General features: G+C 44.1%; 3 protein-coding genes and 1 pseudogene across 16 annotated transcripts; 2 read left to right on the forward strand and 2 right to left on the reverse strand.

Moving 5' to 3' along the window:
• Positions 1–1313: 1313 nt before the first annotated feature.
• Limch1 (LIM and calponin homology domains 1) lies at positions 1314–308238 on the forward strand. Of its 13 annotated transcripts, XM_057772413.1 has the most exons (33): positions 1314–1482; positions 119187–119257; positions 144481–144550; positions 215014–215120; positions 220340–220370; positions 221878–221988; positions 228529–228724; positions 233860–234112; positions 235014–235274; positions 243361–243660; positions 245816–246058; positions 246597–246923; positions 248174–248289; positions 248392–248503; positions 252438–252473; positions 257109–257235; positions 258593–258750; positions 258930–259338; positions 262526–262744; positions 275081–275171; positions 276172–276335; positions 279064–279169; positions 283265–283305; positions 284802–284882; positions 287563–287655; positions 288832–288936; positions 290222–290346; positions 292471–292601; positions 293458–293581; positions 295262–295348; positions 296698–296806; positions 299389–299491; positions 305244–308238. In XM_057772413.1, exons 1-33 carry the CDS (start codon positions 1387–1389, stop codon positions 305267–305269), a joined length of 4629 nt encoding a protein of 1542 aa, XP_057628396.1. In that variant the 5' UTR covers positions 1314–1386; the 3' UTR covers positions 305270–308238. The 13 variants fall into 13 exon arrangements, with proteins under 13 accessions (XP_057628396.1, XP_057628393.1, XP_057628399.1 ...); XM_057772409.1 differs by lacking the exons at positions 235014–235274; positions 243361–243660; positions 245816–246058; ... (2 more) ...; positions 248392–248503; positions 295262–295348 and adding an exon at positions 282515–282589 and having other exon boundaries at positions 1324–1482; XM_057772407.1 differs by lacking the exons at positions 235014–235274; positions 243361–243660; positions 245816–246058; ... (1 more) ...; positions 248174–248289; positions 248392–248503 and having other exon boundaries at positions 1324–1482.
• Positions 159716–162704, reverse strand: LOC130875591 (elongation factor 1-gamma-like; annotated as a pseudogene).
• Positions 308239–346331: 38093 nt separating the features above from the next.
• Positions 346332–349053, reverse strand: Phox2b (paired like homeobox 2B). The gene is made up of 3 exons (XM_057773178.1): positions 348813–349053; positions 347792–347979; positions 346332–346847 (listed from the first exon to the last, which is right to left on the reverse strand). The coding sequence occupies exons 1-3, from the start codon at positions 349051–349053 to the stop codon at positions 346332–346334; spliced, it is 945 nt and encodes a 314-aa protein (XP_057629161.1).
• A 155813-nt stretch (positions 349054–504866) lies between these two features.
• On the forward strand, positions 504867–530009 carry Tmem33 (transmembrane protein 33). Of its 2 annotated transcripts, XM_057772144.1 has the most exons (9): positions 504867–504990; positions 505151–505220; positions 508512–508606; positions 509027–509214; positions 512501–512568; positions 514567–514700; positions 522427–522510; positions 524388–524508; positions 525317–530009. In XM_057772144.1, exons 2-9 carry the CDS (start codon positions 505176–505178, stop codon positions 525320–525322), a joined length of 741 nt encoding a protein of 246 aa, XP_057628127.1. In that variant the 5' UTR covers positions 504867–504990; positions 505151–505175; the 3' UTR covers positions 525323–530009. The 2 variants fall into 2 exon arrangements, with proteins under 2 accessions (XP_057628127.1, XP_057628126.1); XM_057772143.1 differs by having other exon boundaries at positions 524388–530009.
• Positions 530010–541487: the final 11478 nt, after the last annotated feature.

The following is a 541487-nucleotide window of genomic DNA, read 5'->3' on the forward strand; positions in this document are numbered from 1 at the left end:
CTTATCTTAGCATCTTTCGATTTGCATGTTTATTGTCTGGGCCCCCATGGGAATATCTGTATCATGAATACATAGTGGGGAAATATACAGAGAGGGGAGTCTCTTATAGCCCAGGCTGGCTTCGAATTCACTGGGTGCAAAAGATGACCTTGGATTTCGAATCTTTTGCCTCCATCCACCTCCTGACTGCTGGGATTACAGGTTTGTGCTTCTGTGACCTCTTATACTTGATGCTGGGGACAGAAACCAGGATCTTATGCACGCTGGGCAAGTGCTCTTAAAGCTGAGCTATATCCCAGCCTAAAAGTGCATTTCTTGAAGGCAAGATCTTCAGATTGTATCTTAGTTAGGGTCACTACTGCTGTGATGAAACACCATGACCAAAGCAACTTGGGGAGGAAAGCATTTATTGGTCTTACACTTCCATATCATGGTTCATCTTTGAAGGACAGGAACTCAAGCAGGGCAGGAACCTGGAGGCAGGAGCTGGAGGCAGGCCATGGAGGCTGCTGTTGATTGGCTTGCTTGTCATGGCTTCCTCAGCTTGCTTTCTTACAGAACCTAGGACCACCAGCCCAGGGATGGCACCACCCACAATGGGCTGAGCCCTCCCTTGTCAATCACTAATTAAGAAAATGTCCTACAGTCAGATTTTATGGAGGCGTTTGTTTTTTCAATTGAGGGTCCCTCATTTCAGATCATTCTAGTATGTGTCAATTGACATAAAACTAGCCAACACAAATTCAACACAAATTTTAAGAGTTTTTTGTTTGTTGCCATGTCTCCCCTCCTCCTGCCCAGTGCCTAGATTGGTGTCTGGCAAATAATAGGAGCTGAATAAATCATTTGACTGGGCCCAGGTAGCTTGTGGGAGTCCTCTCATCCTTTAACAGAAAGATCTGGTGGCTGCCTTCTGAATACTTAAGGGTGCAGGGCCAGGGGTTTAAGTTCTTGGCCTCAGGTCTGTGACTGGGAGGGACAGCAGGTGATGGCGAGTCCACCGAAGTAATGCTGTCTCCCCACTCCGCTTCACCCAGGTACAGCCTGATCCGTCCCCCATAGGAAGCCGGCCTGTGGCGGGACGTGCCGGGTGGCGGGCCGAATCCCTCCCACGGTCTTTGCGTGAGCAGGGAGGGACGCCCGGCGCTCCTGGCAGGTTATTTTTAGCTGGGGGAGGGGACGGAGCGGCAGGCCGGGCGACAGAGGCTGAGGTGGCCACGGCGTCCTCCGGCAGAGCGCGCCGCTGTCCTCGGGGACCTGCACGGTGGGGGCGGGGAAGGCGGCGGGAGAGCGCGGCGGGCGGGAAGGGGCGGAGAGCGCGCTCCTGCGGAGGCGGCTGTGCTCATCCCGGCGGCCAAGCGCTTCAGTGCTCACCGGGCTTCGCAGATGGCTTGCCCCGCTCTCGGTCTGGAAGCTCTTCAGCCCCTGCAGCCGGAACCACCTCCGGAGCCTGCCTTCACTGAGGCACAAAAGTGGATCGAGGTAGGTGCCGACGGCGACGGGCGGCCTTGCAGGGGCGCCCCGAGCTACTGCCCGGCGCGCAGCGCTCGCGGGTCCAGTTCCCCACCCCCCCCTTTCGTGGCCAGCTTCCTCAGGTCACCCACCGCGGCCTCCAGCGGACTGCGGTCCCCTGGCGTTGGAGCCCCGGGGTGGTGGGCGTGAACGGGGGGGGGGGGACGACGACACTGCGGTCTAGCAGTGCGCCTAGGGGCAGGAGGCGGTCCCCTGCGCCTTCATCCCTGCTCGCAATCTCGGCTCGGTTTGCAAGCGCTGCCATGGGAAGCGCAGTGCAAGCCGAAGCTCTGCAAACGCGCCAGGGGCTCGAGCTTCCAGAGCCCTTGCGGGAGCCGCATTTCAGGGTGTCCCGCTCTCTGCTCCTCATTTCACCTCTTGGCCTCCCTCCTCGCCCTTCCGGAGCAGAGTTTGGCAGTGTCTCCACAGAGGCTCATACCCATCGGAGAGCCTCTTGGCTGTGTTTTGGCACCGGTTCAGGTGCGAGGCTGGCGCAGAGCACAGCGTGGGGGAACCTGCAAGACCTAGTTGCGAGTGCACTATCCGCAGACACGATGCCCAGCCATGGCTGCCCCAGAGACCGCAGGGTGGGCTCTAGCAGGCCGTATTCCCGGCCAGGTTAGCACATTTCACTTCTTAAATGGCTCGGTGGAAGGCCAAGGAAATCACTGGAGCTCTCGGCTCAGTCCAGGAAGCGCTCGCTGGGTGATTCTGATTCATGATGTCTATCTGCAGGTGCAGCCCAGTAGCCCTGCGATGCCGAAACGACCGGCGTGGAGGGCGAGAGTGGGGGAGGTGATCCACTCGTTGAGCCCCTATTTCAATGAAATTATGCTTCCTTATACTTGTGGAAGGTTAATTTGGCCAAACGACACGTTACCCCCTTGACCCGACAGTTCAAAGGAGGATGTATGCGGCTAAGTCATGACCAAGCACAGATAAGCTTTACCGGACTCAGTTGTCACTTGGCGACCCCGTCCCCACCCTCGGGACAGCCCGGGTTTCCATTGTTGTTCGGGTGATAGAACTGTGGGGCTGCAGATTCAAACCTGCTGAGTTGCCTACAGAGGCCGGAGAAGGCTCCGGCCACCACCTTTTTTCAGGGTCAACCTTCTTCATGCATACAAAAGCGTCTCAGAGTTTGGAAATGGCTGCTTAAAAAACGGAGTTAAGGAAACAGAGTATACCAGACATTATTGCTAAAAGCTGGAGCTGGCGTGTCTCTTGATCCAGATAACTCCTTACCAGATGAGAAAACGACATCAGCTTCTTATTTTTGATGTGTGGCTGGAAGGCTTGAAGTGTGACAGGTGTTCTTTCTGCGCTTGGGGCTCCCAGGCCCCGCAGGAGACGTTTGTAGACGGTGGCGGTAGTGGAGAGTTGCGGGACTCTTTCAGGTTCTTGAACTGGAATATCCTTTGGAGAAAAATTGATTGTATTTTGGAGGTAAGGGAACACACAAGAGGAAGAATAACCTCTCTGTTCTCATAGGCAAGTGATTTATTTCCAGTTTCTTTAATTGATAGCAATATTGACAGGCTCTGCTTTTAAACGTGTATTGTGGCAACATTTCATACAGGATAGCATGGGAATCTGAATTGTACATCTTTATGAATTCTGGAGTGTGTACATCCCCTATAGCAAGCTCTCTGTCTTTTTTTTAAATTGATAGTATTTCAGGCTAAACATTACACAGTGTGGAGCATCAATTTTCATGTCAGCTTGAAGAAAGGAAGGGACAGTTTAAAGCAGAGCCAGGTTAAGCCCTCCACACAGATTGGTATCATTTTTGTTACTTTCCCCTTTAAAGCAGTCAAAGAAAGTGAAAACGCCAATGGGGTGTACCTGTGTGGCTTCAGGACCAGGCTGCCAGGCACGCTGCGTGTGCATAATTGAAGTGGCCTATCTCCTTTCACAGAGGAGTTGTATTTCACCGAAAGGGGAGTTTCTCCTTCCAAGCCTAGGAGGTATAAAAAGGTATTTGTGGGAGGGGGAGATAACTCAATGCCCCCTCCACCTTTTCTCTCACATTCCTCCTGAAATGTAAATGCCACGTGTGCAAACTGGGAGCCAGGGGCCATAACAGATGGTTTTGCACACTGTTGCCCAGTGAGCAAAGATTCCAGGGCTAATACAGCAATAATGCGTTTCTTAGTGTGAGCCACTTCCCGTGGGGATTCTTATCTGGAGACAATCGCATCTCCCGTTAGGGGTCCATTGTCTCCGGCAACATCCTCATTGGGAGGGCTTTGTTTTTCAGTTTTGTTCCATTGGTGATTAAATTTCCCACAGGCCTTTTCTTTTTCATTTTTCTTTTTCAGCAGTCAGGAATTTTTACCCTTTCAGAAAATGTTCCCTTGGGTGCAGCAGGTTAATAAACAAACTTCACCTACTACTCAGCCTCCTAGAGTCCGGGCTGTTCAGAGAATTTACTTTCCCAGACACAGGTTCTTAGCAGGAGTTTCGCGGCCTGCAGCCTTGACTATTTGAAGACCCTGTTGCTGGGTAGGAAATATGGTCCAGAAGCCAGGCTTCCTGCCCTCCCTCCCCTCAGCTTCTGACTTAGATGCTAAAGCAGGACTTGGTCACAACTGGGTAGGGGCAAGCTGGGTCACATTTCAGCGACTTTCATGGGTGTGAGAACAGGATGGGTGCCTTACTGTGCGTTTGGGGAGGGTCCTGAGGACACAGCACAGTTCCACCAGCAGGCAGAGGCGAGGCTAACTTCCTATCATATTGCCCTTCTGGTTCGTTTTCCCAAGCCCCGTCAGCAAGGCCTGCACAGTGAGCCAAGAGGCCTAACTTCCTAGCTGGAAATCCTTGGGTGGAGTCCCAGGTCTGTCACTTCTAGCCCAGCGACCTTGGACAAACGGCTTTTCCTGCCCTTCTGTTTCCAGATATTTTCTTTGAAAGATACCTCGAGTGAACAACAAAACAACAAAGGGGTATTGTTGAAACATCTGTAAAACAGGACATCAAAGAATATCTCACCTCGTAGGCGCGCCGGAGGGTCTAATAAGTGAAAATACTTTAAAATGCTTAGATGGGGACTTGGGATAAGGTGAGTGGTTAGAGCTCTTGCCGGGCGAGTGTGAGGACTGGGATTGGGATCTGCAGAGTCTACCGTGGTCCACCTCTAGTTCCAGCACTGGGATCCCCATGCAAGCTGGCTCGACTAGCCCGTAGCCATGAGTTCTGTCTTGAAGAATAAGATGGGGAGTGGTCCAGGAAGACTCTTGATGTCAATGTACACAAGCACACACATGTGTACATGCACTGGTACCCGTACACACACCTGTGAGCACACACAAACAAACACACTCCACATGCGGATGTTAGGAATAGCACCCGGTACTGTTTGAGTGACAGGATCACAGTTACCCTTTGTATTACTGTTGCTGTTATTCTTCTGTTATCCTCATTGCTACCCCTGTTGGTGCTGTTGCTAATAGCAACTAAATTTGATTTTGTCCTGTTTCGGTTTTACTCTGTTACTATCTTGTTTTATTTATGATTAGTTTGTGTTTCCGAACCAGGGATTGGGCAAGTGCTCTCTCACTGAACTAACATCCCTAGACTTATATTGATGCTCTGAGACTGGGGCTTGCTAAGTAGCCCAGACTGACCTTGAATCTGGGTCCTCCTGGACGACAGGCATTCCTGGGATCACAGGCATATACTACCAATGCCTGGCACCAAGCCTGAGTTTGAAAGAAATTCTTCGGAACCATACGTTTCTAGCATACAAAATACAGTTCAGTTACCTCCCGATTTCACTTCATTGTCTCACTCTGTTTTAATACTTACTTATGCTGGGGACCAAATCCAAGTCTAGGCAGGGGTTGACACAATCTCAGTCTAGCAATTCTGGATATTTGGGCTAGATATGAAATAGATGCTATGTGTTACTATTGGTTGGGAGCTGTGAACCCCTAGATCCTGAATATCTTATAAACAACTTGTTTTCCCGTGATCTGAGCACCTACAGCTGCTCTGAGCATGAGACCCTCGGGATCCTGATGGCAGGGGAGTAGTTTCTGGTATGTTTGGCTGGGGCGTGGCTATCTCTATATAAGCTGCCCCTGGACACAATAAAGGGGGCATTCTTGGGGCATTCTGGCTTCAAGGATGACCCGTGCCTCTGTCTCTGTGTCTTTGTGTGTTTCAATCTCCAGCCCCTTGCCCGGTTCCCGAACTGTATGGTAGCGCATAGAGCTCGGAGGGGCCCGGTACGCTACACTATTGTTTGACTTTAGGGTCTGAGGAGAGCCTGTGATAGCTCACTCATGAGGTGACCTCCCAGTCCACCAAGACTTAGAGAATTACTGTTCACTATTAGGTTGGACTTCAAACTTTAACATGTAGTTTTGCTCCCAAACGCCGAGAAGAGTCTTCGGTGCCTCTCGCCTCGCAGACAGTCAGTACGTTAAACTGGAGGCTGGCTTGGTAGCGGCTCATTTCGATGCCTCCTCTCTTCTGTGCTAATATTGATGTTTGTTTGCAGGTAGATGATTCTAATGTGACTGGTTCTCCTCTCCCATTTGTCCTCCACCCACAACAATATTAATCTGTTCTAATCTTTCTTTTTCTCTTAAGTGCCAGACATTTTCTGGAGGACCAGATGTCCCTTCAGCTGGGTTCCACTTGATTTGGATTTGGAACAGGTTGTCAAGCTTTTCAAAGGGCGGGGCTGAAGATTTCAACCCCACTCAGCCGTCTCAATTTGAAGAGTTTTTGGATTGCTTTACCTTGAGTGGTAGCGTGCCCATGGGTTTTTGGTGATGAGCCCCGCCTTACTTGTAACCTAAGGATTGTTTCACTTGAGTGGAAACTTCGTTTCCCTATAGCCACAGGGAATTGCCACATCTCCTGCATCTTCATCTGAGAGTTATTCGCCTTTTATTCATATCTGATTTTGAAGACTAAATGCACTTCCGGTGTCTTAGCGCTCTTGATACTGGAAGGCTTGGCAGGAGCGGAAATTTATGGGTGGCCTTTGAGTTCATTTAGTATTTTGTGGCCAGGAACTACGGCGTTGGTCATGCCATGGTGTAAGTTGTACAGTCATTCAGGTTCTCTGGAAGGACTCCTTTAAATCTTTTTTAAATTGTAGTGAGGATTAGGTTTACAAATATTTCTCCAGCTTTGCATATGAGAGATGAAGAAAGTGCAAACCCCTTTTGGCTGGATGGAGAAAGCCAATGTATAGACCAGGGCAAGCAGTGTCTTTCTCACAATGGCATGTAAATTGTCTGTCTTGTTTGAATACAAGGGCTGCTGTGACACAGTGCTGTCACATGGTAGGAGAACAGTGAAGTCTAAGAGATTTGGGGAAAGGGGAAGTGGAACAGGACTGGGAGCTGACTCTTCTTGCCTCAGAGTCTCCATGGAAACTGATTGTATCAAACAAACTCTAAATGGGCAGAGTTTGGCCACTAAGAAGGGGGAGGGGAAGGGAGGACTTTAGCTTCCAGCAGCTAGAGCTCGGAGCACCCTGCTCTTCACTGACAGATGACAAAGGACCTATGATGTCCACATCTGGCTTTGACTTCATGGGTGGCAGTCAGTGCTAGGTGGGACAAGGCAGAACTTGAAGTACTGGAAATTGAGAGGTTTTTTCCTTTCTTTCATTAGATGGCCCTCAGGAGGCAGCATGCTGAGGAGCTAAGGATGCTGATAATGCTTAGGATAAGAAACTGTATTTATGGAGTGTTTACTGTGTGTTGGCACTGGGTAAATTCTTCTCTCTCTCTCCCTCCCTCCCTCCCTCCCTCCCTCCCTCCCTTCCTCCCTCCCTTCCTGTTTTATTGAGACAGTCTTTCTATATAGCTCTGGCTGCCTTGGAACTTGTTGTGTAGACTAGGCCACCCTCAAACTCAGTTTTTTTTTTTTGCCTCCTAAGTCTTGGATCTAAAGGTATGCAAATTCTGTGTTTTCATAATAAGTACTGTTGGCGTTACCCCACTTCCAGATGTGGAAGGTGAAGATCCGACAGGTTAAGGGTCTTGTAAATGGTACTAAATGGTAAATGTCAGCGAAAGGTTAAGGGTCTTGTAAATGGTACTAAATGGTAAATGTCAGCGAAAGGACAGTGATCTATAGCATTGTTTCTTAGATTTCACAAATATATGTATATATTATATATTAATATATATTGTATATACACTAAACATTAATATAGGTTATACTATCATATACTAGTATATGTTATAGAGAAGGATGTGTTGTATATATATATATATACTATATATGTTAGTACACATTACATATACATATATATTACAAACATATTTCCAGTTATCTAAAATTTATAGGTAAGGAACCTGGCTTCTAGAAACCAGGAAAGTTTAATTTTCCAATCGGTTAAATTGCATAGCCCTTCCATCTGATTCCTTCTGGATCTCTCATTTAGGACCCTGCATCACTTGTAAGGACTGTGTTTGGCAGTGCAGAGGTTCACCTCTTGTGTTGGGACAACGTGTAGATTTGGGAGCTGCAGCTGCCCAGACCAGCCTGTTCCCTGTAGCTCATGCTTTTCCTCTTCAGGACTCAGGATTGGTCTCATGTGGGCAGGCCACCTCCCAGTTCCCTGGGGGGGGGGCTACCGAGGCGGCAGGTGAGAGGAATCGGGCTGCCCGCCTGGCTTGCTTGCCTTCATCTCAAAGGAATGAGGACAGATGCTGAAGTGTTTAATGCCCGCTGATAGAGGTCATGGCTCTCCTCACACCTTTCTCTTCAGTGCTGCTCTGTTGCAAGTGCTCCTAACACTACCCTCACATTCCCTGGATAACTCCACTGAATAAAAACAACTCCTGTGTGGTCTGCAGGTTTTGTTCTTCAAATGGGATGTGGCGGGAGGAAAACACCTTTGCTAGTACTGGTGTATTCCAGCGCCCCGACACCCTGATCTTTGCCACATCTCCTGCATTTTCATCTGAGAGTTTTCCTCTCTGAGCAGAACTATATCTTTGTAGTGAAGGTGTTGAATTCGACCAAGAGGCAGATCCTCCTGAGAGGGGAAGGGAAGCCTCTGTCAGCCATCAGTGTCTCACCATAAGCAGCTAAAGAACCTGGATATACAGTTCTGGAATTTGCTGTGGTTGACATCCCTGTGGTCTGTGTTGTCACTATATTGTGGTCTTGAGCTTCATGGAATTTTTTGTTTCATTTATTTGTTTGTATGTTTATTTTTAGGTAGGGCTATGTAACCCAAGTTGGCTTTGAACTCAGGTTCTTGGGTCTCGGCCTCTGGAGTACTGGCTAGGATTATAAGCATGCACCACCATGCCCAGCTGATTTTTGATTAAGCTACTCTCATTGGAACAGTTTGTTCTTTTTAAGCATAGTTCACTGCTTTGAGAGTTTAAAAAAAATGGAATTTTTGTAATGCATTTCCTCCCTTGTCCTTAAGGATGTGTGTGTGTTTATATTCTAAGCAAAGGAAAGTATCCGATGTGTATTGCATGTAAGGAGACATAGAGAAAGAATGACTTCAGTGCGGCTGAATGAGAAAATGAAAGGCCACTAGAACTTAGCTGCTAAGTGACTGATAATTACAATGGGAGCTGAAACGGAAGGGTTCCCAGATAATATGGGGGAAATAATAGTTCTTTTTAAAGAGAATGACATAATTTTGGCAACATCACCAGGACACGAGATGTTGTATCTATCTCTGTGTACATGGAGGAATGACGTAATGGAATTCAAGTCTACAGTGGAAAAGCTCCATGTTCGCAGCGTTGTGAACAGCACAGCCAAAGCGATGTTCTTGTGCACCGGACCCTGACGGGGTAGCTGTAGGATCCCAAAGGATCACCTCTGACATCAGGAAAAAGGCAAGGTGACTTGGTCTTTTGCCATGCACCTACACAGTCACTTGGCAAATACCTTTTCCCGCTATACTTAACACTGCCAGCAAAATGGTGTTTGTGTCTACACTGAGCTGTAACGAATAAAGTGGTAAGCTGGTGGCGAAGGCTGGCCCACCCGTGCCCTACAGTCTCACTAGTAGTCACCGTGGTGAGCTACTAGGAGGTACGTTTGTCTTTCTGGCCACCCTTATGTGTGAGGGACAGTCCCTGCCATTACCTTATGACCTTGATATAGGGGCATAATTGAAGACCAAGTTAGAACCTACCCACACTTGCTTTTTGAGTAAAGCTCCAGGGTAGAAAGGTTGTGGCTTTTTCATTGCCACGACCCAACCCTTCAGAAGACAAAAAAGCCTCAGCCTCACGTGTGACCACGTGAGTCCACACCAAGTATGGAGCCACAGCTCCGTTTATTCTAAGGGGCCCATCGTTCTTTGCCTTCATTGCACGCCATTTCTAGCAAATGGTACTTGATTCTTTTATTTTAATTGGATATTTTACTCTAATCAAAATGACAAGCACTTGGGGCTGGAGAGGTGGCTCAGAGGTTAAAAGCTTTGGCTGCTCTTTCAGAGGACCCGGGTTCAATTCCCGGCACCCACGTGGCAGTCCATACCTGGTCTGTACTCCCAGTTCCAAGGCTGCTGACAGCCTCACACAGACATACGTGCAGGCAAAACTCCAATAAACATAACATAAAAATAAATTATAAAAAATAGCAACCACTCAAATGGTTTGAACTATGAAATTAATTAGTTGGGAGGCCCAGTCGGAACCCATTTGTAAGTGTTGTTTTTTATAAACCATGGTTTAAAAAAATCAGCATCAGCATGTGAAAATGTGATTGAAAATTCCTTTTCTGAGAGAAGTGTCCTGAGTTCTAGTGGTGTGCCAGGCCCAGTGAGGACCCAGAGTTACGTGATACAAAGCTCACACAGCTCCTTCCCCACGAAAATCACACTGAGTGAGAGGAATTAGACTAAGAAGCGCATAATTACAGGTTAGCTTATGTATATTCTAAAGATGAAGAGTAGGCTGGGTGTGGGGGTGCATTCCTATAAGCCTCTAGTGTTAGCATATGGGAGGCTGAGGCAGGGGGATTGGAAGCAGGGTACGTTATAGTATGTTAAGACTAGGTTTCAAAATGAAATGGGTACATGAATAAGTAAATAAATGCTGTGTGGGGTGTTTAAGGTGGAAGAATTCTTTCTGAGGATGAGGGTTTTTAGTGAAGGTAAAAGGCGAGCCAAGGACATTCTAGGATTCTAAGCAGGAGTGTTAGACTGATGCTGATTTGTGACTTTTATTATGATCGTACTGTTTTAGCTGGGATTGTAGCTGAGTGACAGAGCACTTGTCTAGTGTGTGAGAGACCCTGTGTTTAACTTCCAGTACTAACACACGCAAACACACACACATACACACACATACACACACTAGCCTAGAACACTGCACAGGTAGGGTGAAGGTCTCTTGTGTGGAGAGGGACAGGGAACAAAAGTTGTTAAATATGATCATATATGTATTTCCCGTTTATTCCTTCTGGCTGAGCTCTGCGCCCCAGACTTAGAGTGTGGCAGTCTAGGCCAGGGTTCTGCCGCTGAGCTGCAGCCCTAGCCTCCACGAATATACTTGCAGGCTGCACAGAGGGTCAGCAGCATGGCTAACCAGATCCTTTTATCCAAGTCACAGAGACAGTCAGAGCTCTTTTTCAAGGAGAAATGTCAGAGAAGACCTTGGGATTTACATCACAGGATTTAGGATTAAAACTCTAAGGCAAAATGGAGTTTGTAGAAGTCTGCCCTGTACTTGGATTGAGAGAAGGAACTGGAAGAAATCTGTCTGCTTTGCCAGGTGTGAGTAGAGAAATTTTGTACAAGATCCCAGGTGACAATTCACAGATGTCCTCTGATTTGGAAGGGCCAGTATGTATAACAGACTTCATCGCCACATCACTGGTCCAGGAAGTGGAACTGGAGACTACAATTGTCCCTTGTAAGATGCTTTCTAGAAGATTCTGATGTACCTGTTTCATTGTTGTTGCTCAGAACTTAAGTACCATAGCTGCTACTGAAGAAGGTACTTTCCTCCTCCTTCCCCTCCTTCATCATCACCATCACCATCATCATCATCGTCATCATCATCGTCATCATCAGTCTTGTCCAAGAATCTATGTCCCAATTCTCAGGAGAAAGGGAATGGACCCTGGGATGTCCCGTCCTCACATCCGCAGGGACAAATTCTTTAGGCGTTTCAACACGATTGCCTTGGTGACCTTCTCTCCAGTTGGTTAAGCCGGCAGCTCTCTTCTTTCCCGGGTATACTATACTCAGAGCATTTGTCTCTCTCAGAAGAGAGAATGTCCTGTTTTACTATAATGAATATCTTTTGTGTGGGAACTACCTAATTTGATAAGCCCCAGAGCTCCCATGGCCAAAGATCAGCTCTTCGTCCTCCTCATTTATTTAGCTAGGCAGGTTAGCCACAACTCCTGCAGCCACCGAGAGTCTGTCCTTGCCCAGACAGTGAGAGTCACTTGATTGGCATTTGGACTCTGCAGAGACAGAGAAAATAGAAGCTGTTGCCGCTCTAACAGGAAACAAAGTGGTTTTTTTAAAAAAGAGTGATTTAAGAAAGCAGTTCACCTGAGTGTGGCCCAGACACAGTGATTGGATTCCTGGAACGTGATTCTACCTCGGGCCCTTTGGTAGGTGATACCTGCTGGAGGAATCATTTCACGAGTAGCCCTCCCCATAGGCTGGCCTCCGGTAGCACTCACAGAATTGAGTTCTGGGCTAGAACTGATGGTGGATGCAGGCAAGTCCCAGGATGTTTATCTTTCCCCGTCCTCAGCTCTGCACCACTTCTAGTGCCCTTCCCCCACCTATTCCAGATGCCCAGCGAGTTCTTATTTCTTAATAGGAGAGAAAGATTGGAGTACTTCTGATTACAAGATATTCAGCTTGAGAAAACATGGAAGAGTGTTTATGAGAGGTGGCCTCGCACGTGTGTGTGTGTGTGTGTGTGTGCGCGCGCGCGCGCATGCATGTATGTGTGCGTGTGTATGTAGTGTGTGTTTAACTAGGCAGGTGTTCTCACAAGGACACTGGCCCCCACAAAATTAACTAGTAAACCATCATGGCTGTGACCACCGTTACAGCCTAGTGTGAGCTCAGAGAAGCAACCTCTTCTCCGCCTCTCCCATGGGAAGTGGAAAACCAAATGGCTATGGGGCTGAAGCTGTCATCGCAGACAGATGTAGTTACCGTCTGTTTCCTAAGGGAGCTTGTAAGTTGTCATAAATGGGAGGGGTTGGGGACAAGCGAAAGCCTGACTCATCCTGTTGCAAAAGTCAGTGGAATGCGATGTGGTACTGTGACCTAGCTAGCCCAGAGCCAGAGTAAATAATAATGGTGATGATAGTGAAAGCAGACCCACTCCTAGCCCATTTGTTATGTGCGGGTGATGGTGTAGATGCTTAAGCTAATGATATGATAAATATAAATCTGTAACATCTGGTGCAATGTTTCTCGATCAAGCAGTTTTATGCATATCTCACAGATGGGGAAATTGGAGCCCAGAAATGTTAACTGATTTGACTGAAGCCACATAGCAAGCAAGTAGCAGACGTGAGAGTTAAACCTAAGGCAGTTGAGTTTGGCCTGTGACTGCTATGTTCATAAGGAGATCCCAGCCACAGACATTAAGTGACTGACCTGCCCACCCCGCCCCCTAGCTTAGCCCCTTCCCGAGATGCTGTTTACTGAGCAGCAGCATCTCTGCAAAGCCGTGTTGGTTGCTAGGAAACAGTTCCTGCTATCTGGTACCCATGCACGTTCTCTTCATCTGAAGCCCTTGCAGTATTTTTTGAAAGAGAAAATTTGTCAGGAGAGGGTTAGGACTTGAAGAAAAAAATCCTGATAGGAGTAGAATGGACCAGGCCAACGGGTGGGACTTTCTCCTCTCCTCTTCACCTCTCCTCCCCAATCTTTCCTCATTCACTGGACTCTTCCTCCATCTCTGGATTTGGATGGCCTTGGATACAACACAGAAATGAGATGGTTATCAACAAGACAAAAGCTCATGGAATCGGTGCTCTGTTAAGTGTTCTGTATGTGGTTTCCTGTTTAGACCATAGTCACATGTCTACTACCCCCATGTCCCTTCAGGCTCTTTCTTTATTGGTTCTGTCTCTGTAAGTGTCACTCCTGTGGAGTTGGGTGGGTAGGTTGGTTGGGATCCTGTGTGGTTCCTGGACTCCCACCTGGTGTCTTGCGACAGTTCTTTTCTTGGTTTGTCCTGGCACCCCCAGACCGCAGCTCCCCTCTTCAAACACTTGCCTGGTGTCGTCCCTGATGTTCTGAACAAATACATTTGCACTGCGTGGGTTTCTGCTTGAATGTGACTCGTGCGCGTGCACCTTTCCCGGGGTCGTACACACGGGAGAGAGTGTTCTGCCAGTGAGTTTCTACAACCCTCCTGTGAGCCTTTGATTAGCACTTGGTATTTATTACTTTTCTCACCACTGTGAAAAAGATGCCTGGAAAAGGTACCTGAAGGGAGGAAGGCTTATTTTGGCTCAAAGATTGGAAGGGGAGGCTCCCTCTTGGCTGGGAAAGCGAGGCTGCAGAGCACGGAGTGGCTGATTCTGCCGCTGCAGTGGTCAGGAAGCGGAGAGAGCAAATGGGAAGGTTTGGAGACCAAACTTTCAAACACGTGAGCCTGTGGGGAATAGTTCACATTCGAACTGCAGGACACTTTAACCTGTTCTGCCACCAAACAGCAGCAGTGAGCTGGATAGGCTGGAGGAAATCAATATGGCGGCCAGAAAGGCCATCACCCTATTTATGTGCTAGATACTGTTTGGCTTCAGGGTCCATGAAAAGTCCAGATTTCCCCAGATCTGCCTACATTTTATCTTTGTTTCCAGAATGGCCCGCCTTGTCCTTTCTTCCACTCTCCCTTCATGTCCTGTTGCACCCTAACTTGTATTTCTTACTAAAATTCTACATTAGTCAATTTTGGGAAATAACATCTTTTTTTTTTTTTTTTTTTTTTCAATTCTGATCATTTTCAGTGCTCTTGTTTCTGCTTATGTGTTGGTCACAAAACTGCATGTTTCTGTTCCTGTGTGGGCTCGACTTTCCAAGTGGCCTGGTGAACCCTAATATTGATGTGGTGGGATGGGACGCTCACTCTCCCTGTTGTTCCGAGTGCTGAGTTGTATGATACATTTGCAGTTTAATTTCTTATTTGAGTTTATACTGTAGCATATTTATATTTAGTAAATTTTCACTTGATTTTTTTTTTTTGTGTGTGTGTGTGCGAGTCTGTTAGTATTTTTATGGTTGTACAGTGAAAGCTCACCTGGATTTGGTTTTAGGGAAGTAGAAGGCCTCCCAGCTCCCCGAGAGTGTGGATAGAGTCCCACTTCCCAGGCTGACTCAGCCATATCAGTGATACTGGAGAAGACCTGGGTTCTCTCAGCTGTCCCACTGGGCTGGGCCTTGTGTGGCATTGTATAATGCCATTTGCCTGCCCTGTTCCAGCCCAAGAAGTCCAGTGAGTTCTGGCTAAGACAAGGTGAATCCAGCCTTCCAGCTCTCCTTACATCCCTGGGCAGAGAAAGCTGTCATAGTCTTCATTCGTGATGTCCAGGGGGCTGGAGCTGATTAGCCCAGGCCTGTCAGACTCTGGTCTGGTCTATCCCTGTCAAAGGGCTTGGCTGCTACCTAACAAACAAGCAGGGGGTTCTTAAAGGAAAATCTGGGAGCTTGTGGTAAACAAAACAAACAAAACAAAACAACCACAACTGCAAGAAGTAAATGAGGAAGGAGCCAAGAACACCTATTATTGCACTATGATGATCTTCGGAGATAGCACAATCAGTGAAATGTTTACTGTGTAAGATAAGGACCCGAGTTGACTCCTAGAACCTACCTAGAAAGCCAGGCATAGAATCCTAATCTTGGGGAGGTGGGGACAGAAGGGTCCCTGGAACTCACTGGCCAGCCTAACCTATTTAAGGTGAGCTCTATGTTTTACAGAAGCCCTGTCTCTAAACTGAGTTGGATGGCTGAGGTTGGCCTCTGGGTTCCACACACAAAATGATCATGTAGTCATATATAGGAACACATTTCCTGGATGATAAGGAAGGGAGGAATAAGATAAAAACAAACTGTGGCTCCTTCCTTAAGGGGACAATGGGATTGTAATCCTGGAGTGATTTAAAAAGAGCCATCAATAAATTGCTTTATTCCCTATTCTTTTTTTGAACAAGGTCTTACTGTGTAGCTCAAGCCACCCAGAAACTTGTCATCTTCCTGCATCAGCCTCCCAAGTGCTGGGATGATAGCTGTGTACCTCTCTGCCCAGCTTTATTTCTGTTTTGTGTAGCTTAAAAAGTCAATTTTGGAGGTGTCATCGAGTATCAGGTACCCACACCTAATTGGTTCCATTAGCTGTAAAAGGTGGGCACAATGAACTGCGTGGATTTTAAGCCTTGATTAAGGAAACAAAAGGCCTTTATCTTGGGAACTTCAGTTCTTTTCTTCCTAGTCTTTACAGGAATGTACTTGTATTGAATTATAAGCTGACAGGTTTTAAGGAGGCTTGGAGGTAATAGTCCATTCCAGTGGTGACTGGTTGTGTTTCCCCTGGCTATTTCACATCCCCCGGAGGCCTAGGAAGAGCCACAGGGTTCAGTCACTCCTGGCTGGACCCTGGGATCCAGAGCATGCCAGCTTTACCCGAGCACCCCCCAGGCATGCTGCTAAAAGTGGACACAGCGGCTGTCGCCCACTGATCCTCTGCACTGAATAACCCAGATTGGCAGAGCACAGCTGGGGCTCGATGCCGCCCAAGTCCGGGAAAGAGATAGGTAAAAATAAAACTGAACTGCAGCTTAGCTGGCGTTGAGATCCTTCGAAGCTGCCTGGGCTGGCTAGCTCTCCGTCATAATTTTCCTTCTTTTTGCAGGGAAATAGTGGTGATGATTAGAAAGGATTGTTTTCTAGGTTTCTTAGCGTCGCAAAGCAGATTTGTCTATCACAGTGGAGTTGGGGTGATTGTGCGTGGGGGTGAGAACTGGGAAAGGTGAACATGTTGCCTTCGTGAATTTATTTATCCTAGTAACATTAAGTCAGTTTCTTTTTTAAACAAAGTATCTCTTTTAACTAATAGAATGAAGTGAACTTTTTGTTGTGGTTTTTAAAATAGCTACTTTAGTAATCTTAAAAAATCCCAGAGTGACAGTATCTTAGGTATGATGGCAGGTCACCCACCAACAGTCATCTTATAGTACCCACCACATTCGGCCATGTTGAGATTAGTATTTTTAAAGTGTCTGTTTGCTCAGTGTGAGGTTCCTGTCTTTGTTATTGGAATGTTGGGGTTTATATTTTTGGCATGGAATCAACATTTTTTTTTTTAAAGTACAAAATAGATTCCATGCCATTTCTCTTTTCAGTTACAGATAGCTTTGAACCATATGAGATCCCTCCTCAATGCCTGGTGTGTTTTTGTTTTTGTTTTTTAATGTAATCGTGTCTCTGTGGTCTGTAGACTGAAAATTATATTTCCAAATAGCCTTTGCTTTGCAACAGCCCTTAAAAAAGTGTATTATATATTTATATTTAAAAATATATGGGAAATGCAGATATAACTTACTTGAAAGATAAAATGCTCAAGGGATGTAATACTTCTGGTAAAAAGCTTTATGCAATGTTTGTATGAGTGGGCTAATTTGGAATAACTGGTTTTCAAATAATTCATTCAAATTATTATTTATAAAAAGTATCAAGGGACTTCTGATTGCTATGGGTTCTTTTTAGTTGCAGGAATGTTGTGGAATTAGATAATGGTGATGGTTGGCTTCTATTTACAATACCTAGAGAACAATACCCAAAAATGAACCATGTACTTTAACAGGGTGAATTTGACAGTGTATGAATTATCTTTGCTAAAAATTTGCTAAAAGTCACTATCATTCTCAGCTCTAAAGATGGGTAAAGAGACACATCCGATGTCAGGGTCTAGGCATGTGTTAGACAGCTCTTGGTTCAACAGTGCAGCAGAACAGGCTTTTGGCAGATGGCAAGAGCATTTTTTTCTTTTTGCAGGGTCAGCTGTGGCTTAATTTAAGCACTAGACTGGTTTCACTTGGTTCCAGGCTATGGGCTAGCTTCAACTTGGCTTCATGTATCTCTTCTCCGTGGACAGAGGCAACCTGGGAGATATGTTCTCATTAGGGCGAGTGAATGACAGGTGCAGCAGAGCCCAGCCAAAAACATGCAATGAATACGGTTAAAGTCTCCCTTGTATCACAGCTACTTACATTCCGCTGCCAAAGCAAGCGATGCGACCCAGCCACAGTCTGTGGGGCAGGGAAGGACATTCTGCTCGTGGGGTAGAGGGGGGAGCAGATGTTTCTCCGCATAGCCTTACAGATACGCAAGGAAGCAAACCTGTTCTGGTGTCCTTGAGGCCACTGGGGAAGATGAGAAGGCCCTTTCTGTGGTTTGAGAATCTTGGAGGACAAGGTGTAGAGTGGAATCTTTAAAACTGATTAGGTGGTATCTATCAGGTAGGGGAGGTGAGAGCAAGGGCCTTTCTGGGCAGTGGGAGAGGTTTCAGAGCAGGCTTGACGGTGTGCTGTGGGAGCAGGGAGCACTGAGAAGCCTTGGAGCACAGCATGCAAAGAAGGCTGGGTTGGGGGAGACACAATTCACATTAACAAAGGCCATGCTGCCATGCAGGAGGGAAAAATAAAATTGCATTGAAAGATGATGATAACGATAGTGACGATGACGATGATGGATTGAAAAATGTGCTGTTTGAAAATCGATATTCTGTGTTAAAGCTTGGCTCTGTCATCTTATAACATCATGGCCATGTGCAAATTTCTGCCTCTCTATATAGTTGGGTTTTTCTTTTTTCTTTTTTACTCTTTGAACACCACCCAGCTTCCAAATAATCACTCAGAGGCTTATTCTTTCTTCTGAATGCCCAGCCTCTTCTTGACTTTTTTCTAGTCAGCTTTTCTTAGCTTAAATTATCCTTTCTACCTTTTGCCTCTGTGCTTTTATCTTTATTCTATATACTTATTTTTTTTTTTACTCCGTGCTGATTGTGTAGCTGGGTGACTGGTCCCTTGTCCTCCTCTCTCTTTTTTTTTTTTGCTCTTCCTATTTATTCTCTCTGCTTCCCAGCCATGCCTATCCTTTCTTGTGCCTGGCTATGGGCCATTCATCTCTTTATTAGACCAACTAGGTGTTTTAGACAGGCAGAGTAACACCGCTTTACAGAGTTAAACAGATGCACATAAAAGAATGCAACACATCTTTGCATCATTAAACAAATATTCCATAGCATAAACAAATGTAACACATCTTTAACTAATATTCCACAACATCTCTATGCTTTATTTCTCATTGTAAAATAGGAGCATTTTCAGCACCTAGTATAGGAATTTTGATTATTGCTTTATTGTGGTGCTGAAGATTGAACCCAGGACCTTGCACATAGTTATTGCACCTCTGAGCTGTCAGTCAGTGCTCCGGAGGTTTTCATGAAAGTGCTTGGTATACCATCATGTGCTCAGGGATGCTGACTGCCATTAGAACACCTAATGGGGTTTGGATCTTGTCTGTAAGCAATGTGTTATACCTCAGGAGTAGATTGGACAGGTTCATAGTGTTTGGAGAAGGTGGTCTTGGTGGTAGTGAGGGGAAAGGTATAGTGACCTACCCCTGAGTGCCACTGAAGCCGGAGATCAAAACGTTGTCGCAGTGATGTAGACAGAGATGCTGATGGGACCCCAATGAGAACAGATGGGAGAGGAGTGATACATGGGAAGTGGATGGGATTTGGTGACTGGATGGATGGATGTCGGAAGCAGAGAAATGCTTGGATAGACAGTATGATTTCCTGAGCTGAGGACCACAGGGAAAGAGTCCTGTGAGGAGGGAGAGGGTGTGTTCAGGCTTGCATGTGAAGAAGACTTAACAAGCAGGGTCCACGGATGGGAGTCAGGAGAGCATTGTGAGCGGCGCAATCCAACAATCACAACAATGGCAGTAGCTCCCAGCTTGGTGGGAGGCATGCAGCTGAATGAGGGAGGGTAGATGATTTCATGGTGCTCGACACAGAAGATAGAAGTCAGTTGACAGCAGGGAAGGAGGAGCCTACGATTGCAATAGGATTTGTTTTGTTGTGTCTTTAAGGGCGGGAGAGAGTCCTACATAGTAGAAGGTTTTGAGACAGGAGTGGAAAGACTGACCTTGATTAAAGGAAGGTTGAGAGGGAATGATGAATAATTCAAACTCCAAGGTATACAGGGAAGGAAACTGGAGCAGATACAATGTTTCGAATTTTGTCTGGAAGTTTCATGATGGTGCCTTTGGCATCTGTTGCTGCATGACAAATTCCCGCTCCCTGACTCCCCCACCCCCACCTCACAACTACTGCATCTGAAAAGAACAAATTCCTCTTAGAAGTTGATCATCCCTAGCCCGAAATGCTTGGACCAGAAATGTTGTGGATTTTGAACTTATTTTAAACCTGAGGATATTCGCATATGTATAAGGCAATACCTTTGTTTCCCATGCATCTTCTGTCCATGGGAAGGCCATTTCATACCATGTTTTTAGTATGTCAGAGTCTTGGCTTCAGCATGAGGTCAGTTATGTGTAAATGGAGACTGCTCTTTTATCTCTGGCCATCCAAACCCTGATATTCACACAGAAACTATATTAATTACAACACTGCTTGGCCTATTAGCTCAGGCTTCTTATTAGGTTATTCTTACATCTTAGATTAACTCATTTTTATTAATCTATGTATCACCACAAGACAGTGGCCTACGGGTAAGTTTCTGCCATCTGTCTCCTTTGGCAGTGGCATGGAGTCTCTTTGACTCCACCTATCTCTCTTTCTATCTCTTTGGATTTACCACCTGGCTTTACTCTGATAAACCATTGCCGAAACAGCTTTCTTCATTATCTGATAAGATCAACACATACACAGGACGTCCCACATCAGGTATGGGATCTTTCTGTCTGTGACATCAGGTTGGTACTCAAAGAGTTCCAGATTTTGGAGCATTTTGGATTTCAGATTTTTGAATGAAGGATGACTGACTTGTATTTCAGAGTTTCTGTGAGTCATCCCTTAGGGATACTTAGCTAGGTAGTTCTGGGTCACGGCTTTTCTTGGGGTTGCAAATAAGACTGGGGCTGAGGTGCTGAAGATTTGCCTGGGGCTTCAAGATCTATTTGTACACTCCTGGGGTTGTAGGCAGGAGGCCTCAGCTGCTGGCTGTTGGCTGGTCCGGGTTCTTTGTGGCTAGGACACACTCATTGTGTGTCCTTTTTTACACAGCAGCTGGCTTCCCTTGAGTGACAGATTCAACAGAACAAGGAGGAGGCAACAGTGCCTTTTATGTCCCAGACTCAGGGTTCTGGTGCCTCCATATTTGCCACACAGTTTTCCTTGACCATGAGTCAACTAAGTGCAGGTCACTGTCAACAGATGAAGAAGTGGGTCCTCTTCTTGTGAGGAGGACTAAAGGATCTGTGGACCTTTGTTAAAACTACCACAGAGGGTCGAGAATCAGCATATTATTTTTAACTGTAACTATTCATGCATCATGTATATAAAGGATATAAAGGATACATCAATAAATATAAGCTCATTTTTTTTTACAAGTAAAGAGTAAGATGTTTCCTTTAGATACAGTCCCCAAAATTGATTAGTGGCTTAACCATAGAGTCATGAATAATAATAACATTGAACCAATCACAGAGCCAGTGTAGGAATACAAGTACCTTTGTCCTATAATTCCACCTGATACAGGAAGTCACTGGTAACATGCACTGTTAACATTTGAGCCCACGATGCTCAGACTTTTCCTCAGTTTCTGGAACCTTTTGTTTAAACAGCATCTTTCAGGGACTTGGGTTTCTTGCGTTTTAGTTTTGAAATGCTGTTCAGCTGTCATTCTGGGCTTCCGGCTAGCCGGGCTCCAGCTCAGCAGTTCCTACCCTGACTGCATGTTAGAGCTTTCAGTGGAAAGATCTGGAGCAGGGCCTGTCCTTGTTGCTTCGTGAGAGCGTTCCCCGAGTGATTCCAGTGTGTAGTCAGGGTGGGGACCCAGTGGATGACTAAGCAAGCCAGTGAAGTACACAGGGGGATACGGGCAGATGCAAGATGTGGAGTTCATTTTAATTATTATTTCTGTGGGGGTGTGTGAAGAGATGTGTGCCCAGGGAATACAGTTGCGCTTTCTGCCAACAACATCATTCCTAGGTCATATGATGGAACAAAATAATCCACATTTTATCATGGACTGTGATGAGCAATATGAAATTCCAGGCGTTTGAGCAAATTTGGTAATGAGGGAGGGGGGTTAAAGAACCTCAATTCTTATTAGCAGAGATGGGGAGTCTACTTCTGCTCCCTCGGATCTGGGCAGGGCTTGTGATAATAGAGTGTAGCAGAAACAGTAACACGCTATTTCCAAGTCAGGCTTCCAAACATCATGTGTCATCATGCCTCTCTATGTCCTTTGCCCATCACTTTTTCAAGCCTCAGATGGCTCTGTGCATGATTACAGGCTCGGGCCAGAGCCCAGTTGCCCCAAATATAACCAATTTAGATAAACAGAGCCAACCAAGACATCTAGCATAGTTTCTCAACACCACTACCTACACTCAGGCATGGTTTGTTGTTAGGGGAAGGAGCTGTCTCTTTAAGATGTTCAGTGTCGGGCTGGAGAGATGGCTCAGCAGTTAAGAGCACGGGCTGCTCTTCCAGAGGACCCGGGTTCAATTTTCAGCACTCACATGACAGCTCACAACCATCTGAAGATCCATTTCCAGGGGATCTGACACCTTCACACCAATGCACATAAGATAAAGTCAAATAAACCATAAAAAATGTAAAAAAGATCATCCTTGATCTCTATCTGTTAGAGGCTAGTAGCATATTCATCTTTAGTCCTGACAGCCAAAGCGTTGACATTGTCAGATGTCCCCTGCGGTGGTGGGCAAAGCTGAGCTGGTTTGCAGCCACGGCTCTAGCCTTATGGATGTGTCTGGTGAGCGGCAGCTGCACTCCAGCCGTGGCTGTCAGGTGCGTGAGCAGCGCATGTTTTGTGGCGGTTTGCTGTGTTGCATTACTGTGGTGCAGATGGCTGAATCAGTGAGTAAGATGGAGGTGAACCTGGGGAAGAGTGAGTTCTGCAGAGTTAGTGTGGCATGCATGCCAGGCTGAGAGTATAAGCTGGGAGGGTATCTATGAAAATGTCATGTGCCTTGATGTGAAGTGTGTGTGTGTGACTGTCGGAGGGAAGGGCGACTAGACACAAGAGGATGGGTTTGGAGTTGTTCACCCGAATGATGCAGAAGCCCTGGACGAGGAGACTGAGTATAGGTTGGTAAAGCAGCGAGAGCTGCTAGACACACTTTGGAGTGAAATTGCTGTAGCTTGGCGACCTAGGTATCACTGCCTTTATGCATCTGCTTCTTGTCTGGAGTGTTTCTTCTCTGTTGATTTTTTTTTTTTTTTTTTTTTTTACCAATCTTCCACACTTAGCTCAGTGCGCATGGGAGTCCTCTTAATAACGTCTCCTATGTACCAGGAGGCAGAGCTCACGTTGATTCCCACAGGGATCTTAAAAACCAACGAATTTTAAACACTTACACAGAGCTGGTGAGCTTTTGTTTGTGATTCCCAACAGGGTCTTGTTGTGTAGCCCAGGCTGACCCATTGGGCCTCAGGGGTGCACCTCACACTCGGCTTCCACCTTGCTGTTAACTCTCAGTTGGAAATCTGCTGCTGTTTAGTTTCTTAGGCGCTCACTCTGTGTCTGGGTGGCAGGTGCCTGGGACACATCTGGGACTGAGTTATATGGGCTTGGTCTTTCCTTTGTTGGGGCCCGTGATGACCGCTATAACCAGGCTACTCTGGCCAGGCTTTCGAGGAAGGGTGAGGGGCACAGACGAAGACTTTCCAGAGGAGGGGAGACTGGTGCGGGTCGCTCTCTTTTTACATCTGTTTCGTGTGTGTGTGCGTGTGTGTGTGTATTTTTTGAGACAGAATCTCTGTCTGACCTGGTATTTGCTAATTAGATGAGGCTGGCCTTGACCTTGCGGTGACCCTTCTGCCTTTGCTTCCCAAATACTGGGATTTTAGGTGTGTGTCACGATATTTGTTTATTTTAAGGCAGGACCTCACTTATTTCAGAATGGCCTTGAATTCACTGTGTAGTTGATGATGACCTTGAACTTCAGGTCCTCCTGCCTTCACCTCCCAAGTGCTGGTTTACAGGCATGCACCACCTTACCCAGCGACTGGGGAGCTCACTGAACTGAGAGCTTTGTGTATGTTTGGCAAGCACTGTAGCAACCGAGCTATATATCTTCAGCCCCTCTAGTTGAAAAAAAAAATAGGTAGAAATGGGGAAATGGGACAGGAAAGGATTGAGGTGATGTCCAGTGTTCAGTCTGGCTGATGGACTCATGGCTAAAGCAGTAAGAATAAGTAGACTGAGTTTGGTCTTGTGTCTTAGATACGCTGGGGGAAGACACTAAGTGCAGTCGTGGTAGGTTGCATTTGATGATCCCATTTCTTGATTATCTCATAAATAGAGTGTTATTGTTAAACCCAGCAAGAGCTTCCCCTTAACTTTATGATCTTGAAAGTGTGGTAGAAGTTGAAAGTGAGTAAGAAACCTAGAAATTGAAGAAAATAGTAAGTACATGGGCATCAGAACACGTGCCTGTATTCTAACACTTGGTGGAGAGGTGGAGGCAGGGGGATTGCGAGTTTGAGATCAGCATGGTCTACATAATGAAAACCAAAAATAAATATGTAAAAGCTAGGCAAGGCTTCACTCTGGATGTACATGATCTGGGACTGGTGAAAAGGAAGTGTCTTCGGATGAGGAAGCTGGGATAGCTCTTCAGAGCTCTGCCACGGTATTTTCAAGTTTTCGATTTAATTCTTCAATGTATTTTGCTTATTATCCCTTTGAAAATTGGAAGAGTTTAGTTGTCCTCTGAACCAATGGATAACTGTGTGAGCTGGCTCTCTTCCAGTCTGGCAGACTTTTATTTCCTTAATGAATTCATTTCCTTCATCTGTTAATGATAAAGCAGGCAAGTAAAGAATTCTTATCTGCATATATGGGTTGCACATCTGTTTCTAGTCTGCAGTACCTCTCTCTCTCTCCCTCCCTCCATCCCCGTCTCTCACAATTCTCTCTCTCTCTCTCTCTCTCTCTCTCTCTCTCTCTCTCTCTCTCTCTCCCCTCCCTCCTTTTTTTTCTTGAGACAAGTTCTTTCTTCATAGCCCTGGCTATCCTGGAACTTGCTCTGTAGACCAAACTAACCTCCAATTCACTGAGATCCACCTGCTTCTGCCTCCCAAAGGTGTGTGCCATCACACCTAGCTAGTCCAGTATGTTTTCTCTCTCTCTCTCTCTCTCTCTCTCTCTCTCTCTCTCTCTCTCTCTCTCTCTCTTTGTTTTTGCTAAGAACTTCATTCGAACACGTTCTCTTTTGTGCAAAGTCAATTTTGATTAAGAGTATTATTTGAGTACTTCATGTGGATTAAATTGATAACTCATATATTTTAAAGCATCTTAGATAATGCAGAGATTATAGTGGGGTTCCTTTGATCCTAAATATTTGTGACAATAATCCACCTCCTCTTCTTCTCTCCTGTTCTCTCCTGATCACATTTTGTTAGGCAGCCCAGACTGGCCTCCAACTTGTGATACTCCTGCCTCAGCCTCCCCAGTGTGAGCCATCAATCTGGCAACACGGTTTTTTAAAATGTAGTTTTGTGGCTAAGGATCATCAGAGCATTGTTGAGAGTTTTCCCCGTGGGCCTTTTCTTTTGTTAGGAGCCATGGCGCCTTTTATTCTACATACTCAAAGAGTTCTAGAAGGGAAGCAAAGACTCTTTATGGAGACTCAGTGGAATGCTGTCCCCCTCCTCCTCCTTTTTGAAAGGAAAACTGCAAACTGGGTAACGGGATACAAAGAGCAGTGCTGTTTGTGCATCTGGCTTCCAGGAAAAGAATGGATCTGTCCCCTGTGTGACTCAGGGTGAGTTTGGACCTCATTTCCCCTTTCTCACAGGGAAGAGCTATAAAAAGGAGGCTTATATATCAGTACTTCTAAAAGAGGTCTGCCAAATGGTCTGAAGGAATTTCCCGTACAACAAAGCCTTTCTGTAGCCACCTGCAAATGCCAGACCCCAGGATGGGTGGAAAGCAGCAGGGGTTGGTGGGTGAAGGTCCTTAGGTACGGTCATCCTCCAGTTCTTGGCGTCTGTCGGAGGAGAATGAACGCTCCTAGGAAATTTGACTAGGATGAGATAACTGTCAGACAGCAAGTCAACGTAGTCAATGAGTTAGTGCATTGCTCAACAAGAACCACGAAGCAGAGTGGAGCCAAGCGGCGTTTCTGTAGAGATGGGCACTCCAGGTGTCATTATGGCATCCGCTGTAGCAGCAGGTTGGTTGTCTAGGACTCAGTGCTGACTTTACCTTAAAGCATACAAAACAGTAGATTACAGAATGGCATCATCACAGAAATATCTTTACACTTCGTTCTTGTTCACCCCAACTGCTAGCCTCTTGTCCTCCCTCTCTCTGTTCCCTTACTCCCCACAAACTGTCCCCATTCATATATATGAATGTGTATATATCTGTATATATGTATACATATGTGTATGTGCATGTGTGTGCACATGCATGAAATGTGGTATTTACCTCCATTCCCCCATACTGTCTCTTATTCCTTCCTTCCCTTTAGACCTCATTTTCTTGTCACAGTCTCCAGTTACTTCTATATCATATATTTATGTGTATTATGACATATATACATGTATATAATATATGTATACACAAGTCCACGTATAGGAGTGAATATGGATATTTGTCTTTCTGCATCTGGCTTATTTTGTTTAACATGATGCTGTCCAGTTCCAGCCATCTCGTTGAATGGTTTTATTCTTTGCAGCCAGATACAATCCTTTCGTGCATAAGCCACATTTTCCTTATCCATTTGTATGTTGTTGGGTGTCTGGATTGATTTTGTATCTTGACTATTGTAAATAGTGCTGCAGTAGCCGTGGATGTGCGAGTAGCTGTCTGGGATTCTGATTTGAACTCTTTTGCATATGTGCCAGCAGGGGGTATAGCTAGGTCATAGGCTAGTTCTATTTTTAGTGTTTCTGAGGAACCTTTACACTGCTTCCTATAATGGTGACATTAGTTTATATTACAGGCTCTATTTTGACTTCTGTGGCCTCTTAGAAGAAGCACCTGCAAGGTCATCAGTGCATGTATTCACAGAGGGGAGATGGAAGGTTCAGGTAGAGAGTCCCACTGGCCACGTGGAATCCAAGCTACTAATGAAGTAGTTTGGGGAGGTTGCCCAACGTCTCCAGACGTCAGCTTCCTTATGTATGTAATGGTGGCGGCAATAGCATCTACCAGGGTTGTTTCAGGAAAAGATGAATTAATGTACAGTAAGTAAGCAGCAAGAGAAATGTCCGGTGGTGTCAGTGGCTAGCACTTGGCTATTCAAGTGTCTATAGGGAATGCTTGGGGCTGTGAATTTTCCTAAAGTGGAGACTTCTGTAACAGGGCCAGCAAATCAACTTCTATTTGTTTTTTGGTGGTTAATTTTTAATGACTTAAAATGCAATGAGTACAAATGGAGAGGAAATATATTGAAGCCCAATTTGAAACTAATGCCTGCTCAGGGAACACTGAGAGGTGACTGGCAGGTGGAGTATTTTGGCCTTGAATTATACCCGTACACCATGGGACAGTTCCCGAGTTGAGCAAGGGGCTGGAGTTTGAAACACATATACCACACACACACACACACACACACACACACAGAGACGGGGGGGGGGGTCATCCTTGAAACAAGAATGCCCCCTTTATTGTGGACAAGGGCAGCTTATATAGAACTCTCCTTGACTAATGGCCACACCTAGGTCTCAGGACTTTTCAGCTTCAAGCCCACCAGAAACCACTCCCCTGCCATCAGAAACTCATGAGGGTCATGTGCTCAGAGCAGCTGCAAGCACAGGGAAACAAGTTGTTTATTCTGGCAGGCAAGGGGTTGCAGAAAATTTAGGGTCTGAGGGTCTGCAGTCCTCAACATTGCCTGTTTGGGAAAGGTTGGCTGTTTGGCAGAGAAGTGTTGAAGGGCCAGCTTGGATAAGTACTGACTGGAGAGTTAAGCTTCTTGTGTGCACTGAATTCGGAAACAGCCTAGGATTAGTATGCAACTCCTTTTTAAAAAACAAAACCAAACCTGTAGTGCACATTATAGTCATGTGGTGTAGTGGCTTATTGGATAATCTGCGCTCTCTTTTTTCCTAAATCCTGCAGATTAATAAATACTTTGCTATTAGAAAGCCTACCTCTAGCCATGGAGTTCCTATTTTTCAGTGATTGTCCAAGGTGGTTCTCATGACTAGTCAGATTAGAAACCACAGCTTTGTTTAGTCCATCACTGTCCATCTTGGACCCTGCTCCCCAAATCCGTAAACCTAGAGTTAGTAGATATTGGTCACTATCTCCTCTAATCTGTTTTAAATATATAGGGAATCCCTTATCTAAGAGGGATTAAACTCATACGTTTTTAGACATGAAGCAAAGAAAACCAGCCCACAAATCACCAACCCAGAGAACCTAGACAACAGTGAGAACCCTAAGAGGGACATACATGGATCTAATCTACATGGGAAGTAGAAAAAGACAAGATCTCCTTAGTAAATTAGGAGCATGGGAACATGGGAGAAGGTTGAAGGGGAGGGGAGTGGCAGGGAAGGAAGCAGAGAACAATGTATAGCTCAATAAAATCAATTTAAAAAAAGAAATTCATATCATTTAAAAAAAGTTAATGGAAAAAAAAAAAAAAAGAATGGCCCCAATAGGCTCATATATTTGAATGTTTGGTCCCCAGGGAGTGGATCTAGGGTTAGACGGATTAGGAGGTGTGGCCTTGTTGGATGAAGTATGGCACTGGGGGAGGACTCAAAAGTCCATGTCAGGTTCAGGTTTTCTTTTTTCTGCCACATGTGGATCAGGATGTAGAACTGAACTCTCAGCTACTTCTCCAGCACCATGTCTGCCCGTGTGCTGCCATGCTCCTCACCAGGATGATAATGGACTGCACCTCTGAACTGTAAGCCAGCTTCTAATTAAATGGTTTCCTTTATAAGTGTTGCATGGTTATGGTGTCTCTTCACAGCAGTAGGACAGTGACAACTGTCATGCACCTAACCAACCAACTGAGGCTCTCTGATACAGGAAAAACTCCAGGACAATTGATAGTCTTGACTGCTTGTTTTGTTTCCAACACTGTTAGATAAATGCCATTGGTTAGATGCAATTAATGGAGCCAAGCTTATTAGCTAGTTGCAGTGACTAGGAAATTCCTGGAATATTAGGGATACAGAATATTAGGGAATTTTTCTTAGATTCACCTCACCTGCTGATTTGTCTTGTTATATTAGCAATTTGGATCCTCAGAAACTGGTTATAGCAGTGGTTCTCAACCTTCCTGATGCTGTGACCCTTTAATACAGTTCCTCATGTTGTAGTGACCCCTCTTCCAACCATAAAATTATTTTTGTTGCTACTTCATAACTGTAATTTTGCTACTGTTATGAATCATAATGTAAATACCTGTGTTTTCCAATACTCTTAGGCAACCCCTGTGAAGGAGTCATTCAACCACCAAAGGGTTCACCACTCATAGGCTGAGAACTGCTGGATTAGAAGATCAAATTTTGGTGCTTTTCAGAATCTCACTGTATATGCCTTTCCTCTCTTGGGGCTGGCTTGAAGTAGCAATGCTTTTTGGGAGTTATTTAAGACTGAAATCGGCATTTAAGCAAATGTATGTTGTTAAGCACATTGGGCATGGAGCAAAGGCTAAGGTGATGGTGCAGAGGGGAAAGGGTATCCCTGGCATCCGCAATAAAAACAAAACAAGCTGGTTGGTGGCGGTGCACGCCTTTAATCCCAGCATTCGGGAGGCAGAGGCAGGGGAATCTCCATGTGTGTGAGGCCAGCCTGGTCTACATAGCGAGTTCCAGGACAACCAGAGCTACACAGAGAAACCTTATTTCATAAACAAACAAATAAAATAAAACAAAAACAGTTGTGGTCACATGCCTATAACTCAAGTACTGGGTACCAGAGACAGACAGAGCCCCAGGGCTTGGTGGCTAGCCACACTGACCAGATCGACTAGTGGAAACAGTCAGCTTCTGGCTCAGTGAGAGATTATGGAGCAAAAACTTGGGTGGAGAGTTCTAGAGGCAGACACTGGGCCTCGGCAGGAGTGCACCCCCACCACAGAGGGAGGGATGGAGGGATAGAGACAGACAGACAAAGGGATACACAGAGAGATACACACAAAGAGACGGCATGTGAGACAGAGACAGAAACAAGGGGAGAGAGAGAGAGAGAGAGAGAGAGAGAAAGAAAGAAATATGAATATGCATGGGCTGCTACTCAGTTGACCACAGGAAGGGGAAATTGCTAGTTGGTGGAGGAGCCTTGCAGAACCACCATTATCAAGTTGTATGTTGCTTGGCTGTCATATACACCTAAAGGCCTCTGATCCATGTCTTGAATTAGCAGCAGACAAGGTGAAGCTGAGGGATAATCTATGAAATATCTGAATATGTATTCAGCTTGTCAAGATCATATTTCCAAAAAGACTGCCAAGCTATCGGACTAAAAGGGCCATGATTATAAACTCCAATATGGACATTTCTGGTAAATCTGGAACCCTAATATGTAGTAAGTTGATAGTATTGGGCCAGCATAATTCTCTTTCATTCTTTGGGGGAAGAGAGTAAGTTTGTTTGGTGGATTCTGATAAGAAGCATAATCCAGGTCACCTCCCCACACCGGTTATGTAGGATTTTGTCACTGCCACCCGTGTGCACACGTGTGTGTGTGTGCGCGTGTGTATGCGCACACGTGTATGTGTGTGGTCTTGTCATCACACTTAGCATGCATGGTACAGTGCCTATGTGGTAAGATGTTTGTGAAGTTCAGTCTGATGGGAGGGGGAATCTTAAGGTCTGTGCTCATCTGAGGACGTGTACTTGGGAAGGCGAGGCTACCCTGTCCATACTCTCCGAAATGGTATTCCTCTCCTTTCTGTTTCGGTCAGTTATGTGTAGGTTACAGTATGCTACACAGCCCACTCATAATGAAGACGTTGGGTGTTGCTGAGAAGGGCAGCCTTCTTCCCTGACTTCCTTCCGTGATGGCCTGCCTCCCTCCCAGCTTGGGAGGGGTGTGGTTGGATGGAGTTCACTGTCTGGGGTAAGAACGTGGCTGCAGCAGCAGCTGGGAGTAAATTATGACCAGCCCAGGCTGCTCTCTCACTGGCCATAAAGTAGGGAGTCGGAAGTCAGTAGGATTCTTGTCCTGCCTTTGACACGGCCTTTGATAAAGGATTCCTTGATGTTAGACTGCTAAACAGGCAGGCTCTTTTAACACAGCAGGCCCGGACTGGGCCAGTTATACCGAGGGACACTTGGTCTCTCATGTACTATGGTTGGAGGCAGAGAGGTAAAAAGCTTGGGTAGACATAAAGGAATAAAGTCTCTCAAGGCTTTAAAGCCCTATAACAGAAGAGCTGCTTTCATCCCCACTGCTTTGACTTGTAAAAAGGAATCCCCTTTTAGAGCTGCGTATATGGATGGGCACCATAAAACCGCAAGGACCATAAAGATACTTAGATAAAAACAAATAAACCTTTCTCCAATCAAAGTGCATTTTTGCCATCTGGCTCGGCCTTTTTTTCTCTTGAAGACAGCTACAGAATGGAACCCTTACAGCTGAATTATCTCCAGGCCAGTTTTACTGTATCTTTCGAGAAAATAAAAACAGTTCTGGAGGAACTGTTCCCCGGTCTACAGTGTGTATGTATATCTTATGTCTAAGGGACCTATGTCTGAGGCCAGCTTTACCCTGTGCTTTGGGGGATTGTGTTGTTGTCTGTGCCAGTTTAGAATCCACCTTCATTTCCATCACATACCATGGCCAGCTTGGTCCTGTTGTATGTATTGATGGCAGTTTGTGATGGAGCCCCGCACCCCCGGGAGCGAAGACTGTTCAGTCTGTTTCCATGATTGGTCAGGAATGAGCATCGAATCGTCTGGTTTGTGCTGTTGATAGAATCAGAAGGTGGGTTCTTGGGTTACATTTAAACCCTCCCCCCTTTTTAAAATTATACTATGAAACAGGAATGAAATATTCATTTGTTTGGAACCTGTTAAATTCTTAGATTTCATATAGGGTGTGCAGAATAAAGGCCTTCTGTTGACTAGCCTTAATCTGAAAATCTGTCATACTTCTCAGTGAACTGTGAGAGCTGATGCTCTTGGACTCTTGGGGTGGAAACTTGTGGATTTCCTGAGCTTGCCAGCAGAAGAGAGTGGAGTGGTGACATGCCAAGAAAGCCGGTGCTATTCTCGATCTGTGATTGTAGGTGCTTCTGACCTTTAATTCAGGATTCCTTATGAGTCACCTTGCTGTCCAAGCAATCATGTGTCGGCGAGCATCTAAATAACTGTCTGGGGGTCTATAATCGGCGAGTATTTTGGGAAGGCCACGTGATGCCTGGAGCATGTTGAGTGACTGCAAGAATCCTGGGGTTTGGAGACCTCATGGCTGGCCGGGCAGTTACAGATGGTGCTGAGAACAATGGCGCCACCTGGATCTGAATCCTGCCAGAGGCCTGGATCTAGCATGCACACGCAGAATCTAGATAGGCTGAGTAGAGCAACTGAGGTTGCAGGTGACAGCCCCCCTGCTTAATTTGTGCAAATGGATAGGACAAACTGAGCCGAGAATAGGTTTTTGTGGATTCCTATTACCCCTCCCCTTTATTCAGCGGGGGTGGGGGGGCGGGGGGGGCATTGATCCTAAGGTTGCACACACCCTGGGTGTCCAAGCTATCTCCCCAGCTGTTTGCTTTTTAGTTTTGAGATAAAAGTCCCACTCAGCTGTCCAGGCTCTCCTGGAATGAATTCATTTGCAAAGATCAACCTTGAACTTGAGGTGTTTCCTCGCTCTGCCTCCCAGGGAAATGGGATTGTAGGTATGTGCCCCAGGCTACTTTGCAGTAGACTGTCTCACGTAGCTAGGCTGGTAGGAGTGAATGTGTAGGAATTAATGCACTCTGCTCCCTGTATACTGACCAGCAGGGTCATTATGCTTGACTCTCTATGTCCGTCTCCTCTTACTAGACTAACCATGGCATGCGTGTGTCTTGCTAGAGACTGGCTAAGAAGCTATCCATTGACTCAGTCAGGATTCTATGAAGTCTACTTGCTTCCAAATAAGACACTAAGAGAGGGTTGTCGCTCTTCCTCTGGCTATCACCGTGTCTGTGGGGATGCCCAGAGCTGCCGCTGCCATACTGTTGCCAGCCTGAGAGTGAAGAACCATGTCCACTGTGGAATCCCTGAGCTCACCCAGTTTGTGCGTTTTACTGCGTTAGATAATACCATTGTTTAAGGCAGGGTTGTTTCATCGGCATCTGGAACCATCTGGACCGGTCGAGATTTGGTAGTTGTTTCCGGAGTACCAGCACAGAATATAGTCTATGAATGTCTATTAAGTGATATCTAGTAGTTTCTATTTAGCCCCACAAACTTGAAAATTGCTGGAATCAGTTTGAAGGCTGAAATGAAATACAGTAGAATTGTTTTCTTTACACAGTCTCAATTTTTTTTTTGTCTAAGGTCGTTTTGTGTGTTTAAGGGACAAAAGGACTTTTAGTGGCTCTCAGTTTACTCTGATGATCCTGTCATTTAAATTAAAAACATCTTATAATAGTAGACTAGAAAAGGCACATTTTAACGTACAAACCTGTTTCTACATGCCAGGCTCCTGGGGGAAACTTGCATGAGCCTAGATACTTTGACTTAAGAAAAGTTTCCCATGAACTTTGACATATTCTCTTTATCCCATTTGTTAGGAGTATGGGTAAGTTCAGGCAATGCTGGCAAACAGAGACACCCACAAGGCTGTTCAGGGGTTCAGACTGTGTGCACATCAATTTCTGCATTTCTCTCTTGTTCATATTATGTAGGCAGAGGGAATTATTGCTTTATTTTGTATAAAACAGTATTTTGGGATTTTTTTTGTCCCAATTTATTTATCTGTTGATTTTTACTAAGGCTTGGTGTAGAACTTTGCCCCTTGGTGTGGAGTGAGCAGGTAACACACAAGGTTCGGCTGAGAGCTTGGAAAGTGTACATAGCTGGTGTCTTCTGGGGTCTGGCATGCAGAAACCAGAGAGGCTCCAGGTTCAGCACAAGGTGCTTTGTGTATTTTTCTTCTCATGTGGAGACTGGAGACAGCCCCCTGTCTGTCCCTGTGATTCATTTCCAGAGCCCACCGTATGCCCACTCAGAAGCTGGGAGAGGAAGGTGGACATGGTACAGATAGATGAGTTCTCTCTCTCCGGGTCTACCATCCCAGCCTTGCTTTGTAATGATGGATGCTGTGAAAGGGTTAATATGCCCATCGCTCTTACCGCTTTACCCCTGCTTAGGGTAGTTAGCACCCAGCCCTGGCCACCAGCTGGAAGGTGGTTTCCTTTTAATCCTGGAAAATAAAGGACTTCTTTGTGTTGTCCTGTCCAGAAACAGTAAAGAAAAAACAAAGAATTCTAGCCGGGCGGTGGTGGCGCACACCTTTAATCCCGGCACTCAGGAGGCAGATGCAGGTGGATCTCTGTGAGTTTGAGGCCAGCCTGGTCTACAAGAGCTAGTTCCAGGACAGGAACCAAAGCTACAGAGAAACCCTATCTCGAAAATCCGAAAAAAAAAAAAAAAAAAACAAAAAACAAAAACAAAAAACAAAAACAAACAAACAAAAAAACCAAAAAAACCCAAAGAATTCTAAGAGTCCAGATAGTTAGCATTGACTGGGTCCCCTTGTGATGTGTTATTTAAGCTTTGCAAAGATGAAGTTAAATTTGCTGTTTGTCTGCTTTGTTCCTTGTTTACAAGAACACGAGGAGTTGTTCCAAAGGGAGGAGGCAGAGTTTCCTGGGAGATTTGGCGCAAACTGACCCATCATTTATTCTGAAATAACATGGTATTTCATGCACTATAGGTGACCTTGTTGATTAACTGATTTCTTCTATGAAGATCAACAGAGTCAGGTGTGGTAGCACATGCCTCAATTTTAGCCCTGAGGAGGCTGAGATAGTAAGAAGGATAGCCTGAGCTACAGGGTGAGGTCCTTTCTGGAATCAAACCAAACTGAGAAGCTAACCAAATTGAATGGTCAATGAACAAATGAGGGAGAACCCCAATCCCCCATAGGAGGCACGGAGATGGGGGGATTTAAAGGAACGTTTCTCCTGAGGGGACTGGAAGGTGAGGCGATGGAGAGGTTTGTTCAGTTATAACAAGATGAAGACAGTTGTCTGCAGGGAGAGGCTCTTTACTGGTAAGATAGATCCTCAGTGTAGCTGTGAGATCAGACACGTTAAATTCTAGGTGGCGTGTGGACCAGCCCACAGTCACATACGGCTCTCTTGCTCAAGTGCTGAGGCGGCTTATCTATTTTATATATGCAGCTAATTCTACTCTTAACATCTTTTTCTTTCTTTCTTTCTTTCTTTCTTTCTTTCTTTCTTTCTTTTTTTTTTTTGTACTTTGAGGCAGAAACTGAATGAAGCTCAGAGAAATTAAATTCCCAGGTCTCAGACTGCAAGAAATAAAACTTAAGATTCAGACCTAGATGATGACCTCAGTGACTGCTCTCTGCTGCATTTGGGCATCTGCAGAAATAAAATATATGGCTGAAATCACTTTGCATTTAAAACAAAACAAAAAACCTAGTAGCATCAGAAACCAAATTTCAGACTCGCAAAGGTCTTTTAGAGGTCACCGTGTATATAGAGAGGTCTCTCAGGGAGACTGTCTCTCACACATGTCTTGAACTGTGTCATGTGGTAGCTTGAAAAGGGTCTGCTCTTTTAACTTTCCAGAAAGGGCCGGGTTGTTTCCCAGTTTTCTGTTCATTATAAATGTCAAGGCAGGTATCTATTTTAGATTGGACTATCTCATGAGTAATGCTTGAAGAATTATGTGTTCTTGGCAATTACTGCTGCAGGCAAAACTGGAGTATTCTCTCTTTCCTGAATATAAAACACTAATTAAAATTATTTTTGTGCTGTAATATCAAGGCTCTAGCATGTAGTTTGAACACTTGGTGCTTTCTAGATTAGAGCTTACTTAAACATCACAAGGAAACAAAATGGAAGGTACAGAAAATTAATCCTGTGACGTTAATCTTGAACATGCGTTGATGGGGATATGAGAAAGTAGCCATACAGCACGCCCTCCACCTTGAAATTTGCTAGAGAAATGTCAAAGCTAAAGATGTTTAAAGCCTGGCGGTGGTGGCACACGCCTTTAATCCCAGCTCTCCGGAGGCAGAGGTAGGCAGATCTCTGTGAGTTGTAAGTTTGAGCCCAGTCTGGTGTGTAGAGGGAGTTCCAGGACAGCCAGGGCTGTTACACAGAGAAACCTGTCTCAAAAAAAAAAAAAAGTTTCAGTGCTCTTCTTACCTGCTATTCAAATGCCGAAAACTACAGTGGAGAGGGTGACACATGGCTGAACCGGCTCATGCTGGGGTTTTACACGGCTATCATGAGTGAAATATTTTCCCAGAGACTCAAATCTAGGAACACAGATGAAATGCTATAAAGAATGTCTCAACCATTCATTAAGTATTTTATTAGTTAATTTAGTCTTGGGGTAGGAGTACAGGATGGAATTTCCCACCTGATGCATATCATGAGTTTAAGCCGTAAGGCTTTTCTTTCCCATTTTAGGTTGGCTGTCAGAGCCTTTTGTTTGGATATTTTCCAACAGCCATATTAATTTCTACCCACTTCATGCATTATTAACCCTGTATAGTTTCTTCTTTTTTCATGTATGCGTGGTATGCATGTGTATATATACATGTTCAAACATGAGTGGGCACATGTATGTGTAAGTGCCCATGCATACATATGTGTGTCTAGGCCTGGGTGTCTTCCTCACATGTTGGGTATCTTCCTCAATTGTTCTTCATGTTATTTACTGAGACAGGGTCCTTAGCTGAACCCCGAGCTCACATTTGACCAGTCTAGCTTGCTCATGGGATCCCCTCTTCATCTTCTAAGTGTTGGGATTTCAAGCAGCCTTAGTCCCCACCCAGCTTTCTACATAAGTTCTGGGAATCCAGACTCCAGTTCATGCTTGCAGGGCAGGTGCTGTATCCATCGAGCCATCTCCCCAGCCCAGATCCTATGTTTTCAGTATAGTACACTCTAGCTGACCTTCTACACAGAGTGCCCGTGGCCAGCCTTGTTAGTCTCGTGAATGCCATGCCCATGCCCTGGCTTGCTGAGAGGACAGGTTAGAATCACAGTGGATTCTGTCACGTGAAACTGAGGAACGTTGGCAACTCCTGTCCATCCCTGTCACTGCCGAAATACACCGCTTCACAGGAGTCTGATTAAAACAGTTTAAGGGTTGACTCACCATGGAGCCCAACTGGCCTAGATCTTGTGGTCCTCCTGACTCATACTCTTAAACCAGTATGCTGGGCTTGATTTTAGAAATTTGAAGTACAGCATCTTTGAGTTCTAATTTGTTGGGACAACTAAGGTGTGTTTAATAGGTTAGTATGTTCTGTGTGGGTCCAGAAGAAAGTGAATGGGATACATTCATCTGCATAGTCACGCATGCCTGATCCAGGGAAGGTTGCATTGTGTTTCATGGACAACTGAAGTCCTCATCTTAGTGGCTTGTACATTGATGCTGTTCATCCAACAGGCTGGTACCCAGAATGCTTCTTCACAGCATTTATCTTTAACTATGATCATCCTTCTGGGGAGAGGGGAAAGTAGCTTCACCTCTGGGGTGTGATTCCTGGGCCAGTGGAGCTCTTACTCTGATGTCTGTTGGCCGTGGACCACAGGGCAGCCAGATGTCATTGACAGCTAGCACCGTCCCCTGGATTTCCCTGAGTGATACCTAGGTGAGGTGGGTACAGATCTGGCTGAATTGGTCTTTGGTACCCCATTTGGGATTTTTTTTTTTAAAGTTCTATCCTCAGTATTGCATGCAGAGATGATAGCCAAAAAAGATAGAGTCTAATTATCTTTCCTTTACCTTGTTAATAAATATTTATTGTTCTATCATATATATATATATATACACACACATACATATACACATACATATATAGAATATAACGTAAGTATCCATTTATTTTTGATTTTTCTTATTATTATTATGGCATTGCTTAATTATTATTAAGCTTTCTTAATCCTTGATTTTTAACCCATTTGTAAAATTTTCAAATTTTGTGATATGCATAACCCTCTAAAAATCTTATTACTTAAATGCATCTTTTGTGTGTGTGTCTATTTTGAATCTTTATCTTTGAACTTATCCTCGGCTTTGAGAATCTGTCTTTTTTTTTAAAGGTTTATTATTTTTCATATATATGGGTGTTTTGCTTGCATGTAGCACTGTGCACTGTTTGTGCAGTACCTGTGGGGGCCAGGAGAGGGCGATGGATGTCATGGCACTGGAATTACAGATGGTTGTGAACTGCCCTATAGGGTGCTGGAAATCAAACCCTGGCGTTTTTTGAAGAGCAGCCAGTGTTCTAATGCTTCTTAAAGGTCCACCATTTCTCAGTTTTCTTCCATTGTGGGACTGGATTTCAACATAAACCTCAGAGGGGCAAACTCTGTTCAGAGCACAGCAGCTCCTCGGGTATGGCCTGACTGGTCACGTGGTTTGGCAGGCTTATCTTTTTGTCATTGATTTACTGAGTAAGCATGGGAAGCAGGCCTCACACAGCATCCTATACATAGTAGCTGTTGACAAAACGTTGTTAAGCAGATTAGATTTTCATTGAGAACAAGGGTTGAACTTTTGAGATGATGCGGGGCTAAGATAAAATCTGTAATTATTTAATAAAGAAGGTAATTATAGGATTAAGTCTGAGGAGAGATGAGACCAGAGAGAGTATGTTAATAATTCAGTGTATAGAACGTTCCAGCATGTTTAGAAAGTCTTGACTGGTTTCAAGAGGGCAATTTGTTTTACTTTGCTTTTATAACATTAATTTCTTGAGTATATTTATTTATTTAGCTTTTTGACGCAACACCTCCATCAATCACTTTTACTTTCTTCTTAATAACGTCACTGTCTTTCTTTCAGGAGGGCAGTGAAGTGAACTCCCCTGGGACTAAGTCCAATGTGTGTACCTCAGAGAAACATAGTTAACTGACATTTCCAAGGCTTCTTTATGGTTCTGCTCTGACTCTAGGCAGAGCACATATCTTGATTTATATTTATGAAAAACCTACTTTCAGAATTGGGGTGTTTTATGATAGCTGTCCCTGTACATCCATTTTTTTCAGTTACTTATCTAGATTGGCTGTAGTGATGTCATTAGAAGCTCAGCACTTACTTCAGGGTCCTTGGAAGACCCAGTGGAGGTCAGCAGAGTGAACGGGAAGAGTTACCTTCTGTTCTGCACGGGGGACAAGGTGACAGCTTGACACTCCCCTCCTGACTCACTGTGCAAGGGCTGGGTGACTGTGTAAGGTTGACTCCTCCCACTCTCCCAGTTTCAGGATTTAAGCTCTGGCTTACAATATTTTGTTTTTTGAAAGTTAGTCGCGGGGGCTGGAGAGATGGCTCAGAGGTTAAGAGCATTGCCTGCTCTTCCAAAGGTCCTGAGTTCAATTCCCAGCAACCACATGGTGGCTCACAACCATCTGTAATGGGGTTTGGTGTCCACCTCTGGCCTTCAGCCATACACACAGACAGAATATTGTATACATAATAAATAAATATTTTTAAAAAAAGAGAAAGTTAGTCGCTCAGTGGTTCTACTAAGTGAATCTAACCGGACTTAATTTTGTGCATATATATTATATAATATATACTATTGTATATAATACTATTATATACACAAAATTGCATAAAATAAAATTAAAAATATAAAATATGTTTTATTTTTATATATACTATATATATATAATGTTTCTTCTTGTCTGTTTTGTTTTGAGCCAGGGCCTCTATGTAGTCCTGGCTATTCTGGAGCTCTCTATGTAGAGCAGTATGGCCTTGAATTCACAGAGATCCTCCTGTCCCTGCCTCCAGAGTGCTGGGATTGAAGACGTGACCACCACAACCGGCCCAGTTTTGTATCATTTTATAAAAATGTCCTGGAAACAAACTGGGAGGCACTTTCAAAGTGCTTGTTCTTCTGTTTTGGTTACATATATGATACTGGTTTTATATATTTTCTTTCCCTTTTAAATGTGTGTGTGTTTATCTACATATGAGTGTGTGTGTGTATGTGTGTGTGTGTAGGTAGCTGTGTGTTCATGTTTTGCACAAGTGTGTGGATTCCAAGAACCCCAGGTGTCAACTTCGGGAACACTGTCCACCTCCTATGAGACGGGGTCTCATTGTTCTGGGAACAAGTAGACAAGACTGGCTGATCAGTGAACCACAGGGATCCTCCCTTCATCTCTGCCTCCTCAGGGCAGGGATTACAAATTTGTACCACCACAGCCCGCACTCTTCTTTGGGGTCTAGGGATTGAGTTCTCTTCATGCTTATAAAGGCAAGTGTTTTCCTAGTTGAGCCATATTCCAGCCCCTTGATTCCTATCTCGTCTTGCTCAACACTCTGTCCCTAGTCAGAAGTCACATATCAGATCTGATGAATGAGGACAGAGTGTCTGACATAGTTCGTAAGGAAGGTATTGAAGTGAACAAGAGCATGCTGGGCAGGTAGAGAAGACTAGTGGTGTAAGAGGCTCTGGTAATTGAAGGTTCTAGGGGCTAGTGAGACAGAGAAGGTTGGACGGGGATGCCTGATTGTGAGCCACTCTCTGCCTGAGACACATCCCTTCCAGTATATCTGTGCAGGTGATTTCTCTGATGCTGAAAGTATCACATGACCCTCTGAGAATGTTTCGGTGCTTCACAGCAAGTCGTCCAGACTCCGTCACAATCCCACATTAAGGATAAGAAGATGGAGATAGAAGAATCCAGAAACTTATTCCAGGCTTCTCTGATGATTGTGAAAACATTCGGGTGTCTATATGTAAAATGTCAGGTTTCCAGTTTTCCTCCTGGGAAAAATAGGGAGGGAGATAAGGCCTAAGAATCAACTGAATTAGTTAGAGTTTCTATTGCTGGGATGAAGCACTGTGAGCATAGCAACTGACAACAGAAAGTAATTGGGCTCACGGTTTCAGGAGGTTAGAATCCATGATGGTGGAGCAAAGGCATGGTGGCTGGCGGAGTTGAGAACTCACATCTTGATCCACAAGCAGGAGCTAACTGTTGAAGGTGTAGTCTTTTAAAACCCTAGCTCCAGCAACACACCTCCTAGTCCATCCCCCAAAGTTCCAACAACTGGGGACCAAGTTTTCAGGTATCAATGAGCCTGTGGGAGCCATTCTCTTCAAACCACACCAGTGCAGGTCGATTCTTGAGGGACTTTATGGAACCAGAGAGAGAACAGATGCACCTACGGGTGCTGCTTGCTTCTTCTGAAATAGAAATATCTTCATTTCATTTGGCCCTTTAGAAAATGTCAGTTGGAAATCCGAGTATAGGTGGATTGTTGCAAGGGTAAAGTTACAGGCAGGGTGGTTCTTGGCTTCTAGTAACTATTGCCACAAAACCTCCTAAATTAGTCCTGCGGTTTCTTTCCCATAAGTACCAGGCAGGAGCAGCAATTTGCTTTGGGAATTAAGGCATTTTAGTTTAGTTTAGTTTGGTCAGCGACCCAGAATAATTTGTCTGCACTTCCATCTTGATTAAAAGTATCTTTTAAAATTTGTTAGTCGCCCTGATTGGGTTATACATAGAGCACTATGGGAGATGGTGTATTTGAATTTTTGAGCTCTTATTAATTAAAATATACCTAGAAACTTGACTTGAACTTCTATGATGAGATCTTTAATAATGAAGTGATGCTAGGATTTGGCATATTTTTTTCATGCCAAATTAAAAAACTGTAGGTAATTATATTTGACCATGTGTAAGCCTGATTTGTTGACTCGGTGTTACTCATGAGCAGTGTAGTCTGGGGCTTTTGGTTTTGAGTCAGTTCATTAGGAGATATTTAGCTAGAAACATTTCTTGGAACTGTTCAGGCCCCAGAGTATCTGGGGATTAGTGAGGCCAATAATAAAGCATCTTCATTGTGACATTCAGACTTGAACAATCTACTACTTCAGTGAGCCAGGCAATAAATCTGGGGACAATCAGTATGATGATGAATTTTCACTGTCAACTTGACAAGGTTTAGAATCACCATGGATACACAGGCTAGGCATGCCTATGAGGGTGTTTCCAGGAAGCTTCTCCCCCAAGGTCAATTCTGGGTTGATTGAGAAGATAAAGAGGGAGTTGAGCTGAGCACTTGCTTGATACTGGGTAAATTGTTTGATCTGGTTAAACTTTTTTTTTTAATATTTATTTATTATGCATACAATATTCTGTCTGTGTTGTATGTATGCCTGCAGGACAGAAGAGGGCACCAGACCCCATTACAGATAGTTGTGAGCCACCATGTGGTTGCTGGGAATTGAACTCAGGACCTTTGGAAGAGCAGACAGTGCTCTTAACCTCTGAGCCATCTCTCCAGCCCTCTGGTTAAACTTTTAAAAAATTTGAATATCTTTGCTATAATTAAAAAGTTGTCAATTGGGACTGGAGAGATGGGTCAATATTAAGAGCAAGCATTGCTCTTGAAGAGATACTTAGCTCCTGGATTGGGTCGCTCACAACTGGCTGTAACTCCAGCTCAATGGAATCTGACATCTTCTTCTGGATTCTTTATGTTTCTGCACTCACTTGTGTATATCCCCCCTGCTACCTATACATAAGAATAAAGAAATATTTTTAAGAAGTTGACACTCATACCTAAATGCATATTTATTGGGGGAAAGGGAGCAATTTAGTTGGGTGTTTATTCAGAATTTGTGCTGGGATGAGCATTTGGGTGGGTCCTATAGATGATGTCATGCTACAGCGACACTGTATTCATCTCTTGAGAGTTCACTCCTGTCCCTTTTGGTCCAGCAGTGTAGCTAGCCTTTACAGCTGCCGGGCAATTTGGAACAATGTGAAAATTGCCTGATTTTCTCATTCCAAGGGAAAATGCTAAATTAGTTTTCTTTTCACAAAGTTGAGTTGAATCACAGGGAGTGTCTGTCCTCCTCCATTTTATGAAAGCTTTTCTCCCAGATCCAGCAGTTTCAATTTAAATTCTTTAAAAGCAAAGGAAAAAAAAATATTTGCCTTTGAATGGAGAAGAAAGAGTATTGATTTAGAAATTTCCTGAAAATGAGGTTCTAGAAGGACTTTGTATCTTAGGATACTAAAACTCCTTTTATATAAATTGGAGAGAGACACAGTCAGAGACAGAGAGAGACCAAGAAAGGGAGGTGGGGGAGACGGAGTCAGGGCTGATTTCAGTGAACAGAACTAGAAGGTGAATACATTTCCATCCTATTGCCTTTTAGAAACAAGGGATGCTGTGTCCCAAGACCCGATTGACATCAGGAGCCAGGTACCTGCTTCCAGGATCCATAGATTGCATCTTACATACTATTGGATTCTTTGCATTCTTTGGGATAGCTTCATTTGGTTCCATTAAGACTTCCAGTCATCTCGGCTTACCTCTGCTCACCCATTAAGGTCTATGTTACTCCTGTGGTAGGACCGACGGGCTTCTCCCTGCCCCCACTACTGTTGGCTTCGTCAATGGTCCTTCTGTGTCTGCTCTGGAAGGATCCACCCCCAGGACCCCTTTACATTTTGACCTGGATGCCACAGCCCTGCTCGGATGTACTTGAATAAAATGTGGTGGGAAAGAGAACTTACTGTGTCACTGACTGAAACCTCTCTAGCCTTGGGGGCCAGTGGCAAGTATGAGGTCCTGGATAGTTAGGGGTTCATTTTGGGTTCCTGCTTCTGCCCTGGATGGGTTTGTTATCCCAGCTTTTGTCTCTCATCATCTTCTGTCTGGGTTAGTTCATCTTCTCCACACTTGTTGCAAAAGTCAAAAGAATCATTATCACTTTGGGGGCTTATTTTTGTTTGTTTGAGACAGGATTTTGCTGTGTAGCTCTGGCTGGCCTGGAATTCATCATGTAGACTAGGTTAGCCTGGATCTCACAGAGGTCTGACTACCTCTGCCTCGTAAGTGACACCGTACCTGGCATAAGCACATTTTTTTTGTTACAAGTACACACAACCCCCCAACCAACCAACAGCAAAAACAAATACCTAAACCAACCAACTAAACAAATTAGCCATCACTGATTCTCCTGTTTCTGTTGTCAACATTCTTACAGTCAGAAGATTTTTAGCTATGTATGTATGTATGTATATATTCATTTATTTATTGGACCATGAATTCTTTAAGTTCTCTGACAAAGTCCATGGAACCCCTCACAGAATATGTAAAAATTTAAATATGTAAAATAAGACATAGTATTCTAAAGGAGACTGGATGTCCTGGATAAGTGATGTAGATTTTAGGAATTTTTAATATAATATCACATATCTTCTTTTAAAAATATCACAAAGTAACACGATTTAGCATTGGTTCTAAAATTTCTGTACTTTTAAACTTGTTGACAAAGGTGCTTTTGATAAAAATAGCAATTTGTAATATAGCAAAAATTCTTTTGTGATGGGAATATTTCTAATTATTACTGTGGTTTAGAAATACTTCCATATATTAAAATTCAGTCAGATTTAGTACAAAATGCAGTTTCTCCCCTTTCAAGTTAATGGACACCAACCACACCTACAGACCAGTCTTGTTAACCTGTAATGCTTAAGTGACCTACTTTTCTAATAATTTTCCTGGTCTGTAGTGCTGTGGGATAATGCTCTTGTATTCTGTAAAGATTTGTCACTCATATTGGTTTAATAAAACTCTGATTGGCCAGTAGCCAGGCAGAAAGTATTGGGGGCGGGGGAACCAGACTAGGAAAATTCTGGGAAGAAGAAAAGTCAGAGGCAGTCACAATTCTGACACAGAGGAAGTAAGACGAAAATGCTGCACTGAGAAAAGGTATCCAGCCACATAGCTAAACATAGACAAGAATTATGGGTTGATTTAAGTGTAAGAGCTAGTTAATGATAAGTCTGAGCTAATAGGCCAACCAGTTTATAATTAGTATAAGCCTCTGTGTGTTTCTTTGGAACTGAATGACTGTGGGACCAGGAAGGACAGAAACTTCAGCCTACACTGTGGCCCCTGTCTGCCTAGGACATGGGTACTGTCTTCTCTTTCTATCTCACTTTGCTGATCTTTGGCTTCTCCATGGCCAGACTCTTTACCTGTGTCCCAAACTCACACTAATTCCAGTCTGCAGTCCCATCCATTCTGTTTGTAGATATATATTCCGCTAGAGACATTCCCTATCACCTTCAGGTCTTTTTTTTATACCCCAGGTACGACTCAACTATCTTTCCACACCCAGCCCTTGGATATATTCGTAAAACATTTTTGGAGGATGCAAACCTTTTACGTTTTGTTCCTCTTGAGAGAAGAAGAAGATCAACGTTATTCACCCATCTTTCTATGTATCTACCCACCGATTTTTCCTGTTTACTGATGATCAGCCATGGCCCAGGAGACCTAGACTTTTGGGATTGTGGTAGAGAAATGCTGTGTGACTGTGTAGCTTATGGGCCTCCTCTTACCTGACTGTAGGAGAAATTTTAACTAAGTTGTATAAAATCTAGTGAAAGATATGTGCAAATGAGGAAATCATGATGAAGATGATGATGTGAAATTGGAAAAATTGACATCAAGGTTTTCCCGTACACCAGCCATTCCTGTATATACTTTAGGTTCATTCATTGAATCCTCAGAAAACTCTTTAAGGTAGGGACTGTTATTGAAGGATATAGGAGATGACCCTGTGTCCTTTAATATAATATTGTAATATGATAGTTCCTGCACTAAAAGATGTATCTAAATGTACTCAGTCTGGCTCCAGAGTCGATGTTCTTAAATTACTGGGTTTTATACTTGGGATAACAGAGAGATAATGTGCACAAAACACCTTATATTGAACTGCTCCATTGGTTGCCTGGCATTTTAACTTGTCATGGCCAAATTTACCATTACCATTAAAACTTACCAGCCAAATGCTGTTTTGCATTTCATCAACAAATTCCTTTCCTGGTGAAAGAGACTGTCACTCTTGCTAATCCAGTCTCCTTGATTGGCTGTGATCTCACTGTGTGGTTCTGATTGACAGCTGTACTGCCCATTCCTGTGGTCTGCCAGCGGCTGACAACCTCAGCCTACAGAAAGAAAGTGCAGCAGCCCTGGAAAAGATCGAAAGCCCCTGTTTAAAAAGATCGCAGGGAATGACAGTGAACAGTGACAATAATAAACCCCTAAGGCAACAGTGTTTGTGTTTTTCCCAGCTTGAGACTGTCACCCCACGAGTTCTCATGCCTTGGCATCTGGAAAGGACAGCAGTGATTTATTGGGTACCACTTGAAGATTTCATATGGAGGCTGCTTTTCAACCAACTAATTTTAAGCGTGTCCAAGAAAGAGACCAGTTGAAAATCCAGGGATACTAAGAAATGAAATATAATTATGTACTGAAGATATCCAGCAGCTGTGGTCCTGGGTGTTGAATTGCATATCTCAATCCCCACTTTTCATGTTTGAAGTTTTTTAGATAGTCCAAGATCCAGGAAGGTTACTTAAGGATATTAAGTTGCCGTGAGATTTTGTAACCATAAGGGGAAACAGAGGTAAAATGGGAGGCTCTAAAGTTTTTATTTTTAGGGCGGTATTTTAAAAAAGAATGTGGTAATTGGGTCAGTTTACATATGCTAGCTTGGGCCTTAGATGTTGGGCGAGGGAGAGGCTCTTTTGTGTGTCTTGGTCCTGCTGTATGCTGTTAAGATAATAAGATAGCAGTGGGGAAGTGAGCCATAGGAGGACAGACTGAGTGGGGAGAGGCCATGACACCTGAGGATGAACAGGGATGACCTATACCCTTCTGGATTCAGGAATGCCCAATCTTTTCCCTTTGGTCAAACTGGTGGCCAGAATTTAAATATTTACCCTGAAAAAAAGATGTAAAGGAGAGTGATGATCTGGCTGGGGTAGAGTGGCTTTTTTTTTTCCCAGCAAGATGCTGGGGTATATATTTGCCTTATAATTACTTCATTGAACCTGAACTGGAATTCACTAACCCAGTCTGCATGGTGTTCTGGGAGGTGAGATATCAGGTTCTGATAAATGCCAAATTCGGTTCTTCCTTTGCATATTGATACTATTTTTTCCTCTTAGTGACTATTTTAAATTATAAAACTATAAAGATAAGTATTTTACTAAATAAGACATGTAGACTTAATAAGGGGTGGGCGATTGGCATGGGGGCAGGGAAAATCTGGCCAATGGTTTGAAGTGTTGTGGACTGGTGTGGGAAGTCCTTCTGTATATGTGTTGCTTTTGTTGGTTAATAAAGAATCTGCTTACAGCCAATGGATTAACAGAATATAGCCAGGCTGGAAGATATATATATATATATATATATATATATATATATATATATATATAGTAGGCAGAGTCAAGGAGGTGCCATGTAGCCACCAGAGGGGAAAGGCACAAGCTGCCAGTAGGCCATGAACCTCATGGTAAAATATAAAATAATGGAAATGGGTTAATTCTAGATATAACAGCTAGTCAGCAATATACTTAAGTGCTTGGCCAAGCAGCGATTTAATTAATACAGTTTCTGTGTGGTTATTTTGAATCTGGGCAGCTGGGAACAAACAAGCAACTTCTGCCAACAGTGAACCTTGAAGAATCATCTGAACTATAAGTTTTCTGAAAAATGTCAATGATGTACCAGAAGAAAGACAAATGGCAAGTTAATGACACTTACAGATTACTTACCCTGGCCTAGGGCTGAAGGTGTAGCTCTGTGGGGTGACATTCGTCTAGCCTGGGCGAACTCTTGGGTTCATTCTGTCCCGAGTACTTAAAACAAAAATACTGGGGGCTGTGAGCATCTCAGCAGCATGGTTATTTTTGTTGTGGGCAGCGGAGACCGAGGTGGTTCCCACATGGTGACCTCAAGCTGGAGGAGGATAAATGAGGTTTTACGAAAAGACTAGGAGAGGTTCCTGCGGTTTATCAGAAGGAAGTGGTTGAGGAAGGAGATGGATAGCTGGTGCTGGGTTTCCCTGCAGATCCCTCCAGGGCTGGCTGGGGCCATGCCTCCCTCCTTCCTGGTAGAATGGGAAATATCATTAGAGGGTAATAAATACATTTAGTTTAAACTTCAGCTCCTTATGTTTATATGAGGAAAAAATAGATTACAGATTTATAGTAACTCATTCCTCCAAGTATCTGGAGTGGCTGAAAAAACTAATAACATCTATTATTCATTCTCACAGGGTGGGGGAGGCAGGAAGAGGATGTGTTTGGACCACACGGAACTACAAATAGTGTGAACTCACAATGGCTGACAGACATCTTTCTGCCTTCTGTCTCACCTTGACTTAGCAACATCAGCCATAGCTGGGTCCTTACCATGAGAACAGGGATGGGAGCGGGGACCACTTGCATGCCACAAAGAAAAGATGATGTTGAATCAAAAGCATATTATCTCAGCCCCGCTTCAAAACTCAATTTCCTCTTAACTTCTCATGCTCCGTGAAACAGACTTATAAGCCCCTAATGCCTGACTATTTTCAGTGCAGTGATTAGAGTCAGATGTTTAGATACACTTGGCTAATGTGCCTTGACTTGGCCTTGGCCAGGACCGTAAATCCATATGTCAGAGACTGGGAGATTGCCATTTTTGTTATGAATATAAATTATGCTGGCTATGGAGCCTGATGTAAAGCTATGCATTATGTTTCTGTGTCAGCTAGTCATCAGGGTAGCTCTTGTTTGATGCTGACCCTGATTATCTAACATCAGGACTATGAAGCACAATGTGGGATGCCAAAGTAAAATTCATATGTCAGCCTCCAATTTGCAAGGGTTGGAAACTTGTGCTTTAAGACAACTTAAACCATACAGTTGGTTCACTGATTTTTATAGAAGGTTTTGTATACTGTTTGCATACACCACATCTTTAAAAAGTTATTGGTAAAATGGTAAGTACAATTAGGGTGATTAGGAACGTGGACTCGGGGACTGTCCCTTACATTCTAGTTCCATTTCTGTTGCTGTGATAAAATATCCTGACCAAAAAAGTGGCTTAGAAAGAAAGGGGTTTATTTTAGCTCAGAGTTCCAGATAACAGCCTGACACTGTGGGGAAGTCACAGCTGTGGGAACTTGCGACAGCTGTCCCATCACATCCACGGGCAAGAACAGAGAGAAATGAAGGCATACCTGGTTCCTTGTGCTTAGCTCAAGTTCTCTGGTCTTATACAGTGAAGATACCCCTGTCTAGGGCATGCTGCTGCCCACAGTGGGCTGGGCCCTCTCATATTGATGAACTTAAGTCAGTCCTCTATTGACATGCTCACAGGCCTGCCCAGTGCAGACGGTCCTGCCCAGTGCAGATGGTCCCACCCAGTGTAGCTGGTCCTTAACAGCAGACACATTTCCCAAATGACTCTAGGTTGTGTCAAGGTGACAGAGCTAACCATCATGCCTTAGTTTCAGTGTTGTCTTGCCACTTACAAGATGTTTACTCTCTCTTAGCTTTCTCTCCTCTACCGTTTTTACATATAAAATAGGCATATCTACAATAATAAGATTTTGTCTTGTGTAGATTTAGAGTAACAATAGCAGTAATAGCAGCAGGAATAATAAGGGAACTGCCTAAACATCTTGAATTTATGTTTGTTGTTGTTAATGTAATATGATATATTTGTCCTGCCTCTTAGCCTTAAAAAAAGTATGGAGCAAACCAGTAGTGTGTTTTTGAGGTGTATTCCTAGAGTGTGATCAGGTTTTAAGAAAAAAATAAAACATCTAAGTTGAAGCAAAATGTCCTTTAAACTTCTGCTCCCCTCTCTTGCCTTGTTGCCTGTATCAAGAGTATGATAGATTTACTTGAGTATGGTTAAAAAACGTTATATACATGTATGAAGCTATCACAGTGAAATCCATTCTATGGTATAGTTAGTGCACACCAAGATAAAAAAGAAATGTGGTTATGAATTTTTGAATTTTTTCCCAAAAACCATGTATTAATTTTTACATATTAAAATAAACTAATGATTGATCATTTCATTTTGAATTTATGCACTTTGACCAAAAGGTAGCAGAGAAGAGTTGTATGTGTCTGTCAGTGTAAACTAACTCTGACTTTGATTCTCTTTGGGGCAGAGATAGTCGCTCAGTTCCTGCTTAAAAGTGGACACTTGACAGAGGTTGGAGTATTTCTTTTTTTCTTTTCTGCCTCCCACCCTTTGTCTTGTTTCCTGAATCTTAGCAGTTCACTTGTACTTGTCTTACTTTGGCTGTATATGTGAGGCTAAGTGATATTTTAGCTGGTAAGTGATGCAGTATCTGATCTCATCAAGGGTAAAGAAAGACTGAGCTGTCTGGCCAGCTAACACCTTTCCATTTGACAGCCGCCTTAACATGCAGACGCCTTGGTTCTAGGTCTTATGGAAGTTATAGAATTTAATTAAACCTGTCACCTTTTCCATTCACTTTGACTGAGAAGGGGCTTGACCTGGGAAGCAGCCAGCATCTGGCCTGGGCCAGTGAGCAGCTGCCTCCATGCACAGTACCGTGAGCAAGCCTAGAGTCACTCACTGAGAGTTGGCATGCAGGTAAAGGCACCAACAATCATGACAGTAACCATATATCCCTCTCAGAGCAAGTGGTGTTGCTCAAGCCATCTGGTCAACCAGCCTCCCAGTCCTGGATTCTAATCCCATCTCCACGACAGAGAGCTTTTGTCATCACAGAACGTTCTCACATTCACTGTACAGATGTTTGCTGGTGTGTGTGGTCAGCCAGCCAAATTCCAGTTTGAAAATGCTGCTTGTGACAATGGGACTCTGTCCACTCAGGCTTTTAAAGGGCTGCGCAGTGGGGGCGGGGCGCACAGAGAGAAGCATGCTGCGGAGGAGCAATGTAAGTGGGGCAGAGGAGTGGCTTCCAACCGGGGAGAAAACGTGCTTTTTAACAGGGATTTCTGGGTGTCATCAGGGACAGAGCAAAATGTCTGGAAGGTGGTGTGGCCCCAAGTCTCCGGTCATTCCTGATTCATAAAGGATATTCATAAATGTCACAAAGATATCCTCTGAGAGCTGTAGGCTTTAACCTGGGGATTGGCAGGTGCTTTATGGCCTTTCTCAGAGAGGTCTCTCAGAATTTGACCTGGTTTTAAGTCACAAATATCTTAAGTAAGTTCCAGTATCTTAAGTAAGTCTTTCTCCAGAAAGCATTGGAGGACACTGCATTTCTTCCCCTCCCTCCCTCCCTCCCTCCCTCCCTCCCTCCCTCCCTCCCTCCCTCCCTCCCTCCCTCCCTCCCTCCCTCCCTCCTTCCTCCAGTTTTTCTCCCCGCTTCCCATCTTCCCCCTGTCATTTCCTTTCCCATTTCCTTGCATAGTCTTTCCTTTCTTACCTGCTTTGACCCCCTCCATCCCCTCTCTTCTCTTCTTTACTCCCTTCCCTCCCCTTCCTTAATACTTAAATGCTATCATTTGATATCGTTAACACCAAGTATAAAGCGTCCAACTATTTCTAGTCTGGAAAGTTCCTTTGGTCTAAAGAAATTCACCTTATAATGGAGAAAGTTGTGTAATTAACTCATTTAAAAAGAACTTCAGAGGCCAACAAGATGGCTCGGTAGATAAAATCATTGGCTGTATGAACCTGGTAACTGAGTTCAATTCTTGGGGACCACGTAAAAAAGACAGATGTGGTGGTGTGCATTTGTAAACCCAACACATACAGTGAAATGGGAGTCAGAGACAGGAGAATCACGGGGAAGCTCATGGGCCAACTAGGCTGGGGTATGTGACAAAGTCTCAACAAAGTGGAAGAGAGAACCAGCTTCCAAAAGTTGTCCTCTGACCTCCATAGTTGAACGGTTGTCTTCATGGGCCTGCATTCACATACCCTCCCCCACCTCATAAATAAGGGGCTGGGGAGATGACTCAGTAGTTAAAAGCCCTTACTGGTTTTGTAGAGGACCTGAGTTTAGTTCCCAGTACCCATTAGTGGCTTACAACCATCTGTAACTTTGATTCCAGGAAATAAGAAACTCTCTTGGCCTCTGTGGGCTCCTGCACATTTGTGGGACACATATTTTCATGCCTTCACACACTTGTACTCATGATTTTTTTAAAAAAATCAATTAAGTGTTTAAAAAATTCAGACACTATTGAATGCTATGCACAAAACTAAGCACGACCGTGTAGTGGGGGAGGGAATGGACAGGTAAGATGTGCTGACGGACAGGTGAGACGTGCTGACGGACAGGTGATACGTGCTGACGGACAGGTGAGACGTGCTGACGGACAGTTCGCTGTTTTCCATTGGGTGTCTGGGAAGGCTGGCTGGGGAACTGACGTCGGTCCAGACCCAAATGAAGAGACATTGTGTAGTTCCTGGTAACCAGGCCTGGAAACTCGCACTTTCCAGTGTGGCCATAGCTTCCAGGCAGGGGGATGATTCCTTTCTTCAGAGGCTGCATTTAATGGAGGCAACATGCAGGAATTCCTAGAAGTCCTTTGGTATCCAGTAGCCTTAAATTATGATAGGGCATCGCAAATGTATTCCCCTTCATTTTTCTCTCTTTTCTTTTTATCCTTCCTTCCTTCCTTTCTTCCTCCTCTCTCTCTCTCTCTCTCTCTCTCTCTCTCTCTCTCTCTCTCTCTCTCTCTCTCTCTCTCTCTCTCCTCTTTCTTTCTCTCTTTTTTCTTTCTTTTTTGTTGAAGTTGTCATATCATCTATACAAAAAGTGTCTGGCTCTGAAAGATAAAGTGTCTGTGAGGGCCATGTTTTGGATTTAGAGCATAGGACTAACAAGATGGAGGCAGAATCCCGCCTTGCCTCTGGAGATGACCAGAGAGGTTAATTATGTTGCCTTCCTTGCCAGCTCTGCTTTAGTAGTTGGCTGGAACTTATTGTTTGATGGATGAGTTTCAGGTAGGGCTTCACTGTAGGAACCATGCCTCAGGTTAAATCAGCCCAATTCCTCTCTCCCCAAAAGCAATATGTAGGCAGCTTTGAGGCAGGGCCAATGTGCATGCCTCAGGGGGATCTTGAGACATGTGCACACACCTGGCAAGCCCTGTGCTGAATTCTCTAGTTCTGCACTGTGGAGTGGAGAAGAAATGGCCTTGGCCGGCAAAGGTTTGACAGCAGGTGTTAGCCTGTGGCTGCCAAGGGCTGTGGGATAGCACGATTCCTCGTCGCAAGAATGCTTTACAAAGCATGTTTTAGTGCATGTGGGCCAGTTGGAATATAGTCTTACTGGTTGGTTATATTACAGACTTCATTTTGAAACCACATCAAGATTTACCCTAGCAACATGACAACTACGAATCTCAATGTTTGTGTAGGATTTCTGCCTTGATCTGGATCTCCAGGGCTAGCAGTAACTGTGGGGATTGTAAGCGCTAGCCCAAGAATGGTATCCCCATTAATACTGAATAACACATACTTAAAAATCATATGTGAAAGGTATTTAAGTCCTTAGCAGTAAAGCCACATGCTACTACTTTTAATATTGTCTTCCCTGCTTCACAAAGGGGGAGCGGAGGTACCTAGCAGTTAGATTATGATAAATGAGGTTATTTTGGCATTTTTTTTTGGGGGGGGGTTTTCGAGACAGGGTTTCTCTGTGGTTTTGGAGCCTGTCCTGGAACTAGCTCTTGTAGACCAGGCTGGTCTCGAACTCACAGAGATCCGCCTGCCTCTGCCTCCCGAGTGCTGGGATTAAAGGCGTGCGCCACCACCGCCCGGCTATTTTGGCATTTTTGTTATGTTACCGGTCTTTTTATTTCTGGTGCCCAATTTTATACAGAACCTGAAAAGCATACCATTGAAAATGGCATCTCCAATATAACGATGAAGGGAACTTTTTTTTTTTGTGAGATCAACCTATGAATGGTATGATCACCTAGTAAGCTGTGGCACGAACATCATGAGGAGCCTTTCTCTCCTACAGCGAAGCTATAAACTCCTCTCAGTGATGCTTCCCTTCATTATAGGAAACTTCTCTCTATGAATTGCCTGAAGCATTGGAATTATTTTATTTTCCACTGAACGCCTAAGGTCAAAGTATCTTAAAAATATTTAATTATTTAAGGCCTTTAAAAAATGGAGACATAATGCCATACTATTAAAAACCCCTTCTCCCCAGAGAATGAGCTGCCTGCCTAGTGGTGGGGATAGCTGTGAGGAAAACCCATCAGGAAAATGATACACCCACCCGGAGTGAAAGGAACTCCTGCTCAGACTTGCTCTGATTGGGGGAGGGAGGGCGGGGTGTGGAATACGGCAACCCGGAGCCACCTGCAGTCAGCTGCTGTTCTTTAAAGGACAAAGCAACAGGAAGTGCTCTGTGACCCGAATAAGAACTCAAAGTCTCCAGGACTCAGAGTTCTGATATTGACAGTAAAGTTGGGGACTGGGATGTAGCCCAGCGTCAGAGGCTTCCATTTTCAGCACCGCACAAATGATCAGCAAATAAAATGCGAAAATTAAGACGTACACAGTCCTTACCCTGCAAGTGTTCATTACTATTTTCTGAAGTAAAGTGTTGACCACTAAATGTCTGACACCCGACAGATGGGGTTCTTGCTGCCCCAGAGGTGGGTGGCTGTCACCCTCTCCTACACTGAATAAGGGAAGAACTGCAGAACTTAAATTCTGTCCTCACGACTACATGTGCTGTGCAGCTGAGATTCAAATCTGATTTCTCCTTCCTAGGGCATGTACTTTTAATTGAAATTATTAACCTAGGCTGTGTGACTGAGTGAATACGTTGACAGCTAATTTTTTAAAAACATTTTATTCATTATCTACACAGTGTTCTGCCTGCATGTATGTCTGCATGCCAGAAGAGGGCACCAGATCTCATTATGGATGGTTGTGAGTAGCATATGGTTGCTGAGAATTGAGCTCAGGACCTCTGGAAGAGCAGTAAGGGCTCTTAACCTCTGAGCCATCTTTCCAGCCCATGATAGATAAATGTCAACTTACATAATGAATTATTTGAGAAGGGAGCCTCAACTAAGGAACCATCTATGTCAGGTTGGCTGTGTGCAGCAAGTCTGTTGGGGGGTTGACTTGACTGCTAACTGATGTAGAAGGGTCTACCCAGCTGTGGGCCACACCATCCTAGCCAGGTGATCCTGAACTAAGAAGCTACATTAAGATAAGCTACTCTTAAAGCTAGCTAGCAAGCATCGTCCATTGTTTCTGTTGTACTTCCTTGGCCTTGGTTGGAGTCAATACTATGTGGGATAGCAGATAGCCCTGCCTTCAAGTTCCTGCCTTGAATTTCTGTTTTGACATTGGATTTCTGCAATGATGGGCTGTGATCTAGAGCTGTAAGCTAAAATAAACCCATTTCTCCCCATGTTGCTTCTGGTTAGGCTGTTTTAGCACAGCAACAGAAACTGGGTCAGTTGTTGTTAATTCTTTTTGTTTGTTTGTTTTTTTCAAGACAGGGTTTCTCTTTCTCTGTGTAACAGTCCTGGCTGTTTTGGAGTTCGATTTGTGTAGACCAGGCTGACCTCAAACTCACAGAGATCCACCTGTCTCTGCCTCCCGAGTGCTGGGATTAAAGGCATGCACCACCACCGCCCAGCTGATCGTTAATTCTTTAATTCATTAATTCCTCTGGCTTTTATAGACTCCCATACTCAAGCCCCCCTGTGTCATACTTTGCCTGTCTGTGCCTCTGTTTCCTTGTCTGTAGAGTAAGAGTGAGACTTGTGTTTTCTGTTTGGGACGTATGTGCTGTCCGTGAGTTGAAACACATCAAGTGCTTGTTGTAATGGCTGGTACACAGCGTATGCGCCAGAACACTGGCTGTTAGTAGTATTAGGAATCACTGTGGTTTATGGATTCTGTGCCATTATCTCCTGCCAGGGTTCCATTTGGTTTCTGCTTTGGCTAAAACTGGCTTCTCTGTACCCATCATCCACACTCTGCCTGCTTTCGATCCCTTTCTCCTCACCCACCCCCTTCTGCAGCAGACAACAAGGCTCAGGTCAGCATATTCACTTATATAACACAATCTGTACGGACTAGATTTTGTACAGACTAGATTAACTCTTCTAAACCGAGACAGTTCTGAAACATGAAGCATGTCTGCACCCGAGGGTTTCAGTTGAATGTGATAGATGTAATTTGAACAGCCAGGGAAAAAAAAGTATCTTAAATCAAGTGCAGCACATTTTGTGTTTGACACATTGTTAGGTTTCACATAAAGTAAGAACAACATTTGAGCTATTAAGCAAGTGCACCAAGACGACGCGATCTTCCTTTCCCTGAGGGTCTTTGCTTTAGTGCATCTCATTCCGTTCTGTACCAGAGACTCTTGGGTGGATAGTTCCAACCTTCTCAAAGCCTTGCTGCCTGGGAGAATGAAGCGGGGGGGGGGGGGGAATAGAGAGAGAGAGAGAGAAATAGAGAAATAGAGAGAGAGACACCTGTAGGTAGATATGCTTCTAATGGACTCTGTGATTAGCTCCGTCTGGGGCAGTTTTGAGTGGAGATCAGAATGGATAAGTCCTGGGGAAAGCTGTCTGTGTAACATGAGGAGTGGCTTGGTGGAGAGACAAAGAAGTTAGGAGAAGTGACGTAGCGTAGCATAGGCATCTGGGTGGCAGTTAAGGGTGGCAGGGCTGCCTCGTGGGTCACGATGTCCTGGGAGTGGCGTTCTGAGCCTCAGAATAATTACAACTATTAGCAAGGTCTCCTTCCTCCTGTCCCCTCTTCCTATCCCTCTGACAGGATTACCTAAGGTATCTCTTGTGACCTGTAAGGAAAAAAGCATTTTCACTCATTAGCACTGTGCCCATGACATCGGGTTTCCTGTTTCAGTTTTTGGAGTTGGTGGTATTTCTCCCTTCTCTCTCTGTCTCTCTCAGGTCATGCGACCATGGTGATGATCTAAGCAATCATGGTGATTTTAGTCTTCGTCTTATTTAGCATATAAAGCAAAAGTCAAATTAAGGCCCTTTGAACATATAGCCCAAACACCTAGCCCCATACCAGGCAAATAACAAGTGCTTTGAATTGTCAGGTGAGACAGTGTGGTGACCCATAGCTGCAACCCCAGCATTCAGGAGGCTGAGGGAGGAGGCGGGGAATCATGAGTTTAAAAGCAGCCTGGGGGTGGGGGGGGCTGGAGAGATGGCTCTTAACCTCTGAGCATTGCCTGCGCTTCCAAAGGTCCTGAGTTCAATTCCCAGCAACCACATGGTGGCTCACAACCATCTGTAATGGGGTCTGGTGCCCTCTTCTGGCCTGCAGGCATAACATAGACAGAATATTGTATACATAATGAATAAATAAATATTTTTTTTTTGAAAAGAGCAGCCTGGGCTAGATTGTGAGTTCTAGGCCAACCCAGGCTGGTAGTGAGACCCTTTTCTCAAGAAACTGTGGCCTTGGGGGAAGAACAGTTGGATGGAGAACCCAAGTAGAAGTTTAGAGTGTTCTCCTAGATTCTTTTTGAATGGATCCAAGGACCCTTATCTGAAATACATTGCATATTTCAGAATTTCCCAGAAATATAAAAATTGGCGCACAACATATAACATATTGGGTAACCTTTTCCACAGCGGTGCCCCATATTCAAACACAGTGGGTGATACTTTTAGGAATGAAATATACAAATGCAAGCATCGGACAGTTGTGACTATACATGAAGCCTTGGCTTAGTTCAAGTTAGATTTTCAGAGATTTTATTGTTTGTTTTGAGGTGGGAGGGCGTGGGTCTCACTAATGCAGCCCTGTCTGGTCTGGAAGTTTCTCAGAGTCACAGAAATTTACCCGCCTTTGCCTCGCTAGTGCTGGGATTACAGGTGGCTTGCTTTTGGGCTTTTGAATGATGGGTGAGGAGTGATAGACCACAGTGGAGCTGCAGATTCTTCTGGCTTATGCCACCATTAGGTGTTCCCAGTTTGCCTTCCAAAAACAATCAACAACAACAATAACACAAATGAAAAAACAAACCAAAACAAAACCTGGATTTGTCTGGGTTTGATGGGGTGATGGACAGCCGATAACATCGTTCATCTTCTGTTTCCTGCAGGAAGTCTGCACTTCTAGTGCCAAAGGCAAGGAAGGAAGCGGAGGAAAATCCATCTTGGGTTTCCCTCTGGGTGTCTCTGTCGGGTTTTGATTAGGCCTCTCAACTGTAAAAATAATTCTTCTTGGTCACCAACTTTCTCAGTCACCTTCCTGGTCCCTTTCTTTAATCACTCCTCAGAGAGTGTGACATTGATAATTGCCTGGCAGAAATGGATCCTTAAATCAAGAACACAATCTGTATTATTTTTCTGAACATAAAAAGATAACAGTAACACAGTATGAAGAGTAATTTGTTTTAATATGCAGAGATGATAACGGTTTCAGATGGCTCCATGTCAGCAAAGGGACCTTGACCCCACAAGCTGATTCTTATCTGTTTCTTATTTCCTGCCTCATGGTCTTCGTCCCCATTCCTGCTTTGCAGTGTACCCCAGAGCCTCTTCCTTACACCTCATCTCTGTTGCCTGCTTTCTTTGTTGTCTGCCACGTCTAGGGGTGGGGTAAGACAAAGACAGGATGTCTTCAAACTAATGACAATCCTCCTGCCTCCACAGTGCTGGGATTAAAGCATGTACTCAGTGGCCTACCTGCCTACGGTTTTTCCCCAATTATACTTGCTATTAGATGCCATTTCTTACAGATCTGAGTGTGCTGACCTGGATCCTCAGCTGCCCACTGCTGAAAACAGTTACTAAACAAAATCGATGGCCTTGGCCTTCATTGTTTATGTTACAAGTTTTTTCTTTTTGGAGTCTGCTCACATAGGCAGACGCTTGAATTTCTAGTCTAATTGCTCTTTGGAGCCCTTGGGTTGCTGGGTAACCAAATGCTGGATGTACGGATGCTGTAGCCGTGAAAGAGTATTTTAATGCATGTGAATAAGTGTTTATCCAAAACCGAGAGGCTGCTTCTAACTTCATGCGATTCTTAGTTTGTGCGTGTGTGTGAGTGTGTGTGTGTGTGTGTGTGTGTGTGTGTGTGTGTGAGGGAAGGAGGGAGGGAGGGGGAGAGAGAGAGAGAGAGAGAGGTATTTGTCTACATTCTTCCTAATCATAGTATAGTGGTAGGCTTTTATAGTCATGTCGGTGTATCATAGGAGATGTTAGTGATATTTAGTATGGGCTTTAGCCTGACAGTTTCCCTTTATGAATAGTATATGTTTAGAGTAACTCACGTCTCTTAATCTTTTGACGGTTCCATGCCTTGTGAAAGAACTATCTGGAAGCAATTGTTTTCTGTTTGGAACTAGCCAGCCCAGCATGCACAGCTGCTGTTTCCACCCAGGGCTGTCATTTCCTACCAGGGACTCTCCCTCTTAGACTTTGGCTTGGCACGGACACACTATTGCTCCAAAGAGCCACCCCATTCCTGAGTCCACTTCGACAGGTCTTTGTAAACAAACTTCTCGAGCTTTGTTGAAATGAGTGGAAAAATCTAGGTCATTCTGTTTATGGTTTACGGCTATTGAGCTCTTGATGTTGGCTTCCCTTTCATCTGAAATATCCATCAGAGGTGAAGCACTAAGTAAGGAACACAGCTGTTGGTACACCTGGCACACAGAGTGGCACCTGCTGGAAGTTTCTGGTGAAGTCCTTGTTAACTCTTAACTCCCCATGGGTGGAGATGTGGCCGCACAGGTTGAATTCTGTTCTCTGGAATGTTTGGAATTGCAGATGTTCCAGATTTTAGGTTTTGGTATGGCTGCATACACGTACATATCCTGTGTGTGTATGTGTGTTTACATGTTTACGTGGGTGTGTGCACATATGTGCACATGCGTGTAGAAGCCAGAGGTTGACATTGTGTGTCACTCTCTGCCTTAAGTTTAAATACAGGTCTTTCACTGAATCTGGATCTCATCAATTGAGCTAGACTGGCTGGTCAGTGAGTCCCAGGGGCCTGTTCTCTTAATTCTTCAATACTGAAGGTGCACCACTTGGTCAGGCTTTTGACATGGCTGCCAGAAATCCATACTCAGGTTCTCATGCTTGTCCCATGAACACTTTAGCGCAAGAGCCATCTCCTCAACCCCTTCACATGAGGATGAGACCCAAGTGTGAACACAAAATTGATTTGTATATGTATGTGTGTATATACACATACATACACATATGCACACACACATATATTTATGCAGAAGATAATTTAATACACCTTAAAGTATTCTGTGCGTGAGACAAGTTTGCTTGTCACAGATAACAGAGTCCAGGTGGACCTCTTTTCATTTGGGGGCACCAAATAAGTTGTGTGCTATGCCCCCGACATCTGAATGTGACCTGTCATAGGTGGCCAGGAGTGCTGTTCTACCCTACTGTTGTCATGGACACACTCAGAAAGTTTCAGGCCTTCAAACATTTTGGATACTTGGATGGAAGGCATTCAGCCTTTGTTAATCCTTTTTTAATCCCAAGAGCCTGTCACAATTCTTGGACATAGGAAGGAGACACACAATTATTGACACAGGTCTTGGGCAAAGGAAGAGACACACAATTAATGACACAGGTCTTGGGCAAAGGAAGAGACACACCACTAATGTCGGGTGAGTGGGTAAATGAATGAACACCCAGTGCCCAAAGAAAAGTGACTGGATGTCAATCATTTTACATCTGAGCATTTCTTGGAAAGTTAGGAGGGGGAGCTGTTTAGTTTTTTATTTTCAGAATGTCTGTTGCTTTTCCTGCCCCTTGCCCCCTTCTTTCAGAAGCTGTCAAGGGGCCGCCCCGTCTGCATGCTTCATTTCTTCTCTCTCACAGGAAGGCAGGATCATGTGTCCATTTAAGTACCACATAGAGTTTGTCCCCAAGCTCTCCCGTGATGGATTTTGTTTTCTCTTTGCCCCTTGGGTCTAGAGAACAGACAGTTTATATTTATCAGTCTTCAAGGTCATTTCCTCCCTCCTGCCCCACTGCCTGTCCTAGCAAGAAGTCAGTTGGTCCCATGCAGTGATCACCCCTTGGGTCAGACAGTTCTGGAAGGCTGTGTGTGTTCATTTCCTTGAAGACATGGAAGGTAATGCATTTGAAAGCAGGGCAGCCGGGGTCTGTCCCAGCGTATTAGTGTAGGTTGTGTATTTTTCTTCATTTTCACAGAGTAGCATTTGCTGGGAGACCTTTGTGCCCCTGCTCATGCAAGCCCTGAGTTATGAAAATACATAACAAAAAATAAAACAGAAGCTGGACTGGAGGTTATCTTACCCAAACAGGACTTCTTCCTCCTTTAGATTGTACAAACAAACTCATTCCCTAGTTAGGGTGCAATCAATCATTCTGATGAATTCAGCATGAGCCTTGCTTTGTCTTTAATGCAGACTGCATTGTCTAGTCCTGGGGGGGGGGGGAGGGGGTGTCTCTGCTCTGTTCCTTGTCGTGTTTGCTCGCCAAATGGTGAGTCCTCTTGGAGGAAAAGAATAGCTGACCGGTTTCCTTTTCCTTCCATGTATTCGGCCATTGGAGGGGCAGAAGTCATCTCTAAAATGTGTTGTGGGGGATAATAAACAGTTTTCTTTGGGTGGTCTTAGCAGAGTTTTACAGATTATTCTGGAACTGAGATCCTTAAAAATGACTTTTAAGGCTGGGCAGAGGTGGTGGACACCTTTACTCCCAGAACTCCAGAGGCAGAGGCAGGCGGATCTCAGTGAGTTCGCGACCAGTCTAGTCTACAAAGGGAGTTTCAGGACAGCGAAGGCTGTTAAAACAGAGAAACCCTGTCTCAAAAATTACACACACACAGCTTTTGAAATTGGGAAAATGCAATCTTTCTAATCTTTGAAAGAGAGAATGCAGCAGTAGAGAGAGGCATTGGGCCTATTAGTGAAGAATGGACACAGGGCCAGAGACTTTGTGTAAGTTGCTTACACTGTGTATCCTTTGTGTGATGACCTCCCCTGGGCTATTGTGATTACTGAGTTAATATCCCTGGGGGCTGTAGAATGGCTCCTGGCACACACTAAGCACCATCAATAGTGTTCGTTAATCAGTGGATGAGAGATGGAAGTAGGAAAATGTCAGGAGGGATTAAGGTCAAGAAGTCCCAGAGAGGTGTTGCGGGAACGGCTCAGTGGATAAACCCTCAGCTACACAAGTGCAAGGAATGCAGTTTGGGTGCCCGGCTCCCGTGTAAAAGGCATGCAGGTGTGGTGGCCACCTGGAGTTCTAGCGCTCTGGGGGCAGCAACAGACAGTGCCCAGGACAAGCTGGGTAGTTGGATGAACTGGAATTGGTGAGCAGAGTTCAGAGAGGGAGCTTGCTTCAACAGTTGATGTCAACTTTGAGCATCTTAGTGTGCCTAAGTGTGTGTGTGTGTGCGCGCGCGTGTGTCCCAACCCCACAAACACACACAAACACACAGAAGGGAGGAAACCAATTTGGGAGTGCCCAACCCTAACTGTTCGACCACCAGGGAGAAACAAGGAGACAAGACCAATTGAAATGGCAGCAGATGATCGGAGGTGATAGAAAAAGCAGAGAAAGCAGGTTTAAGACCAAAAGCTGGACAATAAATTTCCCCGTTTGGAGATATTCCACTCAGCCCCCTCTCTATTCTGTAAAGAAAGATTGACTCAGTGTTTCTCTCTGTCTCTTTCTGTGTGTGTATAAATGTGTGTGTATGAATGTGTGTGTGGGCATGTATAAATATGTGTGTATGTCTATATGTGTATAAATGTGTGTGTGTACATGTGTGGAAATTAGAGGTCGACACTGGCATCATCCTCAATTGCTTCTCCAGCTTACCTTTTGAGGCAGAAGTTCTCATTAAACCCTGTGCTCACCAGCAGATGAAGGCTGGCCAGCAAACCCAGGGATCCACCTGTACCCGCTCAGCCGTCCTGAGATTACAGTCATGTGCTTCCGATGCCTTTCCATCTGGGATGCTGAGAGTCTCAACTCGGGTCCTCTTGCATGTGCAGTAAGCCCTTGACTGATGAGGCTTTGTAAGCCCTCGACTGATGCGGCTTAGCAGTCTTTGAAGTGGGTTTCACTCCAGAAATCCATGGACTTCTGACTCTCATTTTTCCTAGAATGCTAGGTGATGGCTTTAGTTGGGATCGAGGACAGAGGGAAGAGTCCTACCTGCTCCTGTGTCATTTCCTGGTTGGGAGACATGAAAGCATCGTTGGCTCAGCTGACACTGGGGAGGAACTGAACGGACTTGCCTTATGAAGAAAGGGGCTCACCACTGACGGAAGGCTCGCTGGGTTTTGCTCTGTGTTTGGTTCCCTTCCCAAGTATTTGGTTCCAATTCCTACTTGTTTCCCAAGCATCTTCCTTTCCAAGTTGCAGGTCGAAGGGCCTCATTGTTTAAAATAAGTCTGCTTGGGTAGGAAGGCAGTGGCGCATGGCAACATAAATAGCAGATGTAAGTCCCCCAGATGGGCTCCAGCAGTGGAGGGGGTGCGAGTGGCTGGGGTGAACCCCTCCCCCCCGACTTGATAACATATTTTTGACATCAGAGTCTATCTTCACGGCAGTTTCTTGAGTCTGTGTTTTTGTTTGTGTGCTTGCTTTACCATTCTTACTCTCCTCCTGGACTCTTTCATTGTTTCTATTTTACAAAGCAGCCTTGGTCCCCTCCCACGCTTCGTTTCTGGTGCTCTGACCCACATGGTACTTGAATATAAATTTATTTGTGTTTAGTTATTGAGTGAAGACCGCTCATGTCAGACTAGACACTTAATATTCTGGTGTAAGGCATGCAGCGGACTGTTTTGTGGGTTTTAGATTTTAGTTACCTTTTGAGTGGTGAGGCTGGCAGCAGTGGTGTTGAGCAGCTGGATGGTATTTACTACGTTTATATGATGTTTGTCTCCCGCTGTGGTAGGCAGTGTTCTCACATTTGGACTTAGGAGGAATCATGAAAAGAACACGATGAGGTCAGTGGGTGTGGGCACTGCACCTGTACTGCTCAGATTTTCTTTTCTTGGTTTGTCTTCCTTAAGATTTCATTGAGATGTCCTTTATGTATGTGTGTGTCTTGCTGTGTATGTATGCCTGTTTGTGTGTGAGGGTCCATATGCATGTGTGTGGAAGCTAGAGGTCGATCTTGGATGTTGTTCCTTGGGCATCATCAACAGGCTTGGTTTCTGAGACAATATGGTGGTTTGAATAAGAATGGTCCCCATAGACTCACGTGTTTGGAGCTTGGCCCATCAGGAGTGGCACTAGTGGGAAGTGTGCTTTTAGAAGGATGTGCATCACCATGGAGGCGGACTTAAAGATCTCCTATGTTCCAACGACACCTTTAGAGACACGGTCGCCTTCTATTGCCTGAGGATTGAGATGTAGAACTCTCAGCTCCTTCTCTAGCACCATGTCTGTCTGCATGGCACCGTGCCCTGCCATGATGATAATGGACTATATCCCTGAAGCAGTAAGCCAGCCCCACGTAAATGTTTTCCTTTATAAGAGTTGCTGTGGTCATGGTGTTTCTTCACAGTAATAGAAGCCCTAACCAAGACAGACAGGCTCTCTCCCTGGGACCTGGGAATTGCTGATTAGGCTAAGTTAGCTGAATAGTAAGCTCCAAGGATCAACCTTTGTCTTTGCTTTCCCAACACTGAGATTTTAAGTACATGGCACCTCACCCCGTTTTTTTTTTTTTCTTTTCATATGTGGGTATTGGGAATCTGAACTCTGTTGCTCATACTTGCATGATAAAAACTTAATCAAAATTAAGTGATTGCTGTGGGAACCCCATCAGCGAACAACCTTTAAGATACTGGCACACTCTCGGCATGGCCAGTTGCACTATATAAACAAATGTAGAATCGTGTGCAAGACCCCTTGGCTGCTTGATTTGGTTCCTGTTCCCCACTGATGCAGAGAATCACAGATGTTGATCTGTGGGTCTACCTCCAAATAAAGAACCCTTTATTATACTCCATTCTGAGCTAATGTGGGACTACTTTATTGTAATCGCCTACAAGTGATCTCCCCAGCTTCAGAGGTTTTCTTTTGTTTTCAGACAGAGTCTCATGTAGCTAGTTTGTCCATGATTTCCCATCTCTACCTCCCAAGTGCTGGGACTATAGGCATGTGCCATGCCATGCCTGGTTTTGGGGATGCTGGAGTTGAATTCAAGGCATTGTGCACCCTAGGCAAGCATTCTACCAACTGAACGGCATTTCCAGCCCTCATATACAGAGTTTCTAAATATGCCAGTCAGCGTGTGGTTTGCTGTGCTGCAGTAAGCACAATACCCACATCTTAGCTGTTGAAAACTACAAAGTGTTTCATTTTCTTTTCTGTTTAAATCACCTGTATTCCATGTCCATTGCAGGGTGGCTCCCATGAAGGGCTCACTTGTGAATTCAGTTAGGGAATCTTCCTGCCTGGACTGTTGGTAGTTACCATGGTGAAGTAAAGGAAAGGAGACCCCGAGTCATGCACTCTACATTGTGAGATCGGACCTAGGAGTAATCCAGCTGCTACTCATGCTCATTGTCCAGTAAAAAAAAATCAAGCCTGTTAGAGGCTCCTGCATAGCTTCAGGTGGGCTGGGAGCACAGCTCTGTCCTCATCTTGGAAGGAGAGTTGGAAATGATTGGTGAGCAGCCTAATGTCTACTCTAGACTCCAGAGTTGAGTGGCCCAACCAGTAAGCAGAACACAGTGTGGGCTGAGAGAGATTAAAATTTTGAAAGACAACTTTAAAAACTGCAAAAATGTAATGTCAAAGCTAGGCAGTTTATGAACTACTTATCTCTGTATTTTTTAAAGTTTATAAGCCATTTTCCTTTATAGTTTTTTTTAAAAAATGCTTTCCTTAGCATCCGTTTCTCCAGTTTTGTAATTATCTTAACGAAAGTTACACAAAACTAGTAAATCACATTCAGAATTTAAATCCTTAAGAAACAACTTTACATGGTGTTCCTTTGAATCTTTGTATACAAAATCCACCATTTGTGTGTTTGTTTGTGTCTGTGTGCCTTGCCATGTATTAGCTCTCTGAAAACTGAGTGTGTCTAAAGAAAATAACATTTATTTCATGCTGGCTTAAAACTCAGACAGAATTCTATTGAAAGCCAATGTGTTTTCTGGTTGCTTCCCCGCTTTGTGTGTGTCAGTGCTGAAGTTGGAAATAAGCAGGCACGATAGTTTCGTCACGCAAAGTGTAGCAATTCTACATAATGTGCCATTAAGTCCCTCACTTACAACATCACTCATGCATGTGTCTGGAGTCGGTGCGGCCTCCTCAACAGCAGCTCAATGTTCAGATCATTTTGCTATCCGAGATGCAGGCCATTTGTTGGGGGTCACAGCTCCATGCTTCCTGGTGGGTTTTGGGTTATTTCCTAGAGTCTAGACATGGCATGGGAATGATGACATAATCCATTTCCTGTTCCTTTCTGAAGGGGGCCGTCTCAAAGCGTTATGACATGTGACCTCCTCCTCCTCGGCGGAAAGAGCAGCAATTAGGGACCAATAGATGTGGGTTTGGATCTTAGCCCACCCCTTCCTACCTGTAGGGTCCTGGGCAGGTTGTTTAGTCTCTCTAAATGCCACTTTCATTCTCAGTGAAGTGAACAACACTTGCAACCGTTTACTGCTTCCTGTGAAATGTCTGCACACAGCTCTCATCAGATGCCATCTGTGGCCGATGTGCCCTAAGGATGCAGTAAGCCTTCCCTATTGGCACAGTACCTACTGGGCTTAGAGAACTTTGTCCCGTTTTGTCTGATGAGAACACATCACGGTGGTGAGAAGCATCTAGCTGAGATGGTTTCTCATTAGCTTCCCTCTAAAAGCAAAAACCCCAAACCCAAAAGACAGAGTTTGAATGGTAGTTAATAGTTGAGGTAGGATACATGCCTGCTTTCTCTGTTAGTCAGGATTCTCGTGTGTCATCTTTGAAGAGTCGGTGGACTGAATCCTCTGTGCTCTTAGGTGTTAGAGTAATTAGTGGGCAGTGATTAGGGGCTGCAGGGATAGTGTGAAAATTATAGGCGAAGAAGACAAAAACTAGTAATCGTGATTATAGTCAGTAACAGTACCTGAATGTAGTCATCACTCCATTACTGTGCAAGGATGCCTGAGTTAAATTTCAGCCACAGTTTTGAAAGTTCTAGTCCGCGGCCACTCAGCCCCATTGCTCGGATCCTGTGGCGAGGTGGTATATCATGGCAGAATTCATAGCAGAACAAATTCACATAATGGGTGAAGGAGCAAAAGGGAGAAATCAAGGGCTGAGGGTCCCTCAGGCCCCTGAAAAGGACAGCCCCAGTGACCAAAGAACATTCCACAGTGCTTGGCCTCTCAAGACGTCCACAGTCTTCCAACAGTGCTAACTCGGGGTTGAGCCTTTAACTCACGGGCCCTAGGCAGTGAGTTAAAACTGTGGCACCTCAGATGTATCTCGTTCCTAGTTGGCATTTTTGTTATCATATGAAATAATAACCCATCTTCCTTTAGCTCAGTTATTAGTTATGTATTAAAGATGAAGAAGTTCAGACCAGGGATATAAATACTGTTCCCCAGGCAACACACTACTGCTGGTGTTGGCTCAAGACTCTCTGACTTCAGAACAGCTTGTTTTCTCCCGCTCGTCTGTGTTGTGCAGTCTTATTTGAGTTCTAAATTGAAAGTGGTAACTCCTGACTGACAAGCCGTGTGAGCACTATGGTGTGAACAGGTTATTCTGGTAGCAAAAGGAGCAGGGTGTGTTGTTGGCATTTTGTACCATCTAAATTTGTCCGATGACTTTAACGTAAGTGTGTTGGTGCTCTTGATGTCAACAAGGCATCGGAGAACTTGGGAACCTGGTCTTTGTTCCTCCGTTTATAACTTTTGGTGTTTGGCTCCTGCGGGCCCTTTGGTGGCATCCACGGTAGGGGCGTTGATCGAGAGAAGGAACAGTGGTAGAGGTGAATGTACAAGCAGCCATGTGTACCTGTCTGAATTACTCCTTCGTTTTTCCTACTTGTAACAACTGGAACAAATTGTCTGAGCATGCCATCCTAGAGACTCCTAGGTCTTCCTGCCCTTGTTTGGGTTGTTATCATCTGGTTGTCCTTTTGTCTGAAGTTTTCCATTCAAAATGTTTCCAAAGATAAGCAGCAAGGCCTGGGTGATGTACGTACATTGAAAGTTTTTATTCTTAGTTATGAGGCTTGATGGACCACTATTCTGTCTGTCTGTCTGTCTCTCTGTATATACATATGTTAACATGTGTGTGTACATGTGTTCACATGTACTGTAGATGGGCATGTCCGTGAGAATGGGCACGGAGGACAGAGGCTGCCATGAGCTGTCTTTGCTCTGTTGCTCTCCACTTTATTCTTTGAAGCAGGATTTGTGTACAGTCTGGATCTCAGGGTTTCAGTTATACTGACTGGCCTCTGACCTCCAGGGACCTGCCCGACTCCATTCCCCTGTGTTGGGGTTCTGTAGACTTATGCTGCTGCTATCTCTCTAACCTCAAGTCCTCAAGCTCTTTGCCTACTAAGCCATCTCCCTGGTTCACGGGACACCACTCTTAAATGGTAGCATTACTTCATTTCCTTAAACCTGTCTGCTAAATGTAGGGCATTCGGGAGAAATTATTAAAAGGATCAAGTTCCATATCGTTTCCTTTTTGATCTGATGTGTAGCATTCCAGTCTGGTTTCACAGTATGTTTGATCAAAGAACACAAAACTGATCAAGACAGCACCTGGCAAAGGGTTAATGCCCTGGAATTTCACACTTTACAGTCTGCGTTATGCCCTTAGCATTCTTCAGGCATTTTCTCATTTATGTCAGAAGACTAGGGTTGTTATTCAGGACAGTGGCCCAGTGACTTTGCGTATCGCATTCTCTTCACCAGGAGAGAAATCTCTGTATGCTGTTTGGAAAAGAAAACAACAGCAACACCATCCCCCCCCCCAATAAAAAACCAATAGTATGAGTAGCTCCTTGGCTACTGATGAATTAAATGAGTGCATGTAGTTAAAAACCAAAGTACAACAAAAGCCTTGCAGATGAGTGGGCATTGCAGAAATGTCTACTTACTGCATTTCAGTTACTGCATTTGCCTGCTACCATGTCACCATGACCGCATTTCAAAGAGAAGGGGGAAAGAGAAAGAGAGAGCGAGATAGAATATATGTACATATATATTAAATAATTATATAGAGATATGTATGTGTGTATTATGTAATAATACACAATTATACAGATATATATTATATAACAACATAATTATATATATGTGTGTGTGTACATATATCCTTAAAAATGCCCCACTTAACCTACTATGGTACAAGAAACCATTTCAAATGTTGTGGCTTAAAATATCAATAACTCATTTTTTCTTAAGAATCTCTGAGTTGACTGCTTTGGTTGCGGTAGTTCTAGTCTACCGTCAGCTGGTGTTGGCGTGTACTGGAAGGTTGAAGTCTACTTCTCTTGAAGCAGAAGGTTGAAGGATGCTTCTCTTTCTGGCCTCCCTAACTGGCTGATTTGGGCTTCCTGTTACCATGCTGTTCTCAGGTAGGTAGTTGCCCTTCCTTGAATGGCTGGTTTGCAAGAGAGAGAAAGCAGAAGCTGCCAGACCCTTTCAAGCCAATCCTGAGGGTCTGAGCATTTGGTTTACCATATTGTATGTGTCAGAAGAAGTCATATAGTCCGCCTGGATTCCAGGGAAGGAAAACAAGCTTTGGAAGATGGTATGCTATATACATAAAGGGAGGGAAGAACTTGATAAGAAGTCTTAGACAGGTACTAGGGCGAGCTGATGACTAAGACTGATGGAAATGCCAGTGACATAGGTAAATGGTACCCCACTTCCTGTTTATGGGTGTGGTCAAGGATTGATGTGTGGACTGACTTAGTGTACAGCCATTTAAGATGATAAGAATTTCAGAGGGAAGTTTTAGGAGAATGTTGGGGTGTCTGAGAACGCTGGAACCTTTGTTGGGGGCTAGGGTCCTGAGAACTTGACTGCTGAAGCCATTCTTCACTCTCGAATTCAAGGAAGGAAATCCATGGTCCACAGAGGTGAATTTTAAATTTATTATAAACCATAATAAATTTGTATAGAGAAGTTTATTGTAAATCCATGGGTAGGCACTTAAGAGGGAGAGATCAATGCCACTTGAGGTAGGTGTGGAGGTCAGCCTCATGGTGGTAGGCAGCCATGTGGGGGGACGGGGAGCTTTTGAGAAAGAGTGAAAGAGCCCAAAGTACCAGGGAAAACACAGACTCTGGCCGACATCTTAAACAGAGACAGAAGAGAAGAAAAAGGGAAAGTTATATTTTTCCAAATAGACCTGCTATCTAAGGGGAGGTTGTTGGCCAGCCGATTGACCTAACTGGATTAACGCTTAAGGGAGGAGTCAATGGCTCATCTCCACCACAATGAGAGTCTGTTCTTTACTGAAGTGGAGGGTGTTCAGTGTACTCCTCAGCTCCTGTGTGGAGGTGAAAGGAACCAGATGTTCCCAGATTGTTTCATGAGAGGACTCAGAAGGGAGCTGAGTTACAAGGCAAGAGGGCTTAGGCAAGGAACTGAGTAGAAGGTGACATCCAGCATCGGCTGTGGCTCTCACTGCCTTGCCCACCAGCTGCGGACGACAGCAGCTGCAGCGGCCTGGGGGATAGCTGGAAACCCCACTGGTTTTGTTCCCATGGTCTCCAGGCTGGCTGCAGCTCACTTAGTAGCAGACTACAGCCCAGATGGAGAGGCACCGTCTGATTTGTGCTCTCGCTTCCCACGTCGCCATCGCAGTGGAAGCACACTCTTATTGCATGCCTAATCGCTGTTTTGAAGATGAACAGGAGGCAGGTCAGAAACCCAAGTGACCAAGTTTGATGCCTGAAAAACTGTCTGGAAGAAGTGGCTTAATGTATTTGCACATTGGTCCACAGTTATCTGTCGCTACGTGGTCATTTAACACCAGGCCCCTCACATCTTCCTAACTGAATCTCCGGGACCTCTGATCACGTTACCTTACACAACAAAGACTTCACAGGGTGGTTAAGAGAAGGGTCTTGAGATGGAGATATTCTCTCGGTTTATGTGAGAGTGCCCATTGTCACCCCAAGGGGATTCTATAAGAGGCAGATAAGGAGATAAAGTGATAGGATCAGATGCATTTTGAAGGTGGATGAGGCTTTGAACCAAGGGATGCTGGTTAACTCTAGTAGCTAGAGAAGGGAGGGAGAACTCGGTCAACGTTTCCAGAAGTAGCACAACAATGCCTGACACAAGCCTTCTGGCCTCCAGAGCTACAGTGCATCGATTTGCATTCTTTTAATATACTATACTTAAAAACTACTGTTGTATCAGCATCATCTCTCCTACCCAAGCCAAAGCCACACAGAAACAGTCCAGCTCACTTCTGCACATTGGCGCGGTAAAATTAGAATGAGCTTCTCTCTCCCCCACCCATTCTCCTGGTAACATATTAGCTTTCTCTTTTTAATGAGTAGGAACTTGGAAGGGCAGGGAGTGAAGTGTGGTGACTTGGTCTAGGTTGAATGGTTAGAGACTGAGCCTGGGTTAGAGCCACTGAACTCCAGGGCTGCCATACAAGAGGTGGACTTACGTCAGATGAGTCAGGTGGGATCTGTCAATCAGGAGTCGGCAGAGAGGAAGCTGCCTTGGGAATCGCGTCTTTAAAGCCCTCTGTTGTAGGGCCCTGTTGACAAGAGACCTGGAACTACATGAGGAGATGTGCCTGTACAGCGCACCTTAGCCACTCATCTTGATTTTGAACATTTAAAATGCCCTCTTCAGAAATAGCTGCTCTAGTGTATTTGTTGAATGATTAGCAGCATAGGTAGTCTTTAATGCATTCATAGCTTTGTAATGCTTTCATTTGGATTTCAATTCACCTTTTAGTTTTTAGTTATCTCTTAGATTGTTTTTTTGGGGGGGGAGAATTTCACACATGAGTACTGTCTTTACATCGTTTCCATCTCTCTCCCTGTTCCTCTAACTCCCCCTGTGCCCCTAACTTCCTGTCAAATTTACGACATCTTTTTAAATTATTCCTCTCTCTCTCTCTCTCTCTCTCTCTCTCTCTCTCTCTCTCTCTCTCACACACACACACACACACACACAGACAGCCTGCTGAGTCCATTTAGTGTTGTCTGTAGGTGCAGGTGTTTAGGGCTGACCACTGGGGGGTGGACACCTGCCATTTACCTCATAGCTGGAGAAGATGAATTCTCTGAATTCTCCCTCTCACAGGTTCCCTGAAACTGGAGTTACAGACAGTTGTGAGCCCCCCCCCACCCCCCACATAGCTGCGGGGAACTGAACTGACGTCCTCTGCAAGAGAGATAACAGTTCTTAAGCTGCTGAGCCATCTCTCCTGATCCACATTTAAAACTTTCTAGGAAGTTCGGTTCTAATAAAGTTTATAGAGCCACAAGAAAAACCTCTTCTAAATTTGTTTTTCTAGTAAAAGAATAAATTATGGGTTGTAAATTAGGATGCCAGAAGTCCTTGTCCCATCATGGGAGGTGGTAGTGGTTTGATTTTAGGGAAAATTTAAGGCAGAATTTATTTCTGCCTTTGCAGTGTTGAGGAGCAGCACTCGGTTACGTTAGGCAAGCACTCTACCACCAAGCCACATCCTCGGCCCCTTAATTTGAGCGCTTTCCCCTTTCTCATTCGTATCTTGATGTTTGGATGCCAGGGCTGTTCATTTTTTAAAAGGTCTCCAGCTGGTAGAGATGGCACCTTCTGGACACTTGCCTGCACGTGGGGACCCTCCAGGCCTTTCTGCAGGAGCCTTTCTGACGTAGACCTGGGGTGCTTACTCAAGGACTGGTCTTGCAGGCTTACCCAGGGTCTGGTCACAAGTCTGGGTCACTCAGAAATAATTCCCATATGTTGGAACAGCTTGCATTAAGAATAATCTTTGTGAGCCAGTTAATACTGTGAGGGATTTTTTCCTAGCTCTGTCACTGTGCTATTTGCAGCCCAGGTTCTAACCAAACAGCTTTTCCATTTGTCATTGCGACTGTGGAAGCCGCATGGAAAACAATTATAATAACTGCGCCAAGTGGTCCATGCGAGAATGCCAGACCTGCAAGCGGAGCCCCTAAATTTCTGAGTATTTGTGTATAAGCTTGGTCACGTCTGAGGATGGGAAGCCGGGATTTAGCCTCTGAATAGGTATGTGTTGGAAGTATCTAGTCAGTATGGAAAAAATCCATTAGATAGGTATATTATAAGGTGGAAAATTAGGGTAAAAATCTATGCTTTTGGTTCTTCCTTTTTACTTCTTGTCATGTGGGGGTCTGGAGAGATAACTCAGTTAATCAAAGTCTTGCTATATAAACACAAGGACCCGACGACTTCTATTCCAAGAACTTATATGAAGAAGATGGGAGTGACCTTGTACTCCTGTCATTCCATGGACAGGAGGTAGATATGGGGGGTCCCTGGGATTCTCTGGCTAGCGAGCCTAGCCTAATCTGCAAGTGACCTCTTCTTAAAGATCCCAAATGGACTGTGTCTGAGGAATAACCTCAAGGTTGACCTCTGCCTTCTATGTGAGTACACGGGAACATGTGTGCATAGACAGACACACATACTATACACACATACACACACAGGTACAGACATATGCACACACACATAGATACACACATATATACACATAGACATGAGTGCACACACACACACACACGTAGGCAAGCCTTGCTCAGAGTCTCCCAGGCAGTGTGTTGTTGAGCTTATATTGCTTTGGACTCGCTGTCTCTTCTGAATGTAAACTTGCCAGGAGGGTCATCTCTTCAGAAGAATTTCCAATAAGGTTTTGTGCTCACTTTAAAATAAAAAAAAAAAAAAACATTCTCTTCTCTCTTGAAAAAAACATTCATGCCCCCAAGAAATATCTTTGAATGTTAGGCAGTGGGGGCAATCAACTGCCTCTTAGTAAAGGGTTAATCTCCTTAGAAACTGCCTAAAGTCCTGTGAGACCCAAGTGTCCTCTCCCTCCAGTAGAGACTTTGGAACAAGAAGAGAGCAGGGCCCTGGACCTGGGCCTGACAACAGATGCCATACAGTCCTGGCAGGGTGGAGTTTTCCCATTTTTAGGTAGCAGTCTCTTGAGGACCATGGCTGACAGTGGAGCAGTGTCCCTGACTTATCATTGGGCATCCACCCAGCTGGCACTGATAACACACAGAAAGTAAAGTGTAATGGAATTTCTTTAAATCAAGGCAGAAAGAATTAAAGCACTATTCCACAGGCAAAAGTAGCCTAGGAAGGATCAGAGGAACCCGATAAGGACTCTCCGCTTTGACTGGTTCTGTGCTCAGGGTGTGGCTGGCGGACTCTACAATCCTGAGAAGGGCGTTTGCTCTTGGTTTCCCTTGTACAGTGGTCAGAATGGCCCTTTGCAGGCCAGCTGAATTGATCTGTGTGTTTCCCACTATCTATCTTTCACAAAAATGCGTTTCCCCTCTTGTTCTGCCAGACATTTTCCATGTAATGACTGTAATCGTCAAGCCAGGCTGTTTTATCATTTCTTGGGGGTGGGTGTCCTGTAGTTGTTGTTGGATGGGGTTGAGATTTTTTTCCTCCTTTACAATGGCCTCATTGTCACACATGGTGAAGTTTGGACCCTGCGGTGTCCATGACATTATTACGTCTACACCCAGCCCATGCTAGACAAAATTTATTGCCAAAACAGCTTTTGCCTGGGCTATGAGAAGAGGCTGGGCACGCACTGTTTCATGGCAGGAGAGCTGATGCCCCAAACATGGCACTTAGTTCACACAGCTGCGGAACAGATTGTGTCTAAAGAGTGTTCAAATGTGTTATCCACCGTTGAGTCGCACAAAACTGAAATTGTGGAGAAGTAGCTGCTCACCCCACAAACAAATGACCCCCTTCATCTTTCTCCTTGTTACACTTACTTTATGTGTGGTAGTGTTTTCCTGCATGGTTGTCTGTGCACTCTGTGGCATAGGATCCCCTGAAACTGGAGTTCCAGTGTTGTAAGTCTCTATGTAGGTGCTGGGAACTGAACTCAGGTCCTCTGCAAGAACAGCCAGTGTGCTTAACTCCTGAGCTATCTCTTCAGCCCCCTTCCTTTTTTCTTACTGCACTGGAGAGCTAGCCCAGGGCCTTGTATGTATAGGGTAAGAGATCAACCACTCAGCTACCCCGGGCCCCGTCATTAGCTTTCTTCATCTGTGTCCGCTCGGATGGAGGGCCGCGGTTCAGGGAGGTTAAATAGCCATCACAGATCACAGAGAAGAACTGGAGGACAAGGATTCAGACTTGATCAGCCTGAATCCAATGCTAGTCTCTTCACTGCAAACTGCTGTGGTCGAAGAACTAAGCTTTTGTTGGGGAAAGTTCTAAAGCACTATCACTCGAGGCCGAGAGGACAAGGGTAACACGCTGGTGCCTCCTGCACCATCCATCGAAGCAGGTTGTCCAGGACTGCACCACATCTTTGTCCCGCTCCACAGGACTTGGAGGATTGACAGTGATGTAATTGCTGCAGAGAAGCTGAAGACATGGTCTTGACCCCTATGACTTGTGCCATCATGGACTATACTGTAACGGTAACTCACGTGTCTTTCTTCGAGCATTTTGCTTTGGTGCGTAAGGATATTTGGAGGGACACATGGAACATTGGGAGTGAAGCTGAGCAACTGGGAATTGAATGTGTGGAAGATGATCTGGTTTTTTCATGTCGCCCTGAGTTCCAGTAGCTCAAGCTGTCATTCACTATACCAGGTTCCTGCTCTCAGGATAGACAGGAGAGTATCACAGCCTCTACTCCTGGAGCACTGAGGGGTGTCTGACGCCCACAACACAGTTCACATGGTGGAGGAGTTCAAAGTGAGGGGGAGGCAGACCACACCCTTGAGGTGGTCCTCTAAGTGTTCTTACTCATTCTCTTGACAATTCGTTCAGCTTACTAACTGAACATCTCCTAGAGAGGCTTTTCTAGCTGCTTCCAGATAAAGTTGCTGTTCTTATACGTTGGAGTTGGCTGGTGGAAGAAAAAAAAATAGGAAGACCGTTAATTTATTTTTCAATTTAACTCAGTCCCAGCTGATACATAGGCAATGAAACCCCCAAACCTAAGGCTAAGGGGAAAGTCATGGAGGAGGGGACAGAAAGAGCATAAGAGGCAGAGGCCGGGGATGCCTGTTGCTAGGTAGTGTTCCCTAGGCGGGACGGGGAAAATGCGACCATGAAATCTCAATACTAGGATTGCCTGAGCAAGACTAAATTCCAGTTGACATGCTGGTGTGGTCAGTGGAAATCCCACATGGTCCCATCCCTAGCTGAAGAGCTCCCGATGGCCTGTGGCTGTGGAGAGAGGGAGAATCAGTCTCCCCCAGTGAGCGCCTGCATAGACTCTCCAGTCCCAGGTAGTTAGCCCTGCACACATGTACATATGAGCAAAGCCGAATGGGCTCAGTAGGTTGTGTATACACGTGTAACAATAAGAACTGAAGAAGACCATGAATTTGGAAGGGACGCTAGAGGAGGGAGGGCTTGGGGAGGGGAGGGAGAGAGTGATGCAGATACAGTTCTCATGGATGAAGTTCTCACAGAAAGAAATGAAAGATAAAACCAAAACCAACAGCTTAGCCAGGCATGGTGGAGTGCCCCTGTGGTCCCAGCACTTGGGAGATGGAGGCAGGAGGGTCCGTTCAAGCTCCACCTCAGCTGTGCAAGTGGGTTTAAGGCTAGCTTGGGCTATAAGAGATCTAATCTCAAAAATCAATCGTTACGCTTCAAGATAATTTTTGTGAGCTTGCCCTCTGTAATTCTTTGAATCCCCCTCTGGTTCTAGAGCAAGCTACATGAGGGTGGGTAATTGACAACAAATCTAGGAGTCTGTTTGGCTCATGGTTCCAGAGGCTGGGGAGTCTGAGAGTGTGATGCTGGTGTCTGTTCAATGCCTGCTGAGGACCCTCTTGATGTTTAATAAGGTGGTAGAGGGCATGTCATGGGAGACAGAGTGAAGGTGCTAACTGTAATCTTCCTTTGGAGCTGGCACCACTGGCACCCTATTTGATAACCTCGTCCAGCTTTAATTACCTTCTAAAGACCTCATGTAGTCGGAGACTACAAGTTCATTCCTGCTGCCCAGACTGAATAATCACACAGAAACTATATTGATTACAGCACTGCTTGGCCAATGACTCAGGAGTATTCCTAGCTAGCTCTTACCTCTTACATCAATCCATTTCTTTTAATCTGTATATCACCACGAGGCTGTGGCCTACCGGTCAGGTTCCTGTGGCATCTTTCTCCTTTGGCAGCTACATGGTGTCTCTCTGAGTCTGCCTACTCTCTCTCTGTATCTCTGTTCGGATTTCCTACCTGGCTTTATTCTGTTCTGCCATAGACTGAAGGAGCTTCTTTATTATTAACCAATGGCAATAAAACATATTCATAGCATACAGAAGGGAATCCCATATTGGCTTCACCTCTAAAAACCACTACAGTATGGGTTAGAGTGACTTTCCAGCATCTGAGTTAGGTAAGAGTGCCCATGCCCCTTAGCAATCCTGAAGTGCTTTAAGAAAATGTTATTTAATGCTTAGTTATAAACTTGATACAACAGGGCCCTTGTGGTAAATTTATTTTTCAACATTTTAATCAGAACACTGTTTTTGTGAGAAAAACTGCATTTTCCTGAGCTATTTCTCACTTTCTACCTCTCTCAAGGATTGAACCCTGCTGGCTGGCGTAGCACCATCTGTGCTCCGTGGAACAGTTTGCTGTAGACTCCAGAACTGGGGAATTGGCACATAGTGCTATTTTAGTTTCCCCAGTGTAACATAACAGACACGGTCTGTTGGAGTTTTAAGTTCTACAGATTCAGTAAAAAGATGCCCCCAGCATTCGCAGGAAGCGCGACAGACTCAGTTCTGTTTTGACAAGGCATAAAGTTTGCCAGAACTTTTGCCCAGTGCTGAGTATAGCGGTGGGGGTTCAGCAAGTTGTCTTAGCCTCCAGTGACTGCCCATCCCTGACAGATTCCTTCCCTCCAAATAGATTTTACTTCCTGGGCTGTTGGGCTGGCGTCTCTTTCTCGCATATATGGAGGGGTGAGAATCTTGATGGCTCTCTAGCCCTTCCTTGTCTTGGAAACTTCAAACCAAAAAGGAGTGCCAGAGAGTCTTTTTGGAACTTGATCTGTGAGCCAGGCTGGCTTTGAACTCAGAGATCTACTTCTGCTTTTCTCTGCCTCCCAAATGCTAAAGGTGTGCACCACCACTGCCTCACCAGCTAGGGATTCTTTCCTTCTTTCTTTCTTTCTTTCTTTCTTTCTTTCTTTCTTTCTTTCTTTCTTTCTTTCTTTCTTTCTTTCTTTCTTTCTTCCTTCCTTCCTTCCTTCCTTCCTTCCTTCCTTCCTTCCTTCCTTTCTTTCCTGAGATAGGGTTTCTATGTGTAGCTTTTTGTGTCGTGCCTATCCTGGTACTAGCTCTAGTGCCCAGGCTGGCCTCAAACTCACAGAGATCTGCCTGCCTCTGCCTCCTGAGTGCTGGGGTTAAAGGCATGTGTCATTACTGCCCCTTTTTTTTGTTTTGTTTTGTTTTTAAGCTAGGAATTCTTAGTAGAACTGATCTCTTGAAGTTAGTTTGTTAGGATAAGATGTGAAAATGCATGCCAATTTAGTATAGAAATTACTAAAAGCTAGCTGAGAGTGGCAGTTACCGGTACTCAGGAGGCTGAGGCAGGAGGATTACTGCTAGCTTGAGGTTAGTTTGAAAGAAGGAATGGGTGAAAACTGAAACTTGATTACATGAGAAAGGCACAGCCTCTTCAGTAGTAAAATCTAGCAATACTATGTTAGGTAAAACATCTAATTAAAGGTGATTAGTGTTTGTGTCAGTTTGTCCCGTTTCTGATTCGCTCTTATGTGAGTGGGTTTCCTTAAAGGAATGCTTAAAAATTTGCAACACTCTCAAATCTGTCACACACACCCTTTGGTAAGGACATAATTGTGCCTTGCTTTTAATATGAGGGGAAATGAAGGTCGGGGTAAAATTTGTATTAAATATTTGGAACTTTGCCCCCTACCTATCCTCAACATCTAGAATATGCATGAGATTTGGGGAAACAAATCGGAAACAGGATCTTCCCAAGATATTTGAAACATGCATATCGGAACGGTGGGGTCTTGATTTCAGGATAGTGTCATTTCATTTAGGAGCTTGGGTTGCAAAGTTGTGCGTAATTGTCTTCTTCTGTTTTATTTTGACTCCCCCAAGAATGAAAGTCATTTAAAAAATTAATATTAACTTTGTTAGTATAAACTTTTAACAGTGTAAACCGATGCCGCCTTACCGTTATAGGCCCTTGGGTGTGATGTGAGACCTCACAAGGGAATGGAGAATAATTTAAATTAGGTGTGGTTTTGTTTCTCTTCTAACATGTAGGGGTTACTGGGGACATGGAGTTCGTACATAAAACAAGAGGTGCAATTTTTTTCAGACATTAATGTTTAAAAAAGCATAGCAGGCAGGTAGGCCAGAAAGCTGTAGATGTGGCCGTTCCGCACAGAGTGCCTGATTCTGCTCACTTCTGTGCATATGCATATGCTTAGCGTATTTCCTGGCACTCACGTGGATCTAGTGTGCATGTCTGGAGCAAACGAATGAATGAAGAAACCAGGTAAATAGAAGCAAACAGTTAATTGACTGATTTCAGAGCTAGCTGAGGACGTCACTTGTGTGGATCCCAATGATGGCTCAAGATCCCCTGTGATTTCCAGACAGACCCCTTCTGGTCCCATTTCAGCTGAGTGTGTTGAGGAAGAAAGAGACTCAGAAACCCAGGCTCCCCACCAATGCACACGTGTCCTACCGATGCGGTATGGAAACAATTACAGATTGGATTTTAATCATGTAAGCGGTACAGGCATTCTGCTTGTCCTCGCTTCATTTTCCCGCTGTAATTACCTTATTATGTATCAGTCATTTGAGCAGGGTAAACAGTAATTGCTGGGAAACTAAGATTTTTTAACTTGAAGAAAAGAATTGTTATGTAAATGGAAGGGGAAATCGCAAATGTGTTTGACGATTCCTTTTGTTTGTTTTGCAATTCAGGAAGTGACTTAAACTCAGCCTGCCAATGTTTGAAGCTAGATTTTTATCAAAGGACTGGTCCTATTATTTTTCATATGTGTTTAGTTAAGAGATTTATTTAGATGGAAACATAAGCTAGCCAGCAAGAGTCTCACTTTTAGGGAGTGAGTTTCCTCATAAAAAGCTTGGTATTTCATGCCCTGATGTAAAGAGAAAAAAATATGTAAGAACCCCCCCCTCCCCTCCCGGAAGAGACCAACGTTGCAGATTCAGACCACCTGTGAGACTCTAAATGCCTTTTCCGGAATCTATGTTAGCTAAAGAACAACATTTGATTATAGTGTTTAAGAGCAAATCAAGGAGTAGGCAGATGAATCGAATCAGTGGATAAACACATTTAATAGTAGTATGGACGTCGTCCTTATGAGATGGATCATTATCTAGTGAAACCATTCTCATTTCATGTTGTGCAGCGTTCCAGATCTCAGGAAGCGAGGGCAGCTGTATATTTTTAAACCTTCGCCCCCGCCCCCCACTCCAGCATCATTTCCTAGGAGAAACGAAGATCCATTAATTCAGAGTATTTGTAAGCAATGGCTAAACTCTGGTCTGCAAACATCACAAAGGCACCTGGGGAAGGAACTCACTTCCTGCCAGATAAAATGTAATGTTCTCCATCTGTCCAGGGAGCAGTTTGGCTGGATGTCACGGGGCAGGTGCTTTGGAGCCCTTGCTCCCAGCCTTTGGGAATTTGTCTGGACTCAGGCAGAGGACGGTTAGAAGCACAGCATCTTCTGTGTCTCTCCGTCTCAAAAGGTGGACCCATCAGGAAACTCGGGACTCTAGTCGTGTCTTTTTGACGAGCTCACTCGTCAGTGGGGCCAGAGAGAGGCAGAATGTGTCCTGAGATGGCGCAGGGATGGAGAACTGCCAGTTTCTCTTAGTCTGTGTAGTATTGCCCCCATAATCGCACCCGTGTGTTTTAAGTTCTGGAGGTTCCTTCGCACAGTGTTCTGTTTTTGATAATACTTACATAGACATTTGGTAACTTGCACCATGCAGATGGATTTTTCTCTTCCTGCTGTATGGGGGCCACGGGAGTTTGTTCTTGCTGTCTCATTGAGATGTGGTAAGAACCATATTTAGATACGTTGTGGAAACTGAGATTTGCAAACATGACCCAAAGGGAGAGTCGCAGAACCTCGAGCTACTTGGTTGGTGTGGGCTGCCTTGTATTTGTGTGTGTGGTGATATTCCTTTGTCCAACATGCCATCGTCCTCTCCTGGTCATCTCTACCCATCATTAGAGTGGGCAGTCTATTCCTTTAGTCTCCCCAAGTAACCCTGAGGAGAGAGGAGCCAGCGCGCCACCTGCTCTGGCCAAGTGCAACAGTTGAAGTCCCCAGAGCCTGGAAGGAGCCATCCCAAGAGCCCCAGTGTCCTCACACTGACCACCACAGGAAAGGGACTTCCAGTCTTGCTCAACACTGGGGCTTTGAGTACACTTTATGGCCAGGCCATGGTTCCTCCTTAGTGGCTATGGACATAGGGCTTATAAAAGCGTCTCGTGGACGACAGTTAGGCCAGATCCTACCATTCACTGTCTCTGTGGCGACCCACCCGCTAGACTGAGGTTATGAGTCGGATTATTTAATGGCAATGTTGTCGACTTCCTCCAGCCTAGTGTCTTGTGTGGTCAGCGCTGTGTACTCCCCTAATGAAGGCTCTTCAACATTTCCCGAGTTTTGGTGTATGTGTGTTCCAACACTTTTCCCGTCTTCATCTCCGCAAGGGTAGGATTACAAGTGTGCACCATCACCCTTTTTTTTTTTTTTTTTTTTTTTTTTTTATAAAGTGGGTTCTGGGACTGGAACTCAGGTTGTTGTGCTTGTAAGGCAAACCCGTTACTGACTGAACTATCTCCCTAGCCCTGCTATTCTCTATTAATAAATTCCTTGGAAACCTGTTTGAATAAGAAGCCTCTGATTTATAGTAGAGCGGTTGATCAATGGCCCGGGAAAGGTGGGTTCTTGCCATTGGATGACCCCAGTGGAAAGCGAGGGACCCCAGGCATCTGAAATGAGAGCCCTGGCATATAACTACAAAGCAGCATGAGCCAGAGACACTGATGGAATTTTTGTCCTCCAATTTTTAATGCTTTTTAAATATATTTTTGGCAATAAAAATTGCAGCTGAAGTACCATCTCTGTTTGGAAAAAAAAAACAGCAAAAGTGGATTGTGACAATCAGTTCCTCTGTTATGGAACTATGTGAAAGTTTCCTTAACTCTTTGTCGCCTGGACTGTTTCTTTCTTCCATCTTTCCAGAGGCAATTTATGTAGCTTAAAACTGGAAATTAATTTTGCATTGACTTTTCTATCTTCCTCTGCTGTTACTGTTGGCAGTGTTTGCTTCCCCCGGATGCTCTCTGAGCCTGGTTCTGTGGAGCAAATGCTGTCTTTGGAGGACTCTGGCTCTTTGTGGCTGAGATAAATACATATCATCCTCGACTGGGTTTTATTTTCCCTCTGTGAGTAGATTCTAGAGAATTGCAATTCTGGAAAGAATTAAAAGTTCAAATAAGACAATGAATTTCCCTCAAGGATTATGGTTTGAAGCCTCAGCACGCTGAGTAATTGTTCTAAAAAGGGCTTTCTTCTGTGAGGGTTAGAGGGTTGATGCCTCCCTGTTTTCAAGACTGAAGATTGAGAGAGCTGTTTTCAACTGCACGTTCAACTGGACTACGGTCTGGACCATGGTGGGAAGACTGTCTGCAGGCTGCCGAGTGTTGTTTGTTTGAAATACATGTAACATCTGTACAATTGGATGCATGGCGAGTGCAAGGTCTGGGGTCAGCAAGGAGGGGCTATAGATGTCTTGGGAGACCTGGGGCTCAAACCCCAGGCCATGTGCATGCAAGGCAGTTACTCCACCCCTGAGCTCAAGCTCCAGCCCCTGGCGTGAGCGCTACATGCTGATTGCTTTATTTTCCTGTGAACTAGCTAATGAGTTAGTGTACCATACACCCCCACTCTTTCTGGAATGGTCTGCAAATGGAGAGAGTGTTGAGTAAGTGTTGGAAGGCAACAGCTCAGGCAATTAGCAGGAATTAAAAAAAAAAACCACGTGTATGTGATGAAACAAAGGGAAAAAAAGCTAATATGCAAACTCAATCACTAACACTTAGCATAAAGACAAGATGACCTCATTCATAGGTTTCCTGATCTTGCAAAGCTTCTTTAAAAGTGGGAAGTGGTTGCCAGGTGTGGAGGCTCATACCTGTAATTCCAGTATTAGAGTGGCAGAGGCAGGAAGGTTGCTAGTTTATGGCCAGCCTAAGCTACCTAGAGATCACATTTAAAAACAAAGCAGCACTGGGAAGTGGCTTTAGAAACTGAATTATGAGGACTGGGGCAATAATTCAGTTGGCAAAATGTTTGCCACACAAGTACCAAGTAAAACTGGAAGGGAGACACAGGAGATCCCTGGGACTTTCTAGAGGGCTCAGGTTCAGTGAGGGAGCCAGTCATAGCAAGTAAGGGAGAACATGATGGAGAAGGCATATCGTGCTGACCTCTGGCTTACACACGCACGCACGCACACTCGCACACATGTGCATGAGCATGAACGCGCAAGTATGTGGGACTCATAAGTCCCACAAATACTCATAAGTACACATGGAAATTAAAAAATAAAAGCAAATATTGAATTACTGTGAGAGAAAAGGGAAAAGTTGTTTCCCCCAAATATGCATGTGTATTTGTGTGTATGTTGTGTGTATTTGTCTGCCTGTGTATTTGTGTGTCTACTTGTGTACATGTGTGTGTGTATGTGATTGTGCATTATAGATTCAATGTGGATTAATGTAGAAACAAGTCAGAAACAAGTTTGAAGGTTAAATATATTCATTGCATTTCAGCAGGAACCAGTGTTTGCAAAAAGGCTGAGGGACCGGTGTCTGCTTCTTTAGCAGATTTGCCATTCCCGTCTGCGTCTGGAAAGACATAAGACTCCAGGCTGCAGAATTCTGTTTTTATTATTAAGACAGTGATGTCCGTCCAAACTAGGTGACTGTGATTCATGGACTCTTCAAGGAAAACCAAATATTCTTTTATAAAATTAAAGTAACAGAGTTGGGAATTGTACATCTGTTCTTAAAAATCTGGTTTTCATAATAAGGAGCAAATGTTAATCACCACATCTCTGAGGAAAGTGAAGGAAATTCTTCTCGAGCTGATCAAGACTTGATTCTGGAAAGTAGAGCTGTGGTGACCATGAGGAGGTGAAGGCAGCGTATCTTGCCTCCTTACCTACGCAGTGGTAAATTCCAGGCTGATGGCTGTCACCCTGATCAGGGTAATAAAGTTAGACTAGTGGCTTGGCACCAGCATTTAACACAATTGAAATGGAGTAGGGGAAAACTTAGTACATTTATATAGTAAGAAGTCTGTTTTGCAAACTCCGTTATCATTTTCCATGTGTATATACACAGCGGTGCGTACAAACTCTTGATGTAAGGTGTACCTCTCTTGCATTTCCTCCACTTTGAGGGCATCAACCATAGAGCTAGTTTTAGTCTTCAGCTGGACCAGAGGCCGCTCCCCCTCCCCCGTGGTTGATGCTCTGAGTCAGAGACACATTTCATTCAGGGCCGTCCTACTCTGACGTCACATTGCACTTGTGATTTAGCTGTCCATCCTGGTCTGCGTCCCCCTCAGGAATTCTTGCTCATCCAGGGTTTCTTGTGTCTTCTGACGGGCTGTTGGGATAGAGGGGGCTGGAGTTCTTAGCAGACGGTCGGCTGTCCGTCAAGATTGTAGAATCAGTTTTCTAAATGAGCAGAGAGCGAGACAATAAGGCGTCGCGTTTAGCATTGCAGCGTCAATGGCAGAGGGTGTTTCTGTACACATTGCAAGTACTTATGTGTTTGAATTCATCAGACTGTTCTTTGTGAGGGCAGAGTGGGCTCTGAGGTTGATCTTGTACTTCGGGTGTGCAGGTCATCTCAAAGGAAGACGAGGCTGAGCTAACATGAGAAAGTTAAATTCTCGTGTGAGTAAAATGCTCTCATTGCTTCGGAGGCCTCCTATTCCTTCTGGTTCACCTCAAAAACACGAATGCTTGAAGGTACTTACATCACACAGGAAAAAGTTCTCCCCAAATGATACTTACTTGAAAGCATTCATTTTTCATGGCCCAAAGCGAGAAGTATTTTTTTTTCTCAGTGTATAGGATTGTGTTCTCAACTCCTCTGAGTGTTTCCATCCTTCTGGGCCTTCCCCTCCCACACTGAGGATGGGTTCAGGAATAGTTAAGGAGTGATCTACTGTGCCAACACCCGACACCCAACATTTCACCTCAAATCCTACAGATGACAGCGGAAACATTTTAAATTCTGGAAGAATGGCAAAGCTTTGTAGTTCACAGCCCTGTAGTTTCTTGTTCCAGATCCCGCCACCCCCAAACTAGCTACGTGAGTGGAATTCAAACTTCATTCTCCCATTGGGGTGACACTACACCTCCAGGTAGCACATCCCTTCATTCCCTTTACTCATCCATACACCTCATCATCTGTCCCAGCCCTCTCTCTGCCTTTATCCAGCCTCAGTCCTGGGTTGCCTCCCCCCCCCCCCCCCGGGCTCACTTCTCGGAAGGGCTGACTTGCCACTTTGCCCGCCCCCCTAAGCTCTAGGACAAGCTGTCTGGATGGACTCTTTGTTCTGCCCGAGGACCAGACAGTCCAGTCTCTGTGACTCTTCCTGTAGGCTCAGCCCGTTCCACACACAGCCTCCATGCTCTCCTTCCCATATAGAATAGACAAAAAAGCAAAGGCGTGCATTTATCACTATGGCAACCACTGCCTGCCTCTTCTTTGCTCTTTTTTGAAGTTACTTCATGGTTGAGAAGTTTATTTGCATAAAGTTATTGAATAGCGAGCTAAATGCTTCTAAGTGCTTCTAACCGCCATTTGGAGGTTTGGCCTTAATTCCTTTCACAAGCCTGTAGTGTGGCTGTTTGCTGCGCAGCGTCTCCACTATGGATGCCTCAAATATTCCCGCTGCCAGTAGACCCTAGACTTTGCTCTCCCCACACCTCCAGATCCCTCAGGGTGGGGCACAGCATCAGGTGGATATGAGCACCCAGCCTGGAAATAGATCTTAACGGAATCACGGGAGCTAAAACCCTTCAGCTCTAACCAGTGTGGTGAGTGATAGGTGACAAGACACTGTGGAAGTAAGAGTCCTAACCTTGTCCTCCCGGTGGTCACCATGAAGAGCCCTCAGGACACGCTTCCATGTGCACCGATATTATTGTGGTAGTTAGTGCATGCTGTGTTGCTGTGTTGAAATGCTTCACAGAGCCAGCATGGGGCAGAAAGCTTTGTCCGCCATCTTTGCACATTGGCACTGTGCCATAGTTGAAGCCATACTTTCTCAGCCCTTTTGTTTTGAGCGTGTGGTGGAGGGCAGCTTGTTCAAATCCGGGCCAACCAGGAAGCAGCGAGTGGGACAGGAACCAGGGGCCAGATTTAACCTTTAAAGGTGTGTGTGTCCCTAGTAACCTGCTTTCTGCTAACGCGTCCTCACCTCCTGCATCTCCATCCTCCCCACATAGTACCACCGAATGGGCACAAACATTCAGGACATGAGTCTACGAGGAACGTTTCTTATTCAAACCATAGCAGGCATGGGTGAGGATGTCCAAAGGATTGTAGAAAAACACAGCACCATATTCATGGAGGGGACACCCAGGGAGGTGGCATTCAATGATGTGGGGAGGGAGTTTGAAGTCACTTCTTGTGAAGTCATCAAGGCAAGAACCGTAAAATCTCTGAGGCCATAAATCTAGAACTTTCTTTTATAATTTTTGCAGCAAGTAGACAGTTCATCGTATTTTAAGTCTGGGGAGTTCTGCCTCTTCGTAGGAGTTCTGCCTCTGACTATGTCTTGAGTAGACAGATACTTCTTTCTAAGCACCATCTTTAAAATAATGATTTGTGTGTGTAAGGTGTGTGTGTAAGGTGTGTATGTGTAAGGTGTGGGTAGGAAGGGTATATGTGGAAGTCAGAGGACAACTTTATGGAGTCTGCTCTCTTCTGCCACCTTTATGTGGGCTCCAGCAATTGAACTTAGGTCACTTAGGGCAGCAAGTGCCTTTACCGACTGAGCCATATCTGTGACCGTGAGCTTGTGTCAGCTTGTTGTTGGTTTCCGTCTCTGGGAACCGTACAGATGTTTGCCTTTGTGGAGCTGTTGAGAGATACTGGGCAGGAAAGATGCGCCTCATCATTCTAATGATACTGCAGCCGTGGCAGCCAGTATGCCAGTGCGGTTCAGCTGTGTCTGAAGCACGGTTGGGGATGACATTGGAGCAGAGTGATGCACCTCAGCACAGCTATGGCAGCCAGTATCCCAGTCGGTTCAGCTGCGGATGCCATTGTCTCTGACCTACTCGGAAGGCATCTGAGAACTGATCTCTTATGGGCATAGTTCTGCCTATTGATGCCTCAGACAGTATTGGTGTTTCCCTTGACTCCAGACCTTGTATTACATCCAAAGAAGTGTATGTAATCTATATTTGCATATAATCTATATATAAAATCACTTTGTAGACTTCCAGGTTCTAATCTCTTTCCCTACTTATATGCAGCATTTAGCCTGAATGGGCTTTTATCATTCTCATTCACTTATTTTTATATTTTTGCTACATATGTATATATCCATATGCTATGCATAATATTGTTTTATGTGTGCTTTTAAAAGCCTGGTGGAAACAGTGTAACATTGTCTCACTAGTCTGCATGCATTTGCTTTCTAAGCTTTTGAGATTTGCGCATGTAATTCTACTTTTTGTTTTATGCTCCTGGGTTTTAGACCATGAAAAGACCGTCATTTATTCCCATCACCACCTATTGATAAACACTTAAGATTGTCTCAATTTTTCACTGTTGCTAACTTTGCTAGATTGAACTATTGTAGCCCTTGACAGACCGAAGACTTCAGCAGGCAGGGGCGTTGTCTTTTCTTTACTATGTACCCTCCTGAGTCACGAAGTCCAACTTCTTCCTTCGGTGCTGCAAGGCCAATGTCAGAGGCCAAATCAACACAGCTCCCCCCAGCCCTCAAAACTAGATGGTTCTTCCTTCGTGGTCACAACAACACTTTCTCTGCCTGAACCTCTTCTGTATTTACTGCAGGCTGGCAGGTCTCCTTCTTCTGTTGCCCTCCACGGATTAGCTGGTCTTTGAGAGTGGAAAAGGTGCCACCCATCTTTGTGGCACCCACAATACCCACGCCTTGTGTGTTTGAGGAATACCATGAGATTACTTCAATATTTAGTACTGGGAGTATCCGGGGACGCGTTCACTCATGCCCTTCTGGCTTGCAGTTGGGGTCGCACTGGTGTGTTCTTACTGTAGGCTGTTGCTCAGAGGCCAGGTGACACTCTGGAAATTTCTAGAACTCTAGAGGGGAACTTTTCATCACGTGTGTGCCTCAGCGGTGGAAGTATTAGCCCTGCTCACCTTTGTCAGAGAGAAAGAGAGGTAGGAGAAAGGCTACATGTTGGAGGAGGGAAGAGGGTAGGAAGAAAACCTTACATTTTATGAGTGTTCATTTTGAACATATGCTTAGCATCACTGTTTTGAGAGGCCTGTCTCTGTTCTTGCCTGGAAACTCGCCTGCTTCCTCCTGTCGCCTTCAGGCATAGCCCCGCCATTATCTTCCATAGCCACCTTTGTGGTCCTCACCACCCCGTGCAGTTCTGTGCACACTGAATACTCGTGTCCTCTGGGCCTATGGTAGAACATTTAGTCAGAATGGCATCAGTGAATTCAACAGTCATCAGTGTTTTATTAAATAAAACATAAATTTAATTTCCATCTCATTAGTAGGTAGAGAGATTGTTCTGAAGAACATTTTATGTGTTTGCTAATAGAGATTAGTAAAAAGAATGGAGGTTTTCAAAAGGTTGTGTTTATGTGTGTGTGTGTGTGTGTGTGTGTGTGTGTGTGTAAAGAGGGAGAATGAATACATGTAACTGGTGTGTAGGGGTGGTACCCACTTTCCGGCTCTTTTTGAAAGACAAAGCAGAGAAGTAAGCTCTGCAGGACACGCCAGCATCCACAGGTTATTTTCTAGGAAGAACTTGTGAATCTGATGCGGTTTATAACTTATTTTCAGTACATGGTAGGGATGCTTTAAGGGCAATCCCATGCTCAGCTGTGATAAAATGGAAGGTTGCAATCCTGACAGCCCCCTGCCCACCCTGCCCAGTTCTGCCCCGAAGGCATCAAGAGCACAGCCATGTGTATACCTGTGGGGTTTACACCTCCTTCCTCCAGCTCGTATGTAGCCATATTTTAGGAAAATATCCCTTGTTGACTGACTAGTTGTGGTTATTGCCGTGTGCACAGTAGATCCATCCATAAAGTGCACTGCATGTTTCTGTAGGATTGACTGCTGTAAATATTTTATGTCGAGTTAATTCCCCAGAATGCGGCTTTCTCCAGTTAGAAGGAAAACAATAGCTGACTAAACAAAAAGAGGCTGCCATCAATTAGCGTTTGGACGTCTGGCTTTAGATGAAAGGATGGCTTGTTATTTAATGTAGCAGTCAATCCTGGGAGCAAATCCTCCTTGATCACATTTGGGTATGTTTCCTTAATCCTAAAAGGAGAGGGGTGTAAGCCAGGGGCTTGGGACCTGATCGGGCCAAGAGGGAGCAGATTTGGATGGAAGTGGGGGTGTTGAGTTGCTTCCTGTGACTGAGGATGTGTCCTGAGGTGAGCAAGGCTGAGTGAAGACGATCTGTCCTTGTTGCATGCTCTGGTGAATTATTTAAGCCTCAAATTCTTACTACAGTCTTCTGTATTGACAGGAGTCTTGTCAATCACCTTGGCTATGTTTTTATTTATTGATCAGTTTTGTGTGTCTGTGTGAGATGTGTGCATGTTCACATGGGTGTGCTTAAGTGTGTGCAGGCTCATGTGTGTGGAGGTCAGAGGTCAGCTCTGTGATCACTCTTATTTTTTGAGATGGTCTCTTACTGAATCTGGAGCTCACCCATTTCATGGGCTGGCCAGTAAGCACCGAGGATTCCCCATCTCTGCCTCCCCAGTACTGGAGTTACAGACTTGAACTGCTGTATGGGACTGTGTATGTGGGTGCTAGGTACCCCAAATCAGGTCCCTTGTGCTTGCGTCCAAGCACTTTGGAACTGAACCATCTCTAGTCCACTCCTTATTATTTTAGCCTGTTGCCGAGGAAGGACTATCTGATGTCAAATAAGATATTATGACTAGATGGCAGGAAAGTAAGAGCAATGAGTTTCTCATTTAGTGAGTTTCGTTTCTAATTTTATTTAGCTCTTATATCCGAGACAGACATTCTCTCCCTCCCTCCCTCCCTCCCTCCCTCCCTCCCTCCCTCCCTCCCTCCCTCCCTCCCTCTTCTTCCCCTCATTTCTTCCCCCCCTCTTCCCCCTCCTCCTTCACTGCACAGGTTCTGATGATACCAGTGAAAGAGCTAGATCAGTATCTTTTATTTGCTCTGTCTGAGTTTATAGAACTTAGGACTGAAAAACGCTGTGTGCTTTAATGGCGGTGTTGGGGGCAGGAAACGCGGCTGGGTTTATAGTCTCACAGGGCTTGTGCTCTTCGTTTATGTTAACATGTGCTTTAGGACTCATGCAGATTTATTCAGGGAGAAAGAGGCTGATCCGGTTGTTTTCAGAAATCTGTATGCCCGATTTTCTTAATTTTTTTAAAAAATGATATTTTAACTTTTTGATGATGTTTTCTTATCCCAAAACACACTGCACATTCTCCAGGTACAGCATGGCATATGTCTTGCCGTAAGCAAGCAATGAAATAGCACTACTTTATTATTAGACTGATGGAGATTTAGAACCCTACCGTAGGCCTTGACAGCACGCTAGCTTTGAAAGAGAGACCCACAGAGAAGCAGACGGGGAGGAAATGCTTTCACCAGTTGCCTCTTCACTCTGTACTGAACTGTCTGCCTGGGCTACTATTTCTGCTTACCAAGTTACCCCCAAAACACCGTGGCTAAAAGCCTGGAGGACTGATTCACTTGCAAACCTGCACCTTGGCCAGAGCTCTGCAGGGATGGTTTGCCTCTGTGTCACGCTTGTTAGCTGTGCTGGCTGAGAAGGGGCTGCAGCTAACACTTGTTGGCACACGTGTGCAGTGGTTGATGCTAGCGTTGAGTCATATCCTAAGGACAACTGTTATGCCTAACACACACACACACACACACACACACACACACACACACACACACACACAGAGCAAGATTAATAGAAACCCAGAGTCAGCAATTGGGGTTCAACCTGAAGGTCAGAAAAGCAAAACACCAGCCACTGACTCTTACCTCTACCTCAGTCCGAAATGGCGATCCTGCCTCCAGGAATCTCAGGAGACTGTGAGTGAGAGCTGTCTCCTCCTGTCTTATATTCCTCTATAGTTTAAAGGCATGCATCACTACTGCCAGTTTCTATGCCAAACTAGCGTGGCTACTGGGTTTAAAGGTGTGAGTCACCACTGCCTAGTCTGTAAGACTGATCAGGATGGCTGTTTTATTCTCTGAAGTTCAGGCAAGCTTTATTTATTAAAATACAAATGAAATATCATACCACACACACACATACACATACAATCACAAAAAGGAGGCTGGCTTTCAAGGGTTAGGGTGATATTCTGTGTAAGATGAGAGGCCAACTAACAGTCTCTGCCACTGACGTCCTGACTCTCTGAGGGATCAAAGGAAAAGCACTGTTTGGAGACTAGGTAGGGCCATGTTTAGAGATTCACAATTCATGTATTGGATAGTACAGATGAAAAGTGTGTGTGTGTGTGTGTACTTCTGCCATAGGCATAAGATTGTGCTCACCTTATATACACCTCACTGTCTACTGTAGGGATAAGATTGTGCTCATGGGATATACACCTCACTGTCTACTGTAGGCATGTGCTGTTGGGCTCACCAGATAAACACCTCACTGTCTACCATAGGCATGCGCTGTTGTGCTCACCGGATACACACCTCACTGTCTACTGTAGGCATGCGCTGTTGGGCTCCCCGGATACACACCTCACTGTCCACTGTAGGGATAAGATTGTGTTCATGGGATACACACCTCACTGTCTACCATAGGCATGTGCTGTTGGGCTCACTGGATACACACCTGACTTTAGTCAGGGTTTCTGCAACAGTTTAACTTCTGAATTGTCAATTTTATCTTGCTTTCATAGTCTTGTATACATTATTCTATTTATAATAAATTGGATCACCTTACTTTATTAGTTCACACTGTTTTGTGGAGACAGGAAGGAGACCCTGAGGGATGTTATGAATCGGAGACCGTTACCCCCAGACCTAGAGAAAACCAGGCACAGTGTAGCGTTGGTTGAAGAATGATGTCATATTAATAAGAACTAATAATGTTTACTGGGAACTTTCAAGTTCCCCAGTGGCAATGTAGAACAGGTAGTTTTATTAGTTTGATTTTACTGAGGAAACACGGCCCAGGGCCCTGACCCATACAGTGAAGTGCAGCAGTTACCACAGCAGTGAGACAGTTTGGCTCAAGTGTCCCGTCCCTCACCCGGGAGAAGGTAGAGAATTCCATTTCTTCCGAGCAGTCACATGACAAAGCATCTATAGAGAGTTATAGAAATGGATTTAATGAATATCTGCAAGTCATCTAAGTGATATGCAAAAGCCATTCAGACGCTGATGGGAGGCTTAAAAACAAAATATTTAAAATACTGTCTTTGCTCTCGAGGACTTCAAAATTTAGCGAAAGTATTGAAATACCATAACTAGAATATAGCTCAAGCATTGGTTGAGTGAGCAAGAACTTCTGAAACAGGGAACTCCAAAGAAAGGAGCTAGAACCGCACTTTAGAAGCTTGAGGCAAGCGATAAACATTTAGTGTGTGGAGACCAAATCCCACACTGAGCAGACCTCAAAAGGCATTCAATGGGAGCCGTCGCATATGTTTATCTGGGATATGGGCAAGGAGAAAGGAGGCCAAAAGTGAAAAGGGGACTAAAGTTGAGCCTTTTCCAGAGACGACAGGGAGTGGTCGGCAGCTTGGGTTAGTGTGCTTGGGTGGAAGGGGTTTGCATGACCTTGCTTGAACTCTTGGGGCGTGCTAACTAAGCCTTTGAGTGTCTGTGTAACTGGCATATATTGTTCTCTGTGTCTTATGAATCCCAGTTACAATAATGTGTGATGAACCAAATAATAATGTATGATATGCTTTATGTGATTTCTCTGTCTAGATCATAATGTATGGCAGAAAGTATATTCTGTATCTGGGATATCAATAAAGTATTTAACATACATGATTTATATCATACATTATTATTACTTAAATTTATTTATTTGTGTCTGTGTGTCTCTGTGTGTGTCTTATTGTTTGTGTGGAGGTCAGAGGGCAACATGAAGGGCTGGTTCTTGCCTTCTGTTGTGTGGGTTCTGGCGACTGAACTCAGCTTGCTAGGCTTGGCAGTAAGCAGCCTTACCTACTGTCCTAGACACAGCCTGGAATCACATAAGAGTGTCAATCTTGAGGAACTGTCCAGATCAGATGGGCCTGCAGGCATGTCTGCGAGAGGCTGTCTGGATTATCAGTTGATATCTCTAAGGGATCCAAACCCACTTTGGGTGGTGTCGTGTTAGCTATAGCTAAACACCAGCCTGTGAATGAGCCTGCAAGCCGTGTTCCTCTATAGTTTCGGGTTCAGGTTCTTGCTTAAATTCCAGCTCTGGTTTCCCTCAGCAATGGACTGTGACTTGGAAGGGAAATCCAAATCAAGCCTCCCCTCTCATAAGTAGTTTCCTGTCAGAGTGTTTTATCTCAGAAATGGGAGGGAAACTAGAAAAACTACGGAGACATCCTGCCTGTACCATATATTGTTTTGTGATTGACAGTGATGACCATGACTGTCCTCATGACAGCAGCTACCACTAGTGGTTTTGGGCAAATAATTAGGTCATTGGTAAAGTGGAGATTTTAGCTAGGATGTATCAGTTAGTGTTTAACCAGGAAAACAGAAGTCATACATAGGACTGGGTGTAAGACCACATGTCTGTAACCTCAGCCCTTGGGAGGCTGAGGCAAAAGGATCATGAACTTGAGGCTTCAGTGAATTTTAACCCATCCTGGTCTAGGTTTTTCAACTGATGGAGTTTAATAGAGGAAACGGATTATGTGGTGGAAGAGCCGGGCGGTGGTGGCGCACGCCTTTAATCCCAGCAGTTGGGAGGCAGAGGCAGGGGATCTCTGTGAGTTTGAGACCAGCCTGGTCTACAAGAGCTAGTTCCAGGACAGGCTCCAAAGCCACAGAGAAACCCTGTCTCGAAAAACCAAAAAAAAAAAAAAAAAAAAGTCTGCTCAGCCCGGATTATGTGGTGGAATAAGAACCGAATGGTACAGAGAGATGCAGTCCACAGGTTAGCAAGAGCATAAAGCTGGTTACCATGAACTTACACTTAAGGCTGTGAAAACAGAAGGAGGAGACAGTCTTGCTGAGTCTGGAGGCTTGGGCTTAGTGCGAACTGGTTGTAGGACAGAGGAAATGTAGGGAGGAAGAGATGGCAGAACTGAGGGAGCAGAAGGGCTTCTTGTTTTTAGGGGAGGGCTAGCCCAAACCTAAACCTGGGCTGTAAAGATGGAGAGGAAGTTGGGGAAGAATGTTGACTGGCCATTCTTTGTTTCTGCTTGTTAGCCATAAAAGAATATGAATAATTTTTCTTCTTGTACCTTTAAGCTAATATTTAATCAAGTTAAATATTTCAAGTTGTTAAGGTGGCTTTAATGATGAGACCCAAAAAGTTGATGAGACCCATATGTGAAAGGAAGCCACCGTTGCTGTTAGCAGGCTTCTGTGCTTTGCTTTCAGCTGCTAGTTTTGATGCTCCATGAGAGCCTAGGTCAGGGCTATGTCCTCTGCGGTAGACCTTGCTTCCACACCAGCCTTCAGCTAGAGCAGTGTAACCCTGCAGTCAGCCTTGGTCCTAGGTTCCTCTCCATCCTTCAGGCCTCTTTTGGATGGTTTGTAATCTCTCGTGAATGCGAGTAGGTGTGGTTTTTTGCCTTTTTCTTGTAGGACTTGTTGTGAACTGATGTTCGGTGCCACAGTGGCATGCATGACGAACTGGAAGCTGGTCTTGGTTCTTTCCTTTTAAATAAGCCAATCATCGTCATCTCTGAGTAACTGTCTTATTCCTAATTTCCTTGCACTAATCTGCTGAATGCTTTTGTGGAAATAGTAATAACTGACCATGCATATAGTAGCTGTTCTATGTCACCCCTTCTCCTTGTGAGCACCTATGAATTTGTTGAGTTGTCATAGAATTGGCACTTGGCTTTAATGTTGACCTCATATTTGAGAATGAGGAAGGGAGGCAGTGTTTAAGAAGGCCTGGCCCTCAGCTGGAACAGTTATCAGCCCAGCAGTCTTGTTCCAAGATCTGTACTTCTGACTGCATCTCTCTTCTTTCCAGTCCTGGCACTTTGGAGTCTAATAGATACAGACATTTCTTTGACTATTTAAGAACAATTAAAGAGATTTTTGGCTTGTTTGATGTCTAGTTCATTGTGGGTTACACAGTTTTGGCTATCTTTTACTTAAAAACAGAGAAAGATAAAAGTCATAAAAGAGCATTAAAGATAGTTTTTGAGACTCTGAGGCCTGTGGTTTCCTTTGGGTGCACAGTTGACACACCAGGTCTGTGACTTCACATCTTTGGATTCAACCGAACATGGATGGAAAACCTTTGGGATGCATCTTACTTGAATACACGAAGACTTTTATGTCTTAAAAGTCTTATCTAAATGATGCAGTGTAATGAGTATTAACCTAGTGTGTATCTCTCAGGTATTGTAAGTAACCTAGAGATGATGTAAACACATGGGCGGGTGCATGCAAATTATATGCAACTACAGCACTTCCTGTGAGTGACAGGAGCACCCCCATATTTTAATATTCAAGGGATCCTGGAGCCAGTCCTTCATGGTTAGCAGGAGGCACCTGCCCATCCTGACACATAATTGCTACCTCCAATCATGAGCAAAAGAGTCTAGTCTCAGTTGACTAGACTATCATGACGGCTTTCCACAGAAAGGCAGAGACACATCTTCATGGGGCTGTTTTGAGAGTTGCATTGGAACCCAAAAGAATCTGTTGGGTTCTTGAAAACCTGGCAGTGTTAAACTGGAAAGCCCCCAGTTTAATCTGGATTAAAGATAAAGTAAAACTTGGTTGAGAAAGCCACTATTTGAACATTAGTTTGAGTGGCATGTCCTGCTCATGTCCTGTCCCAAATGTTTGTCTCAGTTGTACGTGTGTGTGTCTGTGTATGTACGTGCATATGTATGTGGTGTTTCAGATGGGCTTTCACTGTTTAGCCCTGGCTGTCCTGGAACTCACAGAGACTGTCTAGCCCCTGGATCCTGAGTGCTGGGATTAAAGGCATGTGCCACCATGTTGGGTTGGTTGCCTTACTTTCAAAAGCAAAGGGGAAAAGTGTTCAGGCCTAATGAAATGGACGTGCGCATCCCAGGGTCCTTCATCAGGACCAAACCCGTGATGGATTGTTCGAGGAGACTGTCTAAATCAGTAGCTCAAAAGACACCAGCCTTTAGCATTCCGGCCAGTGTAGCTGAGGGGCTGCCGCCTCTGGTCTGCGCAGTTCTTTCTGTGTGATAAACAATTATAGAGAGAGCTGTCGGCTGCAGCATCTGGGGGATGGAAAGAAAGGCTTCTTGGAAAGAATGTTGAACTTGGTGAGCGGCCCCAACATCTGGTGTGGGGGCTTGGTGGGCTTGGGAAGGGGCTGGCTGTATGTTTGACATCTGCACATTGGGTTCTAGAATGTTCTTTCCAAGTTGTTTTGTGTTGGTCCCAGTTGACTTGTATGCTTTAGGACATAAAAAGGAACTGTAAGGAAGGATTAGTTAGATTCTCTCTCTCTAGAAAACCTCTGTTGGTGACCGATAGGCTGAGGAGAAAGCTTCCCTGAACTTTCCAGTATGACTTCTCTCCTCGAGTAGCTGGCAGTACGGGTATGTCTCAAGAAGAAAAAACAAATGTTTTGCCCCCACGAAGGTCAAATGATGGAAGAAAAGAGAGAAAGAGCCTCCCAGGAGTCAGGAGACATTTGGCTTGGCAAAGCAGAAGTAATTCAAATGTGAGCTGAAAAGACGCTTTGAATCTCACAGGGAAACATACGTAAGCCATCAGCTGGTGTTGGATGCATCTTGAAGTTTTGAACTTTTGTGCTTAACATAAACCAAGAAGACCACAAGTTTTATACCAATGACCCCAAACCACAAAGTAATTTACTTTTATTAACACTGGAGTAAATACCAGTGTTTGCTGGCATGTGGTTTGGAGATGGAACATGAAAGAAAGACGTCTGTTTGGCTTTCTTCTCCCCCCAAAGCTGAAACAGCTGGCAAAAGGCAGGCTTTTGCCTCACTTGTAATTGTCCGGAAATTTAAAATAGACCTTTTACTTTTTTCTGGAGTTTATATTGAAATTCCATCTTTCATGACATCGGTGAGCCCAAGTTTAATAGCAGGCATCCGTCTCTCATGGGTACCCCTATTATGGGAAAGTCAGCTTTGGGTCTCCGCATGGCACCAGTCTTAATGGCCTTGGGATGGGGGTCCTGGGTAGGGTCCAGGATCTTGAATCATCTGAAACTGAGCCATGCCATCTCCGCTTCAACACTTCTTACCTCCCAGAGGTCCCAAAGAGAGTTATATACGAGGAGAATGAACTCAGAGGCGCTCAGGTAGTCTCCTCCCTACCCCCATCACTAAGACGTTCTTTCCCCCCAAACTCTATTGAGTGCTTGAGGATCTGAACAGGGTATCTAAGTGTCAACTGTGTAAGATCCAGTCACGGTTGTGATCCCCAAAACGCCATTTTTTATGGCACACTAGATCAGCCATAGTCTGTGTTTAGGGTTCAATATGAGAAAGTGAGAGCAGTTTGATGGCTTTTCCTTCTGCCATCCTTCTGTGATCAGTGGCTAGAATCCAGAACAAGGGCATTTGCAAGTTCAGTTGAAAGACACCTGCTGCTGACCATGGCCTTGTGTATAGCAGGTGTCTCCCCGGAAGTGTGCACTGACTTCACTACCCAAGACCACTTGCACACACCACCCTCACCCTTTTCTTTGCTATGTCTTCTTCCGGAAGCAAGTATTAGATGCTGTTCCCTCCTGCCCAGCACTGCCGAGGCAATCCCATTCTTTTCAGAAGTTGGCTATGCTTTTGCCCATCTCCTCCAGGCATGAGGTTGAGCTCTTCTTGCTTTCTGAACGCCTCCCTCCTTCCTCCCCACTCACTCACCTCAGACATTTCCTCCCCTGGCCTTCCATCGAGGACCTCCCTTTCCTTCCCTCCTAATTCAGATTTCGGCCCTGGCGTGGATCAAGTCTCCTTATTCTGTGTCCACCACACACAGGTCAGCTTCCTCCCTGGAACTCACAGCAGTCACTGTGTTATAGCTGTGTACTAACCTACTCTCTTCTTGCCCTGTGTCTCCCTGCCATGTTTCTTGTGTTGAACGCAGTCTCCTTTTGTGGTAAGTCCGAATAAATATTTATTGAATTAGTGAGTGCCCTGGAGTATCGATATACTTCCTGGGGCACAGTGGAAGACCAGGACGTCTCTACCACCTCGCAGGAGTTTGAAATTTGTAGTGGTAGTGCCTCTCTTCTTGTCCCTTCTAAGATCCATGTCTGGCTTTTAGTGCATTTAAATTCTCAAGCTCGCAGACCCTTTCTGTGGACGACTACACTCCTGGTCAGCAACTGCAGAGCCAGCAATCCTCCTAGTTGCATTTCCCCGTCATTATTTGCATTCCCTTTTTCTTTGGGGTTCTCTGTGTTGTGTGCACATGTGTTGGGGTGTGCTTGCCTGTAAACGTGAATGTGATGCTGATGTTGCAATGTCTTTGTCTGTTGCTCTTTGCATTATTATTATTATTATTATTTGAGACAGAATCCGGAGCTTAAGATTTCAACTAGACTGAGAGGTCATTGAGCCCCAGGGAGTCACCCCTGTTCACCCACCAGCATGGGGTGAGGGAGGGTTACAGATACACGACCCTATAACCATTTTTGTATGGATCCTGGGGATCTCCTAAGTCCTTATGCTTGTGCAGCCCACACTCCCCCGACGGAGCCATTTCCTTAGTCTTCTAATTTCAGATGCCTTTGTTGTTCTTTGTAGAGTGCCTGTGTCATCCTTTATATTGCTCAATACGTATTTTCAGAGTGTGAAAATTATACTGTCCACCTTCCATCCTTTGGCTCTTGTGAACATACAGTCATGAGTATGAGTGTATAAAGGTCTCTTTGAGCCCATTACCTTTTAATGTTATACACATCTTATCCTGTCTAAGGGAAGTCAGATCTAGAGCTGGTCCTTAATGTTCTCATATAAGACATGCTGTTTGTGGGAGGTCAGTGATCAAAATTATTATCTAACTTTTGTCAGTACCAGGAAACAGAATAGTCTGCACCATGAGTCTGGGTACCAATGAACTTGGAAACATAAGGGTCATCCACTCCATCCATAGAGGTTGAAGATAACTGTTTTACTAGGTGGAAAGTCAGGAAGTTGTATTTATTGGAACCTGGACACTAATATTTTTAAGCCACCACCTCACAATGGAAACAAAACCATACATTTGAATGACCAGCTCTTTTCTATGGTGCTCCTTCTTCATGGAAAAGTGGGCTCTTGCATCCCTCCAGAATACATAATTGCACTCTCAATCTGTGTCTGTCACTCTGTTATCCGCCTCCCTCCTTGATCCCGTAGCGGATTTCCAAAGCCTTTGAAGTGTTGTTCTTTCTCTGGAATGTCCCATCCATCAGTGCACCCATGTCCTTGTCAAAATGAGAGATGAAAGTGACTCTGAGTGTAGGCTGCCAGCCATGCTTGCAGCCATAGGCGCTCTCCACAGTACCCGGGGCCTGACTGGGGACACATTTCTTTAGTTTCAACAGCCCTTTTCAGGATTGTGTAATTACTACTTTTGTAAAATGTGTAGCTCGTCTTCTCTTTAAAGCACAATTCCAGGATTTTTGTGCTGGTGGACAACAGCCACACAGCTGTGGAGGTTCTTGAAAAGGAGCTGGAAGGTGGAAGGAAGAATGGCCCATCCTGTGGGCAGCCCATTCATGTCTCCTGCCCGCATCAGCTCACCACCCCTTGCTCCCTCTTCTTCCCCTGAGCGTCTAACTTGATTCTCCATTTCTCACTCTCAACTGATGGCTTCTCAGAGTAGTCTGTGATCTGTCTTCCCTCGCCCTCGCCCTCATCCTGTGTACCCTTATGTATCAAGCTTTCTTGTTGGACTATCCTCAGACCTCCAGTCCACAAGTAATGACCCGGATGCTTATTAATTATAAAAGCTTGTCCTTTTAGGACAATTTAGGCCTTTTTCCAACTGCCTCATATAACTTATTTAACCCATATATTTTAAATCTACTTTCTGCTATGTGGCTTGGTTACCTCTTCTTAGTACGGCATGTCCAATTTGCGCTGAGTCTACTGGCAAAATCCTTGTGTGTAGATTCTTCTTCCCAGTTTCTCCCCCCACCGAATCTCCTGAAGTCCTGCCTAGTTTCTCATGCCTAAGTATTGGCCATTTAGCTCTTTATTCAACCAATCAGAAGATGCCATACGCAAAGACACATCTTTAAATATTTTATAACATGCTTATATTCTGCTCTCTCTGTTTTTTAAGAAATGATATTCTAGGGCTGAAGTGATGGTTTGGTTTTTTTTTTTCCTTTTTATTTATTTTTTATTCTTTTTTAATTAAAATTTCCACCTGCTCCCCGTTTCCCATCTCCCTCCCCTCCTCCCAAATATTGCCCCCTCCCCCCACTCCCCTCCCCCTATCCCCACTCCTCTTCTCCTCCCCCCACACCATTCCCCCTCCCTCTCGATACTGAAGAGCAGTCCAAATTCTCTGCCCTGCGGGAAGACGAAGGTCTTCTATCTACGTCCAGGAAGGTGAGCGTCTAAACAGGCTAAGCTCCCACAAAGCCAGTTCATGTATTAGGATCGAAGCCTAGTGCCATTGTCCTTGGCTTCTCATCTGCCTTCATTGTCCGCCATGCTCAGAGAGTCCAGAATCAACCCATGCTTATTCAGTCCCAGACCAGCTGGCCTTGGTGGGCTCCCAATAGATCAGTTCCACTGTCACAGTGGGTGGGTGCATCCCTCGTGGTCCTGATTTCCTTGCTCATCTTCTCCCTCCTTCTGCTCCTCATTTGGACCTTAAGAGCTCAGACCGTTGCTCCAAATTGAGACTCTGTCTCTACCTCGATCCATCGCCAGATGAAGGTTCTAAGGTGATATGCAAGATATTCATCAGTATAGGATAGGGTCATTTCAGGTTCCCTCTCCTTAGTTGCCCAAGGTACCAGCTGGGAACATATTCCTGGACACCTGCGAACCCCTCAAGAGTCAAGTCTCTTGCCAACCCTAAGATGGCTCCCTTAGATAGGATATATACTTCGCTGCTCCCGTATCCTCCCTTCCTATATCCCAACCATCCCAGTCCCCCGAGCTCCTCCCATCCTCCCCTTCTCATGTTTCTCATCCTATTTCCCCTTTGCCCCATGCCATCTCACCCGCAAGTTCCCAGTTTTTGCCCTGCAATCTTGTCTACTTCCCCTCTCCATGCGGATGACTATATGATTTTCTTTGGGTTCACTTTCTTATTTAACTTCTCTAGGATCACAAATTATATGCTTAATGTCTTTTATTTATGGCTAGAAACCGATTATGAGTGAGTACATCCCATGTTCCTCTTTTTGGGTCTGGGATACCTCACTCAGGATAGTGTTTTCTATTTCCATCCATTTGCACTGACTGTTGTAGCTCGGAAGTAGAGGAAGTGAGGAAAGACGCCGGGACAAGACATTCCTTCAGCAGCACGCCCCAAGTGGCTCCGCTCCTGCAACTGGGCTTCATCTTCTAGCTTCACCAACAATGCCGTAAGTTTATGAATCCTTCAGAGGATTAATACATTGATTAGGTCTGAGTCCTCAAGATCCAATCACTTCCCCAAAGCTCTGCTTCTCGACACTGCGTTGTGCTCAAGCTTCCAAGCCAGAATCCTTTGAAGAGTCTCCCAGACTTTAACGGTAGCAATCAAGCCTAAATCTCCCGATTTTAAGAACCACCTTATTGCATGTGTGAGAGAAGGAACCTCAGGGAAGGACAGTTGATTTGGTCTGCCAAGAGGCGGGGAGGCTGGGGGACATGTGCCGTAGGAAAATAATGTACGACTTGTATCTTGAGACTTGAATATGGAGTTGGAGATGAATAAAGAGCAAAGACGGATGGCACGAGTGGATGCAGAGGCGCACATCTGTGTGGCGGATTCATGAAAGCTGTAAGCTCACACAGCAGATTCCTCAACTGGCGAGGCCATCTAAAAGTTGGGCTGTAGGCAGTGGGAAATGTTAGGAAAACATCCGAATCAAGGTTGCTTTGCAAACGAGTACGAGCATGATCCCCTGGTGCGGCCAACAGCACAGAAGAGTAGGGGAGACCAAGGGAGCAGAGCTGCAGGGGGAGGGGTTGGAAGGCCCCCTTCAGGAAGAGAGGTGATTCAAACTTCCAGTTGCAAAGGAGGTGCGGAGGCCCGTGAAGACACAGGGGCTCCAGCACTCAAGTTGTGTTTGTCCGAGGGTGCCAGGCTTTCCAAAGCAACCTGTTGACATATAGGCAGAAAAGAATTAAATTCAGAGGTTAGGTTGCTAAGATGAATGAAGTAGGCATCATGTGGGAAACAACAGAAATTGTGCAACAGCAAGAGATCTTAAATCCTATGAATGAGTGCATTTTTCTCTATCATGTGTTAACTCCATCTTCAGTACTTTTGGGGAAACTCAAACCTCAGTCCTTGTATATGCTAGACAACCCTTCTAACAGAAATAACCAAACCAGTACTCAGTTTATGCACATAAATATAGAATTTTATTTACATTTTATGAAATACTGATAGTTGCATGTAATTACATATGATTTTATTTATATACTATTTATTTAGTTGCAGTGCTGGAGATAGAACCCAGCACTTAATGCTTGCCAGGGAAGCACTTGCTCCTGTTAGACTGGCCGGGCTGTGAGCTCTAGGGCTCTGTGTGTTTCTGCCACCGTGCATAGTTATAGGTGCACACCACCATACCCAGCTTTTAGGTGGATGCCGAGGATGCTAACTCAGGTCCTTATGCTGAAGCAGCTAGCGCTTTAATCCCCGAGTCTTCTCCCCAGGCCACTTCTTCCTTAATAAACCCTTGTGTATCATCCACAAGTGCCTACCCGCCCTGTTCACCGTTGTCGCCATGCTTAACCCCCATCGAGGGGAGGTGAGGCTCTCCTGCATCCACGGCGCAGCTTTCTTGTAGAAGCTGACTCACCCGCACTGGTTTTTTAATAGATGTTCTAGGATGGTGGAAAACGCTGGGTAGAACAATGCTTGATATTTCAAAGCAAGCACTTGAAAGTCTATTTCTGCCTTGTAGTAATAGGATTGCCAGAGTTCCAGAATTAGTTTTGAATTGGATTGCTGTGTCTGGGAGGCTCTGCTACCCCAGATCCGTACGCTGGTAAGGATACTGCTCTGGTGACTTTTGCACCTGGCTTTTGAGGGACATCATTTAGAGAATTAGTCAAATACCTAAGAAACACCTTGTGTTTATCCTCCTTGATATTTACCAGAGAGATTGACTTCATCTACCTGTGTCTAATGTCAGTGCTCTGAGGGCTGTGTTTAAAAATTATGTTTCAAATGAAAAATCAAATTGTGTGTGTGTGTGTGTGCGCGCGCGCACATGCACATGCATTGTTAGGCAACCTGTGGTCTGAGTTTTATGACATGGATTCAGCCATGTGCTTTCATCTTGGGAGTGTTCCTTGGCTTGTGTGTTCCCTTCCTGCCTCACCTGTCACAAATCCTCGTGCTACTTCTTTCTAGTGTCTCGCTCTCACTTGCCTGTTGGACGCCTTTGGACATCTCATTGTTTTCTTTCTTTTTTTCTTTTCTTTTTTTTTTAAATTTATTTTATTCTTTTTTAATTAAAATTTCTGCCTCCTCCCACACATTGCCCCCTCCCCCCTCCCCTCCCCCCCCTCCAACTCCCCCCTCCCCCCACTCCATGTTTTCTTTCTTTAACTTTACTATAAACTGGTATCTTGAATGAGATGTTTGCTTTTGTGGGGGTGATTCAAGACAGGGTTTCCTCTGTGTAGTCCTGGCTGTCCTGGAACTCACTCTGTAGACCAGGCTGGCCCCAAACTCAGAGGTTTGCCTGCCTCTGTCTTGCGAGTGCTGGGGTTAAAGGTGTGTGCCATCGTGGCGCAGCTGGGATGTATGTGTTTCAAGCGTGTTTTTTTATTGTGCCACAGCATGTGTGGCAGTCAAAGGATAACTTGGCAGGAAGACAGTTCTTTTCCTTTCACCATGTGGGTCCCAGGGATTGGACTCAGATTATAAGGTGTGTTGGCGAGTGCCTCAATCCATTGCGCTATCGCAGTACCCACAGTGTAGTTTTCAAAAGTCCCGTATGCCTTGAGATTGTTTGCTCAGGGCAGGCAGAGCTGTGGGCACTTGAAGTTGAGTCTACTTTTCAAAACCTTTGTTTTCAGTATCAGCTCTTTGGTTTTTAAACGTTGGTGACTACCCTAGTCTGGTTTCTGCTTTAATAACAGAATGCCTAGACTGGGAAATACCATGAACTGGGGAAAATATGAAGAACAGAAATTGACTTCTCACTGTTCTAGAGCCTTGGTGGTCCAGGTGCATGGTCCTCGTGTCTGGTGGGCCTCCTTGCTGTATCATTACACTACATACAGGCAATTGAGCATGCAGACATGGAAAGAGCAGATGAGAGCACGCGCAGGGCTCCTAAGAAGCCCACGGTTAGGAAACTAACACTCATGACAGGAGACACTTCTAGGTCTGTTTACTTCCTGCACATCCCAGTCCCAAATATTCTCAGAATAGTGGTTCAGTGTCAGCATGACCTTTGGAGGGGGCATTCAAACTCAGCAATGGCATGTTTGCCTTTAACACAGATGGCATATGTGCCCAAAACAATAGCGGTCCCACAGCACTTGTGGAGGCCTCTTTGAGTTCATTAGCTGTGCAGGAATCCAGAGGTCCCTGAGCAGATCTGTGGAGCGCTGGCCCCAGCTATTCCAGGACTGGCTTGGGGGTCTGGGGTCCACACACTGAGAAACACTGCTTTTCATGCTATTGGGAGATCTCATGAACATGTTGTCAGCACTATTGGGAGATCTCATGAACATGTTGTCAGCACTGAGTTGAGAAATTAAACAACATTCCCCAAACTTATTTGGCCATGGATCCTTTTTTTTCCACATCAAATCTCTGTCCCTTGGAGCCAGGGATCCCGTAAAACAGGCATTGGGAAATGCCTCTGTAAGCAGTTTTTCTCCTAAGCAGGCAGAGAATCAGTGTGAAGGCCAATCACTATGAAAAAAGAATTTAATCTCTCTAAAGCCATGATGGGAAGAGCAGTATTCCCTTTGCACTTTCACCCCTGTCCCCGTAGTCTGCAAGAGGAGAGCTCCGTGAATGTCCCTGAGTGTGGATCACCAAGGGCCTGCTGCTAGTGCAGTGGTGGGGGTGGACGGGGTGTTCTGTGAGCCCCGTATCCATTCAGGTATTGGGTCTGTTTATTTGCTTGCTTTAGGCTTGTCCTTGTGTACCACAGCATAACCAGAGACAGAGAGCAACAGTTTACCACTCTGTCATCCAACAGCACGTGGCTGGCCTTACTGGTCCTCCTTGCCTGCCTAGCAGTGTAATAAAGAACATATAGTTTAGATACTATACTCCTTTATCTTGGAAGTAGAATATGTTTGCCCCCCCCCTTTTCCCCAAATGTTCATTTGTTTTTTTTTTAAACAACCTGGTTAACTGCCTGCAAATTCCTCAGTTCAAACCCATGTCAGTGCACCCTAGAATTATTTGCTTTGTTGTAAGTTTCTTCTGTATTGGAGACAGAAGAAATGTGATTTTAAACTTAGAAGCGTCTAGATGTTTATATAGTTCTGGGCTTTGTTTTTAGTCATTATCTGGGTAAATTTCTTTAGTGTCATGGCTTTTCAGAAATTATGAGACAGAACGTTACTTACAAGTTAGCGCCTTGTCCCGCAATGTAGAGAACACAGGTGGTGGGTTTATTGTGTGATTTTGGTCTCAGCTCATGGGGCTGGGGAGAGAATTGTGCCCAGATTTTTCCTCCTTTGAACTCATTGCCATCATGCCGAGGTTAAATTGAGCCATGGTGGAAATGTTTATTTCATGGGTGTTGACAACTGCTCTGCTCTGCAGAGTCCTCCAGCCTCTGTGGAAGCTGGTGTTCAGTGGAACACCATGGGGCCAAGGCTAACTCTCATGCTGGCTTGATTTGAGTTGTACATCCATGTCTGAAATGCTTGGGATAGAAGTGCTTCCAATTTTTTTTTTTCAGATTTGGAATATCTTCATATACCCGTGGGATATCTTGGGTGTGATACTCAAGTCTAAGCATGAAAGTCATATATGTCTCATGCCTACCTACACATAGCTTTAAGGTAATTTTATTCAGCATTTTTAGTGTGCTGACGTTTTGACTATGACCCATCCCATGAGAACAAATGGGAAACTTTCTCATTTGCCTTTGGGAACAACAAAAGTTTGGGATTTGGAGTCATTTCAGATGATGGATGCCCAACTATACAATCAGGTATCCCTTGGGTCCCTTTATAACTGTAACTAAAAGGCCTTTCAGACCTTTTACCCTTTAATCCTTGGGCAAAATTTTACCATCTAGTGAAATGTACCTTGGTGTGTATAGATGGAGACTTCTGTCCTGCCCAGTCCCACAGCTGTTCAGTCCTAAAGAAACACATAGAGGCTTATATTAATTATAAACTGTTTGACCTTTTAGCTCAGGCTCATTATTAACTATCTCTTACAACTCAAATTAACCCATAATTCGCTTCCATGTTTAGCCACTAGCTTGGTACCATTTATCGGCGAGGCACTCTCATCTTGCTTCCTCTGTGTCTCCCTGCCTTTTCTCTTCCCAGAATTTTCCTAGTCTGGTTTCCCTGCCTATACTTCCTGCCTGGCTACTGATCAATCAGCATTCTATTAAAGTAATATGAATGACAAATTTTTACAGTGTACAAGAGTATTATCCTACAGCAGGTGTGTGAGCACAGGGTCCTAGTATTTATTTGTCAGTTAGACAAAGACCTCATCAATTAGGTTCTTTAAACATGGACTGCTTATGCCCTCTTTAATTTCACTGGTGTGACATAATACTACCTTGTGGCCAAATAGTTCTTTGTGACTGGAAATGAGCCTCCTTGGCATGGGCATTATTTGGTCATGGAGTTAAGGGGAGCCGATTCCGTGATGGATCTATATTCACTTGGCTTGGGTGCTCTTTTACTGAGGTGGCTCAGGGAGACTTGGTGATGGATGGTGGTTCAGTGGGTTTGGATTACCATCTGTTATTTTTTTTTTTTATCACAAAGCAGCCAGGAGAATAGATTTCCTGCCATAATACATTATTTGCAGGCTTAAAGAACCAGTGAAGTGCTGGGTGGTGGAATATACTTTTATTCCCAGCCCTTGGGAGGCAGAGGCAGGCCAGCCTGGAATAGAGAGAATTCCAGGACAGCCAGGGCTACACAGAGAAACCTTGTCTTGAAAAACAACAGCAACAACAACCATAAAACTATTGGAAAGGTGAGTAGAGAGATACCCTGTTTTGTAAACATTAAATGAAGCAGCTTGCCCACCTTCCTTCTCTTCCTCTGTGCTCTCCATTAATGGCTATTTCATTACACATGGATCAAGTTGTGTATAGCTTTATTCAAGATGGATTATTGGATTCCTGTTATGATTTTTTTAAAGGCAGAGATAAAAGTCTAGCAACACCTCAAAGCCTTCTGTTATTTCATCACTCCATGATACTGAGGAAATTAGTGCTAAATACCTGCATATTTTAGTATTTTTCTGAATGTAGGGATTTATTTTCTTACTCCCCACTTTGAGGAAAAGGCAGTGTGTGTGGGAAGTTAACATAGGCAATAGAGAGTCAGGTTTTCATTTACAGCTCATTGGCATAGCCTAATGGCCAGGAGCGTGGGTCAGGAGTCAGACCGCCCTGCCTGTTATCCTCTTCCTCCTGCTAGCCCTAGGAAACTGGGAAAATTATTTAATGGTCTATAGTTCAGTCTCTTCAGCCTGCAGCAGGGATAATGATAACACTTGCCTGGGACCTCTCAACGACCCATTGAGTACTTTGTGAATAGCTGAAGAAAGATCTCTCGCCATGAACAGACCCTATGGGTCCTTGCAGCGGTTTAGTAAGTGTTAGGGAAACAGGAGTTTCAGGAGAGGTTGCATGGTTAGGCAAAGGTGACTGAAGCTAATGAACATCCTCCGCTGGCCGCCCTTGTCCAGGGTCTCATCTGTATAACCAGCCAGCGTGGTTGTGACCACAATGCACGGTGCTAAGGAACTGGTGAGTTAGTGGAAGATACCATTGCCATCACTGTCATTTCAAAGGCGAGAGGCTGGGGTGGTAGTGGGCTCATGAAAGTCTGTGACATGTACAGGGGAATCTTAGAGAAATGAAGAGTTTACCAGAAGCCCAATGGAACTACGGATAGAGAGCCCCATTTCCTTGACTTTGGACCTTTCTTCCCGAATACTGACTAGGTATAATATGCCATCGTGTGATTCAAACAAAAGAGAAAGTAATAGAATATGAGATTAAGAGTCTCTGTGATCACACCAGCCCACCCGGAGTCAGTCACATTCCAGGTCACCCCAAACAGTATGATTCCACAAACTAAATAGTACTTCTGTTTCTTTGCCCAGTATCCCGCTGTTCATTTTAAAATACATTGTGCATACACATAGGTGCATCGCGGCCACTGAGTCAGCAGCTGGTGCCATGGTGCAGTATGGCTCGTCACCCTGTGTCACCTTGGGGCTCTCCCAGCAGGAAGGCCAATAGCAGATTCAGCCCCTTAGGGCCATGAGACAAAATAAATCTCTTTTCCTCACAAGGTGTTCTGCCTCATGAATTTCATTATTGTCACATAAACTAATGCACAAATATAGAAAAATCATGAGAACAGATACACAGCCTAGTTAATGATTTAGTGTGAACAGCCTTGTGATGACTACCCCAAATAAAAAAATAGAATCCTTGTACCCATAAAGTATCTTCTGCCATCCTTCCCTATAGTCTCAAAATTGGTCTTCTCATTGTGTGTGCGTGTGATGTTTATATTGTGTGATGTGTATATGTGTGTGTATATGTGTGTACTGTGTTAGGCTGGCTGGCAGTCAGCTCCAGGGAGCCAGTTGTCTTGTTTTTTCAGCACTGAAATTACCCCCATGCCTGGCATTTTACATGAATGCGGGGAATCAAAGCTGGTCCCTTGTGTTGGCTGTACTTTATCCGCCACACTCTCTCCCCAGCCTCCCTCCTCTTCAGCTGGTCGCTCCTGAGCTGTCCTTTGGCGTCATGTTCCTCTAGCCGGTCCTGGAATAAAAAAGGCTACTTACCTTACTCTGCTTTTATTCTGAGTAATTCACGTGTTTTATTTTCATTTGGTAATCTAATAAGTTGTTTGGGTGAATTCTAGCAGTTCTCTGCTTTGACTTTGATGCCGTTTTCTGTGCCGAGTACTGGCAATGTTCACCAGCTTTGTGGTTACTTTGGATTCTTAGCTAAAAATTATTCCATTATTAGAATATCAAATAGTGAAATTGATCAGTTCTTTGGACAGCTCTACAATGGCTACAGGACTGTGTGTACTTGGCAGGGGCTCGAGTTCTAGTTCTTTGCCCAATAGCAGGAAGCCAAGGGCTGACCCCTTCTTCCTCTCCATCGTCACTGCTAACATCATGGCAAGTTCTGTGTCGTGAGCAAGGGAGTGAGTGGACATAATATGGTGACTGATAGCAAGCTGGAAAATGACTGTCCTTAAACATGAAAACCACCCCTGGAGATGACTGAGAAGGCTCCCGATGGGTTGCTGAATGACCACTTGGTTTGGACTGCTAACGTTCTTCTCAACACTAGAACCCAAATGACATTTATTAGTCAACGTTTTAAAACATATGGAAGGGAGTGGAGGAAGAAAGAGAAAGAAAGGGAGGGGGAGGGAGAGAGGAGAGAGAAAGGGAGAGGAAAGGAGAAAGAGAAAGAAAGGAAGAGTGTGAGGGAGGGAGGAAGGGAGGAAAGGGGGAAAGCATTGTGGAGGGTAGGCTCCAAGAACCCCATGTGCCAACATTCAGATTGCAGGGGCAGCTGGCATTTTCTGCGTGTAGTTCAGACACATGCATAAGACACTCAGCGTTTTTCAGTGGGTTCAAAAGAAATGACAGGTATCAGCTACCTTTATTCTCTAAATATTTGAGCACATGCCTAAAGAAGAGTATCAGCCAGGTAGCCACTATCACTTCCAGAGTGGACAGTGATGACTGGCATCCCTGGGCGGCCAGTATACATTCAGAATTCCCCAGTGGTTCCCAGCTGTCACCCATGGGTTTTTTTTCCAGCCATTATCTTGCAAGGAGATACACATTGCATTTTGTTATGATGCTTTTAGGTCTCGTATTTATGAATAACAACCTTTCCTTTTTCCTTGATGGCAAGGCTTTTCATAAATTTTTTTAAGAAGTCCGATTTTCTTATAAAATGTGTATTTTTTTTAATGATTTGTGTGACTGTCCCTTTATGATCTCCTTTAGTTCTGTCAGTATGCATGGGGACTCTCTCACTGGCTTCCTATCCTGATTTCCTGCTCAGCACTCAGCACCCTGACCTCGGCAGAGTTGCCTTTCTGAATACAGATGGAAGCCGCTGACCTTAGGCGCTCTAGCTGTGGATTTCCTTCCTTTTAAATATGAAGCTTGAGAGACAAAACCGCGAGAGAACCAGCATTTTACCCACTTCATAAACATGAGATGCCATCCGGGCAGTATCCACCCTAATTTCTGACCCCCACAACTGAGTAACAGGCTCCAATAAGCACCTGGTGCATTCATTGTACCAGATGCCAGTGAAGGAAGCCTGCTCTCTCAGCTCCTGAGCCTCAAACCTGGATTCTGCACCCAGATCTGCCTGATTCAGTGGCTGGCTGCTTCACTGTGCTGAGAACTGTGTGATAGGTTTGCCAAATTTAGCCTAAGACTGCGATGTTTATCAAAGGAACAACACAGTACCAGGGAAAAATAACCATGGCTCCACGAGCTCACACGAGACGACATACTTGGTTCACAGCACCTTCCTGGTCTAGTTCCTTTCTGGACTCGTCTTCCTCTTTACTTGGTCCTTAAGGAGTTCAGTTTTGGTGGAACTCACTGTGTGTGTGTGTTGTCTGTCTTTCTCTGCAGCTTCTGTCAGCCCTTTCTTAAAGGGAAGGACAGCTTGAGAATGTGCAAATACAGTCGGCTGAACCCACGCGCACGTGTCTGCATTGACCCATTTTCTGTGTCCAGACCGTGCAATGGTTAGAGCGGAGGACTGCATACTCCCAGAGTTCTTTGAAGCGTCAGCTGTATTTTTAATTAGATTTCTTTTTGTAGGCTCTGTCAGTCTGTGGCTATAAACAGCACCTTCTGGTTTTCCGATGACATGATGAAAATATAAATGAATCTTGCAGATTGCATTTTATTATCCTCCGTATTAAGCACTCAGAGCTGGCGCTAGCGGGAATCGTGGTCTAGTGATGCTGATTAAATAAAGTCAGGCTTGGGCTTCTGGGCTGTTTTTCCGCCAAGCCAAACGGAATCGATATAAGGAAATATTATAATTGAGCAAAGTGTAGCAATCTAGCTGGTCAGGGAAATGTCGGGACTTGTGAACAGACTCTGTTGGGGCCACCAAGAAAGGGGGGGGCCTGTCACTTTAGCTTCTGACTTGTCCACAGAACCTTGAATGAGTTTCTTGATTGTAAGGTGCTGTTTTTCTCACCTGTCATGTAAAGAGTGTTTTTCTGGAATAGGCTTTGATCTGGTGTGGGGTGGTGGTATGGGTGGGACTTGAGAAAGGTCTCCGGAAGCCCCATAGGTGGACACTGCAGCTGTATTGCTAACAAAATGATGGCAGCTTGCCCCACTGTTACTGTGTATAGACAGAAAAGACAGGCCTGGAATCTGTCTTGGAAAGACGGGTTGGCTCTTCCTGGTGGCTTGACTTCATCTCTGTGTCATTGGAGGAAATGATGCCATTCCCTGATGCGAAGACCAGAGATGGATCAAGTTGGACTGGGGGACAAACATCAAGATTTCGTAATAGCCTCAAATGTGAAATATATATATATTAGGTACCCAAGAGGAGATGCTTAATGAGAGCTTGAACATTTGATTTGGGACTTGAAGGGCCCAGAAACATGTGTAAAAATGCATGAGTTCCCCTCATACATAAGACATGAAAGACATAAGACTAGCTGGAATTACCTGGGGACTTGATGGGAGGGCATAGGAAGAGAAGAAAGGGGACGTGAAAGGAGGGGAAAGGCAGTTCTGTACTCTTCAGCTAATGAGGTAGAAATCCTTAGTGCAGTGGAAAGATGTGTTTATTTAATGAGGCAGAAAGAAAACCAGGAGGATGAAGTGGTGGGGAAGCCAGGAAAGGCAATGAGTCTCAGAAGGATGGAGTTGCTGGCTCCTGCTGCTGAGCCATCCATTAAGATCATAGGTGTGGAACATCTCTTAAGTTAGGCAGTAGGGCCAGATGTGTGCATCAGCAGAGAGCCATTGGGTACCACCTCCCTTAAGATCAGGGAAGAAAATAACTGCATCGGACTGTAAATAGCAATAGCAGCAATGTGTCGGTGCACACTGCAGTTGTTTTACCCTGGGCTCGCATGCGATGAGATGCATTGAGTTCTTACTCTGGTCGGGCATGGTGCTGAGGGTTTTGCATGCTTTAATTCATCTTCAGGAAAACCGATGGACTAGGCACTTTTACCATGTCTTCAGAGGGGAAAGTGAGTGTTGGAACAAGCTCACGAACTTGCCCAAAGTGATAGAGTTAAAGGTGCCTCGATTATAATTCTTGACTCTAAAGAATTTTCATCAAATTAAATGGAGATAGCTTGCAGTGGTTAACCTTAGGAAGTGAGTGTTACATAGAATCTGGACCAGGGAGGACAGACAGGGCAGTGTTGAATTGGGGCTTTCTGGAAAGGAGAGAATTCAACATGGTGACCTCAGGAAAATGAAGGAGGCTGTGGATGAAGGCTTAAGGTTGAGATGTAGAATGGAAGAAGAAGATCTTGAACATTGATGGAACCTTTGGGGCTGGCAATAAAAGATAAAGGTAGCTATGATCTCCTGAGGGATAGAGGGGCTGGGATGGTGGTCTTAGAGGAAACTTCCACAAGGGGATGTCTATCACCCCAGCCGGGATGGAAGAATCCATGAGGATGCAATTAGAGCCACAGCAAAATGTATTATTGAACAATCTCTTTAGGAATTGCAAATTACAGTAATGAGAAAAAATATTTCAAAGACCTTTTGAAGATGACTCTTTTGTTATAGGTTCAAACACAAACCATAATCCTGGTGCTCATTGTGTGGTATTTTTGACACAGTAGCCTCACCATTAAGGCTGTGTTTACTTTGGTTCCTCACCCGACCCCCGCACCAACTTCTTCCCTGTCCATTAGGCTCAGCCCTTAGAACTTTAGGTCTTTGCTCAGATAAAGACTTTTACATAGATCTTCCGGAGTGACTGTAGTGTCCTGATACACCTCCCTCCTCTGGAGAATTCTGGCTCTTCCTTCAATGCAGTTTTACTGTCTCTCGGAGTTCTTCCCTGATGTCCTTAGGTAGAGTGTCCCTGGCTCTCCTGGAGTATTTGGCTGAAATGCCACATGGAATTATATTTAAGGGTGGGCGAAATTCAAGCTCTGCTGTTGTAATGGCTAATCTTCAGTACCAACCTGGCTGAAGTTAGAATCACTCAAGAGGTGTGTGTATGTATGTGTATGTGCATGTGTGTGTCTGTGTGTGCACATTTCTAGAGAGGTTTAACTGAAAAGAGAAGGCATACTCTCCTGTAAATCTGAGTAGCATCCACCCATGGCTGAGATCCTGTAAGGAATAAAAAGGGAAAAGGGGGCACCCGTTCAACATTTGCTGCTTCCTGGCTGTGGGTACAATATGATCAGCCACCTCGTGCTTTTGCCGTGTTTCCCTGCCATGATGGACTCTAATCCTCTTAAACCATGAACCAAAATAAAGCCTTCCTTCCTCAAGTTCCTTTTATCATGTGTTTTGTCATAGCAAGGAAGAAAAAAGTATCAAATACAGCGATTGGAGAGTTTTGTGCTCTTGGACAAGTCTGTTAACCCCTTGTTAGTTTTCTTGCCTTTAAATTGTACATGATTATCAGATATTGCGAAGATGCTATGGGGATGGAATAAATATTATACAGCACATATTAAGACTGAGAGGGGCAAATGGTAGCTGCTCAGTGAGCATCGGCTCTTGCCACTCAGGGTCTTCGGTCATGCAAAGGGTGCCAGTCCCTTCCTCTTTGCTCTTGGTTCTCATATCGTATCTTTCCCAGCAACAACTGTGCTGTTGTGTTCCCCCTCCCCCGGATTGTGACTGCCACTGGGATCTCACCCCTTCTGCAGGGTCTAGCATGAAGCAGGTGTTCAGGAGATAATAGGTTGACTGGTGGCTAATTCCTCCTTAAGTCAATATGATTTATCTTTGTTTACAAAACATACCCTGCAAACTTTGGTTTGACTTTCTAACAATCTCGCGGGGTTTATTTTTTAAGGGAAAAGTGAAAAGTAAGAGCAGTTTTACTCTGCTCTATCTTACAATTTCAGCACGAAGTATGCAGAGATGTTGCAGTTGATTAAGTCAGAGAGGAGCAGGAGAGCTGGGGGCAAAATGAGCTGCAGCGAAGCCTCTTCATGAATGAACGAGCGTGGCTTTTATCGTTAACACGGTGCGAGAGAAAATCATAGCCTCTTGAAAAGGACCTGCTATTGCACAACTTAAGGAAAATCTTTAAGTTAAGTGGAAATCTACTTCATCTTCAGGGAGCAGCCTTTTGTCAACAAACAGAATCTCTTCATCAGAAGGCTTGGAGTGACGACTCACTCCTGTAACACTGGAAGGCAGAAGCCGCACCATCTTTTAAAGTTTGAGGCCAGCCTAGGCTACATAGAAAGTTTCTGGCTAGCCAGAGCTATGTGGCAAAATCATGTCTCTAAACAAACAAACGAACAAATTGAGGGCGAAGAGATGGCTTATGGTTAAAAGTTCTTGGTTTTTGCTCTTGCAGAGGACCTTGTATGAACTCCTAGCACCCACAAGGTGGTTCACATGGTGATGTAACCTCTGTAAGTCCTGCTCTAGGGGATCCGACACCCTCTTCTGACTTCGGTAGGCACTAGGCACTCACATGGCTCATGTACATATGTGCAGGCAAAACATTCATACACATGCAGTAAATATATTTTTTTTAGAAAACCCAAACCAAAAACAACATGTCAAAGATCCTCTCTTATCATTGTACTAAATATTGTGAACATTTATTGAAAATGCTCTTTAGATCTGTAGTTGTTTGTGGTTTCCTTTCAGAAATCTACAGACAATTCATGAAAATGTTTCTGAACTACTGTTTGCATACATGGTAATGATCAGGCTGGAAGACCAATTCTTGGCAGCCTTGGGCTGTTCATTGCAATTATATAATAACAATAGTAGCAAAGCAATTAACAGACTGTAGGCTATGATATACAGCGTGTCACATTATAAACACATCGTAAAAATGGAGCTGTGTGGTTTTCTTTTTGAGTCTGGCTTCTCCATATTTCAGAATCCAAATGATTCAGAACAGAGCCAGGGACCTAGATAAATTCAGAATTACCTTTGAGCTCCATGGAAAGGAAATCGGATACAGATGAGCTTCCTCCAAAATTGGCTTGCACTGAGCAGTGTGAAGACACATGGCAGTGGCCTTGGCTTCTGCTTTTTTTTTTTTTCTTTAAATATGGAGGCAGAGAAAAAACTTTTCTTTTCTTGGAAAACCAGGTTTTGATAAATGAGTTATTCAGTGACGTTTACTCTCATGGTCTCCAACAAATTTTGTGGTCAGAAATTAAAGTGGGTTGACCCTGAGCGTAAAGCAGGGAGGATTTGATACAAGGGCTTCCTGAAGGATATAGCCAGGGAATAGCGGATGGTTTACTGCCATCCTAAGAATTTCTGAGGATTCCCTTGAATGAAGAGATGTGTTGAGGCTCACCCTTGATAAGATAGTGCTGGTTGGTAGTTTTTGTCTATGTATTCTAGCATTTTAATGTGTTATCTGCACCCACTACATGCGTGGTGTGTGTGTGTGTGTGTGTGTGTGTGTGTGTGAGAGAGAGAGAGAGAGACACCATTAGGGAACTGTGGGGGCTTGGCTTCTACACTGATGCCTGAGGTTCAGAGTCATTGGTGGGAGCAATGAGAGGTATAGTGGTTTGATCTCTAAACCTTAGAGATTATGAGCTGCCTGCTCGAGACTAGATGGGAGGCCAGGTAGAAGCCCTTGGACCAGCTTCTGAACTCTCTATCAGGTGTGTTTAATCCATGACCTGGGGGCCATGCGTGGCCTAGGATAGCTATATTAGTGACCCAGCACAAAATCACACCATATAATCGGAGGTGTTATATTGTGACTTTCTTTTTATAAACTTGATTGTGAGGTTCTTAAATGTGAACTTTATAGTCGACAGCACCATACTACAGTGTCAAAAGGCTGGACAAGTCTGGCTGATGGAGGATAACAGTGATTTGGAGAAAAGTAGCCAATAGGAAGTAAAGGAATGGGTGGGTCTAAGTTCCAAAGGAGAATAATGAGTTGTTAATGGGTGTGATGGATGTGGAAGGAAGGGTTTGGTGTGGCTTTGTCAGTTAGAGCTGGACAGCTGTGAGGATGGAGTTTTGGTGGCTGAGGAGGAGTGGGGGTAGGAACTGGGTAGAGTGTTCTTCACTGTCCTGGTACTCCTCCCTGCTGGACCCCGAATCCTCCTGAGCCTGGGCTTTCTTCACAGATGCCCTGTAACCTATGGTCTTACCTCAAGCACACACGCGCGTGCGAGTAGACACACACACACACACAGACACATGCAAGGTCTTAGACATAGTCCTAGCTAGCCTGGAACTCACTCTATAGAACCAGACTGACCTTGAACTCTAGAGATTCACTTGCCTCTGCCTCCCAAGTCCTAGGATTAAAGGTGTATGCCACCACACTCAGGATCTCTTAAGAGCTTGGCTGAGCTTCCCACCCTGAGTTTGTGTCTTTGAAAAGTGGTCATGGAATGATGACAGGCTAGTGCCTAGTTGGCAGAATTGCTAAGACCCCTCAGTCAGCTGGGATCCAGGTAGAGGTTGGGAGGGTCTGAGCCACGACACTTAATTCCCTACAACTGGACCTTTGGTAATGGCAGTTAATCTTAATATTGATGACTGGCACCTTCATGAAGGGAAGTTGATTAGAAGTGTTTAGAGTCACAATACAAAATGTGAGCCATCGTGAACACCTCAGAAAGATACTTGTTTAAACTGTCTGGACGAGTTTGTTCTGAATTGGATTGTTTCTTCTGTAACTATTAAGTACCACTTAGCAGTGAGCTTTCCCGCCCTGCTGTTTTCTTTATGGGAGGGCTGTTTTTTTCCCTATTGCATGACTTGTGCTTGCATCAAGGATTTTATCAGCACAACCTAAATTGCTTAATTTATTTGTACAAATTTATTTATAATAGTTCCTTGTTGTGTTTTTAATATTTTTATGCTCTGCAGTGACACCATTTGTCATTTCTGAATCTGGTAATGTCTATCTTCTTTTTCTTTTGCCTGTCTATGTCTCCTGGTATGCTTCAGTATTTCTATCCAATTTTTGTTATGCTACCCCTAGTTTAAGAATATTTGGGGAGATCCCACAGATATTTTGCTGTTAAGTTAGAATTTAATTCTTTTTTGTCAGAACACACACTTTAGATAAATGCTTTTAAGTGTATTGAGAATTGTTGTATGACCTAGAATTTGGGCTGGCTTGGTAAATGTTGGAGGATGGAATATTCTAGAAATAACAGACCAGTTGGGTCCATAGTGTTATTCATGTGTTCTATGTTATTATTAATTTTCTGTTTGTGTATTTTATTAAAGAGAAATATTTACATCTCCGACTCTACTTATGGTCTCTCCCTCTTTGTCATCCTAACTGCTTTGCTTTGTGTATTTTAAAGGTTTTTTTTAAAATACATAGTGAGATACGTTGATGTTCAAGATTATGATGTCTTTGTCAGGGAACTAACTGACCCCGTAGGATGAAAGAGCTTTCTCTATCCATGCTTTTACTCTCTGTTCTGAGGTTTCTTTCTCTGATGCTAGCAGACTGGCCGAGCTTTCTTGTGACTCAGGTTATGCGCATCTTCCAATTTAAACAGTGCATTTGTGGGTAGCTCAGGGTTGACTCAACTTCTGAATTGGCCTAACAGCCTCTGTGCTTTAATGGGGGACTCTGGGGCCATTCTCGCGTACTGTCACTATTGGCATGGTTGGTACAGAGCCTCCATCCTTTCTGTGTGTTCTGTCTGGTCTGCCTCTTCCATTCCTTTCCCTCCCTCTTTTCCTCCTTATCTCTTTCCCCTTTTTATTGTTGAGTATTTTTATGGCTCCATTTTCTTCCTTCTTATGGCTTATTAGACATGACTTCTATTTTTGTGTATTGGAGGTTTTCTTAGGACCTATTACAGACATGTCTACCTGGTATATGTCAGGTCGGGCATTTGGAGAATGAACAAATGAAACACTGAGTACCTTGTGCCCTAGCAAATGATTGCTGACAGTCAGCGACGCCATGAATGTCCTGTGCTGTCATTTCTGCACGTTGGCTTTAATCTCTAGTTATGGCATTAGTCTCGTAGGTGAGGGCCCTGCGGACCACCAGTATGTTAGTGTATAGGGTCTTTGTTCTTTCTGTCTGTTGTTGTTGTTTATTTTTATGTTTAGAGAGCATAGACCCACCATGGAAGAGAGATACTGTGACCTTGACTTCCTGTTGTTGAACCCCCCAAAATAGCAGTATTACCAGGAAGAACAGACACGCCATTGTCTAAGTTTACCTCACTTGATCCACGCAAAGCCACATTTTCCCATTCTTGGAATGTCATGGTTTTTTTAGGGCTCTTGATTTTTTTTCTTTTTTTTTTTTTAAGTATTGAACTTCCTGGTTATAAAAGAAAAACTTATGCTTTTGTTTCCTTTTCTTCTTTTCCAGCAAGTCACTGGCCGAAGTTTTGGTGATAAAGACTTCCGGACAGGGCTAGAAAATGGGATCCTTCTTTGCGAGTAAGTAGCACTTGCGTTCCCTTGGCTTATTCTAGATGTCCTTGATATTATTGTCTGTAAATTTCCAGTGGAAGATTTTTTTCTTTTGTTTATTTACTTTCTTTTTTTAAAGATAGGGCCTCATGTCTCCTCATGTAAATCTGGCTGGCTTAACACTCACCATATGGACCAGGATGCCCTTGTACTCACAGAAACCTGCCTGACTCTGCCTCCTGAATCTGGTCTCTAGTCTTTCTTATTTTTGACTGAGTCATAGTTTGAATCTGTGTGCTTTAGGAGAAACCACTGGAATAGGCAGGGGACGTGCATGGAGAGAGCGTCTCCATATAAAAGGGCATGGTGGGGACCATAGTCTTAAATTAGATGGAGAAGCAGAACCCATGGGTAGGATGCAGTTCCCAGGAATTTCAGCCCCAGTAGCTGTGAGGTTACAGGGCTGACTGAGCTATAAGGGGACACAGTGTTTTTGGACACTCAGGGCATCTTAACAGCAGGCCAGGATGTGTTCTCACTAGCCCTACTGTGTGCAGGGGTTGGGCACATTGAGCTTGTGTTGTTGATAAAGTTCCAGAGTAGATAGTCATGGCATTGTCTGTTGTATTTTGGAGCAAGGCTCTGTCATAGAACAGTTCTGTGAGTGTAGTCGGAACTTTCTAGAAAGTGTCTTTAGTCATAAAATAATCCAGACTTGCAACATTCCAACCTCCCCACAGCCTTGATGTTCTAATCAGTTAAGCATTCCTGCAGAATGTTCAGTGGAAGGTGTGGTTCCTTCCAAGAGTCTTAGTTCACAGAAACCATACCCGCTGCCCTGGTGGTGAGCTCAGGGAAGCCTGGGAACAGTAGAGTGGGAGATCTCCCTTCCCACCCTGTGTTCTGATGCAGTAGAGAGGGAGATCTCCCTTCCCACCCTGTGTTCTGCTGCAGTAGAGAGTGAGATCTCTCTTCCCACCCTGTGTTCTGCCTCAGTAGAGAGTGAGATCTCCCTTCCCACCCTGTGTTCTGCTGCAGTAGAGAGTGAGATCTCCCTTCCCACCCTGTGTTCTGCTGCAGTAGAGAGGGAGATCTCCCTTCCCACCCTGTGTTCTGCTGCAGTAGAGAGGGAGAGCTCCCTTCCCACCCTGTGTTCTGCTGGCTGACATTAGCAGGTGCATTCTCAGTACTTGGACCCTGAAGCAGTCTGTCAACAAGGGTGATGCGGAGGGAGGGGGGACCAGCTTGCACTCCTGCACCCATGGCGGCTCTGAGGAGTAGCCGGGATGCTGAGAGTGTGCCGCCATCCAGAACTGGAGAGGTTGGTAGGTGGGTGCTGGCGAAGGAGTTCTCACTCAGAGCTGCCCGCTGTGTCGTGGTGCTGAAAAATACAAAAGTTCTACAGTTTCAGTGTTTGAAAACTGAGCAGGTTATTTCTCTTTATAGCGGGTATTCCATAGTATGTCATTTTCTCTGTTTTGTTTTGGATATGAAATTCCCCTCGCTTCCATGGGCTCATGAGTTTGAATGCTTGGTCTTCAGCTGGAGGCACAGTTCCGGAAGACTCTAAAACTTTTGGGGCCTAGCTGAAGGAAGTGGGGCACAGCGGGGGGGGGTACTCCACTTCTTGTCCCATCTCTGCTTCCAGATCTACCCAGTTGTGAGCAAGTAGCCTCACACTCTTTCCACACCAGTGAGGCCTAGCTTTGCCATCAGACCCTCCCTGCAATGCCGGGCTATGCTTTCAAATTCTGGAGTCAAAATAACCCCCTTTTCTAGTTAGTTCCCATCAATAAGGAAACTAAATAATACAGATTTAAAGTAGATGATATTGTCTATAAAAATTACTTAGGACTTTTGAACTTGGCATTATTCAAGCTCAGTTGGGGGCTTCTATCAGTGTCAAGACTTTACTTAGAAAATAAACTCTCATTTTCCCAAATTAGATAAATTCTCAGTATTAGTTGTAGCTCTGTAAAGACTTCCATGATTTTTGTGTGCAAAAGATGTCCTGGATTGTTCACAAGTCTAAAGAAAACTCTCTGTTGATTCTCACTGAGAAGGAAGGCACTTCCCTATGAGGAGCCTGACTGCAAATTAACCCATGGGTTCAAAAGTACCGTCACTGAACCCATTTTACAGAAGGAATAGCCAAGGCACGGAAGAGGAGCAAATAGCTTGGGAAGCCCATGCAGAAAGAAAGACTTCAGTTGAGAAACTTGGATTTATCAGCTTTGCTCCTTAAAACTGTAGAGCTAAGGCTTTAGGGGAGAGAGAGGAGGGAGGCCGAGAGGCTGATGGGAGAAAGGCTAGAGAGCTGATGGAGAGGCAGTCCAGAGTTGACTGCTGGCTCTCAGCTGGGCAGAGGACGAACAAACTGGATGGCGTGATGGTCTTAGGAAAGCAGAAGCATGAAGAGTCTGGTGGTCCTGATGGGACCAAAAGGCAGGACCATAGACTATGGAGCAGGGAGAGCTGGAAGAACAGGGGTCTGTGGTCAGCAGATGATATCAGCCAGGTAGAGATGAATGAGAATGACGGACCGGAACAGAAGGAAGATGAGAGTCAGGAGAGAGCAAAGATGGACACCTCCAGGCGGCATGTAAGATGAGAAGTGAGTAGCATCAGAATCCCCTTTCCCAGCTCTCTCTGCCTTCACGTGGCTCTGCGCTGTAACCCTGTAGAGGGACCCTCGTGTATATAGGTGTATATAGTTTACGTGTAGGAATAGCAAGTATAGAGTGAGCACATTCTTTTCATTCCAATACATGTGTTTTTCCCTCAGCAGCTCACCTTCCTCTGTTGTTTTCGCTAAGGGTGTGTCGTGGAGGTGCAATGCCTAAGTGACCTGAGCCCCTTGCTGAGAGTTTCATAAGAGGTCTGGGACCAAAGTGTGACCAAGCTCCAAGTGTCACGTGCACGTGATAAGTGTCACACTACCAGAAATAGGAACCAGTGCTACACCGTTTTCTTGAGGATGTATGGGTCCATGAAGAAGCCGCTCCTGGGATGGAACGGCAACTACGGCTGTCCAGATTGCCGTGAAATCACTCCAGAAGGGGAAGTTTCTGCCTTCCTGTTCTACCATGACTTTGTCATTCAGACAGACCTCCAAAGAATTTCACATAGATACGAGACTGGCAAATTATGGTCTTATTTTTGTACTGAACACCTTGTTCGGAATAGTCTTTATGTATTAAAATGCCTTTTCAGAGGAACTAGATGAGCCCCCAAAGGACTATGAGATTGACTTTAGATATAAATTGCTTATTCTTATAAAGTGAGGTGATTGAGTTTGATCAATGCAGGATATTACTTTGGTAAATCAAATATTTTTTTTTAAACCAAAGAATCACTCAGAAGTTTCTTTCAACTTTTCCCTTCAACTTTTTATTTTGAACAATTTCAAACGTATAGAATACCTATAATAATATACAGATACCTGTATATCATGTACCCAGGAATACTGATTACTCTCCTTTTGCTATATTTATGCTATTCATTAGCATGTATACCTCTTTTTGCACTAAGCATTTGAAAGTGAGATACAGATATCATAAAACTCAGTTCCTAAATTCTCGAATGTGCATCATCTAAATCCAAGGATATTCTCCTGTAAGACATTCAGCCACACCCAAAGCCGTGTGAGAAAGCACAGTGAAACATTCAATGTAACTCTGCTTGGCACTCCACCACTAGCTGTCCCTATTGTTGTCAGTGGAACTAGGCCAAAAGCCAATTATGGCGATGACGTGGTCAGTGCCCCCCTGTGTCACCGCGCACCCGTCTGTGCTCTCCCAGGGGCTGCCAGCTAGCAGCAGGGTGAAGGAATTTGCGTTTTACTTCCTAACTTCTCTTGTCTGGTTGGTGAGCAAAAACTGGGCAAGACATATTGAGCCCCTTTCAAACCCGCTCATCTGTGAATAATGAACTTTGGCTGGCAGGGCTTGGGAACTAGAATGCTTATTTCACAAACAAAAACCCTGACCACTGTACCGATGTCACCTCCTCCTGCTTCTCCAGTTTGCAGTGGCTTCTTCCTCGGGCAGCCTGTGTAGAGCTCTGCAGGCAGACCCAGTGGGTTTCTCTCTGTGGCTTCTAAGTACCATTTTTAATTTTACTCTAATATTGTCATAGAACTCCATCTCTGTTGTGTATCTACCTATGTTGCTTACACTAGACCCCCCAGCTTCTTGAGAGCGCTTTTGATATATCTGTGTATTTCCATCATTGGGCATTGGCTTGGCATGTAACATCTGCACCAAATACTTGTTGAAACTGAGACCCAGTAGTAAAACCTATGTATGCCTAGGGCTTTAGGACCACCCTAGTCTCTCTTCCCACAATGTTATTCCCCCCCCCTCTCTCACACACACACACTACACACACACACACTTCACACACACACACACACACTACACACACACTTCACACACACACTACAGACACACACACACACTACACACACATACTTCACACACACACACACACAAATTTAATACAAAGAACATATCACTGAATACCAGGGCAGTGAAGGCTGGGGCATCTGTTCTCTTTAAGTATGAGATTATTCGCTGGGACCCTGATTTTTCTAGGTGGTAAGGAGCCACATGGATGAGTCTTATTTTGCCAACATGTTCCCATGGAATGCCATGAGCATGTGAGTCTACAGATAAGTGACCAATAAAGAAAGCTGCAGTGGGCTTTTGTCTCTGTTCTTATGCTGCCAAAATAATTTTCTGAAGATAAGAAATCAGCTGGTCCACTCTTGTTTATGCTGTTCCTGATAAATGAGCTGCTTGCTCTGAGAAGGAGGGCTTGTCTTGGATTCCTGTCATGATTTCAGCATGAGATGTGGTATGCACAGATATGACTGGCCCTCTATGACAGATGGGAGCCGATGGTACAGCTCTGTTAGGAGGACTTCTTGTCATGAGGGGGACTTGTGGTGTGCTGTCCATGCAGAGCACAGCACAGCACAGCACGGCACAGCACAGCACAGCAACAAGTTAGGCACCGAGGGGTATAAGCAGGAATGTGAGGCATCATTTTCAAAGACTTTATAATGTGCTTCTAGAGTGATCTCTCTCTCTCTCTCTCTCTCTCTCTCTCTCTCTCTCTCTCTCTCTCTCTCTCACACACACACACACACACATACACACATTCTCTCTCTCTTTCTCTCTCTCTCACACACACATTCTCTCTCTCTCACTCTCTCTCTCTCTTTCTCTCTCACACACACATTCTCTCTCTCTCTCTCTCTCACACACACACACACACACACACACAATGTAGTGAAGTTAGAGTAGAAATCAGTGTCTCAATCAATGTAGAGATGAAAAAGATTTGATCTCCAGGCTTTAATAAAAGAGTAAAAGGAAGATATCATTGTGATTGGATGAACAGTTATGAAGGAGATGATTTATCAGTTGGGTTTCATTTTACGTAGGCCAAGGGAAGCACTCACTTTTATAGGAGAACTATTTTTAGTTTCATTTTGTGTTTTTTTATTCTTCTTTCTCAATGTTTTCACAGTGCTTCTGGTCACAAATAGCCAGTTCTCCAACACCAGCCAGGTGTCCCATAACATCTTATTCTTAAAAATTACTTTTAATTTTTTTTTTAATTTTATGTGTATGATTGTTTGGCCTGCATGCACCACATGTGTGCCTTTTGGAGGCCAGAAGAATGCATCAGATCTACTGGAACTGAAGCTACAGATAGTTGTGAGCCACCATGTGAGTGCTGGGAACTGAACTCACATCCTCTACAAGAGCGATAAAGCCTCTTTATCACTAAGTCATCTCTCCAGCCGCCTCTTAGTCTTGACGCTAACTGGAGTCAGTGTATATTCCACAAGGTAAGGGCTCTATGCCACAAGACCATACCCTCGTCAGCCCCATGGGTTAGCCAGGGCAGCTGTCTCACTCAGCTACAGATTGGAGGAGCCCGGGATCTTCTTCCTTGGGTTTTATCAATTGTTAAGCCGGCTTTTCAGACAAATGCCTTGGGTACATATACTAGTTTATCAGAAGAGTTACTAAGGAGAAACTGTGATGAAGAGATGGCTTTGGGTAAGGTATGAGGCAACAGACATGGGTCTGCAGAGCCCTCCCCGGGGAGTGGTGGGGTGGGTCACACTAGCATCTGACAGCCAGCCGTGCAAAGTCTCTCCTTGCTTGATCTTTAGAGACTTCTTATGTGACTCCATCACATAGGCCTGCTTGATTGTTAGCTCCCCTTCCCCAAGGATGGAAGTCACACTGGAAGTTTGAAACTTCTTCTTAGTTTTGATTTTTCTAGTGATTGGATTTCTATTGAAACACCCACCAAGCATCACCTCTTGCAACAAGAGATGCTCTTGTTCCTCAGGAAATTTCATGAAGAGTTCTGCTTCAGTGACCAGGATCGAAGACCATTCCCATCACTAGGGAAGCCATAAAAGTTTAAGGGGATGTATGCCAGGAACCAGGGGAAGAGTTTCTTTTGTTTTGTTTTGTTATTTTCGAGACAGGGTTTCTCTGTGTAGCTCTGACTGTCCTGGAACTCGTTCTGTAATCCAAACTGGACTCTAACTCACAGAGATCCGCCTGTCTCTGCCTCCTCTAAGTTCTGGGATTGAAGGCGGGGTCCACCACTGCCTGGATAGCAGGGGCAAAGATATAAGAGAAGGTTTTGTTATAGGCCACAGCATCGTGACATTCTATTTAGGAACAGCAGCAGGAAGGAAGGTTTGGAGTCAGGGAGGAGTGGTTGGTAAACAAGAAGAGCTTACTGGCAGTTGGTAACAGAGGGGATACTTCCTTCTGTAATTCAATGCAGCATTTTTTTTTTTTTTTTTGATTTTTCAAGACAGGGTTTCTCCGTAGCTTTTGGTTCCTGGCCTGGAACTAGCTCTTTGTAGACCAGGCTGGCCTCGAACTCACAGAGATCTGCCTGCCTCTGCCTCCCGAGTGCTGGGATTAAAGGCGTGCACTACCACCGCCCAGCTCAATGCAGCATTTTTTAAAGAACATATTTTTATTTTATGTATATGGGTGTTTTTCCTACATGTATGTCTTTGTACCACTGGTTTAAAGTTTCAAAAGAGGCCAGAAGAGGGCTTTAGATCCCCTGGGACTGGAGTTACAGATGGTTATGAGCCACCATGTGGGTACTGGGAATTGAACCCGGGTCCTCAGGAAGAGTAGCCAGTGCTCTTAACCACTGATCCATTTCTCTAGCCATCAGTGGGCATTTAAAGAACCCACTTACAGATGTGATATCACTCTTAATGATAGCACACAATGCTGTGAAGTCAGGCAATGAAGAAGGCTTATCAGGTCCGGTTTCTGAATCCTAACTCAACGTGGGATATAAATCTTAGGTTGACTTGTGGAAACAGCATTTAGGTGGAAAGTTTAAGGGAATCCAGCAACTCTTTTTTATTACCAAGGAAGATGAAATGGAAAATAAACTTGTTGTAGATGGCAGAATGCCATGGAGGAATACCATACATCCAACAAAAAGAAAAAATGAGCTTGGGAAGAACTGCAGATAGACATGCTGGGCTAAAATGTGGGAGGCAAGGCATAGGCATGATTTTCTGTCCTACTTGCCAGTTCCCAAACAACTACACAGAGACATATTAGTTATAAATGCTTGACCAATAGCTTAGGCTTGTTATTAACTAGTTCTTACAACTTAAAATTAACCCATATTTCTTATCTGTGTTCTGACACACAGCTCAGTACCTTTCTTTAATATGGCATGTTCATCTTTATGCCGTGTCTCCTGGGGACTCTGCCCTCCTTCATCCCAGAACTCTTTCCCTGTCCTCAAGTCCTGACTAACCTCTTTCTGCCTAGCTCTTGGCCATTTGGCTCCTTGTTAAACCAGTGAAAGCAACCTATCTTTACAATGTACAAAAGATTATTCCATAACAACAAGGCATGGCATCAGAGTAGCTGTGGCAGGGTAGGGAGAGCAGGTTTAGAAGGGCCCTGTGAGCCACACAAAGATTTGGAAGTCTGACCTCTAGAGCAGGAGAAATGAGAATATTGATGAAATAATTAATCGGGATAGAGTGTGTTCATTGATTAAAAATGGACTTTTAAAAAGAAGTCAATCTATCTGTTGTGAATGACAGATGATGGGGCTGGGCTCTTGACCCAGCTGGTCAGGGTCCTCTGTTTCTGGGGAAGGGTTGAGGTTTCGGTTTGGGCAGGTCAAGTCTGTGTGATATAGAAATCCACCCACGGGGGGAGACCTGTGGGCTTTGGGAAATGAGGGCTTGGAGCTTAGGAGGCTGTCAGTGGACTTGGCCTACTCAAATCAGATCAGAGAACCTTCGTGAGATGGCATGGGTCAGCTGTGAGGTGCAGTAGGGTCCCAGGGAAGGAGTACCCCTGGAGCATCTTGAGAACCCCTGGAGTCTCTAGAGAAAGGAGCAGAACACCCTCAGTTTGTGGGAGTGTCTCTCTTATTCCAGGGAAAGGAGGAAGATGGGAACAAAAGAGCCGTCAGAGAGCTGAGAGGAAACCAAGAAAGTGTTGTCATGGAAACTAAGGTGGCTAAGGAGACTTTTAAGAAGCTAGACCAGCCTCCGGTGTTCCCTACCTAGACACTGCTTAAATCAGGCTGAGTAAGTCTTGCCCCAGTAGTAGAGGAGACGCTGGGGGCCTTTGTCAGTGAATGACATCAAATGATCATTCTTCCCAGGGCTGCATTAGATGTACCTCATGTTTTTCATTATCTCCGTGGGCTACTATTAAAGATTGCATGTAGTATGAACAGCATATGCAGTGCTTTCCTGAACCAATGAACATGCAGTAAGAGATCGCTGTCACCCGATGGCTTGGGAATATAGTGACCCCACAGTTACAAACCAAGATGGCACCGAAAAGGGAGGGTAAATAGATGAGCTACAGAAACAAGTGGCGATTGGGGCTGTCCTCTGGTAACTGGGGTGCGTACTCATCGTATGGGTGGACCATTAATTTCATACTGGTGTTTTCAGAATCTCTTTGTTTTGTGCTTAGTCTGTGACCCTCCTCTCACTAAGTGTTCACAGATCTGAGCAGCTGAGCAGCCTAGATCCCCCCAAAGCCCCTGTGAAGCTGATCACATGGAAGCGACCTAGGGTGTTGGAACTCACTTTATCTTTGGACTCTTTGTCTGGGGCTTTTTCACCAACCCAGATTCTCACTCCAATCTTAGCACACTCGGGTCCTTTTGCCGTTACCCATTCTGGCCCTAGCAGGCTGTTAAGAACTTGATAGGCCTTTTTTGTAGGTTTTTCTCTTGTTTCTCTTGCCAAATCACAGTTGGCCCCACTGACTTGGCCTGTCTCCAGCTTTCGGGCACTAAGACTCATTAGGCTTTCAAGTTCAAGTGAGGACAGTTTGAGCTTCTTTCTCCTCCCCCCCCCCCCCCGAAGATTGCTAGTGAAAAACTGCTTTTTGTGTGACGATTGGCCTCGCTTAGGTGGGGACCAAGGCAAAGACTGAGTATTCCCAGCAGCCTTCTGTCAAGAACAAGGCACACACATGCACATCATGCCAGACCAGTGTGCAGGGCTCTCGTGATGGGCAGAACAGACCTCTGGTCCTCCACACATCAATAGCCTGTTGGCAGAGTTGTTCCTGTCAGCTGTCCTTTCAACATCACTTACAGAGGCTTCCTGGGGAGCTCCTGTGAGCACTCCAGCATCCTGCATTAGCAACATGCTCCCCCTATCCATCTTTGTAATATTTTCCCCATTTCAAGTGATGTCATCCTTGTCACAGTTTCTTTTCTCTTCCTTCAAACTTTTGAACAGCACAGTTCTTAGATCTTGGAGCTGGTTCTGGTACTTCTTGTCAATGTGTTTTCACATTGAAATTTATTTCAAGGTAATTGTCATTCAATAACTGTTTCCTCACCCAGTATGTAGTGGTTTCTTCCACCTCATCAGCCTGTGCCTCGATAAACATTGAGGCTTCTATCAACTTAAAACGGCTTAATTAGTCTCTCGCTTCCTGAAGACATTTCATATACATGGATGAGAATGACCAGTTGCCTTAAAGACTGCCAGGGACCTGCAGGCTTAGCTGTGGAGTGCTGTGTGGCAGAGGGTAGCAGCTCTGCCCCTTTGCCCACCTGGTGAGGTTCCATGCTGGATTAGGCTTTGCCAGTATTTAAGATTTAAGAGGATTTAGTAGCTCCGTAATTGAAGTTCCTTAATAATTCATTTTTTGATTGCCTCTCCTGGGCTGTCAAGCTGGGTGGGCTGACTTCCCGTGATGAAGTGTATAAAATCCTGTGTCCGCCATTCTTGCTCAGTGTTTTCTTTGGTTACCTACAGGAGAGGGCCCTTTCCTAAATAGCCTACCGAGGGCCTGCCTTATGAATGGTTTCTTTTTAAAGTGAACTGCGAAAGTCGACTTCCTTCTTTTTATTAGAGCAAACAAAGAGGGAAGGAGATGGAAAATTGAGGCTGCTGGGTGTGGTTAGCTCCAGTGCCTGCCTGCCCTTAGGCTGCTGTGGATTGTTCTGGAAGGCCAATTTTATGGCCGAGAAAACTTGCTTACCTCATCGCAGGTGGAAAGTGAAACATGAGTTCATGGGTCCTGGTGCTTCCCTCAGGACATGAGGGGGTTCTATTGACAGGTACCCGGTGTCCCCCATGGCTGGGTGCTCCGTTTCCACGGGACATCTCCGTGCTGCCCTGTGCACTGGCCCCAGAGTTTGAGCTGTTGTTCCCGCTGTTGGCTCTGTGCTTCCCCATTCCACAATTCGCTGCACTTCATTCCAGTTCCTGGCGTGCTCTCCTTCCTGGCCAGTTTCATCCCTCTGAGTCCTAAATGCTCAGCCACACTGGGCACCTGGCCCTCCACAAGCTGACACTATGCGGTGTCCTGCGTCCAGTGCTTTGTATGCATGTGGCTATGGCCACCTACAGTAAAAACGGAAACTCATTTCAAGTGCTCTTTTCCGTGTTTTTTATTTGAAAGGTATTTGGGCTGTGCCAAGATATAGTAGTTGGTCTTACACATGACAGAACTCATGATAATTGTAGTTTTCTTTTAGCTTGATTCTATGTTCTGTGAAGCAATGACAGCGATTGTTAGCCCTCTCTTACTGTAACAAAACATCCAAGACAGGAATCTTTAAAATTAATAAAGGTTTCTGCTTGCAGTTTCAGGGGTTTCTATCCATGGTTGGTTGCCTCTTGCTTTTGAGCCTATGTTCAAAAGCCAATTGAAAAAAGGACATCATGGCAAGAGAACAACGTGAAATGAACCTGTTCATCCCCAGGCAGGGGAGAAGTGGAACAGGGAGGCAGTGGAGCGGCTGCAGGGCCAGGGTCTCTTTCCGGGTACACCTCCAATGACCATCAGTCTCTCTATAACACTCTTCTTTTTAGCCTTCACCAGCATCCAACAGCGCCAGCCTGGGGACTAAACATTTAACACATAGGCCTTTGGGGGACATTTTCAACCCAAATTACAGCAGGACTCACCCGTCTTTGTTTGCCCAATGGTTCTTTTACAGGGCAGGCATATAATAGGCATTTGAAGGAAGCATGCAGAGAGGGAAGATTATTCCGAGGTTAGTGTATTTATAACTAATACACTAGAACTAAGCCAGTAAATGTACATTAAGCCCGATCTATCGTAATCCATAGTAGATGCTAGAGCTAAATTTAAGACCTAACCTAACAATAAAGATCACAGAAAACAGGATTTACCTGGGTTAGGTAATGGTTTTTACACATAGCATCATACTTACAGTCATAAAACAAGGTAAATAGGATTCTGCCAAGACTTTTTTTTTGTTGCTGTCATTTTGAGATATAGCCTTTCCATAGAGCCTAGACTGGACTTAAACATACCACGTAGTCAAGTCTGACCTTGAACACACGATTCTCCTGCCTCGTCCTCCTTACTGCCGGGATTAAAATGGGTCACAGTTGCTGACAAGTAAGCATCTTGTTCTTCAAATGGTACCATGTGCACCTACACAGTGGGGAAATACGTGAAAGGATAAGGGACTTTCTCTAGAATCTGTAAAGAACTCTTGCTACTTAATGACAAAAAGGAGGAACAACCAAATGTGTAAATGGACAAAAGATGTAAATAGACATTTCTCTAAAATATCCAAAATAGCTATAAACACGGGCAAGAAGTACATGAAAAGATGCTTGATGTCCTTAGATCCTTAGCACCTAGAATCCTTCTGACCTAGCAGTTACACTTCTGAGGACATGCCCAAGGGGCATGAAAAGACGGATCCAAAAACTCATACACAGATGCTCTCCGCCACATTATTCATGATAGCCAACAGGTGGAAACCCCCAAATGCCCATCAAATGACGAGTGTTCTCTCTATAGAGTGCCCTTTGGTTTCATTGCAAGGAGAAATGAAGTACTGATGTATGCCCCAGTGTGAATGATCTGAGTGGAGGACGTTAGTCACAAAGACCACGTCCTCTGAGGCCATTTGGATGAAATATCCAGAACAGGTAAATCTATAGGCAGAGAGTGGATTAGCAGTTTCCTAAGGCTAGGCATTGTGGGTGTGTAAGAGAGGAAAGAATGCAAATGGGCTTGGAGTTTCTTTTAGGGGATAGGAGATTAAAGTTAGTTGTAGGGATGGCTGTAATGATCGCAGTAGCTGTTGGAGTTTACATTTCTAATGGTCCAGCTGTAGGTGAATAATACTTCATTAATAACATACACACATATTTAAATTTATTTTATTTTAAGAAGTCCAAAATATCATCTAGATGTACTTCTGGCTTTTTTTTTTTAATGTTCTGTCCTTACTGGTATGACATTCTAATGTATTATTTGCATTTTAGAACTTCATTGATGACATTGTATTCTCGATTGATTATATATATATAATTATATGAGAGGTTCTTGTTTAGATAAGTGTGACCTCTTAGACTTGTGTGCTCTTGCCTACCTAGCACAGGTGATGAGGACTCAACACATCTGATGCCCACACTGACCCTCCTCTACTTGGCCTCAGGAGCAGAGACCCTGCACTTTGGTTGCAGAGCCCCTAAAGTAGAATGGCAGGTGCTATGCGAGGAGAGCTGTCACTGGTGTCTTCCTGCTCACCCTCACCCCGTTAGTGTATCCCATGACATATCACAAAGGGACTCTGCTGCCTCCTTTGGGAACAGCCAACTTCCAGCTGTCCTTTGGAGTAATCAAGACAGCACCCCTCTTCCCACCCCGTTCCCACAGATCAGCAGCCACTCCATGAGGTGAGAGCTATGGAGAGTGGCCTGTGAGCCTATCAGATGACCCTGATGCTGTGTGGTTGCCTGGACCCGGTTTTAAATGTGGTCCTCAGAGAATGATTTAGCTGTGATCAACAAAAGTTGCAAAGTTATGAATGGATCTGTGGTCTGTTGTAGTTTCCAGATTGATGTTTGTGGCTTTTTAAAGACTTGATAGTTATTAATTTCATATCAATTCACTCAGCAAGCAAAGCACTAAGGCCCTGCCTGGGACTGGCCTCTATACCCCAGCTAAGATTGCAGAGAGGCTGGACTCTTCTTCCTAATCAACTAGATTTCCTGTGATTTGGGATAAGTAGGGAAGACAAAGAGCTTTGGAACCTGGTAATGGAGGAAAACAATCTCTACCTCGGGACCTCGGGAATGCTTCAATGAAGAGGCAGCATTTAAGATGTATTGTAAAGGATGGGTAGAAGTTTATTAGACCGTAAAGGACTTGGTAGGTGGGGCTGTCTAAAGACAGAAAACTGCGGGTCTATCAAAGTACTTAGACGCAGGAAGGGTGGGCCATGGCCAGCGCATGTGCAAGGTGGGGCAGATTGGGATGTGAGATCAGGATCAGAGACATTTGTGAGAGGGATTGAGCAGCTTGTTGAAGAGGTTCCAGCAGCATGCAGTGAGCCACTGGTAGCCCGGGTTGTTTCTACACAGAAGAACTGTGATTCGGGACTTGAATTTGAGGATGGAGACTTTGATAACTTTTTTCCTGTTCTCTAACATGAATATGTGTAACTGTAATAGTGTGCTCCCCCCCCCCCCAGCTACAGGAGCTGTAAACAGACTCCCTCTACCCGTCTCATTCTGTTCACCCACAGTGCAATCTCCTGCCATGTACTTCCCAGTTCTTAAGTTCCCTTCTTTGTTCATCGTTTAAAACATGGGTTACCTCCTCAAAGAATGACGTGCGCTCTTGTTTGCCTGTGGCCCCCACACCATCTGAGTCTGTGGCAGCCCTGCTGTAGAACCCAGGCCCATGAGTGTGCCTGGGGTTAGTGGGGGTGTATATGGAGATGATGTGCAGACCAAACAGGAAGCACACAGTTCTAATTGGTCTCACTACAGCAAGATCTTCCACTAACAGGAAGCTCACAGTCCTAACCGGTCCTGTGACAGCAGGATCCCCCCTTTTGAGATAGCAAGATCCTCTGCAGCCGTTGACTCCCCACCTCCCCCATTTCTTCAGAACATCAAGTGAGGTAAAGCCAGGAAGCCTTGAAGAGTTAAATCTCAGCTAGCCTTTGACAGAAAGCAGGACCAGTGCCTAGGATGGAGTCCTAACCTATATGTGTTTGTCCTTAGAACCCTTACTGCCTTCCCATGTGGGCATCCTCCCTTCCTTCCTCCCGTCCTCAGCTTTTCTGTCGCCTTCTGCCCTCTCCAGAGGATGACGCCCATGTAGAGAACTCATGAGCTCATTTGATTCCCCCATTATCTCCCTCCGCCTAATGCCGGATGCTTAGGAGGAGAGTGGAGCCAGTGATTGACACGTCAGACTTCCAGCTGTGGGGGAGGCAGAGTGGAAACTGGCTTGGAGGAAATGATAACGCTGTGTACACTATGAGGTGTGTACTATATATACACACCTGGCTTATGCCAAGTTGACTGTTCCTTCCATGCTCCTCTTGCTTTCTTAATAGCTGGTGTTTTTGCCCCCAGAGGGAGCAAAGTTTCAGAGGGAGAAAAGTTTCAGAGAGAGAAATGGAGGCTCCTGGATGTTGACTACTTAAATAACTTTAATTGTGACTTATAGTTGGGATGTGAATGCAGGTGTTTGTTTCTGGTCATTTCTATTACTCTTAGGATCTTAGGGTTTTTGATTCTGAGGACTTCTTATTGAAGGAGCCTGCCTAGGGGGCCTAGAGATGGCCTCTTACCCACCTTGGGCTGCACACGGAAGCCTTTTGAGTTGGGTCACTGCGTTTTCGTTATCTAAGGTTCCTCTCCACCCTACTGACAGTGAACATAGCAAGAACTAAGTTTTTTAGCTTTGTAAAAGAAACAGTAATTGCAGTCATTAATACATAATTACTACATAGCACAATGGTGATTACATGTATCACTGCCTGTGTCAGTGTAACTTTATACCCACCCTATTTAGCAACACTAAATTCTGTTCCTGTGTTGCCATTTTCGCAGTTCATTAACCATGTGTGCCATCTCAAATTGGTAGCTAATGAAAGCAGAAGAGAACTTTAGTAGAAGTCTTGGTGGGAAAGGCAGTTTGAGGTTGAGGGTTTGAATACTAGGTGGAGGCATTTGGAGGGCATATTAGTTTGAATACCAGGGGAAGGCATTGGTGGGTATATTAGTTTGTGAAAAAACACTGAACGAAAGTAAGCAGCATGTAAGGGTTCATTTGACTTATATCTTGTGGTCCATCATTGAGGGAAGGTGAGGCAGGAATTCAAGTAAGAAACCAGAGGAAAAAATCAGAGCAGAGACCATGAGACTGCTTACTACTTACTCCTCATGACATGCTGAGCTTGCATTTTTATACAACTCACCTGCCCGGGGGGATGGTACTGCCCACAGTGAGCTGTGCCTTCCCCATTGGTTATTAATCATTAATCAAGAAAGTGCCCTGCTGACATGCGGACAGGACCATCTAATGGAGGCCATTCCTCAATTGAGGTTTCTTCATAGGTAAATTTTTGTCACGTTGACAGAAATGTAGCTCAGAGGATAGGTATCCTATGACACTAGAAAACCTGGACGTCATCTGGAAGAGGGGATGATCTGATCTAAAGCTTGGGTTTTAGAAGTGCGGGTATCAGCGACTTATTAGTGTGGGGACTGAAGATTACTTTGTAGGGTGCAAAAAATCGTATGTGCAGTGATATAAACGAGACATCTTGGTCACCATCTCTTCGCCCAAGGCCTTCGTGGCAGAAAGGGCAAAAAGAGTGTAAGAGCCAGAAGTCAGGGCAGACTGGAGTCAAAGAATATGTGCACATGACAGGACCGTCACACTCATGAGCTCACAGCAATTGTAGTTGCCTATGCAAGACCAAGCCAGCCAACATTCTAGTATGAAGTGGGGAGGGGCTCATGAGACTCCACCCTAACTGAGCAGCTGTTGGCAGCTCATGGCTTCAGCTGTCAGTTGACCTTAAGGGTGTGGCCCCTAGTAGGTTAACTGTACTCCTGGGGATGGTCTCATACCTATGAATATATGAGCAGTATTCTTTGGAGTGGGTGGGTTATTTTTTAAAAATTAAAGGAAAACATAATTGTGGGAGGAGCAGGAAGGTGGGGTGGACCTGAGAAGAGTTAGGATATGGAGTGGGGTTGTGTTAATACAATCACGATACTTGCAAGAAATTCTCAAAGAATTAATAAAATATTTTTAAATGGAGACTGATAGGAAAGGATCCTGGCTGGATTTAAGAAGTAGGATTTGTGATCCCAAATCTATCAATGGGAGGTCTGCGACCTCAGACATGTGCCTTGACCTTGATGAGTGACTTTCCATGTCTAGGTCATTTGATTTTGTCCCTTCTAACCCCAGAGTCCATAATTTCCAGGGAGCAGGAATGGCTGCCCAAGAGAGGCTTGGCAAGAGAGCTTGAAAATGAATCAGCGGACCCTCAGAGCTGCAGATAGGTGCTTTCTGCTCCTGTCAGTGATGGTAGATCATGTGACACAAAGATTCGGGAAAGTATGTGGCCAGGTGCTTGGTTTCATGTTTGAGGACAAAGGTCCCTTAGGTAGGATTTGCCATATAGGTTTTCTTTTCACCGGATGAGGTCCTCCCAGTGAGATTCAATGTGGGGTTGGCATATAACTAATTAACACTACATCACAGTGGTCTAAGATGACAGAAACGTGATTGCATTTATGCAGCTTGAGTTTGGCATTAGGGAAGGCTAGAGGTGAAGTCAGCTAGAATCGTTGGGAGTGCGGAAAGAGAACGAAGAGTTGCTTGTAAGTGGTTTAGGACTAGGTTCAGGTGGGCCGTATTGCTCCTACCCAAGCTCCATTGGCCAAAAGTCTGTTACATTCCTACAGTAAATGGGAAAGGAAGCAGGAGAGTGTGGCTTAGTCTGTCTGGGAAAAAAGGAAGACAAGCGGAGGGTTGGTGGACAGACTCTAACACTGAGTTGTCAGAATAGCAGCGTTGGTCAGCTCAGTTTCATGGGCCCAGGATCAGCCTCCTGGTTTCAAGTCAGCAGAGACCTTCATTGGAAGCTTCTGTGATGTTCTTGGTGTGCTCAAGACACGTGGTGTACGTGTGGCCTACCTGTTACCCGTTCTGGACAAAAGACAGCATCCTCCAAACATTTGGTAGAAGGTAGCGATGACAATTTGTATTCCAACAGTATTTTACTCGCACGGAGTCCTCCTTGGTTCAGGTTTTGCTTTCCCTTTTCTTTTAGTAATCCCCCCCCCTCAAATCTTAAGAGTTTGTTAATGTTCCTGATTCTGCCAAGACAACTCTAAAAAGAAAACTTTAAATGACATCTGTAACGGGTTTATGGTCAACACCGCATTGATCACGTGCTTAGGTTTGAAACCAGATGCCATGTTTGATTAAATGAAAATGCCCGTACCTTCATTCAGGGATCACAGTCAAATCTAGAAAACCATCAAGGAAACCATGTACAGGAACACTCTTGAGCCAAATGAAAAGGGACACAAAAATGGGTCGTTTTGTCATCGCTGTTCCCAATTGCAGCTGTGCAAACCGAGCTAATGAGACGATGATGTAATGTATTGTTGTAAGGGACAAAGCGATTTCCCGTGAGATGAAGCCTGAACTTCCCATTCCGGTGTTTGAGGTCCATGGCGGCTCTCTCCCAGACCCTAGGATAATTATGGAGCCCGGATCTCTGAAGCGAATGATGTGTAGAGTAAGTTCAGTATGCCTGAAATGCTTCGTCCTTTACACCTGACTGTCCTCATTCCTGCTACAGTCGGGTAGCAGTCTGTCTGGTGGGCTAGTTCACCATGTCTGGACAGAATCTTTGTAATTGCATGGTTCTGTGCCCCCTTTCCAGAGCTCTTGTATAACCTCTGAGAAACGGCAGAAGTTCTTCCTTCAAGTCCAAAGATTAGAGACAGGTTTTGGTTCATTTGGTTTTTGTTGTTATTGTTGTAGATATAAATATTTATTTATAAATACAAAGCAACACCTAAGAAATGTCTGAGAGGCCACCACATACTGCACATGGAGAGCCAGAATGTTGTTGAATGCAGTCTGTGGTTGAGTCGGAACATCGGTATCATTCCTGGCTCAATACTTTTTTAAAGGAATTCAATAGTGTGTTACTCTTTAAGAGTCGTGTTTACTGGATTGCATGCTGCATGTGTTTTTAACACATGGTGGCCGTACATAGGTGGTGTGACAGCGAACCATACATGTACACAGTCCTTGAATTCCTGTGGCTCTTAAATCCAGTAGTGAGTATGCACTTTGACATAGAGACCTGGTCTTCCCTGGTTTTGTTTGGGTTCCACCCCTGGCTTCAGAGCCAGCATCATGTGTGAACCACAGACACTTGATGAGTCTGTAAAGAAGCAGTGGAATGGCCTTTTTGAGATATGGGTCACAATGTATGTCTTCTCTTGGGTTTCTATTGCTGTGATGAAATACCACGACCAAAAGAAATTTGGGGAGGAAAAGGTTTATTTCACTGTATTTACATATCACAGTTCATCATCAAAGGCAGTCAGGGCAGGTACCTGGAGGTAGTTGCTGATGCAGAGGCCATGGAGGGGCGCTGCTGCGTATTGGCTTGCTTCTCTTGCCTTGCTCAGTCTGCTTTTTTTTTTTTTTTTTTTTTTTTTTTTTTTTTTTTTTTTTTTTTTTTTTTTTTTTTATAGCATACAGGACCACCAGCCCAGGGATGGTATCGCCCACAATGGGTTGGGTTCACCCTTATTAGTCACTACTTAAGAAAATGCCCTGCAGACTTGCTTACAGTCTGATCCCATGGCGGCATTTCTCTCAATAGAGGCTCCCTCCTCTCAGAGTGCTTTTTAGCTTGTGTCAAGCTGACATAAAACTATCTAGCACAGTGTGCTGAGTTCTAAAGAGGCACCTTCCTTTTTACTTACCTTCAGTGATATTAATTATTTTAACAATTGAAATTTGTCTAAGATAGTAGTTTTCTTACTTATGTTTTTTTTCACCAGTCACACACTGCCAGGCAGCGAGTAGTTATTGGTCAGTATGACTTGTTTCTCTGAGATCTTTATCCAAAGGTGGCCGATGAGAGAAACTAGGTAAATGTCATTTTAGGCTTTGGCGGCTGTCTAATAGGAAATGGAAATTAAGCAACTTGGACTCACCTGCTACAGCGGGACATGCTCAGCTACTAAATAAAGAAGCAGGCAATTTGCATTTATCACAGCCTCATGGTGGGTGAGCATTATCTGGAAGCTCAGCGCAGTCCTAGATGGAGGCGAGGGCTTTCGCACCCCTGTTTTATTAAGGGGGAAACTAACCCTTGCTGAGTATCTTCCTAGTTACTTACAGTTGGTAAGTGTAGGATCTGCCTGCTAGAACTTAAGACTGACTCCCAAGGTTATTGTCACTCCCTGGAGTGCCATAAATTATCTATATGACTTATTTTTTTTTTCTGATTCCCATAATACACATCACTATATATATTATATATATTATATACAGTTGTAAAGTTATCTTTATACTTATTCACAAATGGTGTCTTACAAATATAAGGTAAGTTACTTCAGTCTCTATTTTAAAGTTCTTCCTGTTGAATTTAGAAAAAAAAAATCTTGACACCTCGTGTGAACATCTTACGCTCGAGTCTTTGGGGAGCGAACTGCTTCCTCCTGCTCATCATATTGAACGTCTGAAAATCCCTGAACTTACCAACCCTACTCTTCCATCCAGACCTCTCTGTTGGCCTCTTAGTCTGTTTGGGGCTGTTGTCTGCCTCTCTCTCAGTAACTTTGTGGTATTCAATTGTTTGTTCTCCAATGTTACCTCCCAAGAGTTTAGCCTTCTGACCATCAGTTGAAGTATTGGTCACATGACTGGTCACCAGGCTGCTCTTCTAATGTTTATGACTATCTCAAGATTCCTTTCTGTTTGTTTACTTGTTTTCTCCTCCCCACGCTGCTCCACTCTCTCATCTATAGCAAGGAATAAAGCCTTCCTCGTCCACTTGTATGCCTAGAATACCACATGCCACAAATATGATAAGCATTTGGCAATAGCTCCTTCTAGTCAGTCCTTTTATCTCCATCATTTTTTGTGTTACTGGTTTTATAATATGGAAATATTTAGCCTTGAAGATATGGGATGATATCATGCTTTCATTTTTTTTTTGATGCGTAAAATTATACCAATTTCCAAGAAAGAAAGAAAAGATTTTGAAACAAGGTTTCAGTTTATAGACCAGACTAGCATGGCACTCATCACCAGCATACCCTGCTTTAGCCTTCCCGGTACTGGGATTGCAGGTGGCACCACCACGCCCAGTCCAGAAACATCTTTCGATGAGTACAAAGGTGATTTGCTACCCGACAGAGTAAACTACCTCCAAGACCATCTAGCTAAAGCTTTGGAAAGGATACCCTACAGGCAGGACAATAGTATAGTATTTCTGGAGAAAAGACATTTTGCCATGTCTGGAATTCCTGCTCATGATGTCGTAGACCATCCATAGACTGAGCAAGAATATGATATGTCTTTCATGTTCCATCCTCTTAATAAATAGTTGCTTCTAGTTCTGTTCATTCTTACAGATGTTACCACTATATATATGTGCTGGGATTAAAGGCATGTGCCACTGTGGCTGGCCTTTACCCCATGATATTTTGACACACTGTTCTTTGTTGTGCTTTGAAGCTGCTCTCTTGCTCTCCCTCCCTCCCTTCCCCCCTCCCTCCCTCCCCCTCCCTCCCTCCTCCTCCTCCTTTCTTCTCTCCCCTCCTCTCTCCTTCCTTCCTTTCATCCTTTCTTCTCCCTTTCTGTCCCTTCCCCTCTCCTCCTTGCTCTTCCTCTCCCCTCCCCTTCCCTTTCCTTCCCTTCTGCCGTAGCTCTCTTGGAAAGCATTCCTTTTTAATTTATTTATGTACACTTGCATTTTGCCTGTATATATGTCTGTGTGGGGGGTGTCAGATCCTCTGGCACTGGAGTTAGAGATAGTCATGAGCTACCTGTGGATGCTGGGAATTGAGTTCAGGTCCTCTGGAAGAGCAGTTGGTCCTCTTAACCACCAAGCCATCTCTCCAGCCTGAATTTGGTTTTTCTAAAACAGCAACCTGTAGCATAAATAACTACCCAAAAGGTAAGGGTTGACCTGGTATCTTGGGATGTCTGATTGGTACTTAGTTTTTCATTTTACAGACGTGGTGGAACATACATGTAACCTCTTTCTTAGAACAAGGCTTTTGGGTAATAATGCACCTCAGGAGGGACATAAATATAAAACATCACCATGCTCATCACTGAACATCATTCATAAATTTACATGGATGGGAAGCAATTGTGGCTTTAATTTAAAATTATAGATGCATATTCTTCCTCGTAGTTGTTATTGCTTGTCTCTTTGGTTTTTGGTAAACAGAAACTTTTCCTCAGTTTAAGGCAAAATACAAGATAAAATCCAGGTTCTGGGTAATGTGAATTCGATGTTACTTTTGTTGTTGTATACTGTAAATTCTGTTCAGAGCCAAGAGACTGTTTACATGGGAAAACACAGCTGTGCAGTCCTGAAAATGCACTCAGTGTGAGAGAGCAGCATGTCCTTCTGTTTTCTTGGTTTTTAGTGAGACGTTTTGAGAGAGGTTGTAGTTTTCCACCACCCCTTTCAGTAGAGTACCGTGTTATGGTTGCTTTGTTTCTTTACTTTCTTGACATCTTCATGGGATAGGGAAGTGTCTGTCATCAGAACAGTCTATGAAGGATGAATGTAATGATGAGTTTATAAAAGATGGGTGAGTAGAACCATCATTACTACAAATATCAACGAGTTGCTTGGATGCAGAAGACAAAGGATACCCTTTGAAAAGAATTTTTAGCCAATACATTATGGAGAAGAGTTTTTTTTTTCTACTTTCATCACTTAGCAGTATAGCTTAAAACCTATTAGCAATGCTATGTCATTTGGTTTTTAACATCTAAAATTATTTAAACAAATGATATATCAAAAATGCTCTCAGTCCATTTACAATGGCAAAAAACTTACACAAAAACGTGGGGAAGTATTCATAGAGAGTGTATGGGCAGGACTCTGCTAGCTTCTCCAAACCTCATCTCTTTAAAGCTGCTCTTGAACCTGCATTACAGTTGATAAAACAGGCTAACAGCCATGTCTGGACCGCCACTAGAAAAGGACTCAGCTGGGTGTTGGATTCGGGCAGTCCCCAAAATGAATGCTTTCCCATCAGTTCTCCAGTATCCTCTGTGGTTATTAGTAAGGACATAGCTTCCATATGCATTGGTAAGACATGCTCTCTAAGGGAGATTGTCTAACCTCCAGGACAGACAGTCACTCCTCTGTGTTCAAAGAATGCAGAAACGACACCATTTTATAGAAAGGCCTAGAGAACCTGGAGATGTGGTGCTAAAAGGGAACCTGGAAATAATCCCCTGTGGGTACTGAGGGATGGCTGCTTCTCTAAGACAAGGAGCAGGACAGTGTGGTGTGGTATGCTATGGTATGGTATACTTGCCCTTTAAAAAATTATGTGTACTTGCCTGGTGGTGGTGGTGCACACCTTTAATTCAATACTCAGGAGGCAGAGATAGGTAATCTTTGTGAGTTCAAGGCCAGCCTGATCTACAAGAGCTAATTCCAGGACATCTAGGGCTGTTACACAGAGAAACTGTGTGTCAAGAAACAACAACAACAACAAAAAAAAACAAAAAACAAAAAACAAAAATCAAAATCAAGAATTATGTGTACTTAAGTTTTTTCATTGGGAATTCTTCACATTGTCTTTAGGGACTAGACTGTGGCCCCATGGGAGCATAGGAACAGCAAGTAATCTACACTTTGCTATATATCCCTTTGTTTCCCTTTGAGTTGTCAAGACTGTACACAGATATTTTATGAGTACAAAGGTGATTTGTTACCTGGCAGAGTAAACTACCTCCAAGACCATCCAGCTAAAGGCTTTGGAAAGGATACCCCACAGGCAGGACAATAGTACAGTATTCCTGGAGAAAAGACATTTTGCCATGTCTGGAATTCCTGCTCATGATGTCGTAGACCATCTGTAAACTGAGTAAGAACATGATGTGTCTTCCATATTCCATCCCCTTAATAGACTGTTGCTTCTAGTTCTATTTATTCTTACAGATGTTACCACTATATGTATGTGCTGGGATTAAAGGCATGTGCCACTGTGGCTGGCCTTTACCCCATGATATTTTGACACTGTTTTTTGTTGTGCTTTGAAGCTGCGCTCTCTCTCTCTGTCTCTCTCTCTCTCTCTCTTTCTCTCCTCCTCCTCTTCCTCCTCCTCCTCTCTTCTCTCCCCTCCTCTCTCCTTCCTTCCTTTCATCCTTTCTTCTCCCTTTCTGTCCCTAGTTACATCAACCACAGTCCAGAGAAGTCCCCACACCCAGGAGTTAAAGGCATGGCTAAACTGATCTGGTTAATGGAAAAGAGTAGCCACCTTGGCCTCGGTGAACTAAGGGTTCCATGCCTGCTCTGACCATTATGTGCTGGAGCACTGAGTGTGCCTTGTAATGACATGTCCGGAGAGCAGGTGCTGAGCTTCAGTACAAAAGCAGAGCGTCCTATCCCACTGCTATGCTGTCTCCATCCATGTGGAGTGTCTGAGAATCTGTTAGTGACCTGTGGAATCTCTCAGTGGGGCCTGGAGCCTTTACTGGGGTTTTAGATTGCAGGGTGTAGAGCAGAAGTCGGCAAACCTTTCCTATAAAGGGCCACAGAGGGGCCATCACCCACTTCGTAGGCCATGTCTTCTCTCACTGCTCACTGAACACTGAGGCTAGGGAGCTGCAGGATAATCTGCACAAGCGGGCTTGGCTGCGGCTGTGTGCCAGTAAAACCTCATTCGCAAAACAGGTGCTGGATACCCTCAGCTCGTGGCTTTGCGGTTTGTGGACCCTTGAGTTTTAGTAAACTTCAAATTTCTCTTTACATAGTATTCTGAGGTAAATCCTCTAGCTGTCTAAGTCTTAAGTAAGTACTTCCGTTCCCTTGCTGCCAGCTAGCTAGTCCTTATGAGCACCCAACTAGAGTGGAGCAAACACTGCGCTCTACTTTCTCTTTGACGCTAGCCATGTTCTCGTTTTACAGCTTGCTTGCCGTTCTTCCTGTTCTTCACAATGTTTAGGTGCGGACCACAGCTCAGTTACTCTGGCACCCCCTTGCTTGTATATCCATTTTCACATGTGTTTAAGCTCTCCCTGAAAACTCTCTTGCTTAAGTGATTCTTTTTTGGTACCTAGGGAATGGTGGTCAGCCTTGTTTCGGATCTTCAGGATGGGATTGGTTACCCTCTTAGAAAGTCCACTCTTCCATTTTTAAATGAAGCTCCACCACATCTAGTGAGCCACTCTCCTCAAAGTACAAATAGGGTCTGGAGACAAAATTTGTCTTGGCAGATCATCTGCAAAGATCTGTGTTGGTCTCTGAACCTAGTCCATCCCCAGAGACATCCTTGCCTGAGCCAGGAGAACTGGCAGCTTGCCTCACCCTGGGTTGTGGTATATGGCTCTGATTCCAGACAGTTCTCTCCTAGCCTCCGTCTCCCTCACGTCTTTGTCTGTTCCCACGAAGCACTCTCTGCGTCTTTCCTTTCTCCTCTCCTAACTTTCCACTCTGTGACTCCACCTGCTGTCAGCAAACTCCATGTTGGCAGAGCTCTTTCCTTACCCGGGGAGGCTGACGGATGATTGAGATTTACGGCTTGCTTTAAATTCCGAGGTTTTCCTAGTCAGCAGTTTAGCCACAGCCCGGGATGCAGGTGATTTGTGTGATCCATCTTGTTTGACGTCTCACTTGACATTCTGCCTTTTTCACGACAGGTTGCTGAATGCTATAAAGCCAGGACTTGTTAAAAAGATCAATAGATTGCCTACCCCCATTGCAGGATTGGTGAGTATCCACAATTGAGATTTATTTTCCAATATTCCTTCGCTCTAACCTGAGGGTCACGGCAGTGCCGTTTATCACAGCTCTTTCCTGCAGTGTGTATTCTGCGTCACTGAGAACACGTTGACTTCACTCCACTCAGAGGTTCCTTGAGCACGAAAAATTCCAGCCATGTTCAGATGGCATTTTAATCATCGTTTGTATTTTTTCCCAAGAGGGATACAGTCCTTCAGTCTTAAAGAGGTAAATTTGTTCTGGGGTAAGAAGCTGATAATTTAGTTGAGCCCAGGACGGGAATGTGATTTTTAATTACATTTCCTCTTCTTGGTGCCTCACTGCGGCCCCTTTCAGTGGGGAAGAGGGAAATGGAGGCCTTTCAAGAGGAAATAGCACTTTCATAACAAGGTGCCTCTTCCAGTGTTAATCTAGCACTGGCTAGTTGTAAACCAACACTCTCCGAAGAGGACTCATGCCAAGGCTAGCCAGTGTTTGTTACCTGTAGAACCATGCAAGAATGATCCCAGCCCTTCCAAGCCCACTCATGAGGGCTGCAGAATTCACATGTTCACGTCACATCAGGCAGGATCTAGTGTTCATATATTTTATGTGTTTTATAATTCTTGACAATCAATAGTAGCCACTTAACTGATTCTACCCTTTTGTAGAAAAAAGGAAAAATGAGGAACAGGAAGATAACAAAATCTTAATTCTTGAAGGAGCTCCTACACACACACACACACACACACACACACACACACGGTCTGGTAACGATTCACTGACTGTTTCCTTGATTATCGCCTTCTCTGCCTGTGTTTTTGCAGGAAAACAATGAGAAAAATGTCAAGAATTTAGGCTGGCTCCTGCATAGGTCCTGCTGATTGTTTTAAAGTTTCTTAGTTATATCATGATGACTGGTTAAAATTAGATGTGACAAGAAGCTTTTGTGCTTGAAGGCTGTGGGGGTCCTGGTGGGAAGGCACAATATCAGCGAGTTGAAGAAACTGGATTCTTTTGTGAAGAATTGCTATTTCTGTTGATACATTTTCATTCCTATATTGGTTGGTAGAGAGTTGGAGATTAGTCATTAAAATTCTACCTAATTTGTTTGTCATAACCATGTAGCCAGTAAGCTAATAAAGAGGGAGGAGAATAGAGAGATACACTTCGGAAGAGTGGTTTTATATATAATTCAACAAAAGATATAATATATGAGTATTAGTGATGTATCACATATGTTAATATGTATGTAATCCATTATTTTAGAACTTTTTCTATTAAAGCCATCTTTTCCAGATGTGGAAGCTATGGTCTTTATGACTGGTGGGTTTCTGTTTGGCCTTGAGCCTGTGGCAGCCTCTGATCTTGCTGACCTTGGAGTTCTGGGGATTAGTGTCCCAGGAATAAGAGGAAACAAAGTGAAGGAGGCTCCAGGAAGCACTTGTGAGCCGCAAGCAGCTCTGTGCACAGTAGCTAGAGGAAAGGGGCTTAATTTCCAATGCTAGCCATGAGTAGTTTCAGTAATATTGCATGGATGAGAACCTACATACATTTTGATAGTTTTTTCTTGGGGAATCATCATGTTGGCAGTGTATGCTGTGTGGTGTGTGCTTAGGGCTGACTGTGTACATCCCATGTGTGCCCATAAGGAGGCCAGAGGAGGACTTTGGCTGTCTTGTTTGGTTCCTCTTCATGTTAATGCTTCGAAACAGTTTGCCTCACTGAACTGAAACTTGCTGGGGTTTGCAGGCATCTACAGACATGCTTGGTTTTTTACATGAGTGCTGGAGATTTGAACTCAGGTGCTCACGATCACAGAGCAAGCACTCTGACCCTTTGACCCAGCTCCCCTGGCCTATTAGATCAAATACTGTTCTTTACATGTCCGGCAATTTGATGTAAGCATGGGTACTTGAACTGCCTTCCTGCTGGTATAGTTGACCTCTATTTCCCCTTTCTTTGTGTCCCCCCAACACCCCATGGTCTGGATCTTTTCTAGTTGACGCTTCTCTGCTTGTTTTCATCCTTTGTCACCTCTTCCTGACTGAATTACTGTCTTCTGACAGTATGTACTATGTTAGTGTTAAACATACTAAACAGATTACCCTTTAGTCGTGGAGCATTTAGAAAATGCTTTCCTGAGTATACTTACTGTCCCAGTGGTTAATGAGTTCCTGGTCCTTCCTCTCTTTCTGGCAAAATCCTGTGCATTTATCAAGATCTAATGTAGAACCATCTGTGTGAACCCTGGAGCTTGCATAGTCTGTTAATATCTTTCTTTACAGAATATGGAGGGCATCCCTGATATTGGAGAAAAGAGGTTAATGCATGAGAAAGATAAGATTCGACTTTAAGTATACTCTGGAGAATAAGATGGTGGCAATAATTTGGAATGGAAGGCCTGTAAATGTTTAGTATTTATGCTAAGACAGTGTGGCTTAAAATGCTAATTAGCTATGATCACACATGCCAGTGGCATCAGTTGTCATACTTTTACATGAAAAACCACAATTCTGAAGAGTGTAAGACAAGTCCAGATGAAGGCACATGCTGCAAAGCAGCAGACCTGTGCTCTTCAGCACTGTTAATGTCACTTAAATATACAGATGCTATGGTAGCATTATAACCATTTGGGTAGGTTTGCAAATTTTTATATTAACACAAAGACGGAGATTCAAAGAGAAATCTGTTTTGTAGGAGGAGACTCCAAATAAGCAATACATTCTAGATTGTTGTCTTTGTTTTAGTACATACATATTTGAGTGTGTATAATATATAATGTGTATATATACTTATAACATATAAGTATATATTAATATATATGTACATATACATATGTGTGTATATATAAAATGGTTTTTCAAGGCAAGGTTTCTCTGTTTAACAGTCCTGACTGTCCTGGAACTCACTTTTGTAGACCAGGCTGGTCTCGGACTCTCAGAGATCTACCTACCTTTGCCTCCCAAGTGCTGGGATTAAAGGTGTCTGCCACCACTGCCCAGCCAGTATATTTTTCGAGTAATATTTCCTTCATCCTCATATTCATTGTTATAGGTTACTTACTAGAGATAATGACTCAGATACAGTTTATAGCAAATTGAAAATCTTTATTCCAGGCTGTGACTACACTTAGGTATTTGGGGCCCAACTGTATCTCCGAATGTTTAGGGTAAGGGGTTTTCAAAAGCAAAAACCACATCCTGGTAGTTTGCTTAGCAACTGCAGGGGGAGGTTTTATGCAAGCAAGCAGTTTAGCAGAAACTGAGATAAGCAGTTAGCTCTAGGGAGTCCTGCACAAGCAGGCAATTTAACAGAAACTAAGGTAGCTGGGGTATCTTGACCTCGGGTTCCTAGAATAGAGTTGGGTAATTTTTCATGGAGCTCACCATCAAGGAGATCAAATTCCAGTTAAATGTTAAATGACCGCAATAAGAATACAAGATGGAGGAAACTCTGCACTGTCTTTTCCTGTTATGTTCATGACACTAAGGAAAAGACAGAGAATACCTCAAATGTGCCTTAAGACTTCCAGGTCAGTGTGTACATTGCCAGGGAGTTGGCAGACCACCAACCCACTGTTGATCAAGAAGTCTCAGGTCTCCTGAGAAGTGTGGCTGGAGGGTTTTCTGTGCTGAGAGAGGGGGTGGGGAGACTCAGTATATTTATATATGTGTGTCTGAGTGTGCTTATATACATTATGTATGCGTGTGTGTCTCTGTGTGTGCATCTTCTAATGGCTTAGTGTTGAAAAATCAATCCGGTAAGATGGGCCAGTCACTCAACTGGAAGATAAATCGCCAAGTCTGTTTTCACATACCAAACCAGAATTGCAAACACATGCAGATTCACAGAGGCATGAATAGGTGTATTTTACCTCCCTAACTGTGGTTTTAGAGAGTTGAAGGGGCAAAGGTGTTAAAGTAGCTGAGAACCATTTCCTGGCAAGAACTCACGTAGAGCCTGGATGCAGGTCTGGGTTCCTTCTATAATGTTGACGTCTGAAGCTGCGTGGTGACTGCCTGCAGATGCTAGCATTCTTCTTTAGGTGTTAGTGAAAACGTCTGCTGCTGCCAGGGAGAAAGACCTCAAATTCAGGGGTTGGCCTACCAAAGATTCCTTTGTCTGCCAGCTCATCAGCGTTACACAATCACATTGCGTCCTGAAGTTCCAGTTAGCGGTCATTAGAGAAGACGAGGAAGGCCACTGCACGCCAGGGCCTTTCTTACCATGAAGTTTGTAGCTTGATCTTTTGGCTATATTTCTATTTTAACAGTCATTTACATACACATGTGAGAAGTGACATTAGAGATATTGGGGATGCCGCCTCAAGTCTGGAGTCTTCTTAAAGCTATCTTAAAGTATTCATTTGGTTTTGCATCTGGGAACACGGGGATGAAACTGATTCGGGAGGAAATAGATGCAGACATGAGGGCATATAGTGTGTGTGGGGTATTTGACCCAGATTAGAAAAACAGTATAAGCTGGGATGTGTGCTAACTCCTAGCTACCCTTCTGTTATGTACCCAGGTGTTGCCAGTTGAAGATGGGGCAGATACGTGACAGATTATTGGAATTCTTTGAGCAAGAAGAAAGGCAAAGTCTACCCTACCATCCAGTCACCTTAAACCACTCAGAAGTGATTTTTTTTTTTTGCATAAGGGATATATTTTTCTCTAGCCAAAATACTGTTTCAAATATGGGTAGAGCTGAGCTTCCTGGAGTGGCTGTAATGGAAGTTTCTAGAATTGGCAGACTTCTGGGAGCTTTCAGAAGGCATCTGCAGTGGTTGATGCCTTTGAGGGAGACCAGAGAAGGGCGGGTTGATGGAAGGGCTGTTTTTTTTGTTTTTTTTTTTTTTGTTTGTTTGAAGTGGTTAGAAAGAGGATTTTATTTTATTTTATTATTTTTTATATAACATGTTGCTATTTTATTTTTTTATTTATTTTTTATTAATTAATTAATTTATTTAATTATTAAAGATTTCTGCCTCTTCCCCGCCACCACCTCCCATTTCCCCCCCCTCCCCCAATCAAGTCTTCCTCCCTCCTCAGCCCAAAGAGCAATCAGGTTTCCCTGCCCTGTGGGAGGTCCAAGGACCACCCACCTCCATCCAGGTCTATTAAGGTGAGCATCCAAACTACCTAGGCTCCCACAAAGCCATTACATAATTCGTGATTCAAGAGAAGCTAAATAAGAAGGTGAACCCAAAGAAAAACATATAAGCATCCTCCTGAATATTAACCTTCATCAGGCGATAAAGAAGACAGAGACAGAGACCAACATTGGAGCACTGGAATGAAGTCTCACGATCCAAAGGAGGAGCAGAAGGAGAGAGAGCACGAGCAAGGAACTCAGGACTGCGAGGGGTGCACCCACACACTGAGGCAATGGGGATGTTCTGTTGGGAACTCACCAAGGCCAGCTGGCCGGGGTCTGAAAAAGCATGGGACAAAACCGGACTCGCTGAACATAGCGGACAATGAGGACTACTGAGAACTGAAGAACAATGGCAATGGATTTTTGATCCTATTGCACGTAATGGAAGGGCTTTTTTTGTCTCAGGTTTCTGTCCTTCCTGTTTCCCACAAGCGTTAAGTTCCAAAGAAATTACACAGAGGTCTATATTAGTTATAAACTGATTGGCCCATTAGCTCAGGCTTCTTATTAACTCTTATAATATTAGCCCATTATTCTTGTCTGTGCTAGCTATGTGGCTCGGTACCTTATTCAGCGAGGCAATCACATCTTACTTCTGTGGCTGGGTCAGGACTGTGGACCCAGCTTTCCTTTTCCCAGAATTCTCCTGTTCTTGCTGCCCTGCCTCTACTTTCTGCCTGGTTGTCCCACCTATATTTCCAGCGTTTTATTAAAATACAATCGACAGGGTACAAACCATTGTCCCACAGCAGGCTGTGGGGTCTTCCAGGCTGTAAGAAGATTAAACTCTTTGTTTTAGACAAAGGGCGCTTTGGGATGCTCTTGAAAGCAGGCGTGAAAAGCCTTGTGCAAACTTCTTTTTAGGAAAAAAGGACAAGGTAATAAATTTGGGCCTCAGGTGTTGGGGTGTCTACCAGCCCATTAGAAGTCTCCCTGAGAACCCACCTTGAGGTGAGCTCCCTGTACCAGCCCACTCTTCTGAAAACCTTGTCTTTGAGGTAGATAGCCTATCACTTCTCTCAGAATTTCTAGGACTTTCATCCTCTCCAACAGTTTGACTCCCAGCATCCACGTGGTGGCTTACAACTGGCTATAACTCCAGTCCCAGGGGATCTGGCCCCTCTTCTGGCCTCCACGGACACCAGGCTTACCCATGGTGCACATACATATTACCAGACAAATACACATGTAAAATGATTTTTTTAAGTATTAGGAAGTTTTGCTGAAGACTTTTTAAAAAAAAATCATGATTCCACTTGCAGCATACCCCAAAACTTCCTAAAACGGCATTCTCTTCTGTTCTGTATGCATGCGTGCTCACACGTGAGCATGTACACTCACACAGTCCAATCTCACAAACGAGGAGGGGGGAGATGGAGAGAGGGAAGGAAGGAGAGAGAGAGACAGAGACAGAAAGAGGGAGGGAGAAAAGAAAAGAAGGTAGGGAATGAGAACACAACCGTTTCAGGTGGAAGTCACAGTCCTTTGTACCTTAATCTCTGAAGTGGCATTTCATTACCTCTGCCTTGTGCATTTGATTAAAAGCAAGGCATTGGGTGCCGCCCACATTCCAGTGAAGGAGGTGACGTAAGGGCTCGAATACCAGGGAGTGATCCCTGGGAGCCTTCAGACGTCATGTGCCAGGGCGGATACTCTCCAGCTGGTTTGGTTCACCATGGTTTGACTTTACTATGATGGAAAAGTGATGCCCGTTCGGTAGGATCTATACTCTGAACTTTCTGGGCTGCTGGTGTGCAGTATGACATTTTACATCCTGATAGTACCAGGAGCCATCGTTTCCAGTCAGCCATACATACATAAGCATAAACAACATGTACTGTTGCGATCTGTGTCCCTGGGTATGGGGTTTGGTGGGGTAGATGTGTTACTCGCATGTTCGACTTACGATGTGTTTCTCAGGACATATCCCCTTTGTAAACAGAGGAGCATCTCTGCTGACCTGTAAGTCTCTCATTCTTCAGGAGACATGCCCCTAGGGCCGTAGGACTTTAAAGATTACAGTCTCTCTTATATGACATCCAACTTGTTTGCATATGTATTGTTTCTTTGTTTTGTTTTTTGTACATTGCACACACAAAAAAAGAGATGGCTTGTTCTCTCTTGCCTTCCAAATGAGAATCCACTTCTGACATAAGTCATAAACTGTAACTTTTGGGGAACCTCCTTCTAGGAGGCAAATAAGTTTAACATTGTAGGGTGCTAATGAAGTCTACTATCAGTGAAGAACAAGGAAGATGTACTGGCTTGAGATCAAAACCTGCTTTGAAAGGTGAGGTGTCACCAGGGCTCCCATGAACACAAAGCACCCTGGAGTTGTGGGAAGGATGCTCTTGTGGGAATGGTCAAGCTGAAAGAGCTTAGGAACTGTGAGGGGCCGGTATTTCCATGTGACAGGATGTAGCACTAAGTGTCTCAGAGAAGTTGGCGTTTTAGAAAGTGAACCAGAAAGAGTACAATGAGGCTAGAAATGTCATCTACAGAGAGTTGGTCTCCTTTCCCCTGCACTGAGAGCCACTGAAAGCAAAGACCTTCTGTGCTGCAGAGAACTCTGCAGCTGTGTGCGGCTAGCCAGTTTTTATCTCTAGGACAAGATATCCGAGATGAAAAACCCGACAGGGAAAAAGGTTCTTTCCTGATTCATTTGTACAGATTTCAGTCCAAGATCAGCTGACTCTGTCGCTTTGGGCTTGACAGGAGGCAGGGAGTTATGGAAGTAGGGGTGTGTGACAGAGGAGACACCTATCCACATGGCAGCCAAGGAGCAAACAGGCAGAGAAGAGTCTGGAAAAGACACATCCTTCAATAGCACAGCTCTAGTGACCTTTCTCCTCCCACTAGGCTTACCTCTTAGAGCCCACTCAGCTGTGACTTCATCGTTACGTACATTGTCATACTCATGGTTGGGTCACAACTTGGGGTCCCACCTTTTAATACTGCTGCGCTGGGGGCCAAGCTTTTAACACATGATCTTTCGGAAGACATTTCAGATTTAAACACCAACAGTGTGGGAAACCAATGGTGGGAAGAAACGCGGAATAAAATCATTTGATTAGGAGACAAGAAGTCCTAAGGAGAGATGATACACATCTAAGCCTCAATGAAGGCCGGGGGAACGGACACGGGAAGACAGAATTTGTCTCCAAATGCAATAAGCCATCATTTTTATAAGACATACCGTTTTTACGAGCATAGCTAATAAAAACAACCTGCTAGGTCAATTATGACACAATGCTAAGGCCCCGGCAGTGGAAAGATGCAGCTTTATTTCAGATGTTAAAAATATGTACGTGTTGGACGCGGTGAAACACAATAAATAATGCTAGGAAGATGACAGCTGTTTTGGACCTGAGCAGCTTGGAGGATGCTAGTGCCATTAACAGGGATCATGGGAACAGGGGAATGAGAGATGGGTTCCAAGAACAAAGATCAGTGCTGTTTTGGACACACTGACCTGGCTCTAAGAGACGCTCATGAGCAGCTGTCTGGCAGCATCCAGACAGCGTAGGGTTGGAACTCGGGGGAAATGACAAAATTTGGACTCAGTTAACGAATGAAAAATTTTGGCATTAAATCTTTACATTTATGTATGGACAACAACAATTTCTTTTACTGTAATGACAAACTGTGAATGTCCACCCACATCCACTGGTAGTCTTGTCTTTAGGTGTGTTTGGCCAGTACTGAAAGGATTCAAGGAAAGGGCGAGAGAGAAAAGGGACTTGAAGCCTCAGGAGGAGTCATTGATTGTGAGAGACAGATGTGAAATTAAGGCAGATGGAGACTTTGAAAGTCCTTTGTCTGATTGGCTGACAACTTGTTAGGTAATCCCCGCCAGATTCCAGCTCTCAGCCTTTCTCCTACCCCTTGACGTCTCTTGTTAGTGCCAGGGGAGTGCCATTTGTTTGACCACTGTAACAAGTGCCACACACGGGGAGCTTGAGCAACGGAAAAGTGTTCTCTCAATTCTGGAGGAAGGTGCAAGTCCAAGATTGAGGCACCATAAAGCCCGGTTTCTTCTGAGTCTTCTTTTTCTTTACTGTGGAAGGGGCCATCTTTTGCCTTGTTACATGCTTGTCCGTGTCTGCATGCCCACCTTTTTTTGGGAAGGGGGAGTTGGAACAGGGTTTTTCTGTGTAGCTTGTCCTAGAACTTGCTCTGTAGACCAGGCTGATCTCAAACACAGAGATCCGCCTCCCTCTGTCTCCCGAGTGCTGGGATTAAAGGTGTGTGCCACCACCACCCAGCTAGATTTCTGCTTTTTATGAGGAGGCCATCCCAGCTTGGCTTCGGCTCCACTGAGAAGATCTCTTATAACTTAATGACCTCTTTAAAGTCAAATACGGTCAAATTCTGCATTATGGGCAAGTACAATCTAGCTTGTGACAGTGGGTAAGCCAGCCACCTAAATTCTTACTCACTCGCGCTGTGTGTGACGAGCCTCACTCACTGAAGTTGAATCGCCTCTTGGTACGCTGTACATTATTTTCCAAACTCGTTTCCACGATCATTTTGTGTCCTTGCAAAGGTGGGAGTTATATATAGAAATTCTGTGAGCTTTTTATCCTTCTCCCTAGGTTTTTTTTTCTCCTTCCTGTCTCTGGGGGAAGAAAAAACAAACCCTTTCTTTGAAGAAAGAGCCCAGTTGTCCCTTATCTTTCACTGGACAGAGTTCAGCAGCTTGTGACATTACATCACTTCCTTGCCTCTCCGCTTGGGAATAAACCCTTTAATTAGGACCTGGGAGGAAAAATACATAAGAGCAGGAACACATATTCTGGTCTGAGTCTCACCTGGTTTTCACAGTCGTCTCCTACCTAAAGAAATCTCCATGAAACGGGTCCTTACCATAGACTTCCGTCTTGAGTTCATCTGAGTTCTATAGTCTGACAAGAAAAAAAAAATCTCCCTCCTCGCTCGAAGGCGTCGTCCGAACAGTAGGCCATAGTTGGCTGAAATAACACTGCTCTTCCAGTGCGTCTTCCTCTGAGACTGTTTTTGTAGGAAGTTTGTCTTGGCAAGCCTTTCAAAAGAATTGCTAGACACCTATCTGGTAATTAACCAGCTTCCCGCTAGAAGCTTGATTCCACTGTCATCTAAAAATGGACATGAGCTTTAATTTCGCTCCCCCTTGCCCTCTCAGCCCTGTAAATACAAGGTAACTGGGTAAAGACCTCGCGAAAAACTTGTGTTTCCAAAGTTCAGTTTTTCTTACCTTAAAGTTTCTGTTTGACTCCAATATAAAGCTTTTAAAAATACGCTAGCTGGTAGGCCTGGTGGCACAGACCTGTGGTTCCAGTTTATTGGAGTGGAGGATCGCTTGAAACTAGGAATTCACGACCAGCCTGGAAACCAGCGAGACAGCCACCCCTGCCCCCATCAGAAGTGAAAAACAAACCCAGAAACCTTAAAATAAAAGCAGCGTGGATGATACAATGTTGTAGAAATAGTACTTAACCTTAATGGGCCTCCTCCGGTGGCTCAGCGTGAGGGGAAAAAATAGCAAAGTAGAAAATATTCTAGAAAGTACCGGGCCAGAGCTCCTCACAACTGCCAAGGTCAAACCACAAGGCGAGTTTCAGAAACAAGGTAAGTCCTGAGGAAGTAGAGGGGACATACTGACAATGTAATGTGCTCTCCTCGCTGGCGTCAGGAGAGCCGGAAAAAGAACACTAGGGGAAATGAAGGAAATACGAGGAAAACACAGAGTTTGGTTCGCAGCTCTCTGCATGCATCTGCTCACCAACTGGTACAGATGACCCCAAGCATTAGGATTCAGGGCTTCGGTTGTACTGAAACTCTTTATTTTTGCAAACTTTCTGTAAATTTAAAAACATCTCCTAAAGTAAATATTTTACTTAAAAAGTAGAGTAAATGACAAATCGCGGCAAAGGAGGGCATGATGGAAGGACACCGGGAAGGGCCAGGAAACACAGAAGTTATTAATAAACGCTAAAAGCTGGCCTACCGCATGATATATTGGTGTCAATAAACGGCAGGATACCGGAGAGTCTGCTGGCCTATCAATCTAATAAACTTTTATAAGTGATGGATGGTTGCAAACACTGTGCTTTACAGCACCTGAAAATTCCAAACAGTAAATCCTTACGCAGTATTTCTGCTCACATATTTCAGGGCCCTGTTTTTAGAATCTGCACAAAGGAATATTTCATGGCCCTGTATGGAGTTTTAATAAAAAACAACAGGTGGAAAATGGATTGTGCAGGAGCGTGAGCCACTCTAACCGTAAATACTGGCATCTCAGAATGACACCAGCGGAGACAGTAAACACACGAATCACTCAGCAGCGCTGGATTCCCTTCTCGGATGTCATCTCAATTTCAAGCCCAGAGATTAAATGCCACCATTTAAATTCAAAACACTGAACGGATGTGATGAGCTTTTATGTTCATGGGGATTCACAGAGCGCATGGGATAGTTCCCTCACCTATAAAACGGAGCTAATAAATCTCATCTTGGCCTTGTGGGACCGAGCAAGTAAACTGGAGCAGTGTTTATTATTTAGTAGGCGTGTGTTTGCATGGTTGCAAGACAAGGAGCCATCTAGCTTTTTAACAACACCGGTCTTTTAGAAATGGGGAAACTGAGTCACAGAAGGCGGTAACTGACCCAGGACCTTGCAACTGGTTTGTCTCATAGCTGGAACTCCAGTCTTATGCCCCGAGCCTTCCTTTAATCCGATTCCAGAAGGACTGACAGGATTGCAAGGCCGCTGTGTGCTGGAGACTGTCACCTTGTGGTTTGGCAGAATTGTATCTGGGTCTCAGAGCTCAGAGGACACTTTCTCCTCTTCCTCCTCTTCCTCCCGGGAGCAGAATCCCGCCTCTCTCTAGCACTTCATTCTCCTCCTCTCTAGCACTTCATTCTCCTTCCCCGCATCAGCATTTCAGCTCCTGCAGCCTGCTCTGCTCCGAGCATGGCTCTGTGGTAGTGAGGATCTTGCTGGGCAGGAGAATGTAGGGGCATCTGGGCTGCTGCGAGGGGCTCACAGGAGGGGAGCTGTAGCTCCTGTCTCTCTGTGTGGGTCTGCTGGAGCTCTGTGAGAGTCTGAGGGCGTGCTGGGGTGAGTAAAATCCGTTATTAGAAGTGTATATCATGGACGGTCAGGGGAGAAGGAAGGAGGCTATGTTGATTTTTACGTTTAGTTTGAAACATTGCTTTTTATGAGTATGGCTAAAGTAATTCCAAAATCAATTTCCTGTCACTTAGTCCTTGATACGGGTTTTCACCTTTTACATCCCCCTCCTCACCACCAATTGCTTTAACTGGGCTTTATCTGCTATGCAGAATATTGCCTTCTCCTTTATGGTTATATAGTTAAAGGCACAGATATATTAATTTGTCAAACTCAGGAGGATGTTAAGAATCTTATGAATGAGAAACAGCCCTGCTGTCTTTTAAAGACTGGTACTAACACCGCATCATTCCCGACAGCACCTGGTGCCGTAGAGAGATGGGACTACATACTGAGGAGGCACCTCTTCCCTGGAACCTCTCACGCTCTGCTCTTATCTCAACTGCCTTCCTTGCATTGTGGTAATCTCCTTTTCTGGCAGTGAAGAGAGAAATAGTCAGGGAGAGAACTGGGCAGGGAGGCAGTGGTTCTGGATTCAAGGGCTGGAGAACCAGCCTCACCTCTGGGTCCTTGTCCATCACAATCCATATTTATAGCAGGCGGAGAAAGGACCGGAGGTTATTCTGAGCAATCTTCTAATAAAATCCCGTCAAAGCTGTCCGAACACTGACCGCTTCATGGCACTGGTTATCAAGGGAAGGAAATATCTCGTCATTAAATTTATGGGGCTGGATCGAAAACCAAATTGAAACAGCTTTGCGAATCCCCGTGGCAAAATGATTCATCTCCTTAGGGTTGGAAAATCTATTTTTATCACCTTTATTCTGCCAACTCCTTATTTCTAGTCTCTCCCTGAACTCCTGTGATTTTTTTCGTGGTGCCAACTAAACCAGATATCTCCAGAATCTGACCGTTCTCCCTGGATTCTTCCAGCCTGGCTGCTTCAGCAGCCGGGGGAGAAGAGGCTTGTTCTGCACTGTGTAGGTGGGGACCCCCAGAGACTGAGAGTCTCCGCAGCTGCCTGGGACCCCAGAAGTCTGTTTAGAGGTGTGAGCCACACTCTGTGACCTGCTTTCTTTCTCTGCGGCTGTGTTGAGTGTTATGGATGGCTGTAGCTCTTCCAGCTTACTCAGTAAAGAAGGGACAAGAATACAGCACTCCTTCAGCCCTCCCTCTGCGACCGGGAAGGAAGGCACATGAGTGCTGCCATGCTTTTTCCTCCTTCCTCCTGACTTCATGGTTTACCCTTCCCCTGTTCCATCATGTCCCTAGCTATCCCTCCAGCCTCTTCCCATGTCACCAAATGGTTCTTCGAGAGTCCTTGGAAATGGTAAAGGAGTGAGATTGTTTCCTCTGAGGATGTGGAAAGTACCTGCTTTCTGGGCTCCCTTGAATAGCATGTGCAGCAGCATCTTCTGATGATTAGACACGTAAGGAACTAGAAAAGCAGTGAGAACTACAGTGACTACATAGGGCCAGCACTCACGCCAGCTGGGGCATTTTCAACACCTGGTAGGTAATATATATTCAGTAGGTATTTGCTGAATGAGTATAATGCCTTCCCCATAACCCTCAGCCTTCCTAAAATCTGTCTTTCAGAAGGTGGTGGTATGTTTTGTTGGCAGCTGGCATTCTATACAGTAAGCTGGCCTAATCTGAAATCCCGGATTTTCAGCTTTCAGGCAGTATTCTGGCAGATTCCTTAGTTATTTGAAGCCTGTGTTTACTTGCCTGTAAAATGGGCTTGATAACTGTCATATTGGTTTTCTGCAAGGGCAGGAAAAGAAGAGTAAGGGGAGGAAGAAGAGGAGAAGGAGGAGGATTGGTCAATGAGATTAACTTGGAATCCTTTGAGATTTTAGCTCTGAAGGTTAGGTGTGTGTGTAGGTGTATGTGTGTATAGGTGTAGGTGTGTGTGTGTGAGAGAGAGAGAGAGATTGAGCATGTAGTGTGTGAGTATGTGTGCATGCATTGAGTGTGAGTGTGGTGAGTATGAGAGAGAGAGAGAGAGAGAGAGAGAGAGAGAGAGAGAGAGAGAGAATTCTGATCATTCCTGAATACGGACGGCACTTCTACTCCGTCCAGGTTCTAAACCAGATGTCAGGTGGTCAGTGTTGGAACAGCCACCTCAGGTCTTAGCCCAGTGGATGCAACTGTCCAAACTCTTCAGGGTGTAGCAGACTGTAGAGTGCCACCAACTAATCAGACCAAGAAGAAACCGTGTCCCTTTTCCAATGCTTTAGAAAGGGATGTCTTATAGATCTAGAAGGACGGTGTTTCTTTTTTTTTTAAATTAATTTATTATGTATACAATATTCTGTCTGTGTGTATACATGAAGGCCAGAAGAGGGTGCCAGACCTCTTTACAGATGGTTGTGAGCCACCATGTGGTTGCTGGGAATTGAACTCAGGACCTTTGGAAGAGCAGACAATGCTCTTAACCACTGAGCCATCTCTCCAGCCCCAAGGCGGTGTTTCTGTGCTCGTTTCTAGGCAGCTATAAGGTGTCTGTGTATAGAGTGGCATACCACAGTGCTCTGAAAATCAGTACAAAGGAGAGATAAGGATGAGCCCTAGGTAATTGGTTCCAGGGACCCCAAGACTCCTAAGCTTTAAGCAGATGGCTTAATGAAGGCCAGACTCTATGGCTTCTGCTACTACCTTGGCAACTGAGCTTGTGTTTGGTTCCTTCCAGAGCCTCCTATCTCTTGGGTATGTACATTGTACTAATTTCTGTCTGACTTCTCCAGTCTGTAGAACGTCTACTTTAATATGGCGTGTCCTTTTTGATATTGAACACCTTCAACAATGACTTGTACTTGCCCTTGACCCTGTTCTCTCTCCTTTGTGAATGCTTTATTCCTAGACGTCGTAGAGTTCTGAATTTCAGAGCCTGGTGGTTAATTTCCCTCTGGTTTCTGTCTGGAAGCTGGATGGGTCCCTGGCATCTGCTGTCTGTAAGCAGTCATTTCTTCCTCAGCAACCATCTGCAAGGAGCAGGAGGTTATGACATGACTGGGGTGTGTTTTACATGGCTACATTCAGCCTCTTTTTTTCTGGTTCCCATGTAAGTTTTGGCAGGAATTTCTCCAGTCATATTTGAGGGAGGAGCTGGAGAATGCCGTTGGTAAACAGCCCCCTGGCTATTGTTGGCTGTCCCCTCAAATACCATGAAGAGGACATCTTGAAAAGCTGCTGTGGTGTCCCTATCTCTCCAAGGGTTGAACCCAGGGCTGACTTTCGAGGCCCTGACCTCAGCCATACTTCTGGAGTGAGCAGTGGCCTGGGATTGCTCTGCTTTCCCTGACTTCTTCTTGGCTTCTCTGGGCCAGAGCACAGCTCTGGTTGGATCACTTTATCCTAGTTATCTGTCCTGGGATCATCACTCCAGCCTTGATTCTACTGGAATCATTTTTGATAGAGCCTCATTTCGTCTTCCTTGTTCCTTTTCAATTTTATGCTCCCAGAAAGCCTAACCAGCCTATATGTTTCCAATGTATTGATTTTTACCCACCCTGCTGCTTCTACATTTTCACTTAGAAATATGGGAAAACTTAGGATATTCTTGGACATTTTTTGTCTACATAGATGGTACTACTGATGGTAGGAGGCTTCTGTGTTCAAATTATTCAGTCAAGACAAGTCTTCAACACGTTTACAGATTTCTACCTACCCTCCCACCTATCTACCTATCTACCCACCTGCTTCTTTAGTAGTGACTTTCAGAAAGAAAAACGACCTAGGGGAAAAGTAATTTGAGAAGACTGGTAAGAAAAGAAAAGTGAGAAAAGGTAAAGAGAGGAGAGAGAAAGGAAGGGACGTGGGAAGGGGGGAGGAAGGGAAAGCTGGCTGACCGTTTTCCTCATTTTCCCCTTAAATACCCCTGCTGTTTTCTGACACTGACCCAGTTCTATTCCCTTTAAATAAATTCTCTATTCTCTTAAAAATATATATATATACACACAGGCCTTTCCCCACCTCATCATTTTGCAGACATCACTCCATTATAGGGCTCACATTTTGTCTCACTATGAGGGATACCACTCTGTGTGCTTCCTTAGTGGGAGGAGTGTCTCACATCAGTGTAAGGATTAACAGTAAGAAAGAAAACCTTCCTGGGCGGTGGTGCTTCTATAAAGGAACTGTCAACACAGTGAAAACCAGAGCTAAAGAAATTATGAGCTACTTCTTGTAATAGTCCTGAAGAATTACCTATTACCAATTACCACATATATTGGCCAAGGGATCCATTGACTCCCAAGAAATAATGAACCTCTGTTATCATCAGTGTGTGCTTTTTGGATGAGCAATATCTTGGTTTGAAGAAAGCTTAATTGCATCAGATGTGTGAAGGAGAAGGTAACATATGGATCTTTGCCTAAGAGATTTGGATGCCAATTCTTTCCGTGGATCCAGCACTTTCTTCTCTAGTGAGTGTTCCAGGACAGCTGGACGACCTCAGGGCTCAGAATGTCTAATGGTATTTAGTTTTGACTATAAACATGCACATGCCATCTTTTAAAAGAAACATGTTGATCTATAATTGTGCATGTAAATACAAGGATATAAAATACATAAATTATTTGTTTGTGTTCTATGATGTTCCAGGAAAAGTGTTCTCAAACCAAAGTCTAGATCTCCTGGCTGTTAGTATCAATTTTCTACCATGTGTATGATTCCAAGTCCACCCGCCAATCTAAACCCAGTGGAGAGGCATCCTCTTGGCTTCAGTAGACCCAAACACCAGAAATGGATCTGTTGTTGTTGGTTCCAAAGAGGGTAGCACTAGGAAAGGCATTCTTCCCCCGTTTGTCCAATCTCTGGTACATTCCTGTGATGAGGTTACAACTCATCACAGGCTGGACAAACTCTACAGGGAAGCAGACTCAGAATACCACAGGGACCAGCCATCCTTATCAGAGTGCTCTCCAAAATATCACAGAGCTGCAGAGAGGGTGGCCTCATTGGAGCACTTTTGCTTAAACTCATCCAACCAGAAGATGCTCTTGGGCAGGTGACTTCAGCCCTTTGGCCTTGGGCTCAGCAGCCAGTTCCTGCTCACATTTGTCCAACTCCCCTTCAGGAACTGTGGCAGAGGCCTTTTTTTTTCATCTTTCCACTTAGCCAGGGGTTTCTTTTTCTCTTCCCATGAATCCTTTTCTTTCCTTGGAGTATCCTTTTAAGGCTGGCTACTGCAGACTTCTTAGTGTCAAACTGGGCCATCTTTTCACACAGTTTTACCTCCCCCATGACACCCATAACTGGGGCTGGTTAATGTATGCAAGGAACCAACATTTGGTATTGGAAAGGTCTATCAAAAAGAAGACTCTAAGACTTGTTTATAGAGCCACGGCAGGATGCAGACAAGTTTGAAATCAATAAGTGTCGTTTATTACACCAGAAAGGTCCTCATCTTTCAGTGTGTGTCCATCAGCCCCAGAATTCACATCCTCTCCCCCTTTGCACTTCCAGTGGCCTGTTTGTTGCAATGCATGATACCCAGATGGGGGTTTGGGGCGGGATCACCCTGGTGTTCTTGTGTGGCTGGAGGAACCATGTTCCTATCAACAAAGCTTACCCACTGCATCCTGTGAGCTGCTGCCCCTGGGTTACTTCTCCACAGCTCCTCCTTGCTCACATAGTAGGTGATGGCATTGCTGCCAAGCACACAGAATCCGTTGCTACCCTCAAACGGTAGAACCTTGTTGGGAGAAAATTTGTAGAGAAGCTCAGGCAGGGGAACAGTTGGTTTGACCAAAGTGGAAGTGGAATGGTATGGAGACCATGTAGACCTGAGTCCCACTGTACTGAACAGCAGTGAGGGCCTGAAGACACCCCTAACCCCCACCCCAAGTTTTCAGGGTATGAGTACAGGGTCCCAGCCACCATGGTGATTCTGCAGGGAAAGGTTGAATTAGGTTTGAATGGATTGAGGTCTTCTTTGTGCGCCTATAGAGATGGTGTTTTATATCTAGAAAGTTGGGTTTTTTCATGAAATCAGCAGATTCAGTACACATGGCATCTAAAGTCCAGTTCTGTTTTACTCAGCCTGGATTGAGTGATAAGTTGGGGGATATTTTGATCACACTCTGACACTCTCAAGATTGACAATAAAATTTGATTCAGATGGTGGGGCTAGCTACTAGCTGACCACGATTAGCCACAGAGGTTTTGGGGGACCAAGGACAGATAGAGAGACATAGAAAATAGTAGGGAGGGGCTTATGAAGAGTCTTAGTTCTTTTTAGATCCAGAAAAGAGGGTGGGGAGGTCACTGGTTGCTTCTCTGCTGCTTCTCTGATCATTCAGGTTCTTACCACAGTATCTGACTCCTGAGTTGTTATTGATAAAGAATAATTAGATAAATGCTTCAGAATGGAATTTTTGCTTTTTCCTTGAGCACTAGGATCAAGGCACGTGCGTGGGACAGCACAGTGATGTGTACCTTCATGGTTGTTACATCTTCTTTATGTACATGGTTGATTGAAAACACGTAAACAGATGTTGTCACCATCTTAATTCTCCCATCCAGATCTTAGATCCTCTACTAGGCCCCTTAGCCTAGAGCAGTGCTGCCATTTTGGATCCTGGTATCTTGGCTGTCAGGCTGTGATGGTGATGACGATGATGATGATGATGATGACAACAATACAAAGATAGCTATCTGTGCCTTTCTAGAAAGTGTGTAGTGTGCATAATTTTGAGATTAATCACTTTGATCTTTCACAAGTCCTAGTTAGTCATCCCCTCCCCTTCTTTTGCATGTATGGATGACAGATTTGCCGGGCATGTCAACAAACTCACCATTGTGGAAATCATCTTTCTTCAGATATTTATATTTCTTTCTTTGCCTGGAATTCAACTTTGTCTCCTGTGGGGACTCTCCTGTTCAAGTCACACAGTGAACTAGTGTCATTCTCCCACCTGCCCAGCCGTGCCCCCCAAAATTGCTCAGCCACAGTCCTGAGATTATGCTGGAGGCTTTACACGCTATGCTTTGAGTTCTAATGGACCAACTCAAAGATCAACTTCCCTGAAATAAATCTCCAGCCCTTTGGAGAACAGATACAGCTGGTGAAAGAGCTGATGGACATAGCAGCTCCTTGATAGACTGGGAGCATTCTTGAGCCCTTTGCAACAGCAGTCTTTCCCTGTGCATATATGTGCCCTGGAAACTTACGAGAAAAGTAACCACAGTAGCATGATGTTTAAAGCTCTTGTATGAATGTTCTTAACCCTGCAAAGTTTTTCTTGGCAGGTCTTGAAGCAGACTTGGCTGTCATCTCCTTTTCTCCTGTTGAGGGGAGGAGTTGAGCCCAGGGGACTTGTGTGGCATGGAGAAACCATTAAGAAAGAAGGCCAGGTTGAGTCTCTGGTGCCCTGCAGGTCCCTAGCTTTCCATTACCAGGTTCACCCTGTTCCCCAAAGCCCTGTTTCCGTCATGCATATTTCTACATGTGAGTCTTTCCTTCACTGGACCTGTAATGTCTGAGCCCACCCTAGACGCCACACTCCTGCTGTCCCCTTTCACCTCCAGTTGCTAGGTCCACTGACATCAACACAGTTAAGCTTCCCAAAGGAAGGGCCTCGTTTATCTGTGCCGGGCAACTGATGAGAGCATGCACACTTTGCTGTCATAGGTTTAGTCTTCAGGGACTCTCCAGCTTGCCTAAGTTACCCCCTGGGTCCTTGATCTAAACTCCAGTTGCCTGGTAATGAGGATGCAGCAATTTGCATTATTCTCTCTTCCCTTTCCCTTCTGTCTTGTTTCCATTCTGAAAAAAAAATAAAACCCTCTGACTTGACTCCTGCCTGCAGGGACTTCTGTCCCACGGGACAGCTCCTTGCTCTCTCCTTTGTGATGACCTCAGAGTTCCTTCCACTACGAGGGCGAAACAGATTAATCATGCTGAAGTTCAGTGCTGTGTGAGCTGGAATGCTAAGAAAAGCTTGGAGATATTTTTAACAAAATGGAATATTTTGATGAATATCTCTCACCTGAAATATTTCTCAAATTTTTTTGTTTCTAGTTTTTTTTTTTTTAAAGCAGCTTCACAAAGGGGTATTGTATGAGTCGGAAAAGAAAAATATTTTTATTTCCTGTCCTTGACATTGAGTGGTACTGATAAAAGTATCAAGGCCCTTTGAGTTCTGGGTCTCCTGGGGGTGGCAGGGAACACATTATATGAGAAAGAGGTTGAGTGGTTTTGTTTTTCCTCTTTGTCAGCATGAGAAAAGAGTAGCTGTGGAAAGTGATGGACAGTTGTCATCAGGGGTGGAAAACAGAAAACTCTGGGAGAAGGCCATAGCAAGAGTGATGGTGTAGATACCACTGTATCTGGCTATAATGTCAGTCTTGACCTGGACCAGTGGTTACTTGCTTAGTCTTGAGAAGAAACAGTTTCATCTTGACTTGTAGTTGTTGAGTTCTCCATCATTCTATTTGATGGCCATTAAGTCACTAAACCAGTGAGTGATAGATAGTCTCTCGTGCGTGGTCAGACAAGGATTCCCTAGAGTGTAAGGTGGAGGCTTGACTTCCCAAAGTTAGGTAAACAGAGCTTGTGCTTTGAAACAGTTGGAGGAAAAAATAATATATCCAGTAATATATATTCATGCTTATTTATATATTTATGCTTTTTTGATGTTTTATATGTTTTTAGCCATAGTTCAGTTGGTTCAGTTTGCAAACATGAAATATTAACAATGAACAAAATGACTTATTGTTCCTATCTGGCTTTCCTGCTTATCCATCAAGACAGTTCAACACTGTCACAGACTTCTAATGAACATTTGCTTAATATTTGCAAATAAAGACTGCCTTCCATGTAGAAAGACATCTTCACACATTTATTTTTTGCATGTGCATTTTCACACAGGCATGAACACATGTGCATCTATGCAGATGCACAGGAACATGTGTGTGTGTAGAGAGAGCACAGGTTGACAATGAGTGTGTGTATCGGTCATTCTCTATGTTTTTTGTTTTGTTTTGTTTTTGAGTCAGGATCTCTCACTTGCCAAATCAGCTAGGCTTGCATGCTTACTGGCTCAGGGAACCTGCTGTCTCTGGTCCCCCAGAACTGGGATTATAGGTATATGCTGTAGTACCCATCTCTTTTCAATGTATGTTCCACGGGATGGAACACTTGCCCTCATGCTTATGCATCATGTAGCATATGGCTGAGCTGTCTCAGCCCCAGGAGCTATGTTTTTTAATGAGAACAATCCCCATGCCCCTGCTTATATTGTGTTATACTCATGGAATGGAATTGATGTATCTCTGCTTTTTTTTTATCTCCACTTTCTTCTTTTCTTTAACCCCTTCAATGCTTCCCTGCTCCCAAGTCTTTGAGGCACCTGTACCTCCCTTTTCTTGCCTGATTTACTGTTCCACTTAGCATGCTCTTGGTCAGGCAGTGAGCATATTGCTCCTGCTGTGATAATCACAGCCCTATATTGGAGTGAACTGTAGCATAACACAGCAAATACCACCCTTTGACGTCATCTCTAGTTACTTCTAGCTCCGCATTAAGCATAATTAAACATAATGCAAAACATTGTTCCTCAGCTACTGTCAAGGCAGCCCCTTCCCCACTCACACCCCTTAGCTTGGGTCTTCACTACTAGAATGTCAAAGGTTTGCAAATGGGAACTTTCTTTACATTTGTTATTTCATGCTGTTCTTTTTCAAATTTGTTTTAAGTAACAAATAGTTATTGCTATTTGTTGGGTACGGCAAGATGTCAGGATGAAGGATGACTACCAGACAAATTAATCTGTTCATCACCTCACACGCTTGCCATTTCGAGGTGGGAACATTTGAAACTGACACAGCCAGCTTGAAGCGTGGATCACGATAAATCACATACATCGACCTCCCATGCAAGAGCTCTCTTGTTCCTCCCGACTAAATGAAACCTTGAGCCCTCTGACCAGTACCGCCCTGATCATGTCCTGTCCTTCTCAATAGTCTGTGCTCACTGCCAGGCTACTCTGTACTTGTGAGATTGACTTTTTCAGCCCCCACATACAACTGAGATCATGCAACACTTGTCTTCCTGGGCTTGTTCCTGGCTGGGGGGTAAATTATGGAGCCTCATCATCCTGCTGAACAACTTCTGTAAGGGGTCTTAGGTCAGTATGTTTCAGCCTTCTCCAGTAAAGTGAGGAGGAACTTTGACACCAACCTCATGAGGCTGCGGCCAGGGTTAATTGAGCTACATGAACAGAGTAGCCTGATTCTGCCTGGCACATGGGATGTGCTCCCAAGCAGTTGGTGACGGTCACTACTCTCATGCAGGTCTTAGAATCTCTCTCTCACATCCTTCCTCTCTCGCATCCTTCCCGAACATCATATCTGTGAAAGGGTAGAATAATTGCATCTGTCTCAGTTTGGGTTTTTATTGCTGGGAAGAAACACTATGACCTTGGAAAACTCTTACATAGAAAACATTTACTTGGGGTGGCTCACTTACAGTTTCTGAGGTTCAGTCCATTATCATCAGGATGGGGAGCATGGTGCTGTGCAGGCAGATGTGGTGCCGGAGCTGAGAGTGCTACATCTTACAGGCATCAGGAAGTCTACTGACTGTCACACTGAGCGGAACTAATGCAAAAGAGACCACCCCACAGTGACACACTTCCTTCAGCAAGCCCACACCTTCTAATAGTACCACTCCCTTTAAAGGCCATTTTCTTTCAAACCATCACAGCTTCTAATCAGTTCATTTGTGAAGAACAAGGACACATAGGTCAACTCAATGTGTTGTCTAGCCCTAATGAACTTTCAATGAATAGTGGCCGTGACTTTGGCCACTTGTAAGAGCATGGCATTTCTCCTATTGATGGCTATTTGAGGTTTGTGCTATAGACCATAAGCTCTTACGATGCTTGGAACCTGAACTGTCCCGTCTCTGTGACCAGCCACTTGCTGATTTCTTGGTTTCTATTTTGCATTTGAAGTGTGTACTGCACTAAACACTTGGAATAATACTTCACTTGGAAATATTTTAGCCATGATCACACTACTCATTTTTTAGAAAATCCTGTTCATGAGAATCCTGTTTGAGAACTTCCTTGTCACTACTGGAAAAACCTCTAAAGACTCTAGTAAATTTTCTCATATTAAAAAGAAAAATCAGGGTCTTTTGTTTGATTAATGACTCCATGACCTGGCTCTATCCCAAAGTATAATTTATCGGTCTTTAATTCCCCAAAGTCATTCTGATTTCCTATGGTTATATTTTTAATTTATTGACCTTTGGCCAGTTTCACAAAAAATTAAATATTGATGCTTTCCAGATCCACATGCTATGGATGAAGAACAAAGTTGAGTTGTGCCTCGTCACCGGTGGCAGCCTCTACCTAGCCCAATGCTTAAACCTTTTCCCAGCTTTCCCTCTATGAGCATGGGGAACCGGTTTCCATAATGACCTCACCATTGCTGGAGGCAGAAGGACCAGGAATGCAGTGTGGTTTCTAGCTGAGAATGGAGAACTAGAAGCCCAAAGCCCTGTGTTACAGACTGGGCTCTGCCTCCAGGGCAGACGGGCGTGAATTTTCCTGTTTGTGAAAGGAAAGAGTACTGAATGATGTCTAAGAACATTGCACCTGTGAGGCTGGGGACCCTAGTCCTTCTCACAGGAGTACATAGTATTAGCGCTGGCGACCATCAGCTGAACACTTCCTATGTATCAGACATTGTTAATGGCAGTTAGCTATTTGTCACATGCTGATTCTGTGCTAAGCATCTTGTGTTTGTTGTTTCTTCTTCACTGTAATTCCCAGTGGTAGATGAGAGGCGTGGCTGTGCTTCCTAGGACACTGACCCTGAGGGCTAGGAGGTCCTTGCTCATAGGCATGCCCAAGTGAGAGATAGGAGACTTGGAATCCTAGAGTCTGGCATCTTGTCCTTCTCCTGTTGATTTATTGGTGACTTTTATATGTTGGGGGTGTTTTGTTTGCATATATTTGTATATACATGCACCACATGAATGCCTGGTACCTGGGCCTGAAGTTAGAGACTGTTGTGAGTCACCATGTGGGCGCTAGGAATTGACCTAGGTCCTCTGGAAGAGCAGCCAGTGCTCTTAACTGCTGAGCCATCTCTCCAGCCATCTTCTCACTTTTATTTTGCCCCATTCTAAGCACTGCCCCCTTCCCCTGGTTTTTGTTTGTTTGGTTTGTTTTGCTTGTTTGTTTTCTCAGCAACCTTGAGAAGTATAGTGTAGAACCCACCTTTTATACAATAACAAACAGTTCAGGAGCAATGAACAGTTTGCCCAAAGCCTGCAGAGCCCTCCTTCCACCCTCCACATATTCCTCTGACGTCACACACCGTCCTGCAGAGCCCTCCTCCCACCCTCCACGTGTTCCTCTGACGTCACACACCGTCCTGCAGAGCCCTCCTCCCACCCTCCACGTGTTCCTCTGACGTCACAACCCTCCTGCAGAGCCCTCCTCCCACCCTCCACGTGTTCCTCTGACGTCACATACCGTCCTGCAGAGCCCTCCTCCCACCCTCCACATATTCCTCTGACGTCACACACCGTCCTGCAGAGCCCTCCTCCCACCCTCCATGCGTTCCTCTGATGTCACACACCATCCTGCAGAGCCCTCCTCCCACCCTCCACGTGTTCCCCTGACGTCACACACCGTCCTGCAGAGCCCTCCTCCCACCCTCCACGTGTTCCTCTAATGTCTAAAATTCTGTTTCCTGGGTTGAGGAGACAGAGGGGTGGATCAGCACCTGCTGTACAAGCATGCGTTTTGGGGAGCAGAGATAGGCAGATCTTTGGAATTCACTGGCCAGCATGCCTAGCCAAAAGGAGAAGCTTTTGGGTTAGTGAGAGACCTTGTCTCAAGAGAATAAGTCAAAAAGCAATAGAAAAAGACACCCCCAATGTCTTCCTCTGTTCTCTGCATGTTTATCCATGAAGGGGGGCACACACAGGTACACATCATATAAACACATGTGTACAACACATATGTACGCACGCACACACACACACACACACCTAAAAGCTAAAAGCCAATGAAAATATCTATTTCTTGTGTATATGAAGGTAAGAGTCAAAATGTGATGCATAATCTGGTTGGTTCATTTTTTTATTCTAAGATTATATGGCCAATTAATACCAGCTGCTAGATGGATAAGAAAAATCACGTGATACTGATAGTTTATTTCACTCTTCTGGGCATTTAGAAAAAATAAGTCTTCCACTTTCAAAATGCAGGCTAGATGGCTTGGACTTATCTTGCCTCACCATCTCTGGTGTGCAGAGTTGGACTCCCAAGCACTTGGCCTGAAATTCTAAGTAATAGTTGTCAGGAAATGGGCAGCAATTCTTCCCTTGCTTATTGTTTGTATAAATACTAAGCACCATGGCGACCAGATGCAGACAGCCAGATGAAGACCAGAAACATATGGAGATGTAGATGCCTGGAGAAGGGGTATTTGGGAGAAAGGCCTTGTTTGGTTCATCTTGATGTGACCATGTTGCTAACATGTTTTTTTTGTATGTGTTACTAACATGCTTGATTTTGTGTGTGTTTCAATGAGAAGAAGACCAGGCTACACTAAGATTAACGAGTTAATTAATTGGTATCTCACTTTTGTTCTAACAAAAACTTGTAAGAATTCACTAACATAGTTGGAAAAGATAAAAGCTCTGACCATGGAAAGTATCAGTATAACCAAAAGATACATATATAGTTTCTGTAATTGGGATAGGAATTTGGCTTTAGTTTCCTAGTGCCATAGCAACATGGAAAATATGATTAATTATGTAAGTTCCAGTGTTCATGAAAGAGAGTCACACCAAAGTTGCATGAGAAAGAAAGCTATAATTAACAGCTAGGCATAGAAGAAATCCTATTATAGATAGATAGATGAACTTGGATTCCAGTGTTCCGCCTATCGCTCTGCCTCTGGTAGGAGACCAGTGGCATTCAAGATGGTAGGTTTGAAAGTCATTGTTAGGACAGATGCTCAACTCAATAGAAGAACAGATGGCTCATGAGCGGTGATGTGCCTTGGTCCCTCTAACTCTGCCTATACACTCCATGGCTTTCGCTGACTTTTCAGAATCGTGGGCATCTATTACAGCCTTGGCTTATGTTGCCAGGCTCATTAGAGACCATTCAGAATGGTGTTCAGCAGATGCAGAGATCCACAGCCAAGCACTGGACCGAGCTCCGCAAGTCCTGTTGAAGAGAGAAAAGAAAGACTGTGCGAGCCAGAGGGTCAAGGTCATGGCAGGGGAACCCGTGGAGTCAGCTGCCCTGAGCTCATGAGAGATCATGAACTCTGGACTTAGGGAGCCTGCCTGGGGCCAGTCTAGGCCGTCTGCATGTGTGTGACAGTTGTGTAGCTTGGTCTGTGAGGCTCCTGGCAGTGAGATCATGACCTGTCCCTGGCACACTTAGCTGGTTTTTGGTAACCTGTCTCCCCCCAAACTGGATTACCTAGCCCAACCTCGATGCAGTGAGAGAAGCTTGGTCCTGCCTCAACTTGATGTGCTATGACTTTGTGCACATCCGTGAGGGGCCCTGCCCCTTTCTCAATGGACACAACAGAGAAGGAGTGGGTGGGAGGGGAGGTAGATGGGAGGTAGGGGTAGCGAGTGGTAGGAGAGGAAGGAGGGGAAACTGTGGTCGGTATGTAAAATAAATGAAAAAAATCTAATTAATAATAAAAAATAAAATTCCCAACTCATGAAAAAACAAACAAACAACAAACGAAATGGTGCTCAGGGTGCCAAACTTCCATAGAAAATGACAAGAAAGAAAAGAAGTCTTGAAAGATGCACTTTGCTTTCTGCTTTGTGAGATGAAAGTTAGGCTTACCATCGAAATGGTCAAATACTGAGAATCTTCCAGGAATGGCTGTAAAAAAACCACAGGAGGTCAAACAAGAACATTTGTATAGAACAGAGCAGGGGTACTGTTAGCCATGGCCTAACTCGTGGCCTGGGCTAGGACTGGCTCTTAGGTCTTTAAAGGGTCGAGGAAATGGTAAGAGAACGATACTGTGTGGCATGTGGAAATGAAGTGGGAATTTCATCTTTATCTGTAAACACTGGAATCAGCTGGGCCTCTGCATTTGTGCAACATCCTGATTACATTCCTTCCGCAGTGGTGGAGCTGAGCAGTTATGACAGAAAACACGAGGCCCTCGAGGCTAAGATGATGTGTTATTTGGTCTTTTAGGAAAGTCCCATAGTGGTGGAGAGGGTACTTGCTGTGTGTCTGCAAGGTGATGCCTCCGTGGTGCATGTGATTCTCTTCAGTCTATGTGGCTCGTTCTTTATGCCCCTACATACTGATCTCTAAAACATGGCACCTGCTAAACCTGCATCATGAGCATCCTGAGAGGAAAAAAGAACTTTCTGGAAACCTGGAACTATAGGCCAAGTACCCAGGACTATAATATAATCAACATCATTTTGCTCATGCAGCAGATGACTCTGTTCTCTTAGGATCTGGCTTTTTTTTGCCCCTTGCTGTGTTGCTCTCTGAGGCTGCCCCTCACTAACCTGTCAAGTTGTAAACATAAGCATTTGAAAGTTTTGTGTAACAAAACAGTGCAGTCATCCCCATCCCTGCCTCTCCTGGACACTCATCACATTCACCGTCAGTTCCATCATTTTCTCAGGAGCCTGGATAAAATGGCCCTTAAGAATATTTGTTTAATGTGTTCACTTTCCAGAAGGCTCTGCATTTGATGTTGTTATTTAATTACAATTGTTTGAAAGTTGATGTTAGCAGAGGTAGATCAGGTTGAAGAAGAAAGAGAGGAAAGTTCAGGGCTTGTGGGGGTAGCTTGTAAAATTATCCACTTAGGAAATTACATTAGCACTCTGAGCTGAGTTATTTTTTAAAAATGGAAGGATTTTAGTTTTCAGAGCCTGAAAGGAGGCTTATGTGATTATTATGAGGGCTGCAAAGTGATTATCAATGTCATTTGTCATCAGGGCTCAAGCATCCTAAGGATCATCTCCTCGTTTTGGAAACATAACCACTGATCTCTGGATTACTCTAGGCAAGGGCAGCAGGTTTGCCCCCGTTATTTCAGAAAATGTGAACATCTGTGGTACCCACTGCTGTGAGTTTGGGGTTCTAGCCATGGAAGGCATGGTTGTCCACCTGAGGAGAATCGATTATCTGTGGTGGGAGACAGGCATTTCAACTTAGAATAGCAGATATTAAGAAGGATACAGACTAAGGTACCGTTGGAGTGCAGAGAAGGACATTAGTGAAGCCTACTTGGGAATCTTGAGAAAGCTTTTTTTTGGGTAGACAAAAGGAGAGTTTGGAGTTTTTGTTGCAATGCTTTGAATTTTCCAGGCATATGTGTTCCGGGCAGATGGAAGAAGATGTGGGTGTGCAGAAGCACAGAGCAAACTGTCCAAGGGACCTATGTCCACAAAGCAGAGTAGGATGTAATTGGAGAATTGGGGTTTAGGGAGAGAAGGATCAAGAATTGAGACGCCCTGGGTACCAGGTCACAGGGCTTGGAATGTCTTCTGGTGAAAAGCTAAAGAAATTGTGCTAACTCTACATGGCAGGGATGTAAGCAGAGTGATCAGCTGGCTTAGTATTCCAGGGTAGACCAGCAGTCCTGGTAACCTGATGATGAGCTCCCACTGAAAGTTCTAGAACCAGTTTCTGTAATAGTCTCTCTTGGATCTAGGTACTGCTGACCAGCCTTAGCATCTTTTTTTTTTTTGTAGCTTTTATTTATTTATTTTTTTATTCTTTTTTACTTAAAATTTCCAACTGCTCCCCGTTTCCCATTTCCCTCCCCCTCCTCCCACATATTGCCCCCCCCCGCTCCCCTCCCCCTATCCCCACTCCACTTCTCCTCCCCCTAGTCCACTCCCCCTCCCTCTCGATACTGAAGAGCAGTCCAAATTCCCTGCTCTACAGGAAGACCAAGGTCCTCCCACTTCTATCTAGGTCCAGGAAGGTGAGCATCCAAACAGGCTACGCTCCCACCCAAAGCCAGTTCATGTATTAGGATCGAAACCTAGTGCCATTGTCCTTGGCTTCTCATTAACCTTCATTGTCCGCCTTGTTCAGAGCATCTTTTATTATTAGTTTTTAATTTACCAAATGCTTACTGTATACTGACTGTGTGCTAGATCTTGTACTATTGTGTGTTAATGTAAAAACAAAATACACACTGTCTGATTCAAGTTCTCATGACAGCAATTTCAGAGCGAGGCAGAGCTGGTCCTGCAGCCTGTGTCTAAACCGAATCTCGGCTGTCATTTCATTCATCTCCAAGTTCAAATTCAGTGAAGCCTATGCTTCGTATGGAGGACTCCATCTCTATAAAGCCAAAGGTTATTTTCTTCAGAGCCCCTAAACCTTAGAACCAACTCTAAGCTTGTGGGAGGGACAACTAGTTTGTTTTTATATAGGAAAGATTTCCCATCGACTCTGTTTCAGTTTTCTATTATTGTCCTTGGGCATGCGATGGCTGCCAGATCTCAAGAACAATAAACAAGTGTCAATCACTTACACGCTCACACGTCTAGGACAGATAGGCGCAGGGAACTGCTAGGGCCAAAATGGTAAGGCGACCAGCACTGCTTCACGTGACTCTCCTGCTCTGATGAACCCTCCCAGCATGTCCTTATACTATCTAGCTCCTTCCATTAATAGCCACGAAACTTCATTTCTGGACCATTCACCATCATGTCAAGATTTATTTTTTTCTAAACTGTGCATCCAGACCCATGTATCTTCTTTCCCAGATATGGTCTCCCTTTTTGGTTTTGTTTCATTTGTAGGTTTGTTTGTTTGTTCTAATGCAGGAAAGTCATTATTTCTTATGCTCTAGATACATTAATTTTCTTTTCTTTTAAATTTCACTTTCATATTTATTTCATTATATCTATATATTCATATAGATATGAATGTTTTTCTTATACTCATGTCTGTACCGCATATGTGTGTCTGGTGCCTGAAGAAGTCAGAAGAGGGCATCTAATCACCTGAAACTGGAGTTCCGGATGATTTTAAGACACCATATGGGTGCTGGGAGTTGAACTCTGGTTCTCTGCAAGAAAAAGTGCTCTTAACCCCTGAGCCATTTCTTCCCACCCTACATCTGCTTTTCTTAATTTTTAATTTGGGCCGAGATGGCATTAGCTCATTTAGCAATTACCACGCTTGGGCCTCTATCTCATCTCAAGTTCAGAAAAAAAAAAGAACCAATCCACAAAATGTGTGTGTGTATGTGTGTGTGTGTGTGTGAGATCAACTTTTATCCATCTTATTGAGTCAACTGTCTTTGGTGTCTCATCCTTCAATTGCATCCCTGGGATTTTGTAAAGAGTCTTTGGAATATGTACTGAATTAAATAAGTTTATTCATTCGTTCAGTAAATATTTATCATGTAACTACAAGCACCGAATATTGTCCTCAGATTTAGATATGGATGCCGCCCTTTCTCTGATGGAGCTCATGTACCAATCATAAAAGTCAGTGATAGATATTAAAGGTCTGGCAATCAAGATTCAAGGCATTGTTGTACCTTTTCACAATGGAGGCCTCTCTGTTCAATTTAAGAGCTCCTGTGTTTGGTTAAAATTCTAGTCATTGCCCTGTGATTGATAGTTGGGGCTTTGGTGAGCTATTGACACAGCTGCCTGAACAGGCAACCATAGTTAATGGATGTAGAAACTGTCTGCACATTTAAAAAGCAGGTTTCTGTTAAACATCCTGAACTTGGTCATCATCACACTTGTGGAGCTGTTCATTTTAGCAGAAGTCTCCTCCTTGTCATGGGCTATTCAAACATTCCCCTCGCCCCATGCAGCCTGATGGGCATAAATCGTGACTCATGTTAGGTGTAGGAGCAGGTGGTGAATACTTAAGTCCACGCAAGGAATGCTTTCTGTCCGTGTGTCTTGGGTGAGAGCCAGTCGAAAGCCCCCACCCCCACTGGTTCTAGGCACCCCATTAGCATTGCCTGGGGTGTTGCCCTTTCTCAACAGCTGATATGGGACAACTTTGAGGGTGCATCACCCTAACAGATCCAACATTTAAAATGCTAAGCACATTCAATTCTTCATTGTTTTAAAATCAAATATCAAGAGTCCACCAAGCACTAGAAATACAATCAGTGGACAAAACACCTGCCATTGAGGAGCTCATAGTTCAGTGTGAAAACATGGCTGCCACTACTCATCTGTTAAGTAGGAAGTTCAGGTGATATGCTGGATAGTAAGAGCAATAGGAAGGGCATGTGATGCTGGGATAAAAAGCTGTAGGGTATTTGATTGGACTAATTTGAACAAAGAGCTGAGAAAAATAAGTTAATTATAAAGCTACTGAAAAATATCAACCATCTAGATAAGACCAAGGCCTCTGGGCCCATCAGATGGTGCCATCAACCCTTAGACGACATTAGCTTCTAATTTCTAAATGCTGGAAACAAGGCATTGGATACTTTGCATATATTGCTTGGAATCTGCCAGCAGATGGGATATATTATCCATAGCTACTTACAGTTGAGGAAATGAAAACTCAGATTAAGTCAAGTCTAATATCCCAAGTATTAGAAGGATTTGAATCTGCCTTTGAACTCTTAACACTGAAAGCCTGAATATTTTTCTTTTTGCCGTGTGGCTTCTCATGTATTTATGACCCTCGTGGGAATGGCCTGAAACTAACTCAGGAATTAGGGTGTTTTTTTTTTAAGTGACTGGGAATATAGCTCACTGGTAGAGCACTTACCTATCATGTATCATGCCCTAAGTTTGCACCCCAAGATAAAGAGAGGATTTGATGGGGGGAGATGAGTACTGAAAGACAGAATATGACATCATTAATACTCTACAAAGTCCTCATCAGGATCAACTTTTCCCAGGAAATCTCACCCAACAAGGCAAAAAGCACTTGGAGCGTGACATCCAGTGAGATCATCCGCGTTCCTTGTATAAGTATGAAGCCATCCTGACCATCTGATTATTAATGGGATATATCTCTAATTCCTTTGGGTACCTGGTCAGTTCTTGGCGGAGAACTGCATTGAGTAGTGATGGCTTGAAAAGCTCAGGCCACAGGTAAGCACAGACCTTCCTTAACTTCCACGGCTGCAAACGCAGTCACAGAGTGGCCTGCTGCAGAGTGGGTGACATTTCCCCCGTAGTAACGGTATCACAATGGAGTCCCTTATACCTGTTGCTTAGGGACTGGATGGCAGTAACTCACCCGTGAACCAGCAATGTTGTGAAAGTAAAGATAAGTGTAAAATTGTGTTTCGAGACCTGTAAAAGGTGGTTATACAAGGGAGCCCTGTGTAGTCAGCATGGTTAGTACGGTAATAAAATCCCAGCCACACTCTCTCCGTACTGAGAATTTACAAGGGTTTGGGTGGTATAACTTGAGAAACTGAGAGTCTAAGGCCCTTCCTCTCAATAAATAACCTTAAATCAAGCAAAGGCATATACATTGTTAAGATGTGTACCTCTTCTAGGGTCAGAACCAAGGCAGTTTTAAGCACTTTCGTGTTAGGGGTTAATCAGTAGTGGAATGCCTGCCTGTATGTGTGAGGCCAAAGTTTCAGTCCCAAGTTGGTCTGTCCCGCAACACTGAGATATTCAGATACCATTAGAAATATAGGATGCTGAGAAACTTCAATTTCCCAGAATTCCCTGCACACACTACAGTTGAAAGGGCTTCTTCTGTGAGGGAAGTGGGTGACAAATGCCAACTCCCAAGGGATGCTATTCAGCGAGGAGCTTTTGTGCAGGCCTCAATTGTGAGGCTAAGAACTTAAAATGGGAGAGCCTGTCCTGGCATCAGTGCAGACTCTACCTGTCCCCGAAGGGTGGTGTGACCTGATCACAGTATGTATCCCTGCATCAGCCTTGTGGTGTGCCTCAAGGATGTCTCCCAGGCTCTGGCTGTTAGTTTACTTAAAGCTTCAAGCATCTCTGCTGTATACACATTAGACCAAATGGAAGTCCCCAGTAAACACTCTGTGCCTTTGGGAACCTTTTCACACTTTGGTGACAACCCTCGGGCCATTCGAGCCTTTTCTGAAGGCTCTTAAAAAGCCAATACTGGTAATGATTTTTCAGAACTTCAAAGCTTGTCTCTTGGAGCTGTAAAGGCCGGAAAAGGCACTGGCCTTAGATCTTATAGGCATGCCCTGCGAGCAGGCATGGTATCCATTGACCCAGTGGCTAGGGAAGTGGCCTGGATACTGATGAGGCATCCTCCCAGCTAGAAGTTTATTGGTTCCTTCCCCAGCAGGCTACAATTCATATTCTTTTCAACAGCCTGCCTAGCCTCATTTCCTGCCCCTTTATCTCACTGTCTCCACCTCCCAGTGTTACTCCTTTACCTCCCTTCACTCTTCAGAGACAGACAAGCCTGACTTGACTGACCACCCTTAGGGTGATTTTGTTCATGTCACCTCTCTAAGTTCCCTTTGGAAACTTCTGGGTGGGCTCCTATCTCCCTGTACAGCTCTCTTTGCTGGGACTAGTCATATCCTATTGAAAGATAATGTCTAGGAATCTCCTCTTGAGACAGTAAAGTCTATGGAAGTTGGAAACCATTGTCTGTCCGTTTCTTCAGTGTGTGGCTTGATTTTAGCTCATGGGTGATTGAATTAGCATGATTCTGCACAGAGGAGGTTTTCTCTTATATCTCAGGGTTGCTTTTGTTAAAATGCGATGGTTTCCCATTTAAATGCTTACTCCATAAACACATTGTCACCCTCTGATACTGTATATTTAGCTAGCTTTAGGAACCAGATGTATTTTTATTTTGTTTTACCCAAGAGGGCCTCATCTATGTAGCTTTTCTCTGGTTTGGCAGATTACATTTGAAGGGAGGGTTGGGACAGTGGGTAGAGGAGCAGATTTTGTTATTTGCTTTTTAGATAATCCTCTCACAATTGTAGGCTTTAGTAAAGTACTCTTGTTTCTGTTACTAACAGAAGATGCTAAGCATAAGTTGGAAGTCTAGCTTCACGTGACCCTTCTCGGGTACCTTCAGCCTCCTTCCTTTTTCTCTAGACATCCTGCAGCCTGTGTCCTCTCCTCCTTGAGGCCTGTAGGAAGAAGGATCCTATCCTCCCTGTCTCCATCTGTCCTTCCCGAATGTCCTCAGGGAAGGCTCACAATGAAGCCTAGCCTGTCATGCTTACATTTTCTGTCCCTCACCTCACTACCATTTCCTTTCTGTGAGTCTACAAAACTCATCAATTCCATTCTCCTTTTGTTCTCTCCTTTCCTGAGCCTGACTGCATCTCTCCAATTCTGCCTCCTTCATCCTTGACTCTACCACAGGTGCATACACTTCCTCGTTATCTCCTGTCATTGGAACCCTGGCTCGTTTCCATCCTTCCCAGAGCTTAAACCTACTTGTGGAGGCACCAAGATATACCCACTGCCTCACACGGGACTGCTACATTGCTCAACCCGTCTGTGACATTACCATCCCTCTCTGCCCCCTCCCCCCACTACAGGATATGGTTCTCCTATGTGGTTCTTAGCCCGCTCTCTATCAGGAAACTTCATTTTCTTAATGACCTACTTTCCTTAAAAGCCACCCTGCATTCTCAGCCACCATGTTCCAGCCATTCTCAATACTCAGTCTTCCGTGGGGTTGTTCCATAGGCCAGGAAATTCCACCTGAGTTCTCTCTGTCACAGCTATCTTCCTACCAGTGGTGCCAAAGTTCCTGCCACATACGAGGATCATGCTACCCTTCTGCTCCTTCAGGACAACACCAAAATCCTTCAGAGCCCATTCAAGGCCATGCAAAACTGACAGCAGTAAAGGCCCAAGGGAAATCTGTGCCCTATTCGTGGTCAAACAAGATCTGAGGCAAATAGACATATATGAAAACCCCCGTCCATGCCTCCCTCAGATGGAGTTGCTTCCAAACCTCATGCTCATGTGTGCCACATCTGCTGTCTTCCCTAGATTCGGGCACAAATCAGTTATGTGCCTTTTCTGCCCCAGGAATTCAGACCTGTGAGCAGATCCAAGGCGTGACTTGCATCTGTAGCATTTACTAGACTCTTCCTGAACCTATATTGCTTGATCAGAGCCCTCTGTGAAAACTAGAAACAGTGCTGTTCCAACATGTGTCAAAGTCCTGTGTGGGTGCTTATCCCTTTCTGTTCCTTTCTCCAGGTCAAGAGTGTTGCATTGAAATGCAGTCTTGGTTCGTGTGCTGTATTTTTTTTTTAATTTTTTATTTTATTTTCAGAGCAGCATGGAATTTTCTGTAAGGACTAGAAAGATCTAGTTCTGTGCCGCTGATTGCTTTGTAAATCTTGGTGAGTCAGGGCTTGTTCGTAAACGACGGGAACACTGGGGTTCTTTGAGGCTGGCGGCGCATGAGCAGAATGCAGAAGAGCTCATTAGAATGTATAGTCATGGCACTCGCGTTGACGCTATGCACGGGAAGGCTGTAAACACATCCGGGCCGTCAAGTCTTATGTCTGTATTTCAAGGGGACGTATGTGCTTGCCATTGCTGTGTGAAAATTACTTTATACGATTTCTTTGAATACCTCGATCTTAAGTTCTTCTTGGCAACTAAGACAAAATGACGAAAAGAAAAGAATAAAAATGAAATGACAGAGAAATAAAGAGAAATGAATGCACTCTAAAAAAGTTGCAGTGATGGTAGATTTTGAGTGTCTACCAAGAATTTAATCAGCAGGAGACTTAGGGGAAGGAGATGGGACGGTCACCCACCAATCCTGTTCTTTATGTCTTATAATTACAACGTGAAGAAGTTGAAGGATGTCACAAGAACACGCACTTCGATAAACATTCTCCCAAAACAGCATTTAAGCATCCACAGAGCTCTCCCCAGAGGACTTAAAACCCCTCCTGTCTGGAGAGGGTTCTGATTATAAAATACTTCTGCACCGCTCTCCCTCTGTGGAGGCAGTATCCTGATTGCTTTGTGGGCTTGAGATTTGGTTTTACTTTTGCTTCTGTTGTGTGGCCTCTGAGCCACTTTTAGAAGTAGCCTAGATGGCCTTTTTGATATGTCACCAGCATGAAATGACAGGAAGAGTCCTGTGACACCTCTTTTTGGGGCGGAAAAGGCTCAGACTCCTCTCCTTAACTTTACATACCATGGTCTAACTCTCCAGTCCAGATTTCTTTAACTTCCTGTAAAATTGCCTCGTCCTAACTACCAGTTGTGGGACAGGATGAGATATTTTCTCTTTCCTCCTTATCAGTGTGATGATGAGTGAGGTTTTCTAAGTGCCATATTTTGGCTTTTCCTTGTCTCTGAGAGCAGTTAAAGAGCACTTGCAGTGTCCCTTGATCGAGTTTCTATTTAGAAATGAAAGAAAAAGGAGAAGTATCAGGGAGTCTGGTACTAGCTTAATAATTCTAACGAGATGCTAAAATAGGAAGGTATGCTTTATCATAAATTATCATGGATCCTATCAGCTCTAAAGAAGAAAATTTGCAATCTCAGTCAAATCTGCTGGTCAATAGCAAATAGCAAAATTCTGCATTGCTGCCCCCTAATATCAGGGCTAAGGTATAGATAGATACTAAGGTATAGATACTTTGGCCATAGTTACTGGTGAAGGAATGGTTACCTCACAAAGTGTAGACGAAGCCTGGGACTGGGTGTGAGTCACTCTGTCTGCTTCTCTGGGGCTGCTGTTTGACCGCATCAACTCCCTGTCTGTGCAGATAGCGGGCTATGAGGCCCCCAGAGAGAGTCGCCCTTTCTGCAGGATCGCTCCCACTGGAGGCTGTTTCTGCTTTCCAGAGTTGATGAATGTTTGCTAGAAGGCTCCTCGAAGCAGAATGAGCTTAGTTTCTCAATTACAGCATTTCTAAGCAGTTTACCGTATTATATTACATGTGTGTGTACGCATGTGTACAAGTGTGCATACCCATGCATGCACGTGTGGAGACCAGAGGTTGGCACCGAATGTCTTCCTCTATTAGTCTCCACTTGATTGTTTTTCTTTCTCTAATTTTAAATTTGGCATGAGTATGTGTGGGTACATACATACATGTGAGTGCCCATGAATGTGTGTTCACATGCATGTGGAGGCCCAAGGTTGGCATCTGATATTCTCCCATGATCACTGTCTACCTTTATTTTATTTTGTGTTAAAGATTCATCTTTTTATTTTTGTAATTGTGTGTGGGGGGTGGCTTTGTGAGGACATGTGAGCACATGTGATGACCTCAGAGACTAACAGAGGTGTTGGATCTCCTGGAGCTGGAGGTACAGGCAGTTGTAAGCCACCCAGTGTGGGTCCTGGAAAGCAACCCTGATCCTCTGCAAGAGAAGCACAGACCCTGAACCTCTGAGTCATCTCTCCAGCCTTTCCATCATTAAGAGATGGATGCTCACTGAACCCCAAACTCATAGACTCATATTGGCTGCCTGGCCAATACTGCCACTAAAGCTGGAGTTACAGGCATGATACCACCATCCCCAGATTTTCATGCATTTGGGGGATCTGGACTCGGGCCCTTGTGTTTGCACAGTAGATATTTAACTGGCTGAATCATTTCTGTATTTCTTTCTTTTATTTTTAGAGACAGGATCTCTCACTGAATCTGGAACTCATTGATTGGCTGCACTGGTTGGCCATTAAACCCCTGGGGTCTGCCTCTCTCTACCCTCAATCACTGGGGTTGCAGATAGGCGCTGGCACAGCTAACATTTTGTGGGGGCTCTTAGGATCTGAACTTAAGTCATTGTGGTTGTGCAGTAAGCACTTTACCCACTGAGATGTTTCCCCTCAATTCCAGACTAGATTAAACTGAGCAGCCCTGCTTTTAATGAAGATAGATTGTTATGTAAACTTTAGGACTCATCTACTATTAGTAGGTGAAGGTTTGTGGCAAACTATTGCTATGTCGTTCTTGGGCCAGACCTTAGTGCTGTCACCCTCTAGCTCTGTGACAGTGTTAGGGCACAGAACCTTTGGAATACTTAGTGTCCTTGATCTGCATAGCCCAGTGGCCGTGCAATCAAAGGATTGCCGTATTGAGAAAATGTGACATACATAAGATGGCCAGCTCTACACAGGCACACGGTAGGCATCAGTTAACATCATCTGATAGTTTGCATTTCTAATCCATGTATAGTATTCTTTCCCAGGATGTACCTGGAGCACTCCCAATCAAGTCCTTGCAGTTGCTTGCAAAGTGAAACGAGTTTCCCCAAATTCAAGTAAATAAGTGATACATTTTAAATGTTTTTCTTCTTTAAAAAAAAAGTCAGGATTCAATTAAGGGAAGCCAAGGCAGGAACTCAAGACGGAGCTTGAGTCAGGAACTGAAGCAAAGGCCATTGGAGAACACTCCTTACTGGCTAGCTTCTTCTAGCTTGCTCAGCTCCCTTTCTTACACAGGCCTGGCCCACCTGCCTGGGCATGCTACCACCCATAGCAGGATGAGACCCATAACACATATTAGCATTTGAGAAATGCTCACTGCCATGCCCACAGGCCAGACTGATGGTGATGATTCCTTAATTGAGATTCCCTCTTCCCCAGTTAGGCCTAGATTTGTTGGGTTGACAAAAAGTAACTATAATGTCCTCCCGCAAAGTGAACCCACTGTAGATTTCTTGAGCAGCAATGTGACTCAGGCTCATTTGCCTACATTTCCTCCTGGCGAGGGGGCATCACTGTCCTTCCCTGAGTCCTAAGGGACTCCCATCAGAAATGAAGACGAAGGCTCCGTTTCACTTTGATCACTTCTTATTCTGGCTTCAACAGTCGGAAATTTTACCACTGGGATCCTGTTGAGCCTGAGAAAATGCTGGGCTCGTTAGTAGTTCTCTGTGTTTCCCTCAGAGCTGGAAGGCCTCTGAAACTGTTTCTACTCTTTGTTTTACACCTGAGGAAATGATGGCACAGAGATGGTTAAGTGCTTACCTTTGGCCTCTCAGCTAGCAGATGATGAAACAGCAGCTAACATTTCTTGAATGTTCTTCATGGTCCAAAAGTTTTCTCTATGCTTTGCATATTACTTCAGTTGCTTCTAATATAGGGTACAGACAGTATTCGGCCCCTGAATACATGACACATGAGCAAAGGAGTTCAGGGTAAAGTAGCAACCCGTGTAGGGTTAGGAGCCTGGAATTAGAAAGCGAGTGACCAGTCTGTCACTGTAATTGATTGCCATGGTTACTGAGCCATGGAAATTATGTGGTACCCAAAGTTCAACAGGTCATGCTATACCACTGACTGGCCTTGATGACTCTTTACCCCCATTTGTTCTGCTGGCTGAACTGGGACTAGAACCCGTGTCGAGGCTACTTCCAGCTTTCTCCATTCTGGCCTATGAGAGTTTGCTTTCACATTGCTCTGACAGATTACAAGAGAGGAACAGCTAACGCTAAAAGATGTGTCCTGGCTCGTGGTTTCAATTCAGAGTTAGCCGAACTGTTTGCTTTGGGCCTAAGGGAAGACAGAAAATTGTAGTGATGAGAGATTGTGGCAGAGTTCACTGCTCACCTCATGGCACCAAAAAGCAGAGAGAAAGAGGAAGAGTCTGGGGGCCAAGTCACCCTTCAGTGGCATACCTCCAGCAACCCTCTTCTAACCAGGCGGTGTAGACCCAGTGCCCTCTTCTGACCTTCAGAGGCATTAATGTATTCATGGTGCACATGCATGCAGGCAAAACACCCATTTTCATAAACTTTTTAAAATTAAAGAAAAAAAGCATAAAGTAGCTTAACTTTGTATGCCTTAATTTCCTCCCATAGTATGCTGTTAAAATGAGGTAATATTGAAATGAATGTGTTTTAAGATTAATACATCCAAAGAGCAATGGCGGACGTGTTTCAGGTAGTCTGTGTTACTGTTAGCGTTGTAAATGTGATGGTAACGTCTGCAGCCCTGCAGCTCCGACATTGACTGAAGGGGCCATCAAATGATGTTTGAGGAACAAATAGTCGAGGATCCATTTAAACAAAAGCAGTAGTGGATTAACAAACTCACCACAAGGGAAGCTTACCTACCACTTCACAGTACATTCTGTAACCTGAAAGTAGTCTAAACTCCTCATCCCAGAAAAGATTACTAAAGACCCAGTTGTGGGCCTGCTAGTGTGTGTGTGTGTGTGTGTGTGTGCGCGCGCGTGCGCATATCTGTAAACATACATGTGTTTCAGTGGGGCCAGAAGCCAAGGGATGACACTGGATATCTGTGACAATTGCTCTGCCTTGTGCGTTAAGGCAGGGTCTCTCACTTGAGCAAGGAGCTCGCTAATCCAGTCAGTCTAACTCTAGCCAGGCCGGCTTGCTGGGAGGATAGGTAGCTTGCCACACCTACCTTTGATTTACAAGGGAGGTGGGGATTCAAACTCCTGGCCTCACTCTTCCACAGCAAAGCTTAGCCCATTGAGCTGCATCCCAGCCCCCTTCTACACCAGTATTACGACACAGGGATTGTGACAGTCACTTGCGAGGGGGTGTTCGGGATCTGACCCACATAAACACTGAGTGAGTGTTCTTGAAACTATGGTGACTTAATGTTCTACTTATTTTGGGTCTAAATTTTTTTCAAACACCCTTGCTAGAAAAATACTCTAAAATAGATGATTTCTTCTGGCTTTCCTTCAGAGAGAGCGAATAAGAAAATTATGAGGCTCTGAAAAGTGGGCCAAGATGTTGATGAGATGCCTGTGAACGTGGCTGGGTATAATCAAATGTAAATTGTCTTCCTTGTCACAGAACACAGTGGGGCTACAAGCCTGGGTGCTGGCAGTCCCCGTGAATAGCAAGTAGCTGTTGGAAAAGGTTGTTTGCCTTTGAAATTGAGTGCAAGGATAAACATGGGAAAGAATCTTCTCAACTTCTGGCTCTTTCAGCTGGTTAGTTAGTTAGTTACCACCAGCTTAGGCGAGGTGCAGGTGAGGTCTTTGCTCCTTGGCTGTCGGCTTACACTTCCTTTTTTCTTTTGTCTGTCTGTGTTTCCAGCTCCTTATTCTGTTGAAGTCCCAGCTATGGGACAGTGAAAATGTGCACAGACTGTAAGAGGAAAATGCTCCCCATAACTTCTCAATGCTTGGGCTTCTCAATGCTACACTGAGTAGAAATGACCGAGCTAGGGAAGTTGAGAATTGAGAGTACACAGCTGAATCCAAACCAGCATTGACGGTGTTGACAAACTGGCTTAGTTGTCATATGTCTGATTCCCTGTATTGGGAGATACAGGAGTGACAGTTAGCTCGATGATCAAACACTCCCTTTCTTTCTCTGGGGGAGCCCTGTGTACCCCTAGCTGGCCTCCGACTTGCTGCGGTTCCCCTGTGTGTAAGTCCCCCACTCAGCTTCATTTTCTGATTGACTGAAGGAGGCCTGAAAGCCATGCCTTTGGTCTGCAGTAAATGTGCTTGCTGTTGTCACAGTCTGGGGTGAGCTAGACTTACTCTGTGAACCCCAGAAAGAGAGACACACATAGGTCTCCCCTACAGAGACTGTACCCACAAAACATTTAGTGTGCAGGAGAAGAGAGCATGTTGCTCTCTCCAGATGCCGAGGGCAGGGCTTAGAAGAGCATGCCTGCCATCTTTCTCGGAACACACCCCTCTGCTAGCTCATGAGCAAGGTGGCAGAACAGGACCTGGGGACCCGTTTCTAGTGGGGTTCTTTCTCCTCAGAAGCAGGAAACAGGAGATCAGGAAGGCCTGCTGTGTTACAACATACAGCGGATACCTGTGATTTAAGCACAAACAGAACAAAACCAAATCTCTGGCTCTCATAACTCTACCTCGCCACCCAGATGAGTAGAGATAAAGATCAGGATAGTTGCAGAAATAATGATACACAGGACTCCAGCTACGCCGCCAACAGCAGAGTCTCAAACCTGAATGCTTATCCAGTTCACCCTCAAACATAACCTGCTCGCTAGAGGAGGCCTTGCTCCTCGGTAGGTGCGTTTGTTCTATTCAGCCCTCTTTTTCTTGGGGGATTTTGCATTTGAGGAGCTTGCGTATCTTTATTTATTATGGTTTGTGTGCCTATGCCTGGAGCCATCAGTTTTGGAGAAGGAATGAGTTGTGGTATTGGACATAAATACCAAGGAAAACAGAGGACGGACAGTGGCCCTGCTCTGGACATTTTGTGGCTTTGATGATGTCTGATATGTAATTCTGGATAAGAAGGCATCAAGAATCAATGTTTAGGGAAATGTTTATGCCACAGGGGTGAGTGACACTGCCCAAAAAGAACAGACTGGAAAGTGTAATTGGCCAGGAGGTATGTGACTTGGGAAACTGGTCGTTTAAGAAGTGGAAGGAACGCCGGGCAGTGGTGGCGCATGCCTTTAATCCCAGCACTGGGGAGGCAGAGGCAGGTGGATCTCTGTGAGTTTGAGACCAGCCTGGTCTACAGAGCTAGTTCCAGGACAGGCTCCAAAACCACAGAGAAACCCTGTCTCGAAAAAACAAAAAAACAAACAAACAAAAAAAGAAGTGGAAGGAAAAGCCGGGCATTGGTGGCACATACCTTTAATCCCAGCACTCAGGGGCAGAGGCAGGCGGATCTCTGTGAATTCAGGGCCAGCCTGGTCTACAAGAACTAGTTCCAGGACAGGCTTCAAAGCTACAGAGAAACCCTGTCTCAAAAACCAGAAACAAACAAACAAAAACAGAAGTAGATGGAAGTAACTCAGTGGCAAGCTGAGAGACGGAAGGAGGTATGTGGTGGGAAGTGGAGCATTCTAACATCAACTAGAAGGCAATTATCTAAAGAGAGATGGTAGAGAGCTAACCAGGGCAATGGCTGTGAAGGGGCCTTGGATCAGCAAATAGGGCCTAATGGCCAACCTTTCCAACATACACAGCACATGGGGAGAACTAATTAGATGGTGAGGGGATCACCTAGGGAGAGAGGTGGACTAAGTAGGGACAATTATTAACGGCACAAGAGATAGGGCAATCATGGCAAGGGGTTGAAAATGTTGAGGGAGTCACCCCTTGCTTGGAGGGCTGTTGCTTAGGGTAAGAATGACCCTAAGCAGAGGAAAAAGAGATGACCATTGTTGGGAAGAAGGTGACTAGCAGTGAGGGGCTAAAACAGGTAGAGAAAAGTCTTGGGTTATAGGAAGGAAAAGGCTGGTCAAGGAAGGTGAGCTCTGTCTTCAGAGCAGGGAAGGGAGGCGAACACATGGGTCTGTGCATCAGGACTGGAGAGGTCACCGTGTCATTCCCAAGGCTCTCCTATTTCTCCATGCAGCGTCAGCCGGGCCATCTGAAAATCTGCAGAGTGTGTCCCACAGGAAGCTCGGGGAGAGAAGTCTGCATTGGATTAGTCAGGTGGGGGCGGGGATGGGAGAAGACTGTGGTCTCAGTAAGAACTTGGAGCTAGGTTCAGAAGCAGTGAATGTAGAAGGGAGCCACCGTGAAAGGCTGGGAGTTTCTGAGGTTCAAGGACCACTGCATCCCAAGGGTGGAGAGAGAGCTGGAGTTTGGAATGGACTTTCCAAGGTATTATTACTTCAGGTCATGACAGGGTTCATAGTGGATCTCCAAAGCAGAGCCTGATAGAAAGGGGAAGAGGGTGACTCCTTTATGTCTGTGTACAAAGGATGGCAGGGAACTGTGCCCGCACAAATCTCACCTCTACCCTTATAGAGCACCCACATAAGCCTGAAGAGCCTGCAATCTAGAGGTAACTAGGAGTGAACTGATATGGAGGATCTTTTTATCTCTAAGGATGTCTCCCACTGCATGGATAAGAGAGGATGGGGGATCTCAGTGAGTTCAAGGCTAACCTTGTCTATAAAGCAAGTTCCAGGACAGCCAGGAATGCTGCACAGAGAAACCCTGTTTCTAAAAACAGCAACAGCAACAAAAGAGAGATGATGGGGTGGAGTGGGGGGCTGTTCTTAGCCATGCTAGCTGGTTGTATTGTTCAGGAGGAGCAGGTGGAGAGAGGGGTGTGGGTGCTGAGTGTGAGAGACAACTGTACTGCCGAACCAAGAGCAGCTCCGGTGAACTTCTCCCGAGAGTGTAGGGCTCTCACTGCTGTATGAGCTCTGCTCACAAAGGCCCCAGAATAACACAGGTAAGAATGATGATCTGCCAAGTACCCACTCAAGGTCTTATAAACACATAGTTTGGGGGGCAGTTAGAGCTACAAGTGTCAAACAAAACAAAAACCCACAATTCAGTCGGACAGTGGATTTCAGTAGATTCCTCGGGGAGTTGGCATTACACTCTATCCCACCGTCAGAAAATGGTACGTTCTACAACTTTCTACAGCTTTCCCCAATACTAATTGTTGCTTTTGTTTGTTTGTTTTGGTTTTGTTTGTTGGTGACCAGGATCAAACCCAGGGCTTCAGGCTTTCTTAGTTGTGTGCTGTACCATTTGAGCTATGCCCCTCCCCAGCCCGCAGTCCTAGTCTTTGCTCGAAAGCAAAGAAAATATGAGATGCCTTAATTCCCAGAGGTAACTCAGGAGTGAGCTGGAGTGAAATGGGATTTGACAGGGAGGTAAATAGAGAGGACCTCTGAGATAAGGCTTTCTGGCAGAAGAAAACAAGGCTTCTGGTAGTGTATTTGATGCGGGGGGAAGATGGCAGAGGAAAGGGGTTCCAAACAGTCTGTCATAATAATGGATGATGTACTACAGGCTGAAATGAATTGATTCAGATTTGGCATGGGGAGTTCATGTTTTCACTTAAGTGTCTAGTTAGATAGACTTTGGATGCGTAGAAGGGAAAGACTTAGTAAACCTTGGGTTAATCAAGAACATATAAGACAAAGGGCTTCCAGGAATTAAGGCATTAAAAGAAGAAGCAGACGTGAGCCTTCTAAGGAGGAAGCAGATACTCCCCACGGGCTGTTGGCATTCAGTGGGGCTAGAAGTTCTTAGATTCTGAGTCCAAAATGCAGTTGTCTGCAGTAATGGGGCACTTTGTATGTCAGTGATTGTATAGATAAAGAAAGTCTCTACTCATTTTGACTGAGGGAAAGCTTTCAGATCCTCTTCAAGCATGGAAACCAGGATGGGCCTGAAACTCACTATCACACGGCTTTTTTTCTGCAGCAGTGATGAGCTGGCCAGACAGAAGACAAAATGAGGAACCATTCCTGTCTAACTGTTTATGTTGGTTTGGCTGTAACTGCAGAAGGCCTCTAGCTGAGAATCAACAGCACCAGAAATCAATTTATTTTTTTTATATTTTCTGGACTGAATTTTAATACTTATATGAAAATTAAGATTTCTTAAATGTATGAGAAAATAAAAGCACACGTAATGGTCGGCCCTGTCTTAGCATTATGGTTTGCAGCCCAGGTCTTTCTGTCTGTTTCTATAAACTTATTATATAAATGGCATGGCCAAGGCTATTGTAGACATCAGTTCTATCCTTTATTCTTCCTTGACCTTGATCATGAGGATTTCCCTATGCTGTTAAGTAATTCTTTGAAAAATGCTATTCTGATGGCTATATAACCTTGTCCCATATGGTTGTACAATAAATTACTCGTGTATTTCTTTTTTGGCCAGTTGGGGATGTTTCTATTTTTTAAGCTATTGTAAATCAACTTAAGATGAACAATACTGAACATCAATCTTCCATTCTCCTAGCCATTTTTTTAGGGAAAATTCCCAGTGGTAAAATTGCTACATCAAAGAAAACCCACATTTTTATGGTTTTTGAGACATTGTCAAGTCTTCCTCAAAAAGGTTGTAGTACACACGATGCATGTAAAAAATGCCATACAGCCCCCAAGGGGGTATTTGATGATGGAAGCTGATGGCCATTAGGTCTTTAGTTTTAAGAACTATTTTTAAAGGTTTGAGTTCTGGATCTTTGCCAAAAGCTTTCATCTGTAATGTAATGAAGAAGAAAAATGTTGTATATATGCCATCTGCAAGGAGCTTGTGCCAAGTGATCCAAATGCACCTCCTTTTATGAACACTAACTTTGGAGGCAGGAAACAGCCCTGGCTTTGTTGTGCTGGTTTTATTATATGGAATCAGGTGGGATCTGGCAGGGATGGTTCACTGAAATTTTCAAAAGGACAAAGCATGTTGAGCTTATGTGAGAGACCATTCTGGATCTGACGGCTGCTCACATGGACCCCCTTTCTGGATGCCGTAGCATCCAGAACCCTCCCTGGGAGACTAGGTGAGGCCTCAAACCTAGCCCATCAACCGTCACTGCTGCCAGTGGTTAAGGCAGCGGATTTAAGCAGTGCAGATCTTAAGAGTGGCCAGCTTTTTTAATGCTATTTGAAGTCATCTACCTGGCTGTATAAGGGAGTAAAGTGGGCAGGACACTGAGGTCAGATTTAAGCCCCAGATCTGCCACTGGCTACCTGTATGACCTTGGAGAATAACTTCACGCCCCCGGAATCATAGTTATTTTAAAAACCATGTGTGAAATGTCCAGTGCACCTCCACTTCTACAGGGCACCTCCCCACTTATGTGGTGTTTCCCCTTCACACCCTTACTTCTTGCCTTGCAGCGTATTTTGTGCAAGCCAAAGATTAGAAGCTACAGGGATGCCTAGCACTAGCAGACACACGTAACGAATGTGGGGCTGGGAACCGCGGTCACTGCTTAAGTGTAAAGACACTAATGGGATAGTCTTCCTTATGCCTAATTCATTTATTCATTTCTATAATGCACTTGTTTAGCTATTGATTCTCACTGTGTAGCCCAGACTGGCCTTGAGTTCATGACCCTCCTTCGCAGGCCTCGACAGAAATGGGAGTCCAGATGTGTAGTTACCACACCAACTTAGAGCAGCATTTCTTTAAGAGCTTTGACTTTGAGAAGCACCATCCCTGAGAAAATGCACTCTGGCCAGTCAGCTCCATCGCATCATCAGATACGGTGTTCATAGGTGGATGTCTGTCCCACCCCAGATGTGATCTTTTAATGGATATTTATTATGTATCCGTTTTTCACATATTTGTTACAAGGCCAAAATTTAAAAATTATATTCACTTTGATAAATGCTCTCTCGGAAATAATTTTAGAATGCTATTTCATCGTGTGGATATGAGTCTCCATGAAATCACTCAGGAATCCTTTCACAGATATTGAGAGCACTCTGTACTTGGTCTCCTGACTTCATGGGGAAAAAATTGTGTTCTGAATATAAAGCTCAAACCAGGAGTGTCTTTGCAGTGGCAGGAAGTGGCCCAAGGTTAGGGTTCTGGTGTAGGACATTATTAAACATATTTTGTATTTCATTTTTGTGGTTTTTTTTTTTTTTTCGAAACAGCATTTCTCTGTACTTTTGGAGTCTGTCATCTTTTTAAGTAAAAAGAGCTGTGACTTTTTCCCCCAGAGAGTCCGTCTTGGTGGAAGGAAAACTTGCTTCTTGTGATGTGGAGATGATGCAGTTCGTAGTGAATATTACCATCTGTGGGTCTCCCAAGAAATTTCTCCTCTCCTCAGTTCCAGCAGCTGCCAGGGGTGCTTCTGATCCTCCAGCGGCTGCCCTGACTCCTAAGAGGTCAGGTATCTCTTTGGATCTCTTTGTTCTCTGACCAGAAGAAAAGGCAGCTTTTCGATTGGCCATTTGTTGTATGTACTGACTTCAAATGAAGATGAACTTGCAGAGGAGGACAGACAAGAATATAGGATAGAAAGCAAAAAGGCCGTAGACATTCATGGACACTACCCTGTTTGCATTTTCTGACTGCAACACGTTTTCATCTGGACATGCTTTAGTTTATTTTTAATTTTTGTGTGTTTGGATGTGTACTGTGTTGTATGTATATGTGGTATGTATGTGTATGTCGTGGGAGGGTATACATGCCCTTGTGCATACATGTAGAGGACAGAGCAGGACACTAAACATCTTCTAACACTCTCCATCTTATTGCATGGAGACAGGGTCTCCCGCTGAACCAGAAGCTCCCCATTTTGGCTGGGTTGGCCAGCCAGTAAGCTCCCAGGTCTATGTGACTGTGTCTCTGAATGCTATGGTTACTGATATGCATGGCCACACCTAGCCTTTACATGGGTTTAGGGGACTTGAGTTCAGGTTCTCAGGCTTGAGCAACAAATGCTCTTACCCACTGAACCATCTTCTCAGCCCCTCCACACATTTCTTTTGGAGCTTATGTCTGGTTTGAAACATCAATGTAATCTAAATATACACTCCTTTCATTATTTCCACTTTTGCGTCTCTTTAGGTACTTATGATTAAGAATACTTTAAACCTGCACAATCTATATTTTTCACAGTTTTTAACCTGGAAGGCTTTTTTCCTTGTTATAAAAGTAGGTGTTTATTAATGTAGAAAGGTGAAAATGACAGCAACAGTTTTGCAGATATCCTATAACTCTCTGCCGCATAAAAACATTTGACTTAGATTATATTTTTCTTTTTTGTTGGTTTTTGAGAGAAGATCTTCCTTAAACTTACTCTGTATCCCAGGCTGTCCTTGAACTTACTCTGTAGCTCAGGCTTGAACATACAGTAATCCTTCCTCAGCGTCCGATGTGCTATGATTACTTGGATATACTTGCATAAACCACTTCCCTGTGGGCTCTGGCCAAGGAATGTCACTTCAGTTATTGTATCCTAGAGTTGAGCTTCCACTGTGTGAACTGTTTATTAAGGTTTTTTTTGTAGTATCATCTTCATCACCACCATACCAAATATTGTGGCTTGAAGGAGACACATCCCACATAGGCTCATGTATTTGAATATTTGGTCCTCAGTTGGTGGTTCTCTTTGGGAAGTTTATGGAACCTTTAGAATGTGGAGTCTTGCTGAAGGAAATATGTCCTTGGGAGCAGAGTTTGAGAGTTTTTAGCCTGGCTCCATTTCCTGTTTGATCTCTCTGTTCCCTGTGTATAAATAAAATGTGATTAGCCAGCTTCTGGCTCTGGGCACCATGCTTTCCCCAAATGTTGCCTTTCTTGCTGTGCTGGACTCTGTCTTTCTGAAACCCTAGACCAGAATAAACCCAAAATGTTTTAGAGATGGGAAAAACACTCTAAATGTTCACAGAAAATTAACTTTGAAAAATGGTCTTAATATAAGCAATACTTCCTTGAATTCAGTTGTAAATGTTTTTTTATTGTTGCTCCTTTGAGTGTATGCATAATTTTAACTTCAAGACTAAACATTTTCAAATAATTTTAATGCCTAACAATGAGAATTTATCAATGATGTGTTGTAAGAAGGCCATTAGTTTGTTTCCCGGCTACTCGGCAGCTCAGACACGAAATAATCACACAGAAACCATATTATTTAAAACACTGCTTGGCCCATAGCTCTAGCTTCTTATTGGCTAACTCTTACATCTTAATTTAACCCATGTCCATTAATATGTGCATCACCACAAGGTCGTGGCCTACCAGTAAAGTTTCGGCATGTCTGTTTCTTGAGGCATCTCCATGGCTACTCCCTGACTCCGCCTCCTTTCTCCCAGCATTCAGTTTAGTTTTTCCCGCCTACCTAAATTTTGCCCTATTAACAGGCCAAGGCAGTTTCTTTATTAACTATGGTATTTACAACATACAGAGGGGAACCCCACATCAATGGTACTATAGTTTCTGACCTAGGTATATGTCACATGATCACTTAAGCAACCTGTTGTTGCAGATCTGTTTGCACTTCATCATTCTAAATTATGTTGCAGTATGTATAGTTTTACAGAAAACTGCTTATGAATGATTGGTGTGTACATCTTTAGGTCAAATTGCTAAAAGGTGAATTGTTAAAGTCTGTAAGATGCATAAGACTATAACTTTACTTTACACTTTTTAATTACCCTCCTGAAAGATAGTATAGAGTTTCTTTGTTCTCCTCTTAGCTGCATTGAAGCTGTCCATTTCTTCATGCCCTCCCTAGCATTGAATCTTTTATTATCCTTCCTGGCTAGTCTGGTGTATTGGATTGTTTTCACATCATGGTTTTTGTGTACAGGGAAAATTTAGGAGCATGTTAAATTTCTTCTCCTGTATATTTGTCAGGTGTCTGCATCTTATGAATAAAGATAACAAAAAGAAATAAATGATGTTTTAGTGAGACTAAAATTTTTGAAGATTGTCCTGGAAGGAGGAGAGTCTACTAATTTTTGGCTTTCTTCCGTTTGCTTGTTAGAAATCTGGATTAAAAGGTGCTTTTGGGGGACTGGAGAAATGGTTCAGAAGTTATGAGCCCTGACTGTTCTTCCAGGAGACCCGAATGCAATTCCCAACACTCACATGGCAGCTCACAACTGTCTGTACCTCCAAGATCTGACACCCTCACATAGACATACATGCAGGCAAAACACCAATGCGCATAAAATGGAAAAACATATTTTTTAAAGTTGCTTTTAGAAATATCAAGCCCTGAATTATATAAATCTTCAGGCCAGCAATCAAGTTATACTAGACTCTATCTGTGCATCAGGACTAATTACCCCATCTTGTTTCCTGTCCTCCAGAATCTTACCAGCCACTACATTTGGTAGGGTCTGTCACCACTTCCAATTCTTTTATGATGTTGAGTCAGCCATGAAAGCGCCTAAAAGTATGATTTTTCTGAATTATTAAACTCTAATAGAGAGATGTATTTTTAAGTCGGAGGTGGTGAGCCCTTTGTGTTAGGATGATTTTACCTTGCTCGGCCTTTCAGTGGCACCTGGTTAGATGTCTATGCAGAGTCCTCCAGTCCATCTGGCTTACAGACAGTCACCATTAATACAGCAGTGTGCTGCATCATATACGGATGTCTAAACATCAAACAAATCATACTCCTTTGATGTCCTTTTCAATCAGTTTTTAGTTTCAAAACTATTCTCTACAGTGGTAAGTAGAACGGCAAAATTGCTTTCTGTCTGCCCCCTCTTCCCCCATGCTGTACACTTCAGCATGCCTTAAAGGCTTTTAAACACTTAACTGCTTCAAAAGACACTTGATCCGGGATGACTGCTTTTCCTTAGGATCCTCTCGAGTGTGTCGCATGCATGCCGCGCCGTGGCCTTTCCTCCATATGTGTGGTCCGTGGGACCTGAATGGGGAGCCAGTCTCCATTCAAAGGCTTTTCTGTTGCATGCCGGGACTGCAAATGGGAGGTGCTTCCTATTGTAGTAACTACGTGGGCCTTTGCCAGGGGGAAGGTGTATCACAGGACCAGCGAGAACACATGGGTCTGCTAATCTTCCACCAGTTCCAGTAGAGGAGGAAGCACACTTTATGTTCTTGTGGTTTTTTTGAAGCGAGCTCTCATTCGATAGGCCAGCTATGGTTGCTGTTTTATGCTTGAGCTCATGCTGAGACCTAAACCTGTGCAGGAGATAGGATTTTAATATCCTACATCTCATGCTTTTTCTTATCACATCTAGAAAAGTGGCCAATGGAAAATTGTTAAGCAGATGAGTTTCATGGCAGTGTCTAAAGATGTAAACAAAAACATAAAAATAGATTGTTAAATTCTATGGAATTTACACTGTCATCCTCTTGCCTCTGTGAATTGGATAATTCACATTCATTGATCATCTTGGGCTCGAAAGGCAATCAAGAGGAAGTTAAAGTTATCAGGAAAGAAATTAAAAAAAGGATATTTATTACCAAAACTTTCAAGCAGAGTGGGTGAGATGGACTGCCACCAAGCCTGCTGACCTAGGTTCAATCCCTTAGACCTACATAATGGAGGGGAAAATGGACTCCCAAGTTGTCCTTTGATCTCTACACATGTGTTGTCACAAAGGTACACACACACACACACATGCACACACACATGTGCACACTTACATGCACATATAAATAAAGGTGGTAATAAAAGCTTTTTTAAGCACAGTGAGTGATGCTCTCAGAGGACTTACTTCTTGTTAAAGAATGAAGGTCTTTTATAGCACTATCCTCCAAGCCAAACAGCTGTCATTTGCATGAGTTCAGCTGCGGCTGCTTACAAACAGTCATCGCAGCTGGGCATGGTGACTGTTGGCATTCCTTCATAGAAGGACATGTGGGAGGGTCATGGAACCCTCGCCTGTGTATCCAGCCATACCTCCCGACCGGTTTGTATGCAATTCGGCCCTACTTGCACATGACCTAGTGATCTCAGGGAAGGGCTAGGGTATGTTAGGTAGGGGAGACTTGGGGAAGGTGGTTCTCTGTATGCAGCCATGGGGAACCCGTCATCCATGCTAGGTGTAGACCTTTTTGTGTGGCTGCCCTAGTGTCACCCATGCTCCTATCAACTACCCCTCACTCATGTTCTGGAAGTAAGCCCAGTCATTTCCCTAGTGAGGTTTGTGGAACTGAACTTTGCTTTGTCATTGGATTTTTAAGATGAGGGCCTGAACGTTGACTATGTAGATGTTGCCTAGTCCTAATCAAGGAGAAAATTCTCAAAAAAGAAAGGAAATGGGGCAACTCATTAGCTCAGCTTTGGAAGTAAAGAGGAGCAAAATAAACATTAAATATTTGCCAGAGGGAATGGATAAAAATAAAAGCTGAGACTTGAAGAAATACAACAATGGGCAAATTATCCAAAGGTCAGTTCTTTGGAAACACCAATAACTTACATAATCCCCATGAAAGCCCAAGAACAGAACAAAGTGGACAGGAAGTACAAAAATGCAAATATGTAAAAAAGGAAATAAAGAAATTGTTAGCCAGTAGAAAAAGCTAATCTCTTAGCAAAGTAGAAATGACCAAAATTAACTGCTAAAGTGGAAATCACAACTATACCAAGGACTGGAAATGTAATTTAAAAGTGAGCTTTGGTGTGGGGCAATAGTTCAGCCAGTGATGTACTTTCTACACAAGCATGAGAACCTGAGTTCTCATGGTGCCCAGAACCCTGTGGTGGAAAAGCTGCACACTTGGGAGGATTCTAGCACTGAGGAAGTGGAGACGTGGAACCTGGAGGCTGCCTGGCCAGCCAACTAGCCTAACCAAATTAGTGAGCACCAGGCTACTGAGAAGCCCGTGTGGCTGGCTCCTGAAGAAAGATGCTCAGAGTTGCTGTCCACATGTGTACATGTGAGTACATTTGAAGACACACAGATACACACACACACACACACATACACATACATGCGTGAGCTAGCACTGATGAGTGCTCTAGAATCAAGTCTTAAAGAATGAATGATTTTTTTTTTTAAATCTTTCAGCCTCAAGCTGGACGTTGGTGGTGTATGCCTTTAATCCCAGCATTCGGGAGGCAGAGGCAGGCAGATCTCTGTGAGTTCGTGGCCAGCCTGGTCTACAAGAGCTAGTTCCATACAGGCTCCAAAGCTACACAGAAACCCTGACTCAAAAAACAAACAAAAAACCCGAACAAACAAATAAATAAATCTTCCAGCCTCATTGATGTATAATTGATAAACAAAATTATATATATTTAAAATATAGAACATAATGTTTAGGAATATATGTAGAATGATCACAATCTATTAACACATCAGTCCCCAACATAATGACCTTTCTTATGTGTGTGGTCAGAACACATAATATCTACTTTCTTGGCAAATTTCAAGTGTACAATGCAATATTAATAATCATAGTCACCATATTGTATATTAGATCCTTAGAATTTCTTCATCTTTTAACTGAGAATTAGTGCCACATAACCAGCATCCATTTCTCCAGCCCTTGGCAACTGTTCTCCCCATTATAGCCTTTATTTCTTTGCATTTGATGAGTTAAGATTCCACAAATAATTAAGATGAGGCTGTATTTGTCTTCCTCTATCTGCCTTGCTTCACATGCAGAATGTTCTGGGTTTCATTTGTGTTGTCAAAAAGGGACACTCGTTCCCTTTTTAGGGATGAAAAACATTTTCTTTGTTTCTCTTCCTCTGCTGAAGAATGTGACTGCTTCCATTTCTTGGCCATAGTACAGACACAAGCATGCTATTTAAACTATTCCAAGTGAATTTTTAAAATATGCTCAGCACCTGTTGTCTGCCAGTCATAGTGCTAGTCCTAAACTACTCTTGAATATGACTCCACACATGGTGACTCAGAGGCAGAGTGTGCACCAGAATGTTCATGCATCCTGTGACTGTGATCATGGGATATGTGGTGCTGAGGGAGTGTGATCCAGAGACATGTGGATATCACCATGGCAGGAGACCTTTGAGTGGTATTTTTATAATATCTTCCTTTGAGATTACATGTAAATGGGCTTTTGGGTAACTGTCTTAAGTGTTATCGATGACTGGTGTGGAAGGTCCTCCTGTCTATGTGTTGCTTTTATTGGTTAATGAATAAAGAAATTGTTTTGGCCTATAGCAAGGCAGAGCTTAGCTAGGTGGGGAAAACTAAACTGAATGCTGGGAGAAAGAAGGCAGAGTCAGTGAGAAGCCATGTAGCCCCACTGGAGACAGACGTAAGAACTTTACCTGGTAAGCCACAGCCACATGGCGATACACAGATTAAGAGAATGTAAGAATTAGCCAATAAGAAGCTGGAGCTAATGGGCCAAGAAGTGATTTAATCAATACAGTTTCTGCATGGTTATTTTGGGACTGAACAGCCAGAAATGAACAAGTGACTTTCTACAACAGATGACCTCCTGGCATGCCTGATTGGAGCATCTTATTGAAGACTGTGACTATTATGTCTTTATACACTGTGGGCCAAAACATACACCAAGAGACTATGCAATCCATGATAACGAGCAGAGCCTCTGGGATGACACTTCCTGCATGATCTTTTTCTACATCCGAAAGGTTCTTAGGTTAATATGCTAGAAGTCAGTGTGGAAAAAAAGTTGTAAAACTCCAAATACTTTATAGGCACCCATGGGTGCTCTATATTCCTTTATTCACCTCGCCTTCTTCATCCCTCTCTCTGGTGACTTTTGTTTCATACATGTTTTGTGAACATCAGCAGCATGTTGGATCCCGTTGGATGCCAAGAACATACTGGATACTATTGGAGAGGGAAAATGTGCCTATTAGATTTATTGTACAAATTAGACCAAACATTGCAGTATCCATGGATTTTTTTTTAATTTTAAATACACTTTTTAAAAAGTTTCTTAAAGATGCATTTGTGACTTCCACTCCTGAACATTTATTGAGTCAGGAATTTATGGGCTATTTGAAGACTGCTTTGCTCCACACCTTTTAAAATTATGTATAAGAAACCTAGCATAGTGAAAGTGCCCCATTTTGGTTAGGAACCCAATAGACTGATAAACACGAAGAACAAAAGCAGTGCTGTGGCCATGATGTTTCCACCCGTTTCCTTTCTTATGCCCTTGACTTCTCTCTATTTCCTCTTTGTCACAAACATTTAAATATTAGCAGAACATTTGAAGAGAACCATTTTTTTTTTCCAGCCGAATATCTTAAAGGCTAAAATTACTCCAGGTCACCATCTCTGTTGGTGAGTGCAAAGGTTGCTTCTGGCTTTTTACCCTGTGGCATTTCCTTTCTTACTGGCATTTAGCCTGCTCAGTGGAGAGGTTGTGACCCATCAGTACAAAAGGGACGGCCACATTTGAATCTGTCAGTATGATTCCTGCTTGTTTCTTTTTCTAATGTCAACCACATGCCTGACCCTGACTGAAAGACTGTTCCCCCGGTCAGTGTTAACCAGTAAATCCTGTGTAGAGAGACGGCGTGAATTGCATCCTTTCTCGTGAGGCAGGAAGGAATTAGAGTCCTAGCTGTTAGAGTCCTGTGAGCCTTGCATGCCCTTGGCTTGGTGTTCCCAGTGGACTAACTGAGCGAATATGATCACAGCAGAGTGGATGATGGCAATTTCATTTTGTTTGTGTGTCATGTGAGAGTCTCAACTCTTTAGCTTTGGAAGTCGTATCAGAAGGGGTAGATGATGGAAACAAAAGACTGAGGTTCACTGGGGACAGGAACTGCTGAGCTGCAAGAATTTAAAAGGATGTCTTAGGCTCAGGAAAGATGGCTCTGTGCTTAAGAGCACTGAGTGCTCTTGTAGAGGACCTACGTTCAATTCCCAGCACTGACATGATAGCTCCTGATCATTTGCAACTCCAGTTCTAGGGATCTGGCAGGACCTTCTCAGGCACCTGCATGAATGTGGTACACATAAACTCATGCAAACATACACAATACATGCATACATACATACATAAGCATGTCTCATAACAGTGACTCTAAGTACCCTAACCTGCAGTTGAGGAATACTGTTTCCCTAGTTGATTTGATTCACACTTTGCCAGGTCATGTATTCCAGAACTGTACTATGTAACAAGGCAAATTTTGTTGTTGGCAATGGTCCTTTCCCTTCCCTTCCCTTTCCCACTCCTCCCCTCCCTTCCTTTCCATCTATATTAAAATACATAATATAGATTGCCATTTTAGATATTCGGGTGAGTGACAGTTGGTTCCACCATTATTTGTTTAGTTCATCAAACTGCTAAAGCAAAGCACTATAAACTGGCTAGCTTATGAACAAAAGAAGTTGACACTCATAATTTTGGAAACTAACATCAGATTAGTCTAACATTAAGGTACCAGCAGATTCTGTGTCTGGTAAGAATCTCTCCCCTGGTTCATAGATGGATATTTTCTGTCTAATAACATCACATGATGGAAGGTGTAGGGATAGTAAAATCCTTTTATGTGGGGTCTGTATCACTCAGAATTCTCTAGAGTCACAGAATTTATGAAATGAATCTCTCTCTCTCTCTCTCTGTATATATATGTGTGTGTGTGTGTGTGTGTGTGTATTTATATATATACATATATATGAATGAATTTATTAGATTGACTTACAAACTGCAGTCTAACAATGCCTGCTTATGAATGGGAAGTCCAAGAATCTAATAGCTGCTCAGTTCCATGAGGCAGGGTATTTTAGCTATTCTGTTTGGATCCCAAAGAGGGAAATAAGTGGACTGATAGGGGTAAGGCAAGCAGGCAGCACCCCTCTTCTTCCATTGTCCTTATGTAGACCTCCAACAGAAGGTGTGGCCCAGATTAAAGGTGTGCCTTCCAGCCTGAAGGTCTGGATTAAAGGTGTGTGTCATCCAGCCTCAAGACCCGGGTCATAGGCATGTTGTCTTCCTGCCTCAAGATCTGGATCACAAGTGTGCCCCCCATTTCTGGATTGTAGTTCATTCCAGACATAGTCAAGTTGACAACCAAGAATAGCCATCACAATCACTTTATCCCCTCCCCAAGGTCTCTCCTCCAAATGCTCACCTTGAGGTTGAGGTTAGAGTATGGGAATTCTGGGTAATGCAGACATTTAATGTTTATACTCTTTTCAGAACTTTTCAGCACACAGACTGAAACTCCATGCCCATTAAACAACCCCTTTCCATTATCCCTTTCTCTCTCTGACCCTGATAACCCCTGGTCCACACTCCGTCCTTCTGTGACCACTCTTAGGTACTTCATATAAGCAAAAGCCTATATAGTTTCTCTATTTTTGTGTTGGACTAATTCCCATTAGCTTAACGCCCATTGTTGTAGCATGTCCCCAATGAATGTCCTTCTGTCTGCTGGCAGATGCATTTAGATTGTATCTTTTTTTTTTTTTTTTTTGGCCATTGTGAATATAACATCATTGTTCAAGGAATCAAGTTTGATCTCTGCCCCTCCCCCCACTTCTATTATTTTATGTATATGTTCAGAAGTGAAATTAGGAGCTCGTGTTGTAATTCTGCTTTTAACTTTTGGAAAAACTGCTGAATTGTTTTCCTAAACATCTAAGACACTTTTGCAGTCCTACCAGCAATACACAGAGCTTTCTTCCTCTACATTCTTACCAACACTTTTTTAAAAATTGTACAAAATAACACTATTCTACTGAATATTTTATTGTGTTTGATTTGCTTTTTACTTTGGTTGCTTGATCAGTGGACACTAGTGTCAGTTTTCACTAGTTACTTGGTGCTGCCGCTAAATGACTTGCATATTTGGAAGTCACCCACACAAAGGTATTTATCCTTATATTTCAGTGTGATAAGTCCATTAACCCTACAGTTAGACTTGATTACAGTGCCAAATTATTTTAAACAATTTATTAATGCTTTTTTTCTTCCAGTTCTTCATCCATTTGATCACGAAGCCCTAGCAAATCCCTAGCAGTCTGTCCACCACATTTTATCAGTGGCCTTGGTCACACTTGACAAGCCAGACACATGCCTATTTGATAGAGTGTGATAGATAATTTAAGGAGTGTGATCCTAATGCACATGAAAACTATTTATCATTCAATTCCCCAAGCACAATTAATGGGATATATTGGAAACAATTTGCCAATGTAATTTTTTAATGCTTATGTTGCATTTTTAGGATTAGGCTTAAGTAGTTTAGGAAGCAGGCCGGTACTTTATCGGAGGATTAGATTCCATGGCATCTAGACAGCTTTCCTGATTGTCTGCAGTCCTACTTCTGAGAGCACTGTGGTAGACTTGTATACATGGCCCCCAGTCAGGAGTCCAGAAAAGCAGATCAAATCAAAATGCCAAAGGCCTTGGAGTCTTTGGAACTGGGCACTCTACATCTTAAATACCCCATAAAAAATAAAAATTGTGCTTCAATTGCTAGTGAGGGAACCGTGCTTGAAAAAAATCTCTTGCAAGAAAGTGAATTACATAAATAATTATTGCTCCATTCTGAAGCATTTGTATTATTAACTTTGAGAAACAAGGCGGCACTGTGGCTTAGTAGATAAACTTTATTGTGTTTTTAGAAGCCCTAAGTTTGATTAGCGTTGATTGATATGTTTACAGCAGTAGTAATAACTGTATATTCCACTTCCTGAGAACAGAACTGAGGGATTAAAAAGCCAGTTCGGACCCTCCCTATGAGTCAAGCTAGCGTTCCTGGACCAGGTTACCTGTTGAAGAGTCATTTGCTCTTGTTGGAAACAGTGTCTCTCCTTCTTCTCTTCATTTATTGAAAGGGTTTGTGAGCTTGCCTGCCCCCTAGTCTCTTTAGCCATTGTGGGGGAGAGCTTCACAGAGGTGCAGGCCTGTAGGGATCTTTTCCTGGCATGTTTTCCTAATGCAAGTAAGGAAAAATAAGTGGCCCTCCTTAGAGAGTCACTAACAACTTCAGTTAGGAACTGCAGTGAGGGTCAACAAGCCGGCAGGCAGAGTAGACAGATGCAAAGTGCAGGCCCCTGAATCACCTGTATGCCCACTTCGCACCCACACTCTAACTCATGCCCGTGTCTCCTGCTGTTACTATTTTATGTCTGGGTGAGTGTTCCTGTGCCCGAGTTGTGCTAGACTCTGTAATGCACATATATCTATTTCTTCTGGGCTTCTCTAATTTGCAAATAAGAACCCAGCCCTGATGATGAACCCTCCCACTCGGGGCGCTTCACGCATTACTTTTCACGCAGTAAAGATGCAATGAGCTGATTCAGGTGTCTGAAACTGGATGGAAGTTAACATGGCTTTACCTCTGACACTTTCGTCTTCACCCCAGCCAAGGTGTACATCTTGCTCCTGTTGGTAAAAAAGAAAATATTAACGGATTATCTCCTCAGGATATCCCACTTCGTCTTTTAAATCGAAATGGTTTTCAGGCACAGAACCTATGATGAGTGGGGTGAGGAGATTTAATGTCATCCCTAAGAGAGGAGCTGGTGAAAGATGGCGGAGAGACAAAGGACTGAGAGGCAGGAAAACTTATTCAAGGATGGGGAGGGAGCTGATGGAGGCCCAGAAGGGTTACCACCTGGGTCTAGTGGGCCGGTGGCCGCGGAAGCTCATGTATCTGTCACTCCTCCAGATCCAGAACAGCACTGTTATGTCCAGTAGCCTTGAAGACTGAGCTGTCAATCAGCACGCTCCCCCTTGTACCCCCAAGCTGAGATATAAGCACAGGAGTCACACAGGAGGGCAGACGATCAGCACTGCTTCCTGTGAAGCCACCTGGAGTTGATGGAGTGGGAGCTGCAGCCAAGTGGCTTTGCGGATCCTTGCTCTCGAATTAAACAGACCCAGCCAGCCATTCCTGCCGCAGCTGGACGTCCACAACCGTCCCCCACAGAGAGCCCCACCCCCCGACCACATGGTAGAAACAAACAGAACACATGTGTCTTACAGACAGGCTGTCTGCCACAGAAAGGATATCCTAAACTAGCTGAGCTGGGTGTGTGCCCCATTTCTTAAAGCAACTTGAGGGGAGGAGGGGATAGGAGTATCATATTAGCCAAGATCCCTTTATGTAGACACATGACTGGTTCTTCCTCAAGTACAGACCAGGAAGGTTTGATTCAGTCAACAAACGTGTCTGTTTCATCTGTCCTGCTCCTTCTCTCTGCTCTTCGTTCTGTGATAGAATACTGGAGAGGACAGGCAAGGGAGTCAAACAGTCACGCTGGTCAAGAAAGGCAACATGAAAAGAGGGAAATGGGAAGAGAAAAAAACCAGATGCATTTTGAGGGAGAATGAGAAGCCTGTGGTGGGGAGAGCCAGTGTGCAGGAGGAGGATGGGGGTCAGAATCTGTCAGGCAGGGCTGAGTAATGAAAGCCTGGAAATGCCAGGTGTAAACGGGAATGGCCACACTGGTCCTCAGACATGCCGTGTAGAACCCTGCCAGGGCCTTGGCATTGCTTGCTCCCCCACTTAGAGCCTACATGCTTCCTAGAACAATAGCTGGTGAGCAATTAGTAAGCACTCAATAAAAATGTGTGGATTCCGTGATCCTAAGAGTCAGGGAGACGTAACATGCCAAGGCTCTTGTGTGGTGTTACATAAGAAAAAAAAAGTGCACGAAGCACTTAGAATGGGAATTTTTGACACACGGCAAGAATCCAGTAAATGGTTTCCATATGATACTGACTTTGGGTAAATACTGTTCAAGCACTGATGAACGGTTTTCTGATGAAAAAGATGTAGCTGATAGGTTTTTTGGAGAAGTTCAAGGGAACAATGAGGTAAAAATCAAGTTCCTAAAGTCAAGAAATTAGTGTAGAATAAAAGCAATAAAGTAAACTTACAGGGAGACCTTGAGGACATTTAGCTGATCTCCCCCACTGCCTGTGCTTTATGAGCAGTTGACTCCTCAACCTCTGTGTTGTTCAATGGCCTCACTGTTCAGTCTTACACCGAATAGATGTCCCCAGGGAGATGCGGCTCTTTGAGTAGTGGGCGTTCTAAATTAAACCCAGTTCCTTTTCTTTCACCAGGCTCGTCCTGTCCCTTAAGATCATTTCAGCTTTGGCAACAATGGGCATCACCTAAAATCTCTGCCATTGTATCACTGGCTCCTTAGATCATTCATCTTTCCTTTTCTTGATGCTTTTGAGTTACTTCTTCCCAAGGTCATTGAACAGGCTCTTTGGTGGACCAGATGCCTCCTTGACCAATGAGTCCCTCCCAGAGAACCACACACATTTGCCTAAGTTAGAGGGATGGTTCCAAGACTCCACACGAACTGACTTAAGTTCTCCACAGCCTAGAGCTTGTCAGAGGGGTGCTCATTGCCCGCCTCCGTCAACCTGAAAACTTGTATTTTTTCCCATTTCCTCCCTTCTGTTCTTTTTTTGGAAACCTACCATGCTTTTGCTCATTCACCATCCATGGGTTTTTTTGTTTGGTTTTGTTTGGTTTTAAACTTCAAGAACCCACCCGGATGTCACCTTTCTGGATCAAGTCCCTAAAGCCTCCCAGTTGCGGTAAGTTGCTCTTTCCTCTCAGTAGCAGAGCTGGTGTCCTCGTTAAGTGCTCCTGGCAAATTAAAATGCTTTGGTAGTCTGGCGAGTTCTGGTTGTTGTTGGACTCCAGCCAATCCCAGGAGTTTGACTGGAGCCGGTATGGACTGGGCAGGAACTGGGAACACTGCAGGTCCAGGAAACCCCAGCGTTCTATTAATTATGGGGGAAGTTGCTGGAGACGTTTTGGTAATGTGTTCTTCAAGTTTTGAACTTCTTAATTGCGTATGTGTTGAAGGGAGTTTGCTTCACATGGAGAAAACCTAACAAGAAACACATTTTAAAATGAGTTTTATAAGCAGGAATAGAAGAGTAACATTAATCTTAGCTGTTGACTTTTCTAACAAGATCTGGCCTTCTGTGATCTACTTCTACATCTTTTTGAGATATCCTATTGCTTATTAAGGTTTTATGGCAAGCTTGTATTATAGACAGAGTATTAGAATGATGATCCACGGTGATCACAGTTCACATGTTTGTGGTTTTCACCTAATCTTTTCACTCACAGAAACTAAAAATGACAGGGATGTGTTATTTTATTGAATTTTAAATACCTGGCTGTGGTGAGTTTTCCTGAAGCCGGACTCTGCTTTGCTTTCACATTCTCTGAACTTCAAACCGTGTTGATCTTTCTCTAATTGAGGAAAAGAAATAAAACCAAGGCAAGCGGGTCCACCCTGCTGAGAGGACTCAACACTCACGGCTGGGCTGCTCGATTATGGCCACAAAGCGGCTTACCCTGTACAATGGCTCAAGGAGACGGACGACTCTTCCTTTCTAGGTAGAAATGACTGCTCAGGGAAGCGAGAAACAGCAAGTAGTTTCTTGTTTCTCGTCCAAAGAAGGGAGCAGCAGCCTTATGATGTTGATGGGGCGGTGGAGCATTCCCCAGGGACTGTGCCGAGTGCCTTGCCGGCCCCTCCATCCTGAAGCACTGCCAAGGGCAAAGCAGGCCTCTTCTGAGGGCAGAGGCTGATGGGATCTGTGAGACAACTGGAGCCAGGATCCAGGAGTACTGGACATCTGCGCTGTGTCTTCCCACTGCGGGGTTTGCTCCATCGTGTAATTAATAGCCCTGCACATACACCCTGGCTTACCTAGGCTTTTCTGGACTGAATTGGGAAGGATCGCTCAGGGATTTGTTTTTGTGTAGTAATTGCCAGTAAGGACTGACATGCAGGCAACTACCTTGTATGCCACCTTTGCATATATGAGCCTGCTCCCAAGAGTGAGGCTGCCTGTAGCGCCAGGGGCGACTGACAGTGAACAAGTGACAGCAGCGGTCTCTCTTGTTTTGTAATCCTCCATGTCACTGATGGGCTGTGCGCAGTGTCTCTCTTTTTCTTAGATGCATAAGCCGTTCTACATTCTATTTTCCACAGTCTTTGCTCGACCTGAGTGGGCAAAAATGCCCTGATAATGACCTCTGTTTCTCAAACCTCACTCACCTGCAGGGAATACGTTCTAAGATGCCCTGAAGATGCCAGAAACCTCAGTTAGTACCAAACCCTGTGCATACTAGGTTCCCTCCCCCTCCAACACATACAGTCATGGTTGGATCTGAACTCGTGCTTTAGAGGGTGGTACCTCTCCGAAGATGCAGGTCAGTAGTAAGAGGCAGGCCTCTGAAAGCTGCCACTGATTCTGCCTTATGCTCAGGTCCCTGATTTACTCTAACATGGACAGCTTCCATCTCACACTCCTGCGGTCATGAGCTCCATGGTTTCTGAACCACGATGGGCTGAGGTCTCGGAAAGACTGACCAAAGTAAATCTCTGCTCCTTTAAGTTGTCTGCCAGGTATTCTCTCATAGCCATGCAAATGTAACTAATACACACGCAGACCAATGATAAATTCGATATATAAAATAGTAAGTTGTTAACAAAAGCTAATGGTCAACAATTTACAATAATGTGCTGTAATGAAATTTTCAGTACTGTTATTCTTGTGCTTTGAGGCCGTTATGGATTAATATGCACATTGCTCAAGCTTGTGGTGGCTCTACAATTGTCCTGATAGCCAAGATGGCTTCAGAGTAACTCACATGTAGGTAGTGTATTTGGCGTGGGTACACGGACAAAGTGGTGACTCACATCCTGGGCTGTACAGAGTGACATGGAATAACACTTTATCACATTATGCAGAACAGCGTGCAATGTAAGGCTTACGAATTTTTTATTTCTGGAGTTTTCCATTTTATATTTCCAGACCGTAGTTACCTATGGGAATAGCTGAGACCTTGGAAAGCGAGCCTGAGAATAAGGACAGCTAATGTAGCGAATGCCTGGAACAGGCCAGACTGTGTTTTTTAATGCATGTTTCCTGCAATTCTGGCATCCACATCTACAAGGCTGATAGCATCCTTCCCTTCCAGACTGGAGAGGTGAAGACCAGGAAGGTTAGAACACACAGCCAGAATGCAGAAGTCCTTTCTAGCGGAAGTCCTTCTGTCTCCAAAACTATTATTGCCGTGTTCCTTAGTGTATGTTCGCTTATTTCCATTGTCTAATTTGATACAAAACCTCTGTTTGTGTGGGTTTTGAATTTTTGGTGTGTGTGTGTGTGTGTGTGTGTGTGTGTGTGTGTAGATCAGAGAACAGCCTGTAGGAGTCTATTCTTTTCTTCCACCTCTTAGCTCCCTGGGATCAAGTCATCCAGGTCTCCAAGCTTGGCAGCAAAAGCCTTTATCCACTCAACCAGCTTTCCCTGTTTATGTGGATTTGGAACAAATCTAAAAACTTCTTGCTCTGAAGTTGCCAGAAAGATAATACAGTCAGGTCTCCACCAGGGCCCCAGAAAGCATTTTCATTTACTGGGCATGCTCACAAATCAGTAGAACGAGAGAGCACTGAAGCCTAACCAAGAAGTCAATGCATGGTGGCTGTACAAACAGGGGTTCAAATACCTGTATCCATACTAGCCTGGTGAAAACAGGCTCTTTCAGGAAGTCCGTGTTTGAATACAGTCCTTTCTGCTTGGTCAGGGTTACTGTCTGTCAGGAACACCCGGTTGTGACCCCAGTGACTTTTAGGGCGTCCACTCAGAGGTAACAGTCTTCCTGCCTTGAATTTTGCAGAGTTGGTTTTGCCAGTAAAGTCCCAACCCTTCTAGCTGAATCTACTTTTATAAACTTGAAAACTTTCCCCACATATGTTCTGGTGAGAAACACTTCAGGATAACGTGTTAGGTTGTTGCAGTGAATAACTGAACACTTCTCGCCTGAGGTGTGGTGAGCTAAATATCACTTGTGGGCCAAATCCTGCCCGGAGTCCGCCTGTGTAAGCACCATGTATTGTGAGCCCCTGTGAGCCCAGGTTAACTGATTCCATGGGTTCTCTTGTGATGTCCTTGACCCCTCTGGCTCCTACAATCCTTCCTCTCTCCCTTCAGCAGGATTCCCCATCTTGGCCTGATGTTTGGTTGTGGGTCTCTGCATCTGTTTCCATCAGTTGCTGGGTGAAGCCTCTCTGATGACTATTAGGTACCACTCTAAGAGTATAGCAGGATATCGTTAGGCAGCGTTACATTGACATTTTCCCCTCCAGTCATGTTTGGTTCCCTCCAGCCTGTGGCTCCTGGCGCTCCAGGCAGTGTCGGGGTGGCCTTGTTCTCGTGCAGGAGTCTTAGGATGGATCAGTCATTGGTTGGCCACTCTCACAATCTCTGTGCCACCCTTACCAGCCTTTTTAGCACATTCCATAGGGAGGCCAGACTGTAGGTCGAAGGTTATGTGGCTGGGTTGGTGTCCCCATCCCTCTCCTGGATTACGTGAGATGACCAGTTCAGCTACATATTTAGAGTTGCCAGGTATCTTAGCTAGGGTCATCCTTGTAGATTCCTGGGAGTTTTACTTGCACCAGGTTTATACCTGACCCTAAAGAGCCCCCCTTTTCCAGTCAGCTCTTTCCCAGCCTCTACTGCCAGCCTCTCTTCTCCTTCCAGTCCCTCCCCGCCTCCCCTCTGCTCTGCTCTCCATTCCTCCTCCTCCGTTCTTTCACTTCAGAAAAGTGCAGGCCTCCCATGGATGTCAACCTGCCATGGAGCGTCAAGTCGCAGTAAGACTAGGCACTCTCCCCCTTGTTAAGGCTTGATGAGGCAACCTGGTAAGAGAGAACGATCCCCAAAGCAGGCAGCAGAGTCGGAGACAGCCCCCTGCTTCCACTGTTAGGAGTCCCACAAGAAGACCAAACTACACAACTGTAACATATCTGCAGGGGGCCTAGACAGTCCCATGCAGACTCCTTGATCGTTGGCTCAGTCTCTGTACTCACCAATTCTTAATATTTTGCTGTTTATATATTTCTCTCTCTAAACACTGAAAACAGCGTGTACAATCTCTCCGTTCTTGTCTTTTGCTCTGTGGCCCCCCTCTTCTCACATGTGAAGTTACTTGTATGTAAAAAGACGTGCATAGACAGTTTTATTTTTGAGTCATTTAAAAGTTGTATTATAGATGCAACACATCCTTAAATAATCCAGATATGTACTTAAAAATATGATGTCCACTCCCTGCACTGCATCGCCATCGCCGCACCTTGGAAAGTTAACGCCCAATCCGTAGTTTATTCAATAGTCTGCCCATATTCAGCTACACAGTCTTATTTACCTTTCTTTCTGGAATCTAGAGTCCAGTTAAGGCTCATATATTTAATCAGCGTACATCTTTAATTAGCAGGTATTTTTTTTGTAACAATGACTTTTTTCAAGTCCCTAGAAAGCTCCCCAAAAGATTTCTAAATGGAATCGTTAGCTGTGTGCAAGTGAGAACTACATTTGATAGTCATTTGATAGTCACTGTAGTAAATCTGTGTCTCCCACTTCTCCTGTGGGATTGAGACGCTGTTAAATGGTTTATCTCTGATCTTGAGCTACTAAGATGAGGGCTTTGCTTGAAATTTTAAATGTGGAGCTGTCTCAGTGTGGCGAGAAGGCAGATGAGAAAGTACGGGATGCGTCCTTTGTAATTAAGGACACGGTTGTTCTTGCCTGCTCCAGTGGCTGGCCTCTGTTAGCTCTTGGCTCCATGGCTCTTCCTTCTGGCTTTGCCTCTGCCTAGGGTTTGGCTCTTCTCCAGCATCATTAGGTTACAGCAAGGAGTTGGAAACAGACCTGCACTTATTTAAATCTTCCAGCCCAAATTGTCCTGCTGGCTGCCATACAGAGCTTGTATGTTTGTAGGCTGTGTGCTGAATGCTGCGCTGTGTTCCAGGGTGCCCGTGTGGATCTGAGGCTGTGCATAGGAAGAACACCTCCTTGTTTGTATTCACGATCCAGGGTGCCATAGTCCTAGGGGACTGCATTTTGTGCTCGCTGGTGATTCCTAGAGAGCACCCGCTCACTTCCTCACTTTCCTGAGAGGCACTCACTTCAATCCAAAAGACACTCAGATGCCCACTGAAGCCCACCTGGCATCTGAACAGGGCACTGCCTTGTTTGGAGTTGCTTTCCTTGGTAAAGGGTATGTTTACTCCTCTGAGATATGGGCCTGCAAAGCAGGGTCCTTATTTTAAGCATGGCAGCCTCAGAACCAGTGATGTCTTTGAGAAATTTCAAAGCTAAAAAGAATGGGAGTCAGTGGGTAGGGGCAGGGGTAGGCGAAGAAAGGGATGAAAGGAGGGGGAGGGAGGAAGGGTGGAAGAGAGAACGTACTTGTGTTCTGGTGGGAGGCAAACAGGAACGAGAAAAACTGAGAGGGGGATGGAGGCATAAAGGGAAAGAGGGGAGAGACCGAGAGGAGGAGGAGGGCGGCAATTTCAGGATGGATAAATAAGCAGAAGCTGCTAGAAACTGGAGAGGTGGGAGCATGGAGAATCCCTGGTCCATCTTTGTGATGAGTTAGATGGGACGCAGGCTTCGCTGGTTGGTTCAGTATGATGTATAACTGCTCTGTGTCTCAGCTGCCCCTGACTCCTGACGCTTCCTTTCTGCATCTCTAAGACCTGCTGCGATCAGACCTACCCCCCATGTCCCCACTGCCCTCTGGTACTCACCTCGAATTTCATGCTTGGATTCTTCAGATATACCACACTGTTTTGCACCCTGCATTTTTTTTGCTGATTGTAACCTTGGAACTTTGCATAATTGTTCAGACTGCAGATCACTCATCTCTCAGTTGAGGATAAAGTATACAGAGATTAACAGAGTTAATATAATAAATGCAGCCTTTGGAAGGATGTTGGTCACATGACATGGGCCATAGAAATGTCAGCAACTTTCTACTGTTGCTCTTTAGAGCCCACGTGTGTTAATTTTTTATTGCCACATTAACAATTACCATAAACTGGCATCTCAGAGCAATACCCATTTATTACCTCACATTGTTTCTAGATTAGATGTCTGGATAGGGTGAGCCTGGGCTCTTTGCTCAGAATATCACAGGCCTGAAATCAAGATGACTGCAAGGCTGAGACCCGGAGCATCTCCCAAGCCTGTCCCCAAGTTCATGGCAGTTAACTGAATTCAAGCCTTTTCAGCCGTGGAGTTCAGGGCCAGCGAGAACTCTTATATCACCTTCTGTTTAAAAGCTCCCTAATTACCTCAGTGCCAATCAGATAATCTTCCTCTCAGGTAACTTAGGGGCAGTTGTTATGGCCATAACCTGATCACAGTCATGGCTTTCACGTGTTCTCAAGGGAAGATTGCCTCTGGTGTGTCCATCTTGGGGGCCTGAGAGTCCTGCCTACACACTGGGTAATCAAAAATCCCATCTTTGCTGATCCCTTTGAACTATCTAGGATGAACTGGGTAATCACCACCCTGAGTGGAGTTGTGCACACAGCAGTTGCTGTCAGCACTCAGAGGGTTTCTCATTGATGTGGCTCCTGGAACTGATACTCCTTGTCCTGGAAGGTTTTACAAGTTGATGGAGCCGATCGTGCCTTTTGAAGTCTCTTGAGAAGAGGACAATTAGAGATTCGTAGCAGTAAATCTGCTGGCCAGTTAGTTGTCCCGGGGTCTTCAGAGGGTGACCCACAACTTTTCAGAGCCATTCATTTACTCCTCAGACCTCTCATAGATGCGTAGCCCAGCTGGAGCCTCCTTCGCTGAGAGTGTAACTGTCAAGCAGTGTTGTTCCTCTGCTGGTACACAGTAAACCCAACCTGTGCCTGCCAGGAAATGACGGGGGTCTTTGCATTGTTTTCACAAGTTTTTCTTGCTCTCAGTTTCCTTCACAATCGAGTCTAGATTTCTTTTTTAATTTTTTTTTCTTTTTAGCAAAGTCGTGGGGTTCATCATGACATCTTCATGTATAGCATTGTATCTTGGGCTCTGCTCTTCTCCCACGCTCCCTCTATGTGCCGTTCCTTTCTTTTCCCACACACTCAGAGAGGGCAATGGAGCCAATGTGACATGAAAGATGGGACTAGGTTGCTTTTATCTTTTAATTCATCTTACATTCCATTAAAAATATACTTTTAGCCAAAGCCCATAATGAATGTATGAAGAGTGTAAAAATTCAAGAATGATATATTTAAGTCAATTAATAAGAAAAACAAGGATGAGAACACCTTAGGCAACAAAATCTTTTATTATTTTCAAATTATTCATTATTACAATGTCCTATTTTATGTGTGTGCTCTATGTTTGTGTGCACATGTATGCATGCAGTTGCAAGTTCACATGTGTACACGTTTGTGGAGGCCAGAGGTCAATGTTATGCATCTCCCTCTATCAATGTTTATTAGTTACTTTTCTCTTGTTATAAAATGCCATGGCCAACAAAACATATAAAAGAAAGTATTAAGTTGGGCTTATGGTTTCCAAACGTTGGAGTCCATGAGGGCAGTGCAGAGATAAGGCAGGAGGGACAACTGAGAGCTCACATCTTGACCATAATCAGGAGGCAGAGAAAGCACACTGGGAATGATGGGAGTCTTTAGAGCCTCACAGCCCAGCCCCAGTGACTCACTGCTTGCAACAAGGCCACACCTCCTACTCCTTCTCAAACACTTCCACTACTGGGGACCAACCTTGCAAATATATAAGCCTATGGGACTGTTCTCATTTAAACCAACACAGCTGTCCTCATTTTTTTTTTTTTGAGACAAGATCACTATTGAACGTGGAGCTTACCAGTAAGCACCAGGAATCCTTCTACTTCCAGCTTCCTGATGCTTGGATTTCAGGCATATGCTATTATGCCTGTTTTATTCCTTGGGCACTGGGGATCTGAACTGAGGTCCTCATGCTTGCTCAGCAAACACCCAACATCTAAACCATTACCCCTGCTCTAATTCTATTTTTAAAGCATCTATTGATACCAAGTTCCATGCAATAAGGCATGGGGAAACTATTTAGGAGCAATGGAAAATACCTGTCTTGAGTACTGCTCCTTAAAAAAATGGTATTCTCTTTGTAGCAGCATTTGACTTGCAGTTGTTTACAAATGTGTCAAGCTAAGGGAAAAAATTAAATTTGGCATGGCTAGGACTTTGGGAATCTGAAGTGTGTGTTTATTCTGGCATTTCCTAACTACAGTTTTGTTGTGTGACACACCATGATTTCGATGTGACTTTAGCAGCCATGATGGCTGGCATCTTGACAGCAGTTTGGACTATAATGAAATGGGAACTATCGCAAAGATGATCTAAAATAACACCTGGGCTTCTTTTCTTCCTTCCAGGACAATACCATCTTATTCTTGAGAGGCTGCAAAGAGCTCGGCCTTAAAGAATCTCAACTCTTTGACCCAAGTGACCTCCAGGATACGTCCAACAGGGCCACTGTCAAGTGAGTAATGCCTGGTTTGTGTTTAAAGGAAACCCTTGGTGTTTGGATACGCAGTTTCGAGAGGATGTTGTAAGTGCTAAGAGGGAGAAGATTACACATACCTAATAAAATAAAAATGCTCAAGCAACAGCCAGGCTTTCGCAACAGGACACAGTGTCTTCTCCTCTGTGTGGAGCTCCGATTCTGAGCTAATGTAGTTTTTCAAGTGAATATAGAAGCAGAATTTTGAAGAAGAGAAGGTGGTAAGTAGAGTTTAGAAGCAAGGCTACAGCAAAATATGCACAAAATCTATGGGTCTTAAGCAGCACCCCTTTAATTGGCTCCAGTGGGACAGTTGAATAGGCCCTTGGCAGACTTCACTCAAACAGATTGATCACTGTTGATGGTGGGGTTTGTGGGAGATTTTCTTGTTTGTGACAGTGATTAAGCTTTTCAGAGATGGATCACTGGCCTTTCGGCCATTTCTACCTGCATCTATTTAGTGAATCACATTTGGGGGCAAAGAATTCTTGCAATAGGATGAGTTTCTGTATAAAGAGATAGCTCGTGAGCAGAGTACGAAGATCCATACTTAGGAGGTGGCAAAAATAAATTGCCAGTAGTTCAGGGCCTCTTCAGAGCCTGCGATGTCATAGGAAGCAGTTGTCGTTTTGTTTGAAGAGTGTGGAGTATGAGTATAGTTGAACAATAAGCTGGGTTCTCTCCTGGGACCAGAGAGATGGCACAGTGGTTAAGAGTGGGTAACACTCTTGCAGAGGATCCTGGTTCAGTTCCCAGCACCCATGCTGGGCAACTTACAACCTCCTGTAACTCCAGCTTCAGAGCATCAGGCTCTCTCTTCTAGCCTCCATGGACACCTGCATTCATGTGCACATACCCAGACACTGATATATACATATACATGTACATACACATACACTGATAAACACATATACATATATATACCCATACACTGATATACACATATGCATATATATACCCATACACGGATATACACATATACATATATATATACCCATATACTGATATACATATGCATATACATACCCATGTACTGATATATACATATACATACCCGTACACTGATATACACATATACATACCCATACACTGATATACACATATACATATACGCACACATACACTGATATACACATATGCATATAATTTAAAAATAAATCTTTTGAAAAATATCTAAAAGTAGGGTAGGTTCCATAGTCTGTAAACTTAGCACTTAGGAAGCAGAGGCAGGAGAATCTCTACAGGACCAAGGCCAGCCTGGTTTATATAATGCATGCACTGAACAAACGAGGGCTCTGTAAGGGCGAAGTGTTGCAGACAACAGCAGTAGCACCAAAAGTCAATAAGCTGAGTTAAGTCGAGAGGATCTGAGATGTGATGATTAGGGCAGTGTCATTTGATCATGGAAGAACACAAAAGGGAAAGAAGTCACAGTTTAGAATTGTTCTTTTTGTTCTATTCTCTGACCTTGATTTCACAATTATGATGATGGGAGATTTGAAACTACTGAATGAGTTAAAGATGGGAAGTTTATAGTGGATTTGATGATTCATGACTTGGGAACAAGGAGAGTCAGCCATGATTGATGATCCAAAGTTATTTCTGCGTTTTTCACGTGCCATTCTTTAGTATTTCTCACGGAAAGTGGATGTTAGGTGAAAAAAGTAAACCAAAGGTGTAATACTTCACTGTAGAAGCCTCCATAGGCCTCGCTGTAAAAATCACACGCTCCATTTGTTACTGAGCCTAAATCCGGCCTCGCTAAGTTCGGCTTCACGTTGGGAAATCACTTAAGTTCTGCCTCATCTCGTATTTCTAGTGCCGCCTGCATGGCAAGTGACCAGAAACAACAGCAACTGTGCAGCGCCTTAGGTACTAATAACAGTCACACACACTGTGTATCACCATAGGTAATAGTAACAGTCACACACACACTGTGCAGCACCATGGGTACTAATAACAGTCACACACACACACACACACACTGTGCAGCACCATAGGTACTAATAACAGTCACACACACACTGTGCAGCGCCATGGGTACTAATAACAGTCACACACACACTGTGCAGCGCCATGGGTACTAATAACAGTCACACACACACACACACACACACACTGTGCAGTGCCATAGGTACTAATAACAGTCACACACACATTGCTCAGAGGGTGAAGGCAAACTTACTCTGGTGGATTACTCTAGATCCTTTTTTTAATTCTTAAATTTTGGCCACCTTTCAACAATAATTACCAGAGCAGAAGAACTTTGAGGCCTGTTGGTTTCAGAAACTAAAACAGAAACCCAGATCATTGCCACATCATTGCTCATCTATGACAATCGGGGAGTCAGAAATCCGGGTGGAGCGCCGGGTCTGGAGCTGCCTAGACCTATGGCTAAGCGCTGTGCTCTCATCTACAGGGTAAGACTGGATCCAGTAGTTCCAGATGTGGCTTGGTCATTGCAGACCTGGGGGAAGAAGGCAATCAAGGGATATATTAACTCAGAGGCTCTGGAAGCAAGCAGCTAGGAGAAAGCCACTTAGGCCAGTCACAAGTGGTCACAGTCCCTTTGTTATGGAAGCATCTTCATCTTTTCTCACCCTTTTGAACTTTCCTTTTTTCTGTCCTCTCCTTCCTCTGCCTCCCACCTCCCTTTCCGTCTTCATCCTTTCCTCTCATCTGCCTCCCCTTTTGCATTTCTTCTCCGTCTCTTTCCTTTTAAAGATGTCCTCCCCTTGTGCACTGTGATCTTTAGACCCTGCTTTTCCCTCACCACTTACACCTCTATCTCTTCATTCATGCATTGAACAAATGAGTAGCTCAGTAGCTGCTGTGTATGAGATGCTTTCCCTCCCTGAGGAAAATGTGCAAACGAGACGGCCCGGGTCCTCTGTTCATAGTGAATTTACACTGTGGTGTCAATAACTTAGAAATACGTTGAGTAAGAAAGAGAATAATCATGGGGAGTGAGAACGCTGCAAAGAGCATGAAATAGTGAGGCAGGAAAGACAGTGCCCATCTGGAGGGAGTCAAGGGTAGGCCATCTGACGGTGTGACCCTTCAGCTGAGGATGCAGACAACGACAAGAATGAGAAGCAAGCATCGGCCATGGGGAGGTTTTCTGGGTATCTGGGGTGGAGGAAAGAAAATAAGAGGTCAAAGGAAGAAGAAGCCGTTGATGCTTAGGAAAAAAGGACCCAGTGAGGCTGGAGGGTTGTACTTAAGCGCCAGTGTGGAGAGAGCGCTCATCACAAGCAGTGGGGATGCTGAGCTTGGAATTATTGTGTAGAAAGATGGTTTCACTAGATTGGTAATTAGAAATCATAAAGAATTTATATGAAAATTATGTTGCAAATTAATTTGTGGAGCTTAGAGAGGCATTGCTTCTGGGGTGAGCAGGAGTGAAGGAGAGGAGCCTGGAATAAGCTGTTCGCTTCACAATGTTTGCATAGGTGATTCTGCTTTTTGGCACTAGTTGTTGGGAACTCGTTTTTAAAGTGTTGATCTTGTAACTCAGATAGATACAAGTACCACCGTTGCAGTTCTCTGGTTTCCTTTCTGAGAATTGAGCAGCTAACAGCTTCGAGGAGAGCATCATTTTGACAAGAATTAGTAGCATCAGCAAGGAGATACACGATGAGGGATGGGGATCCCATGGGGGATATTTGTATTTTTTAATTTTTTTTAAAGAAACACTCTAGTTTTAAGTACACGTAATTTTTCTTACCTTTTCTATCCAAATGTAACCTGAGAAGACAATAAAGAAAAAATATTTAAGAGGAAAAACCTGGAAATTATTACATTACCGACTGTGTAATTGCTTGAACTCTACCTGTAATGAATGCCAGACAAGTTTGATGGAAATAAAAGTGCTGTGCAGAGGGGCGCCCGGCGCATACCTTCCAGGGAATCAGCACGGTCTCACAGAAGTGTAGAGAGGCTGCGGATGGCTGCTGGGGCAGGAAGTCTCTCTAAACACTGGGAAGTGTTTCCAAGTAGTTGGCGGTTATGAGGAGATCACTCAACAAATATTTCGTGAGGTCCTACTGTGTGCTGCGTATAACTTTTTTAGCACCCAGTCAGTTTCTGTCACTGACCTTTTATTGTCAATGCAGAAAAAGGGTCATTTTTCTCTATTCTTGGTTTTCTAAGATATTTTATGTCTTCCTTGGATTTTTTTCATCTTTCTGTTGTTAAATGGAAAGAATCTTCATAGATATTTAAGCCGAGAATAGCATGAAAATCAAAAATATAAAATCATCTCCTTGATAAAATGCGGATTGGATGGATTCTTGTCTTACCTGAAACCCCGGACCTTGTGTTGCCCCCCACGGAGCAGGGCTGGTGTTTGCTAGTCCTTCCGATATCAGTCAGCTCACACCTGCCCACTGCTCATCACGCATGTTCGTTAGAGTCTGCTAGAAGCAAGTAATTATGATCTAAATGCTTTGAGGTGTTCTTGGCTAGTTTACACGGTGGGATTTCTACTCCCCATACCTCACCAAAGTGACCAGAGAAAAGAAATCGAGCCTTCTTCCTAGTACTTACTTGTGCATGTGTTCATTTTGATGCTCCATGCATAGAGCTTTGGTGGGTTTTAGTTAGGGAATAAACATGATGTGTATTTTTTGAACACATGTGCATACATTTGAAAATAGCATGCATAATTTCCTGTTTATGGCCAAGTTTTTATTCTAATTTGTAATGGGGGTGGGAGGAAAGCCACTTGGATAGTACTGCTTCTTCTTATTCGTGTATTTTCAGGTCAAGTTCACTAAGTTTTCAGACCTTTATTAAATGTACTTGCAAATAAAAGACGGCTTGGGAAATGTGATCAAATCTCCTGCAAGACAGAATCGTCAACAGTCAAGCTTTGTAAATTCAAATATAAATTAGTCCCAACTTTAAGCGTAATTCTCAATTTCATATGTTAAAAAGCGTTTCTGGCATCCTGCAAAACTTCAGTCCTACTTGGTCCTTGTATTTTGTTTGTTTGGTTGGTTGGTTGGTTGGTTGCTTTCCCTTAGCAGTTTTCTCCTACAACTGACACCTCCAGCCATAAACCTTTAAAAGCCAGCAATATTCTTCTGATTTTGTTTTATGTGTTTTTTGTAACTGTGTCTTAGAGGTGTTTAAGAAAAGACCACACTGAAGAAACTGCTATCCTAATAATGTTTTGTTTTTCTTTCCTGACCTAGGAACCTTGATTATAGCCGGAAGCTGAAAAACGTAAGTGTTTTAATGTCTCTCTCCAAGTTTGTATACTTTGGCTTTAATTGGTCCAAGGTTGACATTTAGCTAAATGCAGTGCATCTGATAGGCCTTATAAGAAAGATTCTTTCTTAGAAAAAAAAAGTAAATGCATCTCCTATAGAATAGTTAATAAGCTAAAAATAGTAGATTTGGAGGTTTTACTCTAATCAGAATTCAGTCTAGAAATAAACAAAAGCTTGTATTCTGTGTGTGGGTTCATTTTCTTAAAACACACAGTGATGGGTCTCAACATTGACATTAGCCATTTTCATTCGCGGCCCAGATGGGATCGCAGTCAGCACACGTTAGCAATGTTATGGTTCTAGTTAATGTCCTTACATTCGGGATTGTCTGTTCTCTGGGAATTTATTTGTAAGACTCAGTTAATAAAAGCCCTTCTGGAAGTTTTGAAGGATTCATGATGTAAGAGTTTCCCGCGAGGTAGAAAACTCACCGCATCATAGTACTCTTGCACACAGCTCTACTTTGGGCCATGGCCAGCTGGACCCGTATGCCTGCGCCCCATTATCCAGACCCACAGTGCGGAAGGTAGGGCAATAAGTCCTTCCCAGCGTAGATGAAGCAAAAAGACAGAACGTGAACATAAAGTCTAAGCTTTTGCATGGCCTTCTGATCCCTATAATTCAGCTAAGGAGCACATCGTTAGCCATCCCATGTTTTTTTTTTTTTTTTCTTTTCTTTCCTTCTTCCCCAACCCCAACTCAAAGTAAAGAACATTTGTGCATTTGTAAACAGTTCTTTGAAGAGACAGCACAAAACTAATGTAGGACTGTAACCTCAGACCACTGGATATTCATGAACATTCTTCAGCGTCCAAGTTTGGTTAATTGATAGCAACTGTGTCAAGGCTAAAATCTTCCCATCTCACATGAATGAGGACGCGGCTGTGCTCTTGATGCGGGAGACCTGCAGGCCCCACTCTGTGGGCCTTGCTGACTTCCCTTAGATGTACTGTGTGGATCCCGTGCTGTGGAACACTCAGTAACCTTTACCGCTCCTTCGGGATTTTTGCCATCCATTCCAGTAGGTTCTCCGTGCACACGAGTGAAAAGGAGGGCCTCCGAAAGCACCCGTCTCAAATGGAGCTGACAGTCTCCTGCATTGCTCGTCTGGGTAAAGACTCCAAAGAGCTTGTGGGAAAATGCTGACTGACGAGGATGTCGCTTTGGAGGATTTATTTTCCCTCCTTGCTCACTCAGAGATCACTTTCTCACAACCTCCTCTTGCCTAGCGCTGGAGACTTACTTGACTGAATCGTGTGTCTGGGTCAGTGGAGACAGCTTTGGGTTCCCATTACTGTGATCTCAAATTAATGGACGCAGCCTGCACTGGTTTTCACGAGTCAGCGTCGCTGAGCTGTTCCTTCCTGCTTTGCCGTTCCTAGAGTGTTACTGATCCCCAAGTGGAAATACCATTCTTCGGGACAAATCCTGCCACTCGTATGCATTGTTTTCTTCCGTAGGTGCTAGTGACCATTTACTGGCTGGGGAAAGCCGCAAACAGCTGCGCGTCCTACAGTGGAACGACACTGAACCTGAAGGAGTTCGAAGGACTGCTGGCTCAGATGCGAAAGGTGACTTTGCTCTTTTTCCTTGTCCCCCGAGGGTTGGACAGAGTGGGAAAGCGGCATGTTCTGGGACCAGAATGCTCAGTGGGGAAAAGAATATGATACTCTTCCAAAGAACCTGGGTTCAGTTCCCAGTAGCCACATGGTAGCCCGCAACCTTAAGTAACTCCAGTTCCAGAGGATATGATGCCATCTTCTGACCCCTGTGGGCATACGTGCAGAGAAAATACTCATACACATAAAAAAAAAAAAAACTTTACTAAAATAAAGATAATTATGGCTTCGCAGGTAGAACTGTTCTGACCCAAGGTATGTACTCAAGGAAAGGGCCAGTTGTCTTACCCAGAGTGTATTTGCCCCCCGAGTCTCATCTCACTTGAAATTGTACGTATCACACTCTTTAGTGAATGGAAAATCTCAGCTGGCTGCAATTGTGGTTACAAAAGAGTGAGTTTGGTATGTTGGTGTATGGCCTGGTACACCATGAAGCTCGTGGCCTGTGCATTTGGAGGAGTGATGCCCAAATTAAACAATATGGCCTTATACAAAAACAAACGCTTGCCCTGCACTTTGAGCCTAAAGGTCATGGCGCTTGCCGGTTAGGCCCTTGATGTGGGCGAGGTGATGCCAGCCACATCAAGGCTGAGAAGCTAGAAGTATTCCTTTTACTGTGTGTGTCTGATGCCCATTGTCGCTGAGTGATCTGGACACTCAGAAAATTGTTTTAGAGCTTGATGTGTTTATTAAACTATTTGATGGCATATCATTAAAAGCTTGGTTTGTTTGCTCGTGGGAAAGATTGGCAGAAGGTAAGAATTTGTTAAAGAAACAGTGGAATGCTTTTATGGAGCCTTTTAAAGGCTCAGCAATATAGTTAATTCATACAAAATATTGGTTCCTAGTATTGGACAGGAGAATCCCTACCAAGCAGCCTGTGTAAGCAGGAAGGCGCACCTGTAGTTATCATCCTTGTATTTCGGGCAGGGCCATCTCAGAGCACAAATAATTGAGGCCAGCTCTTCCTTGCTTTTCTACCGTACAAAAATAAATCCACTAATGAGACTCACTGAAAGATATTCAAAGGGACAGCAAGTTGCCTCATGGGTAAAGATGCTGCCACCAAGCCTTATAACCTGACTTCCATCCCTGAGACCCACATGGTGGAAGGAGGGAACTGACTCACACGAGTTTTCCTCAACGTTCACATGTAGATGTCCAAATCACACACACACACACACACACGGGGCGGGGGAGGCAATAAAAAGTTTTCAGAATATTCAGAACTTCATGATTTTAATTCAGAAAGCAAGAATTCATTCCAACTTTCTAATAAATTGGTCTTCTTTCCTTAAAGCAGTGGTTCTCAACCTGTGGGTCATGACCCTTCCACAGGGTCACATACCAGGTCTCTTGCATATCAGATATTACAATTCGTAGCAGTATGACCTATAACATGACCTAAAAGATACTTCCCTGTGATCTATATTCTTCCATGTTCTCACTGATGATTGGGTTCAAATTCAAAATGTAAAAACTCAATAACAGCTGAAAAAATACTTTATTTCTTCTCATGTAAGTGGGATTTGGGGGTGAGCAAGCAGTCCAGACGAGCGTGGAAGTTCTACACCTGGGCGATGCCAGAATGCCCAGACCCTTCTGTCCCGTGTACCACCATCCTTAGCCCATGGCTTCTTCCCTGCTGGCTCAAACTAGCTGCTCAGACTTTCTCTGTCATGTCCACATTCAAGTCGGGGAAAAAGGAAGAACAGAAAAGAGGGCTAGCCTTTGAGCACGCCTTTAGAAAATTATACACTATATCCTGCTGTGGTTTGAATGTTCCCCATAAAACTCATGCTGGACTTGAACTGCAGTGGTGTCTACAGGAGTTATATTTTCAAGGCTATTTGGCCGTGGTGAGTACAGTCTCACAAATGAATTGATGGTGTGGTTGCGGGAATGGGTTTGTTATCCCAGCTGTGTTACCAAGACAAACTGTCCACGGCACGTGCATCCTCTAGGTAGAGAATGGCTTCTGTTGTGTTTTGAAGGTCTTTCTCCATGCCAGCACCTTAACATCGGACTTAGCAGACTGTGGAACTTTGATATGCAGGTTCTTTTTCAATTACCTAGTCTGCAGCATTCCGTTCTAGTCTGTGACAATAACTCACAACTCACATCTCATTGATTTGAACTCGGTCATAAATTCATACCCATCTGCAAAGAGAGACTTGGGAAAAAAGGCTTTATAAAGGCTTTTCTTTTTTGGCTATAAAGTAAATATATGCTGGGTGGTGGTGGCTCACACCTTTAATCCCAGCACTCAGAAAGTAAAGGCAGGTGGGTCTCTGTAAGTTCCAGACAAGCCTGGTCTACAGAGTGAGTTCCAGGACAGCCTGGTCTACAGAGTGAGTTCCAGGACAGCAGAACTGTTTCACAGAGAAACCCTGTCTCAAGGGAATACATACATACATCATATATATTGTATATAATATGTATAATTTCTCAGAACACAAACAAAATATCACACAAGTAACTATAGAGTACTTATTCTTAGCAGGAGTCCTGAGTTGTAAGGGAGCTTGGTGTTCTCAGTGTTGTGAGCAATGCAGGTTATTTTTCCATGGCCTTCACTCATCATCCCTCATCTCTTCTGGAATTTACTCTCCTTCCTGTAAGCAAGGCAACCCTCATAAAGGGATGCAGCTAATAGCATCTCCGGGGAAGACGCTTCTAGGAAAGGTAAGGGAGTATCTCATCTAGGCCCAGAGGAATTCCAAGGAATGGTAGCCCTGTTTCCCTAGTCATTGTGACCAGGGGTGGCATGGAGTGGTATGACTGGTCCACCCCTCCTGATCCAAGGGGTGAGGGCATCAAAAGAAGGAAGGATGGGGGGGGGGGGGGTGACAAGCAAACAAATGCAAGAGAGACAAGTGCACAAAAGAGCCACTACCATCAAACTCATCCCCCAATTTTGTATCTACTCACCTTTTTTCTGTTTATCTGTGGTCTCTCCAGTCAGATCATGGGGGTCCTATAAACATGGTGTGTATTGATTTATTTTTATGATGCTGTGTCTCTGGGGATAAAATGCTTCCTAGAAGGCAATATCCGTGGAAGGAATCGCTTCCCCAACTGTGAGGAGTGAGGCATGGGCAGTTGTGTTGGAGAAGCTAAACCTCAGACATGTTTGAGCAGCACTCAGCCACCCCATAAATCACATAGCGAGCAGAAAAATGTTGAGCTCTCCAGAGAAGGCATCTGGAGTGTCTTAGATGCTGTCAGTCATCCGCAGACCCTTGCTGGCTCTCATTAACACTCACCGACGGACTAGGAAGAGAGGGGGATTCGTGAAATAAGTTCAGAGTTTGTGGAGGCTAGCGGCGCCCATTCCCTTTCCGAACCCTCTTTCACCAGAACAGCGAGCAGTTGGTACAGTGGGTTGTGTTCAGTCTTCCCTGCCTTCCCTCAAGTGCTCTGTGGAAGACAGAAGGTGCTGTGCTCCAAGGTGAAAGGTACAGACATTGCAATTAGACCCCTTAAAGACGTAAGCATACCTCTCTTTGCTGGTTTATATTTTCCACCCTCTTCCAAAGCCTCACTTTATAGCAAACCCCACCACCACCAAAAAAAGGGGGGTGGTGACTTGTTTGAAACCGGTAAAACTGGAAGTCCAGTGGGTGGACTTTAAAGCCTCTTGCTTTACCTGTGGCATTCCTGGGAGGCCAACATGGCCAGGGATGGCCACAGTGACCTGTTTTCCACTTCTCAGACTGTCCATGCCATTTATTTCCCCACCGGAGACTCAGCTTATGACATAGTCGTGAACATGGCAAGCTTTCTGGTTTTCTTTCCCATGAACACCAGGGAGAAAGCCGCTGAGGCTCCAGGAATAAGCACACTGACCCTCTTTCTTCCTGAATCTTCTCCTGCAGTCGGAGGTGCGGGGAAGACTCAGGCTTCGTGGAAAGCCTTTCTGATACTATCTTCTGGAAAGTTCAGTTTTGTCATGTTGCCCCAGGCAGCCCGTGAGCATGTCACTGCTAGCTGCAACTAGCGGCCCCACCCCCTGAGAATCTGCTTCTTCCAGTCATCGAGACCTAAGTAGAAAAAGAACACATCAACGTGGACAGTGTTGCCTTTGACACCAGTGTATAAATATTGGATAATTTCTATATTAAAATGTACATGCCTCATTGAAGAAAGAGTAGTTAAAAACCGTTGCTGATGCTTTTTAGAGTTGTTACTCTGCTTCCTCCCCGGTTCTGAATATTTTCACATGTCGCATGTTTAATAGTCCCAGAAGCCCCGTTGGATGGGTGTCATTGCTAAGTCCCATTGTATAGATGAAGACCTGTGAGGCGACATGAGTTGCCTCATATCACACAGCTAGCAAGATTTAGACCCAGCCGTATGGTCATAAGCAGCATCATCCAGGAGACATAACCCAGAGTGGCAGCACTCACCGTGCAAGGTGCAGGCAACATCCAGTCTTGAGCCATCTTGCCAACCTCCAGAGGTGAATAGTTTTAGGTTTTATTTTTAAGTATTTACTTCTTAACTGTGTGGATTAAGTTGAAGTAACTCCCCGATTCCCATTTTTCTCTTCTATAAAATAAGGATGTTATTTACTACCATATTGACTGGTTATGGGGGTAAATAACATGATATGCAAAAACCATGACCTGGACATATAGTTACTGTTCAATAAAAGTAAACTTCATATTTTAGTCATTTGGCCGATGAGTAATTTACAACAATAACTTGTATTCCCAAGGAAGCTAAATTTGAACCTCTGTCTAGTTCAGATCTATATTTTTTCAGTGAGTCATGAGTTCTTTTTTCAACTTCTCAGGCCTGCATTTTGTTCCAAATTCATGTTAACTTTTGACCTGCAAGTAGTTAACCTTAATTTCCATAACTGGCATTTCTGCCTTCCCCTAGAGCAGTGGTTCTCCACCTATGGGTCTTAAGGGGGTTGAACGGCCCTTTCACAGGGTCACCTATCAGATGTCCTGCATGTCAGGGGTTTACATTACAATTCATGACAGGAGCAAAATTACAGCTATGAAGTAGCAACAAAATAATTTTGTGGTTGGGGGTCACCACAACATGAGGAACGGTTTTAAAGGGTCGCAGCATTAGGAAGGCTGAGAACCACTGCCCTACAGGGTTGTATTGCTAGACTCACCCAGATGTTTGATAGCCTAATTCTTCAGGGGCTGAAGGGTTTTCCTCTCAGCCCCGCCCCTGCCCTCTTGCCCACTCCTTCCTCCTGATGGGAAACCTGAGTGTGCCTTGTGAATTGCAACCATCCCAGCCTCTCCCCTTCCTGTACCTATCTCCCCAGGGTGGAGAATGGTTCAGAAGCCCCCCTCCCAAATTGTTAGAAGCAGACAGCAAATATGCTTCTTGCAAAGGCATGGGCTCCCAGGGGCACCTCAGATAGAATAGACCAGCGTCTCCAACTGCAAACATGGGAAATGCTGATTTATTTTTTCCTTTCCATTGGGAATGCAGAGGGGACCTCCATGTGCATCCCGTGGAAATCTGTGGGGCAACATTCCGCTCTTTGTCCGTGAGAGTACACTCCTCTGCCAGTGTGAATCACAGTCTTGATTTCTAGCGACAGTCTCCGGGATATTAAGCGGAGGTTTATCTTTGAGTGACGGGAGTTATTTTTGTTTTCGCCAGCCCGGACTATTGTAATGAATGCGAAGGCACCGGCGGGAACAAGGCTTTTCTTTTAATACGAGGGTGAGGATGGTTTTGACTGACCTTTCTTCTGCTGGAGTTCCAGTGTTTTAGTATGTGCCGCTTGTGCTAGGAAGAATTTATAATCACAGGCTGTCAAAGACAGCCATTGTTCTCCCCGCTCCGAACATGTGGGTCAGCCACAAGTGCCTGCAGCTCCCCCAACGCCAAGAGCTGGCGGGGAGAGAGCATGCCTGGATTCTTCTGAGGCATCAGGAAAAGCATTTTGCATATTTTTCATTGCCTTTTTTTTTTTTTTTAAACTTTTGCCTCAGAAAGACAGCGCGCTTTCAGAGCAGGAATTTCCCTCCAAGGTAGCCGGAGATGGAAGCATACTGCTGCAGAATTTTACAGCCCTGATTCTGCCTGCCTTTGCCAGATAGCTTAACCCTGGGCAGTGGTGCTGAACTAGGGACTCGTTCCACAGACATGCGGTTATGGATTCCGAAAGACAGGTCAAAGGTTTTGTCCTTATTGTCAACGATCATTGCATTCTTCTGAATCCAAACTTTGTGATTCTCTATATGTAATTGCTTTTTAAAAAATGTGTGTGGGATGTGAGTTACTTGGGGATTTTGTTGTTGTTGTTGATGTGCATGATATTCTAATTGAAAGGATGCAGGAGAGAAAGGTGGAGGAATTGGCTAATTACCTGTTGATGCTCGTTAGTCTCGTTAGCTAGCTGCTATGACTTTTCCACACCAGATCGCAAGTATCTTCATGGACCACTGGAAGCCGGATAATCTATGTATGCTGCAGTCATATCTGAAATTCCTCTGTTTTATTTTGGGATAGGAGACTGATGACATTGAGAGCCCTAAGCGCAGTATCCGAGACAGCGGCTACATCGACTGCTGGGACTCTGAACGCAGCGACTCCCTCTCTCCTCCTCGCCACGGCCGAGATGACTCCTTCGACAGCCTGGATTCTTTCGGCTCCCGCTCCCGGCAGACACCTTCACCAGATGTAGTTCTCAGGGGAAGCAGTGATGGTAGGTCGGCTCTTGGAATTAATCAGCAACAGGAGTTTCGGGGTCACGGTTAGAGAGTGGAATGCCGGGAAGGCAGTCTCCATATCCACCTGGCGGGAGCCTGGTAATTCTATAAAACTGGGAAGGGGTGGACAAGGTTTTTGGCTGTGATTTTTCATGGCTTTCAGAATTTTGATTGGCTTTGCCAGCAGTTCATTTGAACACTGCCTCAGTGAGTGTATCTTCTGCTGGAAAAATGTGTTACATCATTGGTGCCTGAATCAAGATGCTGTGCAGACCATTAGCTCATAAAGTGTGCTCAAGTTTATACACTGTGGGTACAAGGAAGGGAAATGCATAAGTGAAAATGGAACAACTCCCTGGCACGCTAGAAATGCATTTACAGCGCAGGGGGCTGGGGCGCTGCCCCTCTTCATTAGCGCCCGTTTTATCAGTCAATTTGATGCTTAGAACGTCTGACTGGTGGCTAGCTCAGTGCAAACGGCCATGAGTGAACAGGGCAGTGCCAGACTGCCTTTTGGCCTCAAGGTTGAATTTAATTTAAATCCTGTGAATTTGATATTATTTGTATGGAATGATCATTATTTTTGCTACCAAAAAAAAGAAAAAGAAAAAGAAGTGTGGTGCTGTAGCCTGCTAGGAATTCAGTAGCTGTTACTAAGGGCTGCTTGCTTTAGTTCTCTTCTGTCTCAGGGCTTTTAAGGAGGGCAGCTGGCTTGGTTCTGCGTGTGTAAACTTGCAGGAAAACAGCAAGGCTGGTGGGGATTTTTTTTGTTTCTATTTTTGCATAGGTTGGTTGGTTGATAGCTATATTTTGGGATATTCTTCTACTGTCTGAGATCAGGATTCTCTTTTGTGGCTTTTTTCTTTTCTTGTTTCTTTTCTTGTTACATCAAATTCTTATTGTAGGTGTTTTTGTTTGCGATTGACACCAGGCCTTGTGACTTCTAGATGGGTGCTGTACCACTGAGCCTATTCCAAGCCCCTCGGCCATGCAGGTCCTGGTGATACTCAGTGTTTCACAGGTTCAGGTTTTAAGTTAGATCAGACGCTTAGCAGGCAGTGTCTTATTTAACCTTCAGCATATTTGTTGGTGTCTCGCTACATCTTAGTTTTACTTGCACAGAGCTGGGAGACACCCCAGATCCTTATTTTACAGATGTGTCTTCAGGAGTTTAAGCCTTTGTCCCAATATTTCTATATGATGAAAATCACTGTCGGTCTGGTAGTTTAACTGTGACAGCCTCAAGAAGTGTGGGTTCGAGTGGGTCCTCTTAATTTACCCAGGCTACTTTCCCTTACCCGGTAGAGGTTTTATTCTAAAGTCGCTATTCTACAGTCAGAATGTACACTTTTCAGCAGACAGTTTAGCCTCAGGGCCACATAGTGTGTGACTCCCAAAGAATTCCATGGTACATTGTGAGCTGCTTGAGAAATATTTCTGAAATTTTATTTGACATCTTAAGTACCACCCACAGCACTAGAAGTTAAAATACCAAGTCTGTGATCTAAGTATGCTTTCATACAGCCTAAGCTTGGGTTTGCTTTTACCAAAACCATCTCAGCCAAACTATGTCACCCATGTTGTTTGTTTTAACTTCGAAAAAATATGACTTCTTTTTCACCTTTTTTTTTCTTCTGTAACTGTGGATGCTTTAGTCTGTCACCAGCTTTGAGGGTTCAGAGTTGAAACTGCATCTTGAAAGCATTTGAGATGGTGATTAGTAATATTATACTAAAATAGCCCAAAGCACAGTATAGTCGCAGCAATTAAGGCTGATAAACTAGAGGCTATGGGTAAATGCTTTCTCCAGCAGATGAACAGTGAACAATCAGATGAACACAGCCCTACCGATCCCCCTGCGTCTTCCACAGGTTTCACCAGTTAATCTGATATCTTAAGGCTTCTCTTCCTGTAAACTAATCAAGGTCTAGTGAAGCCTCAAAAGAAAAAACACATCTCTTAATCTTCCTTTTGGTATGTTCCTTAAAATGATGCTAATCAGTAAGATTGCTAGTTCTAAAATAGTTCCACATTTGAAAGTGAAAGACTTTTGGGGCGCGGGGGGGGGGTATGTCTTAACATTTTCTTGTCCCACAATCAGGAATCGGGGGCAATTTTAACATAAAATTCTTTGCCTTTATATTGGGTCCATATGGAAGGCTTCAACTTTGTTATATGGTGGGTACCTATTGACCAATTCAAAGGAGACAAGTCACATGCAGAAGCTCCATGATTCTGAGTTGGATATGGTTTTCTGGTAGGAAGGCTCTAAGCCCCGAGGCTTGCTTCAGCCAACTTGTCTTGCCAACCAGGTACCAAGTACCTCCTTCAGCCTCCACCGGCATCACCTGTGAAGGTCCTTAAAAAACTCCATTGAGCAAGAAATGCAACCTTGTACTCTTGTTGCTTTGAAAATTAGTCATATTTTGCTTTGAAAATTAGTAGTATTTCATAAATATGACTCATTGCATTAACTCAGTATCTCCATATTTTTTCAAAATGATGTGTTACAAAATAGAAATAACAAGTAAGCAAAAATGAAGTGCTAGAAAAAATTACAAAGTATTTGTAATTTGAGGGGTATCTAGCAGCAAATATGTGGAAGGAAGAGGGGGCCGAGAGGGATAATGGACATGAATGGCTCTACTTGCTGGTAGCCACATGGGAAAGAAGGGTGAGACATTGATAAAATAATATTGCACCGTGTGCTCTGTTATGTTTTCCTAACTTTGCACATTTGAGGAGAAGCCAACCTAGTAAATTTCCATGTTCACAGGCTAAAGTGAGATAAGCATCTTTTTTAGGTCTAGCCTTACAATTATGCAGGCATAACACGCCAGCCTTCCTGAGGTCGTCTGTGTCACTTCACTGAATCCTCACAACATCCCAGGCGAGCACTAGTGTCATCCCCATGTCGACCATGGGAACGTAGGGTACAGGGGTTGAAATTCCCAGTGTCACGGAGCTAGCAAGTGGTGGAACTGAAATGCCATCTTGGCTGTACACCACTGAAGCTACCCACTTTACAGCTAAGCCCTGGGACATTGGCAAGTTAACATTCCCTTAAAATGTCTGTTGAGACAGTCCTGAAGAGTAATTCCAGGAGGAAAGGGGTGTGCTTACATGTTAACATATTTTGAGCTTCCAGTATGTTGTGATGATACTTAGCTAGTATACAGAAATATGGCCCCTAGGGTGTAAATTGAGGGACCTAAGACAACTGATCATCACTACACTGTTGTAGTAGATGGAAAACTCATTGACTTTAATTCTTTATTCAGCACAGTGGAGTATTTCCCTACTCGGGACACTTTAAGAAGATGTTTCTCTCAGAACAGTGTGCTCACAGGACAGAACTTTGGGTGTCCAGTTTCCCTGAGCCCGCACTAATCAGCCATGGGGAGGGGAGAACCCGTCTGGCTCCTCTGAGCCTGTTTCTGTCTTTATAAAGAGAGGCTACTATCACGTGGAGAAACAAATCCGTGTGCTTGGCAAGGGAAGGTGGTGTGTGTATTTGCTTACAGGCAACCTTTTATTTTGGCACTGACAGAAACACTTGTTAGGACTTATGGTGGGTAAGGGGCTAAATAATGAATCAAATACTAACAAGTCAGGAAATGGCCAAAATTTCAGAAGAGAGACTGTAAGCAAGTGCCATGAATAATTCATAGTCTGAATATTTCACATTCAACGCACAACTTGTTCACAGCCAGTGCTCTTAACTCTTATGGTCTCTTAAACATCATTATATTGTCTAATCTTTGGGGTAAGTCCTTTCATTCCAGTATCACAGAGAAGGACAGTCAAGTGTGTTAGGAAGCCACAGTTCATGTCCGTGTCATGACATAAAGAGCAGGCAGCGTGTATTAAACACTCGGTGCCAGAGACCAGAACAGTGGTTACAGGTGGATTCAACCCTTCCAGATGCCCCATAAAGCAGATGGCGTTATTACCCCCACTTTACGATTTAGATAACATCAGGTTAACAAGATTAATGAATAGCAGAATTGGAAATGGAGTGGATCTGACCCAAAACCGTGCATACACACCCCCCCCCCTCTGCCTTGTCCCAGCTCTTGACTCTCTTCTTAAGCATAAATGTCTTCACTATCAACAGAGTCAGAATGATGTCATTCATTGATTGAGAGTTTTCAGCCAGCATTAAAATATCAGTTACTCATATGATCGTGTTTTTCTTAATGATAGCTTCATTCTAGTCGACCTTGGAAATCTAACAACATGAGACTTGGACAAAAAGAATGTGTTACAATTATTGGGGCTGTGATCAAGGAGCAAGGCTGATGTTGGCAGAGTTCAATTCCTTTGCATTCAAAACAAAACAAAACACTCTTCAGCCAAACTAAATCATGTATCCATCTGAGTGTGAGATGCCCACTGGCTGCAATGGCATGCCTTAGAAGCTGTATCCTGGACAGTTCTGGTTTTCAAAACAAAGGGAGAATGAACTGTCCCAGGAGAAGACATGATCATGGGTTGGTAGGGGCAGTAGGAAGAAGATTGTCCAAGGGAGCTGGGAAAACTCTGTAGAAGAAGATGAAGCCTCATGGGAGGTAAACCCTCAAGGAAGTCCAAGTAGTCACTTTTCTAAGTTCTGCCCTTCTTACCTGTCTTTGCTAATAGATAATTTGTACCTTCTCTGTGTTCTGAGGCAGGGTAAAGATATGTAAAGACAAATAATTTCTAATTCATCCATGTCACAATGTCTAGCACAGTAGACGCTAGAGATAAGTAAAATCCCATTGGGAAACTGGTAAGATTTTCTCTTGAGAGCGGCCAAAGCAAACCTTGGCAGGCAAAGAATTCCACACAAATGTGTCACTTACTGTAATTCCTGGCACACTTAGGCTTACCTCTATAAAAAAAAAATAATAATAACAAAAGCCCACCACCAGCAACAACAACAATAAAAAAACATGCTTGTAGTTTTTTTGGTTTTCCCTCACTGAAACTGAGGCCTTTTTCCAGAGGAGGTTAATTTAGGGATTTTCCAAGTTTCTAACTCAGGGTCTGAATTGCAGAACACACAAGAGTTACTTGATTCTATAGAGATGCCACTGAGTGTCCCTGCTAGCCCAGCACACCTTCCCAGCGTTCATCCTCTCTTTCCCAGGAAGAGGAAGCGACTCTGAATCTGACTTGCCACACCGGAAGTTGCCGGATGTGAAGAAAGATGATATGTCTGCACGACGGACTTCCCATGGTGAGCCGAAGTCTGCAGTACCGTTTAACCAGTACCTCCCGAACAAAAGCAACCAGACGGCCTATGTCCCAGCACCTCTGAGAAAGAAGAAGGCCGAGCGGGAGGAATACAGGAAGAGCTGGAGCACGGCCACCTCCCCCCTGGGCGGGGAAAGGCCCTTCAGGTAGGAATGAGGTTTCAGGACTTTGAGGTGCCATCTTGAAGGAAAGGAAGTGGCCAGCGCATCCCAGAGCGCTTTGCATGAAATACCAATTTCATGAAGGTCTCTAGCACTGTGCCTGGCACACAATAGGTAACTAAGAAATAGTTCGCTTAGGAGCTGATGCTCTGAGGTCAGTCCCATTGACAGAATGTGGAAAACACATATCGCGTGTGCCCTACTGTGGAGGCTGCCCAACTTCTGAGCCTGTTACAGTGGGTGTACAAAGACTGTACAGAAAGACTCTCGACACACTCATGTAGAGCAAGCAAAGATAAGAACAGCGCCGATGGGACTTGAAGATCAGTGCAGATAAGGGTCAGAGTAAATGAAAGGCATATTTTTCATTTTTTTTTAAAGAGCAGGAAGCGATTTCTTTAATCTCTATATTAAGGTACATATTTATTCTGCAAGTATGTGTTGAGTGTTGCCTATCTATTATGCGCTGGGTATTATCTTTTAGGATTTGGGGACCCAATAGTCAAACAGTAGAGAACAGTCCCTGTCTTTAGTAACCTTCTAAGGACTTTAATTCTCACTTTTATTGTCTACGCTTTTTCCATTGAGGGAATGTTTAGTTAAAATTTTTGCTTACTGATCAAAACTAATGAATTTTACCTTTCCAGCAGAAGTTGTTTTTTGCTTTCCATACCAAGTTTGCAAGAGTCCCTGATCAGTATGTAGGAGAAATGCATTGTGTTAATCAGCTACACTAAGTCGGCTTCAAATTAGCAGGATCACGTTCTGGGCTGTGGCTGTTTATTTTGTAGTTAAAAGTGATGTCGAAATGTCTTGGAAACAGCAATGTCCAGTGTGTTCCTGGCTTGTCTATTAGCTTAGTAAACCATGTTGTCCAACCCACTAGTTATCCAGAAACAATACAGGAGGAGGGAAATGAAGCAGGGTCTCCTGGTGAAGATGACCCCAGCAGCCAGACGGGCCACGACGGGTGGCCTCACGGTGGGTTAGAACCTCCTCCGGGCAATGGTGAGGAGCAGTCCCCTGAGGAGGTTGCTGTGGTGCTGACTGCCATTCCTGAAGACAGAGATGCTGTGGAAAGCCAAAAGCGCAGGAGGCTGGAGGAAGCTGGGATCAAGGTCATGCCTGCAGCACAGCGCTTTGCCAGGTTAGCTCTGCCAGCTGAGGGCTGGCCTGGCTGGCCTTCTGCATGCCCGCAGGTTTGGAATCGGTCTAGCGAGTTGACTTCTCTCATCTGGTTTCCCCAGTTGCTACAAATTCACCACATGGCTCTTCCCTGCTCTAGACAGATAGACTACTCTGCCTCGGCATGTCTCTGCTGAGTCCTTGGCTACTTAAAATGGAGATCAAGTGTGAACTCTCTGTGCTTCCTTAGACCCCGTCCCCGTGGTCAGCTATTATGGGCTGCAGGATTTACCTAGCAATAACATTATATTTTTCTCTTGCTTGTGTCTCGTTAACTCTCATACTACTCCTAAATGGCTCATTACGTCATGTGACCGACCCATCATTAGAATATGTTCAGTGTTTTGAAATAGGGGGACAATCTATTCCTAGAGAATAACTGACTTAGAAAAATATCCTTGTTCTCTTAAGAAGAAGTGAGGACTGAATTTGCCAGTGCATTTTCTAAAGCATGATGATTGAAAAGCTAGGAATGGAGCAATGACTTCTCCTCATTGCAGCTAAAGGCATCAGCGTGCAGTGCTCTGGCTAGGTCGTGTGGGATAGGGGAGAGGAAGTGTTTTAACAATCAAAGCCACAGTATTCTACAGGTCTACAGCTTTATTGAAGGGAGGTTGAAAAGCTTGTTATTTATTTTTTTCATCAGAACCACCATGATCCTCACAAATGATCTTGCAGTCAATGCTTATGTAACAAATTGACACTCAGAGCAGTTCAACACCTGAAATTCTTTTCATTCTTGCTGTTCCTTTACATTTTAAAAGGTCACTCATATACTCGCTTCTTTTCCAGAAGGAGAAACAAAGGGTGGGTGGTTATATTACTTCACGCTGTGAAAAGATACCTGATCTTAGCCACTTAAGGGAAGAATGATTTATTTTCGCCCCTGATCTCGGGGGATTTTAATCCCATCGTGTCCGGGAAAGTGTGGAGGTGGGAACAGCTTGGTCATATTGTCAGGAGCATGAAGCAGCTGGCTTTATTGTGTCAGGCAGTAGAGAACGGAATCAATAAGGCTAGGCTGCAGCCCTCCCCCAAGGCTTGCTTCCAGAGATCCACCTCTGCCAGTCAGATCCCATGTCCCATCTCCCAAAACAGTGTCACCATCTAGAGGTCAAAACCACACATGAGCTGATGGGGATTCTGGTGACAACCCACATTCAGAACATAGCAAGGACAGTAAGTGACCTGCAGACCTGGCTGTAGCTGACCCGACAGCCGGATTCAGGTACTTTGACTGTAGCACCTTGTTTTCCTCCCAAGGGCATCTCATCTCTCTTCATAGGCTCCTTATGTGTTTATTCCCATGATCACATTCTTAAAGTATCCAGTGTTAACTTTTATAGATCTAATTGTAGGGTAAAAATATAGAATATATTCTTTCCCTGTTTGTGAGACCCCACAGTTAATCTGCCTACCCTAAACATGTAGTATGTGTTTCTAGAAATTCTGATGTAAAGTCTGCTTGTATTATAAACAGGTCTCTGAAATAATGAAAAATAATATCACACTGGATCTTCTGGATATCCAAAAATTTTTTGGCTGTGTTGGAAATATACTTTTCCTGTATCCTTCAAATACCTGCATATCCCAGAGACCAAGCTAGAAGCTGAATACAAGTAATGAATAGCATCCGCTCACCATACACCATATTTCAAGCTTGCCTGACTCCTGTCTCTAAACTTAGACCACAGTTACTAAGTTACACAGATGAGCGGACAAACATGCAGAATCAAATCTCTACAACTTTGGTGTGTGTATCTTATTTTTTATCGTATCTGTGAAGTCTTTTAGCTAAAAGCCCATCAAGAAAATCATGGTCTTTGGAGTCTTTGAAAGAGCAGCAGAGGCTGAGCAAGGGAATACAGGGTGCTTATTGGGCTCACACAGCAATAAGATGGTGGAGCACAAAGTTATGTACAGGTTGGGAGTTCCGGAAGTGACCCTCACCACTCAGTGGGAAGCATATTTCACAGTAAAACATTGAGTATACAAACAAGGAGTCATGGTTTAGAATGTGGTTCTGGTGGGAGATGCTGTATTTAGGGGGTCACTTTTGCTTCCATGCATGTTTGCTGTTATCTGAGTCCGTTCTTATCTGTGTCATCCAAGTTAGCTGGGAAGCAGAGTTTTGCAGGCTTGTTAATGGCATCACATCCCAGACTTTCTCACGCAGCGTTTAAAGTCACGTTGAGGCAGCTATGAATATGCCCAGAGAATGTCCCCCATAGAAGTGCTGAGTATCCGCTCTAGTCTCTAGGAGTTCATTTGGTAGACAGGTTTTCGCTGCTAGCTCACTCCTGAAGCCACATACACCATGCCACCAGCCCAGCATGCCTGCGTCGTTGTCACTTAACTTTATATAAGTCACAGTAGAGTTGAAAGTCATGCTAAGTTTATCCACACTTGGGGTTCTGCTTTTAATGTGGCAAAAAAGTTGCTTTACTGGAATGCAAATCACGCGGGGGTTGGGGGGAAGGATTCTCTGCGTGTGGAAAGTGAGAGTATAAATCATTGAACCATGCCAATGTCCCAGAGCATTTGACCTCAAGTCTCTTGTTTTGACATCCAGATGGATTCTAGCCATCACATTTTTGAACCCAGCAAAGAAGCTAAAGATAATTCTTGAGGACTGTTGCTCAGCTGGGAAGAACTGTTAGCAGGGCATGTGCTATGCAAGAAAAGGACATACATACACGGTGGGAGGGGGGGGCCTTCATAGCTAGGCCACTCTTCTGCTTCCTTCCCAGGGATCCTCATATACGTCTTTGCGTTACTTTGAAGCCAATATATACACGGAGCAAAGATGCATGTCGTTCCTTTACCACACAAGGTTAGAAGTCAATGGGACCCATACTGCTTGTGAAAAAGAAATCAGGAGGTATCTTACCATCAAGGAACAGAGAAGAGAGTAGGACTTCGCAATATATGTGTGGTGGTTAATATTTATTAGAGTTTCCATCGAAGTTTTTTTTGAAAAACAGTATATAAACTGCTTTTTCTTCTATTTTATTTTATGACCATGTTAACTTAATTACCCCCTCCCTCTAAGAGTCTGTCAAAGAAGCCAAATTTCTGTTTTTAAGAGGGTAAAATAACCAAGATTCACTTCTCCCTAAATTAAAATGCCATAGAGATTTGAGTTCTCTTAACTTGGTGTTTCCCATTGGAGAAGTAAATTTTTTAACTGAATTATAGGTTTCACGTGACTGTACTTCTCTTCTAATTATTTGCACGTGTTTCCTCACTCAGCCTTTTCTTCTGGTCTGTGAATCTTCTCAACCACATGGTAATTAATGACAGAGGGAGACAACCCTCCCAGGGACAATAGACATTTCAGAAATCTTCAGAGGAAGAGCAGACGCAGCCCAGCGCCAGACACATACTCTTCCATGTCCCTCTGTACCAGATGCCGGCTCCCTCCTGATTTCTGCAGCTCCCCCAGTCTAGGGACCAGACAGACACAGGCATGACCTCTGTGACTCTGAATGTGTCTGCCGTGCCTGGAGACAGGGTAACAGGGAGGTTTCTGCTGTTGCCCGTGACGTTCCCAAGAGAACGAACAGGCCTTTCTGGAGAGCCCAGTTTCTTTCAATAGAACACACTCACTGCCAAGCCAAGCTGGCTGTTCACTGCCAGGGAAAAGGAGTAAAAGAGAATGCCAGCTTTTTCTTAATTTATTTATATTCTCCCCCTCCTCTCTCTCTCTCTCTGTGTGTGTGTGTGTGTTACATGTACGTGTTCGTGCTCTTGAGCGTGCAGAGGTCAGAGGAGGACATCATGTATGTTGCTCTATTAGCCTCCACCTTATTCCCTTGAGCAGGATCTCTGATTGAATCTGGAGCTAGGCTGGTGGCCAGAAAGTCCCAGTGATGCCATTGTCTTTGCCTCTTCCCCCCAGCACTGAGGTTACAGCTACTCCCCTCTAAGTGGGTGCTGCCAGATTAAAGTCATGTCCTCTTCCTTGTACAGCAAGGGCTTACCTACAGAGCTGTCTCCCCCTTTTCCCTTCCCCACTTCCTTAGTTTTAATCATCATCTCATAAGCTTTGAAATATATAAACTTTAGACATTATGAGACAAGCGTTTTCTCTGCCTTATCCTATGCAGCATTGGGTCCAGGTCCATAACCTTTCTTATCATGATAGTATTTCTTTTCTTTTTTCTTTCTTTTCTTTTCTTTTTCTTTTTCTTTTTTTTTTTTGTGAGGCTGACAGGATTGCTAGGTCATAAGCTGGGCTCTGCATTTCTCTGTAGTTGAATCAGGTCTTGAACTTGTGATCTTCCTGATTCAGCCTCCCAAGTAGCTGTGACTGCCCTTGGTCCCCACTAGAGCTCTGCATTTCAAATTACATGTGGCTCGTATTCCTTCTCGTGAGCAGTGTCGACCCAGCCGTGGCCAAGCCTGTCAGTAAATGTAAGTCTGAGCGGCCTGTCTCTGCTGCTTCTGCAGACCCATTGAAAGTTACTTGACTAAGTTCGTAAAACTTGAACTAGAAACCTTAGTACTCTCTGCAAAATGGAAATCATAATTTTGTGTAATCAGCTTCTCAGACTTATAGTTACTGAAAATTAAAAATATATAAGAGTTTAACAATAAGCTGCCTTTAAAGACTAAATAATACAGAATGGAAGTCATTGAAATATTTTGGGTACATAGGTGCTTGTGACTGTTCTTCTCCATATCTGCCTTCAGTGCATTTTTATTTCATGGTCGGTAGTACCAGCCAATAATTTACATCACATCAGTTCTCATTTCTCTGAGACAGCAACAAAGCTCTGAATTTACAGAATTCATACAATGAACAAGAATTGCTCATGGTAACAGTTTTCCAGTTGGAGTAGAGATATTCCGTAGCCGGGAGTGTCTTAAAGTGGCCATTGATAGAGGAACTTTATTCAGTCTCTTCGCAGAAGCGCACATATCTAAATTGAGAGCAGTTGAAACAAGTCGTGCCACACTGGGCAGTTAGCCTAAAAAGAAACACTCGGAGAATTCGCAGCCCAGCTGGGCTTGCAAGATGCATCAGGTACCAGATTTGCACGGCTCGAGTTGGCGCTGTAAACTGGCGGGGCCATTTGCATACATGCAAACTTCTTATTTTAACAAATGCTTTCCGAGATGTAGGCCAGGCCTCGCAGTCAAAAAAGGGAAAGAATTTCAGTCTTCGATTTGGTTCATACTGATGATCTCCCCCACACAGGGGTCCGAGAATATATGAGGTGCTGTCTGTTGAAAGGGCTTTGGAAACTATTCCACGTTGAGCAGAATTGTGAGGTAGCACTAGTTAGCATTCTGCCATCACCAGTCCTCGCAAATGCTTCTGTGCAGTGCAATTTACAACTCTGAGCACAACTCACAGAAATCACTTTATTTAGTAACCAAATTACTTCCCTTTTTCCTGTTCTCATAGTAATGATAATGGTTTTTTTCTCTTTTCTCTTCTCTTTTGGTATGATGCTCTGCTTTCAGAGCTGCTTCTGGCATTGTTGTTTGTCCAATCATAGCACAGTGCTCTATTCATCGCCACAGAGCAGGGCCTCTGGACCCAGCGTGCCTTGATTTGTATTTGAATTTATGCACCAGCTCTTTGACCTCGTGCAGATTTCTTGGCCTAATCTTTCTGCTTGATAAAATGAGGAGAAGTATATACCATAGGCCATGCAGTTTTGGTTTTAGAGTTACTACTTGGGAGGAATTCTACCACACGCGGTATGCTCATTATCCACTGACCAGTATTATTATAATCAATTTGCTTTTGCATAATGACTCTGAAGAGATTCAGTGGTCTATCATTTTCTACTAACTATTCTTCACAGCCATAGTTGACCAGTCCAAGTTGATCTTTCCCAGACATGTCAACCAAGGATTCAGGGGAGGAAAGTGAACACAGTCTAGGGAGGGCTTAGGCAGGAGACTAAGAATCAAGTGTGCAACTCTAAGGGCAGTGTTCAGTACCTTAAATAATAAATTTATTGAGAAGTAAAATATCACACACATTTGTTTTGAAATCTACAGAGCTAGTTCCAGGACAGGCTCCAAAGCCACAGAGAAACCCTGTCTCGAAAAACCAAAAAAAAAAAGAAAAAAAAAAAAGAAAAAAGAAAATAATTGCTAATAGTGAAGAAGTGTTGTGACTATAACCAAGCATATTTTGATTTTTCAAATCTCAAAAGATCTGCTGTCGCTACATGGTAGTGACTTCTTTTGCAACAGATGACTCAGCAGTGAAGAGCACTGCCTGCTCTTCCAAAGGTCCTGAGTTCAGTCAGTTCCCAGCAACCACATGGTGGCTCACAACCATCTGTAATGAGATCTGGTGCCCTCTTGAGGAAGAGACCGATCAGTCATCCTCATCAACTTAGACCATGAAACCCAATATGGACAGGATCAACAGAACCATCATATATGGGCTGCCCATGCTTGCTTCAGCATGGCCAGGGCACACATTTCATTCATTCAGTACAAAACAACAGTGGACCAGCTGATCAACCAGAGTAGAGTGTCTGGTCGCTGGTTCTATCCTTAGCCAGGTTAATTTGTCCTGTCTTTATTCTTGACATGAGTTTGACCTTTGATGATGGAGAATTTAGTCTTTAAATTTTTGACCATTTTTGTTTTTAGTGTGTACATGTTCCTGTCAGTGTGCTATAGGGTATACGTGAGGGTCAGAGAACAATCTGTTCTTCTGCCACATGGGTCCAGGAGTCAGAGAGTTGTTACACTGGGCAGCATGCTTCTTCACCCGCTGAGCCATCTTGCCCAACCTTAAACACATTTGGGGAGGGGGAGAGATTGGGGGAGATATACTAAGATGTACTACCGATTGCTCTTCAGCTTGTGTACTTGCTAGGCAAGTGCTCTGCCCCTAAGCTGTGCCCTCCACTGGGGAACTTTAAGTCACATCTCATAAAACGCATACAAAATAGGTACATTTTTTTTTTAGAAATCAAATTATTTTGATTTGCTTTTTTGCTGTGTCGTCAGTTCAAGAGCTTTTAATCGTCTTTCTAAAAGCCCACACTAAGTCGGTGTGCTTTTGTAGAAATCTGATCATTTTTTGTTTGTTTGTCGTCTTTATGAATGGAGAATGTAATAAACGGCGGGGGACTAAAGGTTCCAACCCGTTGTGACTTTAAAATGAAACTGGCCTTTTAAATGCATGGAGGGATGGGATTTTCTTCAAATGTGGTGTAAGCACAATTGCTGTCTTGCCTACCACCCCAGGACACAAGGAAAACCTGGGAGGCTTGCTGCCTGGCATGTCACTGTCAGATTGCCTTTAGCAGTTTAAAGCTTCTGGCTTTAAGGGGCCTTCAAGAGGCCTTTGAAAATGGAAATCATCTGTAGCAATAATTTGGCAGACCGCCTTTCCCTTGCTGTACTGCACATCCACCAATAGAAAGGAAGCAGACCTGGGAGGTGGAGAGCCAAGGGAATGGAGGGGAGGGAGCAGGTGCTGATGGGAGAATGCGAGGCTTGATCAGCTTGTATGTCATCTTCTAAGTGGTTTTAATCTATCCCACATGTCTCCGTTCAGCTCAGTTGGTTGCAGAAAGACCTCCCTTAGGCTTTATAGTGGGCATTTGTCCTGTGTTCTAACACGTGGCTTCATTCATGAGTTTTCTTCCAGGCCATTTCTTGGGCTCATTCTTGTGTTCCGTCAGCCCAAACCAAACTGAATGCCTACTGTGTGCACTGCCAATGCCCTGATAAAGAAAAGTGTCAGTAAAGAGCACCCCACCTTTCCCCCAATTTCACAAAAAGAATTTGGGTTGTCACTTTCCGAGCCATTTAGGATTTTGCTTTTATGGATGCTCATGGGACCCTAAATGACGTGACTTTTTAGTGTGTGTATCTGCCCGAATTCAAGATTGCAAGCCTCTCCTAACTGCGCTACAACTTGGTACTAAGATAATAAGGTGATGCCCATTCAACTAACAGCATTGAGAGGCCTGTTCCATAGCAGTGCAGTTGCCTGGAGCTGGGGAGTTAACAGTGTTTTGATCTGGTCACATGTGGAGTTCCATTTGGTTTTACTCTGTCAGTCAAAAGCCATTGAGTGATGAGAAAGAAGCTGCTCGGGATATCGTCCTTCGGAAGGAAAACCCTTTCCTGACTCAGCATGGCAAAGACTCAGAGTCAGAAGATGAAGCTGCCTGTCGACTGCCTGACCTTGAGAAAGATGACTTTGCCGCAAGGAGGGCAAGGATGAACCAAAACAAGCCGATAGTGCCGCTTAATCAGCTCCTGTATGGGCCTTACCGGATAAAAGATGCGGGCGAGACATGTGGCAGCAAGTGGCTCTCAAAGGGACCGTCAGACAAGAAAAATGTAGAACATAAAAGGTGCGCATTCCATATGCGTGTAAATGAGAAGATCATAACTGAGCGTGGATGATCTGTACGCGGTCCCCATCCCTCTCTGCAGCCCCTGGTGTTGTAAGTTCACATCACTAGCCACCTAGACATATTCAGCTGCCTTTCAGAGAATAAGCAACACTCCAGAGTGCTCCACTTCATTCAAAGGGGGCAGAAAACAGCTGTTACCTTCCTGTTAGTCCCTTGGCTTAGCCTTGTTTTAGACAGAAAGAGAAAAACAAAGCTTGTTCTTTTGTCTCACGCAGGCAAGATTGCTAGGACAAATTAATGGTGGCTATTTCTCATCGGAATGAAAGCAGGGGCTAGACCCACACAGAATCCCAGATGCAGTAGCCCAGGTGTCTGTAATCCCAATGCAGTCCTGTCTCCCAGGTAACAGGAGATGGAGATAAGAGAAATGTCAACGCTTGCAAGGCAGCTAGCCTAGCATAGAGCAGTAAAGAAGAGAGGGTCTCAGAAAGGGAGAAGGGGAAGCTCAGCATCTGAGGTTGTCCACTGACCTCCCCATGTATGTCACGGCACATGAGCAAATGCAGTCACACACATGGACACGCACATCACATATGCATACATACGTGCAGGCATATGTGCCTGCACACTCACATGTATGCACATGTGCTTACATACACAGATACACACACCATATACACCCCTTCTCTGACAAATAACACACTTCCATGGATACAGAAATCATTCTCAAGTGAATTTTCTAGTCTCATCTTTCTCCCATCATCTTAGTTTAAATGGCCCCAAATCCAAAACTGTTTAAAGACTGACATATCACAAGTAGAAAGCCCCACACCTGACCTCACAAGACAGGTCACAGTCAGAATGCAGGTGCACTAAAAACACTGAATGCATGTCACCACGTGGGATTTGACTAGTGGGTTTTGTACCAAGACAGGTGACAACAGTCACGGTATCTACATACAGAATTTCACCCTGCAAAGAGTGTCATCTTGTGTGTTTTCCTAATGTCAAAATCATAATTCACATCTTATTATTTTTCTGCCCATCATTTTAGAGAGCTAAAGTCTGGGGAACTAAGAATATGATTATCTCTCTTGCACTTCATTGAATTAAAAGCCAATATATAAGCAAAACAATTGAACTTGGTAAACAGCTGGTGTTTGTTGTTCTATATATTTTGCTTTCCTTTGGACATAGGGTTTTGTGTAGCTCAGTCTGGACCTGGAACTTACAAGCTGAGGGAGGCTAGCCTTGAACTCCTGTCCCTCCTGTCTCTATCTCCCAGATGCTAGGATTACAGATGGATGTGTATCTCTTTGCTTGGTACACACACAGAAGACACAGTGTGAGAGGCTGTTTAAGTATACGTATTGTTGGTGGAGTTTTAGCTTAAATTACATTTGTCAACCTGCATTTAACTTAGTAGAACAATTGAGAATATCAGAAAGGTCAATAGTTGCTACCCAGAGAGGAGAGTGTGTGTTCTCTCTTCTTCATGCTTAGAGAAGCCAGCCAAGACTGGTGCTATGGTACAAAGGTGAGACTGAATGTTGAAACTTTCTGTTCAGAATCAGCTTAAATGTACTCCCTAGCCATTGGGGGTTTCACATCCAAACCATGTTCCAGCTATCTCTAAGATGATCCTAGTGTTTGGATCAAGCTCATTACTGACATTTACTGATGCTATAAAAAAAAAAAATTCTGAGAGGGATAAGAGAGTCAATCAGAAAACTCAATTCATTATGGTGACTTGAATAGTGTGGGCATTGGGCATCATTACTGCCAGCCTGAAATCTCCTAACCATCCTCAGCAGTCTTTTAGCCAGTCCTGGATCTCCTTCCTAGACAAGCTAGAAACTATCATAGATGGAAGAAAAGAATCTGCCTCATTCAAGTATTAAAGGGTAGCAAGAGGGCTGGAGATATAACTCAGGGATAGAGCACTTGCCCAGCATGCGCAGGGCACCAGGTCCCACCCTGTGATGGTGCCCACAGCTCTGGTCATCCCATCCTTTTGAGAAGGAAAAGGGTGTTCCTGTCCCTTCACTCTGCCGTCAGCCTCCAAGTTCCCATGCTTGACATTCTGTTTGTCTGCTCCCCTTCCTCGAACTTGGCTTTTCCAATGATGCGGGGATCTGAATCAAATCAACAGAGACCAGAACCAACCAGAAGAGGTGAACCCAGTAGTGGCCTGTGTCCTGAGAACTCAGGAGAGAGAACCAGTGGAAACAAATTTCAGGAAGGCACCAGATCTCCAGAAGGACGACCTGGCCCAGAGGAGAATCCAGGGCAGGCATACCCCACATCGCGAGGCTCCGAGCTTCATCAAACTCTCCAGTATTACAGAAGCTGACCTGGAGACATGGGAGAGATTGAAAGTGTCAGAAAAGACGAGGTGTGTCATGGTTTTACCCCCCCCCCAATCATGGTAGGAATTACCATTCAGAGAATTGAGCAATTATCAAGGTTTCATTTTCTATTTTGATGGCTGCCAAGAGTGCCTCTCACAACACAGAACGTCTGGAAGTGAGCACGTTCTGCATGAGAGGAAACGTTAATACCAAAAGCCACTTTAGCAGAAAACGTCCTCTTTATCCAGCTGACTTCCTAAGAATGGTTATTTTTTCTCCTAAACTTGCTTACTGTAAAGAATTTCAACTTGACTTTTGAATAACTAGCCATTACACTATACCTACAGTTTTCTTATACTATCAATTCTGGTCTTGGAATTAATGATTTGCGAGCACTAGAATCTTAAAGCTCTATTTACCAAGGCAAGAACAGTGATCATTTCTTCATTTGAGTGGTTGATGGGGTGCCATTGTTTTCCAGCCATGGTAATAGGCTTCCTGTATCTGGTTTTGTCTTCTCAACTTCATCTTCATTTGTCCTTGCCTTGGAATCCCCTGGAACTGATTTCTGGTTCTGACCAGGGATGGAGATGCTCAGAACACCTGTACCCCTGAGCCCTCACCGGAAATCAACGCAGAGACTGCCATCCGAGATGACTTTGCCAGCCGTAAAGCAAGGGCCTATAAGAAAGCCTCCAGCCCCAGGCAAAAGTTTGTGCACTTTGGGCCCGTGACAGAAATAGACCAACAAACTTGGAAGCGGCTCAGCATTGGCAAGGCGGGGCCTAGGGACGATGCAAAGGTTGTGGGTCACAGCAGCCAAAGCCAGGCTCCCTCTGTGTCGCCTCCTCCTACTGCTCCTCTTGGCTTAAAGGATGACCGAATGCTTAGTCCACAGAATGGCTGCAGGTATTTCTTTTCCTCCTGTGTAAGGAGGTCTGCATGGGAGCCAAACGCTGCTTTTAAAGTTGTCTGCTCTGGTGATAGAGCTCTGGGGAAGGGCGTTTGCTTAGCGTGAGCTAGATCCCCAACACCAAAGCAAAACAAAATTAGATGAAACAAAACCAACCAACCAGCAAACTAAGTGCCAAGAGTTTGATGGGCTGCGTCACACGAACCTGTAGGGATGACATCACTTTGGTAGAATCTTCCACAGACCAGCAGAAAAACAGTGTTGGTGTCCATCACTGGGGAAGGTGTCCATCACGTGCGTGAGGGTAAATGATGGGTGTCTGTTTGCAGTCTGTTGTCATGGCAGTCAGTACCCGAGAGGGCCAGTAATCTCCACAGACATCCCTTTTGGCCTAACCACTGAGTGCCACTGTAGTAGTTGAACAACTTGAAAGAATTAGATCGACCATCAAAACGACGCTGCCTGCCTGTATTCTAAATACATAAAACCTGACTGATGTAACAACACCTCTCTCCTGCCCCACAGTTACGAGGTACCTGTGACCATCATGAACTCAGTATTGGGCATCCAAGTAGGCCCATTCAAAGAGGACTTTCTCTTCCCCTCAGCTTCCAAAGTCTCTAGTAAATCATGACTGGAACAAGATTCCGCTCTCCCCTTCCCCAGCGGCCACCTGAAGCCCTGTTCTGGGGTTTCAGGCCTATCCTCTGGTCTCCCATCTCTTAGGCAGAAGTAGAACATCTCTAGTTATCCTGCTTCTCCTAGAACCTCTATCTCATCTGCTTGCTAGGAGCCATGCAAGGTCCTTCATAGGGGAAGAGAACATAGCATTTCTGTGAATACCTTGTCCTTGAGACCAAAGAAGGTGGGAGGTGGTCTATGGCCTGTAGGGCCATCTCTTGAACTGCAGACTGGCAGTTCTCAAGAAAGAAAGCTGTACAAACAAATGTGTTAGGAACACGTGGTGAGGCTTCAGGGTTTCTGTGTCTGGGAGAAGGAGACCGCATGTGAAAGGCAGCCTTGAGTCCTCGGGCACTTGGGCCATCTAACAGTCCCGTAGTGAGCTGGCCACACCAGACACCCTCAGTGTGTTTTAGGCCTTTGGAGGACTCACATGCTACCATCTAAATCTGACTGCGTCACCTTTACTAACTGGCCCATGGAATGACCGCTGAGGATCTCTCTCAGTCTTCCTTCATAACCCTCTTCCTTTTGCCTCCTGTCACATGCTATTGGTAAACACTAGGTTAGTGCGTTATGGCACAGAGGACTGTCTCCAAAAGGTCCCTTGGCTGGCGCCAGTGCCGGAGTCTCAGGAAGAGCAGGTCTGCATTCCAAGCGACAGCCCAGAGACAGAGGAAGGTGAGGTCCAGCATGTCCTGCTTCCCAGAGGTGGTGGGGACAGGCGAGCAGGCTTTGAGGGAAGCTTTTTTTCCATAACCAAACTGTCCTCTTTGGCTCTAGTTACACCCACACAGCTGCCACAGGATGGCAGAGAACAAAATGAAGAAGTTATTCAAAAAGAGCCTGCGATGCTGCCAAGAGGGAAAAGACCAGAGGAATGCAGCGGACCGCTGTGAGCCTCCTGCCTGCGTTATCTGTGGTGCTGCCTCGGCTATGCCTGGCTGGTGTGTGCCTAGATAAGAGCTGAGCATCCCTGTGTGCCCTTGGTGACTGAGTCAGTAGGGAGTAAAGTCACTTGAAGGGATGTGCTCATCTATACTAGGATTTGAGTTCAGCTTCTGGACGGAGATTTTAGCCTTTGCATGTGGCTGGGGATTGGCTTGGTTCCCTCCTCGACAATTGTGAAAAGTAGAATGGAAACCTTTTCCAAGTCCCAGCTGGGTGACAGGGGCCTCGCTGAATGAAAAGGGGGATTTCCTATGCAGCTGCTCCATCTTCATGCACTTGTGTGTTGATTACTGTCAGTGAATGACGCTGTTGAATTCCTTTAGCGGTAAATGGGCTCTAACTGGCTGGACCAAATGTTGCTCTAAAGCATGTCCTCTGGCCTCTGAGTGGGAGCTGTTGGGAACCAAAGCAGAGTTGGGAAAAGAAAACAGCTCCTTCCCAGAGTGACTGTGGACTGAAAGGCCAGAGCAAGATGGCTGATTCCTGAAAAGACACCATGATGACCAGGAGAACTGGGGTACTCCTTAGCATCTTAGAGCCAAACCAGTCCAGTTCCTTGTGCGCCGCAACAGGAACTGTAGGAATCTGCCAAGGGTGTACCCAGAAATGAGCAGCAGGAAGTGTAGGACTCTGCCGAGGGTGTACCCAGGAATGAGCAATCAGAGGTCAGGTTCTTCTGTGCCCTTGGGACTTTCTTTCTCCAATCAGGGCCTTGGCACATGCTTTGAGTGTATTACTAATGCATCCTGGTGCATCGATGCCACTTACTGCTTCTGCTAGAGGCAATGGAGTGACTGACACAGGCCTGAGCATTCCTCTCTTTTGCATGTAAGCGGGTGTGAAGAAAGCAGCTGAATAATGAGTTTACCCATTAACCTTTCTTTTTTATCTTCATCTTGTGGGCAGATAGTGAAAAACTTGTTTCTTCCTGGCTCACAGAGGAGACTTTGGCAGAAGGGTCAGACTTCTTTATAACCTACTTGATTTTATAGATTTCAGGCCAAAGAAGACGAACATTTATAAAGCTTGAAGTGTTATCAACATTAGCCAACCTCACTGCCATCTGGTGGCAGGAATTCTATTGCTCTTTCTTTCTTTCTTTCTTTCTTTCTTTCTTTCTTTCTTTCTTTCTTTCTTTCTTTTTTATTTTGATTGAGCTCTACATTTTTCTCTGCTCCCCTTCCTATCTCTCCCCTCCCCTTCAACCCTCTCCCAAGGTTCCCGTGCTCCCAATTTACTCAGGAGATCTTGTCTTTTTTTTACTACCCATGTAGATTAGATCTATATAAGTCTCTCTTAGTGTCCTCATTGTTGTCTAGGTTCTCTGGGATTGTGATTTGTGGGCTGGTTTTCTTTGCTTTATGTTTAAAAACTACTTATGAGTGAGTACATGTGATAATTGTCTTTCTGTTCTGGTTTACTTCACTCAAAATGATGTTTTCTAGCTTCATGCCAGTAGGAGCTGGATCTTCTACCATGTGAGTTTAAAAAATTAAAAAAAAAAAAAAAACCCTCAGGTCATCAGGCTTGGTGGCAAGCCCCTCTACCTGCCGAGCCACCTCCGGGCCCTTGATGTGCTTCTTGATTGAGCCAACCCGCACTCTGACAATTCATGCTTTTTTTTAACAAAGGTTTACTGAGTATTACTATGTGCGAAACCTGAGTCTGAGTGCACATCTGAGTGGGAGAACTGTGGTCAGCTCTCACTTCAAGTCAGTTTGGAGTACAGGGGTCTCACACTGGATAATTGTGGGATTCTGTTAGTGCCAGGAGTGGTAAAATCATGATCAGTCAGTATATGGCTTGTTCCTGTTACCCCTGCAGACAGCCCTGCCCTGGACTGGGGCTTCGTTAATTGACTCTTTTGGTAGGTGGCTCATTCCAAGGCTCTCGCAGCTGTCAGTTCTGTATCCTGCAGCCTACTGGCTCTGCTGCATTGCATTTAAGAATTTCCTTATGGGGGAAGAAGCTGTTTGATAAGTGAAAAAGCCCCTTACAGCCCAAGTGCTGATTATCTTCCTCTTACCCAAAGGCAGTTTTACCTACATCTGTGCCCTTTTAACACTAATGAGTGGCCAGGGGAAATTCCTTAGATCCATATAAAGCAAGGTAGGTGATCTTCAGGGCCTGTGCTGTTCCTTCAGGTGTCCAAAATACCCCTCAAGGGTCTCCTCTGGCCACTGAGGAGGAAAGACAATCAGGCAACTTCTTGCATAGTGAGACAGGATTTGGTAGGCATCTGTTTATCTGCAGAGCCATCCACGAATGCTGTTAATTGTTCTGTGAAGAAGCAGTTGAAATTCCGGTACATCCCAAAGCTAACGCTGTAGAAGTCTTAGCTGGGACGAGGCTGTGTGTGCACAAGTTCACTGTCTGTACTTTTGCTGTTCTTGAGTCAGATGGTAATTAGACTTCCAAATAGTGATGCGGAACCACACAACTGCTCGTCAGTTATTTCCCCATTAATCATCCTTCAAGAGTAACTTGTCTTGTAAAGACAGTTTAGCAAGCTCCACATTTGGATGAGTATTTTAACAGACCTTTTACTGATTGGAAACCAGATCCCCAGACTTCAGGGTGGGTTCTGCTCATGCTGGTGGGGAGGAATCCCTCACCACTTGCTTTGCGGTTGTGGCATTTGGGGTACTCAGACTCTTACTTCAACCAGCACCTCCTGGAAGTGCCCCTGAAGAAGAGGATGAGCCTTCTGTCAGCAGAAGCGGCACCTCACAGCCCTTTCCTTGGCTCGCTTGTGGCCATTCCAACAGAAATCTGGGGTTTTACCCACATATGGATTGTCTTCCCTGTGGACAAAATAATAATTGTCAATAAATTAAAATGTTCTAGAATGATAAAAGTTGAAGAAATGTGTGTGTGTGTGTGTGTGTGTGTGTGTGTGTGCACGGTGGGGTAATTTCTCCAAAGTTATAAGAGGAAACCCTGATAGGCTATTCATCGTGGAACAAGGTAATGTTTTGCTGGAATTGAGATATGATTTCTGGGAAGCTAGAAGCAGGAGAGATTCACCTTACAGCTGCAATTCTTTTTCCACATTCAGAATGCCGAAGTGAGTAGCCTGTCATGGGCAGAAAAGGACTCTCATCCTTGCTGAAGGGACACCTTCTCTGGAGCTGTTGTTTCAGAAGTGTGCTTCCTTACGGCGATGCTCTCTTTTTGAAGTTCGTGCCCATTGCGCTGAGTAGATACATTTACATATCATAGAGGATACAGCTTTATAAACCCAAATTATCAGAAGAATAGAAAAGTTTAGGAAAACCTTTGCTCTTCCCAGTTGTGGGTTAGCCTCAGTCTGGTTTCCATTAAGACTACCCGTTTTCTAGGAACTGTGGTTTCTCTCAGCTGCAGATGAGAGGTACTGATCGGGGTTCTGACTGAAGTTATGCTTCACTCTTAGGAAACTGTAGAATAGTCTTTGATGTTGGCTGTGCTGATGCATCAACACATCAGGTCGGCTGAGTGGGACGGTGTGTGTTGTGTGTCTGTTACAGTCCATCACCACCAGAACAGAGACCTGGGCAGTCTGCGAGCAGCTGTTGTGTGTGTGTGTGTGTGTTTTAAGTTGCCTTGCCCAAGCACCATGGGTTCCACCTAAACCACTTTGTGTTTACATTGGACAGAGTTTTTCTTTGTGGGCAACATGGGATTATTTGATTTCTCTTCTGGGTCTTAACCCAAATTCTATACTCTTTGGAAATGTCAAGGCTTGACTTTTTCAGTAGCTAATGAATATTGCTAATTGCGTAATGACCTTTCTCTTTCAGCATGGTCAGCGAAAGAGGTTTTGTATACGTGGTCGATGTTTTTTGTTTTTCATCCATTCCCTGCCACTCCTCTAACTTTTTTATTTGATCTTGTAGATACGGTCCGAGAACTCCTGTGTCGGATGACGCAGAGTAAGTGGCATCGCATCCGTAGGGATTACATTAATCGCTAGCCTAAACTGCATGCTTCCAGTACTTACCACTAATTGGCATGCCCTGGATGCCGCAGCGAGCTGCAAAGTGAGCCCAGGCCCCAGCAGAGCACGTGGGGCCACGAGGCAGAACGTGCTCTGTGCAGGGAAGAGGAGTGAGAAGGCAATTTAAGCATGATGCTAACGTCCAGTCGGTGCTTCAGCTTTTCTTCTCGGTTTTCGTAGCTCAGCATGCTCAAGCCGCTCTAGTGAGCTGTACTTTGGTGCCCTTCCTCAACTAGGAAGTCTTGGGACTATTGGGATTAGGGAAGGGCTATCTTGAGTTTTGCAGTTTAACTCCTAATGCGCTGGGGCTTAGCATAAACAATGAAGTAGTCATTCCTACGGTCACATTTTTCCCCCAAAACTAAGAAAATAAATCCTAACCACTAATTATAGATTCAGAAGCCCAAGTTCCTACCAGGTTGGAGTCATAGGAACTGTGCAATGCTTAAGACCCAAACATTGGGGTTTTGTTCAAGTTCCCCAGCATAGCAAGGGGTCAAGAGTATAAAACAGGACCCGGGCTTCTGCTTTTCCTCCCACACAGAGGTCTTTTTCCCACTCAGAACCTCACATACCCAGTTTGAGAAGAATCTTAACTGTCCCATCCGTGACCTTATAAATTCTGTCCCAATACTGGATTTCCTATAAGCAGATCATTCTGCACCAGATATACAGAGTTTTCTAGAATAATATTCTTCTCAGGTCTGAGTAATTGGTCCTTTAATGAACAGGATTTAATATTTCATACCAACATCCCATTACACAAAGGTGTTGTGTGTCCTGACAGAGACAAGGCCATCCCCGGAAGGATGAGCGCTGCCTATTCTCCTTGGCCAAGGTCCACATCATAGAAAGGAGTTTAAGCCGGCCAGTAGATGTCATTTCCACCAATGACGATGACAGAATAATGGTATTTAAGCAGAGGGGGACTTTAAACAATGTTTAGCATCATGCTTTTCCTGTTTGTGTTGAAGATATCAGCCTAGGTTACACTCTTAGCCCTAGCCATTCCTGTTCCATCCCCAAGTTCTGATGGGCAATCTAGAACTATTTGGTTATCTGGGAGACAGAACCTTAGTGCCTCGGAAATGAAATTCAGTCCGTGCTTGACTGACTGCCGGGAGTGAGGCAGTTTGTAAAACTGAGGCCTGAACCCACAGTGGCAACATTTAAGATCTCTGACAGGAGGAGGGCGTGATATTGACAGATGAAATACTCGTCTGACAGGGCGGACAGCAACATTGTGACAGAGTGGAGTTAATCTTCACTGAGGCCAAGCCAGGGTGCAGTTTGCCCAAAGTAGATCTTGGGGAAACCTAAAAGGTGAAGGGAAGGAAGCTACGCTCAGAGGGCTCTAGATCTTCCCCACTCCTGCCTCTGAGAAACTTAGCGACTGTTTAAAGGGACGGGGCTCAGGGCTCCCTTCTCCGGTGTTCATAAAAACTGTCCCTGTGGACCAGGAAGAGGTCAAGGGCCTTCTTGTTCAGAGGTTTGATTTGAGAATAAACAAAGTATCAAATTAGCTGCTTAGAAGCCATGCAGGGGAACAAAACCAAAAGGTGATACTAAGAGTTAATTTTTAAAATAGAGAAGTACACTGATCTTACTTCCCGATCCCTTTTCCAAACCCTTTAAAGCCATAAACTACGCTTATTACTAATTGATGCATTCTTAAGATCCAGCCCAATCAAAAGACAATGTCCTGATAAAACATGAGTCAGGGTCGACCATAGAGATAGCGAAATCTGCACCTTCTGGCCAGTCAAGAACATCTCTGCACCTTCTGGCCAGTCAAGAACATCTCTGTAAGTTTAGCTTCACCTTCCTCCAGCTCTCCTCAGCCTTACACATTTCTTGTCTCAGCGTGCCTCCGCCACAGGAGCCTGCCTCTTGGGAGCGCCATGAGGCCTTTGATTCTGAATTTTCTCATCTCAGCCTTGTCTCAGAAACCATTTCCAGGTGCCACTAGAGGAAGGGTAATTCCTCAGAAATGTTAGCTTGCTCCCAACTGAGTCTTGGCCTCTACAGCCAGCAGCCAAGAGCTAGGACATGAGCGTTGGCGCTGAGGGCAGGTTCAGTCCCAGTCACAATATTCAGGGCTCCTCACCCCATCTGGTCCCGCTCCATACCCAGACCCTCACTTCTTCTTTATTCAGATGTGAAATTCAACCTCTAAACTGAAGGCCGCTTTCTAAGTAGTGACTCAGCCCATTTTCTGTTATTGTCAATTTTCAACTTTTTCGGTTCCTTTTTTAAAAAACAAATGACAAAATGTTACAATTTTGCTGTTTTCTTTTTTGGTAAGTTGTTGGTATTTCTTTAAACACACACACACTGGTGGCGGGAGGCAGAGATAGTACTTCCTGCTATAGGGGAGGGCAAGCACAGAGTTTCTGGCCCTTGGGCTGAGGTGAGTCAGAGCCTCAGAAATCAAGGCTGAGGAAGGCAGCTGTGGAAGCCTCTCAGTCCCTCCATCAACAGCTAGTGGGTGGCTGAATCCCACACCTTGGAGAAGCCAACTGCTTGCTTCCCACCCCTGCAGAGGCCTCTGCCTAGCCGCCTACTATGACCAACCCAGAATTCTGTCTTTAGAGCTCACAGGCTGCGATGCTGGGGCCGCCTCTTTCTCCCCAACCTGTAGAATGCTTGGTGTGTAAGATACTCAGCTCAGAGATACACCCAAGGGCTTTAGTAGAAACTGGAATTTGCCTTTAAAATAACTGACTGGATTGGATAGTTTAAAGGTAAAATCTCCCCCTCCCTCCCCTTTAATATAAAGTGTATGAGTTTCTGTCTATTTCTAGGTGATTTTTTTTTTTTTTTTTTTTTGGTGCCTCTCCTGGAACTAGCGCTTGTAGACCAGACTGGTGTTGAACTCACAGAGATCCGCCTGTCTCTGCCTCCTAAGTGCTGGGATTAAGATGTGTGCCACTACTGCCTGGTTGTGAATTTTTATCTTAAAGTTAAAACAACAACAACAACAACATTCTACTTAACCCTGTAAATTCCTGAGCCTTTCTTAATGCTAATAAATAGGGTAAAGAGATAAAAAAAAAATCACAGCCCCTTCCCCTCTGAGGAGAAGTTTTATTTTTTCCTGCAAGGCCCAGCTTTGGAAGCCAGCACTCCTGGGAGAGCTGGCCACAGCAGCTTCCCACTGTGCTAAGTCACCCCTGGACTGACAGACCCCTCAGATTCAAAAACAAGTCTCTGCAGTGGAGTCCCAGAACATTCTGGAGAAGATAGTCTTTGAGTTCGAGGTCTTGGGTTAGATTTCAGATGTCCAGCAGCCGGAGAAAGGGTCGAGGAACCCGGCTGTCCATGCAGATTCACCCCACGGTGCTGCTGCCCTTTGTGTCTCTGAAGGTGTCAGGAATCATCAGTTGCCAAGCGCATGGCTTCCTTGTTTTTTCTGGACGTTAAACTGGCTTTAAAAATGGATTACCACCATCTTCTACAGCTAGGGGGCTTAGAAGGTTTCTCCATGACCTCTTGCAGATGCAATCCATGCTATCCTTTTGGTTTTAAGAGCTTATCATTTCTTTAAGGGATGCGGGGAGGAGGGTTTTGCTTTGGTCTGTACTTCCGTGTTCTTCTGCTGCTCCAATGCTTGCTCTTCACAGGTCCGTTGAGGTCTGTGGTCTTAGTAAATGCCGATAGAGTCTATCAGCGGCATGCACAGCCAAAAGGTTTGCTTGTCTTCATTGTCTGCCCTTTCCCTTCGAAAGTAAATTAAAAATATCCTGGCAGCCGGGCGGTGGTGGCGCACGCCTTTAATCCCAGCACTCGGGAGGCAGAGGCAGGCGGATCTCTGGGAGTTCGAGGCCAGCCTGGTCTACTCTACAAGAGCTAATTCCAGGACAGGCACCAAAGCTACAGAGAAACCCTGTCTCAAAAAACCAAAAAAAAAAAAAATATATCCTGGCAAAAATAAACCAAAGTGATTGTGAACACATTAGGGTGCAAAGTGTACCCTGCTTTATATTTTTATCCCGTCCTCATATTACAAAATGCCTTATTTTCTTGATTCCAAGATGTACTATCAATTACATACTTGTATAGAAAAGAAAAAGAAATAACCACAACATGCCAGCATCAATTTAAATATGCAACAGTGGGTGTCTTAATCTTGAGGCCCTATCCTTTTATTTTTGAAAGTGAAGAATTGTCTCTGGGCAAGTAGATCAGTCAGGCAAGCCATCTCTTTTCACCTCGAAGTGTAGTGAAATTCTGCTGGAATGGAATTTAATGATAAAATGTGCCTGTACCCACAAATTCTCCCTAAATTTTATACCTTTAAATGAGAAGAGTGCGGGCCTTCAGATGCTTTCTCCTATCCCCTTGTTGGCACCTTTTTAGAAAGTTTTTTTAGAAAGCTGCCCAGTTCAGGGCCATCAATGAGGACAAAGACATCCTCTCTAGGCTTGTTGCTGGTGGCTGCTTCCCTCTGCGGAGTGAAGAGGCGGCTCTCAGCCCGGTAGCGCCCCCAGGCGGCGATGAGCAGTAGCGGCAGGAGCCTGCCGCCCGCGCTCATCCAGCTTGCTTTTTGTTTTTGCTCTCTCCGTCTCAGGAGCACGAGTATGTTTGACATGCGGTGTGAGGAGGAGGCAGCGGTGCTGCCGCACAGCAGGGCCCGTCAGGAGCAGCTGCAGCTGATAAATAACCAGCTGAGGGAAGAGGACGACAAATGGCAAGATGTGAGTTCGGGCCAAAGCCGCGGGCAGTTGCGGAGGGACTCAGCCGACCACCGGGCTGGTAGGGTAGACTTCAAAGCCCTGCTGGGGAGGGCCGCCCCAGCCTTGCAGACAGAGACCTCCTTGCCAGGGATTAAAGGAGGGGTCTGTAGGAACAAGGAGAGAGGAGGAACTGGCCCTGGTGTGTATGTATCAGCAGGTATTGGTCACAAAGAGAAAGGGTGGGAGGCAGGCGACTAGGGTAAGCACAGAGCGGTGCTGCTTTTTAATATTCCATATTTAAGACTGATGGACGATTACGGTGACTGCAACTGTCAGCGTTTATTGTACCAGTAGCAGGCACTGTTCTAAATGCTTTGCTCTGGGTAGTTCATCCAACCGTTCAGTAGCTTGGTGTACTAAAAATGGTTAGCTCCCAGCACCCACAGATGTAACCCCAGCCCAGCTAAGTCACCACCGAAGTTCCATAGCTAGTGAGTAGAGAAGCAAGACTCAAACCAGGGAAAGAAGGTGCCAGAGGCTGGCGAGAGCTTGAAAGTGATGTGCCAAGAGCCAAGAGCTTCAGCAGAAAGAAGTGAGGATCATTTTATTTGTTTCTCACAGAGCAGGTAGATCACTATTGGAAACCTGACTCCATCATTAGTCAAAAAGTTAATTTTCCCAAAGTTGACACAGTGTAATGACAATATGTCTACGTGTCGAGCACCTAAGTGTCGCCACATGGAACCCCAGGACTTATGAGCAGAGTTGGAACAACCACCCCCATTGTAGGGAAGATGCAAAGCCTTCAGAGAGATGAGGAAACACAGGCAGTGCATGAGCAAGATGGAGCCAGGCTGTTTCCCTCAGCTCCAGCTTGTCCCTCTGACCCAGCAGCCTCGCTGTTGTGCTGGAAGCACCTGTAGGGCAGGTCTCGGCCACTCCTGAGTACAAGAGGAATTCACACCTATAGAATCAGTGGATCTGTAAGACTCATCTCCAGAGCCACGTTTTTCAGCCCTTCCTGCCAGCAGGAAGAAAACTGTACATGAGTCCCTACCATTCTGTTGCCAGGGTATCTGTTCCCAATACAGATATCCCAATGTGATTATTACCTTGTAAGACAGTTCTCTCAAATTTGCCAAGCAACGTAAGGTATGATTGCGTTTATCACACCCCAGTGTTTCAATAAATTGCTCTCCTGTTAGTGATGGTGAGCACACTCCCTGTTCCTTTCCCGGCCTTCCAGGCATCCTTGTTCCAACCAGACCTTCATGGGACTGTGGGGAAGTATCCCGGCGTAGTGTCTCAATGCTGACAGGTCTGTGAGTCACTGAAAGGGAATTCTGAACATGGCATCTCTCTCTCTCTCTCCCCCCAGGACCTGGCTCGCTGGAAGAGCCGTAGAAGAAGTGCTTCTCAGGACTTAATCAAGAAAGAGGAAGAAAGGAAAAAAATGGAGAAGTTGATGTCTGGAGAAGACGGGACAAGTGAACGAAGGAAAAGCATCAAGACTTACAGAGAGATTGTGCAAGAAAAGTGGGTCTCTCTGTTGTTAGGGTGTCAGAGTATCTAGTTATGCATTTTCTAAGCATAGCTTTTGCTATCCCAAAAGCTCCAGCGCTACTATTTCTAGTTTGGTTTTACTCTGCCTTGGTGGGAATCTTTGCAACTTTCCCAGATGTTCATTGCTCTTCTTCCCCTGTCCCATCCTGCAGAGAGCGGAGAGAGAGGGAGCTGCACGAGGCCTATAAGAATGCACGGTCACAGGAGGAGGCCGAAGGGATCCTCCAGCAGTACATCGAGAGGTTCACTATCAGCGAGGCTGTGCTCGAACGCTTGGAGATGCCAAAAATCCTGGAAAGAAGCCATTCAACAGAGCCAAACCTATCCTCCGTCCCGAATGACCCCAGCCCCATGAAATACTTGCGGCAGCAATCACTGCCTCCACCCAAGTTCACTGCCACAGTTGAAGCCACCATTGCTCGCTGCAGTGTCCCAGAGACCAGCACAGCAGGCGGCAGTGGGTCTCCAAGCAAATCCCTCCCTCCCAGTGCAGTGCCTATGCTGACACCCAAGCCTTACACCCAGCCCAAAGCCTCTCAAGAGGTTCTGAAGACTTTTAAGGTAGGATGAGTTCTTTGAGAGGCAGATGGGAAGCGAACTCTGGGTAGTTTGTGGAAAGAAGCCTTCTGACTCAAGAAATATGCAATAATTTTTATCAAACAAAAGCCAAACACACTTAACACGGACAATAGTACTCCTATATTTCAGGAGATTTGGTTCGCAGATACGTAAGGGTTGGGCGTTGTTTCTCTTAGTGACCCCACTGTGACTGACGAGGCTTCTCCGTAAGCAAGGCCTCTTTCCTGGTTTGTTGATGATGTGGTTTCTCTTAGAGCAGTGTAAGCAAAGCCTAATTTAGCAATATTCCATGTCTGTAGTGATGTGGATGCATGGAAAACTCAAAGTGTATTTCCTTTTACTTTAAACAGAAAAATTTACAGCTACATTTTTTTTTTTTTTTTTTTTTTTGGTTTTTCGAGACAGGGTTTCTCTGTGGTTTTGGAGCCTGTCCTGGAACTAGCTCTTGTAGACCAGGCTGGTCTCGAACTCACAGAGATCCGCCTGCCTCTGCCTCCCGAGTGCTGGGATTAAAGGCGTGCGCCACCACCGCCCGGCTACAGCTACATTTTAAGGAAGAAATTGACACTATATCCAAAGAGTTGCTGCACTTGGGGGAAATAACACATGGTAGTGTGGGGTGTGTTCATCATCAGGCGAGACAAAGTTTTTCTTAAGCAGAAAGCTGCTATATTACTAAAGAGCATATAAAAATCATTTTCAAGAACCAAAGACTCTTTGGCAACAAGCATATTTTCCCTTGCTCCTATTCCATTGTCCACCTATATTGTGGGGGAGCATTCATCCTGTACCTCAAGCTCCTTCTACTCCAAAAACCAGTCAGTACACATTGTCCTTGCATGCTCTGAGTTTTGTAATAGGTGTCAAAGATGGAGTTCTTCCCCTGGGAGTTGGGGTCATTATGGTTAGTGAGAGGTTTGCATAAGTCAGTGGGCTGGGAGACAATACAGGGGGCTGGCTTCATTACCGGACTTCAGAGGGACCCCAAATCTACCTTCTGACTTAGGTTGAAATAAATCTAATTATCTAAATATATCTTTAAAATCTGTATCTTAAAGTTGACTTGAGAGGCCCAAACCTACCTTCTGACTTGGGTTTAAATAAGTCTAAATAAATCTTTTAAATCTGTATCTTAAGCTTTGCTAGCATAAAAACAATGAATGTCTGACCATTTCATTCAGACTGAATTAAAATATTTGTTCCTTACAGGGTAAAAACTCTTTCTTTATTTTCCATGGCTCCATCCTAAAAGCCTGGCATAGATACCCAAGACATGGTAGGCAGTCCGCAAAAGTGAATAACTTAATTCTTCCTGAGATTAGCCATAGAAGTTGAAGATTATTTACAAAATAATTGTGTGTGTGTTTGTGTGTATGTACACATGTGTGTCTAGCAGTCTCCTCAGTGGTTCAAATATTTGAGTTCCGTCCTTCAGCTGGAGCCAGATGATGAGTGGTGTAACATTCCATGGAAGCATTATATTAAGATGGCCCAGAACAGTGGGAATACATTATATATTATATATTAATATATTTTATGTATTATTATATATCCACTTCCCTCATCGCTGTAAATGGTACAACATGACCACATAATGGGGAAGGTAGAAGAATTTATGACACAAGTTAGGCTCTGAAAACCTTGTCATTTTTGTATGTTAGCCTGTCTCTCCTTCACTGTGTGTATGGGTCAGTGGGAGGGCATGTGCCCATAACAGGAAGACACTTTCTCAAGAATAAATGAACATTCGTTGTCAAAGTCACTTATAAATAGGACAGTTGTTACTAGGTTAGAGAGGCAGGGCAGCTTAGAAAAGTGTGCATACATATGTGTGTGTACATGTGCCCACAACAGCAAGTGTGCATACATATGTGTGTGTACATGTGCCCACAACAGCAAATGTGCATACATATGTGTGTGTACATGTGCCCACAACAGCAAGACCCTTTCTCAAAATAAAGGAATAAATAATCTATAGCATATTTTTAGGAAAAAAAGAATAAAGAAAGATCAAATGATGCAATTCAAGCATTGGTTTTTCAAAAACAATCTTGTTATTGTCGATTCAGTGGTTTAGAATCATCTTAAAAAGTGAAGGGGAGAAGAGTACAGTAGGAAAAGTCACGCGGATCACACTCAATAAAGATAAGGACACCGTTTCTCTGTCTCCACTCACGCATCTGTGCCGAGTGGTGTCGTAAATCCTCATAGCTGGCAGGTAATAAAGTATGATGGCCAGTTGTAGCCCGAGGTAAGATAACGCAGCTAACGTCTGACCTTGTGTTGTTTCTTTCAAAAGATTTTAGAAGACCTAAGACTAGCCAGTAGTGTGTGAGGCGGTGCTCCAGGTCCTAAGCATGCCTCAGTCATCTGACCAACCCCACAGCAACACTATGGGGAAGGCCAAGTTGTGTCAAAATCTGCATTTTTACCTAGAGAGTCAAAAATGCTGGGAGTTGCATAGCTGCTGAGTGGTAGAGTCAGAACTAGAGCGTAGGTCACCTCAGGGTTCCCATAGGCTGGGCGAGCCCCTCCTCTCCTTGCTCATGTGCCTCCTCTAAATATAGAGTCTGAAATAAACACATTATAGTGAGCATGGACTCTTTAATCTTCTTGAGAAAAAAGATGGAATTATAAAATTAAATAGAAAATGAGACTTATTGTAATACAGCATATCAGAATCCTACCTTCCATAATAGCTTTACAAAAAACAAACAACAAACAAAAAACCCTGTCTTTCTACTACAAGATAACCTGTAAAATATTCTTGATCAGGTCCTACTTCATTGCTATGCTAATCAGAAAGTTTTTTTGAATTGTGGAATTGCCACCACAGCTTAAGTTGAAAAATTACTGAAACCCAAATAATGTGGCATGTGTTCAAGATTCCTTGACTTTTCTATACTTTCAAATGAAAACACACCATAAATTGAACATGAAATGTCATTCAATTGTGATGTGACTGGCAGCCCCAAAGAGACACCCTTGATTTAATTAAGATGGAGGTGGCGGAAGACTGGCTTCTAGGACCCATGAAAACACTGGAGGACCATGATTCTTTTTTGTGATAGGAATGTCCATAGGGAATTCTTTAAGGTGATTCAAATGTGTGTTTCATCATCTTTGGTTGCGGAATAGCATGTTCTCTTGTTCATCCTGGCCTTTGTAGGTAGATGGGAAAATCAGCATGAATGGAGACATGGCGCATGGAGACGAGGAAGAAAAGGGAAAGGAAGGACCCACTCTGGAACCTGGCCCTTCCTTAACCAAGTCCCAGATGTTTGAAGGCGTGGCCACAGTGCATGGTTCTCCCGTGCAAGTGAAGCAAGGCAGCAACAGCGTTGAGATCAACATCAAGAAACCAAACTCTGCCCCCCAGGAACTGACAGTAAGAAGCAGCATTGCTCCTTGGGATAATTCTCTCATGTAACTGACCTCTAGAATAAGTAGGTCATGACAGTGTTTCTTTCTTTCTCCTTGGGTATCTAAGTTGGCTAGGGCTACATAGTGAAGTTCTACGAACTACAAGGCCTCCATAGGAGAAATTTTCTATCCTAGTCGATAAAAACCCAAAGCCAAGGACTTAAGAGGTGTTAGCCTGCTATTGGCAGTGAGGGAGAGTCTGCCCTAGGCCTCTCCTCAGGTTCCTGATGCTTACTGGAAATATTGACTGCCCAAGGTGTGTCCATAACTCATCCCAACTTCATCCTTCTTCGCCCCAGTGCTCTTCGTGTGTGTGTGTGTGTGTGTGTGTGTGTGTGTGTGTGTGCTAGCAAGTTTCCTCTGTCTAAGTGTATCAGTGTTGCTGGATGCCTACTCCATTAACCTTAACTAAGCTCAGCTGAAATAACCCTGTTTCCAAATAAGGTCATGTCCAAAGATCCTAAGGAAACATAATTCAACCCAAAACAGTAAACTGTAATTAAAGATAATATAATTTGAGAACAATAAATTAACACTCCATATTATTGGTCTGTTGTATTATAGGAAAACATATATCTTTAAATTATCCTTTTTCTCTGTTTGTTAAAGACATCGTTAGACTTGTTTTTATCATTTGAAAATAACTAGTGCCGAGCTAGGTGTGGTGGTACACACCTGTAATTCCAGCACTTAGGAAGCTGAAGGAGGAGGGTGTGGTCAGCCTGAGCCTCACAGTGAGACCCTGTCTCACAGTAAGATGAGTGGTGCTGGCAGAACCTGGCTTCTTGGCTTTTATGCTGTATCTCTGTCTGTCTGCCTGTCTATCTCTTATCTGTCTGTCATCTACCTATTCATTATCTGTCTATCATCCATCTATCATCTAGCTAGCTAGCTGTCATCTTCTGTCTACCCACCTACATACATATATGTGTGTGTGTTTATTAGTTAAAAAACAAAAATTCATTAAAAATACAATTAATTTTTATTAGCATAAACTTTAAAATTCAAACTTATCTAAGGCAACAGCCAAGTCTTCAGCAAACAAGCCAGAAAGAGTAGCTTAAGTAGAGCGGGCATGAGCACTCACAGAGGTGCAAGGCTCATCTCTTTTGAATATGTCATATCCTCAGGAGCTCAGGCTGGTTTCTCTTATCCAACCAAAGCTGTCACCCACACAGGTACAGCCTAGGTTTTGGGGTACAGGCTGTCCTCACTAGCAGCCAACAACCTACTGTGCTGTGGGCTTTGATAGGTAAGGATGGAGAAATTGTTGAGGCTTCCTCTCCAGCTCCTCACAAGATTTGGTCTGAAGGTTAACTTGCTTCCCACCTCCTCTCCTCAACATAAGGTGGCTCTTTGCCACACACACACACACACACACACACACACACACACACACACTATACCGGATAATGTCGTCCTTCTATCAGCAATATGAAAATGTCGTTCACCTCAGCCCCGCATGCTCTGTGATGGAGACTCGGTCACCAGGTGTTGTGACCCAAACAAATGCTTGGTCTCACCTCCTGGACTGCAGTTTTACTTTGGATTTGTCACCACCTCTGGGGACGCCTTACAAAGCGGCAGGATTGGGATACTGAGTTCTGCTCCCAGGAGGGGAGATCTTAACTAGTGAGATAAACATTCACATCTGCTCCTACTTTTAAACTAGAATCCCCCAAATACTTAGACACTGTAGGGCTGGGCTTGCTTTTCAGGGAAAGTGAGCCATTCTGCACCTCACTCCATGTTCTTCAGGAGCATTTTCTAGATTTCCTTCATTCTTAGGTGATTACGTACCCCCCCAAAGTGATTTATTTTAAGAGAAGTGGCATCCATGATCTGAAATAAGTCGTGTTATTTCAGGAGTCTGCATGTCCTCATAAGGGAACTCCAAAGGAAAGGCAGCCGTGTAACCTTTCTTCACCATAGCCGCACGGTGCTAGGCAGCCGCAGAGGACAGGGCCAAACTCATGGGCTAGCCTGGGGTTTATTTCCCTTGTGTCTTTTTTTTCCGAGTTAAGATTAATTTCTAGTTGAGCAAACTTGAGTGCTGACAATAGTGAGTGATATTTATGCTCTGATCTGTAGTACTTCAAGTTCTTCCACTTGACAGGAGTTACTCCATTATTTTCTAAGTGGATCTGTCTCTATCTATCATCTATATATCTATTATCTATATATCTATCATCTATTATCTATCATCTATCTATTATCTATCTTATCTATTATCTATCATCTATATATTTATTCTCATCATCTATCTATTATCTAATCTATTATCTATCATCTATTCTCTTCATCTATTATCTATCTTATCTATTATCTATCATCTATTATCTATCATCTATCTATTATCTATCTTATCTAATATATATATATATATGTGTGTGTGTGTGTGTGTGTGTGTGTGTGTATGTATGTATCATCTATCTCCCTCCCCGTCTCTGTGCGTGTATGCACACATGTGTGTGCATGTGTGAAAAGTTATCTGTGCTATGCAGTGCTTTGGCTTAGTACTAGAAAGTTCTTCACCTACACTGGTTACTTAAGATTCTAAAATTTGCCAGTCAGCAGTGGCGCACATCTTTAATCCAAGCCTTCAGGAGGCAGATATATGTGGTCTCTGAGCATTTGAGACCAACCTGGTCTACAGAGAGTTTCAGAACGGCTAAAGTTACACAGAGAAATCGTGTCTCAAAAAACAAGGGTCTAAAACCTTTCCATTCAAGTGTGTTATCCCAGGACTCATCGTAAGGAATCCTTTCCCAAGAGTTAGTTGTTTGAGTTATGCCTATATCCCAATATTTGGGAAGCTTATTTGTTGTTGATTGTTGTTTTACTTTTTTGACTCTCTACTCACTCTTTTGGGGGGGGGCACCATCCAGCCCCAGATAAATAATGCATGGAGTCTTCTTCTTTCTTATCTATGCCCAGCCTTAGCTTGGCTTATTTCTAGCCAGCTTTCCTTGACTTAATTATTCCACCTACCTTTGCCTCTGGGCTTCTTCCTTTTCTTACTTCCGTATACCTTACCTTCACTCCTACTCCATGGCTGACCGTGTGGCTGAGTGGCTGGCCCCCGGGTCCTCCTCTCCTTGTTCTCTTGCTATTCTTTTCTCTGCTTCTCCTCGTTTATACTTCTGTTTATCCTCTCTGCCTGCCAGCCCCGCCTATTTTTTCTCCTGCCTCGCTATTGGCCATTCAACTCTTTATTAGTGTTTTCGACAGGCAAAGAATCACAGTGTCAAAGAATTAAACAAATGCATTCTTTAAAAAGAAGCAACACATCTTTACATCATTAAACAAATGTTCCAGAGCATAAACAAATATAACATACCTTAAAATAATATTCTTCAATTTTTATTCAGGAGGATTGTTGCAAGTTCGAGGCCAGCCTAGCTTATATAGTAAGTTCCTAGTAACTAGGGAAATGTGAAATACCACCTAAAAATAAATAGATAATTGCTTTTTTTTTTTTTTTTTGGTTTTTTGAGACAGGGTTTCTCTGTGGTTTTGGAGCCTGTCCTGGAACTAGCTCTTGTAGACCAGGCTGGTCTCAAACTCACAGAGATCTGCCTGCCTCTGCCCCCCGAGTGCTGGGATTAAAGGCGTGCACCACCACCACCCGGCAGATAATTGCTTTTTTAAAAGAAGAATCTTTTTTTCAGAAATCTTAATCTTACTTTTTTATTTTGTTTTCTGTTATTCCAAAAAAAAGCAAGCTGTTATATTCCCACTGAAAACATGAAAAGGGTGATGGTTGTCTTGAGACAGGATGCTGTGCTTCCATGATTCCCAGGGATTGGGACTGGGTTGGACTTGACTTTTCTGTTTCTAACTCATTTTCCCAGTTCCGTGGGGTTGTCGAAAGAATGGTGTTCTTCTTTTTAAATAGTGTCTTTCTTCCAAGAACTGCATTCTCAAACGAGACACCCTCTACAGAGGAGTAGCCTCCCCCACCACTAAAATGTCACAGCTGCTTTAGGGCAAGTTGGAACTCTGCAAAGGGCACAGTGATAGCAGTAGGCAGGGATGTGAATTCAGAATGTGAGGTGGACCACAGGGAAGGGGGGCCCTGCTACCCCTGTTGGGTGCTCTGAAGTGGGAAGGGCAGCCCTTTGGGCTGATGCGGGAACTTTTTATCACGCCATGTCATCTCTTTCTGTTTTTGCTGCTACCTTCTTTCTCCCTGTGTGCCATTGAGACAGTGATTTTCTTTTTTTGTAATTCGAGTGGAGGGGAATTTGGATCTCTTCGGATACTTGGGTTGTGTCTACCTAGAGCATCCCATTCCAGACCCTCCCGGTAGGTACAGCTGTGTGAGGATGAGTATAATGTTTGCATAAATGAACTTGAGAAGGATATCAAACAGCATGTCATGAAATGCTAGGTTATAGACTAAGGATACCAGGGGAATGTAAGATGGCAAAGGATAGGAAAGTCAGTATAGACTGGATGTGGTCTGGGAAAGGCTGCGTAGGGTGTGGACTTTGAGGCTTGACCTTCAGTGTGGATATTCGCATCGAGTTGGAGGGAGAATGTGGCTGTTCCATAGAATGGGAACGTTAGAGGCAAAGGACCCAAGAGGGTCGACAGGTGGTACTGGAGACTAGGTGCTAACCTGTTCCAGACAGAGATATGGGTTCCCCTCCCTCCCTGTTATTTGTGAGATTCCTCAGAGTTTAGTTTATTTCTGTATCTCTTAGAAGCCCAATTAAAGAAAAACTAGCACCTTGCATTTTAAAATACTGGCTTCTGTTAGAAAACCATGTCATTGCGCACACGGGTTCCTAGACTGCAGGACTGGAAAGGAAATTGAGGAGTTTTCCTAACCTGAAGACGAGCCTGCCCTGTGCTTCATGTCCTCTATTGAAAGACGCTTTGTCTTCATGCTGTTTAGTGCTGTCATCTTGATAGGCTCCAGGATCACCTAGGAGACAAGCCTCTGAGCATGTCTAGATTGGGTGGTCTGAGGTAAGAGGAGCCACTGTAAATGTGGATGGCACCACTGTACAGTCTGGGACCCGGACTGGATAAAAAGGAGGATGGGAACTGAGCACCAGCATTCAGTGCTGTTTTCTGACTGTGGATGCCACGTGACCAGCTGCCTACCACTCCTGCTGCCTTGACTTCCCGCCATGAGGGACTGTATCCCCTTGAACTGTGAGCCAAAAGACGCTCGCTCTCTCCTTTAAGATGCTTTTGCTGTGTTATTTTTACCACAAGAGAAATAACTATGGCCGGGCGGTGGTGGCGCACGCCTTTAATCCCAGCACTTGGGAGGCAGAGGCAGGCGGATCTCTGTGAGTTCGAGACCAGCCTGGTCTACAGAGCTAGTTCCAGGACAGGCTCCAAAGCCACAGAGAAACCCTGTCTCGAAAAACCAAAAAAAAAAAAAAAAAAAAAAAAAGAGAAATAACTATGATAGTCTCCGTCATATGGAGGTGGTGGTGTTGGTTTTTGTCCAATGTCTGCTATGCTTTAATTTGAATCTCTGCCTTGCTTAGTGGTCTGAAAATGATCCTTTCCTAAAATACCTCAAGAGCACCATGTGCTAGGCCAGACTCTGCTGAACACATTCATGTGTCTGACCTTGGCTCGTGTTTAGAAGAAAGTTAATAGACTAGCATTACATATACTCATATATGTCAGGTAGTTATTGGTGGATGCACATCTGCCAAGCACTTAGCATGATGTCAAGGTGACTTGTAGACCAAGGGTGCCCTTATTTTTCATACTACCATACAGCAAATGTAAAGTAAAATAGTACTTTTCCCCCAGAAGCACAAAATTGGGAGAGATGTAAAGACTTGGAGAATTTACATAAGATCATCAAAGTTACTGTTTTGAGCAGATGAGGCAAATTCCTTGTTCTCTTTCTGCTGCTCATGTCAGTCATCCCAGTTCATTCTCTAAAACCCAGGCAGCTGTGAAGAGCTCTTTCCAGAAGACTCCAGCACCAGTACCCTTAGTTCTTCCTCTAGCTCTTCCATTGTGGGGTTCTCACTTCTTCCACCTAGGCTCCCAAAATTGCACTCTCCATTCCATGGCAGCTGACGGGATCCCTCTCACACACTCACTCATCCCAAATGACGGTGGCAGTTCTTCCTCGACGGAGCCAAACTCAGCTCCTGGGTATCTCAGACACTCCATCAAGATTTTCTCTAGCTGAGTGACGAGGTGGGCCTGTTTTCCCCATCTTGAAAACACTCGTGGGCTTCTTCTAAGAAAATCAGCACTTTCTTTCTGTCTTCTGCTCCCAGGGAACAATCAGACCTTTCTTGCTCCTCTCTGCTTTGCGGTGAGAGCAGGGCAAAGGCATCTGAGTAGGCGCTGTGTGCCTTGCTGCTCACACCAGCTGCAGATTCCTTTGGGATGTCAAATGTCGACAGGCATTTCTTCATGAAGTATTTTCCCCCAGCTAGGAGTCATCATGAGGTTGGTAGATTAGTGCTTTTGGAAAATCTATTAATTATTATCTTATAATTTTATATAGAAACTCAGCAGTTTCAAGCAGATATACTTCAGAGGAAGTAAATTAACCCTGGCCTATCTCCAGTGGTTCGAAAAGCATGCTATAAATAGCATAGTCCAAATGCATGCATGAATGTAGTATTTAAAGTCTGGAGAAGTGGGTCTCCTGTCTTGCTTCTTCTCCTTCCAATGGTGACAGATTCTTCATAGCCTGAAAGTAAAAGGAGAATCATATGCATAGCATATGTGGCACTGGGTCATGATGCCAGGACACAAATACACTGGGTTTCCAGGCTCGCGTCCAGTTATTTGAGACTGGAGCCAGAAAATCTCTCATTGTCCCAGAATAGTCTTTCGAGAAGGTCCTTGGACATCACCACTTAAACCATAGAGGTCAAACGATGAGCTGGAGCTCGGGTCTCAGGCTGGATCTCACCTTTCCAAGTCTTCCAGTTACCACCCATCCTTTGGCTGCTCTCTGCCCGCCTGACAGTAGCCAGGTACATTTTTGTGGCTAAACCATGTGATTCTGAGGTCAGGAATCTGCCACCTCCTGCCTGTGGTCTTGGACTTTGAGTTGGGCAGTGGGGCTAGCTTGGATGGGTTCTTGGCCAAGGGGAAGCCAGCTCCTGGCTTAGTCATGTTCAAGTCCTTCTGTACGCTCATTCATTCCCATCCAGCATTCTGTTGGTGTTTACTTGTTGTTATTCTTGAGAAAGTGTTGCCAGTTGGAGGAGGGAAGGCCTCTTTCCTGGGCGGTAACTGAAGGAAGGGAAGCACGAGTCAGAAGGCGCATTTGCCAGCAGAGATTTGTTTTTGAAGCAGACCTCTGATTCTATCGGGGCTGGTTAAGACTGCCAACTTTGAACTCATTTCCTTGGATGTGATGCCATTAGTACAGAAATAATAAGCATTCAGAATAGAGAAGCCAGACTTGAGTTAATTAAGCCAGCTTTGGGAATTTCCCTTCATTACAGATAGTCTTTGTGTGTTGCAGAACGCAGAAAAATTTATAGAAAAATGTAAAATGTAAGGTGCCTGTTATATTACCACTGTTAAGTTCATTTTTTAAAACTAGCTTTTTCTTGTTCTTGGTGCATATAAAGAGTTTTTAAATTGAGTAATATATTCTTTTTTCTCTTGATTTTCCCTGAATATTTTGCTGGTGATGACTTGGGTGAATAATGTATACTTCAACTAAGCTTTTGAGCGTGGATCGCAAAGATAATGCATTTATTCAAGAAAGCATCTGGTTTCCTGATATGGGTTATATGTCCACCCTTGCCACTTTGAACCCAGGGATGGCTTGCTGGCCAGGGACAGTTACAGTCTTGGCTTCTCTGAGAAGAGGAGCTAACCGAACTGCCTCCTGCCATGAAGGGTTCCAGCAAGTTGTAACCTTTTGCTCAAAAATGAAACAGAGGTAGAGGAAAGAAAGAACAGAAATAGAGATGGTGGTTTGAATTGTGAACTCAAAAGACTCGAGTATTTAGTTACTTTTAAGGGATCAAAAACTAAATACTGGGAGACCACCAAGGGTAAGTGTGACCATAAGGTCAGATGACAGCATGGGGAGGTTATTGGCACAGCTCAGGGCTCCCACCTCTCCTGCTTGCTGCCCCCAGCAGCCTGGTACCACTTACCCTCAGCCTGTGTGAGGAGAACCATGTTTGTTGACACTGCCTTTCAGCACTCTGATGGTTAACGAGCATCATCCATGGCAAGTGACTCAGTAGACCTGCTAAGTGAGGTAAATATTGATCATGGTAACTGTATTACAGCCATTATTGACCCACACTGGATAGCGGGATGTAAGTTCTGGACCATCATTTTAGGGCGAGTGTTGAGCTGTATAGAAATACCGTAGCAACCCGATTGCAACCCGAGAACTCTCAAAGGTAGGGCTCTGTTAGTCATGCATAACTGAAATATTACTGGAACATGATATGCCAGTTACATAACCCCAGCTAAAGTAGTTAATGCTGGTGGAGCTTGTCCTGTTTGCATTATGCATTATGTCAGCCAGGCTTCGGGAAGGCTCCCATTTCATCGAGTCCAAGTGGCACACTTCCTACATTTTAATGTCTACAAATCAAGACTCTTCTTGCCATCCATAGTCTGTCATTTTTTAACAGTGTGTTTTCTTTCTTAGTAGTGCCTAAAATAATACAACTTGAACTGGATGGCATCTTAGAGTGCATAAAATATGTTCATCTCTTTGTTCATTTTCAGGCTCTGGGCCCTGTTTGTAGCTACTCAGTTCTAGTAATTGGAAACATGAGTGTTCTCAAGAGGCTCGTTCATCAGTATTTAGCTGCAAATTTGTTTTCCAGCCTTAGATAGTTTTCTGTAATTTAGTCCGTTAGGAGAGAAGGAAGCTAAGAATCAGTAGTCTTGCCAGTATTTTATATATTAACATCATAAAGCAAAAGTACCACCGGGTATTAGTGTTTCTATCTGCATCAGAGTGAACTAAAAAAATAGTCTAGCTTATTCTTTTAAGTGTTGAACTGGTTGTTCTTCAGTTATTCTATAAATGCATGAGTGTACACACACACACACCATGTACACACGTACACACGCACACACACACACAGAACCTCAGAATAATAAAAGAAATTTTGGTCTGGTTCCTTTCATTCATTGAATTTCTTTCTTTGTTTCTTTTTGCTGTTGTTTTGTTTTTGTTTTCCAAGACAGGGTCTCTTTGTGTAGCCCTGACTGTCCTGGAACTGACTCTGTAAACCAGACTGGCTTTGAACTCAGAGATCTGCCTGCCTCTGCCTCCCAAGTTAAAGGCGTGTGCCACCATTATTCATATGCCACCCTGCTCATTTATCATTTCTTAAAGGGATTCAGTTCAAGCTTGTTGGCATGATTTAAAAAGTATTAAAGATCCATTAAGTAATACCAATGTGGTTATTTTCTGACTGTGTTTTTTTTTTTTTTTCTTATTGGCAGTGGGTTTGGGGAATGTTTGTTTCTTTGAGTTTTTGTTTGTTTGTTTGTTTTTTGTGTGTGATACTGAGGAGCAAACCCAGAGTCTTGTACATGCCATACAAGCATTCCACCATTTATTGAAACACCTAGACCTTTTCAGTTTTTTTTTTTTATTTTTGTTTTGTTTTTTTGTAATAGGGCCTCACTAATTTGCCTAGGCTGTGCTTGAACTTGTAGTCCTGCCTCAGGCTCTGAAATGGCTCAGATTACAAGCATACATCACCACAACTGGCCTGCCTAGGGTTCTTAAAGCTAGCCTCAAGACATAAGCTTAAAGTCTCAACTGTTTGAGAGGCTGAGGCAGGAGGATTGCAGAGTCTTTCTAGATACAGAGTGAATTCAAGGGTAGCCTGTGCAAATTATCAAGACTCTGACTTAAATAGTAAGAAAGGGCTAGGAGCAGAGTGTGGCTCAGCGGTAGATGTAGGAATCTTGCATGTAGGAATCTCTGTTGAGTCCTCAGTACTGGAAAAGAAAAAAAAAATACATTTTAATTTGATAGTATGTTCTTTCCAACTTGATATATGATTATCTGTCATTAGAAAACTTCAGTCTAATTATGAGTATTTCAAAGTACTTCACCCTCCAAAAAACAATCAAATTTTCCACTACATACTATTGTTAAAGTCTTTAAGCAGCTTGAAAGGTTTTGCTTTAAAAATCCCTATTTTTAATATTAAAATGTTTTACATTTATTTATTTTGTGTATGTATATATGTATATGTGTATGTACATATAATGTGTGTGTTTGTATGAGGGCCAAAGTAGATGTCAGAGGACAAGTTGGGGGAGTTAGTTTCTCCTTGGAGATACGTTATGAAGGATTTATTAATGCCTTTTTACTGTGGGATAATGCTCTTGTACCGTGTAAAGATTTGTCACTTGTATTGGTTTAATAAAGTGCTGATTGGCCAGTAGCCAGGTGGGAACTATAGGCAGGGAGAACAGACTAGGAGAACTCTGGGAAGAGGAAAGGAAGAGTCATTCACCAGACAGATACATAGGAAGCAAGATAAGAATGCTTCACTAATAAAAGGCACCACACCAGGTGGCTAACATAGACAAAAATTATGGGTTAATTCAAGTTGTAAGAGCTAGTTAATAATAAACCTGAGCTAATAGGCCAAACAGTTTATAATTGTTGTAAACCTCTGTGTGTTTCTTTGGAACTGAGAGGCTGCATGACCAGGCAGAAGGGGAACTTCTGTCTATTCCTTTTATGAAAACAAATATTAGTTTTCGTCTTAAAATCCTTTAAAGTTTATGCAATGTTTTATACACACTAAAAATTCAACTTTAGTCTTTTACATAAAACTTCTGCTAAAAGAATAAAATGAAATAGAGTCATTGGCTTACACTCTTTTGTGTAAGCATTCTTCCAGATAGAATTAATTTAACCTTCCACTTATTTTTGTCAAGCCACTAAGGTAGAGGAGAAAAACATCAGACTTAACTCTTGAGTCAGTTCCCCATGCTCTGTGATAATGTGAAACTACACAGATTGTCTTCTGGCTCTTCAGCTTTTATAATATATGAAAATATGTGCTTAAAGTTGGGAAAATCGTCCCCAAATGTAAACACATTTAAAAATGAATACATTAACATTTTCTATTTCCTTGGAGTTTTGTGTTTCTGTTTTTATTGTTTTAGCATAAAATGATAACTTCATCGTGGCACTTTTATACATACATTGTACATACAGTATACATACATTGTATATTGCTCTTATTTGCCCTGTCTGAACGCTATCTGCTGCCACTCCTCCTTGCTTCCGCTGTCTACTATTTAATCCTCTTTGGCTTTTATGCCACACACACGTGTTTGTATATGCCACACAATACACATATGCGTATGTGTGGTATAAATATGTATATGTATATATACATGATATATTTTAATACATATATTGACAGGTACATTTGTATGTACATAAGCATATGTATAATCTTATGTATGTAGACATAATACTATATATATAAACTTTAAATGTTTTAACTTCACATTGAATAAGTTCACACATCACTACTGTATAGCAGGTGTGTGTGTGTGTGTGTGTGTGTGTTATCTGTGCCATGCTTAAGATCACACCAACAATGGCCCTGTGAACACTAGGCAAGCACTGTCCCGCTAAGCAGTGTCCTCAGCCTGCTGGACATCTTATGTTCAGTGACTGTGAAGTGCTTCCCTTTATGGTCCTGATTTGTTCAGCTGTTCCCATTAGGTTGCTACAGGAAGGCTCGGCTAGGAGACAGGTACTTGACTGGTGTGGCAGTGACCTGTATCCATGTCAAGGAGACCCATTAGTGCAAGACTAAGAAAGAAAAGCTAACCTTAGTTCCCAGCTGTCGGAACAAAAGGGAAGAAGTGGCTATAAAAACTCCTACAAGCTTCAAGGATAAACCCTGCAATGTTAAGAGCCACAAGCAGCTATGCCCAGGACAGCCAACTGTGAGGTTCAGGCTTTAAAAATCAAAACAAAATCCCCTCTGCTGGTCGTCGGACCCGCAGCGAACTTGAAAGGCATTTGTAAGCAAGCAGATGGTGACTTTGACTTAGGAGATTTGGTGGTAAGACAAACAGTGAGGATGGTTGGGGAAAGGGAGCTTGCTGGTATCTACTTGCTCATGCTCACAAATGCCTCCTTCCAGCAAAATAAGACTTCCAGCGTAGAGCTTCAACCTAGAAGACAGTTTGTGTGGGCGCCCCATCTTGTTAGACCTGAAAATTATCACTCAGGAAATAGCCTTTGCTTTTCAAAACTTTCAAGGGTTTGGTTTATTCAAGAGAGGTAAAAAAAAAAAAAAAAAAAAAAAATCTTTTTCAGGCAGCCTCTGATGAAGCTGAGTCAAATGGCCAAGAGGATGAGAATGCCGATGGGAAGTCGGGGGCACAGGACGCGGAGCCGACCTCAGCAGGTTTGTCTCATGCGAGTTTTCAGGTAAAGTTTGGTGACTCGTGAGGGAATGGTGCCAATTTTCCCAGCTAAGCGGCAGGGGAATGTCCGGCTCTGTGGTTGTGCTGCCACCTAGAGGCTCTGGGGAGAAATTCTCACTATGGCATTAATGTGGCTATAAAAATAGGAACTTGGGCTTTGGAGATGATTAGATAGATAGATAGATAGACAGATAGATAGATAGATAGATAGATAGATAGATAGATAGATAGATAGATAGATAGATAGATAGATAGATAGATAGATAGATAGATAGATAGATAGATAGATAGATAGATAGATAGATAGATAGATAGGTAGGTAGGTAGGTAGATGAGATAGAGATAGAGATATACTCTGAAATTCTCTCAAAGTATGTCTTCATCCTCATTTAAAAAATACTTAGTTCCTTTATAGCAATAATTCAAACACTGAGCTGTCCTGGTCACTTCGTAGTCACTGTGATAAATATCAACTCGGGAAGGAAAGTGTTTGTTTCACCTTAGAACTCCCAGATCACAGTCCATCCTTCAAAGGGGGTCAGGGCGGGAGCTCAGGTCAGGACCATGGAGGCAGGAACCAAAGCAAAGACCATGGAGGAACACTGCTTGCCTGGTAGGAGATATAGAGGAAGGCGTGACGTCAGCCTCTGGTCTCCAGATGAGGACAGCAGCACACACAACAAGGGAAAGTTAGTCACCCCATCACAAGTACAGACAAGTCCGTCTTGTCATTGTCATTAAATATTCCGTGTCACGTGTTACTCAGATGCGAATCGCGACTCTGTTACGAACGGTCTTGGCTCGCAGGACAGTTTGCTAGGAATCTTGCCGTCCCAGCTCTTGGCTGCGCACCCTTGTGCAGTGACCCAGCTTGTCCTCAGGAGGGAGCTCTCTGATGAAACGTTCATGGTGACTCTGAAGGGAAATGATCCGTTGTATGGTTTCCTTTTCCTCCTGCTCCCACCTGTGACTTCCCTCCAGAGCCGCAGCATTTTACAGCCACGGTGACTCGCTGCAGCCCCACTGTGGCCTTTGTGGACTTCTCCCCCAGCGCGCAGCTGAAGAACGAGGTGCCAGAAGAACGAGACCAGAAGAAGCCAGAAAATGAGATGAGTGGGAAGGTAGAGTTAGTGCTGTCACAGAAGGTGAGGACACAGCGGAGTGGAGAGTTAAATCCACGAGGGCTGGTGGTCTCACCCGATCGTTTTCCCTGTGCTCACTGCATGTTCATTGTTAAACATCACACACACACACACACACACACATTATAAAGAGATGCCAAAACCAAGGCAACTTATAAATGAAAACATTTAATTGGGGGATTTCTTAGAGTTTCAGGGAATGACTCCATTTTCGTCACAGTGAGGAGTGTGACATCAGACAGGCAGGCAGGGTGCCGGAGCAGTAGTTCAAAGCTAATATCTGATCCACAAGCAGAAAGCAGAGGGAGACAAAAGGCAGACAGACAGACATAGAGAGAGACTGGGCCTAGTATGTGCTTTTGAAACCTCAAAGCCCACCCCAAGAGACACCCGCTTCTTCAAAAAGGTCACAACTCCTGATCCTTCCCCAAACTATTCCACAGATGAAGGAAAAAGCATTGAAATATATGAGCCTACAGGGGACATTCTTATTCACACCACCACTGTATATGGAGAGAGAAGGGGAAATACAGACATTTGCATTATGAATATATCAAATGCCTTAGCACACACAAACACATTTGTTACATATACAGACAATAGGATGAGTGAGGGGTTCCAGGACAGACTCCAAAGCTACAGAGAAACCCTGTCTCGAAAAACCAGAAAAAAAAAAAAAAAAAAAAACACTTTCAAGGGTTCTCTGTAGCAGGAACTGCAGGGCTGTATCCCGCCACCCGGCTAGCTTTATACCTGAAATAATTACACGGAAACTGTATACTTTTAAACACTGCCTGCCCCATTAGTTTTAGCCTCTTATTGGCTAATTCTCACATCTTGACTTAACCCATATTTAATAATCTGTGTAGCACCACAAGGTATGGCTTACCAGGAAAAAATCTTAACCTGCGTCTGTGTCAGGTGGGAGAATCATGGCGACTGCCTGACTTGGCTTCTTCCTCCCAGCATTCTGTTCTGTCTACTCCGCCTACCTAATTTTCTGTCCTATCAAAGGGCCAAGGCAGTTTCTTTATTAACCAATAGACATATGACCCTCCTCCAATCAGTTCTTGGGTTGTTTATCTGTTTTGTTTGTTCTCTATCATAAACCTTTTGTCTATTTAGTAAACATGAGTCTCAGAATCATATTAAAGCATAAACTATCCAGGATTCCCAGGTTATCCTTGGTATCAAATGCTACTATATCCCCACCTTTAAAATTCTGTGCTGTTGACTGCAGGTTTGGAAGCTCTAGTGGTTGGTTAGCAAATAGAATAATGACCTCTAGGGCAGCAGTTCCCGCCCCCACACACACCCCATCTATGGCCCTCTCCCCTCTCTGTCCGTCTTAGATAATGGTGATCACCGTGCTTGCAACAGCTTTGATTTTCAGATTTCACTTGGGGAATGTCACCTTTGTAAAAGCAAAGCACCAGACTGGCATTTCTGCTATGTTTAATTCTTTCATTTGCAACCAGTTCTTCTCTGAACCTCCTTGTCAGTCTACACCATTCAAGAAATAGTTTCTCTGAGCTAAAGGCTCGAGGGTTGTCAAGGCCATGGAGGTGGCTCAGAGGTTAAGAGCTCAGTGCCCAGCACCTACATCAGGTGGGTCACAGCCAGCCATGACTCCATCTCTAGGGAGACCCAATACCACTGGCCTTTGTGGGTACTTGTTACACTCACATGCACATACTATCATACACACACACATACACAGAGAGAGAGAGATAAGTAAAAATAAATATTTAGAAAAGTAAGACTAACATGTTGTGAACTTTGATACAACCAGACCTTAAGTATTTGCTGTATGTTAAATACTGAAGTCTATACAGCTGTCTGGTTGACCACAGCAATGCTGACCAATGTGACTGATTCTATTTCCTTCAAGATTCTCTTAGGATTGAATATATTCTTAATAAGAAAAAATAAAATGCAACAGAGAAGGAGTAAATGTTGCCGAGCCAGCAGCTATAAGTTAGAGTTAAGTCCTATGGGAGGCAAAACGGACTAACCCAAAAACAGCTGCCTTCTGCATTCAGATTCAGAAGTCTGTGGCTCTTATCTTAGGCAGTGTTGAAATATTTGGCATTCTGTCTCTGGGAATAAATTGATTAGAAGCAATAGGACAGCAAGAGGGTGCTTCTACTCTAGAAGAGTCTTCAGACTTGGAGGAAACAAATAAAATCAAATAGCAATGATATTTAAAATCTTAAAGCAAACACAAGAATTTTTAAAGCCTAACAAGTCATCTAATGAGCCTCAAAACTGTAAGGACCCCTGCGCTGGCTGGCACTAACTGTTTTGGCAATGCATCTTTGTCAACAGGCAGAGTATATGTGAGTTGCATAACTTTATGGGAGAGTAGAGTACTGTCTTCAGAGTAATGTCCATTAAAAGTGGATTACTATAATGCTTAGCCTTACAGCCAGAACTATGTAGTAAGACCCTGTCCAAAGAAAAAAAGTGGAGGAGGGGAAAAGCTCCAATGTCTTCTGAGGATGAAGAAAGGGGATCACCACATTCTTATGCCCTTATTTTATTTCTAGATAAATATCAATCACTTTATTGATTCAGTAAAGTGTGAAAAATCTTTAGGGAAGGAAAAATTGTATTGTAAAATGAAATGTTTAAGCTCACCGGCTTGTTTAAGTAGTCATAGTGTAAAATCAAGCTGCAGGTTAATTGCTGGACAGTTTGTCTAGTGTTTGTGTCTGTTGCTGTGTTTCAGGTAGCAAAGCCAAAATCCCCAGAGCCAGAAGCAACCTTGACGTTTCCTTTTCTCAACAAAATGCCTGAAACCAACCAACTGCACTTGCCAAATCTCGACTCTCAAGGTAAGGAGGGGGGAAAGTATTCTCTTAGATCTTCCTAGTCTTCTGGGCCCACCTATGGGAAAATGCACCTCGCAGAAATAGCTGGTAGCATCCTTCATGTGATGTCCCTGTAGCCATATTCCTCACCAGAGTCTGTGAATTGAGAATTTCAGCTCGGAAAGCTGAGAGGCACGTTCTGTTTGACACCAGGAACCCTGCCATGAAGACCACCTTGTCAGCTAGGCATTGTGGGTACAACAGGGCCTGATAGTATTGAGACCTTAAAACTTGTTTTGTCTTGGCTCCAAAACATGATTGATAATTAAAAATAAAAACTCAATTTGTTTTTCAAACAATCTAATATTATATGAATGTCATTATTAATTCCAGTCTATAAAAATACCCATTTTACCAATTAACTTTGGGGAAAGTGAGAGTTTTTGTTCTTTTTGTTTGACCTAAGTCTTGGGTGTACACAATGATTAGTATAGTCACTCAACCAAAATTTTACTCCTTCAAAAAAATTCTTCATGACTAGGTAGTGGGGGTGCATGCCTCTAATCCCAGCACTCAGGAGGCAGGGACAGGTAGATAATGAGTTCAAGGCCAGTTTGGTCTACAGAGGAAGTTTCAGAACAGTCAGGGGGACAAAGAGAAACCCTGTCTCGAAAACAAACAAACAAATAAAAATCTTCATAATAATAACATTTAATATTTTCAAAAATGAAAAACAAAATACATGAAACATTTAAAGATACATCTTCGATATGTGTGTAATAACACATGCACACTACGGATATGTTTTAATATGTTTAACACATAACATACTTTGGATACATTTTAATGTGTTTTGTATATTTGCTATGTTTTAATGTTTGATATAATGTAGAGAAGGTAACTTCGAGAAATATGGGAGTTAAGGATCTGTGAAGGTCTTAAAATTGTGGTGGTTCCCTCTTTGTGGACCATATATGAGTTCTGAACTCACCCTTTGGTTCTTGAAGAACCCAACTTTATGCCCTTAGCCTTGTGAGAAACCCAAGTGCCCACACCACCAGGAAGGACCTTAGGAATGTGAAGTGGGGAATATGGCCTTCAGAGAATGCTACCATCCTTGGGATTACTTCTCCAAGTGGTCAGCCTTGGGCTGCACCAGTGCAGACTCTCTAGGTCGACAACAGCTAGGGTGGGAGGTGGGACCACAAGGCTCTGTGTGCTCCTTTAACGTTTTCCTCCAGTGTGTGTCATAGGTCTGACCTGTCAGAGAGGATGGTGTGACGTCATTATGCATCACTTATTATTATCTCTCTTTTAAAGAGTGAGAAGCTATTTGGGGTCACCATTAACACCACCTGAGTTGGTCTCCATTAGCTTTCGTTGATTGCTTTGCGAGCTATATGCAGAACAAAGAGCACTTGGTAGGAAGCTCAGTGGTACACATACTAGTGGGTATTCGTCTCTTAGTGGAGAGGCAGATGTAGTACCACCTCCAAAACATTTTGACCCAAACTTTTCAGCCTTACAGTCCTGAAAATAATTAATAAAAATTAAATCTCACAACTGGGTCAACCAGTTGGCCATATTTAGACATGGTAATTATGTTCCCTTTCTAGCACTTTTTAACTAGTAGGTAAGAACTGTGGTTAGGTTAACTATGTCAGCCTCACCAATTAGTCCTGATGTCTAATATTTATATTTTTCATCCCCCATTAAACACAAGGCATTCTTGTTTTGAGAAATTGCTGTTGAATTAAGGAACTTTATTTCATGTTTTATTCAAGTTTAATGGATTAAAAAATAAAAATTCATAGCACTGGAGTAATTTCAAAGGTAATTTCTCAAAGGAGAACTGGGTTTGGAGGCCCTTATTCTGTTAGGACGTGTGGTTCATGAGCTCTGTGATCCTAAGTGTGAGGGCTGGGAGTCGAACAGCTGGGTTTAAAGCCTCGCTCATCACGTTCTGAGCTGCAGAGTTCCCCTTTTCAGTTTTTCCCAGGGGCAAACTATCACCTGTCAAGGAGACATTACCATCTACCAGTTTTTAAGAGAGTAGAATTATAATGATAGGAGTGGAAGTATAGAGCCAGGTGCTAGGCAGAAAGAATAAACTTTTTTAGAATGCTTTTCTAAAGAAGAAAAAACATTAACAGGACAGCAATACAGCTTGAAGCAGTAGTTCTCAGACATGAGTGTGTGCCCGAGCCTGCAGGGCTGAGACCAAACCTTCAGTGTCCGGTTCTGTAGATCTAGCCAGAGATCTTCTGTACTTCTAGCAAGACCATGCATCCAAGCAGCCCAGGAATCCCAGCCTGGAAGCCACTGACTTGAAGTAGTTATGTAAATGGTGCCTCAAAGACATTGCTGCTGGGCATGAAACTGACTGTATGATTATTTAGACTCTACAAAGAGATCTTTCTAGATGCCGGGGCCTCTAATAAATGCAATCTATGAAGACATGGTTGCGTTTGACTAGACTGTGGTGGGAGAAGCCGTGGCTTATGACCCAGGTCTAAGAATTTGGTACACACTTAAGCGACTCTCTTGAATTCCATCATCCAGTCCAAAAGAACCAGGAGCCCTAGAGCCACACCTTATAAATTCTCTCTCCCACAGAAATTGGTGTCTCCCCAGTTTCTTTGAAGTCATTTATTTATAGATGCTCACACAGGCCGAATAAGATTCCACAGGCGCCCCCCAAACACACACATGCGCATCAGTACAGCCTTTCAATGCTCTGGAAACATTCCTAAAATACAGTTACAGCTGGCGGGTTTCCTTTATCCAACCCTCTGGAAATAGTAAAGTTATGCCAAAGTTATGTTTCTATAAAACACGGGCTTTGACCTGTGGTGTTTTTGCTTTGAGAATTCGCATGACAGAGCCCAATGCATAAGGTGCAAATGCTTGCCAGGAGTCGTGTGTGCTTGGCACACTGCATGCTATCACAGACATGTACCTGTCTATATGTGTGACATGAAAACAGCCACATCCTCACCCCTTCATCAGATGTGATGTGGATAGCATCATCCATCCCACTGTGCATCTCTCCTGCCCTTTTATTCTTCCCTAAAGTTGCCCCTGCACAGTGTGCCGCTGTGTCACCATGACCTTTAACCCTTAAACAATATCCCCACTAAGTATGGGCCTAAAATCTTTCCCTCAGCACCTCCACAGCAGAAATGCAGTCTGCCCACTGTCTGTATTGTCAAGTTTTACATGTGTTCCCATGAGCTGTCTCACGTTGGGTTGAGTTGTTCAGTTCCTGACTCAACTAGAGCTGCCCCTTCTTTGACATGTGGGGATGTGTTCTCAGTTCTCGCCCGGTTTCATGGATTTCTGTTTATTCTATTTTGCCATCTGATCTAGAGGTGCCTAGCAGTGCCAGTGTTCCGCTGAGAGTTCAGAACTCTTGGCTACGGTCCCAGTTTTTCTCCCAGTCAGGTAAACGGCATACTGGATAGCTGCATCTCTTATATGTAAAAATTCATGTTGGGGCAACCAATGGTGTCTGTCATCTGTCTTCATTTCTGATTTAAGATATTTAAAAGAAAAAAAAGATGCTTGTTTGTGACACACAGTTAGCAATGAGCTTGTTCTTTGGTATCAATCAGCACAATCGTACTAAAATTGGGAGGCTTTCGCAGAGCTTTATATTGATTTTTGAGACGCCAGAGAAATAACACCACCCACCTGGCTCTTTACCGTCCACTTCCCCCTTGAAATCAGATGAGAAGCATTGGCCACAGATGTGGTGTTCTCTTGTTAACTGTGTCACTCGCTGTTCTTCCTGGATGACATCGGCCTCTCTGTGTGGTACTTCTTCGTGTCAGACAGTGGGGGACCTGCTCTGTTCACCAGAATGCAGGGTGTACTAAGATCTGTCACTAAGAGCTATAGTTGTCGCTTCCTAGAGTCTAGTACCTGGTGCTGCTTGATGGGTCACACTCTCAGTCCTCTTGGTGATGGGCACAACCTGCCAGGCTCTGCTCTATTGTGATTTTCTAATACTGCCCAAGTTAACCTAGGAGCCACCCTCCACTGAGAGGAGCAAAAGACCAGCACAGCCAGAAGCCACCCACACTGATGCCTTCTTTTCTGTCTTTTTACACTGTGTAGCGGATTCTCCGAGCAGTGAGAAGTCCCCTGTAACCACACCTGTAAGTAGTCCCCCTTCAAGAACCAATTTGTGCATCTGGAGTGATTTTAACTTACGTTTGATTTTCTTAACGAGTATTCAACCAAAACTGAGATCCAAAAATTTTTTACTTTGAAACAATTTGATGCTTTCTGGTACCAAGATTGTATATCATTATATAAAGTAGTTATCCTGTCCTGCCTGGAAACAAAATGCTGATTTCTTTGTATCCTTGAGTCCAGGTTTACTAGCTGCAGGACACTGGAGGTAGTTTATAAATCCTCCCTGTTTAATCTTCCTTGACTGCACATTGAGATGCAAGTAGCTTTCTTTTGGGGTGATGGTGAGCCTCACTTGAAATCATCATACAGTTGCTGCTATATGGTGCCCGATACAGGAATGCTCCCTCCCTCTCCGGTGACCAGTCCAAGATGCTCCCTTTGTGGCCATGTAGAATGGACCACCGCTTGTCACATACCCTTGATCTCTCCAACCACGTCTCAGAACTAGGAACCATATGTGAAAGTTCAGTCATAAACCAACAGTGGTAATCCTGGGTTTCCTGGAAGCTAAGAACCCCAGAATGTCTGTAAAGCAGGCATCACCACACATAGCCGAAGTGGATGATGCAAGCCATTGACTTCCAAGGTTGTCAAACTATTCATGTGCCCCTGGGTGAGGATGGAGAGGAAAAGTCATTTCCTGTTGGGGAAAGTAGAACACGTGAGAGAACCCATAGATTCAGGTCGAAAATCCAGCTGTGTTCTTGTTTGTTCTCCAACTTGCTAAAACCTTCTCTAAAGCTTTTGTTACCAGTCTTGGGTTTGAGGATTTAGTAAGCTGGCCTCAGGGCTGGGGCGACACTCATCTTGCTCTCCAGGTGACATTACCCACTTTGGGAAAGCCATAGTGGTATAAGGGGCTCACTTCAGGTACAAAAGACCCTAGTTCTTAGACGATACATCTCTCCTGGTATAAGCCAGAATTAGTATGGGCAACAAGCGCCATGCCCAGGAGCACGGGTGCTTCTAAGACTTCTCATGCTCCCGAGAGACATGGAGCAAAGCCTTCTCGTTCCTGTGGGTAGGCACTGTGTTTCTGTTACCCATAAAGAAGTACAGAGGCGGCCGGGCGGTGGTGGCGCACGCCTTTAATCCCAGCACTTGGGAGGCAGAGGCAGGTGGATCTCTGTGAGTTCGAGACCAGCCTGGTCTACAAGAGCTAGTACCAGGACAGGCTCCAAAACCACAGAGAAACCCTGTCTCGAAAAAACCAAAAAAAAAAAAAAACCAAAAAAAAAAAAGAAGTACAGAGGCATAGAACCAGCCCGGCAGCTTGGAATCAAAGTAAAAAGGGATTAAGTTTGGAAACAGTTTCTGCCACGAAAGAGGACATTTAGCTGTGTGAAGATTTGTTTCTGTGTCCCTTGGGTACCATATTGGAGGCTCATTGTCTTCTTGCCCTGGCAAGGCATCCAGTTCTGATCATGGGGTTGTTTTCTTTGTTTTTCCTGAGCAGTTTAAGTTCTGGGCATGGGACCCGGAAGAGGAGCGTAGGCGACAGGAGAAATGGCAGCAGGAACAAGAGCGTCTGCTCCAGGTAGGACCAGCCTGCTGGTTTCCCCATGTTCGGTAACTGTGTACTTGCAATGTCTGTTGCATTGAATAGACTTTTAGCACAGGGAACATGGAATCCAGTTCTCAGAAACTCAGGAGTTTGTCTATGCTCTGTGTCCAGGCAACCGGATCTTATACCTAATTGTTCCTGCTAACAGGTCCAGACGAGAAGAAGTAGGGAAGAATATTCACATTAACACACACACACACACACACACACACACACACATATATATATATGTAATGATTAAGGGTCACTCTACCTGTATTCATTACCTCCTTAGTCACCAGTTCTCAGTTCAAGAAGCAGAGAGAACGAATTGCCAAAAAACCATTCGATAGCATTAGGTAGAATAAAATTTGACATCAGTCTAATTCCTTCAACAGAATTTTTGTTCCATTTTTCAGTGAAAACTGATAATGGTCCATTCTAGAAATATTCCGAGACAAAACGTAACATGCTTCCATTTGCTTCCTGCCCACAGTGACCTAGTGACCTTTGAACCTGACCTATTTGTATCCTTGGGGTGTGCCGGGAACACATCTGAATAGTCCGTGTTTAGTTGAAAAGGCGAAGGTTCACAGATGTTGGATTAACCGCCCAGTATCACATGGTTGATAGATGCAGGGCCTGGACCCAAGCCTAAGTCTCTACAACCCTGAAACCTATGCTGTTTTACTACACACCCAGACGCCCACGTGGAGAAGCAGTGTAAACCTCGTTGAACTTGATGGTTCCTGCTACTCTAGAACTGAAGTGCAATGCGATTTATTCTCCTTTCTCTTCATATTTTGTCCTAACCCTTTGCCCTGATTCCCATGGGTAAGGGAGAGGGCTCAATGGTAAAAATCAACTATTTGGATTTAGCTCTGCAATTTAGTTAGGTGCCTTTGAAACCTCAAAGGACTAGGCCTTGATGACTTAAACGATAGTAAGACCCTCTTGATTCCCATCCTAAATCTTTACAGTACTCTGGAGTGAGGGGTCATTTGTTTTGTTTTTGGAATTGGCTTTCGTTTCTTTTGTGTGTTTGTTTTTGAGACTCACTAGATAACCCTGCCTGGTCTGGAATTTGCAGAGACCCTGCTGTCTCTCTCCTGAGCGCTGGGATTACAGGCATGCACACCCTGCCGAGCTTCTGCACTATTTGGTTCTGATAATAAGTTTCACTTGTATCTCCGACTCCTGCCATGGTTTGGCCAGCAATGCTCTACTAGAATCAGCAAGAGCCTTCTGCACCTAAGTCGTGGCCTAACAGCTGCTGTCTGGGGACACCTCAGTGTCGTCCCCCTCCAAAGAGACACACAGGCCTGTCCTAGCCCCAGATGACAGTAACAAGTCAGTGTTGGAACATGTGTGCACAAGCACATGTCTCCTTTGTCTATGAGGCTTTCATTTTTGAGGTTTTCATGGAATCAATTCTCATTTCAAACACCAATTTTGATCTTCGCGTACTCTTTTTTTTTTTTTTTTCTGGTGAGCTGTCAGGGACTTCCTCATATTTTTATATTATTCTTATAAGGAATGTTTTATTATCTCTCAGAAGTGGTGATGAGTATTGCACCCTTTCTGAGCACAGGGATGGAAGCTCTCACACCAAAGCACTGTGATGAGCGGTTTCAAGGCTCTCTTGATTAAAGTTAACTGTGAGCTGGGCCTAGAAGGCCTCATCTCGTTGCCATGGTGATATGCAGAGTGCTTCTGCCTCTCAGCTGATTATTGTCTGGAGCGCTTTGGACTTTTCTGCCCTGCCTCTCTTATAAACCTTGTAGGTTTTTTATAACCTTGTATTAAACTTCCTTGCCAGCAGTGTTGGCTGGTTTGGGCTTTGATTGGTTGGTATTTATGGGGGTGGGGTTCAAACCCAGACCATGGAACGTGCTAGGCAACTACTTCCCTAGCCCAGCAAAATATTTCTATTAGTGAAATAACAAAACTTACCTGAGAGGCTCAGCTGAAGTAGACTCTATGTGCAGCCTACCTAGGAGCTCCCAAGCTGAGGGAGTTTGTTGCTTGTTGATTTTTTCATCCTTCATGAACAATTGTCTATCTGAAGAGAAATTCTGAAAAACATGACAGCAGAAATCTGGCTTCCCGTGGGATTTTAAATGTCTGTGTTAGTTAATTTTCTCTTGCTGCGATAAAAAATGCCCTGACAAAAAGCAAGTTAGGAAGAAAGGTTTATTTTGGCTGACAGTTCCAGAGCGCTATAGTCCGTCACGGTGGGGAAGGCACGGCAGTGGGTGCCGGAGGCCTGGCTGGCAGTGAGGAAGCCAAGTGGTCACCTTTCATCCACACGGTAGAAGCAGAGAGGGAAGAGGAAGGGAGATTGGGTTATAAAACCTCAGAGCCCAACCCCAGTGACATACTTCCTCGGGCCAAGCTCCACATCCTAAAGCTTCCCAAACAGTACCACTAAGTGGAACCAAGTGCTCAGATACACGAGCCAATGGGAGGTGTTCCTCATTCAAACCACTACGTGTACCTGACTTGTACCTAATACCCAGCATCTCTTTCTGCGGTGTGCATGCATTAGATTCCAATGTTCTCTCACGAAGAGTATCTTGTAATATGTTGTGCATGGTACTTTAGAAGAGGGGGGACATCCCAGCGAGGGGGTACAGTGGTCACTCCCAAATGTTCTGTGGACATCCCATGACAGGAGAGGTACCAGAAGGAACAAGATAAGTTGAAGGAAGAGTGGGAAAAGGCCCAAAAGGAGGTGGAAGAAGAAGAACGCAGGTACTACGAGGAGGTAGGAAATTGCCAAGAAGAATGTGTCTTTGTCAGCACAGTCCCTTAAAGTCTGTCACCTCCCTTTGCGTCTGCAGTGTATGCTGGTTGTGGTGTGTCTGACTCTGTCCCGCAACAGCGTCCCTTCAGTCTCTGGAAAGAGAACCACATCATATGGGTTCTGACAGACCACAGGAACTCTCCGCCATGTGGGCTGTAGGAAGAACGGATTGAGCCATGTTTAAGAAGCTGCTGTAATCACGTCAATATCTGATTCTTCATCTATGTTAGATAACATAAAAACAGCAATATCAGGGCTGGAGAGATGGCTCAGTGGTTAAGAGCACTGCCTATTCTTCCAGAGGACCTGAGTTCAATTCCTAGCAACCACATGGTGGCTCACAGCCATCCGTAAGGAGATCTTATGACCTCTTCTGACCTGCAGGGGGAATGCTGTATACATAATAAATAAGTCTTAAAAATAATTTTTAAAAAAAACCAGGTGGCGGCGGCATACATCTTTAATCCCAACACTTGGGAGGCAGAGGCAAGTGGATCTCTGTGAATTTGAGGACAGCCTGATCTACAAAGTGAGCTCCAGGACAGCCAGGACTGGAGAAACCTTGTCTCAAAAAAAACAAAAACAAACAAACAAACAAAAAACCAGCAATCTGTGTGTGTACTCACTTACAGCAAGAGTGTTTGTAGTAATGAATTTGTTTTGTAAGATAATTTTAGCATTGAAGCTAAATACATCCTTACTACTGTCTACGTTACTACACCAGGCTGGAGGATTTGTAGAGGGGACTTGTGTCCTGGTAATGTTTTAACAACAGCAACAGAATTTGGAGAGGCTGTCTGAAGTGTCTGCTATCTAAAGTTTGTTGTCAGTATCGCTGGGAACTTTGCCTTCGGCATAGCTGATTTAGCTGATAAACTCCACAGTAGTTTTTCTTCACCCTGTTCTAATTAAACACTAGTTAATCTTAGTGTATGTAAATTCAATACGAAGTTCTAAACTTTTGCCTACTTGGTGTACTTGATTTGTGTGCTCTGGAAAAATGTGATTTCCTTAAAGCCATGCTTTCTTGTATATGTTCTGATGAATCTTCTCCTGGAGTTCCTTAATGTGTCTTTTTCTCTTGACAGGTTTTTAAAAACTTTTTCTTTTTTTCATTTATCCCCGTCTTTGCCCTAGGAGCGTAAGATAATTGAAGACACGGTGGTCCCATTCACTCTTTCCTCGAGTTCTGCAGACCAGCTGTCTACTTCCTTGTCAGTCACTGACGGCAGTGGGACTCCGGTAAGCTCACTGATGGAAGCCGAGTGTGGCATAAGTAACTTAAACCAGGCTTCCCATCACACTTAGTGACTTGACACCAAACCTGGCTGTTCATTCAGAGCCACGGCAGCTCCTGCGTGGACGCGACACCTGGTGTGTTGTTCCCGCTGTCACCCAGCCCTAGGCAGAGCAGTGGTCCTTGCCCTGGCCAGATCTTCCCAGACAGGCTAGCAGGATCTCCAGTCATAAACCCATGTGCTGGAACCTTCTCTCTGCCTGGCTCAAGCATCATGCTTTCTTTCCCTCCACAGCCATGGGCCCCCCACCATGCCATGCATCCCTCTGCATGATTGGCAGCAGATATGCCCCCCAGTGCATTCTCCACCAGCTGCATTAAAACAAGCCCATTACCCTCAAAATTCCACACAAACCTGACATGTCTTTGGGTAGAAAGAGCCTGGTAAGGCTGGTCAGCCCCACATCCCCCAAGTAAGGTGGTGGGGGTATAGATAGAAACATGCCAAGTTAAATAACTCATGGGTACCTAAAGCCATTTGTCCTGAAGTAAGCAGTCCCATGTCTTCATTTTGTTTGGAAAGGGAAGTTTCTTGACCAATCCCTTTTTTGATCATTTTTTTAGAAAGATCTCAATGCCACATTTATTCTAAATATTTAGAAATCATTGATCATTAGTTTAGAAGACTAGTCTTCGAATTGTAGGCAGGGGGACTGACAAACAGGGTTGGGGCAGGAGTAGAAGAGCAGGGTGGCTATCATCAGCATTTGTATGCATGTCTGCAGTCTTACAGTAGAAGAGCAGGGTGGCTATAAGCACGTTGTATGCATGTCTGCAGTCTTATAGTAGAAGAGCAGGGTGGCTATAATCAGCATGATGCATGTCTGCAGTCTTACAGTAGAAGAGCAGGGTGGCTATAATCAGCATGATGCGTGTCTGCAATCTTACAGTAGAAGAGCAGGGTGGCTATAATCAGCATGTTGTATGCATGTCTGCAGTCTTACAGTAGAAGAGCTGGGTGGCTATAATCAGCATGTTGTATGCATGTCTGCAGTCTTACAGCAACTCTCATTCACTTGTACAGAAAGTACATATTAATCATTTCTTTAAAATTTATAGCAAAAAAAATAGAAGAAAAAAATTCATTATTCAAAGAGAGGAAAGGGGATGGGTTAGGTTTCAGGTAGTCCATGGTCAGATGGAAGCCATTAGGGGGTGGATTTCAGAGAGTCCATGCTCATCTAGCATGTTTAAAAAATATATTCACAGTGATCTCAATTTTTCTATCAGAATAAAGTGGACTTGGAAAATTCTCAAGACAAAGAAAAAGAGAGAAGACAGAAGATACCCTTCCAGGAGAGTGACAGTGACCAGTTGCTCAAGGCTGGGGAAAGTGGTCCACCCAAGGAGGACAGGTGTGTGCCCATCCAAGACGTGCATGGGAATTCCCACAGTTGGCCTCTGTCATTCCCTCCCAGGAAGGCTGTCCCACTGCTTTAAAATAATCAGTCTAATGGTGCATTCCATGTTGCTTAAACACGCCCCAACAGTGCTGAAGTCAGTGTCCTTGGGCCCTTGAATATATAGACTTATTTTTAAACAGGCAAGGCCAGTTGTGGTGACAGGAGAGACAAAAGGATCATAAATTTGAGACTAGCCTTGAGTACAAAAAAAAAGCATATCTTAAAAATATAATTAAATTTAAGAGCTGGAGAGATGGCTCAGAGGATAATGTCACATACTACTCAACCTGCAACCTGAATTCGATTCCCAGAAAGCACATACAAGTAGGAGAGACCCAACTCCACGGTCATCCTCTGTCCTCCACATGCATGGTGTGAGGTGAGCACACACATCATTGATGGGGAATCTTTGTCAACCCATTATCTTTAAGAGGTGGGACCGAGTTAGGGTGTGGCTTTCTAGGACCCGGAGAAAAGCGGGTGCATGGCCCGGGTATTCTCTCTCTGTGGTTTTCTCACAGCACAGCTGAGCTTGGACATCTCATTCCTGTTTCATGAGTTTGCCCCTTATAATAAATAAAAATATGATTGTTTCAGCTTTTAGCTAGCCTGGTTATTTCACAAACTGAGTTAATTCAACACATCATATACATGCATATGATCTAATTTAAATGTTTTCATAGTAATGTAAAAAATAATAAGGGAGACCTGTTTTAAATAAAGAAAATAGTGTAAATCATCAAAGAAGCTTCTTGTTGACCCAACACCTAAGCTTTCAGTTACTTGAACTAGCGGCTGTGCCAGAGAGGAAAGAAGTTCAAGTCCTGAGGTCCCACCAACTTGGTTCCACTGCGGACCTGAACTTGGCTGCAGCTGTCCTCACTGGTGTGAGCATGTTTACTGAGAGTGGTAATGTGAAGGATAACCAGTTTGTCAGAACCAGTGTGGTTACTCACTTCATGTGTGTACTCTAGAATGTTCCATGGGAGAGCCAGAACTGAACCCAGAAACCTCAGAGTACCCAGAGTACCTGAGACTGGACCCGACTTTGGGCTACAGGTTATCAGTGCCGCCCACCCTTGCCTAACCTGGAAGGAATCTGCAGGAAGCCCGGAAAGTTGACAGCATCCTGCTTAAGAAAGAGATGCTTGCCTCTGGGATTTGAGATCCCAGATAGGTATCAGCAAGTACGCATGCGCCTGTCAGACGTTTCCAGCATCCCAGAGAGACCCAAGGATGAGAAAGGTTTCTAAGTCGTAGACTGGCCAAGGCTGGGAGCCGAGTTCTGGTGAGGGTTTGCACTGAGTGAGCTGCTAGCCCCAGACACGGAGCACCAAGTCTGACTGGCAGGGCGTGGTCCTTGGAAGAGCAGCTCTGTTTCCAGGTAACACTGCTTCCCAGTCTGGGAAATGAGCTGTTGGTCAGGGAGATCTGAAGGATCCCAAAACACACTCCATGTGTGTGTCTGCTAGTTCTCCGACAGGCCTTGGCTCTGAGTTTGCCGTTTGCTTTCTCCAGGCTACTTTTATTGTCACCAGAAATTTTGCTTTTATCTCCTTAAGTCTTTCCTTTCTCTGCACACAGAAGTCACTGGAAGACTGGGGAATTAACCAAGGCTGCAGAGATCCCAAGTGACCTCAGTGACTTAATCATCCATTTGTTTTTAGTAGTATATTGCTTTGCAGCCAAGGCTGGCCTTGAACTCATGATCCTTCTGTCTCTGCCTCCTGAGTGCTAGGATTACATGTGTGCTTCATGATGCCTGACTTCCAAGTGAAACCTATAATAATTGCTCTCTCGTGAAAATCTGAGAGCATCCCTAGAGATGCTCAGCCTGAAGAGTCTGGTGGGCAGGGAGGGGCTCAGAAACGATAACTTCTTGACTGTATTAAATTGATGTTAAAATGCATAGCATTTTATAATAGTTTTAGATGTAGTTTAAAATAAAAAGAATAAGCAAACAGTCTATTTCCTTTCTTTAGAGTGTAATTGCTAGCTCTGTGTCCTCGGGTATAGAAACAGTAAGTTTGATCAGGTTGCTGTTATCTCCGCTCTGAAGATGTATCTTTGTTGTAGTATTAGCAGCCTAATTCAAGGACCCTCAGCTCACTCAGAAGACTCCATGTCCAAAGGAATCCATCTGGACCAGCGGCCGGAGACAGAGGCTGGGACCCTACACTGTGGTACAGGCCCACAGCTAGCTCAGGGTAAGTGTGAAGAAACAAATCCCAGCATTTAAGTTGCTGTAAACCCTCACAGCTTCTGTTAAATATATAACACATAAACTCCCATCATGTGACCAGACTCTACATAAGGCCGTTGGGGCTTCAAGAGAGACCTGGACAGTTATTAGCATTTTACAGAATAGAGGTGTGGCTGCTGAGATGGCTTAGTGATTAAGAGCTTGTCATTAAAGCCTGATGACCTGAGTCCAATCCTGACTCACAGAGTGGAGAGAGAGAGGTAACTCCCTGATGGTGGTCCTTTGGCCTTCACAGACACACACACACACCTGTAGCATGTGCTTTCCCCACCACACACACACACACACAAAATAAATAAATGTAATTTTTTTAATTTAGAAGGAGGAGCTGGAGAGATGGTTCAATGGTTAAGAACAGTGACTCCCCTTTCAAAGGACCCAGGTTCTATTCCCAGCACCTATATAGCAGCTCCTGTCAGAAACTGCGTATCCAGGAATATAACACCCTCTTAAGGCCTCCGTGGCACTGCCTACATGTGGGATCACAGATGTGCATGCAGACAAAACACCCATACACAGAAAATAACATTTTTTTAATAAAAGGGAGACTTGGCAAAAAACCTTTAAGTTACCATAAACAGTGTATTCTTCTAATGTCCTGGTTGTACCATTGAACATAACCCTGCCCCAGAAAATGCTCTTGGTGGGTAGACTGCACCAAACTGAATTGGGCTATGTGTGAAACAGGCCCATGGAGAATTCCTGTGAGGACCAGAAGCCATCGGCGCCTTACATTCGGTGTTTTCCTGGGTATCATCTAGATGCTGCTGAGAACGCTTATGTTCCTTTCTCGGTTTTAGAGCCACCTCAGAATCAACAGGCATCAAACCCATCAGCATGTATGTCGGAAGATGTGAAGCCCAAAACCCTGCCCCTGGACAAAAACCTTAATCATCAGCTCGAGTCTCCCGGTGAAAGGCGGAAGTGAGTAGACAAATAAGGTGGATGTGGGCTTCTTTTTTAATCGTATTTGACTTGGATGGGGAGCAGTGTTCGATGACAGGATGTCAGCAGCTTTTCTGTGCTCTGTCTCCATTTCATCCTTTTGAAGCACCTCAGCATGCTAGGTACTTGAGAGTTTAAAACGGTTTGTCTCAGTGATCCTTCCCAATAATGTTGTGAGGTTGATAATCCTAGTTTTCAGGTGAAGAGTTTAGGGGAGTTACATATCTTGCCCCCAGAATTTGACTGGTTATGTTTAGAGGAGTTTACAGAAGAACAGAACTTCACAAGACTGCGCATTGCACTTTGACGGCGGTTAAGCCGTGCATCACACTTGGAAGGTTTTAGCATTCATTACTTTAGCCAGTCATTCCGCTTGGATCCAGACCGTGTGGGTTCAGAGTCTGTCTGCCTCATACCGACACAGAACCTTGAGGATGTGTCTTAGTTTTTCCACCCTAGTTTCCTCATTGTCAGGTTGGAATGAGACTGGTATCTTCCTTGGATTTCATGCCTGGCAAATAACCAGCACCGCAGTGTGGGTCATCAGCAGGCCCTGTTAGCTTCTCTTCCTTCTCTACACGATATTAAACCACCACCCTTCTCTCCGAATCCTCCAGTTTTCATGGCTGGATATCTGTGGCCCCAGGATTAACAGGAGCGCAGGTCACCTAGATGCAGTCACTCACAATGGTTACTGCGTGGCTTTCAGCCTTTTTATTCTTTCAAGCCATGGTGCTCACACTTTGAAAATGTGACTCATCTGAGGTGGGGCGCGCAGAGTGAGCAGGGCCTCAAGGGATCTCACAGTCAAGCAGCCAGAGACAGAGGGTTTTGTCCTCTGTGTTCCTGTTTCCTTTTCCTTGTCCTTTTCTGTGCCCTGACTAGTTCTTTATTCGTGATATTAACTTTTCCAAACTGACAACCTTTTCCCACACAGGGCTCCCAAGCAGCATTTGCCCCTATGTGACATGCCGGCATCATCAAATTAGGGCCTTCTGATTTGTTATAACCTAATGAGTATTAAACAGTCTCGATGCCACCTTTCATTGCGGGCATCTAAGGCAGGAGCCACGGCACTGAAAGTCCCTTCCTCTAAGATCTGCCCTGTTTATTTGAGTGGCCACGTGACCCTAGCTGCATGATATCTTTTAATTTTAATTTTATGGTCTTTACCATGAAGCGACTTTTTAAAAAATCATCTCTCTGAACTTCTGGGCTGCCCTTAAGAATTTCTCCCTGTGTTTTTATTCATCTTGCAGTCCCACTAAGCCTGTAGTTTTCGTAGGAAATGCAGGGTGCAACAGCAGCTTAAATAACAGCCCCGTGATTTAAAGAAAGGAGAATTCACCATATTCTCCTTTCTAAGCAGCAGTATCAGTGTGGTTTTCATTTTACACACCTGTGCATTCACTCTAGATGTAATTGTTAATTTTGTTTCTCTCCCATTCCCAACCCGCACTTGTGAGACTGAGCCAGGAGGAAGACCAAACTTCAGGCCCACCTAGGCACCTTAGTCAGACCTTACCTCAAAACAAATCAAGGCAAGATACCAGTAGGAGACTCCTCTCTGGTCGTTTTGTTTTAGTTTGAAGCTAAAATGTCTTTTATTGTGGCTTCTGTTAACTTTTCGTAACTGTGGGCTCCTTTGCCGTGTTACAGGAAAAGTCCTCGAGAGAACTTCTGGGCTGGGCCCCTGTCCCCCTGTTCTCCTACCCCTCCCGGCCAGTCACCAAACAGGTATAAGAGGTCAGCAAGCCTTTCAGAGGCTGTTTTGTGGTTCAGCACCTACGGGCATGACTCTGGGCAGATTAGTGCTTGCCAAAGGATTCTTGTCATCTACATCCTGCCTCCAACCACATGCACAGAGTGGGAGGAGTCAGGAAACATCTCCATCTGCCTGCGGATTCATCAGCATGGGGTAGAAAAAGTCAGATATGTGGTGCTGGCCGTGGCCATTAGGTTTTAATGGCATTGTGTGGAGCATGCAATCTAATAATAAGGCCCACCAGACAGTTGCTGGGCTCCTACAGACGTGCCTCCGCTTCCAAGATGATAACCCTTGGAGGGCAGTGGGCTGCTGGCTCCTCCAGAGAGACGGAGGGCTGGGAAACAAAACTTCATCCTCTTCCATCCCTCCCTAGATCTGACAGTGGCTCTGGGCAGTAGCTGGTCCCCATGATATCTTTAAAAACTGCCCAGCTGTCCATCTGTCCCAGGCACGAATGACTAAGGACTTAAGTGGCTTTCATTGATAGAGAATTTTCTTTCCATGGCTAGGTAGAGGTACATCTAGGGTTTGATGAGGCCAGGTCTTTGAAGAGACTTCTCGCTGTCTGCCCTTCTGTTTCTCTGTCCCTTTGAACCACTGTGACTTTCAGATGACAATACTGATGAATTTCTCCCAGAACTTTGCAGCAGAAGGCATCATGGGAAAGCTGCCATAAGGGGACAGCCCTGTGGTGGCAGGTAGGCTGTGGACTCTGCCCTTTCACCTGCTGAGTTTATGTTCAGTCTGTGGGTGGACAGTGTCCAGGGCTGTAGGTGGATGAAGGAGGGTGGGTTCAGTCCCAGGAGTTTACAATATAGACAGAAAGCAAGTATCGTTCCAGTAGACAGTGTTTGTTCTGGAAGACACAGTAGAGATATGCTGGCCAACCCAGGAGAGCCCTTAGTGGCACACAGGGAAGTCAAGGAGAGGCAGGGACCCTATCTGTGAGGCTTCCCAAGGCACCTTCCCTCCTCCATTACAATGGACTCTTTGTAAAGGAAATGCACTGGAAACTGCTAAAACCACATTGGAACCTTAATAAAACTAACTCTGAGTGTCTCGTTAAAACTTCTGTAAACCTATGATACTCATATTAAATCATCTCAAGATGCTCAGACACAGCGGATTCAGCACCACGTGGAGGCCCATCACCTTCAGATCAGGCCTTGCTGGCAGCATATGGCTCTGCATAATTCCAAATTCATTGTCAGTTGTGATCCTCACATTATTCATGGTTGAAGCATTTTGTAAACTCCACGTGTCCATCTTTTCATGAGGTTGCCTGTTGTGTGAGTCAAGGTTCTCACTGTGCCTTTTTCTGACCCAGGTCTATTAGCGGGAAGAAGCTCTGCTCCTCCTGTGGGCTCGCTCTGGGTAAAGGAGCCGCGATGATCATCGAGACCCTGAATCTCTACTTTCACATCCAGTGTTTCAGAGTATGTACACACAGTCCTCTCCTCTCGGAGCCGATGTCAGGGTCTAGATCTTTTCCTGTACTAATAAATTTCTCCTGTAACCTTGCAACCTCTCCCTTTGTGATATAGACAGATGTGAGGGTCAGGTCCAGGTATAGACAGATGTGAGGGTCAGGTCCAGGTATAGAAGGATGTGAGGGTCAGGTCCAGGTATAGAAGGATGTGAGGGTCAGGTCCAGGTATAGAAGAAAGTGAGGATCAGGTCCAGGTATAGACAGATGTGAGGGTCAGGTCCAGGTATAGAAGAATGTGAGGGTCAGGTCCAGGTATAGACAGATGTGAGGGTCAGGTCCAGGTATAGACAGATGCAAGGGTCAGGTCCAGGTATAGACAGATGTGAGGGTCAGGTCCAGGTATAGACAGATGTGAGGGTCAGGTCCAGGTATAGACAGATGTGAGGGTCAGGTCCAGGTATAGACAGATGTGAGGGTCAGCTCCCCAACCTTGAGTCCCTCTGGGAAGTGAAATCCTTCTAGAAGAAAAAAAAATAGGTCTGTGCAATTTATCTTTCCACACTTTAGTGGCTAACACAGACATCCCAAAGGGACGTCCAGAATGAAACCCTGGGAGACAGTGGACCTTCTGAGTCTTTTGGACCCTAAGGATTTATTTGAAATATCTTAACTTTTAGGATTTCGTGTGACAGGGTTTTAGGTGTTGCCCTAATGGAATACTTTCTGCCCAGTAAGTGGCAGTGGCTAGCTGTAAGATTTCAATATTCAGAGAGACAAGTGTCCATGACCTCAGATGGCGACTCCCTCTGCAAAGCTCCGTATGAAGTCTGTTGATCCGTTGTTGTTGTTGTTGTTTCTTGATATGTTGTGTTTTGTTTGAAACAAGGTCTCATTGTATAGCCTAGGCTGCCCTCAAACCACTCACAGGCCTTCTGCCTTCGCCTCCCTAGGGCTGAGATTATGAGCATGCCCCACCACACCCAGCCAGGCAGTGGCCTTTGCTGAAGAGTCTCAGTAGCCACTTAGTCCTTAATGCTCATTATGCTGTATTAGTTATCAGCTTCTTAACAAACAGTGAACTCCATAAGAGTAACAGCTCTGACGTCCTCAATCGCCACTGTTTCCTTTGTACTAAAGTAAGAAGTATCAATAAATCTTTAGATGGACTAGTGTGGTGCGCATGAGGAGCCTAGCTTCTGAGACCAGGTCTCCTGCGGCATGGTGGGGGCAGGGGGACTGTTCTACTTGGTTTGCTCTCAGAGAAATGAATTGTACTTACCAGCATCTCCCAGCGTCTCTTTCAAGTGAATAGAATTGATTTCGAAGCCACGCCTTCTGCCTCTGAATTCGAATCGCTGTTTTCTCTACATGATGCTAATACATTTTCTTTCTCTATCTGGAGTTCATCCTCTTTCTCATTGGTAGCGTCCCTGGCTGTACCATCAGCTTGTATGGGATTAAAACGACTCCCTTTGTCCTTGGTATAAGAAATAGTCAGTGAGGTTCACAAGTAACAAGACACAGCGACATGCATTTTCCATCATTTGCAGAAGCTGTTCCTGTGATCCAGCTAGTCTCAGAGGCTGTGGCTGAGCCCTCTGCAAGGGGCTGACACCTGGACAGACCCCCAGTGCCACCTTCTGTGTTTGCAAATACCTCCTACAATCCACTTCTGCTCTCACACCTCTCGGCTAATGGGAGTTCCATACCCAGGGAATTTGTCATCCTGGGTCCGCCCCTCTAATGTGGAAATACACGGTGGATGCGTTCCTTAGTAATTCTCTGGTAGAATGTGCTGGAACACCTAGATTAGTAGTAGTCAAGTTTCAGCTGATGCCTTTGGTTACATGTTTGTTTAAAATGAGCAGGGTGTAATATGTCAGAAATGGTCCTTCTGTCTCGATTGAGAAATTGTGCATTAGAACAGTTGAGCAGGCTCTCAGGTCACTACAGTGCTGTGTGCCAGCTTCACAACCCCAGGGCAAACCAGTTAGTATCTCAACCTGTGGCCTCCTCTGTAAAATACAGGAGTTACGATAAAATGGTAAAAATATATTTTACTTTTTTCCCTACACTGGCTTATGGTGCCATAGCTAACCCAGTAGATTCTCAGCGAACATGGAGACGCTGGAAATATTCCTACATGCCTCACTTAAGCAGTGTCTTAGCCATGGTTCTACTGTTGTGAGACGCCATGGCCAAGGCAACCCTTAGAAAAGAAAGCCTTTCATTTGGGACTCACGACTCTAGAGGATAGGAGAGTCCATGACCATCGTGGCAAGAAGCAGACAGTCGTGGAGCTGGGTAGCAGCTGAGAGCTTTACATCTTGAACCACAGGCTGCAGGTGGAATGAGACACTGTACCTGGCATGGGCTTTTGAAGCCTCAAAGCCCAGCCCCCAGTGACACGCCCACCTCCAACAAGGCCACCCCCCTAATCCTTCCCAAACAGGAAGGATTACCACCTAGGGGCTAACCCTGCAAACAAATGAGCCCACGGGGCCATTCTCATTCAAACCACCTCAGACTTAGCAGTTCTAGACACAATCCCCTCTTCCTCTTACAACTTCTGTCTCTTCTCTCCTGCAGTGTGGCATTTGTAAAGGACAGCTCGGAGACACAGTGAGTGGGACAGATGTGAGGATTCGCAATGGTCTCTTAAACTGTACTGACTGCTACATGCGATCCAGAAGTGAGTACGGAGAGACTGTCTTCCCTGTCACCCTTCTCGTGTGCGATTCAGTTATTTTCTGCCTCCAGTTGGCACTCCTACCTCTGGGAAGAGGATCGTTAGGATGGAGGTCAAAGGAACTGAGAGGCCAGGAAGCAGATGCTCCTCGCAGGATGGTCCTGCTGGGGGGGGGGGGGGGAGGAAATGAGCCTTACCCAGGAGTGTGCCAGAACATATAGGTTGGGTTTGAGAGACCCGCCTGAGCTCACTGCAGGGACCCTACTGAGGCAGAAGACGGGTTAGGGTCTGCAGCACCGTCTCTTGGCCAAGCCTGTCTGCAGAGGCCAGCAGCTGCTGGAAGCCCTGGAATGCAGAGTGGCTGTCAGGGCTGGGTAGGTGAGTGCCCCATCTGCAGTGGCAGAGCCCTTCAGGAGTTTCATTACAGAACATGGTTTTGTTCTTAAGCAAACTTAGAGGTTCATTGAAAGACAGAATGATGACTCCTGCTTCTCTGACCCCGCCCGTTTCCATACCTTGGCATACAATAAGCTTTTAAAAACTTGCTGGCTGTGGGGACTTGCTGGGTTTCTAAATCAAGAAAGTGCGTGTTTTACTTGGAGCCACCAGGGGGCGATGCTGTCTAACTGTTCAGACAGTTGGAAACTGGCGGTTTGCTGGCCCAGGCCTCCTTAAATGGAGAGCAGAACAACAAGAGATCTTTTAATGTAAATTCACCAGTTACACTGAAGAAATGGCATCTGAAATTCAAAAATATTTTTTTTGTCAAAGTAAGTGAAGAATTATATCACTGGCTTCTAGATTGGAGGATAAGAATAAAAAGCAAGATTAAATTGTTTTCATGTATAGATACAGATTGAGTGCTTTAGGGAATACAGAGGAGTATGTGCTTGTTAATAAAATGAGGTGCTAGGCGGTGATGGTGCAACCCTTTAATCCCAGCACTCGGGAGGCAGAAGCAGGTGGATCTCAGTGAGTTCTATGCCAGATCTATTAAGTGAGTTCCAGGACAGCCAGGGCCACACAGAGAATCCCGTCTTGAAAATAAATAAATAAATAAATAAATAAATAAATAAATAAATAAATAAATAAATAAATAAATAGCTAGCACAAGTGAAGTGAGGCAAGATCCAATGCAGGCTGTTTGGGTCTGTGAGAAACCTTGAAATCACACAGCTCCAGCTTCAGTCCCAGAAGGGGGCACTGTTGGAATGAGGGACAGTTGAGGCAGCATTGTGGATCTGAATTTCTTTTGTAACTGAGCATGCTCTAAAGAAGCCAGCAAGCCTGAACCTGCCTCTGGGTGGCAGGGACCGTTTTCATCCAGACTTGTCTGGTTGGGATGGTTTGTTGTCATGCCCTTTGAAATTAGGCTAGGAACTTGGGTTACACATGCAAATACAAAGGGCATTAACTGTTTTTAAACCTGACTAAAGATAAGCCAGAGAAGTCCTGAAGCAGCTTCTGTAATAAGAAAGCTATTTGAAGGTAGACTACACATGAGGTAATTTTCTATTTATGATAGATTTTTTTCCTTTTATTAGCTCATATTCATTGTACCAAATGCTGGGCGTTTTAATGCCAGTTTTATATGTGTGGATTCTGTATGTTCATCATCTTCATACAGAGAGAGAGAGAGAGAGAGAGAGAGAGAGAGAGAGAAGGGGGGATTGTCTTTTCTCAAAATAGAATATTGTGGTTTTAGAAGGTTAAGGACTGAGAGGAAAGCAGAGGTACCCAGTTGTTCCTTTGTTCCTGTGCCTCTGTAGACATCCAAAGGAATAAGGAAGTGAATACTACAATTCCAATAATAAATAATACTATAATTCTGTAAGGTTAGAAAGTTCAAATTGTCCAGAAGCATACTAAATTGGAATCAAAGTCTCTCTGATGCTACCCCTTTCCTGTGGTTTCTTCGGGGCAGGGGTGGAGTGGGTGTTTGCACATTGCGCATGCGCTTGCATGGTGGCTGCATCTAACTGCATATGAGCTGGGCTTCACTCCCTAGAGTGACTTACAGAGTTTTTACCATAGCTGTGTGCAACTTAATGCCCTGTCAGCGTTGGCATGTTCTTTCTTCTGGGTGGATACTCCGGTAGTTTCCAGTTTTTGAATAGCATTTGCCAAAAATTCCTGTGAGCAGCCTTGTGCATATCCAGATGGAGATGTGAGGTCATCTCCAGTGGGTAGAGACGGAGCAGGAGCCTTTTACAGTTTCAGACATCTTGCCTGATTATTGTCTAAAAGTAAGTGAGCCCTTCATGCAGAGTGCACGGGGAGGCTCCCCCTTCTTCTTTGCTGATAGCAACTCTGCAGATGATCTTCTGTTAAAATTGTAACCCTGGGCTGTTGGTGCAGCTCGGGACGGAGGGCTTGATTAGCGTGCCTAAGAACTGGCACTGAAAAAAAAAGAAAAAAAAATAGGAAACTGGAAAGGCCACTCTGCCAGGCAGTGAGAAACTTGTATTACTGAGATGTGTGGAGAGTGGGTATGCGCCCGTGGAGGTCAGCAGCACGTGTCTTCCACAGTCACTCCTCATCGTGTTTTTTGAGACAGTGTCTCTCACTGATCCTCAAGTTCACTGCTTCAGCTAGCCTGGCTGCTCAGCGAACTCCACAGATCCTCTTGTCCCCACCCAGTCCCCTGTGTTGGATTACAGCCATGCACTGCCATGTCTGGCTTTTGTGTGGGTACTGGGAAACCACCCTCAGGTATCTTACTTAGATACGAACCAGCTGAGGCTTCTCCCTAGCCCCAAGATGTGTATTTTTAACCCTGAGTTTAAACCTCTTTCCCTGTGTTTCCTCTGCATTTGTGTTTCTTTTCCTGCAGTACGGTTCTCTGTCCTTTGTCTCTCTTGTTGGGACCTGATCTGTTGAGGTGCCTTGTAAGCTAGACCTTTTCCTGCTGCCGTGTGGGCTGCTCATTGCAGTTACTGTTTTGTTTTTGACTTTGTGATTTATGTCCATGCAAAATACTTTCATTTTAAATAATATAGAAATTCTTTGCCTTTTAAAATTCTGGGCCTTAAGGCTGGAGAGATGGCTCAGCGGTTAAGAGCACTGCCTGCTCTTCCAAAGGTCCTGAGTTCAATTCCCAGCAACCACATGATAGCTCACAACCATCTGTAATGAGATCTGGTGCCCTCTTCTGGCCTGCAGGCATCCATGCAGACAGAATACTGAGAATACTGTACACATAATAAATAAATAAATCTTTAAAAAAAAAAAAAATTCCGGGCCTTATGTCCTACTCTGGGAAAAGGAACACTTTTGGTTCCAAAGGTATAAATAAAATTAGCTGACAGTTATCCTAAAGTCTCCTTCAGTTTGTACGTGTGTGATTCTCAGGAATGTATTTGGAGATAAAAACTGGACAGAAGTGAGGTAATTTTGCCGATTGTGTGAATGTTACTTACTGATCACTTTCCTCTGACTAATAGGAAGTGCTGGCTTCCTCATGGGTTCTGTGTATTTGAGTCTGCTTCTGGATGTGTGATTATACTTATAATGTGCTTATTTTCCATTACCAAGTAGTTTTAATTGTTGTAGCTTCATAATATGTTTTAAGGTTGGCTAGTAATACTCACACACATTCCAGTTTCTTTCCTTTTGTTCCCCAAAACTTTCTGAACTCTTTGCCATGACTGTTTTTTCAGACAAATGTTTGTAACATTTTAGGCTAATTTTAATTAAGTGAACACATAACAAGGAGAATGACCAGGGTATATAAGAGTCTCTCTCTCTCTCTCTCTCTCTCTCTCTCTCTCTACCATACTTAGGAATGATGTGGTTGGTAGAGTGGGGATGATTTAACTGGAGAACTATAAATAAACTTGACAGGTTGACGGTGTCCCCAGATGTAAGTGGCAGTGGAGGAAGGTGGCTGGCAGCGTTTTTTCTTCTTTTTTAAAATACTTCTTAGAATTGAGAAGAAGGGAGATGGATTGATGGAAAGTATGGTTTGCGTCAGAGGCATTTCAGAGAGGCAGAAACCACTTCATTCTGTGGAATGATAAAACCTGACTACTTAATCCTGTTCTCTCCGAGTAACTAGTCACATGTAAATGAACTTTTTTTCTGTTGGAGGGAAAATGGCATAAAGCATATTCAAATGCAGTTCCTAAAAGCCACATAAGGAGTTTTTAAGTCCGTATGTAAATGGGAATGGAAGTGCAAAGCAAATTACCCGTCATGATTGAAGCCCTCGCATGTTTAACTGGTGCCATTTGCGTGTGCACTGGACGGCCGCTGTGCCTGGCATTCTGTTCCAGCATTCGCTCTGGTGAGGTAAATGCACTTAGCACTAACTCCCCCGGATCTTCTCCAGTGTGTTCACCTCATCGTGACTGTTGTGCCTAAAATGAAGAAGAAACCTTGTGAAAGCTTCAACAAGAACTCGAAATTTAACCTTTCCTAGAGTGCATGACCAGAACAAATACAAGATACTCAATGAAGTGTTTGAAATTTGAACTTCACATAAAGCCATGATTTTTTTGTTGTTGTTTTGGGATTGACGGGAGGAGGGTATATGTATGTTTCTTTTTTTTTTTTTTTTTTTTTTTTGGTATGTGTGTTTGCAATTTCAAATGCATTTGGGAAGCTGGGGGTGGTGACCTTGGTTGTCATTCTTTAGATGTTGTCCACTCTGTGTCTGTCTGTCTGTCTGAGCCTGAAACTCAAGTTGACTAGGCTGCCTGGCCAGCAAGCCCCAGGAATCTAGCGGTCCCGGCCTCTCCAGTCCTGAAATTACAAGTGTGTGCCATTGTCAAAAGCTTACGGCCCTGTGTCCTCAGGATCTGATTGTGCTATCTCCTGTGCCCCATTCTGTATGGTGGGTGGCGGCGATTGGATTGACTTGGGTTGAGATAGTCAGACTCACACCCCAGCATAGATTGACCTCAGCGTCACTGTATAACCAAGACCTGACATGGACTCCACCTCTCCTGTTTCCACCTCCCATGTGCTGAGATGCCAGGCATGCACAGGCACACCCAGCTAAACAAATAGCTTTTCACATTTGTGGCTTTCTCAGTATATATGTGTTCCAAATAGTGCATGATCCAGATTTAGCACAAGTGTGTCCCAGATATCACATGGGATATAGTTACATGTTTAAAATGTGTATTTATCTGGAAGTCAGATTTATTACAAATGTGTTCTGTATTTTACCTGTTCAATCTAGAATCTAGCAATCTGTTTTTTTTAGATCAATTAGATTCCTCCAATTTCAGTGGACTGATTCTTTGACCTAAGGCCTCAAGAGAAATTAAAAAAAAAAAAAAAAACAACCAATTTCTTGCTTGTGGACAAATTAGAAAGCTTGATGGGTGTAGGGAAGGTCATTTGGTTCCGGGGAAATCTGGAGTCCTTATGCCAGGCATGAAGCATAGACACCACCCGCACACCTGGCTGAGTGGGTCTGAGGTGCTCCCAACCCTATATTCTAACAAAGTCCCATGTGATGCCACATTCCATGCCTAGAGGTGATACTGAAAGCAATGAGGTGGACCATGACTCCCCTTCCTGTGGGAAGATGGCATAGCACCAAGGTGGGCCATGACTCCTTTCCTGTGGCAGGAGAGTATAGCACCAACGTGGGTTAAGACCCCCTTTCCTTTGGAAGGAGAGCATAGAAGTAAGGTGAGCTATGACTCCCCTTCCCATTGGCAAGGGTAACCGCTAACCTGAGGGTTTTGAAGCATGCAGAATGAGACTCATTGACTAACCCAAGGTTCTGGTTTTCTCACCACAGGTGCTGGCCAACCTACAACACTGTGACAGGGTTGAGCGCTTCTGGATCTCCGAGCATTTCTTTATTAAGGGTGTCCCTTGGCAACTGCTTAATTAAACCCCAAGTTCAGGGGCTTCTCAGCATTCATCTGATTTCTGGAAGACTCTTCTACAAGGTGGTATCTGCTCTTTTGTATTGCAGCACAGTGTGCTTTTTCTGGTTGGGGGCTGATTTTTGTTTTTTTTTTTGCATTTGCACAGTATATACAAAAGAATATTGCATTGTAATGATTCAGAACAGTTAATGGGAAAAGACAAACGGTTTCAGCACGAGCAGAAAGGCTTATGGTTGAGAAGGTGTTGTTCTCTTCTTTGGGGAATAGCGGTTATTCTCTTCTTTGGGAAATAGCAAAAGGGTGCAATAAACCTGTTGTGTTTTAGTATTTCTAGAAATTAAACACGTTATGTTTACAGAATTGAGATGCAGAAAGTGCAAGACATGCCAACTTAAGACAGGAGCATAAAGTGAATGCATTTCAGAAAATCTAGACACCCCAGAAAGCTCTGACTCGAAACTATAACTTGTTTTTTTTTTAATGCAAAGACACTAGTCTGATAATATATACTGTACTCCTGAAAACATTTGTGTTACTTACCTTTGAGGGGGCAGATGTCCTACCAATAAATTATCACACTGTTAGTATTAGATTTTGTGTACCCTGGAAGTCATGTCATTAATATAGGCTGATCCCCCCAAATGAAGAGAGCCCTTGCAATATCACTAGACTTCCACTCTGCGATGTTGTGCAAGGGTAGGGAGGAAACTGGCCAGCCATTATCTTCAGACTTACTATAAAATCCATGAGGAAATGTCATCTGTCCGGACGGTGTGTCAGTGGGCCACCTGCTTTCTCCAAGCACTGGGTTAGGGGTTGTTAAGCGGCTTGATGTGAGGATGTGGTGTTAGGCACCAAGGACAGTCTGTCTTTAGGGGTGAGTACATCTCATCTTTTGCCTACAAGTTTTCCTTGGGGGTGGAAGCCCAGGTACCCAGAGAGAAGCATTAAGTTCATCCTCACAGACCCCGGATGGCATGATGCGACAAGCCCACAACTGGTCTGTACGGGGCAGCCGCACAAGGAAGACAGTGACCTGCCCACTTCCATGGACCTGTGTGCACCTTCCTTGTCCCACACGGCCTTCTTGACTCTCAAGAATTTTGCACCTGACCCATGGAGTTTTGAAAGCGACGCCTGCGGAGACCTGGTTTGTTCTCTGCCCCCTGTGAAGAATTCCGGCTGGACACAGCAGGAATGAAGCAGCTAAACCAGCGCGACTTGGCTATCCAGGCTAAGGACTGGGCAAAGGGGAACTATTTATTCTGCCTTAAAAGGATGGCAACTGAGTAAAGACAATGACTTTAGGTGGATGTAGACCGTGGATACACTCCGAGACGATGTTAGGCGGATGTAGACCGTGGATACACTCCGAGACGATGTTAGGTGGATGTAGACCGTGGATACACTCCTAGACAACGTTAGGCGGATGTAGACCGTGGATATACTCCTAGTAGGCTAATGTAGCATAGCGAGAGTGCAAGTAGATGTTTTTCTGTTATGTAAGCAATAATTTTTCTGTGTCTTATGGAGTATGGCTAGCAGTTATTTATTTCTGTGCTAGACGGTTCTTTGCATGTGGGTTCCCTATAGGTGCAGGCATCTCCTGGCCACTGGAGGCATATTGACCACTTTGCCATTTGGACGAGTTGCTATTGGACTGAAATTCACACATCATTTCATTAAAAATTGTGCCTTAGAAAATGCAAAGCTGTTGCACATGGTGGTGGGTGGCAGATTCGGAACACCGGAGGGAAATGACGTCACTTCCCAGGTCTCACGACTTCTCTCAGAGGTGTCCGCTGCTTTACAAGAAAATAAATAAATAAATAAAAGATTTTAAAAGACAAATAAAAAAGGAAAAAAATTAAAAAGAAAAAAAGTTTTGAAAATGTACAGATCAAGTCCAATATTTTGATGAAGCACCTGCATGTTTTATTAACTATTTTAATAACGTGGATGTTTACACTTTGCATGATATTAACAGAGTACTTTACGAGAAACGATGCACAAAACATGTACAATATGGTCATTCATAAGCGACTTTTATAGAATACTTTTTACATGTGCGAGGCCATCCGTTATGTCAGGAGCACATGAGTGTTGCACATTCTTCTGGTTTCACAAAGCCATTTATACATGTTTCCTAGCGGGACGCGTTGTACATGCATTGCAGCTCGACTGGAGTCAAGAGGAATAAAGCCCCATCCCACGCGTGGTGCATGCTTTGCCGTAAAGAACACTAGTCACCAGCCTGGAATAATCTACAACATTTTCTAAATTCTAATTGCCAACCGTTTCTATTTCTATTTGATTTCGATTTCATTTAGTGCCAGTTACACGGCAGCTTCGGCAGACTAGATCTCGTTGTTTTCCAATGCAGCATAAAAGACTATGATCTATTCCTCTTCAAATAATCTTTGAGATCCCAGGGAAAAAAAATGTACTCTGTTGTGTGGAGCTATGATGTCAGTGTGTTTGTTTAGAAACCAGGCAAGGCAAGCGAGTGATTTATTGTTCCTGGGGGACTGTGGCTGTTCTTCCCCTCAGACCCCACATGCTTCCCTCCCGAGGACAAAAACGGTGACTCTTGTTTCTCACTAGCAAACTCTCATGACCTTTGTCCTCCTTTCTGTGTAATGTCTTTAACGTGATACAGATTCTAGTTACCTGTAGGCGGTGTAAGATTCAACGAGCTGAAACGATCCACCTTCGAAGTGAGTCCATCCAAAAGATGTTTCTTTCTGGGTGGGCGACGTCCCTATATCAACTACACTAACTTTCATTTACAATATTTATTCTAAAATGCCTCTGAGAAATAGTTTAAAAAATTAAAAATGAAAAGTTGTCTAAAATGCAACAGCTTTTATAGTGAATGTACATTTATAAATAAAATACTCAAATCCACTTGGTATTGCTTTTATTGTTTCTGGAGGGGTGGGGTAATTCTTCTTGGGGCACAGAGAGTCTTGGCTCTTGGCTCAGGGCTGTGTAGTCAGATGACGTCAGAGCTATGCATCCAAAGTCGTCTGTTTATGAAAAACCAGAGCTACCAGCTGGTGGAAGGGGTTGCTGTGGGATTGCCTCACAAGGGAAGATTTTTACTCCTTGAAATAGACACAATAACCAGGATAGATTATGCAGGTGCCTGTGGAAGCTTCCAGAAGCAAACAGGTAATGACCAGTGGAACAGCACTAACCCACTGAAGTCCGTGTACACCACCCCTTGTCCCCCACTGCCTCCGTGTTCTCCACTCACTGGACACACACTTGGCCTCACTCAGGACCTGGAGACTGGACCAGAGAAGATGCTCTGAGACAGTGACACCCTGCTGGCACTGTCTCCTCTTCCTAAAGCTCTTGTGTACTCTGCCTTGCACTCTGTCCCATGTTTGCAGGGAGTGGGAACAGCAAGCAAATCCCTTGACACTGTGAAGGACCGCCAACTTCGTTGCCTTCTTATATTTTCCTATTTACTTTATTATGAGTTCGTTCAGAGACCAGCTAACACAGAGTGATGTTGAGGCCAACATGGGCTACATAAAACCCCATCCCAAAATAAATTAGATAATATATAGCATACCATATAGTGTTCTTAAGAGGATAATGCATTTAAAATAGGGTACATTCTAGCTTATAGGAAAATGTTGGCCACTTATATTAGAATTGCTGTCTATTGCTATATGTGGATGAGTATGTTACAATGATATAATAATAGAATTACTTGCCCATTATTTACATAGTTTTACATTTTAATTTTATGTGTATGGGTATGTATGTCTGATATAGATGTATGTCTATGTGTATATCTGATACAACATGGTGGCGGGTGATGGAAATCAAATCCCAGATCCTCTGAAAGAACACTTTTGTACCACTCATAACCACTGAGCCATCCCTCCAACTCCTCTACTTACTTTTTTTCCAGTATGTAAAAACAAAAACAAAGCAACGCAAAGCAACAAAAGAAAAAAAACTCAATTTCTCTCCATGTTACTGGACAGGATCACCAGACTAGATCCTCTCGGGGAGAGTGACCCCCAAATAAATCCTTCTGTGCAGCATTGGGAACACCAAGAGTTCAGCAACATAACTCAGAACACTGCCACATAAATAGGTGAGGGCATTGATGCCCTGGCAATGCTGAAGCACGCATGGGCAGTCCATATATCGCAGTTCTGGTGAAGCTGTCCTTATTGGATTTCATGGTCTAAATTGATGAGAACAACTGACAAGGTCTCCTCCTCAAGAGGGCACCATGTAGTTCCTGGGAATTGAACCTTTGGAAGAGCAGGCAGTGCTCTTAACCACTGAGCCACTTAAAAAGGAAGAAAACAGAGACAAATCAACCACAACACTTCCAGCAGTGGTTGCTGTTGGTGGACTTGTGGCTGGCTTACTACTAGCTATATGCTTTGGTGTTTGCTGCTTGGTAGGGTTGTGGCTGACTTACTCCTAGCTGTGTACTTTGTGTTTTACCCATTCCGGCTACTGCGCTCACTGTATGCAGAGCTATTATAAAAATAAAGAAGACTCTGTCTTCTATATCCGTGCAGATAGGAGAGTCTGCTGGAGCTGGTTAAATGATCAGATTCTACAGGGAAATGTCATGGAGGGTTGAATGGGACAGTAATTTATCTGAGCCCCGAGTTCTGGCAGAGCCTTGCCGTCCTTGGGCTGTGTGGCTGCTCTCAGAGGCCTGTGAGCTCTCCAGCTGCTGCCCCTTAGTGTACACAGAGTTCCATCCCACAGGGCAGAATAGCAGAACTTGGACCTGGCACGAGATCCTCATCTCATTTGCATCTTACATGGGCAGCTTCCTCCCAGGCCTAAGAGTGGGTCACAAGAAAAGCTGCATCGCTGTGTTGATACCAGGAACCTGGAGCCGCAGCATCTCTGCAGGATGCACCATTAGGTGGGTAAAAGGATCCAGTTAAAGGTGTGTGGAACGTGTCTTCCGCCCTCAGAAAGACAACAGGAACAATGAATCAGTGACATCCTTAGATCAGATCTGCTCTCCTGGAAAGAATCACCTCCAGGCCTTTCCCCCTTTCTGTTACTCTTTAACGGGGGTTTCAAGCTTTTCTTAATGGATTTCATTGTGGGATAGCATCCTAGAGGCCTCTAAGAACACAGGCTGACAAAGGGCAAGTAGATAATTGAGTTAACAGAAAGCACGGGGATTTGGCAGGGAGGCGAGGAGCGTTTCCCGGTGTGTGCTGGTGTGCTCTGTGAAATGCTGTTCAGGAGGATCTCATGGCCAGCATGTGCCCAAACATAGCATGTCCTTTTTCTTGGGACTATAGGAGACATAGTAAAAGATGGAGTGGTCTTTATAAATTTGTCCAATCCATGTTTTCCTAAAGCTATCTCATCAAGAAACTATTTCAGAGTTTTCTCAATTTGGGCTCCGCAGGCTATACTTTGGAAATGGTTAGACGTTAAACACATTTGGAAAAACAAATCACTCTGATTCTTTGGTAATGAGCACTCAATGTTTTGAAATTCTTAGGCCATTTTAAATTCTGAATTCCCAGCCATAAGATTGTCAACAATAAAACCAGCTTGGAAACTTCTCTCTGGAACTAGGAAAGCAGGCTTGGGAGGCTCTGGAGGGGATATGGGAAATAGGCAGCTGTGGGCCGAAGGAGTATGGATTGCATCGGACCCCTCGATTCAAGCTCTTGAGAATGTGGTGCTTATCATAGCCAACAAGATGACGTTGTTCTTATCTAACAACAACTAATAATGCCATAGTTTATTTAGGTAAAAATAAAAGTAAATAAGAAACTACCTTCTGCTTTTGTGAACCATTCATTAAAGCGTTTAGTAATGTGAACAGAAACATGACAGTTCCTGACTTTTGTGCCCCTGCTCTTCACTCTTTGACGTCCAGTTCAGGTTTGTTGACTCTGCTTTGGGTCACTGTGTGGTTCTCAGTTCTAAGTCACGGGAGCGTATGAGGAACACGGAGGCTCTGCAGAGCATCTCAAAATCGCATTTGCTCCGACGTGTGTTGGAACAAGCCCCAGTAAAAGCCACAAGATTCCTAAAAGCTTTGAAGTTACTGTTGTGCCATTTATTGCCTATGGCTGAAAAAAAAAGCTACAAAACTAGGGACTCTTGAATCCAATGCCTCAGGGAGTGTGTATGGGGCACCCGGTGGTCTTCCCATCACCCACCCCACAGTGGTCATGTTGTTGACTGGGATTAGCAACCCCACTTGGCTCTAGGGCCCTGCTCTGATTGCAACAATCCATCAAAATAGCCTCATCCCTTTGCCGTTCTTGTTGGTTTGAGTGGCCGTGATTTAAATCAGTGGACTCCCAAACCTTCTTTTGTGTTGAGGAAAATGTCCCCTTTCCCTCCATGAGGAAGAAGCTTGTGTATCTGCTTGTACTCGGCCTAAAGATGTGATGATGTGAGACATTCCCGTATCCAACTCTTAAGTCCACATGCTGTGATTCCTAAAACCTAGAAATTCCTTTATCGCTTATTTCAATGTTGGCCGCTTTTCCTGTTCCCTACCAAGAAAAGCTTCCTAAGTGAAGCAGAAGTTAATGTGTGGCTCAGACACAAAACCACATTAGAATAACCAGAACTGCTTGTGATTCTGCCTTTAGCTGTGCCTAGGTCTGAGGTTTTGAATGGATATATGATTAAGTTCAAATCTTAATAGGTCCTGCAGCTTTCTCCTAGTGGCCATCCTACCTTTGATGCTGTTGCTTTCTAGTTTATTCTCTATCCTCTTCACAGTGGGAGCAATAAAAACAAGGGAGGAGTTTAGTAACTCTTCTCAAGTTGACACAATTACCTTCACCCATAGAAACTCTGGGCAGTTGTTCTGGTTCACAGATAAGGCAGCTCCTCTGATTAAAAGGGGGCCCAGGTGATAGTGGACCCCCCACCCCACGCTTACTTGGGTCAGCTGTATAATGCGGGAAGGGTTTTGTCCCAGGGAAGTTTTTCTGAAAAATGAAATGCAAAACGAACAAATAAAAACGGGGTTAGTTGTGTTCAAATTCAAATCTATGGTCCCTGTCTTTATTAATTACTTTTCTCGTTGTCATCAAATGCCTGGCAGGAAGCAGCTCAAAGGAGAAGGGGCTTGCAGTATAGGAGGGGCCTCAGAATGCCCGTGTTCTCCTTCAGTGTGGACCTGGTATCTCTTTGTGAAAGAGCAGCTGAGGAGCTGAGGAGACCCAGGGCTCACCTTGGGCAGCGAGAAACCCAAGGGAGGAGTCAAGACTAGGTATGTGAAGGTGGTGGGGACGGATGGCAAAGGTGCAGTTAAGATGAAAGGCACCTACCATTTGGTAAACCAGTGAAAGCTTGTTGTGAACGACAGGCTAGGTCAGGGAGGCAGGTCAGAGTCTGATCCAATGGGCAGCCAATCACAAAACAGACACAGCTGCGAAGGTGGAAAGGGAGGATGGAGATGCAGTGCAATGGCGCAGTCCAGTCGCAGGAGGATGGAGATGCAGTGGTGCACTCCAGTCGCCGGAGCGTGGAGATGCAGTGGCTCAGTCCAGTCGCTGGAGCATGGAGATGCAGTGGTGCAGTCCAGTCGCAGGAGGATGGAGATGCAATGGCGCACTCCAGTTGCCCAGTCACCTACAGGAGGTGTCTACTAAGGAGTGAACCTGCTCCTTTCTGCCAGAGTTATTATGGACCAAGAACACAGTCTCATTTAGAAAGTGCAGTCTGGTTCCAACACGTCCTGCTCACTACAGCACAGTCTTCTCTAGTCCTTTGTCTCCCCTTCCCCATTCCTTTACTGGACGTAAAGTAGCTGCTGTGCTTGCAGAAACATATTGTGCCTTAAAAAAAAAAATGACTGATGTTTTGTTTAGATTGACATCAAATGAAGATGGTCCAGGGAAGTACTGGTTCTGGGCAATATCTCCTTTCTCCATTAGTGGCATGCTCATTCACTTCTTATCTTTATATTCCGGTGAGTTATTTTAACAACAACAACAACAAAACCCAACAACATAAAATTCTTTATATTTCTTGTTCAATTGGAGAATTTTAATGTTTTTCATTTATCATCATAAAACCTAAGACAGACAATTTTATAACTTTTGTACATAGCTGTTACACACAAGGCGATCTGTCTTTAAGCAGGGTGAAATTACTCTACAGGCAGGGAAAATGGTGAATCCTAGATAGTTTTCCCTTCAAGTCAAGTGTTCTGTTGTTTAAATAAATTTCTCATTTAAGATTTTTTAAAAGAAGAGATACAGTCTGCCCTGGCAGTAGAGGCACGGTAACAGGAGCATAAAGGAACCGGTCACATTGTGTCGACACCACAGAGAAGAAAGCAGACCGCAAGTGGGACCAGGGTGTGTACCGACTCACCTCCAACCAGGCTTCCCCTCCTAAAGCAATGGCTCTCAACCTGGGGGTCATGACCATTTAGGGGTGGCGTGACCCTTTTCCAGGCATTGTCTGAGACCATCAGAAAATACAGATATTTACATTACGATTCATGTCAGTAGCAAAATTACAGTTATGGAGTAACAACGAAGGTAATGTTATGGCTGGGGTCACCACAGCATGAGGAAGTGTACTAAAGGGCCCCAGCATTGGAAGGTGGAGAGCCACTATCCTAATGTTTCCACACTTCCAAAGACACCATCCCTAGCTGAGGACCAACTGTTCAAACGCAAGAACCTTTGGGGACATTTCACATTCAAACCACAAGGTCCTCACAAATGGGACCCGGGACTCCTTTGATCTTCCAAAACCCATATCAGTTCTTCAGTTGACCTTCTTAAGATGGGAGGGAAGACTTCTATGGGAAAAAGATTCTAATGTCTGGTAGTAGTAACGTCTAGAAACTTCCACTGTGCCCTTTGGAAAGCACGCCGCCCATCTTCCCTCATCAAGCTACAGGGCAAGCCTCGGATGAACAACAGCTGAACCAAAGCCCCAGAACAATGAATTGTTGGCGTAAGAGGCCACATGGGTACTTAACACTGGGGAGTCCTGCTATTTATTCCCAAGCCAAGGTAATTCCCATCAGCACCCTGTGCTGGAGTGGGGAGGCTAAAGGGCACGGTGAGCAAGAAATGAAGAGAGCTATTTCTACTTGGTGACTAACTCCATTTGATTGTCCTAAGTGCATCTGACTTTTTGAGTGTGCTTTTATTCCAGATGATTATGAATGTTCTGAGTGGGCTCCTCGCAGCCACCTGGCTTAAGGACTATGAGGCACTTTGGAAATCTAATTTCAAGAGAGAAGATTGGTTTGAGAATCAGTGAACAAGGAGAACCCCTTCCTGGGAGGAGTTGCTGTGTCAAAGTTTCCCTCATTAGCTTATGGCAAGTAGAAAAGAACAAATTAAGACATTTAACTGCCTAAAATTTGAGATCCAATTGCTTTTAACACCGCAAATCTTGTTACCAGAGCTGTGAGCTTACCTTCCCCTTGTGTGAGGTCTGCTACGTCGCAGCAAGTAACATTTCTTAAAGCCAGAGTCTGAACATGGGGTAAGTGGAGAAATCACTGGTCCGTGCTCTTTACTGGATACGAGAAGGTCCTGGAAGACCCACAGATTTTTTTGATAGTAGATTTTTAAAATCTCTATGAGAGGGGGGCTGGAGAAATGGCTCAGCGATTAAGAGCACTGACAGCTCTTCCAGAGGACCTGGGTTCAATTCCCAGCATCCACATGGCAGCTCACAACTGTCTGTAACTCCAATTCCAGGGGGTCTGGCACCTTTGCCACTGCACATAAAATAAAAATAAATCTTAATAAAATAAAATCTCTGTGAGAAGAAGATGTTAAAATCACCTTCTTGCCTGGCTGCCATTGCTAAGGCCAACGCGCTTAAATTAGCAGCAATTATCTGACTGTTCAAATTGTACGCTTTACTGTACGAGACCGTTCAGACGCTGGAATTAGCCTTCCGAATTGGCTCTCATAATGAAAAAGCCATTAAGAGCTGAGTGGTGTTCCAAGAACTCTTCAAAAATAAAATAAAAAATCAAAGGGTGGGGGAAGTGGCTACTTTCCCTTTAGCCAGTCACTCATATTTTAATCAAATTTTGATGAGACGATGATGGTTGTACTGTCTTTCCATCCTACATGCTAAATTAACAAGACCGTCTTGTTTCCTCCTCTGAAGGCCCACGGAGATGAGTTTCTGCTAATTCGACATAAAGCAAGACGTGAACATCTCCAATGTCTTGCTTGGTGCCTGGCATCACCATTTTCCCCAAGCGGGTATTAGGCTGGGTGCATATGATTTGTGGAAGAGCTCTGCAATAATGTTCAATCAGTTAGCAAAAACCAATCTCAGTATTCCTAACACATCCACTAAAGCATTTTCAACTTTCTAGCAATGCTTTTTAAATACTTATTTGCGTACCTTTATGGCGAGAACACGTCTCTAATGCTGAGTGCAGGTAGTTCGTATTTGTCTGCAAAGCAATAGTGATGAACGAGCAGTCGGGAGAAACGGATGATCTCAGCGGAGCCTAGCACACAATTACTCATCCACTTCCCAAGCTTCATGTGTCTAAAAGACTAGGAAGGAAAACCATAGCCTAAACTTTCTGGCATTCTGAATAGTTTTAATTCATCGGCTTGGATTGTGACCCGCTTGTTAGTAGTGTGAAGGGCCGGGAGAGAGGAAAGGGATTCCAGCTTTGCTTTTCGGAGTTTGAATAGCCGGACATTAACGGCCATTTTTGCTTTTTAAATTTCCAAGTGTAGTAAACCAGCACAATCACTGAAAACGCGGTGCTTTGTTAGTCTGGCGCACAGAGAAGCAGCGTGCCACCTAGCAGCCATCTGCTTTCTACTGGCAGGAGGGCTCAGATGCACAGCCCTCAGGGCACAGCCCTCACGGAAGCCCCATGACAGTCACAACACCAGTCAGTTTCATGGGAAGACGCGGGGCCTGAGTTTGGGTTTTCTCTAAGACGAACTGAACTCCAGACATCCTGAGAACCAGACCTAAATTTCGAATGTGTCTAAGGCCATGCCACCTTGAATGTCCCGGGTCTCATCTATACTTCAAACTCACCCTTGAAATACGCCCTGTTCTGGGGTATTAATGGTTATGAGACTAGTTACATTAGGTCTTCTCCAAATCTGTATGGCCAAGTCCTAATCCCCAGAGCCTAAGAGGGTGCCTTCTTTGGAAATGGGGTTGTTCTGGGTCTAAACAAGAGGATGAGGGAGGGAGGGGAGGCACGTGGTCCATGGGCATCATCTTTAAAGAGCAGATGCAACACGTACTGACGTATTGACTCAGGAAAGAATGATAAAAGGAGGAGCAGGTTTTGAGGAAGGAGAGCTCTTAAGCTAGATTTTGGATAGGTTGAACTCGGGATCCACAGGAGACATCCAGTAGGTACATGGGCAGACATGTAAGGATTGTGCGTGTTTGAGGAAAGTCTGGGCTACAGACCTAGATTTGTGTGTTCTTGTCAGCTAGAACCAGAACAGGGCTACTGTGGCGAGTGAGAAGAGAAGAAAGCCCAGGGCAGGCAACTGAGGACCTTCAGTAAAGACAGGGAAAGGACGAGGGAATTTTCAAGGAGACTGGGAGTGTGGAGCTAAATCAGTATTTGGAGAGTCAACTCCGGATCACATAATCTGAGGCAGATTGACAGTCAGACCTCCAAAGATGGGGGGAGCCAGAATAAACTGGCTGACAACGCAGTGGGAACTGAAGCCCCATCCTAGTGACTTAGCACTAAAAACCCTGGCTTCCTTCAATTTGCTGCAGGACTCGGCAGCCCACTTGCCTTCTAGTGATGATCCAAGAGGCCAGACTTGTTCCAGGGTCTCTGCCACTTAGGGTAGAGGCCAGCAACCATGAAGGCAGTGCAGCAGAGTGTCGGGGCTTACATGCTCTGCTTCAGCACAGAGGCCACACTTGCCACTTGCCCTTCCAGGTTCTAGGCAGAAATGGGTTTTAAATTGAGTACAGTGTTACCAAATATCAAAGTCCTTTTTATACATCCAGGAAGAAGATGATAGAAATAGATAGGTAGATAAATAGATAGATGATAGATAGATGATGATAATGATGATGATGATGATAGATAGATAGATAGATAGATAGATAGATAGATAGATAGGTAGGTAGGTAGGTAGGTAGATAGATAGATAGATAGATAGATAGATAGATAGATAGATAGATAGAACAGCATGATCAAATAAGGTAAGAGGCAAAAAAAGCGCCTCCTGGCTGCATTAACAAACTTCTCTGAATCTTAAGCAGATCCTACTGGTGGGTCCTTAAAAAGCACAGTTGAGTAGTGTCCCTAAATGTCATTCTGAAATAATCCCTAATTGCTCCTCTAGCCCTAAGGGCCTTGGCTTTTGATGAACAGATCTTTTAGTCCCTATTACACCCACCGAAAGCATGAGCCATCCATAATGTGGCTTCCATCACACACCAGGCGACTTGGATGAGCCTGCGGTCAGGCTGGCTGACTTTGCCTTTTCAGACAGTCTACAGAATGAATCAACAGAGGCAGCGGCTGCATGGAGGCTCCAGTCTAAGCCAGGATCTTTAATTGCATTTTCTCCTCTCATGACAAATAATTAGAAATGACTGTTTCCTACCAGTCTAAATTACAAGATGATCATTTCCCTGTTACAGCCACTAGCTGCTTGGCATTGCGAGACTGTGGCATTATTTTTTAAGTATACTGACTATTGGGGGGGGGTGGATGTAGCCAATAAGGAGCAATTTCCAAGCTTCTGGGACAATTTTGGTCATAAAGAATGGGCAGGGTTGGGGTAGGGTCCATGGACATCCCACGCATAGGTATTACAACAGGTTATCTTGGAAGGATGGGAAAGTCACTGTCAAAACCTACTTTTTAAACTCGCTCCCTCCCTCTAGTTTAAATAATTGTTATTATAAAATTATTATGTAAGATAATAATTTTAATATTCATTTTAAAAATACAAAACAAATAAAGACAAAACTAAAAACAATGAACAAGACTGCTGGTCACCTAACAGGATGAAAAGGTCAAGCACTATCATTTAGAGATTTCAACCATGCCCTTCACCAGGGAGGAAGAATTCTCATTGTCAGTAAATGCAAAGGGAAGAAGCCTGGGGGAGGCTTTATGTGTGAACACCATGTGACCATGCAGATGTCATTTTCTCAATGGCAGAAAAAAAAAAAAACAGTCTTGTAAAAGAAAATTTACAGCCCTATACAAGCATGTGCTTTCCCCTCCACCTCTCTCTCTCTCTCTCTCTCTCTCTCTCTCTCTCTCTCTCTATCTCTCTCTCTTTCTCTGTGTGTGTGTGTGTGTGTGTGTGCTGTCTGTCTGTCTTAAAATTAGTAATTAACACATACTCCAGGGCCTCTTCTCTGTACATTTCTTCATCATCACAATCAGGATGATGTGCTCACAAACAGCCCTTGCTAGGGGTTGGGATGGTTTGTTCGGGGGTTATGTATTAAAGACTCCACCTCCAATGTTCTGGTGCTGACAGGTGGCAAAACCTTCAAGAACTGAAGCCCTATGGGTATTAGGTAGGCCAAGCTCATCATCCTGAAAAGAGATGAATGCTATCTCTCAGGGGTCCAGCTCTTATAAGACTAGTTGAGTTCTGGAGCCGAGAGACAGCTCAGCCCTTAAGAACAATCACTGATCCTGCCTGATGCTAGAACCCACATGGCAGCTCACACAGCCTGTAAATCCAGCTCCAGAGCATCCAGCTACTCTTCTGACCTCCACAGGCACCTGCAGACAGGTGGAGCACATAAACTCATGTAGATACATACATGTGCATGAGTAAATACGTAAATCTTTTCTAATGAGTCCTTACAAAAGAGGCTTCCTCCTTCCCTCAACCATCCTCCATATCCATCATGCCCAAGACACGCTCCCACCCCTGTGGTACCATCCTCCACATTCTTCATGCCACTATCATACACTCCCACCACTGTGGTGCTACCCCCTGGATGCTACCACCATGTTCTTAAACTCTTAGAACTGTGAGCCTAATAAATGTCTTCTCTTTATAAAGTTACTCAGTCTCAGATTTTTTTGGTGTAGCAACATAAAATGGACCCAGACAGCCATGTAGTAGCCACAAACCACTACTACAAGAATATAATACGCTGTGATTACCAAAACAATAAAAAGTGAAATTCTTTTTAAAAGAATGCAATAAAGGAAAGGTATTTCTGATGGAAAATTCTGATTTCAACCAGCCTCTGGGAAGCAATCTTGATGGTGTCTCAGAGACCTGTCTACAAATGGAATGACTGAGGAAGAAATACATTGAAGTGGGAAGCGTGGCCTTCTTCCTGATGAACAAAACCATCCCCATGTGCTAAGGAAGGTGACAAAGGGTGAGCTTGCATTCCCTGATTCTGTCAATCCCAGGAGAGTAAACCCAGTCATGGCTGTGGAGATTTTCTTTAAAATTGTGTTTGCTTGTCTTCCAGTGTGGTATAATAGGCTCCATGAATGAGGTAATATTTACAGGAAAAAGGTAAAAAGTATGTGAGTTTGCAAAATGCAAAAAAAAAAAAAATGTATTCAGAAGGGTGAGCCACAGCCCACAGAAAAAAATGTTCATTGATTTCCTATTTTTCATGGTTATATTCTCTAAAAACAAGAAACCACTTTGACAGAACTGGGAATGTAGTTCAGTTGATAGTGTTTGTGTAGCATGTATGAAGCCCTGGTCTCTGTCTAGCACAAAACAGGCATGGGGGCACATGTTTAAAATCCCAGCACTCGGGAGGTAGAGAGAGGAAGAACAGACGTTTCAAGGTTATCCTCAGCTCTACGGGGATTTGAGCCTGGGCTACAAGAGACCCTGCTTCAAACGAACCATGACGAGAGGTGGATTTTTAGTTTGTTCTTTCTGCTCTGGCCAAGTTGATGCCTGTGGAGTTGAACACACCTTCTCTGTATCCACCCTCTGTATGTTTTATTTAAATCATATCCATACATCAAGGGTACTGATAGCAAATAGACCAAAAAATAGCCTCATAGATTTTTAAAAGTCCATGGTAGTTGATAGGTAGGAAGGTAGGTAGACAGGCGGGCAGGAAGGAAGGCAGAGTTCTTCTATCTCCTGGTCTGCACATACATTGTGACTGAGTAGAAGAACGGTTACAGGAAATACTTCAAGGGCTGGTGCTTTGTGCTGTTGTTTTGTTTTGCTCTTGAGATAGGGTCTCCCCAGGTAGCTTAGGCTGCCCTGGACTTCACTGTGTAGACTTGCCTCTCGAGTACTGGATTACGAACACTCTTCACCACTCCCAGTATGCTTGCTCTTTTTGATGAGGGATGCATAGAAGAGGAACAAATGAGGGAGCTAGCGAGGGCTCAGTGGGCAAGAGGGCTTGCCGTACAAGAATGGGAACCCGAGTTCAGTACCAGCCTCCATGTGAAAACCTGGGCACTGCCATGCTATGTACAGGCTAAGGCCTGTAACTTCAGAACTGTATGGGCAAAAGAAGGGGGATCTTGAGGGCTTGCTACTCTCCAGCACAATCAAAAACTAGGGAGCTCTGGGCTCCGTGAGAGAGAAACATGACTTCTTCTGACATCCTCCTCTGGCTTCCACACATCACATATATGAACACCACTTATACACATACACACATGTGTACCACACATACACATTATACACCACACACACATACACACATGTATATCACACACATACATGTATACCATGAATATACACACATGTATACCACATACTCATATTCACACACACATACACTGAAAATAAATAAATGTTGTAAGAGATAGGACTGTTATTTTTATTTCATCCATTTAACAATTTTGCTTTTTTGTTTTGCTTTTGTGAATGACTACTACTTTGGTAATTCTTAACTTTTTTAAATGAAGAACTAAATTCATAAAGACATTCACTAATGGTAGTGGCAATCTTTTCTAAAAGATAAGCTGTGTCTTTAAGGTAATGTGTCTTTAGCTCCTAAAATGTGACTTTATAAAGTTGGTCTTGATAACTTCCAGCAACCTAGAGAGATCACTAACCAGCTAAATGTAGATGTACTGCCACATACTGGGGAGACAATCTTGTGGTTCAGCGGGGAAAAAAGGGCATTGGATATGAGGTCAATTTCACCTTTATTGGTTTTGCTTGACGCAAATCTCTCTGTAGAGACTCTGAAGAGATGTTCTGAGCTGAGGGCATCTAGGCTGCCATAGCTATCATGTCGTATGCAGTTCTGAAGCCTGGTTTTAATTCACCTTGTTACAAGCACCACTTCTTTGTACATTAAATAAGATAATGGTGGTGATGGTTGTCGTGGTGGTGTGGTTGTGGTGGTGATATGGTAGTGGTGGTGTGGTTGTGGTGGTGTGGTTGTGGTGGTGGTGTGGTGGTGGTGGTGGTGTGGTTGTGGTGGTGTGGTTGTGGTAGTGGTATGGTAATGGTGGTGGTTGTGGTGGTGTGGCTGTGGTAGTGGTGTGGTAATGGTGGTGGTGTGGTGGTTTGGTTTGATTTTGTGTAGGAGAACAGAACTTCTCAGGAAAGAAAAAGAAATCCCAGAGGTATCTGCCAAAAGTCTAGGACAGACAAGAGGAATGTGCTAAAGGAATCCTATGCATAAAGACAAGGGGTAAGCCAGCAGAGTAGAGGAAACAGAATAATAGCTACTGGAAGATAAGAGGACTGTGGGGAGCAGAGCCGAGCCTTCAGGAGGGAGAAGCGGGCGAGTAACACTGCTTCATCAGAAGGTGGAGCGGGTGTCTCATTGTGGCCTCGTTGTGCCCCCACCCCAACTTTTAAATGAATAGGAGGTTTTTATTTTACTCAGCAATAATCTATTTGCATTATTGGATCCTCTAAGTAACTTGTGAAGTCGCTGCAGAGGATTCTTTAATAGCTTCCATTTCAGATAGGACTTTTCGAGACGTGAGATAACCACGAAGCTGACATCTCCTCCAGGTAGTGAGAAAGGAAGCAGGACTTCTAACCTCATAATGGGCAGGGGGCACAAATTAAAGTCACTTTGAACAAGGATGCTTTGTATCTAGGATCTTCAAGCTAGGCATAGTGACACACACCTTTAATCCCAGCACTTGGGAGGCAGAGGCAGGCGGATCTCTGTGCGTTCAAGGCCAGCCTGGTCTGCAGAGCAAGTTCCAGGACAACCAGGACTGTTTCACAGAGAAGCTCTGTCTCAAAAAACAAAAACAAAAACAAAAAAACAAAACAAAAACAAAAACAAAAAAACACAAAGGATCTTCAAGTCCTGTTGGGGCCGGTTACTCATTGGGTCTTATTAGCCAAGCAAACATGGGTCCCAGTGTGACTTAGAAGTCTGTAGACCAGAAGCTGTAGACTCCTCCTTACTGATTGATACTTAACAATATTGATGCCAGTGTAGTGGATTGACAGGCTTGTTTTAAACCACCCTGCTGAGTGCAGTACTTGGCTTGGAAACAATAAAATAATAACAATCATCATTTTTCCTCTCCCCCTTTCAGGCTTTGACCAGGAGAAAATAACTACAAGAAACTACTAATTTACAAAATGTGCAGATGGCCTACTTTATTCATAACCATAGGAGTTTTAATTTATTAAGCAACAATTTAATATGAGCAGTGCCTAGTAATTCTAGTTTGCTGTGTGTTTTATGGGAGAATAATGTATTACTTAATGGAGAGGATAAATTTATTATTGGGAAATTTTAATAATGAACAAAATTATGTTTGGGTATTTTCTTGGGAAGTAATTAGTTGCACGACTGTCCTCCCCTGAAGTGTGGCGGTATTGGTGGCAATTGCTATTTAGTGGTGAATTCCCTCCGAAACAACCTACCCATGCCTTGCTGCAGTGGGGCAGGAGGACTGAGGGATGGAAGAACCCCTGGGCCGGGGAGGGAGCTCACTAAAATAAGCCCCTGGCTTCCAGTGGCTCTACTGGCTACTTCTACCCATACAAGACAGACCCAGGGACAGAATGGAGGTCACTGGTTGGGGCTTTTGCCCCATAGCTCCAGATGACTTGAGAGGCTATACAGCATCCTGGGGCCCCAGACAATCTTCCTTTGACTTGCTGAACTGTCTGTGTCTTGTTCGTCCCATTGAAAAGACTCCTTTATATCGAGACGGGAGCTCTAGAGGGTCACTGATAGAATGTAAACATTAAACTAGAATCTGTGAATAGTTGGGCATTAATTAGTGATTATGCTTGGGAAGCAGCGTGTGTTATTGAAACGCCTCAGGCAGGAGCCCAGTTCACAACAGCTTAAGCAAATAAGGAGCTCGCTGGCGCATGGAGCTGAGATGAAGCCTGGAGAGATCACAAGCGTATAAAGGGAAAGGATAAGAATAGGTTGAGAATAGTGGTCTGGAATCAGCAACACAGCCCTGCCAATGTTCTCTCAACCCAACACTAGATGTTGGTATAACCCTCTGTTAAGACAAGTTTTCTCCACACTGCCAGGGAGGAGTGTGAGAGGCCAGTTGGTCCTCTCATCAGCTTAGCAACATCAGTGAGATGAGATTCTGGTGTAGGAGGTCCTGTATTTGCATTGCTTTCATTGGTTGAATAAAGAAACTGTCTTGGCCTTTTGATAGAGCAGCCCTTAGGTGGGCAGAGTAAGCAGAACAGAATGCTGGAAAGAAGGGGAGTGTGGCAGATGCCATGATTCTCCTGCCTGAGACAGACTCTGATTAGAATCTTTCCTGGTAAGCCATGACCTCGTGGTGATATACATATTATTAGAAATGGGTTAAACTAATATGGGAGAGTTAGCCAATAAGAGGCTAGAAATAATGGGCCAGGCAGTAATTTAATTAATACAATTTCTGTGTGATTATTTCGGGTGTAAGTTAGTTGGGCGGCCAGGATGAAAAGCAGGCCCCTGCTCTTCCTTCAACAAGATTCCTTCTTTGGCCTAGCATCTCTGTATTAACCAGCATTCCTACACTATAACAAAATGCCTGAGATGGTCAACTTAAAAGAGAAAAGGTTTTGAGATTCTAGTTCATCATCAGTTGGACCCAGGTCTTTGGACTCATGGAAAGGCCCTCATGTCACAGCAGGAGCCTGGGGCAGAATAAAACCACTTAGCTTTGTGGCAAAAAAGCAAAAGAGCCACTCCCATCATGATCTAAGGACCTCTCACAAGATCTTACCTTCCAAAGTTTCTACCAACTCTAGAGTGACAAAGCAGTGACAAGTACCCTCTAGGACAAGCCTTTATTAAACACATGGGCCCTTTGGAGCCATTCAAAGTCCAAAATATAGAAATACCGATTTCAGGAAGTGACCTGGACCTGTTCATTCTTCAGTGATAGAGTCCTAAGCAGGAGGAGGCCAAAAGGTGAGAAGATAAAGAAGACAGAAAAGCAAGGAACAGAAGGTCTTATATGAGCTATGCCTTATGCCAAGCAAGTTTATTCAGAAGTACAGCTTCTTATATACTATCTGCAGGGGGAAGTGGTCCAGGTCAGCAGAGAACTAAGTCAATAATGTTGGAAAGAAAACACAGCATACCTCAGACACGGGGGCTTTAGGAATAACCACAGCCCAGGGGAAGCGTTGGGTCCCCCCGAAACCACAACTTTGGCTCCTTTGAGGCATAGACTCCAGCTTCAGACCGGATCTTGTCCAAGTCCACTGCTGGACAAGGACACACACAAATGCTCCCTTTGTCCCTTTATCAGGGCCTTCGAGAAAGTCTTGGGTTGGTCTGGCTCCCAACAAGGAAGATCACATATAACCTAGTAGACGGTATCTCCACCTGATGGAACAGTAACCTGAAGAACCCTGGTGAGTCTGGGGAAGGAAGACACCTTCATGAATCCCCACAGAGTCCCAAAAAGCAGAGTAACAGTTCTCACAACAGAATAAAACCCCCCCTGAAGACCCAAGGAGACCAAGAACACAAAGTCTGTAGTCCATGGCAGGCCAGAGCTCTAGGAATGAGAACCTTAGTGCTTAGTGCTTAGGAATGAGCACTCTCTTCAACACTCAAATTTAAAACATTTCCCAGAGTCTCCCATGTATCTGACTCCTGATAGCAGATCAATGTAACAATCTAAAATTTCATTTCTCCAGCATTTTTACCTGACTGATAACAAATGCTGTGATGGTATTATGTATCAAAATCTCTGATTGGGTGTTGGTCTATGATATTATGTATCAAAACCTCTGATTGGCTGTTGATCAGTTTCAAATAATTTCTGTATCAGAAAGACTTTTTCTTTCCTTTCCTCTCCTTCCTCCTGTTCTTCTTTATCTCCTCCTTCCTTCCTCCCTCCCTCCCTCCCTCCTCCCTTTATTCCTTTCTCTTTTTTTGAGACTGGCTAGCATTGGTTGCTAATTGTGGTTTCTGAAGTGAGTGGAAACATCTAGGTACTGATGGGCATTGCAAGAGTTTAAAGTAACTGGCACAAGAAGAGATGTTCTTTGTTTTAGGGGAGAAAAAAAGTTTCACAGTACAGAGTCCATATGAGATAGGCTCAAAGGAATCCCCAACAGAAGACTGAAAAGACACTAGGGGCAGATGTGTTTGGAAAAGAGCTGACTGCAGACTCTACAGCTAGCATCTGGAGAAATTGAGTAGTGAAAGAAGGGGAGATGTGAATGGAAAAGAGTTCCCACCTTGACAGCAGGAGACCTCTCTAATCCAGCACCATGGCAGCAGGAGACTCTATGATCTAGCTCCTCCTCCTTCCCCAGTTCCCACCACGGCAGCAGAAGACTCTATAATCCAGCTCCTCCTCCTTCCCCAGTTCCCACCATGGCAGCAGGAGGCTCTATAAAGCATCTCCTCCGCCTTCCCCAGTTCCCACCACAGCAGCAGGAGACTCTATAATCCAGCTCCTCCTCCTTCCCCAGTTCCCACCACAGCAGCAGGAGACTCTATAATCCAGCTCCTCCTCCTTCCCCAGTTCCCACCCCGGCAGCGGGAGACTCTATAATCCAACTTCTCCACCTTCCACTGTTTGCCAGGATGCTCTCTACTAAACACTGGAGACCACCAGACATGTCCACAAACTGGGTTCCGTGTTAAACCCTTCAAACTTCCCCCCCACCACCAGCCTTTCCTCAACCACTCCTCTCCTAATGCCCTAACGCTCCTTTCTTGTTCAGTTAAGGTCACCATAGTTTTTCCATTTGCTTTCCTGCAACAATCCTGTCTCTAGTTCAGCCCCTAGTTTTGCCCCATATTGATCCATTCTCCTCACTCTTGTGTAGATTTTCTAAAATGGAAATATACTTATTATCTTCTCACTCAAGACTTTGTACTAAGAAAATAAGTCACCAAACACTTACGACACTAGTCTCTCTACAACCAGGGGCCACCCCTTTATAGTCAAGTCTATAACTCATCAGCAGCCCCTTGGAGGTGAATTTAACAAGCTGTAGTTGGAAAAATCTTTTCAAAAGTGTACCTGTACTGAGTACGAATGGGTCTTTTTCCTTGCTGTTCCTGAAACAATCGAATATAATGCCTATTTACATAACATGTACATTTTGGTGGAAATGTAAGGGATCTAGAGATGATTGGACAGATGCAGGAAGATGTGTGTTGTTATGAGCAAATACCACCCCATCCAAGATGTTGGTGTCCTGTGAGTCCTGTAATCAGTTTCCACAGAGGAGAAGTATTGGCTGCAGGTCATTCATAATTGCCAGAGTTTGAGATTATTACAAAACAAAACAGAGCAACAAATTTCCTGTCAATAGGTCCATCACATAATCCATTCTGTGCTCTCTCCCTCCCTTTCAAAACCTGATGAATTAATTGTATTAGTTTTATTTTTACCTTTATAGCTTTTGTATGCACTGTACCCTTTAAAACAAACCCCCTCTGTTTCACTTTCCTTCCTCTTCTTCCCACTCCTTTCCTTTTCTTTCCCTCCCTCTCTTTCTTTTCTCTCTCTCCCTCCCTCTCTCCCTCCCTCTCTCCCTCTCTCCCTCTCTCTGTCTCTGTCTCTGTCTCTCTCCCCCCCCCCCAGCTAGCACTGGCCTCAAACTTGCTATGTCACCCATGCTGGCCCCGAACTCGAACTCTCTATATACTCCTGTCTCAGCTGCAAGAAGGTTGGGATGACAGGGTCCTCCTCCTATCTATTTTCAAAGGTGCTCAGCTATGGAAAACTCACTGATTGATAATACTATCGATACCCAACAGACAGTATTTGAGGCTCAAGGAGAATGGGAAATCTGGGAAGAAAAGACTGGGTCCCTGGTGGATGATTAGCTGCTGCTACACAGTGTTCATCGCCAAGACTTACAGAAAAGCCAAAGAAAGACAACTCCTCAGAGTGACATTGAGTCCCTTTTGTCCTCATCAGAATCAATACCCACCCAAGGGAAGGATGCCACCTGCTGAGGGAGGTGGCAGCAGAGGCAGTATGTTAGAGAAGATGACTAGAAGTGGAACACAAAGCAGTGACAAGTACCAATTTGTCAGTACCGACTGTTAAATATTCAAATGCATCTGAACCCATTGGCAAAAAGTCACTCTGCTAAGTTCCGAATTGCTGCCTGCCCACCCCAGCTTCTCCTCCGGGACACTCCGATTTCCTCCATGATCCTGCAGCCAGAGGGTTTGTGTGTTTCACACAGGGGATGCCTGGAGTCAGATCCTGACTGGCCAGTGATTTTTGGTTCCTTAATAACACTCCTGGCCAGAGAGCTATTACCTAGTGGCCCTGCTCAGCCATCCTATCTACTCCAGGGCAGGAACAGAAGTGGGATGGCTATGGACTGCTGAGCCTAATCCTTATTTTCCATTTGAAATCTTGCTGTTATACCAGAATCCTAAAGTTGAATTGGATTTCCAGGACCCATATTGTATGTGGTTATGACCTCAAGGAACGATTTTTAGTTTGACAGAAGACAATGAAACTCAGTTCAGAAGTGAGAGGAACATTGATATTATGTTAAAATAATGCAGAGAAACTTGCAAGAAAGCAGTCGGTAATAAAGTCAAAATTGATGTAATATGCAGCTCACCAAAGGGTCTCTCCACAATCCTGCATCTTGTCAGGGTGAAGGTGTGGGAAGGACACCGACTTTTATACCAGACCACCTGGATCCCTGCCTGCAGTAATAGAGGGGATGGTCCCTGGTTACATCATGTACAAGTAATTTCTACAGCTATAAAATGGAGCATACAAATATTTAACACAAAGAATTATTAGGTTAAGATAGAGAGATGACTTAGCTGTTAAAAGCACTTACTGTTCTCAGAGGACCTGAGTTCAGTACCCCAGCTCAGTTATAGTAGCTCATAAACATCCTTAGCTCCAGTACCAGGGGATTCAAAGCCTCTTCGGACCCCCTCAAGTACCAGGAATGCACCTAGTACACATACATGCTTGCAGGCAAAACACTCGTGTGTAAAAAATAAGAAAGTATTTTTTTAGAAAAGAGTTATGAAGTTAAGATTAAATGAATGAGGGCAGGTCAGGTGCCTGGCATACAGGAGGCACTCATTAAAACCCAGTTCACAATTCCTTTTGTTTTTATTACCATTTCTTATCCTCTCCATACCCGTAAACCTTCTCCCACCCACTACCTACTACCACCTAGCCCTACCCTATTGCCTACAGACATATACTCACTACACACACACACACACATGCACACACACGCACATACACACACACACGCGCGCACACATACTTGCATAGGAATTTGTAATATCACTATGGCCAGTTGACATAACATCTTTAAGTCTCAATTTTTTAACCTGAAAAGCAAGTATAGGGCAGCATTTCCTGAGAGAAAGGTGAGGTTATGAATATAAAGTAGGGTATAACTAGGAAGGATTGCTAGTTGTTCTCAACGGGGGCAAAAAGAGGTGACAAACCAGGCAGTGGTGATGCACAGCCAGCACTTGGGAGGTAGAGGGAGATGGATCTCTGAGTTTGAGGCCAGCCTGGTCTACAGAGTGAGTTCCAGGACAGCTAGGGCTACACAGAGACACCTGGCCTCTAAAAACCAAAACCCAAACAACATGCATTTCTCTGTTATTTCTCCAGCAGGACTTTAAACCCATTTTCACTAAAGATTTCTGGGCTATGGATAGAGCAGGGAGGGCCTTGGACTTCCCACAGGGTAGGGTACCCAGCTCTCTCTTAGGACTGGAGGGGGAAGGGGAGGGGAAGTGGGGGAGCAGAAGGGAAATGGGAGGAGGGGAGGAAGTGGAAAGTTTGAATGCTATTATTTATAAAGCAATAAAAATAAAAAAATGAATAACAAAAAAGAAAAGAAAAAGAAAGATTTCTGGGCTAAAATAAGGCTAAGTAGCAATTGTTACACCAACCATTGCACCTGATGACCCTACCTCTCTGATGCCTGTCCCAGAGAATAATCAAATGGGAAGTGCTTCATGGAAGGCACAGTGATGAAGCTATACATGTTAAAGCAAAAACGGTTTAACACAGAATAGATTTGAGGGCTTAAGTCACACCAAAGACTATTTTTGAACAAAGAAAAATAGATTATGCTGGAGTTTACCCTTCTCCAGCTGGAAATGCTATAAAGGGAGCTTCTGCCTTAGTCATTGTCGGCTGGCAGATGAAAATGTATGCTTTTCCCGATGTATATTTGAATTTCTAAGGCCTTGCATTTCACACCAAGAATTATATTTCAGTCAATATCCCTACTTCTTAAGAAGTCATCAGTGAGTCCGCCTTTTAAAGAAAAAGAAAGAAAGGAATTACTTTTGGGGAAGATGAAGAAAGTTATGCATAATTCAAGAATTGGCAAATGATTTGCCAGAGTTGTTTAAGCGTTGCTCAAATGACACACCCGGCCTAGGGGTTCAAACGCCATCCCCTCTGTGGATCTATCAGACATGTTTGAGTATCTTCTGAACTGTGTGATGAAAAAGTCCCAGGAGGCACTAAAAATGTGTCAGGAAAAGGGGAAGAAATGCGACTAAAATAAGATCCTCCGTATTAGGTTTGGTGGGGGGGGACAGTAAATTTGTGGATAATATGTGACTATTACCTCATATGGCCCTATGAAAAACTTAGACTTTTTTCCACGAGCGCAGTTTCCCAAAGTGCCTCAGTTGAAAAGATTAATGGGATCCAGTGTGATAGTTGTGAACATGCATGCACAGTGCTCTGATCAAACCAGCTGTCTTTTTCCACCCTTACACCATGTGGGAGTTTGAGTGTAATTGTCCCTCCCTGTAATCTCATAGAGAGATGTGGCTTTGTTGGAGTGGGTATGGCCTTGTTGGAGGAAGTGTGTCACGATGGGGGTGGGATTTGAGAGGTTTCCTATGCTCAGGATACAGCCCAGTGTCTCAGTTGACTTCCTGTTGCCTGCAAGACGTAGGATTCTCAATTACTTCTTCAGTACCATCTGCCTGCACATTGTTGTGCTCCCCGCCATGATGATAACAGACCATTTCTCTAAACTGGAATTGAGCCACCACAATCAAATGTTTTCTTTATAAGAGTTGCCATGGTCATGGTGTCTCTTCACAGCAATAGAAACCCTAAGACATCCCAGACCCTCCCCAATATCCACAGATCACTATTCTACATAAGATCCACTTTTTAAAGTTCTCATACATGTAAGAGAACAAGGGGCTGGAGAGATGGCTCAGTGGTCAAGAGCACTGGCTGCCCTTCCTGAGGACCTGGGTTCAGTTCTAGCACATGGCAGCTCACACCTGTCTCTAACTCAGTTTCAGGGAATCTGACACCCTCACACCAAAGCAGATAAAATAAAAATAAAATTTAAAAAAATACCACATGGCAACTCACACGTAAGAGGACAAGCAATATTCATCCGTCTGTGTATATCCGCCACCTTCTTTGTCATTGCATCTGTTGAGTGGCACTGAAGATGACCCGTTAGGCGTTGTGAGCAACATAGCCACCCTGGTATCTCTTCAGCAGTAACTTACACTCTGTCCTAGAAGAGCGAGGAGCCATTGAAGACATTCGGTGGCCCCTCTCAGGTGATAGGGAAGTTGAGCAGACCTGTACTTTGAAAAGGTGATGCTGAGAATGTGTGCAGGATGAACTGGATCTAAATGCCAGGAGCTGATTACCACGAGAGCCTAGTAACCAATGCAGCTGTTCTCAGGCCATCTCAGGGGGGATGCTGATTAAAAGGGGGTGTAGGTGCTGTTCAGGGGAGTGAAGAAACAAGGATCTGAGGACAACCGGGGAAAGCATTATGAGTCAGAATTGCCAATAAGACACAAATGAGTCTTAAGTGGATTTAAATGATAGATTTCTCTCAGAAATGAAGTGAGACAGTTTTCCATTTAATCCCGTCTTTGAGAGTTGCTTCCACTGCAGAATAAGTTAACTTCTATTTTTTTGTGTGTATGCATGGAACTCAGCTCTGATGTTTACTTGTTTAAGGGCTAGTGTTGTTTGGCATTTCACATCTCCTCTAGTCCTCAGGTTTGGGGAAGCCCATCCAAACTGACACCTTCTTTTTAGGCCCTTGTGTTCACATGGGGTCTGCTTTCAAATGCCCTAACCTTGAATAGTTTTGTCTAGAGATAAGATGATTGGTGGAACAACGAGCTTACATTAATAGAGTTTATATTTTAGGACCTCAATTAAAATTATGGTTTTTATGGTTTTGTTTGTTGTCATTGTAACCCAGAATGTCTCAAACTTTCCAAGGACCTTGAATGTCTGATTCTTCTGCCTCTACCTCCCTAGTGCTGGGATTACAGGGATGTAGCACCACAACCCATTTGTGTGGTACTGGGGATCAAACTCAAGGCTTTGTGCATACTAGGAAGCCACTGTACCTACTAACCTATATCCCCAGCCCTGCTGGGTTTTTGTTTCTTTTATAAGGAACTTAGGGACCCTGACAAAGCCTACAGTATAACTGTATAACTGTGTATTTTCTAAATATGACCTTTATACTTACCATTGGTTTAGGTAATGAGTCGAGAACTATGCTGATTTTGTCTAGCTGAAGTGTCTAGCTCCTTGCCGTATCTTTCTGGTTATAGCCATTGCTCTCGTCTACGATGGTGTGAGGAGGTTTCCTTCTAAATAACTTGAAGTATACAATGAAGACTAAGTTAAGAAAAAGCAATAAACAGCACAGGTGACTTTCTGTGGGAACAGTGAAGGTGTCCCAAGAGCTGACAAAGTTTGGTGGACAGTTGGTGATGAGGCAGAACAAGAGGTTCAAAATCAGAATATCCCAAACCTGCCTGGGTCCTATGAGTCTATGCAGCAAATGACCTGCTTTGGTTTTCCCTGACTCTCACCTGTGAAATGGGGATGGTGGCATTCACCTTGGGATGCTACCTGGGAGGGATGGAGGTGCCACCTTCCAAGCAGCCCCATGTGTTAGGATGAGCTCTCATTATCCTGGACAGGTGCCAGGCTGCTCAGGTGCTGATTTACAATGGCTTTCCCAAAGACTTAGCTGGGGGAGTCACCTCCCCTCCACCAGCCCTAAAATGCATCTGTTGCTTCCTGATGGTGTTATCCATCTTTAAGGGAAGGAACAGTATTGATCTGTTTCCCTTAGAAGTGCTTCTGCGAATTGATCTGGCCAGTTTAGATGTTGCAGGCTTGCTAATGCCTCTGCCATCCCGGCTGTGGTTGGAAATGATCCTGCTGCAGGGAAAAAGGCCTGATCGGTCTGACATCCTCCAGTCTGGTCTGGCTCCTCCAGGTCTGAGCAGCCAGGGAGCGGATGCTTAATTCCTGCAAGGACTTTGTTATTCAAAAACAGCAGCAGGAACCTCAGAACGGAGTTCTCTTCCCAGCAATGGGTGGCTGGGGCTGCTGGCTGGTCGGTATTTTCATGTTTTGATTTTTTTGTTGTTGATGTTTCTTTTACAATATCAAAGACAAAGAAGCAAAACTCATCATAGACCCCTGAAATAATTAAACCATTTCTATCATTCCCCCCATTCCCATGGGCTCAGAAAAATGCTTTTTTTCTAAATTATTTATACTAAATAAAAAATTTTTATTTAGTATAAAATTCACGAAGTTTAAAAACCATATCTCTGTCGCTTATTCTGAGCAACCTTAGGCAAGTCACCAACCCTCCTTCCACACCAGAGTTTCCACATTTGGAAAATGGGGGAAAGGCTAAGCCTCCACCTGGAGTGGCTGTGACACAGAAGAGTGTCTTGGGACCCTGCTTGGCCTTGATGAGGTGCAATCCTTTTGTTACCAGCGGCAGACATCTGAAACCCTCAGATTGAAAATGTTGGTGTCTGTCAGCCATCCTAACTGCAATAGTTATCAAAATGGGCTGACCACCCTAGCCTGGTGCTGGAGAAGAGGCTTCTCTGCTCCCCTGGGGGAAGTCTTGGCCCACAAAGAGAGAACCTGATGATGTCATCTGTCATTCGGAGCCAGTATATTCCTAAACAAACCTCTGTTGGCTGCTGCTGGCTGGCCTGCTATAATTAGGCTCTCAAACAGTAGGCATGAAGAAGTGATGAGCAGGGAGAGAAGAAAGTCTTGTGGGAATGGGTTAGCATCCAGAGTTAGCTCTGGGGCAGAGTAGAGAGAGCGCACCATTTCCAGAGTATTGCTGAGTCCTGACTGCCCAGTTTCTCTGGTTTATAGATAGTTCACACAGATAAACACTTGGTGGGCATGAGAAGGTGTCAAGATGGAACTTCTACATAAAACAAAACTCTCTTGAACAACAACAGCAAAAAAAATCAGACAGGGGACTGTGCACAAACACTGCTATTATGCACAAGAGCTTTATGGGATTAGAAAGAACGATTTTCCTAGGGTGTGCGTGAGCACACACCTGCTGTGTAAGAGCAGACGCCACGCTGAGGAGCAGGGCTGCCAAGTAGAGCGAGATGAAATCAGCCCCCTGGTTTGTCCCTCCCAGCTGTGGGAAGCTGAGCAAGCCAGTTCACCTTCTTCAATACCAGTTTCCTCGTGTCCAAGTGGGGTGATCTTACTACTCTATCGCATACGGTTGTTGGCTCGATTAAATGAAATAATGTGTGGGAAGTTCCCAGCACAGTTTCTAAGCCGTGAAAGATCCCCACCAGGAGGACAGTAACCATCACCAGGAGGACAGTAGCCACCACCAGGACAACAGTAGCCACCACCAGGAGGACAGTAGCCACCACCAGGAGGACAGTAGCCATCACCAGGAGGACAGTAGCCATCACCAGGAGGACCGTAGCCATCACCAGGAGGACCGTAGCCACCACCAGGAGGACAGACACCGCCAGCCACACTGCTGGGTTTCCTTTCTCATGAAGGTAAGATGTCTTTCCCTGTCCCTGTGCAGGGGGAGTGAAAAGCACAAAGCTTAGAAAATATGCACACAGTCACAGCATTTGCGTTAACTACTCTCCTCACTGCTGAGACACAAATCCCTGAGAAAGGAAGGGTTTGTTTTGGTTCGTGGGTGGCAGGGGTACAGTCCGCTCTGGAAGGGTAGCACTGCGAGGCTGCTGGTCACGTTACATCTGAGATCAGGACAGACAGACAGACATGCACCCGGTGCTCACCTGGTTTCCTTGCTCATTTCCCCACTTTTAGTCAACTGGACATCTAGACTACATTCAGGAATAGTTTAGGGTGAGATTTTTTTCTTTATTAAACTTTTCTGGAAACAATTTCACAGACACATCTGGAGATGTATCTCCTAGGTTATTCCAAATCCAGTCATGTTGACAACAAAGAGCAGCCAGATCAGCCTTTGGGCTCGTAGGCCTAAATAGTCCCTCTTCTGTTGCTCTCGCTGAATGCCAGAGATGGCAGTGTGTAAAGAATACATGCTTCTTTGATTCATGCTGGGAAGTTCAAGACTGGACGGCAAAGGTCAGTGAGGTCCCTTGCTGGTTTGCACTCTGGAGAGCACAGAGGAACACAGGGCATCCACAACGAGGCAGAGCAAACCATATGTCAGCTACTTCCTTCTCTCTCCCTCCCCCCTTTGTTCTAATTGTGGAATTCTTTTTTTTTTGTTTGTTTGTTTAAAATATTTATTTATTTATTATGTATACAATATTCTGTCAGTATGTATGCCTGCAGGCCCAAAGAGGGCACCAGACCTCATTACAGATGGTTGTGAGCCACCATGTGGTTGCCAGGAATTGAACTCAGGACTTTTGGAAGAGCAGGCAATGCTCTTAACCGCTGAGCCATCTCTCCAGCCCCTAATTGTGGGGTTCTTAATTTTATTTTAATTGATTGTTTTTCTATATGTATGTCTGTGTGAGGGTGTCAGATCCCCTAGAACTGGCGGTTGTCAGCTGCCATGTGGGTGCTGGGAATTGAACCCAGGTCCTCTGGAAGAGTAATCAGTGCTCTTAACCACTGAGCCATCTCTCTAGCCTCCTGCTTCCTCCTCTTGTGAAACCGGTCCTATTGAATGAGAGACCTCATCTTAAGGCCTCCGTAAGCATTAATAACCTCCCAAAGGCCTGTCACCAAATGTTGCAGATTGAGTGTTCCACACTCTTAAAACCACACAGTGAAGATTATATTTCAAGGTGAATTTTGATGGATATATTAAAACTACTAAATAAATAAAAATAAAAGCAAAATAATTATTAAGCAGGAATCCTACTATCACTGTTGCAAAGTGATTATGGACTTCCATAACAACACTTCTGAACCCACTAAATCATTCTCCACTTCCATGACTCTTTTCAAGTAATTTATAGTTCTCCATCTTTATACCTTGCACACACACACACACACACACACACACACACACGGTGAGGGGAGTGCATGTAAATAAAGAGAGACTGTCTGTTTTTTATCCTAGGACAGTCTCACTAGGTACCCCAAGCTGACCTCAAACTCATAACCTTCCTGGTTCTGCCTCTCAGTTACTGGGATCAAGGCACGTGCTCCCATTGACTGAAGGAGGTAGTTTTCAGTTCACAATGGCTACAAATGCTAGAAACCTTTGGGGGGGGGGCACCGCATTAAACTTTTCAATCATTTAAATTTATACCCTGTGTACATCTCACCTATGTAAATATTTAAATTTTGAAATCACTAAACCATTCAGGTTTTTTTATTACTTATGCCAAACTAGTTCTACAGGTAGGCGTGGCTTGCAGAGAGTCAGGCACTTAGTGTGCCTCGTGCGTGGCATTCCTTCCTAAGACCTCAGTGTGGGCCTGTCTGGATGGCCTGGCTCTGATGGCTCTCACACCAGTCACAGGCTCAGCCGGCGCTGCCTGGGACATGAATGGGATTTAAGAGCTGTGAACTACATGAGAAAGCAAAATTCTCTTCAATATAAACACATGGAGGACTGGGCGCCAGCACTGTGCACAGCCCCGAGCAGTGATCTCAACCTTAACGCTGAGACCCTTTAACATGTTGTGGTGACCCCAACCATAAAATCATCTTCGTTTCTACTTCATAACTGTAATTCCGCTACTGTCACGAATTGTAATGTAAATGATATCTGATACGCGTTCCCTGTGAAAGGGTGGTTCAACACCCCCCCAAAGGGTCACGACTGGCAGCTTGAGGACCAATGGACCAGTACTCAACAGGATCATGAGGAAGCTTCTACTAGTACACCAGTGAGCATGGGCGCATTAAACAGAACCCAAACTGAAGCTTTAGGGATGGGAGAATCCTAAGAGAGACACTCAGCACACACAGAACAGCCTCCAAAGTCAAGTCCTCTGATTTGTGCTAATGGATATCTGTGAAACTTTAGTCTTTGGAGGATTTTTCAAAGTCAGACCTGCTTCTATTACAACGGACAAGAAGGAACGTTTAGCTTAAGAAAATGAATTCCCTCAGACATCCCTTGAAATGACTTTTAAGTCTAGGTGTGAGTCTTTCCCTTCAACCAAAACAATAACTGTCCTAAGGAGGGGTTTCTATGCCACAATGTCCTAAAATGTGGTCCAGGATATAGGCTTAAACTATCTAAATATTTTAATGTCTCTGGAGTTTCAACAAGAGGACTTAGAAAAACGTTGCTATGATATCCAGCAAAAGCTACATACCTTAAAAATGTCCCCAATGTTAAAATAATTTTAACATAATTAAAAATAATAATGAAGATACACCCTTTTTAACCTCAAAAAAGACATAACTGACTTAGAAAACAGACACATATAACATAAGATATATATATATATATATCTTAGCTTCTCTCTTCTACCTTATGGTAGCCTGAGTTAAGACTAAGAGAAGATGTATATAAATCATGGCCATAGGAAATCAATGACATGGAAGAAATCAAAGAGGTGTTGGGTTCCTTACTCAAGTCTCTATTTTTAACTGAGTATGATTCATGTGCTATAAAATCTCCCCTTCCTAAGGGGAAAGCCGGAACATTTCCACCTTCCCTCTGTCCTTGCCAACATTTTCCTGAGGCGTCAGCTAAAAGCCATACTGTGTCCTGGGCAACGACTCTTCTGGACCTGGGAGGTTCTAGAAGATGAGACTTGGTGTCGAGGTGACAAGGGTTTGGAACTCAGTTCTGGTGCTAATTCTCCTTGAAATCTGGAGCAAGCTGTTCTCTTCTGTTACTGGAATCTCCTCCACATCTGTAAAGTGAGAGCAGTAACATCTGCATTCAGGATGCTTGAAAGACGACAGCTGGGAGAGAAGGCACCACGCTGTTAGTAGTTTTAAATCGCTGCAGAGATGCCCTGGGGCTTAGGGCGCCAGCCGCTCTTCCGCTCTTCCAGGGGACCGGGGCTCCAGTCACTTCACAGCTGCAGTTCCAGGGGAACCTGATGCCATCTTCTTGCCTCTCACCCCCTACACACACACACACACACACACACACACACACACACGAAAACTAAATTTAAGTGTGTGGGGGGGGGAGAGTTCAATATGCTATGTCTCAAGTAAACAAGGTTTGTCTTCTGCTTTTGCCCAAGGTGGCCTTAAAGAAATTAAGTTTCACACCAAACTCTTCCTGTTCTAGAAATCGACACTTATACCATCTGAGAAGTCATCTAGCAAGCGATCATCCACTCAGTTCCACAATGCAATTATGTCCAGGTAACAAGCCTTTATTCCCCCTGATGTCTGGCCTTTCCCACGGGGAGGTCTTTGACATGAAGCTATACCTAAAGTAACATCATTGCTATATTACTGGGCCTTGGGATGTCTCAACAAGCCAAAGAGCTTCAGATTCTGACTCCCCCCAAAAAAGGTGGGTAAACATCTAGGAGGATGCAAAATATCCTTTGCTGTGTTCTTTGTAAAGCCATGTCGCTAACGCGTGAGCAGGCGAAGGTTTGGGTGGGATCCTTGCTTCCATGTTGCTAATTGTGTGACCTTGGGCAAGGCTCTACAGCTTTGGGTCTCAGGAGTGTGGGAGAAGGAAGCAAATGCCATCCTATTCCTGCAGGGTTTCACTGAGCACAGGCTCAGTGAGCCCAGGTTCAGGCTTCTGTGACTATGAGGCATAGTGAGAGGAAGCCCAGCTCTGCAGAGACCAGGTCTCCTCACTCTCTCCTGCTGCTACCTCCTCCTCGCCAGGAGCATCCAAAGCCCCAGAGCAGGGGTTCTCAATCTGTGGGTTGTGACCCCTGGGTCACAGGGGTCTCCTAAGACTGTTAGAAAACACGGATCTTTCCATTACAATTCATAACAGTAGCAAAATCACAGTTATGAAACAACAACAAAAATAATTTTATGGTTGGTTGGGGATCACCACAACGTGAGGAACGGTATTAAAGGGTCCCAGCATGAGGAAGGCTGAGAACCACTGTTTTAGAGTCTTCTTTGGATGGCTTTAGGGTTTGTTTTATTCTGTTTTGTCTTTTGAAGGAATGTGTGATTCAACTTAATTTTCTTTAATGTTGCTTCTACCAATAAAGTAAAATGATTGCATATTCTAATCCCAGAGACATAATCCCCTGCTCTCATTGATTTGTGAGGAGCCTGTGTGAATGTGTGTGTGTGTGTGTGTGTGTGCCACAAGCCCCTTGGCAAGATGATTATGTCCATGAACCCTTTCTCAAAATAGCATGCTTTAATGAAGAAGACCAAATAAAGTGGGAGGAATTAGAGGAGATAGTGGCCAAAAACTGAAGCACAATTAATAAAAACTCAGAGACAGATGCTGGGGTTCAACCTGAAGACCAGAAAAGGAAAGCAGCCAGCTATTGGCTCTTACCTTGACCTCAGTCTGAAAATGGTGACCCTGCCTCCAGGAAACCTCAGAATGAGACTGAGACTTGAGAGCTGTCTTCTTCTGTCTTATAATCCTCTCTAGTTCTGGGATTAAGGGCGTGTACCACTACTGCCTGGTTTCTATGGCTACTGGGATTAAAGGTTTGTGTCATTGCTGCCTGGTCTGTAAAGCTAGCCAGTATGAATTTAATCCCAACACTTGGGAGGCAGAGGCAGGCAAATCTCTGTAAGTTCAAGGCCAGCCTGGTCTACAAGAGCTAGTTCCAGGACAGACACCAAAGTTACACAGAGAAACCCTGTCTCAAAAAACCACCCCCAAAAAGGAGATATCTAAGAGAAGTGTATAGTTCTGTGAGAAAAAGCCAGTTAAAGCAGTGTTATTAGAAATTGTTTTTAGCCGGTTGTGGTGGCACATACTGGTAGGTGGAGGCAGGAAGGAGGATCAGAAGTTCAAGGCCAGCCTGGGCTACACATTTTTTAAAAATGTTCTTAACAGACTGTGATGTAGGTCAGCAGTAAAGGGTTTGTCTAGAATCTGCAAAGCCCTGTATTTGATCTTCAACACCACAAAAAAAAAAAAGTAAACAGTTTTTGTTCCTGCAAGTTGTATGCTTTTTTATTAATATATTCATAAATAGCATGGAATGACTAGACTAATAAGTATCATAGTCTTCAATAGTGATGGATGTAAAGACAGATGCAGAAGCTCCACCATGACACGCAGTGTCTGGGACTTCTACTAATGGCCAAGTCAGGGGTGCTGTCAATGCCTGCTGCGGCTATGTTCCCTAAATCCATCACTTAGGTGATAGGTGATTCAGGTAGAATTCCTATGCCTTATGTAGTCTACACGTGATCTAAGGAGAGAAAAATCCAGAACGTCTACTGCAGTGCTGGAGACCGGGTTCTAACCAGCCTGCCTGCTGGATAATGAGCTATACAAGCCCTTGGACGATGCCTTGCTGTCCCACCTGGGAAGCATTACTGGCTGGAGATGACTCATCAGTATACAGCCACAGGGATTGAGACCAGCCATCCCGAAATCAAGGCCAAAGACGAAGAGCTTCAATGGAGCCGCGTGTCTGTCAGGATGGTGATAAATGAGCCTCCAGGGTAATGTCCATTCCCGTTGATGGATCCATGTTTTGCCAGGCATCAGTATAGCCACCCTTTTCGCTTTCTTGTTCCATGCCTCTGGCTATTCCCTGTCTCGTCCACTTACACGGAGATGTAACTGGGACTATGGTGCCTGGCTGAAAACATTCTCCCTCCTCCAGGATTGTTTCCGTTCAGGCCTTGGCTTTGCTATAAGTTCCTACCCCAGCTCCGCTCTTCCTGCTGTCCAATCTCACATTCGCCTGCCTCTCGAGCTCTCCTGGGTCTGATAGCACGCAACCTCATGGGCTAACGCAAATCCTTTCCTGTCATGCTGTAAAGAACATTGATGAAAGAGTGAACTCTGGAGACAAACCAGCTAGGACTGGCTCCTGATGCAACGTTGCTAACCCCAGCTTGTTGCTTAACTCTTCAGTGTCTCAGTTCCCTCTTAAGAAAAAATGAAAATAGACCTTTTCCCCACAGAATAGTTGTGGGAGCTAAATTCATTAAGGCTTGGGAGCCTGGCATATAAAGAGGGAGGACATATTAGTAGGAATTCCTTGTAAGCCCTTAGATGACTCTGCTGTTACTGTCCCTCCCTCACCGAAGTTCTCCAATCCCAACCTTTGTACTTTCACTTATACCGTATTTCCAGGCTGTTGACTTATTTGAAGATGCCTGTAGTGGCATTTCATTTGTATTTTAATAAATAAAGCTTGCCTGAAGATGAAAAAGTAAAACAGCCTCACTGGCTAGCCTTACAGACCAGAGAGCAATGACATGCTTTTCTAATCCCAGTAGTTACGGTGACACACACCTTTAATCCCAGTAGCCACACTAACTTGCCATAGAAACCAGGTGGTCGTGGTGCACACCCTTAATCCCAGACCTAGAGATGAATATAAGACAGAAGGAGACAGCTCTCGGTCTCAGTCTCATTCTGAGATTCCTGGAGGTAGGATCGATATTTCAGACTGAGGTCGAGGTAAGGACCAGTGGCTGGCTGTTTTGCTTTTCTGGTCTTCAGGTTAAACCACAATTTCTGTCTCTGAGTTTTTATTAATTATGCTTCAGATAACTCCACTCCTTACTGGGCGGAGTAAGCAACCTGGCATTACCCTTCTTGACTTTCCTGTTTGAGTGTTAGCTAATGGTTCGCTGTATTCCAGGCTACCATCCCATGCCTCGCTATCAAATGTCTCTGATGGCTTTCAGTAACTGAGTCATGAGTCAGAAAAATCAAGAAAGGACCTGGGGCATCTGATCGTTATCATCATTATCATCTACTGAAAACTTCCTGCCATGCCAGATATTTGTTGGATAATATTTTATTTAAACACCCTACCAACCCTCAGCCTTATAATTCAAATTCATAGTTGGTGAGTGATTCAGGCTCCAAGTATTAAGGTTCTCAAAGTCATACAGATATCTGTTCTGAATTGAGCATCATTTCCAGTTAGCCACGCACTGCCCTCCTTAAGGTCTGAGGTAGCTGCGTCTGGAATGTGTTGTGGGCAGCTAATATGCTGGGGTATCAGTTCCTCTATGCAGTCACTTGGGTTCCTTGGACTGGGGTGTTTTAGAGGAGACTTGACTTCATGATGGCCGTCTGGCACCAGTTCACAATGCTTTTGTGAAGTCACATGTGGTCTCGGGGTTGCCAGGAAAAAGGATGCCTTGACGAGCCAAAATGCAAATGCATAGGAGAGGAAGAGTGAAAGTGAGCTTGTTCACACTGTGCCGGGCTCCAAGGAAATGATACAATGAGAGACACAGCGTCCAGCCCGTAGGCTCCATCGTATTACAGGGACAGTTTAGCATTTGACTAAAGACGTACCTTCAAACAAGTTGCTTTTTAAGTCATTAAGAGAAGCAGAGGTAACCCAAATTAAAGTCACGTGTGACCCTCTGGGAAGCCGTGATACTGGGGAGCGAGAGTTCCCTCAACAACCCCCAGAGTTTTCTCTCATCCTAGATACTAGACACTCAAAAGTAGCTCTGAGCTCTGAACTGGGAGAAGAAAATATGAGGCCCTTCACTTATTTGTTCCCATCTGAAAAGATCTCCAGGGTCTTCACTAGTATTTCTAAAAGTCTCTTTAGCTGATTGATATTTCCTCTTCTATTTATTTACTCAGAGTTTTGAGACAGGGTCTCATTTAACTCAAGCTGGCTTCAATCGTATGCCAAAAACTGGCTGATTCTCCAGAACTGAGACTCATAGACATGACCTGGCCACCACAGCTGGCTCTCTCTCTCTTTCTATCTCTGTCTCTCTCTGTTTCTCTCTCTGTCTCTCTCTGTCTCTCTCTTTATTTCTGTCTCTCTGTCTCTGTCTCTCTCTCTCACACACACACACACTTGTCTCTGCTCATTTTGCCTAATCCAAGACACTTGCCCCACTGCCTCTGCCCAAGCTCAAGGTTTCTTACCAGGTGGCCCTCACTCTCTAAGAGAGGACAACCTTCCTCTAGCCAAGATATGACCTGATTAAAATGCTCTTTAATCAATAACTTTCTCTTTTCTTTGTCTTCAAGTTACATTGACAACCAAACACTGAGTCCAAAGAGATCTAGTGATCATTGGTATTTGGATCAGAACAATTAAAGACATTGTTGATAAGCAGTGTAGCCTTGGCCTTTACTAGGGGGGCATTTAGGGATGAAAACTTTCAAAGACTATTTGAAAGCCGTTTTCAATGATGATTCAAAACCCGAAGTTTTGCCTGGCTTGGAAAACTATATGCACATGTAATGGTTGAAATGTTTCCCTTTCAAGCAGAAGAATCACTATAGAACAAATATATTTGGAAATTTGAAGTATAGTTTATGATCATTTATTTTCACAAATGCAGTCCAGAAAGTTCTAAATGAGCTTTGTCAAAAACAAGCCTTGTTTGGATGCTAAGGTGAGAAGCCTTTGCTACATTCAAGGCATATCTACTGCTTATATTCAGACTAGAGGAGGCTGGATGTTTGTTGGCTATGCCTCACCTAAGGGAACTGAATTGTTATTTGTTAAGGCAAAACCAAAACCAAACTGAAGGGTCAGAAACTCATATAAGACTCCTGCTTGGAAAAGTAACTCAAACAGTTCAAGAGAGAAAGACATAGAGTGGGTGTCTTGGGGCTGTCCTGAGTACTTCTTTATTTGAAAAGAGGACCATCACAGCTATCAGAACACATGTGCGCACCCACACGCGCGCGCGCGCACCCCCCTGCTTTGAATGTAGTTAGAATTCTTAACTTTCCCTTTGAGTTACTTACAGAATATAGTATAGTTCATTAAGTCATAGTCTTAGTAAAACCGGTAGGAACCAGTCACTGGGCCTCACTCAGGGTTAACCAGGATGGGATTTAAGAATGCATGCACAAAAATCCCTAAGTAATGTTGATGCTTCGGGCCTGAGAGCTACGCTTTAAGAACCACTTGAATAGTGAATGATAGGTTCTATCGCTGGATTCTGGGATCCAAATGTTGGCACTACCTTTCATCAACAGGAAGACTCCTGAGCTGGTTAAACTCTCCATTACCTCTGTGTTCCCTCACCCCATCCAAAGGATTTTCACCTGCTGTGTGGCCCCATGTAGGTAGGACAAGGTACAAAAGCACAATTGTTACCTGCAGTGTTTTCTGAAGCCTGGTTGTTAGTGCTATTTACCTTAGCACACCATTACCAGAAGCTGCTTCATGGTCCAAACGCCTGCACCTTGACCACAAAGAGGTCTAGGTATCCCTGGGTGGCAGCAATCCCTGGGGCCTGGGGATTCTGGATTTCCCAGAGCTGATTTATAGATCCTACAGAGACCTGCCTGAACACAGAACCCTAGCTGTAACTGCAAGTTCACGTCAAAGACCAGTTCTCAAATCATACCTCAGATGCTTATGAGTTCACAGCAGCCAGGAACACCCTGTATACACTTTTATTGATAATTAAGGCCCGTGCTAAGAAGCAGAGCAGAAGCACCCCCTGTTCCCTCAATTTGAATGCTTGGATCTATAAATCAAGTGCCTGGATTAAAAGTTCAGCCCTCTCAATGCTTAGTACCAAGTCTTCTACCCTTAACACTTTCAAATCAGGTTGACTTAAATAAGAGAAAATCGAAGAGTTCAATTGCTTATACCTGTTTTTTTTGTTTTTATTATCAACAATCAAGTTAATGGTACACTCTTGGAAAACTATATGCACATGTAGAAATATTTCCCCTTTAAATAGAAGCATTCATTATAACACGTATAAATAAATTTGAAAATCTGAAACATAACTTATGACGCTTATGTTCACAAACATAGTCCAACGAGAAGAAAATGAAATCAGACAGACATGCACCTGATAACAAAAATATATACCATTGTCTGAATCTGGTCTCTCTAAACACAAAGGAATTGAACCCGTGAGAACCTTATTACGCCATAAAGACACACCATAGAGACTACAAGAAGAGAAAAACATTATACGGTCACGTAGAGGAGACGGTCTGTACTGAGAGTAACACCATACAATTGAGTCACAGAACACAGCTGTAGAAAGACACCGAAAAAGTTAAAGCCTCAACATTCAACTAATATCTATAGTTTGTGCCTTTTAAAATAAAAATTAAAAAAAATTCCCAACAGAGATGTCTAAACTGCGCATAGAAGGGATCATCAATATACAGTCCGTCCACCCTACAGGTTGAGTCCAGCTCTGACCACTCAATCAGAAATGCAAGCCGAGACACTTTCTGCAAACGTGCATGTGCCTTTCCCTTGCTGGGTAGATTTCTCTGCAGCCAGCTCCACGGGACTGCAACTGACTCCGATGCAAAGCAGTGCCAAAAAGTTCCGCCAAAGCTGGTGGAAGAAGAAAATGCCGGTGGGGGTGTCAGGAGAGAAAAAAAGGAGCGCTGTGAAATATGAGACACGGTTTGCAGAGTTTGAGGATGAGAAGGCATCTCATGTACAGGGCGTCTTTCAGGGCCAAGCGGCTGCGAAGTTTGCGGGTTTGGGGATAGCAACGGTGTGGCGATCAGTTGCGCTAATGGCAAGATGGTTTCCGGCAAGGTGGGGGACAGGCAAGCGGGCTCCAAAAAGTCACTTTGGCTGCCAGGACAGTCTGAGTGAGCCATCTCTGTGGTGGCCGGATCCCAAGGATCTGAGGGGAACCAGGGCTGGAAAGACATCAGTCAGTATTCCTTCCTAAAGAGGAGCCACGAGAGCCTGTACAGTTGTGAGCACGAGAATTTAAGGGTTCGCAAGACCAAATTCTCAGCGCAAGCCACAGTCCTCCCTTGCCCACTTTGTATTTTTAACTTGTCCCCTCCATTTGGATCTGTTTGACTTTTGTGATTTATTTTACTTTTATCGTTGCCGTCTTCCGAATTTTTCATTTGTTTCTAAGAAGTCACTGAGTTGGTTGTGGCCCCCATCTCTCCCTATCACCTACTTGGGGCCACAGACACACATTCTCCGAGACAAACATACACCCGACACTCAGACACAGCCCCCTGAGAGTGCCCCGAAGTCCAGGCCACGCTGCTCACACCCCCTGGGCAGCAGGCGGAGCCCTGTCCTGTGCGCAGCCCGAGGCAGGTGCGAAGCCGGGGAAGTTTTTTTGTTTGTTTTGTTTTGTTGTGGGAGGGGGTTGAGGAAAGGGGTAGGAGTGGGTTTGAAATGGGAGCGACGTCATTTTCTCGTTATTCGAATCGCGATCATTTTAGGCCTTCGATGAAAAAAGCCACAGGCAGCAGCGACACTTAGCCTTGGGTCTGCCCACTCGCCCACTCGCCAGCCCGGGCCCGGGCTCGCCCGTCGCCGCCGCAGATCGCAGATCAGAACATACTGCTCTTCACTAAGGCGGCCTTGGCACCGTTGGGTCTTTGGAGCGAAGACAAGACGCTGGCGAAGGGGCCCCCAAGTGAATCCGGGATGGAGGTGATGGGGCCCGGGCCGGGAGCCCAGCCTTGTCCGGGGCCCCCGGCCGCAGCCAGGCCTCCTGCCGCCGCCGCAGCAGCCGCCGCTGCCGCCGCAGCCGCTGCAGCAGCCGCCGCAGCCGCACCACCCTTGCCGGGTTCGCCTCCCGGGCCCCCCGGGCCCGCCGCCCCGGGAGCTCCGGCCGGACTGGGCCCTCCGCCGCCGCCGCCGTTTGCCCCGCAGCTGGGGGTCGGGTTGGGGTTCGGTCCCGGGCCCCCAGTGCTGTCGGGATCGGTGCTCTTAGCGTCTTTGCTCTCATCGTCCCGGGAGGAGTCAGACTTCTTGCCTGAGGAGCCGTTTTTGGCTGCAGCGGCAGCTGCGGCTGCTGCACGCTCCTGCTTGCGGAACTTGGCCCGACGGTTCTGGAACCACACCTGCCCAAAGAGAGGGAAGGTGATAAAACCGGGGAAGAAACCCAGAGAGCAAAGTGGCGCTTGGGACGACCCAGTTCGTTTCAAATGACACACACACACACACACACACACACACACTTCGCGGTATGAATGGACCATTGACATCACAGCAAATGCCCAGTCGGACAAGTCTGCAAACCTCGTTGCTAGTACCTCTTCTGAGAAACTTTTTTAGGGGTCAAACGAACGTGCCAGGGGCGGAGGGGGGGGGGATGACACCTTAAGGGACAGGTACAAAGTTCGCACAAAAGCCCTAAAACGAAAGCCTTTCTTTTGATGTACTCTTAAAAGCGCTCTCCCTACTCTTAGCCCTCTCAAGTCTAACTGGCGAAAGGAGAGTGCCTTCCACTGTGGTGACCATAGCTCATCCGTACGCTGCCCGCCCACAGAGGAGCCTTCCACCGAGAGCACGGCCTTGCACTGGGCTGGCTGACCAGCTCCAGAATGCAACTCTGCTCCTAATTGTTAGGTAGGATCCCTTCAGGAATCTGTTTCAAGCCCTAATTGCTAGGAAATCGTTACACCGTGCGCTAGGTTTTCAAAGGCGCTTGAGTTAGAAGGCACTTGGCAACCCAAGGCTGACGACAACTAAGGCTGACAGAGGTGCAGGCAAAGTCTGTGATCTTCCCCTCACCGAGCACTTCCTCTCTCCTATTCAAACTCCCAGCCCCCCTGCTCTGGTGGGAAACACTTTGCGGCTGTGAATCAATTGCCCTAGTGTGTGTCCTTGGCCCACCTCGTGCTCACACAACACTCCAAATCCCATTTCTCTGATCCGCACCGGATCCCGCACACAACACTCCAAATCCCATTTTTCCTATCGGCACCGGGTCCCTTTGGAATTCTGAGCATCAGTACCCATCCCTAGCCCTACTGCTGCCGCCCTAGCCCTCGGTCTCCCGTACCTGGACTCTTGCCTCGGTGAGGTCAATCTTCAGCGCCAGCTCCTCCCGGGTGTAGATGTCAGGGTAGTGCGTCTCAGCGAAGACCCTCTCCAGCTCTTTCAGCTGCGCGCTTGTAAAAGTGGTGCGGATGCGCCGCTGCTTGCGTTTCTCATTGAGGCCGCCGTGGTCGGTGAAGAGTTTGTACGGAACTAGAGGATGACAGAGGAGGCTAGAGTGAGCAAAACAGTCCGAAGTTTGAGGGACTCCCGGGCCAGGACATGAGGACCCAAGGTCAGGTCGCCCGAGAGCCGCTAAGGACTCCTGCGGCGGCGTCTGGAAGTTTTAGGAGCGGCGACCTGCCAAGAAAATCCAGCAAATTAATAATATGGAGAAGCAGGGACAAGAGTGAGACTTTGTGTGGGTTCTTGTGGCCCAAGTGCCTTTGGATGGGTTGAAATAGCAATTTGGAGACCACTTGAACCCCCGAACGGGGAATAGTGCATTCAGCAAGATAACAGTCCGAAAACACCACTTGGAATATCAGAAAGCCAGGGACGAAGTTACCACTCACATCCACTGTTGCAACTTTTCAATTCTCAGAAGTTGACGCCGCCCGAAAGTTGGGGGATAGTGCTGTAAAAAACAATAAATTCAAGAAATGATCATAAAAGGACCGGCCAAAGAGGTGTGAGCCGCTGTCGGTTCTTTAAAAAAAAGAGACACCGCCAGTAATGAGCTTTACTCTTTGTTATTTAATTATTTTCTAAGCTTTACGTCTCATCGCAAAGTAAATAAATTATGCCTATCATTTTGGCAGCTTAAGATAATTTTGTTGGCGGTTCGGGTGTGACTAGGATAGTGTAACCCTGTAAGTGAATTACCCCTCCCTGCAATCGCTTCTAACGTGATAAATTCTTTCATTTGTGTAAGCAAATTTCGTTTGGTAAATACTAAACACATTTCCATTTTCAAATGCAATCAAGGCTTCCTATATACGAGCGGAAAGGCGGCTTCTTCCGCTAAGAGAGCTGGCGGTCCTTACCTGCGGCGTACGGACTGCTCTGGTGGTCCCTGAGGGTGCCGAGGCTGCAGGATCCCGGCGTGAGGGACGGGCAGCCAGACGTGGCCCCAAAAGTGGTCCTTATCGGGTTATACTGGAAGCCACTGGCCTGGCTGCAGGAACTGAAGTCTGCATAGGCTGAAGCCAGGCTCGAGGTGTCCATCCCGGCCATACAGGACTCGTAGGCAGAGGAATTGAGGTAAGAATATTCCATTTTATACATTGAAAAGGTTCTGGATGGCTCAGCCAAGTGGAAAAATGAAATAAAAGATGGATATGGAGACCGTGGCTGAGTGGGGAGATGCGCACAGCTCAACGCCTGCCTCCAAACTGGCCTCCTTACTACCAGCAGAGCCTAGTTTTATGAAAAAGCCTCCTGTGAGATGCCTTGTCTGAGGTCTCTAGAGCATATAGTCCTCATAATAAACTTGGCTCTTTCCACTTGGACAATAGCAAAGCGGTTGGTCTTATTGCTGGCGCTTTTTACATGACAATAACTCATCCGTCTATTGGGCTGGCACTGGGGAACTGAGCTGTCCAACCTCCCTATCATTGATTCCTGCATCTCTAATTAGAATTTAATACCACACCATTACGCACCGAGCCCCTGATCCTCCCTTCTAACCAGCTCCTGCCCTTTAATTCAATCACGCTACTTGGAAATAATGAAAGTTGGGTGACGATTTTCCCTGATCCAATTTCCAAGAGCTTTTAAGCCTTTTTAACTGATCATATACCTTAGGCATAAATTGAGATAGTGTGTATCCCCCCCTTCTTCGTCCTTTTTTTTTTTTCTTGGTTAGGAAGAAGAAACCTTGATGTCATAGAAAACCTGTTTTGTAAGAGTGTTACACGCTCAATTTAACAACAAGCCTACCCCCCGAAGTGCATGAAATGTTATAAAGGACTGGGACATTGGCAAGACTCAGGCGCCCTGTAACGTAGCGTAAGGGGGCCAAAGGGGTTTTTATGTGAACGATAAGGATAAGCGGATTTCTTTACAATACACCTGGTCGAAGGGGGATGAAAAAAAAATAGCATCTTATCAATTGTGTTTCTCCTCGAAGCTGAATGTGCTTTTCCAGAGACATGGGCAGACAGCCCCTTTACAAAAGTAAAATAAACAACCGAGTAAAGCTCTCAAAGGTAAAACATCTGGATTCCCTACGGAACGTTTCTCTGCGCTCAGCGCCGTCTGCGTTAGTGTAGATTTGGAGCGGTGAGTGTGAAACTTCCCCGCGGTGGTGGTTCGTTTTAATTACTCCGTAGCTACCATGCCCAGCATGAATGCACCCAAACGGGGTCTCCTTTTCCAGCCTTCTACTCTCTCCCTCTCTCGCCTCCCGCTTTTTCAAGCGCTCATAATCCCCTTTAGACCTGGGATTTTCCAAAGAGGATCTCTGTCTGCCCTTTAGGTTTTCGGACTTCACTGAGCGGCACCCTTGCTCTTTAAACAAGGCAACGGCTTGAGGCAGCGCACTTTCCTAGTTCGATTCCTGGGGCTCTTGGGTTCTGGCGAGGAGGCGCAGACAAAGAAGCCAGCCGTGATTTGTGGACCTTGGTGGCCCCATGATTTAAGCGGAGGGTAATTTTCATTTGGTTCGTTAGACTCTAGCAGAATAAAGGGAGATATTTCATTAAATCCTTCCTCTCGGTGGACAAGAGGGGGGAATGCTTAGTTGAATCGCCGTGTGGTGTAAACAAACCCTGGATATTTTATATGAATTAAATGTGTAGATAATTAGTTTTATTGCATTCATTACCCCCTTTATGTGCTCTGTAACAAGTCAGTAATTAAAGTAACAAACTCATAAAGTCTTTATAGGGGCATTTAGGCGTTCAGTGTTTGCCAAACTAAGTGGTTTAATTCGATGCTAGTGCCGGGGAGTGGATGGGCGCCCGCTCTCCACTGCTACCCTGCTTTATTACACACTAAACCACTGCAGACTCCGTAATGGATTAAACCCGGACAGCGGCCCCCCAGCCTTTTCAGCTTCCACCCAGGTGTTTGTGCATCCTCTGGACCTAAGAGCGCTGAACTGGCAAGTTCAGGCAAGGGAACCCACCGAGGAAGTTGGTGATAGTTTTATGGGGAGGGCTGATAGTTTTATTGCAGTTGTACGTTGTACAATGCGTATTTGATAAAGAAGGGCCCTTCGTGACCAATGTGCACTTTTTTGTGCAGCGGGGAAAATGAAAATAAATGCGTCCAAGGTTTGACTGCGGCGGGAAACAAATTACAACACTCTAAATGGTTTTTCTTTATGGTCACCAGACAAGAGGAGAAAGGGGGATGCAAACATCTGTCTTCAGTCCCTGAACCTAAAGGCCAGCAAAGACGGATGCGAATCCAAGGGTCATTACAGCGCGGATTTGTCTTTATTTATCGCTCCCTCATGAATATGAATCTGCATCTGGACCGGGAGGTGCTTGTACCCCACGGACTCCACATGGAATTTCCCTCACTGGTATTCTCCCACTGCCTTCCACTTCAGGGAGGTGGGGGATAAGTTACCAGCACAAGGCTACGATTGTCCAACTTTCTCTGCTCCCTGGTACTTAGGGGTGAGGGGATTTGGAAATGATCGCATTCTGGTTTTTCTGAAAGGGTTGTTGTAGCTCAGGCCAGCGTTCTGAGGATGCCAAGGCGTGGGATTTAGGCCAGGTTAGGCTAGATTAACAATGGCCAGCCAGCTCCTCCTGGCAGAGGTGGGTTTAAAGCTATTTTTCTGCAAGAGAGACATTTAGGGGGTCTGGGAGGAGGTGCACTGAGTCTCTAAGGCTTAGGTTTGCCAAAGCCCAGGTTCGCAGCCTGCCTGAGGTGCTTCTTGGGGTGTTCCACTAGAAGCCACCCCGACTCCTGGCAGCTACTCTTCAAGCCCAGAGCCCTACGCCAGACCTGCATGCCACGCATTTTCACGCTGCGACCTGCATGCCACGCATTTTCACGCTGCGTTCCAACAGCCTTCACACGACTTCAGCTTCAGCCGACTCTAGGTTGAAAGTTGAAACACACGGGGCTGGTTTTTTGAAAAGGAGTTTGGGCAGAGGTCCTGGATATGCTGTTCAGGGCGCTGCAGTCTAGATAGGAGAAAGAGAGTGGGGGTGAGGGGGGGATCAGGAATCCCGGATAGGGAAATGCCCTCGGAAGAGGGACAAGCCCAGCCAAAGCCACCACAGGGCGCCAGCCCAGGGCTGGTCCCTCCCTGCAGTCTGACTCCTAGCCGCCTCCGCTTGGTCGCGCCAGGCGTCTTCAGCCCTGCTCCGGAGACCATCCTTGGCCTTCTTCCAGACGCCCCCTGGTGCCCATCCTCTTGTGGCCCGTGCGCTGTGCGCCTCCAAGAACACCTCTCTGAACTAGAACCGCACGGTTGGATGAGCAAACGCTCTTGACTTCATTTTCCCCTTTGTAGGATTTGTAGGTTTATTTGGTTCAGTGTCATCGCCCCTCCCACCCGCCCCTTCCCCACCGCTGGCCCCTCTTTTGTGGCTCGGGGTCCCGATTCTGCTCAGCAATGAAAGGCTTGTAAGGCCGGGCCAGGCCAGAGCTCCAGCCCCAGCTCCCTGCTTTGTCCCAGTTGCGCTTTCTACACGCGAGCTTCTCCCCAAAAGTTGTACCAAATGGTTAATTTAATTATTCCAACTATAGACCAACTGCTTCAGCAGCCGCCACCACGCGTCTGGGAGGAAAAAAGAAGCCATCTATAAGAAATAATCTAATAAAAGTGAAGTGTAGAAAAACCCCTCCTGATTTTCAACCGGCACAAATAGAATTAAAGGTTCAGCATCCTTTTCCCAAACAGACCTTTTGTCCAGATCACAGCTTCAGCCAACCAGCACTGTGGACCATGCCTGCTATTTATTTTAATAGAGGCGGGTGGGAAGCGAGATGGATTGATAGATAAATGGCCACATGGATAGATGGATGGTTTGATCCATCTTCCTCTGTCTCTCTTTTCTTAGTATGTGTACACGGTTGACTTTTTATCCCCCTGCCAATTTCTAAATCAATAATGGAAAGGCAATCCTATGTGGCAAAAGAAAAAAAAACACTATTTATTTAAAGGACAAGAGAAGGAGACTACCCGCACATATACTATGGGGGGGGGGTGTTTACATGCTACCAATTGGAAAAGGTTGAGAGGTTTTTTTTTTAGTTCCTTGCCTTTTCTTTGCTATTCATAAGAGCGTTTCTTTTTCTTCGTCTGAAAGTCAGAAAGAATGTTAGAAGACAAGGAGACAAAACCAGCAAACAAAATGCCATTGTATTGTAGTAGCAATTCATGGGAAAATGCTTGCCAGACTCCTATGCCTCACTCCTAGGAGGCTGTTTTACCCCGGGCAAGGCAGAATAACACAGTGACAAATAAAATATTAAATGTCGATGAGAGTTTCAGAGGAACTTGCTGCTTGCTTTATTTAATGCTAGGTCTGAATTGCCCCCCGCACAGCCAAGCCCCTGCCTGGTGGATATGCAACTGAGAGTCAGTGTTCTCACAACCAGAGAATTAGAGGGTGCGATTTGTCCTTGGCTTTCTCTGCACACAGAACGCTGAAGGCTGCAATTTTCCCTCCTTACCTGCACTGAGAAAATCATCCTCACAGAATTTTTCAGGGCATCAACTCCAAGAATGTAAAACAAAGCAGGCACTACAGCCTCAAACATGATGGCCAACTGTATTCATTCACCCAGCATTTGAGAATCTTTACTACACACAACATTTGTGTAGCAACCCAAATCCACATTTTCCAATAGAAACCTTTTTAGGTTTTTTTAAGTAACCTCCTCAGACCGTGACTGTAATAATCACCGAGTGTTTGACAACATATGCGAACCGAGTAACAGAGCTTGGCACTTGGAAAGAACCCGGTGATGGTGAGCCACAGGTCTTAGGGTGATGTTGATGACACTGGGAAGGTTTCTTGGAGCCTTTTAGGACTATGGGGTGAACGCTGGGTTTTGCATGTGGATGAGGCATAGAGGCATGTCTTTCCCGTTGCATATCTCTAACGTGAGGGCAGGATGGTAGCCCATCACCCAGCAGCTCCAGGTTATCACTGGATTGATCATGAGCAATCAAACATGAACGTTCCTTTTTTTTTTTTACTAGAAGATATATAAATTCAGATGATAAGTTAATTCTCCTTTAGCTTACATCAAGCACAAAATTTACTTGTGATTAGTACACTGGTTTATTTTTGGATGCAAACGCTGTGTGGTAGAGGAGCTGTCCCTAAAAGAACCGTGTCTTTGGCTCGCTGGGTGGGCTGGGGCTGGAGTTTCCCAGATGACTCCTAGATGGTGCTTGTGTATCTGGATTGGTTTTGAAGGTGCTCTATATTGGTGATGGGCGGCTAATCCCCCGCAGAGGTTCTTTAAGGACCTCCTTGTGGGACATGCCTGCTTCCAGTCATCTTCCCCCGACTCCTCCCTCCCCCATGTAAAGCCATAATTAGCAGAAGGGACAGTCCGGTACCTTTAACTGGAATTTGGCGGATGGTAGCAACATCTGCTGGTCTGTTGGTTTGAGAGGCACAGGGCATTTGATCAGAGTCACAGATGTAAACGTGACATCTGCTTGTAACAAAGAAAGGAGAAACAAAATTAAATTAGGCAGGGAGCCCTCTCTGCCTGAGCAACAACAAGGAGGGGGCGGACTATTTGAAGGAACAACGGGGTTAGGGGGGGGGACTATTTGACGGAAGGGATCATTTGACGGAACATCGGGGCAGGGGGGGCACTATTTGACGGAACAACGGGGCAGGGGGGACTATTTGATGGAACAATGGGGCGAGGGGGGGGACTATTTGACGGAGAGAAAAAAGTGGAGAGGCTTGTGATCATCTGAGCCCGTGGCTGCCAGAAGAAGTAGCAGTGTCCCACAGAGTAGCAATGTTCTTAGCCCTTGAAGCTCACATGCTCCAAAGAAAATGGTCAGACAGGTTTATTCTCAATCAAACAGTACCCCAACCTATGTGGGTAAGCTATGAGCTGAGAAGTCACCCCCAGATTGAAGATCTGGTCATGGTCAAATGCCTCTGAGGACACTGATACCCCAGGTCATCTCTGTTTGGGAAGAACTGGTTTCTCTCTCAACAGCTGTGTTAGAACTTCTTCTGTCAACTACGATGAATGAATGAGTGTATGGGTTCTGGCTTATTTGTGCGTCCAGACATTTGTGTTTGGCATGAAAACTGCCTACCTACATGGCACCTAAGGTACAGCTCACCTTGTGGGGCATTCAGAGATAATGGTTTAGCATTTTCCAGTCTGGCAGGCTCTACCTCCCCCCCACCCAGGTGCACATCTGTGTGTGTGTGCATGCACATCTCTCTCTATGTGAGTGTGTGTGTCTCTGTGTATCTCTTTGTGCATGTGTGTGTGTAGCTCTGTGTGTACACACACACACACACACACACATATATATATATTTATGCTTGTCTGTCTACATCTCATTTTCCAGATTTCTCCAGGTGCAGTATATTGTGATTATACAAAGGAAATTCCAAATGATAGCAAAATCTACTGCACAACAATTCCCTACTTCTCGGTCTCTAGAGCAAACCATTTCTGCACCTATTCCGTTTTCATTGTGCTGCTGCTCAGAGGAGGATGCCTTGTTCTAGTCTCAGACTCATCTCGTCACCACGCTTTGGAAGTCAACGCCTTCCACTGGCTGAGGGACCCTTCTAACCCTCTCACAAGTCTTCAGCCTCTAGTGCTTCTGGAAGTCAGCAGGCTAGCCCACTCACCCCCATACTAAGTCAGGCTAGCCCCACCCACCCCCACACTAACAGTCAGGTTAGCCCGCTCACACCCATACTAACAGTCAGGCTAACCCACTCACACCCACACTAACAGTCAGGTTAACCCACTCACACCCACACTAACAGGCTAGACCACTCACACCCACACTAACAGGCTAGCCCACTCTCCCCCACACTAACAGTCAGGCAAACAGCTTTCCTTAGCTTCACCCCACTGCCGCCATTCCGCCCCAGAGGCAGTCAAGCATTTCCAAGGTGCTGTCTTCTTCAGCGTCATTTTTTCTTAACTTCTCAGCATTCCTCACCCTTATGCAAATCAAATATTTTCACCATAGTTGCCAATTCCATGTTAGATTTTCTAAGCCTGGACTTACCTGAGTATATCTTATTACTCAGACTGTTTAACAGATACTTCTGCCTTTGCTTACTTCCAGGAACCTATGTTCTAGAAGATAGATATGGTCAAGAGCCTTCTAGAAAGTGAAAGAAGGCATGCAAGCCCCTCCCACCTCTCTTCTGCTCTAGTAGAGGCCACCTTGTTAGCCTTAGCCCTCAGTTGGGGATGCCATGGAGAAGTGATCGCTGAAGAACCAGGCTGAGCAGATGGCTCCTCTGAGTGCCAGGGAATGCTCTGGAAGAGATGCTACTATTACCAGCCGGGGAGGAATGAGTCAGTAAGATGGTGAAGAAGGCTCCAGGTATAAGACTCTGACAGCCAATATTCCGGCTAGTTTTCTGTTAACTTGACACAAACGAGAGTCAGCTAAGAAGAGGAAACCTCAGTTAAGAAATCCTGCATAGCTCTGCCTACAGACAAGCCTGTGGGGCATTTTCTTAAATTAGTGATTGATGAGAGGCTTAGCACACTATGGGTGGCATCACCCAGGGCTAAGGGTCCTGGGTTCTATAAGAAAGCAGACTGAACAAGTCATAGTGAGCAAGTCAGTAAGCAGCGCTCCTCCGTGGCCTTGCCTCAGCTCCTGCCCCAAGGTTCCTGTCTTATTGCCCTCACTGCTCTTAATGGTAAACTGTTCAATGAACTGTGAGTAAAACAAAGTCTTTCTTCCCAAAGTTGTATTTGGTCGTGGTGTTTCATCACAACAACAATCATCTTGACTAGGACAATCAAAGACACCAAAGACCGAGAGAAAGCTTAGAGGATTCAGGAACCTGTATGTAGTTCAGCTTAGGTGTTGGCTACAGCAGAAAAGACCAGAGTGTCGGGGCACCTGAAAAGGTGCAACGAGACACGTGATAAACTCGAGGTGTGGCCCAAGGACGGGTGTGAAGCCAAGACAGAGAAGAGCAATGCAGAATTAAACAGACACAAAGGCTTTCAAAATCCAGTAGAGAAGCAAGTTTCAGAGTGAGCCACGCCCACAGGCCTGCCCAGTGTGTGCGCAATAGTCACCCCAGATGTGTGAGTTGTCAAGGTTTCCACTCTGTCACTCCAGTCCAGGGACCTTATCAGCCTCCTTCTCTGAGCTTGTTAGCACTTGAAGAACCCTTCCTTCATGCCTCTACTACGTACCAGAAACCTTTTTGGTGTAAACATAGGTCAGATGGTCTTGCCCCATTTGGAAATGGAATAAAGATGTGCATGGGAGGGGAACCACCCGGCTGAAAGCGGAGCCCCATAGCACAGTGTAAGAAAGTTTGACCACAGATATGAAGGCACTGCACTCACGGTGGCCATTAGACAGACCCATTGCTGATCATTCTGAACCAAGGCCGCCGTTGCCTCAGGGACCGTCATGAGACTTTGAGCATCTGGTTTATTCCTAACCTTCTCCTGTGACCTGATTGGTGGGAAAGTGTCTGGGAACCTCCACTACATAATTTTCTCTATGAGAGAAAGGACTTAAGGGGCCTTGGGGACAGTGGGAACCCAAGGAAGGTGATTTAGAGATGAGAGGGCTTGAGGTACAGAGAGCAGGAGAGATGAGTGACTGTTGTCTGGCCCTCCAACCCTCCTTGCCCCCCGGGACATAGTTTCAGATGAGGCTACCAGTAGTGTTGTAAGAAGCACGCTCTGTTGTGACAAAACAAGCTTCTAGGTGGTACTTTCTTCCCTGTCTGTTACTGTTATACCACATAGCTGTCTGTTCATTCCTTGCACCTACCCCCTCCACAGGAAATCTTGCCTTATTTCTGGTTCTCTAAGGGTTCTCTGCTGTCCCCATGGCACCCAGATAAGTTCCAGTAACAGGGTCTGCTTCTTCAGTCACCCCAAGGAGCCCCCTGAGAGGTGTTGGGGCTGTCTACTGTCTTCGACTGCTCAGCCTGAAAGACATAGAAAAACGAATAAGAAAGTGTCTCAAAATATTTTCCTTTCTGGGCTTTCAAAAGGTCCTACTGTTCCGGGCTCTTCCTCTCACTGAATGGTTTTGCTTCGGAAGTTTGTGGGGTTTGCCGGTAATGTGCTGCAGCACTGTGCATTTTAATGTGGATTTCAGCTGATTCAGAGTTTAGAGACAAATGCAGTCCCGTACTCAGGGACTGGCTCCTAGACCTCAGGAGCCAGAGACAATGAAATAGTAACAGTGTGTGCATTTGCAGGATGGAGCGGGAAGGCTCCTTTTCTTTTTGAAAGCTTAGTTCTTTCCTCTAGTTGTTTGTTGGCTGTGGTGAGTTAGCAACATTCGAGAGAATTCCAAGACTCAGGGCTTCCTTCATAAGCGCCTGTGACGACGCTTCTTCATAGAGCTTCTTCATAGAGCTTTTGCTGTTCGAGACTGGGCTTGAAGACAAGAAGTGGGAAGAGAGATTCTGAGAAAAGAAATGGGAGGCTTGCTCTGGGGAAGTCAGGCACGATGGTAGATAAAACAGCTCCCCAAGAGACCAGGGAGCAGAAATCACCAGCTCCAACCCAAACAGTGCTCACAGTTGCGAGAAAGCTACAAAGTCTTCAAATGGCCTAGAATGGAACCAGAACTATGCCTCAGAGACAAGGTTGAGGACACACTGAGCCTCCTGGACCGTCCTTGGCCAGGTCCACATTCAGGAGACCAACTTCTTCATTAGCTGCTGTTAGGTCTCCCATTTCCCTACCATCTGCTGAAATGTTCTTGTAGCTAAGGGATCCCTTAGACCACACCCAGTTCTCTGTGCAAGCAGCAAAACCAAACAAACAAATAACACTCCAAGGAGAGATTGGGGGCTGCTCTTGAGTGCTGCTCAAGCCAAAGAAGCCAACACCTGTAGGCGGAGACTGCCCTTTCATTCCTGGCCACCCAGACCCAAATAATAACACAGAAACTGTATTAATTACAACACTGTAACTCTTACATCTTAAATTAACCCATTTCTATTTATCTGTGTATAGGCACGAGGCTGTAGCTTACTGGTAAGGGTCTGTCTTTCTCCTTCAGCAACTACATGGCATCTCCTTGACTCTGCCTGCTTTCTCTCTATTTCTCTGTTTGGATTTCCTGCCTGGCTTTACTCTACTAAGCCATTAGTTGAAACAGCTTCTTTAATATCTAATGATAATAAAACATTTCATAGCATACAGAGGGGAATCCCACATCAAACACCCAACAAGAGACTTGTGACACAGTCAGAGCCGACTCCTACTTTCTCATTCCTGCTTTTATTTCTTCTCTTTCGTATTGCGAAGTAATGGATATCTACAGTGAGCACAGTGGGGACGCCGAAGACACAATGAAGAGAGAAGAAAGCAGAGGCTCTAACTTTCTCATGTATCCTTTCTCCTCCTGCTCATACACAGTCTTTGCAAAATGAAATACAGTTCTTAAAAATTAGAAACATACCCCACGGACTACTTTGTAACCTTTCTTCCTTAATGATAGGTCATGAGCATTCCCATATTGGGAAATTCCCAAATGAAAATCTTTTTATGGTCACATAGTATTTCAATGTGTAATAAAGCCATCCTTTGTTTCGACAACCTCATGTTGTTAGACAGTTGGATTTCTCCTAATTTTTAAAAATATCTTTAAAACAGTTCTCAAGGCATCCTTTTAGGTAAGTCTCTTTGTACATTTATGCATTTGGGATTAATTGATAACATGGGAACTCTGCCATCATAAGAGTGCATGTGTTTTGAAAATCTCCGAATACACATTACAAATTTGCCTTCTAGAAGGGCGACACTGTGTTGTACTTACAAAAACAGAACACGAGACCCTGCATCTCAACTCTTACCATCACTGTGTGACACCATCAACAATTGTGCTCCAGCCCCTGGTGTGGCACTGTGAAGAAGCAAAAACTCTTCAGAAAAGTAAAAGGGTTGTCCGAAGAAACCAACAACCCCATGCGAAAGAATGAAGGCAGGAATGAGTAATCCTAAATCTTAACAGTAACCTACAAAAACAGAGCCAAGATGACAAGCCTTCAAAATCTAATGATGACAAGGGGGGCCTCTGTAGGCTCGAAGCCAGACGACAAAAGGGATAAATTCCACCTGGGATTGATTTTTTTCAACATTGAAAAATGATGAAGAAAACCAAATAAAACTCTTATTTTGATTCTGCCTTTGCTGTCAAAGAGAATAAATTTCAGTAGGGAAGGATTAGTGTGAATGCCAGTGACAGGGACAGAGCCCATGGGCTGTACCTGACCTGGAAGGGTCCTGACCATTTCTTTGAGTTGTTACAGAGCTTTGAGGCCCAGGAAACCATGCCAGAGGGACCCTGAATGACTCCAATTTTGTGAGACCATAGGGGATGAAGCAGGACGAACTGGGAAGATGACTCAGTTTCTAAAATGCTTACTGTTCAAGCAGAGGGACCCAAGTTCAATCACCAGCACCCACTTCAAAAAGCCCAAGGTCGGGTGCAGCAGCATGTTTGTGATCCAAACAGTGATGAGATGGGGATAGGCGGGTCCCTGGGGCTTTTTGGCCAGCCAGCCTAGGTTACACAGCAAGTCCCGGACCACTGAGAAATCCCACCTGAAAAATCAAGATGGATGATCCCTGAGGAAGAGCACCTGACGCTGACCTCTGGCCTCCCGATGCTTATGCATGCACACACACTCACACTCACAAACACTCAGTCACACACACACAATAATACACACACACTCTCTCACTCACACACTCACACACACTCAGAAACACACACTCACACTCACAAACACTCAGTCACACACACAATAATACACACACACTCTCTCACTCACACACTCACACACACTCAGAAACACACATTCAGTCACTCACACCCACACCCACACATGCACTCTCGTTCACACTCACACAAACTCATTCAGTCACACACACTCACACACAGGCCTGAAGCAGGGATGGAAAGCGGTTCTTCTGGTGAGCTGTTTCTTTTTCTGAAAGGAAACCCAAGTGGGCTCTGACAGCAGATGTGGCCACAGCAACTCCAAAGAGAATTTGAAAGTAAACACAAAGGATCATGGGACACGTGTGCTTACACACAGGGTCAAGGACAAGATGAAGGCAGAGTCAGCAGCCTCCAGCCCAGAAATGTCAGCTGTCCGTTCATCACTGTCTCTTTCCACACATGTCCATTCTGCTTCCATTAGGTTGCTAAGAGGGGAATCCAAGGCACCAGAGAACCCCCTCCTGAGATAGTTTCATATTTTCTCTAAAAGACAGGTCTTTTATAAAAAATACATAATCTCGGTGCTATTCTCATACCAATAACAATAATAGTAATTAACAATGTCTTCCTATCCTTAATTACCCAATGTTCTTTTCCCCCTGATGGGCTCACGCAGGAAATTTGCTTTTTTTTCTAAGCATTACCATTTGATTCAGAACCCAAGCACTGCGGACTCACACATTGCTCTTTTCACCTCTGGTCCTCCCCTTCTCTCTACAAGTTATATGGTAATAACAATCAATAGTAATTATCAAAATAACAGTCTGTTTTACTTTACCTTGCAGTGCCATGGATCAAGCCTAGGCCCTTATACCTGCTAGCCAAGTGGTACCGCTGAGGTACCTCCTTCCCCCTTCTGATTAGTTAAGAAAATAATCCATATTTGCTCTCAACTTTCCCATGGGGCCATCTTGCCCTAATCTTGTGTCGTTCCTGTAACTTGGTAACTTACTCTAGAGGTCTTATCAGCTGCGTGTTAATGGTGAGTTTAGTTTTGGGTTTTGCTTTGTTTTATTTTGGAGACAGGGTCTCACTATGTAGCCCTGGTTGGCCTGAAACTCACTGTATAGACCAGGCTGGTCTTGAACTCATGGAAGTCCACCTCCCAATTGCTGGATTGAAGATGTGAACCCCAGCTCTCTGGTCCTGCGTATTTAGGTTTTTAACTAGGATACTTTGAAGGGGCCTGTGTTATTCCTTCTACATGACCTTTGAAAGCTGGTTGTCTTTGATGACATCAGATTTTCTCTGTGCCACTTCTACATTCCCAGCTGGGACAGTTCCTTTTAATGTTGCAAATCCCTTTTAACCTAAAGACTTTAGAAGTCATTAGTTAACCTGGCCTAGATTATACTACTTCATTTATTTAGAGAGCACAAAATGGCAAAGTTCTAATTATTGTGCTTCTTGTTAACTTACTAGCTAGAATGCTATTGGTGGGGGAAGGGACAGTGCTGCGTGGGGTGGTACATTCCTGTGACCCCATGACATCTGCCCTGGGGAGCTGAGGGAGGAGCTCGTGAATTCAGTCTAATCTGGGCTACACAGTGATACCAACTTGGTGATACTCAATTCCAAAGGAAAGGAAGAAGGAAACGCAGGATGGAGGGAGGTAAGAAAACCTTTATCGGGGCTGGAGAGATGGCTCAGCAGTTAAGACTACCACTGGCTGCTCTCCCAGAGGACCTGAGTTCAATTCCCAGCACCCACATGCCAACTCACAACTGTCTCTGACTCCATTTCCAGGGGATGTGGTATCCTCACACAGATGTACATGAAGGTAAAACACCAATACACTTAAAATAAAAATAAATAAATTGTTAAAAAAAAAACCTTTATCAATCCTTAGATCACTGAGATGTAGTAGGCATGGGGGAAGGAAGGATAAATGCTGAATTCTTTGCCTTTTACAGAAAATGGAGCCTTTTTGTAGACACCCCACATAGCTAATCAGTGGAGCTTTTCTTTCCTTACAGCATTATCCACTCACAGATCTAGATATATTCTGCATATTTCTTTCACTACGGTGACACACTGTGTGTGTGTGTGTGTGTGTATTCACGTGAATGCTCACGGAGGCTAGAGGTCGGCCTCAGGTATCTCAGTTGTTCTCCACCTAATTTTTGAAACAGTCTCTCACTGAACTTAGAGCTTATCAATTGGCTAGACTAGCTGGCAATTCCACCTCTCTCTGAAACCCTAGTACTCAGGCAAAAGATGCACATTCGCCCAGATTTTTATGCTTCAGGTCCAAACTCAGGCCCTCATGCTTATACATCAAGCTCCTTGCTGGTGTAGCTGTCCCCTACCCCCTGCGGTGGCATTCTTAACATTCAAATTAGCCTAGCTCTGGCTAGTGGGACTCTCTTCCCAGTTTCTAATTCAATTGACAGACACTTGATGGCTCCTGGTAGCTTCCTTTCTGGATGGAGCAACAGAATGGTCCAGCCTCATCTTTCCACCTGTGCTTATACCTGGCACCAGCCATTTCACCAAGAAGCCTGCTCTTTATTATTAGGAATTAGTATTTGGAAGCCACCTCGGGTGCTTGAACGATTTTGGAATGAGTGATATGTTAGATAAGAGGTGACCGTCAATAGGTCCAAAATCTAGTTGAACTAGTCATCAAATAAAATTAGATGTCTAATTCTAAATGAGGTTGAGGACCATAGGCATAAATAGCCTGGGAGAGAACATTACATTCAAGGTTTGGGGATGGGCAAGCCAGGCACAATATGCCTGGAGTCAAGAAACAAGGCTTCACTGCAGAGCAATAAGCAGTAGAAATAAGGAGGAAGGAAGGTGGGATTCTGGGCAGGGCAGAGAACAAAAACACAGACTGAGCACCAAAGTGCATGGCGTGCTTGGAGAGTCTGATTTGCTTCATTTCCTTTGACAGGGTGAGTGGATATAGAGCAGGGCCAAGTGCCACGGACATAATGTATCTGGACTTCAGCAGAGCATTCATCCAGGCCTGTCACAATATCACTGTGGACAACATGGAGAAATAAGGACTAAACAATAGTACCATTAGACGAATTATCAACATTTAGGTGAATGAATGAACCCCAAAGATGCTGCTTAGCAGATTGATGTTAGCATAGGGGAATGGTCTCAAGTGAAGGGACAGAGGCATATAGCTGGATGAATCTCTTCAACAATATAGTAAAAGCACAGGACAAATATTTAACAAAGGTGCCGGTTACATGGTGTCCTGTAGTTTGTGTAATTTTTGCAGAAACATCTGCATTCAGGTAGATATTGGTGGGTTCAAGGAGCTCTCTCAGTTGCTTTCCAACAGTGTTTTGAGACAGTCTCTCACTGAACTGAGAGCTCATGTACTGGCTGGGTTGGTTGGCTGTCTAGGCTCCACAGATAGGATTTCTAGAGATGAAAGTGAGTTGTCGGAGCTGAGTTTCAAAACTAAGCACTTGGCGCTTACAGACATCCAGATGACCTGAGCAGACTGCGGTAAGCAGAATCCTTGGAGAAGATCCCGGAGCTGCAATCTGCACACTGTGTTTTTTTCTACACCCTTGCTTGTGCTTGCCCTGGGGATGGAACCCTGGACCCCACTCTTGCCAATCAGGTGCTCCACCACTGAGCTAAATTTCTGTGCCCTTCATGGCACACTGTTAATGTATATGGATAATAACATAGTACGCATAGTGTTGGTGTGCATGAATGTGCGTGTGTATGTGTGTATGAATTGTGTGTATGTGTGCTAGTTTGAAAGAAGATGGCTCCCAAAGGGAGTGGCACTATTGGGAGGTGGCTTTGTTGGAGTAAGTGTGGCCTTGTTGGAAGAAGTGTGTCACTGTGGAGGTGGGTTTTGAGGTCTCATATATGCTCAAGTCACACTCAGTGTCTCAGACCACTTCCTGTTGCCTGCAAGAACAGCCTGAGTAGAGCTTTCAACTATCTTTCCAGCACCACGTCTGCTTGCATGCTGCCATGTCCCACCATGAGGACAATGGACTGGACCTCTGAATCTGTAAGCTGCCACCTCAATTAAATGTTTTTCCTTTATAATAGTTGCCGTGGTCATGGTGTCACTTCACAGCCATAGAAACACTAATTAAGACTGTGTGTACACATGAGAACACTAGTCAAAAGTGGGCTGTGCAGACCAAGCACAGAGAATACTTTTAAATTAGTTAACAAGTGGGATACATGAGACCTGATAAACAGAGGGCATTTTAATGAATTGCAAACCTGGAATTAAATAGTCTTAGAGTCTCACACAAAAGATAAGAGCAAATCTTCCCCAGCATCACCCTAAAGCAGCCAAAGACTGCAACCAGGAAGTCACCCAGAGGCCATCAGGGAAACAGATTTCTGCTCCACGGCAGAACTTTCTAGAGCAGCGGTCCTCAAAATTATTTTGTTGCTGCTTCATAACTGTAATTTTGCTGTTATGAATCATATAAACATCTGATATGCGGATATAGACCCTGGAATCTCAGGTCAGGGTCTAATTGCAATCCCTATCCCTACTTCCCTTTTCCTGAGGGACTTTAGCAGGCTGAATCTTGATGGTGTCTAGCAGGCTGTCACTGCCCTTCTGTGTAAGATAATGGCTGTTTATGATGGAAGAGAACATTCGACACCTGTCCACTCTGCTGGTCTCTGCAGTAAACATTTGAGGTACTTGTCCATCTTTGAGGCCCCGAAAGAGCTTTTGTGTATAAGGACCATGTCTTCTGATACTTTCTATATTAGAAATAAAAACTGAGACCCCCTAAATGTTAACACAATTAACATATTTAGATGAAATAATATTTTGAAAAAATAAATTTAAAAATGACATCGTTTTGTATTTTGACAATTTCTTAGTATTTGATCTAATAAGGAGACTACTATATTCACATCTGTTTCTACATTCAAAGTACTGTAGTAACACACAGCAAGTAAATTTGAGAAATTTTTACTCTATACTCAAGAGAGAGACAAGGAAAAAAATGAATTATTACTTTTATTATTATGAAAAAAGTCACAGCTTCATTGATACCCATCCCCACCCAAAATTAGGGACTACCTGAGGTCTTCAGATCATGTGTTAAGAGACAATACTCTAGACTAGAGGTGACGGCACACACCTTTAATCCCAGCATTAGGGAGGCAGAGGCACATAGATCTCTAAGAGTTCATAGCTGGTCTTGTATACATAGTGAGTTCCAGGACATCAGGGTAGACCGGCCTCTGTAGAGAAACCCTGTCTCAAAAAAATAACCTTCCCACAAAGAAAATTACCAGTATTCCAAAGAAATGCTGCACAAATTTAATCTATATTTGTAGTTGAGAATGATAAATTCAATCTTTTAGGGAATTTGTGTTTCAACAAATCTCCCTCGGGAGCCTCGGTCTCTCAAGGACCATTTCCGAGATGCAGTAGGTTCTTTATTTGGGGGCTGTTGCTGTGTTGCTGGGCTCACAGCTAGACTTGTCCCCTTGGCTTCCACCTGAAGTTTCTGGGACTCCATGGCTGCAAGATGAACCTGTGAGGCACAGCACAGGGGAAAAGCAGATGAACTCAGGCCATGGGACAGCCTTGAATTCCCACCCTCCTACTTTCAATTCCCAGTATTGGCATTGTGGGTATGGCCCACTGCACCCAGTTTTACTGGTACTGGAGATCTAACCCAGGGCTTTGTGTGTTCTGGGTAAGCACTCACTTACCAGCTAAGTTACAGATCCACCTTCTTTCTTCTTTTTATTTATTTATATTTGTCTTGGTGGTACTGGGGGTCACTAAGCGCACTTTCTACCACCAAGTGATACCTCCTTTCCAGCTCCTTCTCCTTCAGAGAATATATCATTTTTGTTTGGTGGACAGAGACGGGCCCAAGGAGTAATTAGCAAAGAATTTGAGATTACTGAGTCTCATTGCCTCTACTTTCAGCAATTAGATGTAGTTCTTCATCATATTATAAGCTATGCTGAGACTACTGTATGCTTGTTTATTTTAATTAAATCATTGAAAATCAGAAATGATATCATATCTAGACTTTCCTAGCAATGTAGAGACTTCCCAGAACTTGTAGCTGCATATTTTTTTTGTAATTGCATTGTGCTAATCAACTAAAATGGCCCAGTAAAAATGTTAATAAATAAACATAGTCATAATTATAATCTTAGACATCGCCCATTGCCAAAGACTTCAAGAAGTCATTGAATCCATCCCTCTGCCTCCAGGCCTGCTTTCTCTTCCAGTCAATTCTCGATAGGAGTACTGCCACAAATATTCTACAGTGGGTCATTTTCCATTTTGTTCTATATGTTCTACTATAGAAATAGATAGCAAAGAATTCAATTTATTTACAAAATATTAAAGACAATTGATACCTAAATGTATTTTTAAGAAGATTTGACTTATCAAATAGTTTTGTATTATTATTTTTTTCAGAAATGAAGTACTACACACATTTTATGAATGGCGCACAAACCTACTAAATTCATATGTACTGGTTATGATTCTGGATCCTGATGGCTGGGTTCTTTTTTTTTTTTTTTTTTTGAGATGGGGTCTTGTTATGTATGCTGACTGGTTTTATGCCAACTTGACACAAGCTCAGGTTCATCTGAAAGAAGGAAACCTCATCAGAGAAAATGTCTCCATAAGATCTAGCTGTAGGGCATTTTCTTAATTAGAAATTGATGGTGGGGAACGGAGCCCGTGGTGGGTGATCCAATCCCTGGTCTGATGGTCATGGGTTCTAGAAGAAAGCAGGCTGAACAAGCCAGGAAAAGCAAACCAGCAAGCAGCACTCCTCCATGACCTCTGCATCAGCTCCCGCCTCCAGGTTTCTGCCCTGTTTGAATTTCTGCCCTGACTTCATTTAATGGTGAAGAGTGATGAGGAATCCATTAAAAGACTGACAAAACAAGACTGGGGAGATGGTTGAGCGGACAAACTGTTTGCTACACAAGCGTGTGTGTAGATGGAAATTTCTGTCCCACCCAGTTCTGCAGCAGTTCAGTCCCAAAGAAGCACATAGAAGCTTATATTAATGATAAACTGTTTGACCTGCTAGCTCAGGCTTATTGTTAACTAGCTTTTACAGTTTAAATTAACCCTTAACTCATATCTATGTTTAGCCACGTGGCTTGGTACCTTACTCAGTGCAGCATTCTCATCTTGCTCCCGCTGTCTGACTGATGGCTGCGTCTCTGCCTTTTTCTCTTACCAGAATTCTCTTAGTCTGGTTGCCCTAACTATACTTCCTGCCTGGCTACTGGCCAATCAGCGTACAGGCTAACTCAGTCAGCAGAGCATGAGATTCTTAATCTCAGGGTTGTGGGTTCGAGCCCCATGTCGGATGCCTCATGATCCCTAACACTCACATAAAAACACTGGTAATTGTCTTAGGGTTTCTATTACTGTGATGAAACGTCATGACCCAAAAGCAAATTGGGAGAGAAAAGAGTCTATTCAGCTTATGCTTCCACAGCATTAAGAAAATTCCTTATGGCCAGATCATATGGAGACATTTTCTCAATTGATGGTTCCTCCTTTCCTAGTTTGTGTCAAGTTGACTTAAGACCAACCAGCAGAGGCATGATGCCTCTGTGTCTGCAACCCTAGCACTGGGGGATGGGACAGATAGATGAATGTTGAAGGCTTGCTGGCCAGCTAATCTAGCTTAAATAGTAAGTAAGCTCTACATTCAGTGAAAGACCTTTTCACAAAAATAAGGAGAGAGCAAAATATGAGAAATACACTCAATATGGCCTACACAGGTATGCACACACACACACACACACACACACACAGAGAGAGAGAGAGAGAGAGAGAGAGAGAGAGAGAGACTTAACTTTTACAAGAGAATAAAAAGGGGGGGGGCAGATGGAGGAGAAATGTTTGCAAACAATCTATCTGGCCAATATCCTGTATCTGCAATAGATAGAGAACTCTCAGAACCCAATAATAGGAAAACAAAAACCAATTAGTAAGTGAGAGAGGACATTTCATTAGAGAGGAGACACGGCAGGCACATAAACATATTAACAAGTGTTCAACATCATTAGCCATTAGGGAAATTAATTAAAAATATTATAAGATATTACTGTATACCTATTAAACAACTAAACTTTTTCTTTTTATGCCTGTTGTGTGCATGCATACGTGCATGGGTGCTCACAGCATATGGGCACACCTGTGTTTTCTGGTACATATGAATATATGTGCACACGTGTGTGAAGGACAGAGGTTGACACAGAATGTCTTCTTTGACCAAGCCCCTCTCTTCCTGAACCAGGAACTCGCTGATCTGGCCAGTCTAGTGCCCTGGGAGCCACTGTGCTCACCTCCAGGGTACTGGGATTACACAGGGGTTGCCATGCATGACTACTTGGCATTCACATGTGCACTGGGGCTCTAAACTCACTCCCTCACCATTGTACAAGAAGCACCTTTGCCCATTGAGCCATCTCCCAGCCCTCTAAAATATTTTGAAATGTAGTAATAACAACACTAAATTCTTTGAAAGACCCAAAGAAACTTGATCTCTCTGGGAATGTAATATTACACTCTCTAGAGAGGATTGGCTGTTTCTGATAAAACCAAGCATGCATTTACCACATAACCCAACACCTGCCACTTTGACTCACAGAAATAAGACATATAAACCCATACTCATCGTGCCTTTAGTTATGATAGCCCAAACCCAAGACAAGCCATGTCTTTGACATGTGAATGTAAACCAATTGTATATCCACACCTTAGAGAGCTGTAGAAATGAAGAAGAATGAGCATAGGTGTGCTATGACAACTGCTCTCAAGAGAGTGAACATCACACAATACCACTTCTTAAACACACTCGCTATCACAAACCCACAGAGACAGGTGCTGATTAATACCTACCAGAGGGCAGGAGTGGAACAATCATGAAGAGGCTCACAGGCTGTCTTGTGGGGAGGGAAAAGTTCATTAGGTTGATAGCTGCAAGAATCTGTGGAGAGATTAAAATGTCAGCAAATTTAACAGTACCAACAGTGCACAGACGGCCTGGGAAGATGCTCGTCAGTTAAGAGTGCACACCGAGCAATCCTCAGGACGGTAGTTCAGAGCTCAGCACCATGTGGCAAGCTCAGCCTCCTACGCATGCCTGTTGCTTAAACTCCAGGGGATCCAACATCCTCTTCTGGCCTCTATAAACCCTCACCCATGTGTGTGCAAACATCCACACAGGCATGCACGTGCACACATACACAAATAAGCAAAATAAAATAAATCTAATTGCTTGGAAGCACACACAAAGAAGAGCCTGTAAAACTGTGGGAACCGGATGAGGTCTGCAGTCAGTTTCCATTGTTGTGGCAATGTTGATTTTCTGGCTTTATACTGTGCTGCACTTACACAAGAAACCATCACTGGAGGAAGTTGAGGGGAGGCCTTGTTGGACTTTGTTCTTTAGAGACAGTCTTTCTCTGTGTAACAGCCCTGGCTGTCCTGGAACTTGTTTTGTAGATCAGGCTGGTCTCAAACTCACAGAGATCCATCTGCCTTTGCTTCCCAAGTGTTGGGATTAATGGCACGTGCCACCACCGTCCAGCATGTATTATTTTTTTAACCTTCTGTGTATAATTCTTTCAAGATGAAAATTAAGAGAAGGGGGTTGGGAAATGGCTCAGTCAGTAAAGTGCTTGCCTTGCAAACTCGAGGACCTGAATTTGAGCCTTTGCACCTACATAAAAGGTCCGGCAGATGTGGTGTCTCCGAGAAGGTGAAAACAGCAGACATCTGAAGCCCTCTGGTCAGCTGGTCTACCCTAGTTAGAGGGCTGAAGTTCAGTGAGAGAACATGTCTCAAAAGTAAGACAGACATCAATTAAGGAGACACCTGTTATCCAATTCTGGCATTCATGTATGTGTGTACGCATGCACACACAAACATGAACACACGCATACACCAAAAAAAAAAGAAAAAGAAAAAAGAAAAAAAACAAAAGAAAAGCTAAAGGGGCAGATCCCAAAGACAAACTTTCTCACTATGACTCCTTCTTTTTCCTCCTCCTCCTCCTTTTCTTTCTCTTCCTTATTTAGATGCTGGAGATTGATCCCAGCACCCTGGATATGCTAAACAAGTGTCCTCCCACTGAGCTATATTGCAGCTCTTTTTATTCATCTTTAAAAAATACATAGGAAAGACGGAGACTCCCCTTGCCTCTTTCTGGGAGTTTAGACTTTCACAATCGTGATTTTTCACCTGGGAAACCGACAGACAGCTTCCTCTGAACCATATGAAGCTAGGACCATGAACTTTGCTATGGCCAAGGAAATGTGAACAGCTATGACACTAATCACTTCTATAAGAAAGTTTAAATCAGGGTATGATTCTGATTGCCCTGAGTGACACAGCCTGTGACAACCAGCGGGGAGATGAGGTGTGAATGGAAAATAAACCCCGGAGCTCTTGTGGCAGATCCACTCCATGGGACCTGAAAATAAAGACAAAATGATATGACCTTTTGAAAGTCAATTTGGCAAGGCTAGTTTTTCCTTTGGCACAGGAATTCACCTCGTTGAAATAGCTCTCCCTGTTAACTCATGAAACACCATCCAAAGCTTCAGGTACAAAAATGCTGAACAAGAAACCATCACAATCAGGAGGTCCAGGCAAGCAAGAACGATGGCATAGCCTTGGAAATGACACAGTGTAATGTTCAAAGAGGGGTGTGTATCCGAGATGATTCTGTACAATACACAGTGCTACTAGCCATCATTCTATAAAATACTTATGTTGGTGTTAAATGAAAAAGATTGCTTTTGTGTTTATAGAGTAAACATCTAGGCATATGTGGAAAACACTGTGTGCACAGCAGTCCCACCACAAAGAAATGAAACAAGCAAGAAACTGGATGGACACGGTGTTTGTAGTACATGTAACCCTAAGAATTTAATAATTAGGATATATAAAGAATTCCTGTGCCCAAAATGAACATGGCAAAGATGTAGAGAAGAGGGAATGTCTACAGCAGTGTGAACAAGGACAGCTACTCCTCAGGAAGCTAGAAACAGAGCAGCCACATCACTGCAGTGCCTACTCCTGACCAAGTGACCCAAAGTCAGCATGAGGAGGAGAAACCTGCACTGCAGTGCTAACTGCAGAACTAGTTGCAGTAATTGAGATATGCGTATATGCTGCAGCCAATCAAGGTGTCCACCCACAGGTGGATCCAGGGACGTGGTCCGATGAGAGAACTTCTGATGTTCTACAGTACAGTAGCAAGTTATGATTGGCAGGAATTAACTGAATGTTGCAAAGTAGCTGGAAGAGAAGGTCTTTAATTGATTGCAACACAAAGAAATGATCTCTGTCTGAGATGGCAGCTCTGCCACTTACCCTGATCCATCATTCATGCTGCAAGCATGAACTCAAATGTTATGTAAATATGTGATTGTTATGCCTGAGCAAAGACAAAATTATTTATGTATCTTTCTGTCTATCTATTTATTCATCCGTCTATCTGGTATGGGAGGTCCTTTTGTCTATGTGTAGTTTTTATTAGTTAATGAATAACCAATAACCTGGCCTGCCGATAGGAAAGAACTTAGGTAGGCAGGGAAGATGAAACTAAGTTCTGGGAGGAAGAAAGCAGAGTGAGAGAGACGCCATGGATTCACAGAAGACAGACGCTGGGAATTTTACCGGGTAAGCCACTGCCACGTGGCAATACACAGATTTATAGAAATGGGTTAAATTAAGATGTAAAAATTAGCCAATAAAAAACTAGAGCTAATGGGCCAAGCAGTGTTTTAATTAATACAGTTTCTGTGTGATTATTTTGGGGCTAAGCTAGCTGGGTGGCTGGAACAAACAAGTGGCCTGGATGTTCTTGCAACATCTGTCTGTCTGTCTGTCTGTCTGTCTGTCTATCTATCTATCTATCTATCTATCTTCTATCATCTATCTATCTATCTATCTATCTATCTATCTATCTATCCAATCATCTATCCATCTACTTTTTTTTTGAGACAGGGACTGGAACTTTCTCTGTAGACCAGGCCTACCTGTGCCTCCCCAGTGCTGGGATTAAAGGTGTGTACCAGGACCGGCTGGTTAAAATCTACCAGTAGCTGACTGCAGATAAAACCATAAATGAACAGTGAAGTTGGTACAGTGATGCTTGCCTTTTATTCCAGTGCTTGGGAGGCTGAACCAGGAGGATCTCAGAAAGTTCTAGGAAGCCTAAACTATATAGCAAAATCTGCCTTGAAAAAAACAAAAAAAAACAAAAAACAAAACCACACACACACAAAAGATATTCACATGTTGGAGATGTTGAACTGTTAATGGCAGCCAGTGATGGCTTGAAGATGCCACACCTGTTGACAGCAATTTTACCCCGAGAACTCAACTCATAAAAAGCCACATGGGCATGGTGTCTGGCAACTCCAGCTTGTGAAGCCAAAGACAGGCAATCCCCACAGCAAGACGGCTAGGGAGACTCGCCATACCCCCAGGTCTGGATCTGATTGAAACACCACTGCCATAGTAAATGAGGGAGGATGATGACTTGCGATATCAACTTTTGGCCTTCACACACACACACACACACGCACGCATGCATGCACGCACACGGACACACATGTGCGCACACACGCATGTGCACACACACAAATGGGAAAAATAAAATAAAAATATAATAAAACAAAGCAGAGCTCAGTACAAGTCCAGCAAAATGCTGCAACAGTTTCATAACAGCGAGGGTAACCATGGAATGATTTAGGCAAAATGGTTAGCAACAAATGTCTCTTGTTAAGATTTGAGCAGCATTTCTTTATTGTACTTTCCTGAGATTTCCAGTTACTCCCTATAAACATGTTATGTTTTATAACTGGAACAAATCTGCATTAACCTGCCCCTCTCTCGTTCTGTTTCAATGGAAAAGGCATTGGTTTGGTTGTTTTGCTCATCTCCTCCATAGCAAACATTATACAGAGGTATAGAGAGTGGGAGGAGCTATTGTCCCTCTTTCCAGATTTAATATAGAAGAGTCATCAACACCAAGATGGCAATTCACATTGTCCTCTTTTTCAGCGTGACAACACTCTTTGTCCCCGACATGGTTATCTAGTAAGGGACTGTGGTTAACTTTTATCTTTACAACCAAAATCTTCCCCTCAGATGTCTAGAAATAAAGTCCTGAGACCCTGAATGGTTCTGTCATGTGGAAACCAGCATTTCACTTCTGATCTTGAGAACTGAGAGAAGCCCTGTCCTGGTACCAAGATAGACCAGCACACTGCTAAAAGCAAAAACTGGCCTGTGACTCTCAACCTGCTCAACCTCTCACTATTTAGCATAACCGTGACCAGGTTAGTTTACCTTGGTAAGTTTAAGTTTTCATGTTGGGAATGAGGCTGTGTTAGTTTTTTTATTTGCAAAACAAAGAAACCAAAATCAAACACATGCACACATTCTCTCTCACACACATGTGCACTCACACTCTTTAGCTCTTACACACTCACACACGTACACTCACACACACATGCACTCACTCTCACACACACTCTCATGCATAACTCACACTCCCTCACAACACTCTTACACACTCTCACACACACTCATGAACACTCAAGCTCCCAGAACTGCGGGAACAGAAGCAGAAAGCCTAGGAGCTCTCCTTTGGGATGTGGCTGAGGAAGTTCTCAACCCTAACCCTGGGAGCCATTTCTCCAGGCCTAGGTTATGTTTTCCACAGTTTCAGAGTCTCCCCAGAAAGCAGCAAGGTACATTGCAAGGTTAGAAACAAAACCAAACAAACCCAGAATTATCCACTATATGGCACAAAACCGTCAGCTTTTATCCCACAATGTTTTTTTAAGTTTATTTTTTATTATTTTACGAGTGTGGGTGTTTTGCTCGCAGGTATGTCTGTGCACCAATGTCTGCATGATGCTTGTTGAAGTCAGAAGAAGGTGTCAGATCCCCTGCAACTGGTGCTGCAGACAGTTGTGAGCCACCGTGAGGGTGCTGAGAATCGAAACTGTGTCCTCTGGAAGAGCAGTCACTGAATCATTTCCCCAGTCCCTTAAAGACTTATTTCTATGTCTGTGTTTGTGTGTTTGTATGTTGTGTGTGAGTGCAGTGACCATGTAGGTCAGGAAAAGTTGGGTCCCCTGGAGCTGGAGTTACAGGCAGTTGGGAGTTGCTTGATGTAGGTGCAGGGAACTGAACCTGGGTCCTCTGTTAGAGCGCCACGTGCTCTTAATTGCTGACTCATCTCTCCAGCCACACCCCACAGAGTTGTTTGTTTTTTTTTCTTAAAAAGTGATTATTATTTTAAACCGTGTGTGCATGTGTGTGTGTGTGTGTGTGTGCGCGCACGCGCACACATGTTTTCATGAGTGCTTGTGGACATTGGATCCCCTGAAGCTGGAGTCATTGTGAGCTGCCTGTTATGGGTCCTGGGAATTGAACTCGGGTCCTCTAGGAGAACAGCACAGTGCTTTTACCCACAGAGCATTTATGAGATGAAATTACAGTGTGAGGAAGGCACTTGGCTTCGTGGCAGGATTAGAGCAAGCCCTCTACAATGTTAGCCAGCCCATTGTCCAGGTGACATCAATGGAATCCGTGCTGACTGTGCTCAGAACCTCAGCAGCACTCATTCTAGGCAGGTGACAGTCACACCTTCAGTGAAAGTCCTTAGAGAGGGCGACTGCTCACACACCAACCTCAGCCACTGTGAGCACTGGCTTGAGAAGGATTCCGAGACTGTGTGCTCATAAGAAACCAGTGCCCCACTCAGCGTAGAACACCCGTGGGCCCTCGGGTTTCACACTGACCATCTCTGTTCTGCAGTCACACCCAGCACACAAAGGTGCTCAATGGTCCCGGGAGGTGGCTCAGCAGATAAAGGCGCTAACTTCACGAGCCTGATGACCTCAGGACCCATTATATATAAAGGTGGGAGGAGAGAACCGTCCTCTGACCTCCACGTTCCTGCTACAGCACCCAAGCCCCACGCCACCCCCATGAACATCATCAATACAGTGGTTTTAAGAAAGTGCTTGGGTCCTTTACTTGACTTTGGGTTGGCAAGTTATTAAAATATAGGAAGACACCTAGATTTCCCGTACACATTAGGAAAAGCCATGCCATACGTAGTTTGAGAAAGGAGGGGGCAGCCTTGTGTCGTAGTCACTCATATGTTTGGTGTCTACTGTAGAGAAAGAAAGCACAGTCAACAGGGTTTTGTTTTTTTTTTTTTCACACGAAACTGAAAACAGTCATATGGGAAATTTTCCCATGGAATATTGGCAAAATTAAACTGTGTGGGACTTGAATACTGTTATGTTCTGCTCATAGGTTTTGTGTATTTTTTGTATATAATTCATGGCATTTATATTAAATTCATAAATAAAATATTGCTCTGTTTGTGTGAACTCAATAAAGCATTTAAAAATAACAATAAAAACGTCCTCCTGCCCTCTTCCTTATTTACTGGTAATTTTACTGATTTCTTAGTTCTTTAAGACTTAATGAAAGAAGTCTGCAGGGTGGCAGGTTAGTGACAGCACATGAGGCCCAGCCAGTCAGAAACAGCAAGGTCTCCAGTGGTGTGCAAGCCGAGATCACCCTGACCACACACGACAGCTCTCTGGATGTAGAGCAGAAGACCTTACGTCTGTAATGACGCTACATTACATAGCCGCCTGGAGAGCACTGTTTCCACCATGCAGGGTGGAGAAGGGGCGTTAAGAAGTTGCTGCAATGCTAAATGGCTCGAATCCGCTAACAGTGGAGATGGGAAGAATAGATAGATATAAGGGCCACAAGACAGTAGCACCAGGGAAATGCCAAAAGCATGGGTTTAAAGCTACAAGGGCTTTGGTTGAAATTCCAGCTCTATTGGGACCTTTGGTATTTTCAGCTATCTTGGTCTTGATTCCTTTACTGTGAAATATAATGTTAAAAATAGTATCAACCTCATAGATGACTGTGATGGTCCAAAGGATGCAGGTTGTAAAGTTCTTAGCCCAAGGCAAATGCTTAATCAACAACCACCATTGATGTCAGTATGATTATAAACAGCTCACGGGACATTTGTTGGCAAAGTCATGAGTTCAAGCTTGGAGATTAATGTATGGATATGCAAGATGTGCTCACACACGGGTCTTCTAGCATGTTACTGATTTTGTTATGTTTCATTACTGTAACAGTCTCTAAAGTCTCACACTAGGAATTGTTAGAGTTGACCCCTTCACACAGCATAGAAAAACTCTGCTTCAATCTCCTCCTTCTTTCCTTCCTTCCTTCCTTCCTTCCTTCCTTCCTTCCTTCCTTCCTTCCTTCCTTCCTTCCTTTCTTTCTTTCCCTTATTCCTATTTGGATTCTTAGGGGATCCTCTTCCTCTTTCACAGCCCTGGGTCAGAACTGAGTGAAAATTCAACCACATAAAAGTATCTTACAAAAAGAGCTGCTCACATCTCGTTTAGCACTCTGTAAAATGATGAGATGTCATCACCAAACAGGCAAGCCCCTATTTATTCAGTTTTCCTGAAAATTTTTATTAGTGTTTTATTTACTTATCATGTGTGTGTGTTGGAAATATGTGGTACATGTGTGTGGGACTTGAATATATATGGAGGTCAGGGGACAAAATAAGGAAATTACCACTCTCCTTCCACTGTGTGCATCCTGGGAATTGAACTCAGGTTCTCAGGCTTGGCAGCAAATGCCTTTACCCACTGAACCATCTTGCCTTAGCCTGTCTTCCTCTTTCATATATAAGGTAGAACTTTACATCCTGATAGCCTTTGGAGAACCTCCACTCCCTTCATCTCACTCCTGGGCTCCTGAAAGCATCTGGGCAGGGGTCAAGAACTGACAGTGAAGAAATGGAAAGCACACAAAAGAATGGAAACTATGAGAAGTGGCTTGAAAAGAAGCAGAAAATGTCTCACCCTATGGGTTATGTCCCTGCACCCTGACATGCCATTTGTAAAAGGCATGTCAGTCCAGGGAATCTTCTACATAACGGGAACCTTGCAATACACACGCACACGCACATGCACACACGTGCGCGCACACATACACACACAGTGTATATTAATCATCACCACCACCACCATTTCTTATCACAGTAAGCAGTATCTACCCGTAAACTACCCAGTCATTTCATCATCAGGTATATGAAGAAGTTATTTAGAAAGCCCACATTTATCTACTGCCCACTTTTTCCCATTTGGATGGGAACTGTACACAGGCTCCCTTAAGGGTTTTCGGCAGAAATGTTCAAATAAAGAGAAAGCTGCCCTTCTGCTCCTGAAAGCTTGGCAGACTGCCAGCAAATTAAACCGGCTCTGCAGGCTGAAGAGAGGTTGCTCAGGTGAGAAAGTGCTTGCTTTGCAAACCCAAGGACCTGAATTTGATCCCCAGAACCTACATCTAGAGAAATGCCAGCATGGTAGTGTGGACTTTCACCCCAGCACTGAGAAGGTAGAGGCTGGTGGATCCCTGGAGCTCACTGGCCAAACCAACTTAGGCTATTCAGTGAGTTCTAGGCCAGTGAGAGACCCTATTTAAAAATAAAAAACAAAAACAAAAAACAAGTGGACAGCTTTTGAGGAACCACACCAGATCCTGTCTTCTGGTCTCCACACATACATGTATGCACTCCTGCTACGTACATACAGATGTACACAAAACACACACACATAAGACCTGAAAGTCAGACTCTGGAAGAAACATGATCAAACTTTTAAAAGGTTGACAAGAAAGAGGAACCCCAGGGACTGGACTGGTGGCTGAGTATCGGATAAAAGAGATTGCAGAGAACATAGAGCTGCATCTAGATCCCAGCACCTATGTAGACCGCCAGTGGATCTTGGCAGCACCGGAGCTATCACCCCTGCACTATGGAGAGCAGATGTGGGGGAATCACTGGGGTTTGCTGGCTGCTGGCCTAACTCCAGGTCCAATAAGAGAGCTCATCTCAAAGGCATAAAGAGAGTGATGCAGCCAGACATCTGGCATCCTCCGGCCTCCGTGTGTGCACACAAATGTCAATGAGGCTTGGAGAGGCTACAAGGGCACCCCAAAGTCCCCAGCTTCCATGTGGCTAAACCGAGGTTTGAATGCTGTACTCCTTCATTCTACCACGGCAATTCTTCAGTCACTACAAATGAGCTGAGATTAGCAACTGGAAATAAATAGGGAGAGACTGTTGGAGTTTTACTTATAAAAGGAACTCAAGGGCACATGCCTTTAATGCCAGCACTCTAGGGGCAGAGGCAGGCAGATGTCTATGAGTTTGAGGCCAGCCTGGTCTACATAGTGAGCTCTAGGACAGTTGGGACTGCATAAAGTAGACCCTGGCTTCAAACATGCGCACACACACATATGCACACACAGGAATTCAACATACATGGTCATGTATTCTTGAGGCTCGAGGGGCGGAGGTACAGCCCTCCTATTGACTGTACCTACAGCTCTGTGTAAGATAGCGTCGGACTGTATAGCTCAGGCTGGCCCCATGCTCACATCCTTCTCATCCCAGTCTCTAAAGCACTGGAGACTAAGACACTGCAGGCATGTGTTTTCATGCCCAGCAGAGGCTCTCAACAAACTAGCTTCTCTTCTCTTTGTGTTCACCTTGCTGAGGGAAGGAACCCAGAGCTGTGCATTTGTGGGCATGCGCTGGGCCACTTAGTCACACATCTAGCCCTTGGACAAATGTTCTTAAAGACAACAAACCACATGCAAAATTGACTGGGATTACGCTTGGTAAAGGGGGTCACAACTTCTTTCTATATCCAAGGCCATGCTAGGAATGTTCCATGACAATCCAGCCCTGATAAAAGTTCCTGCAGCCTCCTAAAAGAAGGAAAGAGAGATGCTCAGACCAACTCTATCACTAAATCATTTTGAACACAAGAAAAAAATGTCAATGTCATGCTTTTATTAATTCTTGGAAAATTCTGTACATGCACGTAATGTGATTTGATCACCTTCATTCCCACTCCTACCTCCAACTTCTCCCACATCCACCCCTTCCCAAATTAATGTCCTTTAAAAAAAATAATCCTCTGAGTTCATTTTGTACTTCCCATATACTCCCGGCAGTGAGGCCATGTTGTGGAATATTACTTTAACTGTGTAAAAAGCTGGGTTACATTTGGTTCCACTGCCTTTGTTATGATGTAAAGATGTGTTACATTTGTTTCACCTTGCCTGCCTAAGGCACCTGATTGGTCTAATAAAGATCTGAATGGTCAATAGCTAGGCAGAGAAAGGATAGGCAGGGCTGGCTCCAGAGAGAAGAAGGGGGAGAGAATGAGAGAAAGAGAAGGAGATGCCAGCCAGCCAGATTTGAGTAGTGAAAATAAGATATGTGTGTGGGGGGGGTAAAAAGCCCCAAGGCAAAACGTAAATGGAGAGAAACAGGTTGAGTTATAAGAGCTAGTGGAACAAGCATAAGATAAGGCCAAGCGTTCACAACTAAAAAGAAGTCTCCGTATCTTGATTTGGGTGCTAGTTAGTGGTCCAAAAGAAAGCCTTCTACCCGGCCATCCCTTGGATCATAATTGGACCCACTAGGAGACACCCTTAAAGAAAACAGACTCCCTCTCCCTCTCCCAATAGCCACTATCAGCTATCAATAGTTCCTCAGCCATGGGTAGGGCTTGTAAACCCCTCCACCCTCCCTGCCTTAATGTTGGCTGGCTTGATCTTGTGCTAGCACCCAGGGCTGCTTATGTGTTTCTTGAATTCAGAAGACATTATTTGGTCCACCCTCTGGCTCTGGCTCCACAATGGTCCCTGAGCTTTGACTGGAGTGTGTGTGATACAGAGGTCCCATTTATGATTGCGTGCTCCATAGGCTCCTGCTTTCTGGGCTTTGACCGCTTTCGAGTTACTGTGTTAACTGCTGTCGACCACACAAACAAACCCCTTTCATGATGTCTGAGAGGTGCACTAAAAGCTCATTGGCCATAGCCTAAATTCCAAACAGTCCCAGCTGAGGCTAGAAAAGGTAAGGTTGCTTTGGAGTAGCATTGGTTGCAGTTACCATTAGTGGGTTACATGTCCTTTGTCAAGTTCCTTGGTCAAGCCCCCATCAGCCTAAACATTATTAGCTACGTTCAGATATTCTTACAGTTAGAAAAAAAAAAAGAAAGAAAGAAAGAAACAAAACACAATGAGAAGTTGCCAGGTAAAGAATGGGTGCTTTTATTAGAACCATTTCACCCCTATGCTTATAAAAACGTCTCAGCCCAAAGCTCAGGCCCATGCTTACCACTGGGAGTGGTCACCGGAGTGAAGAGTTGTGCTGGGGGCCTTATAAGCTCCAAGCCCCCAGGAGATAACTCCCAGGAAGGAGACTTCCCATGTCAGAAAACCCTGGAACATTAGCAGTCAGCCCTCAATTCAGTGAGCCACAGGGCAAGGTAAGAATCAGGTTGTGCTAAGAGGAGCACACAAAAATAAATAATAAATAAATAAATAAATAAATAAGCCCTCCGTGGTCACGATAAATAATATTATAGGTCAATCTTAAATAAATAAATAAATAAATAAATAAAATCGGCCCACTGTAGAACTCCAGTTCTTTTTATGTTTATCTTTAGAAATAAAGTTTTGCTGAATCCAGGAACGTGATTTTGGATTGTAAACAAGGCAGGATCAGCCTCAAGTTGATATGCCAGACCTTGTTGACACCCCAGGGAAGGCCTTACCCACTCTGAGGAATGGATGGGAGACGGGAAGGAGGAAGTGGAAGGCGGGAGAAGGGGAGGGAGGGGGAACTGGGGTTGGTATGTAAAATGAAAAGTAAATTTTTTTAAGAAGAAAAAAGGAAAAAAAATTGTCAACAAAACAAAACAAGGCAGGGTATAAGCCCACACAGCGATGTGAGGGAGTCTAGCCTGTTCAATGGCGCCTAGAAGGCCAGGGGACACCCTGACTTGGGAGGGGTGAGGTGAAGTCTGAGGGCAGTTGCTGTACAATAGTTTGGTACATAGTTTCAGTCTGCTGACTTCACTCCATAAGGAACCGAAAGGATAAAACACCCACAATTATAGGACAGATGAGAAGAACTCGGAAATAGTTTTGTTTTGGATTTCCATGATATATTTTTGTAATAAGGCTTTGTCTTTTGAAATTAAAATGCTCATAATATCCATTTCTGTGCCCTTCTCTAGACAAGCAGAGCAACAGGGTTTATTTATATGCTTAGTATCAAGATTTTCCTGTGTGATCTGCCAGTGGGCGTCGTAAATGCTTTCTCCGGGGGGATTTCTGTCTTTATAACCATTCACCCAGCTAATACACTCTTATTATTTTTTCCTTTCTTTAAAACCCCTCTTTACCTGAATTATTCAAATATATATATATATTTTTAGACATTCTGTGAAACATTTGAGAATGTGCCCATTTACTCCCGGTGGCTGGAAGGGCTTTCAGCCCATTGTGCTGTACAATACCCTACTGTGTGTGTATAACCCAAGCTACTTCTAGGCTATTTTTACCGCACAGGCTCACAACTGCTCTGAACATTTTAATTAAATCAAACAAATAACCAATGGCTGATGCGGCCAGCGAGCAGCCTTTCACGGAAAGCAGGAGAGCGGATTGTCTGCAGACGGAGCCTCCGTCTTTTTGTTAGCACAGCCCTTTTGGGTTTCCTCCACTTAATGATATTAGGGCGCCTCTCTCTCTCCACCTGCCTTGGACCGACCAGGCTTCCCTGGCCCAGTGAATGTTTAGGTTTCCAATTATGCGTCCCCAGATACATCTGCCCTGCCCTAACTGTTTGTTCTTTCCCATCGGCGAACTCAACGTTTTGAGTCATTGTGTTTTTCCTTTGTTGTAACTTCTTATTCAGGCTTCCAGTGCAGGGGTTTTCCGACTTTAGCATCAAGCATGCATGCCATCTGTGTGTGTTAGGGCATGCCAATGTCCTTATCTTGGCTTCCTATCATCTTCCCCTGATCCTGGGAACGGACGAAGCCCTTGTGTCTAATAAGTCATTTGCCTCAGAAGGTCCCAAATGACCAAGAGATGAGGCTGGGAGAGATTAGCATGGTAATCTCATTCTGATGGATAAAATTAGCAAAGCTATCCCCCCACAAATGGAGAGCTGCCATTGGCGGGCTGCTGCGCTGAGAATCAATTACTAAATTACTTTGAGCTCTAAGTTGACATTAACAGAAAAAAATTGCCATCGACCAAAGGGAAATAAGATAAAGAATATGCGATCATTAAATCTCTCGCTACTATTCACGAATGTGACTCACAAGAATGATACACAAAACAGGGCGGAATTTAATTTTTAACAGTGCCCCCTGTCAACATTTCATCCCAAGCTCTTCTGTGGCCCGGGAATCTGCCCTGGCCTTTCCCATTTATTTGCAATGGAAGAAAAAACAGGGAGGGGAGGGAAAGGAGGGAAAGACTGCGTCAGCCAGCATCTCCAGCTAGCTCACCAGTCAAACAGACCTGGCAGGGTGCTTTCTGCCCTCCCCCCCCCCCCCCAGAGAACGTCAGGGAAAGCCTGCTGTTGTTCCTGCTGCCCTCACAATAACAGGCAAAGCTCTCTCTCTCTTCAATTTGTACTCAGCTTGCCCGCCCTGACATACATGGTGGCTGTAATCGTTTCTTCAGACCACCGATGGATGGTACTCTCGGCTTTTCCCGGAAGGCGTTTAACTTGCACGGCACTGCTAATTAACATAAGCACTCCATCTTTTTTTTTTTTTTAAGTATTTTTCTGTTCAGAAATGCATCCTTGTTTGCATAGAGAAATAGTTGTAATAATGGCACAAAGGAGGAAATCACGTAAAGGAAGAAGCTTTGAAATAGTTTTTTTTTTTTTTTCCTAAGCGAGGGCCTGGGGAATCCCAGTGGCATAGTAATTGTTAATATTATTGGCACAGTATACATATCAGCTGTCTAGATATTATGAGGACTTGAATTCAATCTCTGTTGGGGGAGTCAGGGTCAACATCATTAGCTATAGATCTTGTCTGGGTTTCCATATACATGCCTTAGGGCGCATGTCTGCCAGATACATCTCTATAGATGGCGTAACCATAGGACGTACATGGGGCTCATCACGCACATCAGTAATAGACAACAAGCTTTTGTTTATCTGAAGGTTTACTGGAATTAACTGATTAGTGTCAACTTGACACAATAACTTTTGTCTACAACACAGTAGATCATTTTGATGGGTTTATTGATGGAGTGTATGGTCTGATGTAAACTGTAAGGGAAGCTGAATTTAGATAAAGTCTGGTACATTTTTTCTTAAGAGCAAACCGAAAAGGCTGTTTGGAAATACACTCTTGACAGGACACGTTCTGCAGTCTTATGGATGTTACAATAGTAATTGTGATATTAATAATAATAATTACGAGGCGGAGTGGTAATTGAAATGTATGCAGTTCAGTGGCTGGCAGATGCATCTTTAAGGGGACGCATTTTGTGCTCTTACAGATATTGCAACCAAATTGTGATATTAATAACAATAATTAGAAGGGAGATTTGTAAGGGAAATGTAAGCAATCCATTCTGAAATTAAACTTGGAACACAAGACCATTAAAAGAGAATTAGAAAATCAGGCTAGGTTGTTCCGGGTGACAGGACTTTTCCTGTGAAAGTGGCAGGGAAATGAAATGAGAGCCAGGGGAGCCTATACATGTACCCAAGGCTCTCAAATCACTGCAAATAAAATGTATCCAAAAGCCAAGTTCTAATCTGGGAGGGATTAAAATGGTCTTGGATTCTGAGGGCTTGCTGATGGAACACCAGCAGCACATCACCCCAAAACAGCGGTGTGCACAGTTGATACGGATGAGACCTGGGCCAACGGAATCATTGAGCAATTAAACCACGAGTGTTACTGATGATCTAAAAACCCCTATGTCAGATAGTGTCAGGAAACAATTCACCATCTCAACTCTTCTGGCTGCTAACTGAACTAAAATGAACAGTTGCGATTTTCTGAATCTAAGTTCCAGAAAAAGAAATGATATCCTGCTTCAGTCACATGAGGATGGCAGAGTTTAATCTTCGAGAGAAGAAATTTGGTGAGAGGTCTCTTAGAAGAGTAAAAGTCATGATCAGACAATGGCGAAGGGTACCATTTAACCCTGAGATCATTCCCTGCTACCAGAATATAAGTTTGCTTTGTTTTTGTTTTTTCATCTGCGATGACATGTCTTATTGAAACAAGGTCCCTATATATAGTGAGCTACAAGAAAGACTTCTCTGAGATCTTGTCCTGGTATTGCCTATCTCAAGGCAGTACCCATCTCAGCCTGGTTTTAGGAGAATCCTAATGAGAATATATTATATTTGTGTGTCTATTATATATGAGTCTGTTTGGGTTTTTTCATATAGGACTCCTGTGTCTCCTGCCCTCTTATCTCCATCTAGATTCTGTCTAGAACAGGTCACCTGAGGGTTGCCACTAGCCCCGGTATCCTTCAAACAAAAGGTCTAGGGTTGGCAAATCTAGAAAAACAAAAACTTCTGGAGAAAGGAAGGGAGAGCTAGCAAGCCAACCCATCAACATCAATGAGTCAGCTTAAATACCAGCATCTCACAAAAATAGTCCGGAGTGTTTTCACCCCCAAAGAGACAAGGCTGCTGTGTATACTGAGGATGGCAGTGTCACTATGGCACAGGGACTGGTTGACCAGCAAGGTACTCAATGTTGCTTCTTTCTTTCTGCTATTCTTTAAGGTAGAGCCATCGTCACCATTTTCTAGATAGGAGAACTAAGTGCTGTTCAATTAAATAGCACAGCTCTAGGTCACACGGTGGAGACAGGGCTTAACTCTTAGCCCAGAGTTCAGAGGAACACCCATTTGGACTGTTCCATTGTGTCCCCTCCTACGCTGGGTTCACTTGGTCACCAACCCCGGCCCCACAAGGGGTGACCTGAGAAAACAGGAAGCAGGGAGCCAAAGGGTCTTTATTGTCTATGAGTCAGAGCTCAGGCTGGGGGGTCCATCAGTCTGCCCTTGGACCTTGTCTAAAGCTCTGGCCTCCCTCTGACAGTCACTGACAGGAACAGATGCCAAGGGTTTCTAAAGCAGAAAGTTCTAGGCTTCAGCTTTTTTTTAGGGGGGGTGTTGTCAAGGACGGGGGCATCTTTCACCCCTTGCTACCCTTCCAGGTTACTCAGATGACAGAGTGAGGTAAGTGATGAAAAAAGGAAAGAGACACAGGGCGAGAGAAGGTGCTTATAGCAAACTAAGACCTGTGCCTAAGACTTAGTGACTTTGGAAGAACAGTTGGGTTCTGCGAGGTGTTGAAATGGGTGGGAACCAGATGTAGGGAAGGACAAGCACAGGCCTTCTCTTCTCCTCGTTTACAGCCCCCTTGTTTAGTGTTCCTTCCTTGACTTCCAGGGAGCCGCCTTTAGGTCTCAGCGTGGCGCATGGCCAGGACCTAACTTGTACAAAATGGCTTTGATTTTGCCCTCTGTCTCACTGTGGGGCTCTATAACAGGGCAGTCTTCCTGACACTGTCTGGGTTTTACATATTGGGTATCTTGGCTCTTTTGTTCTCTACAGCACAGCTGTCAATAAGGAAGGACAAGAAAACAGAGTGAATTACAGCACATCATTTTGACATTTCAGGGGTTGCAAAAGTAACTTAATAATTAGAATAAATGTTTAGAATACAAGACCAAATATATGGAATAAAAATAAATACAAATTCTTATTACACCATATCTGAGTAACTGAGTAAAAAGTTGGAATGAGGAGAGCATGTCTGGGACTCTGCCCCTCACAGGCTGGATGGCTCTGACCAGTGGCTGCACTGTCTAAGCACTTACTTTCTTGGCTATAAGCACTGCAGTAACCTGCACAAAGGCTATTGGGAGAATTAAATACGTATGCTTGAAGCTTTGCAGCAGGTCTACTATCAGCAACTGAGAGGGGGACAGGGTTTGATCAGTTTATAATTACAGGTTACAGTCTACCCCTGAGGGAGGTCAGGGCAAGAATTCAAGTGAGAATTGAAGCAGAACCCTGAGCTGCTTGCTGGCTTCCTTAAACTCTGTTATCCTACCCAGGTCCACCTGCCTACTCACGGAGAGCCAGGTGCTTCTCCATCAGTCAGCAGTCAAGGCAATCCCTCACAGACACACCCATGGAGCGAACTTACAAAGACTGTGACTCGATTGACACTACTCCCCGCCCGCCAGGGGATTCTGGGCTGAGTCAAGTTGGCAGGTAACTATGACACCCACCAAAGGGAGGAGACACCCAGTAAGGCTCAGGGGTTCCTGAGACCAGGCTAGGCACCATTTATCTTAGCTCAGCCTGATGAGCCTTCGTTGTCCATTCATGTGAGAGAGGGGCATTTCTTGAGCTAAGGGATCACTATACGGGTGATAGGGGAGCTTGTGGGTCTTTACTCATTTGGGACCTACTTACATTCTCCATCGATTTTAATAAATGTTGTGTTTTTAAAGGACCCCACTAAGTGAAACAATGATGAAAAAACTCTCCCTGACAATGTCCCAGTGGGGCAAAAGTATCCATATAGACATGCTTCTATGTTTTTTATTGATGATTATTTTTAAAAAGTATTCTTTACTGCGGGCTTGTCTGTACTAAGATGGTGTCTCTCTTGCTAGGAACTTGGCCTTGGCTAGACACAGTCTCGGCTCATGTTCTTTACTCCCCCTTCGGACACTATAAAGAAAATTTTGGGAAGAAGTAACTATAGGGCAATAGTCCTAAACATGACTTGCCTTTCTTAAATAGAGTTATTCTATGCTTCCCTAGGTTTGTGCAATAGAAATGTATTGGTTTTGTTCATAGGGAAAATGTTATTTAAAAATCTACCTATTCACAGACATAGCAGTGCATGTCTGTAACCTCAGCATTTAGAAGGCAGAAGCAGGAAGAACACTCCAAATGGAGAGCGATGGGGTATATACATAGTAAGTTCTGCATCAGACAGGGCTACTGAGCAAGACACATTTGTAGGCAGAAGTTTTCCTGTCCCTATCTCCTGCTCCCAAATAACCAACACAGAGACTTAAAATTTTTTTACAAATGCTCGGCCAATAGCTCAGGTTTATTACTAACTAGTTCTTAAGTTAACCCATATTCCTTATTTATGCTCTGCCACATGGGGGTGCCTTTATTAGCATGGCACCTTCATCTCCTGCTCCCTCTGCATCTGGCTGGTGACTCCAGACTCCGCCCTTCTTCCTCCCAGCATTCTCCTTCTCTGGCTCTCCTACCTAAACTTATTCTGTTCAGTTATTGGTTAGTCAGTCTGCTTATTAAACCAATCATATAGTGACATATATTTACACAGTGTAAAGGAATATTCCACAGCACCCATTAAAAAAATATACTTGCTATTAAGTAAAATTTAAATTTTCAGTTGATGGGTGCCAATAAAGTCAACCTGTTTTGTACATTTCTTATGATACTGAGCTCAGTTATGCCAGGTTCTAACAGAGTGTTTCCTTGGATACTTGAAGCCTACACTTGCCAAGCAGATCTGAGCAAGGATTCTTGCTATCACTCCTTTTCTCTCTGCTGAAAAGATACCACAAAGCCCAGGTGGACTGATGCAGATAAAAGTCGTGCATAGCAAGACCAAGTCTCTCTCACACACAAAAAAAATACCTTGCTATTAAAAGGCAAAGAAAAGAAGTGCCTACATCAGGAAAGAGGGGAAATTTATAACTATTTTTTATGTTGGGGATCAAGTCCCCAAAGCCTGGATCACGCTGGTGAGGTGCATTGCCGCTGAGCTGTGCCCCTCTGCAGAAATCACGACTGGCATGGTGGCACGCACATATGATTCAGGAGGTTCGGGGAGGAGGAACAGAAGTTCAAGGTCGTCCTTGGCTGTTGAGCAAGCACAGGACAAAGTTGTGATGCTCCATGAGAGCCCATCCACCACCCCAAAAAAGTAGTTCTAAGGTTAAATGATGACTTTATCTATACAAGTGTCTCAGCAAATTAGAGGGTCATTGCTATTCAGTCCTGTTAGCCTGGGCCCTGGGCTCTCCACTGGTGACAGTATGATCTGGGGAGAGTTTAGGAGCTATGACCACCCAGAGATATATGTATGGTTCTGAGCTTGAATGTGTTGTGGGACAGGTGAATCGAGCTGACCCTACGAGTGGTCCCTTGCTCATGCTCTCCTGTTCCAGTCCCCACACACTCATGGGAAGGCAGAGGGAAGGAGACAAGGTGAACATGTATGTGGCAGGGCTGTTCTCACTCTGTGGGAACAAAGGAGAGGCACAGTTTTCAGAAGTTCTGGAGTGTCTGAGGCAGTCCCATTGGTGAGAACCAAAGAAAGAGTTCCAATCACAGGGTCCCACAGTCCGGCCTCTGAGGATATCTAGCAATCAAAGAATGTGTATGACTGACCGGTGGGTTCACACCAGAAATAATGGAGACGGTTAAACAGAGGTGAGAGCCAAAGGAAGGAAAAATATTGAAACTGATTTATCCTAATTACGGACTCTTCCTTTGTAGAAATGCAAAGAAACATGAAGTCTAATTTGGGCTCTTCTTGCTTTGAGGACTGGCAGGGAAAAAAATAACTTTGTGGGAGTTTTGGTTTTGCTTGAAATCCCTGTAAGAGAAGAAAGTAAGCATCACACTAGCTAGGATCCTGGCTCCATTCTCTCATGAACGAAGCACACATTGGAAGCTCCTCTTTTTTGTTGCTGTTTTGTTTTGTGTCTGCCTTGTTTGATAATTTAATAACCATGTACTCATCAACATCTGATCTTTCTTTTCTGGGGAAAGAACAGAAACTCTCCCAAGGTCGTGGCTGATGTAATTTGGAGAACAATACCATCTCATCCATTTTTGTGACACGTATATTTTTGTTCTTAAATAATTAAAGCATTTAATCCCAGAATTCCCTTCCTGCCCTTTAATGTGTCATTTCATTAACCCAGGCTGTGTGAGGGGTAGAAAGTGCTTGAATTGGATCCATGAGGTTTGTTGTAGACAGTATCAAAGTGTGTGTGTGTATGTGTGTGTGTGCGTGTGCATGTGTGTGGGCGCGCGCGTACATGTGTGTGTGCAGGCATGTGTGTGCGTGTACGCACGCGTGTGTGCATGTGTACGTGTATGTGCACATGTGCGCACGCGTGTGTGTGCATGTGTGTGTGTGTGCATGCATGCGTGCGCGTGTGTCTGTGTGTGTGAGATGGAGCCACCATCTATTTTCTGTCAGGCATGTGACTTAATGACATTTCCCTTACATATCTCATTATCTGCTTCCCTGTCTTCCCAGCACAATAAAGCCATAACTGACATGGAATGACTGGTGCTCTCCTTGGAGTAGGCTTCATTTTTCATCCATATTTGGACCTTTCTTGCAGCCATTTGGAAGGGAATGAAGCATTTCCTTACTTTCTACCAAAAGCTCTCCTCTTACTTCTGGCAACCTCTGAAAGGAAACGCCAGGCTGGCAGGGCCTAGGGAACAGTGGGGTGCGAGAATCTGTAAGTGCCAATATTTTGAAAAAGAGTGACTCCCTCCAGCCACAGACCTTGTAATGGCTCTGACCTCATTCCCCTCTGCTTCCTCCCTCTGACTTCCCTTCCTAGGTACACTGATGTTTTGGGTCAATTCTAATTGCATTTGTGCCGAGCATTAAAGCACACAGAGTTCTCAACAGGCATTATTTTCAAGAATCTAAGGGTGGTTCCCTCCCCGTTTCTTCCTTCTTTTACAGAAATTTCCAGAAGGCAAAGAAAGTTCAGATGTAATCAGTAGGAACCCTGGGCCGTGGTCTCAGAACTGCCTAGGCCTTTGTTAGGGGTGCAGTCTTGGGCCCAACTCACTGCATCAGAATCTGCAATGTAACTGTCACCTATTAGAACATATCAGTTTACAAAGCACTCACTGCCTTAGGCCAAACTGAGCAGATAAATAAAGCTGTGTGCAAAAGTATATTTATAGACACACAGTGATGCTCAAAATGACTGTGGTCTCCTAAGATCGCCGTAAGAGGAATACACAATTTAAATATTTGCTATTTTCTCTTCATGCTTCCCAAGTGCATAAAAGGGAATTTATAAACATCCCAAGAAATTGTTTATAAAGATATGTGTGGCAGAAACTGAGAAAACAGAACAAATACTAACACAACCGCTCTCAAATGCCCAGGGACAGTGACTAAGTAGCATCCTGGGGGCACTGAGCTCCCCCACCCACCCGGTGCCACACAGAGTCCTTCTATTCTTTAGATAATTTCAAAACAAACTGACCAACCAGGAAACACTAAAACCACTTTCAGAAGACCCCCTTCGGATGTGAGTCCCTCTGAGATTAAGATCACATCACGTTACCATGCTCTCAAGCTCAGGATCTTCACTTGCGAGGCCCTGTGTTTTGGGTCTGTACCCCAAAGGTTTCAGATTGGAAATGCGCTCACCAATCTAGCCATGTTGAGAGGCAGTGGGACTTGTAGCTAGATACTGGCGAGATGGCTAGAGATTAAGAAGACCTGTTGCTTTTGCAGAGGACCTGGGTCAGTTCCAGCACCCACATAGTGGCTCACAACCATCTGAAACTCCAGTTCCAGGAGATCCAGTACTAACTGCCTTCTGACTTCTGAGAGTACTGGGCATCCATGTGGCATGCATACACGCATGCAGGCAAAACACTCCTACATAGAAGATAAATCTTAAAATCAAAACAAAGGTGCTGTGGCCTACGGGGACTTATGGAGTCTTCCATGGATACTTCCTTTAGAGATTAATGTTGTTCATGTGGGGTGCTGGGAAGTTTACGTGGGGGAGTTGCTAAAAAGGAGTAAGATCAGCATCATTTTCAGCTCTGGCTTCCTAGCCTAGCATATACCCTGTGCCTCTGGCATACACTCCACTACACTGACATTTTCTGAGAGGGTTTGGGTTTGGATAGGGTGGGTGGGGTGAGATGGGGTGATTTGGGGTGGGGTGGGATAAGGTGGAGTGGGGTGAGATGGGGTGATTTGGGGTAGGGCGCAATAGGATAGGATGGGATAGGATGGGGTAGGGTGAGATGGGGTGAGTTGGGGTGAGGTGAGATAGGATGGGGTGGGATTGGATGGGATAGGATGGGGTGGGATGCAACATTGTGGCATCTTATCAGAGTTCACCCAGTGGAGCTTGGACTTGCAGCTTCAAGAACTGTGAGCTAAATCAACTCTTCTCTCTCTATCCCCTAGCCTTGAGTATTTGGTTATAGCATCAGGAAATGGACAAACAGAATGCAAATAGCTCGGTCCTGTGACTAGTCCTCTCTCTTTTCCTGGAATAAGAGATTTAACAGAACGCAGAATTTTCAATTGTTAAACCATGACACCGTCAGGATAACTGGGATGGCTGGGTTCTCTAACTCTATTTTTGAAGCTCCACTAGGCTAATGAAATTGCCCCACAAAGAGTAACGTGTCAGAGGCAAACGACACTCATGGAAGTAAATTTACTGAAACTGCATGCGAATCCTAGCCCTTTCTCTTGAAAGAATTGACAGCTCATCCAAGCAGATCTCTCTAAATTGGCAGGAAGCGCCTAGCTCTTGTTTGAGCATCAATAGATATGCCTCACTTTTAACTAAACAGTACACTAACTACATTGATTTTTAAGACAAGGCTGAAGGTATTAAGGAAACATCCAGAGGACACAGAGACTGGGGTGTCTGATGGCTGATGAGTCACTAAGGGAGACTGCTCATTCTTGGGCACACCTCTGCTGGTATCATCTATCCCTTTCTACCTCAGTGCTGTTAGTAGTGTTAACCTTTAGCCACTTGGTTGAACTGTTCTAGTCTTCCTATGCCCAAGGGCTCTCACAAGATGCCAGAGATACAAGTTCTTGCTCAGGATCCAACAGCTGTCGGAGCAGATGGCTGGGGATTTGTACACTGTGGCCCAAGCATCATCCTTTAGCTCTAAGGCACCAGGAACAATTTGACAAATTAGATTAACTGAGGACAATATGCTGCTTGCCTGGAATACTCACTCTGTATTTTTGCACACTTCCGTATGCTCTTTCCATGGCCTCGGGATAGGAGATACCAGCCACCACTCTGGTCAGATGAAACTCTCAGAGAGAACACAGTCACCCTTGGCTGCCTCTTTTGTCTTACTGCTGAACACTCGTGCGTGCGTCACAAACATCAAGAGTGTGGTGCTCAGACCACTCTTAATCTCGCCTCTAAGACGTGTGGCTTCCTGTTCCACACACTTGATGGCTCATGTGTCTATTCCAAAGTCTATCTACTTTGTAAAACAAAAAAATGTAAGTAGCTGATCTGCTGGGTGAATCTCCTACTTCCAGCTTCCAGTAGTTCCCCTGGTGGAGACCACATGGATGACTTTCAAAGTGCTTTGTGCTTTGAGACTACGCGTGCGTGCGTGCATGCGTGCGTGCGTACACGCGTGTGTGTGTGTGTGTGTGTGTGTGTGTGTGTGTCTCCCTGGGTTTGTGAAAGGTGGCTCCTGCTGAGTGGGGAGATAGTGAGAAGCCCTGGGAAGTCTGTGGGAATTCCTGAGGGAGCGGCTTGTTGCTATGAATAGCCTGGTCTTCCCTGAGGAGATTTACAGAGGAGCCCCCTGCTGTGCCCTCTAGTTCTCCACTCGATGAAGGAGGCAAGCCCAGGGCTCCAGAGGTTGGGAAGGGCTCACAGAGGAGGCCCATTAGGGGACAGGCTTTCTTGTGTCCAGATTCCACTTGGGTGACCCTGAGGAGAGGGACGGCTGGCTCTTATCCAGGGCCACAATGCCCCCATTTACGAGCTGCAATTAGTCTCACACAAAATTTGTGCAGTGCACCACTAACTGTCAGCTCAAGAGGTTGAAAGTTCAGTCCCGGAGAGGTCAGGGTGCCTGGCAAGGGGCTGATGATCTTGCGCACAGCGTCCCCTCCCCCACCACAGTGGGGACCCAGTGGTGGGGAGAGAACACAGTCCAGATTAGAAAGCCCATGGGGCCCAGTGAGCATTGCTCACGGTTCTGAGGCATGGGTACAGCAGGAAGATGGGTCTCTTATCCAGTGACCTTCCTGTCACAGAATAGTGACATGAAATGTAGCCATCAGGAAAGAAGAAGGTGAGCAAAGTCTGTTGATTATTAGGATTCGTCGGCTGTCTGGAAATTCAACTAGTTTCCTAGCATGTTTCATATAGATATTTTTTTAAGAAAAAGAAAATGCCAGAAGGGTCTAAAAACACAAACAGTTCTTTGCCAGATCAAAATATGCAGCTAGTTCTCCTGAAAGGACAGCGAAGAGCCTATTTTGCCTTTCAACAGCAGAGCCAGCAACAGGAAAAGGCTCCAGTTAACTAACTGATGAGCAATGGGGAGTTAATCAATAGGGGACGGCCATCAGGAAGGTGGCATATGTTAGCTCTATCTAAAGCACGGGGGTGGAACAGGCTCTTTTTTTTTTTTTTTAATTGTTTTTATTGAGCTATATATTTTTCTCTGCTCCCCTCCTCCCATGATCCCCAAGCTCCCAATTTACTCAGGAGATCTTGTCTTTTCTGCTTCCCATGTAGATGAGATCTATGCATGTCTCTCTTAGGGTCCTCATTATTGCCTAGGGAACACACCCTTTTTGTTGTGATGCTGCATTTTAACTTTCCCACTTTCTCTCCTTCTTGTCTGCAGTGCTCCGCAACCCCTGGCCCTGATATAAGAAGTGCAGTTACGATGCTCTTCAGAGAAGGAGCGGGCATACCCGGTTAGAGACAGGGCTTGTAGTGTGTGTTTATTTACTTGTTTATCATTCTAGACACACAACAATTGGCAACTGCGTGATAGTGGAATCCCTTAGAAGAAAGTAAAATTAATCATTACATTTACCCGCAGACCTCCTCATCCTGTGTTCTCCTCCCAGGCACCCAGCACTAGCACTGGGTCTAAACCAGAGGAAGACTGATGGGTTTTTCCAACTTTCAGTCCGTTCTAAAGCTGATGTTCCCACTAAGTCACTCAGAAAGGCATTTAGTGAAAACCAGGGCATGACCCCAGGCAGGACAAGGCTGGACTGACCACTTCATCCCTGGCCTGCTTATAGGACCCATGCAACACAGAGGCCCTAACATTTTTGCTTATCTCTTCCAGCCTCCCAAAGAAACCAGACTCAAATCTCCAGATGTACGACTGCTAGTGACAGTGGCTAATGTGTGACACTCAGTCTCCCAGCAGAGAGCATCCTTCCTTTCCTCTCCTCTTGGCAAACATCAAAAGTCACACGGCTCTCACTCAGGTCCTCCGGATGTGTTCTTAGAGACAGCCTTTCCCGTCTCTGCTCATCTCCTTCTTCCCTTCCGACACCCAGCTCAGTACCCTACCCCAGCTCAGCCCTAACAACACCGCAGTGACTGTGCACAGTGGGCAGAGATCGTGGGCCAGATCGTAACGCTCAATGATGAATTAATGAGATACCTCGCGTCACCTGTGGGTAATTTTTTTCTAATTAAGTTAATTGGATTTTTTATTATAAGAGGAGTGCATGCTCATTATTAAAACATTTGAAAAACAGAAAAGTGGGAAGTTGGAAGGGAAGAAAATAAAGCCTACAGGTGGGTAATTACAGCCCCAGAATTATTAGTCATTTTGACTGGGCTCTGGGTGATTTACGAATTAGCTTGCTACAGTCAACTACTGTTCTATTTCTAGTTCACCTACCTGAGTCTCCCCTGAGTCGATGCCAGCGCGGTATACCGCCATCCCCTCGGAGAAGGCAAAGCCCCTCTGCCTGAACCTCAGGTCCACTTACAACTTCAAGGCAGAAGTGTGTTCCTCAGCTGACTGACACACAAGCCGGCACATGCATCCAGCCCGCAGTATCCGGGCTAGGACAACCCCTGTCATCCACTCTCATGAGATGTCAGGAAACAGCCTTACACACACACACACACACACACACACACAGAGAGAGAGAGAGAGAGAGAGAGAGAGAGAGAGAGAGAGAGAGAGAGAGAGAGAGAGAGAGAGAGTCAAACATCTTTAATTTCCCTGGAATATGACGTTTTGTAGAACACCATGTCTGTCTGAATTATGACAGACCTCTTTACATCTTTCTGGAGAGCACACACATTTGTTTTCCATATTGATTGCTTACTTAGTGCTGGGGACTGACCCCAAGATTTTACTCATGCTGAGCATCCCTGTCGCTGAACCTCCCAAGCCCTACCCCAGACCTGCACATTTCTGCAGAAAGAGAGGAATGAATCACGAAGCGATGACCAGGCAAGATTTTGACTGAGGAACAAAGGTCAGAGAAGCATCAACCTGCCCTGCCTTAGCTCAGTGAGGACACAGGAGGCTACCTAAGCAAAGTCCCCACTGCCATGCACTTCTCACTTCATCTCTTGATAGGAATCCCAGTCGAGAAAACAAGGACTCTGGCTTCTGTTAGTACTAGGAAGTGAATGGAAATGCATTACTGAATTCTTTTTTATTTTATTTTATTTATTTTTTTAAAAAAGAAAAACAAGTTATCTTTTTTTCATTATACATACCAACCACAGTTCCCACTCCCTCCCCTCCTCCCATCCCCTCCACCTAACCCTCCACCCCACCCCCATCCACTCCTCAGAGAGGACTAGGCACATTGCTTTGGGGAAGGTTCAAGGCCCTACCTACCATATCTAGGCTGAGCAAGTTATCCATCCAAAGGGAATAGGTTCTCAAAAAGCCAGTACAAGCAGTAGGGATAAACCCTGGTGCCACTGCCAATGTCCCCACAATCTGCCCTAGCCATGCAACTGTCCCCCACATTCAGAGGAACTAGTTTGGTCCAATGCTTGTTCTTTCCCTGTCCAGCTGGAGTTGGTGAGCTCCCATTAGCTCAAGTAAACTGTTTCAATGGGTACCTATCATGGCCTTGACCTCTTTGCTCATATTCTCACTCCTCCCACTCTACAACTGGACTTTGGGAGCTCAGTTCAGCATCACTGAACTCTTATGAGAGGGGATAACAGACCAGCAGACAAGAAAGAAACAGGAAACTTTTGACAGGTAGTCACCTATAGGAATTTTGTATTGGTCTCTGCATTTCATTGGCTTCTGTTACATTACTATGTTTTGTTGAAGGAGCTGCGGGCTGCGTTCCTGCCGCCTGGCTCCCTGCCGCCTGGCTCCCTGCCGCCTGGCTAGCTTATGCCTCCGAAATACAACACACAAATTGTATTCATTTAAACACTGCCTGGCCCATTAGCTCTAGCTTCTTAATGGCTAATTCTTACATCTTGATTACCCATTTCTATTAATGTGAGTAGCACCCCAAGGTGCACTTACCGGGAAGATTCTAGCCTACGTCCATCCTGGGTCGGAGTTTCATGGTGTCTGCCCCGAACAGGAGAGCTATCGAGTCTGAGCTCACTTCCTCTTCCTCCCAGCATTCTGTTCTGTTTACTCCACCTACCTATGTTCTAACCTATGACACCAAGCAGTTTCTTTTTTAGTTAACCAATGACCTTCCTCCATCATTTCCACTTTTTCTGTTTAAACAAAAAGGAAAGGCATTCACTTTAACATAGCAAAATTACATATAATAAAACAGTTATCAAGCAAGAATTACAGTTATAATATTTATATCTATTTTATCTTTTATCATAACAAAGGAAAACAGCTATAACTATCTATCTATTCTTCAACTCCATCAAAGACTCCAGAAGGATATAATATTACCTAAGTAAGTGAGAAGTAAGCAACTTACAAAACTCTAGAAATCACAGAGACATCTCGCTGCCTGGACAGTCACCCAAAGTTCCTCTGTACCGTTGGGGCATCCATCTTCGGCCTACAGGTCCATAGTATCCAGAGACATTTCCATGAAGCAGGAAATTTCAAAGGCAGTTCAGTCACTATCTGCTGTGTCCTGCAGAATGTCTCGCAGACTCCTTCATGAATCAGGAACCCCGAAAGATCATCTCACCTTTAGGCAAGTTCAGTAGTCCTCTCTCTCTGCGGGTTCTCTGTGTCCAGTTTATACAATAGTCCAGGCAACAGCAGTTTCTTGCCCAAATGGCTATCAAACTCCATAAGGTGCCTCTTCGATGCCCATCTTCTTTCTTCTTGAAGTAGATTGGTGCTGCCAGGAGCAGACGTGTCTCATTGTCATGAAAAACCCTAAGTTATTAAAACATTTAAATGTCATATTCTGTAGTCTCCAAAAGATATGAAGAATGCCTATCTGAAATATATCTATGCACATCTAGAAAATATAACTAACATAACTACAAGCTTGACTATTATCAATGATTATCCATTAACAATCTATATTCGTTACATTTTTAAATGAACTACAAAATCACAATACCTTAATCAAGATCAGAAATACATACATACATATATATATACATATAACAAAATTGACCTTAAATTTATATCAACAAAGCAAAACTTATACCAATGTAAATTATCCATATCTATATTATATCCCCCTTTAAACATAAAAGAACATTTATAAGCAATATTTGGGAACATGGGCACAGATTTTTCTCTCCAAACTGCTTCCTGCTGTATGGGGCGCTGTTATTTAGGTCTCTCATGGTGTAACCTGTGTGCCAGGGTCATCTCAGTCAGCAGTTGAGTGAAGTAATTTTCTGAATGTAGTGTGGAGCTGCGAGCCTGATTTTCGTCCTGCCCGGCTCCTGCACAGCTAGCTTTACACCAGAAATAACAACACACAAACTGTATTCTTTTAAACACTGCTTGGCCCATTAGCCCTAGCCCTTACTGGCTACTTCTTATATCCCGATCAATAATAATCTCTAATAATCTGTGTAGCACCAGTCTTACTGGGAAAGATTCAGCATGTCTGACCTAGCGGCTGGCTGCATCGTGTCTGCTCTGGAGCACAGCAGCATGGCGTCTGCCCCAGAGAGGAGAGGAAATGGCATCTTAGCTCACTTCCTCTTCCTCCCAGCATTCTGTTCTGTTTACTCCACCCACCTATGTTTTAACCTATGAGGGCCAAGCAGTTTCTTTATTACTTAACCAATGAAATCAACAGATTGATATATGACACTCCCACATCACTTCCCCTTTTTCTGTTTAAACAAAAAAAGGAAGGCTTTAACTTTAACACAGCAACCTTTCAGGAGGGCGTGGTCTATCATACCATGTTGTGATGTTGTGATAGAAGCAATCCAAAGAGTCTCATCCTCTGTGAAAACAAAAGAAACTCCTTTCCAAAGCATCATGTCCTTAGATTCAAATTTTAAAGTCAAGGTATTTTGAAAATATCTATGTTGGATTAGTTCAGCAGCATTTATAAACAAATATCTTTTAGCAGCTCTTGCTCCTTCCTCAGCATTCAAACAATTCAAAGAGAGCATAATAGCATACAGTATCAAAATTCTCTGTGTATTTTCTATCTTTGTGCGGCTTTATTTTAACCTCTATTTTGTTTATTTTTACTTCTGTTTTTTCACTTTTTGAGACAGGTTCTCTGTATACTTTGACCTGGAATAACTCTGTAGACCATGCTGTCCTTGAACTCTCAGAGATCCAACTGTGCCAGCCTTCCAGGCATTGGGATTAAAGGCATGTGCTACCACACCTTGAAGTCACAGAGGTCAATCTCCCTCTGCCTCCCAAGTGTTGGGATTAAAGGTGTGTACTACCATACCCAACTACTTTCTTTCTTCCTTTTTTTACTTTTAAGAACTTTAACTTTTAGCCTGCATATATTTTTAAACACACTGTAAATCATTTAAGGGTTTTCTTTGTCTTTGAATCTCTCTTTACTGTATATCTCTCTTTTTCTGACCATGCGAGCCTTTAAATTACTGAGCAATATGGGTAGGATTAAAGCTGTGGCTTTGCCAGCTAGATCCAGCCCATTCCATTCTGTTGAAGGAGCTGCAGGCTGCATTCCTGCCACCCAGCTCCCTGCCGCCTGGCTAGCTTATGCCCCGAAATAACAACACACAAATTGTATTCATTTAAACACTGCCTGGCCCATTAGCTCTAGCTTCTTAATGGCTAATTCTTACATCTTGATTACCCATTTCTATTAATGTGAGGAGCACCCCAAGGTGCGCTTACTGGAAAGATTCTAGCCTACGTCCATCCTGGGTTGGAGCTTCATGGCATCTGCCCCGGAGAGGAGAGCTATCAAGTCTGAGCTCACTTCCTCCCAGCATTCTGTTCTGTTTACTCCACCCACCTATGTCCTAACCTATAACGCCAAGCAGTTTCTTTATTAATTAACCAATGACCTTCCTCCATCAATGTTTCACTGAAATATATTTAGATATAGATATATAAATATCTATAGATATTTCTCTATATATAAATCTATTGCCATATTGCTGACTAATGCAGTTAGAGTAACAAGGCTCCATTGTGTTCTGTATATCAACAAATTGTTGACCCATTTTAGAAACAACTTCTTTAAAGCTTTCAGTGGTGCATTTAAATTATCTGGCTAGCACAGTCACTAGATTGAATTCAAGGCTGCTCTGATAATTACTGTGACTGCCCAAGAGCCCTCAGGGCCCATAGCTTCTAGGCCATATGAAGGCATGGCCTGGTTAACTTTGTCCAATGATGCTGAACAATGCTTTAACACAGCTAGTACAGGCAAGAGGCCTCACATAGTGTTTTTGTCAAATACATGTTCAAATGTCTATGGCAAGTCCAGGGCGGAGAGTAGAGTGGGCAGACAGAATGTCACTATGTAGTCCTGGCTGGTCTGAAACTCTTACACTTACCAGGCTGGCTTTGACCTAAGGAATCAATCTGCCTCTGCCTCTTGAGTGTTGAAATCAAAGTTGTGTAATGCTGCCCTTGGCAAAGGGAAGGCTCACCATCTTGATGTGGGAGTCCCCTCTGTATGCTGTGAATATTTTTATTACCATTGGTTAATAAAGATGATGCCTTGGCAAGGCAAAATAGAACTAGGCGGGAAAACTAAACTGAATGTAGGAAGAAAGAAGGTGGAGTCAGGGAGATGCCATGTAGCTGCTAAAGGAGAAAGTTGCCATGCTGGAACCTTACCAATAAGCCACAGTCTCATGGCAATACATAGATTAATAAAAAATTGGTTCATTTAAAATGTAAGAACTAGTTAGAAATATGCCTGAGTCATTGGCAAAACAGTGTTGTAATTAATATAATTTCTGTGTGATTATTTAGTTTCTGGGCAGCTGGGAAACCAAAACAGTGTCTCAGTTTACGTCACCATAATCAGAAAAATATCCTGGCATATGGAGCTATGTTTATTTCTCCTCTATAGCCAGTAGAGCAATATCAGAATATTTAGAAGTATCTTGAAAAACACAATAAAGCCTATGTAACATTTCTAGTTGAAGTAACCAGTAGCCACTCACACAATGCATAATGACTCAAACACAATGAAATGTGTTTATTAAAGGAACAGGTGAATGAGTGGCCCTTGTTTACCAGTCACTTGGGGACTCACACTGAAGGAGTGGCTTCTCTATTCTAGCAGCTAAAAGGAAGAAGGATATATAGATCTCCTCTTATCTTCCTGCTCCCATTGGCACATTTAACCAAACAGGCATCAGACAAATTTGAAAAGATTACATCCACTCTGTGCACATACAGTGTTTTCACTCCATCCATAATACAGTATACCATCTGTTTCCAGAGCACTTGTATGAAGCTTATAAATAAAGCTGGATATGGTGAGACACACCTGTAATCTCAACACAGAGGCAGCTGAGACAGGCAGATCCCAAGTTCTAAGCCATCTAGGGCTACATAGTGAATTCTTGTAACAAAAAAGGAAAGGAAAAAAGGGAGAAAAGAAAAAGGAAAGAAGGAAGAAAGGAAGGAAGAGAGGGAGGGAGGGAGAGAGGGAGGGAGGGAGGGAGGGAGGAAGGAAGGAAGGAAGGAAGGAAGGAAGGAAGGAAGGAAGAAAGGAAGGAAGGAAGAGAAGTTGAAGAGATGACTAAATGACTCGGCAGTTAAAACCGCTGGCTACTCTTCCAGAAGACTGGGGCTTGATTCCCAGAAGCTCCATGGCAGCTTACAGTCACCTGTACCTTGAGTATCAGGAGATCTGATGCTATCTTCTGGCTTCCTGAAGGACCAGACATACACATGATGCATAGACATACATATAGAAAAAATACCCATACATATAAAATAAGTAAATAAGTAAATAAAATAATATTACTATAAATAAGTTGGCTGTCAGGAGAATGGGGACACTATCATGTCTTCTCTTGCTGCCTTGAGAATCTCTTCATGTTAAATGGTTGGCAGGGAAGCTTGATTGAAGATTCTTTGCCATAAACTTGGTTGAGTTGAATCTTGCTTGTTAGCTTTGCCTTCCTTTCCCTGTATTCTACACCATCCCCTAGGTCTGAAATGTTCTTTCTGGCTGTTTGTGAACAAGTTGTCTACCATTGTGACAGTCCCAAACCTCAAGAGCTATTGCAAAGTTATGTGATTTCTTCTGAGATTTTTTTTTGGTGTTTCCCTCCAATTGTATTTTCACATAACCTAAATTTTAAGTAACTAATTCTTTCCTCCTTTTCATTTCTCCTTCTGTGGCTGTGGATGACTTTTATTGTGTCGTTAACTTTACTTAAAGTATTTCCCTGTTCAAAGACTTCTGCTTAGTTTTAAACCTCTCTCAATCTCTCTCTCTCTATCTCTCTATCTCTCTCCCTCTGTGTGTGTGTGTGTGTATGTGTGTGTTTTACTGGAGATCAAAGCAAGTAAATGCTAGAAAAACATTTAATCCCAGAACTACATCTCAAGTCCTTTTTTATATTTTTAATTGTTTTAATCTCTCTGTTAGGTTTTTCATTAAGAGAATGGAATTGCATCTCTGTGTCTTCTTGAAATCCATTGAATTGGTTAAAGTAACTGATTTTCATTCTCCATCTAAGAGTTTGGTCAGTTACTACTGTCTGGTTGGTTCTGGGTATTGTATTTTGATCGTTAGGTGAGATCATGTCCTCTGAAACCATGTTTGGCTGGTATACAACATCATCTGGGCATTGAATAACTAGAATAACTCAAACCTTCCTCTAGTAAAATTCTTCCTCCAAGAAGGCCACAACTAGCCTTGTTGGAGAAGGCCTAAACTTCCCCAAATAGCTGCACCAATTGAAGAATGAGTATTCAAACATCTGAGCCTATAGTGGACATTCTCACTCAAGCTACCACAATTATCAAAGAAAAATAAATAAAGCCAAGAGATAAGGAACAGTCTCAATGTATGTTTACCTGAAAGGTGATGCTGGCCAATACTGATGTTCAGTGTCAGGGATCCTGGATGTCCGAAGCACTGAAGCTGCACCATGTCTCTTCTGTAGGCAGGCCTGGGATGAGGGCCATCATGATCTGCCCAAAAGTGGTTTGGGAAGCAAAGGTTGATTTGGGTTTACCATTTGATGGTAACATGGTAGGAAAGTTATACCAGGAGCATGAGACACATTGTGTCCACAGATGTGAAATAATCCTTCTGTACACTGTGAAGATGTGTTGCTCTCATTGTTAATAAAAAATCTGATTGGCCAATAGCTAGGTAGGATTTTTAAGGCAGAGAGAATGCTGGGAAGGAGGGCGGAGTCAGGGAGTCATGAGAGTCTCCAGTCAGATGTGGAAGAAGTAACATGGGAAGTTCATAGACAAAGTAAACAAGCCTCAGGGAAACACATGCACAGATTAATAAAAATGGGCCAATTTAAGCTATAAGAGCTAGTCAAAATCAAGTCTGAGCTAGTGGTCAAGCACTTATAGTTAGCAATAAATCTCTGTGTGGTTGTTTGGGAACTGGCTGGCGAGACAGAAAAGGCCACCTATAGTCACAGTCAGGGAAACAGACAGTGCTTCTCCACTCTCTTACGCAGTCCTGGACCCAGCCCATGGGACAGCACAGGCCCACGTTCAGGGTCATGTCTCCACCCTGGAAACCTAATCTAGTTAATCATGCATTGGTATGTTCAGAGGCTTGATTTGGTGATTCTAGATCCTGTCACATTGGTGATCAATACTAACCACCACTTTATGGTGATTATCCCGGCTTTACTTCTTTTTCTGTAGTAATGCTTACACAAGCAATTCAATTTTTGTTCCAGCAACTTTAACAATTCTTTCACACAAGAAAATACAAGTTCATACACAGAACTTATACTTTGGGTAATACTGAATTTATTACAAATGCAGTCTAATCTCTTGTGCTTGTTGCATGAAATTATAACACAGTGTCTTGAGACAGGAAGCAAAATAGAAATTGTATAACTTCACTCATTCATTTTGTAGCTGAAATAAGTCGAATTCCCTAGTTAGTTTGTAGTTCAGCTTGAGAACACAAACTAACAGTGATCACCCGAGTGGGGAGCGGCAACCCTGACTTTCTGAAAATGTTTCCTGACACAGAAATTATGTCCAGGGCCAGCCCCTTGGGATGTTATTGCTATAGTTTGAGAAATGTTGTCACCAATGAGGATTAAAGTTGAAATGGTTGACTTTCTTAGTTATCACAGATGAGTTGTTAGATGATCTGCTCCTGCTTCTGAGAGACAGAGTCATGAAAAGAAGGTGAAATTGTCCAGGGAAACAAAGGGAGTAATGGAAAAGGGGAGAGAAGAGGAAGGGGGCTGTAGAGAGAATGTGCTTAGCACATAATATATACTTGCCTAAGAACAAAAGTGGAGAGAGGATGTCTCCCTTCCCCTTGGTTCCTTGTGGCCTTGGGGCTGACTCTGAGAGACAAAATGCGGCTCAAGCAGTATGTGTAGCTTACAAGACTGGGTCCCACGCAGTCTGCTGCTTCTGAAGTCAGAGATGGACACATTCCTTCTTACCCGCTCCCGCCCTCTCATGATGGGAGAGAGTCAAGACACTGTGGCCAGGGGACCTGACACAGTTTCAGCCTTCGGTCCCACACGCTGTGACATGAGCGAGAACTCACAGATGACATGGAAGTGTTGGATAGGCAATGAGCTCAGAGCCCCGTGAGAAGGAGAGAGCTCAAGAAATAAATGTGTAAATCAACTGGCTAATGGTGCCACTTAAGTCTCTATGGAAGATAGGAATGCTTAGGGGAAAACTATAACCAACACTCCAAGGAGCCCCAAATCAAGGTCTGATTACCCAAACAGTGGGTAGGCAAGAAAGTAGCAGCAAAGGAGACTACAAATGATCAGTCAACCATAAAAAAGAAAAATCAGGTTCAGAGAATAGCAGTGCAAGAGAAAATGTCTTGCAAGGACAAACGGCTGAACTGCTTGAAGTGTTTTGAGAGCTCAGTTAAGTCGATGCTTCTGACTTCTTTCTCTCATTTCCTTTGCCATGTGAGTTCCCCAGAGTCTGCCTGCGTGTCCTCCTGACATGTCAGCTGGCTTCACACTGAGGGAAGAGCTAAAGGAGCAAAGAAGGAAGCTGCTCACACCTTCTTCTTAACCTCCAGAGCCGTGCACCATTTCGCTTGTAAGAAGTGAGCCATTGTGTTCACCTCCTACACAAAAGGAGGAAATGAGGTTCCACTCATTTCCTCATAGAAGTGGAGGGCCTCCAAGCTTTTCGGACTTGTTTTCAATGTACTCATGCAGTGTTTTCCCCAACACAGAAGCCAGGGCATCCTGATGGGCTGTGGAGCAAAGTAGAGGCTGCCCACATCGGCTGTATTCAGTTGTTGGGCAAGCTGAGTGTCTCTTATTCTCGTAGTGGTGAATGCAGATCAGTAAGTCAGTCTTGGCCCTCTAGCTGATCTTCTGGCCTGAAGCCCTGTCTTCGCTGCACAGCCTTATGGGTCAGTGCCTGAAAGTGGAGTGTCTGTGAAAGGAGGGGTTGGCAGCTGAACCTACAAGATGCTGGCACCAGCTCAACCTTGATTGGTGTGACAAGGCAGGCTGTCCAATCAGGAGCAGGATAGGAGTCAACATGGCTACCACAAGCCACCTTCTAGCCTGACCAGAGAGTCAAAGCAAGATATGCAATGACCCTAAGTCAATATGCATCTTTATTATTATTATTTATTGGATCCAAAACAGAAAGGCTGGTATTTCATATGCTCCTGCCTTGTCTTTAGACCACGGATTCCAGAAGGAAATTCCCGAAACTTGTAACCACAGACAGACCCAAAAATAACAAATAGAAGAATTGTACACAACAGGCTGTAGGGGCTGTAATGTTATTTGCACAAGACAGGTTTCATGAGAGGAACAGTGTGTTTGTGTGTGTGTGTGTGTGTGTGTGTGTGTGTACTACTAAAGTCATGGTGGTACATGCCTTTAATTAACACCAAGAAGACATAGGCAGAGCCAGGAGGATTGTTGTAAGTTTGAGGCCAGCTTGATCTTCATAGTGAGTTCCAAGCCAGCCAAGCAGCCAGGACTATAGAGAGAGATCCTGCCAAAAAAAAAAAAAAAAAAAAAAACCACCAAAAAAACAAGGAGTTCATTAGACTGGTTTATACATTGGGTTCAGGAGTTCCTGCCATGGCCATTTGCACAGTAGAGCTAAGAAACAGTAGCTATTCAGCCTATGGAGCTGGATGCCTCAGAGTCGCAGTCTTGTGCTGAAGGCCTGTGGGATTCCTGGAGAGCCACTGGTCTCCAGTCCATGCTGGAAGCATGAAGAAGCTGAAGTCTGATGTCAGGGGAGGGTGATGGCAACGGTGGTGGTGGCAGCAGCACCTGATGTGCTCGCTCAGAAAGATGCAAAGGCGGGTAGGAAAGTGACATTCCTTTTTCCTCAGGCCTCTTTGTATCTGGGCCACCCAGAGGGACGTCCTGTCCCGCTCACACAGAGGGAAGTTTTCTCCTTCAGCTAATCCCTTCCGGGTCCCATAGACTCACCTAGACTCACCCAGAGGTGCATCTCTTAGTTAATTTCAAATCCTATCAAGCTGCTAAGATTAAGTATCATGGTATCCTAGAAAGAGGCAGGTTTCATGGACAGAGAGCCAGGGTTTGGAATCCTGAACCTGTCTCTTAGGGGTCATGTGACCTTGGGTTGAACTAAAGCTTGATTTCTTTCTCTGTAACCCCTAACTAACTAAGCTATTATGTTTGTGATTGCTGCTGCTGCACCAGCTAAAGAACAGTCTAATGATGGTAAGGGTGGATGAAAACCACGTGGTAGAAGATCTGGAGTAGAGCCAGTGTTTAGTCAATGCCCCTTCCCTTCCCACCACAGCAGTGGCCTTGCTTCCCTGCACCATCCCTGCGCAAGGTCCTGTGTAAGGATGGAGGGTTTCCTGAAACACACTCTTGGCACTAAGGCCAGCATAGTTTGGGCAAACACGTTTTGTTGACCACTCTAGAGCCATGCAATGTGTCTGAATCCCAGGAAAGACAAGCACTGGTGTATTTCCTTCAGCTTCCGATTGAACAGATCATTTCTTGTTCCATCCATGTCTGATGGAAGCAAGGAGAGTTAAAGTCACCATTTCTTGAACTGTGCAACTCAAGGACTGAGTTAATTGAGCTTGATTTAGCCAAATGTACTAACTCATTTGATAGCTTGAAGAAAAACTGCCTAAAATAGATTCTGCTCTTGTACCCACCTTATTAGCCAGAAAAGCAAGGCACAGAGCAAGTGACTATGCACATAGTAGGTGCGAGAGTCAGGATTCTGGCTCTTCTGGGTTCTAGAGATAACCCTCTAATTCAGTGGTCCCCAACCTTCCTAATGCTGTGACCCTTTAATACAGTTCCTCATGTCGTGGTAACCCCAACCAAAAAACTATTTCATTGTTACTTCATGACTGTAATTTTGCTGCTGTTATGAATAATAACATCTGATGTGCAGAATATCTGATATGCGACTCCCGAGGGGATTGCAACCCACAAGTTGAGAATCACTGTTCCTGATCCATATTGCCCTGCCTCTCTTTACGTGGCCTCCCCATTAACAAACATACCTCCCTCAGGGACAGAAATACAAAATAGCTCCCAGTTTCAGGGAAGTGCCCTGTCGTGGGCACTGGATTTCGTGGTGTGCTTTATGAACATTTCTCCCTGCAAAAATAATGTAACAGAAAACTACTGCTGGCTTTGCCTTTGCCTCGAGCCTCTCGGTTCTAAATAAATAGAAGTGACCACATTCTCTGAAGATCGGTTTTATTGTTACAATGTTCAGTGAGATATTTAATTCCCGAAGAGTTGGTCAAGTTGAACTAAAATATTAAAATAGGTGGCTTCAGCCAAAGAAGGTAGGTACAGCACCGAAAGGGACAGTATTTCACATTCTCTTCTACCTTTAGTGAGCAAATAACCACTGAGGAGATTGACAGCAACTTTTATTTTAAACAAACAACTCCTGGGAGCTTTTCTGCAGGCTGCTGCGTATTGTGTCCAAATGCTTCTAATCACCTGTTTCTGACAAGTATAATTGCTTGTGCAAGCAAGTCTGAAGTGCTTAGTGCTTCTGGGCCTCAGTTTCCCTTATGGACTTATTGAGTGACTTCTGAAGTCCTCTCGCTCTAAAGTAACCCCACGTGAGGAACTGTGACTGTGAGGCACTACAAATTTATTGAACCATGCAAAAGTTTTCTATTTTGTTTACTAAAATGCTTCCTCTAGCCAAAGTGGTTGGTTTTGTTTGTTTGAATAATAATGAGTTGAAGGCTACTCTTGGGAGAAAAAAGAAAGAAAGAAGAAAAGTGCAATACTAAACTTGCTAAATATACTTGAAAGTGGATTGGAAGATGCTCTTTTTTGAGGAGGAAGTTGTAATATGTGTTTGCCGCATTGAGGATGTACAATATTGTCTTCTAATAAGAAATGACTAAACAGTAAGTTGGTAGCTTAAGACACAGTCACCATTCATTAAGATGTGTTACTCAGAGACAGACAGCTAGTAAGACATCAGGAAACTAAAAAGAGGGGAGAGAAGAAGATGAAGTAGGGGAACAAATAAAGAAGGCATTTACAGACGGAAATGATGCAAGATCTAGTCATTGGGAGGAGCCGGACCACCTCCATCCAGGCATCCTCCAACTCTGAAATCCCTGGCTCAATCACCCACTGTGTCTTCTTGCCCTAGTGAGCAGCAGACAGGGGAACAGTGGCTGTGGTCAGTATACCCCTTCTTCCTGGACACCGCGTTCCTCCAGCATCTGTGTTGGTGGCAAGCATCTCCCAAGGAATAAACCTCCTTGGGTAGGAGAGGAAGCTGATATAGAGGAGAGGATGAGTAGAGAGGAAGCATGTGTGGAGACAGGGAGCACTGCTCAGTGCTGTGCAGAAGACTAGCCTGCCCCCACGTTGTCTTCTCTCCTACACAGGTAAATATTCCTCCTTTATCCCCTGTGGGTTTGGTACTGATTCAATAAAGCAGATGACTTGAACACTCTCATGTGACCTGTCCTACTGTGTGACCCTGGACTAGTTTGTCCAGGAGGATACCTGGAGGTCACTGCTGACTCAGGCAGTTCCCTCTACCGTGTGATCATCTCCTACCTCAGTTCCACACTGACTTTATCTTGGTGCTGGTACTGGAGCAATTCCTAAGACAGTCAACCTCTGTTCTATTTAAAAAAAAAAAAAAAAAAAAAAAAAAAAAAAAAAAAAACAATGTGAAGCTGTGTGGCTCTTTTTTTTTTTTTTTTAAAGTGCTGTCTTCTTGAAAAAGATTGAATTGTAGCTAAGTGGTTGAGAGGGAATTATAAAAAGCTTTCTGGGGCCAGTATGAAGTAATACAGTGAGACCTGAGGTGCCAGTCTGTCACTCACTGTGCTCTGTCTCATCTTTTGGACTCTAATTGTGCCAGGATAGGTAACATTTGGGAGACTATAATTGTCTCTGGTGTACCATGCTACACTGAACTTGCAATATAGGGCCACTCAGGCTTCCAAAAAAAATCATAGGGAAAGGAAGTAATTCTAACATCAATTTTCTGCTTGGACTCAATAAGACCATGTGTTTCCTTCCTTATTTTTTCATACTCACAAGATCAAGAAGTGCTTGGTGCCATAGTCTGCCCACATAGGTCTAAAAATAGACTTTTCTCTGGTGACTTGCAGCCAGGCCTGTCTCTTGCCGTTAAGAACATTTTCTGGAACAAAACAAAAAGATAACATTTTCTGCAAACAAAAGGAAAACTCATAACACCGAGATCATTGCCACTTCTTGCAGGCACTTCTGCCCAGAGTCAGGTCATCACAGGCAGACTGTGCAAGTCTTCCAGCAGGGAGAATGGTGGAAAGAGTAGCATCTTAGGGAGAGGAAGACTGCCCATTTGCACACCTTCACCCGCTCCTGAGCCAACTGGTCTACCCACAGCGGTTCCCATCTGGAAGTCCCTCCTGGGGGGATGAAAACATGATACATACGGATGTCCAAGAAGACTGGTCACTAGTCACATGTCACAACTGAATTGCTAAAATGTAGCAAGTACAATTGAATTTTAAATTTTAGTTTATTTAAAGTTTAATGGCCATACATGACTATGTCTACAGTATTGGACAGCGCAGGGCTAGAACAAAGGTTGATCTTTGGAGTCAGTCAAACTTGGGTTTTGAATCCTGTATTGCTGTATTGTTCATTAACTGTCTGGACTTTGACATGTCACCTATCCCCAGAAGCCTCAGTACAAGTAGGAGCAATGATCCCTTATTCATCAAATTGTTGTGTGGACTGGATGAGCTAATAGACCATTCTCTCATTACCTGGTGAGGCTGCATCCCCAGGCTTCCAGTGGATGCCTGCGTGGTTGGCTAGTACCAAATCATGCACATATTACATTTTTTTCTTTATGTAAGTTTAATTAATAAGTGAGACACAATAAGATCGGCTATGGTTAATAATAGAATGGAATAATTTTGATAGCATGCTGTAGTTGTCAAGCATACTGCTGACACAGTGTAGCTCTGAATACAGCCTCTTTCTGAACACATCCTACTGCATTGTGCTCACCGTTCTCGCGAGGCTGTGAGATGACATGATGTCTGAGGGATGCCATGAAGCCAGGTAAGTGACTGGGCATTTTGCACACACTCTTGGGGTAGCTTTTGCACGTCACACAACTGGGAGTGTTCTTATTATAGATCTTAGTAAGTTCTGCATACAACAAATCTTTTCTTTCCTTAGTAAGTGGAAAACTTTCACCTTTTTGCTTCAAGGAAAGCATCTCCAACTTCTCTCTGACCTGTGGTAGCCCTGCTACAGTTGGTGGGCTCTGATGTTGTTGCTGAATAAAACGAAGGGTTCATGAACACAAGTTCTGCAGTATCATGACAGAGCATAAAGATGCCCTGTGGGCAGGTGAAATCATGTTTGGATATGGGAAGGAAACAATTCCCACCCTCGGTGGGACACAGTATTCATCAGAAGTGTTTCTTTTGCTCAGAACTGCACACAGTATTAAATATACAAGTTGTTTACTTCTAGATTTTTTCTTTTCTCTTTTTCTTTTCATTTATTTGTTTGTTTGCATGTTTGTTTGTTGTGAGGCAGAGTTTCCTCTGTGTAACAGCCCTGACTGCCCTGGAACTCTCTTTGTAGACCAGACTGGCCTCAAACTCATAGAGATCTGCCTGCCTCTGCCTTCCAACTACAGGCATGTGCTACTACTCCCTGGCTAGAACTTTCAATTTAGTATTTTCAGATATGGTTGACTATGAGTAACTAAAACCTTAGAGATGAAGCTGCAGCTATTAGGGACGTACCATCCATAAAAAGCTCTTGGTACCTTGCTACTAAGATATACCTAGCTTTCTTTCGATCAGATTTGAAATAAATGTTGATTCACCTCATTTCCTGTAATGACAGTTCTTCAGTAGGGATAACGCTTTGTCCACCAGTGTTTGGAACAGTGTTTCTAAACCTCAGGTGACTCTGTCCCCCTACCCCGGAGGATGTAGCAGCATGCCACGGCAGAAATATATTAGGCCATTAAAAAAGGGAGTTTGCTAAACATCACTCAGTGTGCATGACTGCCTTCCCCAACTCCAAACAATGAGTTATCTGTCCAAATCATCAACTGTGCCAACTTAAAAAACCATGATACCAAGTGGAAAACTCATTAGAAACCACTGAGATGATGCCACTTAAACATCTTGCCTTCTAATCCCTTGGTTTTTCCCTGAATTCCCCAAGATTCTCTCCAGCATGGCCACCATTTTCCAAATCACTGCTTTGATTGACTGCCCCACGTATGACAAGTTGTGCAAAGTATATACTGACGGCTCTTGTCCACAGAGGCAGATCCAGTACGAGCGAGAAACATGGTGAGTCCCCACACCTCGTTCCTTCCATAGAGATTGCCTACTCACTTTTTAATGCTTCTGAACTTAATCTCTGCAACCATCATGTCCTACAGAGAGAAGCCTTCCCTGGTCATCCACCCAAATGGCATCAAACTCTGTCATCCCACAACCCCCCATTCTGCCACTACTGCACCTGGCACCACCTTCCATGTATATTTCCTCAGAAGGGATGCTCCTCAGAAGGGATGCTCCTCAGATGGAATGATCCCCAGATGAGATGCTCCTCAGAAGGGATGGTCCTCAGATGGGATGCTCCTCAGAAGGGACGGTTCTCAGAAGGGACGATTCTCAGAAGGGACAGTCCTCAGAAGGGATGCTCCTCAGAAGGCATGCTCCTCAGAAGGGATGCTCCTCAGAAGGGTTTTAATTGTCTTCATTTGTATTCCCCAAGGCCCAGAACTATGCCTGGCATATAGCTGGCCATTCAGGAAATATTTATAGAACAAATGTAAATAAATATTTCTATCCCAGATCCAGTAGCACCCATAATTCAAGTAATACTCAATGTGATGATTTTATTAAGTGTGAGAAATGTCTATAAACCTCTTGGTTTTCTAAGCAGTAAGATTTTATCTTTGTCAGTTAATAATACATATGTGTGCTTGAATTTAGGGAAAATCAACAAAGAACAAAGAACTATCTTTATGACAACAAAATGACCCTCTTTGTTTGTTCTAAAAAAAAATCAAATGTTCTCTTATAATTATTACTCCTAACATTTCAGTTTTGCGTAACTGCATAGAAGTTCGGACAGTTTTCATAAAATTGGTTTTGAAACAGTAAAATGCACTTTTTAAACAAATTATTTTACAGACTATTTCCTTGGTGGAGGAAATACTGCCAAATAGACAGGATCTCCTCCCAGTAAGGAATGGCTCCACAGGAGGGAAGGAAGGAGGCCACATCTTATTCCCTTTGGGCTTCTGACACAGCCCAGGGCTGCAGGCACCAGCAGATCCACCAGTGTCTTTCCCGCCGCTGCTGCTCTTTCTCCCATCTGTAAAACAAGAGGCTGGATCCTGCCCCGTCTTTCAAGGCACATGGTCTTTACATGGCACATGGAGACGCATATGATAAATACAAAGTTTGGCCCTGCTTCCATCTTCCCCGTCCTTTTATCCCTTTACAGACAGAGGCAGCTGTGTGTCTGAGACTTAGGTCCTCATCTGGTAAACCTTGGTCCAGATTGAGCCACCCTTCACCTGTCCTGGGAAAGCTGTCCATGGCACACAATACGTTTTTCTCTGGGTCTTATTTGACTGTTTCTTCTGTTCTGTCTATTTACCCCTTTTTCTCAACAACATTGACTAAAGAGAAGTGTGTGTGTGTGTGTGTGTGTGTATGAATGTATATGTTCTTGATTATTCTAATAGCATAGATCAGCATATATCTCTTTTTGATCTAAAAATTAAACTCACATTACTTTTTGAGGTTTTTTGTTTTTTTGTTTTGTTTTGTTTTTTGAGATTTTCGAGACAGGGTTTCTCCGTAGCTTTTTGGTTCCTGTCCTGGAACTAGCTCTTGTAGACCAGGCTGGCCTTGAACTCCCAGAGATCCACCTGCCTCTGCCTCCCAAGTGCTGGGATTAAAGGCGTGCGCCACTACCGCCCGGCTTACTTTTTGAGTTATTAAGGTGCTTGGTAGGTTTCAAAGCTAAGACAGAAGATTGTTAAGTTCCCATGGGTAGGAGCCATCGTTATCATCATCATAGAGTGAGCTGTGTTTAAGAACGTGATTCTTCCTGGAATGAGAAGCTAGTTGTCCTGGCCTCTACTGCTGGTTTATTTATGGTCTAAGATAGTACTATCCCAAAGAAATAGACTGTTTCACACAGCACTTGAAATTTTCTAAGTAATCACACTTTTGTTTTGTCTTGCTCCATTTGATTGTTGCTGATGTTGTTTTAGGCAGAGTCTCTTGTGGTCCAGGTTGACCCTCAAGGTTGATTTGAAACTGAAGATGACCTTGAACTCCTGCTTCTCCTGCTTCTACCTCCTCTGTACTAGAATGACAGGTACCCATTGCCACATGCAGTTTATGTGGTATAGAAATCAAACCCAGGACTCGGTGCATGCTAGGCAATCATTCTACCAACTGAACTACATCCCCAGTCATAGCCATACTTTTTAAACAAAAAGGAAACAGTAAAAGTATTTTAATAATAAATTTTACTTAGTGTGTGCCAAACCCACTCTTCATGCAAGCTTCTCATCATGCCAATCATACAAGAAAGTATTAATAATATTTTCATACCCTTTTTTTCATACAATTCTTTGAAATTCAGGGTCTATTTCATAGTTTTAATGTGTCTCAATGTGGCCTAGCTGCATTTGGGAAAATGGGCTATATTTCTTGGGGTGGTTTTTGGTTTTCAGTACAATTAATCAGAAAGCACACAGACCTCTCATGCACCCCCCCAACATTCACACACATACACAGCGTTACCTCTGTCAACAGTGCAAGAGCACATTTGCTACGACTGTGAGTCTACACTGCTTCCATTTTTAATTAGCCAGTTTCATTAGGCACACCAAGCCACCCTCCTGGTGGTGAGTGTTTCATCAACATTGACAAACACATCATTATGCGTATTTGATAGGTTATGTACCTATCATTGTAACCATCAGCAAGCTAGTTTTCCTATGCCAAAGCTGCTCTAAGCTATGTCTGTTTATCCATCTCTCCCTACAATGCTGATAGCTGTCAGTCTTTTCACCTTCACAGTTTCACTTCTTCCAGATTTCCATACAGTTGGAGTTAAATATGAAATCTCCTCAAACTGTCTTTGTTTCTTAGAAATATACATTTAAAATTCTCCCAAAATGTTCATGGTGTAGTGTGACAAAACTTCTCCTGGGGAGATACAACACACAAGCCGACTGACCCCAGATGGGCAGCCCACAACAGACCAACGTACGGACAACACCGAAGTCCAGTTTCGTGAACAATGAATTTCATCAGGGTTACTTGCAGGAATGTGGGTAAGGTTTTACTCACAGGAGCTGAAATGACTCAAAGACAGCTGTGCCATCACAGCCCACCCAGCATGGGTGACAAAGCATAAAAGTAGGGAACCTGGAGTACACTATCCAGCCTGAAGGCAACTCAACAGGTTGAAGAGCGTCATTATCAAGTGATTCAGTTGGTCAAAACCTCTTCCAGGAAGACTGGCAGATTTCTGCTTCTACCAGGCAGCTGGTCTGGTCCTGGAGCCTTCTTGTAGCTAAACTTGTCTGAATGTCTTCTCTTCAACTCAACTTAAGTTCCTCTGAGGGGGACTCTTGGCATTTATCACATATTCTGGCAGTGATGGACCTAGTGAATCTGGTCAGTTTCAGGGACTTCCTGAAGCTATTTTGAGCTGTTTACCTTCCAGCTTACTGTCCTTCCCTACAGGATGGAATGTTTCAATCTTGGAGAAAGCTGTTACATTGCACATGGCTTAATAGTTCATTTCTTTTTAACGGTGTGTAATAGCTAAGCATCAAGATTAACCACAACTGAAATCCCTTTTCCTACCAAGAGGCAGCATGGTTGCTTCTAAGTTTTGAAAACTGTGAGTAAAACCTCTGCAAACACTCACGTGTAGACTTTTGTGAGGACATAGTTTTCATTTGGGCAAATTCCAGGGAATGCCATTGCTAGGTGACATGAATGTTTAATTTGGTGGAAGACACTCCAAAGGTCTCCCCACACACACCTGTTCCATTTGCACCCCCACCAGTACTGACCGAGAGCTCCATGGCTTGCCGTTTTCATCAGCATTTTGCTATGCAGGAGTATCTTTTTGGAATTTGTATTTTCCCAATGACATATAACCCACAGTATCTTTTCATACCTTTATCTTCCCCAGTAGGTTGTTTCTTGAGATCTTTGACCCACTTTTTGGTCAAGCTTTTTGCTTTCTTATTGTTGAGTCCTAAGGTTCCTTTGTGCATTTTTGCTGCTTTACCCATCATGTCTTTGGCAAATCTTTGCTCCTAGTCTGTCTATGTCTTGTCTTCCCATTTGCTTGACGGGCCAGGTACATTTCTAGCATTTGCTAACATCAATGTCCTAGAAGCGTTACCCTGGTTACAGGGTACCTTTGTGCCTGAAATGAGGCCTTCAGATGAAAATACCAAATCTGTGCTTGGATGCAGGAAGTCAGAGCCCAGAAAAGAGACTCAGGATAATTTAAAGACTTAGAGATTCTAGGAATAAAGTGGTAGCTGAGGTGTGGGTGAGAAACACTACAGAAAAGAAAGCCTTAACTGGCGAAGAAGCCAGTCATAAACTGACTTCCAGATACCCTGCCTACTGGATATCTCCACTTAAGTACTAAGACATAATCTCAAGTTCAAATAGGCCCCAACTCAATTCATCATTTCTTTCCTGCCACCGCCCATCCCCCCTTCTCATTCATAAACTGGAAATCCCATCTTCCTTCAGCAATCAGTGCCTGTCTGTGGCCAGCTCCTGCTGATTCTATATCCTAAACTGCTCTTCCATCTGTCCCCTATTGTCATCTTCATTTCATCATCTCCCACCTGGACGGCTGCCACAGTGCTCTAACCGGCCTCTCCGTCTTCGGTCAGGCCTCGCTCCAGCGCCTTCCGCACACTGATGTCACGGTGATCATTTCAAAGGTAAATCCGATCATATCACTCCTCTGACTTGAAATCCTTCAATGAGTCACCCTTACATTCATAATACTGCCTAATATCAACATGGCATTCAAGGCTTCTTTTCTCCCCCTCCCTAGACGCAAGCGCACATCCCCTGAGCTCCAGGCTGCAGTCGTATCAAATACCCACCAGTTCTCCAATTGTTCTTGCTTGCTCAACACTTCCTTGTTTTTATTATTAGTATAAAATGTCTCCATGTTTCTCCCAGGCCTTCCCTTTACACATGCCTTCTTTCTCCCTCTTCAACTGAACTCTCATCTCAGCACTATGTCTCCCAAGATGAGATCCCGTCTCTGAGTTTTCCCATCGTCTCTGTGTCATGACACCATAAGCCTACTTCTCGGACTATGTTTTAAGTGTTTTATCCTCATTTGTCTGTCTTGCCCCAGTGATGTGAACTCTCTGTGGTCAGCAAGCATATCTACCACTGTGCCTCCCCAGAACTTGCTCTGTGTTTGCTAGAAGGTGCTGGATGAATTTTAGGTATAAATAAGCAACTAAAAAGTCCATGTAGAGCCTTAGAAATACTGGTTGGGGATATGATGATATCACCCAAGGAGAGATTCTGCCCCTATAGTTGATCATTATTTTAACTTCTACTACTATAGCACTATTCTTACATTACATGTTTAGCCTAACGCCTAGCATCTGAACAACTTCTACTTTTGCTACCTGGTAGGCTAAACAAATGGGAAGAGAAAGGCTGGGTAGTTAGGTGGATAGATGGAAAGATGGGTAGGTAGGTGAATGAATGGATGAGGAGATGGGTAGGTGGATGAATGTGCAATCAGGAAAAGCCAAACAAATCCACCAGTGCTTTTTCCAAAACACCAAAGGCCATTTTCCCCCAGGGAAAATAAACCCACAAGTTTCTCCTGGTTAACAAATCAAGTAGTCTGACGTAGGTAGATCTGAGGCACCAGGCGAATGGAGTAAGATACAGGACTGGCACCCAAGGCTCTTCTAACTTAACGGGGTGGACTTTTTTTTTCTATTGAATCTAAAGATGAAAGGCGATTTCAGTTCACACAGAGGAATTTCCATTGTCTCGGGAGCTCACCTCTTGTTTTTTAGCTGCAAGAAAATGGTGGGCTGTGTTGACAACCACTTTCAACTTTCAGTCTCAGAGAGAAATGTTGTCTTAAGATTTTAGGCACTCTATTCTTGCCCCAATTCTAGGGTACAGGATTACAGGCCAGCAAGGTACCAGAGACTCCATGCATGCTTCTGTCCTGCTGTCGTCATATTAACCAAGCAGTTGATGCTTCACTAGACCCTCAGTGTTAGTCCCTGTATTGAGCTTGAAGAATAAAAGGTTACAACTACAGCCCTCGATCAACATAAACTCTTTTCAAAGAGATAGTATGTTTTCATAAAAATAAACATTGCTAAGCAACTTATCATGAAGGTTTGTTGAATGTGTTCCCAGCAAAACTTCTGAAATTCGGGGAGAGAGAGAAGTAAGGTTTCTACAAGTTGGGACAGCTCATCAAATCTCTCCGAAAGAATAAAAGTCTTTGCAAGCATTGTAGGGCACAACTACTTTGACCATATCCTAGGAGATGATCCTAGGCAAGAGGAGTCATGGTGAGGCCTTACGTCTGTCAAGGAAGCTCGGGTCAGGGGCTTTTAAGCAACAGGAGAGAAAAGTATTACTGCTTTCCCACTCATCATAATTCAAGGAAGAAATGCTGCTACCCGAAGCAGGGCCAGTCCACCTATTTGTGATCTGGTGGCTATCGTGCCAAGAACAACTTAATTTGGGACCAAGGCTAGTGAGCTCATGCTTGGCTAACCTTCCTATAGCCTGATCCCAGGGGAGGAAGCTCTCTGGAAGAGTGTTGAGAAACGAAGTTCCTCTTTTCTTGAAGTTTTAACCCATGTGTTCTATCTCCTCTGCCCCTGCCCGGTCTACAGTAGAAGGAAAAGATTGGCTCCTTGAGTATCCTCGTGTCTCATCCGCTCCATTGCTAGTCCTCAGAGCAGCTACTTTCATGCCAGACTCTGCTAGGCACTGGGGAATTGACAATGAAACAGATGTGCTGGACGCATGATGTGTTTCATGACGTATATACTATGGAGATTGCTAGTCAGAGGGACCAGGGGAGACTGAAGAAATGCCCACCAAACTGGGATCTAAAGGACAACAGGATGAGGCAGGGTCAGCAGGTGGAAACGTAGAGAAGGGGAGGATCATTTAACCGCCGTGTCATTTGAGGAGCCCAGGAAAGTCCCATGAGATATGATGGAGATGTGTGTGGAGTGGAGAATTGGGTTGAAAGGAAGGCGTGGCCTGACCAAGCAAGACTTGTAGTCCTTGTCAAAGGTTTTGGCTGTTAAGACAAGAGTGATGAGAAGGTTTTTGTGGTTGAGAGAGATTAATATAGCAACCCACAACTGGTCAACATGTAGATAGACAGTAAGAGACATTGGAGCTCTCATTCCTAAGTGGAACGTCTGTCTAATTCTCCTCCTCCCTGGGGTCAGGGATCGTCTCTGAAGAGGGGACAGAAAGATTGTCAGAACCAGAGGTAATGGGTCGTGAAAACGAAACTGTGCTTTCTGAATACAATAGGACAATTGCTTGTAAGAACTCACAATAATGGTGACTGCATGCACAAGACCTGAGCAAGATCAAGCTAGACAAAATCCCAGTGTGGATGGGAGAGGAGACCATGAAGTCCTGTCCCAAGCTAAGGAGCTGCTGGTGATTGAGAGGTCCTCAGAGTGGGAGAGTCAGTTTTCTTCAGGACTGCAGCTCTGAGGGCTTGTACACCCATGCACATACAGACAGCACTAAGTGAACTCAACACCCATGCACATACAGACAGCACCGAGTGGACCCAACACCCATGCACATACAGACAGCACCGAGTGAACTCAACACCCATGCACATACAGACAGCACCGAGTGAACTCAACACCCATGCACATACAGACAGCACCGAGTGAACTCAACACCCATGCACATACAGACAGCACCGAGTGAACTCAACACCCATGCACATACAGACAGCACCGAGTGAACTCAACACCCATGCACATACAGACAGCACCGAGTGAACTCAACACCCATGCACATACAGACAGCACCGAGTGAACTCAACACCCATGCACATATGCACATACAGACAGCACTGAGGGGACTTGGAATTAAAAAAAAAAAAAAACAATGAAACTGGGAGGAAATAATTATGGGTATGGTAGGAATTGAAGGAAATAGGGAGTATGCTTGATCAAAACACATTATATATCTGTATGAGTCCTCAGTTAATGGTAATTTGTAGACATTTGTCTCATATTGCTTTGCTTGGACATTTTTTTTTTTTACTTTCTGGTCTTTTGCTTGTATATTATGTGTTTTTATGAGTTTAGTGTATGTGTTTCTTGTGTTTTTTCTTTTTCTTTTTTTATTCTGGTTGTTTGTTTTTGTGTGTGTTTGTTTGCCTATTTGTTTTCTAGAGAGAGAGAGAGAGAGAAAGAAAGGGTAAGATGTTGGGTGGGTAGAGAGGTGCGGAAGGATCTGAAGGAGTTGGGGGAAGAGAACTGTCATCATAATACATTGTATAAAAAATGTCTTTCAACTTAAAAAAAGAGTTTATAGTCAGGCGATGGTGGCGCCTTTAATCCCAGCACTTGGGAAACAGAGGCAGGCAGATCTCTGTGAGTTCAAGGCCAGCCTGGGTTATTACACAAAGAAACCCTGTCTCGAAAAACAAAAATAAATAAATAAATCCCAAGAGTTTAAATAAATGGATGAACAAGCATTCTGGGGATAAATAATGATGGGGCACCATCGTGTGAGTGACCTTGAGTGACCTTGACGTTGTCCCGTCGCTCCACAGCCTGGCCAGGACACGAGCTAAGACAGCTTTTGCTGGTGTTGGCAAAGCCCGGGTATCAGGTTTTATGGTAGAAAATTTTTTTGATTAGACTTTTTTTTTTCAAATTGGCTAGACACTACAATACATAGAGGCTACAGCATAGGCCTCAAATATTAGCGACTACTTCAGTCCGTGACTCTCTTAAAGGTGAGCTTGGTAGCTCCATCCGGGGAAGTCAGCTCCATTTATTATGTCGTTCTCATCCTTACGGTCCAAGGCGGTCTGCAGCGGCATGTCGAAGTCCCAGCTGCAGAGTGAAAGAAGGGGGACACAGAAGTACAAGGCCGCTCTTGAAGAGGGTGATCTGGGAAACATATTCACTATTCCCAGTCATACCCAGTTGACCAGGTCTATTCCATTGGTCCCTCATACTTACCAGAGAAACCAGAAGTCGTTTTTCCCCCTTAAGCAGCCCTGCATCTACAGCCATGTCTATCCCTCCTGTGGAAGAGAACACTAATACTGGGGAAAAGCTAGCACTCTTTTGTACAGACCTTTCTCGTCTGCTTGGGATAGACTAACGAGTCTACTCACTAAGCACCTCCCGTGTGCCATGTGCCGTGCTTGGCGCACAGGTTACAAAGACAAATGAGACACAATCAGGACTGTTGAATACACTCGGATGCTGTAGTCGTGTGGGAGGCGTTAGGACTCATCTCTTCCCAGTTAATTGGCATCTCTGAAGGTGAGGGGCTCAACTATCGGTATCCCTTTAAGACCTCTACACACTGCAGGCAGTATGGCAGCTTTGTGAATGATAATGATAGATTGATTAGTGAACAGCTCCCGCACAAGGCTGTGGTAGAGGAAAGCACACCCTGCAGGAGAACACAGGGAAGCATGAGATTCCTTCAACAGGCAAAGGGTACATGTAGATATGTGATAAGATCTAAGGTCAGTGCCAGTATGGCAGCTAAAATGGAGTCAGCAAGGGCATTGTCTAGAGAAGGGAACAGGTGCAAGCATGGTGGATCTGGGAGCTTCTGTTGGAACTTAAAATAAAACCCAAATGACATCAACCCATAGAACAGAGTCACGCTCACAATACCCCCAAAACAACTTCCAATGCGTAAGTTACTGAATAGTTAACATTCTATCCTTGGGCTCCTCAGAGGCCTTTATATGTACCCCTAAAGACAGATTGCTTTTCCGATGGAACATGCAAGCATACCAAACCTATAGAACAGATGCCAACGGTGTTGAACCAGGTTTTAGAATCCTCCGTGGTGTCCATCTTTAACCCTTTAGTTCAGCAGTTCTCAACCGAGGGGTCGCGACCCCTTAGGGGTCGAACAAGCCTTTCACAGGGATCACGTATCAGATATTACACTATGATTTACAGGGATCACATATCAGATATTTACACTATGATTCCCAACAGTAGCAAAATTATAGTTATGAAGTAGCAACAAAAATAGGTTGGGGTCACCACAGCATGAGGAAATGTATTAAAGGGCCACAGCATTAGGAAGGTTGAGAGGCGCTGCCTTAGCTTATTACACATGGAAGGTCCAAAAGTGAGGAAGTGGCTCCTGAAGGTTAAGCTCAGGAGGCCAATTGAGCAGGGAAGCAGTCTGGTGGCTCAGACAGCTAGTGATAAGACGTCTGGTTGCTTATTGGTTTTGTGTCTGCCATGGTCAAGTCCCATAGAGCTGCAGAATGCCAACTCTAGTTATATATACCATGTCACAGGTGCTGTGTGAGGGATAAAGTAAGGAACACAGGAAAGAAGATGAAACACTAAGGCATTAGTGGAGAGGAACGGGACAGGCGGAGGAGCGGAGTTGGGGGGAGGGAGGAGCAGCGAGAAGGCACCGAGAAGTCAGGAGGCCCATGAAGTGATGAACCCTGGAGCTCCTGGCGTTCCATCAGGAAACGTCCCTCAGCATTTCCTTTTAGGCCTCTCTCGAGAGCCTTTGACAGCCTTTGACATAGGCTGATGTTGTAAAAAGGACAGAACCAGTCTTCCCATATGGCCAGAACTTTGTAGTTCAAACCTTGGTTTCTCAGGCTAGAGGAGTAAAAGCCAGGAATGTGCTGAACATGGCTGTCACCAGTGAATGCTCACAGCTGGCCCAGGAGAAGAAGGACCAGGCAGGAGCCACTTATGTCAGACTTGTCTGTGGCCCCTTCTCCAAAATGTGCAGCAGACAATAGGATGCCATTGTGTATCCAATCAACTCCCAATTATCCAAGGGCAAAGTCTCCACTCTGTGGGTCTCCCCTACTCCCTTTGACTTCCCTCCAGCTGTCTGCCCTTTGACCTCGCTGCCGCCCATCGGAGCCCAGTCAGAGGGTGGGCAGGTGGAGGCAGGGGACGTAAAACTCAGATCAGTCATTTTATGGCTGTCCCTTAGACATTCTTGCAAGAGAAGGATCACTGGTTAAACCAACATTCAGTTTATTTGGGGTTTTAATTATCAGGACTCTGCTTCGTCCTTCATTAGCATGGATAATTGGTAATTGGTTAAGTGCTATTTATTCAATCTGTGGCGCCTCTGCTATTGTAGCTGCCTCATTTCATTTTTTAAAATACTCTGCTTTAGTAAAAACTACATTGAGACGATTTTCTTAATGCACTTGGAGTCCTGGCGCTTTGGCACTAAACGGGCATCTGTGTTTCCCATTCATGAGGGGGCTTAGGAGTGGTTGACATGACTACACATATATGGGGTTCATGTCTGCAGGAAGAATCCCACCGATGCTTTAAAGTTACGTTTCACAGACAGCCTAAACCAGAGACAGATATGCAAGTGTTGTTAAAAGCTCTTCCTTGGGATTCTGTGCAGTTAAGTGGGGGAGGGTCATCCTGTTCCCTCCAATCGGCCCAGTGACTTTGAACATTAGAGTTTATTCATGAAAATGACACAAAGTTTGTTCTTCCCTGTTCTGAAGTAAGAAAAAATTGAGCTAGCAAATGCCTATACCAAAACAAACAAAACAAAACAAACAGGTTTTCTGTTTGGAGGCACCATTTGAGCTCACAGCAGGATTTAAAAGAAAATTTTAAAAATTTAAGAAATTTAAAACTATGAAAACTGGACTGTGACGTGTACCTTTAACCTCAGTATTCGGATGGCAGAGGCAGGTGGAACTTTGTGAGTTCAAGGCCAGCCTGGTCTACTTAGTGAGTTCCAGGACAGCCAGTGCTAGATAGTGAGACCCTGTTTACCAAAAAAAAAAAAAAAAGAACTATGCAAACGCAGGGTCAGATAGATGGCTTGGATTTATTACCAGGTTACAACTCGCAATGGAAGACTACATAACCTGAAAGTCGGAAATATTTCCGTGGCTGCTTTGTTTACTAATATTTTTTATTGAATACCCCATGATGATTTGAATTGTTTAGACTCATGCATTTTCCAAAAGAGTGGGGCCCACCACACTAACCACCAGAGTGAGGCTAAGAGGTGGCCTGGGTAAGGCTTAAGCTTTGGGCTCAGAATAAAGGAATCTGTTTTGAATAGGGCAGAAGTGACACCATTGTCAGTGGGGTGAATCTGCCCTCCAGAGAACCCAGGGTTCTACAACAGGGGCCTGGATCTGCTCCGAGACTGAGTTTGACTCCCGGCTTTGTCATATTTTTAAGCTGTTGATAACTACCCCTGAGCCTCAGTTACATCATCTAACGAATGGGAACAGCAATGGGACTCAGAAGGGATAAAATACGCAAGCATACTCAGCACATGGCTTCATAAGTAAGCCCTCAGGACTGTTCCACATATTGGAGATTAAATTTAGAGTGGCCTGAAAATCATCAGGTCCCATCAGAAGCCAATGGGAAGTAGAGAAGAAGCTGTGAGAAGCAAGGAGTCCAACCTCAGGATGCTGTCTTCTCTGCAACCACACGCTGCCTTATTTATTCATAAGTGAACGAATCTACCTCGGTGTATCAAGGGTGGATTCCAAGCCTTCCTGAGGCAGAAGGAATTTCTTGCAGAGATGTGCCTTGGGTTATGTTGGCTTGATTGTGCATACCCTTCCCGTAGACAATTTTTGATGAAGCGTCCTCAAACGGCTTACGCCATCTTAAGGTGTTCCCAGTTCTCTGCTTGGCAGTCCTCTGCTTGGGCAGTCCTCGAGGGATAAGCGGGAACACACGGTTGTCTGGTAAACGGTCTGTTTTGCATTTGCCTGGTCCCCCAATGTATAGAACTGCCGTCTCCTGTTTGGGCTTTGCAGAAAATCTTTGTATTGCTTTAGATGTCTTGCCATGGTAATTAAATAAAGTATGACTAATTAAATGTCATAAAGCATGATGTAAACCTGTTAATGTCAGGGGAGATCTTTAGAAACAACCATGGAGAAGGGCAAATTTGTCACCTGTCAACGTTTTTAGCTAATTTCCAGGAGTGAAGAAGCAAATTTTATTTCAGAAATTTAAAATCTGTCTGCTTGTGTGATTAGGGGGATCCTATATTTTGTGCTTGATTAGAGTATGGCTTAGATGGGGTGGGGATGGGGGGACTGGAAAAATCCCGTCTGAGTAGCTAACTACCCAGTTTTTCAATTAAGCATAATGTTATGTTAACAGCCTAAAGAGGTAAATGATGGCACAGTAAATCTGATTAGAATACATACTTACAACTGGATTCTCTTGCAATTTTCAAAAAGCTGATTGCATTTTACATCTTCCCTGTTATTGTCAGAGCAGCCTGTACCACAAGTTGCCTCCCCTCCCGCCCCCGCCTGGTGTCTGCCTCTCTGCCTGCTGACCTCTGCTGTAAGAGCCGCCGCAGAAATCACAAACTCTCACATCAATTTGCCACAATTGGATGTGGCATCTTGCAGCTAATTCGATTTGGGAAGAAATGCACCTGGCCCTGTTTTTTCCCTATAGAACGCGGAGGGAGTTTGGAGTCTACACAGACGCCATCCAAGCGAGGAACCCATGTGCTTTTCAAGGTCTAAGCAGTTTGTCTTCATCTCCCCAAATACAGCCCATGACAAAGGGAAAGGGGCAGAATTATTTAATGCAAAAATAAATTAGATCGGGGTCAGGGAGGGAGGAAGAGAACCCAAACGAACTGAAAAATACAACTGTTGAACTGGCTTCTGGTTTACTCCCCTTAAAAAAAAAAAAGAAAAGAAAAAGGAAAGAAGAAGGCCACCCTTTTTGTTTGTTTGTTTAGCTCCCCGTCTCCTTGTTTTTAATCCAGTCAGCTAAAAGCAGCATCTCCCCTATCAGAACCCGGAAGACACCAAATCAATATTGTTTGAAGAGAAATGCAAACACTCACATAAAATTGTATGAGGTGTTTTTAAGGCTTCACACGAGTTTGAGGTTGTAGAAAACAAACCCAATGGTAATGTGTTTAAACTATTATTGATAAATTTAAAGGTCTGAGGGCTATTGTTGAAGGAAAAACACACGTCTCTGGTCTCTTATTCAGTGACCCACATTTTATCTCAATTATGTTTCCGATGTTGAATAACTAAATAATCAACAACAAATCCTGCCCCAGAAATGTGATGCCCACTGAGTAAGGGAGGTGCACTGAAGGCAGGGGGGATAACAGGGTATTTGGCACAGCGGGGTTTTCCCCATCTTGTGCTCCAGCTTACATGTATATGGAGAAGGACATTTCTGCAGAGAAGTAAACGAATGTTAGGGCTCACATGTTCTCTGTGTCATGACACCTGAAAATATACCAAGTATGGTTCATGTAAGGCTCATGCACATTCTCTGGAAAATCAGTCTGTTGCTTTTATTTCTTTTGTATTTGCTTATTTTCTTTGTATGTGGGGAAGGCACATAGGTACCTCGACGTAGGTGCTGGGGGGGTCAAGGACAACTTGAAAAGAAAATCCGTTCTTTTCTTTCATCACGTAACTTCTAGGGTTCAAACTCAGGTCTTCGGGCTTGGTGGCAAGCTACTTTACCCTTAGAGCCAATCCACTGGCCTTTATTTTTTTTTTCATCTGTTATTTTTAGGAATGAGGCTAACCTGAGTCAAAGGTCAAATTGAGGCACTTTTACCCATAACACCCATTGTGATGGTATTCATACCATATTTGCATAATTTTAAAGTATGGGAATTTCATTTGTGTCAGAGGACAAAAAGGGGGAAACTGTCGCTAACTCTAAGCAGCATGAGATCAGGATCACTCTGACTCTCCCCTCCCCCACCCCAGTACTTGGTACCAAATCAGTACCTGAGGCTCAGTTGTATGACCGAGTGGCTGACGCTTCCTGACGTCTGTTCAGTTCTCCTTTGCATAGATAGGTCTGGCCTTCCTCTGCCTGGGCAGCAGGCTGACCTACTGTGTGACAACCCAAGCATTTATGCGTTTATGCGCCTGCTAGAAGGTCTGGCAATTTTGTCTTTAAAGGCGGAGCCTCTGTGACTTGCGATCATGGTTCCTTCCTGCCTTTCGGCTTCTGCTTCCCCAGCATCTCAAGGATAGCCAGTTTTACAGGGACATCTAGTCTCAGAGATGAACAACAACTCATGTGAGGCTGATTAGCAATGTCATTTCCAACAAAAGATGAAAGGGAGGAAAAATTTTGGAGCCAAGAAGCAGGAAGCAAACAAAATAAGTTCCCAGAACTCTCCCAATCCTAGAAGCCACCATGGCTGAAAGCAGCTTAGGGTGGCTTCATTATTTTCTCTAAGTGAGTATGAATTTGCAGACCACTAGGCAGGTCCATCTCCAAATGCAGGAAGAGATTCCAAGTGGTCACTTTGCTTAATTTGAGTTTATGGTAGCCACAGCTCATCTTGATGAGGCCCAGTGACCTGGAGAGACAATTATTCTCTGGGATTGCCTTAACTCTTCAGCATCTACACAGAGCAAGGACTCAGTCAGTAGCAAAATTAGCAATTAATTAGTTGGTGGATACAGTTATATATGAAGAGAGGTTGGCTTCACACAGCAGAAATCAAAATAACAGTAGCTTAACCAAGACAAACTTGACTTCACTTCTATGTGATGGTGTTTTGGCAGGTACGGGTGGGAGTCCACCGTGTTTCCAGAGATCTGAGTCATTGCTTTCCTGGAGTGCGATGCATGTGTTCCTTCATGACTTAGTGTGGCTGTTGTGGCTACTTCTCAGTTGTAGGCTAGCAGGTAAGAAGGCAAAGAGGCATGAGAGAGCCCTTGAAGTAGAAGCAGCCACTATTCCACAGCCTGGGATCCTCACAACAATTCCTCTTATGTTACCACCTAAGATGTAGTTAGCTAGCGTCACCGTAGACTTGAAAAGCGATCTCCTCTAAACTTAGAATTCAAACCCTCATGCTAAGCAGAGGAAGAAAGTCTATCAGACTTTTGTTAGTGATCACATTCGTATACACAGTGTCTTCTTCCGTGTGTGTGTTATGTAACCAAATAGCACAGACTGGTAACTTACAAAGATCAGGGCTGTATCTGGCTAATGGTTTGGGAAGCTGAGAAGTCCAAATCGCGGTGCCAATATGGGGCTACAAAGATGGCCCAGAGGCTAAGAGCACTGGCGGCCTTTACAGAGGACCCAGTTTTGGTTCCCGGCACCCACATGGCAACTCACAACCACCTGAAACTCCAGTCCCAGAGGATCTGATGCCTTATTCTGGTATCTATGGACATCAGACATGCTCACGATGCATAGACATGCAGGCAAAACACCCTCACATTTTAAAAGGTGCTAACATACGACGAGGAACTTCTTAGTGCACCCTAACACGGCATAGGGCATCTCATGGAAAGACCCAAGAAGTATACTAACTTGGATCCTCTACCTCCTCCTCCTCATTCTCCTCTTCTCCTTTTTAAATTAGTTACCTAGGGCTAGAGAGATGGCTCAGTGGTTAAGAACACTGGCTGTTCTTACAGAGGACCTGGGTTCATCTACATGGCAGCTCACAACTGACTGCAACCTAAGTCCCAGGGCCGCATTTCTAAACCTATGGGTCAAGACCCCTTTAAGGGTCATATATCAGATATCCTGCATATCAGATATTTACATTTTAATTCATTACAGTAGCAAAATTACAGTTATGAAACAGCAACAAAATAATTTTATGGTTGAGGGTCACCACAACATGAGGAACTGTATTAAACCTTCCTAATGCTTTAATACCCTATTCATGTGTAAATAAATAAAGATAAACTATTTAAAGTAAGTAAATACTTTGCCAATTCTAATTCATTTAATATTCACAAAATCCCTATAAGAAGGTATTGGCATTTGCCTGTATGTATGTCTGTATGAGGAAGCTGGATCCCCCGAACTGGATTTATAGACAGTGGTGAGCTGTCATGTGACTCTTGAGAATTGAACTCAGATCGTTCAGAAGAGAAGCCAGGACTCTTAACCACTTAGCCATCTCCCTAGCCCTGAGAAGGTATTCTTATCATCACATTTCTGGTAAGATTTTAGACCCAAAGAGCTGAAGTGATTTACCCAAGGTTTCACGGCTAATAGAGGTCAGTCAGGAATCTAATCCAGGTAGTCCAACACTAGATGAACAGATCAAAAGTTGCTAAATAATGGTCTAAGTGTGGTGGCACATGCCTGTCATCCTGGCACTAGGGATCCTGAGGCAAGAGGATTTCAAAGTCAAAGGTAGCCTGGGCTGTAGTGAGACCCTACTCCTAAAAGTGCTAACAGGGCTGGGGGGTGACTTAGCCTGGAAGGCAGGTACTCGCAAGCAGCAGGACCTGAGTTCAACCCCCAGAATCTATATGAAAAACTGGTGCCTGGTGCATACTTGTGATGCTAGCAATAAGGAAAGTCTATTAGACAGCTGGCTTGTCTGGCCTATACCAACAAAATCTTGGGGGGGAGGGGGAGAAAGGTAGAAGGAACCTGGAAATGACATACATGATGGTTGTCCTCTGACCTATACAGACACATGCATGCACACACAAGTTTGCCAAACAAGTCCAAACAGTTTAACATAAAGTCAAATCGGTAGACTTTCACAAAGCAATACTTCGGTGTTTTTTGTTTGTTTGTTTTTAAAGAAGCCCTGCCAGGATGTAGACTCCATCCCTTCCTATGACTTTCTATTATAGTTAAAATATTCTTAACTTAAAACTCCTAAAATGATATCTATTTCCATTTGTCAGATCATTCAAAAACAAAAAACAAAAAAAAAAACCTCTCAACATTAGAAAGACCTTTTTGTTTTTTTTTAAGTGCATGTCTGGAGCTCGGAGGTGACTTAAAAGTTAAGAAGATTTGCTCTTCCTAAGGACCAAGGTTTGGTCCCTAGCACCCGTATAGGTGCTTGTAACTAACTGTAACTCCAGGTCTAAGGATCTGATGCCCTCTTCTGGCCTCCTCAGGGGCTGCACACATGTGTACAAACACACAGAGTGTATACACACACAAACACACACAAAATTAAATAACTAACTATTTTGAAAAGAAAGTAAATATTTTGTCTCAGTAACTTAAGATATCATTTTATTCTCCTGATTGTAGCCAGGCACTTAGAAGTAATCTCACAACAAGATACTAAAAGCCAATTCGAAGCCCCGGATCTACCATGTTAATGGCCGTACAGCCACATGGGCTACAGTGTCTGGTGGCTACATGCTGGCTTCTCCCTCATCCCCCTGTTCGCATTGTCTCTCCAATATGCAAGCATGAGCCTCTAAACACGCTTGCAGAACTTTTAAATCCTCTTCTTCAAAGGCAGCCCGTCTTTCCCTCTACCTGTGTGATTTGACGCCAGCTTCCCCCAGACCTGAAATGTCAAGGCCGGAACACTCACAACAACAACAAAATCTTAAATATCTGAAACCGTACATGGACTATAAAAAATTAACAAATATTTGCACGTCTCAAAAAACCAGTAAAAGTGGCTGCTGTCCTTTGTCCGGCGAGCAACCTGACCATTTTGTTAGCCGAGCTGGCTCCTTCTGCTTTCATAGAAAGCCTCCATGACGGAGTTTGGTTCTGGGGCACTAAGTTAACTGTGCAAAAAGAGGTCCTCGGGAGCAGACTTCGAAATACAATTTTAGCGCTAGACCACTCCCATTAGCTAGCTGACACTGAAGAGCTGAGTGTCGTTGGTGCCACTGGTGAGCCGTGGCAGGAGACAGGAGGAAGGGAAGGCATTCGTGGGCACTTTATCTTAGTATTCGAGTCATTCAGGAGAAATGATGAAAATCAAGAACCAAATAATCAATACTGGATGTTAAATGACCGATGGGTTTTGAAAACAATAACAAAAGCCGAAAGGTAAATTGCCACCAACTTACCTGAATTCCCAAAACTCGAAAGGTTTGTCCTTGCGCATGACTATCATTCCCAGCTAACTCCAAGGCTCACACCTTATGTCTCCTGACTGCAGGAGGCTGCCAGACACTTTGTCATCAAGCACACATCTTGGGAAATGTATTCAGAATATCCAAGCGGTGTCTTTGGAACTTTGCTAGACGCGCCTGTGAAAATGACTCGATGGGATTCTATTTCTCTTGTAAACTGTCAATTCGGTGCTGACTTTAACTGACGTCTTTTACGTGACTTCCTGGTACTTGCCCCTGATGCAGGAGTCTGTTGTAAACAAACAGCTAATTACAGTGACCATATCCTTTTTACAGAACTCTGGTATTCAGCCAGTTCTACAATTGCATTTAACCTTATGCTAACTTCATATTTAATCTTATATTAGCTTATGTTAATTTTGATGCAAAATTCTTCCACATTAACTTTGTCTCTTAATGTTCTCCACAAGGTTTTGCGATCACTACCTCCTAGCTTATGTTCTGGATCTTTGCCCAGCTGTATCTTGGCCCCTTGGATGGACCTTCTTCTGAGACTCTCTGACTGCAGCCCACGTTGTCAACCATTGTCAGCCTGAAGCAGTTACTGAGGACTCAGTGCCCCGCCTCCCAACCACTAAGACCAGTTCTCTGAAAGTAGAACTGATGGGCCATGGGCCACCCACCACACCCCTCTTTTGCCACTTTGGGGCATTGTTTTCAACTAACACAGCCTTCTTTGTATCAACTAATATCTGTGCCTTACCCCAAAAAAATCTTAGAGAAATCTGAAACCTGCTTAACGCCCTTCAAGACCAGCTCTACTCCTTGACTGCTGCAGTACCTGGAAATGAAAAGGCTCTAGAGCTGCTAAGGATGGGACGGGTACTCTGCTCTGCAAACCGTGATGCTTCCACGTCAACAAATCCTGACTGCTTTGAGACCAGAGACCAGATAAAAATTCAATGTCAACAGAATATTAGAAATGGGTTAGATCAATATGTAAGAGCTAGCCAATAAGAGGCTGGAACTAATGGGCCAGGCAGTGTTCAAAAGAAAAAAAAAATCAGTGTCAGGCCTCCTCCTAGTGGGTTTCTGGTACCTTCCTACTCAAACTCCTCCCCCTGGATCCCTCTGGCTCCTCCCCTGGATCCCTCTGGATTCTCCCCCTGGATCCCTCTGGCTCCTCCCCTGGATCCCTCTGGATTCTCCCCCTGTATCACTCTGGATCCTTCCCTGGATCCCTCTGGCTCCTCCCCTGGATCACTCTGGCTCCTCCCCCGTAACACTCTGGCTCCTCCCCTGGATCACTCTAGCTCCTCCCTTTGATCACTCCTTTCCTCCTTATTATACTCATACTTACGTTCTTACCCTATCTTATAAATGTTTTACTTACTGAGCTTCCTCCTATACCTAAACAAAATGTTGCACGTAGGCTCTCCCAATGGCTCTCACCCTACAAAGGGACCAGAGGGCCCCCTTCAATGGACCAAGAACTACTCACCTCTAACAAAGACCCTCCTCTGTAAGAAACAACTGAGAAGAAATCTATGCCCTGCCTTCCCGCCTCCCCATTTTTTATATCCCCACCCCCTAGAGTTTGGAATAACAGTTTCACTTGCAGTCAGGCAAGACAACACTGGAAGAAAGGGACTAAGGAAGAAATTATGGCTACGATCATTTCTGCCCCTATAAAGGGTTTCATCCATCTTTTCCCACCAGCAGATGGCTCAGCTTCTTTAGGCTGAAGTTATTCTCTCTTGCCCCTGCGGGCTAAAGTTATCCTCTCTTGCTGTGTGTTCAAGGTCCCATCTCTCTAAGGTAGATGCCTCTCCTTTCCTGCCTCCTGTCTCGTTAGGCTTCTTCAGAACTCTGACAGTGAAAGTTAATAATCAGGGAAAATGATAAAAACAAGGACCAGAGAATCAAAGTTGGATGTTAAACAGCTGATAGGTTGTAAAAACGAAAGTCTGGGGGTAATTTGCCACCAACTTCCCTGAATTCGGATAAACCAAAGTCTGCCCTTGGCGGCATAACAAATGACAATCATTCCCCAAAGATGGGGACACAAAAAAGCTAATGACCAGACCCAATAAACATAGAGCAGGCAAAGTCCAGAGAAGGTTGAAGTTGGGGGGCAACTGGCTAGAGCCTGCCCTGCCAGGCCTTTAGCTTGGATCAGGGGGGTGAGTGTGCAGCCAGGTGTTCGCCACCTTTATTTATTATTATTATTATTATTATTATTATTATTATTATTATTATTTAGGTTTTTATAAGACAGGGTCTCTCTACATAGCCCTAGCTGGCCTGGAACTCACTATGTAGACCAGGTTGGCCTCAAACTCATAGTGAACCTCCTGCCTCTTCCTCCCAAGCACTGGAATTTAAAGGTGTGTGCCACCACGCCTGGCACCGTGTTTGATTTATATGTGTCCTCTTTCCCTATCTGTCTGCCTGCTGGGACTCTCACTCAGCCTCTCACTTTGACTCACAATTCGTTGGTCTTACGAATAACTCTAGCAAGTTTGCAGAGAGCAATGGCCCACTCAGATTGGGGTTCCAAACGTCAGAAGAAATTAACCAAAGGCTCAGAGAAGTAGGCAAACTCAATGGACATGCCATATAAGATCATATAAACTGCCAACTGGGCATGCTCCATGGCCACAAAAGGAATTCAGGAGTAAACAACAGACCCTACATTTCTGAAACGGCTGTTCTCTGTAACGGGTCAGCGAGCATTTCCTGTAAAACAGCGGTTCTCAACCTTCCTGGTGCTGCGACTCAGCTCTTTAATCCAGTTCCTCAGGTTGTGGTGACCACCAATCATAAAATTATTTTTGTTGCGGCTTCATAACTGTAATTTTGCTACTGTTGTGAACTGTAATGTAAATACGTTGTGTTTTCTGATAGTCTTAGGCAAGTCCTGTGATAGGGTCGTTTGACACCTCCACCCCACCCCAAGAGGTTGCAACCCACAGGTTGAGAATCACTCCTGTAAAAGGTTTGAGAACAAATGGTTTAGGCTATGCACATCCAGTGGGCCTCTCCACTGTTCCACCCTGCCATTGAATCACAGAAGCATCGACAGACAGTGTGTAAGGGATGAGCGCGTGACGGGAGTCTGTGGGGCTGGGGGGAGTCTAAGAGAGCATAAAGAAGAGTCATCACCCCGATCCTCACGAGCCAGTGCCGGATGGCAAGAGATGGAAACCGGCAATGCTAAGGCACAGATTCATGTGACCGTGAAGGCTGGAAAAATAGGAAACCCATGAAATCTATAGGTTGGCCACCAGGCTAAAAATTCTGGGAAGGGTTGATACCACAGTCCTGAGTCTACATCCCATAGGGCAAAAAGCTGCAAACTCAGACAGGGTTTTATGTTGAATTCCTGAGAATTTCATCTTTGGAAAACCTTACTGTGTGTTCTGAACTCCTTGAGCCAATGTTATAAGGGCCACATATACTGTGGAGAGGGGTCTTCACTGCTGAGTAGCTACTGGTTCCTGCCTTAATCATGTCTTTGATTAAACAACAGCATAGATCTTGGGTTTTAGCTAAGCAACAGACACCAGAGCTTATCCAAATTGACACCCAGAATTAATCATTACGTCATCTAACTTCCAAGCCTCCTATAGGTGTGGTGGAGGCCTCAATTGTCAGTCTCTCAGTCCAACCCTCTCTCTTTCTTAATCCCTTGTTCCTGAGAATATTTTCCAATAAACCCCTTAAGCGTGCATTTCCTTCTGAGAATCCATATCCGGGATCTCTGACATAAGACAAAGTACAATGAACAAAATATTACAGCCTAGTCAGATACCAGGACGCCAAGATTTTGTTACCAGCTTTGGTTTCTTTTCAGTGTTTGCAATCACTCCGGTGCCTTTGAAAGAGATGTTCCTATTCCACTGTTGTGTGTTAGAGAAAGCTATTAGTCTCCAAAAAGAAAACAATTGATCCATTAAATAGAAATAAAAGGATGACCTCAAAAGGAAGAACTCTCAAAACAGAGCCCTCTTCCTTGTCCTTTCCCTTGCCTGCTTCATATCCAGCCAGCTCCAGGCTGTCGCTCTGTGGCCCTCAGTGTGGCACATGCTCCGAGTGTGTGCCCACAGACAAACAGCAGATGCTCTCGGGCTGGACATCTGGGAGCTCATCAGATTAGAGGGCACACATTTGTGATAATAGATTTAATTCAGTTTTTACTTAACATTTTTGGCCAGTTTAGACCCTGAGGTCAGTATGTAACTTGGCAGGAGTTTTCCAAAAATTGCCCCGAATTTACCATCAAAGGGGCTGATCTTATACAATATTTTGTTTGTGAAACTCAAGCCAGCTGGGTGAAAGCTAATGAAAGGAGCACCATTCTGGGGAGGGGGTGCAGGGAGCCCCGTGAATGCATGAGTCACTCTGTGTGCCCTGGTCCAGCCCACAAGGCCTGCTGCACAGGTTCTGGAAGGAATCTTGAGGGGTAATGGCTGTTTCCTTTTGTTCTCTAGTCTAAGACCATACACTGGATTTGACAAATCAAGAGACAATACAACTGTGACTATGATCAAGTCATTTCATAGTTTGATTAAAATCTGATATAAACGTTGAAAACGAAATCTGACTGAAGTATGACTCCATCCACCACAATGTTGACACAGTTAACAATGTCTTCCTTTTACTATCAAAAATACTCTACAGTTTCAACAACAGCAGACATTGTCCAGGGGCATGCAAATGTCTACATTATTTTTCATTTTCTTTCTGTAGCACCCAATGTTTCACTCAAGAAAAATAAGTAGAATGGATGGATTTCTTTGTCTTATTTATTTGGGAGAGGAGCTCAGAATAAACCAGATATAAAATCATTAACCCATTAAGAAAGTGATAGAAGCCGGGCGGTGGTAGCACACACCTTTAATCCCAGCACTTGGGAGGCAGAGGCAGGTGGATCTCTGTGAGTTCAAGGCCAGCCCTGGTCTACAAGAGCTAGTTCCAGGACAGGAACCAAAAGCTACAGAGAAACCCTGTCTCGAAAATCAAAAAAAAAAAAAAAAAAAAAAAAAAAAAAGTGATAGAAGTGTTAGAAGGTCACTAGTAAGAAAAGAAATACCCATTATAAATACATAGTAAGATACTTTTCCCCAATGTTAATTAGGAAAATAAAATATGTGAAGGAACTGGGCAGTGGTGGTGCACATCTTTAATCCCAGCACTCAGGAGGCAGAGGCAAGCGGATCTCTGCGAGTTCGAGGTCAGCCTGGTCTACAGAGCAAATTCTCCAGGACAAGCCCCAAAACTATAGAGAAACCCTGTATCGAAATATAGATATATATTTAAATGGAATAAATTCTCCTTCAGTATATCAATCCTTCAAATTGACAAGGAGAAAAAGTCTGCCATCCGGAGCCTCATGCCTAGTCGAGGCGGGGTCTGTAACCTGGCAAACCACTTGGCTCTTTTTAGCTTTGCTGACAATTGACTGGCTTCTCCTGTGATCCAGCAGTCCCTGCTTCCGGCTCTCCTCCTTAGCTAAAGACGCAAGCTCAGGAATGTGCACTTCAGCATAGTTAGAAGTAGTGAGGCAAAGGGAAAGTCTAAAGCAATCTAAACATCCATTGATGAAAGAGTCCCACATCAGGAACCCAGAAAAAATACTCTAGATAAAATATTTATATGTTTGTTAGTGCAGATTTTATTGGAATTTCTAAAGCAAACATAGGGATAAGGAAAACCGCGGCAACTCATGTGAGGAGCTTTGAAGAGGGAAGTTGAAAGGTGAGGGAGTTCAGAACTGGCTTCTTGAGGTACTCATATATTTAAACTTGAGGGAAGAGGAAAGAAAATCTGAAGAAGATAAGAAAAACAATGTTCACTATATAATTTTCTACTTTTCATTATATTTTAAAGTCTCTAATATTTAGAATATAAGAAACAACTCTATTTGAATCCTAAGGTTTTCATTCCTCTCCAACTCGGTGGCCTTAACTGCCCAATTATATGGAGGCACAGGGTCTTCCCAATGCTGGTCCCCCCCTAGGCCTGCTGGTACCTAACATGCCATCCCCCACCTGCCTGTGGTCCCGATTTCCGGTATCAAATCATCCAAGAGAACACGATTTGCTCACAAGAGCTGATATCATCTTCTCCCCCTCAGTTAGGCTGCATTCCCATTGCTTTCAGGCTTGCACAACTAGGACATGGAGGACATGGAGGACAAATAGGTCGAGCTACCTCTTCAGGAGGCCTAACTTGGTGAAGTCTACATTGGTGAGATCCAACTAAATTAGGTTCTCTTCTCATTGCTGTGATAAGACACTGAAAGAAGTGACTTAAAGACGGGTGGACAAGGGCCACATGCCCAGCCCTTTCATGTGTTAAAGATTAAAACGGGTCTACAAAGAAGGCTCCGGTGACAGAGTAGGGCCTGAATTCAGAGCCTCGGAACACAAGTCAAAAGCCTTGCAGTGCCCAGTCATAGAGAGATAGGAGTCAGGGGCAGGCTATTCCCAGGATGCTCACTGCTAAGCTAATTTAGACAGCTTGGTGAAATTCCAGGCAGTAAGAGGCACTGTCTCAAAGGCTCCTGAGGAAGACTATGGCCTCTACACCTATGGACATACATATGCATATTCACAACTGCACATATATGTCCCCCCAACACATTAGCATGCACACATGCACATATACATGGATGCAAATGCATGCACATAAACAAAAACTCCAAGCCCTTCTCCACTACCTCCTGGTACGGTAGAAATAACAGTTCTCTGCAAACAATTTTAAATCCTGAAACACATCCAAAAGTTGTGTATAGAATTGCTGTTCAATTTCCAGGCCACGTTCATGCAGTCAGTGTAAGACTAGAAAATGGTGATGATCCTGTAAATGTCAGAATGTTTCTAAAATTTCTCTCCTAGTGTGTAAGCTCCCTGAGGCTGGACACCAGGCCTGCTTTATTGCTGTATTTCCAGGGTCTACACATAGAAAGACTTCCCCGGGGTGTCTGTCTAGGCGATGGATACAAATCCAGAACGTGCAGAATCCACACAGAGTGAACAAGCTTCATGCCGTTAAAACCACTTGTGTGAGAGCTGTTCCTAAGGTAGGAGACTTGCTCCTATTTCTCTGATTTAAATTTTCTGGCTTTCCTCGCTGGTCTCAAACTGTTTGTTGTTGTTGTTGTTGCACTTTGTTATTTGTAGTAGGAAAATGGACCTTGATCGTACTTATGCTGAAGGTGAGAAAATTACAGTCAAATAAAATATCTCTGTGGACACAGAAGAATATTTTGCTTAGTGTTTTAGCTAAGCAGTGGGTGGACAATGCTTTCTAATGATGTGGCTTGTTCGCCTAGGTTTTCAGTGTGGGTAATAGGAGAAATAGCTTCTCTACAGCCAGGACAGATTCCAGTGACAGCCACAACCGCCTGAGCGACAGGAGACAGCCCCAGTGCCTGACCCTGCAAGTCCACCTCCATCATAAACCAGACGGGGAACAGCGCTGTCTCCCCAGCAACTCCCAGACCAATGCAATGCCAGGAATTTCGTTTTGGATGGATTTGTAAGCCGCTCCAGAATGACTGTAGGAACGGCCACAATTGGGGTTCTATAGCAAGACATATTTTTAGGCTCAGCTCAGCTCTGTCACACAGAGCTGGGCTCTGGACACTGTTCTCCAGAATTTCTCAAATTGCGGGGGGTGGGGAAGAAGGCGGGGGAGCAGGTCATGACCTCACTAGGGTCACAGAGAAGAAAACAGCGAAGCAACAAGAGGAATTTTCTTGAAGCTGTTCTGAGGGACGATTCTGTTCAGCTGGTGACTTCATAGCCACCAAGACAGCCTCTCCGGGCACCTCACAGTCTCTCAGCAGTGACAGATGCCTCTGGAACTAAACCAGAGTAAGCCAAAAATCTCTAGTTACTTTATTTTCTGGCGTTTCATAATGTTTTTAATGCAGCACAGAAAAAAAATTATATTACTGGCATAAGTTACACATACCTATGATCTCAGGAGCTGGAAGGTGGAGACAAGAACATCACAGGTTTAAGGCCAACTTGAGTTACATTTGAGTCTCAAGCCAGCTTCATCTACACAGTTGCATTCTATTAAGAGGGACAAAAAGAATGAAAATAAAAAGAAAATAAAATTGTGTTCCTTACGCAGTGAGCACACAGGCAAGGCTGCCCTCTCAGGAGGCCACTGGCTGCACTGACTATCGAAAATGTCACCACCCCGCAACCCAACTGATCTGTGGGCAGCAAAACACACTAACACATCACATGTGTAATCACTACACGGCACGGCACGGGGAAGCAGCTCTGTAGAGACATATTGTTTAGTTCACACAAACTTGGGGCTTGGTAGTTCTGGTCTCTATTCACAAACGAGACCCGAGAAAGAGTAAGCGCCCCACATCCAGTGTACAGCGTGTTAGGAATTCAAACTCTGGCATGGAAGACAATTATTTATTCACATCTGCTCGTTTCCTCCCCTTACAGTGCTTGCCTAGAAGATGGGAAACACTCCCTCAAGCTGTTGACTTTCCCCTAAACCATGTCTTGCTTCGGGGCATGCAATGTGGAGCAGCTCCAAGTGCACTTGTATGACGTCACCTGACCTCTTGAGCTCCTTTTATCAGTCCTAAGATCATGCTTTTTTTTGTTTAATCTCCCAGTGTTAGGAATCATTATTATTATTAGTTGGTTTTTCGAGACAGGGTTTCTCTGTAGCTTTGGAGCCTGTCCTGGAACTCATTCATAGACCAGGCTGGCCTGCCTCTCCCTTCCGAGTGCCTGGATTAAAGGCGTGTACCACCACCGCCCGGCACGAATTATTTTTAATGATTTATTTATTTTTATTTTATATGCATTGGTATTTTGCCTATGTGTCTGTGAAGGTATTGGATCTCCTGGTACTGGAGTTAACAGACAGTTGTGAGCTGCCATGTGAACACTGGGAATTGAACCCCGCAGTTCCCAGAAGAGCAGCCACTGTCCTCAACCACTGCCATCTCTCCAGGCCCTTTCAGAATTATTATAGTAGAAGCTGACCAACATCCAAGGTCCCTCTGCCTCTATAGTCCAAGCATTTCCCATTTATTTCTCCTGTTTCTCATCTCTGGTTCCCTCAAAGAGCACTCCCCCAGATTCGCCTCATTTCATACTCAGTGAAAACAGTGGAATTTTTTTCCACTTTTTTAACTGGTTGTGAAGCAAAGACTTCACTACATAATCATAACAGGAGTAAGAATTATACTTTGCGAGTAAAGAATGATGCATATGCTTTTCAGAACCCGCCTACGATGCCAGTCCTGTTTCAATACTTACTGCCAGTGATGTACCAGACATTCTCACCACAAGATCAGTACGCAGGACTTGCTTGCAGAATTGGCAATCAGTCAATATGCACTTTGCTTAAGAGAAATGGAAAGACCCAGAGATTAATTACAAAGGTGATCTTTGGGAACTGGAAAAAAGGCTCATCCATTTAGAGCCTTTGCTTCCCCTACAGAGGACCCAAGTTCAGTTCCCAGCACCCATGTCAGCTGGCAACTCTCTCCAGGGGATCTGGCACCCTCTTCTGGCCTCTGTAAACACTCACACCCACATGGCACAACCACACACAGTCACAGACACAGATACAAACACAGAAAACAAAAGTAAGGGTGGGCAAGGTGGCATATGATTTCACCCCAGCCTTAGGAAGATAGAGGAAGGTGGAGAAAAAGAAAAAGAAAACATTTTTACTTTCATTTTTTTGAGACAGTATCCACTCTACCTGCCTCTGCCTCCCAAGTGCTGGGATTAAAGGCATGCTTCACCACTCCTGGCTCAAAAAAATTTTAATTAAAAAAAATGAAAATCTGAAAGATAACTTTTCATTTACTGTTTAATCATTGGCACGGCTCTGTGCTAAAAATGTCATTTAATCTATACTAAGAAACATGCATATCAGATATGGCCATTATACCTCCATAACTATTAGTAAAAGAAACCTGGAGTTAGACTCTAACAAATACTACATTTCCCATGCTCCTTTGTAGGGAAGAGGCAGCCATGCGGCTAGGGTTTATCCAATAGCATTTGAACAACTTCCAAGTTGCACTCTTCCAGGAAGAATAGCATTTCTTCACTTTCTTTTACTCTACTCCCTGACTGGAGTCAAACGCAGTGGCGATAACTAAAACAGCCGTGTTGTTATAAGGTATGAGCCCAGAGTAAAGGATAAAGGCAACAAGGTATATAGATGGTTGGATTCTGACACTGTTATCCCTCAGCCAAGGAGCTGTGTACCCAGTCTTCCCAGGTGAAAGTCACAAGCATTTATAGACTTCCTTCTCTTGCTTGCTTGTGGATACCCATTGAGACTGCAAGGGTGGTGTGGTCAGTCTCATGGACTGAGTAAGTACTATGTCATCCACCTTTCTTTAATGACTTATTTTTATTTTATGTGAGTTGGTGTTTTGCCTGCATGTATGTCTGTGTGAAGGTCACAGTTATGAGCTGCCATGTGGGTGCAAGGAATTGAATCCGGATCCTCTGAAAGAGCAGTCAGAGCTCTTAACCACTGGGCCATCTTTCCAGTCCTGAGACTTTTTAAATTTTTATTTATTTATATTTTGTTTAATGATCTGCATGGATACCTGCATTCCAGAAGAGGGCATCTCATCCTATTATAGATGGTTGTGAGCCACAGTGTGTGTGTGCTGGGAATTGAACCCGGGTCCTCTGGAAGAGCAGCCAGGGCTCTTAAACACTGAGCCTTCTCTCCAGCCCACCATGAGGTCTTTAAGTAAACTAGGAAAATAGGAATGCCGCCTTCAAGAAGATCACAGACTGGATCTTATGCAGTGAAATTCCCTTTTGCTCCTAGGAAGGCTTTTCATTAGCTGAAAGGTGACAGCCGAAAAGAAAAGATGAGGACCAGACATGGTGGCTGTAATCTCAGCACCCAAGAGAATAAGGCTGGAAGATCAGGATGAGGCAGGAGGACTGCAGTTTTAGTCCAGCCTGGACTACACAGCAGAAACCTGTCTTAAATAAAAAGGAGTTGGGTGATGGTGACCCATGTCTTTAATCCCAGACTCAGGAGGCAGAAGCTGGCAGATCTCTGGGTTCGAGGCCAGCCTGGTCTATAGAGCTAGTTCAATGATATCCAGGACTACACGGAGAAACCCTGTAATGAAGCAAAACTAATTAATTAATTAATTAAAAGGGAGGGGGAATTAACATGCCAAACCACTTTGATATATCAAAACGTTATCCTAACTGAAATAATAAGTAAATTTTATTCAAACTAAAAATGAGCTTTATCCTATGACTGAACCCTAAGGTATTGGCTAATAGCATGAAGCCGTCACAATTAGGAATAGATTTCATACCATGAGCTATTTTCCTTGCTCAGTCCTGTCAAGACAGCAGTTTTATGTATGTATCATAGTTAATACCACATAAGAACACTAGTGAATATGTATACTTATATATGAATACTGAATTTATGTGATAAATACGTATTTGTTCTGAGAGTGCTAGTCCAAACTGTTTTCCTGATTGAAATGTACAATTAGGTGTTGTGAAATATTCCCTTCCACTGTGTGCAGATGTGCCACTGTGATTGGTTTAATAAAGAGCTGAATTACCAATAGCTAGGCAGGAAGAGGTTAGGCGGAACTTCCGGGAGCAAGCACATTGAACCTTAGCCATAGGTTTCTGGTGCACGGGGCTTGGGTTCCCCTGACTATAAAGAGAAGAAACATCACACATGAGCTCTCAACCCTAAGCTTTCTTTCTGTATGTCATGTTTTTCCTCAGTGTAATACCTGTTAGATCATGGAATCAAATTACTTCACATTGGACCAACACATACTGGATAAACTCAAAGGGGCTAAAATGAAATTTCTAGATGATAAGGTATTGTACATGCAGAAAGTGTCAAGCAAAGATTCTGATTTTGTGTGTGTGTGCAAAAGAGTATTGCCAAACATCTTTGAATCGCACGTTATTGCCATTTAATGAGTGTCTACAAATGTGTGTGTGTGTGGGGGGGGGTATCCACCTTCTAGTTAGCCACTGCAGTGACAAAAACGTGCACATCTTTTTCTTTTTTCTTTTCTTTTTTTTTTTTTTTTTTTTTTGGATTTTCGAGACAGGGTTTCTCCGTAATTTTTGGTTCCTGTCCTGGAACTAGCTCTTGTAGACCAGGCTGGCCTCGAACTCACAGAGATCCGCCTGCCTCTGCCTCCCGAGTGCTAGGATTAAAGGCGTGCGCCACCACCGCCTGGCCCCAAAAACGTGCACATCTTTTTGACAGGCTCTGTCCTACGTACTTGGCATGTATGGTCCACTGTGCCTCAGTATCTGAGAAAGATTCGTTTGAGGGCCTCTAAAGATAGAAAATCCGCAGATGTTGTAAAGTCTGTTACTTGGTAACCACATAAAGATGTTATTTGTACACTCTCCCATATCTTTAAGCAACCTCTACAGTGTTTAATATAATGTAGTCACACCGTGTTGTTTAGGGAGTAAAGGACAAGAAAAGAGTCTGCACCTGTTCACTCTAACTGACGGGATTTTTCTCCCTAATATTTCTAAGCTTTGTTTTGTCAGATCCACAGATGTGAAATCCATGAGCATGAATATAGTCTTATGTAAAACCCATGGGTGTGAATATAGGCATCTTAACATTAAATTCTCATAGTAACCTCTGAAGGGGATATTAGCACCCCCATCTTACAGATGAGGAAGTTAAAGCATAAAGAATTGAAGCGCCTCACCCCGTGGTCCTACACTCAAAATAGCAAAACCAGGATCCCGCTCTGGGCAATCTAACCCCAAATGATGCTCATAGCCCCTATCCTGTACTGCTGATGGCTCCATCTTATAGATGAGAACTGTGAGGAGGCCCTGGGTGGTAAAATGGGGACATAACCTCGGTGCCCTAGTGCCAGGATCATGACAGTCCAGTTTCTGGAGAATGTGGGGAGGGTGGCGTCTCATTTTCTAGCAACCCTGCTCTTCACAGAGAAATTACAAGGAGGAGAAATGTAGCCATTGCCTTTTTCTTATTCTCTTGCTTCAACAGTGGCATCGTCCTTCTTTATCTTCTTGCAGACCTGGGGATTGAACATATGACCTCGTGCATGCCAGGCAAGTGTTCTGCCTTAGGTTTTATTCCCAGCTCTCTTCTTACTTCTTATCTTGAGACAGGGTCTCACTAAGTTACCTAGGCTAGCCTTGAACTCACTCTGCAGCTCAGGCTGGCCTCAAACGCAATGCAACCCTCTTGCCTCAGTCATCCAAGTAGTTGGGGTAACAGATTTGAGCCACCAGGTCAAGCCAGCATTGGCATTTTCAATCTGTACTTTCTCTTTTAAAGTCATATTTCAGTTTTGTAAGGGTTGGTCTGATTAAACAAGCAGTCTATAAATTAAACTCAAATGATATGACATATGTTTTCTTCTTGCTTATGGAAAGAAAAAGTGTTCTTGGTTATCAGCTGACAAGTTCAGGGTGGGACTCCTTCCTGAGGCTTCAGAGGCTGCATGCTATGGAAGAAAGGGAATAGTCCACAAGGAAGCACACCTCAGTATGAAGACGGCAGGAGAGGATGAGATGAACAGTAAGAAATGGAGTCAGGCCGCATCCCCGTGCACAGGAATAGCAAACCGGCTCCATGGGAGCCATCTATCCAATCTCTGCCACAGTGATAGTCACCAAAATGCAGAGGGAAGTGTGGTGAATGAACACTCTAATTCTGAATCATCTTCAATCCTTTATAAGGCTTTGCTAAGTGCCATAAGAGTCATCATTGTGGGGCTGGAGAGATGGCTCAGAGGTTAAGAGCATTGTCTGCTCTTCCAGAGGTCCTGAGTTCAATTCCCAGCCACCTGTAATGAGATCTGGCACCCTCCTCTGGCGTGCGGGCATACATGGAGGCAGAATGTTGTAAACATAATAAATAAAATCTTAAAAAAAAAAAAAAAGAGTCATCATTGTATTTCATGCCTCTACCTGGGCTGGTTGGCTTCCATGCTACACCATGTTTTTTCTTTTGCTCCACCAACCAGCTCTCAAATCATGACGCGGAGACTTTTGAATGTTTGTGGGCCTAGCTTAGGCTCGTTTCTGGCTAGCTTTTTTTAAATTTAACTTAAATTAGCCTGTTTCTCTTTATCTACCTCTTGCCTCAGGACTTTTTACTTTCTTTCTGCGTATCTTACTTTCACTGCTTCTTGTGTCTGTGGGCGTGTTCCTCTCCTCCTCCTCCTCGTTCTCTTCTTTTTTTTCCTCTCCCTTCTCTAGATTTCTTCTCCTATTTATTCTCTTTGTCTGCCAGCCCCAACTATCATTTCCCTGCCTAGCTATTGGTTGTTCAGCCTTTTATTGGACCAATCAGGTGCAACACATCTTACATCATTAAACAAGCGCAACACCAACAAATGTAACCCAGCTTCAGCAGCTACAGTAATATCCCACACCATAAGCAAATGTAACTCATTTTTGCTTAGCTAAAATAATATTCCATGGCAACATGTCAGTGTACCTAGACTCCCCTTGGAGGACTCTTAAAATAAAGAAGTGTCTACATTAGGTTGCTCTATGAGTGGGGGAGTGTCTTCAGCGTTAATTGACGTGGATGGACCACCCTAAATGTGGATGGCATCATTTCATGAGCTGGGTTCTGGACTGCATGGAGTGGAGGAGGCTGAGCATAAGCCACCTAGTGAGCAAGTGAGGATGCTCTTGTTCTCCCCGTGCTCTTGACTGTGGCTGTGACGTGACGAGCTGCCCTAGCTCCCCTTCAGCCACGGGCTGCCACCTGGAGTTGTGAGCTGAGTAAACAGTCCCCTCCCTTATGTTGCCTTTTGATCACAGCCACAGACATTACATTAGGACATCACCTTTCCTTTTTAATGGTATAGATTTCATTGTTTTAAAGTTGTTCAAAAGCCAGTTTTCCCAGCAATTACATAATAGTTCACAATGACAGGAATTTAAATTGGAAAGAAACCTGTTTCTCATTTCACGAATGGAAAAACAGAGCAGGGAATGTGAGGTTGGGCAAGGCTGCCCAGCTCTGGCTCGACATGTCTCTGAACCTCTTGTAATGAGCTTCGACTTCTTCAAGTAAAATGTCCTTCGTGTTCTGATGTAGTCTGAACCTTTCTAAAGACTTTTCCTCATCCCTTCCCATTAGGGCAATTACTTCTACTCCTGTTCAAAGAACTCACAGTTTCAAGGCCAAAACATCCAAAATATAAATAATATGTATTTTCAGGTTGCTTTCATTCAAAGCCGACTCCTAAGGACATCCTGTTCCCCTCTACACTGGGAACAGTTCAAACCTCTTTACTATCCCTTGGTTTCTGAGTGTGACTAATGTAATCCATTTGTTTAAAAGGCAACTGAACTTCTGAAGGTATATATTGATTCTTTAATGGGAAAAAAAAGTTGATCAACTAGTAATTGTGTGTGTGCATATATACATATGCATACACACACACGCCTATACTGGCTTGCATGTACATAGGTAGTCTAAATATATGAGTTCGACAAATATTTTTGAGTATTTACCATGGTCTGAGCAGATGCAGGATTTATAATATTAAAAACACAATTTCCTTTCATTATTTGAACTATGATAAACTGCTTCCTCTGACCACGTTTGCTGCTAGATAAACTCTTAAGAAGATGTAGAATGTTCTTCCTTTTTAGAAAGTATAATATCGTCTGAAAAGGACAGATACTCTTAAGCATTGTTCTTGATCTTGGTAAATTCCCACTATCTGAACAGATCTATGTAGCCAGCATCCAGAATAAAAAATAATAATAACAATTTCAAAATGTCACCCTTGAGTTTCCTTCCAGTAACACAGAGAAGAGACAACAGTGATTTGCTGATCCTGAGTGTCTTATAAATGAAATGGGGTGCTCTTTCTTTCCTGTCTGGTTTTTTCCGTTGTGCTTCTACAATACATTCATCTCATTGCATGTAGTATTTTTTGTTTTGTTCCCAGTCTCTGTGTGATAATTTAAATATTATACACAGTAAAAATATGTCATGGTCTATATAGATATTCTCCTATCGACAGTCTCTGGAAGTTTCTAGTTAAAGCAAATATCTTAGTTACTTTTCGACTGTTAGGAAGAGACACCAAACAATTTATAAAAGAAAACATTCAATAGGAGGCTGGCTTACAGTTTCATAGGGTTAGCCTATGACCATTATAGCAGGGAGTGTGGCAGCGGGGCGGCAGGTATGTGCTAGAGCAGTAGCTGAGAGCTTACATCTGATCCACAAACTCAGAGAGAGTGTGGGCCTAAGCCTGGTTGGAGTTTTTGAAACCTTAAAAGTCATCAGCAGTGACATACCTTCTCCAGTAAAGCCACATCTCCTAATCCTTCCTAAACAGTCACCAACTAGGAACCAAACATTCAAATATATGAGCCTATGGGAGCTGTTCTCATTGAAACCCCACAGCTAATATAAATAAGGCTGCTGATGGGGAAGCTCAACCAATCACATCTGGTTAGGGTGTGGCTGCCTGGAGCCCAGGTAGAAAAACCAGGAGATGTAGGTGCGTGCTCTTTTTGTGGTGCCCGCCGGACCTATCAGATTTCGGAACTCCCATTCTTGTAGTATAAGTTTTTCCCCTCTTTAACCGTTAAAGTATCCCTATTACTCTTGAGCTAGCCTGGTTAATTCGTTACAGACTGCTGCTAACATTCTTATAAATGTTTTCTGGAGAAATGTTCTGGGTGTTTCTCTGGTCTGTATACCGAAGAATGCAGTTGCTGTTGGTCATAAGTGTGCATAGGACTACTTTCAGTACATACTAGCACACAATTGCCAAAGTGGTTTGCCAATTCACATTTATTTTAACTCATTATAAAAGTCATGTTGAAAGATGTTTCTAAGGCCAGCTTGGTCTACAGAGTTAGTTCCAAAACAGTCAGGACTACACAGAGAAACCCTGTCTCAAAAATCAAAAACAAACAAACAAAAACTTTAACTTTTTAAAATTCATCAATAAATAATCAAACATATCAAATAAATAATAGCATGAGACCCAAAAGCAACCTCATAGAACAGGAATCCAGAAGCCCACACTCGGAAGCATTTGCTGAACCCACGTGACTTGGGGCTTGAGATTTCATACTCTTAAGAGACATTAAGAATGAGAGAGAAAGGTGGGGTGAGCTGGAAACAAGCCTGTGTCCCCAGAGAGGACAAGGAAAACTGTCTTTCTTAAACCTTGGTGCTGAGTGGAAGATGAGGGAGATGACTACACCAGGAAAATTTATATTCAGAAATCCATCACCACAAAAATGTATAGCCCAAATTCATATTCCTTAGTGGACTAAAGAAATCAAGGCTAGACTTCAACAAGTAAGGAATGACTTCTATCGAAGCCTTCATTTTCTGACCTATGTCAGAGAACAAGAAAGCCTCCTCTGGACTCAGGGAGATCACCTCGAGGACAAAGTGGTCCATCTGGGCCCCATCTCCAATACAATGTCATCATTCTTACAGATAGCGAAATGCCTGTCTGATTTGGCATCCAGGTTCTCTGAGTACCTAAAAACCTAAGAACAGGGACAGGCTTTCTTTAGTTCATCAATTATTTTGGTGGGGGAAGTTGCAGATTTTTCAAAATATTTCCTCATAGTTGCTTGGAAACGTCTACACGGAGTGGAAGGAGAAAGTTGGTAGAGAAAATGGAGCCACTGCTTCAGTGTCTCCTTTGCATAAAGAAACCTAGCATCAGTGGTCCAACCACAGCCAACACGGGAGCCCTTAAATTCAAGGACACCCACTTCCACGGCATTTTTTAAAATAGCTTCCAAGAATACAACTCCACGCAGTCTATATGATAGGGTCCCTGGAGTTATGCGATGTGACAGGCTCAGAATGATTCACAACGGTATGGCGTTTTCCTGGGAAGGAATGGGTCTGCCTTGGGAAAATGACTTCACCATAGGAAAGCCTTAATTTTCCTTCTTCACAGCAACCAAAGTCTTGCTCAGTCAGAAGGATGAGTTCACCCTTCTTCAGAGCAAATGTGTAGTTAATTACATTTCTTCTGAAGCTCGGCTTACAAGACTCGAAGTGGCCAGGCTACTCCTCAGCCTTTCACGCCAAAGCGGAACGGCCAAAGGCACCCAGCCATATAAGCCATCCTGGTTTAAAGCTACCTTTCCCATGGTCCACAGGAGCCCCTTGCTTCAGTCATAAATTATACATTTCTAGGAATGCAGCTTTTCTCATCGACTGCCGTTTCCAGGAAAAGCGGGGGACTTTTTTTTTCTTTTCTTTTTTAACTGCACTCACTGGAAGTCTTTCTGCTGACATGGTCCATAATTAAAAATCAAAGTAATAAAGTGACATTCTCAAATTTGAATACCGGGTACAAAAAGCTTAATTGCCAGCTCTCCTTGCCAAACAGCACAGTGGCTCCAACATTAAATCACAGAGATTTTCAAGAGCGTGATTCGATAGTGCTTGAAAGTGCACACATTTAATTTTATTAGAACGAGTTTGAGACCCTTAAGACAAGCTGCAAATACCAAATCACATTTTTTTCTTCTTACATTTCATTTATTGGAAAGTTATTTTAAAAAAATTGGTGACCACATCCAAGAGAAAATATTGTTGGCAAGTCTAAGTTGATAAGGACTGTCCATTAATGTTTCCTGGGTTTGTGGTGCCCCCTTCCATGAGGACATACAAGACTGAAGACACCGTGGAAGCTGTCAGCACTGCGGATGACTGACAGCTAGCGTCTAATTGCCTGGGTGAGCAAAGGTTACTAGGTAACCTAGAGTCCTCTGAATGCAGGTGCTCGTCAGTTTTGCTTCCTGCACGGTCGCTCTCTATCCCACAATATGATCCAATTAAACAAGTGGAAAGAAAAGCCTAACATTCAACATGCTTCTTTTTCTCCTGGCCTTCACTACTGCCCCCAAACCAGGAAGAATAAACACTGCCCATCGCATCAAAAGATATATCCATAATAAATTAGATCCTGTTACACCCTTGCGATGTTTTTTCTAATATTGCTGGTGGGACATAAGAGAGTTTTGAATATAGATTATTTAGTCACATGCTAGTAAGTTGGTTTCAGGAAACATGGAGACTGTTAGGTGCACTCTATTAGAATGTGTAGCAAAAAAAGAAAAAAAAAAAACTTCAGATTTTCCAACTCTTGAACTCATGATTATTTATCAAGTATGATGTCTCTAATTTAGGAAAAAGATTTGGATGTACTTCTATTGCATTTTTTAGCTGCAATGTCAAGAAGAGGATTCAGCTGAACCCCTGATAGTGCTTAGAATTGTTGTTATTGCAAGCACGGAATCTGTATTAAAAACAACACAGTTTCCTGTCCTTCCTTCTGCATTTTCTCCTAGCACCAGGGAAAAAACACATTCCCTAATATATTTTCTGGGCTCACTCTCTTTGTAATATTTCCTTTGCAAAGGTCCTGTTCATATTTGTATCTTATTACTTTTCTTATACTGGATTTATTGATAGTTTCTAACAAAAATATGATTTCAGTATATTTACTGAACAAAATTCAATATAACAGACCCCAATTCAATTTTTTTCATCAAAATGGAGAACAATAAAGAAGGTAAAGTCCTCAGTTCAGACACATGGCATCAAAAAAAACTTATATTGTTTAAAGAAATAACTCAATAAGGGGGAAGTGATAGATATCACTTAAAAAAACAACATTAGCTTTGTTTATTTATCTGTGTTTCTAATAATCCTGCCTCTAACTTAGTCAGCGACAAACATTTTTGGTGTTCTTTGGTTATTGAATCTCACATAAATGTAGTCATTTTCTAAAAATGGGGGGGCTTAGGCATCATGAGTTCATCCCAGTCTGTACTTACTGTTAATCGTCATTTCGTGTTTTCAAATTAGATTCCCTGCGTCTGTTTCCCAGATTATTTTGCTATTGTGCCAGCATTTCTCCTAAGTTAATAGTGGCTATGCTTTTGCATGTTTACCAAGAGTCTGTACTCTGAATCTCTAATAGCCTGCTTTGGAAGACCGATTACAGAGGGCTCTCTTCATTGACCATTGGGTAAAGGGTTGAAAAATAACTTCGGTTTACAATAGATTTTTAGTTTAATGGATGGGCATATTCATTATTCACCTGTTTTCGGTCTCTCATGTGTCGCTGAGTGATGATTATAGTTGTTTTAAAGATGATCCTTATTTATGGTCTATTGCATCATGCCAAGATTTAGTAATGATTTTAGATTTTCCACCTAAATTACAGGGCACTTTCCACTGAAAATGGTAAACAATATTACAAACTAAAAAAAAGAAGTAATCTGATTTCTGGGAAGAGGGAGCCCAGTGAAGGATGTGTGCTTTTATAAGGATGGACAATGGGAGGCAAAATAATAACTCCTAACTTAGATTGTTCAAATATATTCTGCAATACAGAGAGCTGCATGCAGGCTGGAGCAGGCATGGGGCAGGAAGGTTAAGTAGAGAGGAAGGCACAATACTTCAGATTGGCAGTAGACTGCAGCAGGAATAATCTAATCAAAACGAAATTCAATTATCTCGTCCCAGGGCAGGCTCCTGGGACGGCTGCATTGAATGCTAGCCGAGCTGCTCCTAGACATTTCTTCCCCAGTCAAACTCACATGATGAATGCAGATGAAATTTGAAATATGAAAATCTGAAGTAATTTATGGAAGTTGTCAGAAATTTGGCCTGCTTGTGGTGTAATTTCCTCTGAGACGAGGCAGGCCGGCTCAGTGCTGTGAGGCTTGGAACGGCTGCCGGCCCTTCCAGTGGATGGATCAACCCCTTTAAAATGCTCTTCCAGACAAATTACAGCTCATTACACACAGCCTTGCACCATGCCATTATGTCAGAGGAAATCTTTTTTCATTTGCACAAATTTGCTTGGAATTCTCATATTTATTTGAGCATCCATTATCGAATCTGAACATTGAATTATCCACAATTATTTTCTGGGTACGCGGATGTTTGTGTATATGGAATAGATGGTGACTGCGGGGCTATAAAAATATTACGGTGTGGCTGAAAACCCCACGTACTTTGCAGCTCTGTTACAAAGAGCATTGTTTGATTGCTGAAAGAGGATTGACTTTTGCGAGGATATTAACAAGATTCATTTTCTTTCGGAACATACTGGGAAGGAGGCGGACTCGGCTCTGAGTGACTCGCTCCACTCCGTGGTGTAGAACAATCACTAAGGATCTGTTGGACCTCAGTTCTGATGCTCTTCCCTCGCCCTTCCTTCCGTTTCTGTTTTGATCGTCATTGCCGCATTGATTCCACCCCGGCATGTACTCTTTAACCACGGCTGTGTTCTGATTGCCTCAACAATCTCTTTCTTGCCTCTCTTCCTCATTTTTTTTCTTATGAAGTTGTCGTGGCCAGAGTAGGTTCTTTATTGCTCAGAAACACTGCAAATTCATCACAAAATGAGACAATTCACCAAAAACATTAATAGTGATGTTTACCTACTGGCTTCATACAAATCACAATTACGAAAGTATTTGTGCGGCAGCTTCTAAATGTTTGTTGTTGTTTCTCGTAGTAAATCTATGCTTCGTGTGATTGTACTAGACTGAGCCCAGTCCTCCTCAATATTCATTCATCCCATCATCCAGCGTGTTCCTAAATGCCTTGTCAAGCTTTCCAGTGACTAAATAATTCAATGTTCTCAACAGACTTGACATTTCACGACTTATAGCGGGTGTAGCTTAGGGGGGAAAAAGTTCACAACCCAAAGTCAACTTTTTCCTTTCAGAAGCTCTTACACAAGAATTAAAAACAACTCAAAACGATTCTAAGGCAATCACCTCTTTAACATCTTATTATGATTTTTGTGAATTGCATTCGATCACAATAAAGCAAGATATACACTGGCAAAATGGATTTGTTTGGGTGGAAGAATTCATTCATAGCCTTTCCTTGAAAGATCAAGGTGAGTTAAATGCTATCTTAAATAACCGACTGTTTCCCTAGGATGCATAAACATCACTCTATTTAACTTTCCTGAGTGAAACAGAAAATAGATTCTACCTAATATAAGCAGGGTTTATTAGAAGTTAGGAAAACAAATTTGGCTATTAAAATGCTGGAAACCAGGCATCCTTGCTTAGAAACCAAAGCAAGCGCCGCCGTCTCCACTCCAGCCCTCTGGAGCGCTGACTCCTCTGAGATGCACTGTGGGCTGAACCCATTGCAGCCTCTCCCTACTGCAGGAAACTTTGTAATAGCACTCAGACAAATAAAGAAACTGGGTTGGAGATTATTGCTTTCATTGTGCTATTGTATATGTGTATTATATAGTCGCTCCCTAGTTCGACACAATCACTTGAATGTGGGACAAGACAAATGTTGTATATGACAGTGGGGTAGTATTGAAAGATGACCCCATATCTAGAAGGCTAAGAGTTATGGATGCATTGATAGCTGCTACTAACGTTTTGAAGCGTGGCTTTTAAATTTTGCCTGCTGGCTTCTGGCTGGAGGCCGGCCTGCCTGAGCAACGGAGCCATTGAAAGGAACGGCAGGCAGCTATTTTTCAGTAGACATCAGGGAACTTTGTTCCGCCTTTATTATAACTGACCACTGACAGGAGGGGCTTGTGAAGAAGGCAAAACAAATGAACGCTCCCCAGCTAATCTTTGTGTGTGTGCGTTATTTGCTTCCAGTGGGTGTTTTTTTTTTTCTTGATTTTTTTTAAAGACCCATTCTTAAGCCAGAATAGAATCTCAAATCACAGCAAAGATACAGAATATGGAATGAGACATTTTACATGATAGCGTAGGATCTACTAAGAACAATAGTTTTTACAAATAAAGTGAAGTTAAATATTGCTTTTTATGAAGCCCTGTTGGGACATTTATAGGTTAAAGAATCTTTAAAAAGTGTATCTAGAATGCACTCAAGTTAGACTGTGGGTGGCACATATTTTTCAAAACAGTGATTAGAGAGATGATCTTTGTAAATCAAAGGGCACTTTCATATAAGTGAAGGGGGGAAGTGAATCACGTGAGCATGAAGCACCCAACTTTGAACCAAATGCATATTTTAGACCTTTGTATAGCTAAGGTCTTTGTAAACCACAGTTAATGATCGACTTCTCTTGGAAACTAAATCAAAGGTACATTTTAATGGCTGGGAAGAAATCTTGTTCACATCTCGCTGGTGCCTTTAACTTAAGAATCTCAACGCATTATCAGGACATGTAAGGAACGCGTGCTTGAGTTAAGGCTAGGGGTTTGAGCTCCCTCAGTTCTAATTTATTTTCACCTTAGACAATACGTAGGCTGTATAAACGAAAACAATATGAATGCAGCTAGCTACAGCCTTCTCTAAATACACAAACAAAACCAACTGCATCACTCTCAAACAAATATACTAAAACTATAGCCGTGTAAATATCAAACATCAATACTGGCTGCTTATGAAACTCTAGAGCCATATAAATAGTTATGTAAATCTCAATGTTTATGAAATTCCATCCTGCACTTGAACAAATGCGATTTTTCAGGCACTATAGGCTGTTATTTTGACGTTTCTTTCCAGATTTCCCTAGAGACCCTGTGAGGACGAAGCACATAAAAAGTTTCATCAATTTTTCTTCCACAGCCAGCTACTTCCCAAAGAATGAGAAAATAATTTCACTATATACTTTTAAGTAAATAAAATATTTCGGGAATAAATATGTGTAAAGAAACAGTTATGCAAATAGGTACATGAAACTTAGTAATAATGCTTGAAGAAGCAAATAAAATAATATTCTTTATTATGGGGAAAAAAAGTAAGTAAAAAGGCAACTCCTGAAAATCTTAAATGTAATTTTAGGCTTATTCCCTTGACCTTCCTTAAAACAAAGTAAATGAGGAGACATTAATCAAGTATTTTCTCTTTAATGAAAAAGTGAAACTTGAATTAAGGAGAAGAGAAGGTATAGAGATATGTTTATAATATCTAATAGGGGCTTGTAAGAGAAAAAAACTCATTCCCAAGAAATTTTCCTCACATTTAACATCTTTATTACGAGTACAATAAAGCGCCCTCCACTTCCACATAATCAGTTGCTCATGGGGCATCCTCCGATATAGTTCCCTGACTTTGAAATAATTTCAATTTTTCATGTTTAAAGCGTAAAAGTGTGTATGCATGTAATCCTTGATAATTTTTCTTACGATCCAGTTAACTAAGGATGTAAAACTACGATCCAGCAATAAGAACTTTCCCTCTATAGCATCTAATTACGGACCGCCTTGCAGATACATCCATTTCTAACCTGTATTAGAAAATAATTGCATACAAAGGTAACTGTGTTTTACCCCCAAGTAATTTCTGCAAGCCTGTTGCCTGTGGAGGCACCCATAACATTGCACAAGTCCCTTGCCCTTCAAAGTTCCTCAACCGGAAGAAATTCTCAACCAGAAATGGAAGCCAAATTTGAGGAGACTCACTGTGCTCTCGTCTTTAGATAACAGCTCTAGATTCTCTCCTGGATAAGAGAGGCTCAGAGACTCGCTAGCATTTTACTCCACAAACCTGGTGTTTCTGTTCTACTCACAGACAGGAAGGGGAGAGACAAGCAGTTATTTAATTAGTAAAATCAATGTCATAGAATAAATTAGACAGCTGGAGCCCAAACTCCCATTGTTTCTTCTTAAAAACGGGCACCTGCAGAGAGACAGTCTTTACACCATCTCACCTTTATGAAAATAATTTCGGGGAAGAATGTGTTCAGTTCACCCAAATGATATGCATAGTGATTTCAGTTCGACAGCCCAGCTTGACAAATGATGTGGCCACAGGGATTTTTATGAAAATGATTCTGACATTAATTTTTTTTTATAGACTGCAGTTTTCCTTAATCCCAAACAAGCTCCTGTGTATCTTCAGGATTATAATTATCAGACATGGTTTGTTTTCTTCCTTAAAAGATTTCAAAACCACGTGCCATTTAGAAGCCCAAGAAAGAGAAGGGACTCACTGTAATACAAAAAACTGAGGACAGTTTTCAAGGAAAGTCAAAAATACGAAATATTATTTTCAAGTGTGAGCCTAAAGTAGTTAGTCCTTTGAAAGAATCATAAAAGTAATCTATTCAAAAACTCTTTGAAACATTGCTGTATAATCAAAGAAAATATTAATTTAAATTTTTTCATTTGACGATTTAATATATATTATATATTATGATTATATTTGTCCCCATTATTCTCTCACATCCTTTTTCCTTTCCCTCCAAACCCCCTCTTTCTCATAACTCATCACCCAGTGAGCCCCTCCTCCGGCAGTCACTGACAGTGGCTGGCTCCTCAGGAAGGGTTGCGGCTTCAGATGCTCCTTCGCTATCCAGGATGGGTTGTGGAAGGCCCCAGTTTTGCTTAGATATCCACAGCTGCTGTGTGCTCATGGTTGTAAGGGCCATGTTCTATGTGAGTGGTAGTGTTTCATGGTGCTCCACCTCATTTTCCTGCTCTTAACTCTTTCTATCCCCTCTTCAAAAAAAAAAAAAAGTTAGCTTAAAAACACTTTTTCCCACTAAAATGTCCTCTGCAGTAATTCTTTACCCCCACACACACCTTTTTCTCTCTTGTATTTAACTGAATAAATTATATGAATACGAGAGAGAGAGAGAGAGAGAGAGAGAGAGAGAGAGAGAGAGTTTATTGAGTGCAATACATGGGACAGAGGCCTAGGCAGTAGCAAGAGTCTGCCTGCCGCCTCATCTCCTTCTCTTAAGTAATGAGTCTGCGGTGTATTGAGTGCTACTTGCTTGTAATGCAGTGCACAGTTGCTAATAGCCAGGCTCTCTGGTAGCTTCCCCTCTAAAATGAAGGCACAAGAACAAATAAAATAAAATAAAATAGTGACATATACTTGTAACCTTGTCACTAGGAAGACAGAGACAAGAAATGGAGAGTTCAGGACCAGCCTGGAATATATATAGTATATATAGTATTCCAATTTGCTGCAAACAAACGTAAACAAAAATATTAAAGGTGTTCTGGGAAGATGGCAAAGTAGGTAAAAGTGCTTGCTGCCAAGCTTGAACCGGAGTTCAAACCCCAGGACACACATTACAGAGGGAACCAAGTCTCTCTATAATATAAAGTCTAAGTCATCCTTGGACCTTGTGCTGGCTAAGTTTATGTCAACCTGACACAAACTATAACCATCTGAGGGGAGGGGGATTTCAATTGGAAAAATGTCTTTCTAGGCGGGGCAGCACGCCTTTAATCCCAGTACTTTGAAGGCAGAGTCAAGTGGATTTCTGAGTTTCAGGCCAGCCTGGTCTACAGAGTGAGTTCTAGGGCGACCAGATGGAGAATCCATGTCTCAAAAAACCAAAAGAGAGAGAAGAGAGAAAGGAGAGAAAGCAAATACTTCCATAAGATCTGGCTGTGGGAAAGCCTATAGGACATTTTCTTAGTGACTGATGGTAGAGGGCTCAGCCCACTATGGGTTGAGGCACCCCTGGACTACTGGTCCTGGGTGCTACAAGGAAGCAGACTGAGCAAGCCTGGAGAGCAAGCCAGTAAGCAGCACCTCTCTGTGGCCTCTGCATCAGCTCCTGCCTCCTGTTTCCTGTCCTGTTTGAGTTCCTGCCCTGACTTCCTTCAGTGATGAACAGTGATGTGGAAGTGTGAGCCAAACAAACCCTTTCCTCTCTAAGTAGCTTTGGCCATGGTGTTTCAGTGGTAATAACCCAGATAGACCTCCATACAAGCACTGTGGCACATACATCCCCAAACACACACATATGTACATATATATGCATGCACTCATACACACAATATAAATAAATGAATGCAATAAAATAATTAAATATGGACGTGACCAGCGGTTGGTGACATACACGGCGAAAACAGAGTGAGTGTGTAATGATATCCAATATGGCAAGAGGGATTCAGTGATAAAGAAATTGCAGAAGTTATGATTTCTCCTGACCACCTCACCTGTGGGAAACAGACATTTTCCCAGGCATTAGCATCAGTATCAGTCATCTTTGAAGGACAGACTATAAAATACAGATATGGCCACGAAAATAAAGTTGAAAACAACTTCGAGGCACTGATTATAACTCAAAATGGAAACTGTATGTGATCAACAGTGTCAAAATTATGCCCTTTCCTTAACCCCAAATTTACAGAGAATGTCACATCCCTTATCTCAGCACTGGGAGGATGAGGCAGGAGGATAAGGAGTTGAAGGTCATCCTGGGCTACAAGTGCTAGAAATGGGCTCAGCAGTAGAGTGCTTACCCAGCATGCAAGAGGTTCTGGAACTGATCTGCCAATGGCACAGAATGAGTCAGGCTTTGGAGTGCACACCTGTAATCTCAGCATTAGGGAGGTAGAGGCAGGAAGATCAAAAGCTCAAGGTCACCCTCAGCTCCGTAGTGAATTCTGGGCCAGGGTAGGATACCTGAAACTCTGCATCTTAAAATAGTACATTAGAGCATCACTTTGGGAAAAATGTTTCCATATCTGCAAATGTTTATGAATTGGTGGTGGCTATCCTGGCCCACCAGCCCTCAAGGGCCAGGAGCAAGAGAGCTAGCCTCCTTGTCTCTCAGTGTGGGCCCAACTGCCTTAGCTGGAGAGAGGTACCTGTGCAAAGGTCTTGTAAGTTTGCCAGAGCCTCACACATGTTAAACATACCACACAGTTCCACTTCCCCCGCCCCACGGATATTCTACCAGCTGCAGTTCACGCAAATCCCTTAATTGCTTGAAGCCTAATAACTGCTTCTTACCTGTCCTGAGAACCACAGCATACTGTCCTTTAGAAAACCGTATACTGCAGAGAGAAAACTATCAACTGCTCTGCTTCTTACCTGTCCTGAGAACCACAGCATACTGTCCTTTAGAAAACCGTATACGGCAGAGAGAAAACTATCACTCGGTTTTTTGTCTTGAGTCAATGAATCTTATTTTATTTTAGTTGCTTATTACAGAAAAACTTTAGGAAATCATTGGGGGTTTCTTGTGGATTGGTTGGTTGGTTGGTTGGTTGGTTGGTTGGTTGGTTGGTTTTCCCCCATTGAAATTGTGGAGTAGGTTTGGGGATTTACCTTCCTCTTTCTCATTGCCAGTGACTGGCATGCCAATAAATGCCAAAGAAAACCGTCGAAGGGGAGACCCTGGGTGCTGTCATGCTGAGGAAACTGTGTCAAAGCAGGGTCACTTATGCCCCTTCTCTCTGTGCCCACGGAGGGAGTGCTCCCATTATATGTTGAGTGCCCTGGTATCTGTGGTGGCTAAGGCTGAGCTAGGCCTTGCTCAACCAGAAGGGGAAATGAGAGACAGCTAGTGAGAGTGCACGTGTGTGCACGCGCGCGCGCGTGTGTGTGTGTATGTGTGTGTGTGTGTGTGTGTGCAAGAGAGCATGGAGGTTCCCCTTCACCCTCCCCATCTCTACACCAGCCCTCCCTGCTCTCTGTGGCTGGTGGCTCAGTGCACTACTGATTAGGTAACAAGAGAGTACCTTCCCTCCCCGTTTCCTCTCAATGCCTCTGGGCCACAAGCTTTTGAAGGAGCCCAGCCCTGCCACTATCCCGCCTTTATCACCGGCTGTATGGGGCTTTATCTGGAAAGGCCTGGGCTTTGCCCCTGGCTTCATCAATCATTTGGACCAGTTCACTTCTCCTTCACGGTGTTCCGCCTCATTAAACCCATCAAGGGCACTACAGAACAGAGAAGTGGTGGGGTGAGTGGGGGCGAAGACCCAGTTCCCACTGCTCTATCTCAGGCCTGACCAAAGGAAACTGCAACAGAAGGTGTTTATGAAGGTTGGGCCCACCAGGTACTTGGTCCTCACGCTGATATGTGGGGTCAGCAGTCTGCCCTGGGATATTTCTTAGAGCATCTCTTAGGAAATTGATTTGCCCAGGCTTCTTAGAGAACCTCCTGGTGAAACTGGAGACCAGTGAGACCCAAGATCACAGCTTCCCAGAAAGAGGACAGTGTGAGACTAACAGATGTGGATCCCTGTTGTTTAAAAAAAGAAAGAAGGAAAAAAAGGTGGGAGGGGGCTTGAGGGTTGGAAACAAGCCTGACACTAAAAGAGCTCCTCGGGCAAAATGAATCAGTAAGGAACCATCAAGGTGACTTGCAAAAAACTCAATTGCCTAAGCAATAAAAGAGGCTTCTGCAGTTTTCCAAACTGTTCTTCTAGCTTTAGATTTTTCCAGGAATTTTTTTTTTATGTGTAAACAATACACTGGGCTTTTACACACATTTTGTCACCATGGTTTTTGGAGGTAAAAAGGCCAAATCTAAGAAGTGTTGCATTCAACCGGGATCACACGACTAGGCATCCTTTTTCCTTTGCTTTGCTTTTCTTTTTTTTTTTAATGTGACTTTGTTGACATAGAATTTCAGAGTGGCATCACTCACTGTGTGTACAGAATTCTATGTCACAATATCTGGGATATGATAGCTACATACAGAATGCTTCCCCGAAGGACTCCCCTCAACAGACTAGAGAGAGCAAAGAAGTAAACAGAAAACACTGACCTGTTACTGCTGTGATGAAATCGGGGTCTTTAAACATCAAGGAGTGTGCAGAGGAGATATTGCATAATGCTTAGAAGAGAGAAGGGGGAAGCTGAGTGAAGGGCTGGGGAGAGGGAATGGGATGAAGGGAAGGGAAGTCATGTCTTTGGCTACCAACATCCACCACCCATTTTGAACATCTCCACCTGCCCCCAGCTTATCTCCTCCAGCCCCCAAGTACTGTTTTATGGACCAGGAACCTGTGCTCTCAGCCCTGTGCTGTTACTTTGAAATCTTACTGGGAAGTTTCAACAGAAGGAGAAAGACGTCTCCTCAGGGCAGGCCCATCCCACCATCCTGCCACAGCCTAACACCAGGCTGCCAGGCCTACAAAGCCTCTGTCCCCAGGCGGCCTCTGCGGGAACGCTGAGGTAAAGAAGGGATTAGGAAAGCCTCTAAATCATTTAGACCATGTGTGCAAATCCCGACACTGGCCATCCGGTCCAGCCAGCATCCCACGCACATGGGAACCTCACATCACCTCTCTGGTTTGCATCCCCAACAGATGCGCACTACGTAGATCACCACGCACTGCGATTATTAATAACCATAAGACATCAGGCGATTACAAAAAGAAAAAAGCGTTAAATGTCAGGACCTGGGGCAAGATTTTTAAAATGGCAACGCACCAAACCCAAGTCTGTAACTTTAACTTTTTTAATAACGATTTTTTTTTTTCCCTGAGCTGGAAGCTCACACCGAATCCTGGAGGAATTGCTAAATCAGATTAAGGTTATATTTTGCAACAGGCTGGACGGAGCAATAAAGGAGAGCGCGCGGAAATGGGACTTCACCCATCAATTAGATCTCTATTAGCAGCCAATGCAGGCTTCACCACAGGAAGTCAAGTTCCTACCGGAGCGGACCCTTGCACTCCCCACCCCCATCTCTCACCTCGCCTCTCCTCCGGAGTTAAACAACTCTTCCCGGCACACAACTGGACCAAACCTTTGTCTGGACCAGGGTTTTTGTTTGGCGTTTTGTTTTCCTTCCAGGCCTTATTTTGAAGCTCGGTGCCACCCGTCTTCCCCAGTCCCTGGGACTCTAAGTCTAGGTTGGCTGAACAGGTTGCTGAGCAACACCTGCGCTGTCAATCAGGTCGCTCAGTACCTCGGTGTCAGAGTTGATGCGCTGGGCCTTATTAATATTCAACGCTTTATTTAGGACGGTCGCGAGCAGTCGGAAATGAAAGGTGATTAACAAGACAATGGACAGGACTCAGTGGTGGCCACTCATCTGCTGTAATAGATCAGACCTGCCTCAGGGCCTCAGCGTGCCAATGCCGCCCCCGGGATGCCAAGAAGTCAGAGTGCATCCAGCGACTTGGACTTATGGGGCTCAGACCACTAAAGTGGCGGTCCCTGTCGGCTGGGGACGCGACTCGCGGGCGGGGTCTACTCTGACCTGGGCTTCTCCTCCCTTCCCGCCCTAGAGCTTCAGACGCTGGAATCTGAACGCGGATGGGAAAAACGCCCCTAATGGTGGCATGGCTAAGGTTGGCACATAGACAAGACAATGGGGCAAGCCGGGTACCCATTCCACTCTTGCAGCCTGGGAAAAATGCACTCAGTTCTTGACCCTCAGCTCCTCCACCCGCGGAAGAAACATTTCCTTGGGCTCTAAAAGTCCTCATTTATCCTTCTCATGGGGATCTGAGGACTATGCTGCTAGTCCCAGCTAGCTGTGAATCGCCTCCTCCCCCGACCCACAACACACACACACACACACACTTCAGCTGCCTTGTCTTGCCCGCGCCCCTCCAGCTCCACACCCCTGCCCGTAAGGCGACAAGGTACAACAGCCCAGGAATGAGCAAGCAGGAAAAATGGCCAAACGGATAAAGGAGGCACTGTTGGCATTGACGCCGCCGCTGCCCCTCCACCCTCCATTCAGGGGCCGAATTCAAATGGATATTTCTCCCTTCGGCCCAGCTGAACCGGGCTCAATGCCTCAAAGGTGCAGAGCTGCCTCGGTGGACATGCTCTGTGGCTGATATTATAATTTTCATAATGCGCTTTTATGTCGCTGCAGACTCCTCTGGTGAGGAGCCCGCAGAGCTGCTGAAAGGGGCTTTGAGAGGCCGGGGCTCCCGGCTGCTGCGATCTGCGCGCCCCCCGCGGGCCTGAGTGGCACCGCGTGCCCCAGCCGGGGCGCATCCCGTGCGCGCTGCTCATTAGCATGCTCCCCGAGTGCCCCCAGCCAGCTCTGGGCCGCCCGCAGCCTCGCAGCGCCCCTCGGGGTCTCGGCCACCCGCCTGGGTTGTGGGCTCCTGGGCCTCGCCCTTGCTCTGGCTGGGTTCAACCGGCGCTCAGCCGACCTGTGGCCAGCCAGAGCCCCAGGGAAGGTCAAGGTGTTAGGATGTGAACGGAATCCCCGCAGCAGCCAGAAGGGGCACGGGCTGATGGCGTGGGTCCGGATGGGAAGGGACACCCGTGTATGGGTTCCCCACAGAGAAAGAGATCGGAGGAGAGGCCTTTCCACAGAGCAGTACCGCGGAACGTTTTGTTCTAAGCACTAAACACAAATGCTTTGAATCCTGCAACCTAGTAGGGAAACTGATCCCGCAGAGAGACGGGAGCTTAGGTGGACTCGGGTTTTGGACTGTGTTCTGGGGGTCCTTTAAACTGAGCTAGCAATCACCTTCCTGGTATTTGCTGACTTCTGAAGCGGCACTCGGTTCACTGGCAAACCCTTTTGCCAGATCAATAAGGAGCAATGCAGATCAGCTAATCAAAACTCCTTGTTTACACCTCTGTTACCAAGTCATAAAGTCTCACTAGTCTTTAGAGCCCAAGTTTACAGAACATGGTGGTGCACACCTTTAATCCCAACTCAAGAGTCAGAGGCAGGCAGGTAGGTCTCTGTGAGTTCGAGGCCGGCCTGGTCAACAGAGCTCTGCAGAGTTCCGGGACAGCCAAAGTTACACAGAGAAACCCTATCTTGAAAAAGAAAAAAAAATCAAGTTGTCTCCCTCTTCTTTCCTCCCTCTATATTTCTGGCTTCATAGTAGGGGTTACATAACAACATAGACCTTCTGCAAGGTCTCTTCTAAAAGAGGAAACATACCTTAATTACCAATTAATACATTAAAAACGACAAGTATTTGTTTCAATGAGACTAAAAAGAAAAAGAAGACTGGCCCTGTATAGTTGAATACATAAATTTATTTTATAACTTAAATATATATATCACTGTAGGCCATTTTCCACAGACGCAGAGCATCAACTCTGAGCAAGCCCCACTCCCCACCCAACTTGTGGTCTGTTTACAAGAAAGAACACGGAGAAGCTGTGAGACTCTAGTTAACTCCATCCCCAAGGCCAAGGTCAGAGAAAGGTTCTGTAATTGTTCTCTTAAGCAGGAAGTCTATTAGGAGGGCAAAATACCAACTGTATTCCTTTTCACGAGGCCAAGCATGAGCGAATGATGAGGGGGAGCAATCAGCATTGCCTCTCCTTCATAATTGCTCAAAAGTCATAGTTACACCAAAAAACACATATTTAGGCCCCAAGTCCATAGGAGACCTGGCTTGAAACGGGGATAAAAGAGCAATGCATTTAAGTTAGCTATGCCCTGCTGTAGGAATGTCTATTCAGGATGTACCACAGTCCCCATTGCCCATCCCTCTTCTCATTGGCTTTGCTAGAGTGGCATTAAGATTCTGACGACGCCCACCATGCACTGGGAAGTCAAAGTTAACCTCACTCATTCATCTGGGATACTCCCATGAGGTCAGTCCAAACCCAGTGTTAGGTTGGATTTTTATTTATCCATAGAAAGGCTATTAAGGCTTAATCTAAACTTGAAAGCATTTATGACCTAGAAACAAAACAACAGATCCCAGAACGGAACCCACAGATTTCACCCCCACGGTTATTATATTTGATTTCCTTCCTTAAACCAGCCTCCATGTTCTTGCTTGTGAATCTAGTGCTGTAACCCTCCAGATCTAATGGAATAGTCCCAAATTACAGCTGGAATTTGTTCTTCCTGGTTTGTTGCGGAGCAGTGGAAGCTACAGCAGCTGCTCACACACTTCTTCATTAAATAAACGTCGGGCTACCTGATGATAGGAGTCATTCGGGCTTGGGATGGGAATGGCTTCTTAAAACACTGCCCATATGCTAGCCTCTATCCCATTCAACAACTTTGCTCTGGCAGCCTCTCAATCAAAGGCTATTAAATCCTTATTAAAGCTTGGGTCTAAGGTAAAATGGTGTTGTATACTTGCAAGGAATTGGTAAGGTACCCTTTTTTTAGCACGCGATTTGAAAATTACAAGCTTAGTGGACTGAGACCAGAGGGTTGGGTCAGTCAGAACATTCACGACTCCCTCCTCAATACCTTTTGTTTAAATCACCCAGCTAAATGAGAACAAGAGATAGGTTTTCTTTAAATTATTAACTTTGTATTGCCATTTAAATCCTGAAAAGAAATCTTAGTAAACCACATCATTTTCAAAAATGACAAAATCTGACAGTAACTACCAAGATAATCACCATCATAGAGGAGGTAATGACAGTAAGTTAATGGTGTCGTTATTGAAAATAAGAATGCTATCATTCCTTATTGCCCATGTTAATATAAGCCTTAGAAGACTTTTGAAAAGCACACTTGATCGCTGTGCTGTTGTGGATTTGGGTTGAGTGGTGGATTTAAAATATCATGGCTGTTTGGACACAAAGTATATTCTATGTAGATTTTCTAAAATGTGTGTGTAGTTGCCCAGAGAAGGATGATGAATTACATAGGGTTAGGGCTACAGCTCAGTCATAGAGCATGTGCATGGTATGTGCTAAGTTCCATCCCTAGCACCCCCAAAAGATGAAGGAAAGAAAGAAGGGAGTGGGGAGCCATGGGGGCGGGGGGGGGGGGATGAAGAGGGAGGAGGAGCCAGCCCTCTTTGTATAGGCAGATAGGCAGACGCACTCCTGGGGACCTCAACACCTTTCCTTCTCACCTCCTTCTCTTCACCCTCCCCTTCCCTCTTCTCCCTCTCCCAGCGTGTGTGCACCCCCAGTTTGGATCATTTTCATTTGCTCATTTGGAAAGACTATGGGAATTGTACAGATAATTCTTAAGAACAAAATCCTCCCATGAAAAAGGACTCCTGCTGTCTAACTCCAAAGTGTTGCAGGCATCAGTTTAATTGACCCTGTGCCTGGGCAGGTATTAGCACATCAGATCCAGTCAGCTGGGAGCTATCAGTGGGGAAGCGACCCACCAGAACTGAGTAAATGCCTTCGGACTCTTTTCATTTCTCCTTTCCTTTCCCTTCCTTCTTCCCTTTCTTTCTTCTTACCTTCAGTTTTTCTCACTCTCTCTTTAGCTCCAAGAAAATTAGAAAAACACATTCCTGATTTTATGAGGGGAAGGCATTAAAGAAAAGGTGACTTGTTCTGACTGCCAAGAGTGTGCGCCATATTATTTAGTCACCCTTAGTTTTCTCCTCTAGAACATTTGGAACACTAAACTAATAGAAAAATTCTCTTTCTGGCCTATAATTGTGAGGCTCAGGAGAATTAGTACCTGAGAAGGCCAAATGACTTACATCACAGATAGAAACATACAGCTCACATCTGAAGCTTGGAATGTACATAGACCCATTCCCTGCAGACTATCCTTTACTTAGAGAGCACAGCAGAGCACATAAAAGCTTTGGCTTTTTCCCCTTTAATCAATAGTGTCTCTGTTCTCACCAACACTAAGAGTAATCAAATAGCTCTACTGTATGCCCAGAGCATGTTGAAACTCCAAAATAGCAATTCTGTCAACCATCACTGGACACAGTTGGTGGGATTCTGAAACAGGTGTCTATAGCACACTTCAAGGGTGAACACCTTCTACCATTCTACTTATTGATAAAATGGTCTTAGATATGCTTTCCACTTATTATGACTGGATGCGATTATTAAGCTTCATTTATTGTGTGTGAGGGGTGGGGTGGGGCGGGGTGGAATGGGGTGGGGTACGTGGGTGTGTTGATTGACAAGTGCTCTGTTGCTGAGCTCCACTCTCAGCCCCACAGCATCCAAGTTTTCAACCTTCACATCTCACTTCCTTTTTGCCTCTTTACTCATCAAGTAGATTTCATGGCTACCACAAGTATATGCAAATTAAGTGCTGGGAATAAGAGAAAGTGAAAGACCAATTAGGAAATGCACATATGCTTTGTTGTATATAAATAATTATAACAATCATTTTTCTTCTTTATGGAGTTGCTGTTTGCAATGGTCTGTTTGAAATTAGGCAGATAATTTTAAATGTATGATACCACATATGAATATCATTGTCATATAAAATAAGATAAATAAAATGGTATTGAAAGACTTAACAAGTTAGACAGCCATATATTAAGTTAAAATGTTTAGTACTTGGAAGCCAGATTTATTAAAGACAAATGATGGCAAGGCAAGGATCTTTCTCAAGTTTTATATGGTGAGAGTATGTACAAAATGTGCAAATTATTTTAGCTAATAAAGAGTGCTTAAATAACTGTGGCCACAGCTTCTGTGCTTCATTCAAAACTAATAAAGCTAGTAAGTTAATAACAATAATTAACTCCCACTGTACCGTGTTCTCCCCTATACATAGTTCACAGCATACATTTGGTATTTAACAAGTTTGGAAAAGCTAACCACAAAAAAAGAGATGATGTTCCTGTGATATATATATATATATATATATATATATATATATATATATATATATGAAGGAGTCATATCGAGAGAAATAAGTCTTTTCCTAGATACTTGTATATGCTCCTACAAGATCTATGGGCTCATAGGTCACCTCAAATAATTCTGAAGTAGCCAAGAAGGGCAGTTAGGGTTTCTCCATGAGGAACGAATCTTTTAAACTACCTGGTAAGCCAAGAACTCTGGGTGAACGGGTTATCAAAATGAGCACATTTTGAGAGTTAAGGTCAAGAAAATAGAAAAGAAGAAGCAATTAGTCAATGTGTAAAAAGTGGCGCGCTCTGCCTGCTAAATACCTACTTTTAATAATGAGGAGGAAATGTTTAAAATGCATTTATCCACTAAGATGTTCGCTGGCATTATGGAAGATCTAATACCCTTAAGGAACTTCCTTCTGCTGTTTCTTTAGTGTCTCTTTTTGTTCACCTTAAAGCTCCATTCGTCAAGTTCAAGAATAAGGACATGGTGCCAGTGAAGCTGCTGTTAGGAAAGGGAGTTCACATCCCAGCATGTTGTCGGAAGAGGTACTGCCTGAGTGTCAGCACAAAGCAGCTGGAAATTCTCCACCAACTCGTGGGCCTCTGCAACCGGTCTGTTCCGTGGAGAATTGTCTAGATCAGACCCATATTCTATTAATATTAAAGCCTTCTTTTCTTGTGTGCTTCTTGAGAGGAAGCACACACACCCCAAGGGAAAAAAAATACCCAAAGCCACTAACACACTTAGCAACTCAGTGGGGGAAAGGTCAGACTACTTTTGACAAGTACGTAAAGACACCCCCAAACCATGGGAAAACATGTATAAATCGTTTCGACTCACTGCATTCACGGCCCAGGGAAGAGAATCACAAAACTGCACTTTAGCATTGTTGGCCTGAAAGGATATCTATTTATCATCTTATAAGACAGCTCGAATGATCTTTATCTACTTTGCCCACTTTCTGACCCAAATTCAGGGTTTTTATGGAAAATTGCAGTCAGTTTGATTGATGAAATCCAAAGATGTCTTAACGGCACCAAAGATCTCCAACTGTGCAGACTCCAACCGAGGGCTTCAATGTTGGCATTGTTCCTGAAGGCAGGAAAAAAGAAAGAAAGAAAAAGAAAATGTTGAGAAAAACAGGCAAAACTTAGGGAATTTCTGCTTTAAAAACTTGAAATTTCAATGAAGATGCCCAAACCCCTTTATCCCTGTTCACACGTGCGAACCAGGCGGACATCAAAGTATTTCCCACACATCGCAACAAAACCAGCTTCCTCTTGAACCAATCAACCTTCTTTGTAAGCGGCTGAATGGCGTTGTCTACCGAGGGAGCAGGTCTCAGAAATGCTCGCAGCGTGCAGTCCGAGAGTTGGGGAGCCCTTTGCATCTGCTGGGGCGCATCAGGGAGAAACTGATCTATATGTGCACCCCTTCCACCCACAGTTTGGAACTTTGAAACGTCCCGAGGAGTCGCAAAGGACTCTAAAAGCCTCCCTGTTCTGGGGAAGGGCAGCCAAAGCGCCCTCTGCTCTCTTAGCCTGCCTGCGGCGCCACCATTAACCCAGCGCCAGACCCAGGCAAAGAGGCACCGGCGCCGGATCCTGCAGAAGCAAGAAGACTGCGGTCTTACTGAGCCAAATTTCCGTCCAGTTTAGGGGGCTAGGCACTGTAGTGAGAGATTGTCACCTGCCTAATTGTTCTCCTCCCCTCCCCCATTAGCAATAAAAGCGAGATCGAGCTTCCTATCAGGTTACTAGGCCCGGGAGCTGATGAATGAACCCCCTCATAGGGGAAAATCTTGGGAGCTGTCTTCTGTCCTATTACCCAAGGGGGCGGGCTATAAATCTTCCTTCATTTTAACCACATTTACCCTCATCCTCCTCGGGGCTAGGGATGCTGCGTTAAGATTGCACTGATGTGCCAACGCTCTGGACCAGCTGCTCCTAAATACAGACAGGTCCTTGTCAATTAAGGCTTTGAGAAGCAGGTCCTCAGGGCCCTGGGGCATTGGAGCAGCCAGCAGCGTGCAGCCCCCACAATTAGTATCCATTTGGAAGGGACCTTCGGGGCACAAATGCACAGGCAACGGAAGAATCAAAACACCAGGCAACTTCAATTCTGGAAATTGCTCTTGTAAGTGTTGTGAAACTGAACAGACGGCCCCCAAGAAGGGAGCTAAGATTTCTGGTGCGGGATTAGCCTCTCCCGCTCCTCTTCCTAATATTTTTCCCTTTGTCTTGTCCCTGGTCCCGCAGTAGATGGGGTTGGTGGATTGGGGGAGGGGCGACACAGGGAGATGAATACGTTTATTTGCCTGCTCCAAGCTAAAGTCGGCCCTTGATATCTTTTTGCGGTCACCTCAGGCAGCTGCTCAGTCTTGCCCGGACCCTGGCCTTTGGCCCAGGGGGCGCTGGACAAGGCCGCGCTCCAAGGAGAAGAACTGCGATGTACCAGGTCAGCGGGGCCAAGCCGCCTGTGGGCCAGGCAGAGCATTAGCGTCTGCTAAACAAAACCCAAAAGGCTCCGGGGGGCCTGAGCCTCCACTAGGAAAGGTGTTTGTTTAAGTGATTAGGAGCAGTTGGTAGTTAGGGGCGAAGAAAAGGGCAGCGCTTGTGACACGGAGCAACTTAGCTGGACAGCAAGGGTAGACATTCAGAGAACATCACTGTTTAAGAATGTGTGACCCCACCAAGTTCAAGAACAGAACAAACACCACAGGCCATTAGGGACAGCCGTCAAACGAATGGCAACAAAGCCCAAGTGGAACACGGAGAAAAAAAAATGTTTCAATATTAAATATGGGAAAGTATTAGGGACTGGGTCGGGAGGGGGGGTCAATGAAAGTCAACAAGAGAATAGGCTCAAACAAAGAATTTAATATTAAAAGTGCATAAATCTACAAGGGAGGCAGCTCCATAATGAAGATAAAAGAACCAGTTCAGTCAACATTCTGTGATAATGGCACCGTAATAGATAGGATCAGGTCGCTAACATTTATCACGAAAGTTAAGAGAATGAAAGGGAAGGCAGCTTCCTTAGTTGAGAACCTGCTGGATAAATTCCACAGGCCACACAAGACGAAAACCTGAGACCAGTGGCCTTATCAGCTTTCTGTTTCCAGAAGAAAGGTGGGGCTGGGCGGTGGTGGTGCACGCCTTTAATCCCAGCACTCGGGAGGCAGAGGCAGGCGGATCTCTGTGAGTTCGAGACCAGCCTGGTCTACAAGAGCTAGTTCCAGGACAGGCTCCAAAACCACAGAGAAACCCTGTCTCGAAACCCCCCCCCAAAAAAAAAGAAAAAAAAGAAAGGTGGGTTGCTCTTCCTTGAGACTGTGTCCCCATTCCTTCCTCCTCCTTCAAGCTTCCTTTTCTGATACACAGACTTGCCAAGGTTCTTTCTCTCAGAACCCATTGGCTCTCCCTCCATTTCAGCAAAGAGATGAAGCTTCTTAGGAAACTGACTCTGTTTCTCTAATCCAAGAGAGCTAACGATCTCTTGCAAGGAACATCCTATGAGCAGAAGGAGTAGAATAGATGGAGTTGTCTTCCTACTGAGACTAAAATCATGTATTTAAACTTCAAAAGCTTCTCACTCTTCTCACTTTGTCTGTAATACATCTTATTTCTAATGAAACTCCAAATCTCAGATTCTTTTTTTTTAAAGGTTTATTTATTTTGTTTACAGTGTTCTGTCTGCATGTATGCCTGCAGGCCAGAAGAGGGCGCCAGACCTCATTACGGATAGTTGTGAGCCACCATGTGGTTGCTGGAAATTGAACCCAGGACCTCTGGAAGAACAATCAGTGCTCTTAACCTCTGAGCCATCTCTCCAGTTCCCCAAATCGCAGATTCTTAAGTTCAGTAAAGCTGACTGGAGCAGTATTTCTGTATGCTACATCTCCCCAAGACTTTATTCTCTCTTTGGGAGCCACAATAGATACTGAATTCCAAGAAGGAACTGTGTTATCCTGATATGCAGCAAGTGTTAGAATATTCCAATTTGAGATGAGCTTCTGCCCAAGACTGTATTCCCTAATTCCTGCACAACTACAAGAGGAAAAAAAAAAAGGAAATCCCACAAGAAAGAGACTATCTGGTTGGAGAGATGGCTTAGCCCTTATGAGAGCACATTCTGTTCTCCCAGAAGACCTGGATCCATCCCCAGAACCCACGTAAAGAAGTTCACAGCCACCTGCAACTCCAAATCCAGGGACCAGTGCCCTCTTCTGGACTCTATGGGTACTTGCATTCACATGTGGACACACAAACACACACACACACACACAACTAAAAGCAATTTTTTAAAAAAAAATAAGGAAAGAGGAAATATATTCCAGGCAGTCAGAAGGTAGAATTCTGGATTGTTATTTGTATTTTTAATACAAATGGTGTTTGCTAGTTTTTACACATTATCAGAATTGACATTAGAGCTATTTTGCAAAAAGGCAAGTGATTTGTTTTGTTTTGGTTTTGAGACAGTATACAGAGTATGTAACCTGGCAGAGATCTGCCTGCCTCAGTCCCATGACAGGCAGATATTTGATATGGCCTATGTGTAGGAGATGTGAAATCGGTTCACAAAGAGTAAGCAAGTCAGCTAAATTTCTGCTATGACAGACAGATTCCTAATGTAGTGAGCCCCTCCTACACATTCCTTGTGCCTTGTCCCCTATAATCTGGAGTTCAGAGGCACAATCAGAAAGATGCTGTCTTCCTGAAGCCTGTTAGAGGCACTTTGATGCTCTCCCACAGCTTGCTGGTGAATATTCCATTCTTTAATGTCTCTAGAGAACTTAAGGGGACTTCTCAAGCATGAACCCTTTCTTCCACCATCATTCCATAGACCACACTCCTGAGGCCCAGAGCCTTTCCATTCCCTCACCTAGGCCAGGTCAGGTTAAGCCTGCATCTTGGGGTTCCACAGTGAGGTTACACTGAAAATCATTCACATGATTTTCACATATACTGAAAAACTTCCACCTGGAAGTTTTCTCCTAAGAGAACAAGTACCTTCAATGCAGAGAAATCTTTTCTTTTGTATCTCATATGGAGCTATCAGAGAACATCTGTGGGATTATTTAAAGGACAACTAATGACCAGTAATGAATAAATGGAACTAGGGACACTAATCACTGAGTCACTACTGGTTTACACCTACCTACCATGACATGGACAAAGACAGTGTGAAGACTATGTTCCAGGTAGTTGGTATTTGTTTATTTGTTTGTGTTATTATTGTTCTGCTCTTTTAAAAAAAAAAGCCTCACTATAGCCCAGGCTAGAATTTACTATGTAGTCTAGGAATTTCTAAACCTGCCTGCCTCAGTTTTCCAAGCACTAGAATTATAGACTCAGCATATTTGGACATTTGCATGACATTTTCTTTAATAAAAATAAAGCAAGCACAGCCCAAGAAAAATGAGCTGACCTTGAGGAATCTGGAGATTATCATCCGTTCGCTGTTTTGTGCTGTGCTGATTGATACAGCGGTTATGTCAAAGCTTTGGCAGCTTCAGGTGCAAGGGGAGCCGAGGAAGACTGCAGGACCGGAGCTCAACAGAGTAGATCCCTCTAAGGAAGCCTGGTCAAGGCTTTTCACAAAGTTCTCTAAAAGGGAGGGGGGTCCAACCCCTCAGCTAAAGCGCTCTCTCTCTCTCTCTCTCTCTCTCTCTCTCTCTCTCTCTCTCTCTCTCTCTCTCTCTGTGTGTGTGTTTGTGTGTGGTGGGGCTTTCTGTAACTTTACACTTAGAAGCTGCTCTTACACCAGACCTTTAGGAGCCCTTCCATCTCTTAAGTTCTTAAATTGCCCCTCATCCTGGCCAGGCAGGAGGTGACTGGCAGGAAGCCAGTGGCAGGATACTGTTACCTGCCATCATCATCCAGAGGGTACCTCTCCCAGCAAAGTTAGCTCTGATTTCCCTAGGTCTCTCCAACTAGAGAGACCATTTTTTTTTTTCTAGAACCTTGGGAATCATTCTCCTCCTCTCACCGCTATGGGCTCTCTCCAGTCTTGGCGCCTGGCAACCCACTGCACAGCAATGGTCTGACACTGTCCCAGCCCTTGCCCACCCCTGACCAGATCAAGTCAGGAAGACTCATGCATTTCCTGCCCAGTGGCCTGGTTGAACAGACTGTACTCTCTGACTAGCCCAAATCAAGCAGAGGTGTGACCTTGCTCCATGGTCCAGTACTACAGCTAAAGCCCACCCCACCCACCCCTGCGCCGCCCGCAGACAAGTTTTTAGAGACCCCACCACTACCTGAATGGAACATCAAAACTAAAGACACCAGGAAGAGCCCCGGTACAAGCAAGCAGAACCCTACCTTGGCAGAGGCAGAAGCGAAATAATTTTTGTTAAAGTAAGATGAATTCCAAGATACATCAGACCCACACTAGAGGCAGACAAGATAGATTGGAATTTGTAGTTTCCAAATCTTTTTGGTTTTTAAAGGGAAAAAAAAGAACATAACAGCTATTTTTTTTTTAAATTAAGGCTCTCAAGCAAATACGACCAAGCACAGGGAGTTATTTATGTCATGTAGGGTTATTGTAAAGGCGAGGGGAGAATGCCATAGCAGGACAGGCAGCCAGTGGGCCCTCGTGTTGGGGTCAGAGTGGCGGGCAGTGTGTCCATCCTGGCGGGACAGTAATTGCCCCGGTCTGACAAGACGCCGGGGCTGGGGCTTAGGGCGCCTCCATCCATCTCCATCCAGTTAGCCAGGCGCCCCCCAACAGAGCAGAGGGCTGGGCCTGAGCCTCGGCCCCTAATAATGGGAACAATTGTCCCTGCCTGGTACAGCCCTCAGCTGTTGGGGGTTCTCTGCCCCTCTCATTTCTCTGGCGGCGCACGGGTGTCAGTCAGCCTTGCGTATGCAACTGGGAAGGAAGCTAAGCTCAGGACAGGTGACCCGCTGAAGTCTGTGAGCACCCAAGAAAGAGGCCACGGGGACTTGACCGCCCTGCACTTTGCCTCTTGCTACCCGCGTCAGACTGGGGGTGGGGGGGAGCTATCCTACCTCAGGCTCCAACCTGCCTGGCAAACCCAGCCACCCGGCCTTCCTTTCCCAACCAAGACCCATCGGAGGCGGCGGCTGTCTCTAGAATTTTCCAGCAGCGCTGGGGGCTAAGATTCTCCCTCCTCTGACAATTTAAGGGTTTCAAGTCATCATCTGTATGACACTGGCCATCCATCTTCTCCCAGGAGAGGACAATGCCCAGCCTCCTGGGCTCCAGGCTTCTCTCTCCCCAGCGCTTTCTATTTTGGGATGGCCTCCCCACAATGGCGTTCTTATGAACCATAATGACGATGTTTATGAAGGCCGCAGTAGCAGTGTATGAACACAATTTTATGCCTAATTAGAAAATGATGTAACCCGAGAGAAGACAAAGGAGAGCTGTCCCCTCCCGTTTCTCTCTCTTCAATCACAAGCCCTCCTTAAATTTCCTAGAGGCAGTCCCCTTGTCCCCTTGTGAGTGCCCGAGGCTCCTCTTGTTTTGACAGTCGCGGGGCTGCTCACGCTTGGCTGGCCCAGGTCTGCGGGCGGGTGGGCGCGACTGGCGGTGGCCCACACGTCCCGAAGCTAGGGGCAAAGGCTGGAGGGCACGACGCCTTCGGAGAAGGCCTAGGCAGGCAGCAGAGACTTAAAGAGATTTGGGACTCTCGCTCGCGCGCTATTTGCCTTTCCCCACGCGCCTGCATCCGAGGGGACCTCACCCCTGGGAAGACTCCAATAAATGCAACCCGGCGCCACTCGATTCCGGGATAATTTTTAATATATATGCAATAAATGTTCACTTTGTTAGATTGAATGACAGACAATAATATCGGCAAATCTTCATATCCATCCATTACCAGCAAATGAGTCGCACAAAGGACAGATTTGCTTTTGATTAATTTATTTGCAGACTCGGGTTGATAAAGCAATAACTATTTGGTTAAACTTGACATTTGGTCTTCGGGGGGTTATCAGACAAATCCCTGTCGTTCGGGAGAGATAATAAAGCTGTTTAAGGGGGATTAATTATTAATTGGCTGCAATTAATTTCCCCCTTTTGCTCGGCTGCTGCCACAATGCGTATCCCTCACCCACAAACAAAGGGCAGGGTTTTGCCCTGCCTTGCATTCGGTTGTGGGGGCGAGGGGAATCCCAAGCTCCTAAGCAGAGACGTAGCCTCTTGCACGCGTTATTCCTGCGCGGACTATTTGGATGAAGCCCCGTATAAGACAAAATATGTGCGGAGCCGATTTTTTGGAATGGAGGGTCTGAGGATTCTGCACTCCGAACAGATTTTTTTTTCTAGTATGTTTGAGGATGGTGACCTCAACTTGCAGTTGTTGTCTTGTCAAAACTCCTCCCCACGTCCCAAAGTTTGTTTCCTTGGGGCAATAGGTTGGAGGCTGAGCAAACACCCTGGTGTAGGAAAAGTGAAATCACCGCGAGCAGAGAATTCTCTCTACCTTCCCCCAAATTCTTCCTATGGCTCCCCTGGCCTCCACCAGGTCCCCGACTGCATGTGCAGGACAGCCAGAGTCGAACCCAGCGTGAGACCCGCCGACCTAGTTGAGCTGGTGTCCCCGAGAGGAGAAAAGGGAGGGGCCGGTGGAAGTGCACCTGGCTCAGGACGCGAGGCCTTCTCCCGGTACCTGTTCCATGGCTAGTTACCTGTCCCAAATATCTGTTGCGTTATTCTTTAAAACTGTATCTCTTTGATGTAAAACCCAAGAGGCTTGAGAAGTGTGAGACCGCACTTCCCTCCGGCTCTGTGCAACCGAATAAACTTGACCACTCAAGGAAGGGATTCCCACGCTGGTGGAAAACAGAGAGTGTGTAGGAGCCAAGAAGCTGCCTCCAAAAAGTGGCTTGGCAATCGTCTTGCTCTTAGTTGCGAACAACCGTCAAAAGGCTTAGCCGGGAAAGGATAACCTGTGGGCGAATGTGTTGGGGACTGTGGGACAGACCTTTCTTCATCTTGGGTGTGGTTTGGCACAACCTGCTGGGCGAAAGCCGATGGAGAACCTTGGCTTCGCTCTTAGCTTTTCTGTCTCTTCCTTCCCAGTCCTTGCTGCCCCCCCCCCACTTTGGGGGGGGGAGCGTTAAATAAAATAGGGATTACACACACACACACACACACACACACACACACAGCCTTGCCTTGGTGCACGCAAGACACGGCCAGGGAGTTGGGGAGGGACACGCGTCCTCGGTGTGGGCTGCCCGGTGCAGTGGACCCCGCACCCCGGCCCCCAACAGCGCTTAGGAAGTTGTCACTCCTCTCGTTTAAAGCCCAAGAAAATGCATTCATGAGATTGTTTCTTTATTTTTCCTTTCGGCCGCCTCCGCATTCTTTGCCTATTTGCTTTAGGGCTTTTCAGACCTGTTACGGCAGTGAAAAGAAACCAGGTTCTTTTCTCTCGCGATTGGATCCGTATTCCTAGTTGGGGCGCCTTTTGATGTCCCCATTTAACGTCTTTGACTGGTCAGCTGAATGGGGCCGCCCGCTTTTGTCCTTTCCCACAAGTTCCTTCAGAAAGACCCCTTTAAACGCCGAGTACCCGCTGATGGATCCGTTTTCAAACGGCGCGGGGCCAGCAGCCCAGAGGCCGCGTCTCCTTAGTAATCGCACGGGCAGGGCTCCGCGAGGGGTCGCGGTAGGGGTCGAGCTCATCCGCCTGGGCAGCGGGCGCTGGGGGTGGGGACGGAGGAGAAGGTTCCAGCACATTTGTCTGTCCCGCGCCCTGCACCTCCCGGGTTCAGTGATTTCTCCTGGGCGTTCTCGCAGCTTTCCTCCTCCCGCAACTCAGGCGGTCAGTTCGGCAGTCAACGCACCGCATCCTTCCCACATCCCACTACCAAACCATCCCTAGGGGCTGGCGGTGGACGCTGACCTAGGTAGAGCGGATCCCCAGAAACCCTACCCGGCTCAACGCCGGGACGTCTCTGGACGCCCTGCCCCGCCTTTCTGTTCGTCGCAGAACCCGATAGAGGCCAGAATTTTCCAGAACGGACACACCCTGCTATCTCTCAAGGCCTCCTGGCAGCTCTCCCGGCTAGGGCCAGCGGGCCGCTGGTCATTTGGGGATGCTCCCACAGTGCTTTCAGAGGTGTCCCTACCTTTCCTTTTGTTCGCCGGGTCGGGGTCCCCTGGAGACCCCGTTCAGAACAGATACCCCCTCCCCCACCCCGGCGGCTACCCAGTTAATTGGAATGCTGGGCGGAGGCTTGAGATGGTGGTCCTGGCATTTCATCAGGAGACCCTCCTTGTAACACCCGAAGGACCTGGTCTAAGGCCGGGCTCACTCCTGGGTGCCACCAAGGCTGAAATCCTGTTGATGCCCCTGCGAGGCTGCAGCCTGCGTGCCCAACTGACCCTAAAAGTGATTCTGACTGAAAATTCCTTCCGCTCGGGCCCTAAAGTCTAAGGCCTTTTTGTAGAAAACCCGAAAGGTACCCAGTCGCGATGTCCCCTGCCCAGCCAGGGCTCGAACCCCCAGAAGCCGCGCTGACTACTTACATTGGAGGTGCGCGTACTCCAGACAGCTCTGACCTGCCTCCGCCGCTCTCGATTATTTTATACATTTCTCCCCGATACACTTATAAACAAGTGGAAATTTTGCATCCTACTGCACCATTTTATACATGATGAGCCGTCAGTAATAGGATTATTAAACAAAAACCGTCTCAGGCGCTGGCGTTAACCTTTTTTAAGATGGCTAATTAGGTTTTGCACAGAAAAATTAGATTTAACATTGCTTACATAGCCTACATTTTCAGTTGATGCTCCGGTAATTTCGGATAGGCCGGGCTGCAGCCATGCAAAAAGATAATAAAAATTAACTATTTTAACATATATTACTGATCCCCTATACCAAAATAAGGCGAAGGATATTTTCATGATCAGATATTATATACATAAAACTAATTATCTTTTTGCGACTGCCTCCATCAATTACCGAGGAGGGAGGAGCGGCGCGCGCCCTCTGGTGGAGCGAGTGGGGAGCGGTGACCGAGCTTCCCGGTGCTAATAAATAATGAATGTCGTTTCTGCTGCACAGCCTTTTTTCCTTTTTATATTCTGTATATATTTAATTGCTCTCGTTGATTTCGACTTAAGAGAACACTAGCCTTAAGTATCTAGATAAAGTATCTGCTAAAATATTTCCCTTTCGGAGACCTGAAAGATAACACGAAAGTCAGGCGTTAAACCACCCGTACCAGCTGGTCGCCGATTTTACCAGGATATTCTATTTATGCAGACTTCGGTGAGGTACTGGATATTTCTTTAAAGCACAGATCCGTAGACACGATAACCTAAATAGTAAAACTTCCTCTTGTCTAACTAATTTAAAGGGAATTCTAAATGGAGGTGTTCGCAGGACAAGGGAACTAGAGTGCAGTCCCCACGTCCACAAGCCACATTCCTTACAGCTCAGAGTTTAGCTGTGCTGTCCTCCAGAGGTGATCCGGGAGGCCAGATGTTTCTACCCAAGCCCGTTTATTTGGAGGTTTGCTTTGAGGTTTAGGGTTCCTTTTACCGGCAAGGGTTGAAGCGGGAAGATGATGTCATTTCTTTGCTCTGTGCTTCGAGATTCACCTGAAGCTGCTGGCAATCTGGGAGGCAGATACCTACCTACAAAGTTCTGTAGGGGTTCTGGTCACTGAAACCGGTCCTTCATCCGTGCTAAATCGATACTCTACCACTGAGTTATACTATCCAAAAAGATTGAGTCCTTAAACCACCAAACAAATAGACATAAGCAAGTCACCTGTAATTCTGTTCTGTTTTTCAAGACGGGATTTCACTGTGTAACCCTGGCTGTCCTGGAACTCACTCTGTAGACCAGGCTGTCCTCAAACTCAGAGATTCACCTGCCTCTGCCTCCTGAGTGCTGGGATTAAAGGTGTGCATCACCACTGCCTGGCCAATAAAAACAAATTTAAACAGCATTATCATCTGTGCTTGTCTACAATACTGTTTCTGTCATAAATCATAGCTATCCCTGCAAAATGAGTGACAAGTTCAAACTTACAGGCCGTTTAATTCAAGCGTACTTAGGTTCAGTATTGTGGTTCATCGCTGTTTAAATCTTTCAAGGCAGACTTGCACATAGACATCAGAAATAAAACAAATAAGCAAATGAATGATTATCAGCCCAGGTGTGTTTTGTTAGGTTCCCAGTTCCCCAAGGCTACCATCTTAGTGCTGTGCAAGAGGAAGCCAGAGAAACCTGCACAGCCTTCTAGTTCCTTCCTGGCTCATGAGGTTGATACTGTGTCTGAGCACAAACCAGGCAGAGAAGCTATGACAGTTCCCTCGTTGTCATTTTAGGTAAGTTCCTGTTGTAATTAAACAGGAAACGGAACCGGGCAGCAGATAGCAAACCCTTCAGGGTTTGGATCGGTCTCTTTGCTTGCTTTGTTTTGTTTTTCAGGAAGGCCAGGGTCATCCACCGGCACACTCTGCAGAAGGGATTCCACGGCTCCCCTCTTTCTTAATAAATAAATGACCTTAAAGAGTCTGGCGTTTGCGGGAGGCAGAGTTTCATGAGCTAATCACACCCCTGGGGGGAATTGGGTTGTGAGCAGTGTAGTCTCACCCTAGGGGTGTGATTAGGCTATGGTAACCACACCCACCCGTCATGCTTTATTTCTTAACTAATAAATCACTACAAATGATGGGATCTGCAGAACTATATATCTCAGGCCCCTCCTGGCAAACACGAGCAGCCCCCTCTGGCGAAACCAGGGGGTAAACGTGATGTTCTCTCAATCGATGCTGCCCATTTTGCCCTTTGAGATAAAAAAAAAAAAAAATTTAAAACCTGGACTGTGGTTTTGGCCTGCCTGTTTTTTGCTTTCTACTGTGGAGATATTGTAAAGAGCCGCTGAACTCTTCCTGCCGTTTACGATCCTGTCCATATTTTGACACCCCAGAGGAATGTCCGTTCTAGCATTCAGAGGACTCCTGCGAGATTGAAACATGACTTTTCCCTGGGAATTCTGGTCATTTGTGATGGGTGAGCCAGGAGCAGGCCTTTGTGCTGTCACTCTTTATCAGGGCATCGCTGGGGCAGCACACGTGCTCCTAAAGGTCCCTGCACAGAATCGCTGTCACTCCCACTGTCCTTTATTCCTTTGGCCTCATTTTCTCTCCCTCACCATGTTCCATCTTCCTCAGGAAAGCATTCATTTGTGTTAGCTTTACCTAGTCTAATTGACAGGCTCCATTGTCCTGGGCCTAAAACTTTTGTTACTGTGGCCTTTATCCCCCCAAAGTGAGAATGCCATGCCCATTTAAAAAAAAAAAAAAAAAAGATTTCTCAAACTGATCCCATACAGGGCAGTGCCTCTACATAAAAAGAGAGGGAGAGAGAGAGAGAGAGAGAGAGAGAGAGAGAGAGAGAGAGAGAGAGAGCAATGATTAACCCAAAACAGGGCAATTTGCAAACACCACCCTCTCCAAGCTGCACACCAACCAGATAAAACGAGTCTTGCATTTTTACCAAGAGAAGAACTAGACATACAACAGTGGTACAACTTGCACTTTGCTCGTTTGAGGCAAGTGTTGAAAACTTGCTGCAAAATATCAGGGAATAATTATTTCTAAAGGTATTGGGGGGAAAACCCAATTTCTATGTCAACCTTAAAGGCCAGGCTATCTGGATGATTCAGCTCAACATCCAGAATTGCGCTGGTGGTTGCTCTGGCCAAAACTTCCTACAGAAAGTGTCTGCTGCCTTTTGGACATGGAGCCACAGCCAGGAGGATTGTCACTGGAGGGGAATTAAAAGGGGCCTCCATGTTTTACAGTTAGCTGGAAAATCTGGTTCCGAGGTTACTTAACATTGGACTTGAATCTTCTCATAGCCAATTTGGAGCTGAAAGATTGCCCGACTGGTTTGACTAGTCAAATGTTTTGACTCATGGTTTCCACCATACAACTGACCTTACTTTAGTGCTTATTCTGGGTCCTGTACTAAACTCTCATCAAGTGCCAGAGTGTGGACCATGCTCAGGCCCAGAGGCACACACCCGTGTGTAACAGTAACTGCCATGGAGAACCTTCGAGGAGGGCAGGTCATCCCATTAACCCTGTTGTGCTCCCGGAGAGGCAGAGTGGAGGGAGGAGCTCCTCTCTGGTGCACACTGCCTGAAGAAGTGAGGCGGTGTATTCACCCTTATCTGGCTTCTCCTAGGGTAGCTTAGCTCCTAACCGCCACACCTTTTTCTGGATATGTACCTCTTTGGGTATCTTTTGTTTTAAAGTCTAATGTTTTTTTTTAAATATTTATTTATTTATTATGTATACAATATTCTGTCTGTGTCTGCAGCCAGAAGAGGGCATCAGATCTCATTTCAGATGGTTGTGAGCCACCATGTGGTTGCTGGGAATTGAACTCAGGACCTTTGGAAGAGCGGGCAGTGCTCTTAACCTCTGAGCCATCTCTCCAGCCCCAAAGATTATTTATTTAGTATACAGTGGGATTTTGGCTGTATATATGTCTGTTCAAGGTCAGATCCTCTGAAACTGGAGTTATAGGCAGTTATGAGCTGCCATGTGGGTGCTGGAAATTGAACCTGGGCCCTCTGGAAGAGCAGTCAGTACTCTTATCCACTGAGCCATCTCTCCAGCCCCCTAAAGTCTAATGTTTCTATAACAACTGTCCAGTTGTGACTGTGCTCTCCTTTCTGGGACCAACAGGAAGGAGCACTTCGTTCGGAGATGAGAGATAGAGACTGGGTTTCACATTCATTCATACTCCTGCAGAGATAAGAGGAAAAGGACTTCATTTGATTTGGACTGGTTTGAGGGTCCCAAAACTTCCCAAGGACATTATTACACTCAGTGATGGTTAAGAACCACAGTCTCCTAAGATCAGCGTAGCTCATGCTTGTAATGATTGGGACGTCCTTCTGTATATGTGTTGCTTTTATAGGTTGGTGAATAAAGCTGTTTCGACCAGTGGCTTAGCAGAGTAAAGTCAGGCAGGAAATCAGAGCAGATATATATATATATATATATATATATATATATATATATATATAGAGAGAGAGAGAGAGAGAGAGAGAGAGAGAGAGAGTAGATAGAGTCAAGGAGATGCCATGTAGCTGCTAAAGGAGACAGACGCCAGGTGGAACCTTACCAGTAGGCCACAGCCTCATGGTGATACACAGATTGATAGAAATGGGTTCATTTAAGATGTAAGAGCTAGCCAGGAATACACTAACGTCATTGGCTGAACAGTGTTGCAATTAATATAGTTTCTGTGTGATTATTCGTGTCTAGGTAGCCAGGAACTAATGCAAGCAGTCTCCTTCTACATTGGAAAGTAGAATTAGAAAGATCAGGAGTTCAAGGCCACCTTAGGTACTGGAGAGTTTGAGACCTGCCTGGGCAGCATGGAACGCAGTCTCATATTAAAAATAAATAAATAAATAAGCAAGCAAGCAAGCAAGCAAGTCCGGAAAGCTGAAAACAAATGGCAAACCCTCTGTTCTGTACTTTGAGTCAGTGAGACATAAGGCCAAGGGGAAAGTCAATGATGGGGCATCTAACTTGACTCTCACTTTGTTATCTGTAAAGAAAACAAAAAAAGCCCAAAGTCACCCATATGATGTTAATTGTGGTTCTCTAAATAATATCTGGAAATATGTACTGAAGAGGGGGAACACACAAGTTCACGGTGTGACTCCTGGCATTGAAGCTGTGTGAATCTGAACAAGCCCCTTTATTTTCTTGAGCCTTCATGCAAAAAAATAAATAAATAAAGGCAACGTGAGACTGGCAGGGTCTAGTTTACAGGATCAAATTGCCACACTGACATCTCCCTCCCTTTCTGAAGCTCAAGAACCCTCCAGCCCTCTGTGGATTATTTTATTGAACCCTTGCAAAATCCCATTTGTGGAGGAATTAGGAGACGGGTGTGTTGCTGTAATTGGTAAACCTACGAACATGTGATGTGATGCGGTATGATCTCTGGTGAGAATACGTGCTTCCTCCTTATTAGTCCTTCTTGGTTTCGCAAAGCTCTCCTGTTCACACACTGCCCAAAGCTCGTAGCTTCAAAGATACTAAAATGTATCTTTTTGTTCTTTTCACGTCAAGGTCATTCATCAATCTTTCTCCTATGCTGTATGGGCCCTAGTTTGTTGCAAATTATGTAGCGCATTGGAACTCAACGGACCCTGAGTTCTTGTGCTCCACCACATTAGCTTCCCCCAAACGGGAGGATTTTCAGAGTTCTCAGCCTTTCTTCTTTCTAAGTATGCATGCCATCTATATTCTGACCATCATGGGGCTCCTCTCTCCCCAGGCCTGACGTCAACCCAGAGTTGGAAACATGGTCATTTATTTAGCTATAAAGCCCCCAGGCTTGATGAAATGTGGGCCAGCCATTCTAAACTTTAGGATGTATTTCCTGAGTTTATCGTTCCTGTTTTTACAGTGACTGCACCCTTTGATGAATATCTCCCAAGACTTTGATACCGCTGCAGATTGTCAACGGTTCTCTTGGATTTAAATCCTGTTCTGAACAGTAACTTCAATAGTGGGTCGGCCTGCCTTAGAGAGTACCTAGGGACCTTGCTCGTCTGGGGACCTTGCTTGTCTGACTCTGAAGCTCTATTCCAGAAGAGAGAGTAGCTTTCCTGTGTCCTGTCTCAGTTGTCCCTCTGACAGAGATCAGGAACAGTTAGGGTGTGTGGTTGTCGCTCTAGCAGAAGTTAGTGAAATTGAATTTAATTTTAAAGAAGAGATTTTTCTTTCTTTTCTTTGTTTTTATGACAGATTTTTATTTACTCTGGGCCCTTAGTTTCTTGGTTTCCATGAGAGGGCTGCCCCCTGGTGGACAAGAATTATCAATTCACAAGAAAACTTTTGCTTCAGTAACCTGAATTTTTATTTTATTTTTGTTTTGGTTGATATTAATTATATTCAAATGAACCATAGCAAATTCCACTAACATAGATCTCAAATGTGCATATGGATATTCTGGAACATCTTCTAGTAGGATTCTTTTTTTTTTTTTTTTTTTGAGACAGAGTTTCTCTGTGTAACAGCTCAGGATGCCCTGGAACTTGCTTTAAATACCAGATTTGCCCTGAACTCACAGAGATCCGCCTGCCTCTGCCTCCTGAGTGCTGGGATTAAAGGCCTGTGCCATTACCACTCAGCTAGTAAGAGGGTCTTAATCTTCGCAAAGGAAATTCTCATTGGATTGTAGTGGCTTGAGGGATTATGACTTCTAATCCATAGATAGGTCACAGCCACTGATTAGTCTCTATTATATAGTAAAGCCGTTTCCACAGAATCAGTATACAGTATAGAACGGAATCCATATGCATGCTGAATGCTCTTTTTGGAATAATCACACAGAATGTACCCCAAGGTAGTTCAGGTATCTAAATTTATTTCTCTTCTCCTGTGAGACGGGCTTGGCAGTTGTCACTCTTGTGCAGATGAAGAAACCAAGAACTGGGGAATGACGTTGCTGGGATGTAAGCCTGGGTACTTGGGTTTCAGAATGCCGACTTTCGCTCTGTGCTAAATGTCCTCACCTATGAGTTTCAGAACAAAAAAACAACAAAAGAAAATCGCCTGGTGCTCTTGTCTGCTTCCACTTTCCAGGAGGATCTATATATGTTTTTCTTTGGGTTCACCTTATTACTTAGCTTCTCTAGGATCGCGAACTATATGAATATGGTATGTACTCACTCATTAGTGGATTTTAGCCATAAACAAAGGACATTGAGCCTATAGTTCGGTATCCTAGACTTTTTACATTGGGGACAACTTCTCCTAGTAAATTTAGAAAAGGAAAATTATGAAAGGGGAAAGTAGACATGAGAGCCTTTTCCTCATGTGTGTGCTTCAGGAAGGTTCATTTTCGGAAAGAATAAATTTAGGGATTTCTTTCCATCTGCCTCCAATGCGGCCGACAATTGGGGCAGACTGAGAAGCCAATGATTATGGCACTGGGATTTGTCTCTACTGCATGTACTGGCTTTTTGGGATCCTAGTCTATTTGAATGCATACCTTCCTAAGCCTGGATGGAGAGGGGGAGGGCCTTGGACTTCCCACAGGGCAGAGTACCCTGCCCTCTCTTAGGACTGGAAGTGGAGCGGGGAAGGGAGCAGGAGGGAAGTGGGAGGAGGGGAGGAAGTGGAAATTTGATTCCTAGTATTAATAATGTAATAAAAAAGAAAGAAAATAAATAAATAAAATAAAATAATATAAAAAAGGTCTAGGATACCAAAAAAAAAAAAAAAAAAAAGAAAAAGAAAATCGCCTTAACTGGTGACGTGGTAGCAGACACCTGTTATCTCAGTGTCAGAGAGGCCGAGGCAGGAGAATCTTTCCCTGAGACCATCCTGGATGGCACAGTGAGACTCTGCTTAAAGAGAGAATGGAAAGGAATGAAGAGAAAATTCACCAAGCTCACATTCCGGAGTGAGACGGAGTCAACAAACCCATGTACCATGCCTTGGAACTCAGACGGCGGCTGGAGAGTATATCCAGGCCCCGGTGCTCCCCTTTCCTGACAGGCATCATTCCTGCTCCATGCAGGTGTGATATTTGCTTCTGGTTCCGGGCCCTTGTGGCCTTGCTTACCCACCCAGAGAGACCAACTGCACTGTAGCTCTTCCCCTCTCTCACCCAGCTGCTTCTCCCCTCTCTCAGCCAGCTGCTTCTCCCCTCTCTCAGCCAGCTGCTTCTCCAAAGTCTCAATCTTCGCAAGGGCTGGTCTCCATTCTGAAGCATGAATCCCCTCCTGGTTGGAGAACCTTAAACAAGAACTGCTATTCCAGAGAAACGAAGATGTGGAGTAGGGTCCAAGGTACTTCCCTGAATACTGCATGGCTTTAAATCCCGACACAGTGAGGGCCTCCCTGGAACAGCGTCCTATCCATAGTAAGCAGCAGTAAAGATGGTGCTATATACAGCTGAGTGTACAACACAACCTTTTCTTTCATATATACAAATATTTTCCTGGGAGATCACCATGGCTCTTGGAAACCGCTTCATGACTCTCTGCACGTTGACTGATAAGATGGCTCCGTGAGGAAAGATACTTTCAGTCAAACCTGGTAACCTGAGTTCAACCCACAGAACGAACTCCTGGAAGTTGTCCTCTGACCTCCGCACACTGTGACACACATGTGACATGCACATACATCGTCGTGCATGTACATGCACACGCGCACAAAGTAAATAAAGCTGAAATGTTTAAAGACCATACATACCCACGGGCCTGTGGACTACTAGCTCAGTCAGTCAAGTGATGACTTTGCATGCATGAGGGAATCCCTGGGTTCAGTCCCCAGCACCGCATACATCAGGCATGCCAGCACATGCCTATAATCCTGTTCCTTGGGAGGTGGAGTGTAATTCAGAATAGACAAGCAGGAGAAACCGAAGTCTAAGGTACACAGTGAGTTCAAGACTAGCCTGGAGTACATTAGCCTGTTTCAAAATCAAAGTCCCTATTTACAAACACACACTTACACACTTCAGAAATATTTTTCAAAATGTGATGGAGAAGCTCCCTCAATGACCTAAAAGGATTAACATGGTTTTCAAATACTTTCTGCTATCCTTGCACCTCCTTTAACAAATTATGACCCCTGACAGAGTGTTTTTTGTCTTTGCTTCTGCTAAAACCGTTTTGAACTGGTATTTGGCTGCTGTTTTTCTCCAGATTTAAAATAAGCAAGAAAGCCCTTCAGTTGACAGTACTGGAAAGCGTATTACTTTACACTGATATGAAACATGAAATTCAAATCATTGTCAAGCCTGAAGTATGGATTGAATTAATACAGCCTTTAGTGACGTTCCCTACCCCCAATTCCGCTTCCATTGCCATCTGCATTCACCCAGAAGTGCGTGGTTGAAATCAAACCGTCTGGGTGTCTTGAACACAAAAGAACCCTTTGACAAGTCTGATTTGAGCATATGAGTGTCAAGAACCCCCTCAGAACAGAGCCAATCCAAATCATGCTACAGTGTCTCCATTCAGAGAGCATCAATGTGCCTCTTTAATGGTTTTACAGGATCCCAGGAAATTGTGATTACATGGCATTAGCTTTTCATTGGCCGAAGAATGGACGAAAAGCTGGAGAGTCTGCTTCACAATGTGAAGAAAAGTATTTTTGGTTCTGGTCATCTTCTGCTCTTCTCTGATAAAAACTACATGGAAAATGCCTTTAAGATGCCACACAATTATATATTCAATTGTAGCTCGGTGGCTCGGGTGCTGGAGAGAGTACAGTCTCAGCCAGAATGAAAAGGACTCCCAAATGACTATTGTTCTCACACGACAGTCATTTAGTCAAGGACGAGATACGCAGCTATGATATTGGGAATTTAGTTTTCCTTCTCGGTAAGATACTTCCCTGGAAGTTGCCTTAGTTCAGGATTGACAGGAAGGCTAATTCTTAGTAGGTTTAATTGAAAACTTATTTTAGTTGCTCGACTCTATGCCTGAGAAAGAAGGCACTCCAAACTCATTGTGCTTCAATTACGGATGTGACGTTAGCCTGACTATATTATTTGTGTATCAAGGATTTATTGGATATGAATAAAAAAGCAGCAAGCCCAAGACCAGAATGTCAGTGTGTTCTAAGAGTGTTCCCATGAACCTAATCCTGCAAGATTAGGTTGTTGCTGTTGTTTAAGACAGGCTCTTATATGTCCCAGGTTGGGCCTGAACTCACTACGTAGCTGAGGATGGCCTTGAACTTCTGATCCTCTTGCCTCCACCTCCTAAATGCTGGGATCATAGGTATGCACGACCATACCAAATGTATGTGGTGTGAAAGATTAAACCCTGGGCTCTGCACATGCCAGGCAAACAATTACCAGCTCAGCTACATCCCCAGTCCTGCCTCGAAGATTTGAATAAGAAACTGAGGCAGAAACTATAGACAGTTTTAGGATAAGATCAAGATTGGGACTATTGGCCACTCACACAGTTATCAGTATGGTGCATTGTGGCACTAAATGGTATGAAGTCTTATGAGACACCTCAAAATGCTCCCAGCCTGGATCCCTTGAATTTGATGTGCATAAGAGTTGCTCTGGAGCTGAGTTGTGGAGAACCTACCTAGCATACTTAAGGCTGTGAATTCTTTTTTTCTTTTAAGATTTATTTATTTATTTATTATGTATACAATGTTCTACTTGCATGTATGTCTGCAGGCCAGAAGAGGGCACCATATCTCATTACAGATGGCTATGAGCCACTACATGAATGATAGGAATTGAACTCAGGACCTCTGGAAGAGCAGCCAGTGCCCTTAACCTCTGAGTCGTTTCTCCAGCCCTAAGGCCCTGAATACTATCACCAACACTAAACAAGAATTGCCTGAGTATTGGGAAATAGAAAAAGACAACATCTCCTGAGTAAATTGGGAGCAACTGGACCTTGGGTAAGGGTAGAAGGGGAGGGGAGAGGATGGGAGGGGAGTGGAGAAAAATATATAGCTCAATAAAAACAATTTTCGAAAAAGAATTGCCTGAGTATAAAGGGGCAGACATATTCCTCTCAGGCTATGATTCATTTTATCTGTGACTATCCCAGAAAACAGCATTGAACAGACATACTGAATACTTCTTCTTTGGGGGTTGTGGTGGTTTGAATAAGAACGGCCCCCATAGGCTCATATATTCGAATGCTTAGTCATCAGGAGTGTCATACTTGAAATGGAGTAGGAGGTGTGGCCTTGGTGGAGGAAGTGTGTCACTGGGGCGGGGCTTTGAAATTTCAAAAGCTCAAGCCAGGCCCAGAGTCTGTCTTTGTTGCCTGGGGATCTGGATGTTCTCCTGTACCACGTCTGCCTGTGTGCCACCAACCTCTGCAACTGTAAGTAAGCCCCCATTTAAATGCTTTCTTTTATAGGAGTTGCCATGGTCATGGGGTTCTTCACAACAGTAGAGCAATGGCTAAAACAGGGGTCTATGGTGAATTTGTAAATATAACGCCGTTTTTATTTGATTGTAATATTTAACCACATCTGGACTTCCAGATTGTCTCCACATTGTTGTGCCTTTACTCATCTTGTTGAGATTAATTCAGCTAAGCTCTGAATAAGTCATTCTTTTTCTTAAGTAGCCACCTGGATAAGAACGATAGAGGAGATAGATACATTGTGGCAAAGTGCATCACAGCCAGACACAGCTCGAAACATATGTCTGGATCAGGCCCTGCTCCGCTCTGGACTGCTGGCCTTTAGATAGTGCCGTGCCCCGAGTGACTCCATTTTGCAAGAAACACTTGGCCACATTTAGAGTCTAAATGTGACTATAGGATAACTGCACAGATTGAGACAAAGATTAGCAAATAACTTACCAAAGGAAAAAGGTACCACATACAAGTTTCTCAAAGTAGGCTGGGAACATGTAAGTACTTGAACATATTAAACCATAGCAGAAAAGCCAGGCCTAAGAACTTAATGAAAACAACAGACCAAAGAAGTATCTAATCTGGACCTCCTAAACAGGACACATGTGGGGTATGGTGCCACACACTCTTAATCCCATCACTTGAGAAGCAGAGACAGGTGGATCCCTCTGAGTTCCAGGACAGCCAGGTCTAGATAGGGAATTCCAACTAGGGCTACCTGGTGATGTCTTCTCATAAAAAAAGGGGGGGGGGAGCCACCTAACAATGGGATGCCAAAGGCCTTACCAACTTGTCGTCTGACTACCGTATGTGTGTGTGTGTGTGTGTGTGTGTGTGCACATGTCTTTGTACCAACAGACAGAGAGTTTCTAATAAACCCCAGGCTTTCAGCTCAGCTCCATCACCACTGTTTGACATGATGTATTCAAATTGCTGTATATCCATATGTCCATCCATCTATCTGGCTCTGGTCTTGCACCTCATCTCCACGGTCCTGTCCCCTCTACAGCTTGACTGACCCCAATGGCCTGGCTCTGAAATGCTGATCCCAGCTCTCTGACTCTAACAGCTGAGTGGGTTCCTTAAGGTTTTCTCCAAGAACTACAGCACCCGCCTCTGCCTCCAGCGAAGAATCTTTGAATCTTTGACTTCTTTAACCCTTTTGTAACCGTTCTATAACACACACACACACACACACACACACACGAATGCTGGTTTGTGTATTGTCATCTGAGAAGAGGGAGTGTCAATTGAGAAGATGCCTCCATAAGACTGGCCCATTGTAAGGAAGACTGTGGGGCATTTTCTTGATTAATGATTGATATGGAAGGGACCAGACCACTGTGGGTGATGCCATCTTTGGGCCGTTGGTTCTGAGTTGTATAAAAAAAGCAATCTGAAGAAACCATGAGAAACAAGCCAGTAAGCATTACCCCTCCATGGCCTCTGTTTCAGTTCCTGTCTTCAGGTTCCTGTACTGAATTTCTGCCCTGATTTCCCTTCTAGATTCTTCTGAGCTGACAACACGAACACAGCAGATCAGAGCTGTGGCAGGGAAATCAGACAGTTGTGGAAGGACCAAAAGGGAATTAGGCTTAAGCGACAAATTACAGAATTAACAATCAAAATTATGTTGTAAACATTTAAAAATCAAGTTTTCATTCTCCATTCCCAATATAAAAATTATTGCTGTTATTTATTACTGTAATTGTTCAAGGTAGGCAGAAGACCAAAGACTCTCAAACCGACAATTTGGATACATGCTATTCATCCCGAGTCTGAGGCTTGGCTCAGTGGTAGGAGTCCTGGCTAGCAGGTGTGAGGCCCTGGGTTTGATGCTCAGAATTGCAAAGGAGAAAAGGAAGTGTTACTGTTTGAGTATGAAAATGCCTTTCAGGGAACTGGTTAGAGCTGAGTCGCTGAGTCATGTCTGGCGCAGCTGCTTAGGGGAGAGCAGTGGCCTCTTCCTCAAAGCTGGCTCACTGGGTCATATTTTATAAGAAGTCTGTGTCCACTCCTAGCTTGTGTCTGTTCACTGAGGCACGCTAATGGGACTTACCTTTATAAGAGTAGCCATGGTCATGGTGTCTCTTCACAGCACCTGACTCAGTAGCTTTTGTTGTTATTGTTGTTGGGCAGCGACAGGGTTTCTCTGTGTCGCCTGGGTGGTCCTGAAACTCACTCTGTAAACCAGGCTGCCTTGAACTCACAGAGGTCCACCTGCTTCTGCCTCCCTAGTGTTGGGATTAAAGGTATGTGCCACCACTGCCCAGCTTGCTCAATATCTTTAAAAAAGATATTTTCTGAAAACAGCCAGATCTGAAATCCCCTGGTTGCAATGAAAAATCTCACGTAGAAGGGAGGAAATAGGAAAATATCAGCACTGGGCCTTCTTTTCTTCTAAGGTCCAAATGATCCTGCAGAGACGCCCCAAATGTTGTTACTGTTTCCATTTCTTAGATAACAGCAGCACTATTTGCACCTTGCACCCTGTGCTGCAGATTGAGGAGGGCTGAGACAGAACATTCAGAACTCTGCAGAGCAGCAGTTACAAGAAGCGTGAGGAAAATGAGGTGGCCTTGTAAAAATCCCAAGTCCAAGGTGCTGTCTCCCAAGGCACCTCTCGTGGGACTGTCAGAGACAGAGGAAAGGCCCCACCTCTTGTTCTGAAACTGACTGATGAGCTGCGTTCATGTGGTAACTTATTGGACTCAAAAATGTATCTCCTCAACATTAGCAGAGGAGTATGTGGTGGCGTGACCTGGAGTCAGCCGTCACACGCAGCCTCAAAGCAGGTGTCTATACTGCCACTGGAAACTGGTTGGAAGGGCCAACCATGCGGTGGGATTTAATTCTCAAGAACGCCCACGGTTATGTCCCGTAGTCAAGTTACCATTAAACTGCTTTAGCAATCTCTGTCTCTGTCATTTCTGGTATCCTCAGAAGAGACAGACATTAAAATATGGAGCAACATTTGTGGTTGTGAGGACTTGATACATCCTACTTCGTACAGCAATGCATATGCTACATATTACAATGGTTAAGGTTAAGCGTACACGCAAGAGGACATCTCACAGAACAGCACCTTCTGTGTGCACATGTCTTGCTATACTGTGCTTTCCACGAGAATAGAGCATTTGATTATTTTAAGTCTGTGTCCTCTGCACCTTGGAGGTGTCAAGTCAAGCTTGCATAGCAGGAAAAGATGGCTTTGTAGAAGCTGTGTGCAAAGAGATTGTGTATAGTGTGGATGTGTTGTTATTCTAGCTGTGTCTCTGCTGCTTGTTCTTATCAGTGAAACAGGCCACTGCCTAATCTGTACTACTGTGCATTTGTGTGTGTATGTTGTGTGTGTGTGTGTGTGTGTGTGTGTGAAGGTCAGAAGTTGAACTGGGTATCTTCTTCAGTCACTCTGCCTCATTATTTGAGAAAGGCTCTCTCTCACACTGAACCTAGAACTTACCAATTCAGCTAGACAGACTGGTCACTGAGCACTGGGAATCTGCCTGTCTATGCCTCTCCAGGGTTGGTTAAAGACACAGCCCTGTACGTGGCATCTTACATGAGTGCTGTAAGGTCCTTGTGCTTGTGTGGCCAATGCTTTTCCAGCTGTGGTGGCTTAAATGGGATGTCCTCATAGTCTCTTTGAACACTTTGACCCCAGTGATGCCACTGTTTGAATAGGTTTAGGAAGGGCAGTCTTGCTGGGGCAGGCCTTTGAGAGTTTAAAGACTTTCAATGTTTCTAGTTTGTTCTTTCTCTGCTTCTTGTAGATGTGGGCCTTCAACTTCCTGCTCGCTCTAGCCGCCATGCCTGCTGCATGCTGTCACATTTCCTCCTCAGGGCAGCTTCTTATCCTCTGGAAATTTAAGGCCAAATAAATTCACTCTTCTAGAGTTGCCATGATCATGGTGTTTTATCACAGCAACAGAAAAATAACAGGATCTCCCACCAGCCGAGCCCCCTCCTCAGCCCCTGCATGGTTGTTGACTTTGAGACAAATGAGGACTGACCTGGGAGCCTTATCTCCCTGCAGCCTGTCTCCCTGGAGGACTTTGAATACAAAGCCTGAATATAAAGGGGCTATTTATTGGCAAAGGAATTTGGGCTTGGCATTCTTGAATTTCTTCATATAAGTCAATGGGGAGGGGGTTAGTTTGTTTTATGATATTATAGAATATGAAGCAATGCTTTAATCCTGAGAATGACTTCAGTGATATATACTGCTTTTGAAACTTCTGTGATCCTCAAATATCATCTTGGTATTTGAAGCAGTGTTTCAAAGATGCTGTTCGGGCCTTTCAGAGTGAATAGTTCCTATCTAAATTGTCAATTTATTTGTGAGTCTGCCATCTTGTACCTACTTTGCATAATTAATATTGTAAACAATATTAATGATGTTCTTTGATATTGGACTTGGGAAGGAAAATTTAATTTTAAATGTATTCTGCAAATAATTTGATAGTTGATTCTGTAAATGTCATTTGTAATGTACTTATTGCTTCCCAAACAGCTCCTCTGGCAATAAGCCACATTATATAGCAAATAATTTCTTTACCTTCTTGGATTAAATAAAACAGCATATTTATCTCTGTCTTTGAATTTTTCTTACTGTGACTCACTTTGCCCTCAAAGTGAAGTTTAAACATAAATAATAAACTGGGCGGTGGTGGTGCACACCTTTAATCCCAGTACTTGGGAGGTCGAAGCAGGCAGACCTCTGTGAGTTTATGGCCAACCTGGTCTATAGGGTGACTTTCAGGACAGCCAGGACTGTTGTACAGAGAAGCCCTGTCTCTAAATAAATAAATAAACTAAAAAAAATAAATTAAAAAACTAAACAATAAATTCTGATGATCTTTTGTTTTCTCACCATATATAAAAAAGGAAAAAAGGATGAATGCAAACTTAAGAATATAAAATGCATGAAAGTATCTTATTAAAATCCTTGAAGATAGACAGTGGGAGTCATCTCTTAGGTCACCATAACAAACGGTGGCTTAACTCAGCAGAAATGAGTTGCCATGTAACTCTAAAATCAAGTGTCAGTAGGCTGCTATTTCTCTCTCTCTCTCTCTCTCTCTCTCTCTCTCTCTCTCTCTCTCTCTGTGGTGTGTGTGTGTTTCTGTCTGTCTGTCTGTCTCTCTGAAAGCTAAATATGATTTCTTTTTTTCTCCTCCTGGCTTTTGGTAGTTTGTAACAATCTTGCACACGTCTTATTTTGTAGATGCAGATCAACAACCTTCTGTCTTCACATCTCCATACTGGGACACTAGGGGTTTACCCTACTCCACCAGGACTTCCCATTGGCTAATTATATTGTCAATAACCTTATTTTCAAGTCCTGTCCCATTCTGAAATACTGGGAGCTAGGGCTTGAACACATTACTCTTTTTGAAAGGGGCTGGGCATGGTAGTGTGTGCTTTTAGTCCCAAAGCTCAAAAGACGGGCAGGAGGAGTTCTGTGAGTTCAAGGTCAGTCTGGTCTTCGTAGGAGTTCTAGGCTAGTCAGGGCTACACTGTGACACCCTATCTTAAAAAAAGAAAGGAAAGACAGAAGAAAACAAAAAGGCATGATCCCATTTATAATAACCATTTTGCTATCAAACTTTAACAAATATTCAGGTCTGGAGAGATTAAGAGCGCTGGCTGCTCTTCCAGAGGTCCTGAGTTCGAGTCCCAGCACATATCATCTATAAATTTAGTTCCAGGGATCTGACACCCTCTCTGGCTTCTGCAACAAAAAGCAAGCACAAGGTAAGTACATAGAAATAAATGCAGGTAAAACACTCATATACATAAAATAGAATAATTTTAAAAAATTAAAAAATATTTGCATAGTATTGTTAACTTCAATTATGTAACTGAAAGTGTTTTTTCCAGGCGGTGGTGGTGCACGCCTTTAATCCCAGCACTCGAGAGGCAGAGGCAGGCGGATCTCTGTGAATTCGAGGCCAGTCTGGGCTAGAAAGAGAATTCCAGGGCAGCCAGGGCTACACAGAGAAATCCTGTCTTGAAAAATCAAAAGCAAACAAACAAACAGAAAAGAAAGTGTTTCTTCTTCAGAAAATTGTAATCTAGATCAGCAGTTCTCAACCTTCCTGACGCTGTGACCCTTTAATACAGTTCCTCATGTGTGGTGCCCCCCAACCATAAAGTGGTTTTCATTGGTACCTCATAACCGTAATTTTGCTACTGTTCTAAATCATCCTGTAAATATCTATGTTTTCCTTTGGATGTAGAGGACCCCTGTGAAACAGTGGTGTGACCCTCCACAAAAGGGTTGGGATCCACAGGATGAGAACAACTGCTCTAGTCATGGACTAGAGGGCTACAGGTCAGAATCGGTTCAGGCCATGGTTCAGGACCGTTTGAGAGGAAATGGACTGTGGTTCAACAGATTCCAGAGAAGAGGCATCAAAACACAGGAAGATCAAAGGTGAAGAAGCAGGAAAATGGTGAGAGTCGCCAGTTCAACAGTAAAGGTTACACCTTCAAGCAACTTGATGGAACACTTCCTAGGCAAAAACATGTAACTATATTCTTCTCTGTTCATGATGATTTCACCATCTGGAAACATTTAAAGGTAGAAAACTCTGGTATATATGTTTCCTGATTGCTATAAACCAAACTGTGTTCTCCTGCAAAACATATACTGAAATCCTGCTTCCTGATGTGCTGGTATTTGGACGTGGAACCCTTGACAGAAAATTCAGTTTAGATGAGGTCATGATGGGGGGGGGGCTCATGAGATGATTATCGTCCTAAGGAGAATAGATGCAAAAACATTCCTCTCTCTCTCTCTCTCTCTCTCTCTCTCTCTCTCCCTCCCTCCCTCCCTCCCTCTCCCCTCCCCTCCCCTCCCCTCCCCTCTCCCCTTCTCTCCTCTCCTCCTCTTCTTTCTCCTCTCTCCCCTCCCCTCCTCTCCCCTCTCCTCTTCTCCTCTCCTTTTCTCTCCTCTCCTCCTCTTCTCTTCTTTCTCCTCTTCCCTCTTTTCCTCTCTTTCCCCTTGTGGAGATACCTGCAAGAAGGTGGGTGCCAGGAAGAGAGGCCTCTCCTATCCCTGACCATGGCCTGAACCGATTTTGACCTGTAGCCCTCAGTGAGTAAATACATTTTCACTGTTTGAGCCTTCTCGCTAACAGTATTTGTTATGTTAGCCTTACCTAGATAAGCACGAAACCGTGTCTGCTCACTGTTCCCACAGGACTAAGCAGTGCAAGTGTCAGAGCCCAAGGTCAATGGTGGTGAGGGAAAGAGGTTCTGGGATTTGTCAGGAGTAGTGGGGGCAGAGGACTTCGTTTATTGATCATGAATGCAATGACCCAGCGTTATCGTTCATAGAAAAATACCTTTTCTACAAGGCTAATGCATAGCAATTTTTCCCTCTCTTTTCTTTTTAACATAATTCATTTGATTGATTCTTTGGGAATTTCACATCATGTACCCAAGTCCCACTCATTTCCCAGTCCCTTTACCCCTATAGCTCCCCAATAAAATAAAATAAAAATTAAAAATAGCCGTTTGCCCCTCCGTCTTTCCCACCTTTCTCCCACACAGTCAACTGCCAATAATGACCTTGGGAGCTGTGGTGTGTGACGAAATATGCCCTCTAGGCCAAACAGCTTGACTTGCAAATGTTTATCACAGTAAGTTGTTGGTCTGGTTTAAGGCTTCCAGGTCCCGGGACACCATCGATACTGGACCCTCATTGAAACTGCTCTAGTATATCCTGCTGTCGCCCTGAGTCATGGAGATTCTGCAACCACGTTTCCACAGTACCAATCCCTTCACAGACTCTAGCAATTCATAGATGGGGTAGATGCTGAGGTAGGCCAACTAAAGCTCTGGATGTGGACCTGGGTGTTAGCCGAGTTGGCCAACCTGGGTCTCAATTGGAACTACCCCTCTCAGGTGAGGGACAGGGCCATCTCTCCAGACTGCATAGTGAGGGGTGGGATCAGCTCTCCCATTACAGAGGCTGATGGTGGGGAGGGACAGTTTCCCCCAGAGCTGACAAACTTCAAGGCCAGTTCTCCAATACCCGTGCCAAAGGGCCAGTTGAGGGGTGGGAGCAGCTCTCCTGCTGAGGTGGCCAATGAGGGGAAGAACCAGTTCTCCAGTGACCATGCCACTGGGGTCAGATCTCTCATGGCCCCCATGAGTAACTTGGGCCACAGACTTCAACACAGACCCTAACTGAAGTATGGCCATGAACCTAGACATGACCCTTGGTCACAGTCTGGGGTGGGACATCATGATGGCTCTAGCACAGGCCACCAAGATCATCATGGCCCTGGAACAGTGTGACCCTCAGACACCAACATGGCCTCAGGTGTGTAGGCCCAGACCATGGGCATCCGTACGAACCTTGGTGGTAACACAAGCTATGGACTAACCTGGTGTGGTAGGGCCACATTATTTTGCTTTTGTCTGTTGAGACAGACCAACACATAGCTCAGGTTAGACTCGAACTCCTGATTCTCTCCCTCCACTTCCTGAGTGATGGTATTCAAGACTTGTACCCTCATACCTGTCTAGCTATTCCTTTTTAGCTCGTTTATTGCATTATCTTGGTCTATAGCATTGCTAACGGTCCACCATGATAAAATGATAAAAGGGTTTGGGGTTAGTAATATGGAAGTGTTAAATTGGTTGTCCCCTAGATCCTGCTGGCTACATGCTTACTGGGAATTTTTATGTTTTAGGAGGCTGCATTTCTGTAGCTAGGGTAAAATTCAGAGCCAGTTATTTTGTGCCAGGGTTGTTTGAGGTGAAAGAGGACAGAGCAGGGTAACTGCTGCTCATCAGATGAAAAACTCTCCGATGGCCTTGGCGAGAGAAACAGTGTTTTACACTGTTCAGCCATAGGCTTAATTTGTATTCAGCCCTGTAGAGTACTGTTTGTGTGTCCGTGACTGGAAGATGGGTGAGAGCCACTTGTCAGTTTTCTTTTTAAATAGAAAGGACTTGTCTGCATTCCAGATAAAACAATGGGTAGGAATTTTGTTTTTTCATCTGATTGTTTATATTTGTTTTGTTTTAAATCCTCTTAAATTGATTGTGCATAAAGTCGAGGGTTAGGTATAGTAACCCAATCTCTGACGTTCATCCATCATCTCTTACAGCCCATTTCCTGCCAGGCTTCTTCTACATAGGTTGAATTTTATGCAAAGGTGGAAGAGTTGGAGATGATTTTAGAAGTATTAGAATATATCGTGTGTGTGTGTGTGTGTGTGTGTATGTGTATACACCTAGGGCAGAGATTTTAGGTAGCTCACTAATTAGTGAGGAAATTAGGAAAGCTGCTGAAGTTGATTGAAAGAAAATGTCAAAGACTGGAAATTTATGGGGAATAAAGTAATATTCAGCTGGTTTGTGACACATGCCTTTAATCCCAGAACCTGGGAGGCAGAGGCAAGCAGATCTCAGGGTTCAAGACTAGCTGGAAAGGGTAAGGGAATGAATTCTCCCCTGGGGTATCCAGAAAGAGATGGAGCCCTTCAGAAGTCTTGATCTCAGCCCAGCAAGCCTGGTGTAGGATTCCTGATGCCCAGCATTACCTAAGTCATAGATAACTGTTCTTAGCCACCAGTCTTGTGGCACATTTAAACAGCAGAGACAGAAAACTAACACAATAGAAAAAGACTTAGTTACCTGCAACTTAGAGTTTAAATATAACACCAGACAAGGCCCAGATGAGGAGGCTCATACAACCCTTAGAGCCTCAGCCTCCTATTGAAGGCCCTCCCTACTATATCTAGGCAGAACAAGGTATCCAGCTAAAGAGAATAGGTTCCCAAAAACTAATACATGCAGTAAGAATAAATCCTGGTGCCTCTGCCAGTGGCCCCTCAGTCTGCCCCAGCCATACAACTGTCACTCACATTCAGAGGGAATAGTTTGGGCCTATGCTGTTTCCTTCCCTGTCCAGCTGGAGGTGGTGAGCTCCCATTAGCTCAGATAAACTGGTTCAGTGGTCTTCCCATTGTGGTCTTGACCTTTTCGCTCATATTCTCACTCTTTCTACTCTTCAACTGGACTTTAACTCTAACTCTGCTTCCATCAGTTGCTGGATGAAGGTTCTATAGTGATATTTAAGATATTCATCAATCTGACTACAGGGAAAGGCACCCTCTCCTCTATTGCTTAGGTTCTTAGCTGGAGTCATTTTGTGGATTCCTGGGAATTTCCCTAGTGCTAGGTTTCTTGCTAGCCCCTTAATGGCTCCCTCAATCAAAATATCTCTTATCTTGCTCTCATCTTTCTCCTTCCTCCATCTCAACTATCCCATTCCCTCAAGTTCTCCTCCCTCCTCCCCTTGTCTTCCCCTCGTCTTCCCCTTCTGCCCTCTCTACTCACCCCACCCCCATGCTCCCAATTTTGTCAGGCAATCTTGTCTATTTCCCCTTTCAAGGTGGATTATGTATGTTTTTCTTAGAGTTCACCTTGTTACTTAGCTTCTCTAGAATCATGAACTATAGCCTCAATATCCTTTGCAGGGAAATGCAAATCAAAACAACCAAGATTGAGATACCTAATCTTGCACCAGTCAGAATAGCTCAGATCAAAAACACCAGTGATAGCTTATGCTGGAAAGGATGTGGAGTAAGGGGTACATTCCTCAATTGCTGGCGAGAATACGAACTTTTACAACCATTCTGGAAATCAGTATGGCAGTTTCTCAGAAAACTGGACCCAGAAATACAACTCTTTGGCATATACCCAAAAGATGTTCAACCATACTACAAGGACATGTGCTCAGCTATGTTCATAGCAGCATTATCTGTAATATCCAGAACCTGGAAACAACCTAGATGCCCCTCAACCAAAGAACTGAAAATTCTTAAACAGGAGAATTCATAAAAAGAGAGAGAGCTTCTTCCAACATTAAAAAATGAGAAACACAATTATGATAGAGAAAGTTAGGTCTCTGTATGATTAGAAGTAGGGATAAATCCTGGTCTCACTGCCAGTGGCTCCACAGTCTACCCAGCCATACAACTATCACCCATATATAGAGGGCCTAGTTTGGTCTTCTGCTCGCTCCCTTGCTATTAGGCTGGAGTTGAAAGGCTTCCATTAGCTCAGGTAAATTGTTTCAGTGAGTGTCCCCATCATGGTCTTGACTTCTCTGTTTGTATTCTCACTCCTCCCTCTCTTTAACTGGACTTTGGGAGTCCGTGTCGTTTTTGTCACATGTGTCATTTTTGTCATGTGTGTCTGGTCTGGTTTAATCAGTTTGAGCCAGTTAAGGCCGGTTCTGACCGGTTCAGACCAGCTTAAACCGGTTCAGACCAGCCTCGACTGGTTCGGACCGGCTTAGACCAGTTTGAACCGGTTCGGACCAGCCTTGATCGGCTCAAACCGGTCCATACTGGTTCAGACCGGTTCGAACCAGTTCAGGCCGGTCTTGGCCAGTTAGGGCCGGTTCAGAGCGGCCTCAACTGGTTCGAGCTGGTTTGGGCCAGTTCGAACCAGTTTGGACCAGTCTTGACTGGTTCAGACCAGCTCAAAACCGGTTTGGACCGGCCTCGACCAGTTCAAACCAGTTCGGACCGGTTCAAACCAGTTCAGACCGGTTCAAACCAGTTCGACCCAGCCTCGACCGGCTCAGACTGGCTCAGACCGGCTCAAACCAACCTTGACTCAGCTCAGACCAGCTCAAGCCAGTTCAGACCTGCTCAAGCCGGTTCAGACCAGTTCAAACCGGCTCAGGTCGGTTCAAACCAGTTCAGACCAGTTCAAACCAGCTCAAGCCGGTTCAGACCAGTCTTGACAGGTTCAAGCCGGTTCAGACAAGTTCAAACCGGTTCAAACCAGCTCAGACTGGTACAGACCAGCTCAATCAGGTTATGTTTTGCTTCTTTTTTTTCTAGAGCTTTCAGGTGTGCCATTAAGTCACTAGTGTGAGCGTTCTCCACGTTCTTTGTGTAGACACTCAGTGCTGTGAATTTTCCTTTTAGCACTGCTTTCAAAGTGTTCCATAAGAATGGGTATGTTGTGCATTCATTTTCATTTAATTTTTTGAAGCCTTTAATTTCTTTAATTTTCTTCTTTGACCCAGGGGTGATTCAGCTGAGCATTGTTCAATTTCCATGAGTTTGTGGACTTTCTCCAATTCATGTTGTTGTTGAATGCTAACTTTAAGCCTTGGAGATCTGATAAGATACAAGGGGTTATTCCAGATTTTTTGTATTTATTGAAGTTTGCTTTGTTACTGAGTATGGTCAAGATCTCCTGAATAAATTGTGAACATGGGGACCTTGGGGGAGGATTGAAGGGGGAGGGGAGAGACAGGGAGGGGAGCAGAGAAGAATGTAGAGCTCAATAAAAATCAATTAAAAATGTAAAAAAGAGAAAAACATTCTGAGTGAAGTAACCCAGACCCAGAAAGATGAGTATGTTATGTACCCACTCATATGTGAATACTAGCTGTAAAGCAAAAGGGTAAGGAACCTATAGTCCACGACCCCAGAGAAGCTAAGTATCAAGGAAAACCCTAAGAGAAACATACATAGATCCCCTTGTGAAGGGGAAATAGACAAAATCTTTGGAGAAAGTTGGGAGCATGGAAGTTGGGGGAGAAGGGAATGTGGAAGGGAGGAGAAGGGTACAAGTGGAGGGGGAGTATAACCAGAAGGAATGGGATGGTCGAGATGGGGAAGTACAGAGAAGGAGAACAAGGAAAGAGATATCCTACTTCTAATCATACAGAGACCTAACTTTCTCTATCATAATTGTGTTTCTCATTTTTTAATGTTGGAAGAAGCTCTCTCTCTTTTTATGAATTCTCCTGTTTAAGAATTTTCAGTTCTTTGGTTGAGGGGCATCTAGGTTGTTTCCAGGTTCTGGATATTACAGATAATGCTGCTATGAACATAGCTGAGCACGTCCTTGTAGTATGGTTGAACATCTTTTGGGTATATGCCAAAGAGTTGTATTTCTGGGTCCAGTTTTCTGAGAAACTGCCATACTGATTTCCAGAATGGTTGTAAAAGTTTGTATTCTCGCCAGCAATTGAGGAATGAACCCCTTGCTCCCTCAGCCAGTTTCTAGGCGAAATGAGTAACGGTCTGTTGTGAAATGACTGCTTCAGTTTGTGTGACATGTGTTATGCCAAGATTTTCTTACTTTCAACTAATGCAATCTGGGTAACCCTTAGGAACTGATTCTGAGCCTGTGGGGAGGCTTTAGTAGTAAGTAATTGGTGGACATTGAAAAATGAATTATAAAAAAAGCATAAGCTAAAAATTTTTTAAAAAATGTATAATTTTGCTTCCTCTGGCACCCATACCTTTTCTCATAGCAACACTCTTGAATTTTGGGTGAGAATAATTCCACTCATTCCCCTTTGGTGGGTGAATGATGCAAACTTTGTTGGCCATATTTTAGGACAAATGGCTGGCTTAGCAATTTTGTAAAAACACATTTGGTGCCATGAAAATGATGCCCGGATGGTCATACAAAAGCACCGGGCAAGCAAACTTTATGTGAGCTGGTGCAACATGGGCTAACCTGCGCGAGAAATCAGTTTGACAGTAAAATCAACTTAGGGGGAAGCAAAGGAGAACAGGCTTCTTTGATGTTATTTGGACTCTTGAATCTGGTTGTGGCTCAAGAAGAGGCCATCTGTCTCCATTTTCTCTCACAGCTGCTCTATTACTGAGCCTTTGATTTCTCATATGTTGGTTTAGTTTAATTTCTGTTATTGAAATACTTTTTGTTGCAGCGATTCCTCCTCACCCATGGATAACATATTCCAAGGTGCTTAGGGGAGGCCTAGAACTGCAATTTCAGTACTGCTTAATTCTATATATATTGCATTTCTTCCCCTGTACTGTGATTAAGTTTTATTCATAAAGCAGCAACAGTAAAATATTGAGAATAAAATGGAACACTGGCAACAATATACTTCATAAGTTATATGTATGTGTTCTCTCAAACCATCCTCATGTACTGTGCCTATGTCCCATGTGCCACACGCATGATAGAAAGCCAGGCAGGGTGTGGTGACCATTGCCTCTAATCCCATACTTTGGAAGCAAAGGCAGGTGGATCGTTGTGAGTTCCAGACTAGCCAGGGCTACAGAGTGAGACCTTGGAGAGAAAGAGGTGTGTGTGTGTGTGTGTGTGTGTGTGTGCGCGCGCGCAAAGCCTATGTCAAGAGATGAAATGAGGTGGATGACATAGGCATTATGACATAGTATCAAGGTATTATTGACCTGACAATATCACGAGGGTCTTCTGTTTTGTTTTAAATTGAGATGACATAAACTCAACCATGTCACTTGAGTGAGACTACAGAAGAGGCAGAGGGAAATCAAATTCAGCTACTAGAATTAATAGGATCACTGATTCAGTCAGCAAAACTAAGTCTTTGGATGAAACCTACCTTGCTGATAAAATGATTTAGGATTTTCTGGTATCCAGAACTGTGAGGAAAAAGAGTCATTTTTTTTTTAACTCAGTCTGTTATATTTAACACTGAGTGAACCAGAACACACATGAGTGCATGTGTACACACACACGTGTATACACACACACACATGCACGCACACACACATACACACATAGACACAGGGCGGGAAAGGCAGGTTAAACAAATAATTAAAAATTTGACAATGTTAAAGTATAGGACAAAGGATACATGAGCAATGAAGAGAAGGTAACGTGGTAGCTGAGCTGGAAGGATAGGGACTCTGTATGTGGACATTAGGAAAAAAGTCTACGTTTCTATAGCGCACCCTTTGATTCCTAGGCAGCAGCCGATTGGCACCTGGGCTCCTAGGAACCATGAAGATAATTACACTCTGAGAGTGTAGGAGATAGAGATGCATGGTTTCACAGCTGGGGTATGTTCTCTAGCCCTTTAGTCAGCCCCTCCTCAGTCCCTCCATGCTTTCCTCTCAATCTTTTGCTCTTCTTTCTCATTTTTCTCTATGTCTCTTTTCTAGGTCGCGGCCGATGACTGGCCCTCCCCTGCATACCTTTACCTAGCCAGTAACCAAATCATGGAAGCCACATTCGCGTCATCTTTCCTTTCCTCTTCTCCTACACCATCGCTGCAATCCAGGACTCCCTCGCTGTGTTCAGTGGCCTCCCGGTGATCTTTCTAAACCTGATGATGTCACACTTCTGCTAAAACTGCTAGTAACTCTCTAGAGCGCAGGGTTAAGTTCAGATGCCTTTTTGTTTCTGTTTTCTGGTTTTTCAAGATAGAATTTCTCTGGGTAACAGCTCTGGCTGTTCTGGAACTAGCTCTTTTAAACCAGGCTGGCCTCAAACTCACAGAGATCCGCCTGCCTCTGTCTCCCCAGTGCTGGGATTAAAGCCGTGCGCCACCACCATCCGGGAAGATGCCTTTTAAAAAACCTATTTTTAATTAAAACATAATTCCATCATTTCTTCCCTTCCCCTTTCTTCCAACCCCTTCCGTCTGCCCCAGTGATGTTTTTCTTTAAGCACATCCTGCCACTCTGTAGTCCAGATCTTTCATCTCCCAGGTCCAGTCACATTTGGTCAGCTCACACCAAACCGTCCTCTGACTATTCTGTTATTTCACGTGCTCTGTTCCTTTATCTGGAATCTTCTCCCCCTTTTCCTTTCCCTTCAAGATTAAGGGTCAGAATTATCTTTTTCAGGAACCCCGCCCCGCCATTAACTCAGTTTATGCCCATATTTTACACAAGTTTTGCAGTGATCTTCATTTACTCTGCTGTCTCTCAGGAGGTCAATGTTATATTCATATTCTCCATACCAAGCGTAATGCCTATCACATAGCCGGTTTCACAAGAGCTTGAAAGAAGTTAAATCACAGGGGTCAGTGAATCACTGTCTGGAGAGGTCATAGATATTTTGGAAGCTTCTGTATACGGAAGTAGACAGATTTTTAAGATTTCGAAGCCCAATCGTCTGCGTCCTGTAAGACGAAAATTGCTTCACCCTTTTCACTTCTTAGATCTCTGAGCCAATTGGCCCGTAGACCAGGTGGACCCAAAACAAGAAGAAAAACTGCATTTCCCGGCATGCCTCTGGAACCAACTCCCGGTGAGTTTTAACGTCCCCACCTCACTCACACGGAAACGAAAGGGCCACTTCCGGTTTTGCAACCCCTGGGTGCCGGCGGCGTACATCGGCCCTTTAGGGCTTTATTCGGAAGCTCCGCCTTTGCTTGGGTCTTTCTGGAAAGCCAGCTTTGATCTGGACCGAGTGGGGCAGGTAATACCCGGCCGCCGTGGGGGTTCTGGGGCCGTGTGCTGCACGGAGCCGGTAGACCCCGTTCCGCTGGGTGTTTGGGGTTCCGGCGGGCTCTGGAAGCGGGTCGGAGGGTCCGTCGCCCAGCACTGACGTTTTGCTCTTCTTTTCTCTGCTGTCCCAGCGTCCCGGGCTCCTGCGTATCTCCCATGGCGGATACGACCCCGAACGGCCCTCAAGGGGCTGGCGCTGTGGTAAGTGATCGGCCTGTTCTCCCGGCTTCATGATGCCAAGAGTTGGCGGGGAGCCGGAAGTGTTGAGAGGGCTCGAGCTTTCTGGAAGCTGCTGCCTGCGGGACTGGTGTTAGGGAGTGGAGTACGGGTGGAGAGGAGCTCGAAGTTTGTTTCAAAAGCGACTGCAGGCAGGCATGGAGCAGGTGGCCGTCACCTGACTGCTGGGATCTTGGGCCTCCCTGCGCCTTCCCACACCTCTGCCTCCGATTGTCTTCGGTCCCAAGGTTAAAGATGCCATCTGAGGCAGAGGCTTCCACCCACACGCCTCATGGTGCCCGTAGTATTGCCCTTTGTACCTACTTTAAGCTTTTTAAGAAATCCCGAAAAGGGAACAGCGGTGTGTTTTCTTCAATTTGTTGTTTACTTAAGAGGAATACCACTCTTCTGTACGCTTTATAATTAAAAAATGTTGTTCTATAGCTCCACCCGGGACATTTTGTTACTTTGCTGATCTATTTGAAATTCTGCTAACCCACGAAGGCTGAGGGTTATTCTCCGCTTCTCTCCGTTTGGGAAGTTTAACATTGATGTATGTTAACCTAATATGTAATTCATACTCAGTTTTCCTTCTTTGTCCATAGGCACTTCCCGTCCTTGGGATTCAGCATTGCATTTATTAGTCTTATCTCTTTACTCTTAATCAATGACAGTTCCTTTGTTCTCCCTCTTTGGGTTTTGAAGACAGATAGTTTCAAATGTCAGTGCAGTCTGAGATTTGGTAGAGACAGGGGCAGTCAGGTTTTGTGGAGACAGGATCACCCTTAGGCCTGAGCATTGGTTAGAGGTAAAAACTCTTTAGTAGTTGGCTGCTGTGCTTCTCTGATCCTTCAGCTCTCACCCCACTAATATCTGACTCCGAGTTTTTATTAAGATCAGTTAGACTTCGTGCTACACGAAATGATCCAGAAACTGCAGTTTCAGGACTGATTGTGCCCTTCTCAAGACACAAGAGCCATTTTATGTTGATTCTGTCTTGGGGAAATTCAGGTGTGATGTTTAAGGTGATACTATCAACTGATTCTCAGTTGTAAAAATATAGTTTCACCCTTTATAATTCAAAAGTTGTCTCTCTAATGTTTTGAGACTGTGTGCCCTCAATTTGTGTTCAATCCAAAGAGCCATTAAAATGGGTTTTTTTGGGGGGGGGGCGTTGGGACTGTATATATTAGGCAGTTCACACTTCAAAGATTAAACTAACATATGCCTTTTAAGCTCCTGTATTATGTAATAGAATGTACCTCTATAAAAAAAGACCCAGATGAGGGACTGGAAAGATGGGCTCAGGGTTTAAAAGTGACTGCAGCTTTTGCAGAAGACCCTAGTTCAGTTCTCAGCATGTGGCTCTTCCTGCGGGGCCATCTTGATGACCCATTAAATGGATTTTAGAGAGAATACTCTAAACAACATAGTAAGGTAGATTCGTCCTTGCATTTGACTGCTACTATAATCGAGTACCTTTAGGGACATCACAGTATAATAGCTAGCTCCCAATAGAATAAGCCAACCACATTCATTCATTCATTTATTCATTCATTCATTCTTTTTTGAGACAGGGTTTCTCAGTAGCTATGGAGCTAGTCTTGGGACTTGCTCTGTACACCAGGTTGGCCTTGAACTTACAGAGATCCTCCTCTGCCTCCCCAGTGCTGGGATTAAAGGGGAGTGTCACCACTGCTCAGTTAACCACCACACATTTTATATTCTTTTTTTTAAAAAAATAATTATTTATTATGTATAAAATAGTCAGTCTGTGTGTATGCCTGCAGGCCAGAAGAGGGCACCAGACCTCATTACAGATGGTTGTGAACCACCATGTGGTTGCTGGGAATTGAACTCAGGACTTTTGGAAGAGCAGGCAATGCTCTTAACCACTGAGCCATCTCTCCAGCCCCATATTTTATATTCTTGATGTTGCTATCATGTAATTAAAAGGCATGTAATAAAATGTCCTTGAATTTTAAATATACTCGCATTTTTCTTTAAAAACTTTTGTGCATGCAAAAAATAGAATGAAGTTGCTTAAAAGTAATATTTAAAAACAAATAGATGCATGAATGTGTTTTAAAATCAGTTTATTGGAAGCACCAACTGGAAGCAAAAGTCTATCACATGTAATGAGGATACGTATTATGAGACGTGTTTATATACCCACATATGTTTGCATCTTGGTGGTAATTCTATTTTTGAGCATTGTAGTTAAAAATATAAAAGGCTCTTTAGAAATGAATGTGATAAAGCAGATTTATTGTTGTTGTTGTTATTATTTGGTTTTTCAAGACAAGGTTTCTCTGTGTAGCTTTGGAGCCTGTCCTGGAACTAGCTCTTGTAAATCAGACTGGCCTCAAACTCACAGAGATCTGCCTGTCTTTGCCTCCCGAGTGCTGGGATTAAAGGTGTGCACCACCATCACCTTCATCTTGATGAAGCAGATTTTAAATTCTTGCTTTCATGATAAACGTAATCTGGGGTAAGTGATAACAGGTAAAGCTTCCGCGGTGGCCTGGAGGGAATGCAGAGTCATATGGTCTAAGAAGCAGGTAGCATCTCATACTTGACAGGAATGTTTTGAGGGCCTTGGGTGTGCAAGGCCTTTTGGCATAAACTTGCCAGATAGTCTACAGACTGATGACTTCATCAGTAATTGCTGCAATGATTTTACCTTTCTCCTTTTAATGACTTATTTCTTTCAAACCTAATATTTGATGTCTTACTCAGTTCTGTGGCCTGACTATTTGGGTTTGAGATTTTTCTAAGAATAGACATTATAGTCTCTTGAGAGTCATTAGTTCTTATTTAACGTTTTAAAATAGATGGAGCCATTATTATAAATGTTGAAATAGCACAGAAAGTTGAATTAGTGTCCTGATTTTTTTCTGAAAGTGCTTCTTATGCCTTCCACAGCATATATGTGAAGAAGCAGTTAGGTAACATGAGTTTCCACTTAATAATCTAAAAAACAAACGTTGTAAGGTGGTCGTTAAAATATCCTTCATAGCCGGGCGGTGGTGGCGCACGCCTTTAATCCCAGCACTTGGGAGGCCGAGGCAGGCGGATCTCTGAGTTCGAGGCCAGCCTGGTCTACAAGAGCTAGTTCCGGGACAGGCACCAAAGCTACAGAGAAACCCTGCCTCGAAAAACCAAAAAAAAAAAAAAATATCCTTCATAGGAGTAAAAGTGCATAATTTTTGCACTTAACATATGCATAAAACAAATGGATTTAGTTTACCATAATATTTTTCTTCTTAAATCTAGCAATTCATGATGACCAATAAGCTGGATACGGCCATGTGGCTTTCTCGCTTGTTCACAGTTTATTGCTCCGCTCTGTTTGTTCTGCCTCTTCTCGGGTATGTATTATATTTCTGAGTTAGAGAGTTGTTCAGTCAGCATTTAAGAAATGTTTTTAAGCCTTTGTTAAAATGTGAATGGCATAAGACTAACACAAACCCCATTTAAAATTTACAGTGATGTGGTAATACAATTGGGGCATGTTTCATTGTGATTTGTGTGACTGCTCATTCGTTGCCAGTCATGGTTCTTGCAGTTGTTAACTTTTTTAACTTGACAAAGAGCGAATGCTTTTTATGATGAAGTTAGATTTGTGTTTGCAGTGACGCTTCCCAGAGTGTGGAATACATTTGTGTAATTTGTTTTCTGTTGACAATTAAATGATTTAGGTGTTGTGTAATTATGATGCAATTCACAGAGGAGGAAGAGCCGTGGTAGCTGTTATGTCTCATGATAACTTTTCCTCTGCTAATTTGCAGGTTGCATGAGGCAGCAAGCTTTTACCAGCGTGCTTTGCTGGCGAATGCCCTCACCAGTGCTCTGAGACTGCATCAGAGGTTACCACACTTCCAGTTAAGCAGAGCCTTCCTGGCTCAGGCTTTGCTAGAGGACAGCTGTCACTACCTGCTGTACTCGCTCATTTTCGTCAATTCCTACCCTGTTACAAGTATCCTTTTCATGTCGTGGCCATGAAGTTACCATACTAAGCATGTAGGGGATGTCTTGATTGTTTTTCTGTTGGAAGGATACAGTAATGGTCCATGAAGCATGTTTGTTTGGCTTTTAGTCTGTCATTTTTATGGAGATATATTAATGTAAAATTTCTGTCCCCAAAATTTGAAATCTAAACTCTGTAAGAGCTGTTTTGGGAATTTAAACTTCATCTCTCAATATTCTTGCCTTGTAAGTCTAGCAGATATTTAACAATTAACATTCAAAGCACATGAATTCAGTATTAAATCTTTATGATTATGTAATTTTTCAAAACTGTGCACGTTATTTACATGTATGAGTGTTTTGCCTGGCATACCATGTGTTCTTGATGCCTGTGGAGGCTGGGGAGGCTGTTGGAGCTCCCACAGCTGGAGTTGTGGACTTGTGAGCCCTGTGCAGGCAATGGGGGATGAATTTAGGGCCTTTGTAAAAGCAGCCAGTGCTCTTCACTCACAGCCATCTCTCCAGAGTCTTTGTGATCTAGGAACAAAAAAAGATTATTTATTTATTTATTTTTGGTTTTTTTGAGACAGGGTTTCTCTGTGGTTTTGGAGTCTGTCCTGGAACTAGCTCTTGTAGACCAGGCTGGTCTCGAACTCAAAAAAAGATTAATCTGTGACAATAATTTGCTATACATGAACTAGGAATCAAGGCATAAGCCAGGTGTGGTGAGCCCGTAATCGTAGCACTGGCAGGCACAGGAGGTTTAAAGCCAGCCTGGTTTACAGCTAGTTTCAGGCCAGCCAAGGTTACATAGTGAGACCTGTCTCAAAGAGCAAAACCAGGCTAGCAGGTTGGCTCAGCAGGTTCATTCTTAGACGTCGGGGGAAGAGAAGTAGTGAGTAGTGGCAAGAACATAAACTAGTAGATGCTGATCTAATTCCTAAAGAAATCAGGGATTATGATATATACAAAGGTGGCCCAAAGTAATACTGCAAGTGTATTTGGGCCTTTGCTATTTGTGTTGTTTTTTGAAACAAGGTTTCTCTGTGTAGCAACCCTGACTGTCCTGGAACTGCCCTTTGTTGACCAAGCTGGCTTCAGACTACAGAATCTGCCTCCTGAGTGCAGGGATTCCTTTGTTCTTAATGTGGTATATTGTCCTTGCTCTTTCAGTGACTGGCACTTGAGAATAAAATGGTAGACTTTTCTTCACTCCTTATCTTTTCTAAATAATTTAAAAGTGACATTGAACCAGGCAAGTAATCGCATGCCTGTAATTCTATCACTTGGAAAGTGAGGGTATGAAGTCAAGACTAGCCGAGGTTTCCATGAGACCCTGTCTGCTCCAAAAGCTGGGGGGGGGGGTCAAGTGATATCAAAAGCTAAAATTTGTGAACTGTAAACAATTAGGAGATAAATACTTACTCACTACAAGTCTCCTTGGTCTCTTTGTGTTCATTTGTCAGAGGATGAAATTTGACCTAGGAGAATGAGGTTTGTGAAAACCGGAACTGGGATCCAAATACCTTTACTCCTGTTGACTGCCTCTGTTATTGATTAGACTTCAAGTCTGGGGTGTCAGAGTTTGAGAGGAAATTTTTTAAGCTTTATCAGAGTTGTACATAGGCCTTAAAAATGAGAAGTTTTTAAGTTTCAAGTTTTAAAGGAATTTGTTTCATTAAAGGGTCTTAAATTGGAGCCAGAGATGTGTATACCTGTGATCCCAGCTCCTGGGAAGCTGAGGCAAGGAGGAACAAGCGTTTAAGGCTGGCCTAGGCTGCAGAGTAAGACACGCTTGTCTTTAGATTCTTGTAATGTTTGGACCCAGCTGCTCACTGGTTGAAATGAGTGAGTTAGTGTTGCAGTGAATTTGATACTTAGGTTGTTAGCATTCAGCGGTTTCCACCCATGCCATACTGCTACCTAGTCCAGGAAAGTAGAGTAATTCGTTTCTTGTGCTGATAGTATTAGTGATGACATTTTAAGGCTACTTTTTGTGTCATTCATTATTGATAGTTTGTCCTTTATGGAAATACTTGACAAGTTTCTTATCTTTAATCTGACAAAAATTGGAGTGGATTGTTCTTATTTTATCTTCTGAAAAGTTGAGCCACGTGGTGATGGCTCATGCCTTTAATCCCAACACTTGAGAGACAGAGGCAAGCAGATTTTTGTGAGTTTGAGACCAGGCTGGTCTATAGAATGAGTTCCAGGACTGCCAGGGCTACACAGAGAAACTCTGTGTGTTTACCTACAGTGTAAGGTAGGTAAATATTGGACTTAATATAAAATTTAAAAACCATTGGATTTAATGCATTTTTTTTATATTTGTAATTAAACTGATAGTTTTATGTAAACTGAAATTTACAATCTTATAAGTTCAGTATGAATTTTTACAAATTCAAAATGTTTTAAAAAAAAGAATTTAGGTATATTTCCTCAAAGTAATGGGATTTAAGCCCATTTTTTTGACACCTTTGTCAACAATGTAAACTCTCTTAAAAGCAAGATTTTCTGTGTTTAAAACCAAATTGGTGCACTGGAGAGATGGCTCTTAGAGCTTTTACTGTCCTTGCAGAGGATCCAGATTTGGTCCCAGCACCCACATTAGGCCACTCACAACTGCCTGTAATTCCAGGTGCAAAAGATCCAGTCCACTGGCCTCCAGGGGCACCTGCATGTGTGTGGTGAACATAAACTCGTGCAGGTACCCACATAATAAATCCTTTAAAAAAAAAAAGTGGGGTGAGAACTGTATTCAGTCATTTGGGTTGGCCTCCATTCTACATTTTTCCTTTGCTTAGCAGATGCTTATGGTGCTTTATTAGAAAATGTTTTTGACATCCCAAACAGATGGTAAGATTCAGAAAGTGAGGAAGTTTACTTCTTTTTGTGTGGTAGAACTTCATTTGATTCAAAGTCTGGCTAAAAAGAAAGCTATTTCCCAAACTCATTCCAAGTGTTGCTTCAGCTCCGCTTTGCACACACTGCATAGCCGTGTGCACGGGTGCATGGTGCTCAGTGACTTGTTGCACACACTGCATAGCCGGGTGCACGGTGCTCAGTGACTTGCACACACTGCATAGCTGTGTGCATGGGTGCATGGTGCTCAGTGACTTGTTGCACACACTGCATAGCCGTGTGCACGGGTGCATGGTGCTCAGTGACTTGTTGCACACACTGCATAGCCGTGTGCACAGGTGCACGGTGCTCAGTGACTTGCACACACTGCATAGCTGTGTGCACGGGTGCATGGTGCTCGGTGACTTGGAGGTTTCCTTAACTACTTTCTCCAGTGAGTATTTTCCCAGTCTTGTTGTTTTCTTTGCTTCATGCTGCCACGTACACTAAGAAGGTCCTGGATGTAAGTACAGCTGTTTGTTTGTTTGGCTTTAGGTTGTGATAGTTAGTGTGACTAGCGGTTCAGACTTTCTCACTGGAAGTCCTTCTGTTCCCATTAACTTGGTAGGAATCTTTTTAGTGATTTGAAAGTTTTCAGTTTGAAGCTTATATTGTTAAAATGTTATAAAACTGTCTCTTGAGGATGAAGGATTGTTCTTAAAATTTCTTTCCAGCTCCCTGAAGTTTGAAATCTGCATCTTCATTTAAAAACAAGTAATGTGCAGGGAGGTGGCATATGCATTTAATCCCTTAAATTCCTTTAATCCCAGCACTCAGGAGGCAGGGGCAGGTGGATCTCCGTGAGTTTGAGGCCGGCCTGGTCTATAGAGCGACGAGTTCCAGGACAGCCTGGGCTACACAGAAAAACCCTGTCTAAAAAAAAAAAAGCAGAAAGCCCATGTAACTTCAAGTTTGATGAGTTGGCAGAGGCCTCATCTTCTGTCACTGTCTCTCTGACATACTACGGGAGCACACCATGCTGAGTGTGTGTGATGACACTGAGACCTGCTTTCCTCAACTTTTTTTCTGGGCTGGGACATTAAGCAATCAAACCATGCAGACATATTGTATGGGCACTTAAATTTGAATTAAAATACCAAGTTTAAGGTTTTTATTTTGTGTGTGTGGGGGGGGTTGTTTTGTTTTATTTATTTATTTTGAGACAGTCTCTTTATCCAGCCCTGACAGGCCTCGAGCTCTCTATGTAAGCCAAGCTGGCCTTCAATTCACAGAGATCTACCTGCCTTTCCTCCCCGGGATGGCGCACGCCTTTAATCCCAGCACTTGTGAAACACAGGCAGGCGGATCCCTGGGAGTTGCAGGATAGCCAGGTGTCCAGAGTGAGATCTAGAACAGCCAGGGCTACATAGAGAAACTCTGTCTCAAAAACTAGAGGGATGGCCTAGCATTTGATTAAGTAATTTTAATGAATGGTTTTCTTTTTTAATAAGTTATGTACATTGGTGTTTTGTGTGCATGTATGTCTGTGTAAGGATGCCTGGCCTTCTAGAACTGGAGTTGCAGATAGTTGTGAGCTGCCATGTGGGTGCTGGGAATTGAACTTTGGTCCTCTGGAAAAGTAGTCAGTGCTCTTAACCACTGTGCCATCTCTCCAGCCCTAATTTATTTATTTATTTTTTAAAATATTTATTTATTTATTATGTATACAATATTCTGTCTGTGTGTATGTCTGCAGGCCAGAAGAGGGCACCAGACCTCATTACAGATGGTTGTGAGCCACCATGTAGTTGCCGGGAATTGAACTCAAGACCTTTGAAAGAGCAGGCAATGCTCTTAACCTCTGAGCCATCTCTCCAGCTCCCCCTAATTTATTTTTTATTTCTCCAGCCACATGAGTATTTAGGATTCCATAATTTGTATTGTTAGTTATCTAAGGAGTCTCAGATATTTTAACTATTGATGAATTGTCAGCTTTTTGTTACAACTAGAGAGAAATAGCCACTTTTGGGGGGATGGGATTTAACTTTTTTATGGGAAATAAAGTAAGAATGAAAAAATTTTAATGAGTTTTGGGTTCTCTTTGGAAACACAATAAAATAAGAAAGTACGCTGAGTAAGTTCTTAGTTTGTAAACTCTTAAGGTCACTTTGAAATAATTGTCCTTTGGTTATATTATGTGTTAAATATGTTACCGATCTAAAGAGTTGTCAGTTCTTCAGATTTAACCAACTTTGAATCAACAGTGTTTGCCAAAAATTATTGTGTCTGTACTGAACTGGCTTCTCTTGGCTGCCTGAGCAGTTGTTACTTGCGCAGCTCTTGTGTCGCACTAGAAGGAAGCGATGTAGAGATGACCTAAAGTACAGAAGATGAGTGTGGAGTGCATGGGAACGTGGTGTCATTCTGGGTGTCCCAAGTCCCCACATACTTTGTGTTTGGGTGACTAGTGAGTTGCTAAAGATGCCATGTTACTTCTAACACTTGTTTCCTTTTGTTTTAGGCAAAGGGTTCAAATAGTTTACCTCTGCTGAGATCTGTCTTGGATAAATTAAGTGCTAACCAACAAAATATTCTGAAATTCATTGCTTGCAATGAAATATTCTTGATGCCAGCTACAGTTTTTATGCTCTTTAGGTAAGAATTCAAATGTGCTCGTTTTGAAAGATGGATGGCAAGTGAACATAAAGGTGGTCACTCAGATTTCATCCTACTGAGTCAGGGCAAGTTCAGTATTTACTCTCAGACAGAGCATCCCAGTTGCTTTAGAAGAAGCGTTGCACCATGGGAAGGCCAGGGATTTGTCTCTTTCCCCCAAATGCTTTAACAGGCTTTTAAAGTCATCATCCTTTGACGTTTTCATGCATGTGTGTAGAGTGCTGGCCATTTTTACCATCATTGCTCTCCCACCTCTCTTCTTCCCTACAAGCTCCCCACACTTAAGTTTTTTTTTATTAATTAACTTTATTTGTTGACAATTAATACATGTATATAATCATGTGATTATTCTCCCCACCCACTTAGCTTCATTTCATCCTTTTCAACCCTATTCTTTCTTTCAAGTCCTTTTCCTGTATTGTATTTTTATCTATCTATCTATCTATCTATCTATCTATCTATCTATCTATCTATCTATCTATCCATCTATCTATTTTTGCTACCCACTGTGCTAAATCAGGGCCATCTGTGTGCCCAAGGGTGTGGAACTATCCATTGGAGCCTGCCGGGCTCACCAGGGAGTCTCCAGCTGAGGACAGTGACTCCTCCTTCCACACCTTCCATGAATAGGCTCTGGACAGGAAATTTGTCTTATGCACAAATTTAATATGTGAAATATCATTTAACCTTGGCAAATTAATTTTTATTTTCTGAAAATTAATTTTAAAAATACTACATATAGAAGAGTGTTTTGTCTTAGTTAGGATTTCTATTGCTGTGATGAAACACCATGATCAAAGCAACTTGGGGAGGAAAGGGATCATTTGGCTTGTGAGTCTGCATCACAGTTCATCATCAAAGGAACTCGGGGCAGACACTCCAGCAGGGCCAGAACCTGGAGGCAGGAGCTGATGCAGAGGCCTTGAAGGGAAGCTGCTTACTGGTTTGCTCCTTATGGCTTGCTCAGTATTAGAAGCCAGGACCACCAGTCCATGGGAGCCCCACCCATAGTCAACTCCCCCGTTGATCACTAATTAAAAAAATGTTCTACAGGCTTGCCTGCAGCATTATCTTTGGAGGCATTTTCTTAACTGAGGTTCCCTGCTGTCAGATTGCTATAGTGGTATCAGATTGACATAAAACTAGCTAGCACAGTCTTGAAGTCTAATTCAGCTGATTCATACCTTTCTTGAGGTGGTATAAGGAGGCATTTTAAAAGTATAGTCACAGTAACAATTGCCTACAATTGTTTCCAGATTTTATTTGTAATCTGGAAATAATAAAGAAAACACCTTTTGAGAGGTAGAATATAGCAGTATTGGTCTCTCCATTGGTAATTTTGCATTTGATTTTAATCGTGTACATATCTACCTGGATGCTTTTTAAATTTTAATTTTATAGATAAGCTAATAGGGGTATCTAACCTATTGTCGTCTCTGGGCTATGTTGTCATCTGTAATTGAGCAAAGAAAAAAACCTTCCACAATATTTTAAATAGGATTACTATTTTATGTTGGACTGCATTTTTGGCTGTGTTGTGCCTCAGATGGGCTCACATGCTCCAGGTTGGACATCTTCCCTTCTAAAAGAGCATTTTATGTGGTTCTGTGTTTTCTGTCCCAGAAAAAGCAGTTTAGTATGTGTGCGTTTGTAGTCCATTCAGAAAATACATAGCTGGTCATGGTGCCTGCCTTTAATCACAGCACTTGGGAGGCAGAGGCAGGCAGATCTCTGAAATTGAGGCCAGCCTGGTCTACAGAGCTAATTCCAGGATAGCCAGGGATACACAGGGAAACCCTATGTTTAGGAACAATCCCCCTCCCCCAAAAAGAAGAAAGAGAGAGAAAAAATAAAATTCACACCTATAGAAAGTATAGTGTGTGTGCCAGCCGGGTGGTGGTGCCACACACCTTTAATCGCAGCCACTCAGGGGGCAGGGGCAGGCAGATCTCTGAGTTCTAGGCCAGCCTGGTTTACAAGAGCTAATTCCAGGCTCAAAGATACAGAGAAAGCCTGTCTTGAAAAACAAAAATCTGTATAGTGTGTGGGTGTGGCTTTGTTTGTTTATTGTATATACTGTGTGCCATAGTGGCTGTAATATGTGAATTATTTGAAGCTTGTTTTTTTAGTCAGAATGAATTTTTTTTATCTGTTTGTATTGACATTTAGAGTGAACATTTTTTTTTTTAATTTTTCTTATTTACATTTTATGTATGAGTGCTCTGCATGTAAACCTGCACAGCAGAAGAGGACATCAGATTCTATTATTGATGGTTGTGAGCCACCAAGTGGTTGCTGGGAATTGAACTTATGACCTCCGGAAGAGCAGCCAGTGTTCTTAACCACTGAGTCACCTCTCCAGCCCCCGGTTGTTTCTTTTAATGGTTATTATTTTTAATGGTTATTCATTGTTCTCTTGGATTAGTATGTTCCATTTTATTACCCTGGTGTTTTATATTTTTAGTTTTCCAAATATTGCTGCACTAGACAACGTTTCTTATCTTGCTTATACTTATATACCAACAATAGTTTCTTTAGCATATATATCAGAATTAATTTTTCTGTGTTTAAGTTAAGTGCACTTAGTAGACCATGTCAACATGTTCCTTAATGTCTGTGTGTTTGTCCAGGCCCAGACCTATAATCCCAGTATTGGGAAGGATAAGACCAACTTAGACTGCATAGTAAGACTCTTATCTAGAAAAAAAAGTCTATATACTACTTTTTCATAATTTTGTTCATTTGTACAAGTTATTGTTACTGAATATAAAAGTTTATACTTTTTAGTCTTCATTGATTGACCAGTAAAGTTTTTATATATCTGACAGTTTTGTTTTTTCTTTCCTGTGCTAAGGATTGAGCACAGGGCCTAGCTCTTCTTAGTAAGCCCTTTTCTATTGAACTGTACTCCCTCAGTCCATTTTTGCTTCTCCTTTTTCCTTATTTTGTAGCAAGCTCTCACTAAATTGCTTAGGCTGGCCTTGAATATACAGTCCTGCATTCTCCTCAGTTTCTCTGTCTGTCTCTGGCTGTCCTGGAACTCACTCTGTAGACCAGGCTGGCCTTGAACCCAGAGATCTGCCTGCTTCTGCCTCCCTGCTGGGGTTAAAAGTGTGCACTGCCATATCTAGCTATAAAAGTTTTCCAAATAGGTTTTCTGGACCTCGACTATAGTTGGTAAGACTTTTAACTTGTTTCTGAGCCTTGAATTTTTCTCATTTAAAAGGAAATACTGCCTAGCATATGTAAGGCTTTGTGTTTAACCTCTAGCACTGAAACAGAGTAGTAAGTGAAATAGATAAATAGCTAAAATCCATTTCCTAGATGTTGAATATAGGATTTGATGCAGTTGCGTTTGTAAATTACTCAGCCCTAAAGCTTACACCCTAAAGTTTGGCACACTAACATGAAATTTAGTTTTCGAGTTAGATTTTTACTTCATTGAACCTTGACTCAGTTGGGTTTATTAAGATACTTATTTAATGCTGGGAACAAAGTTGTCATCTTAATTTTCAAGTGTAGAATTTACCAGAAAGACATTTAAAAATAATTTTTCACTAATGTATTCCTTTAACCAATGTCTGTGTGTGTGTCTGTGTGGGGGTGTAGATACCAGAGGTTAACTTTGGTTGTCGTCCACTGTTATCACTCTCCGGACTCTCATGGAACTGGAGTGCACCATTTGCCTAGGCTGAGAACTCATGTCCTCATGCATGTGCAGCGAGCCCTTCCCTAGTCTGTGAACTTGACACTCAGCTTGTCTGTACTCTTCCCTCCTAGCTTCTGGTGATTACTGTTCTACTCTTCTTGAAACAGCTTTGCTAGCCTCTGCATTTGAGAGAGTTTAATTTTTCTATCTTAGGTTTATATACTTCATTTTATGTATGTGAGTGCTCTGCCTGCATACATGTATTACTGCGTGCATGCCTGGTGCCCACAGAGGCCAGAAGAGGTCCTGGAGCTGGATAATTGTGAGCTGCCATGTGACTGCTAGAAGCCAGACCTGCGTGTTCTACAAGAGTAGCAAGGGCGTCTAACTGTTGAGCTCTTCTCCAGCCCCGTGCTTGTCGTTTCCAGTTCCACCCATTTTCCCCACTACAAATGTTAGTATCTCATCCTTTTAAGACTGACTAGCATTCTAGTGTGTATGTGTACTTAGGAGTGTGCAGCACATTTCTTCATCCATTCATCCACTGATGTATCCTCCCGTTGATTCCATGTCTTGGCTGTTGTGGGTAGTGATGACGTGAACATGGAGTGCAGAGATGACACTGATAGTGCTGAGCTCATTTCCTTTGGATACTTGCCCAGAAGAGGAATAGGTGGATCATGAGGTAGTTCCGTTATTTGTTCGTTCCCGTTTTCCAGAATGTTTGTACTAGTTTACATTGCCACTACCCGTGCATACATCTTTTTCCTCTCCATGCTCAGTAGTGCTGGCTATTGTGTTTTGACTTATTTTCATAATTGCTCTTCTGATGGATGAATCTGTAATCTGCTTTGGGTAACATATTTTAACAATATTTTTTAATGGATTAAGAAGGGAGATTTTTCTGGGTTTGTGTGTATTTAATGTTCATATAACTTTAATTAATAAATTAAAATGATTATTTATATAAAGTTTATTTATTTTGTCTTTGGGGATCAAGCCCACAGCTTCAACACATGCTAGGCGAGTGTTCTACCACTGAGCTATGTCCTCAGCCTTCCATGTGCCATCGTATTAAGAATACTTAATACCTTAAGTATGTAATTTAAATATAACCAAATATAAAATTAAGATAATCATGCATGCTACCGTTAGTCTTTTTATGCTACCTTCATGACAGATGCACTGTCCTGCCTAGTCGAGGCTGTATTACTGGAGCTCTGTATCGAATGATAACCCTGCACTCTTTAGTTTATCTGCATGCACATATGTGCAAAGACAGATATCATTGTAAGTTTGTTGACTTCTTTTCCCACATTCAGTTTTTCTCTTCCCTTTTCCTTCCCTTTCTGCTTCGCTACATTCCTCCCTCCCTTCCATGTCTTAGATTTTTGAGACAAGGCCTTGTTTCGCAGCCCAGGCTCATCTTGAGGCAATCTTCCCACTTCTACTTCTTGAGTACAAGGATGCTGAGACATAAACACCCTGTCGTGTTTCCACAGGTGCTTACAGGATGAGCAGATACTACCAAGTTACACCCTCAGCTATAGCCTTGTCCTAGAGCCACCCTAAATATTCCGACTAGGGTGGCGTGGTAGTAATAGTGGGAACGTAAAATGGAGTACTTGAAACTGTAAAAGAACTAGAATAATTTGCATATTATCATATTCCTGTTACATGTTAATAGAAGCTAGAGTTGGTTAATAGTGTATAAGGTGTTCCTCGTTTACATTTTTGGGGGTATGTGTAAGGACAGGTATGTGCTTTTTGTCTCATGTTCACAGTAATGTCACGCTCTCTAGAGCTAGTGAATAGTGAGTTATTGATGACACTGTCTTAGTGTTAGTCATTTTGTACAGTGTGTGTGTTCCCAGAAGGATAGATTATGGGGTGTTTTGTGAGTTTCATCAAGGGCTAATTTGGATGGTGAGAAACCAGGTTTTCAGTGAACGTTTTCTGTATTTTCTCTGTTAAACATTTCAGTTTGGAAAGTTAAAATTTTGTTAGATTATTTGTTGGGCAAAATGTATATAACATTAAGCAATAAGTTTGTAATCATGAATTATTTTATAATGAAATTATTGTACAAATTAGAAGAAAGGGTTAAAAATACTAGGCTTGTTTTTAAAAAAGATTTTGTTATTTTTTTTCTAAGTTAGGGCCTCACTATGTAGCTCTGGCTGTTGTGGAACTCACTTTGTAGACCAGGCTGGCCTTAATTCACAGAGATCCTCCTGCCTCAGCCTCCCCAGTGCTAAGATTAAGGGCAAGCTTTAAAGCCACTAAATCTGGCTTTTAAAAAAAATATTTTTTATTGCATTTATTATTCCTTTTTTTTTTTAAAGTTTTATTTATTTATTATGTACACAGTGTTCAGCCTCCATGCCTGCAGGCCAGAAGAGCACACCAGATCTCATTACAGATGGTTGTGAGCCACCATGTGGTTGCTGGGAATTGAACTCAAGACCTCTGGAAGAGCACTCAGTGCTCTTAACCTCTGAGCCATCTCTCCAGCCCCCCGCATTTATTATTTCTTTATATGTGTGTGAGCACATAGGTAGAGGTCATAGGAACTTTTGGGAGTCAGTTCTCTCCTTCCATCACGTGGGTCCCAGGGTTCTTTCATCAGGCTGGGCAGCCAGCAGCTTACCTGCTGAGCCATCTCTCTGATTCATGTTCTGATTTTTTTCACAGTTGCTCTGTGGGGTTTTCTTCACTTTTTCCTTTGTCTTTTTTAGCTCAGAGTCCCTTATGGGCAAGCTGACCTAAAACTTACCATATGTTCTTTCAACTCTGGGATTACAAATATCTTCCACCATGTCTGTCCATTGTGTATTTCTTTTGGCCAAGATTTTTAAGTTACTTAATACGATGTAATCACTAACCCTCCTGTCTCACTGTGTTCATGGACTTGAGTTGTGGACATAGCTCATCCTCCCACCTTCCTTCGCATCCAGAGCTTTGTGCGTGCCTGCTACATGCTCTGCCTAGCACTGAGCCATAACTTTATTCTTGTTTTGTTTTTATTATTTGAGTGTCTTAATCCAGGTAGATTGTAGGAAATGTATCTGGACTTGAGTTTTATAAAACATACACATACATGCCTCTTGAGATAATAGAATTATGGTTTTTAGTCAAGAACTCTAATTACTATAAGCTCTATTAGCTTATTAGTTGGTATAGCTTTGAATTGTTTTGTTTTGTTTTTTTTTGCTCATATAAAATAAGCCATTCTTAACTTGGATTTTTATTAAGATTTAAAACTTGCCGGGCAGTGGTGGTACACACCTTTAATCACAGCACTTGGGAGGCAGAGGCAGGCGGATCTCTGAATTCAAAGCCAGCCTGGTCTACAGAGCAAGTTCTAGGACAGCCGGAGCTACACAGAGAAACTCTGTCTCGAAAAACAAAAACAAAAAAAAAAAAGTTTTCAAACTTAATTTCAGGTGGGCATGGTGCTATATAATTGTAGTCTTAGGACTCAGAATGCTGCACTACGAGGCTCAGGAGGTCTAGGACAGCCTGGGGTACATACTGACTCTGTTTCAAAACCCAAAACATTGAGCCTACAGGGTGATTGGGCAGGTAAAGACACTTGCCTTGCAAGCCTGGCTATCAAGGAAAAAATAGAAGGAGAAATCTGATTTTACCCTCTGACCTTTACACACACATACAACATACAATATCACACATGCAACATCACATACATATACATACTACTCTCACACCAATAATGAACAATTTTTAAAAATACCAACAAAACATTTGATTTTTTTATCAATTCTCTGCTAATTATAGAGATATTTCCTGAGTTTTAGTATTTAAATTTTTAATATATGGATATATTTATAAAAACTTAAATAATAGGATTTTGCTCTTTTCCATTGATCTGTACCTTCTATTTCTTTCGTAAGAGTAATTTGTGCCTAGATAAGGTAATTGTTACTGACCCATCTGATGGAGACACACATATTCTCCTTTTAAATTGTTTCTGATTTTTAATATGTGTGTAAATCAGTAATACATTTTCATCATCCTTGTGTTTGTTTATTTCAGTGGTCAAGGAAGTTTGCTCCAGCCTTTTATATACTATAGATTTTTGACTCTTCGCTATTCCTCTAGAAGAAATCCATATTGTCGGTAAGCTGGTGACTAACTTAAATCTGTTTTGTTTAGTTTAGTGTCCCGATGTAGTATTTATAACTCTTGGAAATTTCTTAGCTATTAGTTTAGAACTTAGAAGAAAGAACTATCTTTGAAATTTAAGTTCTTGACTTTCAAACTAGCTGGGGTTAGTGAAGTGTAGTTGTGTAGCTAATTCTTCACTTACAGGTTTTCATCCTGATAAATTCACTCTTAAGTTGCAAATGCTGTCAATACAGCTACCCCAGCAAACAGCTCAGCAGCACAGCGCTCCATGAATTACCTCTTGTTACTGGAGCTGCGGCATGTTGCTAACCTTGGAAAGACCGAAATCTGAAGTGTGTTGCAGCTGAGTGCATGCCACTTGTGGTGGTATGTGTAAAAACACTGGAAGTTAAACCGTTCGAGGATGAGGAAGGACCTTGTCTTTCTTTTTAGAAGTTGAAGCTAGAGTTATCTTTATCACCTTCTTAGGATCTAAGCTTAGGAAATAGTGAGACTTTAAGTCCCATTCTTAAGGACTTTCTTAACTGAAACAAAGACCATAGTTAAAAGTATTCACAAATCAATATAAAGCAGTCTCTCCTTATGTGTACCGTAACTTTCTATACTTCAATTACACAAGGTCTAAAAATCTCTTAGCCAGGTAAGGTGGTACGCATTTGTAACCCCAGCGCTCTGGATTCCAGGGCAGTTCTCTGCACTCAGGAAGATCCCAAGTTCAGGCACAGTGAGTCAGAACATAAGCTGAAAATGGCGAGTAATCAGATTGACCCTTGAGGATCCATCAAACTGACTTATAATACCTTATATATCATTTTGTATATGATGTGTAAGTATTTACGCATGTATAATATGTAATGAAGGGTACCTTGTGAGCAGTATAGGTCAGGCAAAGAAGACCACTTAACCTGGGAAAAAAATCATGAAGCTGCACAGTACTGTAGAAGCTGCAGTAGGAAACGGAGTGCGATGTTAGATCAAGACCAGACTGTGTAAGCTGGTGGGTAGGTTTTAATCTGAAAGGGCTAGTTTGATTAGTATCCAAGTTGTAAAGTGACAGGTTATTGAATACAGTCTATGTTGTCTCCATTAACTTCCTAGCACTGAAACTCCCAATGTCCAGAAAAGCTCTGAGAGAACATTTGTTTAAAGAAACTGTGGCCTTGTGTGGTGGTATGTGCCTTTAATCTCAGCACTTGGGAAGAAGAGGCGGGTGGAGCTCTGAGTTCAAGGAGACCCGGTCTACATGAGAAACCCTGTTTTGGGGAAAGAAAGAAAGAAAGAAAGGAAGGAAGGAAGGAAGGAAGGAAGGAAGGAAGGAAGGAAGGAAGGAAGGAAGGAAAGAAAAAGGAAGAGAAAGAAAGAGAGAGAGAGAGAGAGAAAGAAAGAAAAAGTATAGATGATCCCTTTTAGATATAGCCATTGTTTTTTAAAATGCTTTTTCTGTTACTTCTGTACTTTTGTCTTTGATGAGATAGGAATTCTCGTGTAAGTTTGCTGGCCTTGAATCCCTAGGTCTCCCACCTCCTGCACTAGTTCCTGAAGGCTAGATAGGTGTGTATGGGTTCACCGTTTGTATATTCTTACAGTGTATTTTGCAAAAGTTCATCTTTGATATAAATTTTTGTTGTTTTTCAAGGCAGGGTCTCATTGTGTAGCTCTGGCTGTTCTGAAACTTAATATATAGACCAGGCTGGCCCAAATGCAGAGATTTGCCTGCTTCTGCCTCCCAAGTGCTGGGATTAAAGGTGTGCACCACTAAACCCAGCTACTTCTTTGAATTCTTTTTGGTCACCTTTGCTGTCAGCATTTCTTATCATTGTTTGTATTCGTTGCCTTTTTGTATCTGAACGACACTGTTTATCTTACAGGAACTTGTTCAATGAACTGAGGATTGTTGTTGAGCACATTATAATGAAGCCCTCCTGCCCACTGTTTGTGAGAAGACTTTGTCTCCAGAGCATCGCCTTCATTAGCAGACTGGCTCCAACAGTTGCGTAGTTTACCGTCTAGTTAAGCTGTGAATAGAAGATAAGCATTAGTAGCTGGTAATTTGGATAGGGGTCTCAAATGACAGGTCTAACACCAACCTCAGTTCAATTTACATGATTTACATAAGTGCATCTCAGTGCAAAATAATCATTTCCTGGCATGTTAGTCAAGCCTTTAATAGTTTCTGAGAAAATTTTACTGTACATTATTGTTCGTGGTTATGTAAGTTTTTATTTAATGATAAATGTTACTAAATTGTTTTAGATGCTGCTGTGCCTACATCATGAAATACATTTATTTCCTTTAAAAAGAATTCTGAAATTTGTTTTATCCTAACCAGTAACCCAAGTTACATTTGGAATGAGCTCATATGGTTATAGATGAATTCAGTATGTTTTGAGGCAGTATTTTTCCCAGTGATTTTGGTTGGGATTTTTAGCAGACGCCCATCCCCCTGCAGTTTGATTTCACATTCAGCTGATCTTGTGATGCTTTGCTAGGACAGATGTGTTTAGCCTGCACCATTACAAGGGAAATTCTGTGTCTATTTTGTGACCTGCTACGCTTTCGTTTCCATTAGTATATCTGTGGCTTTGGTTGTGTTTGGATCTGGCTTGACTGTAAACCTGTTTTGGATTAGCTATATGGGGTCATATAACCATTTACTCTAGAAGGTGGTAGTGACCACACAGCATCAGAGACCTACTAAGTAACTTTTACAAATGTCCACAGATAGATTACCAGTGTTGCTATAGTTTGTAGAAATACCTAGTTCAGATTCTTGACTCCAGTTTTCTTGGTTTCTTAGGCTTGAAATGTCCTAGAAGTTTGCAGCAGCAGTTCTGATGCCTTTGAAAGGATGAGACTGAAGATTGAGCATGTGATTACACTTGTATTTTCTGAAATAATGAAGAATGTTCTGTAGATTACATGTTTATCCAGCAAATACAATTCAAAAGGTTAAGTGGAGAGGTTTATAGGTAAGGTAATTAAACAGGCCTGGGGAATAGTTGAGGGATAGTGGGTAGTACGTACATGAGCTTGGGGGACTGGATGTACAATATAATGCATCTATATGATTGGGGCTGGATAATATGTTCAAGATTTTTAATTGAGTTCCCATAAATTCCCTTATAAAAGTTATTTTGATCTTTGTTAACTGTTGCATGATTGAAAATGCTTAAAACACTGCACAATTTTAGTATAAGATAATGTAATATTGTGGTCTTTTTTTGTACCCAGTTCTCTTCTATCTGCATGTAATTTGGATTTCTCAAATACATTCATTAGTAATTTATAACATCAGTTTTCTTTCTGTTTTAGCTCCTAATCTGTAGAGAAGTGATAGTCTTGGGGTAGATTTCCAGAAAATACAACCTGATAGCTTAGCTTTAACCAGGTACTTTTACATTTTTATAACAGTTATCCACCAAGTTGGAGACTTTTTATGTATGTGCCTAGCCTCCTTATCACTATATATGAAATCTGATGGTTTGAAAACTCCAGCTTTGTCGAACAATGAAGTGACTGTAATGTTATGTAAGCGTACTGATTTCTAATGATGATTTAAAACATTGTCTTGAATGACATCAAGTTCTGGCAGCTAAAGGCATATTTATTTTGAAATTTTTTTCCCACCATCTTTTTTTCAATCTTGGAACATTTTAGATTCCTAAGAGGTTCAAAATAGTGCTGAGAGTTCCTTACTTATCTATTTTTATATTACCATCTTTTAATTGGTAGGACATTTATGCAAAGTAAGATAATAACCTTGAATTAACTAAAGTACAAAATTTATTTGGATTCCAACAGTTTTTCTATTTGTTGTGTGTGTGTGCTGTGTTTGTACCAGGATTGCCTTTTGTGTGTCAAAGCGTATAAGTGAGTTTTTGGTCTTTATAATAATGGTACTTCCTTAGAGGAGCTTATTCATGCTGGATTTAAAAAGAGCTTTTCCCTTAAAACTGTAATTTCAACTGTTTAGTGATTTAAATTCAGACTTTTTAATGATGCTGCAGAATTACATTATTTCTGATATACTCATGCTTTAATGGAAATATAGATTTGTTCCTTGAAGATGTAGAATATAAATAATATTCTCAAACTTATGAAAAGGCAAATTTTATAATTTGAATGTTACTAGATGTTAGTTTGCATGAAACTGTAGTTAGCAATATCACGTGTGTGAATGTATACAATCAGCTGATCTTGAATCTGAAATTAGTGTTTCCATGTACACCTGTCAAAATATAGGAAATGTAATCCTGTATAAAGTGATGAGCTGGGGAAATGTAACACTGTACACAGCTAAACAGTGTAAAGGAAGTTGGTTTATCATCTACAATCTCTAGTCCTTTGGGAACTGGAACAGTGTTGTCTTTTAAAGCCCATTGGACAGATGGAAGCTTCCTATAAACCCTGTTCTCTAGAAAGCATTTTATATTCCTTTGTATATGTCATGTCTTACTGAATTGGATGGATTTTTTTTTTTTTTTTTTTTTTCTTACTGTTTTGTTTTCGAGACAGGTAGTCCTGGCTGTCCTGGAACTTGCTTTGTAGACCAGGCTGGCCTCAAACTCACAGAGCTCCTCCTGCCTCTGCCTGCTGAATGCTGGGATTAAAAGTGTGCACCACCACTGCCTGGCAAGTTGGCTGTATTTTCATATTAAGCCCCAGAGCAATTTCTTTTTTTTTTTTTTTTTTTTTTGGAGACAGGGTTTCTCTGTGGTTTTGGAGCCTGTCCTGGAACTAACTCTTGTAGACCAGGCTGGTCTCGAACTCACAGCGATTCGCCTGCCTCTGCCTCCCGAGTGCTAGGATTAAAGGCGTGCGCCACCACCGCCCGGCCCCAGAGCAATTTCTTAAGAGTAATTTATATTTAAATTTCCTTGAAATAAAATTTCACTAAGGTAAACGCTTTTGAAAGAAAAACAAGAAAGCAAACTAATTTAAAAATTAAATTCAGATACTTACCTATCCCTTACAGAGAACATCAAGGCAAGCTTAATAACAAACCAGAAGTTCTGGGAAATCAATGGATTCTGTTAAATAAGAATCACAAAGCCCCAGTGCATCTAAAGAGAGAGACAAAAGTTTGAATTAGGTTTGTGAATTTAGCAAATATCCTGGGAGGGAGAGTGGATGCATATGTAACAAGACAAGCAGAACTTGAGTTCTCTAAAACATTTCAGATGAGAGATTGTGGTAAAATCCATCCCGGGGGAAGAAAGGTATGCACAGTTAATGTTATAATCAGTAGGTGTCACTCTTTCCTTGGATACTCCTCATTTTTACAGTTGTGTTAGGTTAAATGCTTAGCTGACCATTGCACTAAGGATTTTAATCCTGTAATCTCTTTAATTCAATATTGGACAAATATTCGGTAAGTACTTACTGTGCATGCTGGGAGATGGGACTGGGGACTGACGCCTTATTCTACCACTGTGCTATACTCCCGTCTTTGGAGTACTGCTTTACAGTATAAAACGTTCAAAAGAAGCGCACTGTTGTCAGTACGAGATAGAAAGCAGGATGCAGTTGGGAGTGGCATCGTGCTCCTGTCTCATCTCATCATTCTCAGCCTAAGTAACCTGAGTCTATAAATTGTAAGATTATTATTTCCCTTTATCAAGTGTAGAAAAATGATAGTTTCATCTTTTTTTATATAGAGAGGTGAAATTTTAATTTTTTTCATCATTTGTAGGTATACTAGATAGAATCTACATAACCTATATGATTGAGACTTTCCCAGTGATTTGAAAGCACCTAACAGTTTGGGTATTACATCAGGAGTGCTCCCTGAGTTTGAAAATCAAGTGTAGTTTGTAAAGACAAGTTTTTCTTAGCACCACTGGAATTCCACACAGGCAGTGTGCTGGTGAGCTTGGCAGACAGTGTACTGGAGAATGTAAGACCTTTGAAAAGTCTGCAGTTGTTTCTCCACAGCTCTTCAGTGCACACAGGCTCTTATAGTTCTAGCTACAAACTGGAGCTGGTGTCAAGGGTGTCAAAAGAGCTACTGGGAATTTAGAAGATGTCCTGTGATTCATCAGTGAGGTTTTTGTGATTTGAGTTGGCATTTAAGTGACTTATCCAAAATGGACCCATTCTTGGGGGAAGGCTTGTCTCTGGTCTCCCTTTCTGTGCTGTGTGCTGTGTAACTGACCCACACTGAGTTTGAGCTGGTAGTCATGTGACAAATGCAGTATTCTCTGTATTGGAAATGGATTCTCTTTCTTAGAAAACAGTAGGGAAAAGATGATTAATAGCTATGTTTGCTAGAGTCTTAAACAATTGGCTGTTGTAGGAGAAAGAAGGGCCCAAGAATCAATTCAATTTTTTTTTCTTTCCTAGCTTGTTGCTTCCTTTCTCCCTTCCTCTTCTCCCTTCCTATCTCACCCCACCCCCAATCCCCAACAGGGTTTCTCTGTTTAGCCCTGACTGTCCTGGAACTCCTTCTGCAGACCAGGCTGGCCTCGAACTCAGGGATCCGCCTGCCTTTGACTCCCACCTTTTCTAGCTTTCTAAAGCTACATTAAAAAAAAAAAACCTAGCATTTTTGAAACTGACCTTTATTGTTCATAACATTGAATTCCAAGCCTTTACTATTCTTTTGTAACTTCAAGAACATTTCCCTTTAACATAGTTTTTGTCTGCATGTGTCTGTAAATTGAGACCAAAAGAGCAAAATCTGGGGCAGCGAACATTTATGGTGTGCATATATTGGAGCAAATATACAAGGATTGCAAAGATTAGAAAGAGTCATGGAAATTGCTTGATTTAATAAATGCATCACTTCTGGTGCTTGATATAATGGGATATATTGAACTAAAAAATTGTATATATAGTATGTCAGCGTTTCTTACTAACTTCTCTTGAATACATTTTTAATATATTGTACAGGTTAGGGAGTTATATATACTCTTCAAGCCAATACTATCCAGACTGTAGATTTATAAAATAAATTGAAAAATTTATCATTCTCCTGTATTCAAGACCAAAGCTCATAATGCTAATGTAGGGCTCAGAGGGGAAATATAGTTCTCCTGCATATTTGAGAAAATGTGAAGTCCTTTCAAGAAAATGTAATAAACATAATAATCATAGCCTGCTGACACTGAGGAAAAGGGGCCTCCTTCGCTCTTCCTTTTATGCAGCGATTTACTGGTCTCTGCTGATTTCAAATTGGATCACTGTAGTAAATTATCCATGCTGGTCTGTGCAAGTAAGCCCTAGGATCCATATTTGTTTTGTGTTCTGCTTAAATCAGCAAGAATGATAAATTTGATGGTGTGAAATTGGAAGTATCAAGGGCTTTCTTTGATGATTGAGCAAAGTCTTGTCTCCACCTGTAATTTTTGTGACCCTTTTTCAGTGTATGTGCTTCATATGTCTAATATTTATTTCAATATAAATTAGATTGTTCTTCCTTCATCTATAATGTTATACCTAACATTTTATTGATGTAAAGTCAAATTGTGTAATAAAAGTCTTCCTGGATTTAAGCAGGTTTAGAAATGCTGTTGACAAGTGTGTTTACGGTTAGAATTCAGCTTCCTTTCTGCCTGATTACCTGTTGTTAGAAGGTGAGTCTGAATGCTGCTGTGTCCTCATCCCAGTATGAATAATAGAGACACCGTGGTGTTGAAGACTGATGGTAGAAGGGAGAACTGCATTATGAGGTGAGACTTGGTGAGGGTGACATTGGATAGATATCTCAGTTGCTTGCTTCTATACATTTTTGTTTTATGAAATGGATAGTCTGGTGGATGAATTATTTACAGCCTTAAAATGACTCACAATATACAGTGCATCCAAAGTCACCAGTCAGCACCGAATAACAGCAGTACATTTCCCTTCTGTGTGTCTAGAATTGGTAGATATTTTCTGTCAGTTGAACAGCAGAAACTTACTAAGTATTGTGCTGTATAAACTAGTTATATAAATCCTTCCACCTCAGTAATGCAACCTAAAACACATTACAGAAATGGGTTTTATGTGAAGACAATTCTGATAGGTAGAAAATATAGTGGATTAATTAATCCATATATGGGGTTGGGGATTTTTAGTTCATTGGTCCAACTCAAGATCCTCAGCTCTGAGGGGAGGGCAGGTAATGGCACACAACAAACTTACAGAAAAGACCAAAGGCAACGATAGTTATCCGCATAACCCAGGAAATAGAGTATTTGGGGGCCCTGGGAATAGCTTGGCAATAAAGCACTCCCTTCACTAGTGAGCACAAGTGAGACCCTGGATCTGATCTTCAACGTTACGTGAAAGTGATTTCCTAAAGATTTTAAAATCTATTTATTATTTTATGTGTATGAATGTTTTGCCCATATGTATGTTCACCACATTGGTGCCTGTCCTGTGAAAATCAGAGGAAGGCATCAGATCCCTTGGAACTGGAGTTACAGATAGTTGTAAGTCACCCTGTGGGTGCTGGGAACTAAACCTGGATCCTCTGGAAGAGCAGCCAGTGTTCTTAACCGTTGAGCTTCCTCCATAGCACTGGATCTCCTGGAACTCACTATGTAGACCAGGCTGACTGCTCAAACTCAGCGAGATCTGCCTGTGTCTGCCTCCCGGATACTTGGATTAAAGACATGTGCTGGCACATGCAGTTCCATAATTGTGAACTCTGGGAAGACAACATCAGCTCGTTCCCTGGTCGATACTCCAAGTGTTATACTGAGATCCTTGAGAATAGGTGATGTGTCAGGAGGAATCCTGTTTTACTAGGATTATCTTAGGGCTGGGGGAACGGCTCAAGGGATAAGAGCGCTTGTTCTGTAAGAATGGAGATGCCAGTTCAAATCTCCAGAATCCATGTGCAGAGCTGGGCATGGTTGTACATTTGCAGGTAACCCTGGCATGGTGAGGGGTGGAGAAACACCTCTGATCTTGCCAGCTACCAGCCTGCTCCAGCTTCATCAAGTGACCCTGTCTTGAGGAAATAAAGTGGGAAGAAATACACCAGGGCACCTGACATGCGACATCTTTCTTGTGTGTGCACTCACCACTCATCTTACAAACACACACACAGAGGTTTATCTTAGGGCAAATTTTGAGCATTCATGAATGTTGACCAACGCAGTGAAAAGCGTTTAAGGTCTTATTACACAGAAATCGAAACCCTCTCCTGTGACCTGTTATCTCCATATACTGGAGACTATCCCGGCTTAAATAATTTCACATATTCTCACTAAAAAAAAATTCATTATATATCTTTAAAAGAGCATCTTTTAAGATCAGTGTAAAATGTCTAAGTAATTCACATAGATATTTTAGACTTGTTGATAGAAATAAGGCATTAGAACAATGATGCCCTGACTGGGTTTTTTGTTTTTTTTTTTTTTTGTTTGTTTTGTTTTGTATTTGTCAGCCTGACTTATCTAGGAAAAGGAACCTGAATTAAGAAAATGGCTCATGCCTTTAATCCCAGCACTCAGGAGGAGGCAGGTGGATCTCTGTGAGTTTCAGGACAGCCAGGACTGTTTCACAGAGAAACCGTGTCTCAAAAAACAGAGCAAACAAAATGCCTCCAGGTTGCATGTGGGGCATTTTCTTCATTAATATTGATGTGGGTGTGGCCCAGCTCACTGTGGGTGGTGCCACCCCTGGGCAGGTGGTCCTGGGTTGTAAATGAAAACCAGTAGGGTAAGCCATGAGGCACAGGCCAGTAAGCAGTGTTCTTCCCTGGCCATCGCTGAACCCTAATGTCTTCCTCGGGAGGGTGAAAAGGCACAGTCTCAACGAACTCAGCCTCTGAGGAGTCGGGTAGAAGGCTTACAGCAGACTCGTTTATTTAACAACGGGAAAAGTTTGTAAACCCCAGACATCTCATGCTCGACTCTCGTTAGCTAAGTGTGATCAGGACCTCTGACAGCGCCTGTTGCTAGGCACTCAGGAAACACTGCTTGGTTGCTCCTTAACTTGACTGGGCTCGGTCAGGACCTCTGACAGCACCAGGTTGGCTCCTTTTGGCCTGGTAGGCCTTAACATCCTACATGTTGCCTCTTCAGTCTTCCCTCTGCGTTTTTGTCTTGGGTTCTCTCAGTGATGGAGTGTGAACAAAGAGTTGTAAGGTGAAATCACCTTTTTTTTTCCCCTTCAAGGCTTTTTCTTGGCAATAGTATTTTATTTTATTTTTTTAAAAACATTTATTTATTTGTTATGTATACAATATTCTGTCTGTGTGTATGCCTGCAGGCCAGAAGAGAGCACCAGACCCCATTACAGATGGTTGTGAGCCACCATGTGGTTGCTGGGAATTGAACTCAGGACCTTTGGAAGAGCAGGCAATGCTCTTAACCTCTGAGCCATCTCTCCAGCCCGGCAATAGTATTTTCTCACAGCAACAGAAACCCCACACTCAGACAGAAGCTGGTGTCAGGAGTGGGGTACTGCTTTGACTGAGCTGGCCATGTTGTCTTTAGGATTGTTGGAAGAATTTTGCAGCTTTGGGCTGGTGTAGTAATATGAGCGCTGTGGCGGGCTGCGTCCCGCCACCCGGCTAGCTTTACCTGAAATAATTACACAGAAACTGTATTCTTTTAAACACTGCTTGACCCATTAGTTCCAGCCTCTTATTGGCTAGCTCTTACATATTGATCTAACCCATTTCTAATATTCTGTGTAGCACCACGAGCTGGCTTACCAGGAAAGATCTTAACCTGCATCTGTCTGGAATGGGAGAATCATGGCGACTGCCTGACTCGGCTTCTTTCTCCCAGCATTCTGTTCTGTCTACTCTGCCCACCTAAGGGTTGGCCTATCAAATGGGCCAAGGCAGTTTCTTTATTAATTAACCAATGAAAGCAACAGATTAGGAAGAAATCACACCCACATCAGACTGGAAAAGCCATTGAGTGCTCAGAGCTTAACGAGCTGTCGTGGGAACTGTAGGTTGATGGTTCTTTCCCGTCCACCTGCTCCCAAATATCTGGAGGCTGCTTCCCAAATAATGGACTCATTGGCTGAACATGAATTACAAATGTGGTTACTTTTGCTCTTTGGGGGCCCCACCCAGCTCCCAAATAAGTCACATATGGAAGCTTACTCTTAGTTATGATTGCCCAGCCTTAGCTTGGCTTGTTCCTTGCCAGCTTTTCTTACCTTGAATGCTCTCATCTGTCTTTGGCCTCAGGGCTTTTATCTTTTTCTATTCCTGTATAAACTTTTCTTTCATTCTTACTCCATGTCTGGCTGGGTGGCTGGCCCCTGAAGTCCTCCTTTCTTTCTCATTCCCAGTTCCCTTTCCCCCTGATTTCTCTGCATATTTATCCTCTCTGCTTGCCGACTCCACATACTTCCTTCTCCTGCCTCACTATTAGCCGTTAACTCTACCATCAGGTGTTTCAGACAGACACGGTAACAGCTTCAGAGTTAAGTGCAACATAACCAAAAGTAAGACACCTAAAAATAACATTCCCCAATATAAATGCTCAGCTGATGACTCAGGCTTGTGACCAGCTAACTCTTACACTTAAATTAGCCCATATTTCTATTATGCTTTGCATGTGGCGGTACTTTATTACCATGGCACATTCATCTGCTCCCTCTGCATCTGGCTGGCCTCGAACTCACAGAGACCCGCCTGCCTCTGCCTCCCAAGTGCTGGGATTAAAGGTGTGTGCCACCATTGCCTGGGTAACCAGTCAGCTTTTTATTAACAATGAGAGCAGTATATATTTACAGTCTACAAAGATTGTTCCACAGCAGCAAACATAGAAGATTATGCTGAGAACAGTGCCGACAATGGAGGCCTGGCCTGTGACCTTTCAGAGGGAAGTAGAATCCCTTAAAGCCAGGTTGGAGAGATGGCTCAGTGGTTAAGAGCACTGGCTGTTCTTCCAAAGATCCTGAGTTCAATCCTGACAACCACATGGTGGCTCACAACCATCCAGAAGAGATCTGGTGCCCTCTTCTGGCCTTCAGGCGGAACACTGTATACATAATGCATAAATAAAATTTTTAAAGAGAGAATCCTTAAAGTCTTTTTTGGTGTATCTGATATTTTGAATTGAGAAGCTGTGGTTCTGAGCAGCTTGGGCTGACAAAGAGACTGATTGACTGAACTAGTAAAGGGAAGTATTTCCTCTGGGTCAGCATACAAGCTGTGGTCTGGAGAGGGTAAGGGCTATACCCTGTACTGACATCTGAACTTGGTGATGTGTCTATCAGGTGGCATTGAGATTTAAGGCCTGAAAGGGTCGTGGAGAGCAGCCGAGGCTTGGTACCATGAGAGGCCATTGGTGAAGGTACATGCTCGGTTGCAGCAGAAGCCTCATGATTGAAGAGTTCATAGAGGCTTGCACCATGTGATAAGTCAGACAGAGCCCCTGAAGAGAACCCAGAAGAGGCTGTTGGTAAAGGCACAGCCCAGTTGCAGCAAGAGGCTGTAGCATTTTGGAGATGCCAGCACAAGGGGCAACTACCAAGGACATCAGTAGTTGTGATGTGGAACAGGCCTGAGCCCAGGAGGCAATGCATACTGTGGATGGCAGAGTCAAGGGTTAGAGCTTTGGAACCCGGGTGTATGAAGCTGAGCTTTCACACCGTTGGATCTTGGTTTTGCTTTTATTTGAATGTAACTGTGCTCTTGATTCCCACCCCCCTTGGAGTAAGGAAGTATGTAACTTATTTTAGTTTTTTTTAAATATTTATTTATTATGTATACATTATACTGTCTGTGTATGCCTGCAGGCCAGAAAAGGGCACGAGACCCCATTACAGATGGTTGTGTGCCACCATGTGGTTGCTGGGAATTGAACTCAGGACCTTTGGAAGAGCAGGCAATGCTCTTAACCTCTGAGCCATCTCTCCAGCCTACTTATTCTAATTTTATAGGCACTTAAAGAGAGGGACCAAACTTTTTAAAAAATTTATTTATTATGTATACAGTATTCTGTCTGTGTGTATGCCTGTAGGCCAGAAGAGGGCACCAGATCTCAGTACAGATCTGGTTGTGAGCCCTCTTGTGGTTTCTGGGAATTGAACTCAGGACCTCTAGATGAGCAGGCGGTGCTCTTAACCGCTAGCCATCTCTCCAGACCCCAGACCAAACTTTTAAAGGTGTTTGAATTTTTTTAAAGATTGCGAGATTTTTTAAGTTATGTTTTATATTGTGATACTAATGTCAACATGATGAACAAATGAGAAAAGAAAGATCACAGTTGGAATGTGATATGTTCGTCAGGTTTACAGGGGTCAATTTAATACAAACTTAGATTGCTAAGAAGAGTAACCTCAACTAAGGAAATGCCTTTGAGCTGGGTAGTGGTGGGCACACCTTTAATCCCTGCACTCTGGAGGCAGAGGCAGGCGGTTCTCTGAGTCTGAGGCCAGCCTGGTCTACAGAGTGAGTTACAGGGTGGCCAGAGCTGTTATACAGAAACCCTGTCTCAAAAGGCCGAGAGAGAAATGCCTTCATCAGGTTGACTGTAGGCAAGACATTTTTGGTTAATAATTGATGTGGGAGTGGCCAGCCCACTGTGGGTGGTGCTGTCCTTTGCGCAGGTGTCCTGGGTTATCAGTGGCAGCAGGCTGGGCAAGCCATGAGGAGCGGAGCTGCAAGTAGTTCCTCCCCTTCAGCTCCTGCCTCCAGGCTCCTGCCTCCAGGCTCCGCTGAGATAGCGAGGGAAACTTGAGAGTCGTGAGCTTCAATAAGCCCTCTCCTTCCTGAGTCGCTTTTGGTCATGGTGTTTATCACAGCAACAGATACCTTAACTAAGACAGGTGCAGCTATATCTTAGCCAAAGTAGGACTTGGCCTCCTTCCCTCTAATGCTCTCAGAGTAAGACAGAGACATCAGCCCCCTTGGGGAAGGGATTAGAATGGGAGATTGGCTTTTTAAATTTAACTCTTCCCACTGTGTTTAATGTAATTCAAGTGTAAACCAGGGATTCTCCCTCCTCTTCACAAGTATTAGGATTAGAAGAACTATAATTCCCTTGTTAAGGAAGGTAATGTACTATTTTCCCTTGAAAATGTGACCGGCATTTAGGAAGTTTTATTCTTTTTTTTTTTTTTCAGGAGGTTTTATTCTTATTCTCTCTCTCCCTCCCTCCCCCTGCTCCCCCCTCTATCTGCCTCGTGTGTGTGTGTGTGTGTGTACACGCGCACACGTGCACACACGCACACACAGTACATGAGCTCTTGCTATGGTGTACCTGTGGAGGTCAGGTGACAACCTGCGGAATTGGTTCTTTATTTCCACCGTGTGAGTGGAAATCCTAATTTGTCAGGATTAGCAGGCAGTGCCTTTCCCCACCACTGAGCCATCTTGCTGGACCAAGTGAGGAGTTTTTATGTCCAGTTTCAGAAACAGCAGGAGAAAGCCCTGCAGATGAGGAGATTGTTGATGAGGGGGTAATCTGGAGCCCAACCGCTGAACGAAGGATTTCATATTAAAATCATTGTCTTTCCAGATTTGCTGATAGATGTTTGTAATCATAGCATTTGGGAGGCAGGGGGCTGACTGTAGGTTTGTCATCAGTCTGGTGACAATAGCAAAAGAAAATTTTTGATTAACATAAACTAGCAAGTGCAGATGTAAGTCAAGGCACAGAGTCGCACAGTCTTTTAATGCGTTTGTTGCTATTGAGTGGTGATTAGGAGCCCCAGCACAGTAGTTAGCCAACTGCCTGACTTGGTGACAGGAAGGGAAAAGGGATTTTAGAGATGGCTCTGAGCGAGGCTAATTGTTGCACAAGTGGGAAGACCTGAGTTTGGACTTCTAGCGTCCACTTAAAAATGCAAAGTAAAGTCTCCAGTGCCCATAACCCTGCTCTCAGAAAGTGGAGGCAGGAGGATTGCTGAGGCTTACTGGCCACAAGCCTAGCTGAAAAAATACTGTGAGCCCAGATTCAGTGAGATAGCATGACGAGGAGGACATCTGCTCTCTTTCCTCTGCACATGGGCACACGCGTACAGAAGTGGAAAAATTGAACTGAACAGAAGAGTGCATGTTTAACACAGAGGCATGCAAAGTATAGGGCTGGCAGATTCAGTTCAGTAGTATTGTGGTGGCTTAGCACAAACAAGGCCCTGGGTTTGCTATCCTGGCAGCAACCTCCACATACCAAAATGCTGCCAATCACACTGTAGACCTGATTTAGCCCTCAAGTGTTAAAATATAAGGAAGTTATACCCACAAGATCAGGAATCGTGTAAGAAGCTAAGCGTGGTAGCTCGGGTTAGTAATCTCCACCTTTGAGAGAGGGAGGCTGGAAGATCTGGAATTGAAGACAAACTTTAGCTACATAGCAAGTTTATGGCTATCCTGAACCATGTGGAACCTTGTCTCAAAAATAAAAATGTCTATCAGAAATCATGGTTCTAGTACTTGGACATTCTCTGTTTTCATGGACCTAAATTTTCTCATTTGTTAAATGTGGCTAGTAGAAAAAAAAAACCCTAAAAATTGCTTAATTTGGTATATGCGAAATGTACTCACAGATGGTAGAGATTTTTACAAAGGGCTTTATTTACACTGTGTTTCTGACCTCCAGAGAGAATGCGACTCCTGGAATTTGTAAGGAGCTACTCTCAAGAGTACTTGATGGATCTGTGTTGCTTAATCTTTGTGACCTTCATGCTTTAAGACAGCACTAGTGGAAAATGAAACTTGAGGCTGGGCATGGAGCCCAGTGGCAGAGCTTGAGTTAAACATTTGTAAGACCCTGGATTCAATCTCCTGCACAAAAGTAACCAAGAAACTGAACTTTGAACCTACTCAAAAATTTTCCCTATTCAAGAATGAAGACTTCTGTTTTGCCTTCCAATTCCAGTGATTTATGCAGGAGTATGGTTACTTATCCAAACTTCACATGTCATGTGTCTGTCTGGATGAGCTCTCTCTTTGCAGAAGTAACATCTTTGAAATCAGCAAATGATAAAAAGACACCACTCCTTCCAAATTACCCCCAGTGGATACGAAGTAGGATGCAGAAACAGTCTATGAGATGCTCAAAGCATCCGTGAGAATGTAGCTTAGTGCTGCATTTATTTATTTACTTATTTAGTTAGTTAGTTTATAGGGTTTTTTTTTGTTGTTGTTGTTTTGTTTTTGTTTTTGTTTTTCGAGACAGGGTTTCTCTGTAGCTTTTGGTGCCTATCCTGAAACTAGCTCTTGTAGACCAGGCTGGCCTCGAACTCACAGAGATCCGCCTGCCTCTGCCTCCCGAGTGCGCCACCACCGCCCGGCTAGTTTATAGTTTTTTGAGACAGGGTTTCTCTGTAGCTTTGGAGCCTGTCCTGGAACTCGCTCTGTAGATCAGGCTGACCTCGAACTCACAGAGATCACCTATATCTTCCTCAGGAGTGCTGGGATTAAAGGCATGCACTACCACCGCCCAGCAATGTTACATTTTTCTGCCTGCCTTAGGAAGATATTGGAAGCTTCACAGCATTGAAAGGTCATGTGATCTGGCCATGGTCAAGGGTCTGAAGTCAAACAGGACTGGTTTCAGTTGCATCTTAATTTCAGTGTGCTTGTATCCCTGTAAATTGGCAGAATGGCAGTGCACGTTTTGATAGATGACCAAGCACAGTGTTTAACGGTGCTTTGCATACAAGAACTTAGTAAATTTTGGCTGTCGGTTCCACTGTCATCTATAATTTAGAATAATTCTGAAGATTGCTTCATTGGATAAGCTGACTAACATGGCTTCCTCTCCTGTGTACTTATACCTCAGTCAGAAAGGAACCACAGTTCTCTAGACACTGCGTAGCAATAGGTGATTGTTGTAATGATGGACACATAGTTTTAGCTCCTCAGGTTGTCAAATTTTAAAATTTCGAAAAGCCTACATTTTGAAGTTTGCAAACATGATATTGTAATACAATTATACAAATATCATAAGGACCCATATTTCTTTATAACTGTTTGACTTTGGGGAACACATTTACTTGCTCAAAACATCTGTTTCCTCTTGGAAAAAAGTAATAGAAGACCCAAATATTAAAGTATGTGTGATGGATGTAGTTTTCTTGTCGGTCCCCTTTTCTAGGCTATTGAATCCCTAAAGGTTACTGTAATAGAAGGGTGATCTTCAAAATAATGATACCTAAGGTAGTGCAGGAAAAGTACTCAGCGAAGTGAGAAAAGACTTAATTGCAGTAGATGCATTTGTAAGCCCAATAAAGACTTCACTGCTGTGCCTTCACACACATTTTGAAACCTACCCACTGTTGAAGTTAAACCAGCTAGAGGGCTGGGGAGATGGGTCAGCAGGTAAGAGTGCTTGCCGTGCAAACACTAGGGCCTGAGTTGAGATCCTCAGAAATTAGCATAAAAAAAAAAAAAACCTGGGCATGGCCATGCGCGCCTGCAACCCTAGCGCTGCAGGAGGCAGGGGCATGAGTAGCTTTAGAACAGCGAGAGACCCTGTCTCAAGGGCATAGCAGGCAGAGCAGAGTATCTCTAGTCCTCTTGTAGCTTGCAGGTGGGCATGCATACATGCACACTTTCTCCACATGCAGGTGGGCATGCACATTCCTTCCACATGCAGGTGGGCATGCACACACACACATTTTATCCACCACCCTGGTGCTGCTGCCACCATCACCACACACATACACAAAGACTAGTCAGAGCAGAGAAAGATTGCTTTTTTTTTTTTTTTTTTTTTTGAAGATGACTTAAAAGCTGACATTTGAAGGAAGGAACACTTCAGGATGACCTAGACTTCGGAATGGTAAGTATGCGTGGGTAGGAGAAATGCGATGCCAGTTATGTAGATAAATTTAGGTTTTCTGCCAGCCACACTAAAAAACAATAAAAAAGGACTTGGGGTCCTTTTTGCCCACCCCTTTCTGCAGTTGGTTTCTGGTGTAGCAACCATTGGTCTGCTGAATGCTCTCAACGTGTCTCCTCGCACAAAATCTGAACTTTAGTGGCTTTCACTCTTGGAGCTCTTTTTTTTTTTTTTTTTCGAGACAGGGTTTTAGCTCTTGTAGACCAGGCTGGTCTCGAACTCACAGAGATCCGCCTGCCTCTGCCTCCCGAGTGCTGGGATTAAAGGCGTGCGCCACCACCGCCCGGCTCTCTCTTGGAGCTCTTGCAGTGACCTACAAACTCCCCCCTCCCCCCCCCCCCGTACACACACACACCCAACATACACACAAATTTCTATCTGTTTCTGGAACTGCTGCACTGGCTTTAGGCTTCTAGTCTCAATTATCTTCTTGTCTCCACTTTCTCTTACTGTCTATAGGAGGTAGGGTGACGGGCTACAATGCATTTGTGCTTCTTAGCCTGGTAGGCAATAGCCTAGCCCCTTAACTGGAAGTACAGCCTGCACTGTGGACTGGTATTTCTTGGCTAGGGGGAAGGGTAAGTTAACAACTGGAAAAATTTTTTTTCATGGCAAAGGAATAAGGGTTGACTGAAGTATAGCTTCCATTATGGACTGATATTTCTTTGACTAGGGGTAGAGGTAAGTTAACTACTGGGAAAAATAAAAACACAACAACACAAACCCCCTAATTTTCACGGAAAAGGGATCACACTCAGAACAAGCAAGGTGCAAAAGCTGCTAAAGCAATATGTAATCGACGCTCTGGTTCAAGTTAATGATCCCTTTTTTGTGCTCTGACCTCTGATTGCAGTTCACTTGTCAAAGACACATGGGCTTAGTAATAATTCTTTGATACTTCATATTTGTAACTTTAAAAAAGTTAGCTCCTAATTTAAAATTTTCCTTTTGTTTCTGTTTATTAACTTCTTCCCTGTGTCCAAAATCTTTGGGAAGTCTTGTGGCTCCTTCAAGTTTCCTTCTGTTGGCAGAAGAATGCGATTCTGTGCTTCGGTGAATTAGTTCCTTTCTGGACTGAAACCAAACTCACGGTCAGGACTGTTTCACAGGCACAGGGAGGCTTCATCTTCAAGAGGCAAAAACGACCATTCTCTGGCCTCCCTTCTGCAATATCTGCTTCTTCCTAAGCAGAAATCAGGGCAGGAACAGGATTTT

Source organism: Chionomys nivalis, chromosome 6 (genome assembly GCF_950005125.1).
Source record: "Chionomys nivalis chromosome 6, mChiNiv1.1, whole genome shotgun sequence".
Taxonomy (NCBI): domain Eukaryota; kingdom Metazoa; phylum Chordata; class Mammalia; order Rodentia; family Cricetidae; genus Chionomys; species Chionomys nivalis.

Bases quoted from the DNA above. Each gene is read 5' to 3' on its own strand.
- Limch1 (XM_057772413.1), top strand. From the start codon at position 1,387: ATGGCTTGCCCCGCTCTCGGTCTGGAAGCTCTTCAGCCCCTGCAGCCG. The intron at 258,751-258,929 runs GTGGGTCTCTCT...CCCATCCTGCAG, and splicing joins AGAGAGATTGTGCAAGAAAA to AGAGCGGAGAGAGAGGGAGC. The intron at 293,582-295,261 runs GTGAGTAGACAA...GCCGTGTTACAG, and splicing joins TCTCCCGGTGAAAGGCGGAA to GAAAAGTCCTCGAGAGAACT.
- Phox2b (XM_057773178.1), bottom strand. From the start codon at position 349,053: ATGTATAAAATGGAATATTCTTACCTCAATTCCTCTGCCTACGAGTCC. The intron at 347,980-348,812 runs GTAAGGACCGCC...GTCATCCTCTAG, and splicing joins GAGCAGTCCGTACGCCGCAG to TTCCGTACAAACTCTTCACC. The intron at 346,848-347,791 runs GTACGGGAGACC...CTCTTTGGGCAG, and splicing joins TCACCGAGGCAAGAGTCCAG to GTGTGGTTCCAGAACCGTCG.
- Tmem33 (XM_057772143.1), top strand. From the start codon at position 505,176: ATGGCGGATACGACCCCGAACGGCCCTCAAGGGGCTGGCGCTGTG. The intron at 505,221-508,511 runs GTAAGTGATCGG...TCTTAAATCTAG, and splicing joins CTCAAGGGGCTGGCGCTGTG to CAATTCATGATGACCAATAA. The intron at 514,701-522,426 runs GTAAGAATTCAA...TGTTTATTTCAG, and splicing joins ACAGTTTTTATGCTCTTTAG to TGGTCAAGGAAGTTTGCTCC.